At 43.9% G+C, this 557,662-nt stretch overlaps 2 protein-coding genes across 4 annotated transcripts; one reads left to right on the top strand and one right to left on the bottom strand.

The window, feature by feature from the left end:
- Positions 1–73,766: 73,766 nt before the first annotated feature.
- On the top strand, positions 73,767–410,382 carry ADCY7 (adenylate cyclase 7). 2 transcript variants are annotated; one of them, XM_040328713.1, is made up of 27 exons: positions 73,767–74,131; positions 135,266–135,296; positions 169,059–169,546; positions 218,282–218,482; positions 239,395–239,556; positions 300,925–301,074; positions 307,598–307,743; positions 316,526–316,637; positions 333,219–333,346; positions 336,183–336,341; positions 338,376–338,508; positions 351,971–352,156; positions 357,007–357,050; positions 360,826–360,906; positions 373,868–373,940; positions 374,158–374,255; positions 378,143–378,227; positions 378,427–378,564; positions 378,650–378,718; positions 385,576–385,745; positions 388,753–388,840; positions 393,058–393,216; positions 395,362–395,508; positions 395,582–395,689; positions 401,321–401,435; positions 405,559–405,683; positions 409,918–410,382. In XM_040328713.1, exons 3-27 carry the CDS (start codon positions 169,373–169,375, stop codon positions 410,062–410,064), a joined length of 3,198 nt encoding a protein of 1,065 aa, XP_040184647.1. In that variant the 5' UTR covers positions 73,767–74,131; positions 135,266–135,296; positions 169,059–169,372; the 3' UTR covers positions 410,065–410,382. The 2 variants fall into 2 exon arrangements, with proteins under 2 accessions (XP_040184647.1, XP_040184646.1); XM_040328712.1 differs by lacking the exon at positions 135,266–135,296 and having other exon boundaries at positions 73,769–74,131.
- A 28,070-nt stretch (positions 410,383–438,452) lies between these two features.
- BRD7 (bromodomain containing 7) lies at positions 438,453–503,225 on the bottom strand. 2 transcript variants are annotated; one of them, XM_040328711.1, is made up of 17 exons: positions 502,821–503,225; positions 495,963–496,007; positions 495,483–495,685; positions 483,800–483,929; positions 479,960–480,014; positions 474,328–474,472; positions 471,262–471,372; positions 469,955–470,133; positions 464,232–464,343; positions 460,876–460,948; positions 453,764–453,871; positions 452,341–452,476; positions 449,355–449,466; positions 442,826–442,937; positions 441,747–441,890; positions 438,736–438,879; positions 438,453–438,595 (listed from the first exon to the last, which is right to left on the bottom strand). In XM_040328711.1, exons 1-17 carry the CDS (start codon positions 503,023–503,025, stop codon positions 438,534–438,536), a joined length of 2,076 nt encoding a protein of 691 aa, XP_040184645.1. In that variant the 5' UTR covers positions 503,026–503,225; the 3' UTR covers positions 438,453–438,533. The 2 variants fall into 2 exon arrangements, with proteins under 2 accessions (XP_040184645.1, XP_040184644.1); XM_040328710.1 differs by having other exon boundaries at positions 438,453–438,598; positions 502,821–503,224.
- Positions 503,226–557,662: the final 54,437 nt, after the last annotated feature.

Below are 557,662 nucleotides of genomic sequence, written 5' to 3'. Positions count from 1 at the left end.
CCTATTGGTCCCTGTCGTGCAGCCCTGTCATGCAGCCCTGTCATACAACCATGTCCAAAAGAGTATACACTCCAGAAGAGGCATACCAAATGCTAAGCCTGACCGATGAAAGTGGCGGGGAGCTCTCACCGCCCCAGTACAGTTCTGATTCTAGTTCGCAATACAAGCCCCCCTGACGGCAGTACATCTGAATCGGAGGAGGAAGTAGTCCGCTCAAAAAGACGACAATCTGAACTCCAGGCAGCTACCAGCAGCGCCAGACACCCCAATGGCCAACCAGCAAATGCCAACGGTGCTAGACCCCAGGAGGAGAGGCCCAGTACAAGCACTGCTAGACCCTGGGAAGAAAGGCCCAGTACAAGCGCTGGAATTCCACGCCAAAGTAGGGCCCAAACCCATCTTCTGGATGCCTTGGCAAACCCCATGTGGCTGCCTTCTAGCACAGGGTCAGCCACAATCCCCCCTTTCACAGCACAGCCAGGTGTGCAGGCCAACACCAAAGGTTTCTCTAAAATTTGTTTTTTTTTTATTAATTTTTCTCTGAGTTACTTCAAAGCATCATGGGCCAAACAAATCTTTTTGCCCGTCATTACATACAAAACAACCCCAACACATATTATGCCCGCCCTTTTGAATGGAGACCCCCTAACAGTGGAGGAGCTTAGATTGTTTGTTTTTAGGCCTTGCGCTAAACATGGGGCTTACAAAAAAAATGAACTGCATGCATATTGGTCTACCAACCCCATCCACCATATGCCAATTTTTTCAGCTGTGATGTCCAGGTCCTGCTATGACATGATCATGCGGTTCCTGCATTTCAGTGGTAACTCGCAGTACCCCCCCCCCCCTCCCGAAATCATTCTGACTTTGATAAATTGTTAATTTGATAAATAAAATTCGCCCCTAATTGATTTTTTTTTAATAAGAGGTTTGCCGAACTTTACATCACTGCCCAGAACATCTCTGTAGATGAATCCCTGGTACATTTCACAGGCCGGCTGGGAATAAAGCAGTATATCCCCAGTAAGAGGGCAAGGTACGGCTTGAAACTCGACAAGCTCTGTGAAAGCTCCTCCGGATATATGCATGCCTTTTCGTGTGTACGAAGGCAAAGTCTCCCAGTGTCAGGTCACCTGTGGCCAGATGACAAGTGCACCCCAGTGGAGTCAGGGGTGCACAACGGGTTAGTGAACCCTATAGCCGACTGCTGCGGATGGACCACAAAGTGGATGTGGAGGAGAGGTTCGCTGGGGCACAAACAGGGATCCTACAGGCAGCTTGAGCCCAAGATTCCCCAGGGTGCGGAGTCTTAAGACCCAGCTGGTGTTCACCAGAGCCTCTAGTGGTGAGGATAGCCTTCACTCCAGCTGAATCCAGGTCGTGGCCCCTGGAGTCCCCCTAGGTCACGCTGCGCAGGGAGAGAGGGAAAGCGGCACACAGGACACAAGCGATTAGTGGAGGGTAAGCCGAGGTCGGGGTAACGAGCAGACGAGGATTAACCAAGGGACAGGCCAAGGCTCAGGGTCACAGGCAAACAGGAGTAGTAGTAGACAAGCCAAAGTCGGTACACAGAGATAACGTAGCACACGGCAAGCAGTAACCCAAACACACGCAGCTAAACAAATAACGTTGATCAACAAAGCAGACCTGCAGTGCAGCGGTTAATACAGAGTTCCTGGGGTGGAGCCATGCAGGGTGGAGATGATAAAGGCAGCCAGTTAAGGGAGTCTGGCCTCTAATGAACACATGGAGAGAAGGTAAGCTGCCAGACATATTACATATCCATGACACCCAGCTCCAGCCCCCTGAGTGTCCAACGTACATGGGAATAAGCAGGAAAATTCTCTGGGAGTTGGCATTCCCACTCCTCCAAATGGGGTATCATATTTACATGGACAATTACTACACCAGTTTGCCCCTGTTTCACCACCTATACTTGAAGAAAACTTTGGCCTGTGGTACAGCAAAGAGGAAATGTTGGCTGTGAAGTGGAGGCATAAGAAAGAGGTTTACATCATGTCCACCATCCACAATGACACCTCGTGGAACTTCACAGAAGATGTGGTTCCGTTCAAAAGCCTTGCTGTATCAACTAATACAATACGTTCACGGGGGAGGGGGGGGTGGTTGGATTTAAACGATCAAATGCTGCAGCCCTATCTTTCAACACAAACATCCCTCTTCTGGTACAAAAAAGTTGCAATATACTTCTTCCATTCGGCCATTTATAATGCATACGTCACTTATCAAAAATCAATGGAACTGTCCAACCCCTTTATCAGATTTATCCAAAATATTGTCACTGCCCTGGTCTATCAGCAAGGCTCCACCCCAGAAAGCATTCGCTCCGATTCTGTCAGCAGACCGCATGAGCGCCTTTTTCCTGAAAATATTCCACCATCAGCAACCGGAAGAAGACGCCAAAAATGTCGGGTGTGCAGCAAAAGAGGAGTTGAGAGACACCAGTTTCCATTGTCCCCAATGTCCCTCCCAACCTGGCTTATGTATCGGAGAATGCTTCAAGCAATATTGCACTTTCGTAAACTATTAGCCCAAATTTCTAAGACTGCTATTTCCCTTGTTCCTCAACCAACCAACCTAGTGCCTCAACTCAACTGACCCTGGCCTGCTTATTGACTATGCCTCTTCCTGCCGTCTGCTTTGTTTATCCCCCATGTTTATGCCTTTCACGTGAACTGACCCTGGACTATCGACTATCCCTCTGCCTACCGTCTATTTCTGCCTTTTACCTGCACTGACCTCGGATTGTTGACCATGTTTTTGCCTGCCCCTTGGACTGATCTTTCACCCTGCTACACAGGGGTCTCGCATATGTGAGGGGCTCCAGAATAGTGTTCTGAGTTGAGAAAAAACTGTTTTTGGATTTCTGTGTTCCCAGAACAGGGTCTGGTTGCCCGGAGGCTTCAAAGCGATTTGGGTGGGAGAAGCCTCTATCCCTGTCCCCATTCTTCCCTGACTGAGGCCTTAAACTTGATGGTCCTGTCTGCTGCCTGGACCAATACTTTTGCTTTGCTGACAATAACTCTACCTGCACTGACCCAGGACTTTTCATGCATTTGTGTAATTTTATGCTTCTAGAACGCTTGGAGTTTCGACTTGGATGTTCTGCTTCTGGATGTGGCCAATCTATGTAAAAGTCTCACACATGTGGTATTGCCATACTCAGGAGCAGCAGAATGTATTTTGGGGTGTCATTGTAAGTGTGCATGTGCTGTGTGAGAGAACAAACTTGTTATGACAATTTTATGTATAAAAAAAAAAAAAATCATAATTTTCCCAAGAATTGTGGGACCAAATTACAACATCAAAAAACTCACCATGCCTCTTGCTAAATACACTGGAATGTCTACTTTCCAAAAAGGGGTAATTTGGGGATATTTGCACTTTCCTGGCTTGTTTGGGTCTCAAGAAATGAGATAGGCCATCAGTACATCAGATGTAATCCATTTTCACTGATTTGCACCATAGCTTGTAGACTCTAACTTTCACAGAGACCAAATAATATACACTAATTTGGGTTATTTTTTACTAAAGATATGTAGCAGTATAAATGTTGGCCCAAATGTATGAAGAAAGATTACTTCTTTGCAAAATTTTAAGATAGAAACTAAAAAAAGTTATTTTTTTTTTCAAAATGTTATATTTTTTTTGCTTATATTGCAAAAAAAAAACCCAGCAGTGATTAATACCACCAAAACATAGCTGTGTTTGTGAGAAGAAAATTATAAAAAAAAATTTTTGGATACAATGTAGCATGACTGAGTAATTGTCATTTAAAATGTAAGAGCACTGAAAGCTGAAATTTGGTCTTGGCAGGAAGAGTATATAAATGCCCTGTACTGAAGTGGTTAAATCAGGGGTGTCCAAACTTTTTTTTTGAAAGAGGGTCAGATTTGATGAAGTGAATGAGCGTGAGGGCCGACCATTTTGCCTGACATTCTTTGAACCATTAAAATTTGGTGGAAGTGTGTTAGTCCGAGCACTAATACACTGCCCAACAAGAATTCTCTTGCCTTTGTGTCCTGGTGGTGGAGAGATGAGCTTGGGTGTGTTATTTTGCTATACAGTATTTATCTGCATAGAACACGCACCTTCTCTTTAAGAGGGAAGTTTCTGGGATTTTTTTTTAAAGAACTGTGAAGCAAAATAAGGGTCAATGCAGCCTAATCAGTGCCCCGCTGCAGCCCCACCACTTCCATGAATGCAGCCCCACCATTGCCAGGAATTCAGCACCTGCACCGTTGCTAGGAATTAGGGATGAGCCGAACACCCCCCAGTTCGGTTCGCACCAGAACATGCGAACAGGCAAATAATTTGTTCGAACACCGTTGGTCTATAGGACACGAACATGAAAAATCAAAAGTGCTCATTTTAAAGGTTAATATGCAAGTTATTGTCCTAAAGTGTTTGGTGACCTGGGCCGTTTTTTCAGGAGCAGTGATTTTAATAATGCTTAAAGTGAAACAGTAAAAGTGAAATATTCCTTTAAATTTCGTACGTGGTGGGTGTCTAAAGTATGCCTGTAAAGTAGTGCATGTTTCCCGTGCTTAGAATTGTCCCTGCACAAAGTGTCATTTCTGAAGGAAAAAAAGTCATTTAAAACTACTAGTGGCTATTCATGAATTGTCGGTCCCGGCAATACAGAGAAAAGTAATTGAAAAAAATTACAGGGGTCCCCCCAGTCCATTACCAGGCCATTTGGGTCTGGTATGAATATAAAGGGGAACCCCTGAAATTTTTTTCAATGACTTTTATCTGTATTGCTGGGACCCAACAATTCATTAATGGTGCGAGTAGTTTTAAATTACTTTTTTTCCTTCAAAAATTATTTTGTGCAGGGAACCAAAATTAAAATAAAACAATGTGTGGGGTTCCCCCCAAATTCCATATCAGGCCCTTCAGGTCTGGTATGGATATTAAGGGGAACCCTGCGTAATTTAAAAAAGACGTGGGATTCCCCCAAAAAATCCATACCAGACCCTTCAGATCTGGTATGGATTTTAAGGGGAACTCTGCGCCAAAATAAAAAAATGGCTTGGGGTCCCCCCAAAAATCCATACCAGATCACACAACCTGGCAGGCCGCAGGAAAGGAGGGGGGGACGGGAGAGCGCCCTCCTGAACCGCTCCAGGCCACATCCCCCAAAGCACCTTGTCCCCATGTTGATGGGGACAAGGGCCTCTTCCCCACAACCCTTGCCCGGTGGTTGTGGGGGTCTGCAGGCAGGGGGCTTATCGGAATCTGGAAGCCCCCTTTAACAAGGGGGACCCCCATATGCTGCCCCCTATGTGAATTGTTAAGGGGTACATTGTACCCCTATCATTTGACAAAAAAGAGTCAAATTGTTAACCACACAGACACTGCTTTTTATAAGTCCTTTATTAAAAAGAAAAAAAAAGATTCCAGCGATGTCTCGATCTCCACTCCAGCGATGGAATCCATTCTCGGTATCAAGCGATGGGTGATCTCCACGCTTCAGTGATGATATCCAGCGAGGAACACGCACACGATGCTGACTCCACCAGGAATGACCATGGCTAGCCTGACCGCTCTTATGTAGCTGAGGGTGGCGCCACCCGTCGTGTGACCCCCCCCCCCCGACTTATAAAGCTGTGCCTGTGGTTTTTAACAATTTGACTATTTTTTTTTGTATTGATTATCAATTTACATAGGGGGGGGGCTGGATCTGGGGGTCCCCTTTGTTAAATTGGGCTTCCAGATTCTGATAAGCCCCCCCTGCCTGCAGACCCCCACAACAACCGGGCAAGGGTTGTGGGGAAGAGGCCCTTGTCCCCATCAACTTGGGGCCATAGTACTTTGGGGGACCCCCAAAGCATCCTCTCCATGTTGAGGTCATGTGGCCTGATACGGTTCAGGAGGGGGGATGCTCTCTCATCCCCCCTCTTTTCCTGCGGCCTGCCAGGTTGTGTGCTCGGATTAAGGGTCTGGTATGAATTTTTGGGAGACCCCACGCCATTTTCTTTTTTTTCGGTGCAGAGTTCCCCTTAAAATCGGTATGATTTTTTGGGGGAACACGTGTTCCCCTTAATATCCATACCAGACCTGAAGGGCCTGATATGGAATTTGGGTGGACCCCCACACATTGTTTTATTTTATTTTGGTTCCCTGAACAAAATGTAATTTTTGAAGGAAAAAAAAGTAATTTAAAACTACCCGCACTATTAATGAATTGCTGGGTCCCGGCAATACAGATAAAAGTCATTGAAAAAAATGTCAGGGGTTCCCCATAATATTCATACCTAACCCAAAGGGCCTGGTAATGGGGGGGGGGGAGACCCCAGTCATTTTTTTCAATCACTTTTTTCTGTATTGCCGGGACCGACAATTCATGAATAGCCGCTAGTAGTTTTAAATGACTTTTCCTTCAGAAATTACACTTTGTGCAGGGACAATTCTAAGCACGGGAAACGTGCGCTACTTTACATGCATACTTTAGACATCCCCAGGTACGAAATTTGAAAGGAATGTTTCACTTTAAGCATTATTAAAAATCACTGCTCCCGAAGAAACTGCAGTTTTTAAAACTTTTTTTTGTGTTGATACATGCCCAGGTCCCCAAACACTTTTTTTTTTTTGACGTCTGTGAGCACCATGCTTTTTTTTGTGATATAACACATTATTAAAATATTCTGCTAGCGGGCTAATGGCTTTTTTTTTGTCAGCAATTTTTATTGGTCAAAGGTTCAAGTTTACAAGACATACAGCTGTTCGATACAGTAAGCAAGCATAGATAAAACAGGAAAAAGTACATTAACCATGGAATAAGGAGTGTTCAATACCTGTGCTTAACCTATATCGCTATGCCAGCTTGCTTATTGAAGATACAAGTGCCATCGTAGTAAAGTGCAAGCTGGCCTTCGTCTTCATGGGTCATTTTGCATTCTGTGGCTAACTTGAACAACAATTCTAACTTCTAAGTATTGTAGCAGCTGGGGACACTAGGGGTCTCCAGGGGTAGGAAACAAGAGTAGAGCAGAAAGAAAGTGTCATCAAGTCAGTCCTTGTACCTTCTCAGGGTGGGTCCTCCCGGTGGTGCCACAACTCCCAAACTGCATCGTGAGCCTCCAGTCGATCCCAAACACTTTTTAGGACAATAACTTGAAAAAAAACCTTTAATATTAGCACTTTAGAATTCTCCCATAGACTTTTACAGGGTGTTCCGCGGCTTTTCAAATTTGCAGCGAACACCCCAAATTGTTCGCTGTTCGCCCAACTGGCGAACAGCCAATGTTCAAGTCTAACTCAAAACTCATCCCTACTAGGAATGCAGCAACCCCATTGCTATGAATGCAGACTCACCATTGCTATCAGTGCAGCCTGATTGATGCCCATCTGCAACCTCAGATGGGACGGGGCAAGCGCCAACACATTGCATACAGGAGAATTTGTTTTCTCGGCAGCCTCTTTAATGCAAAGTCCCGCCTCCTGTGATGGACAGGACAGTCGTCCAATGGCAGCGCAGGAGATGGGACTTCCTATTACAGAGGCCACCGTGAAAACGGGAAATTCACCTGAATGTACGGCACTCATCCTGCCTCCGTGGGCCACGATTGGACTTGCCTGCCTTATCCACTTAAGGACCTTGGCTGTTTTTCAGATTTGGTGTTTACAAGATTAAAATAGTGTTTTTTGCTAGAAAATTACTTAAAACCCCCAAACATTATATATATTTTTTTCTAACACCCTAGAGAATAGAATGGCGGTCATTGCAATACTTTTTGTCACACCGTATTTGGGCAGCGGTCTTACAAGCGCACTATTTTTGGAAAAAATTCACTTTTTTGAATTAAAAAATAAGACAACAGTAAAGTTGGCCCAAATTTTTTTTATTGTGAAAGATACTGTTAAGCCGAGTAAAATGATACCCAACATGTCACGCTTCAAAATTGCGCCCGCTCATGGAATGGCGTCAAACTTTTAACCTTAAAAAAATTCATAGGCGACGTTTCAAAAATTCTATAGGTTGCATCTTTTGAGTTACAGAAGAGGTCTAGGGCTAGAATTATTGCTCTTGCACGAACGATCGTGGTGATACCTCACTTGTGTGGTTTGAACGCCGGTTTCATATGCGGGTGCTACTCACGTATGCATTCGCTTTTGCGCGGGAGCTCGTCAGGACAGGTCGCTTTAAAAAAAAAAAAATTGTTTTTGTTTTCTTATTTATTTTTTTATTTATTTTATACATTTTTACACAAAAAAATAAAAAAATGGGTCACTTTTATTCCTATAACAAGAAATGTAAATCCCTTGTAATAGAAAAAAGCATGACAGGTCCTCTTAAATATGAGATTTGGGGTCAAAAAGACCTCAGATCCCATATTTAGACTTACATGCAAAAAAAAAAAGAAGAAAAATGTCAACAAAATTACAACAAGAAAATATTGCTTTAAGAAGCATGGGCGGAAGTGACGTGGTGATTTCTGCCCTGCTATGGGGACGGGTGGGGGCCATCTTGCCCTAACTCGTATCCCAGCCAAGAAGAGGAAAGGACCCGATCGCCTCCGCCGGTGGTGGTGTGTGCAGGAGGGGGCCCCCTCTCCCGCCGCCGATAACGGTGATCTTGCGGCAAATTCGCTGCGGAGACCACCGTTATCGTTTACAGGACCGCTCAAAGAAAAGATGGATATCTCGGTTGTGGCAGCAGCTGCTGCCGTTACCGAGATATCTATCTTTAAAGTACCGATGTATATGTACATGAGCCGGTCCTTAAGTGGTTAAAGCGCCTTAAAAAAGCCTCAGCTGCAATCCCAGTGTAAAAGCCGGAGTGCTTTCACACTGGGGCGCTGCACTGGCAGGGCGTTAAATAAAGTCCTGTCGCTCTTTCACCTCTCGGAGCCTCTGATCTCGTTGCCGGTCCTGATGGGGGAACTTCAGCGATTTGGGGCACTGTCCAACTTTAAAGTTAACACCTCTAAATCAGTGGTCCTCCCTATCAAAATACCTAAGTCCCTGGCAGATAGATTACAGTCAGCTTTCCCTTTTACATGGGCCAGTTCCTCCTTTAGATATTTGGGCATACAATTGACAGACCGTTTTGACACTCTATACGCGGCCAATTACCCTCCCTTACTGGCCGCGATTAAAAAAGATTTGGCCCAATGGACTAAGACTGCCTTCACCTGGCTAGGCCGCATCAACATCGTCAAAATGAACATATTACCGCGAATACTCTTCTTTCTCCAGATGCTGCCCATCCCCCTACCAAAAGTTTTCTTTACCCGAATTTCTAGCATGATCTCGGGGTTCGTGTGGAATGCATGTAAACCCCGCATTGCACTACGGATTCTGAAACGCCCTAAACAGGCTGGGGGCTTGGGGGTCCCAGATGTGGTCAGGTACTATAGGGCGATAGCCTTGCAGAGGATCCTCAACTGGCGCTTCCACACCCAATCCAAATTGTGGGTTTCTTTAGAAAAATGCTTAGCCGGGAGAAACTTATCATACGCACCTTGGCTGTCCCGGGAGTATAGAGGACTGTCTGATACTACTTCTCCGCTGGCGGTACATGCCCTCTCAGTTTGGGACAAGATTAACAGGTCCCTGGGTCTTTCCCCTCCTGTGTCCCCACTGGGAGGGTTTCTCTGGTTCCCCCCGGGAGAGCAGATGGCCTTCTTTGGCTCGTGGGTAGACGATGGCGACGCCAGTTGCGGGAAGCTCATGAGTAACGGCAAACTCCTTAGCTATGAGTCCCTACAGGCCAGACAGACCGGTTCACAGTTGTCCTTTTGGAGATATAGGCAGCTTCACCATTTTTTCGAAGCACATGGGCATTCTATTAGAGATATTACCTCCCTCACACCTTTTGAACGCCTCTTCATAGAAACTGACCCCCCTCCCCATCTGGTGTCCGAAATGTACCGCTTACTTGGATCAGCCACACTCGACCCCAAACCGGCGTATGTGCGGGGTTGGGAGAGGGACTTACAGACCCAGTTTTCTGAAGCTCAGCTGGCTCACCTGTACCGGCTCACTCATTCCAGCTCGATGGAATCTAGAACCCAAGAAACGAATTACAAAGTTTTGACGCGCTGGTACAGGGTGCCAGCTGACTTGGCGCGAATTTATCCCTCCGTTTTAGACCAATGTTGGCGAGCGTGCGGACACAGGGGTACACTCCTGCACATATGGTGGGACTGTCCCCGAATTCGTCCTTTCTGGGAGGACATTAGGAGCCAAATAAAAGAGGCCCTGGACCTTGACATCCCCCTCGACCCGACACATTTCCTCCTTCATGTACCTCAAATTCCAATCAGTAAGTATAAAAAAAGTGCACTGCCGCATCTCCTTAACGCGGCTAAACGTGTAATCCCCATCTATTGGAAACGTCCGCAGATTCCGACAAGGGAGGAATGGGTGGCCAAGGTAAATGACATCAGGGAAGCTGAACATTGGATAGCGACTTGTAAGGATACTCTAGACCGCTTTGAAGTAGTGTGGGCACTGTGGGTGGCACACTTAGCACGTACGAACGACCAAAGGGAACTGTCCTCGAGTTTAGACCTAGCCATACTAGAATTAGCTGAACCATCCCTTAGATCGCGGTTAGAGGGGAAACCCTGAAGCCTTGGGTTGGGGGAGAGACCCGGCCTCGGAATCGGCGCGCTCGATGCAGACCCGCAATATATCACCTGAACAACAGGTATGCTCCGATATCCCTCTCTTCTCCTCTTTCCCCCTCTTTTTTCTCTTCTTCTCTTTCCTTTTCCATCACTACTCTTTTTTTCTGTTGCTCACTTCTAGTCTCTGCCCTCCACGAATTTTCTTGTTTTTTTGCATAAATGTATGGAGGTTGGGTTTAAGACAACGATATAGTTGCTGGTTTGCTCACTTCGGACCCATTACTGTAGTGTCCAGGGACTGTGGAGAGGGCTAGCACGGCTGTGCTGGCATCTCGGCCCCGCCCTGGCGTGACCTTTGCGCTGGGGTATGTTGCTCGCCGGAGGAGGAGCGGGTGGAGGTTAGTTGGAGGCTTACTTGGCCCCCCTCTGCTTGTTCCGGTGTCGGCGAGTGACAGGGTGAGGGGAATATCCAGTCATGTTTGCTGATGATGGGCCCATGGGAGCACTATTTTGTACACCATACAATGATGCCAAGTTCTCAACTGTTCACGTGGAGTATAGATTCACTCTCTGTTTCTTTTGATTGATGTCCTGTGATTACTTTTATTGTCTTTCTTAATAAAAATATATTTTGCAAAAAAAATAAAGTCCTGTCAGCAGCTTTTTTGCAACGCTTTAGGAGCGGTGAATGAATACACCGCTCCTAAAGCGCCCCTGCCCATTGAAATCAAAGGGAAGAACCGCTGGCAAAGCGGCGCTTTTAACCCTCTTTCGCCCGTTAGCGGTTAAGAGCCCTGCTAGTGGCCGAAAAGTAGAGCAAAAACGACAGTAAATCTCTGCTAAAAATAGCAGCGCTTTACAGCCGACGCCCAGGCACTTTCAGTGTGAAAGGGCTCTTACCCACTTCCTGCCCTGGGCAATTTTCCGATTGACAAAAAATATAGAATTTTTATTTATTTTTTCTATAGTTTGCAAACAGGTAATTTTCTCCTTCGCTGTTGGGCACTGGTAGTTGGCACTGATGGCAACTGTTGGGGCTGAACTGATAATCATAACGGCAATAATCGGTGCCCTGATTATCAGTGCAAATGTCCCTTTCACACAAGTTGGTTAACGACTCCTTATACTGTCAGCGTGAACAAAGGATTGCCGATAACCAGCTTGTTTACATAATGATCAGCTGTGACTGCACTTAGCTGATCACATGGTAAAGGGCCTCTGTGATTGGCCCTTTTGCCTCAATCTGTGATCAGCTGTGTCCCAAGGACGCACACACCTGACATCAATCCTACAAAGTCCCTGACTTTGTGCAACTAAAGTGAGTACACCCCCTAAGTGAAAAGTCCATATTGGGCCCAATTGGCCATTTTCTCTTCCCGGTGTCATGTGACTCATTTAGTGTTACAAGGTCTCAGGTTTGAATGGGGAGTAGGTGTGTTAAATTTAGTGTTATCGCTCTCGCTCTTACTGGTCACTGGAAGTTCAGCATGGCACCTCATGGCAAAGAACTCTGAGGATCTGAAAAAAACAAATTTTTGCTCTACATAAAGATGGCATAGGCTCCAAGAAGATTGCCAAGACCCTGAAACTGAGCTGCAGCACGGTGTCCAAGACCATACAGCGTTAAACATGACAGGTTCCACTCAGAACAGGCCACGGCATGGTCGACCAAAGAAGTTGGGTGCACATGCTTAGCGTCATATCCAGAGGTTGTCTTTGGGAAATAGACGTATGAGTGCTGCCAGCATTGCTGCAGAGGTTAAAGGGATGGGGGTCAAAAATATAAAGAATAAACTGCGCTGTGTATAATACAAATATAAGCTGCCACACAACTTTGGAATAGAATAAATAAGGTAAATTGGAACAATGTAGCGCTAATATTTGTGTAAAGATATGGGAAGAACCCACATCTAAAACATGACAAACCAAATCTACATATATTATTACATGACTAAATCTTGGTGTCACCACGTGACCTTACTAGAAATATTAGTGTGCCAACATATAGTAAAGGCTTGCAAATGATAACAATGAATTGAGAGTGCATAAAGTGACTGGAATCCAAACGAATGGAAATAAGGGTGACTTCACCACAGGAAAGTGCATGAAGTCACTATAGTCCAAATAAATGTGGATAAAGATGGCTTCACCATAAGGAGATCTTAAAGATGGAACAGCTTGACAGAAGTGCCACCACCAATGGTAGAAAAAGGGGCTTACCAAATATAAATGACTAGGGAAGGTATATATACCGCCCAAGTCACCAAAGGCTTGTATCGATCACCCTGATCTAAACAGCTGGTCCTGGATCCAAACGGCTAATCGACTTGATCCCAAATCACAATGTTAATGATGACTTCATAGAGGCTCGGTAACCACATGCCATGCAAGAAATATTGAAAATAACTTTCATAGCGTGATACTGTATGGACAGTGTTGTTTATTAAAAGTAGGATAAAACTCACATGTAAAACGCTCATCATAGGCTTGTCAGATGTTATGGTACCAAAAGTGATGTTGTGGATGGGTCCAACTGACGCGTTTCGACATCTGGGGACAGCCTGTAAGTGCTTAGACCATACGCTGCACACCGCAGCAAATTGGTCTGCATGTCTGTCATCCCAGAAGGAAGCCTCTTCTAAAGATGATGCACAAGAAAGCCTGCAAACAGTTTGTTGAAGACAGACAGGCTAAGGACATAGATTACTGGAACCATGTCCTGTGGTCTGATGAGACCAAGATAAACTTATTTGGTTCAGATGGTTTAATAAAGCATGTGTGGCGGAAACCAGGTGAGGAGTACAAAGACAAGTGTGTGTTGCCTACAGTCAAGCATGGTGGTGGGAGTGTCATGGTTTAGGGCTGCATGAGTGCTGCCAGCACTGGGAAGCTACAGTTCATTGAGGGAACCATGAATGCCAACATGTACTGTGACATACTGAAGCAGAGCATGATCCCCCCGCTCCCTTCGCAGACTGGGCCGCAGGGCAGTCTTCCAACATAAAGACCCCAAACATGCCTCCAAGACTACCACTGCTTTGCTAAAGAAGCAGAGGGTAAAGGTGATGGACTGGCCAAGCATGTCTCCAGAACTAAATCCTATTGAGCATCTGTGGGGCATCCTTAAACGGAAGGTGGAGGAGCGCAAGGTCTCTAACATCCACCAGATGTCATGGAGGAGTGGAAGAGAACTCCAATGGTAACCCGTGAAGCTCTGGTGCCCAGGTGGGTTAAGGCAGTGCTGGAAAATAATGGTGGCCACACAAAATATTGACACTTTGGCCCAATTTGGAAATTTTCACTTAGGGGTGTACTCTCTTTTGTTGCCAGCGGTTTAGACACTTATGGCTGCGTGTTGAGTAATTTTGAGGGGACAGAAAATTTACACTGTTATACAAGCTGTACACTCACTACTTTGTATTGTAGTAAAGTATAATTTCCTCAGTGTTGCATGAAAAGATAGAATAAAATATTTACAAAAATGTGAGGGGTGTACTCACTATTATTCAATTTTATTTAGACATTTTATAAAAAAGGTGTAGATCCAAATCAGTTTAGTCTCTGAGAATATAATGTTAGAATATTTATATCTGGCAGCGCTTAACTTCTTTTATAAGTTTGCAAATTTATGTGAGGAATTGCTGAACCCTTGGTAAATCAAACCTCAGATGATTGAATAGGAAGCGTCCCAAATACTGTGGAAAGACACTTCAGTCCATTGCAAAAGCATCTTCTGATGAGTTTTTGCTGCTCTGCATTCCCCAGGATGTTGTCGGTTGTAGCTTCAGTAACTAAATATTAATTGATTTTTTCCCCTTACAGGTACCCTTTTGACATTAAGAGCAGAGGATCGGGTAAGTAAATTTTAAATTTGTGTGTCCCTAAACATAAGAAATTAACCCTTGCAATACGGTTACAGCCCCACTGTAGGGGATACTTTTAATGTTTCCCAGAGTTGGGCTTTAAGGCGGAGTTCCGGCCACAATTTCACTTTTTAAATATAAATACCCCTCTAATACACAAGCTTAATGTATTCTAGTAAAGTTAGTCTGTAAACTAAGGTCCGTTTTGTTAGGTTGTTACAGCATTTAGACACTTTATAAAATAGAAATTGACTGGGGCCATCTTGGGTGTGGGCATCATGAAGCCAGACTGTATGACTTCCTGGATTTCAGCCTCGCACATGCTCAGTGCTGCACAAGCAGTGTCATATCAGGTTTCAGCACCTGTGCTGTCCAAGTCACATGATTCTTTGAGACTGGGGAGTGCACAGACTCCTGGAAAGTTACACCCACTACATTCCCAGGATTCTGTGCGGTGTAGCTTAGGAAGCATTAAGCACCTAGGTGCAGGAAGTGGGAAGATTAAAGTGTGGTTGCTAGGCAGAATAGTTAAAGGCATCTAAAAAAAAAAATAATAATTCGTAAAGGACTAATGACATTTTTTTAAAACTACTGATGTAATGTTATATTTATGGGTGGAACTCCACTTTAAAGCGAAGGTCTAGCTTAAAAAAAAAAGAAATACACTGTAGCTGCTGACTTTTAGTAAGGACACTTACCTGTCCAGGGTGCCCACGATGTTGGCAGCCGAAGTTGAGCAATCGCTCGGGTCTCAGCTGCCCCACCGCCATCCTCGGTGAGGGAATCAGGAAGTGAAGTGTTGTGGCTTCACTGCCCAATTCCCTACTGCGCATGCGTGAGCCACGCGGCGATATGTGAATGGGCGGATGTCTCCTGGGACACACACTAGATCCCAGAAGACACCGCTCCCCATTTCCCAGCAGGCAGCACGAGGAGAAGAAAGAATCATGGACGAGGAAGTGGCAGATTAGGACGATCTGCCTAGTAACAGCCACTTCTGGTAAGTATAAAAAATATATATTTATTTTTTTCAAAATTTTTTGCAGCCTTTTTTTTTTTTTTTTTTTTGTTTTTTTGTATACCCTGTAAATTTTTTTTTTTTTTTTTTACACCTGTAAAGGAAAAGCCATAATGAGCTAGTATGCACAGCATACTAGCTCATTATAAAATAGTTACCTTAAAATGAGGTGAAGAGAACTTACCTGGTCCACGCCGAGCGAGATGTCATCTTGCTCTGGCGTGTCTTCCGGGTATCGCTGCTCCAGCGCATGCGCGAGGGAGACTTCGATTCGGCAAGGTCTGGCAGCTGCCGGTCCTTTAGCCGAGGATCCCCGCTGCGCATGCGCCGCTGCAATCAGCGGCGCATTGCGGGGGGAATATCTCCTAAACCGTACAGGTTTAGGAGATATTCTTTATACCTACAGGTAAGCCTTATTATAGGCTTATCTGTAGGTAAAAGTCAAAAAGTGGGGTATACAACCACTTTTAAGTATTTTTCACCTTTTTTTTTTACTATTATGTAATATATTTTCTGTAAATATACCTTGCGCTATTTTTCTTATTTTTTTTAACCTTTTCCACGGTACCCTTGTCCAGAGGGGCGGTTTTGGGAAGGATTAGCAATCATGACTATTGTGATTGGCTGTCACAGAGGTCAACTGATCAGGACCCAGTCCTGCCAGCTTCCGGCAGTTAGGGGTAACTGAGAGCTGTGTTTGACATTGTGGTCTTTGTGCTCTCAGCACAGAAGCATTGGCTGCCCAGTGATGCATATGTGCCTTGTTGTGCTGGACACACTTATTTTGTGAGATCTGGCCTAGGAGTGCAGCTGCTGATTGGTCATTCATTTCCTGCTGTACCAAAGACTTGTAGCTGTCTGCTGGTTTTGGTTTGTCCCTTTTTGGAGTTTTTAAGCGATGACTGTGAGAAATGAGGAGCTGTTTCAGCTGACTGCTGCTTTTTAGCACATGACAAAGCCAAGATTTTTTAACCAGTTAAGATCCGGACCATTATGCAGGTTAAGGACCTTGGCCCTTTTTGCGATTCGGCACTGCATCGATTTAACTGACAATTGCGCGGTCATGCGACGTGGCTCCCAAACAAAATTGGCATCTTTTTTATCCCCAACAAATAGAGCTTTCTTTTGGTGGTATTTGATCACCTCTGCGTTTTTTTTTTTGCGCTATATACAAAAATAGAGCGACAATTTTGAAAAATTTTTTTTTTTTACTTTTTGCTATAATAAATATCCCCCAAAAATATGCAATAAGCGTTTAATCGATTGGTTTGCGCAAAATTTATAGCGTTTACAAAATAGGATATAGTTTTATGGCATTTTTTTTTTTTTTTACTACCAATGGCGGCGATCAGCGATTTTATTCGTGACTGCGACATTATGGCGGACATATCGGACACTTTTGACACATTTTTGGGACCATTGTCATTTTCACAGCGAAAAGTGCTATAAAAATGCACTGATTACTGTGAAAATGACAATGGCAGCGAAGGGGTTAACCACTAGGGGGCACTGTAGGGGTTAAGTGTGACCTCATGCGTGTTTCTTACTGTAGGGGACGTGTGACGTCACTGATCGTCGTTCCCTATATCAGGGAACGGACGATCACTGACTGCCACAGAGAAGAACGGGGAAGGTTTGTTTACACTCACCTCTCCCCATTCTTCAGCTCCTGTGACCCAATCAGCGATTGGGTCACGGAGCTTTGGACCGGGTCGCGAGTGCCCCGCCAGTGGCGCGCTCGCGACCCACAGCTGGGCTCTTAACCACTTAACGCCCGCCGCACGCCTATTTACGTCCACAGAATGGCACGTACAGGCAGATGGGCGTATATATACGTCCTTGCCTTCTAGCGGGTGGGGGGGTCCGATCGTGACCCCCTCCGCTGCGTGCGGCGGACGGCTTACCTCGGGGAGCGATCCGGGACGACGGCGCGGCTATTCGTTTATAGCCGCTCTGTCGCGATCGCTCCCCGGAGCTGAAGAACGGGGAGAGCCGTATGTAAACACGGCTTCCCCGCGCTTCACTGTGGCGGCGTATCGATCGAGTGATCCCTTTTATGGGGAGACTTGATCGATGACGTCAGTCCTACAGCCACACCCCCCTACAGTTGTAAACACACACTAGGTGAACCCTAACTCCTACAGCGCCCCCTGTGGTTAACTCCCAAACTGCAACTGTCATTTTCACAATAAACAATGCAATTTAAATGCATTTTTTGCTGTGAAAATGACAATGGTCCCAAAAATGTGTAAAAATTGTCCGAAGTGTCCGCCATAATGTCGCAGTCACGAAATAAATTGCTGATCGCCGCCAATAGTAGTAAAAAAAAAAAAAAATTATAAAAATGCAATAAAAATAACTATCCCCTATTTTGTAAACGCTATAAATTTTGCGCAAACCAATCGATAAACACTTATTGTGATTTTTTTTTAACCAAAAATAGGTAGAAGAATACGTATCGGCCTAAACTGAGGAAAAAAAATTGTTATATGTGTTTGGGGGATATTTATTATAGCAAAAAGTAAAAAATATTGCATTTTTTTCAAAATTGTCGCTCTATTTTTGTTTATAGCGCAAAAAATAAAAACCGCAGAGGTGATCAAATACCACCAAAAGAAAGCTCTATTTGTGGGGAAAAAAGGACGCCAATTTTGTTTGGGAGCCACGTCGCACGACCGCGCAATTGTCTGTTAAAGCGACGCAGTGCCGAATCGCAAAACCTGACCTGGGCATTTAGCTGCCTAAAGGTCTGGGGCTTAAGTGGTTAACCTCTTTACCACCGGGCTAATTTTTCAGATTCGGTGTTTACGAGACTAAAACATTTTTTTTTGCTAGAAAATTACTTAAAACCCCCAAACATTATATATATTTTTTTTCTAACACCCTAGAGAATAAAATGGCAGTCATTGCAATACTTTTTGTCACACCGTATTTGCGCAGCGGTCTTACAAGCGCACTTTTTTTTTGGAAAAAAAACACTTTTTTTAATTAAATAAGACAACAATACATTTTGCCCAATTTTTTTATATATTGTGAAAGATAATGTTACGCCGAGTAAAATGATACCCAACATGTCACGCTTAAAAATTGCGCCCGCTCGTGGCATGGCGTCAAACTTTTACCCTTAAAAATCTCGATAGGCGATGTTTAAAAAAATCTACAGGTTGCATTTTTTGAGTTGCAGAGGAGGTCTAGGGCTATAATTATTGCTCTCGCTCTAACGATCGCGGCGATACCTCACTTTTGTTGTTTGAACACAGTTTTCATATGCGGGCGCTACTCGCGTATGCGTTCGCTTCTGTGCGCGAGCTCGTCGGGATGGGGCGCTTTAAAAAAAATTGTTTTGGTTTTCTTATTTATTTTTATTTAGTTTTATAATTTTTTACACTAAATTAAAAAAAAAAATTGATCACTTTTATTCCTATTACAAGGAATGTAAACATCCCTTGTAATAGAAAAAAGCATGACAGGTCCTCTTAAATATGAGATCTGGGGTCAAAAAGACCTCCGATCTCATATTTAGGCTTAAATGCAAAAAAAAAAAAAATTGAAACGGTCATTTTTTCAAATGACAAAAAAAAAAAATGTTTCTTTAAGACGCTGGGCGGGACTGACGTTTTGACGTCACTTCCGCCCAGCAGAGCTATGGGGACGGGTGAAGGAGATTTTTCCTTCACTCGCAACCCCGCACAGCTGCCGAATGGTCCCGATCGCCTCCACCGCTACCGACGGCTCCGGTAAGCGGCGGAGGGCGCGGGAGGGGGGGCCGTCGAATCCGTCGCGGAGACCGCCGTTATCGTGTACACCACCGCCCACTGAAGAGATGGATATCTCGGTTGTGGCAGCAGCTGCTGCCGTTACCGAGATATTCATCTTTAAAAACAGGACGTCTTTTAGACATGTGGCGGTGGTCAAGAGGTTAAAGAGGACGTATATATACGTTCATGTGCCCAGCCGTGCCATTCTGTCGTGGTATATAGTCGTGCGGCGGTCCTTATGTGGTTAAATGGTATACGAGCATGTTACTCTTTTGTGTATAGAAAATTACATGTCTTGTCCTTCCGTATTTCGCTTCCTCTCTATTCCTCCCTTTTCTTTTTCTCTCTTCGTCTCTATCCCCCCTCGCTCTTGCTCTCTATCTTTCTCTTCCCCTCTCTATCTACTCATAGCATTTTTTTTTCAGTTAAAAAAGGCCTTCTGTCCCCACCCAAGATTTCAATTTGAATTTCTTTTTAACCACTTCAGCTCCAGAAGAATTTACCCATTTTTTGCGATACAGCACCGGGTTGCTTTAACTTTACCCACAAATAGTGCTTTCTTTTGGTGGTATTTGATCACTTCTGCATTTTTTATTTTTTTCCTCTATAAACAAAAAGACCATTTTGAAAAAAAATGTAAAAATTACCTTTTGCTAAAAAAAAATGCATCCAATGAACAATGTAAAAAATCTAATTTCTTCATCCATTTAGGCCACTTTTTTATTCTGCTACATGTATTTGGTAAAAAAAAAAATCGCATTAAGCATACTGTATATTGATTGGTTTGAGCAAAAGTCATAGCGTCTACAAACTATGGGATACATTGATAGACTTTTAATTTTTTTAATTTTATTTTACTAGTAAAGGCTGGTAATCAGCGATTTTTAACGGGATTGCGACATTGCAAAGGACACGAGTGACACCAATGCTAAAAAATAAATAAATGCATGGTCACTGCATGCGTTCGATACAGTTCTGCGCACACAGCTCATGTGTAAGGTAAAGTCTACAGGATTGGAAATATCAGTTTGTAAATGAAAAAAAAAAATGTCTAAAAGACAGTATTCAGAGAGTAGTGGTAAATTATTCATACTCTGAATGATTTAAGGTTATCAGTGGTGTACCCCAAGGTTCAGTGTTGGAACCTTTACTTTTTAATATCTTTATAAATGATATTGGGTCTGGGATCAAAAGAAACATTTCTGTCTTTGCAGATGACACCAAGCTATGCAGTGGAATAACGTCCTTACAGAATGTCTCCAATTTACAAACCGACCTCAATGCTCTGTTTCATTGGGCGGCTATGTGGCAGATGAGGTTTAATGTTGATAAATGTTAAGTTCTGCTTGGACGCTAAGAATATGCATGCTTCATACATTCTAGGGGGAGTACAACTGGGGGATCCGTAGTGAAGGATCTGTTTTTTTTTTTTTTTTTGTAGCTCATAAGCTTAATAATGGCATGCCAATGCCAAGCTGCGGTTTCCAAAGCGAGCAAAGTAATTTCTTGTATTAAGAAAGGTATGGACTCCAGAGAGAGAGAGAGATATACCTTTGCCCCTGTACAAATCATTAGTAAGACCTCATCTGGAATATGCAGTTCAGTTTTGGGCACATTTTCAAAAAGGATATCAGGGAACTGGAGAACGTGCAGCGAAGGGCAACCAAGCTGATAAGAGGCATGGAGGAGCTCAGCTATGAGGAAAGATTAGAGGAACTGAATTTATTCACTCTTGAGAAGAGGAGAATTAGGGGGGATAATGATCAACAGGTACAAATATATAAGGGGTCCATATAGTGAACTTGGTGTTGAGTTATTCATTTTACGATCAACACTGAGGACAAGGGGGCACTCTTTACGTCTAGAGGAAAATCGATTTCATGTCCAAATACGAAAAGGTTTCTTCACAGTAAGAGCTGTGAAAATGTGGAATAGACTCCCTCCAGAGGTGGTTCTGGCCCACTCAGTAGATTGCTTTTAAGAAAGGCCTGGATACTTTCCTAAATGTACATAATATAACTGGGTACTAACATTTTATATGTAAAGTTGATTCAGGTAAAATCCGATTGCCTCTCGGGAGAAGGAAGAAATTTTTTCACCTGCTGCAGCAAATTGTATCATGCTGTTCTGTTTTTTTTTGTTTTGCCTTCCTCTGGATCAACTGTGGGTATAGAATTGGGTATATGGGATTGTACGATATTTTTTTATTTTGTTTGTTTATTTTTTTATGGTTGAACTGGATGGACTTGTCTTTATTCAACCTGACTAACTATATGTAACTATGTACTAATGACACTGGCAGGGAAGTGATTAACATAAGAGGTGATCAAAGGGTAAACTGTGTTCCCTGAGAGTGCTTTATTACTGTGTTGTTTTCATAGGCAGCCTGCCCTTCTGCCTCTCTCCAAACGATCATCGGGTTTCCAGTGGACCCGCTTATTGGTTCCTGCTGTGTCCAATCACAGCAGGAGTGGGGATCCGGCAGTGCAAGTGCCCCAGAGCACAGGAAAGGAATCGCATACAGGTACAGTTGCAAGAAAAAGTATGTGAACCTTTTTGGAATGATATGTATTTCTGCACAAATTGGTCAAAAAAGGTGTTCTGATCTTCAAAGTCACAACGATAGACGATCACAGTCTGCTTAAACTAATAACACACACAGAATTAAATGTTACCATGTTTTTATTGAACACACCATGTAAAAATTCAAAGTGCAGGTGGAAAAAGTATGTGAACCCCTCGACTAATAACATCTCCAAGAGCTAATTGGAGTGAGGTGTCAGCCAACTGGAGTCCAATCCATGAGATGAGATTGGAGATGTTGGTTGCAGCTGCCCTGCTCCATAAAAAACACACCAGTTCTGGGTTTGCTTTTCACAAGAAGCATTGCCTGATGTAAATGATGTCTCGCACAAAAGAGCTCTCAGAAGACTTACGATTAAGAATTGTTGACTTTCATAAAGCTGGAAAGGGTTATAAAAGTATCTCCAAAAGCCTTGCTGTTCATCAGTCCACGGTAAGACAAATAGAAGTAAATCAACAACGGAATGGCTTAAACAGAAGAAAATACGCTTTCTGGAGTGGCCCAGTCAGAGTCCTGACCTCAACCTGATTGAGATGCTGTGGCATGACCTCAAGAAAGCGATTCACACCAGACATTCCAAGAATATTGCTGAACTGAAACCATTTTCTGTCGCCGTATTGCGTTCCACGCTGGAACGCATACGGCGACCGCACGATGACGTCATTGCCTGGTGCCGTGTGCATTCCAACGTGGAATGCAGAAGTGCACCGTATGATCACCCCTGTTTACCTATGCACCTGTCTGCTGCCTATAAATGCATTCAGCTCGCATTCAAACAGCGTTCTATTATTGTCAGCCGTAGCCGGACCACGCTACAAAATTACTGGTGCTGGGTGTCCCTGGGCTCGAAAGCATCCCACGCTGGATCCCTGCCACAATCAAGCTAATCCCTAACCTATATCCACGCTGTCATTGCTGGGGACACCCTAAGATATCTTCCTCCAGGAGACCCTGCACTATAGAATTCCATTGCTACTACGATACTCTGCTTACTGGACAACACTCATCCTCTGCAAACGGATAAGTACCATCACTACGTTACAAATACTGCTCTAGAATTATTCGCTTCACATATAGCCTTTACAAAGTACTGTATTTGAATCTGGCTTATTTAATAATATCCTGCTGCTTTGGATGACTTAGTGTGCCTTCAGGTGACCGCTGTGGAATTTCTTAAGCGACATACACTCTCAGATCAATTAAGCTAAAGTTACCTCTCTTAAGTAAATTGTTAATTGCATACAGTATTTTCAAATGCTACGTGCTCGACATTCGTTGTTACTTGTATACGGGCTTCTGCCCTAAAATCAATGCATTCCTGTATGTGAGTCATATGATGTAGAGAACCCCCCAAACTCTTATGCTGCGTACACACGATCATTTTTCGGCATGTAAAAAACGACGTTTTAAAAAAAATGTCATTTTACATGATCGTGTGTGGGCTTCACATAATTTTTCGAGTTCTGAAAAACGACAAAAAAAAAAAATAGTTTTTTGGGTTGTAAAAAATGATCGTGTGTGGGATAATACGACGTTAAAAACCCGCGCATGCTCAGAAGCAAGTTATGAGATGGGAGCGCTCGTTCAGGTAAAACTTCCGTTCGTAATGGAGTAAGCACATTCATCACGCTGTAACAGACAGAAAAGCGCAAATCGTCTTTTACTAGCACAAAATCAGCTAAAGGGTGACGTCATCTGAATGGAACTTCCCCTTTATAGTGCCGTCGTACGTCATCGCGATTTGCTAGAGCATTTTTTTTAAACGACCGTGTGTGGGCAATGTTGTTTTAATGATGAAGTTGGAAAAAACATTGGCCCGGATTCAGGTACGACTTGCGCGTGCGCAATCGCGATATGCGCCGCGCAAGTACGGATTTGCGCCCAGGCAAATATGCTGATGACCCAGAAAAAAAGCTAAGCCTGAAATTAGGCTTTTTTCTATGGACGCAGTTTCTCTGCCCCGGCGCATTTAATGTGCATTTTTGCGCTGGGTGCAACTTGCGCTCTCATTGTTTTCCCTCAGTAAATATGCAAATGAGGAACTAACGCTGATTCCAAAACCTGCGCGTGAGGCGCAGTTTGCGCACAAAGCGCGCAAGCTGTTCGGCCCGGGCAAAATTGCTCCTCATAAAAGCAGGGGCAACTTGGCAACAGACGTCCACAGGTCAGCTGGAGAGCAACTACAGCAGCACCGTTACGGACGAGCTGAACAAGCAGAGCACCCACACTTTCTGGACCTCACATCTGTGTGCCAACATGCCAGGGGCAGCTATGGTTCTAGCAATACTACTGAGTGAACCGACTCGTAGGAGGGCACGGGAGAGGGTATTCCGAGTGCGCAGGAACATCTTTGACATGGGGGATTCGGAGGTGTATCGCATGTTTAGATTCAGCCCTGAAGTCATCCTGGAATTAGCCACAATCCTGCATGATGACATCACCAGCAAGACACATCGTGCACATGCAGTGGAGCCACTGGTGAAGGTAGTGGCAACCCTGCATTTCCTGGCCACTGGCTCTTTTCAGCGTACAGGTGGAATTGTGGCTGGGATGTCACAATCCTCCATGAGAAGATGTGTGCACCAGGTTATTCCTGCAATCCTGAGACGCATGTCCAATCAATTCATCAAACCCACCCAGGAGGTCCAGCGACAGAGGGCAGTGACAGATTTCTATCAGATTCCCACGCACTGTGGGGGCCATTGATTGCACCCATGTGGCACTACAGCCCCCCGTGAGACCGAGCACATATACTGCAATAGGAAGCATTGGCATTCAATCAATGTCCAGGTGATAGTGGATGTTCAAGGCCTCATATGGCACGTCCGTGCCAAACACCCAGGGTCCTGCCATGACAGCTTCATATTCCGTCAGAGCAGCATCCCCACCGAATTTTAACAGAACATGTATGGGGACAGCTGGCTGGTTGGTGAGTGACATGGGTGTCAGGCATGACTGTCCCCCCCCATGATGCAGACATCACGAGGGGCACATGCATGACTAACATTCTCCTGTCTTTTCCCTTCCAGGTGATGCGGCATATGCACTGGGACCCCATCTTATGACTCCATTCCGGAACCCCCAAACCCCAGGAGAGGAAAGATATAATGAAGCTCACGCACGTACCCGTGCAGTGGTGGAACGCACATTTGGCATCCTGAAGTCCCGTTTCCAAAGCCTGGATAAGTCTGGGGGTACCCTGTTGTATTCCCCAAACTTTGTGTGCCAGATCATTGGGGCATGTTGCATTCTGCACAACTTTGCAGAGAGAAAGGGCCTGCAGATTGACATACGTGATGACCTGACCCCCCAACCACACAATCCACCCCCAAGAAACTCTACCTGGTCTACTGAGGGAAGAGCAGTCAGGAGTGGTCTCGTGGAACGTCTCTTTTCACGTTAAACACACACATTAATCATTTCACAAGTAGAATGCACGCGTGCACACCACTGTGGTCCCTAGCACACACACCCCACATGCACCCAAAATTGGATTAGACCCAAGGATACCCCATGGTATTAGGGAGCAGCAACGCCGCGCCAAGGCTCCAATTATGTTGCTGTCCATTCATACACCTTTCACATGGCAGAGGGTGACACCCCTTTTCCAGCAGGAGTGACACCCCCCCCCATTCACACACCAGTCACACTGTAGTATACACTCCTCACCGTGTGTAGGGACTACAAATTAAAAAAAAACCTCAAACTTTAAGCATAAAATAAAAATATAAAAGCTCATAATCTGAGCATAAAATAAATATCAAAAACAAATCATATGAGCAGAATCCAACTAAATAGAAAAAGCTCATTATCTGAGCAACAAGCGATATGTTTAAAAAAAAAAAAAAAGCACAGGAAAATTATTATTTTTTTCTTTTGGACATCCTGGTGCCAAGGGTGCCCCGGCTCTGGCTCCTCAGTCGGCGTGGTGGAGCCTGGGGGTGGGGATGGAGGGGGGGAGGAGCATCATCCCCTACTTCCTCACTCCTGGCAGGTGGTGCCTGCCTGCCCTCCATGGCGTTGGCCAGGCAGGTGAGCACAATGTTGGTTTGTGCCAACATCCGCAGCTGCCGGGTGGTAGTGTTCATCTGTTGCCGCCGGGTTTGTCTCCCCTCCTCCCGCACAGCAGCAGTGTTGGCCTCCACCGCCCCTGCCAACCTGCTCACCTCCGCTGTCAGCAAAGCGGTGGCGCCCTGCTGCTCTACCATGCAGGTGACCATGGCTAGACAGTTTGCGCTGACTTCCTCCAGGCTCTCTGTGTCTCTTTTCCCCAGGTCAGCATGCAGGGTGAGGGCCTGCTGCACTGAGGAGGAGGAGGCCAGGCTGTCCGCCACCCGCCTCAAATCACCCAAGCAGAATGTAATTTTGCACAGGACCTGCGCAGGTCTGCCCCTATTTATTTGCTCAGTGCAAGCAGGTGGGCCGGCGTAGCCCAGGAAGTAGGACAGGCGCAGTTGCACGCATGCGCACACGGGGGCGCTCGATCTGCGCATGCTCCGTCGAAGATGCGCCGGGTGCAAGCCACTGCTGAACGGACAGACCTTCATTTGCATAGGGGCACATTCACTTTCACTTGCGCCATCAATTTTAGCTTACGCAGGCGCAAATTTACACACAAAAGGCATCCTGAATCAGGTGGCAATCTCGCCCAATTGCGCCGGCGCAGAGCAATTGAGCTGCGCTGCGCATATGTAATAAATGGGCAAATCTACCTGAATCTACCCCGTTGTTTTTTCTACATGCTGAAAAACAGTTTTTTACATGCTGAAAAATGATCGTGTGTACGCGGCATAATTCTCTGATTAGAGTGACGCCTGGGGTCCAGTACTGATAATCGCCTGGCATACAGACGTGCATTGAAATCTTTCCTTAACCGCAGTTGTGGTTCACTCTCGTTCCCCGTAGTTTGTGACAAATTATTCCTGACCGTTGTGCATGTCTGATCTGCAACTACAGGAAAAGTTTTGTTGAAGTTATTTCTGCCAAAGGAGGTTCAACCAGTTATTAAATCCAAGGGTTTACATACTTTTACCACCTGTACTGTGAATGTTTACTTGGTGTGTTCAATAAAAACATGGTAACATTTAATTATTTGTGTGTTATTAGTTTAAGCAGACTGTGATTGTCTATTGTTGTGACTTAGATGAAGATCAGATCACATTTTATGACCAATTTGTGCAGAAATCCATATAATTGCAAAAGGGTTCACATACTTTTTCTTGCATCTGTACGTGATTTTGCACTGTACCTACAACCACCAGAGAGCCACGCTGTACCCGCACTACCAGAGAGCCACGCTGTACCTGCTCCACCAGAGAGCCACACTGTACCCACGCCACCACCAGCGAGTGCCACGCTGTACCCGCACCACCAGCGAGTGCCACGCTGTACCCGCACCACCAGCGAGTGCCACGCTGTACCCGCACCACCAGCAAGTGCCACGCTGTACCCGCACCACCAGCAAGTGCCACGCTGTACCCGCACCACCAGCGGGTGCCACGCTGTACCCGCACCACCAGCGGGTGCCACGCTGTACCCACACCACCAGCGGGTGCCACGCTGTACCCGCACCACCAGCGAGTGCGCCGCGCTGTACCCGCACCACCAGCGAGTGCGCCGCACTGTACCCGCACCACCAGCGAGTGTGCCGCGCTGTACCCGCTCCACCAGAGAGTGCCGCGCTGTACCCACTCCACCAGAGAGTGCCGCGCTGTACCCGCTCCACCAGAGAGTGCCGCGCTGTACCCGCTCCACCAGAGAGCCACGCTGTACCCGCTCCACCAGAGAGTCACGCTGTACTCGCACCACCAGAGCGAGCGCCACCACCACGCTGTACCCGCACCACCACCACGCTGTACCCGCACCACCACCACGCTGTACCCGTGCCACCACCACACTGTACCCGGGCCACAAGGGAGAGAGCCCTGCTGTACCCGCACCACCAGAGAGCCCTGCTGTACCCGCACCACCAGAGAGCCCTGCTGTACCCGCACCACCAGAGAGCCACGCTGTACCCGCACCACCAGAGAGCCACGCTGTACCCGCACCATCAGAGCCACGCTGTACCCGCACCACCAGAGAGAGCAGATCAGTGTAACTGGGCAGTGTGGGCACAATAGGAGACAGACAGTACTAGCATTGTATGGCCACAATAGGATTGGGACATCATAATATAAGGGGGACTGCACTGTAATCATTACAGTGCATTCCCCTTAATATCAGTGTCCCTACACATTACAGGTGGAGGACCGACACCAGCCACACCCCCCGCATGTCTACCGACCCCCTCCCCCCTCCCGTGCGAATGTCTACCGACAAACCCCCCCACCAGTCCCTCTGGAAAAGTTGGCTGCTCAGTCTAAATGCCCGGCCTATTTTTTTTGTTCCAGTCCCGGCCTAGTCGGAGACTATTCAAAAAAACGTATCTGTCTTTTGCTGTTTTTTTTTTTTTTTTCTTAAAGAACTGAAGGGGGTCAGCCAAGTAGCTAGACATCAAGACATCAGTGGTGTCATTAGAAGGTGGGGGTCTAGAAACAGGAAAAGCTGCCCTGTGATAGCATGTGCATCCACTAATACGGTAACTGTCTTGCAGCACTGTTATGGATTGTACAGTATAAGGTCTAGGCAACAAAACCTCTGCAGAACATCTACTGTAGGTGCCATATTCACCACAACTTGTCTTGCACGTTTTGAAGGTTAGGGGTCATATGTGCAAAGCAAAGTGCTGGAAGAATAAATAATCATGAGGTTTGCTGCTATACACCTGTATGTGTTCCCACGTAGACTCAAACTGTTAATAGTAAATGGTAAAGCGCTACCCCTCTCTCATACCGTACTAAAGTATATAACATATAAGAAAATACCCTACAAAATACCATAAGTGATATACAAGAGTTTTTTTACCCAATGAACTTTGGTCACCGTTTACATTTTGAGTTTCATCACATGGAGTGTTACCACTAGGTGGTGCTTTGATGTGCTTTTCATCCACTCCTTGTTATGATCTTTTTTCACCTGCTACAGTTGTGCTCCTACGTTTACATACCCTGGCAGAATTTTATGATTTCTTGGCCATTTTTCAGAGAATATGAATAACAAACGTTTCTTTCACTCATGGCTAGCGTTTGGCTGAAGCCATTTATTAATCAACTGTGTTTACTCTTTTTAAATCGTAATGACAGCAAACTATTCAAATGACCCTGATCAAAAGTTTACATACCCCAGTTATTAATACTGTGTATTCCCCCCCTTTAACATCAATGATGTTAAAGGGGGGAAAATGTCAAAATGCCTCCAGTTCCTGTAAATTCTTGTGCTGTTCTCCCCAGAGTGGGTCAATGATATTGAGGTCTGAAGACTGGCCACTCCAGAAACTTCACTTCATTCTGCTGTAGCCAATGACAGATCGACTTGGCCTTGTGTTTCAGTTTATTGTCATGTTGGAATGTCCAAGTACGTCCCATGCGCAGCTTCCTGGCTGATGAATGCAAGTGTTTCTCCAGTATTTTTTGATAACACACTGCATTCATTTTGCCATACATTTTGACCAAATTTTCTGTGCCTTTTTGTAGCTCACACATCCCCAAAACATCAGCAATCCACCTCCGTGTTTCACAGTAGGAATGGTGTACCTTTCATCATAGGCCTTGTTGACTCCTCTCCAAATGTAGTGTTTTTGGTTGTGGCCTAAAAGCTAAATTTTGGTCTCATCACTCCAAATGTCTTTGTGCCAAAAGGTTTAAGGCTTTGTGCTGTTTGATGTAGTGCAAGTGGGATACTTTGTTGCATTTGCAGAGTAATGGTTTTCTTCTGGCAACTCGACCAAGGTATGATAGAGGGTGTGGTGGATATTTGGACATTAATGATGGAGTGAGTATTACCGCGCTTGCCACAAGAGTGGGGGAATGGGGAAAGGGGAGGGGTACAGCTGCTGCACTGTATGGTGTATCAAACCAGGAGCAAAATAGAGAATAGGGGGATAGTGCTGCGCTGTGAATGGGGAGTGGGATAGTGTGCAAAGGAAATATGGCAGATCCTAATATATGGAAAGATAAGGTCTGACTAATAATCACAATCGCAGTAAAAATGATAATATATCATAACAAGTGAATAACATCAAAATAAACGTGCTACAGTGCAGCCAAGGCTAGCTGCCAAATAATGAAGTAGTACAAAGTGACAGTGCAAGTGTCATAAAGTGCAATATAATGGTACCAAATGTACTGATACACAATAGGGTGTACAGCGTGCAAACTACAACACACAGCGGTGACTGCAATAACACTAAATTAAATGTCCATACAGCAGATAGCTGTAACCATAACAGCAGGAGAAAATCCAAAATAAAAGTACTGGTGTAAATGCCAAAGTGACGTGAAACAAGGTTAATTCTCGGTGTTTTCAGAGTAAGTGAGGATGTCTCCTTACCATACTGCTGTAAGGTAACAGCATAAAAACCCAGGTACACTTTTCTGGTCAAATCCACATACGGTATCATCCAAAAGGGCTGCAATTGGAAAAATATATCCCTCTCGGTAGTCACGTCCAACCAGTGACAGTGACTCGCACCCAGGGAGATAAAAGTACCAATAGTGCAGTATCGTTTTAAAAAGGGATTTATTCAAACAAGATAATACACTGGGTACTCACATTGTAGTGATAAAAAAAACAGGCATATAAAAACAGGGCGTTCGCCGACGTCACCTCCGGTACCTCTTATGGGCTCTATGTTATACTCATACGCGCATTCGTCACTTCTCGTGACTTCTTCAGGAGTATTTATATCATGGAGCTTCAAGGGAACCATTGCAAAGATTTATGTATATTATTAGTAAAAAGGTCAAGTCTGAGCATGTAGGCCCCTTACAAAATAATCTAGAGTGGGTGACTGGGGACAAAGAGAAGGCTAATTTATTTAATACTTTCTTCAGCTCTGTGTATACAAAAGAGCATGGGGGAGCTCATGTCCATAATGGGGGTGGTAGTGACAAAGCCCCAAATGATACACAATGGCTCAAAAGTGATATGGTCCAGAAATATTTAGACAGAATAAAGGTGGATAAAGCACCTGGGCCTGATGGCATCCACCCACGGATCCTAAAAGAATTGAGCTCTGTAATTTCAAAGCCACTGTATCTAATATTTAGGGACTCATTAATGACAGGAATAGTACCACTGGATTGGCGCAGGGCCAATGTAGTGCCCATATTTAAAAAGGGAACAAAAAGTTGTTACCAAGTAACTATAGACCTGTTAGTTTAACTTCTATAGCTGGGAAGATACTGGAGAGAATAATAAAAGACCACATAGACGAGTTCTTGCTGGATAAAAACTATTTAAGCAACAGACCGCATGGATACATGAAAGACAGAAGTTGTCAGACAAACCCGATTTTTCTTTTTATGAAGAGGTAAGTAAAACCTTGGACAGAGGCGTGGCAGTGGACGTGGTATACCTGGATTTTTGCAAAAGCATTCGATACAGTTCTGCACACACGGCTCATGTGTAAGGTAAAGTCTACAGGATTGGAAATATCAGTTTATAACTGCATATAAAACTGGCTAAAATATAGAATTCAGAGAGTCGTGGTTAATGATTCTTACTCTGAATGGTCTAATGTTATCAGTGGTATACCCCAAGGTTCAGTGTTGGGACCCTTACTTTTCAATACCTTTATAAATGATATTGGGTCTGAGATCAAAAGTAACATTTCTGTCTTTGCAGATGACACCAAGCTATGCAGTGAAATATCGTCTTTACATTGAGAAGGAAGATGATAGTCACTCAGCATAACATGATAGTCATTTAGCATCAGCATAGGCAGTCTTAAAGGGATCCTGCATTAAAAAAAAAAAATATTCGGTTGCATCAGGTGCTTGGTAGCTGGTGATCCAAGACTGATTCATTTTTATGAAGGTCAGCTGATCGTCTGAGGCGGTGGACAGGTGCATTCTGTGATCTGTTACAAAGCCTCCAGCAGCACTGAATGTGCATTCCAAAAGAACACTGGATGCAGGACAGGCCAGTAGCTCAATTGAATGCTGTGCAAGCTCTGGCCAGTGATCCATCCTCAAGACCCAGTAAGCCAGAGGATTTTCGGTGGGAAAAGTGTCCAAGTCTGATCTTGCCCCTAGGTATTCCTGCACCATGTGAATCGTACGCTGGTAATGGTTGCTGGAACCGACCATACCTTGGGGCTGCGGACTAAAAAATTGCCTGAACGCATCGGTCAGACGGCCACCTTCTCCACCGCTCCTTCTGTGACTGACTGAATCCTCAGCAACGTTGTCCAGGACCAGGAATTTGTAACCTCCCAGGCTCTGGAAAAGCGTTGCACAAACCTTTCTGCAAGGCCTCCCGAAGTTGTTTCATCCTCTGCGATGACTGGATAAGGTCCACAACCTTACCCTTGTAACGTGGATCAAGGAGGGTTGCCAGCCAGTAATGATCCCTCTCCTTAATACCACGAATACGAGGATCCTTTCACAGGCTTTGCAGGATCAGGGAGGCCATGCAGCGTAGGTTTGCTGAGGCATTCGGTCCGTAGTCCTCTGGGTCACTAAGGAGGACATGATCCGCAGCCACGTACAAGGACATGGGTTTCTTGGGTCTGTAAATGATCCCTTGAAGACTGCTGATGATGCTGAGTGCTAGGCTCCACCTCCATGCTGACACAATTATCTTCCTCCTCGTCCTCTTCCTGTGTGATAGGCGGGCCAGCAGGAACACTGTCTGGATAAAGGGGACCTTGAGAGGTAAGGAAGTCCTCCTCTTCCTCCCTCTGTTCTGCCTCAAGTGCCCTCTCCATTATTCCATGCAGCGTGTGCTCCAACAGGTGGACAAGAGGGACAGTGTCACTGATGCATGCGCTGTCACTGCTCAACATCCTTGTGGCCTCCTCAAATGGTGACAGGACAGTACATGCATCCCTGATCATGACCCACTGGCGTGGCAAAAAAATACAAGCTCCCCTGACCATCCTGGTGCCATAGTCACACAGGTACTCATTGATGGCCCTCTACTGCGTGTGCAGCCACTGCAGCATGTCCAATGTTGAGTTCCACCTGGTGGGCATGTCACAGATTAAGCGGTTCTTGGGCAGGTTAAATTCCTTTTGCAGGTCAGCCAGTTGAGTACTGGCATTATATGACCGGCGGAAATGCACACAGACTTTCCTGGCCTGCCTCAGGACATCCTGTAAGCCCGGGTACCTGCCCAAGAACCGCTGCACCACCAAGTTAAGGACATGATCCAAACAGGGCACATGGGTCAGCTGTCCCTGTCGGAGGGTGGAGAGGAGGTTGGTGCCATTGTCGCAAACCACCATTCCTGGCTTAAGCTGATGTGGCGTCAACTACCTTCGAGCCTGCTCCTGCAGAGCTGACATAATTTTTGCCCCAGTGTGGCTCCTGTCCCCCAAGCACACCAGCTCAAGTATGTGGAATAAATACGGTGCTGTCTCAGTGTGATATAGTCAAAAATACAAATGCAAATAAACGTGACTGCCGCTGCAACTAACCATGTGAGATACACACAAAAATAAGAATGTAATGATTATATATAGGGTTGTCCCGATACCAGTATCGGTATCGGGACCGATACCGAGTATTTGCGGGAGTACTTGTACTCGCGCAAATACCCCCGATACCTAAATAGAATACTTTCCCCCCGCTGCTGCCGCCGCATCGCGCCGCGTCGAGAGCCGCCGCATCGCACCGCCGAATCGAAAGCCGCCGCATGGGTTAAACGACGTGCAGGAACATCACAGCTTTCATTTGAATAGCTGTAGTGTTCCCGCGCGTATAGACACTCCCCCTTGCTCGGGATTGGATGGGTGATCGTGATCTGTCCAATCCCAAGCAAGGGGGAGTGTCTATACGCGCGGGCAAAACAGCTATTCAAATGAATGCTGTGATTTTCTCCATGCGGCGGTATGGGGGAAATGGCTGGAGGGACATGGCTGCATATGTGAGGGACATGGCTAGAGGGACATGGCTGCATATGTGAGGGACATGGCTAGAGGGACATGGCTGCATATGTGAGGGACATGGCTGCATATGTGAGGGACATGGCTAGAGGGACATGGCTGCATATGTGAGGGACATGGCTAGAGGGACATGGCTGCATATGTGAGGGACATGGCTAGAGGGACATGGCTGCATATGTGAGGGACATGGCTGCATATGTGAGGGACATGGCTAGAGGGACATGGCTGCATATGTGAGGGACATGGCTAGAGGGACATGGCTGCATATGTGAGGGACATGGCTAGAGGGACATGGCTGCATATGTGGGGGACATGGCTGCATATGTGGGGGGACATGGCTGCATTTGGGGACACATTTAAAAAAAGTATCGGTATTCGGTATCGGCGACTACTTGGAAAAAAAGTATCGGTACTTGTACTCGGTCCTAAAAAAGTGGTATCGGGACAACCCTAATTATATATGAAATATATAAAAAGCTGCGCTGCAAATGCGGTTAACCTAAACCGTGAAAAATGTTTATAATAAATGTGAACCCAAAATGTAACACAAGTAAGTGAATAACATAAAATAGTGCTGAAAATTTCTAAAGGTAAGAAACGGGCTCCTGCTTCTATTGACCATGCAGATAAGCTAGATGTGCAAATAGGTCACAAGAAATGTTGATAATAAATGTGGACCAAAAATGAATCAACACAATTAAGTGAATAATATAAACAGTGCTGAAAAGTTCTGAAAGTAAGAGACAGCCTCCTGCTTCTGTAGACCATGCAGATATACTGGATATACAAATAAAAGGTCAAAAGAAAAAAAGTCCTCCAGTGAATAAAGGATGGTGGCTATAATATGCCGTAATCACGCAGAAAGGAATCCTCCACCACAGATAAAATGTCTCCTTACCAGCTTGACTGATCTCCTAATTGAGATTGTGACAGCATGGATGTCAAACACCTTTTCCTTTCAAAGTCTCACAGATCCTCAGTATTTCTCCCAAGTTAGAGTCCCCATGTAGAAATAGGAAACACTTTTTACGTGGCTTGTCTGATTTTCACCAAGGTTAATTTGGTTCTTTATTAGCTCTGTTCTTTGTATTCTGTGCTAGGTAGTGTCCAAAGTGGGGCTTGTGGGCTAAGGGATTCAGGCGAAAACGTAGGCAGGTCAAGACGGCAACCGATCAGGCAAAGCAGTGCACAATCGAAATCCAGAGAGTGGTCAGGCAGGCAGAGGTCATACATGAGCTGGCATTGAAGTACAAAATCAGCAGGCTAGAGAGTAGTTGGGAAATCAGCATCACAAAGCATAGCACACCACCCAGGGAGATAGTCCACACAAACAGGCACGGCATATTTTTGCCTGTGTGCTTGCGTAGCCCCTTAAATGCCTACGAAGCACCACTGGTTCCAAGGACAAATCGGCACAGGAAGAGGCCCTGGAGGAAGAAGAAGAGTAGCGGGTGAAGGATAGGTGTGTCAGAATCGCCACTAGTAGCATTTTGGAGACGTGGTGGGGGGACAACCTCCAACACTACTGCACCCTGTCCTGCATCCTTCCCAGCTGCCAGCAGAGTCACCCAGTGTGCCGTGAAAGATAAGAAATGTCCCTGTCCATGCCTGCTGGACCATGAGTCAGCAGTAATATGCACCTGACCGCCCTTTCCAGCGAGGCCAAGACATTGCCTTCCACATGCCGGTAGAGATCGTCTGGGATCCTGCCACTGAGGTACCGCACATTACACAAACTCACAGAAGGGGCAGAGTCTACCAACTGTAAAGGCAGCAGTTGAAGTGCTAGCAATTTAGCCAAGCTAAAGAAATACACTAAAACAAATCCAAAAACCAATATCAAAAACCACGTAGGTATAAAATAGGTGCAACAAATGTGAACATATATAAAGAATCAATAATAAAAGTCCATATAAGGTGAAAATGGATGGTCCTGGAACATCACTGTAATGGTGTCCCAAGTTGGAGACCAGTCTTCATATGGGGTGAGTAACTTATAATGGTGACAATGTTCCCAAGGGACAAAAAGGAGGGGGGAATGCCGCCCGGGGTCCCTTCACAATCGGGGTGTTGAATAAAGTAGAGAATCCACAATTAGTCTCCCAGAACTCTCACCTCTACAGGGAGTGCAGAATTATTAGGCAAGTTGTATTTTTGAGGATTAATTTTATTATTGAACAACCATGTTCTCAATGAACCCAAAAAACTCATTAATATCAAAGCTGAATATTTTTGGAAGTAGTTTTTAGTTTGTTTTTAGTTTTAGCTATTTTAGGGGGATATCTGTGTGTGCAGGTGACTATTACTGTGCATAATTATTAGGCAGCTTAACAAAAAGCAAATATATACCCATTTCAATTATTTATTTTTACCAGTGAAACCAATATAACATCTCAACATTCACAAATATACATTTCTCACATTCAAAAACAAAACAAAAACAAATCAGTGACCAATATAGCCACCTTTCTTTGCATGGACACTCAAAAGCCTGCCATCCATGGATTCTGTCAGTGTTTTGATCTGTTCACCATCAACATTGCGTGCAGCAGCAACCACAGCCTCCCAGACACTGTTCAGAGAGGTGTACTGTTTTCCCTCCTTGTAAATCTCACATTTGATGATGGGCCACAGGTTCTCAATGGGGTTCAGATCAGGTGAACAAGGAGGCCATGTCATTCGTTTTTCTTCTTTTATACCCTTTCTTGCCAGCCACGCTGTGGAGTACTTGGACGCGTGTGATGGAGCATTGTCCTGCATGAAAATCATGTTTTTCTTGAAGGATGCAGACTTCTTCCAGTACCACTGCTTGAAGAAGGTGTCTTCCAGAAACTGGCAGTAGGACTGGGAGTTGAGCTTGACTCCATCCTCAATCCGAAAAGGCCCCACAAGCTCATCTTTGATGATACCAGCCCAAACCAGTACTCCACCTCCACCTTGCTGGTGGCTGAGTCGGACTGGAGCTCTCTGCCCTTTACCAATCCAGCCACGGGCCCATCCATCTGGCCCATCAAGACTCACTCTCATTTCATCAGTCCATAAAACCTTAGAAAAATCATTCTTGAGATATTTCTTGGCCCAGTCTTGACGTTTCAGCTTGTGTGTCTTGTTCAGTGGTGGTCGTCTTTCAGCCTTTCTTACCTTGGCCATGTCTCTGAGTATTGCACACCTTGTGCTTTTGGGCACTCCAGTGATGTTGCAGCTCTGAAATATGGCCAAACTGGTGGCAAGTGGCATCTTGGCAGCTGCACGCTTGACTTTTCTCAGTTCATGGGCAGTTATTTTGCGCCTTGGTTTTTCCACACGCTTCTTGCGACCCTGTTGACTATTTTGAATGAAACGCTTGATTGTTCGATGATCACGCTTCAGAAGCTTTGCAATTTTAAGAGTGCTGCATCCCTCTGCAAGATATCTCACTATTTGACTTTTCTGAGCCTGTCAAGTCCTTCTTTTGACCCATTTTGCCAAAGGAAAGGAAGTTGCCTAATAATTATGCACACCTGATATAGGGTGTTGATGTCATTAGACCACACCCCTTCTCATTACAGAGATGCACATCACCTAATATGCTTAATTGGTAGTAGGCTTTCGAGCCTATACAGCTTGGAGTAAGACAACATGCATAAAGAGGATGATGTGGTCAAAATACTAATTTGCCTAATAATTCTGCACTCCCTGTATAATAAAAAATAAGGCATTCATAGATCTCCCATCATTCCTCTGCATGCACTCCAACTATGGCTGTAATGCCTAATGACTTCCACCTCTCCCGCTGGTCTCATAGATTTCTGCTCCAATCAGAGCACCAAAACGAGGAGGAAAATGAAAAGGAGAGAGAAGCCTCCAATAGTGTAGTATGTTATTGGGTAACTTTGTGCTGATACAAGTGAACTCTTACATCAGTGAATTAAAAACAAAGGGTTAATTATGCGCACTCTGGATGTGGATGTGTAAAACTACTACTATAGAAGGGGGAAAGGGATTGGAATTAAATATTCAGGGGTAAAGGGATTGGAATTAAATATTCAGAGGGGACAGTATATATTAGTCCATGACAATTAGTCCATATAAATACTCAGGAACTAGATTTCCGCAGAGATGGCTGCCAGCTTACAGATAGAAGAAGAATCTGAAACGTAGCAAAAGGGAAAAAAAAAGTGGCGCCTTCTAAGCGTAGCAATAAAACTGTTTTATTTGAAGGTTACATAAAAGATTAGGAGATACACTCACAAACGAGCAGTAACATTGGGCTTATCTGGTGTAATTAGGGTTGCCACCTCATCCCTTTAAAAAGGAACACATCTGAATTACACAGATTCTGAGGCTAATTTAATGCAGATAAGGCACCAAGTGAGTTTAATTACCACCTTAATCAGCCACAGAACCTGTGTAATTCAGATGTGTTCCTTTTTAAAGGGATGAGGTGGCAACCCTAGGTGTAATCGTCATCCGCTCTGTCCCAGGGGCTGCTGGTGTCCTGATGTTAAGGAACGGGATTTCTGTATACCCTCTCCAATGTCGGCAGTGGCGGTGGAACCAAGCGGGGACAGAAGGCAATATTCCCTGAAACACAGCCGCAGATGTCGTCACTTCCGGGTGTAGGGTCAGCGTGGAGGTGCGCGCGTTCGAAGCATGCGTGCTTCTTTCTCAGGCCGCTTAATTAAAAATGAGCAAAGATAGCAAAGGGGACCCTGAAAAAGTCACGAGGTACGTGACGTAACGCCGTAGGGAGGAAGCAAGGCTACCGCAAACCGCAAGTGACCGGAGGAGACGTAAGACGACACTGAGATCGCCGCGATTTGCTATCTTTGCTCGTTTTTAATTCACTGATGTAAGAGTTCACTTGTATCAGCACAAATAGTTACCCAATAACATACTACACTATTGGAGGCTTCTCTCTCCTTTTCCTCCTCGTTTTGGTGCTCCTGATTGGAACGTTTTGTTATAGGCCAGAAATCTGAGACCTGTGGGGGAGGCTGAAGTCATTCGCCATTACAGCCATAGTTGGAGAGCATGCAGAGGAATGATGGGAGATCTATGAAGCCTTATTTTTTATTATAGAGGTGAGAGTTCTGGGATGCTAATTGTGGATTCTCCACTTGATTCAACTCCCCGATTGTGAAGGGACCCCGGGCGGAATTGCCCCCCTTTTTTTTTCCTTGGGAACATTGTCACCTTTAAAGTTACTCACCCCATTTGAGGACTGGTCTCCAACTTGGGACACCATTACACTGACGTTCCAGGACCATTTATCCATTTGAACCTTATATGGACTTTTATTATTGATTCTTTATATATGTTCACATTTGTTACACCTATTTTATACCTACGTGGTTTTTGATATTGGTTTTAGATTTGTTTTAGTGTATTTCTTTAGCGTGAGATCACTTTATATTTATTATGATCACATTTGTGTAAGATGAACACTGACAGATTTTGCAGCTTTTAAGCACCATTCACTCACATTTATATTCACTATCTACTCTATAGTAGCGCGAAAGTTTCACAATTGTTATAATTTAGCCAAGCTAGCATTCAACCGCTGGGCATGTGGTTGGCTGTGAGCGAATTTATTTCGGCGGTGCAGCAGCTGGGGAAGGGAAATTTGCCTGGTACAATCGGATGTTGGTGTACCGATAGCAGATTGCCCGCAAGTACTTGGCAGTGACACACCTAATTCTACACCTTCATTCCTTTCAGTGCAGGTTTCTGAGAGGACTGAAGGTATAGTGGGGTTGGAGATCCCAGCTGATGAGGAGCAAGCAGAGGTCTGCTTTGTTCTTTAGTGTGGGTCTTTTATGTACGCTTGCCAACGGACTTCATGGCAGGTCAACATATGTCTGGTCAAGCATGTGGTGCCCAAGCAGCTGATGTTTTGGCCATGCGAGATACGCTTCAGACATATGTTACAAATAGCAACGGTGCGATCTGCTGCACATGTCTCAAAAAAGGCCCACACCAAAAATGTTTTGGAATAACGCGCAGAGACAGCAGCGCCCTGCACATGCGGAGCTCTGTGGTGTGATGCAGTCGGTTGGCTGTCCTTAAGCTCCTCCTCCTCTCTCCTATCAGACACCCACGTAGAGTCAGTGACCACATCATCCCCTCCCTCCTCGTCACTGGAGCAAACCTGGCAGTATGCTGCAGCTGGGGGAACATGACTGCCAGTTTGCTCTGGGCTCACATTACTGCCTTCCTCAAGCTGAGTACCATCATCGGAGCCTTCAAAACATTGCGCCCTGGTGGCCACGATAACGCTCACCACACAGGCGGACCCGGCGGGTGGACTGTTTGCTGGGGAGCCCCCCAGAAGGACTGACAGATGCTTCTGCCTCCCCCTGATCCGGTCCCCCCCCTTGCTGAGAGCTGCGGCCACACCTGGGGGGTACTACTGCCGTGTGTGCGGCCTGCTGAACTTTGCCTTTCTTCCTCCACGGCTGACTTGACACCTGGGTGTCCCTGGGATAGGGAGCCGGGGGGCGTCCAGAGGCTTTAATTGTGGACGCAGACACTTGAATGAGGGCCACTCGCGGCCAGCACAGGGCGTCGCAAACAGGCCCAATGGAGGCTGAAGGAGAGAGGCCCCCGTGGCTGGCGCAAGTTATGGCGGCTATAGCCATGTGTCAATCCACACTCACGGCTAAAATAGAGGCAGTACAAATGGATGTTGGCCTTATCAGACAGGACATGGACAAACTCAGGTCCAGGGTGACAGACTGAACAGAGAGTCAGTAACGCAGAGGATATAGTCGCGGAACACAGTGCAGCACTGCACTCGCTTCAAACTACGGTCAAAGCCCTGGAGTATAGAGCTGAGAATGCAGAGAACAGAAATAGACGCAACAACCTGCGCATAGTCGGCCTGGCAGAGGGCAACAACCCGACGTGCTTTGTAGAGGACATGCTACGCAACCTTTTGCCTGATGCACGCCTGTCCCCTCACTATGCGGTGGAACGGGCTCACAGGATTCCACCCAGGCCTGGCCCTCCGGGAGCTCCTCCCCGCACATTTATCCTCAAACTCCTCAACTTTTGGGACAGAGATGAGGTCCTCCGTGCATCTAGGGCGGTGGGGGATTTGAGGTTCCAGAACAACAAATTGATGATCTTCCCTGACTACTCTATAGAAACGCAGAAATTGAGGAAATCGTTTGATCATGTGAAGGTGGCGTTGAGGGCTTGCAACATCCGCTACAGCGTTCTCTTCCCGGCCCACCTGAGAGTCCAGGATGGTGAGACAAACCACTTCTTCACTTCCCTGAGAGACGCCTCTGCCTGGCTGGAATCCCTGCCTCGTGATCATCATCCAAGAGCTTGAGCCGTGAGTACCCACTGAAGACCCTTATCATGCTCTGGGCCCCGTCCTTAGACTCGCTCTGGCGAGCGCTACACTATACCTCTGTTTTGGTGCACACCTGAAGCGTCTGTTGCAACTGTTGTGCCCGTTGATGCTGTGGCTGCCTTTACGGGGTGCCCAGGGACTCCCCACGTGTGGGACACGAAGATGGTGCCCCTGGTTAGAAGAACCAGGAGATTTCTGCAGCTGCGACTTCCTGTCACCCAAGGATTTGACAGACGGGCCTGCAATCCTTACGAGTAGATGGTTTACTTATTCCCCTTTCTTACTGGAGGGACCCTTCGTTTACATATGCCTTTTTGAGTTTAATTTTTTATTTTTTGTTCCCGATAGTCTGAGATATATCCCGGCGGATGCTACAGCTAGGAGGACATAGCGCAACTCACTCCATGACCCCGCTGAACTTGTGGGGGATTGGGAGCGGCTCTTGCACAGGACCCCCCTTTGCAGCCGGCGAGCTGTTTTTTGGTTTTGGGATGGAAACCTGCCTCAGTTTTAAGGGGTTGGGTTGGGTGGGGGGAGGGGAGGGTTCCCATGTTGGGGATGGTTTATGGTTTGAGTTTTATTTTTGTTCTCTTCAAAAAAGTGTCTTGCAAGTAGGTTCTGAATATGCATTACTTAAGTCAGCGTCAGGTGTGTGTTGTGGATGTCCCTTCCGAGTCAAGAGAGCGGTCTCAGGGGGTGGGCGCCCTTTTCATCCTGAGATAATTCCCCCCAGCTGCTGGTATGTCAGCTCTTAATATACTGTCATGGAACACTAGGGGTCTAAACTCTCCAACGAAACGGTCGCTGGTATTTCAATTCATTATGGCTCATAGCCCACAAATTTGTATCCTCCAGGAGACCCACCTGGTGGGAAGTAGAACGCTGGCCCTGAAAAAACCCTGGATAGGGCATCACTATCACTCCACTTATTCCACCGTTGCCAGGGGAGTTAGCATTCTGGTGCACAAGTCCCTCCCCTTTAGGCTGCTCAACTTGACACTTGATTTGGATGGCAGATATGTCGTAATTCATGCACAGATTAGGTCCATGAGGTTGGTTATAGCAGGGGTATATCTGCCCCCTCCTGCATCGATCGATCTTCTAAACCGAATCACCTCGAGAATAGCTGATTTTGCTAGCGATAACTTGGTCATAATGGGAGACTTTAACATGGTCCCGGATCAGAGCGTTGACAGGATGTCCCAGAGTGGATCCTTCCACTCTGGTCTGGTGGAGTGGGCGGAACTGTATGGCTTGACGGATGTGTGGCGTTGGAGGAATCCTCATTCCAGGGCTTACACCTGTCACTCTGCACCGCATAGGTCCTTCTCTAGAATAGACCTGGCGTACCTGGGGGGCCTGGCATTGCCTAAGGTTCAGGACATTAGGATTCTCCCTAGGGGCATCTCGGATCATGCGCCGCTTCTCCTGACGCTGGAGCTCTCTTCGGCCCCGGGCACAGTTTTGTGGAGGCTGTCCAGGTTCTGGGTGTCGGACGAGGCGGTGGATGGTCACTTTAGGGAGGCGCTGCAGGAATACTGGGCGGTCAACCCCGGCTCGGCCGGACCGTTGTCGATCTGGGATGCCTTTAAAGCTTACACGCGGGGTCGGTATCAATAATAGCTGGGGTCCGGAGGGAGAGGAGGGCTGACTTGGTGGGAGCAGAGGGGAGGGCAGCTCTGCAGGAAGCACAATATGTCTGTTCCAGGGATCCTTGTGACTGACGCTCTTCAGTCCGGGGAGGTGGTGCGAATTCGCACTGCTCTCACCCAGAAACGTTTACTCGCCCAATCGCAGCGTATATTCGAGCAGGGGGAGAGATCCGGGAAGTTACTGGCCTGGCTGTCACGGGAACAATCCGGGAGGATGTGTGTGCCCTGCATACGTGGACCGGGGGGAGACCTACTGTATGCCTTTGACGAAATAAACGACTGCTTCGTCTCCTTCTACAAAAGCCTTTACAGCTCCAGGGCTGGGTACTCTAGTGATGACCTGGCCTCCTATCTAGATCCCATTGACATCCCAGTTCTGACTACTAAATACCACGAACTGCTAGATGCCCCCATAACTGCTGACGAACTCTTGAAAGCTCTTAAGACCCTCCAATCGGGTAAGTCGCCGGGCCCTGACGGTATACCGGTTGAATTTTATAAACAATACTCTGAGGACTTGACGGACAAACTGCTCGGTATGTTAACAGAGGCGCAGAGGGCGCGGGAGCTCCCGCATTCCCTGGGTGAGGCAGTTGTGGTGGTGATCCCTAAACCGGGTAAGGACCCGACCGTGTGCTCCTCATATCGCCCCATCTCACTGATAAACGTTGATGCAAAACTCCTGGCCAAAGTCTTGGCCAGGAGGCTAAACACAGTCATAACTGCTTTAGTACATCCAGACCAAACGGGGTTCATGCCAGGGAGGGGAACGGACATTAACATTAGAAGGCTTTACACGCATATGGACAGGGCGCGGCCGGAGGCGGCGGGGGTAGTGGCGTCCTTAGACGCCGAAAAAGCCTTCGACTCGGTGGAGTGGGAGTTCCTGTGGGGTGTCCTTACGCGGTTTGGCTTCGGGACAGATTTTCTGACATGGCTGGGGATGCTTTACGCTGATCCCAGGGCCAGGGTCCGCACGAATGGCCTCCTCTCAGACACTTTCCCCTTGGGTCGGGGCACTCGCCAGGGATGTCTGCTATCGCCGGGACTTTTTGCCCTGGCGGTTGAGCCCCTTGCCATTGCCCTGAGGGCTGAGGCCGGGGTCAAGGGCATAGCGGTGGGGGATATAGAGGAGAAGGTGTCCCTCTATGCGGACGACACTCTACCTGGCAGATGCTTCTCAGTCGCTACGGAGAGCACTCGACCTATTTGAGGAATTTGGCCGGTTCTCAGGAATCCGCATAAATTGGGGTAAGTCCGTTCTCTTCCCACTGCACCCCTCGCTTCCCAAAGTAGATACTAGAACCCCCCTCCAGTGGGTAAGCGACTTCACATATCTAGGCATTCGGATTAGAAACACCTCACAGGAATATATAGAGGGGAATGTACGGCCCCTCCTTTCTCATCTCACTGACAAATGCACGGCCTGGCGCACCCTCCCACTAACCCCAGTTGGCAGGGTGAACCTGCTCAAAATGGTGTTCCTCCCTAAGTTCCTATATTTCTTCCGCAACACCCCTTCCCACATTCCCAGAACTTTCTTCAGGCGACTGGAGGGGGTGCTGACTTCTTTCATTTGGGCCGGAAGGCCACCCAGGGTTGCGAGACAGATACTGTATCTCGGGGGGTGGACTGGCCCTCCCAAATTTTTTGTTGTATTACTGGGCGGCTGTCCTAGTTACGGTGCGCTGGTGGTTCTCCCAGGCCAGACAAAACCCGGCGGTGAGACTAGAGGCTGCCATACTGGGGTCATATGCTGCATTGTCTAATCTGGTGTACAGGGGTCCCGGCGCTCCCCATCCTCTGACGGCGTCCATGAAGACGACTGTTAGGGTGTGGCGGGCGGCCAGAGCTATTTACGCTAAACCGAATTGTATCTCTCCACACACCCCACTGTGGAGTAACCCCACCCTGCCTCATCTCTGCGATCTGCCCGAACCCTCACAGTGGGCCAGACGCGGGATCACCACCTTTAAACACGTTATAGCAGATGGTAGGATCAAGCCCTTTCAAGACCTGAGACGACAGTATTCCCTCCCTAAATCCCTCGAGTTTAAATACTTTCAGCTGAGACATGCAATGAGGGCCCAATTCTCCGGACGCACTGACCTTGGAACCTGACTCAATTGAGCGACTGTTGACGTCGAGCGCAATGGGGAAGCCCCTTTCCACTCTGTACATGTACCTGACTGTGGGCCACGATGTTAAACTCACCCGGGTAATGGATAAATGGAGGGGGGACATTCCAGCTTTGGGGGAGGAGGAATGGGAGGAATGTGTCTCCACATACATCCCATCCATGATAGCAGCTAAGGACAGGTTCCTCCAGCTCAAGTTCCTACATAGGGCCTACTTCACCCCTCATAGAATGGCCAACATATACCCGCATCTTGATCCGAACTGTGCCAGGTGTGGGGTCGAGGTGGGGACCTTCTGGCACATGGTGTGGGACTGCCCGAAGCTTCGGCCGTATTGGGCGGGGGTAGCAGAGAGGCTTAGCGACATAGGAGGGACCAGAGTGCCGTTGGATCCCTTGGTGCTCCTTCTGAGTCATTTGGGTGAGGTCGAGGGAGACAGGTACACTAAGCTCTGTATTAAGTTCTCACTGTTTTATGCTAGGAGGGAGATACTGCTACGGTGGCAGTCGGTAGGACCTCCCACCCTTGGATCCTGGAGGAAGGCGGTGGACTCGGCTTTGCCCCTTTACAAACTCACGTATGAGAGTAGGCAGTGCCCTGCTAAGTACGATGAGGTCTGGTTGGCCTGGGTGGACGCACCGGGATGGGGGGCCGGGGGGGTGGGGGACTGAGATGGACTCCCCCCCTCCCGGCATGGGGGCCGTTGCCCCCCCTCTCTCTCGGGGCGCTGCCCACTTCGATCGGCTGCTGGGGTCCTTACACGTTTTGGCTGGTTATCTAGGGACTTGGCGCAGGGGCGACGGTCTTTTGCCCACATGTACTCTGAGGAGTACTCCGGTTGGGTCTGCGCCTGGTGGCTTACGGTTGGGGAGGGAGGGCTATGGACTAGCACCTCGTTGCTTATTTTACTTGTAGTATTTTCCCTTTTCCTTTTTGATTTTCCTTTGTTTTATGATCTGCAAATGCTGAAATCACTTGTTTCTGACTGTCATCGTTTCTATGCAAATCTGATTGTCGAATAATGCATATCTTGTAATGCTGTTTTGTTAATAAAAACCTCTTTCTGTTAAAAAAAAAAAGGATGGCTTGGTCATCCACTCTACCAACTCTTCAGCATGTTGCGGCTCAACACAGCCAGCTAAAAAAAAGGGCAAGCGTGCCCCGCGGCCACTTGCTGATGAGGATGCACCGTGTCCACGACCAGCACTGTTGCCTCTAGACACTTGCCTGCTTGCCCTCTTTTATTGGCCTGTGAGTGTCTGCCTCTCCTTGTTGGCCTTCCAGACATACTGTATTTGATGTATTGGAATAGGTACACAAGGAATTGTCTGCAGTCAGCTTTACATGCACACTGTGCCCAGTATAAAGTACACTGACTTAATATGCTGCAGCTTAGCTCAATCAACTGCCTGTATTATTAGTAATAGAAAAGGAATAGTCTGCAGTCAGCTTTTACATGCACACTGCCCAGTATACAGTACACTGACTTAATATACTGCAGGTTAGCACAATCAACTGCCTACCTATATTATCAGTAGGAATAGAATAACAGGAACGCTGTCCAATGAGAGCTAGGTGGTTTTAAATCCGGGTATCCAGACTATTTCCCATACTTAGGAAAAAGAGAGGCTTAATGGAGACTGTCTTTGGAGCGGGAGGCGGGTCACTGGGTACCGTAAACACTATGGAGCTGGAGCTAGGGGGAGTATATGCATGCATCATACATGCTAGGGGGAGTACAACTGGGGGGATCTGTAGTGGAGAAGGATCTGGGGGTCTTGGTAGATCGTAAGCTCAATAATAACATGCAATGCCAAGCTGCGGTTTCCAAAGCGAGCAAAGTCTTTTCTTGTATTAAGAGAGGTATGGACCCCAGAGACAGAGATATAATTTTGCCCCTGTACAAATCATTAGTAAGACCTCATCTGGAATATGCAGTTCAGTTTTGGGCACCAGTTCTCAAAAAGGATATCGGAGAACTGGAGAAAGTGCAGAGAAGAGCAACCAAACTGATAAGAGGCATGGAGGAGCTCAGCTATGAGGAAAGATTAGAAGAACTAAATCTATTCACTCTTGAGAAGAGGAGAATTAGGGGGGATATGATCAACATGTACAAATATATGAGGTCCATACAGTGGACTTGGTGTTATTCACTTTACTGTCAACACTGAGGACAAGGGGGCACTCTTTACGTCTAGAGGAAAAGAGATTTCACCTCCAAATACGGAAAGGTTTTTTCACAGTAAGAGCTGTGAAAATGTGGAACAGACTCCCTCCAGAGGTGGTTCTGGCCAGCTCAGTAGATTGCTTTAAGAAAGGCCTGGATACTTTCCTAAATGTACATAAAATAACTGAGTACTAAAATTTGTAGGTAAAGTTGATCCAGGGTAAATCTGATTGCCTCTCGGGGGATCAGGAAGGAATTTTTTCCCCTGCTGTAGCAAATTGGATCATGCTCTGCTGGGGTTTTTTGCCTTCCTCTGGATCAACCGTGGGTATGGAGTTGGGTGTATGGGATTGTACTGTGTTTTTTATTTTGTTTGTTTATTTTTTGTGGTTGAACTGAATGGACTTTGTGGTTTTTTTTCAACCTGACTAACTATGTAACTATATAATCAGGAACACATTGGGAGGTCTTGGGCTACATATCAGGGAAGGGTTAGGAAATCCAACTTGCTCTGGCCATTTTTCAAAACCTTGGAGAGGTGACTGACTCTTTCTCAGTGGGACAATTTCCACTTTGCAAAGAGAGGCAGGTGGGGTAGTATCCGAATTGACTGAGTCCTATAGATTAGTGGATGACTTGGTTCCAGGGTTGTCAAAATCAAACTTGTATTATTCCCATCCCTAATGGCAGGGATGGAACATTGTGCATATATCACGGTCCATTTGGGTACTATCAGATTCTACTGGGTTACACCATGGAGTCCATCTTGTTCTGAGGGTTTAAGTCCGGACAGCCTCAGATGACTGGTACTAATGGGTGCTGGAGAAAGGAAGGTGTTGTTCTGCATCAGGGGAAAAGGACAGAATCATGAGACGGCTATGCTGGCACAGGAAGGGGTCATGTCTAATGGATGCCGTGGCAGTGTCCCAACTGGTCCTAAAAAAAGGCCAGGGTACTAGTGCTGGTATCACATGTCTAATGATGCACTGTTTTCAGCATCAGGTTAAATTGTATTCAGCAGGGTACACTATCTCAGGGAGTCTATTGTACCTATTCTTTTGTCCTTGGGATGGATATAGAAGAAACCCCCGGGTTGCACCCCGATAACCCCTGAAGAAAGGTTTTTATAACAAACCTGACATCCCCTTACACTTACTGAAACTTCCGTTGGGATTCAGGGAGGAGTTAAAAGTTGGGTAGTTAAACTTTGGGCAACAGGATTTAAATGGTGCCAAAAGTTTGTGAAAGGCGTGAATAGAAAGGCCCTGCTCTAGGGGTTTATAATCTAAGGGGAGTGGGTGGAACAAAAATAATAGCTGCTGGGAATTATCTGATATGGAGTTGGCTGAGGTAACATTTTAGGTGGAGGTGGGGGTAGGCTTCCCAGAATAAAAAAGTTTCTAGGGACACCTAGGTGTGGAAAGGGTAGGGCCTGGCTGGACATATGGGGGTGTGAAGTTCCAGAGGTTCTGGAGCAGTCCTGAGGTTGAGCATGTGAGGAGGTAACAGAGATGGAAATCAGGATGTTTTAGGGCAAAAACTTTTGTAAACTCCACCCTGTTGCGGTCCCGATGCGGGTCACTATTAAGAGACCGATGTAGATTATTTTGCGCATTTGAGAGGACCCTAGAACTATATATTTTTCTTGTTTTTTTTTTTTGTTCTAGGGATAAGCCTCTTCAATTTGTAATAATAAAGTGCGGTCAGGTTTACCTAAATTTTAATCATTTTTTTGCTCTCTCTCGTTGTTAATATTTGTGTACCTGACCTGCAAAAATACTGCCAATTACTAGTATGAGAGAGGAATTGCCCTTTTTGTTAAAGAACTATAGTTTTTTTTTTCTCGCAGTCAGCAAAAGTTGTCAGGGCAACTTGGTATTCGTTTTTTGAATACCGATTCAATGCTCTTTACAATCTAAAGTGGAATGTAAACTAGAGATCTTGGTTGGAGCAGCATTAAATCTGTAGTTTTTATTTTTTTATTCTTTTGTTTTATTTTTATTTTATTTTTTTACTATTCTCCTTATTCTTTTTCATTAATGACCTCTCTTGCTTTCCTTCTTTAATACTATGCGCTCTAAGTTTTTCTTTTGGTTTCTATCGTCCATCTTCTCAAGATATTGTAACCAAGACATCAGTCATATAATTTTTTTTTTTTTTTAAAGACACGTGAGCATTCCTGCCGGCCAGTACCATATTTTACATCCAGTGAAACCAAAGTATCCCTGGACATCCAGGTTTTTATGTCTTAATGTAATTTTACCTCCCCTAGTCTACCTACTGCTTTATAGTCTTAATGGCCACACCACTGCTCCTGCCTGGCATTCCTCCAATAACTGTACACTGGCGTTCTCCTTTTTTGTATTCATACACGACTGTCCAGAGGCCCCGCCCAACCACCACCTGAAGAAGCAACGACAAGTAATTTCTTGAGACAAATGTGCCACGAATAAGATTCTCCTGAACTTTCCTTCACCATGCTGAAAAGTGCTGTCTTGCGGTCCGATCCAATTGTTATACCATGTTCTCAAGTTACGGGACTAGATTTGTGTAACAGCACTGGTGAACGGAGTGAACCACAACTGCAGTCAGCAAGGATTTCAATGCGATTCTCTATGCGACAACTCAGGCGTCACTCCTCGCAACAGGAGTTTGAGGGATCTATACATCATCTCTGTGTCACATAAAGAAAGGCGTTGAACCCCTAAGCTTGGAAGCATTACAACATGCGACCAGAGCTTAGCGTTTTAAAACCATAGTTCAAAGGTCAATATTCCAATACACCTCTATATGCAGGTGATTATCAGTAAGGGACCCCAGGCGTCACTCCTCGCAACAGGAGTTTGGGGGTTCTCTACATCAAATCACCATAATATAGGGATGTATTAGGCCACTAGGGGAGATGCTATGAAATAGCATCAACCCCTAGCATAGAAAAGTTAGAGCGAACATGTTTAAACAGTTAGGACAAGGCTTATAAGTATTTTATACTTCTGTCAAGCATGTAGCAAATATGAGTTGTAGTAACAAGTAATAGTTACGTATGAGAGGCAATATAGCTCAGGTACTTTGAGTGTTCACGTAGTATTACACAAGTTGTACTGGCAACTAATAGTAAGGTATGAGAAGCAATTAGCTCAGGTACTTTGGGAGTACATATAATAGTTAGGAGTTATAGTATTAACTATGAGAGGTGAACATAGCTCAGGGTATTTGAGTACAGATGTGCCTTTAACATATTCCTCAGCAGACAGTCCTATAACACAACAGTATCCTAGATGTTGAGTAGAAGATATGAGACAATTGCAATTGTATAGCTGGTATTTGAGTACAGAAATGTAACTGATCCGTTTTGCAGCCTTCAGTATAGGTACTAGGGATCCTGTTGTGAAGGATGTTCAATAGATCAGTCTGTAAGTAGTCCCCAGCAAGGCTTCACATAGCAGTAGCTGTAGATGGAATTCAAAGTAGTAGTTGAGGCTGGAGCTGTGTTCCGGCATGGGGAGTAAAGGCAGCCATGTCTGTATCGTAAGCCGAGCTACGGCTGATAAATAATAGAACGCTGTTCATGTGTTTGCTGTAGGCAATGGTAGTGAGTTTGAAAAGGAACGGCGTAGTGCACGGCGAACTTCCGCGCTCTACGCTGGAAAGCAGAGCCGTGCCGGGCGATGACTTTATCGCGCGAGCGCCGTATGCACTCCAGCATGTAACACATTATGGCGCTGGAAGCGCCTGTCTTACAGTAAAGCTAACAGGCGTGCAGAGCTCCTGTTACAGGCTTCTGAGGATATGTAGAATGAAATTGACTACATAGTTCAGGTGCATGCACTTCTTCTGAGTCTTCCCAAGAATCTTCTTGTATACCATAATCCTTCCATCTAATTAGATATTGTAGACAACCTCTTAATTTTCTGGAGTCTAGAATATCTTCAACCTCATAATGTTCTTCACCTTTGACTAGGATAGCAGGTGCTATGGGCTAGGGGTTAGGTCGATAGGGTTTGAGAAGCGACACATGGAATGAAGAATAAATGGTAAGTTCCGGAGGGAGAGAAATTTGCATAGTATTTTGGTTAATAACTTTTGATATTGGGAATGGACCAAGAAATTGTTTGGCGAGTTTCCTCGCTGGTAAATGTAAACGTAAGTTTTTTGTTGAAAGCCCCCACTTGATTGCCTACTTTGTAACATGGTGCAGGTCTATGCCTAAGATCATAAGACTTTTTGGCGATCTTGTGCTTTTTTGAGATTTTGTTTCAAAACTTGCAATACGGATGATAGGGTAGACCAATAATAATTTGTTGAAGGAACATTTGTAAGTAATGAAGACTCTGGTAATTTATTGGGATGAAACCCATAGTTTGCATAGAAAGGGGAATAATTCGTAGAGGAACTAGTTGAATTATTATAAGAGAATTCAGCAAGTGGAAGAAGAGTAGACCAGTTGTCCTGAAGATGGGAACAATAACATCTGATATATTATTCGAGGCACTGGTTTATTCTTTCTGTCTGTCCATTTGTTTGAGGATGATATCCACTGGAGTATCTGTGGTCTATTTGAAGAATATGGCACAAGGCCTTCCAGAATTTGGAGACAAACTGAGAACCTCTGTCTGAAACTAGACGCGAAGGGACACCATGCAATTTGATAACATGATCCAGTAGGGTTTGCTATGTTTCTTTGGAAGAAGGCAGTTTCTTGAGAGGGACAAAATGAGCCATCTTAGCATATCAACTGTTACCATGATGGTATTATACCCATTAGAAGGAGGCAATTCTACTATGAAATCCAAGCGACATAAGCAATCTATAAGGTGGTCTTCTTTCATATTTGGATCTAATACAGACCTCACAGGTAGATACATAATTTTTTATGGTGCTAGTCATATTAGGCCACCATAAATAACGTTGGATTAGATCTGTAGTTTTCTCTATTCCAGGATGACCAGCTAGGGGAGCATTGTGTAACACTTTCAATATATGGATAACCATAGAAGGCGGGACAAACAGTTGAGTATGCTTATAGAAAAACCCTTCATCTTGCGTTAACCCCTGAGGGATAGTAGTTTCTTGCATATCCAAACTTTGTTTAAGTAACTGTTTTAGATTCAGATTAGCAAGTGTAATCTTATGAGAAGGAATAAGGGGGGATGAAACAGAAGGTTCTTCAACAGGTTCTGAAAGTCTATAAAGAGAATCTGCTTTTCCATTTTTTGCGCCAGGCCTGTAAGTAATCAAGAAGTCAAATCTATCAAAGAAAAGGCTCCATCGAAGCTGTCTTGACGAGAGGGATTTGCTAGATTTGAGGTATTGTAGATTACGATCAGTATAAATCATTATGGGATGTAATGAGCCTTCTAATTAATGTCGCCAGTTCTCCAGGGCGCATTTTATGGCGAGCAATTCTTTTTCTCCAATAGGATAGTTGCATTCAGCTGTGTTCAAGGTTTTTGAAAGGAATGCGACAGGGTAGAGTGGAGAATCGGAAGCAGATCGCTGCGAAAGAATTGCGCCCAAGGCGCCTTGCGATGCGTCGACTTCCAAAACAAAATGACAATTAGAATTGGGAAGTTGTAGGATTGGGGCTCTAGCGAAGCAATGTTTTAACTGTTGAAAAGCATTTTGGGCAGCTTCTGACCAGGTGAACTTTACCAATGAACTGGTAAGTTGAGTAAGTGGTTTAACCAATAGGGAGAATTTTTTTATGAATTTCCTGTAGAAATTGGCGAAACCAAGACAACTCTGTACAGCCTTTCTCGAAGTTGGTGTAGGCCAGTTCGTAATGCAAGTCACTTTGGAATGATCCATCTGTATTCCTTTTGGAGAAATGATAAAGCCAAGGAAGGAGATAGTAGTTTGTTCAAAGACACATTTCTCAAGTTTGGCGTATAAGGCATGAGCTCTAAGTCTTGCAAGTATCTGACATGTTTTCGATGTATCAGGTCATCTGAGTAAATGAGTATGTCATCCAAGTATACAACGCATACATCGAGAAGGTCTCTGAAGATATCATTCACAAAGCTTTGAAAGGTTGCTGGAGCATTACACAGCCCAAAAGGCATAACAGTGTATTCGAGTCCATAACGTGTGCGGAAAGCGGTCTTCCATTCATCACCTGATCTAATACGAATCAAGTTATAAGCTCCTCTTAGATCGAGTTTAGTAAATACGGTAGAAGCCTGTAGTATTTTGATCAGTTAAGGAATAAGTGGAAGAGGATAGCGATTTTTCACTGTGACTTTGTTCAAGGCCCTATAGTCTGATAGGCCTGAGGCTACCATCTTTGTTTCTAACGAAAAACATACCAGCACTGGCAGGAGAAGTAGAAGGTTTAATAAAACCTTTTTTTAAATTGTCTTGTAAATATTGCTTCAAAAGTTCTGGTTGAGAAATACATTTTTCCGGTAGGTATAGGGGTACCTGGGAGTAACTCAATAGGACTATCATATATCTTATGAGGGGGCAATGTCTCCGCTTTCTTCTCACTGAATACATCAGAAAATTCAAGGTACTGGAATGGTATCTCTTGAGAGGCAAGATGAAGCAGTGGAGTAACTTGATAACAAGTCTTTTTACAATATGGTGAGTGCAACAGAACAGTTGATTGTTCCCAGAGGAAAGTAGGCATATGCTGTTTAAGCCAAGGTAACCCCAAAACAACAGGGAATAACGGAGAAGGTATAACATCATAGGTCAAGAATTCATTATGGTTATCTCCACAAGTAGTTAATAAAGGTTGGGTTTGGTACAATATAGGTCCAGATGCGGAAGTTGTACCATCGATAAAACTCAGAGAGAGGAGAGGATTTCTTCAAGTGTGGAATCTTGTGTAAGGAGACAAGGGTTGAATCGATGAAGTTACCACATGCACCTGTATACAACATGGCCTTGACAGGAATTCTAACCTAATCCCACTGTAACATAAGAAGTAAAAAGATATAAGGAGCATGTTTAGAAAAGGAACAAGCCAATATGCAAAGGTGAATTGGCTTACCTTCATCCTTCTTTTTTACCAGAGGACAAGAGGATATGGCATGTTCAGATGAGGCACAATAAGGGCAGAGATTCAATGTGCGGCGACAAATTCTTTCAGATGAGGCAAGTGGGCCACGTGTGGACCCAATGTCCATTTTCTCAGCAGCAGGAATCAAACTCAATTTTTTAGGCGTAAGGGCAGTTGATTGACGTTCAGCTCGTCTCTCTCTTAACCTACGATCAATGGTGATCGAACGTTGTATGATGTCATTCAGAGTAAGAGGGAGGTCTGATCGAGCCAATTCATCCTTGAGTGGTTCAGAAAGGCGAAATTGGTTACGCAGTGTGACATCATTCCACTCAGTTTCAATAGCCCACCTCTGGAATTCCGCAATGAAATCCTCAACTGGTCGTCTACCTTGTTTGAGAGTCCTTATGGCATTTTCAACAGTGAGTTGCTTATTGAAGTCATCATATAGTAAAGACATAGTTGCAAGGAATTGCTGACAGGCGTTTAGGATTGGATCCTCTTTTTCTAGGTAGGTATTTGCCCAAGCACGGGGTTCACCCTGTAAATAGGATATGAGGGTGAGCACCTTAATCCTATCATTGGGGAAAGTGCAAGGATGTAGTTTAAACATTTAATTTACAAGCATTAATTAACTCTCTATAGGTCTTTCGATCACCAGAAAAAGTAGGAGGTGGATTAACCTTGGGTTCTGGGGAAAGCTGAGGTAAATTTGGGGTAAGGGCAACCAATTCTTGCAAAGCCTGGTTTTCTGCTTGTAGGTTTTTGTAATGTATGAGCGAGAGCGTCTACCCTCTGGATAAGGGTGACAACTTGGTTTGCAATCTCCGATGGGTTCATTTTATGGTTCTTTTATTCTGTAACAGCACTGGTGAACGAAGTGAACCACAACTGCAGTCAGCAAGGATTTCAATTCGATTCTTTATGCGACAACTCCGTACAAGGCCCCGGGCGTCACTCCTCGCAACAGGAGTTTGGGGGATCTATACATCATCTCACATCACGTGTCACATAAAGAAAGGCGTTGAGCCCCTAAGCTTGGAAGCATTACAACATGTGACCAGAGCTTAGAGTTTTAAAACCATAGTTCAAAGGTCAATATTCCAATACACCTCTATATGCAGGTGATTATAAGTAAGGGACCCCAGGCGTCACTCCTCGTAACAGGAGTTTGGGGGTTCTCTACATCATATCACCATAAGCATATAGGTATGTATTAGGCCACTAGGGGAGATGCTATGAAATAGCATCAACCCCTAGCATAGAAAAAAAGCGAACATGTTCAAACAGTTAGGACAAGGCCTTTAAGTATTTTATACTTCTGTCAAGCATGTAGCAAATATGAGTTGTAGTAACAAGTAATAGTTACGTATGAGAGGCAATATAGCTCAGGTACTTTGAGTGTTCACGTAGTATTACACAAGTTGTACTGGCAACTAATAGTAAGGTATGAGAAGCAATTAGCTCAGGTACTTTGGGAGTACATATAATAGTTAGGAGTTATAGTATTAACTATGAGAGGTGAACATAGCTCAGGGTATTTGAGTACAGATGTGCCTTTAACATATTCCTCAGCAGACAGTCCTATAACACAACAGTATCCTAGATGTTGAGGAGTAGAAGATATAATAGACAATTGCAATTGTATAGCTGGTATTTGAGTACAGAAATGTAACTGATCCGTTTTGCAGGCTTCAGTATAGGTACTAGGGATCCTGTGGTGAAGGATGTTCAATAAATCAGTCTGTAAGTAGTCCCCAGTAAGGCTCCACATAGCAGTAGCTGTAGATGGTATTCAGATTAGTAGTTGAGGCTGGAACAGTGTTCCAGCATGGTGAGTAAAGGCATCCCTGTCTGTATCGTAGGCCGAGCTACGGCTGACAATAATAGAATGCTGTTCATGTGTTTCCTGAATGCCTTTATAGACAGTGAACAGCTGTAGGCAATGGTAGTGAGTTTGAAAAGGACCGCCGTAGTGCACGCTGGAACACAGAGCGGCCCCGGGTGATGACATCACGCAAGCGCCGTATGCGCTCCAGCATTGTACGCATTACGGCGCTGGAAACGCCTGTCTTATAGTAAAGATAACAGGCGTGCAGAGCACCTGTTACAATATGTCAGGATCCTGCACAGGGGTCAAGTCCTGGGGAAAAAAGTGTGGGAACTCCCCCACCAAAATAAAAAAAAATGATACGCTCATATGCATAATTACTAAACCGCATGCTTTTTAAAGCAAGTTCTTTCTAAATCCCGCGATAACTCGCGTCAGACCTCCGCAATGTCTCCTGGGAACAATGACAAACGCTCCCAGGAGACATTGCGGCATCGAGGAAGTGACGGAATACCCGCACACTACCTGATGAATCCATATACAGGAAGCGGCCAGTAACATAAAGGATGACTAAGGTTCACCTGCCCCTGACAGTGACTCGAGCTGGGCATCGCCGCTTAGTGAAGGATTGGCTCGGGCGGCTCGGCTGCTCTAGTCCGGCAAAGGGAACTGCGTTCCTGCTGTGAAAAAAGTGCAGCAACTCCATTCCCATGCATTCCCGCAGGACTTGAGCCCTGATCCTGCATCAATGTTGGAGTTCCACTCTTCCAAAGCTGAGGGGCGATGAAACATTGCAGTACAGACACTCATGGTTCGGATGTGAAGTCTCAAAGGCACAAGAATTTCTTTACTGTCTCAAGTCTACCTTGATGGGTTCCAGCACGTTCAAGAAAGGAAGAGGCAGTGGTGGTGTTGGAAATGTCGGGGCTTCTGGGCTGTTGTGGATGGATATAAAATCATTGAAGGAGGACATAAGTTCAAGAATTAACTTTTTTACATTCATATTTATATCATGGAGTTTCAAGGGAACCATTGCAAGGATGTATGTATGTTTTTACAGGCCTTTATATATTTTGTGATATGATGAAATAAGGGCCCGCTTATATTTTAAAATAACTTTTTTCTATCTCATGGAAACTGTGGAATGTCTCCAGGTGAAACTATCCTTTTGTTTTGTAAAGCATCTTAACAAACGTAATGGCTGCATCTCACCAGGTGGCTGTTAACATGCCAATGTGGGAACCGGTTGGGCTGGGGATCAAGGGGGTTGTTTATTACATGTAGTAGACAAAGAGGCACCGGAAATTTAAGACCTGACCATGAACATTTAGGAGGCTTCAGGTGCAGCCAATCAGACTTTGAGCAACTCTGGACCAATGACAAAGTCCCATGGGGGTTGGAACCTGGATGGGGGGGGGTAGGTGCATGGGGGGGTTTACAAGTGTGTATATAACCCAATACACTGATCACTGGCCTCTCTCCTAAGGCTGACGATCTGAACGAAACATGGTCACGTAAGATCTCTGTGTAATGTATTCCCTTTCTCTCTCTTTACTTATTCCTAACTATCTTCTATCTCAAGATTTTGTCTAAGATCAATCGTGCTTCTCTTTTCTGTAACTTTTCCTATACTACAATTTGTCCTGATATGCGGATAGCTCTTGTATGTCCATTGTAACGATATTCCTATTTGTATTACTTTGTATCTTTGGTAACATCCTTGTTTTTAGAGTTGTATCATTTATGTTATAGTTGTTAATATCGGATTAATACAAGTTTATTTTCTGTATAAATAAATTAGATTATCTTTCTGGCAGCTATCATTCGTTGTCGATATTTTGGGTTATAGCGGCAACCGTAGGGGTTGCTTCTTATATAGACAAGGTTGTACTCACTTATGGTATGTATCATTAAGCGTATAAGTGAGGTAGGTATAAAGGTCTCCATGTCTGCCTCCAAACAGAAATTAGCTGTGATTCACTTGTCAATGATTCTGTAATTCTGTAACCTCCTGAGACCCTGTGCCATCATGTGACCAACAGACTTGAAATATCTGCAACATTTTCTCTTTCACGAGGCATCAGATTTGGGAAGAGCTAATATGCTATTTCTAACCACAATGGGGAAGTTACAAAGGAAGCTAGGTCTTACTACATGACAACATTTGTCCTATTTCAGCTTCCATTGTACACAGGCTCTGACAATGCTGATAGGGTTCCCTTATTCATTTCAAGTAGTGCTAACCACGAAGGGGTCTTCTGTTCTTTGCCTTAACCTTCTCCAGAACCTCAGTCCCTCTGACACACCAGGTTGAGTGTACAAACATACTATATCACTGAAAGAACGATTACCCAGTAGCACTAGTACATCAAGGAAAACGGGCACCAAACCAGGTAGTAAGGGAAAACTTAATGTAACTGAATGACCCGTGACAACCAGAGACTTTGGAAGGATGAGGGGTACTCTTGTGCCAGCGTCACTAATAACTCTTGGGTCTAGTGTCATCCTGTGCCCCTTTTGGGCATAGGGTGACTGAGAAATATTAATTATAAATTACATGAGATGTGACTGATAACTGATAATTCATATTGCAGGATATCTTGAGATATTCAAGTGGTTATTCTGACCCACACCAGGTCAGTGGAGTGTTTTCCTTCAATGTGAGGACACATGCCTTTGAGGTGTTAATTGGGTCTGCTCCAAGACCTTTCATTATGTATGCTAATAACACTGTTTGTGTGAAGATGCTATTGATGATAGATATGTGTTGTGAGTTAGCAGTCTAAATGCCAGATGTCTTCTTTCAGGGGTAGGGAATTAGCATGTCAATTATGTTTAGTAAAGGAATGTGTGTGAAAAGTCTATTGATGATACTATGTGATAGGAATAACAGGTGAGGGGAACTTGCCAAGCTGTAGTAATTAACCCCTCTAAATGCGGAGACGGGACATCTAGGGGATGACTAATTAATCAACTCAACTGAATGTCATTGTCTAAGAGTGTGTATTGAAGTGCCGTGTGGGTGGAGTTGATTCATTGTTCACTTGGGTTCTAAAACTGTATATAAGAGAGCTAACCATTAAAGCTTAGTTCATACATTTTGAAACCAGTACCAGAGCTGTGTGAGTCTCGGTTATTCTGGGGAATGGAATGAATCGTGTTTGTCGGATTGTGGAGTGTCAGATGAGCTGACGTGGGCGATGGAATGGGTATATCGTAAACGGTGGTGACCGTTACACCTAATTTATTGTGACACATTATGGTTGGTAACTAGGCAAGCATAACAATGGTAATAACAATGGTAATTTACATAGCATGTAAAGTTGTTGTAAACCCTCTTAAACTACTTGCACCTACAGGTAAGCCTACATTAAGGCTTACCTGTAGGCGCTTGCAATATCTCCTTAACCTACATGGTTAAGGAGATATTTGCAGAAGACAGCGCAGGCGCACTGAGCGTGCTCGGTCTTGAATGGCAAAGTGCCGGAAACTCGCGAATGCGCGGGGATCGTGACGTTTGGCACGCATGCGAGGTAGTGACATCATCGCTGCTCCGGCCATTTTACAGCGCCAGAGCGGCGATACCCGGAAGTCACTCCGGGTATCATGGCGGCGGCGGAGGAGAGGAATGTGGGTGGCTGTGGGGGCTTCGATCTAAGGTAAGTAATTCATATTTACTGTAAAAAAAAAGGTAAGTAATTCATAATGAGCTAGTATGCTAGTCATACTAGCTCATTATGTCTTTGTCTTGCAGGTTTTTTTTTTAAATGTTTTTTTTTTTTTTTACTGAGTGCTGGAACTATACTTTCAGAGTGCATTTATGGCAGCGATGCTAGTTCTAGACAGACTGGGTATGCACTGTCCAAAAGAAAACGAGGATGGTAGTGGAGGGGGCAGGGAAACAAAGGGGTGGCAAAGTCCTTTGAGATATTCTTCTGCTGGTCATCATTGGGGCCCTTTAAGAGTGTTGTTGCACTTAACAACAGTCTTTGTTTACTTGCTTGCAGTATAGAGGTATAGTATAGTCTCTACACAGGTACACGATAGTTGTGGTTCAGATGTGGTAAAGCTTCGGTATATTGTGGTATAGGTGCAGTCTAGGTTTTGATTAAGTACAGTATGGATTGGGTACACTTGGTGCCTGCTCTCAGTGGCTCAGTCCCTGCTAAGCAGTATCAGTAATGGGAGAATATCCCTCTCACCAGTCCCCAGGATGCTGCGGGGACCTCTCGCTGTAAAAGGGGAACCCCCTCGGTCTCTCCCAGAAAGCCTTTGGTGATCAGCCTTGAAAAACAGGGGGTGAGTTGCTGCTCAGTCTCCTTGCGGCTGCAGTGCAAGTTCTGTGATGTGGGTAGTGCTGCGTTAGCCCCAGATGTTCTAACTCCCAGTCTCGGGCTTGGATCTCCCACTAGCAGGCAAATATCATGAAAGAGCTGCTCCCTCTCTCTCCCTTGGTGCCAAAAGGAAGATTTTCAACATTCAGTTTAGGAAAATCAAATCTCTACTCCTACTGCACTGTGCTTATTGGGATCTGTAGTGTATGGAGTTTATTTGGCCCATCATATGGCATCCGTCACAAAAAAAAAACTCATCAGATTCTCAGATCTCTGCATAGAAGTCTGTGGGCTTGCATGGCTTTATCTCTCCCCCTGCTGGCTGGAGGAGAATGGTACAGCATAACATGAGTATCTTAGTAGAGGAAGAGAAGCATAAAAGGCATGGCCTCCTTCATACTGCTGTAGCCCAGCACCCAACATACTTTCGTAGCACCCTCATAGATAGCTGCTAGAGAGTGTATGTGGTTTTCGGCTTTTCTGCTTAACAAAGCAAGCAAGCGTGAAAGAGAACCTGGTTGATGGAGAGTGTGATGAGGCTGAAGCATTATGGGTGGAACTGCATACAGATGTGCATAGTTCAAAATTAATCATTGGAGTTTGTTATAAACCACCCAATGTTAATGAGGAGGTGGAGACTCAGCTCCTTGCACAGATGGAAAGGGCTGCAAGGGCTGGGACGGTGATAATAATGGGGGATTTTAACTACCCAGAAATTGACTGGATTAATGGCACTTCTGGGACAGTTAAAGGACAAAAATTTAAAAACCTATTGCAGGACAATTTTATGGTGCAGTTTATTGAGGCCCCAACTAGGAATGATGCTCTGTTGGACCTGATAATCTCAAACCATGCAGAGCTTATTACTAATGTTCAGATAAAGGAACACCTGGGTAGCAGTGATCATAACATGATTTCATTTAATGTTAACTATAAGCAAGAAATACATACAGGAAATATTAAAACACTAAATTTTAAGAGAGCAAATTTTCCAAGGATGAGGGCTGCTCTCCAGGACTTGGACTGGGAGGGACTATTGACACAGATGAACACAGAACAGAAATGGGAATTTTTCAAAAAGACTGTGTGGAACCTCACTGCAAAGTATGTTCCCATGGGCAATAAGTTTAAAAGGCTAAAAATAAAACCTATGTGGCTCACGGGCAAAGTTAAAAAAGCTATAAACAATAAGAAAGTAGCTTTTAAAAAATATAAAAATGAAGGAACACTAGTGTTGTTTAAATGTTACAAAGAATATAACAGGATATGTAAAAAGGAAATCAAGGATGCAAAAATTCAAAATGAACGACAGATTGCAAAAGATAGTAGGACAAACCCCAAAAAATTCTTTAAATATATTATTAGTAAAAAGGTGAAGTCTGAGCATGTAGGCCCCTTACAAAATAATCTAGAGTGGGTGACTGGGGACAAAGAGAAGGCAAATTTATTAAATGCTTTCTTCAGCTCTGTGTATACAATGGAGCATGGGGGAGCTCATGTCCAAAATGGGGGTGGGAGTGACACAGCCCCAAATCCACAATGGCTCAAAAGTGATATGGTCCAGAAATATTTAAACAGAATAAAGGTGGATAAAGCACCTGGACCAGATGGCATCCACCCACAGATCCTAGGTGAGTTGAGCTCTGTCATTTCAAAGCCACTGTATCTAATATTTAGGGACTCATTAATGACAGGAATAGTACCACTGGATTGGCGTAGAGCCAATGTGGTGCCTATATTTAAAAAGGGAACAAAGTCTTTACCAAGTAACTATAGACCTGTTAGTCTAACTTCTATAGTTGGGAAGATACTGGAACGTTTAATAAAAGACCACATGGATGAGTTCTTGCAGGAAAAAAACTATTTAAGCAGCAGACAACATGGATTCATGAAAGACAGAAGTTGTCAGACAAACCTGATTTCCTTTTATGAAGAGGTAAGTAAAACCCTGGACAGAGGCGTGGACGTGATATATTTGGATTTTGCAAAAGCGTTTGATACAGTTCCGCACACACGGCTCATGTGTAAGGTAAGGTCTACAGGATTGGATATCAGTTTGTAAATGGATAGAAAATTGGCTGAAAGACAGAATTCAGAGAGTCGTGGTTAATGATTCTTACTCTGAATGGTCCAATGTTATCAGTGGTGTACCCCAAGGTTCAGTGCTGGGACCCTTACTTTTCAATATATTTATAAATGATATTGGGTCTGGGATCAAAAGTAACATTTCTGTCTTTGCAGATGACACCAAGCTATGCAGTGGAATAACATCCTTGCAGGATGTCGCCAATTTACAAGCCAACCTCAATGCTCTGTCTAATTGGGCGACTGAGTGGCAGATGAGGTTTAATGTTGATAAATGTAAAGTTATGCACTTGGGGGCTAAGAATATGCATGCATCATACATACTAGGGGGAGTACAACTGGGGGGATCTGTAGTGGAGAAGGATCTGGGGGTTTTAGTTGATCATAAGCTCAATAATGGCATGCAATGCCAAGCTGCGGTTTCCAAAGCGAGCAAAGTCCTTTCTTGTATTAAGAGAGGTATGGACTCCAGAGACAGAGATCTAATTTTGCCCCTGTACAAATCATTAGTAAGACCTCATCTGGAATATGCAGTTCAGTTTTGGGCACCAGTTCTCAAAAAGGATATAGGAGAACTGGAGAAAGTACAGAGAAGAGCAACCAAACTGATAAGAGGCATGGAGGAGCTCAGCTATGAGGAAAGATTAGAAGAACTAAATCTATTCACTCTTGAGAAGAGGAGAATTAGGGGGGATATGATCAACATGTACAAATATATAAGAGGTCCATACAGTGTACTTGGTGTTGAGTTGTTCACTTTACGGTCAGCACTGAGGACAAGGGGGCACTCTTTACGTCTAGAGGAAAAGAGATTTCACCTCCAAATACGGAAAAGTTTTTTCACAGTAAGAGCTGTGAAAATGTGTAACAGACTCCCTCCAGAGGTGGTTCTGGCCAGCTCAGTAGATTGCTTTAAGAAAGGCCTGGATTCTTTCCTAAATGTACAGAATATAACTGGGTACTAAGATTTGTAGGTAAAGTTGATCCAGGGTAAATCCGATTGCCTCTCGGGGGATCAGGAGGGAATTTTTTCCCCTGCTGTAGCAAATTGGATCATGCTCTGCTGGGGTTTTTTTTTGCCTTCCTCTGGATCAACTGTGGGTATGGAGTTGGGTGTATGGGATTGTATTGTGTTTTTTATTTTTTTTTGTTTGTTTATTTTTTTGTGGTTGAACTGGATGGACTTGTGTCTTTTTTCAACCTGACTAACTATGTAACTATGTAAGAAAGGCAAATTTAGGTGCTGTCTGCTTAACAGAGAGCAATAATTGACTAGTGAGGTCTGCTCAGTGTGCTCTGGTGCAGCTCATGCTGTCTTGATGTTTCACACTGATACAATAGCAATAAGACATATTGGACAGTGGGAGGAAACCTAGCAGATGAGAGAATGGATGCAGGTACAGCCCTGGCCAATTAGAAGGGGATGTGCCCTAAGGAATGCTGGGTGCCTGTATTTAAGTCTGAGGAGCACATGGGCGCGGGATTACAGTCCAGCCCACCTCTGAGGAGAGAGGTTCAGGTGGGGAGGAGGCGGCTGTCTCCCCAAGCATAGTCTACCATGTGCCTGAACTGAGGGCCTGAAGCCTGAAAACTACAACCCAGGGTTCCTTTGCAAGCTGACTGGGGAAAGATGTCTATGAATCTGGTCTTATGTCACTGGTATAGAGAAGACATGTGCACAGAAAAAAAAATCGTTTTTTTTGTTCCGTTTCGTATCGTTCCGTAGGTTAGTTTTTCGTAAAACGCCCGTTTTCCTGTTCGTTCCCATTCGTTTTTCGTACGACGAGATTTTTTCGTATTCCGATCGTTTCGTATTTTCGTTACCGTTTTCATTTTCGTACATGCGGGATGGTTCGTTATTCTGTTTAATTCATGTTCGTTACTTGTTAGACAATAATTTTCGTGAATTTTCGTCAATGATTTGCATTCTGTATTTTGAATTCCTTTTTCTGTTCGTATTTTCAGTCGTATGTTCATATGACATCTATAACAATTTTTTATAGATGTCATATGAACATGCGACTGAAAATACGAACAGAAAAAGGATTTTCGTCATTTTGTACTTTCGTAAATATATCGCGGGATTTGCGGCACTTTCAACACGCGGCTCATCCATATTAACTATTGTTAAGCCCCATACACTTGGTCAGACTTTTTTAACAACAAACATAAAAACGATCGTTTTCCAGTCGTTCTCAGAAAATTTGTTTGTTTTTAAACTCCATCAGAAAACCATTTTTGGGTTCAAAAGTCTGGCCAACTGATCTCCCTTCAGATGAAAATCCACAGAAAAGTTTATTTGGCTTTACTGTACTACTCAGAACAAAAGAGAAGCTGCTTCACTAACTACACTCACTGCCCATTCAAAAAAACGAAAAAATTACATCTATAACAAAAGATTTGCATTCTGTATTTTGAATCCTTTTTCTTTTGGTATTTTCAGTCGTATGTTCATATGACATCTATAACAAAAGATTTGCATTCTGTATTTTGTTTGAATCCTTTTTCTGTTCGTATTTTCAGTCGTATGTTCATATGACATCTATAACAAAAGATTTGCATTCTGTATTTTGAATTCCTTTTTTCTGTTCGTATTTTGGATTCAAAATACAGAATGCAAGTCTTTTGTTATAGATGTCATATGAACATACGACTGAAAATACGAACAGAAAAAGGATTCAAACAAAATACAGAATGCAAATCTTTTGTTATAGATGTCATATGAACATACAACTGAAAATACGAACAGAAAAAGGATTCAAACAAAATACAGAATGCAAATCTTTTGTTATAGATGTCATTTTCGTTCTTTTGCCGTTTTCGTTTTGTCGTATTTCGTCGGATCGTTCGTTCGTATTTGCGGTTGTTCGTTATGCGGATCATTCGTAATCCCGTCGTTTTCGTATTTTGGTGTTTTCATTTTTTCGTATGTACACATTATTCCGCGGGTACGAAAATGAACATTTTCGTACGAAAATAACATTCGTACGAACGGGAATGAACATATCTAGTATAGAGTGTCGCTTGGAAGTTGGAAGGAGGCTACCAGCTGTCCCTAGACATTTTCTGAGTACAGCCCCCTGAAGGGATCCCTGAGACTGTGTGTGTGTTGCTGAAATCCCTCTCTGGTCCTAGAAGTCAGCATATTGGGTGTGTGAGCTAAAGGGGACACTGGCTAGTGTCTTGAAGGCTTAAGTCCACTGAGTCCCTTCTGCTACAGAGGGAATTGTTGTTCCATACAGACACTGTATGGTTCAGCAGATAATCTGCTCCACAGTTCTACAGAGAGAGAGAGGCATCCTCGCCTGTGAATAGTTTATTTGGAGTATCCTACTAATTCCCTTCTCCTATCCATGTCCTCCAAATAAAACCTAAAAACAACTTCCCTAGACTGGTCATTGAAGACAGCGAGTGGGAAGAGTGTGTGCACCTGGCTGTGTGAGAAATACTGTGCAACTGGTTGCAGGATAATCAGTGGGAGACCCAGGTACAGCTATTCCAGCAGTTCCTGAGGGAGCAGTGCTTACCTTTGTTAGTGTGATTTTATTCCAATGTGTCAAGAAAAACATATTTGGACTGATTCACACCACACCCCATGGCAACGCATAGCACAATGCGTACGCTACCATTTGGTATGATTGTGTGCTGAAGTGTGTTGTAACACATTGCAGTGCTCCGTTTTTGTTTTCTTCCCATTTTTACTTTTTAATTCATTCTATGCTCTGCAGTGCATTGTATGTGCTGTAATACAGTAATGCCCGCATCATTTTATTTCAATGCACACTAACGCGGCTTGTTGATGTGGACATGCTCTGTAATAAAGGAATGCTGCCCAGTGCGTCTGGTATAAACCAGCCCTTTAAACATAAACACGTGTACTCACTGTATCATTTACACTTTATTTACAGGGCAGTGACCCTTTTTTCTTAAGGAAACATTTCCCTATCTTCGCACTGTACTTTGATCTCTTTGCAGGGAGTCTGAATAGAGACTTACAGCTGTAAATAGTTTAGCTTTACAGTATACTAGGCCAAAGATCTCATATAATCATAAGAGGTGAACTGATATGGTAGGTGTAGTAATCTGCTGAGATAGAAGGTTCTGTGAATAGTAAGGAGTGTTTGCATTACTCATAGGGATAATAATAAGGTAAATCTGCATAGCAATTCATAATATTCACTTAATATTTACCACTTTCATACTAAATTAGGACCTTCAGAGCAAGTTTAGATTACAGTGATCTACATGGATTACTAGCACTTGGGATGAGTCACACATTGCTGTGTGTTGCTGCAGTTATGGTTGATAATACCCCACAGTCACCTGGGTAGGGAAGAGTTTCAACCCTGTCAGGGGTAAATTGAAGAGCCACACCACTGCTAAAGAAGTCCAGATACAACTTTATTCCAACAAATGTCAGGGGGACAATCCAAAAAGTGGCCAATTCGGTTTGGGGGTTCAAGAGTGCTCCCCTCATCAGGGCTTGTTTGAAAACAGTGTGAATAATGCAGAAGTAAACTGCACCTTTTTATTGTTATTTTTTATTTTTTACAGGCCTTGTCGGTAGCTGGTTTGGCTGCTGAAAAGTATTCTATTACCTTACCATTTGTGGCCTAGCTGGACTTCACCCTATTTGTCCTGGTGGCCATTGTCTCTGTGATCCCAATGGTGCAGAGCATGCTAAAGAAATATATAGATTTATAACAAATTGTAACCAGGCTTGATCCAAAACTAAAAACAATTCAGCCTTCTATGTATTTTATTGATATTCAGACAGGTGAGTCATAAGATATTCCTCTATATTGTAAGTGAACAGGTAGAAAACTACTAATAATAGTAATACACACAGGCCCGGATTTCCCACAAGGCCACCGAGGCCAGGCCTCGGGGCGGCAGGGCGCCAAGGGGCGGCAGCGGCATGGAGTCTCCCGACGGCCAGTTAAGGGCGGCAAGTTGCTTTCTGGAATCCGCTCGCTCCTTAAGTGATTGCGGCGATGTGTGCTGCCGCCCCCTCCCCCCTGATATACCTCTCTCTACTGGCTCTGTCTTCGGGACTCCGTCCTCCCCCAGGCTGCCGAGTCTGTCTCCTGTGACTGTCCCTGCCACCGATGTACACAATGAGAGGGGTGAGCTGTGACAGGAGTTCTAGCACAGTGCTAGGACTCCTGTTTTGGAGGTGACAAGATCAATAAAGAGAACCTGTCACCTCCAATTGCTATCACACAGGGAATTGTTTTCTCCTGTGTGATAACTTTATTGCCAAGTGAAAAAATTTTTTTATAAAAAAATAAGAAATAATTAAATTATTAAAATCAAAAAGTAAAGAATAAGAAAAACAATATTAAAAATAATAAGAAAATTGGCACTGCGCTGACAAGCCATTCACCTCTGCAGCTAGAGGTTCGGATCCCGGTCTCAGCTACATGTGAATTGAGTTTGGTGGTCTCAGCCCGGCTCCCGGTGGGTGTGCTATGCGAGGTAAGCTTGCGCTTAGTACGCCCACCCTCCTCCCACAAAAACCACCACACTTACACGCACTCGAAATTGGGTTAACATGCACGCACTTTGACCACGCGGTCTCTAAAAAAAGAGAGGCGAAGGACTAACAGGGCTGGTTGAGCGGGCTAGATCCTCTCACTCCCTTATAGGGAGTCCCTCTGCCCCGTTGGGCTTCAAAGCGGAGCAGGTAGGGCGGGCTGTGTGGGAGGACCCCCTCACACACCCACCATTGCCACCCGGGGCATGAAGAAAGGTGGCAGATTGCCTCTGGGGGAGGCCTGCCTACTCCCAACTCCTGCAGTCAGGCTCCTCTCTCGAGTACACGCACAAAATACACTTAAAAAAAAAAAACTAACTGTGCCGCCCCTGCCATCTGGTTGCCATTCTCTGTTGATTTGGGGAGGGGGGTGCATTGCGAAACCTGGCCTTGGGGCGGCAGGGAGAGCAAATCCAGCCCTGAATACACACAATGGAGCTACATCAGTGTCTTTCATGTCTGAATACTGCTTCACTTTTGCAAGAGCATAAAAAAAAAATATTGATTCTTCCCTAGCAAACATAAAAATTATCCTAAACTGTCTATGGGCAGACCTTGTCTGACTTCTTGCTGCTGCAGACATGTCAAAGCCCAACTTCAGGGTAGGGAAGAGCTAAGCCGGCCATAGATGGTTTGAGATTCTAACCATGTATGGGCAAGCTGAATGTACCCAAGTTGATTGATCAATCAATCAACTTGGGTACAACCAGCCTGGTAGATTTCACTTGGGATTATTGCTGCGGCTATTATAGCTGCTAGCTGTAATCACTGTGTTTTCCCCTTGTGCTGGGAGAACAAAATGGTTCCACAAAAGTCTGTCAATCAGCAGCTCTTCTGCTCTGCTCCTCCATGCTTACTGGAGTGCTATGCTGTAGAGGGGTGTGAAGCGGCCATCTCAGCCTCTCAGTGGCTCGCTGAAACAGCCATCAGTCCAGGCACCTGGCAGATCCAGGCTCCCAGAGTCAAGATGACATGGTGGACCTATATTGGTGACGTCAGCAGATAGCAGACTTCAGACCGATCTCTGTAGATAATGGGTTGCAAGTAGGGTTGTCCCGATACCACTTTTTTGAGACCGAGTACAAGTACCAATACTTTTTTTACTCGCCGATACCGATTACCGATACTTTTTTTTGTCATGTGACAGTGGCAGTATTTATTTTTTTTTACTATTTTTTTTTTTTAGTGATTTTTTTTTTTTAGGGGGGGGAGAAGCATAGGGGAGAGAAGCTTCTCTCTGTTCATAAACTCAAGCATCGGCATGGAGGGGGTAGAAGATGGCATGGAGGGGGAGAAGACAGCAAGGAGCACGGGGGAGAAGACAGCAAGGAGCACTGGGGGAGAAGACAGCACGGAACACGGGGGAGAAAACAGCACGGGGGGAGAAGACAGCACGGAGAAGACTTGCAACTCCCCTGCCACAGCGATCACCTTGACTGCCCAGGTAGAATCACCATTGAGGTATTTGTATATAGCTAACATATCTCCTCTCAAGTGTCTTTAATGTTTGTAGTCATTCTTCGTAACTGAGGTCCTCCAGCCCCCTTATTAGTTTTGTTGCCCTTCTCTGGACTCTAAAGTTTCAGCACATCCCTTCTGAGGATTGAAGACCAGAACTGGACGGCATACTCCAGATGTGGCCAAACCAGAGTTTTATAAAGTGGTAGGATTATTGTTTCATCTCATGGAGTAAATTTCCTTTTTTATACATGCCAATATTCTGCTGACTGCTGCAGCTTGCCATGGCTGAGTCTGTCATCTACTAGGACCCCCAGATCTTTTTCCATCCTGGATTCCACCAGAAGTTCCCCCTTAGTGAGTAACTTGTCATTATATTTTAGCCCCCAAGTGCATCACTTTTTTTTTTTTGAGGTCTTGTAAAGTTTTTATATTCTTCTGTGAAGTTATTGCCCTGCTTAGCTTTGTATCATCAGCAAACACTGAGATTAAGCTATTTATCCCATCCTCAATATCATTAATGAATAATATCATTTATGAAGTCAAACAAAATTGGTCCCAAGACAGATCCTTACCCCACTTACCACTCCTGACCATTTTTTATCATTACTCTTTGGACATGCTCCTGCAACCAATTTTATTGTTCAAAGATTTTATTGAGAGGTATAAGTGGTACAGACAACGGTTGAAAAAAAATGGTTGCCGTAAGAAAATCCGTAAGGAGAATCTTAAAGCGGTGTTCCGGCCTCCCCCTCCAAACATTAAAAGTCAGCTGACTTTTAATATTAGGACACTTCCCTGTCCTGGAATCCAGCGATGTCGGCACCGCAGCCAATATTTCTATTGGCTGTCGGGTACTGCCGCCGCCATTGTCGCTAAGGGAACCCAGCAGTGAAGCCCTGCGGTTTCACGGCCAGGTACCTACTGCGCACTCTTACTGGCCCAGCAGCAGGGAAAGGAGGAGTGGGCCGAACTGTCTCTGACATACCTCGCAGCAGCGAGGTACAAGATAATTGGGGACAGGATACCTATCAAAAACAGGTACACACTCTCCCCCCCCCCCTCAGAAAGGTGCCAAATGTGGTACCAGAGGGGGGAGGAGACAGATGAGCGGAAGTTCCACTTTGGGTGGAACTCCGCTTGGACAGTCGAGTAAAGTCATACAAGTTGAAGGTGTGTAGGCCATACTTAAACATTTACAACGAATAAGTCAGGGTTTGGTAGGATAAACTGATAATGTAATGTAGCCTTACAGTACATGTAAAAAAATAAGTAAAAGAGAGGAGCTGTTCTGCTATAGTGTATTTAGGCTATGTCTCTGATGAACAATATTGACTGCCATTGTTAGTAGGCTACCAGAAGAGACGGCAGTTAGGAAAGAAGAGTAAGAAGAAATATAGGGAAGAGGGAAAGCCGGAAGAAAACAAGAGGGGAAATAAGGGGGTGGGGGAGAAATATAAAGTGGGGGAAAAAAAATACAGGAAGTTGCTGATCATGGGAACAATAGGGACTCATCAAAGTTAGGTGGGAGATGACGTGTCACCTATGTTGCCCAGAAAGCTTCATATTTCTTATCTTATTTTTAATTGCAAGAATACATAGGGTTAGGGGACTTCCACTCCCTAGTGACAAAGTGCAAAAGCTGGGCCTGTTGAAAGGGGTTTGGTAAAAAGTGTAGAGAGTATGTTAAACAGATCAGACCAGAAGGCTTGAACTATTGGACCCCCCCACCAGATGTGTAGGAATGTGCCTTGTGTCAAACAGCCCCTGAAACAGTTGGAAGGATTCCTGTAACCAATTTTCTATCCATGTACAAACCCTATAATCTATGCCTACAGACCTCAGTTTGTAAGTTAAGCGTTTATGGGGCACTGAATTGAATGCTCTTGCAAAATCCAGTTACACCACGTCCACAAGTCTTCCCTTATTTAGGTGGCAGCTCACTTCCTCAGAATGTTAACAGATTGGTTTGGCAAGAACGACCTTTCGTAAAGCAATGCTGCTTACTACTAATGATACTGTATTCATCAGCTAATTCTGGGATATAGACCTTTATTATCCTCTCCAATAGCTTACATACTATTGATGTTAGACTGGCTGGTCTGTAATTCCCAGGTATATGTTTCGGACGTTTTTTTTTAAGCATTGGCACCACGTTGACCCCTCGCCAATCTGTTGATACCATTCCTGTCAGTCTGCTGTCCATAAATATTAAGAATAGCTGTCTGGCTATAACCTGACTGAGATCTTTGAGGACTCTCAGGTGTAAGCCATGTGGTCCTGGTGATGTATTTGTGTTAATCTTTTGTTAGTCTTATTCGGACTCCAGTTTCTGTTAGCCAAAAGGGTACACTCTGTGATGTGTTACTAATGATAAAGTATTGATTACTATACCCCTTCTTTTCCTTAGTAAAAAACTTTCAAAAGCTTTAACCCTTCCCTATTGGCAGCTGGAATACAGCTTACCCGTAGGAATGTTTGTCTGATGCTAAGACAGTCCATATATTTGTCTCTTTTTTTTTTTGTTCAACCAGCGTGTTGAATGAAAATAACTGATTCACTTGTGGATGGGGGTAACCTGCCCGCTGAGCTATTGTATTCTGGCAGGAGGGACTGTCTGAATACATTGATCAGCGTTGCAGGCTTTTTCACTGTCAGGGCGGTAAGGATGTTGAACACTCTTCCACAATCAGTGGTGTCGGCAGGCAGTATGGATACGTTTAAAAGACTCTTGGACGAAAACAATATACGGGGGGAAGGGAAATACATTTTTTTACCCACACACACCTCTACACAGGTTGAACTGGATGGACTGTTGTCCTTATTTGACCTTGCCTACTATGTGCATGAGGTCTCCTGGACAAGTGTCCAAATTGGACAACTTCCCCCCTATTTCTGTTCTGGTCACTGGTCCCTCACTTTCAGTTCCAGTGACAATGGTCATCAGTATAAACAGGGCTGGACTGGGACAAAAATTTGTAAAAAAATCGTACGATTTTCGTTTAATCAGTAAAGCTGTCGTTCGAAAATGCAATACAAATGCATTACAACACGTGACATCACTTGCAATTTTTTTATTCTGCCGTACGAGAATTTTCGTGACTTTAGTAAACTCATCAGATTCGACGTGAAATTAGCATACAAAAAAAAACGGACGATCAATCGTCCGATAATCGGATCGTGTGTACTGAGCATTAGTCATACTCAGGTCCACCTAGTCAAAAGGTCTGATGGATCCCTCCCCTCATGATCAGCCGAATCTGACCACCAAGTCAGATTCAGCCCCCCCCCCCCCTCCCAAGGCAGGGAAGGAAGGAACCTAATGGCCACACATCCTCACCGTAGACTTCAGTGTAGACTTGAAGACCCACACCATGCCAGAGTGCCGGGTGGGGAATGACACAGAAATATTATTGGAGTACAAAGGAGTTTGGCATTCAGGATAGCGATGACTTCAGAGGTTGAGAGAGCTCATTTCTAATTGTAATGTTCTCTGAGAGAGTATTGTGACATGAACTTTTTGACACTATGGATAGCCCGGCGTATTTTTCTGCTGGCGTAACGTATCTCGTATACGTTACGCTGCCGTAACTTAGGGCGCAAGTTCCGTATTCATAAAGAACGTGCGCCCTAAGTTATGGTGGCGTAGCGTATGAGGTCCGGCGTAAGCCCGCCTAATACAAATGTGGATGATGTGGGCGTGTTTTATTCAAATTTAGTGTGACCCCGCGTATTTGACGTTTTTTACGAACGGCGCATGCGCTGTTCGTAAAAGAATCCCAGTGCGCATACTCGAAATTACGCCGCAAATCGTCTATGCATTAGACGTGAACGTAACTTATGTACAGCCCTATTCGCGAACGACTTACGCAAACGACGTAAAATTTTCAAAATTCGACGCGGGAACGACATCCATACTTAACATAGGATACGCCTCATATAGCAGGGGTAACTTTACGCCGGAAAAAGCCTAATGTAAACGATGTAAAAAAATGCGCCTGGCGGACGTACTTTTTTGAATCGGCGTATCTACCTAATTAGCATATTCCTCGTGTAACTCGACGGAAGCGCCACCTAGCGGCCAGCATAAATATGCAGCTAAGATACGACGGCGTAAGAGACTTACGCCAGTCGGATCTTAGCCTAATTTCGGCGTATCTTGCTTTCTGAATACAGAAAGAAGATACGCCGGCGCAGCTTTGAATTTACGCGGCGTATCAATAGATACGCCGACGTAAATTCTTTCTGAATCTAGCCCTATGCATTTATTTCTCTTGATTTAAAAAACAATATAAGCAAGGTAAATGTACAGTATAATGTACAGTATATACACACACACTCACTCACTGCACAGCAGTTTCAGATCTGGATCTGTGATATAAGTAATTGATCTATAGACCTAATAGGTGTAAATGTGCATTGTGTGTGTACACACCACCCTCCCACAGGCCTGTGATTTCCCTGGTAGGGGCGGCTCCTCTCTTAGCACACTTGAGAGCTTGCTGCTGGGACGGTGCACTCTCATAGCCAGGGGCCTGAAGCTTTAGAACGAGGGAGGAAACCACAAACCTTAACTACTCATCACTACATTTTTACTGTGACCCAATCATCGAGTGACTGAGAAAAGGGCAAGGCTCCAGCACGAGAACGGAAACACCAGCAACTGCACCCTTTGTATGAGATCTGTATCTGTCATCTTAAGAGCCAGAAAAGGGACCTTTCATTCATAGGTGTAGCTCAATGCCAGGTTATTGGATCTGCTTTACTTCTACCAGGTAAGTGCCATTATAGGATCACATTTATCTGTATAGAAGTCTGTTTCAGTGTTTTATCGTGATGGGTCGCTAAAGTCTGGAGCGAAAAATGAACCAATGGTAACCACTGCGAACCCTTGTTTCCATTCCAAACCAGTTAGAAATGGAACCTTACTGGTGACTGTGAGAAAATGGATCCACCTGTGTTCTGTGTTTTATGAATTCCCTTTATTGTTGTAGCCAAGCAGTTTTATATTTCGGTTCTCACATTTTTTTACATGACCGTGCTGTCAGCCTGAATACTGCGTCTTCCTTATGATTTCAGTTTTGGAAATTGTTTTAAAATCCCTTATTAAAGTTTTGCAGGCATGCAACAATTTTGTCAGCGGGTTATAAACGCTTCGATAAATCTATTTTTTTATCGATCTTTCCCTATCGGATTGATCTATATTTGACATCCAATTCGATTGATGTGACTCACATGGGGAAGTGGATATTGATCGATAGTTAAGATGCAATCGCATCCCTATACAATCTCATCATCTGATCAAAATATGATCAAATTTAGGAACAAAACATCTTAATGCTGCTGATTTTATGCAAAATGCTAGACATTAATTTTAATGAACTTGATCTAAATCGATCAGAAGCTAAAACTATGCCTATTTGATCGTATGCCGATCAGATAAGTGTGTATGGAGTTGGTACAAAAGTCCAGTATTAGAGATCATTTCCTTTTACAAGAAGATGCGGAGTGCAACTCCAGCATTTATCTCCACTAAAGGGAAAATATTTTGTTGGCAGTAACTCGGCTTAAATTTGCCCATACACTTTATAATCCAATCTGCTTCAGGGTTTGTTCACACCAGCCCTCATGCTAATGCTGGCCAATATACCTATAGATTTTTATCCAACAGGTTCCATCCATGCTAAACAATGTGGATGGATGGATCTCCCGCAGCAGCGCTTGTATTCTGACAGCTGGCACCACCAAGACAGCCTCTGGTTGGACGCAGGCACTGCTCAGCCGACAATTTTCTCTCTGCCTCCTTACATTTTTTGTATGGCCAATTTGCACCGACTTGTGTTAAAATGTATGGAAAATGCATTCACATTTCCATCCATTTTAGTCGGGTTTTAACGCACGCTGAGGTCTGTTGACATATTTTGATGCCCATTGACATTTATGTGCAGTGTTATGATCTTAATTGGACCATTGGAAATGATTGTTTTTCAGATGTACTTCCGTTGATCTGCGCTAAAACGCAGATCAATGCACTGGTGTGAATTGCCCCTTAAAGTGGGAGTGAACTTCTATGTATGTTGTCATAGGCGTGCGCAAGGGGCGTGCCTGGGCACACCCTAATTACTCTGTGCTGTGCCGATTCCCCCTACTGCTCAGGCTTTCCCCCATGTTGCGCCCCCACATGTTTCAGGATGGAGGGTGGGGAAGGGGCCAATCAATATATAATTTACCGGCCCCTTCCTTTTTTAAATGAACACACTCATTGCGTTCAATCAAAATTGAAGCATAGTAAACTGTTTACTGTGCTTGTTTGTGAATGACCAGGAAACCGCTCAGCACATGGCATTTCCCATTCATTCACTGTCCAGTGCAGCTGAGGCTGCAGAGAAAATAAATAGCGGTTCATAACGGTTGAAGATGGAAGTGCCTTCAGCAGCGACAGCGCATCGCTGGAGGGCTTTGTTTTCAGCTAAGTCTCTCATAATGTGCTAGTTTACAATGCGTACTAGCACATTATGACGTAAACTGCCCTGGGCTCAATGTTTTGTTTTGTTATGCTTTTTTCTACTGCTTTAAATTTGTATGGAGTGCCAACAGGGTCACCCTCTGATCGAGTTTCAGCTGATTCCTAATTGAAAGTTCAAATGAGTCAGACTCGGTGTATGGCAACAAGCCTAAAACATGATAGCAATGTGGAACGTTGTGTAGATGTAGCTGGTAGCAGTGCAATGTGTTGTTACAATGTATTACACAAAAATGACACTTCATTTAAGTACTGCAGCATGTTGCGACGCAGTGCAGTGCGTTACACTGCATAGAAATGCAGCATAAATCTATTTTTTCAAACAACCCACCACAACCCACCTTTACACAGAATTGTGGTGTGAACAGGGCACATACAAATAAATAGGTTTTATTGTGCCTTTGCATTGATCTCAGCACATCTCAAACAAGATTGTGTGAATGAGCCCTGTGCTTTGTATTATTAAGACAAACCTAAACAGTTTATTTAGTTTGTATCATATCCCCAGGCTATAGACCTATATAGCAAATGGTAGATCTTAAGCTCACCACACATGTCACAATCTGATTGTAAAATCTCCTTTTGATCTACCAATGAGTATGTTGTGCAAGGGCCTGTCTTATTGGATACAAATTGATTGACCAGTTCAGGTTGGTCCTCATGTCATATTTAGGTAGATCTAAAATTGATTGTATGGTCAAATTGTAATATGTATGGTAAGCCTAAAAAGATAAACCTATTGGGCTAGATTCACATACCTTTAGGCGGGCGTAGCATATCTCCTATACGCTACGCCGCCGTAACTTTCAGAGGCGAGTATGGTATTCTCAAAGATTTTGCCGCCGAAGTTACGGCGGCGTAGAGTATTAGGGCCGGCGTAAGCCTGCCTAATTCGAATGTTGAAGCTGTGGGCGTGTTTTATGTATATTAAGTGTGACCCCACGTAAATGACGTTTCGATCGAACGGCGCATGCGCCGTCCGTGGACGTATCCCAGTGCGCATGCTCCAAATGACGTTGGCAAATCGTCAATGCTTTCGACGTGAAGGTAAATTATGCTCAGCCCCATTCACGGACGAGTTACGCAAACGACGTAAAATTTGAAAAATTTGACGCAGTTCCGACGTCCATGCTTAACATTGGCTGCGCCATCTTTTTGGTGGTTTATCTTTACGCCTGAAAACCCCTTACGTAAACGGCGTATCTTTACTGCGACGTCCGAGCGTACGTTCGTAAATAGGCGTATCTAGCTGATTTACATATTCTAGGCATAAATCGGCGTACACGCCCCTAGCGGCCAGCGTAAATATGCAGTTAAGATCCGACGGCGTAGGAGACTTACACCGGCCATATCTTAGCAACATTTAAGCGTATCTCAGTTTGAGCATACACTTAAAGTTGAGACGGCGCAGATTCGGACTTACGACGGCGTATCTACTGATACGCCTGTCGCAAGTCTACCTGAATCTGGCCAAAACACTTTAGATTTGTATGCAATCAGGCAGGCCTTCACACTACAGAGTTGAATGTAGATTTAAAGGAAATTGAATAAGAAAATTGTATGATGTATGGCCTTCTTCCAGGAAAGATAATCTATAGCAGAATGTGTACCAGAAAGACAGCCTTCCTGGACTATATTTTCTATGATCAGTTTATTCACATAGGTATATATTGTGCCGTGTATCAGACACTAACTGGTGTTAAAAGTTGTTTTACACCAAACCTGAAAATCAGGTGATTGACAGAAAAAGGCATTGTGAGCAATATGTGGAAGAGTGACTAATATCATTTCTGACTGTATGCAGAAGTGCTTCAAAGAATGAGAGGCCGCACGCCGATGGCGGCACCACAATAAAAAGTTCATTGCGAATCCTGCAAGCTGTAAAGATTTCCACTCTGTTCTAATGTGTTTCACCCCAAAAACTGGATAATGCCAGTTTTTGAGGTGAAACGCAGCTTGCGAGATTTGCAATAACGTTTTTATTGTGGTGACACCATCGGAGTGCTGTCTGTTCTTTTTTGTATTTATTTTTTATTTCAGTGGATTGAGGAGGTCACCTGGAGTTTGTATCCAGCACTGCGGGAGGGATGTGTGCATTTGGGAGCAGTGTTTGAGCTGTAAAAAAAAAGAACACAAACCTGCAAAGAATGTTGTCACATTTAGGGCTCAAAAGATGTTTACATTGCACTCTGAAAGGTGACATGCTATGAATTGCTTTTCAGAGCCCCCCCCCCCTTTTTTAAATAGGGCCGGTTTAGACTGGAGCCAATTCACCTACCAGCATGTCTTTGAAGTGTGGGAGGAAACCAATGCAAACTCCATTCAGATAATGTTATGGTTGGGATTTAAACCCATGATGACTTTGTGTGTGTGTGTTTTCCATTTTACACAAATATACATGTAGCGCTATGCTCCCATTGAGTAGGCACTATGTGTTAACTTCTAGTTGCCTGAGCTGTAGTTTAGCTCAGAAGGATTATGATAAATTGTTGGTTCTGTTTCAGTTCAGCTGGGTTGCACAATTTTCCTCTTGACAGTGGGTGTCGCTGTTACCACAGGTCAAGGTTGGAAAGGCAGCAAGCTGGATGCATTGGGTATCTCTTCCCCAGAAGCAGCTCAGGGGGCGTGGTCAACCTGCTGTGCATTCTGGGGAGGGGTACTTAAAGTGGATGTAAACCCACTCTCATCCTTTCTAAACTACTTGCGTAGTCCTGATCTATAAGGATATACATGCCTCCTGCATGTATCCTTACCTGTCAAATGGCTCCCCTCTGTTATAAAAACTGAAAAACTGCAGATTCTGTGGGTGGATCTGTTGTCTGGAGCTCTGTGGGTGGAGTCGTGATGTCCGTAGACTCCCCGCCCTCCTCCACACTCCCCTTGTCAACATGCATTTTTTCCTGTGTATTCCTTACACTAAATTCTGCTATGATCACCAACATCCAGTCAAAATCCAGAAAAGTAACCACATGACTTCAGAAAAGGAGTGGGGGTGGGAATTAAAAAAATAATGCCTGTCTCCAGGCTAGTGTATGAGATATGTAAATAACCTGTCACTCACAGCAAGGGGGCGGAATGGACTAAGGTTTTTCTCTGTAATTCCGTTTTATTTCACTGAACAATAAGAGTATAACTCAGAGCTGGATTAACTCTGTGTGGCAAGACTGGGCACAGACGATAGGAAATCTTATGCTGTACATTGTGACAAAATAAAAAAAAATCGGGTTTACATCCACTTTAAGGGACAGATGCTGTTTTGGCGGGGTCGTCTTGCGATCCTGACCTGATGGCCCTCCTGGCCTCAGGGATATGTGAGCTGTTTCGTAGCCTCGGGGCTGGCTGGTCCAAGGCCTCACAACAGAGTAGGCCCAGGAGTTTCTGGGGCTTACTAATCCAGGGATGGTCCTTCGCTACCTTACCTTCGGGAGGAAGCTGAACCAGTGGGATTCAATTGAAGGACGTATCCTGGCAAATTGACCTCAGTCTGCTGCCGGCCTGACTGAAAAATTCTTGGCACCGTGAGTTGTGTACTTTATTGGAACTATAGAAAGTGTGCGAGTGGTTACACGATCTTGTGGCAGAAGATCGTGGGACGGCCTGACAACACTTATCAAGTCTGTGGCAGATACTTTGACGAACTTCGCACTAGCTGCTAGGCCAATGAGAGTAGGCCTGTCTGTTGGTTGCTGAAATCCAGTGTGGAGCTGAGTTAATCCTCTGGATCGAAGTTGTACCCATGATCCGCAAAGCAAAGGTACCAGAGTCTTTCCCCATCCCTCTACCCCTCTGTTGGAGAAATTTGTTTAATAAAAACCTTGAAAGAGACTTTGTGTTTGGTGCAGACATTTCTATGGACAACTCTTTAAAGGGGTTATAAAGGAAAAAAAAATTTTTTTTTCATAATAAGCATCCTTTACCTGCAGACATTCCTATTTTCACTTCCTCATTGTTTGTTTTTGCTCAGAAGTTGCTCTATTTCTTCTCTGTTCTGTTCACTTCCTGCTTGTCTGATTTTACTGACCTCCTGGGAACTACATCTGTGTGGCAGGACACTCTACGTGTAAGGCCTCGTACACACGACCGAACATGTCTGCTGAAACTGGTCCGCAGACCAGTTTCCGCGGACATGTTCGGTCATCTGTACGGCCGACCGGACAATTTTACGGCGGATTGGACAGGTTTCCAGCGGACAAATGTTTCTTAGCATGCTAAGAAACATGTCCGCTGGAAGCCTGTCCGTCGGACATGTTCGGTCGTCTGTACGACTTACCGGACATGTCCGCTCAGCCGAAAGCCCTCGCATGCGTCGAAGTGATTCGACGCATGCGTGGAAGCATTGACCTTCCAGGGTCGCGCACGTCGTCGCGGCGATGGCGCGGCCACGTCACAGCGTTCGCTGTCCGCGGGAAATTTGGTCTGATGGTGTGTACAGCCATCAGACCAAAATCCGGCAGCGGACATGTCCGATGAAAACGGTCCGCGGACCGTTTTCATCGGACATGTCCCGTCGTGTGTACGAGGCCTTAGAGACTTCAAGGAGGTGTGAATTACTGGGCGTGCCTCAATTCATACGGGGAAATGTAGTTCTTACATGAACGAGCGATGCAAACCAGGAAGTGAATGAGAGAACAGAAACTAGAACTCCGGAGGTGATATAGATGAAGGAATTTAATAGGTATTTACTCGTTTTTTAACAGAATCATTACACTATTCTGTCTGTCTACCTTGCAGACATTAATTTTAGGCAAAACATTTTTTTCCTTTACAATCCCTTTAACCACTTAAGCCCCGGACCAATATGCTGCTAAATGCCCAAAGGCGTTTTTACAATTCGGCACTGCGTCGCTTTAACTGACAATTGCGCGGTCATGCACCGTGGCTCCCAAACAAAATTGACGTCCTTTTTTCCCCACAAATAGAGCTTTCTTTTGGTGGTATTTGATCACCTCTGCGGTTTTATTTTTTGCGCTATAAACAAAAATAGATCGACAATTTTGAAAAAAATGCAATATTTTTTACTTTTTGCTGTAATAAATATCCCCCAAAAACATATATTACATTTTTTTTTCCTCCATTTTTGCCGATACGTATTCTTCTACCTAATTTTGGTAAAAAAAATCGCAATAAGCGTTTATCGATTGGTTTGCGCAAAATTTATAGCGTTTACAAAATAGGGGATAGTTTTATTGCATTTTTATAAATTTTTATTTTTTTACTACTAATGGCGGCGATCAGCGATTTTTTTTATGGCGGACACTTCGGACAATTTTGACACATTTTTGGGACCATTGTCATTTTCACAGCAAAAAATGCATTTAAATTGCATTCTTTATTGTGAAAATTACAGTTGCAGTTTGGGAGTTAACCACAGGGGGCGCTGAACGTGTTAGGCTTCACCTAGTGTGTGTTTACAACAGTAGGGGGGTGTGGCTGTAGGTCTGATGTCATCGATTGTGTCTCCCCTATAAAGGGGATGACACGATCGATGCGCCGCCACAGTGAGGCACGGGGAAGCCGTGTTTACATACGGCTCTCCCCGTTCTTCAGCTCCGGGGAGCGATCGCGACGGAGCGGCTATAAACGAATAGCCGCGCCGTCGTCCCGGATCGCTCCCCGAGGTAAGCCGCCCGCCACACGCAGCGGGGGGGGAGGTCCCGATCGGACCCGCGGAAAGGCAAGGACGTATATATATGCTCTTCTGCCTGTCTGTGCCATTTTGCGGACGTAAATAGTCGTGCGGCGGGCGTTAAGTGGTTAAAGGATCACTAAAGGAATTTTTTTTTTTAGCTAAATAGCTTCCTTTACCTTACTGCAGTACTGGTTTCATGTCCTTATTATTAGTTTTTGCTTTGAAGTTGCTGTAATTCTGCTGTGATCTCCACACTTCCTGGTTGTCTGTTTCCTTATAACCATAGTACTGGGAGCTTGTCACTGTGGTCTAAGCTGTCATTACTGTGTGTCTAAAACTTAACAGAACCAATCAGATTAACTTTAACCACTACCCGACGACCGTACGACTTTATACGGCCGCGGGGTGGTTCTGAATCTCTTACAGGCCGTGTTTTTATGGCCTGCGCGCGCATCCAGCGGCGCGGGCGCGCGTCCGGCGGCGCGCGCATGCTCGCCGCATCGCTGAGATGCCGATGTGAGTGCCTGGCGGCCGTGATGTCTGCCAGGGACTCGGGATCGGCAGCTACAGGGACAAGACGTGGAGCTCTGTGTGTAAATACATAGATCCATGTCCTGTCAGGGGAGAGAGGAGACCGATCTGTGTCCCTTGTACATAGGGACATAGATCAGTCACCCCCCCCTCCACCTACAGTTAGAACACAATTTAGGGTACACATTTAACCCCTTCCTCACCCCCTAGTGTTAACCCCTTCAATGCCAGTCACATTTATACAGTAATTAGTGCATATTTATAGCACTGATCGCTGTATAAATATGAATGGCGCCAAAAATGTGTCCAATGTGTCCGCCATAATGTCGCAGTCACGAAAAAAATGCTGATCGCCGCCATTGGTAGTAAAAAATAATAATAAACAATAATAATAATTCTGTCCCCTATTTTGTAAGCGCAATAACTTTTGCGCAACCAGATGCTTCTTGCGATTTTTTTTATTTATTTTTTTCCCAAAAATATGTAGAAGAATACGCATCGCCTAGACTGAGAAAAAAAATGTTTTTTAAAAAAAATTGGGCTATTTATTATAGCAACAAGTAAAAAATATTGTGTTTTCAAAATTGTCGCTCTATTTTTGTTTATAGCGCAAAAAATAAAAACCGCAGAGGTGATCAAATACCACCAAAAGAAAGCTCTATTTGTGGGGAAAAAAGGACGTCAATTTTGTTTGGGAGCCACGTCGCACGACCGCGCAATTGTCAGTTAAAGTGACGCAGTGCCACAAGCTGAAATTTCACCTGGTCAGGAAGGGGTATATGTGCCCAGTAAGGAAGTGGTTAAAAACAAAACACTGCCCTGGATTTGTTTGTTTTTGTTCTGTGTGTCTCTCTAATTCACAGGAACATGAAACCATTTTAAAAGTGAAACTAACCTGCAGGCACATTATATTATTGCTTTTTATCTATTTGTAATCATTTTTAAAAGGAATCAGTTAACTTTTATGTCTCTATACCCTCTAAACAGTCATTTCAGCAACATTTTTTTTTTCCTTTAGTGACCCTTTAAGGATAACCCCTGAAATGAGCGTATGGAACAGTAAGGTAATGGCAGGCCCAAATCTAAACCAGCAGCTCCTTCGGGGGTAGTGCTACATACATAACAGAAGATTTTTCTTTTGGTTATCCTATAGAAACAGCTATAAACCATTAAATTGTTGTCCAGACTTATACAAACTAACAAACATAAATCCATACCACCCTACCCATACCCATCCCAGACGAGAAAAAATGCTCAGACAGGGTTCACAGAAGCAGCTGGGAGGCGATATGTCATCTCCTCACCGCCTGTTTTGACCACTTTAAATCCTGCACCAGCCAGTTCGCAGGACAATTGCAGCGTGACCCACATGAACCGCCTGCCGAATGCGACATGGGGGTATAATTATTGATGCACCTGTGAAGCAAAGCGTCCTTGCAGCAACGTGTATTACTCCCACCAATCTGTGTTTGGTTATGGGTGAGTGGTAAAGTAGCGATTCAAATGCCTGTTTTTACCACCCACTAGCTACAAGTGTAAATTAGGCCTTATAGGCATTTTTTTATATATCTGAACGCAGCTCTATTTTAGACTATGTGTTAATGTGCATTGTGGCATTCAGATTCGCATTTTAGTGCAGCGTTCAGGTGCATCATTTTTTATTTATTTTTTCTCCTAAACCTACATTCAGAGAGGAGCTTACAGGCATACATTCCACACATACACATGGAGATTCATTCTACTGGAATGAATGAATATTATAGCCAACAGAATGAATTTACCTGCATACGCTTCTAAACATGTGGAATTTTCTGCCAAAATCAGCATTTTTTTTATGCTGCATTTTCTGTCAGACTGTCGGTGGGAGTATTTCACTCCTCTGTGTACACACAGCCTGAGTTTTGGATAGAATGAAGAAGGATCCGATTTTCTCCCAGTTATTTATTTGTCGGTGTATCCCTATTGGGGACATTTCCTGTTCCTTGTGACTGGCCACAGAACGACGATTGGCAGTTATCTTAGGGATTTCTTAAGAAGTGCTTATCTGTGTGTTTGAAAACTTTGATTCCACTAGGCCATGTTCATTGTAATTGTTTATCTTCTGATAGCCTCCCAGTATAGTTACATATTTATCAATGCTATTTGGACTTCTCTTATGTAAACCAGTTTACCGATGTATCATATAAAGTCATAGGGCCAGATTCATAAAGACTTACGACGGGCGTATTAGTAGATACGCCGTCATAAGTCCGAATCCGCGCGGTCACAACTTTAAACGTATGCTCAAACTGAGATACGCTTAAATGTTGCTAAGATACGACCGGCGTAAGTCTCCTACGCCGTTGTATGTTAACTGCATATTTACGCTGGCCGCTAGGGGCGTGTACGCTGATTTACGCCTAGAATATGTAAATCAGCTAGATACGCCTATTCACGAACGTACGCCCGGCCGTCGCAGTAAAGATATGCCGTTTACATAAGGGGTTTTCAGGCGTAAACATAAACCACCAAAAAGATGGCGCAGCCAATGTTAAGTATGGACGTCGGAACCGCGTCAAACCATTCAAATTTTACATCGTTTGCGTTACTCGTTTGTGAATGGGGCTGGCCGTAATTTACGTTCACGCCGAAAGCATTGACGATTTGCTGACGTCATTTGGAGCATGCGCACTGGGATACGCCCACGGACGGCGCATGCGCCGTTCGTTAGAAACGTCAAATATGTGGGGTCACTAGTATTTTACATAGAACACGCCCCCAACCAGCCTATTTTGAATTAGGCGGGCTTACGCCGGGCCAGTTACACTGCGCTGCCGTAAGTTACAGCGCAAATTCTTTGTGAATACAGGACCTGCTGCTCTAACTTACGGCGGCGGAGTGAATCTGAGATACGCTACGCCCGCCAAAATGTATCTGAATCTACCCCATAGTGTACATTTATGTATTTACTGCTTACTCATAGATCTTTACCTCTTAATATTATTATTATACAGGTTTTATATAGGGCCATGGGCGTCCGCTCCATAGGGCAAGGGGGGCGTTTGCCCCCCCCGGAATCGTAAAAGAGTGTTCATGTGATGTGTTGAAGTCAGAGTAAGACACCATTCAGCGGCAGTCTCCGCCGGCGCCGCTGATTGTCACTGACACTGTCATGTCTGTCAGTGTGTTGCAATTACTCTGTTCCCGCGGCCTGCTCTTGTTTGCCGGCGCCAGCCAATAGATGATTATCGCGCTGCTCCCCCTAAGTTTACAGCCCCACCCGACGCCCGTCCTGGCGGCGTGACGTCATTCACGGCAGGAGGGGATTATCATGGAGGAGCGTAGAGAGCTGCCTGCTGCACAAAGAGGAGCAAGCGCCGCTAAGGAGGAACCAACCAGCAACATCTTCCTTACAATTTCAATCAGACAGCACAGCAGCATCAGCCAGTAGTGTCACTACACTATCTATCGCAAGTAAGCACTAAACTAAATTAAGCTGATGGCATGCCATACGGAATGATGCAGTCTGAAGATTATTAACTGTGATTTTTTTTAATATGCAGCATGACAGCGGGGAGTGGAGGGGGGTAAATGTCCTGCACTGGTCATGGTAACTCATGTATTAATGTCCTGCACAGTGCTGTGTAATGTAAAGGGGTGCAGTGATGCAGGGTGCTGTGTAATGTAAAGGGGTCCAGTGATGCAGGGTGCTGTGTAATGTAAAGGGGTGCAGGGTGATGTGTAATGTAAAGGAGTCCAGTGATGCAGGGTGCTGTGTAATATAAAGGGGTCCAGTGATGCAGGGTGCTGTGTAATGTAAAGGGGTCCAGTGATGCAGGGTGCTGTGTAATGTAAAGGGGTGCAGGGTGCTGTGTAATGTAAAGAGGTCCAGTGATGCAGCGTGCTGTGTAATGTAAAGGGGTCCAGTGATGCGGGGTGCTGGTTAATGTAAAGGGGGCACAGTGGGGTGTGTTTACATTTTAACGTAGGGGGGGTGGCGATTTTAACCCCCGCTAGCGGTCAACGAAAGGGTTAAATGCGGCTGTGTATAGCCGCTGCCGAAGCGCCCAACCCCCCCAAAAAAGATTTCAGCGGACGCCCATGTATAGCGTCAACAGTTTGCGCAGCGCTTAACAAAATAAAGTCAGACATTACAGTTACATTACAATTTGGTACAAGAGGAATCAGAGGGCCCTGCTCATTAGAGCTTACAATTTAAAAAGGGAGGGTCAATTGATACAAAAGATAATGGCTCCGCTGGAGGGATTCCCCTGTCTGAATTGTCTGATTGCAGTAAAGAAAATTGCTCCGTCTCTGGCCAGCCTTACTTTAGTATTTATGATATCCTCATGGGTACACTTTAAAGTAGGGTTGTCCCGATACCAAGCATTTCCCCGATGCTTCACCCGATACCTGGGCAGTCAGGGGATGATCGGTGCGGCGGGGGGAGTTACAAGCACCGATCTCCCTGTTTAGATTTCAATACAGCCTGACAGCTTCTCCCTGGCCCCAGCCCCCCCCCCCTTTTCAGCTGTTTAAGTGAAATTTATACAGCGATGATCGGTGCTTGTAACTCCCCCCAAGGCTGCACCGATCACCGCTGACTGCTGCTGCTGTCCTCCTCCGTTATTCCGCTCTCCCCCTCCGTGCTCTGTCCCCCCCTCCGTGCTGCTGCTGTCACTCTCCTTGCTCGGTGTCACCCTCCATGTCCCCCTCTGCACTCCGTGTCACTGTCATGGACTTGGTAGACCACTAGGTGGCGCTAATCGCGCACCGGCGCGCAATAGCGCATTGGCGCGCACGGGTGCGCGCGTTCGCGGCACGTCGGCGCGCATGGGTGCGCGCGTTCGCGGCACGTCGGCGCGCACGGGTGCGCGCAATAGCGGCGCGCGCGGGCACGCGCAATAGCGGCGCGCGCGGGTACGTGCTGACGCCATTTTGGCGCCACTTAGGCTATTTAATGGGGCTCTTCCCATAGCCCCCTGCTGCTCAGTCAACAGCGTTCCTGTTTACCCTACCTGATACCTGTTACCTGATTGGCTCCTGTTTCCTGTGACCTTGGCTTACCATTGACCCTGCTGTTCTCTGCCTGCCCTGATCCCTGGCTTGTCTGACTTCGCTTCCGCCTTCTCCTTCCAAACGGTCTGCTGCCCGCCTGTTACTGATCCGGCTTGAACTACGACTCTGCTTTGGCTTCCCCCTGTACCTGATCCGCCCGCCTGTGTTTGACCCGGCCTGCCTGACTCTGCCAGCATCTGTACTACAGCACACCTCCCACCTGCTGCCTGTTCCAGCCATCTGCACCAAGCTCCTGTTGTCTGCTGTCTACCTCCAGCATCTCTGCAGTTCCTGCACAGCATCTGTGGAGTCTTCAGGAGACCACCGCAGACCTGCACGGCACCTTCCTGGCGCTTGTGCGACTCTGAACTCTAGCGCTCCCTGTCTGCTCTACCAGGGGTTCCGGAGTCAGAGGAGCAAGAGTTGCCATTCCCTGCACGCCAGGCTCTGCTCTGTACCAGGTACGTGACAGTACTGAGCAGCCATGTCTGAGCCTGCGCAGGGAATGGACCCTATGACGGAACTTTGTCGCCATCTGGATGGCCTTACCCAAGCAGTCAGGGCCCTGCAGGAAGGCTATACCCGACTTGAAAATCGTGTCCAGGAACTGTCTACTCCATCCACTTCTTCTTCGTCTGGCGCATCCGCGTCACCTTCAGTTATTATGCTGCCCCCTGAACCTAAAGTGCCCATGCCTGAAAGATTTGCAGGAGAACGAAGCAAGTTTAGAGCGTTCCGGAATGCTTGTGAGCTCTACTTTGCGCTTCAGCCACGAACTTTCTCACTAGAAGCTACCAAAGTAGGTTTTGTTATGGCCCTCCTATCGGGTGAACCGCAGGCGTGGGCCCACCGTCTGATGGAGCAAAAGGACTTATCCCTTGACCGGTTGGACACGTTCTTTCAGGCTATGTCCTTGTTGTATGAAGACCCTCATCAGGCCGCTACCGCTGAAGCCGCTTTGCATGCCCTCCTGCAAGGTCGCAGACCCGTTGAGGACTATGTAGCCGAGTTCAGAAGGTGGAGTGCGGACACTACCTGGAACAATTCGGCCCTTTGTTATCAGTTCCGCTTGGGCCTCGCCGAAGCACTTAAGGATGAACTCGCACGTGTAGGGGTCCCTGACACTTTGGAGGCTCTTATCAACCTAACCATCCAGATTGACAGACGCTTGAGGGAACGCAGGACTGAACGTGCCACCGGTCTGAATCGCCCAACATGGATGCTACCCCGGGTACCCGCGTACCCTAACCCGATTCCTCCAGCCCCGACCACTGCCTTTAGAGACATTCCAGAACCCATGCAGCTGGGTTTGATCCGCCCTTCTCTCACTGCTGAGGAACGACTTCGACGCCGGACAAACAACCTTTGCCTCTACTGCGGAGAGTCCGGCCATTACGTGAGGACCTGCCCAGCAAAATTCCATAAGTGCACCTTCATGTCATCTGTCCCCTCACCCATTGTCTTCAACAAATCTGCTCATCTGGCTGTCCCCGTTTTATTGCAGCTTCCAGGAAGGGATATACGGACCAGCGCCATACTTGATTCCGGGGCCTGCAGCTGTTTTCTGGACTCTGCCTTTGCCACTCATCACCATATTCCGTTACGCCCAAGGGCTGTTGGACTGTCTGTACACTTGGCCGATGGGTCTATCTTGAAATCCGGGCCAGTCACCCAAGAAACCCTGCCCATCGCCACTACCATCTCGGACAGTCATCGAGAACTTTTATGCCTGGATGTTATTGAATCCCCTCTGTTCCCTATAATCCTGGGCATACCCTGGCTCCAGGCTCACAACCCTCAGATAAACTGGACTACCGGTGAGATTTGCTTTTGTTCCACCTACTGTCAACAACACTGCTTGCAGGCAATCTCATCTCCCCCCTCTTTGCTTTGCATGGACTCCGACATTGAAATCCGCCAATCTGTCCCCGAGGTGTACCATGAGTTCCTGGACGTCTTCAGCAAAAAGGGGGCTGACACCCTTCCCCCTCACCGACCATACGACTGCCCGATTGAGCTCCTCCCCGGGGCCGAAATCCCTTTCGGAAGAATTTTTCCCCTAACTGAACTAGAACTTGGAAATCTAAAGACTTATGTCGACGATAACCTCAAGAAGGGGTTTATCCGCCCCTCTACCTCACCAGCAGGGGCAGGAATTTTCTTCGTCGAGAAGAAGGACCATTCTCTCCGCCCCTGCGTGGATTACCGCGAGCTTAATAAGGTAACAATAAAAAATCGATACCCTCTCCCGCTGGTGCCGGAACTATTCCAAAGACTGGGAGCAGCGGTCATTTTCACGAAACTGGACTTGCGGGGGGCCTATAACTTGGTACGAATACGGGACGGCGACGAATGGAAGACTGCCTTCCGCACCCGCTTCGGCCACTTCGAGTACTTGGTGATGCCCTTCGGGCTCTGCAACGCGCCTGCCACATTCCAGCACTTCGTGAATGACATCTTTAAAGACTACCTTGACCTCTTTGTCGTGGTCTACCTTGACGACATCCTCATTTTTTCCCCTTCTGTTGTCAAACATCGGGAACACGTCAAAAGCGTACTTAAGCGACTCCGAATACACGGATTATACGCCAAACCTGAAAAATGTGAGTTTGAATGTGAAAGCATACAGTTCCTGGGACTTGTTATTTCGGTCAACGGCATTGAGATGGACCCGCAGAAAGTTACGGCAATCCTTGAGTGGCCTGCGCCCACAGATAAAAAGGGCATCCAACGCTTTATCGGGTTTGCCAATTTCTACAGAAAGTTCATTAGGGGGTTTTCCAACATCATCGCCCCCATAACCGGCCTAACCAAACAAACTGTCCGGTTCCGTTGGTCCCCTGAAGCCCAAGGAGCTTTTGAGGCGTTGAAGAAACTGTTTACGTCTGCACCGGTCCTTAGACACCCAGATGCCAGCCTGCCCTATATCTTGGAGGTGGACGCTTCGGAGACGGCAGTCGGGGCGGTGCTTTCCCAAAGACAGGGGCCAAAGGCCCTTCTCCACCCGGTTGCGTTTTTTTCCCGCAAACTATCTGACGCGGAACGGAACTATGATGTGGGTGACCGAGAACTTTTAGCGATCAAGGCAGCGCTGGAGGAGTGGCGGTACTTATTGGAAGGTGCAGCGCACCCAATTTTGATCTATACAGATCACAAGAACTTAGAATACCTGAGAGTAGCCAAGAGACTAAGACCACGTCAAGCCAGATGGGCGCTTTTTTTTACCAGGTTCACTTTCCACATAACGTACAGGCCAGGGTCCAAGAATACCAAGCCCGATGCTCTTTCCCGGATGTACAGCGACTCTGAAAACCCTGCTCCTCCGGACACTATCTTATCTTCGGGAAATTTTATGCTGCTTCAGGATGACCTATTGTCACGGATCAAACAGGCCTCTGCAGGAATGGCCTCCTCTTCGGATACAAATTTGCAACTCAGAGATGGCTTGTTGTGGCATGAGGACAGGATTTTTGTGCCGGAAGACTTACGGGTCAGTGTCCTGAGTCTCTGTCATGACCATGAGCTGGCTGGCCATTTTGGGGTACAGAAGACCTCGGAACTCTTGCAGCGCACATTTTGGTGGCCCCAGCTTATGAAAGACTGTAAGAGTTATGTGGAGTCGTGCACCACGTGCATCCGAAGTAAAGGGAGCAAATCCAGAGCCTGGGGACTGTTGAAGCCTTTGCCCGTACCAGAGAGACCATGGAGAATGATCTCCATGGATTTTATTGTTGAGCTCCCTCCTTCTGAGGGTTTCACCACCATTTTTGTGACAGTGGACAGACTATCCAAGATGGCACACTTTCTGCCCATGAGGGGTACACCTTCTGCTCCCGAAACTGCTAAAATCTTCATTAAGGAAATTGTGCGGTTACACGGCATCCCCGCAAATATCGTGTCAGATCGTGGAGTACAGTTTACTTCCAGGTTCTGGAGAGCGCTCTGCGAGTCCCTCAAGATTGAGCTGTCGTTCTCATCTGCTTATCACCCACAATCAAATGGCCAAACTGAGAGGACAAACCAAACATTAGAACAATACCTACGCTGTTTCTCTTCGTTCTCCCAGGAAGATTGGGTCTCTCTACTTCCACTGGCTGAATTTGCATATAATAATTCAATTCACTCTGCTACCAAACAAACCCCTTTCTTTGCGAATTACGGCTACCACCCGCTATTTTTGTCTAATCGTGTCCCGGAATGTACGGTGCCCGCCGTCCAAGAGACATTAGACTTCTTCAGCGCTAACAACAGGCTTCTCCGGGAAACTATGGCAAAGACTCAGGAGCATAATAAGGAGGTATTTGATAAAAGGCGAAGAGGAGAACTGAACCTGGAACCTGGGGATCTGGTATGGTTGTCTACTGTGAACCTGAGACTTGCCTGTCCGTCTAAGAAACTGGGGCCTAAGTTTATGGGGCCATTTCCAATCAGAAGGAAGATCAACAGTGTGGCCTATGAACTCGAATTACCAGAGTCTTTCCGCATCCATCCGGTCTTTCATGTCACCCTCCTGAAGCCTGACGTCGCTAACCCCTTTCCTGGGCGAAGCACTGATCCACCTGAACCGGTCTTGGTTAACGGTGAGGAGGAATCCGAGATTGAGTCTATCCTTGACTGCAGAAAAAGGCGCAATCAGGTTCAGTTCCTGGTGAAATGGAAGGGCTATGGCCCTGAGGAAAACTCCTGGGAACCTGAACGTAACATCCACGCTAAGAGCTTGATTCGGTCCTTCAAGAATGCTCATCCACTCAAGATGTCTCAGTTGGGCATCCGGAGGCTGCCCATTGGAGGGGGGCAATGTCATGGACTTGGTAGACCACTAGGTGGCGCTAATCGCGCACCGGCGCGCAATAGCGCATTGGCGCGCACGGGTGCGCGCGTTCGCGGCACGTCGGCGCGCATGGGTGCGCGCGTTCGCGGCACGTCGGCGCGCACGGGTGCACGCAATAGCGGCGCGCGCGGGCACGCGCAATAGCGGCGCGCGCGGGTACGTGCTGACGCCATTTTGGCGCCACTTAGGCTATTTAATGGGGCTCTTCCCATAGCCCCCTGCTGCTCAGTCAACAGCGTTCCTGTTTACCCTACCTGATACCTGTTACCTGATTGGCTCCTGTTTCCTGTGACCTTGGCTTACCATTGACCCTGCTGTTCTCTGCCTGCCCTGATCCCTGGCTTGTCTGACTTCGCTTCCGCCTTCTCCTTCCAAACGGTCTGCTGCCCGCCTGTTACTGATCCGGCTTGAACTACGACTCTGCTTTGGCTTCCCCCTGTACCTGATCCGCCCGCCTGTGTTTGACCCGGCCTGCCTGACTCTGCCAGCATCTGTACTACAGCACACCTCCCACCTGCTGCCTGTTCCAGCCATCTGCACCAAGCTCCTGTTGTCTGCTGTCTACCTCCAGCATCTCTGCAGTTCCTGCACAGCATCTGTGGAGTCTTCAGGAGACCACCGCAGACCTGCACGGCACCTTCCTGGCGCTTGTGCGACTCTGAACTCTAGCGCTCCCTGTCTGCTCTACCAGGGGTTCCGGAGTCAGAGGAGCAAGAGTTGCCATTCCCTGCACGCCAGGCTCTGCTCTGTACCAGGTACGTGACAGTCACCCACCATTTCCTCCTCCGGCCCCCTCTGTCACTAAACCCGGCTCCTACTTTTTCCCAATGAACACAGTCAGTGATTACTGACTCTGTCCATTCATATAACTGAAACATCGTAACCTGTGTTTATGATGGTTCAGATTATGAATGGAGAGGAGCCTCTGTCTCCTGTCCATTCATTTTCAGTGCAGCTGAGAAAGGGACTGGGCAATCTGTGTCCTTAGTCCCTTTCTCTGCCTCAAAGGGGAGATGTCAGAGGTCAGAAGTCAAAATAAATTCTAAAAAATGGCGGCGGGAGGGGGGATCTATAAGAACGATCAATCGGCGGAACTGCCGCTATGATCATTCTTATCAATCCTCAGAATCGCCGGCAGAGGAGAAGGATATCTGAATGATGCCTCTAGCTGCAGGCATCATTCAGATATCCCCCCACAAAGCCCAGGCGTCATATGACGTCCACCCGGATGGTAGATCCCATCCGTGGATGTCATATTACTATGGCTGGGTATTGAGGTGGTTAAGGAGACTCACTTTTACTTCTATTCAAAATAAAATATTTGTATATATCTAGGAGCTGAAGCTGTACCCAGCCCTCATATTTTCCACTCGCCTAGTGGAAAATGAGGGCTTACGAGCTGGGCTACCTGCCTGAGAGGGGGGGGAGCACTGCCGGCTGGGTTGATCGGGAGTCGTTCTCCCACCTTTCGCCCGGGGGGAAGAGAGCGTGGAGGAAGAGGAGAGCCGCTGTGTCAAGCAGAGCCAAGACAATTATAATGCAAGCTGCGCTAACAGTATGCAATCTCGCAGCTCTGCTCTTCCTCCAATCATGCATTCCTCTGCCCAGGCGAGGCTGCAATGGTGGGTACAGTGTGGCTGCAATGGTGGGCACAGGTTAGGCTGTACTGATAAAGTTGTTGTTAATATTTATTTTTGTAACTTATTTTTGCATAAAACAATTAAGTGTCATTTCATGAGATAATTGAACGGCCTCAGATGGTGCATGGGGATGGAGCAGATCTCCTTGCATGGAATTTACTTGCATATCTGCTGTCTACCACTTTATATATGTAGAGCTACCCCCATAGGAGCTGTTTAATATTTGTTTGGTTCTGCACTCTGCCGCTCAACCCCAAGAACTGTCTCAACACCTCTGGCCACCTGCTTAGCAATGTTAGTGTAGAACCCATCAACAGAAAGTGACACAATAATGAAAGAGCATGTAGTATATTTACCGAGACCCTGGGTTCCGTCACTTCATCAGTTGTGGCAGTAAATAGAGACTCACACAAGATATCAATGAACAATTTGTAAACGTTTACTATGATGAAAAATGGTGAATAACAAAGAAATGGTGTGAATAACCGATGAATAACAAGTATTGATTGGCAGAGATATTTGTTCAAAGCAATAACGTCCTACTGCTGTATCCAATAGCAACCTGATAAGGGTATATGTGAACAGGTGCACAGTCAAATATATCATCAATACTTTAACATCTATATTGAAGCACCCCCCCACTGAAGCCTCAGCACACAGACCAATACACGCAGGATATACAGCAGTGAACGCAGTAATAAAATGACAAGTTCCAACTGTATGTTGCTAAATGGCTCTCTAGAGTGCAGTTCAGAGTGATACACAATTGTATAGCAGTAAAGCCTTGTGAAAGAATAAGGTATTGGAAGTTCCTCCAGTTCCAGTTTTTGTCTCCAGCTAGCTTAATTATACTGCAGTGTGAGGTGGTGCACATATTTGCAATCCAAAATGGCAAATTAAACAGTAACTGTAGAATATGGTGGTGTTGATTACTTGGCTGCAAACTATTCCCAATTGTAATTCCTCCTGTGAGTGAACAGTACAGTACTGACCTTGCAGCATGGGGGAAAAGGAAACAGAAATCCTCATGATCTATCTATAGCATTCTCAGGTGCAATAGATCCACATCTGTGGAACTACAGGTCTCAGCGGCAGTCTGTATAGCAGGCAATCACTTAGCAATAGTACAGTCACTACACATGGATAGGCAAATGCCTTCTCGCCACTCTGGATCCCAGCTGGCTGTGGACTCCGTCGGTGTAGATGGCACCTCCACGCCGTGCTGCTCCTCCTGGTATGCTGGAAGGCAGGTGGCTTCAAATGCTTCGAAGCGCTGGCTGGTTCTCCTGCTCGATCAGCAGGGCGGCTCACAAGGATCCCTCTGGGGCAGGCAATCCGCTTTCTGCTGTAGGTCGAAGGCTCTCCCAGCCCTTGGCACACACAGGCCTCTTGCTGGTTGTTGAATGGCGTCCAGAAAGGGAGAAAGCAGGCCACGCCTGTCCTTTTATGTGCTTGCCCAGCAGACTGTTCTGTGACTTGGCATTGTGGGTTTGTAGCTTGGCATTGTGGGTCTGTAGTTCCCAGCCTGATTTAACAACGAGTACTTCCTCATTGTCCTATATATCCCACAATGCATAACTGTTTTTCTTAATCAGAAGGTTAAGTAGATCTGTGCTACATATATTTTTTTAAAAGATCAGATCGTGTTGGAGAGTTTCTCTTCCTGTTCAGAAACCCGACTGCTGACGTGTTTCGCACTGAAACTAGTGCTTAGTCATAGCTGCTGACGTCGGTTTTGATATCGGTGCCATTTGCGTTCCACGCTGGTTACGCGTGGGTCATCCCGCAGGGAGATCGTGGGCAGAGAGAATCGAGAACGCGATTCTCTCCGCGATTAATCGTGCAGCTCTACCCTGAGCCCACCCTTTTTTGAAAACCAATTAGAGCCTCAGACTTTAATCATGTGTTTAAAAAAAATACATTGAGATTCATGCGTCTGGCGCTCTGCATGTAGATTAGGGGCCAGGCCAGGGGCGTCGTTAGGGGTGGGCGGGGGAGGCTGGAGCCTCAAATGGGTCCCCCCAAAGTCTCAGGCATGCGGTATTTAATTACTTAGCCCTGAGCGCCGCCAAGCAGGGACCATTCTGTTTCTGACAGCCGCCGAGTGTGTCCGAGAGACATAGCAGGTCCCGCCTTCTGGAGCCTGCAGCACCTATGATGGATGTCCCACTGGTCCAATGCCAGGACAGCGGGACGTGTGAAGTCTATCATAGGCGCTAAAAGCTCAAAAGGCTGGAATTACTATGCCGCCCGCCGCACCACATCCCCGCTCGGTGCTAGGTTCGGCACCTCTCCTCGACTCCTGAGCCTCCTCTGGCTGCATCTCTATGACAGGCTCATTGGGCGCGCCGGCACTGCACACCCCACACCAAAGCCGGCTGCTGAGGTAGGTCAATGATTTAACCATATTAGCAAATGTTGGGCATCAAAATCTAACACTTTAAGCTTTTCCTAAATCCCTGTTATTAAAGCCGGTACTAAAGTATGTCTTGCCGCTTATGTCTGTGCAATGGTGAACCCAATAATAATATCTCATATTCTGTCAAGGTGGGGGACTCCCCCCACCTTGACAGAATATGAGATATTAGCATGGGGGTCAGTGATTATTATGTAGGTCATGTCTGTGCATGTAGGTCATGTTACTGTATGTAGGTCATGTCTGTGTATGTAGGTCAAGTTTGTGTATGTAGGTCAGGTCACTGTATGTAGGTCATGTGTCAGAAACAACCCTGAAAGACATGCTAGAGCTTCCTTACATGCTGATCTCATGGAATTTGTAACTGAAATACATGCACACACTGACTTACACGTCAGTGTGTGTGTACTGACACACACACACACACACACACACACACACACACACATGCATACACACGCTGACATACATACATACACACACACACACGTAGGTCAGGGTATGTGTGTCAGGTAGGTCACCCCGCGCCGTGCCACTCCACTGCCCCCCCCCCCGGTGCCGGCTTCCGGCTGAAGCCCCTGGTCTTTTTGCCACCTAGCAACGCCCCTGCGTCAGGCACATGGATTAGGGGGACTGCGCCCCTAATGGAGCGGCCGCCACTGATTTCCATATTGTACTTCAGTTCTTTCTAGCCTACTCCTATTACTCTGAAAGGTCTTTGAAGTTCCCCACATATTTTCTTCCTTGAATTCTGTGGTACACATTCTGTATAACCTGTGAGTAGGCACTGATATGTCACGCATTCCACAAAACCTGCCTTATGAATTACAGAGGAGATAAAAAGGAGTTTCAGAAAGTGTACAAGTATCACAGTTTGCAGACAGCAAGGTACTATAGGATATGTAGTCCTTAACAACCAAACGTAAAAAGTAGAGAAGAAGTTGCAAAACATGCAGGGAATCCTGAAAGTTGCCGAAAGTGATGGCCAGCAAACAGGCAGAAATCCCAATATGGAAGAAGATTTTTATTTTATTTTTCAAGTAAGCATTTATTGAATTGTCAAAAAATAACTATTTGCTTTGCTTTCTAATTTAAATTTTATGTAATCAACTGTTGTGACATTAGATCTCCTTTAAAGCCCAACTTCAGGCAAATAAAAACTATCCATTGCAGTGGACCTAAACCCACATTGCAGGTTAATTGCTTTTTTTGTCCAGAGAGGAGAAACCATTTTACTTGCATGATCAAGTGCTCCCCCACAACATCGCAGTGAACTTCCCCTTGACTTTTTTTAGCTAAATAGCTTCCTTTATCTTACTGCAGTCCTGGTTTCATGTCCTCATTGTTCGTTTTTGCTCTGATGTTGCTGTAATTCTTCTCTTTTCTGGACACTTCCTGGTTGTCTGTTTCCTGATGACCACAGTACTGGGAGTTTCTAGTTTCATGTTCCAAACCATCACTGCTCTATGGCACAGAGGCAGGATAACATGCAAAATTAAACTAGATGCAAAAACGAAACTAAAAAACTACAGGTACATTATATAATTGATTTTTTATCTATTTTTAATCGTTTTTAAAAGGAATCAGTTAACTATTATGTCTCTATACCCTGTAAACAGCCATTTCAGCAAAAACTATTTTTTTCTTTACAACTCCTTTAAGTCCAGTTCAAGGTTTTGGAGCAGTGTGTCCTGCTCTGGCCTTAATGATGTCAGGACTCTACACCAGTGGAGCTTTAGGCTGCATGGGGATTGTTCTAGCTGTGAGGAGGAGCGGAGGATCATGTAAGTAAATCTTTTATTGCCTCCCTAGACCTAAATGAGCAATTAACTCTTGCAGTGGGGGCACAGCCCCGCTGCAAGGGGTAACATTTTATTTGCCAATAGTTGGGCTTTAAGTGGCAAGAAGTATGTGTGTTTTTTTTTATTTTTTATTGATACCATGCTATTTTGTTGAGAATTCATTAATCTATATTAATATAGTAATGCTGGCCATATATTATACAATTTCTTGAATACCGTATTTATCGGGCTATAACGCGCCCCGGTGTATACCGCGCACCCTTGAATTTGAAGGAAGATTCCTGCAAAAAAAAAAAATACTTAGTTTGGATGCCCCTCGTCTCTGTCTTGCCCGTCGTCCAGCGCAACCATCGGCGGCCTGGTCCGGTCCGGCATCCTTCTGCGGTCATCCCCGCTCGATCCCTGCTTCCCGCGCTCTGTTCGAACCAATGCGCCGATATATACCGAGCGGAGTACACTCGTGTATAGTCGGGCGGGCTCGGCTCCTCTTGCGTAAACGACGTACAGGACGCACACGACGTGACCGCGAGAGGAGCCGAGCCTGCCCGACTATATCCGAGTGTACTGCGCTCGGTATATGTCGGCACAGTGGTTCGAACAAAGCGCGGGAAGCTGGTATCGGCGTATATCGCGCACCCACGATTTTGCCCTTTTTGCTGGGCAAAAAAGTGTGCGGTATACGCTGATAAATACGGTAATTTCCTTTTTAATTTACCAAAAACCCTATAATATGAGGTCAAACAAACACTTTCCATTTGTATACAATCAGGCATGTCCTTGCACTACATAGTTGAAGGTAAACCTAAAGAACATTGTATAATTTATGGCCAGCTTAAGCTGGTCTCATAATGCTCTTACCTTTTATTGCCGTACTTTACAGGAAAATCACACCTCTTAGCTTTGTGAGTTAGGCAAGAGAGACACATAGCACATATCACAACTCTTCCTTTATTTTGGCTTTTCAGAATAAAAAGTAGAATAATTAAAATGTTAGATAAAAGGTTTAGTGCAGTAAGGTACATTGGGAGGAATTCACTGAAGCTTTTGTGCCGGTTTTGTGGCATTATTTGCATTCATTGTAAAGGAAAAAATTTCTTTCCCTAAATAGCTTCCTTACCTTAGTGCAATCCTCCTTCACTTACCTCATCCTTCCATTTTGCTTTTAAATGTCCTTATTTCTTCTGAGAAATTCTCACTTCCTGTTCTTCTGTCTGTAACTCAACACGTAATGCGAGGCTTTCTCCCTGGTGTGGAGAAAGCCTCTTGAGGGGGGAGGGGCGAGCAGGAGTGTCAGGACACCCACTAACACACAGCTCCTTTCTCTATCTGCAAAGTAGAGAGTGTCCTGACTTGCCTGCTCGCCCCCTCCCCCCTCAAGAGGCTTTCTCTACACTAGGGAGAAAGCCTTGCATTACGGTGTTGAGTTACAGACAGAAGAACAGGAAGTGAGGATTTCTCAGAAGAAATAAGGACATTTAAAAGCAAAATGAAAGGATGAGGTTAGTGAAGGAGGACTGCACTAAGGTAAAGGAAGCTATTTAGGGAAAACATTTTTTTCCTTTACAACCCCTTTAAGCTCCTTCTACTCTAGCCAGCGACACCCGCCATGTCCATCCAGGACCCACGGGTGGGAGAACAGAGCACAAGATACATGGAGAAGTAACAGTTGGCTTAACAAATGTAATAAGAGTCCTGTATCAGCAGGAGTGTGTGTAAATATCCCTGTAACCCTGTATATCTGTGGCAGCAAACAGGTAAGCCTTAATCTAAGCTTACCTGTAGGTTAAAGTGGTCTGTAAGGGTTTACAACCACTTTAAAGAGGAAGTGAAGCCTATAAAAAAAATCCAAAAAAAAAACCCCTGCAAAAAAGGCATAATGAGCTAGTATGCATAGCATACTAGCTCATTATTTAATACTCACCTCACATCGAAGCCCCCGCAGTCATCCTCGTACCCCGCTTGGGCGGCTGACATTTCTCTCAGGACTGACTTGCCGGGAATCGCGGCTCTGGCGCTGTTATTGACCGGAGCCGCGATGACGTCTCTCCCGTGCATGCACGCGGGAGCCGCCAGTCAATGCACGGCCTCCATTAGGAACGGTGCGCTCGCTGTTGCTAAAGTGCGCCTGCGCCATTGTCTACGGCGCATGCACCGTAGACATCGGCGCCCATTATTTTTGTAAATATCTCCTAAACCGTAGAGGTTTAGGAGATATTTCAAGCACCTACAGGTAAGCCTTAATCTAGGCTTATCTGTAGGTAAAAGTGGTTGTAATGGGTTTACAGCCACTTTAACAGAGTTAAAAAGGCTTCAGCCTTGCCTCCCCCACCCCCAGGCTGGCAAGCTGGCTGGCACCTCGAGACGTGATTTTGATGGCAATTCGAGTTATGGGGTTTCTATAAAGATACCCTGTTGCCAGACGATTTATTTTAAAGAAAATGTTCCCATAAGATTAGACATGCATTTATTGTATTGTACACATGTATGTTACTTGTAAAGCCTTCCTCGTGCAGACATGCGATAGCCTGGAGGCTGTTATGTGCTGCCATCTTGGATGTGATGTCGGTAGCCTCCAAGCTCTTACTTAAGTGACACTGTATAGCATTTCTCTTTCCTGGCAGCTACATAAAAGTTTATGTGGGGACTGGGAGGATAGGGGAGGGGCAAAGGAACTGGGCCAGCACAGAAAGCAATAAAACAATCTTAGATGAGGAGAGGACTGTGATATATAAAGCGCATAAAAAATCAAATAGTCTCTCTATTCCGAAGTGCACAGTCTTTTGAAAAATTAGCAATTAAAATACTTGATTTTGAGTGGTTAGTCTGTATCCCCATTAGGGAGAGTGCTTTTTTTATTTATTGTCCTGGTGACTGCTCTTTCTAGGGCTGAAGCTTTAAAATTTTGAGTTGTCAACAGAACAGTAATAGAGGTGACATCTTCTTATGGGGACACTGGCTCAGAGTCAGATGATATACCTCACCTTGCAAAGGTTTCCTCTCACTTCCTGTTGTGTCTGCAGGACATGAATTGGGAGGGAAATCTCTCAGATGAGACACAGATGGTAAAAAAATAAACCTGACAGAAGTTTTAACCATTAGCTATTCTTTCCAAAATGAAAAAAGAAAATGGGGCTTAGATACATACGTTGACTTTTCAGCAAAGTTACATACGCAAGGTTGTTTGGTAGTTAGAAGATATTTTCTTTTACAAAGCTGAAGATAAAGCGTGTGCAGAAAATGCAAAAAGGAATACATTTGTTTTAGCATCTGGCTGAATGAAAGAACAGTAGGAAGGTTTATGGATCAGATTTATGAGTTGATGATTGGAAATGTGGAATGCCTGGACTTGTTTGTCTTCCAACAATAAAATGGCATTTCGAACCCCAGCAAATGTAAACAGGATTGTGGTTGCAGTTTATGGCATGGAGAAATGTCACTGTTTGTGAACTTAGTGCTGCATGAATTCTTCTGTACAGTAAGCAACGCAAATCATCTGAGGGTGTTGAAAAGTTGCTTGCTTGCACTTTGCTTATTAGTTTGCACATGCCGGAACAATAACAAGAAATGAAAAGCTCAAAGTAAATTATTCTGTTGCAGTTATGTAATGATCTTACTGCATTTTTATTACGTCAATAAATATATAGTGCCAACAGGGAGACTTTAAAGCAGAACTTTACCGTCACATCAATTCCCTCCTTCCACCCTTCTATGCCAAGATCTTAAAAAATCTGGCAGGTATTTAGGACTACTGCGCATGTGCACAAATGCTGCCAGCTTGTGGGTGCATGCACAGAAATCCCCAGTGACATATTAAAGGGGTTGTAAAGGTAAATACATTTTTCCCTAAATAGCTTCCTTTATCTTAGTGCAGTCCTCCTTCACTTACCTCATCCTTTCATTTTGCTTTTAAATGTCCTTATTTCTTCTGAGAAATCCTCACTTCCTGTTCTTCTGTCTGTAACTACACACAGTAATGCAAGGCTTTCTCCTTGGTGTGGAGTGTCGTGCTCGACCCCTCCCTTGGACAACAGGAGAGTCAGTACGCTCTCAATGTTGCAGATAGAGAAAGGAGCTGTTTGTTAGACTCTTCTGTTGTCCAAGGGAGGGGGAAGGCATGACACACCACACCAGGGAGAAAGCCTTGCATTAGGCCCCGTACACACGTCCGAGAAACTCGACGGGCAAAACACATTGTTTTGCTCATCGAGTTACTTGTGAAGCCGTCGAGGATCTCGGCGAGCCAAGTTTCCCCGTTGACTAACGAGTAAATAGAGAACATGTTCTCTATTTGGCCCGACGAGATCCTCGTCGGTTTCCTCGGCCGAAAGTGTACACACGGCCGGGTTTCTCGGCAGAATACGGCTCCGATCGAGTTTCTGGCTGAATTCTGACGAGAAACTCGGTCGTGTGTACGGGGCCTCACTGTGTGGAGTTAGACAGAAGAACAGGAAGTAAGCATTTCTCAGAAGAAAAAACAACGAAGGACGAGGTAAGTGAAGCAGGACTGCACTAAGGAAAAAGAAGGTATTTAAGATTTTTTTTTTTTTACCTTTACAACCTTTGACATATGTGCATGCACTGATTCTTAGGGTACGCATTAATCCTAGGAGGCAGCTTGGCCCAGCCTTGGCTAGAAAGCAGGAAGACATGCCTTGGCACACAAAATTACAACACTATGCAGATTACAGTGAAACTTTTCCCAATATTTGTAAAAGGGAAAATGAATTAGGGCAAAAGAAAAGGTTTCTGGAATGGGTTAGGTTGCGCTTTAGCAGAACCTTACTCCACAGACTTTGACCCGTTGTTCAGAACCATTCCCCTAGTTTATATTTCCACTTTTGCAGCCAAAGGTCTGTATTAGAGGCGTTGTGGTATGTACTGGGGGAGGGGGGAATCTGTGGTGTGTAATGGCGGCAGGTGATCTGTACTCGGCAATCTGTAGACTGTAATGGGGGAGAGACATCTGTACTAAAGGTTATTTGGGTGGGGTACACTGGCGTGATTTGGGGGAAGACAGATCTGTACTGGGAGGGATTTGGGGGGGAAAGATCTGTACTGGGAGGGGGGATTTATAAGAGAATTTTTGGGTTCTACTGTGTTTGCTGGCCTGTACATATTCCTGACCTCTACATGCTGCATTACACACTTCTGTCCCCTATACTCCATGTGTTACACCAGTGATGGCGAACCTTGGCACCCCAGATGTTTTGGAACTAAATTTCCCATGATGCTCTTGCACTCATGGGAAATGTTCGTCCAAAACATCTAGGGTGGCAAGGTTCGCCATCACTGTGTTACACTCTCCTGACCTCTCTGTTCTGTGTATTACATACTTATGATCCCTACGCTCTGTGCGTTACATACTCCTGATCTCTGTGTGCTCTATGCCTTATGCACGCCTAAACACTGCATACTGCTTTACACACTCCTGACCCCTGCAGTCTCTGTGTTCTGCAATATAAACCATAGAGTCATCTTTGATTTATTTAATCATAATTTAAGACCAGCAGATTGTTGTGGCACGCTGTATCATTTCTCTACTCCTAGTGCCCAAAGCATTCTGTCTTTTATAACTTCAATGTCTGCCTCTTAAGTCTGTGACCAATAGTTTTAAGGATGTTAAAACTAGAGGTATGGTTTTGTCCTGTTAAAAATCAGTAATGTGACCCCCCAAATTGAATTTTAAAAATCAAATAACCTTTTCAAAGACACAACAGGAAGTTAGTGGCAATCTCAATGTAAGGGTGATGAGACTCGAGCGATTCTGCCACTAGCAACAAATTGCAAGGATTGCTAAAAAGGCTGTGTCCCTATGGAATCCCTCCCTCTGTAGCCAGAAACCGTGACATGTCGCTCTGCTGCTGGCCTAAATGCTGCTGAATCTTGATCTCCACCTTCACTACAGAGGGACTTGTTTCATAGGGACAAACGGGCCACCTCTTGGCAATCCTGCTGCTGCCAATTTTGACAAATTGTCAGTGTGAAGAATACTAGCGGCAACTAGAGGGAATTCGGCCAATAACTGCTGTTGCTGAAGCAGGTGCCCCCACTAAAGCTGGCTACACACTATATAACTTTTATACTATTTTCTTATACAAAATTGTATAATGTGTATCCAGCTTAAGACCTTTTTCACATGGGCTTCAGCTTATATAAAAGTGTAAACAGCTAATTTTTATGATGCTTTCAACAAGCTTTTGGCAAGCTTAGAATAGCTTTCTCTTAAGCCTCGTACACGCGCTCGGTATTCTCGGCAAGAACCAGCAAGAAAACTGCTGGCAGAGCTTTCTTGCCGAGTAAACCGAGCGTGTGTACGAGGCTTTCAGGTTTCTCGTCTGGAAATCTTCCCAGAATCTCGACGAGAAAAATAGAGAAACCTGAGCGTGTGTATACTTACCTGTCGCCATGGAAACCTGTGCATGCTCGAAATGACTTTGACACATGCGCGGTAGCTTCCACGGCATAGGTAGGGTGAAGCAAGATGGCGGCGACGGCATCAAATGTGACGAGTGCTAGCTTGTCACCTCAACGCGTTCTTGCCTTTCAAAAGAACCGCCGTTCTTTTGAAAGGAGTGTGTGTACACTCGGGCGGCAAGAGATTCTTGCCAGAATCTCGTCAGGAAAAAACTTCTGGCCCGTATGTACAAGGCTTAAGATTTAAAACTACGTTCGGCTCCTGCTAGCTGCTAGGCGGTTTTCAACAGGGTTCAAATAGTGCTGAAGACAGCAGCTTGTTTAACCCCTTAACGCCCGCCGCACGACTATTTACGTCCGCAAAATGGCACGGACAGTCAGAACGGCGTATATATACGTCCTTGCCTTCTAGCGGGTGGGGGGTCCTATCGGGACACCCCCCGCTGCGTGCGGCGGGTGGATTCCCGCGGGGAGCGACCTGGGACGACGGCGCGGCTATTCGTTTATAGCCGCTCCGTCGCGATCGCTCCCCGGAGCTGAAGAACGGGGAGAGCCGTGTGTAAACACGGCTTCCCCGTGCTTCACTGTGGCGGCGTATCGATCGAGTGATCCTTTTTATAGGGAGACTCGATCGATGACGTCAGTCCTACAGCCACACCCCCCTACAGTTGTAAACACACACTAGGTGAACCCTAACTCCTACAGCGCCCCCTGTGGTTAGCTCTAAAACTGCAACTGTAATTTTCACAATAAACAATGCAATTTAAATGCATTTTTTGCTGTGAAAATGACAATGGTCCCAAAAATGTGTCAAAATTGTCCGAAGTGTCCGCCATAATGTCGCAGTCATGAAAAAAATCGCTGATCGCCGCCAATAGTAAAAAAAAAAAAAATTAATAAAAATGCAAAAAAACTATCCCCTATTTTGTAAACGCTATAAATTTTGCGCAAACCAATCGATAAACACTTATTGCGATATTTTTTTACCAAAAATAGGTAGAAGAATACGTATCGGCCTAAACTGAGGAAAAAAAATGTTTTTATATGTTTTTGGGGGATATTTATTATAGCAAAAAGTAAAAAATATTGATTTTTTTTTTAAATTGTCGCTCTATTTTTGTTTGTAGCGCAAAAAATAAAAACCGCAGAGGTGATCAAATAGCACCAAAAGAAAGCTCTATTTGTGGGGAAAAAAGGATGCCAATTTTGATTGGGAGCCACGTCGCACGACCGCGCAATTGTCTGTTAAAGCCACGCAGTGCCGAATTGTAAAAACGGCTTTGGGCATTTAGCAGCATATTGGTCCGGGGCTTAAGTGGTTAAAGTGACACTCAACATTCTCATTTAGGCCTGATGCGCTGTGAATTTGGTCAGTTTTTGTCCATTCTGAGTTGCGAATTTTACCGCGAATTTCAGGAGTAGGACATAGCTGCGATTAATGCTCTAGCCAATAAAATCATAGGGCCAGATTCACAAAGAGATACGACGGTGTATCTACAGATACACCATCGTATCTCTGACGTAAACTGGTCCTATCTATGCTCCTGATTCATAGAATCAGATACGCATAGATAGGGCTAGATCCGACAGTGTTACAATGTGTTACACTGTCGGATCTTTTTTTTCAATTTAAAAATGGCGCCGGGGGCGTTCCCGCTGATTTACGATAAAAAATATGTAAATCAGCGAGATACGCAAATTCACAAACGTACGCGGACCCGTCGCAGTGTTCTTACGTCGTTTATGTAGCGGTTTTCCGTCGTATACTTACCCTTTCTTTTATCAGGCGCAGCCAATGTTAAGTATAGCCGACGTTCCCGCGTCGAATTTAAATTTTTTAACGTCGTTTGCGTAAGTCGTTCTCGAATACGGACGGACGTCGTTTACGTAAGCGTCGCAACCACTGACGTCCTAGCGACGTCAGTGGGAGCAATGCACGCCGGGAAATTTCACGGACGGCGCCTGCGCATTTAAATCGGCGCGGGAACGCGCCGGATTTAAATATGACACTCCCCTAGCCGCGGAATTTGAATTCCGCTGGGGGATTTAGGATCCGCCGTCGCAAGTTTGGAGGTAAGTGGTTTGTGAATTAGCCACTTGCCTCCTAAACTTACGGGAGCGGATCTTAATTCACGTAGATCGAGCGGATCTATAGATCCGCTGAGCTACGTGAATCTGGCCCATAGTGTAAAAAAAAAAGGTGTTAACTTCCTGTGTATTTCCTGTTTTTTGTGGAAAATCGCGTGGTAGAATTCACACATATGTGAACCATCATTGCGATTCCAGAACGATTTACACTGATATCTATGGAGACTAAATTTGCAACGCAGTAAAGTCAGACAAGACCCTTTTTTTAATCACATTCGCTAGGCCGCTAGGTGGCGCTTCCGTTGATTTCCGCATTGAATATGCAAATGACCTAGATACGCCGATTCACAAACGTAGTTGCGTCCGGCGCATCTATATACGCCGTTTACGTAAGGCGTTCGTTTCGGCGTAACTTTACCCCTCATAAAGCAGGGGTAAGTCATGTTAGGTATGGACGTCGGAACAGCGTCGTATTTTACGTCGTTTGCGTAAGTCGTCCGTGAATGGGGATGGGCGTAGGTTACGTTCACGTCGACTAAACATTGAGCCGGCGCAGTTTACGGAGGACATTCGACGTGATACTGAGCATGCTCGCGCATGCGCAGTTCGTAAAGTGCGTCATTTACGTGGGGTCACGATTCATCTACATACAACACGCCGACTACCAGCCTAGTTTGAATTAGGCGGGCTTACGCCGGCCCATTTACACTACGCCGCCGTAACTTAGAGCGCAAGTTCTTTCTGAATACGGGACCTGCAGCTCTAAGTTACGGCGGCGTAGTGTATCTGAGATACGCTACGCCCGCCTAAAGATAGGCGATTCTCTCTGAATCTGGCCCAATGACTTTAGGGAAGACATGCAAATTCAAAGTGTTTTTAACACATCACATTCGTTATGAACTCGCACAAGTGTGAACCCGGCCTTAGATCTGTGTTCAGCGTTTACAAACTGGAGATGTTGTGCAAGCTGAAGCACATGTAAAACAGAGAGGCCTAATGCCGCGTACACGCGATCATTTTTCGGATCATGTGTGGGCTTCACAGCATTTTTCGGGTTCTGAAAAACGACAAAAAAAAAAATTCGAACATGCTCTATTTTTTCACAACGTTTTAAACAATGTTGTTTTTCGGGTTGTAAAAAATGATCGTGTGTGGGCTTTAACGACGTGAAAAACCTGCGCATGCTCAAAAGCAAGTTATGAGATGGGAGCGCTCGTTCTGGTAAAACTACTACCATTCGTAATGGAGAATGCACATTCATCACGCTGTAACAGACAGAAAAGCGCGAATCGTCTTTTACTAACACAAAATCAGCTAAAGCAGCCCAAAGGGTGGCGTCATCCGAATACAACTTCCCCTCTATAGTGCCGTCATACGTGTTGTACGTCACCGCACTTTGCTAGAGCATTTTTTTTTTACGATCTTGTGTGGGCAATGTCGTTTTAATGATGAAGTTGGAAAAAACTTTGTTTTTTCTAGAGGCTGAAAAAAGTCGTTTTTATAAGCCGAAAAATGATCGTGTGTACGCAGCATCAGATTTCCCTCACTCCCTGATTCAATAGCAGTGGTCACTGGTGAGGAGAAATCTCTTCAGTGGGTCACAGACAGAAATACAAACCTAATGTGGTTTTTATTCTTTCACACTGTTTTTTAAAATTAGAAAGATATGTAGCTGGAGTTCCACTTTAAAAATACTTTTGTTGGCCTTACTGGATGATGACCTTTTGAGAATAAAATCTCTTAACTGAAGTCGTTTTTTTTTTTTAGTTCATATGCACCAGGATCGGTACTTACATATGAGTGAGTGAATTACTTATATAGCGCTACAAATGCGAACTGAATCGCTTCAAGGCGCTTGGCATCCATTTTCCTTCAGTTTAACCCTCAGAATAGATGGGTCACTGTATATACACTGTATTACCAGAAGTGTTGGGATGCCTGTCTTTACACACGCATGAACTTTAATGGCATCCCAGTCTTAGTCCGTAGGGTTCAATATTGAGTTGGCCCACCCTTTGCAGCTATAACAGCTTCAGCTCTTTTGGGAAGGCTGTCCACAAGGTATGGGAGTGTGTCTATGGGAATGCTTGACCATTCTTCCAGAAGCACATTTGTGAGGTCAGGCACTGATATTGGATGAGAAGGCCTGGCTCGCAGTCTCTGCTCTAAATTATCCCACAGGTGTTCTGTTGGGTTGAGGTCAGGACTCTGTGCAGGCCAGTCAAGCTCCTCCACCCCAAGCTCGCTCATCCATGTCTTTATGGACCCTGCTTTGTGCACTGGTCCAAATCATTTGGTGGAGGGGGGATAATGGTGTGGGGTTGTTTTTCAGGAGTTGGGCTTGGCCCCTTAAGTCCAGTAAAGGGAACTCTTAAGGAGTTTGCATTCCAAGACATTTTAGACCATTTCATACTCCCAACTTTGTGGGAACAGTTTGGGGATGGTCCCTTCCTGTTCAAATATGACAGTGCACAAAGTCCATATAGACTTGGAAGTGCAGTCGCTGTAAATCTGAGGGGTAGATCTGAAATGAGGGGAAGCTCTGCTGATTTTATCATCCAATCATGCTCAAGCTAAAATGCTGTTTTTTATTTTCCTTGTATTGCAAAGTGTATTTGCCTTTAGGAATTTAACCCCCCGTGTGTATATATGTGTGTATATATGTGTGTATATATTAGAGCTGCAGGATTAATTGTTAAAAAATCACGATCTGGATTCAACCCTGGCATTTCCACAATTCATGTAAGTGCAGAGCTGTTCTCTGCTCAGAGCTGTCAAAAGAAAAAAAAAACTGGCAAAGTTTATCACAACATTGCTCAGCACTAAGAGATAAAGAGACATATTGTACAGTACCAATTGGTTCTTTTAGATCAATGGGATGAACTTCGGTCTGTAAATGAGGTCAGTTTAATCACTTAAAGACTAAACCTTTTTCTGACGTGTTGCTTACAAGTTAAAATCAGTATTTTTTGCTAGAACCCCCGAAACATTATATATATATTTTAGCAGAGACCCTAGAGAATAAAATGGTGGTCGTTGCAATATTTTTTGTCACACTGTATTTGCGCAGCGGTCTTTCAAAAGCAATTTCTAGGGAAAAAATGCACTTAAATTATTTAAAAAAGATACTAAACAGTAAAGTTAGCCCATTTTTTTTGTATAATGTGAAAGATGATGTTACACCGAGAATGGTGATTTTTATTCTAGGCAAAAACTATTGTGATCCTCATTTTATCCAGAATCATGCAACTCTAGTGTGTGTGTTTATATATATATATATATATATATATATATATATATATATATATATACACATATTATATATATTCCTAAACTTCAGCTTTAAATACTTTTCAGGGACTCAAACTGCCCACGGCTGTGGTTGCTATTTGCCCCACTTTTTACAATGGATGTTACCAGCTTGATTTAAGTTTGGCAACATCCTTTAAATCGGTGATGTATTTGTTTTTAATTGCCTTACGTAAGTAATGTTCATGCATATTGTCTTTTTTTCCATCACTCTGTTTGACTAGCAGCAGACATGGTATTTGCCTTGCAAACACAAAAGAATAAAGAAAAAAGGAACAACTATTCACCTGTGATTTGAGGAAGAATACACTGTCATATCAGCATGAGACATTAAACAATGACAACATATCAGGGAGAACAATACATCTGTCTTTATTGTGTAAATGTTTGCCCATCAGGTTTTGAGTGTGGTACTAAATCATTGTGGTGATGGAGCTGTTGGCAGTGATGGCAGACCTGAGATACCTAGGTCATGAGCTGTGAGCTCCAGCCTCCAGGTCAAAGCACTTCTTATTATCTATCAATTACCGCCAAGGCCGTGTTTACACCATTTTCCTACATTTCCATGTACATAATACATTATTTAAAATGGTGTTTGTTCACACCAGCCAACTACAGTAATGCTGCAGTGTGTTGGCAAAAAGGTCTTTATATTGCACAGTTTGCTATTCAAGTGGATTAGAGATTAGTACACTTGCCCATGACACTAGGGTCTTCAGTTTGAATCCTGTCTTGGAGACTACCTGCATGGAGTTTGCATGTTCTTCCTGTGCTTGCTTGGGTTTCATCCAGTACATGCTGGTAGGTTGATTGGCTGTCGTCTCAATTGGCCCTATTATGTGTAAGCATGCATGTGAGGTAGGGACCTTAGATTCTAACTCAGTTTAGGGGCTGTCATATATGCAGGCAGAAATTCTGTTAACAATGGTAAAACATCTGACCTTGAAGCTGCTTGGGCCCTTCTGCAATGTTAAAGAATAACTGTTCTTCTTTAACCCCTTTCTTACTGAGTCATTGTAAAATGACATCGGCAGGAACCCTCCTTCCCTCCGGGTGGATGTCATATGAAGTCCTGGGCTTCCCGGGCAGCTAGGGGGAGCGCGCGCCCACTGAATCGCTCGGGACCTGATGCGCGTGCCCGGCAGCCGTGATTGCCCCCAATCAGGGCAGGACCATGGATCTGTGTGTGTAAACGCACAGATCCATGTCCTGTCAGTGAGGTGAGGAGTACTGTGTGTTCCCAGTACAGAGGAACACACAGGGCTGCTGATAGAGGGGGACCACCAGTCCTCCTGTAGGGGGCCCGGGCACACAGAAGGGCCCGAACAGCAGGAGGAATTGGTGTGGTGGGACAGAGGGTCAAGAACGATGCCCTGTGCTGCTCTCTGCAGTAGCTGAAAAGACAGTTTTTCTCCCTCCCACCAGCGTTCAGCTGCTGTAGGGAGACACACAGACACAGGGCATCGTTCCTGTAACTGTCCCTCCCTCATCTGCCAACTTCTGAACCCCCGTGCCCCCCCTGTGACTGTGCGGGCCCCCCCTCTCAGTGGCACTTCCGGTTTCCCTGTCCAGTATTAATGGTAAAATAATTAAAAAACATTTTTTTATGTTAATTATACATTTAAAGAAAAACTATTCTAAAAGGGCTAATTTACGCAAGTTCTCTGTTACGTTTGTATCCGCTAATAATGATTTTAGTGTATCCTGCCAGGTACGCTATACGGGGCCCCGTGATTTCTAACAGCAGCCCTGGGAACACACATCGGTCTCCTCCCCTTGTGAGTCCCCTCCCCCTACAGTTAGAATCACTCACTAGGGAACATATTTAACCCCTTGATCGCCCCCTTGTGTTAACCCCTTCCCTGCCAGTAACATTTACACAGTAATCAATGCAGTTTTATAGCACTAATCGCTGTATAAATGTGAATCGTCCCAAAAACATGTCAAAAGTGTCCGATCTGTCCGTCGCAATGTCACAGTCACAATAAAAATCGCAGATCGGTGCCATTACTAGTAAAAAAAAAAAAAAAAGGCCATAAATCTATCCCTTATTTTGTAGATGCTATAACATTTGTGCAAACCAATCAATAAACGCTTATTGCGATTTTTATTTTTTTAACCAAAAATATGTAGAAGAATACGTATTTTTTTTTTTTTTTTTTAATTATGATATTTATTAAATCAAAAAGTAAAAAATATTTTGTTCTTTTTCAAAATTGTCGCTCTTTTGTTTATAGCGCAAAAAATAAAAACCGCAGCGGTGATCAAATTCCACCAAACATAAGCTCTATTTGTGGGGAAAATAACAAAGATTTAATTTGGGTACAGTGTTCCATGACCGCGCAATTGTCATTCAAAGTGTGACAGCGCTGAAAGCTAAAAATTGGTCTGGGCAGGAAGGGGGTGAAAATGCCCTGTATGGAAGCGGTTAAATGATCTAACGCCCTCTCAAGAGGTTTCAAAGGTTTTAGAAAAAAGATCAAAATGTAAAAGTGTATGGCCAGCCTAATGCTTGTCCATGCTCCTGGCAGGTCCACCTTGTGTGCCCCATGGGGGCTACACAGCTACTCCTCGAAACTCTCAGCCAGTCCTAAAGTCTTCTGCACATTAGTTGACCAAATTCTATTCATTACTATAGAGAGGCTGTCTATTATGTGACCTAGGTTATCCTTTACTCGTGTGTTAGAATAGAGTGCTAGAGGATTTAACGCCTGCCTTCCTTTTTGATGAGAAAAGGGAAGAACTGGTGTTTATCAAATAAATGTTTTGACTGTTGGAATACCTCTGTATGTGCTCATGAGCACCGCTTATTGTTAAAAATGAGGTGCCAGATCCACCTATACTTTACCTTCCCAGTGCCCTCCAGCCACTCCATTAGAATGCTCCCAGGTTTGGAGGAGCACTTGGCCTCCACTCATGATGCAGTGCTCAGGGCTAGCACCTAGCAGCCAATCAACATGAACAAAAACTGTCACATGAGCAGGACAACACATCCTCAACCCTGTGTAAGCTCCAACACCATGTGACCCAGAACATACGTGTAGTTAGGACAGCAGAGGGATGGAGCAGTTAGAGTTGGGAAATTTAAATAGAGGGGATCAGCCATGACTAAGCACTGACGCCAGTGCGAAACGTTGGCCATACTGATTTTTGTGGGCTTGCAGTGACTGTATGCACAGTTGAAAATAAAGACATCTCTTTTAAAGAAAATTTTGGAGTGCGGCTGTCCAGCTTTTGTTCTTTTGTTTTTTTGCTATTACCGCATTGCCAGCACCCTGGTGGTTCAACAACCCCTGATCATCACGAGGCTCACCTGGAGCGGTGAGAATTCTGTCTGGGGATCAGAGGGTTGGCTTGAAAATAAACTGTCATTGTGCGCTGTGTTGGCAAAATGACATTAAAGCGGGAGTTCACCCGAAAAAAATAATTTAACCTTAGATTCATGCTCATTTTGTCTAGGGGAATCGGCTAGTTTTTTTAAAATCAAAGCTGTACTTACCGTTTTAGAGAGCGATCTTCTCCGCCGCTTCCGGGTATGGGTCTTCGGGAGTGGGCGTTCCTATTTTGATTGACAGTCTTCCGACAGGCTTCCGATGGTCGCATCCATCGCGTCACGAGTAGCCGAAAGAAGCCGAACGTCAGTGCGGCTCTATACGGCGCCTGCGCACCGACGTTCGGCTACTTTCGGAAAATCGTGACGCGATGGATGCGACCGTCGGAAGCCTGTCGGAAGCCTGTCAATCAAAATAGGAACGCCCAGTCCCGCAGCCCATACCCGGAAGCGGCGGAGAAGATCGCTCTCTAAAACGGTAAGTACTGCTTCGATTTTAAAAAAACTAGCTGATTCCCCTAGACAAAATGAGCAGGAATCTAAGGTTAAAAATTTACATTTCCGGGTGAACCTCCACTTTTAAGAGATGAAAAAACAAACTTTTTTTATTGCTTCACATTACTATAGTCCAAATATACAGATGATTTTTTAAATCCTTTGCCTATGAAATAAGAGTAACAGGTAAAGCAATGGTATTTCCTGAATTATTAATAATATAAAAATTATGTCTTATAGATGCCATTAAAAAGGAATATACTGCAATATACTGAACAAGCCAAAGTTGTGAAAGTTGTTGGCTCTGGTCTGTAGACTTTGCAGACAGTTTGTTTTGACATTGTGTAAAGCTGGGTGTGCAGAGGAAGTTCTGCAAAACGTAGAAGATGAAACTGATAGCATTTCCCTGGCGGGTCCTAACGGGACCTTGGTGTAATTTTGATGTGCTCATTGTGATGAGAAGATTTATGGGGACAGCAGTGCAAGAATGATTCAAAATAGAAAAGGAGCACATTCTAGAATCTAGACAGTACCAGCCTGCCTTTTATGTAAGTCATAATTATTGTTTAATATGGGAACAGAGACACTCGGGTTTTGGCACAGGTATGTGACTTTTTCATTTACTGTTTCTATGTGTCAGCAATAAGCTCTAAGAACATTCAGGATGTAAACCAGGGGTCTCCAAACTTTTCAAACCAAGGGCCAGTTTATTGTCCTTCAGACTTTAGGAGGGCCGGATTGTGGCCAGTGGGGGCAGAAAATGTCCTGGGCCCAGCATCAGTGAGAATAAATATGGCCTTAAAGGTTGGTGGTCAGTAGGAGGAGGAGTAGTGCCCCTATTAGTAGGAGGAATAGTATCCCATCATTGGTATCAGTGGAAGAAATAGTTCCCCCTTGTTCATGTCAGTGGAAGAAATAGTGCCCCCTTGATAGTGTCAGCGGAAGAAATAGTGCCCCCTTGTTAGTGTCAGTGGAAGAAATAGTGCCCCCTTGTTAGTGTCAGTGGAAGAAATAGTGCCCCCTTGTTAGTGTCAGTGGAAGAAATAGTGCCCCCTTGTTAGTGTCAGTAGAAGAAATAGTGCCCCCAGGTTAGTGTCAGTGGAAGAAATAGTACCCCCTTGTTAGTGTCAGTGGAAGAAATAGTACCCCCTTGTTAGTGTCAGTGGAAGAAATAGTGCCCTCTTGTTGGTGTCAGTGGGAAGAATAGTGCCCCAAAGGCCGGATAAAGGCTAGCAAAGGGCCACATCTGGCCCTCGGGCCGCAGTTTGGAGATCCCTGATGTAAACTATCGCCTATATCTGTGTTTTACAGGTTTTCATAATAGAGCTGCTTAATATGTACTAATTGTTGGTGTGATCCACTGGGTGAGGAGGGGCAGAAGCTCCCTTGGTAGGTGCCAAAGAGCCAATGCAATGCTTGAAGCACTTGTACTTGGTTGCACCTGCTAAGGTAGCCTGACCACCAACTTTTAAACTGCACTGAAAACTGAGGAATGACATTACCAAGGGGTTGCCCCTGATGTTGCAATTTTGAAGTTTTAATCTGGTTTTCAAAGATAATGCACACAAACTGCAATTTATTTAAATCTTGGAAAGGGAACAGGATTCAGCAGTATTGTTGTGTGCAAAGCGAGAGACAACACCTTGGCGATCTGTGACTTGCAATGTCAACCCAACCGCATTAGTCTTATTACCATTTGCTGCTTGTATTTTGGGCTTTTGTTCACGACCTGTCTATATGCGGTTGTGTCTGGCCAAATATCTATACCATTAAAGCGGTTGTAAACCCAAAATATATATATATATATATATATATATATATATATATATATATATATATATATATATATATATATAAAAAATAACCTGCAAGACAAAGCCATAATCCGCTAGTATGACTAGCATACTAGCTCATTATGCACTACTTATCTTAGATTGAAGCCCCCGAAGCCATTCTAATCTCCCCCCTCCGGCCGCAGACATCTCTCCGGAAGGTTACTTCCGGGTATCGCCGCTCCGGCGCTCTGATTGGCCGGAGCGGCGATGACGTCACTCCGCGCATGAGCAAGGGAGCCGTCAAAGTCCATATTATCCATTGATAAAACCGGCATTCTCAGTGCGCCTGCGCCGTTGTCTACGGCGCGCATGTGCCATAGACAACGGTGCATTCTTTGTGGCAAATATCTCCTAAACCTTGTAGGTTTAGGAGATATTGCAAACACCTACGGGTAGGTAAGCCTTAATCTAGGCTTACCTGTAGGTAAAACATGTCAGAGAGGGTTTACAACCACTTTAACGTTGTGGTCCCATTGGCTGTGTCCATACCACCACCCCCCTTTTCCTCTCCCCCTCCCCATTATCCTTGTTGTTTCCTTTGGATCCTATTACCCACTGATATTATCATTATATGCGTCAAATCGTATCCTGAGTCACTTGTCTATCCAAGTGCCTGAACACTTTATATGTACGTCAGTTCGTAAAAGCAAGATAGCGGATCACATGCACTGTGGGAGCATGTCCCATGGGTCTCGCGGACTCGGTGTCCGTCGGCGACCCACGATCGTGGCGAGGAGGGGGCAGAACTGGGAACTGTCTATGTAAACAAGGTTTTGCCTAATGACAAGACAGGGATCTACTGCTCCCAGTGATCTGAATAAATTAAATTATTTTAGCAGAAAGTAAAAAAATACTGTGTATATATATTTTTTCAAAATTGAAGCTTTTTTTGTTTATAGCGCAAAAAAGAAAGAGGCCATCAAATACCACAAAAATAAAGCTCTATTTGTGGGAAAAAAAGGATGTAAATTTTGTTTGGATACAACATTGCACGACCGTGCAATTGTCAAACAGTGCAGTGCCGTATCGCAAAAAATGCTTTGGTCGTTAACCGCTTGGCAACTGCCTCATGCACTTATACATCGGCAGAATGGCACGGGCAGTCAAAGCAACCTATATATACATGGTGCTTTAAATCTGCCGCTTAGCAGGCGCGTGCGCCGCTGGTGGAGCACGCCCGCCGCGGTCTCCCTGACCGTACCCATGGGACTCGCAGACTCGTTGTCTGCCGGTGTCCCGCTATCGGGTCACAGAATGGCAGAACGGGGGGATGTCTTTGTAAACAAGGCATCTCCCTGTTCTGCCTAGTGACAGGACACTGATCGTCTGCTCCCTCATCGGGAGCAGTGATCAGTGTCATGTCACAATGTCACAGTAAACCCCGCCCCCTCAGTTAGAACACATCCCTAGGACACACTTAACCCCTTCCCTGCCCCCTACAGGTTAACCTCTTCCCTTCCAGTCACATTTTATACAGTAATCAGTGCATTTTTATAGCACTGATCGCTGTATAAATGTGAATGGTCTCAAAATAGCATCAAAAGTGTCTGACGTGTCCCCCATAATGTCGCAGTCACGATAAAAATCGCAGATCACCGCCATAACTAGTAAAAAAATAATAATAAAAAGTAGACGCTATAACTTTTGCGCAAACCAATTAATATACGCTTATTGCAATTTTTTACCGAAAATATGTAGAAGAATACATATTGGCCTACACTGAGGAAAAAAAAAAAATTATATATTTTTTGGGGATATTTATTATAGCAAAAAGTAAATAGAATTTTTTTCAAAATTGTCGATATAGTTTTTTTTTTTATAGCGCAAAAAATAAAAACTGCAGAGGTGATCAAATACCACCAAAAGAAAGCATCTATTTGTGGTAAAAAGGACGTAAATTTTGTTTTTGGTGCCACAATTGGCACCAAATTGTCAGTTAAAGCGACGCAGTGCTGAATCGCAAAAAGTGGCCCGGTCATTTGGCAGCCAAATTCTCTGGGACAAAGTGGTTAAGAGGGTAAATTCTTCCGGGAGCTGAAGTGTTCGATAAAAAGCCTTCTGTGTACAGCAGCCCCCCTAATACTTACCGGAGCCCCATCTCTGTCCAGAGATGTCCACGACTGTCCGGGACTCTCTCTCCTGATTGGCTGAGACACAGCGGCAGCACCATTTGCTCCCACTGCTATCAAAATTCAGACAATCAGGAGAGAGAGGGGGCGGAGCCAAATCACAGCTCAGTGTCTGAATGGTCACAGGGAGCTGTTGCTCAGCTTTTCTGCCCCCCATAGCAAGTTGCTTGATGTAGGGGCACTCAACAGGAGAGAGCCACCCAAGAAGAGGCTTATCTGTGCATATTCACTGCAACAGAGCAGGTATGACAGGTTTGTTATTTTTGTAGAAATAAAAACAAGACTTTACAATCACTTTAAGGTGACCACTTAAGTGCTGGAACAGTTCCAATGTGCCACTAACATAGCTGAGACCTGTTGCCTGTGTTTTTGAGACTCTTAATATTAAATTGCTTTTGAGACTTTTAAGAAAATCCGTTGCTGCAGTTCTCCATGTGCTATTTTTTACTTAAAGTGGTGTTCAACCCAAAAATTGAACTTCCGCTTTTCCGGTCCCCCCCCCTCCGGTGTCACATTTGGCACCTTTCAGGGGGGAGGGGGGAGAAGATACCTGTATAATACAGGTATTTGCTCCCACATCCGGCGATAGATGAAAGCAGATTTCGCGGCAATCTACGCCATGTCCGGCCCCTCCTCCGTTTCCCCCGCTGTGTTCTGGGAGACACACAGGTCCCAGAAGACAACAGGGACCAGTGAGGAAGCACAGCATGACCCGCACATGCACAGTAAGGAACTAGACTGTGAAGCCGCAAGGCTTCACTTCCTGATTCCCTTACTCAAGATGCCGACTCTTTCCCCTGGGAGCCAAGGGACAGGACGGGTGAGGACATTGCGGGCTCCCTGGACAGGTAAGTGTCCATATTTTAAAAGTTAGCAGCTGCAGTATTTGTAGCTGCTGACTGTTAATAAAACAAAATTCTGTGGAACTCCGCTTTAACCAAATAACTGTGCCACTTTCCTTGGTCTCTGTGTGCCTTTGCTCCATCTTGGGTACCAACCAACTGGCCTCACCCACGTGTGTGTACTTACCTATTTTAAATCTGGTTCGGGGCCATGATCCCATAGTTCTGTCTTCCCTGTGGTGGCTGCTCAGAGGGGGGCAATACCAGCTGGGCCATCAAAGTCTATGGGTGAAGAATTCACAGCCATTGAGTGCCTACATCCGCTTATTCTCCATGAACCTGGAAAATGCACAAGTATATCTAGTTACATAGTAGGCAAAGTTGAAAAAAGACACAAGTTCATCAACCTATAAACTATATTACTTTCACAGTGTTCTTGTTCTTAAGTTTGCAACGTGGAGCTAACCTTTCAAACATGAGAGATGCGCAAATCTACTCTGTATAGCCACACCTATCTCTGACTAGCATGCAAATTTTCACATGCAGTTGACATAATATCAAAGGCATGTATTTTGCTGACGTACAAAGGTATTCTGGTATGCAAACAGTGAACATAAAGTTTGTATGCCTGATATTCGTTTCTTATGAAAGTGATTAACGAACCAATCACCATAATGTGAATTAAAAGCTTCGCTCCTTTATTATTTCACCTGTAATTGTTTTTAACATCGATCAAGTTAAATATCTTGAACTAAAGAAAAAAAAAAAACTTAAAAAAAAACTTAAAAAAAAAAAAGAGTCCCAGTCAATATTTACTTTCCAACCATAATTAACTCAATCAACAGATTTTTTTTTTTTTTTACAGCAGTGATAATTTAAATGTTATTTTAAATGTAATAAAAATTAAGTAACTTTCATTTTAACTTTGTACTAGAGATTTACTACAAAATATATTACATAAAATATTCCACTTTTATGTACTCTTGCTTTTCCAATATGAATATTCCATTGTAGTATACACTACTATGCAAAAGTTTTAGGCAAGTGAAAAAAGGCCCTTTCACACGTGCAGACTGTATGTCCGTATTTCATCCATTCGTTTTTGGATGAATTACGGACATACATGTATCACTATAGGATAGCGGGTGTCAGTGGATGAACATCCGCTGACATCCGATCTCATCGGTTCCCGCTATGGTCCGTTTCTGCAGACGGAGGAAAATCCTATTTTTCCATCCGTCATCAGATCGGGTGAACACGGACAGACGGTCTGTGTTTATCCGACCCCCCCCCCCCCATAGAGGAGAGCGGAGATCTGACAGGGCGGTCCCTCTGTGCAGGGACCGCCCTGTCATCTGCCGGCTCAGCGGGGATCAACGGAGCGATCCCCGCTGAGCAAGCGGATATTAAAGGAACTGATCCTCACGGGATCCGTAAGTGTGAAAGGGACCTTAGAATGCTTTCAGAAACAGAAGTGTTGTTATTATGTTATTTTATCAAATAACAAAATAGAAAGTAAATCAACAGAAGAGAAATCAAATCAAGTCAATATTTGGCAATCTATGAAGGCTGTATGCCAAGGAGGCAATCTCTGCAAGTTTTTTTTATCTCATCGATGTAAGTGTAATGATTTATAACCAATAAATAGCAGTATTGCACTATATACTCTTTCCTCCATTTTTGATGAAATTATACCATTATGGATTTTTGTTGATTGGCTCACACGCTGTGTGCTGGGAGCCGAGTGTTCCCAGCACACAACGGGCGACAGACGGGAAGTCAGAAAAAAAACATCTTTTGCCCGTAGCGTGTGGCCGGAAGTGGGTGCAAATACCTGTCTTTAGTCAGGTATCTGCACCCCCCTCCCCCCTGAAAGGTGTCAAATGTGACACCCTTCCGATCAGCGTGAGTTCCACTTTAGGGTGGAGCTCCGCTTTAATGACATTGGCTATATGTTTGAGGTCATTGTCTTGGGGTCATTTTCATGCTGCATAATATGTTTGGGGGGCCTCCCCGATGGTATGGCATGGCATGATGGATAAGTATCTGCCTTTATGTCTCTGTATTAAAGACCCCATTGCTCCTGACCAAATATCCAACTCCATTTGCAGAAATGCAGCCCCAAACTTGCAAGAAACCTCCATCATGCTTCACTGTTGCCTGCAGACATTTTATTATTGTAGAACTTGCCAGCCCTTCGGCAAACAAACTGCCTCCTGCTGCAGCCAAATACTTAAAATTTTGACTCATCAGTCCAGAGCACCTGCTGCCATTTTTCTGCACTTCAGTTCCTATGTTTTTGTACATAGTAGATGAGGTTGGAAAAGTCACAAGTCCATAAAGTCCAAACTATGTGTGTGATTATATGTCAGTCTTGCATTGTATATCCCCGTATGTTGCGGTCATTCAGGTGCTTATCTACAGTAATAGTTTTTTTAATTCATTGATGCTCCCCGCTGAGACCACCGCCTGTGGAAGGGAATACCACATCCTTGCCGCTCTTATAGTAAAGAACCCTCTACACAGTTTAAAGTTAAACCTTTTCTTTTAATTTTTATGAGTGTCTTGTTTAACTACCTTCCGCAAAAGTGTTTTATCCCTATTGTGGGGTCACCAGTATGGTATTTTGAAATCGTATCCCCTCTCAAGCGTCTCTTCTCCAGAGAGAAGTTCAGTACTCGCAACCTTTCTTCATAACTAATATCCTCAAGACCCTTTATTAATTTGTCTGAAAAATAAATGAGGTGTCTGCTACTGGCATTCTTTATGATTGTTACTTTTTATTGCATGCATATGTCCATTTTATAATTAGGAGTAAACCCCCGGATTATCTGTAATTGCATAATTCAGATTGCACAAACCGAGAAAAAAATGTAACATGGTTCTAATACTTCAGTTCTTAAATGAGTCCAATTTCTAACCAAATAAACTAGGGCTGTGGAAATTAAAGATTAATTCCTTGATTAATCGTACATTTTTTTGATCGATCAAAATTCTTTTGATAGGTACTAGTGGTGCAATGGATCGTAAATGATCCGTGATCCAAACGGGTCACCATATGCGGATCGGCACACCACGTAATCCACGGATCTCCGCTGCTGCCTCGGCCATAGGAAAAGCCGCGGCTTCGGCCTAGCTCCCGAAGCGGTGGCCATCTTGGTCCACCCGGCGGCGGCCTAGGTGAGTCTAGAGCGGCAAGCTGATGTCATCATCCGGCCTCAACTGCTCGTGTTCAGCCAGCTTCTCTGGTAAAACGAAGCCAGCACTAATCTTCCTATACAGTGGGGAAGATGTGGACCATATTACAGTGGGGAGATGTCTGTGGATATTACAGTGGGTTAGATGTCTGTGGATATAACAGTAGGTTAGATGTCTGTCAATATTACAGTGGGGACTATATATGGTGGTTGTTAAATCCGAAAAATGTATGTGCATTATAATCGAAATTAGTCGATTAAAAAAAATGAAAATCAATTGCACATGAAAATTTTAATCAGTAACAGCCCTAAAATAAACACATTGAGGCCAATTCTATTACCTAATGTGCCAGTGTTGAGCAATTGAAATGTACAGAGCAACGTTCTCAGCAGTGCTGGGACAAGGTCATCCGGTGCCCAGGGAAAAGATGAAAAACTGCGCCCCCCCCCCCCCGGTTTTCACAGCTGGGGGGGGGGGGGGGGGGGGGTGAGGCGTTTTGCAGTTTTTCATCTTTGCCCTGGGCACCGGAAAAAAAAGCAGACGAAGGGATCTATACTAGTGCATCAGAGACAGTGCATTAACTCCCTTCCTGCTGCATATTACCAATACCATTGCTAATTAAGCAAACTCCTGTCCCCTACAGCTCATCTCTGTATACCCCCCAATTCACAGCTCACCTCTGTACCCCCCGTCCATCTCTGTACCTCCCCATCCACATTCGCCTCTGTACCACCATCCACATTCACCTCTGTACCCCCCGTCCACCTCTGTACCCCCACATCCACATTCGCCTCTGTACCCCCCTTCCACCTCTGTACCAATATCCCCATTACCTCTGTACCCCCTGTCCACCTCTGTACCCCCCGTCCACCTCTGTACCCCATCCACCTCTGTAGCCCCCTCCCGTCCACCTCTGTACCCCCCATCCACATCTGTACCCCCCATCCACATTTACCTCTGTACCCCCGTCCTCCTCTGTACCCCCATCCACCTCTATAGCCCCCTCCCATCCACCTATGTACCCCCATCCACATTCACCTCTGTACCCCCCATTCACCTTTGTACCCCCATCCATGTTCACCTCTGTATCCCCATTTCTCTTCACATATCTCCACGGTTCTTTCTGTCATCAGGTGAGATTGAGAACGTATTCATCACGGTGGACCCAGCGGTGAATTACAGTGCAGTCTCGAGCTATCAGACCCAGCACACAGCCACAACAATTCACTCGGCTGTGTGCTACACGGGTCTGTCAGGCGGGGGTGAGGAGGGAGGAACACAGAGTGCTGCTCTGCTTCGTTCCCTGTCTCCAGTCCGCAGATTCTTTCAGAGGGAGAAGTGGGACAGTCGAGCGGGCGGCCGGCCTCGAGCACATGAAGCCCGCAGCTGTCCGCTCTCCTGTTATAATGTGGCCACTGCTTGGATCGTGGGGGGATCGGCTGCTCGATTGAGTAGCATGACGGTCCTGACTATGCCCCCCTTCCTCCAATAAATGGTCTTGCCCAGGGCATCCGTCCCTTCTGCCCACCCCTTGTACCGACCCTGGTTCTCAGCCCTGGGAGCTCCGGGATGATAAAAGGTCTATGATGAAAACTTTAGTGGATATCTTCTATTACGTCCTTTACAGTGGCTAGCAAGGACATCAATCTTGAAATATGTATTTTTTCACATTCGATGGCAGGTTTCGTCTGCCAAGCGCGACATGCTGTAAAATGTAAGCCTAACTCCAAAGCAGCGCATTGCGACTGTAACAATTGCTACCCCCTCTGGCCACCATTGCACAGTTTAGGTGGCTAGTTGGGTGCGAGGTTTAAAACTGCAACTCAACTGCCTATTTTTACTGCCCCCAACCACCTGTGTTAGTGAGGCCTTAAAGTACATCTGTTGGGAGAGAAATCTGGTAACTGACGTTTTTTTTTTCATTATGGAAATGTTGGTTTCCTGGCTGTTATGCTGCCTGTTTTCAGAATTGGTAGCCTTCTTGTTTCTTTTGTGTCAGGTTTCCTTTAATTCACAAATCCTCAGTTTACAGGCTGATCTTCTCTTTAGTAAGCTGCCAGCGGACAGAAATGGATTTGTTCTGGCTCTTTAGGGAGGCATGTTTGTTTTTCACACAATAAAACTTCACCGCAGTTACATGTCCAGAGACTGTTCTTCAGGTTTGATTAGGAGGGTTTCCTAATCTACATTTACTCAGGACAAGATGTAAAGAAATAATTACAAAAATATTAACTGTGTGTATAATGTCAGAAATGGCTAAAGGTATCCTCTCTGCTATACCAATGGAAACATCATCATCTCATAGCCCCGTCAAACATTTCCCTGTGCTTTTATTGCTATTAATGGTTGAATTTGTCTAGACTCTAGACCAGCCATTCTCAACCAGGGTTCCATGGAACCCTAGGGTTCCTCCAGAGATGGCTATTGGTTCCTTGAGCTGTGGCTGATTTACCTCCTGTTTGATGCCTACATAGTTCGGATCCAATTTTACCTGGAGGAGCCAGTGGTATGACACCCATGATCTTCATAGTTCTCTGTAAGGGGGCCATTCTTACCACCACTGTAAAAAAAGGGGCATTCTTCTCACTGACCACCAAAGTAAGGGGCATTGTTCCCACTGACCCCCAATGAATGGGTTTTATCAGGGGTTCCCTCAGACCTGAAAATTATTTTAAGGATTCCCCTGCAGTAAAAAGGTTGAGAAAGGCTGCTCAAGACATTTGCAGTCTGAAACCAAACTGATAATGTCTTTGAAGTCTGAGGCCTGGTTCACACTGGTGCGAGATGAAAGTCGCGCAATTGTCGATCCTACTTTGTCCTGCAACTTTGGTTCAACATCGATCCAACTTCCATACGACTGGCATGGCTTTTGAGGGGAACCCCACACCAAAATTAACCCCCCCCCCCAAAATCCATACCAGACCCTTATCAGAGCATGCAGCCTGGCAGGTCAGGAAAGAGGGGGGGTAGACGAGTGAGCCACCCCCCCTCCTGAACAACACCAGAGCTGAAAGAACGGCGGGAACCTGTTGGGGCCTTAGAAGCATTGACACCTGAACACAATGCACTCCATGTGTCAGCCAGGATCAGTTCATAGCTATCACTTCTGTTTTTTGCATGTGCCTTTAAGTGTGATTCACTGTGCCATTCAGGAACACTTGGCAGGTATCATACTTATACTGTGTTCCAAGTACGGATAAGCACCGCCACATTGTCTCTCTTCTCTCATCCTCTGAATTAGTCACGTCATCACACCCTTCTAAAAGGTTTCTTCAGTTAAATGGAATGAAAGAATTGTGTCCTACCCATGGGCAGCACAAAGCAGGAATATAGTTCTCAGTCTTTGCTGATAGATTTCAGTCTGCGTTCTCTCCTTTGCTTATTATATTTTGTAGATCTGAAATACCTGCAGTACATACAATGCACCTCGCTTGGTAGAAGTCAGTGCAGTTGCAGGTTGAAGTTTTCACCATGTATCCAATCCATGCTAATTTGTCAATAATTTTTCGCTTGTGACACCACCATTCTTGGGCTACTTTTAAATAAGACATTTTAAGTAATAGGGCCCTTTAACACGAAGGAGATTTTCAAGCGCTTTTGCTTTAAAAAAAAAGCGCCTGAAAAATTCAACAAAAAAATGCTTAAATTAAAATCAATGAATGGGCTGAAGGGGGCAGGGCGGTGTCTTCCAGCTGAGGGTCTCTCTCTCTCTGCCCTTCTCTGGCGGAGGAGGAGTGCTGTAGCAGCACCAAGACCCGAGTCAGGAAAGTAAAGTGGGTGAAGTTAATGGCGCCCGGCCCGGGGCTGTGCTGTGCCGCCTGTCAATATGCTGAACTGGGTACAGACACGAGCAGGGCCGGCCACCGGTGCTATGATAAGCACCCCGTAGTGAACCCCTGGTTTTGGCACCCACCCCTCCTGGCGCCCTCAGGTGGCTTCCTTATGCTGGCGCGGCGCTGAGTACTTTGTACCAACTTTCTAGGTGCTGTCTAAGGCTAGCTACAAGATCAAACAGCGACCTCCCTTCCCCCTGCAGCTGTCTAACAATGCTGCTAGCAAGGAGATGGTTGCCTTGACAGATGGCAATTTACGCAATCTCCAAGCACTTGCCTGCTTTTCTGGAACATTTTAGCCGTCTCCCTGATAGCTTTGTTGTCGGACAGCCAAGGGGGAAGGGAAGCACCCTGTCTGACCTCACAGCTAGCTTCAAGCCTTGTACACACAAAAAGGCAGCCATTGGCTGAGAGCCTTGATTGGGTGCCGATCGGCAGACCTTTTTTGGTCAGGCACCTTTGATGGAACCCGACCCTACTCCAGTACACACGGCTGAATGTCGGATGGTTTCTATTGAACCAGCCGATGCTGGTGTTTCTCAATCTTTTTTCAGCCAAGGCAGCCTTTATAATTATGCAAATCTTGAGGCACTTCACTCTAAAATATGAACATGTAGCAATGTCTTGGGCCTCTCTAGGCCTAATGGTGATCTCAGAGTCAGGGACAGCTGACGTCCTTCTACGTACAGTAGGTTACAAGGCATGGTGGGTGTAATGCAAAGTGGATTGATTGGCGCCAGACACTTCTTGAATGCAAAGAGATTTTTTGTCTTTTAAACAGCCATGCAGGGAAAGGTATCCAGCCAGAAACCACCACATCTCCATGAGTAGGAACGCTGTCTCCTATGGCAACAGTCTTGTAACAGTTTCTAACAAAGGTTGCAATGAACTCTTTCACTTCTTCTACAATCTCCTATTGTAGAACTTCACTCCACCGAGCGCCCCGTCTTTCACTAGACTCCCTGATCCACTGCTACTGGATCCCCTGAGCTCTTCTCATTCAGTAGGTTTCTCAAGCATCACCTCCGCTTCCCCGCTGTGTCACGGGCTTGGCACTCAGATACTCCTCAAGCTTCACCCTTGCTGACACATTAGGTCCCCGGCTTGGTACTTCACAAGTGTCATCTCTGCTGTCCTGCTGGGTCTCTGTCTTGGCACTTGCTGATGTTTTCCCACTTCTTCACTGTCCCCGGTTGGTAAGAATACTGCTTCGGTATTGGCCTCAGCTTACTCACAGTGGTCTCCGGTAACAAGGTGGATGGTCCCTTGTTACCAAGGTGGATGGTCTACCTCTGACCATGACTGGTTCCCCAGCTGGTGGAACCGTTACTCCTGGTTGGACTACAAGACCGCAGTCCCAACCCTGTGCTACTTCTGGATAGGCTCTCAAATAACCTAGCAGACAGATATCCCCAGGATAGGCCTTAGGATTCTTGCCTAGCAGCCCGGGGCAATACGACACATGTCCACCCAGACAGCCGTCCAGGATCCTGTGACGTCATCCCCCCCTCTGCATGCCGTTGTGTCCCAGCGTGCACTTCAGCCCTCTATCTAGCTGCCACACAGTTTACCTGGAAACTTCCTGTTTGGGAAAACAAGCACCTGCATTCATCTCTGCAACACACAGCAGCTGCTACAAGTGGACTTCACCAACACGGCCAAGAGACTGACTGTCCTATGGACCCCATCTTTATGCCTAAATACAGTAACTTCTATGTGAGTAACTTGATGCTGTTTATACATTAAAAGTTTACAGTCTTTTCTAAGTGGCGCCTGTTGTTGTTTTCTTTCTGTTACATGTTTGGCTTCAGCTCCCTGCACAAGGCTGTCCAGATCCTACAGACTGTCATCTCACTTCAGAGCCTGGTGCTCAAAGGACTTTTTACTTGACATGTGTTATATCTTCTAACTGCAGCGTGCGCCATTACTGTGTATATTTTGTGTGTAACAAAAAGACAGGCTTCATCCACTGGCTGGCTTGTTGACAATTTTTTGGCCAACTTAAGGCAATTTTTAGGCATTTTGCCAAGGTACGTCTGAAGAGCCCAGAAGGCATCCCAGGTTGCTATGGCACCCTGGTTGAAAGAGGCTGTATTAGGCTTTAGACAGCACCTAGGAAGATGGGGAAAATGTATTATATGTACTTTTGTCCTCTGTGAAATGAAAGACATTAAAGCGGAGGTCCGACCATAATTTTTTTTTTTTTTTTGACGATCCACAAATTAGTATAGCATATAAACAATTAAATATATAAGCCGCTCCCGATCTATTTAGTAATAAAATAAAAACGTACTTCTCCCATGATCTTGTGGCCGTTTCCATTTTAATTAAGGGCATGTAAGGCCCAGTCGCTATCTTTTCCTGTTATTCCTAAGGGAGGTGCATGCTGGGTAACCAGCATGCACCTCTCGATTTCGTGCATGCGCTATTAAACGTCGGCCGTAGCGCCGATTGTTTGTATAGTTGCCATAACAACGGGCGGCGACGGAGGAAGGTCCCACCCCGTTGTTATGACAACTTGGATAACAAAACTCTGCAGCTAGTAAGTACATATTTTTTTTACTTTCCGCTATAAAACTTATCCAATCCGTTCCCGAGCCTTTCTGAGGTTTTCCGAGTTCAGCCAAGGTATCCTCGGCCCTTTCTGAGTGATTACGTGGCTCTCCGGCGCCTCCCCACCTCTGGCTGCCATGCAGTTGTCACAAACTACCGGTGAACGAGAGTGAACCACAACTGCGGGTTAGGAAAGATTTCAATGCACCTCTCTATGCGATGTGAATATCAGTACTGGGCCCCAGGCGTCACTCCAATCAGAGAACAGGAGTTTGGGGGTTCACTACATCATCTCTTTCACATACAAGAATGCATTGAGCTACTAAGGGTGGAGGTATTACCACATACCTTCAACCTTAGTAAAAAAAAAGGTACAATGAACATGTTCAGTATTTTAGGGCGGAAGCCCGTATACAAGTAACAACGAATGTCAAGCACGTAGCATATGAAAATACTGTATGCAAGTAGCATTAACTTGAGAGAGGCAATTGAAGTTTAAATGGCTTAAGAGTGTATGTCCCTTTAAGATATTCCACAACTGTTACATCAAGGCACCATTAGTAATCCCAAGCAGCCTAGTAGTAATTACTAGAGCCAGATTCAAATGCAGTACCTAATAAAGCTATATATGAAGCGGGTATTTGTACAGCAATAAATGTAACGTAGTAATGGTACTTGTCTATTTGCAGAGCATGAAAGTTCTTCAATAAGCAGAGTACTGTAGCAGCAATGGGATTCTTTTATGGAGGGTCTCCTGGTGGGGGGATATCTTGGGGTGTCCGCAGTAACTGTAGTAAGCTTGGCAGCGTAGATCCAGGCGTGGGATGGTTTCTAGTTTAGGCATAGATAGTACCTGTAGTTTATTTGTAGCCAGGTCGGCTACGGCTGACAATAATAGAACGCTGTTTAAATGTGGACTGGAAGCATTTATAGGCAGCAGACAGGTGCATGTGGAAACACCGATGATCATACGGCGCACTTCCGCGTTCCACGCTAGATGCGGACGACGCGGGCGGATGACGTCAGTGCGCGGTCGCCGTATGCGTTCCAGCGTGGAACGCAATACGGCGACGAGCACCGTTTACACCAGTATTGCATGCCATTGAAGTCAATGCAGAACAAATTATTTTCGTTTCCATTGACTTCAATGGGGAAACTCGCTGTTTTACTGTAATGTGTGCTGATTTTACTCAGGGAAGTGATGGATTTTTATTCCCGGGGGGGGGGGGACACAAAATCAACCTCCCCGTCAGAACTGAGATCTGCTTGACAATCGTCAGGTGCTGGCAGATATCTATTGCCCGGCACCCAAAGATCATCGGCATTCTGCTGTGAGTAATCACTGCAGAAGCAGGCCCCCGGGAGTGCGCAGAATCATGTAAAAACAAGGGAAGAGGCGCCTGGGTGTAATGGTTTAAAACAATTTAATTGTAAACACAATAAACATGGCCACTCTCATTTTAGTGGTTTAAATAGGCATGTACATTTCTCAGTGGAGGGAGAGAGGTCATCAGATCCGCCGATCGATTCCTGGTCCTGCAGAAGCACTGTGCAGCTGAAGTGTTGTCACACCGTTGATGGAAGTGAAGCTGGCTGCGGTGGAAGAAGGGACTTCAGAACGAGGCTCGGAGCGCAGTTGGAGAGGCAGGCGAGGGATGATGACGTCACTGGAACTGTGACGCGTTTCCGAGTGTACAGGCAGCGTATGACGTGGCTGCCGCACTCCTTTGTCAAGCTCTCAGAATCATGTATAGTGTGTGTGTGTGTGTGTATGTATATATATATATATATATATATATCAGGGGTTGACAAATTTGCTTGGAATCTAGGAGCCAGGTAAAAAAGTTAGGAGCCAGAAAACGCGCCCCGCCTCGACGAGCTTGCGCGCAGAAAGCGAACACATACGTGACCAGCGCCCCCATATGTAAACGGTGTTCAAACCACACACGTGAGGTATCGCCGCGATTGGTAGAGCGAGAGCAATAATTCTAGCCCTAGACCTCCTCTGTAACTCAAAACATGCAACCTGTAGATTTTTTTTAAACGTTGCCTATGGAGATTTTAAAGGGTAAAAGTTTGTCTGCATTCCACGAGCGGACGCAATTTTGAAGCGTGACATGTTGGGTATGAATTTACTCGGCGTAACATTATCTTTCATAATATTAAAAAAAAAATGGGGATAACTTTACTATTGTCTTATTTTTTAATTCAAAAAAGTGTAATTTTTTCACCAAAAAAGTGCGCTTGTAAGACCGCTGCGCAAATAGGGCATGACAGAAAGTATTGCAACGTTTGCCATTTTATTCTCTAGGGTGTTAAGATAAAAAATATATATAATGTTTGGGGGTTCTAATTAGAGGGAAGAAGATGGCAGTGAAAATAGTGAAAGATTACATTAGAATTGCTGTTTAACTTGTAATGCTTAACTTGTAATACCAACGGCCACCACCAGATGGCGCCAGCTCACATCTGGTGGTAATAACTTGTAATACCAACGGCTGACCACCAGATGGCCCCAGCTCAAAAAAAAAAAAAAAAAAAATTTTTTTTTTTTTTTTTTTTTTTGCCCCCCCTTCCAAGCCAAGTCGCCAGGGCCCCATTTCTAGTCGCCATGGCGACCTGGCGCCCGGGATTTGTCGAGCCCTGATATATATATATATATATATATATACACATACAATGTGTGTAGCGCTACCCCCTCAGGAGACGCTGGTTGTTTTTGGGATCAGCGAATTAAGTTACCTCTAATCGTTGTCTAGGGTGATAGCAGTGAGTAGAGTAGTAAACGAGTCCAATCAGGTTTTCTGAATGTTTTATTTCTCGGACCAACATCAACATGAGATAAGACGGGAAAGGTTGATGAAGTGAGAGAACCTTGCAGTATCAGGCCTGGATAGAAGAAGAAAGCAATCCTGCTTTCAGTAGTAGTAGATAGAGTTCGTAGCCACTCTAGCCAGAGTGGGTGAAGTGCCTCCGGACAGACACCTGCCACGAGCCTGGCAGACGAAATGTCACTTTAAGGTAGCTGAAAGAACAAGTCACTGCCACTGACTTGGCTCTGATTTTAAATAGGATGCCAGATGAGGCCTCTGCCACAGGCTCAATGCTGACAATGGTGAACAGCAGAGCAAATCCTCCCAGTCTTTCTCTTTGGGGTCACTGACTGACAGTACTGAGGTTATCTGTCAGTGTTCGGTCACCCAGATCCCCGATGGTTCGTTCAAGCCCTTTTAGATCACCTGCCTCCGGGTTCTCCTCAAACCGATCCCCCACCGAACGGCATACAGCCTGGGATCTCCTTAGTAGAGAGGGACCCAGTCAGTCACTGGGGTCCCTTTGGCAGCATCAGTCACTCCAGGCCAAGAGGGCCCAGAGTATGGAACTCCACGTTGCGCGCGACCCCAGGTCAGGTAGGCCATAGTGGTGGGGCCCGTGGTGTGTGCACACCCTAAAGGTGGGTGCCGCACCTGGAACCAGGAACCCGCGAAGAACCAAGCACAACGGCCTCCGCCACAGAAATACTCCCTCCCAGCATGCACAGCGAGGCTCAACTCCTCTCATTGGCTGCTGGAAAGAAGCGGCTCCGCCTGGACCTCTCTGGTGCCACCTGCCGCCCAGGGATGGTACCACATCCCTAGAACGCAGTCTGACCCACAGAACAATCCAGATTTGGCGACAGCCAAATTGAATACAATTAGGAATGAGAGCAACTTACCTCTCTCATTCTCCCACTAACTTTAGCGTAGCGCCTTTACTGAAAGTAAGGGGGCGCTACAATATATATATATATATATATATATATATATATATAATGTGATTGTGCACAGGAGGGCCGCCCTGTAGCAGTATTTCTGATATGGAGCAGTCCTTAAGTGGTTAAACCTGTACTCTCACAAAAAATGTATTTTCATATATTCAATAGTCACAAGATATATAAATGTACTTTTATTTATTTTTTACGCCCTTGTGTTTGTTTTGAAGTGGTGACCTCTTCACTGTGCTGCACATATCCTGTGCCGAGAGTAAAAATGTGGTTGGGACCCAGCAGGCAGGCCTACTCACAAAATGTTGCCTACAGAAAACTACAAGGGGGGGGGCGGATACAAGACTAGACCCCATGCATAAGGGGAGAAAGCAGCACTCACTGGTTTTTATTGCAAGAAACTGCTGCGCAGAGGTAAGGTGAAGGAGTTTAACACTGGATTACGGCAAAGACCTAGTAGATGTACACAAAGCATACAGAAGATTCAAATTGCAATACTCATAGCTCTTATTATAAGGAAATATTTTTGCCTGGATTTCAGCTTTAAAATGGTTGTCAGAAGAAGTTAGACGTTTTTTTTATCTTAACGCCCCGTACCCCCTAATACTTACCCGAGCCCCATCTCTCTCCAGCGATGTCTACGAGTGCCTTGGTCGTCCGGGACTCTCCTCCTGATTGGCTGAGACACAGCAGCAGCGCCATTGGCTCCCGCTGCTGTCAAAGTCAGTTAGCCAATCAGGATAGAGAGGGGGCAGGGCTAAACCGGGGCTCTGTGTCTAAATGGACACACAGAGCTGTGACTCGGCTCAGGTGCCCCCATAGCAAGCTGCTTGCTGTGGGGGGGGGGGGGGCACTCGACAGGAGGGGAGGGGCCAGGTAAGTATAACATGTTTGTTATTTTTAGAGAAAAAAAATGGGACTTTACAGTCACTTTAAATGTCAGTAATGTCAGGTAGGAATTATACCGAATTGTATATTGCAGTGGACATTCCCTGTTCCAATATTCCAAATGAAAGATCAGCATACTTCAAAATGCCTCTTTATTTCCCCATTTTCTATCATACTGAATTTATTTAGCTGTTATCTGTAAAGCGTACACAAATAGGCAAGCCTTATCTTTGCAGGCTATAAACAGCAGTTCATTTTGAAGGCCCATCGATCTGGTGGTGGTTCAGCATACGTTGGAGGTTGCTGCTTTTGATTAGTCTGTCTCACTTGCTTGGAAACCACTTCCTCTGGGCTGTGACTGAGTACAAGAATTGTTCATACTTCAGCAGCTTCTGCATACATACATGTTATTTTAACTTTTTTGTTGAGCTGAAAGTGGTTGAGATTTTACACACTACAAATTAGGAGTATATTTAAAGTGGAGGTTCACCCAAAAACCTTTTTTTTAACATTAGATTGAGGCTCGTTTTGTCAAGGGGAATCGGGTGTTTTTTTTTACAATCGAAGCAGTACTTACCGTTTTAGAGATGCATCTCCTCCGTCGCTTCCGGGTATGGGTTCGCGGGACTGGGCGTTCCTACTTGATTGACAGGCTTCCGACGGTCGCATACATCGCGTCACGATTTTCCGAAAGTAGCCGAACGTCGGTGCGCAGGCGCCATATAGAGCCGCACCGACGTTCGGCTTCTTTCGGCTACTCGTGACGCGGATGTATGCGACCATCGGAAGCCTGTCAATCAAATAGGAACGCCCAGTCCCGAAGATCATACCCGGAAGCGGCGGAGAAGATCGCTCTCTAAAACGGTAACTACTGCTCGGATTTTAAAAAAACTACCCGATTCCCCTTGACAAAATGAGCATCAATCTAATCTTAAAAAAAAAAATTCGGGTGAACTCCCGGTTTAAATATAAACATCATTGTAGGTTTTTTGACAAGCATCTCTTAAAGGATCTTTTTAATAACAAAAATATTATACTTACCTGCTCTGTGCAATGGTTTTGTACAGAGCAGCCCCAAACCTCTTCTTCTTCTGGGGTCCCCCGCAGGGCCCCTCTAGCAAGCTGCTTTTCTTGTGTGGGCTTGATTCTTAGTTGCACTGTGTGCGTCTAGTGACACACAGTGTGGCTTAGCCCTGCCCCACTCTCTCATTACCTAATTTGGATTGACAGTAATAGGAGCCAATGGCTCCAACTGCTCTCTCTAGATTTTGAGCATATTTCTTACCCTTTAGATGTTTCTCAGTAGATGTCAGGGCTGATCTCAAGGATATTTGCACAGTCTCGGAGTGATCCTGTCCTAGGTCTGTCCTAAGTCTGTCCTCTTTAACCACTTAAAGGGTCACTACAGGAAAAAAAAATTGCCTAAAATGAATGTCTGCAAGGTAGACAGACAGAATCGTGTAATGATTCTGTTAAAAAAAACGAGTAAATACCTATTAAATTCCTTCATCTATATCACCTCTGGCATTCTAGTTTCTGTTCTCTCATTCACTTCCTGGTTTGCATCGTTTGTTCATGTAAGAACTACATTTCCCAGTATGAATTGCGGCACGCCCAGTAATTCACACCTCCTTGAAGTCTCTAACATGTAGAGAGCGTCCTGCCGCACAGATGTAGTTCCCAGGAGGGGGTGAGCACGTTACTCACCACCGCAGTAAAGCCTCCCATCACGGTGGTGAGTAACAATCAGACAAGCAGGAAGTGAACAGAACAGAGAAGAAATAGAGCAACTTCTGAGCAAAAACGAACAATGAGGAAGAAATATTTTTTCCTTTACAACCCCTTTAAGGACCGAGCCTCTGAGACTCTGTGTTTACAAGTTAAAGCGGGGGTTCACCCGAAAAAAATTTTTTAACATTAGATTGAGGCTAATTGTGGGAAGCACAATCGGGTGTTTTTTTTTTTAAATCAATGCAGTACATACCTTTTTGGAGATAGATGTTCTCCGCGGCTTCCGGGTATGATCTTCGGGACTGGGCGTTCCTATTTGATTGACAGGCTTCCGACCGTCGCATACAGCGCGTCGCGCGTTGCCAAAAGAAGCCGAACGTCGGTGCGGCTCTATACGGCGCCTGCGCACCGACGTTCGGCTACTTTTGGCAACACGTGACGCGCTGTATGTGACGGTTGGAAGCCTGTCAATCAAATAGGAACACCCAGTCCCCAGTCCATACCCGGAAGCCGCGGAGAACATCTATCTCTAAAAAGGTATGTACTGCATTGATTTAAAAAAAAAAACCACCCGATTGTGCTTCCCACAATTAGCCTCAATCTAATGTTAAAAATGTGTTTTTTGGGTGAACCCCCGCTTTAAAAACTTTTTTTTTGCTAGAAAATTACTTAGAACCCCCAAACATTATATATATTTTTTTCTAACACCCTAGAGATTAAAATGATAATCGTTGCAATACGTTTTGTCACACCATATTCGCGCAGAGGTCTTGCAAGCGCACTTTTTTTTTTAGAAAAGAATTCACTTTTTTTCATAAAAAAAATATGACCTCAAAGTTAGTCCAATTTTTTTTTTTTATTGTGAAAGATAATGCTATGCCGAGTAAATTGATACCTAACATGTCACGCTTCAAAGTTGCGCCTGGTTGCGAAATGGCGACAAACTTTTACCCTAAAAAATCTCCATAGGCGACGTTTTGAGTTAGAGGAGGTCTAGGGCTAGAATTATTCCCTTGCGACGATACCTCACATGTGGTTTGAACACAGTTTTAATTTTTTTTTTAATTATCGTTTTTTTATTAATTTTTCAGCAAAGAAAAAGGACAAGGACAGTCAGGCAAGGTACAGTACAATAACAAGCATAACAATGACAGGTAAACAGATGAGTGCTCCAAACAGGAGTCAGCGGTGTGCCCAACATTCGTATCATAAGACAAAAGTAACAACATGACAAGCGCCCGCCTAAACAGCATCAGCATCTATTATTTAGCAATAGTATCACTTGTCATTGAGTAAGGAAAATCTGTGCGGCCCCATAAACAGGGCTCTAAGTGCACTAACCTGTCCCCGAGAGAGCAAATAAATCAGTAAAGAAAAAGAACAGAGAAAATATAAAGAAACAGCAGGAGGGGAACACAGGAGTTCCAGATTAAATCAGAAAATTAAAGAAAGAAGGAGGGGTAAGACTACCAGGAGATGAAAAAAAGGGGAGGGGGATGGGGAGAGGAAGAGGGGGGGAGGGTCGACCTAGAGGTAACTGACTTGTTGCCAGTAACAGTGGCCATCTGGCCCCTGGCGGTTTGCTATTCCAGAATTGAGAATAGACAGGCCCTCATCCGAAAGGATGAATATATTCCAGAGCCTCCATGCCTTGGAGTGCTTCTCTTGTTTGTTTTGTGCCATGAGGACCAAATCTTCCAATATTTTAATCTCTTATATCTTGCGTAACCACATTCCGATGGAAGGGGGAGGACATTTATTCCACAGTATAGGAATGCAGGACTTGGCTGCGTTTAGGAGATGTTATTTATGTATTATCGACTTGTTATATCTCTGCACCGGAATTGTGGTGACGTGAAGCAGGAGGGAAGCTGGGTCGTTCTGAATCACATGGTACATTTTTGGGTGACCTCCCTAACCGTTGACCAGAAATGTTGCAGTCGAGGACATGACCAGAAAATATGGATCGCCCTGCAGGCATCTCCAACATCTGTCCGTGGAGGTTGGGAAGAATTTGTGCATCAACTGGGGTGTGTAGTACCACCTGGTCAGGATCTTATAATTGAGTTCCTGTATTCTGGTACAGATGGATGTCTTTAGTGAAAATCTAATCGCAATCTGTTTTTGGGTGTCGGTAAATGATCGTTGCAAGTCAGCTTCCCATTTTTGTATGAAGGACAAGTTTGGTTGCTCCACGGGGGAATTGAGCATTGCATAGGCCTTGGATAGTACCTGGGGCAGGTACATTTCTCCTCGAATGTCTTCAGGGGGCGCAGAAATTTTGCCGAATTGGTGATTGAGTGCAAGAAGTGGTGTAGGCGTATTGCCTTCCAAAAAACGGCAGTCAAAAATGACCAGTGTCACTCGTCGGGGATTGAACTGAGGGCTATTGAGTGCCTTCCACAAAGTGCACAGCCCGATCCTTCCCCGTCATACTCCAGCATGTCTAGTTCCGGGAGGAAATCTGGGTTCCCCAGTATCGGGTAATGGGGTGAATCTTTTTGGTGCATATGGGGGTCGTATGCATGATCGACGCACCCGTACGAAGGGTAATGCCAATGACTGGGTGGGATGTCAAAGCCAAGGGTAATTTGTCAAAACACCAGACAGCTCCCTTCAATGGTACCACTGTCTGGGCTTGTTCTACTTGGATCCAAATTTTGGACTCTCCATGCCGATTCCAATCTATGATTCTGCCTAGATGCACTGCTAAAATAGTAGTTCCATAAATCTGGAAGGGCCAATCCTCCATAATGTTTAGGGAGTGTTAGATAGCGTCTCTGTAACCTCGGCTTTGCGTTTGCCCATATAAATCCAACAAAGAGGCAGTGTATTTGCTTAAAATAATGTGGTGTGATCTGGATCGGTAAGGCCTAGAAAAGGTATAAAAATATCGGGAGTCACAAAATCCCTATTAGCATCAATATCCATGATTCCTAAACCACACACTGACGACACCTCCTGGTCTAATTATAGATCAATCTCTATACTCAACATAGATATTAAAATATTAGCCAAGATCCTCTCTAACTGTCTTAGTCCAATCATAGGAACCATGATCCACAAGGATCAAACTGGATTTATTCCATCCAGACAAACAGGCAACAATATTAGTCGTGCCACCCTCCTGGCCCATACAGCTCGAACTCATCGCATTCCTTGCTTGCTTCCTCTCAATCGACATACAGAAAGCATTTGATTCTTTGTCATGGTCTTATCTTTCCGCCATTCTTTATAAATGGGGATTCGAAACGCAGTTCCTGAAATGGATTTCCGCTCTTTATCAAAATCCGAAAGCATATGTATCCTACTCAAGATTCAGCTCCGACCCTTTCAAAATTGAAAGAGGAACCAGGCAGGGATGCCCATTATCCCCTCTTCTATTCGCCTTAGAAATTGAACCCCTAGCCCAACTTAAACGATCCAATACAAATATAAAAGGCCTTGAATTAGGTGGTCATCAGCAAAAATTATGTATGTTTGCTGATGTCCTAATATTCCTAACCTCACCCTTAATATCAGCCCCGAACCTCATCGAAATCCTTACAAAATTCGGTACAATATCTGGCCTTAAAATAAATCCACATAAATATTTCGCTATCTCCTGATTTACAGAAACAATTACAAGACTCTCTCCCGTTTTCATGGTCAACAACTTGTATATCATATTTAGGAATCTCATTTACGGCAAACCCAGCGGACCTATACACCGCTAATTATTCACTCATGCTGACTAAACTAACTGCTCTAATAAAGAAATGGTCTTCCTTACCTCTAGCTTGGATAGGTAGAATCACAGTGGTTAAGATGTCTGTAACGGGAGGGCCTGTGGGACCCAGAAGCTCTTACAAAGTACGAGCCAGGAAATTATGGACATATCTTGGATTGCTTGTAAACCACAATATATTCAAGGATGTCTGGTAGAAACTAATTACAGGTTGTTGATTCTGAACTCAACAGGTTAATTGAAAGAGTGACTCATTCAATGTGGGAACACAGACTGTTAGGTGTTAATGTCGTCTGCTACTGTGATGTAAATGAATCTTAGTATGGCTTCTAAGAACCTTTCATTGTGTTGTGCTAATTGACACTGTATTGTGTGAAGTTCTATTAATGATAAATGTGTATTGAGAGTTAACAGACAGTCTGGAGTTCAGATGTCTGACTTGTAAGCTGTAGTTAATTAGCTCATGTAAATGATGTCAATCTTAACAGGCCATATCGCGGAGTCACCTTGTCTGGGTAAATGATTAGTTAATTAGCTAATGTAAATGATGTCAGACCTGGTGCCAGAAAGTCTACCCAAAAGATGTGTATTGGGCTCCTTGTGTCATGTTCTGGGTGGAGTTGAGTCATTGTTCATTTTTGGTTACTGACTATATATAAGAGCCTGGTTTTTCCCATTAAAGATTCTATTTGTTTTGAACCTCAAACAGAGCGGTGTCTCGTTATTGGGGTTTGTTTGCCTGACTGTGGATTGTCGATAGCTGTCTTGGGTTCGGAATGGAATATCTTAAACGGATTTAACCCCTGTCCCATTTGGGGTTCCGTTACAATGTCAATGTTACCTAAAATTCTATACCTATTTAGAGTCCTCCCTATACAAGTCCCTGCATACTTTTTTCGCATCCTACAGCGTAAAACTGCCCAATTCATATGGGGTAAACTTAAACCTCGATTACCCCAACCCACCCTTCATATGCCCTGACTGAGCGTTCCAAATTTCTCTAAATATTACTACGCCTCTCAATTAGCATGTTTGCCTAAATATCATGCCACTAAAGAAGTTCCGCTTTGGGTGGTCATAGAATCGGTTGATTGCGACCCACTTTCCACCTCAAACCTATTATGGCTCTGTGGTGGTTTGGGTCTGTCTTACCTGAATGATGGTGGGTTTTTGCCATATTTTGGGAGAGACAAACACAAGTTAATTGGCCAGCTGTGGTTTGGGCTTTTAAAGGCTGATCTAAACAGCATTCAGGGCCCCACCCCACAGACAGGAGGTCTGTGCTAAGGAGTCAGGTGACTCCCAAAAGCTCTGTGAGAGAAGACAGAGTGGATGCATCTCTGCAGGAGGCAGAGGTGATGACTGTTGGAGCAGAAAGATGTAAGCTAGACGCTGTGTGCCAATTAGAAGCCGTGTGTGTCAAGAGGACAAGTCGCTGTGTGCGAATCAAATGCTGTGTGCAGATAAGTCGCTGTGTGCGACTGTTGATTTTCTTTGCAAGATACAGAAATGATGAAACCCCCTGCGAGGGCTGCTTTTGTTTCTTGTGAACCTTGAACTTTTCTTTTAAATAAAAGTGGGCTACCAGGCCCTTAAAACTCAGCTCCGGATTGGCGTCTCACTGAAAAACGCATCTACCCGCGGAGTCTGATCCCCAATCTTACAGCTCTCACCAGTGCAGCGTCGAACAATCACAAATCCAGTCACTAAACATAGCCTATCAATTTGGGATAGGCTCAAAACACATTTTGGTCTTCAATCTCCCCATAATCCTCTCCTTTTCTTTCTAAATAATCCCTCTTTCTACCCTGCATGGACTTCTCCATTATCCTTCTCTGCCTGGTTAAAAGTAGGACTTACACAAGCTCACTATTTCTATGAATCTGATAAACTAATTTCCTTCCCTACGCTTTGCAAGACCCACAACATACCACAAACTGAAACTCTTTGATATCTACAAATAAAAAACCTTTTTGCACAAAATATCCCCACAAATTCGACAAAACTACACTACATTTGAACAAATGTGTACATCAGATCCCCACAAACGTGGAATTATCTCTAGACTTATATGCCCAATTACTTTCTCATACAACCTCCCCCCCCCATCTTATACTGCTAAATGGGAAAATGATTTGAACTTTGTTCCCGATTCGTTGGATTGGTCTCAGATCTGGCAAGCTACAAACTCAGCTACTCCGAATATAGTAGCCCTTGAAACTAATTACAAAGTTCTTACCAGATGGTATCTAGTTCCTGCAAGAATATCAAAATTCCTCCCCCAATACCCCCTAACTGCTTTCGAGGTTGTTGTGACCCAGGTACACATCTTCACATTTGGCGGACTTGTCCCATAGCTCATTCAAAAAAAACCCTAAGGCTGGCGCTGCGCTGAATTGGTTAGGTGATTGAAAAATATAAAGTATGACAATTAATAATAAGCTGCTAGCATTAAATTGTGTACAACAATCTTACAAACATAAAAAACGAAAAAGGAATGCAGCGCTTATCAGTGACAGATGAACAATATAAGTGAATAATTAATGACATTTGCATAAAAAAATCAATAATTCAAAAGTTCATTCCAAGATGCGGATAATTCAAAATAAAAGGAAAAATCCCAGAACCGTGAAAAAGTCCAGAAAATAGTGAGTGATCCTACTTAGTTTTCTCACAAGTGAAATGTCAATTAGAGATTACACAAGAAATCCATATATAAGCTTCCAAGATGGTGATGATAGAGTGATGAGAGATGAGATTCCACACTGCACCCGTGCTTATAAAATGCCTGCTTACCGAAATTAAAGACTGTATCACACCAGTCTCATAAAGCATATGGGAAATAAGGTCTTCCCACTACCCATCCACCTGGATGATCAGAGTAGGCTCAGCATAAAATCCAAACGGAACTCCAGTCACCTCACCCGCCGCTATCTTCCTCGTGTCGGTGTTCTGTAGAGAAGAGGCTGACCTATTGTCCCATAGCTCAGACCTTTTGGTTAAAAGTATTCAACATTCTCTCTACCATGTTCAACACCACCTTGCAACCTGATCCAACGATGGATCTTCTAAATAATAAACCACATAACATAACTCAACGTCAATTCAAACTCCTACTTTATGTCACAACGGAAGCAAAGCAATCCATCGCCAAATCCTGGAAATCAACCACACTTTGTGTAGTATCGATAAAAGAATGTGTTACACAAGCAATGATTCATGCTGAAATGGAGGCAATCATACTTGATACATTTTCCAAATTTTAAACGCTATGGGTTTAACATGAATAACACACCATCTTCCACCAGACCTAGACTGCTCACTTCTTTTACCCTGAAGAAATTTACCACCTTCCCAGACATTGCTGCTATATGACTTTATATTGAAAAATAATTCCCCTCTGGAGACCCCCCCTTCCTTCCCTCCAACCTCCCTTCAAGACCCATTCCTCCCTTCCTACATGTTATAATTTTTCTCTCAACATTAATATTGTTGGGAATCCATTAATCCATACTTTTACTAAATTGTTTTGTTGATGAACAAGTATTCATAGTTTACAGATAAACTAACCTAAGGAGCACTTGGGGTGCTTGGAGATGTTGTCCATTTGCCCAGGATACGCCGGGTCACTTAGCCGGATCCTGGCCTTGGTCGAATGGATGTCTCTCTTGGCTATCCTAGAAATAACGAAGTTTATCAACCATTGATAACTTTAACATTTCTCAATTTCTATACATAAATGTATTTTTATTTTCCTTTGTTCATTATCTAATTTATCAACCATTTGTAACAATTATAGTTGCAAATATATCTAATTCATCTTTATTTATTCACTACATGCGCTGTAACTTCATTTTAAATGTAAGTGCAATTGCTTATTAAATTCCAGCTTTTTTTTATGGTATCACACTGTTGCCTCCTCTCTTCCTCTCCATATCTTTTTATGGTTGAAAACATACCTGAGGGCAATCTGCATGTCATACAAGCTAATGCCTATTTAATATCTGGGTGAACGTATACCTGTTGAAGAGCCAGTGGTCGATTCCTTGTCCCTAAAGTGATCCCTCTGGAGTTTATATTGATCGTTAAGCCTGTTTGACTCATGAAATATATGTTTTTCCTTGAGTCCATGATTTCTGGTAATCCTGCATCTTTATCGGTGGAGGGCTATTTCACTGCACATAAGAAGTCACTTTCGGTTGAATTTTATTTCATCACTTCAGCGTTTGATTCATAACTCATCCGTGACATGTGGTGGATGCTTTGTCACTCAGTTATATATGGACATTTACCACATGGTGTATCTTTGTACATTATTTTATTTTTTGTGCGATTTCACTGGACATTTTTATGTTTGTTTTTCATTTTCATGCCATATTGAATATCAGTATTTTAACATATAGTGTATTGTATTCGTTGGAACGCTACACTTTCACCTACACTTGTTTACCTTTGCTATTTTTCAACTAGCCGTGTTAGCAGCTTTATTTTCTTTTTCTTTTGTACTAGCAGCGCAGAGTTTCCTCCAACACCATATAGTTGCAAATATATCTAATGGATTAAATTTTTTCTCATTTAACTCAATATATAGACATGAAGCTTTAGTTAAACCTAGAGTTTTCTTACTCATATTTGTTTATTTTCTATTTATTTAAAAACATGTACTAATAACATGTACTGTATTTTGAATAAAATATTTGACAAAGAAAAATAATCAGGAGTATGGACATTTGTAGAAGGTTACACCTGCCGAACCAGGAGTGAAGTCCTTTTTTCCATTCCTCAATCAGTTGGCGTGTCTTGGTCAGTAAAGGTCTGACGTTTAATTCAAAAGTGCAGGACAAGTCCCTTGGGATCAGGGTGCCCAGGTATTTAAGGGAGCTATCCGATCATTTAAATTTGAACTGGGATTTCAATACGTCCAATCTATGTGGTGTGATGTTGATACCCATGCCTGCCGACTTATCAAAGTTGATTTTAAGATTTGAGAGATTTCCAATGCCCCCGTGTCTGCCGACAGTTGCGGGATCTGGGATGAGGTGATGTAATCCTCTATTGTCGTTTCATTGGGGGACCGAAATGGGAGGTTATATAAAGAATGGTAATAGTCCCTAAATTCCTGCGCTATCTGGGTTGGCATCGATCTCTTTTGTCCCAAGGGTGCTATGATTTGAGGGAAATATGCGTTGTCTGTGTTTCCTAACCACTTTAGCTAGTTTAGCCACATTTATTTCCCAATTAGATTTCCGATTAGAGTTTGATATTTTATGTCCCAAGCCTATCTGTTTGAGCACAGAGGACATAAACACCCAGTTGACACGATCGAACGCCTTATCGGCGTATACTTGGACAATATGTTAGCCAGAATTTTTGTAAAAAGTTTTAGGTCTATATTTAAGACCTATAGGTCTATAGCTGCCACAGGCCGATGAATCCTTCCTGAAGGTGTTTAGTTCTTGTGGGTGGGAGCCAAGACAGCCGCCGAAGGACCCCAGAAGACCAGGTTCGGGGCTACTCTGTGCAAAACGAGCTGCACAGTGGAGGTAAGTATAACATGTTTGTTTAAAAAAAAAAATTGCCTTTACAACCCCTTTAATGGTGTGTCTATGTGAATTAATTTACGTTTGTAATTTCTGTCCTATTTTGGCAATGTAAGATCCTTTGTTACATTTTATGCATTGGATAGAGTACACAACATTACTGGAGGTACTGTACAGCTGTGTGATATTAAAGGTCTCTTTTGTGTGTGTGTGTGTGTGTGACACTTTTGAACCACTTCAATACCAGGCACTTTCACCCCCTTCTTGCCTAGGCCAATTTTCAGCTTTGTCACAATTTGACTGACAATTGCGCGGTCATGCAACACTACCCAAACTAAATTTTTATAATTATTTTGCGACAGTGCTTTCTTTTGGTGGTATTTAATCACCACTAAGTTTTATTTTTTTCTAAACAAATAAAAGAAAGAGGTTTACTTTGTTTCTGTTATAAAATAAGTAATATTTCTCCTTCAATGATGTGTGCTGATGAGGCGGCACTGATGAGGCGGCACTGATGAGGTGGCACCTATGAGGCAGCACTGATGAGACGGCACTGATGAGGCTGCACTGACGGGCATTGATGAGGCGGCACTGATGAGGAGACACTAATATGCAGCATTGATAGACACCCTTTATGGGCACTGATGGGTGGCACTGATGAGGAGGCACTGACAGGCACTGATTGGGTTCACTGATGGGCATTAATTAGCATCACTGGTGGGCATCACTGATGGGAACTTATGGGCATCACCGGTGGGCACTGGCTGTAATCTCTGATGGGGATTGTCAGGAAAACCGCTCGTCCCTCCTGTCAGGAAAGTGGCTTATCAGCTCTCCTCTACTCACATGCTGTTACAGTGAGTAGAGGAATGCCGATAACTGACACTTCCTATTTATGCTGTGATCAGCTGTGATTGGGCACAGCTGATCACATGGTAAAGTGCCTATGTCATAGGCTCTTCACCGTGATCGGAGCCATCATTTTGCTATAGGCCAAGGGGGAAGTGGTTAATGAATTGATTTGAATGCACAGTTTGCAGTGTGTTTTTGTTGCGGGGCTTGGTTCCTTTTATTTGTGACTTCATAATCAGGATGAAGTTTCCTGCTGATTAGTTGATGTTTGAGGTTGATTGGTTTCCTGAAAGCCAGTATTGGGGGTTGTTGGAATATTTCTTTAAGTGTGTCATCTTCTGTTGTGATAAGTTGCAAATGTTTTATTATCTTTATCTATTCTAGCACTGGATTATACTGTTTGTGGATATTTTTTTTTATTTGTATTGTAGGAGATTTTCTCTTTGGGTTTTCAGGGCCGTGTTTATGCTTGTATTGGTGGTTTTGTCCTTGTAATCTGCTAGTATTCTGAGAATGTTTTTTTTCTGTCTTCTCTATTCAAGCATATTCAGTGGTATTTTATGGCCTGGCTGTGTAAGATGGACCATTTTGATGTGCTGGGAGAAGAAGCTGGATCTGTGGAGATACTGTAGTTGCATCTGTCAGTGGGCTCCCTGTATACTGAGGTGTGCAACTTGTCATCCCTAAAGAATTCTGTGGTGTCTAGAAAATTGACGTGTGTGCTTGAATAGTCCATTTTTAGTTTGTTTGATGGGTGAAATGTGTTGATTAATGAGTACAATTTTTTTTATTCACTTTCTGTTTTCTTTTTTTTTTCCATTTTTTGCGGAATTACAATTATTTCATTTATTAATAACTTTGCCATGATTGCAACAGACATATCATTATAAAAAGGACAAATCACAAAATGACTACAGTATATTGTCAAAAGTAATGGTACACCTGCCTTTACACGCACATGAACTTTAATCCCCGTCTTAGTCTGAAGGGTTCAATATTGTGTTGGCTCACCCTTTGCAGCTATAACAGCTTCAATTCTTCTGGGAAGGCCACAAGGTTTAGAAATGTGGGAATGTTTCACCGTTCTCCCAAGCTTTGGCTTGCGATTTGTAACTAATCTGCTTCTATCACCAACGTTTTGTGATAGTCATATGGAATGTGGTAAAAGTAACCCTAGGTCAATCAGGCAAAATGTTGATGTTCTACCATAGTGGACACCCAGCAGACCATTGCAGTGCACCAAAACAAACCAAAATGCAAAGTTTCTCCAATGCAGCACACCACAATGCATGGTAATGAGTTACTGTGCATTGTGATTCGCAAAGCATATGTGTGTTGGTGGTGCATTACCTCAGTGCAACATGTATAATATGTTGTATTCACCACAGTGCATAGGCTCTGCGTTTCTCGGCAATTTTTTATTTTTTTGCACTATACACATCCAATCAAGAACAGTAGTGCCGGCAACATCTGGTGCTTGGGCTTTGTTCAGAGAAGATGCTTCGTAGCTTTGGCAGTTGTAACTTTTACTCTACTCTTTCCTTCCCTCAAGAAGAAACTTTTCTGTATCATTCAGTAGCTAACCCGGTAGAGGAATGCTGAACGTTTAGAACTTCTCTCGGCTATATAATTCAGAGTAGGTCTTCGTTAGGGAGATTTCCCTTAGGTCTCTGTTTATGATGCAGAATGGGACAGGATGCTTTTAGCGTAGTAGAATATGACTAGAACCACTCATATTTTTCTTGCTTTGTTCCCATTGGGGAGATTAAACCAATTCCCTATGCTGGTTACAGGTCACAGGGCCATGAAGTGAAGAGAAAATCTCTCAAAAGGGGACAGTGTTGGCAATAAAAGCATTACAAAAGACTCAACCTCTCCAAATGTTATCCTAAACTGGCCCTTTTCTATAAAATTTTGAGTTTAAATCTAGCACAGGTGAAAATCCAATTGCTGGGGGCCTATTCACATCAGGTGCCCAGTCACAAACAAGTTAAAAATCCTTATTTCCCATAAGGCCAATTGAAACCAACAGTGCTGCGTGCATTGCACATGGTTGCAGGGTGACTGTTGTACGGCCACTATAATGGGTCACGTTCAGCAGCTGTTCTGCCTGCTGAATGCAATAGAGTTTTACTTTGTTGCGCAGAAAAGCAATGCATCGCAGTTGTGGCATGAGTAGCTGCATGTCCTTGTTTAGGTTGGCAGGGTGCTGAAAACCACAGCTCGGCCTTCTGCTTTTATCTCCTCCGACTTTAATGCTCTGTCAGCACTCTCAGATGCTTTGACAAGTATACAACATGTGTCATATTGAACATGTTAACACTGAGGGAACCAGGGAAGAAAAAGAATATGAGAACTTTTTGGAATTTTATTTTTGTGTGATTATTTCTAGGAAATCCAAATTACTGCCTTGCGGCTACAGAAAAAATAGTTTCTCTCCCATTTATGCTATAATATTTGCATTTTTGGAAAATTACTTTTGTCCAATTGTAAATCCTGCTATTGATTCTTCTATTCTATTTATTCTTCCTGAATTTTAGGCGTAGTTAAACTTTTGTCTTTTTACCCAGTGGTAAAATCAACATGTCTATATCACACTTTGAAAGAGGACACCTAAATATATAGGCCCAGATTCACAGAGTGTGGGCGCACATTACGCCGCTGTAGAAAAACCACTGTACGCTATGCCAAAGCAACGCAGAGAGGCAAGCATGGAATTCAGCAAGGCAGTGCTCCCAACGTTGCGCAAGCGTGGCGTGGGTTTCTAAGGCGTAAGCCGGAAGTGGGCGTGACCCATGCAAATGATGGGCCGAGCGCCAGACAGATAGTATCACGAACTGCGCATGCGCCGTGACGTGGACGCATCCCCCTGCGCCTGCTCAGAACCACGTCGAACAACTGCTTAAACTACGCCGGATCACTGCGTACGGCGTGAACGTAACCTGCGCCCAGCCAGACACACATCCAATGTAAAATACGCCAGCTTGTGTTCCCTGGTGCAGACCTTTGCATGTCTGCTGCTGGGTTGCACCTCCTTTATGGGGCATAACTTTACTCCGGACGTACAACTTACGCGCACCTCGCGTAGCCTGCGCCGGGCGCACGTACGTTCGTGAATCGCCATATTTACCTAATTTGCATATTTGAATAGCTAATCAATGGGAGCGCCACCATGCGTCCAGCCTAAATGTGCGCCCATCCTACGCCAGCGTAGGCAAGTTACGTCGGCGGGGTGAAGCCTGTTTTTAGACGTATCTTAGTTTGTGGGTCTGGCGCACAGATACGACGGCGCACATTTGCACTTACGTTGGCGTTACTTGTTATACGTCAGCGTAGGTGCTTTGTGAATCCGGACCATACTGTATATTTTTAGTCAAATGTGCTCATCGTGGTCAGGAGGTAACAGGTGAAACCTCTGTGTTAGTCAACACAGATACTTTAGGTCATTGCACTTTCATTTTCGAGAATGATTTATATTGCGTACGGCAACTTCAGTTTCTGTTGCTAAATCATCAGCCATCCTGTCTGCTTTTTGCTGGTGTGATGTCTTGCTTTGCATTTTTTTCTTTTTTTAAGATTTCTGCTTTTTTTTTTTTTTTACTGTTGACCTCCCTACCTGGAACATTTTTTTTTCTGGCAATGATGTACTCTGCTAAGAGTCTGTTCATTTTCCAAAACCTCAACCTCTCTGTCTAGTCCAAATTTAAAGTCCAAAGTGATTTGCTGTGGTAGTATTGCCCCCCATAAAAGGAAAATAATGTATAAGCCTAAAACCTGTATATATTTTTACATCATCTGCTGATGGCTGTCTAAGCTGTAGATGCATGGCAGCATTTATGTCCATGCTGTTTTACCCAAGAAGATACTGTATATTCATGTGTGGTTATATCCTTTTAACAAATACATGATGTCACATACTGTGCTCATTCTTTTTAGAAAAAAAAACTACTATCAGCTTAGGTAGTACATTTTTTTAGACATAAATCAGCTAACAGACAGAATACCTTCCCAAATATGTAAGTTGGCTTTGTGATATCAGCATCTCGTTCTTCAGCAGAAACTAAAACATGAAGCAGATTTCTTTATCTATATTGGTCATCTTGTACCAGCATTGAAGCACACAAAAAAAGTAAATTTATGGTGTCAGGCTTTAGTAATCAAAGGTGTTTCCTCTCGAGTTTTGTGCTTTTTATGTGACACTGAAAAAAAATAAGCGAATGAAAAGAAAATCATTTTAAATATTAATAAATAAGTAAAAATTCAGCAGATTAATAATGGCAAAGGGGAAGAAGGAGTTAGAAATAAATACATTTTTTTTTTGTCTTTGCAAGATTGCTTTTAAAGTCTATGAAAACCCTAACAATGAATTTCTCTTATTTGGTCTTTTTTGGTCCTTAACCACTTAAGCCCCGGACCAATATGCAGCCTAAAGACCCAAGGTGTTTTTACAGTTCGGGACTGCGTCGCTTTAACAGACAATTGCGCGGTCGTGCGACGTGGCTCCCAAACAAAATTGGCGTCCTTTTTTCCCCACAAATAGAGCTTTTTTTTGGTGGTATTTGATCACATCTGCGGTTTTTAGTTTTTGCGCTATAAACAAAAATAGAGCGACAATTTTGAAAAAAAAGCAATATTTTTTACTTTTTGCTGTAATAAATATCCCCCAAAAACATATATAAAAACATTTTTTTTCCTCAGTTTAGGCCGATACGTATTCTTCTACCTATTTCTAGTAAAAAAAATCGCAATAAGCGTTTATCGATTGGTTTGCGCTAAATTTATAGTGTTTACAAAATAGGGGATAGTTTTATTGCATTTTTATTATTTATTTATTTTTTACTACTAATGGCGGCGATCAGCAATTTTTTTCGTGACTGCGACATTATGGCGGACACTTCGGACAATTTTGACACATTTTTGGGACCATTGTCATTTTCACAGCAAAAAATGCATTTAAATTGCATTCTTTATTGTGAAAATGACAGTTGCAGTTTGGGAGTTAACCACAGGTGGCGCTGTAGGAGTTAGGGTGCACCTAGTATGTGTTTACAACTGTTTGGGGGTGTGGCTGTAGGAATGACGTCATCGATCGTGTCTTCCCTATAAAGGGAATGACGCGATCGATGCGCCGCCATAGTGAAGGACGGGGAAGCCGTGTTTACACACGGCTCTCCCCGTTCTTCAGCTCCGGGGAGCGATCGCGACGGAGCGGCTATAAACAAATAGCCGCGCCGTGGTCCCGGATCGCTCCCCGAGCGGACCCGACCTCCGCATGTAGCGGGGGGGGTCCCGATCGGACCCCCCACCCGCTAATAGGCGAGGACGTACGTGTACGCCCATGTGCCTGTACGTGCCATATTGTGGACGTATATGTACATGCGGGGGTCGGGAACTGGTTAAAGTGGTTGTAAAGTCAGAAGGTTTTTTATCCTAATTCATTAAGATTAAAAACCTTCTGTGTGCAACAGCCCCCTTAATACTTACCTGAGCCCCATCTTTCTTTAGCGATGTGCACAAGTCCCTCGGACTCTCCCTCCTGAGTGGTGCCATTGGCTCCCACTGCTGTCAATCAAAGTTAGTTAACAAATTAGGAGAAAGGGAGCGGGGCTGAACTGCAGCTCCGTGTCTGAATGAACACAGAGCTATGGCTTGGCTTGGGTGCGGGCCACTTGACAGGAGGGAGGGGCCAGGAGTTCTGGAAAAGGACCCGAGAAGAGGAGGATCTGGGCTGCTCTGTGCAAAACCACTTCACAGAGCAGGCAAGTATAACATGTTTGTTATTTTTAAAGAAAAAAAAAACCAACACTTTAGTATCACTTTAACCACTTCAGCCCCGGAGGATTTGGCTGCCAAATGACCGGGACACTTTTTGCGATTTGGCACTGCGTCGCTTTAACTAACAATTGCGCGGTCGTGCGACGTGGCTCCCAAAAAAAATTGCCGTCCTTTTTTTCCCACAAATAGAGCTTTCTTTTGGTGGTATTTGATAACCTCTACAGTTTTTATGTTCTGCGCTATAAACAAAGATAGATTGTCAATTTTGAAAAAAAAGCAATATTTTTTACTTTTTGTTATAATATATATCCCTCCAAAAAATCTAAAAAAAATATTTTTTCCTCAGTTTAGGCCGATGCGTATTCTACATATTTTTGGTAAAAAAAATCGTAATAAGCGTTTATGGATTGGTTTGCGCAAAAGTTATAGTGTCTACAAAATAGGGGATAGCTTTGTGGCATTTTTATTAATATATTTTTTTATTAGAAATGGCGGCGATCAGTGATTTGTATTGTGACTGCGACATTATGGAGGACACATCGGACACTTTTGATGCTATTTTGGGACCATTCACATTTATACAGCGATCAGTGCTATAAAAATGCAGGGAAGGGATTAACCACTAGGGGGCTAGGAAGGGGTTATGTGTGTCCTAGGGAGTGATTCTAACTGTGTAGAGGCTGGGCTTACTGTGACATGACACTGATTGCTGCTCCCGGTTACATGGAGCAGACGATCAGTGTCCTGTCACTAGGCAGAACAGGGAGATGCCTTGTTTACACAGGCATACCCCCGTTCTGCAGTTCCTTGACACGATTGCCGGACATATGGTATATATACGTTGCTTTGCACAGCCGTGCCATTCTGTCGTATAGCTACATGACGCGGTCGGCAAGTGGTTCTAAAGGCAGAAGGTTTTTTTACATTTTTTCCCAAAACAACAGGTGCATGTGAATCGATCACAACCCTACTGTCATTTTATCTGTATCTTACTTTCTTTAGCTGTAAAAAAAAGTTTCTGTGTCTGTGATGTCACTCCTCCTCCTGGCTAACTTTCTGAGTTCTCTGACTTCCTGTTTTCTTCCTTTACCAGTCCTGATACTACATGTACCATCATGCTTTGAGCCTCTGTAGTTTCAGGGCAGACTATGGGAGTCACTTGTAGCAGTTTGTGGGGGTTGAGGTGGATGGGTCCAAATGGAGATCACTCTTCAGTCTGCAAAGCAGCTGTAAATGTATTCTGCCTTGTAACATGCCAAAGAATAATGGCTTACTGCAAAACTACAGAGGAAGGGCTATGAGAGGTTATTGTGAAGGTGTTTTCTTTGCATGTAAATTAATTCCTTCCCAGCGAGCAGGGGGAATCTGAGGGGTGGCACTCTCCCTGTTAGCACTGGTCCGCATATTTACCTGGGCAGCCTTGAATTATTGGGAGGTTTGGACTCTTCCTGTAGGTGTGACTAGGTGGGGTTGAACGCTAATTAGGATGTATTCCCACCATTAGCGCTGTGGAGGAAGTTACATAATTTGCAGACTCTGAAAGACTACAGAGGGTGTGTTCTAGACTAGAAAATGGTCAGGAAGTGGCTGTAAGGCCCTCAGCCTACACCCAGATCATACAGACTGTCACATGGTACAAAGACTCAACTAAACCCATAATATCAGAGGATCTGCAGACAACAGGGCATCTCTATGGACTTGTGTCTTTTTTCAACCTGACTAACTATGTAACATGGTCCAGAGGTATGATCTATGCTGGGACTGATCATTTCATTCAGTTCTAATGAAAATAAATTTGGAGTAGAGAGCCATTAGAAGGCTTGTCAGTTTTTGTTGTCTGTGCCCCTATTAGGGAGTTTCGCCCTCTCGATGTGTCCTATTTACCATTGTCATTGAAAGTGAAAGTAAAAGAAAATCCCACATTTTGGGTTGTCCCCGGAAAAGTAATAGAGGGTAAATCTTCCAATGGGGACACTAGTTCTGGTGACCTGGGGGTCCCTAAGGAATTCCCCTAATTTGCAGGGATTTTCTTTCCCTTCCTGTCTGGCTATGTAATGCAGCCAGTCCAGACTGTTATTTTTTGACAGCTGAGAATTGGTGATAATAGAGGAAGGGGAGTGGCAGCAGGGGGATAGGAGTATTTGGTTTCTAGGATGTATTTTCTGTGTCCAAGGTCCTGAAGACATAAGTTTAAGAAAATGGAGGGGGTGAAAGGGCAGACACCCCTAAATCTGCCTTTTTATATTATATATACTAAATATTTACAGTTACTTTGCAATATAAAGCTCTGTATTGCTACATCTCAAATCTGCGGTGTAAAATAAAGAGCAGCAATAAGATATTTATATTTCAGTTGTTTTTCCCCTATTAAAGTGTCTGTTAATAAACTGTTAAGTAAATGTGATTGTCTGACTACTCAGATCCTGGATACAGGTTGTTAATACCATAGATTGTGTGGCTGGTTTTCATGAAGCTGTTAATCATTAAAGGACAAGTAAAAGAACACTATTATTCCATACAACAATGGAAATCTGCTGGTTACAATGAATGTATCACATGATATATGATATACATGATACATTTTTCAAAAGCATGTCAATAGTACTGTGTGTTTTTCCCCCTGTATATAGTGATGTCTTCCTACTTTACAACAAAAAAAAAGAAGTCCTTGTAGCAGTAATGGAAATGTAATGGTTGTGAATATGGGTTCGACTCGAACATTGTATGTTCGATCGTTCATGAAAATACGAACGTTGCGGGCCGTTCGTGCCAAATTCGGGTGGCGCGTCACGGCCCATAATTCACTGCAGCATTGCTGGCTGATGATTGGCCAAGCATGCACTATGACCCGCATGCTTGGCCAATCACAGCGCGCAAAAAACGGAGAGCCATAATTGGCCAAAGCCAGGGTGGCTTTGGCCAATTATGGCTCAGGGGGTTTAGTACACGCCCCACACTATAAAAGGCCGCCTGCAGGTCGGCCTTGTGTAGTGTGTTGCGGTGGTGGTTAGAGATCTGTCTAGGTAGGTAGATAGAGCAGGCAGGCTAGTCAGTTAAAGTTACAGTGTGTAGAGGATATATGTACATCCCAGGTGTTGTACATATATTTATACACTGTATAGTTTAGCTAGATCAGTTCTTCTTAATTTACTGGCAGGCAGTTGATTGTGCTAGCTGCAGTATTCTCACATGGTGTATTGCCTGTGTCCTCTGTAGTTTGCACCTAAAGCTACTTGGTGTGTACTGCACGTGTCCTCTGTAGTTTGCACCTAAAGCTACTTTTGTGTGTACTGCACGTGTCCTCTGTAGTTTGCACCTAAAGCTACTTGGCGTGTACTGCACGTGTCCTCTGTAGTTTGCACCTAAAGCTACTTGGCGTGTACTGCACGTGTTCTCTGTAGTTTGCATCTAAAGCTACTTGGTGTGTACTGCACGTGTCCTCTGTAGTTTGCACCTAAAGCTACTGGGCGTGTACTGCACGTGTCCTCTGTAGTTTGCACCTAAAGCTACTTGGCGTGTACTGCACGTGTCCTCTGTAGTTTGCACCTAAAGTTACTTGGTGTGTACTGCACATGTCCTCTGTAGTTTGCACCTAAAGCTACTTGGTGTGTACTGCACGTGTTCTCTGCAGTTTTCACCTAAAGCTACAAGGTGTGTGTACTGCCTTTGTCCTCTGCAGGCCGCCTGCAGGTCGGCCTTGTGTAGTGTGTTGCGGTGGTGGTTAGAGATCTGTCTAGGTAGGTAGATAGAGCAGGCAGGCTAGTCAGTTAAAGTTACAGTGTGTAGAGGATATATGTACATCCCAGGTGTTGTACATATATTTATACACTGTATAGTTTAGCTAGATCAGTTCTTCTTAATTTACTGGCAGGCAGTTGATTGTGCTAGCTGCAGTATTCTCACATGGTGTATTGCCTGTGTCCTCTGTAGTTTGCACCTAAAGCTACTTGGTGTGTACTGCACGTGTATGTCTGGAAGGACAACAAGGAGAGGCAGAGAGTCACGAGGGCAAGCAGACTCTGCGTCTAGAGGCAACAGTGCTGGTCGTGGACACGGTGCATCCTCATCAGCACGTGGCCGTTAAACACGCTCCTCCTTGTTTTTGGCAGCTGGCCGTGTTGAGCCGCAACATGCCGAAGACTTGGTAGAGTGGATGACCAAGCCGTCCTCGACCTCCTCATCCTCTCAGCCAGGCTCAGGGTACTTTGTCTGGCAAAGTAGCTGCCAAGGCATCCTCTTCCCTCTGCTCAATGGCATCACTCACTCCTTCCCTAGCCCCACCATGTCCTCCTGAGGAGTCCCCTGAACTGTTTGACCACAGTGTTGGGTACATGCTGCATGAGGATGCGCAGCGTTTTGAAGGCTCCAATGATGGTACACAGATAGAGGAAGGCAGTAACGTGAGCTCACAGAGAGGGGGTGCCCAAGAAGGACAGCAATCTGGCAGTCATGTTCCCCCAGCTGCAGCATACTGCCAGGTTTTCTACAGTGATGAGGAGGGAGGGAATGATGAGGTCACTAACTCTACGTGGGTGTCTGATAGGAGAGAGGAGGAGGAGGCACAGGCACATCTCCAACGAGGCAGGATGCCCTCCAGGGGACAGCTTAAGGGAAGCACACCGACTGCATCACAACGCAGAGCTACGCATGTGCAGGGCGCTGCTGTGTCACAGCGTTATTCCAAAAGTTCTTTGGTGTGGGCCTTTTTTGAGACGAGTGCATCAGATCGCACCGCTGTTATTTGCAACATGTCTCAAGCGTATCTCGCGTGGCCAAAACATCACCCGCTTGGGCACCACATGCTTGACCAGACATATGTCGACCTGCCATGCAGTTCGTTGGCAAGCTTACCTCAAAGATCCACACCAAAGAACAAAGCAGACCTCCCCTTACCCCTCATCAGCTGGGATCTCCAACCCCACTATATCCTCAGTCCTCTCTGAAGTCTGCACTGATAGGACTGAAGGTGTAGAATTAGGTGTGTCACAGCCTAGTACATGCGGCAATCTACTATCGGTACACCGATGGCAGATTGTACCAGGCAAATTTCCCTGCCCCAGATGCTGCAGCGCCGAAAGAAGTTCCTATCCCAACCATCCACATGCCCAGCGGTTGAATGCTAGCTTAGCTAAATTGCTAGCACTTCAACTGCTGACTTTTCATTTGGTAGATTCTGCCCCCTTCCGTGAGTTTGTGGAATGTGCGGTACCTCAGCGGCAAGTTCCCAAATGCCACGGAAGGCGATTCCGTCTCTCTACCGGCATGTGAAAGGCAATGTCCATGCCTCGCTGGACAGGGCGGTCAGTGGTAAGGTGCATATTACCGCTGACTTATGGTCCAGCAGGCATGGACAGGGACGTTACCTATCTTTCACGGTGCATTGGGTGACTCTGCTGGCAGCTGGGAAGGATGCAGGACAAGGTACAGTAGTGTTGGAGGTTGTTCCGCCACCATGTCTCCAAAATGCTACTACTGGTTGTGACACACCTCTCTCCTCCACCCCCTCCTCTTCTTCCTCTGTGGCCTCTTCCTGTGCTGTCCAGCGGTGCTCCGTAGGCATTCAAGGGGCTACGCAGGCAAAGAGATGCTTGAGCTGGTGTGCTTGGGAGACAGAAGCCACACTGGGGCAGAGGTTCTGTCAGCTCTGCAGGGGCAGGCTCAGAGGTGGTTGACGCCATGCCAGCTTAAGCCAGGAATTGTGGTTTGCGACAATGGCACCAACCTCCTCTCCGCCCTGCAACAGGGACAAACTGACCCATGTGCCCTGTTTTGCTCATGTCCTTAATTTGGTGGTGCAGCGGTTCTTGGGCAGGTACTCGGGCTTACAGGATGTTCTGAAGCAGGCCAGGAAAGTCTGTGTGCATTTCCGACGGTCATATAATGCCAGTGCTCGGCTGGCAGACCTTCAAAGGGAATAAAACCTGCCCAAGAACCGCCTAATCTGTGACATGCCCACCAGGTGGAACTCTTAAGTTGGCCATTCTGCAGCGGCTGCACACGCAGCAGATGGCCATCAATGAGTATCTGTGCCAATATGGCAGCAGAACTGGGTCAGGGGAGCTTGGTTTTTTTCCCCCACGCCAGTGGGCCTTGATCAGGGATGCATGCACTGTGCTGTCACCATTTGAGGAGGCCACGAGGATGGTGAGCAGTGACAGTGCATGCATCAGTGAGACTGTCCCTCTTATTCACATGTTGGAACACACATTATTTCGTGGAATAATGGACAGGGCCCTTGAGGCAGAACAGAGGGAGGAAGAGGAGGACTTCCTTACCTTTTAAGGCCCCCTTTATCCAGACAGTGTTCCTGCTTGCCTGCCTATCACACAGGAAGAGGACGAGGAGGAGGAGGATTGTGTCAGCATGGAGGTGGAGCCTAGAACTCAGCATCAGCAGCAGTCTTCAAGGGATTAATTACAGTCCCAAGGAACCCATGAACTTGTACGTGGCTGGTGTGAGGTGGCTGCGGATCATTTCGTCCTGAGTGACTCAGAGGACTCCACACCGAATGCCTCAGCAAACCTACGCTTGTATGGCCTCCCTGATCCTGCAAAGCCTGCGGAAGGATCCTCGTATTCGTGCTATCAAGGAGAGGGATCATTACTGGCTGGCAGCTCTCCTTGATCCACGTTACAAGAATAAGGTTGCGGACCTTATCTTGCCGGCGCAGAAGGAGCAGAAGATGAAACATCTTCGGGAGGCCTTGCAGAAAGGTCTGTGCAACGCGTTCCCAGAGACTGGGGTGGTTACAAAATCCTGGTCCTGGACAACGTGTTGCTGAGGCTTCGGTCAGTCACAGAAGGCGCGGTGGAGAAGGTGGCCGTCTGACCGATGCGTTCAGACAATTTTTAAATCCGCAGCCCCAAGGTATGACCGGTTCCAGCAACCATCGCCAGCGTCTATTTTACATGGTGATCAGACTTGGACACCTTTCCCACTGAAAATCCTCTGGCTTATTGGGTCTTGAGGATGGATCACTGGCCAGAGCTTGCACAGTACGCAATTGAGCTATTGGCTTGTCCTGCATCCAGCATTCTTTCAGAACGCACATTCAGTGCTGCTGGAGGCTTTGTAACCAATCACAGGGTGCGCCTCTCCACCGACTCGGTCGATCGACTGACCTTCATAAAAATGAATCAGGCTTGGATCACCACCAGCTACCAAGCACCTAATGCTGATGTAACTGAATATATTTTGTTTAAATGTCAGATCCCTTCAAGACTGCCTATGCTGATGCTGAGTGACTATCCTGTTATGCTGAGTGAATATCCTTTTCCTCCTCAATGATCTTGCTGATAGCTTGTAAGAACATTGTTGGTTCTGGGCACTGCCACCAGTGGCTAAGGCCCAATTTTTCTGCCCCTGTTTAACAGGGGCGTGTAATAAAAATTTTGATGCAATACTTTGCAGCGGGCTCATTGCTGCACTCCAACTAGAGTATCTGTGATGGGTTGCAGTGTTGTGGCACCAGCACCAGTGCCTAAGGCCTAATTTTTCTGCCCCTGTTTAACAGGGGCGTGTAATTACAATTTTTTATGCAATACTTTACAGCGGGCTCATTGCTGCGCTCCAACTAGAGTATCTGTGAGGGGTTGCAGTGTTGTGGCACCAGTGCCTAAGGCCCAATTTTTCTGCCCCTGTTCAACAGGGGCATGTAATTACAATTCTTGATCTAATATTTCACAGCAGGGCGTTCCAGCGCCCACCAAGAATAACTGTGAGGGCTTACAGTATTGTGGCAACACCAACACCTAGGGCCCAAATTTATGCAGAGTATATACGGCAGGCCCCTACTTTCAAACATCCAACTTACAAACGACTCCTACTTGCAAACAAGGAGACAACAGGAAGTGAGAGGAAATCTACCCATAGGAAGGGAAATTCTATTCTGTAAAAGGTGTCTCCTGTCCACTGATGCTTTATCACAATCCTTGTTTCACAAAAGAAAAATCTCAAAAAATCATTTGTCATTGGGACAGAAAGTGAGGTGCAATCTTCTGAACAGATGCACACAGACAGCAAAATCAATGTTACAGGGGTGATAACCCTTCTCTATGTTTTCAGAAAAGCTTAATAAAAGATTTTGAGGCTGAAGAAGACTTTAAAGAAGTACCAGTTGAAAATTATAAACAGATTCTACTTAACAACAAACCTACAGTCCCTGTCTTGTTTGCACCGCCTGTACGGTATTGTTCAAAGTACTGTATATAGGGCCAAAGGGGCTTGTAATCACCTGGGGGGAGGGGGCGGGGAAACCCATGCTATTTTTCTCAGTGATTTTCATCCATATTGCAGGGACCAAACATTACATTAAAGCCGCAAGCAGTCTTAAATTACTTTTTTCTTATAGTAATCTAATTTTGTGCAGGGACAGATCTAAACATGTGCCACTACTATAGACACCCAGCAGGTACAATATTTAAAGGAATTTTTCATTTTTTTTTTTCACTTTAAGCAAAATTAAAATCGCTGCTCCAGAAAAAACTACCGTTTTTAAAACTTTTTTTTTCCATTGATACATGTTCCTTGGGGCAAGACCCGGGTCCCCAAACCCGTTTTCCGACAATAACTTGCATATTAGGCTTTAAAATGAGCATTTTTGAATTTGAACGTTCGAGTCCCATTGACGTCAATGGGGTTCTAAATGTTCACGCGAACGTTTGGTCCGTTCGAAGGTTCTGGTGCGAACCGAACAGGGGGGTGTTCGGCTCATCCCTAGTTGTGATTAAAGTAAATGGCCCATAACAACCAATCTGAATTTATTACCCAACCATGGCATCTCTAGTGCCAACTAGTCCCAAAGCTGCAACTGCCTGATGACTTTTTTTTTCTATGTTTTGGCACTGCAGTGGCTTTACACTGTGGCCTCTGGCTTGTACCTGTGTGTTGAACCTTAGATACTGCAGGAAATCAGAGCCGAGGGAGGTTCTCCTAAGCTCTTCCTCAGCTCTAGTGTGACATAACCAAGGAGGAGACTTCCCTTCATTAAGAGCTGGTGAGTGGACTTTAGGCAGAGAGTGGGGGAGATTTGTACTGGGGAGTTGGGGGGGGGGGTGGATGTCTGTACTAGTAGAAGGGAGTAATGTTTGGTTGTACTCTGCACTGGCCTGTGTTTTACATACTCTTGAGCACTGTGCTCTGTGAGTTTTTGACCTCCACACTATATACACTACTGTACATTTCATGCTACTGATCATTGCACTCTGTACACTGGGCTGTATAAGATATTCCTGAACCCAGCATTCATTATGATATATTATACATTCCATGCTACTAACCAAAGTATTGTCGTGGCAGTTGCTGGTTGCTAAATAGTCACTGACAATTTAAAAAAAAGTTCTTATTAAGACCCCTTTCACACGGGCGGATAGAATTCAGCTTTTAGATCAAGTTATCTACTGCAGCTAAACTCAGACAATGCTTTCCTATGTCCCCATTCACACACTGCGTTTAGCAACGGTTTCGTTACATGGGGTTTGGTGCAGTTAGAAAAAAAAAATTGACTGCCTCCAGGAACGATTTCTTTCAGCCATCTGCAGCTATCTGCAGGTAATCGTAGTGTATCATTTCACCTGCAGATAGCAGCGGCAACAAGGAAAGAAAAACAGGAAGCACATCAGAAATGGCAAGAATGTTTCAACGTGGCTAATTGCAGCCTCACGTAAACGCAGCTAATCGCAATGTACAACTGCAAGTGAACGCTGTGCTAGGATTCTCTGAATTTCAAAATAACAAAACATGCTTTTTAACAGCGGCAGAACAGCTGCCCGTGTCAAAGGGGCCAAGCAGAACGTCACCTCCAAAGAAAAGTTCCACTTACCCCTCCCCCTCCCCTCTTGTAGATTGACTCTCATGTAAGCTTGCCTACATTCCAGTATTTGCATCTGCTGACTTTTATTTTTCTCAGGTTGTTCTGTTCAGAACAGAATTGATGGTTTATTTGTTTTTTAATAATTGTGTTGAAGTTTGTATGTGTCTGTCAGTGAGTAGGCTCAGGTTTTATTTAGCCATGCCCCTTTAAACCCCTGTTGCTGTTGGTGCAATTTGCTGACATAAACCATTCCTCTCATCTGGGTGCTCCAGATTTTTTAAAATCTTAGCAACACTCTTGTTGTCAACAGTTTGGAGCTTTCAGAGCATTAAAACCTAATTGCTAATTGTTTTGCATTTCACACATTTCTCCATGGCTTAGTTCACTAAGCCCAAAAACACAAGACAACTACTTACAGCTTTTGTAAATATGTATCTAAACATAATACCAATACATGCACAGTAAGGGTCCTTTCATACAGGTGGACCAATCGGGTCTGCCTGTTAGTTTTTCAGGCTGACCCAATAGGACCTTCTAGTCTCCTCTATAGAGCAGCGGATGTCAACAGACACCCGCCGACATCCGATCTGCTAAAAACAGACGGATGGGGGCGGTGTGTGTATACATTGCAATGCGATATACAGTAAGGCTCTGTTCACATTTGGCATATGGGGCAACAGTCACGGTAAAATCGTGCAAAAAGAATCACGGGATGAGCGTGTCCCAAAAGAAGCTCATGTACTTCTTTTGGCAACAGGCATTTGGGGCACTATTGAAATTGATGGGCAATGCATCGGGAACGCACGGGTGTCCTGCGATTTGCCGCTATTGCAAATTGTGCCAATTTGGAACGCGGAGATGTGAACGGAGCAGAGCGATCATGTCTCATGTGCTGTATAGAGGAATTCTCTTCTGACAGGAGAAAGAGCACAACACAGCGCACCTCTTCCTGGCTCTTTCCTCTCTCTGCTCCAGCCTCCCGTCTCCTTGTCCCAGTTTTGGGTGGGGAAAGGAGCCCAGCGGCGGCCGGCCAGGCTCAACATCCAAGGAACGGCCTGGGCCCTCAGTGCCTCTCACCCAGCAGCTAAAAGCCGGCAGGAGGGGGAGAAACCAGCTTTCAGTTGCTGGGTGAGAGACACGGAGGGCATTGTTCTGTCATCGTTACTTCTCTGCTCCACTAATTCTCCTGTTGTCTGGGCCCCCTGTGTACCAGAATATGAAATTTGGGGTAACAAACACTAATGCCTCGTACACACGATCGTAATTTCCGATGAAGTCAGATGGAATTTTTTTATCGGATATTCCGACCGTGTGTATGCCCCATCGAACTTTTTCCGTCGAAAATTCCGACGGACTTAGAAAGAGAACATGTTCTCTTTTTTTTCCAATGGAAATTCCATTTATCTGTATGGAACTCTGACTGGGAAAAAAAACATGCATGCTCAGAATCAAGTCGACGCATGCTCGGAGGCATTGAACTTCATTTTTCTCAGCTCGTCGTACGCGTTGTACGTCACCGCGTTTTTGACGGGTCAGAATTTGGTGTGACTGTGTGTATGCAAGACAGCTTTAGTGGAATTCCGTCGAAAAATCCGTCAGAGTTTATGCCGACGGAAAAAACGATCGTGTGTACAGGGCATAACTTTTCCATTATCCATATTTTTCCATTAACAGCGGTAAAAAAAAAAATGTTTTTGGCACGATTGCTTTCATTTTAAGATAAGATGCTTCTAAAATATTTTGTCAGCTGCTATAGATTGACATTTCTAAAGAATGTGTTAACTGTATTCATCTACATTGAAAAGGAATTTGGTGTAGTCATGATCTTGATCAGCCAGCTCCTATCTTGTCTTTCCATATGCTACTCATGTGACACATAGAACTGCCACCACCTTCCAAAGTTATGTTACAAGTTCTTATGTTTTGGTTAGTTTAAAAATCTTTCATCAGATCCTTAAACATTGGGTACAGTCTGACTTTTTTTGGTAATGAAGTAACGCTTTCTGTGCCGCCTACATCATCACACAGCTGTAGTGTCCAGTGACTTAAACCATGTGAATTAATGTGGAGTTATTTTGATGTATTTTAGCAAAGCATATTACAAGAGAGAAAATAAATGTCTATGACTTGGACAAAGTGAATAAGGCCATAGGATGCGTATTGTCTTTCTGCCTTGGCAGCAAATAGATTTTGCCTCTAATAAATAGATTAGTGCTGTTGGCACATTATTGGCAGGGAATGAGTTAACTTGCAGTCCCCAGTAAGACTCTGTGATCTGAATAGTTTGGTTACCATGGAAGGAGCGAAAGCAGCTTAGGAAAGAGGGGCAGTCAGGAGTGTTTCTTTGTTTAAATCTATTCTTGCGCTCCCCTTTTCTGTATATTGTTCTCACAACTCTTTTCACTTTTAGAAGGCCTTTTCTCATGGCTGGTTGTACTCCAAACCAAACAGCACTCGCTACCATCAGTAGGAAACTTTTTTTCAGCTTTTTATTTTTCCAATTTTATGGGTAACTTCAAAATTTTAATTCAAATAAAAGCATTTTCTAGTATAATTTTGTATCGAATGTACCTTCTAACCACAAAACAAAGCGGGGAAATAAGCAGGGATTTCAAATCCTTTGAGCACTACACTGGCTGCGTGGGCACTGACAACTCATTCCCTACAGAGGTAAGTACAGTGTGGACCTGGGGGTAGGGTGGGTAAGAGTGTACGGTTTGCATTATTGTTTGAAAAGGTCAACTTACACTTTAAAGGATCTATGATGTTCCCACTCCTGCAGCCTCTTGCTGATTCCCCAGGCCCCACCCCCCATCATTGCAAAAGCAGGCTGGGGATCTTCTCCCCGTCCCGCTGTCACAATTCAAAAAGGCTCACATAGCCGCTTAATTCATTCACAGAGATCTGTGAATAAATGAACTACAAGTACCGACAGGCTTTGCAGCTGACGGTTTGTTGTTCTCAATGAACTGCCAGGGCGCTAGTGGGCGCTCTACATAGTTCATTGAGTCTTACTGTCATTGTGTAACTGCTTGCTTATTTGAGGTTTGAGCAGACAGATACACATCTGCAGGAACCTGAGATTGAACAAATGTGCATTTTTTTTTTTTTTTTTTTTAGTAGGGTAAACTTTATCTTTTAAATGAATCGCTTGACTTGCAGCAATCTTTACTTGACAGTGAAAGTGGCATACATTAAGTATGCTGATCATTTCCACTAGTCTACTAAACAATATAAAAAAATAAAAAACACCTCCACCTGCCTTGATCAGACTTTGGTTGGCATCAGAACTGCTCTTCTCACCATATGAGTCATATAACCAAATGGGCTATTTCAGCTTGAATCCCTACTCTGGGAAAAATCTTCCTACCACCCCTACTCATCTAAGTCCCCTGTCCAAATCTAACACTGTCATGCCCCACCGAGACAGCCATTCCTCTCCACTTCCCTCCGCTGAAACCAGCCTTCTATTTGGCTCTGACATTGACCCTAAGGCCGCGTACACACGGTCGGACAAAACCGATGAGAATGGACCGAGGTTCAGTTACATCGGTCCAAACCGACCGTGTGTATAGCCCATCGGACTGTTGTCCTTCGGTCCAAAATTTTAAAACATGCTTTAAAATCGAACCGATGACCCGCTGCCCGATCTGTCCAAACCGATGGTTAGTACAGAAAGCATCTGTTCAAACCCACGCATGCTCAGAATCAAGTCGACGCATGCTTGGAAGCATTGAACTTCGTTTTATTCAGCACGTTGTGTGTTTGACGTCACCGCGTTCTGACCCGATCCGTTTTTGGAACGATGGTGTGTACGCACATCAGGCCACTTCAGCGGTGAACCAATGGAAATGGCCCGTCGGACCATTCTAATCGGTTTGGAACGACCGTGTGTACGCGGCCTAAGAGGATCCCGCCACTGGCCATCCAATAGGAAGTGTCTGTGTTGGGTAACAGAAAAAGTAAACAAGAGAAGAAGGCTCAAGGCTGAAGCAGCAAATTGAAACTCTAGGAAAACAATTTTTAATGCCTCAGATTAAATAAGTTGGCTCTAATATTCTAGGTCCAGGTGACTGTTGCTTACTGTAAATGATAGTTTAATTCATGCTGAACTACCTGTGCCAAGCATTTGTGCCAGATTTGAAAGCTGCTATTGAATAGAAACTATGGATCTGTCGATCAACAGCCAGGCGGACCCAATGAGATAACTAGTCTCTTAATCCAGTATGGACACTCCAACCTCTGTGCTAAGCACTGACAGATTCATATGCCTCTCTGACAGGTACATGAATTGTGCTCTAGCACTGACAGTTTTGTTGTGGCACCCCAACAGAATTCTTAAAGTGGAGGTTCACCTAAAAATAAACTTTTAACATTGCATTTATGAGATTAATGACAATTAGAATCGGCTGTTTTTAAAAAAAAAATACGTCCGTATATACCGTTTCCTATATGTGTTCTCACTGCCGCTTCCGGGTATGATGGTCTGGGCGTTCCTGAATTGATTGACAGGCATCCGACCGACGCATACATTGCGTCACGAGATGCCGAAAGAAGCCGAATGTCGGTGCGCAGGCGCCATATAGAGCCACACCGACGTTCGGCTTCTTTCGGCATCTCGTGACGCACTGTATGCGTCGGTCGGATGCCTGTCAATCAATTAGGAACGCCCAGCCCTGACCATCATACCCGGAAGCGGCGGTGAGAACACATATAGGAAACAGTATGTACGGACGTATTTTTAAAAAAAAAAACAGCCGATTCTGATTGTCATTAATCTCATAAATGCAATGTTAAAAGTTTATTTTTAGGTGAACCTCCACTTTAATGGCTTCTACGACACCCTTTATGAATTCCCCCTACATAACTCTATATCATACACCCAACACTTCTGGTTCCACAGTTGACCCAGGGACATAAAGGAATGATTTGTATAGCTCTGCCATTTTTTTCTAAATTAGAGATAAACCCATTGATTGGTGATTTCTATTAAAAATTAAGAAAATTTGTGGACACAGTTGGTTACAAACTGGGTTGCAAAGTCTGTGTGACAGGTTTACAGTGTATTTGCAACTAGATTTGTTACTAAAGATGACACATTTTCTCTTTATGCTAAGTATTTGATACAATGTTTTTGGCATCATTCCATAGCAGTATGCTACCACATTTAGTTAGGTCCATATATATTTGGACACAGGCACAATTTTCATACTTTTGGCGCTGTATGGCACAAGAATAAAATTAAAATTAAACAATCTAAATTCTTTTGAAGTGCAGACTTCCAGCTTTAATTCAAGGGGTTGAACATAAATATCAAGTACAACTTTTAGTAACTGCAACCATTTTTATACACAGCCCCCCATTTTCAAGGGCTCAAATGTAATTGAACAAATGAATATAATCCATAAATAAAATATTACATTTTAATATTTTGTTGAGGATCTTTTACTGGCAATGACTACCTGAAGTCTGGAATTCATGGACATTACGAAAGGCTGGGTTTCCTCCTTTCTGATGCTTTGTCAGGGTTCTAACTGCAGCCACCTTCAGTTCTTTTGTTTGTGGGTCTTTCTGCCTTTAGTTTTTCCCTTCAGCAAGTGAAATGCATGCTCGATTGGATTGAGATCAGGCGATTGACTCGGCCAGTGAGTATTTCACTTATTTTACTTCAAAAGCTCCTGGATTGCTTTTGCAGTGAGTTTTGGATCATTGTCCAGCTGTACTGTGAAGCACCGTCCAATCAACTTCGCTGCATTTAGCTGAATCTGGGCCGACAGTATAGAATTCCTCAGGCTGCTCCTGTCTTGTCACATCATCAATAAACACCAATGACCCAGTGCCACTGGAAGCCATGTATGCCCATGCCATCAAATGATGTTGTTTGCTTTGCTCTCCACACTTCTTTCTTCCCATCATTCTGGTACAGATTAATCTTGGTTTTATCTGTCCAAAGAATGCTTTTCCAGAACTGGTCTGACTCTTTTTAGATGTTTTTTTGGCAAAGTCGAATCTGGCTTTTCTATTCTTCAGACTTTCAAATGGTTTACACCTTTTGGGGAACCCTCTGTATTTGCTCTTGTGAAGTCTTCTTTTGATTGTAGACTTTGACAATGATACGCCCATTTCTTGGAGAGTGTCCTTCACTTGTCTGGATGTTGTGAATGGGTTTCTCTTTACCGTAAAGAGGCTCCTGCGATCACCCACCACTGTTGTCTTCCGTGGACATCCAGTCCTTTTTATGTTGCCTAAGCTCACCAGTGCTTTCTTCTTTCCTGAGAATGTACCAAACTATTGATTTGGCAATTCCTAATGTTGCTGCTATCTCTCTGATGGAATTGTTTTGTTTTTGAAGCCTTACAATGGCCTGTGTCACTTGCATGGACAGCACCTTTGAACGCATGGTGTAGATTCACAGCAATGCTAATACCACACTTAGAAATAATGAAGGAGTAGCCCACACCTGGCCATGAAACAGATTGTGATTCGATTGCCCAATTCCTTTTGTAATTGGACAGTTTTTACTTTGGGAATTACGACTGTAATTCTCAAACCCTTTCTCCCATTTGGATTTCAGCTCATATTCATTACATACAGTATCTCGCAAGTGAGTTGACACTCACATTTTTGTAAATATTTTATTCTATCTTTTCATGTGAGAACACTGAAGAAGTGACACTTTACTGTGTAAAGTAGTGAGTGTACAGCTTGTATAACAGTGTAAATGTGCTGTCCCCTCAAAATAACTCAACGCACAGCCATTAATGTCTAAACCGCTGGCAACAAAAATGAGTAAACTCCTAAGTAAAAATATCCAAATTAAACCCAAAGTGTCAATATTTTGTGTGGCCACCATTATTTTGCAGCACTGCCTTAACCGTCTTGGGCATGGAGTTCACCAGAGCTTCACAGGTTGCCACTGGAGTCCTTTTCCACTCCATGATGACATCACGGATCTGGTGGATATTAGAGACCAGATCTGTTTGAGGATGCCCCACAGATGCTCAATAGGGTTTAGATCTGGAGAGATGCTTGGCTAGTCCATCATCTTTACCCTCAGCTTCTTTAGCAAGGCAGTGGTTGTCTTGGAGGTGTGTTTGGGGTCGTTATGTTGGAATACTGCCCTGTGGCCCAGTCTCCGAACGGAGGGGATTATGCTCTGCTTCAGTAGGTCACAGTACATGTTGGCATTCATGGTTCCCTCAATGAACTGTAGCTCCCCAGTGTCGGCAGCACTCATGCAGCGCCAGACCATGACACTCCCACCACCATGCTTGACTGTAGGCAAGACAAACTTGTCTTTGTACTCCTCACCTGGTTGCTGCCATAAACACTTAACACCATCTGAACCAAATAAGTTTATCTTGATCGCATCAGACCACAGAACATGGTTCCAGTAATGCAAGTCGTTAGTCTGCTTGTCTTCAGCAAACTGTTTGCAGGCTTTCTTGTGCACCATCTTTAGAAGAGGCTTCCTTCTGGTACGACAGCCATGCAGGCCAATTTGATGCAGTGTGCGGCGTATGGTCTGAGCAATGACAGGCTGCACCCCCCACCCCTTCAACCTCTGCAGCAATGCTGGCAGCACTCATATGTCTGTTTCCCAAAGACAACCTCTGGATATGACGCTAAGCATGTGCTCTCAACATCTTTGGTCGACCATGGCGAAACCTGTTCTGAGTGGAACCTGTCCTGTTAAACCGCTATATGGTCTTGGCCACGGTGCTGCACCTCAGTTTTCAGGGTCTTGGTAATCTTCTTATAGCCTATGCCATCTTTATGTAGAGCAACAATTCGTTTTTTCAGATCCTCAGAGTTATTTGCCATGAGGTGCCATGTTGAACTTCCAGTGACCGTATGAGAGAGTGAGAGCGATTAACACTAAATATAACACACCTGCTCCCCATTCACACCTGAGACCTTGTAACACTAATGAGTCACATGACACAGAGGAGGGAAAATGGCTAATTGGGCCCAATTTGGACATTTTTAATTAGTGGTGTACTCACATTTTTTGCCAGCGGTTTAGACATTAATGGCCGTGTGTTGTTATTTTGAGGGGACAGCAAATTGACACCGTTATACAAGCTGTACACTCGCTACTTTACATTGTAGCAAAGTGTCATTTCTTCAGTACTGTGGCATGAAAAGATAGAATAAAATATTTACAAAAATGTGAGGGGTGTACTCAATTTTGTGAGATACTGTAACTATAGCTTGAAAATGTTTTGTTAAATACCTGAAACAAACTAAAATTGTGTTTTGTGTCAAAATATATATGGACCATATTCCCCAGAGTGAGATGGCCCCAACACATTTTATAATATACTTTTTGAACACTAGATATACTCTGTGATTAATTTCATTTAAAGAAGATCTATGGCCACAGCCTACTCTTTCATTTTACAACCTCAGCATTGTTATAACAATACAATCAATAATTATATTTGACAATCCAATATGAGATTACTTGAAAAATTTAGTTATCACAATGTTTTTGCTTTTGATGATATTTTAAGGTCCCACATCATTTATAAATGATGCCTTTTTTACTCTTTGTTTGTGAGAAATATTTTAGGGCATGGCGCTCTTTGCCAGACATAGATAAAATAAATGTAATAAAACAAACAGCCTTCGCTTTGTATAGCTTGTTTGAATTGCATCATTGAAGTGAGGATGGAGTTGACTAACAAGTTGTTTTACAAGTGTGATTTGAATAAGTCACTTGGCTTTCAAACATACCAGTCATTGTAATGTACCTATTCCTGCATCTCCTCCTCTTTCTGCCCTCTCACATCTTCTCACATCTCTTTTGCCTTTCAAGAGCCACCTGTAGGCCAAAATGCTTAATGAGTTGTCATGAACTCTACGCACAATGCATCGCCTTGTTTAATTTTACATCTAGCGCAGCTGCTTGTGTTTAACACCTAACAATTATGTTGTTAACTTCTGGAGACCAGTTGCTTTGTCACTACGTTTAACAAGTTTTATTCTTAAGTATATATATATTTTAAATTATTCATTTTAGGTGTGTGTGTGTATATATAATTATTATTATTTTTATTAAATTTTATTTATTTTTAAGCATTTTTTTATTACAGCTTTGGTGTAAATACAGAGTCTTGTTTATTGAAATGCCAATGAATCTGCTTCTAACACTGCCTTTCTTTTGTGCTTTTCAGAATACAAAGGAGTCAATGGGGAGAGAAAGAGGAGATGGTGTATGGCTAGTGACTGCACTAAACTGACAGGATATCACCCAGGCACAGCTATGCTTGCTCACAAGCCTCGATAAGCTGCACATGTTTTTGGGAGGAGGGAGCTGCTGCTCTTACCTTACTCCAGCTGCAGACTTCTCACGACGGACGGACGGACGCAGGCTTGCAATGTGAATCAGACCAACACGCCACAAGAGCCCAGGGAGACGACAAGGTTTGGTCTTTCTTGTGCACTGTGAGTACTAGGCAAGAGAAACAAGAAGCCAGATTGGATTAAAATGCCATCCAAAGGGAAATATCTAATAAAGGACAATGAGGATTGGATTATTACACATTCGCTTTACGAAAAGTATCAATGCATCAACCAGCACTATCCACTGCTGCTCATTTTGCTCTTTGTGGTTGTGGCTGCCTGTGTGACTCTAGTTGTTCTTTTCTTCACAATCAGTAAAGTGAGTATAGTTTTTTTTTTTTAATTCTCTAATTTCTGTGACTCAATTGAACTGTTCGTAACGCTTATGTTGCCACAGCTAAAATATCATGTTTCATTACTAAATCAATCTCTTACATGAGCCGTATATAATTTTTCCTTTGTATTTTAGGGTTAAACCTATGGTTAGTAAAGTATGAAGGTAACACCTTCCGTTTGAACATACTAGTTATCTGACTGCTATGCTCATCCTTTAACTTCAATCCAGTCACCAAAGTTAGATTTTCCAACTTGTTCTATGTGTGTATATCTTAGAAAGTATTGAAGCCTTCGGATCAAAATGAGAACCAGGCAGCTAAGATTTCATGAAGAGAGGCCAGCAACGGAAGCTTATGCCGCGTACACACGATCATTTTTCGGGTTGTAAAAAACGACATTTTTCAGCCTCTAGAAAAAACAATGTTTTTTTCAACTTCATCATTAAAACGACGTTGCCTACTCACGATAGTGAAAAAAAATGCTCTAGCAAAGCGCGGTGACGTACAACAAGTACAACGGCACTATAAAGGTTAAGTTCCATGCGGATGACGCCACCTTTGGGGCTGCTTTTGCTGATTTCGAGTTTGTAAAAGACGATTCGCACTTTTCTGTCTGTTACAGCATGATGAATGAGCTTACTCCATTACGAATGGTAGTTTTACCAGAACGAGCGCTCCCATCTCATAACTTCTGAGCATGCGCGGGTTTTTCACGTCGTTAAAGCCCACACACGATAATTTTTTACAACCCGAAAAACGACATTGTTTAAAACTTTGATAAAAAATAGAGCATGTTTGAATTTTTGTTTTGTCGTTTTTCAGAACCCGAAAAATGCTCTGAAGCCCACACACGATCATTTTAAATGACATTTTTAAAAAACTACGTTTTTTACAACCCGAAAAATGATCGTGTGTATGCGGCATGAGATGTGTCTCCTCACAGGTTTCCTTTAAAGTGAATGTAATTTTTTAGTGCATATTTTCAGTTGTAATTTTTGAGTTAGTATCAGTGGCAGCCCGTCCATTAGGGGCGCTTCATCGCCGCCCCCTCTATCCATGTCCGCCACCCCCTATTCATGCATCTGACCCCTTTCAGGATGCCAGGCGCATGAATTACAGTGGCGGGGGTGCTTTTTTGAATCACCTTATTAGAGCCAGAGGCTCATATAGGCTTCAAAATAGGATGGGCTAGTGGCGCAGAGCATTGTGCTACGATCTCACCCAGGTGTTAGAACAGCGAATGAATATTAGCTGTTGAAACACTGATCCTCAATCCGGCCCAATCAGAAGCAGGTCCTGTTTTCCGATTGGCTGAAAAGAGAAGAATCCCAATTAACTACGTGGAGAGCAGGGGAAGCCACCAAGCAGGGGAAGCCGCCAGTGAAGACCAGGAGAAGCGCTGCCCACCATAGATGAGGTTAAAATTCCAGACCTGACCGACCAGGGGGTGGTACTGTTTGCCGCCCCCCCCAAGTAAAATTACCACCGACCACCACCACAATCTTGTTCACACCAGGTGCTTTGAGGCTACACTGGCAGCCAATTTCAGTGCAGCCCCAAAGCAAGGACAAGGCAAAATAATGATTGCTCACACCACAGTGTTTCTGTGATGTTTGCTGAAAGAAAGTATTGCACGCAGTACTTTTTTTCAGTGTAGTGGGTTGGAACGTAAACTACTGCATCACAATGCCTCCATGGTAAAAAGGACTGCATTGATATGTCACTTGTTACATTTCAATAAAGTTCTTTGGAAAAACAAAACAAAACAATTGTTCCTGGAAGCCATGTGAAGTGTGGCTCACTGGTGTGAACGAGCCCCAAGAAAAAGTACAGTACTTACTGAGCCAGCTAATTGAAAGCTTGAAGTCATGAAGTATGGAGACTGTCAATTCTGACCTATCCCTCTTAATATACTAGTTTGTTGGCAGACATGTTGCTCCAGTGGCTTTAGTATTTTCTATGTCACTGACTTAGAATGACTATACAGATTTGATTCTGTTTTTCTTGAGCTTTATGCTTGTCAATTTTAGTAATGGTAGGGCTGGTTCAGTTGTGAAAGTGTCCAAATAATAGAGCAGCCTTTTTTGGACCTTTTCACCCTAGAAGAGACATGGAAATAGTTTTCAGGTCTTGGGGAACACACACCTGCCAAAATCAATTCATCATTGTCAGTGGAAAAAATTCCTTTACATTGTTGGTCAGTGGGAAGCATGCCCTTCCTTACAGTGGTGGTCAGAAATCCACCCTTAAGCTGTTAACATGACACCATTTTCTTGTTCAATTTCCTTTAGATTTACCTTCAACCATGTAGTGCAAGTGCCTGCCTAATTGTACACAATTGGAAAGTGTTTGGATTTGACCTTATATGGTTTTGGTAAATCTAATGGGGTGGGCAACTACATTGCAAATGTGGTTCAATGTAGAACATTTTTGAATAATGCATTTGGGTGGCAAAAATATGATTGCAATCTACTCACTAGGGGGTAAACCTCTGGGGAAATCTAGGATGGAAAAGGACCTGGGGGTCCTATTAGATGACAGGCACAGCAATGGCATGCAATGCCAAGCTGCTTCAAGCAAAGCAAACAGAATATTGGCATGCATTAAAAAAGGGAACAACTCCAGAGATAAAACGATAATTGTCCCACTCTACAGGACTCTGGTCCGGCCGCACCCGGAGTATGCTGTCCTGTTCTGAGCAAACAGTCCTCAGGAAGGATGTGTTGGAACTGGAGAGAGTCCAGAGAAGGGCAACAAAACAAATAAAGGGTCTGGAGGACCTTAGTTATGAGGAAAGGTTAGGAGCACTGAACTTGTTCTCTCTAGAGAGGAGACACTTGAGAAGGGGATATGATTTCAATGTACAATACCGTACTGGTGACCCCACAATAGGGATAAAACTTTTCAGCAAAACGGAATTTAAAATAAGTCACGCGGCCATTCACTAAAATTAGAAGAAATGTGGTTTAACCTTAAACTGCGTAGAGGGTTCTTTACTGTAAGAGCGGCAAGGATGTGAAATTCTCTTCCACAGGCAGGGAGCATCGATAATTTAAAAAAACTATTAGATAAGCACCTGAACGACCACAACATACAGGGATATACAATGTAATACTGACATTAACATCACACACATAGGTTGGACTTGATGGACTTGTGTCTATTTTCAACCTTGCCTACTATGTATGGGAAAATATCATGTGTAGCCAGCTTTACAGACCGCTAAAATGAACTTGGTGTTATACAACTGACTTTGCCAAGTGGTGTTGGTTCTGGAGCTACACAGGCACCATCAAACTGGAAGTCAATCAGCCACAGCTCAAGAACTTCTAGTAACCTTTGGAGGATTCCTAGGGTTTGCCCAGAACCTTGGTTGAGGGAGACTGTACAAAGGCTGTGTGGGAAGCACAGATATGCTGGAACGTCTCTGTGAACAATTATTGTTCTGTATCCTTCTAATGACCTAAAAAATCAGTAATTTCACCAAGGACTAATGGAATGGGATCATAGGCATTATGTTAATATCTACAAACATGCATAGAGAAAACAAACAAACCCACACCATAACCAATTAACCAGAAAATAACTTTATTCAAAAGATCCATTTTAATATTTACATGTAATCATTAACTGTTGGATAATATTGGCCACGGCCTTGTTCATTGGTTTTCAAAAAATTCATAACATATCAATCTTACTTTGCATAAATCTGAATAAATCATCAATCACCAACAATTTTAACTCAGCCACTCAGACTCGAGTTGAATACCGACAATTTAACCATTTAAATTAAACCTCCCCTTCATAAACCTGAAGGGAGCTACCACATGAACAGGCCGCGACAAAAAAAAAAAAAAAAGGGGGGGGGTAGGGTGGGGAGTTCACCTGTAAAATGTTGTGTGAGGGTGGCCCAGACCCAGGCCCAAATGGGCCTTAAATAGGCCAGTACCAGGTTCTGGAAAAATCTCCCAGAACCACCTGACTATCCTGACCAATCCCTGTGGGCCAGAACCCTCTCCAGAACTTTCCTACACACCTGACCCAAATTAACAACCCTGCTACCTTACCTGCAAAAACACCTTTCTGTTATCCTTAAATAACCCTGCTGAACTAAAAAACCCCAGCACCTGCAGCTTTGCTCTAAACTAAACCTAATAACTATACCTAAACTAAACCTAGTCCCATGCCATGAACCCATGAGGAAAGGGGGGCCTAAGCGGCTATCCCTTTCAACTCCCATTCTGCTACATAGATAATTGTGTAAGTATACGGAACAAACTGATTTCTGGCAGAAGGGTCCTCTACAAGGCTTCTGCAGCCTCACTCTAAAAAGATTCTAAAAAGCTTGAGTTGCACCATTGCTTATCGGCTACCATTCACGTTCCTTCCCTGCTAACCCCCAAAACTCACTTATGACACAATTGAAGATCTAGTCTCTGAGTCAGAAAGAGCACCCTACAGCTGCATGAGAAAGCATGGGTCGTTGGCTTTCCACCCAGCACCAGCTTGTAAGTGCGATGAGAAATATTCAGTTTGTTGATAAGAATGAAGGGGGCTTTTTTGTAAGTAGGTGTGGGCATCAGTCAGTCTTTTTTTTTAGCCTTGGATGAGAAGTCGTAGGGGTAGATCATCACTGATGGGCAGTGTCCATGGAGGTAGGCAGCATTCCACTGGCCACTGCAAAAAATCCATTCCAAATCTGTAGCAATGCTGAGACTGAGTGACAGAAACTAATAGATGCTGTTCAACCCTGTGCAATAATAGCTTACTGCTCAGTTGCAGTTAATCACTTAGTCTACAATTCAGACCACTCATAATTGAGATATTTTAATGGTGCCAACCATGCCATAATAAAAAATAGTGCTTGTCATTATGAGATGTTAGTTCTGTCTGAATAAATGAGTGACTGTGCAGAGCAGAAGGCAGTGTGCTAGTACAGGGGTCTCCATACTTTTCAAGCAAAGGGCCAGTTTATGGCCTTTCAGACTTCAGGAGGGCCGGATCGGGTATAAAAATGCCCCAAGGCCAAGCATCAGTGAGAATAAACATGGCCCCGGGGGTTGGTGGGCAGTAGGAGGAGGAATAGTGCTCCATCATTGCTATTAGTCTAAGAAATAGTGCCCCATTGTTGGTGCCATTGGGAGGAATAGTGCCTCATATCATTGGAAGCAATACTGCCCCAAGGCCCCGATGAAGGCTAGCAAAGGGCTACAACTGGCCCTCGGGCCGCAGTTTGGAGACCCCTGTGCTAGTAGCTAGTTTCAGGTTACCATGGTCCATTTAGAAAATGTGTTACCACAGGGTCACTTTTACCCAATAACCCACCTGTAAAAAGAACGAACATACCTACCTTTTGCAGCCGCTTGTATTTTGAAAAGGTATTGCAGTTCTGAACATAGCTGCTGCAAGTATTTCAAGCTTCAGAGTGACAAAGGAGCTGGTCTGGGGCCACATCAACATACAAGGTAGCAAGTATTTCTACAAACACTGAAGTGTAAAATACATGAGCCTGTGGGGAGGGGAGAAGCAGTGGCTTTTTCAGTAATCTATCTACCGGAAAGGTAAGTATATTCACACTTTTTTTTTTTACAGGTTACCCATTGGGTAAAAGTGACCCTGTAGTGCCAGAGTTTTGCTAGTGGGAGAACAATGGTCTTTGCTAACATATGATGAGTATGTAACAATCTTTTGTAACGTCATGCTATAGGGAATCTCTTGTAATGTTATTGCAGGTAAGGTCAGCTACCTACAATGCCTATTTGTGTATATCTACATTTACATTTTTCATACAGTTCTTAAAGATGGACCCCCACCGTATTTCTTCTGGGGGATCACAGGTGTGCCAGTCTGACAGTGACTGCTAGTAAATGGAATTTTATATTGAATCTTAATTCTTAGTTGGAAAACAGCTGAGGGTAATAAAAAAAGAAAAAGAAAAGTAAAAGTCAATACTTAAGATTTGTTAACACTTGTGGCAGCGATCGTTTTTTAGAGGACATCTGACAGGTGGCTGGGAGGCTCTGTCGCCTACTCATCACCTGTCTTAACTCCTTTAAACCTCCAGCACTGGTTGCAGGGTGGTTGTGGCATGGCCCCATTCACTTGAATGGGTCGCATTTGGTGGTGGTACTGCCTATGAATTAATTGGGAGAATATTTTGGAGAATATCTGCATTAATGTTAAAATAAGTACCAATCCAGTAACTGTGTGATGCACAAGCCTCATGAAGTAAACAAACTTTATTTTCCTTCCACCTTAATTAGTCTCACACACTTCCCCCTCCCTGACACTGCAGCTCCCAGGTAAGGGGTTGTGGGGGAGAGGAAGGATGGTAGGTCAGCAACAGAGACCACGCTATCAATCCAGAAAGCAGTGGGCAGGACTAGGCGCTACAGGTTTGTGAAATGGCAGTAACAATGGTGATAGCCACACTCCCTGCAATATTTTTTCATCCCACTGTAGTGCAAGCAGTAACAACCTATTTGAGAGTTGTAACTGCTCGTCATTCAGGAGCAGTGCAGAATCATTATTGCACAATCACTGGAAGCTGCATTAGGTGGACTTCACTGCAGGCTCAACAGGTATTTTTGGGGATTTGCAGGGGACTATGGGACAGTGCACACTAGAATGCATGCGGTTTTGCACAATATCGTGCTTTCCATTTTTGACAGCCCAATCATTTCAAAGGACTGCTATATGCATGGGAGTGCACAAAAAAATGCATCAGGTATGACTGTGGTACCATGAATTTTGGTGCCTGCAAATGCACCTCATCTGCTCGATGCGTTTGGGGTGCCATTAACAATCTACACATCTAACAAGGGCAGCAGGTTTCAGTGTATAATCCTCCTGAGAGAAAACCATAAGAGCAGCATTTTTTTTTTTTTTTACGGAATGCCATAGTTTACATTTAAAGGCTAGATTCACATAAAAAAAATAATAATAATTCAGGTAAAAAAAAAAGTGTATTTGTTTTTCTTTTCTAAGGAGCCAGCAGAGCATTGCACCCATGATCAGCAGAGTGTGTGTGAAATATCAGGCTCCTGCAGACTCTCAGCATAGCAGTCTGCTCATACGGGCAGGCAGTTACCATAGAGCAGGCAGAGACTCACTGTTTTCAAATTGTGACAGTGGGTTTGGGACAAGGATCCCCCTGTCCGCTGTCACAAAGGGGGATCAGTTACTGGAGCTATATGCGGATGTAACATGTTATAAAGGGTGAACCTATAGTAAAGGCTGAATGCAATACGAGGTGTGTCAAAAAGCGTCACCTAGCGTAGAGTACACATGACTGTCAGGGTAAACCCGCTGCAGGCAGTCAAATGTAGTCAGTGTGAGAGGTAGGGTCACAGTGCAATGGAGCAGCAGCATCAAGTTCTGCTACAAATTGAGGAAAATTGCAACAGTTTGTGCTGCAAAAACTGATAGACGCACAGAAAGCAAAACAAATGGACTGGATGGAAACCCCTGGAGACTTCATTACCATGTGTGACCAGGATCCATCCTTTCTGTTGACAATCCTCACAACTGCTGCTACCAGTTCGATCCAGAATTCGATCGATTGCATGCAGGGCCGGTGCAAGGATTTTTGACACCCTAGTCAAAACCTCATTTTGCCGCCCCCCCCTTGGCTCCACCCCCTTTGCACTGTCCATGTATACACCACCTTTTTATAGACTGCTACCATTGGGGGAGGGGGGGGAGTCAGTCACTGGCCCAGCGCATGATACGCATGCAGCGTATGTGGGAGCCTGGGGGGGGGGGGGGGGGGGGCACTGGCACGGTGCCCCTGACTAATGTGCGCTGGGGAATTCCCATGGGGAATCCCTCATGGGGACAGCAGGTGTACAGACTTGGAAACTCAGCACAGGGATGGTGGGACCCCTCATAATGGGCACAACAGGTGTACAGACCCGGGAAGTCAGCACAGGGATGGTGGGAACCTCATAATGAGCACAGCGGGTGTACAGACCAGGGGAACTCAGCACAGGGATGCTGGGAACCTCATAATGAGCACAGCGGGTGTACAGACCCGGGAACTCAGCACAGGGATAGTGGGAACCTCATAAGGAGCACAGCGAGTGTACAGACCCGAAAACTCAGCACAGGGATTGTGGCAACCCCTCATAATGAGGCACAGCGCGTGTACAGACCCGGAAACTCAGCATAGGGATTGTGGCAACCCCTCATAATGAGCACAGCGGGTGTACAGACCCGGGAACTCAGCACAGGGATGGTGGGAACCCCTCATAATGAGCACAGCGGGTGTACAGACCTCTGGACAGGGAGGGCAGCATTTACTAGAACTGATTGGCTTTTTTTTTTTTACTGCAGCTGCTGACTGCTGGTGGAAGGGAGATGAGGAAAATACCCCTTTTAGATGCTACAAGTGGAGGAAAATACAGCCCAGTTCTAGTAAATTCTGCACCCCCAGCTGCACTAGAATCAGCAGTAACTAGAATACATAGGGACTAGTGGGCAGCAGCCTGACCTGTAGGCAGTGTTTTCTATGGGTGGTCACCACCAGCAGAAGAAAGAAACTTAAATAAATACACTGACCGCCCCGCACAGCACTAATCAGTGATACCAGCTCCAGCAACAGCATACTGTATGTATCATGGCCAAGCACTCACCTACATTCTCGGCTTCCAATCTCCCGCGCTGTGACCTGTGCAATGTGAGGGGAAGGGGGACATTCCAGGGAGGGAGCTTGAGGGTTATCAGGAGGAAGAGCTGAGGAGAACTCTGGTGTGTGTCATCCTGACCTGAAGGAACTTTTCACTGTCTTATAACGGAGGCGGGCTGAGTGAGTACAGAGTGCAGTTTGCGAGCAGTCAGTGGTGTGGAATGGGCGGCATTTTCAAACAACAGACAGTCGTTGTATTTTCCTCCTCTAATGTCTCACAGTCCCTATACACAGAGGTGTGCGGCTCCCCAGCTAGTCACTTCAGTGTGTGTGTCAGTGCTCAGGAGGAGTGTCGGCGGGAGCTGGTGAAGACACTAGTTCCAGGCTGCTGTGTGTATTGTCGGTAGGAGGGGAGCGGAGTTCACTCCCATACAGTGCGGAGCGGCTTCACCAAAAATCACCTGCTTTCCCCAGTGACTGAGCCACGCCATCTCCGCACTCCAACCCCCTCCTTGTGTTTGTCAGTCCTCTTGGACTGACACCCGACTCTCCACACAAGGGCAAGTCTTCTCCACACCAGAATGCCGTGTACACAGCAGCCGTAGTTGCGCTCTTGATGACAGTGCGCTCTAGGCGGCTGCCTAATCCGCCTAGTGGTAGCGCCGGCCCTGATTGCATGGCACCCTGAGTACTTCCTTCTGTTTTTCTGTCTGAAGAGTGTCATGAAAAGTGTACATTTTGCGGACGTGGTGACAATCCAAAAATGTGTGACAGCGGTTCTGCGATCAATTCCTATAGAGGCCTTTGTTGATGGGCTTTATGAACGTTGCCAAAAGTGTGTTGTGAAGGATGGTGATTATTTTAAAGGCCAATAAAGGTGTTTTGTTTGTATCTTATGTTTTGTTTGTTTTCTGATACCATTCACCAAACTTTTTAGACACACCTTGTATGTTCCTGCAATATGGCCGTGTGAAAAACCAGCAAAAGTATTTTATTCAATAGATGAAACATAAAAAAAATCATATTTAACTTCATGGTAGTCAACATGGCTTTGCAGTCTGGAAAGGACATGAGAGTAAATGTTTCCAGGTTTACAAATCTACATGATAGTTTGAATTTTAATGCTAAAACACACTTTTTTGGCAACTTTATAAAAATAAACTTTATCAAAGAATTTTTAAATAAAGTAAAAAGGAAATGGATTTAATTTTTGTTATAGGGAGGGTGATTCCTTCCTTCCTGTTCCCCCCCACTGTTGTCTCCGTCCACTCTAGTACCTCTTCTTAGTGGTACTTTCTTTCAAATTACAAATCTCCTGTTATTGTCTAAAAGTGTTTGGGGGCAGCAATCGAGGATATAGTCTAGTTTTAAGAGTTGTCCACAGAGTTGTCCTTCAGAAATGGACTAAAGTCTCATACAGATATCCTGCCTTGATATCATTCCATTCATGGTAAAGTTGCTTCCAACAGTTCATCAAGGTATTCTTTTGCTTATTTATACGGTTATGCTCATACGTTTACATACCCTGGCAGAATTTAGGTTTTCTTGGCCATTTTTCATTGAATATCAATGATAACACAAACACTTTTCTTTCACTCATGGTTGGTGTTTGGCTGAAGCCATTTATTATCAGTCAACTGTGTTTACTTTTTTAAATCATAATCACAACAGAAACTACCCAATTGATCCTAATCAAAAGTGTAAATACCCCAGTTCTTAATACTGTGTATTGCTCCTGTAATAGTGAGAGTCCCTGTCTGGGAAAATGGAGTTACAATGGACACAGAGTCTGCATATCAGCAGACTGCAGAGCTACAGAGCATAGCTTTAAAACTGAGAAAACTGCTTTGGCAGCTTTCTCCAGGTTTTGCTATTTTCAGATGGAGCTCTGTAGTTTGGAGATTCCTCAGAGTCTTGGGTGGGACGGGATCTCCAACCCTGTGTCTGGGTCTTGAGGACAGCCAGCAGGGTGTGTGCCCAGGTACACACAGCCCATATAATGAGGGGCTGGTGAGCGCAGAAGTGGAAGGAAGTTGGAGTGTGAGCAGCTTGTTACTGCTGGTGAAAGACAGACCCCTGTCAGGAACAACTGTCTGCCCTGTGTGAGACTACATCCCTGGTGAGGGGGGACTTCATGTCTGAAGGACAGGGAGGCTGGGTGAGCTGAGGAAAACTAACAAGTCCAAGGGGGCTGAAGGAAGTCCTGAAGACTGGGGGACAGCGAGCAAACTCAGGGGGCTGGAGAATCCTGTTGAGACCAGGATTGGGCCGGTTCATCAGGGAACTGCAAGGCAAAGTAAGCCTAGGAGCCAGGAGGCTTGGCTTTTTCTGTTGTGTGAATTTACTGGAGAAAAACCCCTGTGTGGGAAATCCTGTGTATAAACTTTTATTTAGTTCCTTTCAATAAAAATGGACTGCCACACCCTCAAACCTGATAACTGACTGCTGTGGACTCACTACATAAAAACACATCTACCACTGAGCTAAACACCCCAATGTTACCTCCCCTTTAACATCAATGACAGCTTGAATTCTTTTGTGGTATTTGTGGATGAGGCTCTTTATCTTCTCAGATGGGAAAGCTGCCCTTTCTTCTTGGCAAAAAGCCTACAGTTCCTGTAAATTCTTGGACTGCACATTTGAGATCTCCCCAGAGTGGCTCAATGATATTAAGGTCAGGAGACTGAGATGGCCACTCCATAATATTCACTTTATTCTTCGATAAAAAAATGTAAAGAGAAAGTGTAAATTTTTTTTTTTAAATGTCCCCCCAAAAAATTACATTTTAAAGCTTCCCCATGTGCTTGCGCACAGAAGCAAACGCACACGTAAGCCCTGCCCACATATGTAAACGCAGTTCAAATCACACATGTGAGGTATTGCCACATGCGTTAAAGCGAGAGAAACAATCCTAGCACTGGACCTCCTCTATAACTCTAAACTGGTAACCTGTAAAAAAAATTAAAGTGTCGCCTATGGAGACTTTTAAGTAGCAAAGTTTGGCGCCATTCCACAAAAGTGCGCAATTTTAAAGCGTGACATGTTGGGTATCTACTTACTGGGCATAACATAGTCTTTCATATTATACAAAAACATTGGGCTAACATTACTGCTTTTTTTTTTAATTCATGAAACTGTTTGAAAAATTGTTGCACAAATACTGTGTGACATAAAAAGTTGCAATGACTGCAATTTTATTCCCTAGGGTGTCTGCTAAAAAAAGCATATATAATGTTTGGGGGTTCTGTGTAATCTTCTAGCAAAAAAATTATGATTTTTACATGTCGGAAAGGAGTGCCAGAATAGGCTTGTTATGGAAGTGTTTACAGTGTAAGTAAACCCTATTGTTTTCAGCCAAGGAAGCCGCCATCTTGGCCTCTGTTTAATCTGCAACTGCCATAATGCTGCACATGTGATCCATTATGACACCGATCATTGGATGGTTTGACAGTTTGATTGAGAGCACAACCAATGTAACAGCAAGCATTTCCGGCATGCCGGTGACTTGTCCTCAATGTTCCCCTATGGGGGAAGTTCCTTCACTGACTGCGCAGGCGCAAACTTCCCGACGGAAATCTCCGAACCTCGCCCGGCATCCAGGCTCATTCTTTAACATCCCCGTGGATTGGAGGATGTTAAAAAAAGAGCCAGGAGGCCGAGCGAAGCGAGGACGTGAGGCGGACTGGCCACTTACCTCAAAATCCACGTCGCCCTGGATGCCGGCCGCCGTTCGGGGATTTCCGTCAGCAAGTTTGCACCTGCGCAGTGCTTGAAGGAACTTTCCCGATAGCTGGAACCATCTCAGCGCATCAGTTCGCGCATGCGCTGGAACTTCCATGATACCTGGAACCAGCACGGCAGATCACCGGGAATGTTAACTGTTTTTTTAAACTATAAAATAGAAAGGTTTACTTCCGCTTTAAATAGCATAAAATGCAGTTGCTTGACATTTTGATAAAATGTGTCTATTGATTTTCAGTTCTTACGTAGTACACACCTGACAAAGCTAATTAGAGAAAAAACTAAACAAAACAGCACTTTGGGGAATTTTAAGAACAGAATTCAGTTTGCCTCAGTTTAGAGAAGGCAAGCTAAGGGAAAGTCACTGATTTGCTTATGGATTGTAGGTTTATTAGAGTCTTTTCACACGAGTCGCCCTGAGCATCGGTGTTAAAATGCCGTTATTTTTAGTGGCGCTCTACCGTCGGATTTGCGGCGCTTTTCGGCCACTAGCAGGGGGCGGTTTTACGGGGGGTAAAACTTCAATCGGCAATTGACTTTAATCGGCAGGAGCGCATTAGGAGCGGTGAGTTTACGGCTCCTAATGCGCTCCAAATAAGCCGCTGCCAGGCTTTTCACACTGGAGTGAATGGAGCAGCTGTTTTAGGGCACTTTGCAGACGCTATAGTGCCTGCAAAACGCCCCAGTGTAAAAGGGGTCTTCTACTATATTTACTGGAAAAAAAAATATATATGTGTATATGTGTGTGTATATATATATATATATATATATATATATATATATATATATATATATACACACACAGTGCCTTGCGGAAGTATTCGGCCCCCTTGAACTTTGCGACCTTTTGCCACATTTCAGGCTTCAAACATAAAGATATAAAACTTTTTTTGAAGAATCAACAAGTGGGACACAATCATGAAGTGCAACGAAATTTATTGGATATTTCAAACTTTTTTAACAAATAAAAAACTGTAAAATTGGGCCTGCAAAATTATTCAACCCTCTTAAGTTAATACTTTGTAGCGCCACCTTTTGCTGCGATTACAGCTGTAAGTTGCTTGGGGTATGTCTCTATCAGTTTTGCACATCGAGAGACTGAAATTTTTCCCCATTCCTCCTTGCAAAACAGCTCAAGCTCAGTGAGGTTGGATGGAGAGCATTTGTGAACAGCAGTTTTCAGTTCTTTCCACAGATTCTCAATTGGATTCAGGTCTGGACTTTGACTTGACCATTCTAACACCTGGATATGTTTATTTGTGAACTATTCCATTGTAGATTTTGCTTTATGTTTTGGATCATTGTCTTGTTGGAAGACAAATCTCCGTCCCAGTCTCGGGTCTTTTGCAGACTCCATCAGGTTTTCTTCCAGAATGGTCCTGTATTTGGCTCCATCCATCTTCCCATCAATTTTAACCATCTTCCCTGTCCCTGCTGAAGAAAAGCAGGCCCAAACCATGATGCTGCCACCACCATGTTTGACAGTGGGGATGGTGTGTTCAGGGTGATGAGCTGTGTTGCTTTTACGCCAAACAAAACGTTTTGCATTGTTGCCAAAAAGTTCGATTTTGGTTTCATCTGACCAGAGCACCTTCTTCCACATGTTTGGTGCGTCTCCCAGGTGGCTTGTGGCAAACTTTAAACAACACTTTTTATGGATATCTTTAAGAAATGGCTTTCTTCTTGCCACTCTTCCATAAAAGGCCAGATTTGTGCAGTATATGACTGATTGTTGTCCTATGGACAGAGTCTCCCATCTCAGCTGTAGATCTCTGCAGTTCATCCAGAGTGATCATGGGCCTCTTGGCTGCATCTCTGACCAGTCTTCTCCTTGTATGAGCTGAAAGTTTGGAGGGACGGCCAGGTCTTCGTAGATTTGCAGTGGTCTGATACTCCTTCCATTTCAATATTATCGCTTGCACAGTGCTCCTTGGGATGTTTAAAGCTTGGGAAATCTTTTTGTATCCAAATTTGGCTTTAAACTTCTCCACAACAGTATCTTGGACCTGCCTGGTGTGTTCCTTGTTCTGTATGATGCTCTCTGCGCTTTAAACGGACCTCTGAGACTATCACAGGGCAGGTGCATTTATACAGAGACTTGATTACACACAGGTGGATTCTATTTATCATCATTAGTCATTTAGGTCCACTTCGGATCATTCAGAGATCCTCACTGAACTTCTGGAGAGAGTTTTCTGCACTGAAAGTAAAGGGGCTGAATAATTTTGCACGCCCAATTTTTCAGTTTTTTATTTGTTAAAAAAGTTTGAAATATCCAATAAATTTCGTTCCACTTCATGATTGTGTCCCACTTGTTGTTGATTCGTCAAAAAAAATTAGTTTTATACCTTTGTTTGAAGCCTGAAATGTGGCAAAAGGTCGCAAAGTTCAAGGGGGACGAATACTTTCGCAAGGCACTGTACTGTATGTATAAAAGTGCATCAAGTGCAGATAAAGTGCAAAAAGTACTGTCTAGTCCAAAAAAACATATGTATTATGATTCCCCTGCCTCAGATTGTTGCCAGACTCTTCTCAATGTAAAGTCCCTTTCACACGGGCGCCTCTGTGTAGCAGAATCAGCTTGCTCAGTGGGGGATCGCTCCGCTGATCCCCGCTTTGCAGGCGGATAACAGTTTTGTGTCTGCTCCACTGTGCAGAATGGACATGGACAGTCTCATTCTCCTCTCTAGGGAAATTGGATGGAAATAGACCGCCTGTCTGTTTCCATCCGATCCACCGGATGGATGAAAAATAGGACCACCATACAACTGTTTTTGCGGGCAGGATCAGATGGCAGCGGGTGTCCGCTGACAGCTGCACCATAGGGGAGGCTAGAGGGTCTAATCCGGTCCACCTGAAAAACTGACAGGCAGACCTGATCGGACAGCCCATGTGAAAGGGCTCTAAGGAAGCACCAGCCACCTCTTTTTTGAAATGGGCACTCAGCAGAAAACCAGCACAGTGGTGGTTTCCAGCAGGAAAAGACCGTTTAGCCATCTCTGACAGAACGGTTCCAGTGGAGCTGTCACACATCTGCAGAACACTGGTTTTATTAGAATGGAGAAGTATAAGGGCTGGGTCACACCAATCAGAGCCATGAGGGCACTTCAGCAATGGTATTGTACCCTGGAATGAAGTCTTGTGACTAATCTGAGTGCCATGACGAAATGGAGAATCCGGGAGTTATTTACACATGCCTATCATGAACATTCATATGCTGATGGTCATGGTATTTTGGTAAGCTATAAAATAAAGCTTTTTTTTTAAAAAGTGGAGAGGTGGAAGAACTCCTGGTAGAGCACTAAATTATGTAGAAAGTGGTACATATTACATACTTTGGACTTTGTCAAGCTATATTTGAACTATTTCACTTATGTCCGTGTGTGGATGCACTGTGACACATTTATTTGTTATTTTTATATTGTGTTTTTTTCATTTAATATTTATATTTAAATATAAAACCAAATATCTAGCTGTGCAAATCAATACGCTTGAGAAACAGCAGAAAATTACAATGCCCAAAACTGTAAATTGGGGACACATTATAAAACTTTATGATCATGATATTGGCGAGTGGCTCGCCACACTAGAGCTGAAAAATGCTCCTTGTTTTCCATGGCATCTTTCCCTTGCTAGCTGATATGCTGCAGAAACCCCCTTATTAAGGAAGTAATGCCATGTTCTGGACAATGATAGAGATGCATTGTGGAAAGAGGTGAGCATTTCTTTGCCAATATTTACAGATCCTGTCACTGGTACTGTAAGTTGTTGCCAGCAACAGGATTGCACATTGGACTTCATTTATGTATGTGCCTTCTAATACAATTTTTTTTCCATTTACTTTTATTTGAGGTTTAGTTTTACCCAATGGCGGCTGGTGCTCAAAATTTTTGGGGGGGCGCAAAGGAAAAAAAAAATTGCAGTCTCACTGTGCCCAAACGCAGCCACTGTTACATGCCATCAAATGCAGCCACTGTGCCATCAATTCGCACCACTGTGCCATGCCATTAAACGCAGTCACTGTGCCATGCCATCAAATGCAGTCACTGTGCCATCAATTCGCACCACTGTGCCATCAATTCGCACCACTGTGCCATGCCATTAAACGCAGTCACTGTGCCATGCCATCAAATGCAGTCACTGTGCCATCAATTCGCACCACTGTGCCATCAATTCGCACCACTGTGCCATGCCATTAAACGCAGTCACTGTGCCATCCATTGTCACCACTGTGCCATGCCATTAAACGCAGCCACTGTGCCATCCATTGTCACCACTGTGCCATGCCATTAAACGCAGCCCCTGTGCCATACATTGTCACCACTGTGCCATGCCATTAAACGCAGCCACTGTGCCATCCATTGTCACCACTGTGCCATGCCATTAAACGCAGCCACTGTGCCATCCATTGTCACCACTGTGCCATGCCATTAAACGCAGCCACTGTGCCCTTTAATGGTCGCCGCTGTGCCAATTGTCGCCACTGTGCCCTGTAAATTGCGTTCTCCCCCCCCCCCCCCGGCCGGCACTTACCTTTACTGGAGTCAGGCATCCACGTCCCACGATGTCTTCTCCCGCCCTCGATGACTGACAGGCGTCTCAGCCAATCAGGTTACAGGTAGCCAGAACCGGCCAACGTGATTGGCTGAGACGCCTGTCATCTTATTCAAGGGGCGTACAGTCTGTGCGCTCCGAGAATAAGCTTCCGGGACCCGAGGGCTGTATTGGGAAAGCCTATCAGAGCCGTTGGCTTTGATAGACATTTCCCTACAGCCAACCAGCTGGCGTTATTCAGATGGCCGGACATTGAGCGCCGACCATCTGAATAACAGCGGCAGCGGCGAAAATAACATAGATTCGTGCAATGCATGAATCTATGTTATTTCACTCAGTGGCGGTGAGAGCCAGAGGGGGCGGCGCTCCAGCGCCCTCTATGGACGAACCGCCACTGGTTTTACCCCATGTGTGGCAGTAAAAAACAGGTACTGTTTATGAGATTTGTTAGACCTCTGATGCCTTGTCTATCAGCATTCCAAGAAAATCTAGGACCAAGAGCTCAGTTTTGTAACCAACCTGGCCGCTGAGTCAGTGTTTTGACAGCTCTGACCCAGAAGTGGGCACTTTTGGGGTCACTGTACACACAGATGTCCTCTGTCATCTCTTGGGGCTCAAAGAGGGGCTTATTGAGCGCTGGCTTAGGAGGAATACAGGAGTGTTAGGGGCCTTTTACACGGACAGATAGAATGGTGCTTTTAGCTGCAGATTTTCTAGTTTTCTACCGCAGCTAAAAGTACACAATGCTTTCCTATGGCCTCATTCACACACAACATTTAGCTGCGATTTCGTTGCATGCGGTTTGGTGCGAATAGAAAAACTAGAACTGAATGCGTCCAGGTGCGATTTAGCGCAGCTATATGCACTTAACTGCAGGATAGCAGCGGATAGCAGCGTGAGAAAAAAAAAAAAAGAACAGGAAGCACCTCATAATCAAAAAAAATAAAAAGGGTTGCAATGGAAATGACTACCGCAGCTAAACGCGGCCGCATGTAACCGCACGTAATCACAATGTACAAATGCAGCTAATCGCAGTGTCCAGAGCCTTGAATTTCACTGAAAATGTACATGCTTTTAATTGCGGCAAAACTGCCGTCCGTCTGAAAGGGGCCTTAGGGAGGTTGTATAGCTGCCCAAATTCCTTCTGCTAAACATAGAAAAGTCAACTGATAAGAACAATGGGCTTTAATATGTTTGCAGCTCCTGGACGCCCACTGTGTGCCTAGGTTGCTGTGTCTGTGAACTGCCTCTGACCAGTATTTACATAATTGTTTAATCTCTGCATCTTCATCTCAGTTCAGTAAATAAGTTGCGTCTCTGGATGGTGCTTGAACAAAGATGGCTTTGCACTTCTGGAGAAAAAGTAGATGAAGGTTTTGTCAGGGGGAGTACTGTAATCTCTGTGAGAGGTAATAAATACCTATAAGTGTTACATGTACTGTGACAGTGCTCGACCCACAGACTATGTGAGTGTAGGCAGAGGGCAGACAGGATTCTCAAAGTTACAGTTTTAAGAGCTCTGATGTGTTGCTTCTGAGTGGAGAAGACTGGCTTGTTGGTGTTCTCTGGGTTTGGAGATCCAGAGGCTGGAGTTTGAAGGCTTAACAGAGATTTGGGTTGAAGAAGCCTTCAATCACTTGGCCAGGACTTACAAAAGACCTGCAGAGTGTGTGTATGTGCACAGACATTATAAGCTAACACATTTCAGTAGCTATGGGCTCCAGCCAGGGGACGAGTGTGCTCCACACAGGAGACAGGAGGTCTCAGCAAAGGAGTCAGGAGGACTTCAGGATTTTGGCCTATGCAGCTCAGAGCCTTGAGTAAGAGAACCAAGAAAGCTGTGCTAAAGATGCAAAGCTTGGGTTCTGTGAGATGGGGTGCCTCAAAGCAGAAACTTGTATAGCCAAGTGGCGATTTTGTTTGATGGGAAGTTAAAGGAGCCTGCATGGTGAGTCTGGGCAGAGACCAACTTAGGGGCGATGAAGTCTTGTTATCCAGGAGATTGAATAATTTTGTTGGACTGATCTAACACTAATAAAACCCTGCGAGGGCAATTGTTTGTTTTCATTGAACCTTTATTTGTCTTTAACCACTTCCCATCCTGCGGCCGACTATTTACAGCCGCAAGGTGGCTCTGATCTGCCGGGAGGCCGTCAATATACGGCCTTCGGCCGCGCGCCACTGGGGGGCGAGTGCGCGCCCGCCACATTACACAGGTGCCGATGCGAGTGCCTGGCGGCCGCGATGTCCGCCTTGCACCCGCGATCTGCAGTCACAGAGCCAGGGACGTGGAGCTCTGTGTGTAAACACAGAGCTTCGCGTCCTGTTAGGGAGAGGAGACCAATGGTGTGTCCCCTGTACATAGGGACAACCATCGGTCACCTCCCCCAGTAACCCTCCCCCCACAGTAAGAATCACTCCCAGGGTACATATTTAACCCCTTGATGCCCCTAGTGTTAACCCCTTCCCTGCCAGTCACATTTATACTGTAATCAGTGTATTTTTATAGCACTGTTCGCTGTATAAATGTGAATGGTCCCAAAAATGTGTCGAGTGTCCAATGTGTCCGCCGTAATATCGCAGTCATGCCAAAAATCGCAGATCGCCGCCATTATTAGTAAAAAAAAATATTAAAAAAAAGTAATAAAAAAAAATTAATAATTCTATCCCCTATTTTGTAGGCGTTATAACGTTTGCGCAAACCAATCACTATACCCTTGGGGATGGTAGACCGATGTGCGCAGCTGTTTAATCCGGAACATCTTACACACATCGGCCATAACCCTCGACATAAACGCGGTACCCTGGTCTGTGAGTATTTCCTTGGGGAAACCAGTCCGTTTTTTTTATCAAAAATATGTAGAAGAATACGTATCGGACTAAACTGAAATAAAAATATATATATTTTTTTAAATGGTATTTATTATAGCAAAAAGTAATTTTTTGTTTATAGCGCAAAAAATAAAAACCGCACAGGTGATCAAATACCACCAAAAGAAAGCTCTATTTGTGGAAAAAAAAGGACGTCAATTTTGTAGGGGAGCCATTTTGCACGACCGCGCAATTGTTATTCAAATCGTGACAGTGCCGAAAGCTGAAATTTCGCCTGGGCAGGAAGGGGGTATATTTGCCCAGTAAGCAAGTGGTTAATAAAAGCGTGCTGCTATGTGAGTCCTGACTGACGTAGACTTACTGGAAAATCACTCTACACCATTTGAGTTTTGATTCCCTATATTACAGTACTCGATACTCAGCTTGCATGCACTTAGAATTAAATATTTAGTCTGATGCTTGGCCTGCTTTAAATGGTACAAAAATATAATGTAGAATACAAGTATTGCCACACACTGTATTCAACTCTGGTGTGATTGTAAAGTTTTGTTTAAAAAAATAAAAAATAAATAATAACAAACATGATATACTTCCCTCCTCTGAACAGCACCAGGCCACATGCCCTCAACATGGGGAGGATGTGGGGATGAGACCCCTCCCCATGTTGAGGGCATGTGGCCTGGTGTGGTTCAGGAGAGGGGGGGCCGCACTCTGCCCCCCCCCGCTTTTCTGCGGCCGGCCAGGTCAACGCGCTCGGATAATGGGTCTGGTTATGGATATTTAGGGGGAACCGCACGTAATTTTTTCTTTAAATTGACGGCGGGGTTCCCCTTAATATCCATACCAGACCTAAAGGGTCTGGTTATTGAATTTTCGGGGACCTCCGCACATTTTTTTTTTCCCGGACCCGAACTTTTTCCAATTATTCGAGTCCGGGTTCGGGAAAAACCCAAAGTCCGTACCGAACCCGAACTTTACAGTTCGGGTTCGCTCAACCCTAATCACCAGTTAAAAGCCGAATTAAAAAAATAAAAATAAAAGAATACAACCACTAGATTTATGGACTAGCAAGTTACAATATATTTACTTTTTTACTGGATTTATATATGCTTTAATTTAGAATTAAACATTTAAAATGTATAAGTAATATAACTGATGAATATTTTAAGCTGAAGTCCTTATCTCAGGTAGTCTGAAATTGCCTGAAATATAATCTGCCTATGCTTTCCATATCGGCCAATATGGCAGGGTAGGATATAATACAGCAGTAATTAGACTACACTGTCAATATAGAAACAGAACATTTTTTCAAAGGCCATATCAATCCAACAAATCCTTCCTTTCCTTATTATGGAATGGTATAAAAAAAGTCAGATGAATTACTATGCGAGACAGTTTTTCCTTAAGGTTTGACCTACTATTTGCTGACAGAAGCAAATCTCTGCAGAAATCAAAATAGACAGCAAAAAAATAGATTTTTTTTTTATTGGCAGTGGATTTGGGACTACACATGAGAACCGCATGATTTATACAAACGTTGGGGGAAAAAGTGCAGTAGGATGAGCTCACATTCACCATATGCATACAACATTTCATGGTCACAGTAAAAAAAAAATAGAAACCCTTTATAAAACAAATTAGATGAAGACCACATGCTTTCAATCTCCGACTGTAATGCCGCGTACACACGATCATTTTTCGGCTTGTAATAAACAACGTTTTTCAGCCTCTTGAAAAAACAATGTTTTTTCCAACTTCATCATTAAAACGGCTTTGCCTACACAGGATCGTTAAAAAAAAAATGCTCTAGCAAAGCGCGGTGACGTACAACACGTACGACGGCGCTATAAAGGGGAAGTTCCATTCAAACGGCACCACCCTTTGGGCTGCTTTAGCTAATTTCGTGTTAGTAAAAGACGATTTGCGCTTTTCTTTTTGTTACAGCGTGATGAATGTGCTTACTCCATTACGAACGGTAGTTTTACCAGAACGAGCGCTCCGCCCCCAACACTTGCTTCTGAGCATGCGCGGGTTTTTAACGTCGTTTAAACCCACACACGATAATTTTTTACAACCCGAAAAACGACATTGTTTAAAACGTCTTTAAAAAATGCAGCATGTTCGAATTTTTTTTTTTTACGTTTTTCAGAACCCGAAAAATGATGTGAAGCCCACACACGATCATTTTAAATGACATTTTTTTAAAACGTTGTTTTTTACATGCCGAAAAATGATCGTGTGTACGGGAGTCGGGAGTCGGGATCCGCCCACATGCCTGGACCGGCACCTGGCTCTGCCTCTCAGTGAGCTGCTTACAGCTTGAGCCAGCTGATCCTACCCCCTCCACAGCCCAGCTCTCCAGTGAGTGCAGGGGTGCTGAGCAGAGAGCTGTTTTTTTTCAAAATTCTCTATTTTATTATTTTTTCAAAGTTATCCACATCATGTTAATACATTTACACAACAGTATGGCTTCTATATGTTACTGCATAACTCAATATATTCAGCTTCTCTGCTTCTTGAATTCTTTCTATAAAGATTTACAGTAATAACTATAGTTCCTGAATAACCCATAGGTATATCCCCCCCCCCCCACCTCCCATCCACCCTACCCCAAAACAAAAAAAAACAAAAAAAACAAACAAAAAAAAAAAAGGGGAGCCTCTCCAGGTTATTGTCGCCGGTGCATCCCTCCTCCCTATTCTCTCAAAGATCTCCCTCTCTATATCTTATATAGGGTGTCCATATCAGTCTGTACTTATCCTCTTGTTCTCTTATGCCCATGGTAAGTTTCTCCATCTGTTGAATTTCTGATATTCTACCTAGCCATTGTTGTTTATTTGGGGTGTTTGCACTTTTCCATAGAATTGGAATACATGCCCTTGCTGCAACCAATAGGTGTCTAATCAGGGACCTTTTAAACCTGGCCAACGAAATTGGTAAATCCAATAAGAGGTATGTGGCCGGGTCAGTTCCCAGATCCACCTCCAAGATATCTTTAACTATATCCCTGACCATTTTCCAAAAGTCTTTTAACTTTACACAGGACCAAAAAACATGTAGCATTGTGCCCTCCTCTTTACCACATCGCCAACATCTATCTGAAACTTCCGGAAATATCCGATTTAATGCTACGGGAGTTTTGTACCATCTGGTTAGGATTTTATACCCTCCCTCTTGATATCTGGTCGCCAATGAGGCTTTATGTGTAAAGTTAAAAATCTTTTTTATCTGATTCTCTGAAAACACGACCTCCAACTCTCTTTCCCAGGTACGTATAAACGGCAAATCCCTTGGTGCTTCTGTCTCCACCCAAATACTATACATCACTGAAAGGCCATGTCTCAACTCCTCACCCTTCAGACATATTTCCTCAAATCCTGTAAGGTCCCTGAGCGGTCCTATTTTTAATGCTTTAATGGCCGTCTTTAGTTGATTTTGTCTCATTACGTCTAACTCTTTTCTTATTGCCTCATCCCTTTCCTCTCTTCTTTCCCTTGAAATATCACCCTCAAAGTGTATTACTCTACTCCAGCCTAATCTTTTTAATGTCTTAAAGTGTGGATCTAGCAACCCTGGCTGAAATTTAGGATTTTCCAGTACCGGGGTCAGTGGGCTTTGGTTTGTCGCAAGCTTAGTTCTCCTAAATAAGTTTTTCATGACACGTAAAGTTGCGCCTAATGTGGGATGTTTCTTAACCTCCCCTGGGATTTCTGCTTCTTGTATCCAGATCATGCCTTCAAGCGGAATAATTGTGATTTTTTGCTCTAAACCTAAGAATGGTCTATGATTCTCCCGATTACACCATTCTACCACCCTAGACATATGTGTTGCTTCGTAGTATCCCACTGGGTCCAGAAAGCCCACTCCTCCCCTCTCCTTGGGTAGCGTTAAAATTTCCCTGCGTAATCTTGCCGTTTTTCCTGCCCATATAAACTTTGCGAACCTAGCTCTTAAGTCTCTAAGAAAGCTCAAAGGGATCTTTACCGGTAGGGTTTGGAATAGGAAAAGTAGTCTTGGTAACACGTTCATTTTTAGGATGCTAATCCTCCCAAACCAAGAGTAGGTCTCTTTTTCCCATCTTATAAAGTCTGATTTAATTTGCCTTGCTATCGGAGCGAAGTTTAACTCGAAAATTCTATTTAAGTTTTTTGATATTTTTGTCCCTAAATACAGTATGTGGGAATCCGACCACTTGAAGGGGAAATTCACTATTAGTTGATCTTTTATTTTTTTGTTTACTTCTATCCCCATCGCCTCAGATTTGCCGTAGTTTACCTTGAAATTAGAAAGGTCTCCAAATTCCCCTATTTCCTTCATCAAGGGGGGCAGTGATAATTCTGGAGCCACCACTGAGAACAAAAGATCATCTGCGAAAGCCGCTACTTTATACTCAGTTCCTTTGATCCGAAAACCTCTTATATCTGGATTTGATCGAATTGTCCTGAGCAGTGGCTCCAGTGTTAAAATTAAAATAATCGGAGAGAGCGGGCAGCCTTGTCTAGTCCCGTTCCAGATTGAGAATGAGTCCGAAAGAGCCTCATTTACCTTCACTCTCGCAGAAGGGCAAGAGTAAAGGCTGGAAATCCAATTCTGCATGCCCACCCCAAGCCCTATGAATTTCAAAGTTGCGTTCAAGAATATCCAATCCACCCTGTCAAAGGCTTTCTCCGCGTCTGTTGAAATGAGTGCTACTGGCATATGATAAAATTGGGCCAAGTAAATGGTACTTAGCACTCTTTGCGTGTTCTCTCTCCCTTCCCTTCCAGGAACAAACCCTACCTGGTCCGGATGTATGAGAGGAGGGATGTATCGTACTAATCTGTTAGCAATTATCTTTGAAAATATTTTTAGATCTATATTCAGCAAAGATATCGGTCGATAACTCGCACATGCTGACGGGTCCTTTCCTTCTTTGGGAATGACCGCTATATGGGCCCCTATTGTTTCTCGTCTCATCGTGCCTCCTTCTTTCAGTGAGTTAAAGGCATCTAGGAATTTCGGTATTAATTTGTCCTGAAATGTTTTGTAGTATAGAAGCGTGTATCCATCTGGCCCTGGTGATTTACCTGGTTTCATTTCCTTTAATGCCTCTTGGCATTCTTCTAATGTAATCGGGTTCTCCATACTCCCTATGCTTTCCCTTGGGATTCTGGGCATCCCTGATTTCTCTAGGTATTCTTTTATTTTCTCTTCTCTCTTCTGTCTTTCCTCTGGGGATGGTTGGTTATTTAGTTGGTACAAGCCTTTGTAATAATCTCTAAATGCTTTCGCTATTAATTGTGAGGAACTCACTAAATTATCTCCCTGTGTTTTTATTTTCTCTATGTGTTTCCTGGCTCTTGACTCTCTTAAAGCATTTGCTAGCATCTTAGTAGGTTTGTTGCCGAACTCATAATACGCCCTTCTGCATCTATTCAACTTGGCTTTCGCCTTGTCCATCAGTAATAGATTAAGCTTCTCTCTCAGGGACATCAGTCTATCCTCGTTTGTTATTTTTTGCTCTTTCTTATGTTCATTTTCCGCTATCTTAATTTCCCCCAACAAGGTATCCAATTTTACTCCTAATTTTCTCTTCCTATGGGCTCCCATTGAGATAAGTATACCCCTCAAATAACATTTATGTGCTTCCCACTTACAAAGTGGGGATGTTTCGTCGTCATTGTTCCTTTCAAAAAATGAAGCTATTTCCTGGCTTATCCTCTCCTCATAGTGTGGGTCTTTAATTAAAGATTCATTGATCCTCCAGTTCCAGATCCTAGGTCCTAGAACTCCCCAGTCAACGCTACAGCTGACTGGGGCATGGTCTGAGATTGTGATTGAACCAATTGAGGATTCCCTTAAATTCATCAAAACTGCTCGATCTAAAAAAATATAATCAATTCGTGTATAGGTTTTGTGTTTATGGGAGAAAAAACTGTAATCCCTTTCATGGGCATGTTGAGACCTCCAGCTATCTACTAGCTGTAGGTCATACAGCGTATTTCTTGCTTGCCTCAGTTTGGAGTTGGATATGCCATAGGATCCCCTGGAAGAATCCAGAGTAGGGTCCAATAGCATATTCATATCTCCTCCTAGTATCAGAGCTCCTTCTTTGTTTTCTTTTATCAATTCTGCAAATTTACTCAAAGTAGCTACTGGGTCAGTATTAGGAAGGTAGATATTTACCAACGTGACCTGTTGATCATTTATTGTCCCCTTTATCAGCAGGAACCTTCCTTCTTCATCTGTCACCACCTTAGATTCTTTCCATTTTATATTTTTGGCTAATAAAATTGCTACCCCGTTTGCTTTCGATGATTGGGACGCCCCCATATAAACCACTGGGAATCTCTGGTTCTTCCATTTTGGGATCTTGTCTCTTCTAAAGTGTGTCTCCTGTATAAACACGATTTGTGATTTTGATCTCCCTAGTTCCAGCAGTAATTTCGTTCTTTTTTCTGGGATATTTAGCCCTTTCACATTATACGATGTTATATTTATTCTATTCATTTCAAAGCGCTTTATTTAGTAACATTAAATACCCGACTTCCCGGCCTCTATCCCTTTCTCCCAGGGCCTCGGAGCTCTATTTCAAAGGGATGCGGAATGAGAGACACGGGGGCGACAACAAGCTGGAGAGTGAGAAAAAAAAAAAAAAAAAAAACCCCCCCCCCCCCACTATAACTCGGATCCAAGTCCTCCGTCCAGATATCCGAGAGGCAAAAAAAGAAAAAAAAAAGAATAACACACACACAAAAAAAAAAAAAAAAAAACCCAGCGTCTCCGACTTCCCTCCAAATGGAGGAGAGACGCTTATTGGGGAAAGTGTGAAAGCACCGCGGAAAGTCTCACCCAGTCCCCGGTCCGGCACTCTACCTCTTTATTCTATACAGCCACCCTCCTTGAAAGTGTTCCCTATCTCTCCCCCCTCAAACCGCCCACCCCTCCCTCTTTCCTCCCTTCCTCCCCTACTATCGGCTGAGGTACAAGTTCGGAATGCCCCCCCCTTTACCCTACCCCATCCCTCCCCCCCCCTTACACCCCACCTCTTATACCCATAATTGTGCCCCTCTTGGCGTGCTTTGGTAGAAAGAGAAAGAAGAAAAAAAAAAAAAAGGAAAAAAAACATAGTAATACAAAAAAAATCTCCACATCTAGAATGTACCCTGTACCCTATTCCCTCCCCCCCCTCCCCAAAACAATACCCAAACTACATCACTATTCCGTGATATTAATCACATTCCTGCCTGTGACTTGGTGCTAGGGACCTTTGCCCTTATCTCTTCACCCCCAAAAAAAAAAAAAAAAAAAAAAAGGGGGGGAAAGAAAAAACAACTTAAAAAAAAAAAAGGGGGGGGAATTCCTCCCCCTGTGCACTTATCTGCGTGCTTACTTAGTGTTTACTAAATCACTCTCTTCGTGTCCCATGCGCCCACACCTTACCCCCCCTTTCCCTCCCCCCCTCCCCCCTCCTTCCCCCCATTGCTTTATCCTCCCCCCTTAAATTCCGAACCACCTCCCCCCCGTTCTTATGGAATTTACACTGATTAGGGGTTAGCTGTCGGTCTTCTGTATGTCCTCTGAGCATTTTATATCCTGGAATTATACACTTGTTGTTTACTAGTTATGTCCAACACCTTTGCCCACCATGTCTATCTGTAGTGCTCTGGGACCCTGAAAACAAAGAAAAAGAGGAGGGGAGGGCGGTGAACACGGGGGGGAGAACTGCTGAAAGACCTGGGAAACCACAAGTAGGGACCACCCTAGCCCCCTCCCGCACACATATGTATTGACCCTATAGGGGCTACTGTGCTGTTCTGCTGCTGTGCGACTTTCTTCTGGGAAATCCCAGGGTTCCTTCGGTCCTATCACAGAGTAGAGTTCATACTACTGAGTAGCCATTGCTCTGTAGGAGTTTGAATTCCACCCTCCCATCCACCCCCTCCCCCCTCTTTCCTTGCTACATATTGAGAAGAAAATAGAAATTCTCTCTTCTTTTTTTTGGAGAGAGATATAAATGGGAGATGCAATTGCCAATAGGCCCCCCCAAAAAAAAAAAATATATGAATAAATACTAGAAAAAAAAAAAGAGGAGAGAAGAAAAAAAAAAAAAAAAAAAACAGAGAACAATTTATGTCTATATGATTTCTTCTCTTCTAAGGAGAAGAATTAGTGTCCTTATCAATTAAATGATCTTCTTTCGCCCAAATTTGGTAAGTCCAGCCAGTTAGGAACAGTTATTGGTTCAGCACCCAGAAATTGAAAAAACATTAAGAGCTGTGAGGGGTCACTTAAATAGTAGCTCGCTCCATCTTTCTTCACTATCAACGCTAAGGGAAACCCCCACCGATACGTTGCCCCATTTTTTCGTATATAATCTAATAGGGGTTTTAATGTCCTTCTTCTGTTCTTAGTTTGTGGACAGAGATCAGGGAATATCGCAATAACCGCTTCCTCCATCACCCCTGCTGTCCCCTCCTTCCAGGCCATCCTAAGAATTTCTTCTTTTACCCTGTAAAAGTGGACTCTACATAGCACGTCGCGGGGGTTAATTTGATCTTGATACCTCCCTGATGGAATTCTATGGACGCGATCTAGTTCCATTGAGGTCTCAGGTGTTTTTTTCAAGATTTTGTTCAATATTGAGGTGACGGCTGTTTTCGGCTGTTTTCAGTTCAAGACCCTTTTTCCGGTATTCCTTTTATGCGCAGATTATTTCTTCTGCTTCGGTTATCTGTCTCTTCTGCTTGCAGCTGGAGACTGATCAGTTGGCGGTGTTGGAACATTACTTTCTCTTCCAACTCCGCCAACCTGGTCTCCATGGAGCCTTGTTGTTCCCCGCACCTCTCTATTTTTTGTTCCACCTCCACCACTTTTATACGCACTTTATCAATTTCTCCCATCATTACAGAAGTGATGTTAGCTACAATTTGTTGAATGTCCTCCTTAGTGGGAAGTGCCTGGATAAGCCTGCTAATCTGCCTATTATCAGGAGGGGGCTCCAACTCTTCCACCCCTGAATGCAACATGTTATTTAATAGTCCAGAGGTATGTAATTCACCTACAGCCTTTGTCTCCCTCTGGGAGGACCTTTCCCCCATTTGCACCTGATTATTAAGGTCCATGTCAAGTGTCAGGGGTAGTGACAATGCCTCTCTTAGAAACTCAGAGGACTGACTAGATAAATATGTAGCCTCCGCTGTGAGCTCTTCTGGGGGAATCAGGATTAAGTGTGCCTCTGTGGGATATTGTGCGGTGTGCCCGACTGTCAATGGTCTTATCTGAGCGTCGGTCGGCACTGCAGAGCCTCCTATGTGTGTGATACTTCTCACCTGACTCCACGTAGCCTTTGAAGCTTCCCCTACAGGTGTCTTCTTGGGCTCCTTTGATCGTAAGTCAGATGAATCGGAGACTCCCGCGGAGACAGAAGCCACTGGAGCCACTGGTGCTGGGGAAGCAGGTGCTGCGCTTTCAATGAGTGAGGTCCTCCTGCTCACTCCGCAATCTTCGTGCTGACAGTCACCGGTTCTCTGCTCACTGTGAGGCCCCTTACCATGTGATCAGCTGTCAGCCAATGGCAGCTGATCACGTGATGTAAACAAAGCTCGTTTTTTTCTCTCCTCACGCTGACAGCCCATCACCGGCTTTTGTGTAAGGGACATCGGTCCCCAGTGGAAGAGGCACATCCGCCCCATCAGTCCCCACCAGTGCCCCTTGCCCGTGCCCACAGTGCACACCGGTGCAATAAAGTGCCATGTATCAATGCCCACCAGTGGTGCCAATCAGTGCCACCTAGCAGTGCTGCCTATCAGTCTCACCTACCAGTGCTGATCAGTGCCCGTCACTGCCACCTATCAGTGCCCATTACTGCCAGCTATCAGTGCCACCTATAAGTACCAATTCTCAGTGCCCACCAGTGCCACCTATCCATGCCCTTAAGTGCCACCCATCAATGCCACCTCTAGGTGCCCACCAGTGCCGCCTTATCGGTGCCCATCAGTGCAGCCTCATTAGCGTACATCAATGAAGGAGAAAAATTACCCATTTGCAAAATTTTATAACAAAATATAAAAAATCCCTTCACTTTACCTCATCCTTCGATTCTACTGTCTGTAACTACACACAGTAATGCAAGGCTTTCTCCCTGGTGTGGAGAAAGTCTCCTGAGGTGAGAGGGGGCGAGCAGGAATGTCAGGACGCCCACTAACACACAGCTCCTTTCTCTATCTGCAAAGTAGAGAGTGTCCTGACTTGCCTGCTCGCCCCCTCCCCCATCAAGAGGCTTTCTCCACACCAGGGAGAATGCCTTGCATTACTGCGTGTCGTTAGACAGAAGAACAGGAAGTGAGGATTTCTCAGAAGAAATAAGGACATTTAAAAGCAAAATCGAAGGATTAGCTAAGTGAAAGAGGACTGCACTAAGGTAAAGGAAGCTATTTAGGGATTTTTTTTTACCTTTACAACCCCTTTAAGGTCGGCTTGTAAGTTAGAGACAGTAAGGATGCTATTCCACTGCAAAGACTGAAATGGTACTTTTAATCTCAGACCCTATATCTTTTATATCTATATATATTTATATCTTTTTTTGCAAGGGTCAACACTGAACCCTGGGGTACACCACTGATAACCTTAGACCATTCAGAGTAAGAATCATTAAAGGAGTTGTAAAGGAAAATGTTTTTTCACCTTAATGCAATCTAATCTAAGCATTAAGGTGAAAAAACATCTGCTGCTACTGCCCCCCCCCCGAACCTCCGTTATACTTACCTGACCTCTCGAAAGTCCCGCGCGGTCCCGATATCCTCTTCGCCGCTCAGCCTGGCCGCTGATTGGCTAGAGCGGATGGATTGAGAGCAGCGCAGCCATTGGCTGGCGCTGCTGTCAATCGCATCCAGTGACGCAGCGCGCAGAGGGGCGGGGCCGAGTGATACAGTGAGCGGCTATGGCCGCTCGCTGTATCATGGGAGCGCGCCCGCAATTAGACCACCATGCGAGCTCTCGCATGACTGTGGTCACTAAAATTGTGGGGAGGACAGAGACAGCCGCCGAGGGACCCAGAATACGTGGATCGGGGGCACTCTGTGCAAAACTAACTGCACAGTGGAGGTAAGTATAACATGTTTATTATTTTAAAAAAATAAAAAAAAAATCCTTTAGTGACCCTTTAACCACGACTCTCTGAATTCTGTCTTTTAGCCAGTTTTATAACCATTTACAAATTGATCTTTCCAAGCCTGTAGACCTTATCTTACCCATTAGCAGTGTGTGGGGAAATGAGTCAACCACTTTTGCAAAATCCAAGTATACCAAGTCCACAGTCACCCCTCTGTCCACTTTACTTCCTCATAAAAAGAAATCAGGTTTGTCTTACAACTTTTCTTTTGCTTAAAATATTTTTTTTTCCAGCAAGAACTCGTCCATGTGGTCTTTTATTTAACTCCCCAGTATCTTCCCAACTATATAAGTTGTTAGACTAACAAATCTATAGTTACTTGGTAAAGACTTTGTTCCCTTTTTAACCACTTAAGCCCCGGACCATTTTGCTGGTCAAAGACCAGGCCACTTTTTGCGATTCGGCACTGAGTCACTTTAACTGACAATTGCGCAGTCGTGTGATGTGGCCCCGAAACAAAATTGACGTCCTTTTTTTCCCCACAAATAGAGCTTTCTTTTGGTGGGATTTGATCAAAATTTGCGCTATAAACAAAAATAGAGCAACAATTTTGAAAAAAAAACAATATTTTTTCCTCAGTTTAGGCCGATACGTATTCTTCTACATATTTTTGGTGAAAAACCGCAATAAGCGTTTATTGATCGGTTTGTGCAAAAGTTATAGCGACTACAAAATAGGGGATAGTTTAATGGCATTTTTATTAATATTTTTTTTTTTACTAGTAATGGCGGCGATCAGCAATTTTGTTTGTGACTGCGACATTATGGTGGACATATCAGACACATTTTTACAGCGATCGGTGCTATAAAAATGCACTGATTAGTGTGAAAATGACACTGGCAGTGAAGGGGTTAACCACTAGGTGGTGCTGAAGGGGTCAAGTGTGCCTAGGGATGTGTTCTAACTGTAGGGTGGATGGGCTATGTGTCACATGACAGTGATCACAGCTTCCGATTACAGGAAGCTGTGTACACTGTCCTGTCACTAGGAAGACTGGGGAAATGCTTGTTTACATAAGCATTTCCCCCTTCTTCCTCACCGTGACACGATTGCGGGTATGCCCACGGACATCGAGTCCGTGGGACCCGCAGTCGCAGTCACGAAGCTCACGCACGTCCACAATGCCGCTTCTTAAAGGGGACGTATATACGTCCTTGTGCCTGCCCGTGCCATTCTGCCGATGTATATCTGAGTGCGGCGGTCAGCATGTGGTTAAATGTGAGCACCACATTGGCCCTACGCCAATCCAGTGGTACCATTCCAGTCATTAAAGAGTCCATTAAAATTAGAAAAAAAATAGAAACTTCTTAGTCTTATTCTTGCCCCTCTGTGATCCAATTGGGATATCACTCTTCAATTACTTATTAAGCAGAATAAAGTCACTGAAGTGGATGGAAGATCAATGATCATAATCATGCGTCCTGTGATTAAAAAACATAATGAAAAAAATCGGTGACAAATCTGCAAAAATGTTTTTGGGCCATTTCAATAGGTGTTTGTGTCCGTTTGCTTTGCTCTTATTTTGATGTTTTTTTAGACAAGCAATTGTTTAGGTTTGGCCTCATATTATATGGCTTTGGTAAATCTAAAGGAATACTGTACAAAGAATTGTTTAATGTATGGCCATTCTTAGACTCTTGTAATCAACACCTGACTGGGAAACAGCTGTGTGTGCTGTATTTCCAAATAGCCAAGACCTATGCACTATATTTATTTTATTAACATTTGTGTACACCCTCATCTACACTTAAAAATATATTTGTTTGCTAGAGCGTGGTGGTCATCTACACAATTACCCAAGTTAATTACCTGACTTTGCAGCACTGCACAAAGTAGTTTCTTTACTACTTTTGGCGAATTTGAGTGTAATTTTAATAGACATCTGTGCAGGAATCCACACAGATGTCTCTGAAATCACCCCTGAAGTCAGACTGACATGCGCGTATGAAATTGTGCGAGTTCAGCTGAATCAGCTGAGTCAATCAAAATCAGTCAGCCAATCAGGGGAGGGCCGGGTCGCGGCTCCGTGGTTGAATGGATACACGGAGCTCTGACTCGGCTTGAATGACCCTGTAGCAAGCTGCTGGCTGAGGGGGCACTCACTAGACCAGAAAAGCAGCAGAGGGACCCGATAAAAGGAGGATCTGGGCTGCTCTGTGCAAAACCAACTGCACAGAGGAGGTAAGTATAATGTGTTTGTTATTCAAAAAAAACAAACAAACAAACAAAAAAACTGAGACTTTACCAATCACTTTAAGGTGCAATTTCTAAACTCTGGATCGATCATTATCCGTTTCAAATGTTTTATTGAATTTTAGAATTATCAACAAAAGTCCATTAACAGAGCATGTACAATAATATAATAGAAATAGATATTCCATTGAACATGTACAATAGTATAATAGAAAAAGGCATAGTCATTCGGGAAAGTAACTCTTATAAATGTAAATTAAAATGGATATCCTAGCGGATTGTAGGATACGATTATGTAACATTAAGTGTCATAATCATAGCTTCATGGCAGCTATTTGATGACAAATAATTGAGAAATTAAGTTGATTGAAATAATATAATATAATGTTGTCATCTATGAAGAGAATAGAATTGAACGAACCTATAAAGTAATATAAAGTTAATGTGTTATAGAATAGCTGGGGGAATAAATTAGGCTAAACCAGGACCAAGTTCCTTCTCTTGGCTTGGCTTTATCTGGTGCGAAGGTCAAAAGCATCTTCTATTACAGTTGGTGTACAGTATCAGATATTTAACAAGAATAAACCTAGCAGAGGGAATAGGGCACAGAGGAGAGAGAAAGAAATGTCCAGGGGGACCAATGGTTGGAGAATCGGGTGACAGTAATCATAGTAGCGGGGTGGATATTATAATCTTTCAGGGAGAAATTAGTAAACAGTCCAAACCAGGGGGGTAAATAGTGTTTGATCCAAGGTCTCCATAAGGAATCAAAATTAGAATGTTTATCTAGTAGTGTAGCTTCAGTTTTAGCATCATAGATTGTGTGACTCTTTGTTTGACTCAATGCAGAGAGAATTTGCTTTCCAGGCTTTTGCTACAGTTCAGCTGCCGTGGTTATAATAAGAAGTAATTTGAATTGGTGGTGTGTTATGATTTGTTCTTTTCTGTTCAGAAGTGCTAATGAGGGATCCGGTTTAAGGGTTAAATTGAACATATTAGTAAGCTCATTTAGGTCAGAAATCTTCAAAATTCTTTCTATGGGACATTCCCACCATATATGTACATATGAACCCAGAGTAGTACAGCCTCAAACAGTGAGAAGGATATTGGGGAGAAAATGTGGATATTCTTGATGGGACCAGATACCATCTAGTTAGCAGCTTATAATTTGTTTCGAGACACTATATTTGGTGTTGTTGATTTAGTTGTTTGCCAAATTTGAGACCAGTCTAGTTCATTTGGTTAAAGATGAAGATCAGTTTCCCATTTGGTTGTGTATGTTGGAGGAGAAGCGGTTACATGAGAGAGTAATTGCTCATATATGGCAGAAATAAGTCCACGCCTATGGGAGTCAGATTTGCAAGCATTTTAAAAGACCGTGAAGTCAGGAGTTTGTGTGTCAGTGGGTTGTGTACCAAAAAAAATTGTAGATGGGAGGGGATATGTTTTGCATAAGTCCGGAAATGGTATGATATTTTAAGAATGAAAGAAATTATGAACTCTAATTAAACCTACATTTGGGAAGGACCAGGCTGGGTAGAAGGAAGGGTTGCGTAAGAATGAGAGGAGGGGATTATGTTTGGATATGAGTCCAAGTCTGGTTTTCAATCTGTCCCAAATGGAAAGGCTGTGTTTGGTAATAGGTTTTGTGATTTTCTTCCACTGTTTACGCGTTAACCATAATAAATTTGCAATAGAAAGAGGGTCACAGTCGATTGACTCCAATGATACCCATAATGGAATTTCCTTTGTGGCGTGATATTTGGGTAATTGTGCTAGATGTGCTGCGTAATAATATTTGGTGAAATCTGGCATACTAAGACCGCCTCTAATACGGGGGGAATATAAAGTTAATTTGGGTAAACAAGGTTTGAGTGAGCTCCAAATGAATTGGTTGGTTTTTCGTTGTAAAATACATAGAAAATGTGAAGGGATTGTTATGGGTAGTACTCTAAGGCCCCGTACACACGGTCGGACAAAATCCATGAGAATGGTCCGACGGACCGTTTTCATCGGTTCACCGCTGAAGTGGCCTGATGGTCTGATGTGTATACACACCATCAGTTTAAAATCCGATCGGGTCAGAACGCGGTGACGTAAAACACACGACGTGCTGAAAAAAACAAAGTTAAATGCTTCCAAGCATGTGTCGACTTGATTCTGAGCATGCGCGGGTTTTGAACCGATGCTTTTCTGTACTAACCATCGGTTTGGTCCGATGGGGCAGCGGTCCATCGGTTTGGTTTTAAAATTTTGGACCGAAGGAAAACAGACCGATAGCCTATACACACAGTCGGTTTGGTCTGATGAAAATGAACTTCGGTTCATTCTCATCGGACCAAACCGACCGTGTGTACGGGGCCTAAAGAGGTATAAAAGTTTAGGGAGGATAGACATTTTGATCACTGTTGTTCTACCCATCCATGCCAACGGTAGAGAAGACCAATTAGCTAGGAGTTTAATTGCCCAAATTTGGAAAGAATGCCCATGTAAGGCAGTGCTGATAACACCGGTGAAGTAAGAAATATCAGGACATCATCTGCAAACAGATAAAATTGTGGAAAACCGTTTATAATAGGCAAATGAAAAGCCATCTAGACCAGGGCGTTTACGAGGTTTCAATGTTTTTATTGTGGTCTGAATTTCTGTTGGTGTGATAGGTTTGTCTATATTTTCCTGATGTTATAGGGAGAGAGAAGGAAGATTAATAGAGGATAACAGTGTGGTCAAATGAGATTGATCAAATGTATTTGTGTCATAAGTTTTCTATTCGTTCAAAAGTTTGAGTGGGTTGCTGGTACAGTAATTTTTTGTTAGTTTTAATCGAATAGGTTTCGGAGTACAATCAAGTTTTTGGTGTGCTAAGGTTAAAGTGTCTGGCTTGTTTGCCTTCATATAAAAGGAATGTTTTGATTTGTGAAGAATATTTTCTGCTGATTCTGTCAATAAAAGATCTAGTTCTAAACGTGCTTTGTCGTAGTTTCATTTGTTTGATGCAGAGGGTGTTGTTTGGAAATCCTCTGAAGCTTTAGAGCCGGTTCACACTGGGGTGACCTGGGATCCGACTTGAAGTCTCCCCAAGTTGTCTCAAGCCGCGCAGTTGAGAAAATCAATGAATGAAGCCGTCTTAATGTACACTACTGAAGTCGCTCTGACTTCAGAAAAGGTTCCTGTACTACTTCAATCCGACTTGTAGGCAACTTGTACCCATTGATTTCAATGGAAGTTGCCTCAGAAGTCTGATCACTGTCTTAACTGAAGCAACTTTCCAGGAAGATAACATACATTTCTTAGGCAAACCCCTCCCTCCCACAGAGCTGATTGTTGTTTAATTGGCTACTGGAAAGCCTCCTGTCCTTGAGGCGACTTGAAGTTGCCTTGTACTGTCCTGGAGGCAACTTGAAGTTGCCTTGTAAGTTGCCTGATGATTCATACTTAAGTCGTATCCAAGTTGCCTCCCAAAGTCGTGCTGGAAGTCGTGTTGCCCCAGTGTGAACCGACTCTTATAGAAAGCCTCTTCTAATTGTTTCCCAGTGGGTTAGCGGGCCTGTATCAGTAGTACTGTTATTTATAAGATAATCTTGTATGGCTGTTTCTATTAGTTTATTGACAAAACCCATATATCAATTACAATCATTTATGTACCAGGCGTGGAGGTTGGATCTGGGAACCAAAGAATAATGAGTGGTTATAACTGCATTATGATCTGACCAGGTACAAGGCATAATAATTGAGTTAAGAATAAATGCAGAGGTACTAATATTAACCAAAAGGTAGTCTATTCTGGAAAACTGTTTGTGGGGATGGTAATAATACGTATATTGTCTTCTGGCTGGATTGTGTTCTCTCCATGTGTTTAAGAGAGAGTATTGGTTAAGGAGTCTTTGATAAGAGAGTCGAGGGATATAGTTGGGGTTGGGGATTTGATCAGAAATGGGTATAATATTAGATTTGAATCACCACCAATGAGTGTGCCACTTTATGTGTTTTTACTACTGATAATAAATGTGAGAGGAAAGATAAGGGGTTCTTATTGGGAACATAGTAAGAAACTATAGTGACTTTACCATCTAACAAGAGACCGGAGAGTATAAGGTATCGACCTTCAGGATCTTTGAGTTCTTACCGTAGGGTAAACGGAGTAGTATGATGGAAAGCAATCAATACTCCCCTTTGCTTAGTGTTCGCTGATGCAGTTAAAACCTGTGGGTATTTTTGACCAAAACATTTAGGACTGTGTTGTGAAATGTGTTGCTTGTAAACAAACAACATGAGCTGAGAGTTTAGAAAAGGATCAGAAAGCTTTGGTACGTTTAGGAGGAGAGTTGAGACCCTGAACATTGAGTCAAAAGATTTAGGGAAGTCATTTCAAGAGGTAAGGACAGAGAGTCTGATTATTAAGTAGCAAATAATAGGGTTATTTTTTATATATATATATATATATATATATATATATATATATATATATATATATATATATATATATATATATATATACTGCTAAAAAAAAATCAAAGTAACACTTTTGAATTTAGAACTCCTGGGATATTTATTTGGTCAGTTAAGTAGCAGAGGGGGAGGGGTGTATACAGAGGGGGTTTATTAATCAGTTTCAGCTGCTTTGCTGTTAATTAAAAATTAACAACAGGTGCACTAGATGGGCAATGATGAGAAAACCTCCAAAACAGGAATAGTTTTTCCGGAGGAGGTGTCTGACATTTTTTCCCCCTACTCATCTTTTCTGACTGTTTTTCACTACCGTGTTTCCCCGAAAATAAGCCCGGGTCTTATATTAATTATGCCAACAAAAGACACGATAGGGCTTATTTTCGGGGTAGGTCTTACCATGTAATGTGCTGTCTTCTCTCCCCCTCTCCCTCCCTGCCTGTCAGGAATCTGCAGTGTGAACTGAGTTAAAATGCTTGTAAAATCCTATAATCCACCCTATTACAGTATTATATAATGTACAATGTGTGTGTTTCTGTAATATAATTGTGCCAAATACCTTTGCTATAGAGCCGCTCTGTGCTTCTGTTACCCGCCGGAGCTCTCTTCCCCACAATTATATTACAGAAACACTTACATTGTACAATATATAATACTGTAATAGAGTGGATTATAGGATTTTACAAGCATTTTTAACTAGGGCTTATATTCAGGGTAGGGCTTATATTGCAGCCCTCCTGCAAAATAACGCTAGGTCTTATTTTCAGGGTAGGTCTTATTTTTGAGGAAACAGGGTAGTTTTGCATTTGGCTAGGGTCACTGTCACTACTGGTAGCACAAGGCGATACTTGGACCCTATAAAGGTTGCACATGCAGTCCAACTCCTCCAGGATAGCACATCAATACGTGTCATTGCCAGAAGGTTTACTGTGTCTCCCAGCACAGTCTCAAGAGCATGGAGGACATTCCAAGAGACAGACAGTTACTCTACGAGAGCTGGACAGAGCCGTAGAAGGTCCTTAACCCATCAGCAGGACAGTTATCTGCTCCTTTGTGCAAGGAGGAACAGGATGAGCACTGCCAGAGCTCTACAAAATGACCCCGAACTGGCCACTGGTGTGAATGTCTCTGACTAAACAATCAGAAACCGACTTCATGGGGGTGGCCGGAGGCCCATTGTCCTCTAGCGTGCTCTGTGCTCACCGCCGGACATTGGAGCTCGATTGGCATTTTCCATTGAACACCAGAATTGCCAGGTCCACCACTGGTGCTCCATGCTTTTCACAGATGAGAGCAGGTTTACCCTGAGCATATGTGACAGACGTGAAAGGGTCTGGAGAAACCGCAGAGAACTTTATGCTGCCTGTAACATCGTTCAGCATGACCGGTTTGGTGGTGAGTCAGTGATGGTCTGGGGAGGCATATACATGGAGGGACGCACAGACCTCTACAGGCTACACAATGGCACCCTGACTGCCATTAGATATCGGGATGAAATCCTTGGACCCATTGTCAGACCCTACACTGATGCAGTGGGTCCTGGGTTCCTCCTGGTGCACGACAATGCCTGGCCTCATGTGACGAGAGCATGTAGCCAGTTCCTGGAGTATGAAGAAATTGATACCATTGAATGGCCCCCATGCTCACCTGACCTAAATCAAAAAGAACACCTCTGGGACATTATGTTTCGGTCCATCCGGTGCCGCCATGTTGCACCTCAGTCTGTCCAGGAGCTCAGTGATGCTCTAATCCAGATCAGGGAGGAAATAACCCAGGACACCATCCGTTGTCTCATTAGGAGCATGCCCTAATGTTGTCAGGCATGCATACAAGTACTTGGGGGCCATACAAACTACTAAAGAGTACCATTTTGAGTTGTTGCAATGACATTTTAGCAAAATGGACTAGCTTGCTGCATAATTTTTTCACTTTGATTTTCGGGGTATCTTTGAATTCAGCCCTCTGTAGGTGGATCATTTTCTTTTCCATCAAATGATGTGCCATCCTTTCATTCCTAACACCCCAGTCCATATCAGTAAAGATATCCAGCATGAGATTTCTGCCCATTGAGATCTGATATTGCTATATTTATATATAGAGGTGTGGAGGTGCAGTGGCTGTCTCTGGGACTACGACAGCCAACAAATAAATTATACATAATAGTGAAAGTCCAAAAAAATTTACAAATCTTCAGCAAACTTAAGTATGTGAAACAATGAATGAGTAACATATGTATACACAAAATATATGTGATTGGGTAAGAGCCAACGAATTGGCATGAAGAATACACAAAATGAAAAAAGAATAATAAAGTATAAACGAAAAGTCTCTGAATGGTGATCCCAACAGCCAGCCATAGTGTGGAAGAGTTGAAAGCTTCAGTGTGCAAACACCTCTTGTGATGTCTAGCAGCTTACCTCACAGCTGTTAGACAGCCCAGCAAATGAAGGGAAAGTCTCTGAGTAGTGATTCCAGAAAGCCAGCACAAGTGTTAGAATGGTGAGGGCTTCAGTGTGCACACACATCCAGTGATGTCTAGCAGCTTACCTCACAGCTGTTGCACTGACAGCCTAACACACCTCATGTATACACACAACAGACACTACGATGAGCCTATGTACAGCCAGGGGACTCAATCCCAGATGGTACCATGTGAAAAGATGACAGAGGGATATATAGTGTGACTCTGTTAACCAAAAATAGGTACAGATAAATCGCACACTAATGCACTCACTTAAAACAAAAAGATGATAGACATATCTCCACGAGCGCCGAGCTCACAAACCTCCTTGTGTGTCCTCTCTAGTCTCTCCTTGTTTCACAGTTTACAGCGGGTAGTGCTCAGAGAATGGCGATGCAATGAAAGGAAAAAGAGAGGCACATTGCGTAATCCTGTAAAACATGAACACATTTATTGGTAAGAAAACATAAAAACACTCAAATCTGTGATCAGTGACATCTAGGAGCACCGAGCTTGTCTGCCTGCCGTCAGATGGCGCTCAGGTCTAGTGCTCCAATCCCGACGCGTATCGTCACGTGACTTCATCAGGGGATGAAGTCACGTGATGAACAAATGTTCGATGTGAGCTTGTTGTCGAAAAATCCGACCGTGTGTATGCTCCATCAGACATTTGCTGTCGGAATTTACAACAACAAATGTTTGAGAGCTGGTTCTCAAATTTTCGCACAACAAGTTTTTTTGTCGGAAATTCTGATTGTGTGATTCCATGCACGCTCGGAATCAAGCAGAAGAGCCGCACTGGCTATTGAACTTAATTTTTCTCGGCTCGTCGTACATCTTGAACGTCACCACGTTCTTGACGTTCGGAATTTCCGACAACATTTGTGTGGCTGTGTGTATGCAAGACAAGTTTTGTTGTCGGAATGTCCAATCGTCTGTACACGGCATAAGAATGTCATAACTAAAGTGATAAGTCAGAGGTATTATAAATTAAATTCGATATTTCTCTTACATTTCATTAGAGGAAAACTATATAACAGAATGAACCAAAAAACTATGAGATAAGCTATCTATATAGAGAACCTAATTTATAATTTTAGTTATTAGAGAAAGTATAAAGTGTGAATCTTGAGGATTTTGTCAAGAGGATATAGTATATTAGGTGTGAAAGGGGTAAGCCCATAATAGAATATATCACCTATACAGGATTCATCAGTTTATCTGTATTTCAGTTAATTAGATCTCCTTTTGCAATGGGCGGTGAAGCAATGCATCTTCTCTTGGAGGGGGATTGATGATCAGGGGAGTCTTGTAAATTCTGAGGAAGACCATATGGTTCTCGGCATCTGGGGTTGTCTATTGGTGCTCCAGGTATTGACAGCCGAAGAACTTGCATGATGTTTATTAGGTCATCCATTTGTTTTGCAGGCACATGAAGGTCCTTTATAAGAAAAGCGGACAACAAAGGGAAACCCCCATCTATAAGATATGCAATGATGCTGGAGCACTTGTAGATGTGGTTTCATTGCTTTACGTTTAATGAGTGTTTGTTGAGACAGATCTTGGAAAATTTGGTATTTATGATCCTGGAATGTAAGGGATTCTTTATTGCGAGCACTTTCCAATAATTGCTCCTTAGTACGGAAATAATGGAACTTTATGATTGATTATGTCTTTGGGTGGTCCAGAATCCTTGCGAGGGACCAGGGATCTATGTATTCTATCCATTTCTAAGAATTCTATAGGAATAAATAGGGCAAGTTCTTGAAAAAGTGCTGTAACTGTTGATTGATGATCCTCAATTACCTCAGGGATACTGCGTATGCGTAGGTTGGACCTCTTGGCCCCATTCTCAAAATCTTCCATGTGGTTTTGAAAAAGAGAATATTCATCTTTGAGACATTCTAGTTCTTCCGTTAGAGGTAGTGACATCCACTTCATCCATCCTTTGTTCAAGGATAGTGGTGCGACGGCCCACCTCAACGAATCGCCCTTGTCAGTTTGTCTGTGATATTATCTGAGGTATTCTGTATGGAGAATCCTTTCAAATTGATTTAATAAGTCAGAGCTATTTATATCATTCTGTATATCTCTGGGAGTCACCCCAAGGTCAGAGAGGGGCTCAGCTTTTGACAGGGAAGAAGGAGAGACCAGAGCTGCAGCTGTGAATATGAGCGTGCTGTATGAGGGGATGCTGATGCTGCCATTTTAGCTGCAGTTTTAGTCAGCACTTCCTGAGCCTTCTATGGTTTCAGCCTCATTTTCCTCACACTGTGCATCCTGTCAGAATGTTCCCGGAAGTCACAGGTATTCGACAGGCACTGTGGGGGGTTGAGAACTGCTAAAGTTTGTTAATATCTGGCTGTCGGGTCCCGGTCATTGCGAAGCGCTAAGTGGACATGTCCTGCTCAGTCAGCTTTGCGCATGCGCCTCCAGGTCAATCAATATGAGAAAGTTCAAGAGCACATTCTAGGACCCCTGTCGGAGTTGGCTATTATCTCCAGCGTTCCTGCAGCAGGGACCTGTCCCCAGTCCCATTCCCCTTCCCATCTATCCCCAGCACCATGTCCTGTAACTTTAAAGCTTCTTTGATAAACCAATTCAGTAGATTTAGGGAATGTCCTAGTATGTAACTAATGGTTGTGTATAATTGTTTTAGTTTTTGGGGGCACAACTTTGTGACTGTTTTTTCATTGAGATAATTTGAACTCCTTGAATGTTATTGTCTCGCACTGCACCTCGATGTATGCATAAAATCTTCAATAAAAAGTTTATTTAAAAAAAAAAAAAAGAATAGTTATAAATTAGTTTTAATTAAAATATCAGCGACCAATGTATTTATTTATTTAATATAGCCGGCCTCAATGACAGTAGATCATTACCTACAACTGAAAGTACCAATCATTTGGATTATAGACTTGATTTTCTTGCTGACTGGTTTGCTATTTGGTCTTTCCTCTGATGGATACTACACGTTTCCAAGTTCTACATATCATCATCTGCAGAATTTGTTTTATCAAGACCTTATACCTTTCATCATTTCTTATAACACACTCTGACTTTTCCAATGCTTCACTTGTATCCTGGAATTCTGTTTCTCATCTTATCACTAAACTCTTCACTTTCAAAGCACTTCTTGAAACCTCACACCTATTGCATATCTCTGTCGCTTTATACTCATGTAGACATATCTCTGGACTATAGCACAAGTTTTTTTACTTTCCATTAAATATACCTACAGATATGACACAACTGAAAACTACTCCTACCTTTTGTTTTTGTCTGACATTTGAAATGATCACTTTCATATCTTGCAACACCTTTGCTGACCTGTATTTTAAGGATAGTTAAGCTAAGGTGACCAGATTTTTTAAATGAAATCTGGGGGATTTTTTAAATGAAATCTGGGGATTTTTTTTTTTTTTACTAGTAATGGCGGCAATCAGTGACTCTCTCCCCTTTGCGGGAGACGGCCGCCTCACAGCCTGTTAAGTCTTACTCTTCGGGCCCGGCTACTACTGGGTGGGGAGCGGAGGAAGAACACTCCGCCAGAGAAGGCAAGAAGATAAGCAGGCAGGCAGCTGGCCAGGACTGGAGCCAAGGCAGAAGAACATGCGAGCGGAGCTGAATAAGCATACACTTGAAACTGAAGAAATATTCCCTCTGCTCCGATCATCAGAAAGGGGCACAGATAATGAAAAAGGTAATCCCCCTAAGCTAGTAGGAGTGGCAGAGCATGAGTGTGTAATTTAGAATATATTTTTTTAAATTCTGCACTGACTGTCTTTGAAATTGCCCCAGCCCCTGTTCAAATCCAATCCAGGGACCAAACTGGGGACAGACTTGGTCCGGGGCAGTGTCCTCAAAGTTAAGCTGGCCATACACTAGTAGATTTTTAAATGGATGTTTCTACGAATGTCCATGTGAACATTCTCAGTATTTCCAATTACTAGATGACTGACGTTCAAAAGGACTTTAATATTTTGATTGCTTATAACATCCAATTTTGGATTGAATGTAAATTCCCAAAAGAAAACCACATATACTGTAAGAAATGTGTTAGAGAAAAAATTGCTATGCTGCGTATTCAAATTTTCCTGCTGAAAAAACTACATCAGTTTCACTCCACTATTGATTAGAAAATGTAACAAATATTTTTTAAATTAAATTCTTCTAGTGCATGGCCAGCTTTATTCTCTTGAAATTACTTTTGCTGGGTTATTGCTTTTGTTGTCAGAAATAAGGCCTTACTAGTAGTGTTTTCTATGGACTTCGATAAGTATGTAAGTAAATTGCACACAAACGTGTCTATGTACCTGTCTAAAAGTTTGTCAGTTTGTTATGTTGTCTAAGCATCGCTCGCTGATGCTTATGTTTTAGTTTACCAGGTCATTTGGTTGCTGTGTAGTTATCAGTATGTTTACATAATTATCATTGGAACATTTTGCATGTAGGGTACATTCGACTTATCTAGCTTATCTATATATTTACATCTGTGGCATTTGTTTACATCATTAGGTCTTTACTTGCATCCCTTGAGGCTTCATTGACATTAGTCACTGACCACAAGGATGCACATATCTGGATTGATCAATAGGACTAACAAATTTAATAGTGGGAAACCCCCATTCAATTCGCACTAGTGTGAACCCAGCCTTAGGGAGAATTCATTGAATTGACATTTTGGTAAATAAAACCTTCCAATAAAGGTGATACTTTAGTGTAGTAATCTACAGAAAGGAATTGCATATAAATTAGGGGACGACATTACAAATGCAAAAATTGTATTTCCACATTAAAGTGGAAATTATTATCACTTATTACTAAACAACAAGAATTTAGGAGGAATCTTGAGGATTGGAATAAAGGAAAGATATTTGACCTCACAATAGTCAGAGGTAGAAATAGATCGAGACGCAGAAGGTTCACCCACAATCGAAGAACACCGCCCTCATCAGACAATGAAGAAGAAAGTCAAAAGAAAGCAGTACTTTTTTTTAGAAGAGAAAGCAAACCAGCAAGGGAAAGGAAGTTCCACACAGAAACAGGCCCCAAAGGGGGGAGCAATACAAAAATAAAATTTCCCAAACAAAAACACCAAGACAGACAAGAAGCCAGAAAAACTAAACAATGTTGAGCCTCCTAAAGAATCCACATCCAATGATGTAAAAATTGTTAATCTATCAAAATTTAAACTCGAGGAAAAACATATTAAACTTCTTCAACAGGGACTTTCCTTTTTACCTTTATCTAAAATTAATGAATTTGCTGTCTTTAAAGACCTAAATCTATTTTTAAGAAAAATAGTCCTCAGAGTCATGCATCACGATAAAAAAATGACATCATAAATGATACAGAGGTAGTCAGTGAGAGTGAAAAACAGGCTTAATTAATTAGCTTATTAAATGAAAATGACTCAGATGACAGCAATTCAGGCGATATAGAAATCATCCCATTGGAAAAGAATAACTAAAGACCAAATCAAAGAAAATGCTTAATTTAAGTGTTTTTGTTTTTAGATCTGATATTTTTAGACCTTTTATTCAGATTAACTGGGAGAAGAGAGGGCAGGATAATCTACCCAAAGAGGAAAGAGTAACCCTCCATGAACTAAAAAATGCACCCCATATCATTATAAAAAGAAGTGATAAGGGAGGAAATGTCATGATTATGACTATGAAGAAGAGATAAAGAAACCATTCTCTGACGGTGAAACTTAAAATTAACAACAAATCCCTTCTCAGACATGTACAATGTTCTAACATTTTCCATGATACCTAAAATTCACAAAAACGCAATCAAACCACCTGGAAGACTGATAGTATGTGGTAGGTGGCCCACTGGAACACATAGGTAAATACCTGGATGATATGATCAAAGAGATGACTTAGTTACCATCATATGTACAAGACACAAGAGATATAGTCCTAAAACTGGAAGGACTACCAGTACCAGAAGGCACCCTTCTTGTCAGTGTCGACGTAGAATCACTTTATACATTGATACCGCACAACTGGGCTCTAAAAGCTTGTTGATTCTGCCACTGAAGTCTTTGTAGAGCTTACGATAACAGGGTAATACTGTTGCAGTGATCGAGAATTTCGAAGCAGCATTGTCACCCTCATGTAGGCTATATCTACTTCATCTACAGTGGGATGAAAAGCTGTTGCGGGGGGCATTGCTGTCAGCTTTTTCACTGCTCATCTACAAGCCTGCATCTTGTACCTGGCCACATGTAGTCCTGCCCACTGCTTTCTGGATTGACAGCACTGCTACTGAAACCCTTCTGCTGTGAGCTGCAGTGTCTTGGAGGAGGAGCGTTTGAGGCACAAATACTGTAATGGGGTAGGCCTTTGTGAACGTTTTGAGACTTGTGCCTGACACACAGGAGCTATAAGATGTACTTGAATAAAAAACAATGTAATTTAGTCATTTTAAGCATAATTATTTTTAAATGCCCCATAACTATACAACTCTATGGACTGCATGTAGTCGATTTTAACTGAAAGTTGTGAAGACAGTAAAACAGGTAATCTAAAGAGATTGGAAGCACCTACTTCTGTATGTATGAAACTTGGAACATTCGATAGGACAAGCAGGTAAATGAAGGAAAGATTAACTCACAATGTATGCTAAAAAGTGAATACTGTAAAATACTCCTGCAGTTTTGACACATATTGACATTTAAGCATTGTATGAGTCTGTATAAGAACTTAACAGATATTGTCTTGTAGAGCCCACAATTTTTTTGTAAAATATAAAAGATAATGTTAAACCGAGTAAATAGATACCTAACATGTCACCCCTTTAAAATTTTCATCATGTACTCTCTTTGAATAGCACAGGTTTGTGACTGGTTTAGGCTTCATGGGCCAAATCTTCAAAGGAGATATGCAGGCGGAACTGCTGTTCAGCCTGCGTATCCCTGTGGCTATCTTTGGAAACGATCCTCAGAAGGATTTTTCCAAAGATAGTCAGAAGATCCGACATCTGTAATAGACTTACACTGTCGGATCTTAGGATGCAGTACCGCATCCGCCGCTGGGGGCATTTCGAGTCGAAATGCCGCTTTGCGTATGCAAATGAGGACTTAGGCAGATCCACAAAGCTTTTTAGCTTTGTGTTTTCTGCGTAAGTTACGTTTTGCATGCGTAAAATTAGGGATGCTTTTACAAGGCCTAAACTGTTTAGACCTTGTAAAAACAAACCTTTTTTTCGATCGCGCGTTTTTTTTTAAATTTCTATTTTTTTTTTCCCGGCGCGTATTTTTTTTTTTTACCCGACGCAACTTTATTGTCCCGTCGCGATCCACAAAGCCCGGCGTAAAGTACGTTCGTGCGATGCACGTCGGGAAAAATGACGTCACACGCATGCGCCGAACGTCCGGCGCGGGAGCGCGCCTCATTTGAATAGGAATCGCCCCCTCGAGCAGACGACCGCCTTGCGAAGGAGGCACTTAGGTTACACGGCGTGTAATTTCTAGGTAAGTGCTTTGTGGATCGGGCACTTAGGTAGAAATTTAACGCCTGTGTAACTTAACTGCTGAAAGTTAAGTTAGGCAGGTTTTTTGAGAATTTGGCCCAATGTTCACGGGACGTTTTACAACTTCCAATGAACGATTTACTTGACTGATTGTAAACGGTGTTTAAAAACGTCTGTTTGGCCACGTTTACATGCTGCGTTTAGAATTTTTTTTCTTTCTTCTTTTTTTCTGCAAATAGTCAAAAATGAAAAACGCCTGTAAACGAAATGCGGCTAAACATGAGTTACCGTGTTTTCAATCTGTTACAGGCATTTGGTGTTTCAAATGCCTCTGAATATCCGTCCTGAAGGCATTTTTTTGTGTTCCAAAAAATGCTTCTAGACTCAACTGCCTAGAAACTACTATAAACGACCCAGTGTACACGTACTGACAAGATAACATAAAAGAGAATCCCAATGCAGGTGAAAAAAAAAATGCCCATCTGCTCCTAAACGTCCATTTATCAGCAGCAGTGTACATGAGGCCTTATGCCGCATACACACGACCATTTTTCGGGTTGTAAAAAATGACGTTTTTTTTTTTTAATGTCATTAAAAACAATCATGCAGGCTCCAGAGCATTTTTAACGATGTAAAAAATGGGCATTAAAAATTTCGAACATGCTCTAATTTTTCACATTGTTTTTAACGTCGTAAAAAAATGGTCGTGTGTGAGCTTTAACGACGTGAAAAAAACACGCATGCTCAGAAGCAAGTTATGAGACTGGAGCGCTCGTTCTGGTAAAACTAGCGTTCGTAATGGAGATAGCACATTCATCACGCTGTAACAGACTGAAAACCGCGAATTGTCTCTCACCAAACTTTTACTAGCACGAAATCAGCAAAAGCAGCTCCAAGGGTGGCGCCATCCGCATGGAACTTCCCCTTTATAGTGCCGTTGTACGTTTTGTACATCACCGCGCTTTGCTAGAGCATTTTTTTTCACGATCATGTGTAGGCAAGGCCGTTTTAATAATCGGGTTGAAAAGAAATGTGTTTTTTCTAGACCATTAAAAACGTAATTTTTTACAACCCGAAAAACGGTCGTGTGTACGCGGCATAACAGTATAAAAAAATAAATAAAAAAATGCTGATTCATTCAGAGATTATTATGTTTTCTTTTTAGAGTGAGTGACTGCTATAATTGTGTGCATTAATCCTGCTTCTCTGACATCATTGTCCTCTTCCCACAGGACCCATCTCAAAATCTTGCCTTCATCATCACAGTATTCATGGCCCTGGTGATATTCTGTGCTTTATATGGGTTGGTATACACAGAATCATTTGTGCGGAAATGGCTTCAGGTATTTTCTCTGGTGATCTGTGCCTGCCTGCTTGCCATTGGATATGTTTTAATTTATGAAAATCCAAACAATGTCCAGACATGGGATCAGGTAAGTTTCTGTTATGTTTTTTTTTAACATTGCTAGTTAATTCTTATATTTCATGTCTAATTAAAATGTACGGTTCTTTTTAGAGAAGCAAAGTAACATGTACACTGACAGGGTGCAATCAGAATCCACAGTCATTATGAACATTTATGCGATCTTTCAATAAATTGAATTCTGCATGCAAAAGTCCAATTATAAATCTGGAAAATATTTTTCTAAATATAGACAAGAAACTTTAACCTACTTTTCTTGGAATAGAAAAGCAACTATACAGCCTGTCATTAAGCATCAGATCCTATGTTCGGGTCTCCAGTAGATGATGTTGCATGGCAGTACATCTTTGGGAGAGCTGGGCAGGTTTAAAGCTCACCTTTTATCAGCAGAGCTGAGTTTTTTTTAGACACATTCAGCCTTTCGGATGAGTGGATATGGATAAGGAAAAAAAAAAAAATATATATATATATATATATATATATATATATATTATAAAAGACCAGTACTTAAAGTAGGAGGTATGTGGGCTGCCATTCTTGACTTCTCTTTCAGAATTTCTTTTTTTATTATTTCTTGGCCATCATGCAATTTGAAAAGCTTTGGTACTTTCCAAAGTCCCTGAAATATATTTGCAGATTAGGAGTTCTGATATCAGGCTAGCTTTCCAGGTCAGCGTCTCAAAGTATTGAAATTAGTCAGGCAACTAACAGCAATAAAAAAATAGACTAATCTCTCTCTACTCAAAGGCCCCTTTCACACTAAGGCCCCATACACACGATAGAATTTATCCGCGAATACGGTCCAGCGGACCGTTTCCGCGGATAAATCCTCTCGTGGATTTCGGCGGATTTTCATGCGATGGTGTGTACACACCATCGCATTGAAATCCGCGCCGAAATCCTCTTGCGATGACGTGTGGCGCCGTTGCCGCGATTATGGCGCGGCGACGTGCGCGACGCTGTCATATAAGGAATTCCACGCATGCGTCAAATCATTACGACGCATGCGGGGGATTCCTTCGGACGGATGGATTCGGTGAGTCTGTACAGACCAGCGGATCCATCCGTGGGATCCGATTCCAGCGGATAGATATTCTGTGCATGTCGACAAATATTTATCTGCTGGAATTCGGAAATATCCGCGGATAAATATCCGCCGGAGTGTACACACCATAGAATCTATCCGCTGAAACCCATTCGATGGGATTTATCTGCGGATAGATTCTATGGTGTGTATGGGGCCTAAGGAGTTTTTCAGGTGGTTTAGTGCTAAAAATAGCACCTAAATACTGCCTGAAAAACTATTCTTACCAAAGAGATTTGGTTCAACAATAGCAATATAAATTAACAATTCAGAACAGTAAGGCTGGGTTCACAATACTGCAAATTGAATGCCGGTTTCCCTGTATCCAATTCACATGTCAGGAGATTGTGATCGACTCTCTATGGAGCGGCTCACACATCTCCAGTGTGGCTCTGGTGTGAATTGCACAGGAGTCCTGTGCATCTTCTGGTTTGTTTCAGGTCTGAATTCAGCCCAAAAATCGGGTGAGAAAAGGTGAACAGGGACACACCAGACCCCTGCTGTGAGCCGCTTTGCAGTGTGAACCCAGCTCAAAAGATCGTATGGTAACAACATGTACCCATATGACATTTTTATCATTTTTGTCACACAAATAGAGCTTTATTTTGGTTGTATTTAATTGCCACCTGTTTTTTTAATTTTTTGCTAAACAAATGAAAAAATACCAAACATTTTGGAAAAAAAAAGTTTTTCTTAGTTTCTGTTATACCATTTTGTAAATAAGTAATCTTTCTCCTTCACCGATGTGCGCTGATGAGGCTGCACAGATGGTCGCTGATAGGCAGCAATGATGGGCACTGACAGGCAGCACTGATAGGAGGTACTGATATGTGGCAATAATGCACACTGTTAGGCGGAATGATGGGCACTGATAGGTGGTGATGATGGACACTGATAGGCAGCAATAATGGGCACTGACAGGCAGCACTGATATGTGGCAATGATGGGCACTTGTAGGCAGTACTGATGGATACCGATGAGGTGGCAATGATGGGCACTGATAGGCGGCAATGATGAGCACTGATAGGTGGCACTGACGGGCATTACTGATAAGTAAGGGGGGGCATTACTGATATAAGGGGACTGTGAGCTAATGGGGGTCTCTGAGGGGCTGCTGTTGACCTAATAGTTGATCACCAAACCTTAGATCAGCAGTCAGTAGAGGCCTCAATTAGCTCACAGTCCCCTTATATCAGTGCCCCCCCACCCCCTTCCTTGGAGACCTCCAGAGATCAGAGAGACCCCCCTTATATCAGTGCCCCCTGCCCTCTTTAACACATGCATTCAGATTGCCTTACCAACGGGACCCGGAAGCTACTGCAACCAAGGAGGAAAGAGTGAGGAACAAGCCCGGGGGTGAAATTGGGAGGTGGAGCTGCTCTAGGGCTATTTAACTCCCACTATGCAGTGTGAACACCAGAATAAGCATGTCATTGGTTGCTAGGACAGCAACCAATGACTGCAAAGAAGATCATGAAGGCAGTAGCAGTGACGGGGGTAAGAGAGTCAGAGCCTGGACTGCCCGGGGCAATACTGGACAGGTGGCATCCCTATCCGTGGACAAAACCGGGGACAGACTTCTTCTGGGGACAGTGTCCTCAGCCCGGGGACATCTGGTCATCCTAGTTCTTCATGCCACCTTCCTTGCTGAGTCATTGATCTTTTAATGGCTGCATGCAGGAGGCTTGAAGACCAAAATGTCTCCACCTCTCTTCCCATTCCCACCCCCCCTTTTTCCATTCCCACCCCCCCTTTTTCCATTCCCAACCCCACTTTTTTTATTCCCGTCCTTTTTTCCCCCCTCCTTTTATTAGTTTGTTTTTGTTCTTTCTTTTTCGGGTGAAGGTGTCTCCCTGGACTGCAAGGGAGGCAACCCGAGCTCTTCCCCCACCACCATTTATTTTGCTTGTATTTATTATTTTTTTGGCCTACAGGGCACAATTCTATCTTGACTGTTATGTCTTGTTATGTTCCTTCTCCAACGCCTTGATCTATTCGTGTATAGACTGTACTACTTTTACGGCAATATTTGTTTACCGCAAACAGTGGCACTTTTATGCAATATATTTAATCTTTTTTGTGACATTGTTTGCTTGAATTGCTTCAAAAATGTACACCTTGAAAATCGATAAAACACATTGAATAATAAAAAATAAAAAAGTTTCGAAAAAAGTGTTCAAAATCAGATTCAGTCCATTTTCTAATGCTTAAAGTAAAATAAATGATAGTTGATTCCTGTCTGTATAGTGCCACATTCTTACTCATCCATTACAGTATTCCTTTCATGAAAGAAACAGGTGTTGTCATTCAGGAGGGAGATAAGATGCTCAGGTTTCTCCATGCCCATAAGGGTGATGCAGCTGTACTCATTTACACAAAGGGTTCCAGTGTGAAAGAGGTGAAAACATAAGTGGCTTTTTACTACAGGTATATGGGAAGTTTTTCCTGAGATCTGTATCATCTACTTGGAAACTGATGCAAAACAAAATAGGATACATAATATTTGTATCGTTGGGTCAAATCCTGCTTGAAATAAGTGAAACACTAATTTTGCAGTGAACCCAGTTGAAGTCTATATACTAAATTCTGCCTATATTTAAGGCTAATTGCCAAGCTATTGTCCAAAAAGGGCATGGGGAGCTGGGCACTGCCATTGGCGACATTTAAAAAGAAAGAAAAGAGACTTTGCAGGTGATCGGAAAACACCAATCCTTTATTATTGGCAGCTGCCAGTGTGTTTTTCATGGACAGTGCCAGTGATTGCACTGCATGTTTTGCCATTACATATTTTGTGTAATTTTTTTTTTTTGTTTTTTACTTTTATATTGATTTAATTATATTTAATATAAATACAGAAGCAGCACCCCATTCTGATTCATTTTTTAAGTCTTTTTTAGATAGTTTTTACTTCAAGATCTGATTTCTTTTATTTTTTTGTTATACATTGACAATAGAAATTAATAAAATTGGCCAGTGGCATAACAATATAATAGTATAGTTTGCAAGCTTTTTTTTTTTTTGGCAGAACCACACTGCATTATCCTAAATGTTTAATAGAATGACCAAACAGAATTCACAATAATATTTCAAAACCACAATCCCTAAACCGCAACCCCTGCATCCCAAATTATTCCTGTATTTATACAAAAAATAATATATAAACTGAAGGTATGTGTTTGGTAGTAATAGGTTAACAATTTGATGGTACGCAAGCACTTGAATAGGCAGCAAATAAAATGAGACAAGGCAGTTTTTTTTTTTAAATTTATCTTACAGGGACAATAGCCACAAATAATGCACGGTGGCTGGGCAGTATGTAAGCAGCTTTATAAGGACAAAATGTAAGAGGCACCGATGAGGCAGGTTTTATTTTGAGAGTGTAATTTCTTAGGGACAATAGCCACAAATAATTGCTGGAGCACTGGAATAGTCTCAACTTCAACCACTTTGAAACTGCACCTATTCTGACATTTCTACACACATGTAAAAATATATAATAGAAAACTATTTAGAACCTGCAGATGTATATATATATATATATATATATATATATATATATATATATATATATATATATATATATATATATATATATATATATATATATAAATAAATAATTTTGTTATGCAGAGGCCCTGGCGAATAAAAAATGGTGGCTGTTGAAATTTTTGACGTCTTTTGCAGCTATTTCAAAATGCAAATTTTCAGGAAAAAATACACTTTAATGAATTTTAGTGCACACAAACACAATATAACACCCAATTTTTTGGTAAGGTATAAAAGACTTTACACCAAATAAAGATACCTAACATGTCATGCTTTAAATTTGTGTACACATGTGGAGCAGTGACAAACTACGGTGCCTAAAAATCTACATGGGCAGATGCTTTATCAGTTTAGAGTTGTACAGGAGGTCTGGCCCTAGAATTTTTGCTCTCACTCTGATTTTCGTGACGATACCTCACATGTGTGGTGTGATCACCATTTATATATGTGTGTAGGGCCTACATGTTCACATTTTCTTGTGAGCACAGAGGGATAGTGGCACTTTCAAACTGGTTCATTTTTAAATGTATTCTCATTTTAAGTCTATTTTTTTACACTATACTTTTTTTTCAATTAACTTTGCTTTTACAAGAGATAGACAACGTGTGCTGTTATACTACCCTAAACCTTTAATCCAGCCTCTAATTTATTGCAGTTTTTTCTTGAAACCAGAATTAAGAAAAAGCACTGATGGAAAAAGCCACTTTGAAATCTAACCAATCAGCATTTGTTTATTAATTCTTAATGGTCTGTGTAAGTTGTGGCATAGGAGTGGTGTGTCCTTTGTCTACACGTTTCTGCATTGACGAGAAGGTGTTTGTTTTACTCTGTAAAGGGTTAAATAGCTGTGTGTGCATAGTTTTTTGTGCATAATTTTGTGTTATTTCTGTACATTAATGAGTCAGCCATTTTTGAGAGAGAGAGAGAGCAGAGAAGGATTAGATCCTTGGCCACATTTTTATTACTGTATGTGTTCCTTTTTAGGAGATTTTCCCCTATTTGTGTCCTATATGTCCATAATGTAATTTTTGACGTAACTTCCTCCACTGTCAGCCTCCCTTGCTGGCCTTTTACCAACCTATGCCCTATCCAGTGATTTTGGCTGGGTAGTCCCCTTGCTTACTATCTGTACAGTAATTATCAATGCTAGTGGTTTGTATTTACTGTTCACACTTACTTTTGATTAACAATGTTCCACAAATTACCTATGAGAAAATAAAGCTGGAACAGTTCTCATTTAATCAGTGGACAATTGGACGCATTAGAACTGAAATGTTCAGCAGTGATCCAAGGCAATTGTTTAGTCTCGGACAAAATCTGCACTTGACAGTATTGCTTGCCAAAAATATTGCTTCCTACAGACTGTAATATTATTTAACAGTTACCAGAATAACAAATAGCTGGTAATGCTCGATGTCTCCATGGAATGCTGGGTAATTATTTTGGGAAGTGTATCGGTATTCCACTGTTATAGTGTTGTCTACTTGGAATATGTCCAGTCTGTAATATGTTAGTCTGGAATTAAAGTCTAAACTTCAGATGCCCAGCATAACTGCAGTTGCTTGCCTATGTTAAAGTAGAGCAATGACCAAACCGTTATATAAATTATATTGCCAGGGAAGTGTCTGAGTTGTCAAAATATTTTTAATTTTATGCAGTTACACAGTATTATGACATCATATAGACAAGTTGACACCATTATTCAAAGCTTGGAGACCTCTTTAGTTTCTGGGTATTGATTTTCTACCATTGGCCTGCTTACTGGATTATGAATAATTCCCTCACTTTGGAGGGATTTCCTCTTACTTCCTGTTTTGACTAAGTAACAGGAAGTGAGAGGAAATTTCCACAATGGGACACAGATGGCAACAAAAAAAGACTGACAGGGATTATAACCCTCCCTTACTCTATCAAAAAAAACTCCCAAACAAAATTGGCGTCCTTTTTTCCCCCACAAATAGAGCTTTCTTTTGGTGGTATTTGATCACCTCTGCAGTTTTTAGTTTTTGCGCTATAAACAAAAATAGAGCGACAATTTTGAAAAAAAAAAAAGAATATTTTTTACTTTTTGCTATAATAAATATCCCCCAAAAATATATATAAAAAAAACTATTTTTTTCTTCAGTTTAGGCCGATACGTATTCTTCTACATATTTTTCGTAAAAAAAAATCTCAATAAACGTTTGGTTTGCGCAAAAGTTATAGCGTTTACAAAATAGGGGGTAGTTTTATGGCATTTTTATTAATATTTTTTTTTTACTAGTAATGGGCGGCGATCAGCGTTTTTTTTTTCCGTACTGCGACATTATGGCGGACACTTTTGACACATTTTTGGGACCATTGGCATTTTTATAGCGATCAGTGCTATAAAAATGCATTGGATTACTATAAAATGCCACTGCCAGGGAAGGGGTTAACACTAGGGGGCGGGGAAGGGGTTAAGTATGTTCCCTGGGTGTGTTCTAACTGTAGGGGGGGTGGACTGACATGGGGAAATGATTGATCGCTGTTCATACATTGTATGAACAGACGGTCAGGCATTTCTCCCCCTGACAGGGCCGGGAGCTGTGTGTTTACACACACAGCTCCCGGTCCTCGCTCTGTAACGAGCGATCGCGGGTGCCCGGCGGTGATCGCACACGCGTCGGGATCAGGTACGAGCGGAGGGTGGCCGCTTCGCGAGGTGACTTAGAGCTACGTGCTCTCGTAGGGGAGCTGACCTGCCACCGTATAACTGCAGCGGCTGGTCGGCAAGTAGTTAAAGCGGAGGTCCACACAAATATTTAAATTTACTTTAATTCCATCCTCGCACGTCATAGATTGTCAAATGAAATACAAAAAAAAATTCTCAGTGGGTACCTGTCTAGCCTTCTTTTGTGTCTTACTTCCTGGTTCTGACCCCGCGGGTATGGGCGCTCAGTGCCGAACAAACTAAGCCTGCGTGGGAACGAGCAGTGAATGCTGGTAGCTCAGCATTCACCGCATCCAGGAAGTTTATGCTTGTGGGCTTCACATGCCCACAAGCAACATGAAACCTGGAATCAACAGTTTTTATAACTACGTTTTTTCAAACGAAACCGGACATCAGGGGACATATTGCACTAAACAAGTGAGAGTAACATTATGTATATGTAAAGCCCCATACACACTATCAGTTTTCCTGATGGTTTTCTCTTAAGGTTTACCAAAACCATCTAATATGAGGTCAAACCTTAAGCGTTTCAATTTGAATGCAATCAGGCAGGTCCTTGTACTACATGATTTTGGTAAACCTGAAGAGAAAACCAGCAGGAAAACTGATAGTGTGTATGGGGCTTAAGTGTCTGAAAGGTTTAAAAAAATAAATAAAAGAATTGTCGCTTTAAGGAATGTTTGTTTATCCCAAGACATTGTTGTTTAGGCGTAGATAGATTACAAATGTTAGAAATTCTGCAGCATTGCTACACGTGGAATGTCAGTGCAAGGTAATACAATTGAGAAAAGTTCCTAAGTATTTAGGCATTTTTTGCACTTGAAATATCTGTGTTTAAGAATATTGGGCCAGATCCTCAAAAGAGATACTCCGACTTAAGTGCTGTTCAGTCTGTGTGTAACTTTGGAAACGATCCTCAAAAGGCTTTTTCCAAAGTTACACAGAAGATCCGGCATGTGTAATTGATTTACACTGCCTAATTTTAGGATGCAGTACCGCATCCGCCGCTGGGGGCATTTCGAGTCGAAATGCCGTTGCTAGTATGCAAATTAGCACTTAAGGCGATCCACAAAGCTTTCTAGCTTCTTTTTTGCGCCGTAAGTGTTATTTTGCAAGTGTAAAATTAGGGCTCGTTTTACAAAGTGTAAAGTTAGTCACACCTTGTAAAGGCCCATTGCAGCGACGGCATTTGGTATGCTTTCCCGAGGGAGAACTCCACGTCAATTTGTAAAAAACAAAACCGGCATGGGTTCCCCCCCAGGAGCATACCAGGCCCTTAGGTCTGGTATGGGTTGTAAGGGGACCCCCCCTACGCCGAAAAATCGACGTAGGGGGTCCCCCTACAATCCATACCAGACCCTTCAAAAAAATAGGGAAGGGGAATAACAATAAGGCACTCACATTGGCCCACATCCGAAATATTGGTTCAAAAAAAGAAAAGTTGTGCTACACTGGGTAGCGACATGGCGGACTTTAGAGGGCAATAACAGGGACATTTATCGTTATAAAAATAAAGTTTAATTACAAAGTAGTACGTATACAAATAAATTTCTTATTAAAAAATGTTATCAAAAAAGAGAACATAGATACATATTTGAGCAATAAAACGTCTCGCCGACGCGTTTCGCCTTGCGGCTTCTTCTGGACGAGTTGTATGGTTTTATAACATGGAAGTATTGCTACTTGTATGTGTCAATTGAGTTGGTGGTCATCCGCATCCATCACACATCATTGGGGTAGTACCAAAAATAAGTGCGTTAGCCGGGTAACAAGGAGAAAGAAACGATCTCCTGATGGTATGGGAAGCCACAGTACTATTAGATTCTCAAGGGTAGTATAAAAGGCAACAACCGGGACCAGCAAGGCAGAAAACAGGTGGAAAAGACCTTGAGGGAAAATAGATTCCGTCGCTAGGTGACCCCACTGTACTGTCCACAATAAAGGGCAGATCAGAAGGCTTTAGAGACCTTGAAGCCTACGAAGTAGTGTGTGTCCCGGGGAGGTAGCAGCCTGTGCTCCACAGGCTGCTACCAGGCTGCTACCTCCCCATTCACTTAGGGTGGGGGGCCGGTATCTGGGGGCCCCCTTATTAAAGGGGACTCCCAGATTCCGATAAGCCTCCGCCCGCAGACCCCGACAACCAATGGCAAGGGTTGTCGGGAAGAGGTCCTGTCCTCATCAACATGGGGACAGGGTGCTCTGGGGTGGGGGGGCCCGCAGTGCGCCCCCCTGCCCCAGAGCACCCAACCCCCCCATGTTGAGGGCACGCGGCCTGGCACGGCTCAGGAGGGGGGGGGGGGGCGCTCGCTCGTCCCCACTCCCTTCCTGGCCGGCCGGGTACCGTGCTTTGGATACGGGTCTGGTATGGATTGTAGGGGGACCCCCTACGTCAATTTTTCGGCGTGGGGGGGTCTCCTTACAACCCATGCCAGACCTAAGGACCTGGTATGCTCCTGGGGGGGGAACCCATGCCGGTTTTTTCTTTGAAAATTGGCATGGAGTTCTCCCTCAGGAATGCATGCCGCTGTCATTTTTTTTTTCCCCGACGCAACTTTAAGCCGTCGCGATCCTCAAAACTCGGCGTAACGTAACTTCGCGCATGCGCAGTACGGCCGACGCGCATGCGCAGTACGGCCGGCGCGGGAGCGCGCCTCATTTAAATGGGACTCGCCCCATTTGAATAGGAACGCCTTGCGCCGGCGGAATTTTAGTTACACAGCCTGAAATTTCTAGATAAGTGCTTTGTGGATCAGGCACTTAGGTAGAAACTTTAAGCCAGTGTAACTTAAATTGGATTTTTTAAGTTACGTCAGGTTTTTGTGGATCTGGCCCATTGTTCATTGTGGTTTACCAAGGAAGAAAACATTTTTGAGGAAAGAAAAAAATATGCCTGTTTCAAATCAGCTTAAAGGGGTTGTAAAGGTTCATTTTTATTTTCTAAATAGGTTACTTTAAGCTAGTGCATTGTTGGTTCACTTACCTTCTACTTCAATTTCCCTTCTAAATGTTTTTTTTCTTTGTTTCCTTTGTCTGAATTTCTCACTTCCTGTTCCTCCTCAGTAAGCTGCTCTAAATGATTCTCCACCGCTCGAATGATGGTGGAAAGCTTACTGAGGAGAAACAGGAAGTGAGAAATTCAAACAAAGAAAAAAAAAAACATTTAGAAGGGAAATCAAAGGAAAAGGTAAGTGAACCAACAATGCACTAGCTTAAAGGGAACCCATTTAGAAAATACAAGACTTTTACAACCCCTTTAAAGTGGAGCTACTGTATCTGAGCACCACAAAATGAAAGCACAGTTTTAACCATTTTTAATATTCAGAGCAAACCCATCCATCCATGTCCCAATGCATTATTGTTTAGAGAAATCACTTTGAACCCCCCAGGCATTCTAGCCATCTGAGGAGATTCCTTCTGGGGATAGTGACCTGGAGAACCGGAGCATACACGAAACATGAAGCATAGAGTCCCAAGCTGAAGTTAAGAGAGCGAGTGCCATAGATCCCAACCACAGGCAACACTGCTACTGATCCCATCACCCCCCAGACTACCACTTCCCCCACACAGCAATAACACTGCTCCTATCCCACAACCAGTGTCCCCCCCCCCACACACACCAACACTGCTACTGACCTTTTTCCCCTAATGTCTGCTACTATACTCCCCCTAGGGTCTGCTACTATACCCCCCGTAGTGTCTGCTACTATATTCCCCCCTAGTGTCTGCTACTATACCCCCGCTGGTGTGTGCCATTATACCCCCTCCCACTGATCCCCACCTAGTGTCTGCCACTGCCACTATACCCCCCCTAGTGTCTGCCACTATACCCCCTCCCAACATCTACCACTGATCCCCCACCTAGTGTCTGCCACTCATCCCATCCCCCCAGCATCTACCACTTATCCCCCAGCATCTACCACTGATCCTCCCAGCATCTACCACTGATCCTCCCAGCATCTACCACTGATCCCCCACCTAGTGTCTACCACTGATCCCATCCCCCCAGCATCTGCCACCATACCTCCCCAGCATCTACCACTGATCCCCCCAACTTGTGTCTGTCACTGATCCCATCCCCCCAGCATCTGCCACTATACCCCCCAGCATCTCCCACTATACCCCCTCCCAGCATCTACCACTGATTCCCCCTAGTGTCTGCCACTGACCCCCCCCCCCAGCATCTGCCACTATACCCCCCAGCATCTATCACTGATGCCATCCCCCCAGAATCTGCCACCTTACCCCCCAACATCTCCCACTATACCCCCTAGCATCTACCACTGATGCCCCCTAGTGTTTGCCACTGATCCCATCCCCCATCATCTGCCACCATCCCCCCCTCAGCATCTGCCACTACACCCCCCAGCATCTACCACTGATGCCCCACCTAGTGTCAGCCACTGATCCCATCCCCCCAGCATCTGCCACCATACCCCCCAGCATCTGCCACCATACCCCCTCCCAGCATCTACCACTGACCCCCCTCCCTAGTGTCTGCCACTGATCCCACAGACCTAGTGTCTGTCTCTAGTAGCTTTACACATCAACAGTGAATTTTTTTGCCCATTCTTCTTTGCAAAATATCTCAAGCTCTGTCATATTTGATGAAGAGCGTCTGTGAACAGCAATTTTCAAGTCTTGCCACAGATTTGCAATTGATTTAAGGTCTGGACTTTAACTGTGCTATTCTAACACATGAATATGCATTGATCTAAACCAGGGGTCTCAAACTGGTGGCCCTCCAGCTGTTGCAAAACTACAAGTTCTGTGAGGCGATGCAAGGTTGACGGTTACAAGCATGACTCCATCAGGCAGAGGAATGAAGAGACTTGTAGTTTCGCAACAACTAGAGGGCTGATAGTTTGAGATCCCTGATCTAAACCATTCCATTGTAGCTCTGGTTGTATGTTTAGGGCCATTGTCCTGCTGGAAGGTGAACCTCCCCCCAGTCTCAAGTCTTTTGCAGACTCTAACAGGTTTTCTTCTAAGATTACCCTGCATTTGGCTCCATCCATCTTTCCATCAACTCTGACCAGCTTCCCTGTCTCTGCTGAAGAAAATATGGTGTGTTCAGGGTGATTTGCAGTGTTACTTTTCTGCCACTCATAGCGTTTTGCTTTAAGGCCAAAAAGTTACATTTTGATCTTATTTGACCACGTTTGCTGTGTCCCCCACATGGCTTCTCATAAACTGCAAACGGGACTTCTTATGGCTTTCTTCTTGTCACGCTTCCATAAAAGCCAGATTTGTGGAGTGTACGACTAATAGTTGTCCTGTGGACATATTTTCCCACCTGAGCTGTGGATCTCTGCAGCTCCTCCATAGTTACAATGGGCCTCTTGGCTGCTTCTCTGATTATTGCTCTCCTTGCCCGGCCTGTTAGTTTAGATGGATGGCTGTTTTGGTAGGTTTGCAGGTGTGCCATACTCTTTCCATTTTTGGATGATGGATTGAACAGTGCTCTGTGAGATGTTTAAAGCTTGGGATATTGTTTTATAACCCAACCCTGCTTTAAACTTCTCCACAACTTTATCCCTGACCTGTCTAGTGTGTTCCCTGGCTTTCATGATGATGTTTGTTGACTAAGGTTCCCTACAAACCTCTGAGGGCTTCACAGAACAGCTGAAATTATACTGAGCTTAAATTGCACAGATGGACTCTATTAATTAGGTGACCTCTAAAGGATATCGGTTCCACTAGATTTAGGTTAGGGGTATCAGAGTAAAGGGGGCTGAATACAAATGCATGCCACGTTTTTCAGATATTTATCATTTATAAATTAAAAAAACATTTTTTTTCCTTCCACTTTACAATTATGTGCCACTATGTGTTGGTCTATGACAGGGGTGCCCAACCTTTTGAAGAGCGGGGGCCACTTAAGCGACTTGGTAACCGGTCGTGGGCAATAATGAGTTGAGCGGTGGACGGCAGCCCGCTCTACTCTATAGAGCCCACTCTAGTCTTTTTTTTTTTAGCGTATCGAATTGAAGGTGGGCTTTTGTAAACAGACACAAGTCCATTTATATCTGTCACTCCTTAGAGGTGAATGGAGGGTCCGATTGGGTCAGACTGACCATGTGAAAGGGGCTTAGGCTGCTTTCACACTGATGCACTGTTTACCCCCGCGGGTTCACCCGTGGCTTTCCTGCAGGTTAGCTGCACTTTGCCATAGACTTCTATTATCTATTATCATATAGGTGTGGTGCACTTTCAGAACGCACACCAAATTCGCAGGTAATAGAAGTCTATGGCTCAGTGCAGGTAACCCACAGGTGCACTTCTCTGCAGCTGCGCATCAGTTTGAAAGCAGCCCAGTAACCACTGCAGAACACATATGCCCATTTATACACTGTGATTTTAGTAATAAACTTACCTTTAATAGCAGTATTCTACTCTAATATATTCCATCCCAGAGCAGGAGGTCGCAGGCCACATCAGAGGGCTCCGCGGGCCACATCTGGCCCCCGAGCCACTGGTTGGGCACCCCTGGTCTATGACATAAATTCTCAATAAAATACATTGACATTTTCGGTTGTACAGTGAGGGAAAAAAAATGGATCACCTGCTGTTTTTGTACGTTTTCCGACTAACAAAAAAATGATCAGTCTAATTTTTATGGCAGGTTTATTTTTACAGTGAGAGACAGAATAACAACAAAAAAATAACCAGAAAAACACATTTCAAAACCAATTATAAATTTGCAATCAGCAAGATTTCTGGCTCCCATGTGTCCTCTATACAGGTAACGAGCTCAGATTAAGAGATTAAGATATCTGTCCTCAGAAGCAATTAATCAGATTCCAATCTCTCCCCGATGGCTAAGACCAAAGAGCTATCCAAGGATGTCAGGGACAAGATTGTAGACCTACACAAGGCTGGAATGGGCTACAAGACCATCGCCAAGCAGCTTGGTGAGAGGGTGACAACAATTGGTGCGATTATTTGCAAATGGAAGAAACACAAAAGAGCTGACAATCTCCCTCGGTCTGGGGCTTCATGCAAGACATCACCTTGTGGAGTTTCAATGATTATGAGAACAGTAAGGAAGAAGCCCAGAACTACAGGGGAGAACCTTGTCAATGAACTTAAGGCAATTGGGACCATAGTCACCAAGAAAACAATTAGTAACACACTAGGCCGTTAAGGACTGAAATTCTGCAGCGCCCGCAATGTCACCCCTGCTCAAGAAAGCACATGTACAGGCCTGTCTGAAGTTTGCTAATGAACATCAGAGTGATTCAGAGGAGAACTGGGTGAAGGTGTTGTGATCAGATGAGACTAAAATCAAGCACTTTGGCATCAACTCAATTTGCCGTGTTTGGAGGAGGAGAAATACTGCTTATGACACCAAGAACACCATCCCCACCATCAAACATGGAGGTGGAAACATTATGCTGTTTTTCTGCTAAGGGGTCAGGACAACTTCACTGCATTATAGAGACAATGGACGGGGCCATGTACCCTCAAATTATGGGCGAGAACCTCCTTCCCTCAGCCAGGTCATTGAAAATGGGTCATGAATGGGTATTCCAGCATTACAGTGACCCAAAACACAAGGCCAAGGCAACAAAGGAGTGGCTCAAGAAACATTTGGAGAAGCACATTAAGGTCCTGGATTGGCCTAGCTAGTCTCCAGACCTTAATCCCATAGAAAATATGTGGCGGTAGCTGAAGGTTTGAGTTACCAAATGTCAGCCACCACGTACTAAATCATGTTTTGTGAAATACTTATTTCACTCATTAAAATGCAAATCAATTTATAACTTTTTTGGAATGTCTTTTTCTGGATTTTTTTGTTATGTCTCTCGCTGTTAAAATAAACCCACCATCAAGTTATAGATTGATAATTTCTTTGTCAGTAGGGAAACGTAAAAAATCAACAGGTGATCAAATACTTTTTTTCCTCACTGTAACATGACGACAAAATGTAGAAAATTTCAAGGGGTATAAATACTTTTTAAAGGCACTGTATCTACTTACAAGACTTTCCACCAGTTAACACTGAGGCATCTGTTGTCCCATCTATGATTTGTCTCATCTTAGAAATCATCACCTCTGGGTGGCTTGCTACATCTGTTGCCAACAATAGTACTGCCACATATCCTATATGCCGCATGCGACCTGGCCATCCTGTTACTTCAGATTTTCAAATGAATAGGCCCAGGGTGGATTTGATTTAATTCAAGTTGATTTAAATTATGATTTAAATCACTAGTAAAAAGGCTTAATTTAACCACTACATTCCCCGCCCATAGTAATATGACATCTGCAGGAGGGATCTCCCATCCTGGGCGGGCGTCATATGGCGTCCTGGGCTTCCTGGCCATCTAGCGGCACATAGCTCGGGACCCGATGCGCGTGCCCGGTAGCCGCAATGTCTGCCGAGCACCCACGATTGCCCGTGAACACAGCAGGACCGTGGATCTATGTGTGTAAACACACAGATCCACGTACTGTCAGGTGTGAGGAGACCGATGGTGTGTTCCCAGTACAGAGGAACACCAATTGGTCTCCTCCCCTTGTGAGTCCCCTCCCCCTACAGTTAGAATCACTCCCTAGGACACACATTTAACCGCTCCCTAGTGTTAACCCCTTACCTGTCAGTAACATTTACACAGTAATCAATAGCTATTTTTTTTTAGCTCTGATCGCTGTATAAATGTGAATGGTCCCAAAATGGTGTCAAAAGTTTCCGATATGTCCGCCATAATGTCGCAGTCGCAATAAAAATATCAGGTCGTCGCCACTACTAGTAAAAAAATGCCATAATTCTGTCCCCTATTTTGTAGACGCTATAACTTTTATGCAAACCAATCAATATATGCTTATTGCATTTTTTTTTTACCAAAAATATGTAGAAGAATACATATCGGTCTAAACTGAGGGAAAAAAAAAATTTGTTTTAAAGAAAATTGTGATATTTATTATAGCTCTTCTGTTGTTTATAGCGCAAAAAAATAAAAACCAAGGAGGTGATCAAATACCACCAAAAGTAAGCTCTATTTGTGGGGAAAAAACATAAAAATGTCATTTGGGTACAGTGCGCAATTGTCATTCAAAGTGCGGCAGCACTAAAACTTGGTCTGGGCAGGAAGGGGGTGAAAATGCCCTGTATTGAAGCGGTTAAATCATCTCGATTTAAATCATAATTTTTAAAGAGCAAGTGTCATCTCTGTCCTGCTCCTGCTGACCCTCTGTTGACTCACCGACAGTCCAATTCACTTTAATGGGACGATTGCAGGGCTCAAGTCCTGCGGGAACGGAGTTCCTGCACTTTTTTTACAGCAGAACTAAAGCAGCTGAGAGAAGCCGAGCCGCCCGAGTCAATCCTTCACTATGCGGCGATGCCCAGCTCGAGTCACTGTCAGGCGAACCTTAGTAATCCTTTGTTACTGGCCGCTTCCTGTATATGGATTAATCGGGTATTGTGCGGGTATTCCGTCACTTCCTCAATGCCGCAAAGTCTCCTGGGAGCTTTTGTCATTGTTCCCAAGAGACATTGCGGAGGTCTCCTGGGAACAATGACAAAAGCTCCCAGGAGACATTGCGGCATCGAGGAAATGACGGAATACCCGCACACTACCCGATGAATCCATATACAGGAAGCGGCCAGTAACATAAAGGATTACTAAGGTACAGTGGATCGAGAAAAAAAACATGCGGTTTAGTAATTATGCATATGAGCATATCATTTTATTTTTTTTGGTGGGGGAGTGGATGGGAGTTCCCACACTTTTTTTCCATGGACTTGACCCCTGGACGGCTGGTCATGCAGAAGTGACACAACAAGGTGAGGGATGTGGGGGGAAGCAGGTGAAAATTAAGGTTTCCTATTTAGAATAATAAGCTGCTAGGTTAGTAAAACACAGATATCAGAACCAATTTTAGGTTAATAGGTTAATTACACATAGTTGGAGAACTGCTCAAAGTATTTTATTAGATTAAAACCATAACATTTTATTACATATTCTTGTATTTGCTTAAACATCAATGTTTAGAGCCGGTTCACACTGAGGCGACTTGGGATCCGACTTGAAGTCGCCTCAAGTCGTCCCAAGTCGCGCTGTCGAGAAAAACAATGCAAGTGAATGGGAGCGGTGTTAATACACACGACTCGAGTCGCTCTGACTTCAAAAGAAGTTCCTGTACTACTTCAATCCGACTTGTAGGCGATTTGTACCCATTGATTTCAATGGAAGTCGCCTCCAAGTCTGATCCAAGTCTGATCACTGTCTTAACTGAAGCGACTTTCCAGTAAGATAACATACATTTCTCAGGCAAACCTCTCCCTCCCTCCCTCCCTCCCTCCCTCCCTCCCTCCCTCTCCCTCCCCTAGAGCTGATTGTTGTTTGATTGGCCACTGGAAAGTCTCCTGTCCTGGAGACGACTTCAAGTCCTGTTGTAAATCGCCCCAGATCGCCCTGTGGTTCATGCTCAAGTCGTGTCGGAGTCGCCTCTGAAAGTCGCGCTGGAAGTCGTGTCGCCCTAGTGTGAACCGATTCTACTGATGTGCATAAACTAAATATATTTGAACAAACAAACTTAAACTATATATATCAGTTGGGTCTTTTCATCACAGCACATCTTCTCATGATGTTTCATTCGAGCCACCAGGCCTTGAATCTCTTTGTTGCATTTTACACGCATACCTGTTTTACCCATAGAGGACCTTTTTTAAATATTCCCAAACTGAGGCTCTTTTACGGCCTGCTGCCATTTTGCTCCTCAAGGGAGGAATAAAGCACTTCAAGCTATGTTCAGAAAGATCACAAGGTTTATAAGGTGCTTAGAAGGTTTTACTTCCATTTTTACTGCTTGCCCTTCCTCCTCACACTTAGAGCCTGGTACAGATGCATTTCTCTTCAAACAGTCATATGGTTCGTAGTGTACATAGATTTGCAAAACAATAGGATAAAGGAATATTCCTGAACTTTGTTTTATCTCATGGTTGCTATGAAATTGTGTGAATGCGTTCATGCATGTTATCTCAGCTTGCAGAGCTTGGAATGAGTTTACCAAAGATTTAAATATTGCGGAATATACAGCCTCATGCTAAATAACTAAGCTCCATTTCATGCTGAATAAACTAAATTATTATTGTATCTTAAATAGAAAACTATCGTTTGATACATTTTTACTCCAAAAACATTTTATTAAAATGAATTTGATAAAAATCTAAAAAATCTAAATAAAAAAATAAAAAATAAATTGTTGCATGGGTTAAATGTTTAATGGTTTCTTAGCCCGGGGGTGTGTTTAGAAATCAGAGAGAGGGGGAGGCACCAATTAAATATATGCTACTGATTTCAGTGTAACTGTGCAAGGTGTACACTTACAAGTCCAAGAAGTGAAGATGCCCATCAATGACTGAACAGTCCTGGGGCAAGAGTAAATTTGAGTAAAGATGCCGCTCTGCGGCCGATCCCTCGGCCATGGGGAAGTTGTATTCTGTCATATGAAGGTAAATTGGGTATCTGGCGCTCCAGGAGGCAATGCCCTTAGTTTGTAATAATATACATTTTATTAGTCAGTCTTTAGGTACAAACAGGGGTAAGGGGGTAATTTAAAAAGAGGCAGCCATCCTCGGAATGTGTCCAGCAATGCTGCAAAACATATAAAAGAAACAAGGGGGGCGCCTCTCTAAGTGTAGTATTAAAACCGTAACATTTATTGCACAAGTTTAAAAACACTTACAAGATATAAGTGGGAGTCATGCTCATCATAAGTTTGTAGTCCTGGCAGTTCTACTGCATCCCACAGGCCCCTTGCACGATCCAGGTAGCTGGAAAATGCTGAGGTGTAAATGAGTGTATGAGACTCTTTGGGCCAGATTCACAAAAGTAATACGACGGCGTATCTGCTGATACGCCGTCGTATCCCTGTTTCTATCTATGCGACTGATTCATAGAATCAGTTACGCATAGATATCCCTAAGATCCGACAGGTGTAATAGTTTTACACTGTCGGATCTTAGGATGCAGTACCTCGGCCGCCGCTGGGGGAGTTTGCTTTGTAAACCAGCGTCGGGTATGCAAATTAGCAGTTACGGCGATCCACAAAACTTTTTCCCGTTGTTACGTCGCCGCAAGTGTTAGTTTGCCGTCGCAAAGATAGGGCACCTTTTACAAAGTGTAAAATTAGTACACCATGTAAAAGTATACCCGTCTTTCCCGCGTCGCTTTTGAATTTTTAAAAAAAAATAATTTTCCTGGCGCAAGTCTTTTTTTCACGTTGCGATTCACAAAATGTCGGCGCGTCATAATTTTGCGCAAAGCACGTCGGGAAATTTGCATCGGGAGCACGCGCAGTACGTCCGGCGCGGGAGCACGCCTAATTTAAATGGTGCTCGCCCCATTTGAATTGGGCCGCCTTGCGCCGGACGGATTTAGGATACAACGCCGCAAATTTCCAGGTAAGTGCTTTGTGGATCGGGCACTTAGCCATTAAATTTGCGGCGGTGTAACCTAAATCAGTTACGTTACGCTGCGCTCGGGCTGCGTGAATCTGGCCCTTTGTTCCCTAACCAATATAGCTGGTTATTTATATTTATCACTGCATATAAATATTCAAGAATAAATTGCCTTTATTTTTACATATTACATATTTACATATTAACTAAATTATACACCACACTTTTTTTTTTTAGGTTTTTATCCTAAATATCAATTCATTGAATAATCAAAACAATAATGCCTTATATTTAAAAGCACACTAACTTTTTTGCAGACAAAAATGGTTATTGCGGTACATTGCTACTTCCATCATACATCACTGTAGGAATGGTGTTTTGTTTAGCTCATTGTTGGATGTGCACCAAACATATCACTGTGAACCTTTGCAAAAAGCTCTACCTTAGTCACATTCACATTTGACATCGGCACCTCAACACATTTTGGAACTGGGTTTTTTTTTTTTTTTTGCATGTTCCAAAATTTACTTTGCATATTTATTTATTTTAGTTAGTTATAAGTATTGGCTAATGTAATGAATGGCTTTTGATGCGGTTAACTACAGTAATGAATGTTTACTCCAGTCTCACCTACTAAACGTTGTAGCCTCTTTAAAGTGATTGTTGACCTGTCTGTTGTATCTCACCTATCACTTTGGTTACACAGTTTTTACGTGCAGTCAATTTTAGGCATGCCTGGGTAGTTTGATGTAGCTTCCACTTCATATTAATTGAAAAAGCATCCAAACACTTCTATATTACAGTATTGTGTGGCTTTTGCTATGCCTCTTAGTTTTTCTCCAATTTGATTGTAGTTTTTTGTAGACCTAATTTTCATAGGTGCTCTTCAGATTTACAACCTAAATCGTATACCTTATTGCTGGAAATTTTACAGAAAATGTATTAAATATCTTAAATATGAAGAATAAATATGTATTAAATATTTTAATTATGAATTCAAAATGTAAAGTACGGTAAATGTTTTCTCTCCAATTGATTGTTTTCGTCTCTGCAAACTTAAAAATGTAAAGCTTTCTCAGCTAAGTAAATGATATACTGGATATTATCTTAGTAATGTTATATTAATGCTGTATTACATTTGTATTTTATTGTATAATATGTTTATTTTATATATGTTTTTGCTTTTTCTAGGTGCCATTCTTCCTCTTTATAACGTTCTCTGTGTATACCATGCTGCCCCTTGGGATGCGTGCCTGTGTGATTATCAGCATATTCTCTGGAATGTCCCACATTATCGTCATTAGTGTCACAGTGATGTTGTCCTCAGAGACTCGTGACACCATTGCCTTTGAGGTAATTTCATTGAATGTGGCCCCTAAGACACAAGTGGCAGATTCCAAGGCTCTGTGTTTTAGGGGCAGATACATGCATACATTTTCATGTTATTTATGATCAGCTGTTGTTTGGTTACATAGTGAATTGCTTGTTGCTTTGTTAAGAGGATTTAGGGGGCCAATAACCTATAAAAATGTGTAATGGGTAAAAACATCAATATACTTTAAATATAATTAGTTATCTGCGTGTACTTATCTCTTCCTTATGTATTGCATTGGTTGGTTGCTTTGGATTCAGAAAATGCCTAATACGTATGATGTTCCTGGATGATGTTACTGCAAAATAATTTGCTGTTCGGACATCACATGTGTAATACAGTATTCTGTATGTAACCAATGCTAAAAGTACAATGTGTTCAATAAAATATTGTGTAGTAAAATAGATAAACAGCAGAAGGAAAAAGGGATTTTGATTTCTGAGAATGAAAGGAAAAAATTAAGGGAAAAGTTTAAAGAGTTTACCTGCATAACAAATTACATTACCCCCCCCCCCCCCCCAAGTAGTAAAGGGTTAAAAACCTTTTTTGCTATTTGTGTGCCATTGTGGAGATTTCACTTCCTGTACTGTACCTGACTTTTAAGCCCTGTACACACGATCGGTTTGTCTGATGAAAACGGACCGATGGACCGTTTTCATCGGACAAACCGATCGTGTGTGGGCCCCATCGGTTTGTTTTCCATCGGTGAAATTTTTTTTTCCTATGGATAAAAAAGATCGTCTGTGTGGAAGTCCGTCCGTCAAAAATCCACGCATGCTCCGAATCAAGTCGACACATGCTCGGAAGCATTGAACTTCATTTTTCTCAGCACGTCGTTGTGTTTTGCGTCACTGCGTTTGGACACGGTCGGATTTTTGACCGATGGTGTGTAGGCAAGACTGATGAATGTCAGCTTCATCGGATATCCGACGAAAAAATCCATCGGATTAGATTCCATCAGATCGTGTGTTCAGGGTTTTAGTTCTAGCGAATATATGAGACAAATAATGTGGGTGAGTTTCACTAATGGAGACACAGACAGCAATAACAAGAGGCAGGGCCACTAACCCTCCACAACATTTTTGACTATAGATACATACCAGGAAAGGCTTCTCAGGGTGAAGGCCTACATATTATTATTTGCTTTGCAAATTTGTGAGAATGATTTCCTGAAACTAAATTATAAAACTTGAGCTCAGAAAGTAAAACCAGGTCTGTACTATTTTCATTTGATGTGCACAATACCCTGCTTTCCCCCAAAGTTCTATATCAAAATGTTACTTTTGTTTTACTGTTATCATCAAAACACAATTGAGGAAATTCATATAGGGTGGTGTAGTAGACACCCTTTAAAATTCTGTTGGGATGCAGCACCGAAAGTGTCAGAACTTGCGCATGATTCATGTATCTCTCATGGACAGGTGCATGAAGTGTCCACACTGGGCTTTCTCAGGGCATTCTCTCCTCCCTGGCCACTCTTCCTGTCACACTAGCAGATACATGGCCAAGGAGTTTTGTAGTGGGGTGAACATTAGCTTGATAGGGAACTGAAAGCCAAGTTGCTCATCGGGTCCACTTTACTTTTAATTGACAGGACATGGCAGTCATAGCCATAGCTGCTATTCAGACCACTAGCAGATTTTGAGTCCGCCCACTTCCAATGACTCCACCCACCCAATAAAAAGGTGTTTGCCAAACATGGGACATTTAGCTTTCTTCGGGGTATCTCAAAACTGTACAGGAAGCTTTCACATACATAGTTACATAGTTAGTCTGGTTGAAAAAAATACATAAGTCCATTCAGTCCAACCAATAAAAGAAAAAAAAAAGGAAATTATACAATCCTTTATACACAGTCCTATACCCACAGTTGATCCAGAGGAAAGCAAAAAATCCCAGCAAAGCATGATCCAATTTGCTCCAGCAGGGGAAAAAATTCCTTTGCGATCTCCCAAAAGCCAATCAGATATACCGTGAATCAACTTTACCTATAAATGTTAGTATCCAGTTATATTGTACATTTAGGAAATAATCCAGGCCTTTTTTAAAGCAATCTATTCCACATTATCACAGCTCTTACTGTGAGGAAGTCCATTCCGTATTTGGAGATTAAATCTCTTTTCCTCCAGACATAAAGAGTGCCCCCTTGTCCCCTGTGATGACCCTAACCACCTTACTACCGGCCACTGTCAATTGATGGCGGCACGATAATCCTCTCGTTCTGGGAGGACATCAGATGACGTCCTCGCCTTGCCGAAACCACTAGGGGGCTTGCGCCGCCCCATCCCCCGCGTTACTAGATACCCGATGTGCCCGATGGTGGCGATGTCCGCTGGGCACTCGCAATTGCCCAGTAACTGAGCAGGACCGTGGATCTCTGTGTGTAAACACAGAGATCCACATCCTGTCAGGGAGAGGAGACCGATGCTGTGTCCCTTGTACATAGGGACACAGCATCGGTCACCTCCCCCTGTCAGTCCCCTCCCCCTACAGTTAGAATCACTCACTAGGGTACACATGTAACCCCTTGATCGCCCCTTAGTGTTAACCCCTTCCCTGCCAGTCATATTTACACAGTAATCAGTGCATATTTATAGCACTGTTATCTGTATAAATGTGAATGGTCCCAAAATAGTGTCAAAAGTGTCTGATGTGTCCGCCGCAATATCGCAGTCACGATAAAAATTACTAGTAAAAAAAAAAAAAATGCTATAAATCTATCCCCTATTTTGTAGCCGCTATAACTTTTGCGCAAACCAATCAATATAGGCTTATTGCGATTTTTTTTTTTTTTTCAAAATTCTTTATTTATTCACAACAAAGAGCATGTCCACATGGATCATATTGACAGCATATAAACAGCAACATCTTCACATGTTCAAGGGCAAACTATCACAGTGTGGTAGGATGTTGGGTGTAACCTAGTTCGTGGTTCGTCTGTTCCGTGCTTGTGACACCAAGCCTACCATCTGTACCCTTGGTGACTTTGCCCCTAGGGAGCCTCCAGCAACGGAGTGCGGTGTGAAGTCAGGGATCCGCGGACACGCCCCTTTTTTTCCGTTATCGAAAGGTCAGAAAACGGGGAAAGAATGGAGCGGCAGGGAGTAGCACCTCCCGCCACCCATCCGAGGATTGGAGAAACGGTGTCGCCTCGGGAGCCGGGTTCCCGACAGCATCATGGAAAGAAAGAAGGAAAAAGAGAAGAGAGAGAGGGGGGGGGGGGGGGGGGGGTGAAGGGTTTTGCCCGCGGGCATGGAGCATGTCAGCCTTCTGGCCTGTCATCGTTCCGTCGAGTATCAGAGTTAACTCCTCCCTGAAGAGGGGGGAAGTTGTGTCAAGGAGTTTAGGTCTGTCCCCTAAGTGCTTGTCCTTCATCTGAGTAGGTGAACACATTCCATAACTGCCAAGTCTTTTTGTATGACTCCTGTCTATCCTGATCTGTGAGGATAAGATCCTCCATTCTATTGATATCATCTACCCTCCGGAGCCACATCGTCACCGTCGGCGGGTTTGGGGATTTCCAGCAAGCCGGGATGCATGCTTTAGCTGCGTCTAGAAGGTGTCGGATAACTGATTTCTTGTATACGCGTGTAGGGTATGAGTTAGCGTGTAGCAAGAGGTATGCTGGGTCGTCAGGGATCTGGCGTTCAGTAAATTTTTGTGATATCCTCCTGACCTCCGCCCAAAAGGGTTTCAGCAGTGGGCATGACCAGAAAATGTGGGTCAACGTGCCTACGTCCCCCTGGCAACGCCAGCATGTCTCTGAGGCGGACCCGAAAAGTCTGTGAAGCAAAGCCGGGGTGCGATACCACCTAGTCAGGATTTTGTAGTTTGTTTCCTGTATTTTGGTGCAGATAGAGGATTTGTGTGTAAAGGTCAGAATCTGCTGTCTGACTTTGGCCGAAAACGTGCATTGGAGTTCCTGTTCCCATTTTATGATACAGGGGAGTTGATATCCCTCTTGCGGTGTGACTAGTATGTTGTGTAAGATGGATAGCGCGTGTGGTAATGTGCCCGTCTCTGAGCATATCTCCTCTATTGGTGTGAGAGGTAGAGTCCCTGTCTGTGGGGGTCTCATGGTATGTAGGAAGTGGTTCAGCTGGCTTGCCCTCATGAAGTCTAGTTGAAATCCCCCTCCCTGATCCATCAACTCTGCGGGTGTCCTCCAGCGGCCTGCTATGCTAAAGTGGGAGACCTGACACATACCTGACTCCCTCAGCGCTCGGAACCTACCGTCACGGAGCCCTGGTTCAAAGTTCGGGTTCCCTAGCACTGGTCGTAGGGACGAATTCGCCGGCGGCGACCCCATCTGAGCGAGCATCTTCGCGCAGATACTGGTCGTGGCACCTATCAGTGGATGAGATCGTAGAGATTTGGGCAGACCCGTGTCGCACCATGGGGCTCTCCGCAAGGGGATGTCGCTTTGGGCTTGCTCTATGTGGGGCCATAGTTTAGTGTTCCCGTGTCTGCACCAGTCCACTAGTCTGTTTAGATGTGCCGCGTGGTAATACGTGCGGATATTGGGCATAGCCAGTCCACCATTTGCCTTGGGTAGGGACAACACTGTTCTGTGAATCCTGGGATGTTTCCCAGCCCACAGGAATTTTTTAAACATGGATTGCACCTGTCTAAAGTATTCCGCCGGTATGCGTATAGGTAGGGCTTGAAGAAGGTAAGTAAATTTAGGTAGAATGGACATCTTAAGTATTCCGCACCTCCCGAACCAGGAGTGCAGGCCTGTTGTCCATTGGTCTAGTAGCTTCTGAGTGGTTTTCAATAGTGGTGGGAAGTTGAGCTTAAAAATTTGGGTGAGGGACGGAGGGATACGGGTTCCCAGATAGCTTATGGCTGTATCCGTCCACTGTAGGCTGAAGCCTTGGCGCAGTCGGTCTAGGCGGGGGCTCGAGATACCCACTCCCATTGCTACCGACTTTCCTATATTGATTTTCATATTGGACAGTCTCCCATAAGTCTCGAATTCTCTCATCAGATTCGGTAGAGATACCTCAGGGTCAGTCAGTGTGAACATCAGGTCGTCTGCATAGGCAGACACTTTATATTCTCCCTCTCCCACCTTGACCCCTGATATGTCCGTATTCAATCTCACATGTCTCAGGAATGGCTCGAGGGTCAACGCAAATAATAGTGGCGACAAGGGACACCCCTGTCTCGTTCCGTTCCTAATCTGAAAGGCCTCTGACACCACCCCGTTAGCCCTGACTCGTGCCGTCGGTTCTGTGTACATCGCCGAAATCCAGTTCATCATCCTATGTCCCAAGCCGATGTGTCTTAAAGTGTCAAACATGAATCGCCAGTTAACCCGGTCGAACGCCTTTTCGGCGTCTGTACTCACCAAGACGCAAGGCGTCTTTGAGGTGTTCACCGCGTGCAATAGGTTAAGGACTTTGACAGTATTGTCCCTAGCTTCCCTAGTGGGAACAAATCCCACTTGGTCCAGGTGGATAAGGCTCGTCAGGTGTTGTTGGATTCTAGTCGCTATAATTTTGGTAAGGAGTTTAAGGTCTACATTAAGGAGCGAGATAGGGCGGTAACTACCACATTGACTGGGGTCTTTCCCTTCCTTAGGGATGATGGCTATCTGCGCCTGTAAGGTGGATACATGTAGCCTCCCTCCCAGACCTAGACCGTTAAATAACTCAACCAGATGTGTGCCCAGGGTGGGGAGCAATGCTTTGTAGTACGCCACTGTCAGGCCGTCAGGTCCCGGAGCCTTGCCCGGTTTGGTGTTACCAAGGGCGGCGTGGAGTTCCTGCAGGGTAATGGGTTCCTCTAGTACCTCTCTGGTTTCGACTGGGAGCGTTGGCATGGTTGAAGTGGTCAGATAGTCTCGAGAAGGGCCTCCGTCGGGGTCCCGAGTCGCCGAGGGTATATTGTATAGTGTGTCATAGAAGTCCCTGAATTCTCTGGCGATCTCTTGTGGCATTGACACCCTCTGCCCGCCGGCGGTAACAACGTGGGGTATATATGCTGCACTAGTTTGTGTCCTCAGTGAGCGGGCTAACATCCTCCCACATTTGTCCCCTGACTCATAGACCTTGCGTCTACAGATCTGGATGGTCGCCTTGGCCTTGTACGTAAGGACGTCCGTCACTTGTCGTCGTACTGTGTCCAGGTCTAATCCCAATTGTTTCGTCGGTGTTATTTTGTGTTGCGTCTCTAAGGATGTTAGTTTAGCCATTAATGTCGTCAGTTGTTCTGTCCTAAGTCTTTTCCGTCTGGCCCCATGCTTGATAAAAATACCGCGGACGACCGCCTTGTGGGCTTCCCACACCACTTCCGGACCAATGTCTGGTACAATGTTGGCGGAGAAATAGTGTCCCACTTCCTTAACCACGTCTGCCAGTATTTCGGGGTCCTGTAATAGGGATTCGTTTAGCCGCCATGGATGTCGCCTCTCTGTCTCCCTATCCGTCAGGGTATATACTAATATTACCGGGGCGTGGTCTGACCATGTTATCGAGCCTATCTTAGCTTCTTTGACCGCCATCAGGTTCCTGTGATGGACCAAAAAATAGTCTATCCGGGAGTATACCTGGTGGGGTCTGGAGAAAAAGGTAAAGTCTTTCTCTCCCGGGTGCAATAGACGCCATGTGTCCACCAGTTGGCTTGCGTGAAGTGCTGCTTGTATGCGTCCGCGCATTTTCCCCGAGGTGGAGGATGTCCCCGATGAGGTGTCCTCTAAGGGAGATAGTGGAACATTAAAATCGCCCCCCACTATCAGCTGCCCGGTGGCAAATCTCGTCAGTCGTTCTAGGTGTTTCGTCAGGAAGGTGTCTTGGTTGTCATTAGGAGCGTAGAAGCTCGCCAGGGTAACGCCTGTCGACCCTATCCGTCCTTTTAGGAACAGGAAGCGTCCTCCGGTGTCTCTCTGTATGTCGTCTAGTGTCCAAGGTACACCGGCCGCGATCAGAATAGAGACACCTCGGGACTTTGCCTCAGAGAAGGAGGAGTGGTAGACCGTCGGATAATATCTATTTTTTAGGATTGGAAGCTTGTCTTCCCTGAAGTGCGTCTCCTGTAGCATTACCACGTCTGCTCTCAGGCTGCGCACCTCCTGTAGCATCATCTTGCGTTTCTCGGGGGTGTTTAGGCCCTTGGCGTTCAATGAAACAATGGTCAGTGCGTCCATGCTCGCGGGGGGGGGGGGGGGGGGGGGGGTTGGGGGGGGTCAAGGAAAGGTAGTGGAAAGTGTCCCGGAAAAGTCCAGGAGTGGAAGAGTTATAGGGTACAGAGAAAGGAGAGAATAGAGAAGATACAGAGTGTAGTAGGAAAGGCCAACACCAGAGAGTGCGGCTAGTAAAGAGATCTAAATTAGCTTAACTAGCTAGAGCGCTCACCAGAACTAGTCCGGAGTTCGAGCGCGGGCCTATGTGGGTCGGTGGTTGGACAGAGCTATCATTGCGAGCCCCCGACCCTATCCAACCCCCCCCCCCGGCCAACGTAAATAAGATAACATAAGTATGGCAATGCAATCAGTCTTAAACCATATATGACATATAACAGCATTTAAGTGGCAAACAGTGGCATATAACATAAGGAACACATATCCCGTAAGATACCCCTCCGGGGGACCCCACCCATCAGCGAGGGGGCACACCCGGCAGAGGGGACCGATCAGTGTGCTCAGTAAGGGATGTATATGGCCCATCTCCCCTGACACCCCTCCCGTGTAACGTCAGATCACTCCTCCCGTTCCCTCCCCCATAGCGCCCCAATAGTACATGACGTCTCCCAGATTCATCTCCCTCCCCAGGATGGCAAAGGGCCAGTCTCCCCTCCCCTCTACATGCCTCCCTCCGGGGAAGCCGCTTCACCTCCCCTCCTCCATCTCATCCCAACACACATGACCATATCCCAGCAGTGGGCTCCCCCTGTCCTCCACAGGAGCAGTGTCCAGTGGGGCAGTCCCCCTCCCCTGACCTCGGAGTTTCCTCCAGTGGCCCGCGTTGCCATCGGGTGGGCCGGCATGGTGAGGAAAAAAAAGGATCATGCCCGTGCAAAACAAAATAAAATAATAAAAAAATGAAAAACCGATCAGGCGACCTAAAAACCAAGCCAGGGGAGGGTAGACGAGCCCCGTGTGTCTCGTGTGCATATCCCCAGCATAGCAAAGACTTCCTTGGTGCAGGGGGGATCCCCCTCCCGCGGGGGGCACTCATGCATCTACAGGGTAGGCCGGGGCACGCTCTAACAGCGCGGGAGCCCCATTCTTGCAGTATACCTCCAAGGCCTGAATCATAGAACACAGGGCCCCAGTAGTGTGGAGGACATAGTTTCAAATGTCCGGGTCAGGGTGCGAGGTGAATGAGGGTTCCAACAGGAGTCTAAGTGGCCCGTGTCTGTCCAGTCCCAGGGGGGCTGCAAAGAGCAGTGTTCAATGTTCTGGGGCTCGTATCCCACCATCGTGGGAGAGACACCTGGATGTCAAATGAGGGGCACAGAGGGGTCGGGAGAGCGGATTAGGTGGGAGCTCGGGGGGGGTCAGGGAATCTTGGCCCAAGGCCTACTCACGGCGTTCCTCTCCTGAGGGGGCGCGCTGTCTCCTCCGTCCGCGTCCTCTCTGTCTGTTCTCTATTCCCGGTCTGTAGTTTGAGGGGCCTGATCTTCCCGCTGCGCGGGGTAGTATCTGCAGCCAGTCGGGAATCGGTATCTGGTCCGCATCCAGGAAACGGAAGAGGGCCGGTAGGTCCGCTGGCGACTGGACTGTGAAGGCTGCTCCATCCTTCCTAAAGGTCACCGCCAACGGGTAGCCCCAACGGTAGGTGAATTCTCGCTGTCTCGCTAGGTCCAGGACGGGCTTCAGCATCGCCCTTCTGCGGAGAGTTGCTCTTGAAAGATCCGGGAGTACCTTCACCGTTGCCCCCTCCAGGAGGATCTCCCCTCTGTCCCACGCACCGCGGATGATGCGCTCCTTCTGCGTATAGCGCAGCAGCCGACACACATCTCGCGGCCTGTCCGGATCAGCCGACCTCGGGCCCAAGGCGCGGTGTGCGCGGTCCACCTCGACGACCTCCGTCGGGCTGCCCAGCAAGTCGCGGAATAGGCCCAGCAGGACCTCGTCCAAGGCCTCGGGTTCCACCGTCTCAGGAATCCCCCGCAAACGAAGGTTGTTGCGGCGGCTCCTGTCCTCGACCTCTTCCAGGTGCAGTTGGAGCGTTGTAGCCGCCTCCCTATGGTGGTCACGGTCCCGCTCCAGATCCGCCACTCTCCGCTCCAGGGTCGACAGCGATCCCTCCCCGGTGGTCACTCTGTCTGCCAACGTGGATATCTCCGCCCGTACCTCCTGGACGTCTCTCCTATGAGTCTCCTCCAGCTTAAGGATGAGAGACTCTATGTCTTGTCTTGTGGGGAGGGCCTGCAGCAGTGCCCGTATCTCCTGTTCCGCGGAAGAACCCCCGGCCGGGGGGGAGAGGGCCTCCATAGTTGGGTATAGGTCCTCGGGTGTGCCCGGAGTGGCGGGGTGTACTGCCGCTTCCTCCTGTTGAAATGTCCAGAGGTCTAGTTCGAGATCCCCCGCTGGTCCGCCACGTGGGCCTACTCTTGGCGCCGCCACTCTCGCGCCCGGAGGAATCGCCACAGAGGGGCTAAAAAAGCGGTGTAAATCCCCCGATTTCGTGCTGGAGCGGGTGGTGCGGGTTGTAGATCGTCTTTTGGTCTTTTTGACAGATTGCATGCCTAAATTCGCTGAGTTTGGCCGGTACAAGAAGGGACAGGGCCGGGAGCTCCAAGTTCCTGCGTCCTCACTCAGCCATGTCCAGGCCACGCCCCCCTGCGATTTTTTTTTACCAAAAATATGTAGAAGAATGAATAAAGGGGGCACAATATGAGCCCACTTTCTTGGGACTGCGGCTCCCTCAGCCCTGCTAGGTAGGTAAGGGTTAAGGTGGCTAATGGCAGCACCTGGCCTGCTAAGGAGCTCGGCAGGCCGGGTAGGATCAGCCAATAGGGTGCGGTGGAAGCTGCTGGAAGAGCCTGGAGGCTATTTAAGGACCAGCAGCTTCCGGTGGTCTTCCTCTGGCCCTGTGTGAAACAAGCAGCACGGACTCCCTCCCTCCCGCCCCAGTCGCGACTACTTTATGTGATGGGTCACCCTGGTATCCAGGGGGGACGTTATTTGTAAATAAAAGAAAATTGTTGGAGTACTGCTCGAGTTTTCAGAACTGAGCAGGTTTTTCAGCTTGGTATATGATGATTTATGTTTTGAACGATTTATTAAAGTTTATGGAAATTTATTGGTAAATCAATAAAGGTGTCGCGGCCAAATATTTTGCCACTTAAAGTTGTGTCAAGTGTACTAATTTCAGTTGTATCCGGGAAGGTAGGTTTGGGCGGGTGGGGCCTGCAGTTCCATACATATCAGGCAAAACTGAGGAAAAAAATTGTTTTTTTATATATTTTTGGAGATATTTATTATAGCAAAAAGTAAGATATTGCTTTTTTTTTTTCAAAATTGTCGCTCTTCTTTTGTTTATAGCAAAAAAAAAAACGCAGAGGTGATCAAATATCACCAAAAGAAAGCTATATTTGTGGGGAAAAAATGATTAAAATTTTATTTGGGTAAAGTGTTGCATTGGGAACAGTGAAAAAATATGCAGCGCTAAACATTCTTGTAAAGAGCAAATTATGCATCAATGTGATGAGAACACAGTGACCTGTAAATAAGTGTCCATTTAAAACAACCAACGCAAAAGGAAACACAGAAGAAAAGTCCATCAATAGGGGGTGTATGACCACATCCTCATCATTGGAAAAAAATTTCTGCACGGTAAAATCAGAAGTAGATGGAATACTCTTACCAGATGACGTGGATCTGCTTGTCAGCGACAACAGATCATAAAGGCATGTAAGGACTCCACTCGGCTCTGCTCGGCTGGATGATGGCACAGTAGTAGACTCACCACGGGGTATCCTGCTGGATGGCTGTGAGCCTGGACTGGAACCTCACCGTAGGTGTACTTGCTCCAACTCCAATTCGTGAACAGGAACAGAGGGTCCGCTTATTTAAACGCCAACTGGTGATGTGAACAGTGGTGTCCACTGATGCAAGGTGCACACTGGTATGGAGTTTGAAAAAACTTTGCATCCAAGCAAGTCATGCAGGGAAGAGAAAGAAAACAATGCTCCGGATGGTGCAGGTAAAAGAGGGTAGGTTTTATTGTAATAAAACCAACAACATAAAAGTGATCACTTTAGTATAAAAAGAGAGTAAAAGCAATATGGGGTGCAGGTATAGCAAGCCCGACGCGTTTCGTCCAAGTGGACTTCAACTGGGGCATCTACCTTCACCCCCATATTGCCACATATATATAATAAAAATGCTTAGTCAAACTGAGTGGGCGGACCAATCAGGCAAGCTCAGTAATTAGCCAATCGGATCAGGCGATACTCCTGACCCGAATGGTTACCAATCATCAATCAGTTTTTAAAGACAGGAAATGGATAAACAGAACCTTATCACAAAACATAAAATTACAGAAAAAGAAACAGATATTCCACCATTCCTATTGTGTAACCTATATTGGACTCATATTAATAGTTTATAAAAAATAAGCCAGAGGGAAGGGGGGGTGGAAAGTGGGGAGGGATGTTGACCACCTGTATCAAGGCTGTACTCAGTGCTCGCCACCTTTGTGTTGAATCCACATATGTTGGATCTTCATATAGAGCCAGACTGGCCTGCAGCGATGCAGGAATCATTCATAAATGTGCTGTCTGGGGACACAAGCCAGTGCGCCGCTCGATCCTCCTTGCAGCGCTAGCCTGGCGTCCCCAGACGTCCAGGAACCACCCTGGAACGCAACGCCCTTGTGCGAATCACGCCGCGCGTGACGTCATCGCGCGACGTGACAGCACATGGCGCTTGGTGGCCAATAGGAGCGCGGCTCGTCCGGCGTGTGGATCTAGCTCCAGGACGCCGCACAACCGTGCCCATCGAGGCTAAGTCTTGTCTGAATGTACTGGCAACACTGCCAGGCAATAAACAAACCAAAACGGAGGAAATAAAAAATAGGAAATTTGAGGCTCATATATATGGCCAATGGAATGATCATCCCTGTGTGCTCCTGACATGAAGCATACACGGGGAGTGAAAAAAGGGGGAATGTCGCCCTCAAGGGGGGAAAAAAGGGCAACGCAACACCGGGACACCTTACACATAAAAAATGTGTCTTTAAATGCAAGAAATGTTTATACATCTATGGGCTGGAAATGTACAGCCCAAAAAATATAAAGGCAGAAAATAGTTCCTGGATCTATTTAGGATCCCAGTTGGGTTGGAAAAAATATATCTGTGGTTTACCAAACAAAGGAAAAAACAAAATTTTAATAAAATAAAAATAACTCAAACAGCAATTAGGTTAGGCCTTGTTTATAAATGAATTTATATCCCATTCTACGTTCATACCGAATGGTTGGTATGTGCGTAGTTCATGTATCCAGTATGTTTCCAACTGCGATACACCCCGTATACGGGATTCGCCTCTCCAGTGGGGTACAAAACGATCAATCACCAAAAACTGAGTCCCATGGGGGTTTTTATTGTGATATTGTAAATAGTGTCGTGGAACGCTATGATTAGTTTTGCCCAACAGGATATTAGCTATATGCTCATTCACTCGAACTGTAAAAGTTCTAATGGTCCTCCCGATATATTGTTTCTTGCAAGGGCAAGTTAGAAGGTAAACAATATATCGGGTGGCACATGTCGTGAAATGTTTCATCTGATATATTTTTGAGGTGGTCATAGACTGGAAAGTTTCACTTTTACGTCTGCCGCTTGTGTTATGCAAACACACATTGCACCTACGGCAGGGGAAGAAAGCCTTACAGTCCTGAAAGAAGGTGACCTGTTTCGGGGGATCGATAACATTCGGGGCTATCTGTCCCTGAATGGATCTAGCACCCCTAAAAATAACACCCGCCCTGTCTGGTAGGGCCGGACCCAAAATTTTATCATTTCTTACAACACCCCAATGTTTTGCAAGTATCTCTTTAATTTGCCTAGACTGGACAGAGTATGTAGTGAAGAAAGACCACCGGAATTTGTCGTCCGTGGCCTTCTTTGGGCGAACCTCCAGAAGTGAACTGCGATCCAAATGTAAAGTTCGCTCAATTTCAGCTTCCAGTTCACCCACCTCATATCCCTTCTCTACAAATCTGTCTTTCAAGACCATAGATTGGGCGATAAAGTCCTCAGTTTTAGTACAATTCCGTCTCAGTCGCAAAAACTGGCTCCGAGGAACGGATTTTAACCACTGTGGATGGTGGCAGCTGTCCAGCGGTATATAACCGTTACGATCGGTCGGTTTGAAATATGTACTAAATTCAAGATGATGTTCAACTACTTTGATCTCCAAGTCTAGAAAATGCACAGAGGTAGAACTAGCCTCATGGCTCAGTCGGATACCTCTGTCATTGTTGTTCAATGTTGACATGAAGTCGTTAAGCGATTCTTGGTCGCCTTTCCATAGGAGGAGGATGTCGTCTATATATCTAGCCCAGAGAACCAATTCTGGTCTCTTAAGGGCATAGATGACATCCTCCTCCCATTTAGCCATATAGAGATTGGCCAGACTGGGGGCAAATTTGGCCCCCATGGCCACACCCCTGGTTTGCAAATAAAAAGTGTTTTGAAACCAAAAATAATTATGTTGAGCTGCAAAAATGAGGAGCTGCATAATAAAGTTACGTTGTATCACCGATAGGGTAGTGTTTAGGGACAGGTAGTACTCCACTGCATCAAAACCCAATTGATGGGGAATACACGTATATAATGCAGTCACATCTGCAGTGGCCAGAATCATGTCGTCACTAAAGGAAACTGATTCTAATAACCTGATGGTGTCGCCCGTATCCTTAAGGTAGGACGGCATGAGTCTGACCAATGGTTGCAGATGGAAGTCCACATATTTGCCTATCCTGGATGTGACCGAATCAATCCCGCTGACTATCGGGCGGCCGGGGGGATTGATTGGGTCTTTATGAACTTTGGGGGGGTAATATATAGCTGGAATCCTGGGTACAACTGGTATCAGGAAATCACGCTCTTTTTTATTCAAAATCCCCAAAGAGAAACCCTCATTGACCAACTCAACGAGGCACTTCTTATATTGGGAAGTGGGATTGGTATGGATCCGAGAATATGTTTCAGAATCCCCCAATATTTTGTCCATTTCTTTAACATAATCAGCCTTGTCCAGCACGACTAAGGCTCCCCCCTTGTCGGCTGGACGGATGATTAAGTCTTTTTGTTCACAGAGCTTTTTTAGGCCTCTCTTAATTTTTGGGTCGGTGTGTATTTTTTTATTTTGAAGTTTGTCAAGGTCTTCCAACACCAAACTCCGGAAGACATTAATGGCCGGAGCAATGTTTCCCGGAGGGTTGAATAGGGAAGGGTTAGCTAACCCCGTATGGATATGGACATCCGGGGGCTTGGAAACAGTGGGAGCAGTGATAAAATGTAACGCCGTCAGCGTTACTCCTTCCACATGGAGCGCAGACTTGTCACTTATGACAGTTGCGCTCCATTCAGATACACGTCCGCGTCACTTCCGGTGCGCGGACGTCTGCGCTCCACGTTGGAACGCGGAAGTGCGTTCCAACGTGCGGCGCTCAGCTCAGCCACTGCCCGGGCTATTTAAACTCCCGGGAATGGCGGCAGGGTGTTCGGATATTCCTTTTGGACCCTGCCGCCACCTGGGAACCCAGAACGAGCTACAGAGTCCCTGTAGCACCTCTCTTCACAGCGCACCTGTTCAGAGACCCAAGACATCACTAGCTTCTGCTGGAGATTCACCACCATTGCTCACTACAGGCTAGATACCACCACCACCTGTGCGGACTTTCCTGGTACAAACCACCTCCTAAACCGCAAGTATATCTAAACCACATTACTGCTGTATAAGGTACCATCAACACCTGTGCGGACTTTCCTGGTACAGACCACCTCCTAAACCGCAAGTATATGTAATACCAGCTTGTTGCTAATAGTGATTGCTAGTATATGCCTGAACTATATCCTAGACTCTATACTTATTACTATATACTAGCACCAGATACAGCAGAGTACTTCATACTATTCATATGTGTGTGGTGAGATACTACAATACCAGTAATTTCTACTACCTTTATTTGATGCAAATACCTAAATTAGATTTACGATTATAGTATCTGGGTTGTGTCTATCAATTAAGCTTAAGAGGAATTAAGCTACTACTTTTATGTGTTACCTTCATTAGAGGATATGATGATAATACCCCAAACTCTTATTGTTCTGTGAGAGTGAAGTGGTGGTTGATTTCTGATAAGCCTCTACACCTGCGGTCTAAACATTAAGTAGAGTCTTATCATTTTCAGGGTCATAACATAATATCCGAACCCCAAAAAGATAAAGGATATAATTACATATATCTTTTAAATGGATCCAGCTGACCTTGCAAATCATTTAGTTGCACTCTCTCAAAGAGTTGATAATCTTACTAACAACATGAATGAGTTACGTATGCAGAATGATGCTTTAAGAGATCAAAATTTGGCACAAGCCAGGCAAAGACCTGAACCAAAGGCCTGTTCACCGGAACCATTTTTTGGAGATAGAAAAAATTACAGACAATTTATTAGTTCATGTCGACTGATGTTTGAACTACAGCCACGTACTTATCATTCTGATAGGATAAAGATCCTTACATTAATTTCTTTTCTTAGAGGTGAGCCCAGGGTATGGGCTGACACCTATGTAGAAGAACACGGAGATCTCTTAGGATATTTTGACACATTTCTTGATGAGATGTCTTTGTTATACGAAGATCCCAACAAACAGTTAACAGCTGAGAATTCAATCAGGAGTCTTAGACAGGGAAGGCGTCCTGTTGAAGATTTTATTTCAGAATTCAAATGTTGGTGCAGAGAAACTCAATGGTCTGATATTTCTCTCAGAAACCAGTTCCGTTTGGGTTTATCTGAAGCTATGAAGGATGAGTTAGCTCGTGTTGACCTACCCACTACTTTGGAAGATCTTATGCACCTCTCAGTCACTATTGATCGTCGCCTTCGCGAAAGAAAGACCGAACGTGCCACTACCTATTCTGTCACTCCCTTCAGGAGATCTAGATCACCTCCCAAAGATTCTCCAATGGATCTTAGTGTTATTAAAGGACCTTTAACCTCTGCAGAGAAACAGCGTCGCAGAGCTAACAATCTTTGCCTATATTGTTCTGCTCCTGACCACATCGTTTCCACCTGCCCTCTTCTCAAGAAGAATTCAGAAGGTAATTTCTCCCACATTAATAAATTAAATTCACCCGGAACCATATCTAATCATTATATTTTTGTTCCTCTCACCCTACAGTGGGATCAAGGAAAGATTTCCATTGAAGCAATGGTCGACAGCGGGGCATGTGGCAACTTCATTGACTCAAATGTTGTAAAAGCAAATAAAATTCCCAGTGTGTTAAAGCAGATTCCAGTGTCACTCACATTTATTGATGGATCTAACTCTTCTTTCGGTCCAGTTACATCTCAGACAGTTCCTTTAATAGTTTCTTGTGCCAATGGCCACACAGAGACTCTCAATTTTGATATTATTTCATCTCCAGTTTTCCCTATAGTTTTAGGTTTACCATGGTTGCATCTTCATCAGCCTACTATTCTTTGGCCCACAAGATCTCTTTCTTTACAGTCTACTTACTGTACAGAATTTTGTCATCCTCCATGTATCATCTCCTTCTCAGAGATTCATCCTACTAATTTACCAGATTACTTACAAGATTTTGCTGATGTGTTCAGTAAGACTAACGCGGAGAAACTCCCTCCACATAGGATTTACGATTGTCCTATTGACTTAATTCCTGACAGTCCTATCCCTACCGCTCGGATCTACCCCCTTTCACAACCAGAGCTTATACACCTAAAAGTTTACTTGGATGAGAACCTTAAAAAAGGATTTATAAGGCCCTCCACTTCTTCTGCCAGTGCAGCTCTATTTTTTGTAAAAAATAAGGATGGATCACTTCGACCGATAATAGATTATCGATCCCTCAATAACATCACAGTAAAGAATAGATATCCATTACCACTCATTCCAGAGCTTATTGAAAGGTTACAGACAGCTAAGATCTACACAAAGCTGGACCTCAGAGGTGCTTATAATCTTATAAGGATTCGCTCTGGAGATGAGTGGAAAACTGCTTTTAAAACTCGATACGGGCTTTTCGAGTACTGTGTAATGCCTTTCGGCTTATGTAATGCCCCAGCAACTTTTCAGTGGTTTATTAACGATATTTTTCATGATCTGCTTGACATTTGTGTTGTTATCTACTTAGATGACATATTAATTTATTCTGATACTCTCGAGGAACATCACAAACATGTGCGTTGGATTCTGGAGAGACTCAGAATTCACTCTCTATATGCAAAACTTGAGAAGTGCGTCTTCAGTCAGACTACTATCTCCTTTCTTGGTTATCAAATCACTCCAGATGGAGTTCAGATGGACCATACTAAAGTGGATTGCATTTTGTCTTGGCCTTCTCCCCAGTCCAGAAAGGCCCTTCAGAGATTCCTTGGATTTTCTAATTATTATAGAAAATTCATTAAAAATTTCTCATCAATTGTGAGACCACTTACTAGTCTAACCAGTTCTAAGATACCTTTCATTTGGTCCAAGGAAGCACAGAAATCATTTGAAACACTTAAGCTTAGTTACTCTTCAGCTCCCATTCTCCAACTTCCCAATCCAATGTTTCATTTTACGTTGGAAGTTGATGCTTCACATTTTGCCTTGGGTGCTGTACTTTCCCAACGACCCACATTATCACACCCACTACATCCTGTTGCCTTTTATTCCAGAACTTTATCACCAGCTGAAAAGAACTATCCGATTGGAGAAAAGGAACTGTTAGCAATAAAGGACGCTCTCGCAAACTGGAGACACCTTCTGGAGGGTTCTACACACCCTATCACTATCCTCACTGACCATCGTAATTTACAGCATCTCAAAACTTGTAAAACTCTTTCTGCCCGTCAAGTCAGATGGAGTTTATTTTTTGATCGTTTTGATTTTGTCATCTCATACCTCCCTGGTACTCAAAATATCAAAGCAGATTCTCTATCTCGTATGAATGAAGATCAATCCATGGACATTCCACCACTTTCCATTATTCCTTCCAACCGAATTATTGGAACAACTTTGACATTCGATAAATTGCTCATTCAAACTCTTTCTAAAGATAAATCTCAACTCCCTAAAGGTCTACAACAGCAGTCTAATGGACTATTTACTTTCAACGACAAGATCTACGTTCCACCAAGTTTACAACTCACACTATTAAAACAACTCCACGATGCCCCACTTGCAGGTCATCCTGGTATTAGTAAAACCATTCTTTTACTGAAGAGAAGTTATTGGTGGCCCCATATGACAAAGACTGTTCATGACTATGTGAGTTCTTGCCACACTTGTGCAATCAACAAACATTCGAGGAAACCACCCTATGGGTTATTAACCTCCATCCCAATACCTGACAGACCTCGGGATGTTATATCCATGGATTTCATAGTAGACCTTCCTAGATCAAATGGATTTAACACCATCATGGTCACTGTTGACATATTAACCAAGATGGCCCATTTTGTACCTTTGAAAAAGTTACCTACTTCTCAAGAAACAGCAAGGGCTTTTGTATCTAATATTCTTAAATTGCATGGCCTTCCATCCCAAATCATTTCGGATCGTGGGTCACAGTTTATTTCCAAGTTTTGGAGAGCCCTTTGCCAAACCTTACAAATAGATCATCGTAGATCTACTGCTTATCATCCCCAAACAAATGGGCAAACGGAACGTGTTAACCAAACTCTTGAGCAATATTTGCGCTGTTATTGCACCCATCTTCAAGATGACTGGGTTGACTTACTTCCACATGCAGAGTTTGCATATAACAATGCTTCCAATTCATCTTCTCAGTTTTCACCCTTTTACGCAAATTATGGGTTTCATCCTAATAGTTTACCTTCTACTTTTTCTCCAAGTAATGTTCCGGCTGTTGAGAATTTCTTATCAACCATAAAAAACACTCTAAACACTCTTCGTTCTAATCTAAAGACTGCTCAAATTAGACAAAAGAAATATTACGACTCTCATAGAACAATATCACCTCCATACAAGATTGGAGATTTGGTATGGTTATCCACTCGGAATTTACGACTTAATATTCCTTCAAAGAAACTTGGTCGTCAATATACAGGACCTTTCTCAATTTCTCATGTAATAAATAAAAATGCTGTTAGATTACTTCTACCTCCAGATTGGAAGATTCATCCATCTTTTCATGTTTCACTAATCAAGCCTTATAAATCTAACCCCTTTCCAAATAGAGATCCACAACCTCCTCCTCCAATTCAAGTTTTTGGTGAAACTGAATATCAGGTAGAGAAGATTCTTGATTCTAGGAAAAGAGGATCCTCTATTCAATATTTGATTCGTTGGAAAGGCTATTCTCCCACAGATGATTCCTGGGAATGTTCTTCAAATATTCATGCTCCTCGGCTCATTAAGCAGTTTCATCATAAATATCCTGATAAACCATGTCTCACTGGGCGCTCCGGAGGTGCCCCCTTGAGGAGGGGGGTATGTAACGCCGTCAGCGTTACTCCTTCCACATGGAGCGCAGACTTGTCACTTATGACAGTTGCGCTCCATTCAGATACACGTCCGCGTCACTTCCGGTGCGCGGACGTCTGCGCTCCACGTTGGAACGCGGAAGTGCGTTCCAACGTGCGGCGCTCAGCTCAGCCACTGCCCGGGCTATTTAAACTCCCGGGAATGGCGGCAGGGTGTTCGGATATTCCTTTTGGACCCTGCCGCCACCTGGGAACCCAGAACGAGCTACAGAGTCCCTGTAGCACCTCTCTTCACAGCGCACCTGTTCAGAGACCCAAGACATCACTAGCTTCTGCTGGAGATTCACCACCATTGCTCACTACAGGCTAGATACCACCACCACCTGTGCGGACTTTCCTGGTACAAACCACCTCCTAAACCGCAAGTATATCTAAACCACATTACTGCTGTATAAGGTACCATCAACACCTGTGCGGACTTTCCTGGTACAGACCACCTCCTAAACCGCAAGTATATGTAATACCAGCTTGTTGCTAATAGTGATTGCTAGTATATGCCTGAACTATATCCTAGACTCTATACTTATTACTATATACTAGCACCAGATACAGCAGAGTACTTCATACTATTCATATGTGTGTGGTGAGATACTACAATACCAGTAATTTCTACTACCTTTATTTGATGCAAATACCTAAATTAGATTTACGATTATAGTATCTGGGTTGTGTCTATCAATTAAGCTTAAGAGGAATTAAGCTACTACTTTTATGTGTTACCTTCATTAGAGGATATGATGATAATACCCCAAACTCTTATTGTTCTGTGAGAGTGAAGTGGTGGTTGATTTCTGATAAGCCTCTACACCTGCGGTCTAAACATTAAGTAGAGTCTTATCATTTTCAGGGTCATAACATAAAAGGAGGGGATAGAAAATGTCTCTGAATGCTCAGCTTGCGGGTAAATTTTTGTACGTCTATGAATGTAGAGAATTTATTGAGTGTCCGTGGAGGGACGTACTTTAAACCTTTATCAAGAATAAATTTCTCTTCATCTGTTAGAACAACTGAGCTGAGATTAAAGACACCCGCCCCACTTACACCTTTCTTTTTTTTGCTCTGGACCCTGTAACCCCCTCGGGTGCCTCTTCTCCCCCTGGGCTTCCTGGGTAATCTTGCATCACCCTGTGAAAACCCTCATTATAGGAGGGCCCTGAATGGCCCTGATTGTAATTATATGGAGACCGGGATGTCCAATCGTCATCTCTATTATGATGATGGCTATAGTATTCTCCGTTTCCATAGTCCTCTCTTATGGGAGGGAATCTGTTATGAACCTGAGTAGGTGTTCTATATTGATATTCAATGTTGCATGACCACGCAATTGTCATTCAAAGTGTGACAGCGCTGAAAGCTGAAAAATGGCCTGGGCAGGAAGGGGGTGAAAATGCCCAGTATTGAAGTGGTTAAATTGACTTAATGAACAACCAAGTTCACTATATGGACCACTTATGTATTTATACATGTTGCTCATATCCCCCCTTAATCTCCTCTTCTCAAGAGAGAATAAATTCAGTTCATCTAATCTTTCCTCATAGCTGAACTCCTCCATGCCTCTTTTGTTTGGTTGCCCTTCTCTGCACTTTCTCTATTTTTCTTTTTGAGAACTGGTGCCCAAAACTGAACTGCATATCCCAGATGAGGTCTTACTAATGTTTTGAACATGGGCAAAATGATGTCTATCTCTCTCTCTGGTGTCTAAACCTCTCTTAATACAAGAAAGGATTTTGCTTGCTTTGAGCCCAGAACACTCGGATCCTTCTCCACCATTGACTCCCCCAGCTGTTCTCCTAGTATGTATGATGCATGCATGTTTTTTTCCCCCAAGTGCATACCTTTACATTTATCAACATTAAACCTCTTTTGCCCCGTGAACCGTCTGTCCGTGTTCACCCGATCCGATCCGCACATGGATAGAAAAATAGGGTTTTCCTCCGTCTGCAGAATCTGAGGATTTGCAGAACCGGGTGAGATCGGGTGTCAGCGGATGAATCCGCTGACACCTGCAATCTCATAGGGACCAATGTATGTCCCTTTTTCATCCATACACGAATGGATGAAAAAGCGGACATACGGTCCGCCCATGTGAAAGAGCCCTTAGTCTTGGAGAGCAGCCCTCATCTTTGGAAAATCTGCTCCATTTTTGTGAGAGGGGGGGGGGGGGGGACAAAAAAAGAAAAAATAATAGCGTATACAATTGCTACACAAGTCATATTGTAATTGAATGTTATTAAAAATTACCTTTCCTTTTCAATCTGCAGCCACTGTAATTTTTGCAAATGCAATATATTTACTAAAGTCAAATCCACTTTGCGCTACAAGTGCGCTGCAAGTGCATTGAAAGTGCACTTGGAAGTGCAGTTGCTGTAGATCTGAGGGGGACATGCAAGGGAAATAAAAAACAGCATTTTAGCTTGCACATGATTGGATGATAAAATCAGCAGTGCTTCCCCCTCATTTCAGATCTTCCCCTCAGATCTACAGTGACTGCACTTCCAAGTGCACTTGTAGTGCAAAGTGGGTTTGCCTTTGGTAAATAACCCCCAGTGTGTACAGAACTTCCTCCTGAAACATAATTTCCTAATTTCCTACTTGTGTGATTGGCTCGCTGATTTTCCCAGAAGTCTGCCTAAGATACAAGTCAAATTTCAGGCATCCTGTGGGACCAAAATTTTATTTTTGGTGAGATATTTCAAATAGGAAGTATCTAATGGGGTGCAGGTCCAGCAGCTTTCCTCAATGGTGCTCTGCAGGTGCACAGCTGGTTGATAATTATGAAACCACTCCCAATAGACCCACTCAGCCAGAAGCACAGAGGAACACACAGTTATTTATTCAGAATAACAAAAGCAAGGAATCTGCAACAAAGGTTATTATAAACCTTGAAATGTACATAGATTACCCAAAGGGGAATGTTTTTTTCTCAACAAAAGTGGAGTTGCGCTTTAAATGTAAGTGTTTTTATCTTACCAGTATGTTTGTTGTTTACAGCTAACATTAAATGAAATCATGTTATGGTCACTGCTACCCAGATGTTCTTTTATATGGACATTAGTAATAAGCTCTGCATGCTTTCAGATTACTGGATCCAGCAGAGCAGTATTCCTAGTCGTAGCCTCTGAATTGTACCATAATATTATCTTGTAATAGGGTTATACATTTTTGCCCTTTAACTGTTTCTGCAGTGCCATTACTTCAGTCAATTTCTGGGTAGTTAAAATCCCACATTATTATCACCATCCCAGCCCTTGCTGCCCTTTCTACCTGTGCGAGGATCTGAGTCTCTACCTCCTCATTAGGATCGGGTGGCATATAACAAACTCCAATGATTATGTTTGTATTACGCACACCCATGTACACTTCCACCCATAATGCTTCAGACTCATCACACGCTCCATCAGAAAGACGACACCACCACCTTTCCTTTTTACCCTGTCTCCCTGAAAGAGAGCATCGCCAGGAATATTAATAGCCCAGTCATGTGAAGAATGAAGCCAAGTTTCAGCACTACCAATTAAATCATAGTTTTTTTTGTGCACCAAAGCTTCCAACTCACCTATTTTGCTTGGCAGACTTCTGGCATTGATGAACAAACACTTTAATTAATTGTCACATTTTGCATATTTTTTATTTTAGTACGAATAGTACCATTTCCAATGGTTGTTTTTAACATGAGAACCTTCTTATCACCTGCAATACCCCTCACCCTCTTTCCAAATTCCAACCACAAATAGGGGCTAACCCCTGTCTGACCTGTCTGCTCTATTATAATATAACTCTCCCTCCTCCCTAAATCCTAGTATAAATACTCCTCCAGCCTTCCCATAAACCTCCCCCAACACAGCAAACCCCCTTGCATTTAGGTGCAAACCATCTTTAGCATATAGGTTGTACCACAATGAAAAGTCAGCCCATGCATTCAGTTCTCTAATCTCCCTCTGTCTTTCCTTTGTTGCACATGGCACAGGCAACATTTCAGATAATAGCACCTTGGAGGTCCTTCCCTTCAACTTGCAGCCTAGTTCTTTAAATTGATTCTTAAGGAGCCTCCACCTTTTATGTATCCTGTCATTGATTTCAAAATGGACCAAGACAACTGGGTCATATCTATCTCCTCCCAGTAATTTATCAACCCGGTCCACCACATGCTAAACCCTGGCACCAGGGAGACAGAAAAACATTTAGTTGAGGTGATCCTGGTGACAAATTATTATTAGTCCCTTTGATTATAGAATCCCCTATTACCACCAACTGTCTAGGCCTTCCTGCACTACCCTCACCACTCCTATTAGATTGGCTGCTCCCCCGGCTGTTAGGGGTAGCAGTGACATTTAGGGCTGCCACCTCTGAGCTTGCCACCCCCCGATATTTACCTTACTTGGAGTACAACAATGCATGTTAATGTGCATCAATGTGTGTTGATATTGATTTAAATGTGCTTTAGTTGAAAAGAGAACATATACGGTGGGAAACTGTATGGGTGTCATTTCAGAGGAACTGGATTACCTACCTGTGACCCTCTGTATGCCCTTAATGAGACATTTCTGTTTTGATGCCAACATCCAGAATCATTTTAAATTTTTAAAGAAAATATCTCCACATATCTCAGGCCTACCATTAATAATAGTTTCACTTACTGTATCTACAGGCCAGAAAGTGAAGGGAAAAAAATTGACAGGGGTTTTATACATTTTCTCCATCTTAAATAGAGAAACAATTTGCCTGCTTGTACTAGAGCAGCACATAGAGATCCTGGCTGATCAGCTTGTCATGGCTTTTTTTCTATTTTCCAACATTCTACTGTTACAACCATTCCTCAATACAGCAAACTGTAATTAGACTCCTTCGAAATCCAAAGACTCTAAATATCGAAGTATACTGTATATATAAAATGACTTGAACCCAGGTTCACACTGGGCTGCGGGAATGAAGCTGTGCAAGTTCAGCTAAACTCGCACAATTTCACTCCCGCTTGTTAACCCCCAATTTTGGCTGCGATTTCAAAGACATCTGTGCAGGTTAAAACCTGCACAGATGTCAATGTAAATCGCAGGCCGAAATCGCAAAAAGTAATACAGAAACTACCTTTTGAATTTTTTTTTTTCAAATTCAGTATCCATGAAAGTCAAGCGTCATTCTGTATTTTTGCAATCATTAAGCTTGAGTTCTTGAATATGCAAAGCAAACTTCTGCCCCATGCATAATTTCTTCATTTAAAAGAATGGTAGTGTATGACTGTTGTGATCTTTATAGATCGGAATAAAGCTAAAAGGCAGGTGACATAGTGACATACATAGTGGGAACTCGATTTTCAGTGGCGCACCCTTTAGCCAAGATAACATTATCTGTGATTATTCTTGCCTCGCCCCCACCCTTTCTGAAAAGTTTCAGTAAAAGCACATCTGTAGCTGACAGACTGTTAACTTTTACAAGTGGCTCGCTGTTGATCTTGGACTTCCATATGACTTGACTATTGGTGCTTGGATGCAGGCAATCCAGCTGTAAAGTAGTAAAGAAGTAAAAAAATAAAATAATAAAAAAATAAAAATCTGACATTTAAAGGGCCAGTGCCCATTTTTGCCTGTCCCAGGTCAGACTAGTGCTGGAAACCGCTGAAGGTTGCCTCTGTGGAAGCTAACCACCACTATGAAGCTCAAGCATGCCAAAACAGACCTTGTCCTTGGTGATACAACCTCAGCTGATCCAGGCAGCACAGCTGGAGTTGCAAAAGAAGCCTGTCCAGGGCCAGTTGGATGCACTAGTGGATTGTCTGAAAGGGACTGCTCCAAGCAACCAAGAATGAGCTCCGGTGTGTTCACACACCCCACGTGCAGAGCCCGCCAGGAAGTTGGCACTGTGCTGCGTTAACCACAGGCAGTGAGACATTGTTCCAATGCGCGGCTGCAGTGATCGGGAATGTCTCGCTGTGATTAGTGCAGTGCCGACTTCCTGGCAGGCTTTGCACGTGGGTTGTGCGAACACGCCAAAGCTCATCTTTACTAGCAACCAATGACCGCGAGGGCTAGCCATTTTTTACAAAAGCTTATGCCCCATGAGGACATGTTTGAACATACGCCTGAGAGAGAGAAGGGCCTCAGGACCAGTGGGGCAGCCTCATTGCACCACTCCTTTCTGGAGAACCACAGAAGGCCTGCTATGTACTGTCAGGGCCTGATGCCAAGGACTATTAAAAACTCATGGGGGAGGTCTTAGCCCATCTTGGGGTGACTCTGGCTGTCCGCTAAAAAATACTCCAACAGGCAAAATCCCCGGCCCAGATAGTTTAACGATAAAATTATATAACAAGTTTAAAGAACAACTACTGCCAAAACCTATGCAATTATATGAATGGACTAGGAGAAGGAAAAAATAAGAGCAAGGGATCGATGATGGCACATGTCACAGTGATACCTAAAGAAAGGAAGGATGCAACTCTGTACTCCCAGTTATAGGCCAATAGCACTGTTACATGCAGATACAAAACTGTATGCAAAGGTCCTAGCTACCAGATTGAAAGAACTAATGCCTGAATGGATACACTCAGACCAAACAGGGTTTATCCCAGGAAGAGAGGGAAAGGATAATGGAATAAGAACTTAATGCTGTTGGAAAAATTTAAAAGTAGAAAGGTCCCCACCCTATTTCTGTCAATTGACGCAGGAAAAGGGTTTGACAAAGTAGATTGGCGATTTATAATAGCAACATTAGAGAATTATGGTCACAGTGAAAATAAACGGGAGTCTATCACAAACGTTTAAAATGATGAACAGGACAAGACGGGGGTGTCCGCTATCGCCCCTTTTGTTTGTTCTGTCGCTGGAACCTTTATTGGCAACCATAAAAAGTAATGTAGATATAAAAGGCCTGGGGATAGAAGGAGAGGAACATAAAATACTGTAGCTGCATACGCAGATGATATATTGTGCTATGTAACCAATCCCAGAATAACACTACCAAATTTGGTAAAATAACTTAAAAATGATAGAGAACTGTCTAATCTGAAGACCAATCCAACTAAATCTGAAATATTAAGTATAAGTATAGATAAGGAGGAGGATCAAGCCTTTACGGGAAGAATTCACCTTCACATGGGGGGAAAACAGACTTGGAATAAAAATTACTCCATCAGTGAGAAAATTATACCAATCAAATTATATCCCTTTATTAAACGGGAATAAAATGGAACAAAAAAAAATACTATACGACCTCTCTCTTGGCTAGGACGAATAAACATGGTAATACTTCCGAAAATTTTGTACAAATTTCAGATGATGCCAATAGCCTTACCGCAGTCATACTTTAGAATATTAAGAGGAATGATATCAAAATGCATCTAGCAGGGAAAGAAACATAGAATACAGAATGCACATGGGGGATTAGTTGCACCAGATATTAGGAGATACCATGAAGCAGTTGTATTATCACGAATGGTAGAGTGGAGGAGGACAAAAAATGAAAAAAGATAGGTTAAGTTAGAAAATGCAAAACTCAATTAGAGAAGAATATTTGGGTACCACATAAAGATAAACCATTAATTAAAACAACACCTGAACTAACCAGAAATGTTTTTTGAATATGGGATATGAATATGGGATAGAATATATAGATTGGCAAATTGGGAATATAGTTCACCTTTAATATCACTATCAGGCACAATTTTCTTTTTTTGGAGACTGGGTTAGGAACACACAGTTAAAAGATATTATAAAAAGAGGAAAACTACAAAAAAATGACTGCAAGAATTTTAACACATGTGAGATATGATCAAATTAAATGAATGGAGGTATTTACAGCTCAAGCACTTTGTAGCAATGCTCCCACAACTGATAAGATCAGAAGAAATGTCAAATGCAATAGAACAACTACGTAATTCTAGGAAACCTGTTAAACACTGTATGGCACAGATTTCTAAAATATTCACAGGAATAGCAGAGCAGAGAATACCTCCATTCATAGAGAAATGAAAAAGGTAATTGGGAACACGGTTTACAGAAAATTCCTTTAAAATAACAAAAATGTTATACTTGGCTCCACTGTGCAGTTCGTTTTGCAGAGTGGCCCCGATCCATGTCTTCTGGGGTCCTTCGGCGGCTGTCTCTGGTCCTCCCCACAAGTACTGACCCCAGTCATGCGAGAGCTCGCATGGTGGTGAGTAATTACGGCACACTCCCGTGATACAGCGAACGGCCATAGCCGCTCACTGTATCACTCGGCCCCGCCCCTCGATGCGCCGGGTCACTGGATGTGATTGACAGCAGCGCCAGCCAATGGCTGCGCTGCTCTCAATCTATCCGCTCTAGCCAATCAGCAGCCAGGCTGGGCCGCGAGGAGGATCTCAGGACCGCGCGGGACTTTCGAAGGGTCAGTTAAGTATAACAGCGGCTCGGGGGGGGGGGGGCTGGCAACATCTGATGTTCTTTCACCTTAATGCATAGATTGCATTAAGGTGACATTTTTTTTTATTTTACAACTCCTTTAAAAAAATATCAAGAGCTGTGAACAGTTATTTGGTAGATAGCAGAAGTATAGAAATAAGTTATAAATGTCTAGCCAGATGATAAATTACCCCTGACAAAGCACATAAATACCAAGTAGGAAAATCCCCATTGTTTTAAAGAGTTAGTAATTTACAGGGTACCATGACACACATTTGGTGGGAATTCCCAAAGGTACATGAATATTGGCAGGTGGTGCGGCAATATATAGAGGAAATTACTGAAGAGGAGGTTATTGATCCGTGGAGCAGCCTATTCCTTAATAGTGTTGAGCAGAATATGCCATATTCGATTTCGCGATATATCTCGAATATATATTCGAATATTCGAGATATATTCGCTAAATTCGAATATTCGTGATATTTTATCGAAATTAATTGATTGCGATTTTTCGCTATTGCGAATGCGAAAATAATTGCGATTTTTTAATAACTGCGGTAGGAGCGCTCTGATTGGCTTAGAATATTCGTGATATTTTATCGAAATATCGCAACATGCGAATGCGATATTTATTGCGGAATTTCGAGATATGCTGGAGGAGCGCTCTGATTGGCTCAGAATATTCGTGATATTTTATCGAAATATCGCAACATGCGAATGCAATATTTATTGCGCAATTTCGAGATATGCTGGAGGAGCGCTCTGATTGGCTCAGAATATTCGTGATATTTTATCGAAATATCGCAACATGCGAATGCGATATTTATTGCGCAATTTCGAGATATGCTGGAGGAGCGCTCTGATTGGCTCAGAATATTCCTGATATTTTATCGAAATATCGCAACATGCGAATGCGAAATTGATTGCAGATATTTCAAAAACTGCTGTAGCAGCACTCTGAAATCGAATATGTATGATATTTTAACCAAAAAACATATTGCGATTGCGATTTTTCGATCGCGCATGCGCAATTGCGCGAACAACACGCGACCATTTCCTGGAGCCTTGCCAGTTTCCAACTTATGATCGCAGCGCAATCACACAGCAACATGGTTGGAAGAAATTTCACTAAGTCTGAGGAAAAGTTGCTGATTTGTGTAAGTATTTTGACCACTGTTATTTCATCATCTTCAACTGCATTTTAGTCTAGTTTAAAAGTTAGTATATATGATCAGATATTAGTATTTCACAAAAAATGTGTCTCCTGCTTTTACAAAACTACAAGTCCCAGCATGCCTGGACAGCTGCAGACACCCTGGTTGGCAAATGTGTATTTAGGCACTTTTCCTTGTTATTTAGCATAATGAATTTAACATTTTATTGGACATAGGACGTATGCGAACGTCCTGACTTCAGTGTCCTCAAGGCCCAAGGACGTTCGAATACATATTGCCCTTTAGATGTTGCAGAACTACAACTTCCAGCATGCCTGGGAATGCTGGCACTTCTAGTATTGTAAGTTCTGCAGGCCCCCGTTTTTCAGGCCTTTATGCACGGGTCTCTAAACTGTGGCACCCTAGATGCAGCAAAAGTAAAATTCTTAGCATGCACTGACAGACCGTGGCTGATGGGAGTAGTAGTTTTGCAACAGCTGGAGGTGGACTGGTCTTGAAACCCAGAGTTAGGTAACAAACCCGTAGTGTTTTGCAACCATCCTGCCTCCAGCTGTTTTTTTCCTGTTGAAAAGCCTGTGGCGTGCAAAACACAACCCAAAAACTCCACCCGGTGCAAGAAAAAATTTGCACACACCTAAAGACTGACATCACAAAAAACTGCGGCGGTTGCATACGTCAGTGGTCCTCCGAAAAGGTCCCGTCTCTGACCCCCCGGGAGGTTAGGCTCCTGACAGGGAAAAGAGTTACTGTGGTCCATACAGCCGAAGCCATATGGACCCATCTCGGTCCAAGCAGCGCAATCAACACGCGAACAACACGCGACCATTTCCTGGACCCTTGCCAGTTTCCAACTTTTTGATCGCAACGCAATCGCAGAGCAAGATGGTTGGAAGTAATTTCACTGTATCTGAGGAAAATTTGCTGATTTGTGTAAGTATTTCGACCACTGTTATTTCATTATCTTCAACTGCATTTCAGTCTAGTTTAAAAGTTAGTATATATGATCAGATATTAGTATTTCACAAAAAATGTGTCTCCTGCTTTTCCAAAACTACAAGTCCCAGCATGCCTGGACAGCTGCAGACACCCTGGTTGGCAAATGTGTATTTAGGCACTTTTCCTTGTTATTTAGCATAATGAATTTAACATTTTTTTGGACATAGGACGTATGCGAACGTCCTGACTTCAGTGTCCTCAAGGCCCAAGGACGTTCGAATACATATTGCCCTTTAGATGTTGCAGAACTACAACTTCCAGCATGCCTGGGAATGCTGGCACTTCTAGTATTGTAAGTTCTGCAGGCCCCCGTTTTTCAGGCCTTTATGCACGGGTCTCTAAACTGTGGCACCCTAGATGCAGCAAAAGTAAAATTCTTAGCATGCACTGACAGACCGTGGCTGATGGGAGTAGTAGTTTTGCAACAGCTGGAGGTGGACTGGTCTTGAAACCCAGAGTTAGGTAACAAACCCGTAGTGTTTTGCAACCATTCTGCCTCCAGCTGTTTTTTTCCTGTTGAAAAGCCTGTGGCGTGCAAAACACAACCCAAAAACTCCACCCGGATGCAGTGAAAAATGTGCACACACCTAAAGAGTGACATCACAAAAAACTGCGACGGGTACATACGTCAGTGGCCCTCCGAAAAGGTCCCGTCTCTGACCCCCGGGGCGTTAGGCTCCTGACAGGGAAAAGAGTTAGCAACGCATATCTCCCCTATACGTGTATCCTGTGTTGTTAATAATATATTCATAATTATGCAAATGATAATGGCTGCTATATTTATGCAAAAAAGGTGGCGACCGAAATGGCAGGATATAAAATCTGTCATGTTACCCCTGTCATTGATTAATAAGGCGAGAATGCTTCCAATTGTTGAATAGCATACATTTACGTCATATATCCATAAGGCTGTCAACAGAAGTATTACAATATACTTTGTTCTTCATCTTGCAGAAGTTCCTGGAAACAGGATACGATAAGCTGCGGAGGCAGCCAGAGAAAAGGGCTGTGGTCAGCGCCCTAATCGCTGACTTTGGCGGCCAACACGACCACAATGCAATTGTGAAGAAGTGGTCTGACCTGAAGAGGCGCCAAATGGATCAGGTCAGACGTCTTCGGGCTAAATATCATCCAGGTAAGTTATTGTTGACAGTTATGTTTTTTTTTTAAAAAGTGTATTTTGTGCGTGAACTCGAAAGAGAGAGGAGCCGGCCTGCAGGAGTTGGGAGGCCTCCCCCAGAGGCAATCTGCCACCTTTCTCCATGCCCCGGTTGGCAATGGCGGGTGTGAGGGGGTCCTCCCAACCCAACCTCGCATAGCACACCCACCAGGGGCGGGGCTGAGACCACCAAACTCAATTCACAGGTAGCCGAGAGCGGGATCCGAACCCCTAGCTGCAGAGGTGAATCACTTGTCAGTGCAGTGGCAATCGCGTGGAGCCACCGCAGCTCCTTTGGTGACAGTTATGTAAGGTCATATGTAATTCATGTAAGGTCAGATGTTGTTAACCAAGATGCCATGTTGTGCTAACATATATCACCACCAGCCAAGGTATTCATAGTACTGTTGAAAAAAGACATGGGACAGCAGACAGGAACACAGAAGTTATGTGGGAACATAATTTTCCCATTGCTTTGCATGGGACTTTAAAGAAAAACCCCGACCATGGCAAGTGGGGGTGGGTAAGGTTTAAACCACCTATCCTATGTTTGTGGCTGACATATAAGTAACCTGTGTGCCAAGTTTCATATAAATATCTTTAGCCGTTTGTACGTGATGCTGGAACATACATACATACATACATACATACATACATACATACATTTATGCACACACACACGTTGAGTTTTATATATATAGATTACCACTAAATTCCTGTGTTAGGAGTGGGGTTGTTATAGTAATCCCGTGTGCTCCATCAGGCCCTTTTTTTAACATGAGATGGTCTGAACAAAACAAAGTAGACAAAAACAGCTCATTTTAACATGGTTGCATCCCAGCTCACGCTCAGTCCCCTGTAGTGCCCACAAGACCCTTTAATATAACATTGTCCCATTGGTTAACTGTCTATATAAATCAATTTGTATTCATATACAATACAGCAGAGTACACAGAATTTGCATACGTCATTAGAAAACATTTTTATAATATATGAACATTGTGTTATTATAGGAGCTCCAATGCCAGTTGTCCGCGCCAAGCGCAGAAGGCGCCAGGCCGATGAGGAGGAGGAGGAGGATGCGGCAGAGGAGGATGCGGCAGAGGAGGAGATGCATGAGGAGGAGCAGCCAGGGCCCTCCCACTCCCCAACCCCAGCTCCTGTTGAGGAGCAAGCTGAGGAGCTTCCCCCCCCCACCACCCCAACTTCTCAAGCAGAAGAGCAGGAGGAAGAGAGCGGTCCTGTGAGCCTCATTCAGGAAGGTAAATATGTGCACAATGATTAATAACATTTCAACAACAAAATGTAGATATAAAAATGGACAACATATAAAAGCGCACCTGTCAGATTGTAGAACCATAATATGGTATTGATGCTAGAAGTATACAGGTAGTGCATAATTATTAGGCAAGTTGTATTTTTTGAGGATTCATTTTATTATTGAACAACAACCATGTTCTCAATGAACCCCAAAAACTCATTAATATCAAAGCTGAATTTTTTTGGAAGTAGTTTTTAGTTTGTTTTTAGTGTTAGTTATTTTCGGGGGATATCTGTGTGTGCAGGTGACTACTATTACTGTGCAGAATTATTAGGCAACTTAACCAAAAAATAAATAGATAGCCATTTCAATGATTTATTTTTAACAGTGAAACCAATATAACATCTCAACATTCACAAATACACATTTCTGACATTTAAAAACAAAACAAAAACAAATCAGTGACCAATATAGCCACCTTTCTTTGCAAGGACACTCAAAAGCCTGACATCCATGGATTCTGTCAGTGTTTTGATCTGTTCACCATCAACATTGCGTGCAGCAGCAACCACAGCCTCCCAGACACTGTTCAGAGAGGTGTACTGTTTTCCCTCCTTGTAAATCCCACATTTGATGATGGACCACAGGTTCTCAATGGGGTTCAGATCAGGTGAACAAGGAGGCCATGTCATTACTTTTTTTTATTTAATACCCTTTCTTGCCAGCCACGCTGTGGAGTACTTTGACACGTGTGATGGAGCATTGTCCTGCATGAAAATCATGTTTTTCTTGAAGGATGGTGACTTTTTCCTGTACCACTGCTTGAAGAAGGTCTCTTCCATAATCTGGCAGTAGGACTGGGAGTTGAGCTTGACTCCATCCTCAATCCGAAAAGGCCCCACAAGCTAATCTTTGATGATACCAGCCCAAACCAGTACTCCACCACCACCTTGCTGGCATCTGAGTTGGACTGGAGCTCCCTGCCCTTTACCAATCCAGCCACGGGCTCTTCCATCTGGCCCATCAAGACTCACTCTCATTTCAGCAGTCCATAAAACCTTAGAAAAATCTTTCTTGAGATATTTATTGGCACAGTCTTGACGTTGCAGCTTGTGTGTCTTGTTCAGTGGTCATCGTCTTTCAGCCTTTCTTACCTTGGCCATGTCTCTGGGTATTGCACACCTTGTGCTTTTGGGCACCCCAGTGATGTTGCAGCTCTGAAATATGGCCAATCTTGTGGCAAGTGGCATCTTGGCAGCTGCACGCTTAACTTTTCTCAGTTCATGGGCAGTTATTTTGCACCTTTGTTTTTCCACACGCTTCTTTTGTTTGATGATCACGCTTCAGAAGCTTTGCAACTTTAAGAGTGCTGCATCCCTCTGCTAGATATCTCTCTATTTTGGACTTTTCAGAGTCTGTCAAATCCTTCTTTTGGCCAATTTTGCCAAAGAAAAGGAAATTGACTAATAATTATGCACACCTGATATAGAGTGTTGATGTCATTAGACCACACACCTTCTCATTACAGAGATGTACATTACCTAATATGCCTAATCTGTAGTAGGCTTTCGAGCCTATACAGCTTGGAGTAAGACAATATGCATAAAGAGGATGATGTGGTCCAAATACTCATTTGCCTAATAATTCTGCACTCCCGGGATGTGTTAGACACATAACAAGTGTATACACATGATAATGATTGATTAATAAGCAAAAAAAAATATTTATTTATTTGGTAACGTTATTTGAAATCCAAATGTTTTTTTATTATATCCTAAAAGCATCAAGAGATATGAGGAGGCAAAACAGACTCATCGAAAAGACGCACCAGAAGATCCTTCAAAACCAGCGGAAGATGAGCTACCTCACCCAACAAAATGCTCTGCTAGAGCAGCAGCTATCGGGTCAGATTGCGGAAATGCACCGCATTCAGAAACGGATTGAGAGCTATATTTAAATTTATTTTTGTATTAAAAAAACTTATTTTTTGGAAATGTTTCATTTCTTTTTGAGATAGAGTTGTAGGTTTTTCAACACATCTAACTTCACATCAAACAAATCAACATCAACACATTTAACTTCATAATAAGCAAAAACATTTTATACTATTATTTTATTTAACATTAACCTAGGACAAACTAAAGCACACGACACAGACACGACGAACACAAAATAAACTGTTGAAAAATGAACATAACAAAAGCAACAATATATATATATATACAAAGAGAGAGAGAGGGAGAGCAAGAAAGAGAGAGAATGCAGATGAGCTCTTGCAGTCAGCCCAATGGTTGCAGTATAAATGCCGCAAAACAGGGTTTAACATAAGGTTCATTGTTATAGTTACACTTGCTGTTTAGATCCGGTCTGGTAGTCCGGTCTGGTAGCTTGTAGCGGAGGCTGTTGGTGGATCCGCTGTGCCAGAGAGGTCATGAAGCTTTACTCAGCATGGAGGCAGCAGCAGGAGTATTAAAATATAATATAACTAGACAATGCATTTCCTGAGGAAAATGCGAGTGGGAATGCTGAATAGCTTAATTGGTGAGCCCCTTGCCAAAGACATTCACCATAACCACTACACTATCTTTAGGACACACAGCTTCTTTCTCTATCTGCAAAGTATAGAGTATGCTGACTTCCTGGTCGCCCCTCCCCCCTCAATAGGTTTCCCCTCCCCCCAGGTCAGTGAGGAGGAATATTGCACTGAGGTCAGGAAAGTTATTTATGGAAAGAAATAACATTACAAACGCTTTTAATTCACAGATCTAATACATGATTTAAGCCTCCAAACAAAGCTTAATAAATCCTCAAACGTACATGCAATTGATACAACGACTACACCGTTTGAAATACACGGCCCTTGTAAACGCATCGATATGAAATTTATGTAGATAAACTTAAAAATGTGGCCATGTCTGCGATTTAGAAAAGAGCATCTTTGTGAGTTCTGCAGCAACATTTTTTAGATAATTTCACATGAGAGTCTATGAGACACAGTGGCGGCTGGTGCTCCATTTTTTTGGGGGGGCGCAAACCACAACCCAACCCCCCCCCCCATCACTCGCCCGCAATAGGGCCTACAGACAGACAGGCAGATAGATAAACAGACATGAAGATAGATAGATAGATAGATAGATAGATAGATAGATAGATAGATAGAACACATAGATAGATAGATAGAACACATAGATAGATAGATAGATAGATAGAACACATAGATAGATAGATAGATAGATAGAACACATAGATAGATAGATAGATAGATAGATAGATAGATAGATAGATAGATAGATAGATAGATAGATAGATAGATAGATAGATAAAACACATAGATAGATAGATAGATAGATAGATAGATAGATAGATAGAACACATAGATAGATAGATAGATAGATAGATAGATAGATAGATAGATAGATGGATATGAAGATAGATAGATAAGAGAGAGGGAGATGTATCACTGTACTCCCCCAGGGATTTAGTTAATGAATAAGAGAAGTATTAGATCGGAACCAGTCCCCCATGGCCCCCCTCCTCTCCCCTCTCCTGCCTGACACAGTCTCTCTGCCACAGCACACAGTCGGGTGAATGGCTCTGGCTGAATGCTGATTTTAGGGCAGAGTTGAAGCAGCAGGGCGCTCTGGATACAGATAGACCTGTATACTGGAGTCTGTAAAGCATGGCAGTAGCAGGACACAGTGCTGGGATCCCTCGTGTGGTATACAGTCAGGAGATGATGTTTAATTAGCACATGGTCGGGTAAATGAGTGAAGTTGATTCCCGGGGCACAGAAGCAGATCACCCTCCCCCTCCCTCTCTCCACCTGTAGTCCGATCATCACAGATCACAGTACAAGGTGCTGCTCTATAGGACACTGACAGGGTAACACATTCTCTGCTCAGATCAGTACCTTGCTCAATGCTTCCTTCATTGACGATCAGGGAGCCGATTTCCATGCTGGCACAGAAAGTGAAACCAGAAGTGATGCCGCTGCTCGGGGAAAGCACCGCCCATATCCTACTGCTGTGCCAATCCACAGGAAGATATGAAGGAGAATGACCAATACGAGTGTAGAGGCACTGTGCAGTGCGCCCCAAAGCCTCACAAAACCCCTCAAATTAGGCATCTTGCTTGTAATCACGGGATTGCATTGGCATCACGCTTTTATAGAGCACTGGGGCCGGCGCTCCTACACAGTACACAGTGCACTTTTTTTTTTAAAGGGACATTTTTTTTTTTTTTTTTTAGGGGATTTTTTTTTTTTTACTAGCTGTGGGGGGAGGGGGGGCGGCGCCCGGGCGCCCCCTATGGGCGGGCCGCCACTGATGAGACATAATTTCTGGCTGTTGCTCCAATAATTAAAACTAAAATACGTATCGCAGAATTGGTCACATTGCCATAAACCAGACAAGCATAGCTACGTTTTGATATAAAAATTGTGTATGAAAAGTAGATCTTGTGGGCGTGAGACCAATTTGTTTCCCCTTTTTGTAAAGATATTTTTAATTACAAAGATCTCCAATGTTAAGGTCACATGACAGACTCTAAATCCCCTCCATAGGATTACATTATAACCTATTGCATTTTTGTGAAAAATTCGCAAAACGTAAATTGCGTTTTCACCAAAAAATTGTAAACGATAACGATCTGAAAAGTCATAGCCGGATAGCTAAATATTTTGTGACCGCTTTAAAGTTTTTTCAGTGTCTGTAAGTGAAAGTATGAAGTAGCTGAAACTTTTGGCATGGCATGTGAATTCAAAGGGGAAAAGGATGTTCTCATTGACTTCAATGTTTAAAAAAAGGGTCTAAAAGCTTAAAATTTATAAAAGTGTAAAAAGTAGAAAAAAACTTGAAGTCCCATCATTAGCTGAACGAGACGAACATTTTTACAGTTGAATGGTCTCAATAGCTGAAAGTATGCCGAAGTTACGCAGAACCAAAAAACGTAAGGAATAATAAGATTACTAAATTTACGGATATCAATACTGGAAATGTTTATTAAAGCATTCACACTAATTAAGATTAATACATTTACGGGTATCCATACTAGGAATGCTTATTAAAGCATTCCCACTAAGTATCACACAGGCATGATTTACAAGCAGTAGTGGTAATAGTAATACATAGCATAAAAACACTTGGGGAATACTTTACAGCATCAGTAGTGGTCATAGTAGTCAATAGTGTACCAAAAAATTGGGACACAGGTGTCTTGACTGAGCTGTAATAGTAGTAGTAGACATTGACAATACAGTGTCAAATCACTCGGGCAAGAGGTGCCATGATGAACAGCAGTCTTAATAAGAGTATATAGGGTGTGAAATAACTGCTGACATAGGTGTCTTGACTGGGCAGCAGAAGCAGCAGTAGTAGTATTAACAGTAGTAGTTGATACAGAGTCATATCACATGGGCAGGAGCTGCCATGATGAACAGCAGTAGGAATAGGAGTATATAGAGTGTCAAATAACTGCTGACATAGGTGTCTTGACTGGGCAGCAGCAGCAGAAGCAGCAGTAGTATTAACAGTAGTAGTTGATACAGAGTCATATCACATGGGCAGGAGGTGCCATGATGAACAGCAGTAGGAATAGGAGTATATAGAGTGTCAAATAACTGCTGACATAGGTGTCTTGACTGGGCAGCAGCAGCAGAAGCAGCAGTAGTATTAACAGTAGTAGTTGATACAGAGTCATATCACATGGGCAGGAGGTGCCATGATGAACAGCAGTAGGAATAAGAGTATATAGAGTGTTAAACAACTGCTGACATAGGTGTATTGACTGGGCGGCAGCAGCAGCTGAAGCAGCAGTAGTAGTATTAACAGTAGTAGTTGATACAGAGTCATATCACATGGGCAGGAGTTGCCATGATGTACAGCAGTCTTAATAAGAGTATATAGAGTGTGAAATAACTGCTGACATAGGTGTATTGACTGGGCGGCAGCAGCAGCAGAAGCAGCAGTAGTAGTATTAACAGTAGTAGTTGATACAGAGTCATATCACATGGGCAGGAGTTGCCATGATGTACAGCAGTCTTAATAAGAGTATATAGGGTGTGAAATAACTGCTGACATAATTGTCTTGACTGATCCAAAGGAGTCATGGGAGAAAATCATGTGGTCAGATGAGACTATAATATAATTTTTTGATCATAATTTCACTAACCGTGTTCGGAGGAAGAATAATGATGAGTACCATGCCAAGAACGCCATCCCTAATGTGAAGCATGGGGGTGGTAGCATCATGCTTTGGTGGTGTTTTTCTGCACATGGGACAGGGTGACTGCACTGTATTAAGGAGAGGATGACCGGGGCCATGTATTGCAAGATTTTGGGCAACAACCTCCTTCCCTGAGTTAGAGCTTTGAAGATGGGTCGAGGCTGGGTCTTCCAACATGAGAATGACCCAAAGCACACAGCCAGGATAACCAAGGATTGGCTCTGTAAGGAGCATATCAAGGTTCTGGCGTGGCCTAGCCAGTCTCCAGACCTAAACCCAATAGAGAATCTTTGGAGGGAGCTCAAACTCCGTGTTTCTCAGCGATAGCCCAGAAACATGACTGATGTAGAGAAGATCTGTGTGGAGGAGTGGGCCAAAATCCCTCCTCCAGTGTGTGCAAAGCTGGTGTAAAACTACAAGAAATGTTTGACCGCTGTAATTGCAAAGAAAGCCTACTGTACCAAATATTAACATTGATTTTCTCTGATGTTGAAATAGTTATATTCAGCACTGTAAATACATCAGGTCCGGGGCTTCATCAGGGAATGCATGGCAAGGGACCCTTCAGCGCCCTGAACCGACGACGGGTGCCAGAAAGTCACCGCCGATCCAGGACTCATTCATCTTTATGAATGTGAGTCTGTCCACGGAGTCTGTGGACAGACGGGTCCTCTTGTCCGTGACCACCCCACCTGCCGCGCTGAATGTCCGCTCAGATAGTACGCTGGAGGGGGGGCAAGACAATAACTCCAGCGCATACTGAGCGAGCTCGCGGCAGGTGTCCAATCTGGCAACCCAGTACTCCATGGGGTCGTCGGTGCTCATACTGTCAGAAGCACCGACGGACGCCATGTAGTCTGCCACCATGTGGGCCAGCCGCTGGTGGTGACTGCTGCTGCTGCTGCTGGTGGTGGTACTGGGTCGCTCGGTTTGGAAGAACATCCTCATCTCTTCCATTAGGTCCCCTGCTCGGCTGCAGCTGGGTGCAGCCACCTGCTGGGTGAGATGAGGGGGGACAACTGGAGGCCGGGGAGTTGCCTGCTCCAACCGTCTGACAATGGCTGCCTGCAGTTCCTCCATCCGGTGCTGCCTCCGGCTGGCTGGGATGAACTGCTCCAGTTTCCCCTTGCACCTGGGATCCAAAAGGGTGGCCATCCAGAAATCATCCCTCGTCTTGATGGTCTTAACCCGGGGGTCCCTCCTGAGGCATCTCAGCATGTGGGCAGCCATGGGGAAGAGCACAGCCCGCTGTGACTCCTCAATGCTGGCCAGGTGAATGAGGTGCGACTCTTCATCCCTGAGGCGCTGCTGGTCAAACTCAGACATGCCCAACCCCCGGACTATCGGTGCCCCCAACACCGGCTCTCCCTCCTGACCAGGCCCTGACTCCGGGACGACACCAGCAACCACCTCCTCCTCCTCTTCATCATCATCCTCCTCCTCCTCCTCGTCCTGGCCCTGGTCTCGGTGGAGCATTGCTGACTCCTCCTGCTCCACCAAGGCACTCTCCCCAGCCTCGAGCAGGCGATCTAGTGTCCTCTCCAGCATGAACAGTATTGGCAGCACGCTATTGAGGCCAATTTGCTCACTGCTGACCATCTTGGTCGCCTGCTCGAAGGAGGACAACACTTGGCAGACCTGGTTTATCTGCCCCCACTGCGCACAGGCGATGAAAGGGAGTTGTGGTGAAGCCCTCTCAGTGCCTAGTTCCATCAGGTACTCCCTCACCGCCCTTTGCTGCTCCCACAACCTCTTCAGCATGTGGAGGGTGGAGTTCCACCGCGTCACACTGTCCACAATCAGCCTGTGAAGGGGCAGATTGTACTTCCGCTGCAATTTGGACAGGGACGCGGTAGCGGTTGGGGAGCGCCTGAAGTGGCTGGCAATCCTACGCGCCTTTGCCACAATGTCACTCAACCCTGGATAAGTGCGCAGGAACTTCTGCACCACCAGGTTGAGGACATGTGCCAGACAGGGCACGTGCGTCAGACTGCCAGCATGGAGGGCGGCGAGTAGGTTGCTGCCGTTATCGCAGACAACCATACCTGGCTGGAGCCTTCGGGGTGTCAGCCACTTCTGGACCTGAGCTTGAAGTGCTTTCAGCACTTCTTCTCCAGTGTGTCTCCGGTCCCCTAAACTAACAAGCTGGAGCACGGCCTGACAGCGCACGTGCCCCACACTTGAGTAGCTACGGGGGCGCTTGCTGGGAGGCTCAGCAGCTGCGGAGACAGTGGCTTGAGGGAGACCAGCAGTTCTCCCCTGGACACCCCGGGGCGGCACCACAAGATCGGTTGCCGACGATCCCTCACCGACGCCTCGGAGGGAAACCCAATGGGCCGTGAAGCTGATGTAGCGTCCCTGCCCATGCCTGCTGGTCCAGCCATCCATTGTCAGATGAACCCTGTCGCTGACAGCGTGATCCAGCGACAGGGTTACATTCTGCACAATGTGCTGGTGTAGGGCAGGGACACCAGTCCTGGCAAAGAAATGGCGGCTGGGGACACGCCATTGGGGTTGGGCCTGCTCCAACATCTGCCTGAAGGGGTTGCTGTCAACTATGTTGAAGGGCAGCAGATGTTGGGCAATAACCCTTGCCAGGAGCCCATTGAGGGAACGCACACGTCGGTCTCCAGGGGGGAAGGGAGTGGTGCGGTCAAAGGCGTCTGAAATCGACGCCTGGCGCCGGACGGCAGTGCGGGACACAGACGTGGAGGGTGCTGTGGAAGTAGAGGTCTGGCTGCCGGTACCAGTACCTCTACTAGAGGGAGCGGGGGGGCATGACCTGCTGGAAAGAGATGAAGATGTGGCAGGGGCTGCTGTACCCTGCTCACTTGTGGTGGTGGCGCTGCTACCACCACCACGCTTCATCTCGTCATACAACGCCCAGTGGTTTATCCTCAGGTGCTGGTTCAGGGCTGTGGTACCCACCCGAGCCAAACACTTCCCTCTCTTCACCCTCACTTTACAAATCCGGCAGATGGCCACGGTAGGGTTGTCTGCCACCAGGGTAAAGAAATTCCAGACAGGTGACTTCAGCACCGCCCTCCTGTCAGATGGGGTGACGCTTACTTGCACCTGCTGGGACTCGGTGCGCACAGGTGGAGCTGCCTGCTGCTGCTGCTGCTGCTCCTCCTCCTGACACCTCCTGCTGCCATCACCAGTGGAGACCCTGACGATGGTCTCCCTGGTGGTGACCTGGCGCACCGTTTCACCAGGGTGCCTACCTTCCCCGTCGTCACTGACGTAGTGAGCCGACGCGTCAGATGGCAACCATGATGGGTCACCCTCTTCGCCCCCAGAGATGTCAGACCAAGGGCTGAGATGTGTTGGTCTGAGGGAACCACGTGACATGGAGCCTCTAGCCTGGCTCCGCTGTCCCCTCACCCACGCCTGGGTCTGACTAGGTGCTGCTGTTTCCTGCACCAAAACAGCAGCACCAGTTTGAAGGGATGTCTCTGGGATACTGCCAGCAGGTATCCCATCCTCCTCATCCATCCCTTCAAAAAGGTCCTGACCATCAGGACAGAGCTGGAGGTCTGCCTGATGCATGGCCTCCCCCAAGAGATCCCTCTCACTGTCGCTGTCGAACAGTAAGATGCTGGACTCTTGGGGGCTGGGGGGGGGTAGTACAGGCACCGGTGTAATGGTGGTACTACTGTGAGTCGGGACCGACGACTCAGTGGCACTGCTGTGCCCCATGTAGTCCACCACTACTTCAGCCTGAGATGGCAATATCGGGCGGCTGCCCGATGGGAAGAACTCCCGGATCAGGCGTACTCCCCTTGCACCCGATCCTCTACCACTAGTAGGGGCACGAGAGGTACCCCGTGCTGGCAGCGATCCAGCACTGGGAGTAACTCCCCTACCCCTGCTGCCACGGCCACGGATGCCGCTCATTATTGCTGATATGTGTGTGGGGGGGGTAAACTTTATTGGGGGGGGTAAATGTGAACAAAATGTGTTTTTGTGTATTTTTTACAAGACAGGCACGCAGACAAAGACGTACACAGACAGCTACTAAACTATAAGAAAAGTAGTACACCAGACAAGGACTACAAAATTAAAGAAAAAAAAAAAAGCACTAAACAAACACTAACTTTTTTTTTTTTTTTTTTTTTTAAACACAAAACACAGACACTAAACACACACTAAGCTAAGCTAGATGAAATAAATGTACACTAACAGTGTGTACACTTACTACACAAAATTTAACTAAACTGAACACAAAACTTAGCTTTTATAAAAGCTCTTTAGGGAAAACTAAACAAAATGTGAACTGAGATGCCTATCAAATATCACTGAACAGCGAACCTGCAAGATCTAACAGTAACACAAGATGAACAAAACTTAGCTTTTAGAAAAGCTCTTTTATAAAGCTCAGCAAAATGTGTTCTGAAATCTCTTGCAAATATCACTGAACAGGGAGGATTGCAGGATCAAACAGTAACACAAATGAAAAAAACAGCACAAAACAGCACAAAACGTAGCTTTGAAAAAAGCTCTTGGGTCTATTGCTTTGAAAAAAGCAGTTGATATACTGGAAAAGATCCACTGGAATCACTAAATAGCAATGCTGGTGATGATCTAAATCAATCAAGAACAAAGACACAGGAAACCAGGAACACAGAAACAGCCTCCACACTCTATAGCCAGCTTCTGAATCTGCAATGAAATGGTGCTGGGAGTGAGCTTATATAATGTCCATGCAGGCAGGTTCCTATTGGTTGCGAACCTGTGACGAGTGTGGAAGGAGAACTCTGATTGGCTCTGATGCAAAAGGGCGGAGCAAATAATCGCGCAATATTCCTATTGCCGAATATTCGCATTGCGAATATTCGGCAATATAAAATGATCGCTTCAGCTACTCGGCCCAATGGCTCTAATCATACCAGCAATGCTTTCAGACGTCTATGGAGATCACTAGGATGTGATCTGTTTTACAAATGAAACTGTAAAAATCGCTCTGATGCGGAAGATCGGGGCGAGGAAAGTAATCGCGCGATATTGCGTTTGCCGAATAATCGCATTGCGATCTTTCTGGAAAATTCAATGAACGCTTCAGCTACTCGGCCCAGGGTCTCTAATGATACCAGCAATGCTTTTAGACGTCGATGGAGATATCTAGGATGTGATCTGGTTCAAAAAAAAAATTGTAAAAAATCGAATATTCGGAATTGCGAATATTCACCGCGAATTTCGAAATATAGCGCGATTTCTCGAATATGCTATATTCGAGTCGAATATTCGCAATGCGAATATTCGTGAGCAACACTATTCCTTAATACAAACAAAACAATAAAACAGTATCTAAATACATTAGTACCACATCTATTGAACGCAGCTAAAGGAGTAATACCAAAAACAATTCTGGACGTAGATAGACCTACAGTTAGGAATGGTTTAAAATAATTGGTTACATATAAAATATGGAAGCTCTAAACAGTATAGAAGAAGATCAGACAAAGGTTTCTGGGAATATGGGAAAAGTGGTTGGTTTTTAGGGAATGGGCATGGAGGTTCCTGAAATGGTGGGAAGATAAATTGTTGTAGGATGAAAATAGTGAAATAAATGGTATTTAATGTTTTGTATACAGAAAAATTAATAAACATTTAAATAATAATAAAAAATAATAATGGGGAAGGTCTTTGCCCACCTTGGGTTGACTGTGGCTGTCTGGGTACACCAGATGCATTTCTGGACAGGCACCACAGTCCCAAATGCATGACCTACTGTAGCTGGCCACAAAGTGGTTGCAGCCAGAGAAGACAACAAGACCACAGATTGTTGAATGAGAGTTTGTGGACCCTTACTTAAACCAGTAGTAAACGCCACTTGGTTACAGGTAAGCTTATAATAAAGGTTACCTGTAGGTACAATGAATATCTTCTAAACGAGCACCACTGAATGTGCCCTCAATCCAGAGATTGGTGCCGGGCCCTGACTTCCACGTGCATGCACAGGAGTGATGTCATTGCAGCTTGGTCATTCAAACAGCTGGAGCCCATGAACCCAGGAAGAGGACAGGTGAAGATAGAAGTCCTGTCAGCAGTGACAGAGTGCCGCTGGAGAGATCCCTTTTGTATGCAAGTTTTCTGCATGCTAGCACATTATGCCAATGCATACTAGCACATTATGTCATTATGCAGGGGGACAGTTTTTCTTTTTTAAAGAACACTTTACTACCATTTTAAAGGCACTACCTACAATGTTGCAGCACTGGTTCAGCCACAGGAATTCACAGACGATAGACCGACTGGTAGAGATGGTAGAGTAGTACACTGGAGGACCCCTGCCTGCGAGGAGAACCAAACCGCCACCAAACCTGGGTAACAGCACTCAGGAGTGTCAGGGGAATAACCACCCCGGCATCCCAGAGTTCTGCTCTGGCATGGGAGAATGAAAATGTGGTGTGCTGGTGTTGTCACTCTCAGGGTTAAGTCCACGTTTAGTGTCTCCTAACGAGGAACCCATGGAATTTGATGCCACATTGAGGATGCATATCTGATGCCCTGAGTAGATGAACAGATAGAAAGGTTGGGACCAACCCAGTACATTATCTACAAAAATATAGGGAAGTGAAGAACCCCCAAAGAAACCACGGGTGGACCATGCTGCATAAAAAATTGTATAAGTTTGTTTGGAAATTTTTTATTTTGCACATATAACAGGCACTCGACACCCATCACCAGCACTTAATTATATAAAATTAGCGAGTCAATGTTGTCTGAACTAAAAACCTGCTACGTCATGTAAAGTGCATGCATGTATATTCCTCTCTGCAGAGTTACCAAGTAATGGTAACTGGTAATAGTACACAGATCAAGTTAGTTGCACTGCAGACTAATGGTTCAGCCAAATGGAGCTGAGCAAGTCCCCCCCCCCCCCCCGGGAATAAACAGGAATAATTATTATGAAGATAGCTTTGCACAATGAGGCTCATATAATGATAATGCTTCTGACAAAACTTAAACACCAAGTTTAGAATAGTATGAAGTCCTGTAAGAAAGACGTCATATAACCAGATACATTTCTGTTGAAAAACGGTTAAGTATGTCAGTCACAGTTGAAGCCAAGCATTTATAAAGCTGAAGCAGCAGCGTGGATAACAGCAGAGAGTAGTGAAGCAAGTCCCAAGATGTAAGCAGCTAGAAATGAATGAGCTCACAAAGCTGTAGTAATTATATAGCCAGCATTAATCAGATACACAAATACAGACGGTCACCCAGCCTGGTTGGCAGAGAGGTGGTCTTGATATCCAGATCACTCAGTCTCTCCTTGCTCGTCTATGAGGAGCTGGCATTCACGGACTGCAATGCACTGATTGCAGCTGGATTTGGTAAGTGGATATATGTCCTTTTTCTGAACTTCTGGCTGGGTTTTCTGCAGTGTAATGGACCGCATTGGGTAGATACAAAGTCCTGCTTTCTGTTGGCTCAAACGAGCGTATCAGCTTCAGGCTTCAAAGCCGTGCATATCGTGCAGAGCCTGTGTACAGCGCACAGCGCATGCGCCAACGTGACGTAGTCCTCAAGTACATTATCACCTTTGACCTCACCAAAGGCTACTGGCAGATACCTTTAACTAGGAAGCTAGAGAAAAGACTGCATTTTTCCACCCCAGAAGGTAATTTCCAATATAATAGAATGTCATCTGGATTGCATTCTGTCCCAGATACTTTTTAGAACACAATGGATAAGCGCTGCGTAAACTGTTGGCTCTATGTAAATCCTGTATAATAATAATAATAATAATAATAAGACACCTTGCCCTCATTGGGAATAATCCTCAGTGTATTTAGATGATATTGTCATCTTTAGCACAGACTGGAGGGTGTCTTGGACTCCCCAAAGAAGAAGTTGTCTATCATTATTCCAGGGCCATTTCTATGGAAGAGACCAAGTACCTGGGTTATGTTTTGAGCAGGGACTTGGTAAAAGCCCAGATAAACAAGGTAGAGGCTTTTTAGACTTGACCCAGTCACCAAGAGACAGGTCTGAGCTTTTTTAGGCATTATTGGGTACAACTCATCATGTTGTTGTACCACTGACTGATTTGACAAAGGGTAAGAAGACAGTCATGGTCAAATGGACTGACAAGGCTGAGGAGGCTTTCTGGAAGCTTAAAACATCTTATGCCAGTATCCAGTGCTGGTTGCCCTGGATTTTTCTAAAGAGATTATTGTCCAATCAGATGCCTCCAGTGATGGCTTGGGAGATATCCTGTCCCAAGAGGTCAGTAGGGAAGAACACTTAGTAGAAAGTTGACAGCAGCCGAGAGAAATTGTGCTATGGTAGAGTGGGAGTACCTGGCTATAAATTGGGGTCTGGACTCAATCTGCAATTTTCTTTTTGTGTTGTCTGGTGTCAAATCATACCCCACTGACCTGGAAGACAGAACAAACACACAAATGCCAGGGTAACTAGATAGTTCCTGGCATTGCAAGAGCTCAAGTTTGTGGTATAACAGAGTCATGGGTATCAACACCATAATGTGGATTCCCCTTCTAGGGTACAATGTATGGTGTCCCGCAGTGACTCTGCAACCTCCACGTTAGGTGTGTGTGGTTGATATGTTCAGGGCGCTGGGTGTGTGTCCTGGAAGGCAGGTACATTTCTGCACTATGTGGGTTGTGGTCCCTTTAATGGGGGTGGTTGAAGACCTTGTTCAGTACTCAGGGGTTCTCACACATGCAGGTTGTGAGGGGTTCTGGTATAGTTTGGTTGAAGAAGACGATTATCAGTCAGGAATTCTTGCTGAATACAATTGCAAAAAAGGGACAGGTACATGATAATTTTCATCTTTTATTATACCATTAGAATAGTTATTTTTCAATAAACATATTGGCGTATGGATATAAATATACTTCTGTACTGACAATGAGATTCCTTTATATTAACCTCATTAAATTCTAAGAAAAACCTGTTGTGCATTATTTAACCACAGAATATAATTCAGTCTGGGAGCTGTGGCGTTAAGCTGATCAGCTTGGACTGTGAGTCAGGCACCAAAATGTGTCTGCTCGGCATTATTCCATGATCTCATATCCTCTGCAGACAAACTTCTGGTGGGGCAGTGAGGTCAGTGTTGTATATATTACAGCTACACCTATTGTATTGTTACACCCACCTTAGGCAATAAAGATAGTTTAGAGACGGTGGGAAGGGCACTGGTTTGTATTCATGTGTGATATTTTTAGCTCTGTTATATTATAAACCTCTTGATGACTAGTAAATGTAATAAATGAGCGTTTACATTTATATACTGTAAAAGCTGATCTGCATCCAGACCTCAAATACATCTATTGCAGATGAGATTCTCATTATATAGTAAAATTGAGGAAGTACCTTGCTGTATTCATAGGAGCAATTTCATTTGCATTTTTGCAATTGTGCATAATAATAAAGTGAAAAGTGATGAACTCTAGGGAGCATTTACATTTGGACCTTTAAAGAGTACCGTAATTTCCTATGGGTAATAAATGTACTTTGTAACAGATTCCTACCTTTTGCTGCTGTGAAGAAACAGCACTATTTCACCAATTTGCCTTTTGATTTTGAATTGGAATGACTGGTTCATTTTGATCGATAGCACAGGGTGTTTTGAATGGCTATGAAGCTTTGGGCAGCTGGAGCTACATCGTTCAAGGCAGAAACCTAGGCTGCAGGTAATGAAGGTAATTTCCTCCATCAAAGAAAATATTACCTGTAATAGTGGGAAAGGAGGGAGGAAGGAAAAATATAACTCTGAAGTTGAAAAATGCAGTGAAGGTCGACTTTAATCGTGCATCGCTTTTTAGGACAATAACTTGAAAATGAATGTTTAAAATTAGCACTTTAGATTTCTCCCATAGACTTTTACAGGGTGTTCCACGGCTTTTCGAATTTGCCGCGAACACCCCAAATTGTTCGCTGTTCGTCGAACTGGCAAACAGCCAATGTTCGAGTCAAACTCACCATAACTACACCAGCTGTGTACAGAATGCCTCCAGGTAGTCACATTGCATTTTATAGAAAATTACACTGACTGCAGATCGAAAAGAAAAGGTATTTTGTAATACACAAAACATGTCTTGTGTAGCAATTGTATACATTATATTATTTTGTTTTATTTGCTATATTTTTTGCATAAAAGTGGAGTTACTCTTTAAGATTGGCTTTGAACCTATTTGTGTTGGTAATGCATGGTAAAGTGTGTGCTTTACCGCATACTACTGCAATTCCCAGTACTAAGTGCTTGACACTGCAATTCAGATACAATTGCACCCCATCACACATGTAGCTACTACATCCACATTACATCACACCACAACATATGCTATGTACATTGTGGTGTGCTATACACTGGATGCCTTGTTGGCTACAATGCCAAAAATGATCTAGGTCTTGTTTTTTGTCTGTTAAGGTGTGCTGCCTTTAAAGCAGCACATCTTAAAGTATTACTAAACCCAGGACCATACATTCACTATTTCTGGTCTCCCACAGTACACAGAACATGGAAGTGCAATTATTTTAGTAAATATAAACTGCTAAATACCGTTTCTCATCAGCAGTATATAGCAGTCTTGTGACTTCTATCAGTGTCTGGTTAAAGCTTGTAGGAGTAGTTTTCATTCTTCTCTGGCTGTCATATAAGACTGAAGGACCCCTGACCCTCTGTCTGAACACTACTGATTGGCCCTGTACCAGTCACATGCACCCTCCCAGGAAATAAAACAAACCTTCTAGCAATACACACCAAAACTACGCATGTACAGCATGCCCACAAGGCTCTGTCTTATCAGGAGATGGATTGGGCATTGTGGAAGAAGGGGAGAATCAGAGAATTCATGATCAAATGGCATACCTCACAACTTTTTGAAATGGGAACGAGGGACACTTGTTAGAAAAAGTATGTAGGCATAGGAAACACCCCCTGCCATGCCCTCTTAAAGGATAATTATACAAAAACAATATTAATTAAACCCACAAGTGCTGCCCCCCTTTACTATTTCCTTATTTTGGCTTCTAAAATTTACAAATACAGCAATTTAGAATTTGGATGAAAGGTTTAGCACTGGGTAAAACATTTTGAAAGATATAAATGTACATTTTATATACAACTATATAGATCAGACTAAAATGATGGACAAATGAGGAGGACAGAGGGACATTGTTCCAAATCAGGGACAGTCCCTCAAAATCAGGGACAGTCGAGTGCTATGAAATAGCCTTTTTACACAATGCACAGGATTAACAAGCATGCTTTACTGCATATACAGACTGGATTTACTGTTGTGGGTTAAGTAACAGTTTAAAGCGGTTGTAAAACTAATTTTTTGTTCTCTTAAAATAATAAAGATTCTACTTACTTGCTTTGTGCAGTGGTTTTGAGCAGATTGGCCCCAAACCTCCTTTTCTGGGGTTCCCTGCTGACACTCTAGGCACCTCCTTTTCTGAGTGCTTCACCATAGAAAGCCACTTTGGGTGCAGAGGTGCAGACTAAGGCCTCGTACACACGATAGGTTAACCAGGACAGCGGTCTGATGGACCGTTTTCATCGGTCCAAACCAATCGTGTGTAGGCCCCAAAGGTTAATAAACCATAGGTTAAAAAAAAAGACAACTTGCTTTAAAATTAACCTATGGATTCCTAACCGATGGGAAAAAAACGATCGTTAGTAGGCACGATCATCGGTTAAAAATCCACGCATGCTCAGAATCAAGTCGACGCATGCTTGGAAGCATTGAACTTCGTTTTTTTCAGCACGTCGTTGTGTTTTACGTCACCGCGTTCTGACGCGATCGGTTTTTTAACTGATGGTGTGTGGGCACGACGGACCATCAGTCAGCTTAATCGGTTAACCTATCATGTGTACGAGGCCTTACTCTCTAACCAAGCTATGTGAGTCCATAGACGAACACAGCGCATACCAGCCCTGCCCTCACTCAATCCTTACAGGATTTGACTGACAGCAGCACAATGGCTCCCTCTGCTACCAAGTCTCCAGTAAGACGAGAAGGGAGAAGAGCTGCTGCGGAAAGGCACAAAGCTGTATCAGGAGTGCTAAAGCAAATATTTAAGGGGGGAACTGGGGAGGGGGGGGGGCAGCTATTGAAAGTATTTGAATGCAATAAGGTAAAAAAAAGGTTTGTCTTTATAACCACTTTATTATTATGGATTAATCCACAAATACGTTTGAAAGGGCCCTGAAGGTTGACTGTTTTTGTTTGCATTGTGCTTCCACATTATATTTTGTCACTAAGTTATTAGGTCTGAAGTTAGAATATTATAGAGACATTGGAACCTACTAGAGTTATAAATCTCTACGGTGTTTTGTCATTACTGTGTGCTGGTTAAAGTGATCAGTTTTTTTTTTCTTTTACCCCATCCTAGTCCCTTCCCTCCCCTCCCCCCCCCACTACCCTTCCCACCCCTCCCGGACCATCTCCCGACTCCACCTAGTATTTTTATTTCCTGTAATGCTGCATTCTTATTCCTCTCTCATATTTTCTGCGTATTTCCGAGACTTTTTTAAATCAATCCATGTTTCCCAGATATCCTTATTTCCTGCCTTGTTCTTTTCGACACCGTATTTTACTTTCTCCCTCCTATAAGTACCCTCTACAGAGTCGATCCACTCCCATATTTGCGGGCTTATCGGGTTTCTCCATTTTAGGGGTATCAATCGTTTCGCAGAGTTCAACAAATGCGGAATTAGTGATCCCCTATATTCGTTCACTGGCGTTTCTCCCCCATGAAAGAGGACTATCCAAGGGTTATCTTCCAATTCTTTTTTAGTTATCTCTTTTATCAAAGCCAAAACTTTTCCCCAGAACGTTTTGATTTTTACGCAGTCCCACCACAGGTGGGCCATCGTTCCTCTTGCCTCACATCCTCTCCAACATTCCTCTGACTCCCCTACTCCGAATTTGGCCATTTTATCTGGGGTAGTGTACCATCCTGTCAGACACTTGAAGTTCATCTCGGCGGTTTTTACATCAACCGCCGAAGTATGAGTCAAATTAAGGATTCTCCCTATGGTCGTCTTCCCCCTTGGAACTCCTAGGTCTCTCTCCCATTTTTGTATGTAGTTTAGCGTATCCGACTCGTCTATTTTCTGCAAATATTTATATACTTTGGAGATATTTCCTTTTGAGCTTTCGGTACTGCACATCTGTTCCAGTGTAGTGTACTCCTCTCGTGACCTCAATGGGTGTGGGAGGCACTTAACGAATGACACCAACTGAAGGTATCTCCACTCGCTGAGTGCCTCCATTTCAATCCTGATTTCGTGAAGGGTCATAATTTTGCCCTTTAGTGTTATGTCTTTTAACTGTGTTCTATTTTTAATCCACTTACCACCTACCTCTTAAGTCCCAGGTGCAAAATATTCGTTTTCTTTCAAATCTATAAGGGGTGAGTTGAATTTAGTTTTTAATTGTTTGTGTAATCGATCCCATATCCTTAAAGCGTTATGTGTAATTGCGTGTGTTGACGTGTGTAGGGTTCTACAATGTGGGGGGTTCCAGATTAATCTCCCTAACTGTGCCCTCGCTAAAGTGCATTCAATACTTATCCACCTTTTATCCTGTGACTCTTTAGCCCATTCTATGACCCGCGTGAGGACCGAAGCGTTAAGCGTAAAGTGATCAGTTTAGACGACAATTTAAAATTCTCCGCGTTCAATGCTTGGCTAGAATCCACATACTTTAGATTTCCTGCCAAGCCCGTACTACAAATGGGCTTTGGAGAAAGGCAAGAACATGGTGCCATAGCATGTTGACAGAGTTTTGTTACATCTGCAGCCAGAAATCTGGAAAGGAGAGGACAACAGACCTGTTAGTCACCCGTAAAGATTTTTGGAGATAGAAAGTGCCTTACTAAACAGTTTAAAACCTCCTTGTCCTCAGATAGTTTCTAGAAATCTGTCAAAACTAGAGGGGAACAAAAACTAAGACTATACCTGACCATCAACTACCAAGAGGATTATAAAATAGCTGTTTTTTTTACTCGTACCATGAAACCTAAGGTTCCACACCACCGATCATAGGGAAATTCTTGGCAGCATTCGGAATGCATTGCAATTCTAAAACCGTTTTTAAAAGATATTGTGTTTGGACAAACTTCCAGTCAGATACTGGTATGGACACAGCTGAAGCTGAAAGCTAAAGGTTTCTAGGCCCGGAAACAATTATGGAAGAGCGTATCTATCCCTATAATACAATGCAAAAGGAAACCTGCAATAGGGTATGAAAGGGAATTGGGACTATACGATATCCAGGAGATAATATTGGGAATGAAAAAGTAATGTAAAGATACAAAAATAAAAAAAAATATTTTATAAATGTAAAAAAACATCAAAAGAGGAAAACATTTTAACACTGTTAAAATAAAAAGTCACACAGTAACTTTCAATATGATAAATACAAAGGGGTGAGCCCCATGCATGTAAATACAACTGAACTGAGCAGACATTAAGAACCCAACACGTTTCAACAAATTGTCTATTTCAGGGCTGATCATGTCCATTTGAGAAGGATCTAATGTATCAACTACAAAAGCATGTGTATTTATGGAAAGGAGGAGGATTTACATTTGCTGGTCTAAATGCTGGTCAATTTCAGGTCTGTGGCCATTGTCTATAAATAATATTTTGTCCTTGACTGGGTAAACTTCAGAATAGAAGCCTGGATTCCTCCTACTATGTGTAGGAGTCCTTTTCCCCTCTTCTGCTATGTTAGCTCTTGTGCTGACCTTTGGGATCCATGGGACCTTGTATGGCACCTCTGTAGGCCACAGACACAGTTTCTTATTTCTATAAATACATCTGCTATTGTAGTTGATACATTATATCCTTTTCAAATGGACATCATCAACTCCCTGAAGAAGACAGTTTGTTGAAACACTTTGGGGTCTTTATGTCTGCTCAGTATTTTACACGCATGGGGTCACCCCTTTGTATTTATCATATTGAATTTACTGTGTGACTTTTTTTTAATGGTGTTGTAAAAATCTCTTTTACTCTTTGGAGGTTTTTATATATTGATATAATTTTTTTTTATATTTACATTACTTTCATTCTTAATATTATTTTCTGGGTATCGTATAATCCAATTCCCTTCCATACCCCATTGCAGGGTTCCTTTTGCAAGCTAAAGAATGACTTGGATCTAATATTAGATAAAGCTGTGTCAGTCAGTAGAATCAACAGAACCACTAAAAACACAGGCTGAAACTACAGGTGCTGACGTATCTGAATGGAAATGCAAGCAAAGTGTAGAATTAAAAAAAAAAATACTGCAAGCAGAAGGGACATTCTTAATTCACCTGTTATGGAGGTCAGTAGCAGCATAGCAAATGTTCAAATGTGGGCAAATGTTCCGTGGCTTGATAAGTCATCAGTTTAGAGTAAAGAAAATATAGATTTTCAGCTTATTAATGTATCAGATGAGAAGTCAGATGTGAATCCAACCCATTAACTTTAGGTCTAGATACCCTCAAGCCAATAGCCAAGCCAGACTATAAAATAAGTTGCCAAGAAATCATAGGGGATATAAAGAGTTATGTGAATTGGCAAAGGGAATGTGTGGCTAGATTAGTGGACACCAGAGCAGCAGCACGGGAAGAGGCCAGTGTATCAAGACATATCCCTGTTCTGCCTAGTGACAGGACACTGATCGTCTGCTCCCTCTCATCGGGAGCAGCGATCAGTGACGTGTCACAGTAAGCCACGCCCCCGCACAGTTAGAATAACTCCCTAGGACACATTTAACCCCCTTCTAGCCCCCTAGTGATTAACCCCTTTCCTGCCAGTCACATTTGCACAGTAATCGGTGCATTTTTATAGCACTGATCGCTGTATAAATGTGAATGGTCCCAAAATAGCGTCAAAAGTGTCTAAAGTGTCCGCCATAAAGTTGCAGTCACAATAAAAATCGCTGATCTTAAAAAAAAATATATATATATTAATAATAATAATGCTATAAAACAATCCCCTATTTTGTAGATATTTTGATATAACTTTTGTGCAAACCAATCAATAAACGCTTATTGTGATTTATTTAGTTACCAAAAATTTGTAGAAGAATACATATCGGCCTAAACTGAAAAAAAAATAGCTTTTTTTTCAAAAAAATGTGGATATTTATTATAGCAAAAAGTACAAAATATTGCTTTTTTTTCAAAATTGTCGCTCAATTTTTTTATAGCGCAAAAAATAAAAATCGCAGCGGTGATCAAATACCACCAAAAGAAAGCTCTATTTGTGGGGAAAAAAATATGATCATTTTGTTTGGGAGACATGTCGCACAACCGCGCAATTGTCAGTTAAACTGACGCAGTGCCCAATCGCAAAAAGTGGCCGGTCATTTGGCAGCCAAATCCTCTGGGGCTAAAAGTGGTTAAAGACAAGTTGAAATGTATTTTTAATGAGCAAACATTTTGAAATATTTTTGCAATGTTTATTGTATTTTAAATATTTTTATGTGACTTTCACATATAATGGGGAACAATTAGCAAATAACCCATGGAGAGACAGCATTATTCTCTTAGATATTACCAGGATGTGTTTGGGCCTTCAGTGTCCTTATGTTTCATACAAGACTAGAACACAGCACTATAATAATTCATATCAAGCTGATCTTTTAACCACTTAAGACCCGGATCATTATGCAGGTTAAGGACCTTGCCCCTTTTTGCGATTCGGCACTGCGTCGCTTTAAGTGACAATTGCGCGGTCATGCGACGCGGCTCCCAAACAAAATTGGCATCCTTTTTTCTTTTTGTGGTATTTGATCACCTCTGCAGTTTTTATTTTTTGCGCTATAAACAAAAGTAGGGTGACAATTTTGAAAAAAATGCAATTTTTTTTTTACGTTTTGCTATAATAAATATCACCCAAAAATATATAAATAAACGTTTTTTTCCTCAGTTTAGGCCGATACGTATTCTAATACATATTTTTGGTAAAAAAAATCGCAATAAGCGTTTATTGATTGGTTTGCGCAAAAGTTATAGCGTTTACAAAATAGGGGATAATTTTATGGCATTTTTAGTACAAATTTTTTTTTACTAGTAATTGCGGCGATCAGCGATTTTTTTCGTGACTGCAACATTATGGCGGACACATCTGACACATTTTTGGGACCATTGTCATTTTCACAGCGAAAAGTGCTATAAAGATGCAGTGATTATTGTGAAAATGATTATGGCAGTGAACGGGTTAACTACTAGGGGGCGCTAATTGAGTGAGTCTTACTGTAGGGGGGCGTGGCTGTAGGTGTGATGTCACTGATCGTCGTTCCCTATATCAGGGAACAGACGATCAGTGACACTGCCACAGAGAAGAACGGGGAAGGTGTGTTTACACACACCTCTCCCCGTTCTTCAGCTCCTGTGACCCGATCGCAGGACACCGTAGGCGATCGGGTCCGCGGGTCCCGCGGGCACGGTCACGGAGCTTTGGACCGGGTCGCGAGCGCGCCGGCGGTGGCGCACGTGACCCACAACAGGGCTCCTAAAGGCGACGTACAGGTATGTGCCTGTGCCCAGCCGTGCCATTCTGCCGACGTATATTGGCGTTAGGCGGTCCTTAAGTGGTTAAAGACCAGTGTCAGCTGGCTTTTGTTTGCTTCAGAACTGCTTATCTTCTTATGCAAGTCTATGAGAATGCAAAAGCAGCTGCAACAAGTTAAAAACGTGTCAGCTGCACCTGCAGTGAATTCTTAAGGATTTCCATAGCATCTCAAGTGGATGATCAAATTACACTGTATTGGCCAATCGAAACCTATTGATAAAAACCCTTAATTGTACATCAGAATAAAAAGGACTTTTTATTTTATTTAAACTTGAACATATCTCAACAGCTGAGTTCATTTGGGGGATTTTGTTGATAGCTTTTTTGTATAATTCAAACTTGTGCAGTGAAAGGCAATGGGAAATGTTCTATCCCTGTAAAGTAAGGGTACCTACTCTTAAAAAGTGCTAAACGTAATGTGAATTTTAAAAATACAGCTATTGGTCAGTAAATTATATTTTTTTAGATTGTGTGTGTGTATGTGTGGATATATATATATAATCTTGTTTTATCAAATGTATTTATAAAATGTGGGTAGCAATAGGGTACATAAGCAATATTCTAATATTACCATAATTCTGTTGTAAATAACAGTATTATTCATTTGTTGAGTCTGCACTCTCACCACTCATGTGTGGAATACGGTATGAATGAAATTCGATTTAGGCTTACAGTACATTTGTAATTAACTGGCATGTTTTAGAACTGCTCTCTTTGAAGTAAATTATATCCTTTGAAAGGAGCTGAAGAGGCATAATTCAGTCATTTGAAATTCAGATTTCTGAAACAGGTTGGGACAGATTTAAAGTTTCCAGTTTTAAAGACCAAGCTGATTTTTGCTGGGCTGCAGCCCTAAATGATTCATGATTGTTTTCTTTAAATGTGATCCACATTAACCATAGAATAACAAACACTAAAAACAATAATCAGTGAACTATTGTATTAACTAGGAGAAAATATAAAAGGAAGAATCGGAATACGTTCAGTATTTCACAAACTATTTTAGTTTTAAAGTACACCTATTATTAGATCAATATTTTTAAACCTAGATTGCCTCTTAGATTGTAAGCTCTAATGAGAAGGGCCCTCTGATTCCTCTTGTACCAGATTGTATTGTAACTGTAATGTCTGCCTTCATTTTGTATAGTGGTGCACAAACTGTTGGCGCCATATAAATCCTGTATAATAATAACCTTTTACTGAACTGTACACCATGCATACAGTATATATGTGCCTGCATATGCCTCTAGGAATCGTTTTTAAATGCCAGGGCACTCAGTCATGCAGATCTTTGATTAAGCTTTAATAATCATACTCTGAGCTGATTCCCACAATTTACTGGTGGTTTCTCAATAAGGTGGTTGGCTCACTGACCGATTATGAGGTGGTCAAGATGGATGGGTGGCATTCAAGACTTGGCTTTCAAAACTGGAATGAGGATAAATATTAACTTATAAGTATATGAAATTATCAACCTGCATTAGAGGTTTTTAGGTATGAGCAATATACAGATACCATTTGGCACACATTTGCAAATGGCTATGGCAAGACTCTTTTCTTTCTATTTCTATCCTTCCACCTCAAAACAGGCTTTTAAAAGGTGTTTGTCTCAACACTTGTGTAAACTTAACCTTATTGTATTTTTGTTTATTGAATAACAAAAACGGTCTGTGCTAGTATAAATATACTAATCTACTGGCTAGAGGCATCAGAGAAAAATACCTCTTTTTAAAATATTGCCACCTTTTTGCTGAGGTAAAAGATTTGGGCTGATGTATGTAAACGGGAGCAAAGAAAACTGGAATAGTAGTAAAACGATTGCCTAAAACAACTAGTCAGATTTATTTTACTTTCTTTATCATACACCATGGGACACAGAGCCAGCATATTATTCCTTACTCAAAGGGTTATGTGCCACCTACAGGTGGTTGGACACTGGCAAAAAAAAGACAGGAGGTCCTCCCCTATAAGACTCCTCCTATACAGGAAGTGATGGTCACCGATGTGCAGCTTTGCACAAGCACTACCTGATGCTTTCAGATGGTTCCAGTTGGGATCAAGAGATTGGTGTTATCCCGATCCGTTCATAAAGCTATTTTGCTTAAATGGGTGCCAGGACCCTGGGCATGTAAGAGACTCCCTGTAATGCTGCCTTTCAGTGCTGGACCTTGTGGATACAGAACACAGTAATATCTGACCAATGAGTTTCCAGTAAAGTACTGTACAGGGCAGTGGACCTCAGGAAAGGGGTAATGGCTCCTGAGGGTCTGCTTAGACATTGCCTGCCATGTTGAGTGAAGATTGAATCTTGATCTATTAGATCCTGCGACGAGATTAGTGAGTCCCTATAGCCAATTGGTTCTCTCTTTCTACCCTTATTTTTGATATATGGGTGCCTCTTCCCTGGCTCCCCAATGGAGAACAATGAAATGTTTATACACAGTAAGCTGTTCCAATCTGCTGCTTTGCTGTGGACACTGGAGCCCTGTTCCAGTTCATAAGATTGTTTTAGATTTATCTTGCTTTTTCCTTCATTAGGTAGCACGACCGACATTACTAGAAACTTGCACTCACGCGCAGTGGTAGTGTGCGTGGTCATGCAGTTGTGTGCTGGCATGCAAATGGGTGCATGCATATGGAGTTCAGCTGGCAGATATTCAGCATTGAGGGACTGGCCTATTATGGCTTTGACAGAGCAGAAATAGCTGGGAGGCACTACGGTCACTGGGAGGCTGTGTGAAGACAAAGAGCAGGCTTGCAGCATTAGGGGGTTTGTGTAAGTACTTCTATTAAGGAAGAGGCTCTGGCAGAAGGTTCAAATCTGTCAAAGGGTAACCTGTACACTTTTTCTATTAGCACAAATGTCCTCTCAGCTGTATTAAAGCTGCCGGTTTCCTGGCACAGGTCCCGTTTAGTTTTTTTTAACAGGCTTTTAAAAGGGAGGTGGGCGCACAGCTGCAGAGGGCGTACAATTGTCTCCATCAGGTTGAAAACACTAGACATAGCCCTGCTGATGCAGTTTCCCTGAAAGATCTTGGGGCATAGCATGGATTGGCACCCCTATGCATATCTGGTCTTGTGGCTACTAAAGGCACATCCACTATCCCCTCTACTTTTTATAGAGAGATGAGTGGAAGATAAGGAAGATGCATATTGTGCAGGGACCCCGGCCTGCCTGAGGCACAGCCTCAATGGCGGCACCCCAGCTGCCTAGTGTGTGTTTTAGTGCCCCCTCTGGGAGGGGGCCTCCTTGGGCCACAGTAGAAAAGACAGTAGAACCCTCATCAGAGGTTTTCTCAATCAGGGTGTCCTAGGTTCCGAGTGTTGTTGAGGCCAAGAAGCTTTGGTGAACTTACTGTTTCAGATGGTCCACATAGATTGCATTTCCACTTCCTGGGTCTGATTCTCTGAAGATCCACCTGGGTCCTTTAGCGGCCTATGCAAAGATCCCAATGGTTTTTGTTACATGCTCATTTTGGAGGCTCACCCAGACAAGGTGTTCCTCCTAAAGGGTTTTGTATCCTATGGAGGAACAGCTTGTTAAGAAATGGAATATGCTCTCCTTGATGTGGCTGTTTCATACCTTAACAAAAATTTGACATGACAGCAAATAAGAGGTTGGAAACATTGCTGAACGGCTTTTTTTTTCTTTGGTCTGGGGCTGCCATGCAGCCAGCAGTAGCGGTGATGGGTGTCTATCAAGGGCAACATGAAGCATTTGTTCAGGAACCTGGATTCCGCAGGCAGTGAGGATGACCTAAGTAAAGACTTGGCAATTAACCACAGGCCTTCTGCCCTGAAGGATTCCAGTAAACAGATTTCATGCTTAGGACTTTTGCCCATTCACATGCTGTGGATACTTTGGCTGAAATGCAGGTTGGCATAGTTACATTGTAAAAAGCTTTTGACACATTATTCTTTTTATGGGAATGTCTTTTTGGATCTCAGTTGGATAAGTACATCCAGAGATTTGGAGGGCAAGAGTTCTCTTTTGCCTCTCAAGAAGCAGGGTAAAAGCATAGGTCACAAGGAGTGAATGAATGAATGACTTGTATAGCGCTACTCATGCGAACTGAATCGCCTCTGGGCGCTTTTTCCAGCCAGAGTCTGCTTGGCTGGTGCGGTCATTTTACCCCGTAGGATTGTGACACGCTTGGGACACACAGTCATACACACAGATATATACTGGGCCAATTTGGACAAGATCCAATTTACCTACCAGCATGTCTTTGGAGTGTGGGAGGAAACCGGAGTACCCGGAGGAAACCCACGCATGCACAGGGAGAACATGCAAACTCCAGGCAGATGGTGTCGTGGTCAGGATTCGAACCAGCGACCCTTTTGCTGCTAGGCGAAAGTGCTACTCACTGCACCACTGTGCTGCCACTGTGTCAAGTCTCTGATGTGAGGCCGAGTGGCAGAGAGGGCGCCCCTTGCGGCTAAGTGCAGCGCTCCCCTGGGAGTGATACAGGGGATACGGTGCCCAAAGGTGCGAGGGTTGCCAGTAGTGCTGCAACAGGCTGGAAAGCAGAATGTAGCTGAGGTGCGCTGGGTAGTGATGTCAGTAGCCGTGCAAGAAGAAGTCCTGAGTAGGCGTATGCAGGATAAACCAGGAGTGGGGTTCGCAGCCAGGCCAGAGGTCATATACCGGGAGACAGTCCAAGAGCAAACAGGAGCAAGCCGTGTCATAAACAGTGGGCAGTGGGAGGCATTGCAGGTAGAGGTGTATGGGGGAGGCGTTGCAGGGGCGGAGCAAGGTAGGGTTTGGGTGGGGCAAAAGGTGGCAAGAAACTCTTAAGGCCTGGCTAGTAGATCAGGACTTGATATTTTGAGGCCTGCTATATGTTCAGAATAAGAGATATCATACGTTTGTAATAACTTACCTCTGTGTATTGTATTATGTGTCTTTCAGCTTATTGCAAATGCCATTATTTTCATATGTGGGAATCTGATGGGGGCATTCCACAAGTACCACATGCTAGATGCCTCGAGAGACCTGTACAGCTATACTGTGAAACGTATTAGAGCAAAGATGAAACTTGAAATGCAAAAGAGGCAACAGGTAAGTGGATATAAAAAGTCTACATACCCCTGTTAAAATGTCAGGTTTCTGTGATGTAAAAAAAAATGAGACAAAGATAAATAATTTCAGAGCTTCTTCCACCTTTAACCTGGGTTCACACTATAGTTAACACAGACATTGCATGTGATTGGCACCCATATTACTGTATGAACCCACAATTTGTATCACTGAACTTGCATTGGATTCGCACAAAAAAGGTCCAGGGACTCCCCCCCCCCCCCGGAATCGGATCACGTGCATGTTCACACCCATGCAATCTGATTCCTGTTCGAATTCTCAATCCTGTACAACTCAATCAAAAACAAACTGAAATCTTTTAGGGGGGAAGTAAAAATAAAATGTGATTGCATAAGTATGCACCCCCTCTTATAACTGGGGATTTAGCTGTGTTCAGAATTAAGCAATCACATTCAAACTCGTGTTAAATAGGAGTCAGTACACACCTGCCATCATTTACCATGCCTCTGATTAACCCCACATAAAGTTCAGCTGTTCTAGTAGGTCTTGCCTGACATTTTCTTAGTTGCTTCCTACAGAAAAAGCCATGGTCCGCAGAGAGCTGAGCTTCCAAAGCATCAGAGAGATCTTATTGTTAAAAGGTATCATTCTGGAGAAGGGTACAAAAGAATTTCCAAGGCATTAGATATACCATGGAACACAGTGAAGACAGTCATCATCAAGTGGAGAAAAATGGCACAACAGTGACATTACCAAGAACTGGACTTCCCTTCAAAATTGATGAAAAGATGAGAAGAAAACTGGTCAGGAAGGCTGCCAAGAGGCCTACAGTTAAATTAAAAGAAGCTGCAGGAATATCTGGCAAGTACTGGCTGTGTGGTACATGTGACAACAATCTTTCGTATTCTTCATATGTCTGGGCTATGGGGTAGAGTGGCAAGACAGAAGCCTTTACTTACAAAGAAAACCATCCAAGCCCGGCTAAATTTTGCAAAAACACATCTGAAGTCTCCAAAAGCATGTGGAAAAATGTGTTATGGTCTGATAAAACCAAGGTTGAACTTTTTAAACCATTATTCCAAAAGATATGTTTGGCACAAAAACAAAACTGCACATCACCAAAAGAACACCATACCCACAGTGAAGCATGGAGGTGGCAGCATCATGCTTTGGGGCTGTCTTTCTTCAGCTGTAACAGGGGTCAATGGAGGGTCGATTATGAACAGTTAAAAATATCAGTCAATATTGGCACAGAACCTTCAGGCTTCTGCTAGAAAACTGTACATGAAGAGGAACTTCATCTTTCAGCATGACAACAACCCAAAGCATGCACCTAAATCAACAAAGGATTGTCTTCAACGGAAGAAGATTAAAGTTTTTGAATGGCCCAGCCAGAGCCTAGACCTGAATCCAATCGAAAACCTGTGGGGTGATCTGAAGATCTGAAGAGGACTGTGCACAGGAGATGCCCTCGCAATCTGACAGATTTGGAGTGTTTTTGCAAGTCAAGATGTGCCATGCTGATACAGCACTCAGTCTTTTTGGGCATGAGTCTAACAAAATCAAAAGGTGCTTCAACAAAGTATTAGCTTAAGGGTGTGCACACTTATGCAACCATATTATTTAATTTTTTTATTTTTACTTCCCTCCACCTAAAAGATTGCATTGTCATTGTTCTATTAACACTGACTGGGAAGAGATTAAACATCTAGGATGAGCAAAGGGTTAAATGTGTGCATAGCCAGTGTTGTGTACTTTTGTGTGTTGCTTTTACTTGGGGAAGTATGGATTTTATTCCCTGTTTTGCAGGGAAAGAAAATCCATCACATTCCCACTGTCAGTACAGAGCTCTGCTTTGTTTACATAGGCAGAGCTCCATCCAGCCTCTCTCCTCGACGATCAGTGGGTGCCTGCGGACATCCATTGGCCGGCACCCGCTGATTAGCTTCTACTGTGACTAATCACACCAGTAGTGGAGTGCCTCCTACCCAAGAGTGCAGAATCATGTGTGTGTATATATACATGATTCTGCACAGAACGGCCCCCTATAACCGTAAATCTGCTATAAGGCGGTCGGTAAGTGGTTAACTTGTGCTTCAGCTTGTATAAGAGCAATGTGTGTAGCAAGCTTTAGCAAAGCTTTCAGCAGCTTATTTATAGTTTATCTAACTGAAAAACAAAAATGTATTGTATTGTAGCTTACCAGTCCTAAGATTATACGGCTGCAAGGGTTTTAATTATTGCAGGGTTTTCCCCCTGTATTTTAGCTTGGTAATCCTGCAGATAACACACTTACTGTCCCTGGGTGGCTATGCTCACTCTTTCAGTGTTTAGGGAAAGAGCCATGGTTATTATCCAGGCTGGACCTGTTTATCTACATTGTAAAGTGATGGGACGTCTAATTTACAAAAAAAGAAAATAAATAACATTGTGCTGTCTTTTTAGCTCACAGGAAGTGACAAGGACACTGCATTTCTGGCAAGATCAATAGATATTTTCCGTACTTACTAAAATGTTCTTAGCCTAAAAAGGCAAACTAGTGCAGTCAACACATCTAGTAACTGCTATGCTGCAATATAATACACTTTTAAATGTCCTTATTTCTTCTGAGAAATCCTCACTTCCTGTTCAGCTCTCTCCCAAGGGGGTTACCTTGCAGGCATGCCCCTGTGGGATACAGTCGGTGGCCATAGCCGCCGAGTGTATGACTTGCCCCTCCCCGACACGCCGCGTTATTGGATTTGATTGACAGCAGCACGAGCCAATGACTGCGCTGCTATCAATCTATCCAATGAAGAGCCGAGAAGCCCTAACAACGATCAAGCGTGTTCGACGCAGGACTTTCCAGGGCTCTGAGTCTGCTGGGGCTGTTGACATGGCAATTAGGATGGTGGCATACAGCAGGATGTTGTCTACACAAGAGGGGGGGGGGGACTTTTCAGGTAAGTAACATGCTTAAAGGGGTTGTAAAGGATTTTTTTTCCCTAAATAGCTTCCTTTTACCTTAGTGCAGTCCTCCTTCACTTACCTCATCCTTCGATTTTGCATTTAAATGTCCTTATTTCTTCTGAGAAATGCTCACTTCTTCTGTCTGTAACTACACACCGTAATGCAAGGCTTTCTTCCTGGTGCGGAGAAAGCCTCTTGAGGGGGCGAGCAGGTAAGTCAGGACGCTCTCTACTTTGCAGATAGAGAAAGGAGCTGTGTGTTAGTGGGCGTCCTGACACTCCTGCTCGCCCCCTCTCCCCTCAAGAGGCTTTCTCCACACCAGGGAGAAAGCCTTGCATTACTGTGTGGAGTTACAGACAGAAGGACAGGAAGTGAGGATTTCTCAGAAGAAATAAGGACATTTAAAAGCAAAATGGAAGGATGAGGTAAGTGAAGGAGGACTGCACTAAGGTAAAGGAAGCTATTTAGGGAAAAAAAAAATCCTTTACAACCCCTTTAAATTCTGTTTAACTACTTCCATACCGCGCCTATTCTGGCACTTCTGTCCTTCATGTAAAAATCATAATGTTTTTGCTAGAAAATTACTCAGAACCCCCAAACATTATATATATATATTTTAGCAGGCACCCTAGGGAATAAAGTGGCGGTCATTGCAACTTTTTATTTTCGCATTGGTATTTGCACAATAATTTTTCAAACGCCTTTTTTGGGGAAAAAAACGGTTTCATGAATTAAAAAATAACAAAACAGTAAAGTTAGCCCAATTTTTTTATATAATGTGAAAGATGATGTTATGCCGAGTAAACAGATACTTAACTTGTCACACTTTAAAATTGCGCACACTCATGGAATGGCGCCAAACTTCGGTACATAAAAATCTCCATAGGCGACGCTTGATTTTTTTTTTACAGGTTACCAGTTTAGAGTTACAGAGGAGGTCTAGTGCTAGAATTATTGCTCTCGCTGTAACGCACGTGGCAATACCTCACATGTGTGGTTTGAACGGCGTTTACATATGTGGGCGGGACTTGTGTGCGCGTTCGCTTCTGAGCGCGAGCTACTGGGAACAGGGGCGTTTAAATAAATTATATTTTTTACACTTTTTTCTTACTTTTTTTTTAGCACTTTTATTCCTGTTAGAAGGAATATAAACATCTCTTGTAATAGGAATAGTGTGTGACAGGTCCTCTTTATGGAGAGAGGCAGGGTCAATAAGACCCCACATCTCTCCTCCAGGCTGGAAAGCATGAGATTGTGAAAAAAAATACACTGATCTCATGCTTTCAGCCGCGATTGCGGCTTGGTTTACTTCCAGGTACCCGGGCGTGATGTCATACCATCGCGCCCGGGCCTTCGACAGTCATAGAGATGATCGGTGACCATCTGGTCACCGGAAATCTCTATGCTCTTCATTTGGCGACAGCTGATTCGTTCTCCGGGCCTCCGATGGCACGGGAGAGCCTGAAAAAGCACCGGATGGCGGCGGGAGGGGGGGTGTTCCCGCCGCCTGTAAGAACGATCAAGCGACGGAAAAAGCTGATATGATCATTCTTATGGTGCGCAGAATCACTGCCTGAAAAAAGGGTATTTGAATGATGCCTGTAGCTGCAGGCATCATTCAGATTGTCATATGACGTACTACGGTACGGAAGTGGTTAAAGCCTATAAAAATCTTATGCAAACATTTTTTTTTTAAATTAATGGTTTGTTGACAAATCTAACATAATTGTTTCAAATGTTTTGAAACTTTTACTTTAGCAAATATTCCCACTTATTTTCACCATATTTTGACCAAGATAAAAATGTGTTTTAGAGATAGTTTTCCCCATTAACAATTTCAGCCTGTAAAATTTTGCTGCTCAATGACCAGGCCATTTTTTGCGATGCGGCACTGTGTCGCTTTAACTGACAATTGCACGGTTGTGCAACGCTGTACCCAAACAAAATTGCCATTCTTTTTTTCCCACAAATAGAGCTTTTTTTGGTGCTATTTGATTATCTCTGCAGGTTTTTTTTTTTTGCACTATGAACAAAAAAAAAGGCGACTATTTTGAAAAAAATCTCAATATTTCTTACTTTTTGCTATAATAAATATCCCCAATTTTTTTTAAGAAGCGCAAATTTTTTCCTCAGTTTAGGCCGATATGTATTCTTATACATATTTTTGGTAATAAAACTTGCAATAAGCATATATTGATTGGTTTGCGCGAAAATTATAGCGTCTACAAAATAGGGGATAGATTTATGGCATTTTTATTACTGTTATTTTTTTTACTAGTAATGGCGGCGATCTGCGATTTTTATCAGGACTGCGACATGACGGACACATTGGACACTTTTGACACCATTTTGGGACCATTGGCGCTTATACAACGATCAATGCTATAAAAATGTACTGATTACTATGTAAATGTCACTGGAAGGGGTTAACACTAAGGGGCGATCAAGGGGATGACCGTATTCCCTAGTGTGTGTTCTAACTGTATGAAGGATGAAAGTGACTGGAGGAATTGACAGATCGTGGTTCCTAGCTTGTAGGAACTCACGATCTGCCTTTCCTCTTCTCACGTCCCTGTTCTGCCTCTCGTGCCTGAAGGGAAATTAAACAGTATTTCCATATACCTGACAAACCAGCTAGGTATAATCACAGCAATTACCACACTCACAAGACCCTCTCAGTACTGAGGAGAACTTCTTAATGGACACAGAAAGAGACGAGGCAGAGGTTGTATCCAAAAGTTATCTGGTTTATTCTGGGCGGGAGTACAATTTATATATGGTCATCATTAACCAAACATAAAGTGCAGCACATATATGATAAATAAACACCTATATATTACATATGGTGTCCAACAGTGATGATAAACACATGAATAAATATATGTATGTCACCAAATGCATTGAACAATCACTTATTAAATGTTCAGAAAAAAGTCCAAAGTGAATAAAGTGATGATAGTCCCTATATTCTGGAACGTGAAGTAAAGGAAACCCCCACCATCCAATAAAGAAGAGGCTTACCGAAGGCAGTGAACCCAAAGAACGCATGTTCAAAAGGGTCAACAGGGCATGGTATGAACCACTGGAAGAACTGGATCCTCAGCTGTAGTTCCCGAACAAACGATACCCACACCAATCAACGAAAACAAGAGGGTGCCTCGATGGTAGGTGGCTTCCAGGTGGAGACCCAATGAGGGCCGGGAAGTAGAGCCAATAGGATGTAAATTAAAGGGGAAAAAAAGGGCACATAGCATAATACTGTATATAAATGAAATTTAATGTAAGTAGGAACTCTTACATTAAGAAGGATAAAAACAGCACTTGTAGGTAAAAACGGCAGCAGTGGAGTCTTCCGACGCGTTTTGCAACAAAGTGCATTGTCTGGCTACTATTATTATTGCATACTCTGCATTGTCAAAAGCATGTTTTCTTCATCTACTCTTGTTTCTTAATTCCTTTTTTCGTTCTTTTTTTATTCTTCTGTTTCTCATCTCCTCTTCCTTTCAACGTTTCACTCCTACAACTATTTCTCAGTAATGCATACTGTGAAATAAGCATTACCCATTGTAATTTCCATACCTGACACCCTTCTTAGGAGAGCCTGCTGTTGTCTGTACTCCCAGTCTATATCTCTATGGAAATGAAGTTGGCTATTCAGGATCGACTAAAGGAAACAAATGACCTTCGCCAAGCAGACAAAAACTTCCACAGTCTATACGTGAAGCGACACCAGAATGTGAGGTATGTGAAGGAAATGGCGTTTATAGGTTTTATATCATATAGGTTACCCATATATTTAAAGCTAAAATGTTGGCAACATTTTTTTTGCTCAGATAGCTTCACTCACATAGTTACATAGTTACATAGTTAGTCAGGTTGAAAAAAGACACAAGTCCATCCAGTTCAACCACAAAAAAATAAACAAACAAAATAAAAAACACAATACAATCCCATACACCCAACTCCATACCCACAGTTGATCCAGAGGAAGGTAAAAAACCCCAGCAGAGCATGATCCAATTTGCTACAGCAGGGGAAAAAATTCCCTCCTGATCCCCCGAGAGGCAATCGGATTTACCCTGGATCAACTTTACCTACAAATCTTAATACTCAGTTATTTTATGTACATTTAGGAAAGAATCCAGGCCCTTCTTAAAGCAATCTACTGAGCTGGCCAGAACCACCTCTGGAGGGAGTCTGTTCCACATTTTCACAGCTCTTACTGTGAAAAAACCTTTCAGTATTTGGAGGTGAAATCTCTTTTCCTCTAGACGTAAAGAGTGCCCCCTTGTCCTCAGTGTTGACCGTAAAGTGAATAACTCAACACCAAGTACACTGTATGGACCTCTTATATATTTGTACATGTTGATCATATCCCCCCTAATTCTCCTCTTCTCAAGAGTGAATAGATTTAGTTCTTCTAATCTTTCCTCATAGCTGAGCTCCTCCATGCCTCCTATCAGTTTGGTTGCTCTTCTCTGCACTTTCTCCAGTTCTCCAATATCCTTTTTGAGAACTGGTGCCCAAAACTGAACTGCATATGTCTGAGGTCTATCAGGCAGGTGTAAAAATCTTCTATACAGTTATGACAGGTCCTCTTCCTCCTGCTTAAATTCTGGCGCTGTTGGAGTTATTACGTTTAGAGTCTTCTGTGAGCTACAATGAAAAAGATTCAAGGGTGGCCCACTTCCACCACATTTGACATGAGAGGGAGATACTTAATTACAAGTAGGTGGTGTGACTGCTGCTGTAAGTGCAATTTTGTTTTATATATTTTTTTTTACTAAACTTCAGCTTTAAGAAAATCACCTAATCAAGTCAATAATGGTCAGATTTTATGTGGGCCACCCCAGACACATGTAGACATTACTCTGCTGAGTGGCTTTGGGAGTAAAATCATTAGTTGGAAAGAATTTTCCTGGACAATCACTACTGTTTCTTGAAGTTATACACAAGACATAAAAAAACACGCTTGCCCAAATCTGTTTGTTTTTAACCAACAAATATTTTAATCAGTCTTGTAAAAATTGTATGTAGCGCCTGTGTACTTTCAGTCCAGGTGCTATGTTAACTTTAGAGGGGGATGAGAGAGTTACCTTGCTCTCATCCAGTTAATTTGAGTAAATTGAGTCTCTGCCGAGCTGGGCTGTCTGTGGTTTCATTCTGTGTTCCAGAGATGCCTTTCCATCTTTGGGTGACAGGTGGCGCCAGAGGGGTTCAGGTGGAGGCGCCTTCCTGCAAGCAGCCAGAGGAGTTTCTCCCTCGCGGGGCATGCTGGGGGAGATGCCATTTTGTGGGGGAGTTCTCCTGTTCCTGGTTCTGGGTGCAGGACCCACCTTTAGGGTGTGCGCACATCACGGGCCCCGGCGATATGGCCTACCAGGCCGGGGCGCACGTGCTACGCGGTGTTCTAAGTTCTGGGCAGGGCTGTCTTAATGAGAGGGCACACCTGGGCACTGCCCAGGGGCCCCAGCTTCCTGGGGGGCCCCTGCACTTTCCTCCTAAGCAGCTGGTCCTTAAACCCACGCTGCCCCGAAATTTTCGGGGCCCCATGATGGCAATGAGAGTGATAGATACACAGGGGAGGCAGTCTGCCTCCTACCTACTTGATGTCTGTTTACCTGCACTGTCATCATTGTAGAGGCCCCAGAGCATTACTTTGCCCAGGGGCCCAAGATGCTATTAAGACGGCCCTGGTTCTGGGCCCTCATGGCCCGGAGCAACTGAAGCTGAGAAGGGGCCCCAGTGACTTACTGGGTCCCCAAGTCCTATGAGGAAGATCCCAAGCGAGTTATGCTGTTCGGTGGGGAGTCAGTCTGAGGTGAGCTCGGAGGCAGGCGATCCAACAGGGCCTAGACAATCCATCGGGGATCAAGGTGACCGGACATTGGGAGTTTGTCTTTTGGCAACCTGCCAGTCGGTGACCTGCAAACTAAAAGCTACTGGAGGGAGATTCAGGCGCCATTACTATTGAGAAGGATTCGCTTCAACTTAACTGTGTTCTGGAGTAAGGGCCTGTGGCAGAGGTTCCACTCTTATTTCTATTTCAGCCAAGTCTGTGGCAGAGACTTGTGTCCTTCTCAAGGTTCCAAGTGATACCCTGGCTGCCAGGTCTGTGTGAGAGGCCTGTCCGGGTACACTATACCCACTCCGGCTGGAGTGGCGACATGGGGTTAGAATCCCATTGGAAGCAGGATTGTTTCCGCCATCCATAGGCCTGAATCTGCAAATTCTCCTTTCACCAACCTTTCTCTATCTACCTCAAGTTAACTGTTTGCCGTGTTGGGCAAGAGTAAAAGCACAGAAAACGACACCCTGCTGTTTGGACATTCCGTCATTGCTCTCATCGATATCATTACCCCTAGACACATCACAGAGGTAACACGCCGTCCCAAATCTAACCAGCGGCTCCTGCGGGGGTAGCGATACATGTAAGAATTGTAATACATTCAGTATGTAGCATGCCCTATCTCTCCCCCAATTCCCCCTACTTGTTGCCACTATCCCTGCCACTTTTACCAGCTTTTACCTGCTGTTAAAATGACAGGCAGACTTGATGAGTAACTACATCAGCCTGCTCTAGAGCTACAAAACTGTATTGTTATTTGCATATGATGTTAGGTAAATCAGCTTAACAGGTTAAAGGAGTTGTAAAGGAAAATATTTTTTCACCTCAATGCAATCTATGCATTAAGGTGAAAAAACATCTGAAGATACCGGCCCCCCCCCAAATCCCCGTTTTACTTACCTGACTTGTCCAAAGTCCCATGCTCGGTCCCAAAATACTCTTTGCCGCTCAGCCTGGCCGCTGATTGGCTAGAGCAGATGGATTGAGAGCAGCGAAGCCATTGGCTGGCGCCGCTGTCAATCACATCCAGTGACGCGGTGCGCAGAGGGGCGGGGCCGAGTGATACAGTGAGCGGCTATGGCTGCTCGCTGTAACACGGGAGCGCGCCCGCAAAGACTCATCACCATGTGAGCTCTCTCGCATTAATGTGGTGAGTTTTTGCGGGGAGGACCAGAGACAGCCGCCGAGGGACCCCAGAAGACGTGGATCGGGGTCACTCTGTGCAAAACGAACTGCACAGTGGAGTTAAGTATAACATGTTTGTTATTTTAAAGAAAAATATGTTTCTTTATCGTACATCACGGGACACAGAGCGGCATATTCATTACTATGTGGGTTATATGGAGTACCTTCAGGTGATGGACACTGGCAATCTCAAACAGGAAGTGCCCCTCCCTATATAACCCCCTCCCATAGGAGGAGTACCTCAGTTTTTTCGCCAGTGTCTTAGGTGTTGGTCATGGAATAGCTTTGCCTCCACATCCTTGGGATCAAGGCAGGCTAACCGGATCTGTCCAAGGTGCCTCAGAGCCAAAGTGGACAGTACCCGGGCCCCTAACTAGGGGGTTTTGCCCATAATGCTTCTCTTTCAGAGAGCTGGATCCTGGGCCCAGGACTTAGAACCTTTTGGGGTGCCTAAAGTCCCTGTTTGCCAGGATGCTATATGGGTCCAGGACAGTGGGTTCCTTCAAAGGACCCCAGGGCCTGAAGGTCTAGACGCCACCCACGGAGATGGGGGAAGATTGGACCACTTGTTGTGCAAGGTCCTGCGGCATGGAGCAGGTAAGAAGGGGGGGCCTGCGGGACTTGGTTCGTCAGCAGGCTCTCCAGGGGGATCTTTTGGGGGAGTTTGCCTGAGTATGCTCCTGCATTGGCAGTCTGGGGCCACTATGTCTGTGTAAGACAGGATGGTCTGTGTTGTTACTCCCCATATGTGTGATCTCCCTGGTCTATGTGTTGCAGGTTCTATCTGGCTGGGCGCTAGGTGGGGTATTAGTGTGTGCCTACTCTTTACCCTGAACTAGGGAGGTGTCTGGGCCTACCTGGAAGTTCTTACCTGGCCGGGTGCCGTGCGGATGTTTCCTCTGTGTCCTGTCCATTTCTCCAGCATCCCTGCAGCATGCTGCCTCCACCATGGCCCCCCCCGTGACACGGGCACGCGCGCGGGCGCGTGCACAGCGATATATAAAAAAAAACGAAATTTGCGTCGTTTTTCAGAGGGGGGGGGGGGGGGCGGGACGTTGGATCTCATAAGAGGAAGGGGCGGCCCTTCCTCTATGCTGTATTAGCTCAGTTTGTTTCTGAGCTCAGGAGAGGAGGACACAGAGCGGCAGCAGTGCAAGCCTGATGCACAGTGGCACCCGGTGGCGCAAGGGAGTATTGCAGTTCTGACAAACAGAACTAGCTTTTCAATCTAGCCTAAACAATTCCTTACAGCAGGTGGATTCTTGCAATTTCTCTTGTGGGGAGACAATGTGATTCCATAGAAAAGGGGGAAAAGGGACTCAGGATCCAAAAATCCCAAAAAATTGAAAAAAAAAAAAAAAAAATATATGCATAATTGAAAAAAAAAAAAAAAAAAAAAGACACGAAAAAGGGGGAACACATACTGGTCTCCCCATTGGGTTTTTTGGGCATTAGTTGTTCACTACTGTCCCCTTAAAACCGCATAGTTTTTTCTCCTACCTACATCAGTTGGTTGTTGTAAGTAGGGGTACCTCGGTATTGTACCATGGCTTCCAAAGCATCAGGATCAGGGGAAATGGCAAGAGGTGCCAGAGGACAAAAGGGTTCCCCCTCAGATTCTGAAGGTTCGAGTCAGGATATGCCTGTACTCTCCCCACAAATTATTCCAGTAGTGGGTGCCTTGGTTGAGCCATTAGGGGCGTCTGGTGCTGAGGCTAGATCAGATCCACCCAACCCTGTGTTTGTCACAGAGGAAATGCTAGCCCTTTCCTTAGGGGGACTAGAGAAGAGATTGGCAACTATGATAGTCAATTCCATGTCGGGCAAGAAGCGGACTAGGTCTCCGTCACCTGGGGGTGTACCCCCAGATGCTGAGGTTCTCTCCCTTGGAGAATTAGAAGCTCAGGAAAATCATTCAAACCAGGACCATGAGGGTTCAGGGAATGAGGAGTCTACTTATGAGGAACCAGTCTCGGCCTCCCAGGCAGAAAGTTTGTGGATTCAGTCATTGACAGACATGGTCCGCCTGGCATTTAAGTTGCCCTTACCAGAGCCTCAGGCTTCGGCAGTATCATCCTTAGGTTCATTGAAAGCGCCTTTGAGCAACACTGTTTTTCCGGTCCATCCTCTTTTAGAGGAACTGATCTTTCAGGATTGGATACGACCAGATAGAATCTTTTTACCACCTAAAAGATTTTCCATCATCTACCCTATGGAAGAAAAATTTTCCAAGAAGTGGGCTCTCCCAGCTGTGGATGCCGCCATCTCTTGTGTAAATAAATCTTTAACTTGCCCGGTGGAAAACATACAGATGTTTAAAGAACCGGTGGATAAGCGTTTTGAGAGAATCTGTTCGGTCTGCAGCCGCCGCACTCCAGAAGGACGACTTTCTGGCGTCCATAGACATAAAGGATGCTTACCTTCATGTGCCAATTTGTCAGCCACATCAAAGATTTCTCCGCTTCACGGTGGCCCAGCGTCATTTCCAATTTGTGGCGCTCCCTTTCGGGCTGGCTACGGCCCCCCGGGTATTCACAAAGATCCTAGCTCCGATCCTAGCCAGTCTAAGGATCCAAGGGGTCACGGTCCTAGCCTACCTGGACGACCTCCTAGTCATAGATCACTCGTCTCCTTGCCTGGAACGAGCAGTGGCCCTCACGGTCCAGTACCTCGAAAGGTTCGGTTGGATCCTAAACCGAGAAAAATCAGCATTCCAACCCACAAGACGGTTGGAATACCTCGGCATGACATTAGACACAGAGCAGCAAAGAGTGTTCCTGCCTCTGGTAAAGGTCGAGGCCATCAAAGACTTGATACATCTGGTTCTAAGCAAAAGAGAACCAACTATTCGCCTATGTATGCGACTACTAGGCAAGCTAGTGGCCACGTTCGAGGCGGTACCTTACGCTCAAAGCCACACTCGCATCCTACAGGCAGCCATTCTGTCAGCATGGAGCAAGAGGCCACAGGCCTTGGAATTTCCTTTGCCACTCTCATGAAGAGTTCGGCAAAGTCTGTGCTGGTGGTTAAATCCTCAGAATCTGCTGAAGGGAAAATCTTTCAGCCCCGTGGCCTGGAAGATAGTGACCACAGATGCCAGCCTGAGGAGCGATATTGGATGGTTGCACTCGCCAAGGTACTTGGGCACAGGCGGAGAGGCAGTTGCCCATCAATATCTTGGAGCTCAGAGCTGCTCGGCTAGCCCTCGAGGCTTGGACAGCCAAATTGCAGGGGTTCCCGGTGAGGATACAATCGGACAATGCCACAGCTGTGGCATATATAAACCACCAAGGCGGGACCAAGAGTCAGGCAGCTCAGAGAGAGGTGAGCTTGATTTTCCTGTGGGCAGAAGCTCATGTGCCCTGAATATCGGCAATATTCATTCCCGGGGTGGACAACCTGCAGGCGGACTTCTTGAGTCGTCAGACTCTGTCGCCAGGGGAATGGTCTCTGCATCCGCAAATTTTTCAGGTAATCTGCCAGATGTGGGGGATGCCAGACGTGGATGTCATGGCATCGAGATTCAACAAGAAGCTAGACAGGTTCATGTCCCGGACTCGGGACCCTATGGCCTGCGGAGCCGATGCGTTGGTTTGCCCTTGGCATCAGTTCAAACTCCTATATGCCTTTCCCCCGCTACAGTTGCTACCCCGCCTGTTACGCAGGATCAGGGTGGAGCACAAACCAGTCATCCTGGTAGCTCCAGCATGGCCCAGGAGGGCATGGTACTCACTAATCCTAAAGATGGCAGTGGGAGACCCTTGGACGCTTCCTCTACGGCCAGACCTACTCTCGCAAGGTCCGATCCTCCACCCTGCATTACGGCGTCTAAATTTGACGGCCTGGCGGCTGAATCCCTGATTCTCAGGGGTAGAGGGCTGTCTAGGCAGGTGATCTCTACCCTGATCAGGGCTAGAAAGCCGGTCTCCAGGGTGATTTATTACAGGGTCTGGAAGGCCTACGTAGGCTGGTGTGAGTCCAAGAAATGGCTTTCCCGCAAGTATACCATTGATCGAGTGTTAAGTTTTCTCCAGCTAGGAGTGGATAAAGGCCTGGCATTAAGCACAATCAAAGGACAGATTTCAGCTTTGTCAGTGTGGTTTCAGAGGCCGTTGGCCACCCACTCGCTGGTTAAGACCTTCATACAGGGGGTCTTACGTATTAATCCTCCGGTTAAGTCACCACTTTGTCCGTGGGATTTAAATCTTGTTCTGTCAACTCTGCAGAAACAACCTTTTGAGCCGTTGGCTGAGATTCCTTTGGTTTTACTGACAAGGAAGTTGGTATTTCTGGTTGCAATAGTTTCCGCCAGAAGAGTGTCAGAATTGGCAGCCTTATCTTGTAAGGAGCCATATCTTATTCTGCATAAGGACAGGGTGGTTCTCCGTCCTCATCCTTCCTTTCTACCAAAGGTTATATCCAGTTTTCACCTGAACCAGGATTTGGTACTACCATCCTTCTTTCCGAAGCCTACTTCCAGAAAGGAAGGGTTGCTGCATACCTTGGATATTGTCAGGGCCATGAAGGCCTATCTTAAAGCTACAGAGAAGATTCGGAAAACAGATGTGTTGTTCATTCTACCGGATGGGCCCAAGAAAGGGCAGGCAGCTGCAAAATCCACCATCTCGAGATGGATTAAACAGTTAATTACTCAGGCCTACGGCTTGAAGAGGTTGCCTCCTCCTTTGTCAGTAAAGGCTCATTCTACCAGGGCCATGGGCGCCTCCTGGGCAGCACACCATCAGATCTCTATGGCTCAAGTATGCAAAGCGGCAACCTGGTCTTCAGTCCACACGTTTACTAAATTTTACCAGGTGGACGTAAGAAGGAATACTGATACAGCCTTTGGGCAGGCAGTGCTGCAGGCTGCAATTTAAGACCCTCAGAATCGGGGGCACCCTTGAGTTAAAATTTGAATTTAAGTTTAATTTTTCTCGACTAAGTTGGATTTATTATTATTATTTGAGTATACCTCTAAATTAAATCCTTTGTCTTGGGAAGATGTCTCCCTCCCCTCATTAAAAGCATTGCTTTGGGACATCCCACATAGTAATGAATATGCCGCTCTGTGTCCCGTGATGTACAATAAAGAAAAAGGGATTTTTAATACAGCTTACCTGTAAAATCCTTTTCTTGGAGTACATCACGGGACACAGAGCTCCCACCCCTCTTTTGGGGAACATTTTGGGAGGCATACTGCTTGCTACAAAACTGAGGTACTCCTCCTATGGGAGGGGGTTATATAGGGAGGGGCACTTCCTGTTTGAGATTGCCAGTGTCCATCACCTGAAGGTACTCCATATAACCCACATAGTAATGAATATGCCGCTCTGTGTCCCGTGATGTACTCCAAGAAAAGGATTTTACAGGTAAGCTGTATTAAAAATCCCTTTTTTTCTCCTTTAGGAACTGTAGTATAGCAAATTAATCTTTTGAATGCCTCTTGTCTATATGTCCACTAATATTGTTTTATTTTATCTTTTTTCCCAGCATCCTTTATGCAGATATTGTGGGATTCACTCGACTTGCTAGTGACTGCTCACCCAAAGAACTTGTAGTTATGTTGAATGAGTTGTTTGGAAAGTTTGACCAAATAGCAAAGGTGAGGCACTGCATTACAATTTCATTCTGAGCACATTGTGTTATTAAAGGGGTTGTAAAGGTTCCTTCGATTTTCCTTCTAAATATTTTTTTTCTTTGTTTTCTTTGTCTGAAATTCTCACTTCCTGTTCCTCCTCCGTAAGGTGTTCAGTAAGCTGTTCTAAATGACTTTCCACCACTCGGATGATGGTGGAAAGCTTACTGAGGAGAAACAGGAAGTGAGAAATTCAAACAAAGAAAAACTATTTTTTGAAGGGAAATTGAAGGAAAAGGTTAGTGAACCAACAATGCACTAGCTTAAAGGAAAATTTAGAAAATAAAAAATTAACCTTTACAACCCCTTTAATTGTTCATATGTCTTTCAACTGTGGGTTAAGTTGCATATCTTTGTCCTTAAATGAGGAATACAAATAATAGTGTATGTTGTTAAAAAGGCATAATAAGCTAATTTTAAGCATATAATGTTTTAATGTAGTGTAGCCCTAACTGACAGCCTGCTTTATCTGCCTGGGCACAGCCAGGTCATTTTTGCAGCCATACTGTAGCTCACCCCTCCCCTCTCCCCTGCTGGATTTAGGTTTGTCAGGAGGGGATTGAAGAAAATAGAGATGAACCTTTGAATTAGCTGCATCTATAGCTGGACTTTAGCCCTGCTTATGGTCTGAGGGAGGAGAGCCATTATCAGAGATAGGAAGGAGAAAAAGCCCAGGGGATGGGAAGGCTCGGAAGATGTTTGGCAGGATCCCTGGTCAAGAGAAAGGTACCAGGAACCCACTTAGAGAAGAAGCAAGCAGCTCTGCAGGGAGAGGAGAGTATCTTTGGGGGGACTAGTGCCAGAAGGCAGGGTGCTTGTTGGGGGAGAGGGAGATTAGTGTGAGTCTGCTGCTAGAGAAGAGTAACCAAAGGGCCCCCTGAGATTGTGGCCTACAGACCCTATCATCTGCACTGGTGCATACTTGCCAACTGTCCCGTTTTTAACGGGACAGTCCCGTTATTTGGGACCTAGTCCCGGCTAATTTAGCCTGCCGGGACTTGTCCCGGCTAGTGGGGAAGGCAGGTGCGGTAGTCGTTACCGCTGCGCAGTCCTGTAGACGGAAAGGAGGCGCTGTGAGCTTGTCACAACCTCGAGCATCCAGTCAGTGGGTGGATCCATGTGCTCCCCCTCCCCCGGCTCCTCCCAGGCTCCCCTTCTCCAGCTCTGCGGATCTCCTACCATGTGCTGTGCAGAGCGTGGATGACTGCCGTCGCCGCCGCTGAGCAGCTCCTTGACCTTCTCTCCTCCTGGATGGACCGGACTGCCGTCATAGACCTGTCACCTGCCAGAACATCGATCATCAGAGAGGTACTCACTGTGATGACAGTCCGCGGCGCTGCCCGACATCCTGTGACGTCACTGCCTGATCGAGGGTGCCCTGAACATCCCTGCTGACCTCACACCACACTCCTGTCATCATCATGCTCCTCGTCATCCCCCTGTTCCTGGCATTCCACCATCCCACCTCCAAGGCCTGTCATACATTTTATCACCTCCCTGTCACTTCCTACCGCCCACCCCTGTCATCTCCATCCTTCCTATCATCTCCATCCTTCCTGTCACCTCCCTGTCATCTCCATCCTTCCTGTCACCCTCCTACCACCCACCCCTGTCCTCCCCGTCACCTCCCTACCACCCACCCCTGTCATCTCCATCCTCCCTGTCACCTCCCTACCACCCACCCCTGTCATCTCCATCCTCCCTGTCACCTCCCTACCACCCACCCCTGTCCTCCCCGTCACCTCCCTACCACCCACCCCTGTCATCTCCATCCTCCCTGTCACCTCCCTACCACCCACCCCTGTCATCTCCATCCTCCCCGTCACCTCCCTACCACCCACCCCTGTCATCTCCATCCTCCCTGTCACCTTCCTACCAACCACCCCTGTCATCTCCATCCTCCCCGTCACCTCCCTACCACCCACCCCTGTCATCTCCATCCTCCCTGTCACCTTCCTACCACCCACCCCTGTCATCTCCATCCTCCTTGTCTCCTCCCTACTACCCTCCCCTGTCATCTCCATCCTCCCTGTCACCTTCCTACCACCCACCCCTTTCATCTCCATCCTCCCCGTCCCCTCCCTACCACCCACCCCTGTCATCTCCATCCTCCCTGTCACCTTCCTACCACCCACCCCTGTCATCTCCATCCTCCTTGTTTCCTCCCTACTACCCTCCCCTGTCATCTCCATCCTCCCTGTCACCTCCCTGCCACCCACCCCTGTCATCTCCATCCTCCCTGTCACCTATGTGCCACCCACCCCTGTCATCTCCATCCTCCCTGTCACCTCCCTGCCACCCCTGTCATCTCCATCCTCCCTGTCACCTCCCTGCCACCCACCCCTGTCATCTCCATCCTCCCTGTCACCTCCCTGCCACCCACCCCTGTCATCTCCATCCTCCCTGTCACCTCCCTGCCACCCACCCCTATCATCTCCATCCTCCCTGTCACCTCCCTGCCACCCACCCCTGTCATCTCCATCCTCCCTGTCACCTCCCTGCCACCCACCCCTGTCATCTCCATCCTCCCTGTCACCTCCCTGCCACCCACCCCTGTCATCTCCATCCTCCCTGTCACCTCCCTACCACCCTCCCCTGTCACCTCCATCCTCCCTGTCACCTTCCTAACACCCACCCCTGTCATCTCCATCCTCCCTGTCATCTCCCTACCACCCTCCCCTGTCATCTCCATCCTCCCTGTCACCTTCCTAACACCCACCCCTGTCATCTCCATCCTCCCTGTCATCTCCCTACCACCCTCCCCTGTCACCTCCATCCTCCCTGTCACCTCCCTAACACCCACCCCTGTCATCTCCATCCTCCCTGTCTCCTCCCTACCACCCACCCCTGTCATCTCCACCCTCCCTGTCACCTCCCTGCCACCCACCCCTGTCATCTCCATCCTCCCTGTCACCTCCCTGCCACCCACCCCTGTCATCTCCATCCTCCCTGTCACCTTCCTACCACCCACCCCTGTCATCTCCATCCTCCCTGTCACCTCCCTGCCACCCACCCCTTTCATCTCCATCCTCCCTGTCACCTTCCTAACACCCATTCCCGTTTCAATTTCCTGTAATTCTCTCTTTATTGAGTAGACCCTATAATCTGATAAGTAGGCGAAGATTATGCGGAGTGGGTGGAGCTTCGGGGAAGTGAGTGTGGTAATTAATAGCTGTGCTGCAAAGTGTCCCTGGAATTTTTTTTCAAATGTTGGCAACTATGCTGGTGCAAGAGCTGGAACCAGGCTGTAGAGCATCAGTGAGGTGCAAGCTAAAGGAGAGAGCAGCATAGACCCAGAGCTGGGGACAGGCTGCCAGAATATAGAGTGACTATGCCAAAGGAGAAGAGGAGCTGCAGTACAAAGCCAGAGGATGGTGTTGACACCAGCTACAGTCATATGCTTAAAAGGGGAGCCCATAGTATTTTCAGCCTGCCTGCAGCACGGCTTCTAAGGACAAAGTAGCCCATTGGTGGAGAGAGCTGTACAAACTTATCCAAAGAGCTGCCTGTGTTGCATCTGCTATTAACCAGCCTATTGAACAAACGCTCAATAGGTTAATTGCTGTCAAGAGGATACCTACCTTTTGGCCACTCTAATTTTTATTAAACTTGCGTGCTATCTTCGAAACTCATACTAGTAATGCTCTGCCCAAGACACTTTGGGAGTGTTTCCCCATAGTGGGAAATTGTATTTATTTCTGGTTGTCATTGAGTTGTCGGCTCCAGTTAGCACTGTGAACAGGACTCAACAATCCGACAGCTCCTTAGCAAAATGGTGTTACAGTAGTTTTTTTCTGTGTTTGCATCAGCAGACAGCCAGTACACAGCAAGCAATGGTGATTGCAAGCAATGATTAAGCACAGTCAGTTTATTTTTCTATGTTTGAGTGTATTGCCTAACGTTTATGACCAGGTTGTCTGGTGGTTTTTTTTGTATGTTTTTCTGTTTGTAAGTTTGTCTTAAACCTAATAAAAATATCTTAAAAAAAAAAAAAAAAAGATTAAAGTGGAGGTTCCCCTAAAAATAAACGTTTAACATTGCATTTATGAGATTAATGACAATTAGAATCGGCTGCCGAAAGAAGCCGAACGTCGGTGAGCAGGCGTCGTATAGAGCCGCACCGACGTTCGCCTTCTCGTGACGCGATGTATGCGTCGGTCGGATGCCTGTCAGTCAATTAGGAACGCCCAGCCCTGACCATCATACCCGGGGCGGCGGTGAGAACACATATAGGAAACGGTATGTACGGACGTATTTTTTTAAAAAAAACAGCCGATTCTAATTGTCATTAATCTCATAAATGCAATGTTAAAAGTTTATTTTTAGGGGAACCTCCACTTTAAGCACAGATCAGATGTGTGAAAAGTGTCTATGTGACTAACACCTGGTGTCCCTAATGTATTTTGGCTGGCACTGTTAGAAACTTTGGATGCGCAGCCATTTCTTCTTTTTCTCAAGTTTTTATGGAGGCGGGCCGGGGCTAGCACTCATACATGGTTCTAATCAAGGTATTGCACACACCTGGAGCAGCGGATTCCTTTTCTTTTGACACAGCAAGCATGCTTGCTGAATTAACTGTATATTCAAAATCTAACAAAAATAACTAAATGGCAAAGCCACAGCCTTTATAAGGGAAGCCTAAACATGAAAGAATATCTAAACCATATTTTTGCATAGAAATCCATGTCAAGTTGTTAATTGTTTTATTTTTTTTTGTTGGAGCATGGTAGACCAAGGGGTAGATTCAGATAGAATCGTCTATCTTTATGCCCGGCGTAACGTATCTCAGATACGTTACGCCGCCGTAATTTAGGGCGCAAGTCCTGTATTCAGAAAGAACTTGCGCCCTTAGTTAAGGTGGCGTAACGTATCTGTGTCGGCGTAAGCCCGCCTAATTCAAATGTGGATGATGTGGGCGTGTTTTATGTATATTAACTGTGACCCCGTGTATTTGACGTGCGCATGCTCGAAATTCCGCCGCAAATCATCATTGCTTTCAACGTGAACGTAATTTAAGTCCAGCCCTATTCGCGAACGACTTACGCAAACGACATAACATTTTCAAAACTTGACGCGGGAACAACGGCCATACTTAACGTAGGATACGCCTCATATAGCAGGGGTAACTATACGCCGAAAAAAGCCTAACGTAAACGAAGTAAAAAAATGCGCCGGCCGGACATACGTTTCTGAATCGGCGTAATCACCAATAAACACTCCACTGTTTTTCACTTATCCTATGGACTTGGTATCTGTGCCTGCTCATCCCAGGGAGCTTTTGTACCTGCTACCTATTCCCCAGGTTACACTAGGAAGATTTATCATAAGGTCTGGAAGACTTATATTGCTTGGTGTGATGCCAAAAAATGGCATCCAATGAAATACGTGATTGGGAGAATTCTCTCATTTCTACAGTCAGCTTTAGAAATCTGAGGTCAAGTTTTGGCCATATCAGTATTCTTCTTATGGCCCTTAGCCTCCCATTCGTGGATCTGAACCTTTATGCAGGGGAAAAAAATCTTATTTTTTTTCTCCCCATTAGGTCACCTATGTGTTCTTGGGACTTGAATTTGGTGCTGTCTGTATTACAGAAACAACCATTTGAACCTATAAGGCCTCGTACAGATGAGAGGATATCCGCTGGAAACGGTCCGCCGGACCGTTTCCAGCGGATAAATCCTCTGGCGGATTTGGATCTGATGGCTGCACACACCATCAGATCGAAATCCCCGCGGAATACATCCGTGGTGACGTGGCCGCCGCGACGATGACGCGGCGACGTGCGCGACCCTGGAAGGTAAATACTTCCACGCATGCGTCGAATCATTACGATGCATGCGAGGGATGGGAGCGGACGGACTTATCCTGTGAGTCTGTACAGACGACCGGATCAGTCCGCTGGACTGGATTCCAGCGGATAGATTTCTCATGCTAAGAAATTTTTATCCGCTGGGAATCCGTCGGCTGGATTTTTATCCGCCTGAAAATGTCCGCTCGGACGTACACACGACCGGATCTATCTGCTGGAACTGATCCGCGGATCAATCCCAGCGGATAGATCCGGTCGTGTGTACGGGGCCTTAAGAAAATTCCATTAGACTTGCTGTCACGCAAGCTAGCCTCCCTGATGACTATCACTTCAGCTAGAAGGGTTGGTGGCCCTTTCAAGCAGGGAACCATACTTGATCCTTCACCACGACAGAATTGTGTTACGACCTGCTCCATCCTTTTTGCTAAAATTGGTGTCGGCCTTTCATTTAAATCAGGACATTGTTTTGCCTTCTTTTTTCTCTCGGCCTCGTTTGGCGGAAGAGAAACGACTGCATAATTTTGACGTTTTCCGAGCACTCAAGGTTTATTTGTCTAGATCTGCGGAGATCTGAGGATCAGACTCTTTTTTTTTTTTTTTTAACCAAAAGGACCCAAGAAAGGGCAGGCAGCTTCCATTGCCAATTGGGTCCGTCTATTGGTCATTTAGGCCTACAGTCTGAAACATAAAGCTCCTCCCTTTAGGGTGAGAGCCCTTCTACCAGGGGTTTAGGAACCTCCTGGGCTTTTCGCCATCAGTTATCTGTGGCTCAGATTTGTAAGGCTGCTACCTGGTCTTCAGGGCATATGTTCCCAAAATGTATCAAGTGAATGTTCGAGCAGCTGAGGATTCGGCTTTTGGTCGCAGTGTACTGTGGGCTGTTGTATAAAAGCTGATGGCTATTGTTTGGCAGGGTGTCTCCCTCCCCTCAAGGCTATTGCTCTGGGATGTCCCAGTAAGTAATGAATATTAGCCTGACTCTGTGTCCCATGATGTATGAAAAATAAAATAGGATTTTATTTATTACCGAGATATCCCTTTCAAAAAGATATCCCTGCTGACGTATATAGTCATGCGGCAGTCGGTAAGTGGTTAATTATAAAATCATATTAGTAATAATCATGTATATGAAAAATGAAATAAAATATCATAAAATCAATCAAATGCAAAAAAATAATATGTCCAAATCAATCCAGCTGGTGAACTTGTGTTCAATTAAAAAGTCCATTTTGATTCACTCCTAGATATTGTTTTGAAAAGTTTACCCCTCTGTTTCTGTTTTAACTTCTATCCATCAAAAAGAGGTACCCTTTAGACTTTTAGGGTGAAATTCATTAAAATCCCTAGGAAGGTACTTAAATATAACAGCCAGCCAAAAAAAGTAGGAAAGATCGTATCCAAGCCAGCGAGTCAACAGCTGTGACCCTGGTTAAAGGGTATAGAGACATAAAAGTTAACTGATTCCTTTTAAAAATGATTACAAATAGATAAAAATCAATCATATAATGTGCCTGCAGGTTAGTTTCACTTTTAAACTGGTTTCATGTTCCTGTGAACTAGAGAGACACACAGAACAAAAACAAACAAATCCAGGGCAGTGTTTTGTTTTTAAAATGAATTTGATTGGTTCTGTTAAGTTTTAGACACACAGTAATGACAGCTTAGACCACCGTGAAAAGCTCCCAGTACTGTGGTTACAAGGAAACAGGCAACCAGGAAGTGTGGAGATCACAGCAGAATTACAGCCACTTCAAAGCAAAAACGAACAATAAGGACATGAAACTAGTACTGCAGTAAGGTAAAGGAAGCTATTTAGCTAAAGAAAAAAATTCCTTTAGTGATCCTTTAATGCAGCATTGCTCTTTTCTCCCTGATCCACCCACTAGAATGATATGCTGCATGTGCACTGGTATTTAATGTGGGACTATCAAGCTCAGCAGATCTGTCAGGCTAATATAAAGTTGATACATCAGAGTCTGAACACTTAGGGCTCTTTAACATGGGAATCCTGATCAGGTTTCCCTGTCTGTTTTACAGGTGGACCTGTTCAGAAGCTTCAGGCAGCCCTATGAGCAGGTGGCTGTAAACAGACTTTTGTACATTTACACCTGTCTACCTCCGAGTCTGTCCAGGCCCAGAAAAACAATTAGAAAAGGACTACTTACTTTTCTGTTTTTCTGGACCTAGAGCTAATGGATTGGCTGTAGCCTGATGTAAATGGACAGCGGAGTCTGTTTACATCTTTCCGCCCATAGAACTGTCATGGGTTTGTCCATGTTTGCCGGACGCAAACTGAATGGATCAGAGAACCGACTTCTGGCCCTTCCAGCTTTATTTTAGCAGGGGATCTGCTCACAAATCCAACGTGGCGCAGATTCTGATCTGTGGGAAAGTAGCCTAAAGCCCCTTTCACACCAGCAGACTGTTTGGGTAATTTTTGTAGACACATCTGATCTGTGGGGATCAACGGAGAGATCCCCCCTGAGCAGGCAGATTCCGCATAGATGGATCTGCTTCATCTGAAAGGGGCCTAAAGGGGAATCCTGTTAAAATAATTGCAATTAAAATACAATGTTTCAGGAATGTAAATAAAGAAATGCTACTTTTATGTTGCATTAGCTGTAGAGGAGCATGAGTTGAGAACGGGCGAGCTCAAACTGCAGCATTTTTTTTAGACAGCTGTCACTAGAACAAGTATACCTATTGGAAGATTCACCCTTTATTCCGGTGTTTATGACAGCTTACAATGTTAGGTTTTCCCTCAGTTTCAGTCCCAGTGGCAATGGTCACCACTGTAGAAAGGATTATTCTCTCCGGTGAGAACAAAGACAGCCTGACAAAAGCTCTATCCTTGCCATGCCTAAACAAGAAAAAAAATGTGGTTTTAGATCGGACCCATCAACTGTAGTAATAGAACCTTCAAAAACCATTATACTCAATTGAGAAATTAAAAAAAAATATTTATACACATAAATTCCAGAAGACTTTGTATCAAACCATGGCCCTTGATTAGTTAAAGTAGAACTAAATAAAAAATATATTTTTTTCCATTTTGGATATAGTAATGAAGAGGTTTGAACTCTGTCAGTTTTTATATTTCCTGTCCAATTAAGCAAAACAGGAAGTGAATGCAAATCCATTTAAAGTGAAAGAATCCCTGGTTGTCACCACTCACCAGATCTAGTGTCCCCATTGGAAGACTTCCCATCGCTTAGTGAGTACAACCCAAAATGTAAGGTTTTTATTTGTTACTTTCACTTTAATAACAGTAAACATGGAAAATAGAGAGGTTGAAACAGATGTTGTAATCCCTCTCCACTCTATCCAAAACTAAATGTTTTTTCTTTAATTATACTTTACCGGAATTTGAAGTTTGCAGAAGATTTGTGGCCTTCGACCTCTATTCCAGCTATTCAGAGATTGAAAAAAATGCTTAAACTGTCAAACATTTGCTTTCAAAGGCAAGAGAGAGTGGAAGTGAATCATGTATTTTCACTTCCGAGCACAGGAGTACATGTATGTCATATAAATACCAGCTCAGCTACTCATAAGCCTGTGGTTGTGCATTGTGATGAAGACGAGCAACAGCTACAACCTGCTTTACAGGAGTAAGAACTGACCATGATTCAAAGACTCTGTGGCTTCTTCTGGTGTTGATCATAGTATGTTATTTTAAAAGAACCCTGAAAATAAGTGGAGAATATGCATAGAGACCATTATAGCATAATTGGCATATTATCCGAACAGCCGTGTTGTAAAATCTGTTTTAGTTTCTGCTGCCTGAGGGCCCACTTGTAGATCTGGTCTATCTTCTTCACGTAGCCTGTTGTCCTTATCTACTAACTTTAAATGCATTGATGAGTCTATTTTCATCAGCTGTCTTCCACCGCTTCTGCACACACCACTGTCCTCAGTTTGTACCGGGTATGATCTAGTAGCTTATAATTTAGAATTTACTTGAATTACTAGTCATGCTTCTCTGGGGAGATCGAGATCAGATCTTCTTTCTGCAAAGACAGGTTGCAGCTAGCTGATTGTCATAGTGCCAACCTCTAAGTAGCTGAGCTGGTTATGGTATGACATCTATAGGTGTATTCCTGTACTCCCTTGTGAAAATATACAATTTTTTTTACATTGTGCTTTGCAATTGAGAGCAAATGCTTGATAGTTTAAGCAGTACTTGTAATCTGCATGTTTATTTGTGGATAGTTAGGACCCAAAGCTGTGGACTGGAAATCTTCGGGTCTAGAGAACGTTTTAAGTTCTATAAACTAACTGAAAGCCATGGTCTTCTGGAATTGTATGTCTTCAATTTCCCAGTTCAGTTGCTGGAACAGTGTTAATTACAGATAATTCTGTTGTAATAGTTCACATATCTATAACTCTCTAAAAGTTCCAAACTTTCAACACTGTTGGTGGATATGAATGTTTTCTCAGCATTCCCAAGATCTCTCAGGAAGGCCCAATACAATTTCATCTAGGCATCTGTGGTGGAAACTTGGGTGAGAAATGCAAGGTCCACTTTAAATATACATGTGTAAGTTACTTAATTGCTAGTTCATAAAAGTGGCAGCCTGCTTAGGGTAATGGCAACTGACCATGCAAATCATTACTGTCATACTATTTTATTGGGACATTCCCTCTGTCATGTAACATAAATCATCATAATATATATATAAAGTGAAAAGGCATACAGTCTAGACGTATATATTTATGGTACTAGTACCAGATAAGCATGACATGTCGAGAGTTTGTAGTGGCCATAGAAGCCCTTGCTAAGCCAGATGATTTTCCATTCATCTATGGCCAACTTAACCCTTGGACAGCAGCATTGTAAATCTGGGGAGAGGAGAGTATTAGATGCACTAGCAGATTTAGATGGACTTGACAAACAAATTAAAGGCAAATATCAGTTAATGCTTTTTAAGCCACCACATCTAAGAATAAGCAAGGTGCAATATAATAAATGTAGCACTACCCCGAAGGAGCTGCTGGCTTAGATTTTGTGTTTTGCACGTTATCTCTAAGTTCGTTGTTTAGGGAAGGAAGTCTGTAGAAAATTGCAATGTCCACACAAGATGTAAAACCTTCAACTGTAGGCTTTATTTTTACTGCAGAAAACTTGTGAAGGAAGTAGAGAAAAGGGGAAGGTTCAGGTACGCAGTACAGAATGCACAAGTAGTATTCAAAGTTCCAGTATTTACCACTCACTCCTGAGTGGGTATTGCTCACCCAGATAGACCCCTCTCACATGGCTTAGCAGCCGGAATGATGCACGGACTGTATAGAAACAGTCTCTGCCACAGACCGTATGAGAACACAGGATGGATAATCAGTGATCCTCTGCCACAGGATTTAAAGTCCTGAACTTACTGCCTTACAGCCAAAGAGCCTTTAAGCCAATCCGGCAGACTTTAAGACAATTTACATAGCGGATCCCTTTTCCTTAACGAGGTTACCAGGCCTATGCCAAGACATCAGCTTGCCTTGCTTGTCTCCTCCAGGGCAGGTCCTTCCCCGGTTTCCTTTGCTAAGTAGCTTCCTCCACTTGGATGGACAACTTGGGATCCCCTGTAAAACCATAGGCCCCAGCCAGCATATATGGGCCTACTAGACAGGAACACAGCCTTAGACCGTCAGGAGGGCCACGAGGTAAAGGACCCCGAAAAACGGCGTCTGCCACTTAAGTACCCCCTCCCAGCATGCACAGCGGGGCACCACTCCCACTGGGCTGCTGCCGAGAGGGGTCACCTAACACACTATGGTCTGCTCGAGTTCCAATATGGGCCTGAAGTGGTAACGCCACCTACAGGCAACAAGGGAAAACTTCTACCGAGCACAACCATAGCCAAAACGGAGGCTAATTTAAATAGAATTAACAGTCAACTATTGGCTCAGACACTCCTAAATTTACAATAGCGCCCGACTCGTTGGGAGACCAGCGCTACATAAATCTCTATAGTGGGGGTTTAATCCTGCTTTAAACTATAGCTCTTTCTTACTTTCTAATAAACTGAGATATTTGTTACATCCAACACTCTGAAAATATTGGAATAATTCCTGCCTAAAAAAAAAATAGCTTTTTTACATTTAAACTTAATTTTACTGTGTTTGAGTTGCTGAAGTCTGTTCTGAATGTGGTTTTAAAAATGTTCATATGCAATTTTTCTCTCCAGTAAGGATCAATGTGGTATGTCTTCACTCCTGTGGGTGGTATTTGATTCATTTCCTTTCCATAAAATTCACTTGCAAATATGTTTACAACCACAGTACACTTAACATGACAGGATATTACCAGGCTAATTCAGGATAAAATAGGAGCCAGGGTTGCAACTCTCTCTTAGTTTAATGCTTCAGGAAATAATTCTGAAAACAAATTAACTTGAGTTGTTGGCTGAATTAGACTAGACAACACAAAACACCCACTCATTAAACAGACTGGGAAATATATTTTAAAAAAAACTTGACTGATAGAATACAGAAATCTATTTATTGACACTATTTTATTGACACTTATGGCAAAATGAAATTAAAGATTACTGTAAATAGGAGGTTAAAATGATTTATTAAAGCGGAGGTCCGGTAAAAAAAAAAAAAAAAAATTAAGTCAGCAGCTGCTAACACTGTAGCTGCTGACTTTTAATAAGGACACTTACCTGTCCTAGTCGCCAGCGATGTCGGCCCCCGCCGAGGCCGATCCTCAATCCTGGCATCTCCAGGCGCCGCTTTCTGGGAAACACACAGTTCCCAGAATGCAGCGCGCCCCATTCACAAGAAGAAACCGAGTGTAGGAGGAGGAAGAGAATCCACCGTGGAGGATGAAGAGGCAGATTCGGGACTTCCGCATAGCAACAGCTATTTAGGGTAAGTAAAACATTTTTTTTGTTTTTTTAGATTTTTTGGGAGGAACATTTTTTTTCAGGGTGGAACTCCACTTTAATATAAAATGTGGATCATTTGGAAGCATGAAGCCATAACAGCAAAATAATTTATACATGTTCGTTTTGACTGTACAATAATTAGCATTTGTACAACAATGAAAATACGATTTTACGATGTTAGTGGTCAATATTTATTTGTTTTATTGTGAGATGTGTGTTCATCCATTAGGTGCCAAAGGAAAAACATTTCATATTGAAAATTTGTATTTCTTTTTTTATTAAAGGGTCACTAAAGGAAAAAAAAATTTTTGCTGAAATGACTGTTTACAGGGCATAGAGACATAATAGTTAACTGATTCCTTTTAAAAATTATTAAAAATTGATAAAAAAACAATCATATAATGTGCCTGCAGTGTAGTTTCGTTTTTGCTGTTGTTTGCTGGTTCTCTGATGTACAGAGAGCCACTAGAGGGCAGTCAGCCAATAGAGATCAGTGATACTTTGTCTAAAACTCCTCAGCACCAATCCAGTTTCGTTTTACACACAATAATCACATTAGTGACCACCGTGAGAAATCTCCCAGCACTGTGGTTATCAGGAAACAGGCAACCAGGATGTGTCCAGAACAGAGAGGATTTACAGCAACATGAAAGCAAAAACGAACAATGAGGACATGAAACCAGGACTGCAGCAAGGTAAAGGAAGCTATTTAGCTAAAAAAAAAAATTCCTTTAGTGACCCTTTAAAGCGAAGTTTGGTCTTGCAGCTTCACTGACAGTCTCCTACTGCGCGAATCGCGCTGCACTCTGTAAATGGGCCAGCTGCAGGGGAAAGGAGGAGCGGCCAAACTTTTGGCTCAATTTGACATGGCAAACTCAGCCGGAAGTACCTGTCAAAACCACATACCCGCCCCCCCCCCCCCCCCCCCCCAAAAGGTGCCAAATATGGCAGTGGAGGGGGGAGGAGACAGACAAGTGGAGCTTCCCCTTTTGAGTGGAGCTCTGCTTTAATGTACATGATTTATGTTGCATCATTTAATTTTAAAATTCTTCATCAGTGAATTCTAGTACGCTTTTCTGAGTTGTTATTTATCCAAGATGTTTACAGCATCAAATTTACAATTCGGAATACATTTACATGCTAGAAACTAATTGAATCACAACTTACCAGCCAGCACTTCAGTATATTGCACAAACACCAGTATTTTAAGTTGACAGTATATAACTTGAAAAGGTCCCTGCAGATGTATCCTCCAATAATGCAATATAGATATAGAACGCCATAGACAGTGATGGGTGTTTTGAAACCTGCCTCCCCAGGGATTCACATATAGTGGAAAACAAATACTGGATGGGGAAAAGAAGGGGGTAGAGGGCAAGGCATAAAAAAATAGGGGTGGAAGGGGCGGGGAATAGGGTTAACTGGGGCCCTGTGATAGCACAACTCTGACCTCCATCATCTAGCAATCAAATCGTTTAAATCAATAGTGTAATGTTAAAATTTCTATAGATGTTAAAGTGCAAATCAAACACTAAAAGTACACAGTATAGAAAAAGTGCTATATAAATAAAATATAAAGCTTATGTACAATAGTAATAACAAATATAGTTCCTATAAAGAGTCTTTAAAAAAAAAAATTCAATATAAAGTGTCCAAATTCTTCTAGTGCAAAAGTGTATTTCATCCCATAAATATAGGTATTTTCTCTTCTCTGTGAGAGGGATCTCGCCTGCCAGGATGGGCCAGGATGGGCCTCATATATAAAACAAGTTAAGGGATTAAACAGCAGTGGAATGGAACCAGTTAGTGCAATGGGTTTCCAGGTTTTAGCAGCTTAGAAGCTCTTGTAGAGCTTTCAATTTAAAATTGTATTCTCTTTAAAAAAATGTTAAAAACATTCACATAAAAAGCTCACTTCTATTGTGCACAAAACATATGTAGCACTGCCCCCATAGGAGCTGCTGGTTTGAATTACGACCTTGCACGTTACTTCATTCCTCGTCATCTAGGGGTTGAGAGTCTGTAAAAAGTCCACAATTAAAAAAATGTCCACAAGTTATAGCTCCTTTTCTTTCACTTTATTTTCAACCAACTTGGAGAAGTAGAGGGATGAAGGATCAGGGGAAGGTTCAGGCGCACAAGGCAGATCACTGGGGAATTGCTAAACTTCAAAGTCACACTCACCACTTTCTCTTGTGTGGGTATTGCTCACCCGGATAGGCCCCTCTCACCTGGCCTAGCAGCCGGGATGATGCACGGACAAGAATAATCTCAGTCTCTGCCACAGACTGGTTGCAAGTTCAGATGAGGGATTCCGGAATCCTCTGCCACAGGATTTGGTACCTGGAGATCCAGCCTTACAGTTCTAGAGCCTTTAAGCCAACCCGGCACACTGTAAGGTATTGTAGGCTATGGTGTATCCTTCAATAAGTCACCAGGCCTCTCCCAAAGTACCAGCCTTCTGCTCGGTCCTTTGCGGGATAGGTCCTCCCCTGGCTTCCTCCATTGAGTGGCTTCCTCCCGCAGGACAGACAGCACAGGACCACTGTAACGGAACCCCAAATGGGACAGGGGTTAACGCCGTTTAAGATATTCCATTTCGAACCCAAGACAGCTATTGACACTCCACAATCCGGCGAACACGACCCATACGAATTCCCCCATTAACATGACACACACAGCTCTCTATGAAGTTCAAGCAGGTCTGACAATCTTTATTGAGACAGTGGGCTCTTATATACACAAAAATAATACTGCAGTAATCAAATGAACAATGACCCAACTCCACCCACATTATACAATGTTCCTAACGAGCCACCTCAATACACATCTTTTAGTCAGACATTTTGACACCCACTCTGACATAATTTACATGAGCTAATTAACTAATCATTTACCCAGACAAGGTGACTCCGAGACATGACCCCTCAAGGTAGACATCCCGACTCCTCTCACGTGCCACACAATACACATTTATCACAGGACTCCTTCACACAATACAGTGTCAATTAGCACAACACAATGAAAAGGTCTTAGGAGCCATCCTAGATTCATTTACATCACAGTAGCAGACAACATTAACACCTAACAGTCTGTGTTCCCACATTGAATAAGTCACTTTTTCAATTAACCTGTTGAGTTCAGAATCAACAACCTGTAAATAGTTCTTCCAGATCTCTTAGAATATATTGTGAATTACAGACCCATGTTAAAGCAATCCAAGATATGTCCATTATTTCCTGGCTCATACTTTGTAAGAGCTTCTGGATTCCACGGGCCCTACCGTTACAACCACCTCCAAAGCGTAGTCCCCAGTCAGGATACCTGGGCCTGAAAGGCAGAAATGCAGCCTCGGGCCAGCATGGCCCAGAGGCTAAATAATCACACGACACATACCTCGCACCAGGAGCGCCACAAGGCGAAAAAAGCCCCCATAAAAATGGCGTCTGCCCCTTAAGTATTCTTCCCCAGCCTGCCCAGCGGGGAGACCACTCCCACTGGGCTGTTCTTGAGGAAAGACACCCAATACATGATGGCTTGCCTTACCACCACAGGCTAATGTTGGAACTATCGCCACCTACAGGCAAGCAAAGGAAAATCCATCCAGCACAGCCAGAACAGAGGCTGATTTAGCCTTAATTAACAAAGTCTGAGCCAAACTATCGGCTCAGACACCCTCTAAATTTGACATAGTGCCTGTCATCAGGAGCAGGGCGCTACACATAGTACATACTGTAAGCAATGACAGGAATGTAGGGGTGCTGCTTAAACATTTACAGCTTAGGTTTCTATATGAAATGCTACTTATATATTTCAACATTGAAATACTCATAATTGTTTTATGTTCTTTCTTTACAGGAAAATGAATGCATGAGGATAAAGATTTTAGGAGACTGTTACTACTGCGTATCTGGCCTGCCAGTGTCTTTACCCAACAATGCCAGGAACTGTGTCAAGATGGGGCTGGACATGTGTGATGCAATTAAGTATGTTCAAATTAATATTGAAAGAAAGCATGGTTTACCACTTAAAGTGGACCATTAAAATGCAAGGTTCTCTTGTAGTGTCCATTGTGTTGCTGCAATGCATCAGGTGCCTGAAACTGGAATTTCCAAAAGCATTTTATTTTGAGGCTCCTTGCAATTAGTTTACAGGTGACGTTAGGTTTTAGTTTGAAAGGTTAGTGAGTTAATAGTCGTGGTTAATGTTAAGTATTAGGCAGTTCAGTCACAGATTTAGTATTAGTGGTCAGGTAAAGTGTTAAATGTTGAGAGTTAAAGAAGAACTATGGATTCCATTTTGGAGTAGGGGAGGGACATTTTTTTTCCTGCCATCTGTTTCATTGCAGAGATTTCCCTTCACTTCCTGTCCAATAGCCAAACAGGAAGTGAGAGGAAACCCCTGTTAAGTTAATGGAATTTATTTGGGGACCCCCAGGTCACCAGAACTAGTGTCCCCATTGGAAGATTTCCTTTCACTTTTTAGGGGAAAACCCAACATTTGGGAATTTGTTTTACTTTCGCTTTCAATGATAATGGTAAACAGGACAAATATAGAGGGTGACTCTCCCTACTGGGGGACACAGACAGCAAATAAAACTAACATGTGTTCTAATTCCTTTTCACTGTATCCAAAACTAAAAAAAAAGTTTTACATTTAGTTGCACTTTAAGTGTTAGGTCTATGTTAAAGTGTTAGGTTAAAGCCACTCTGTTACTCTTTTTAAAAGATAAAATAAAGTACTAAAGTACTTGCCCTGCTAACTGCCCATACTGCTGACCTCTGCTGGGTTGATGAGGTGATAATATTCAAAATCTTAAAGGGGAGTTCCAAGCTTTTTTAATGTTTTATAAAAGTCAGCAGCTTCAAAAAGTGTAGCTGCTGGCTTTTAATAAACATGCACTCACCTGCTCCACGGTCCAGCAACGCTCCTCCCCCCCCCCTCCGGCCGGCGTCCTCATTGTTAGTGTGGGTGTCGTTACAGTTACTATCTGTCAAGATAACCACTTAAGCCCCGGACCATTTAGTTGACCAAAGACCAGAGCACTTTTTGCGATTCGGCATTGCGTTGCTTTAACAGACAATTGCGCGGTCGTGCGACGTGGCTCCCAAACAAAATTCTTTTAGTGGTATTTGATCACCTCTGCGGTTTTTATTTTTTGTGCTATAAACAAAAATAGAGCGATGATTTTGAAAAAAATGCAATATTTTTTACTTTTTGCAGTAATATCCTAAAAAAACTATAAAAAAATGTTTTTCTTCCACAGTTTAGGGCGATATGTATTCTTCTACATATTTTTGGTAAAAAAAATCGCAATAAGCATATATTGATTGGTTTGCGCAGAAGTTATAGTGTTTACAAAATAGGGGTAGTTTTAATGCATTTTTATCGTGACTGCGACATGGCGGACACATTGGACGCTTTTGGTGCTATTTTGGGACCATTCACATTTATACAGCAATCAGTGCTATAAAAATGCACTGATTACTGTACCAATGTGACTGGCATTGAAGGGGTTAACCACTAGGGAGCTAGGAAGGGGTTAAGTGTGTCCTAGGGACTGCTTCTAACTGTTAGGGGGCATGGCTACGAGTGACACATCACTGATCGCTGCTCCCGATGAGAGGGAGCAGACGATCAGTGACAGTGTCACTAGGCAGAATGGGGAGAAGCTTGTTTACACTTGCCTCTCCCGGTTCTGCAGCTCTGTGAACCGATCACGAGACACCGGCGAACATTGAGTCCATGGGTACGGTCACAGAGCTTGCGGCAGGGACGCCCGCACAGCAGGAATTTCAAAGTGACGTAAATATACGTTACTTTTCCCAGCTGTGCCATTCTGCCGACTTATATGTACATGAGCCGGTCGTTAACCGGTTAAATCATTCAGGAGAGGTTTTAAAACATCCTGTGTACATGAAGCCTTATTCAGATGTACCCTCACTGGTAAAATCTGGTATTACAGAAGCAACCATTCAGATACAGTGATGCTTCATTGGTTGTATTTAAAATGTTACTAAATGCAGAACATCATTTTTTGGGGGGTTTTGGATAGAGTAGAGAAGGATTTGAACTCTTGTCAGGTTCTATAGCTATGTCCCCATTAGGGAGATTCACTCTCTCTATTTATTCTGTGTATTGTTATGGAAAGTGAAAGTAAAATAAAATCCCAAATTTTGTCTCCAGAATAGGAATACTGGGGAGATCTTCCAATGGGGCGCTTGTTCTGGTGACCCTTGTGACACACTGGAACGTCATTACTTTGGAAGGATTTCCTATCACTTTCTATTGTGGCTATGGGATAGGAAGTGAAGGGGAATCTCCCCAGTGGGACATAGATGACAAAAAAACTGACGGGTTATTACCCTCCCTTATTCTATCCAAAGTGGAAAAGTAAAAATGTTGCCTTTAGTGACACTTTAAGAGTCAGCCTGGAGTGCAGTGCTCACAGGAGGGTTGTAGAAGTGATGGATACACCATGTTACTTCATGGAGGGGTTGTGAGATGTGCATGAATTTCCAGCTAAACTTTAGGACTTTATTAGGTATAGGTCAAACATTAGGCCACAGTAGCTAGTAGTTACAGAACTGAAAGATTACACATTATCAGTGAATTCAGCCTTAAATGTAAAATATTTTCAGAACTGAAAAAAGATGAACGTTGATCAGTGATTGAATTATGTAAGTTACAAAGCATTTGCCACATGTTCAGTGTTTTGTAAGAATGATAGATCTGACAGTATTTAGTTGAACTTTGTATCTATAGTGCGTGTGTTTTGTGGGGTCTTTCATAATTACGGTATGTGCTTTTCTGTTTCCTTAGGCAAGTGAGAGAAGCCACTGGAGCAGATATTAATATGAGGGTTGGAGTGCATTCTGGAAATGTTCTCTGTGGTGTCATAGGATTGCGAAAATGGCAATTTGATGTTTGGTCACATGATGTCTCCTTGGCTAATCGTATGGAATCTGCAGGAGTACCAGGGTAAAAAAATCTTAGAAATGTGTTAAAGGAATAATACACAACATTGGTTTCTTATAACTGTTGTTTTCCCCATTGCCTCCAAGCAGATGCAAATTTACAGATTTGCACTTGAAAATCCGACAGTCTGATTCTATTTGGTGAATGTGGGGATATGTTACTAGTGTTTAAGATGGCCTGAAAAATCAGGTTTTGCCATTTTGGTTTAGATTTGCCAGCAATTATATAGAGAGAATGCCTCTCTGATTATACTGTTTCATATTAACAGATTATTTACATGTAAATCTAAAGATGATTGTTTAAAGGAATAAGTTTACCTTTCGAAACCTGTTACATGTTACAGTCATATATAGGGGGTAACATGTAACGTGTTATGAACTAAACGGCCCCCGCATAAACAAAAAAAAAGTGTAAATTTTGAAAAAAAAACAATATTTTTTACTTTTTGCTATAATAAATATCCCCAAAAAATCTATACAAAAAATATTTGTTTTCCTCGGTTTAGGCTGATACGTATTCCTCTACATATTTTTGGTAAAAAAAAATCACAATAAGCGTATTTTGATTGGTTTGCGCAAATGTTATAGCGTCTACAAAATAGGGGATAGATTTATTGAATTTTTTTTACTAGTAATGGCGGCGATCTGCGATTTTTATTGTGACCGTGACATTGCGATGGACATATCGGACACTTTTGACACATTTTTGGGATCATTTACATTTATGCAGCGATTAGTGCTATAAAACTGCACTGACTACTGTATAAATGTGACTGGCAGGGAAGGGGTTAACACCAGGGGGCGCCGAAGGGGTTAAATATGTTCCCTAGTGTGTGATTCTAATTTCAGGGGGAGGGGACTCACAAGGGGAGGAGACCGATGCGTGTTCCTCTGTACAGGGAACACAACATCGGTCTCCTCACCTCTGACAGGATCTGTGTGTGCACTGGGTCGCGCGCGCCCCCCAGCCGGCCGGGAAGCCCATGACATCATATGACGTCCACCCAGGATGGGAGATCCCATCTGTGGATGTCATATGACTATGGGCCAGTAGGGAGGTGGTTAAGAGGGGTGTCGATAAGAAACATTACAAATTAATTACAATGTTGGTAATAAAAAAGAAAATCTTTTGTTGGACTGAATCCACAGATTATTCACCACCTACATGATTGTTGATGGTTATCTCCTGTGCTAGATGCTACAATTGCAGGTTTTACTCGTTTTTAAATAAAACCTTTTTCTCTATCTTTTTTAACTTTATCAACGTTATCCTCTAGCAGCTCTGTATACAATGTTTTTTTTTTTTTACAAAAGACAAATCCACTTTGCACTACAAGTGCAAACTGCACTTGAAATTGCACTGAAAGTGCACTTGGAAGTGCAGTCGCTGTAGATCTGAGGGGTAGATCTGAAATGAGGGGAAGCTCTGCTGATTTTATCATCCAAAATTGGGCAAGCTAAAATGCTGTTTTTTTATTCTCCTTGCATGTCTCCCTCGGATCTACAGCAACTGCAATTCCAAGTGCACTTTCAGTGCAATTTCAAGTGCAGTTGCTGTAGATCCGAGGGAGACATGCAAGGAGAATAAAAAAACAACATTTTAGCTTGCCCAATTTTGGATGATAAAATCAGCAGAGCTTCCCCTCATTTCAGATCTACCCCTCAGATCTACAGCGACTGCACTTCCAAGTGCACTTTCAGTGCAATTTCAAGTGCAGTTTGCACTTGTAGTGCAAAGTGGATTTGCCTTTTGTAAAAAAAAAAAACATTGTATACAGAGCTGCTAGAGGATAAGATACTATTTGCACAAAAAGTAGTAACTAGAAGTGCAGTATAATAGTTATATCACTGAAATACAGGGAAACAATTGAGTAAATGGACTTTTGATGTTTGCAGTTAATAATTTTAAGGTTTACAACTGGATTATTTACAATAAAATCTCTGTATCAGTAACAAGATGCAGTTATAGTATAGTCACTGTGTAAATCCCTTATAAGACCATGTCTTAAATAAAATTGCATTTCTCTTGGTTTGTTAGTCGGGTCCACATCACGGAAGCAACACTGAAACACCTAAATGGAGCTTACAGTGTGGAAGAAGGGTATGGAGAAATAAGGGACCCTTATCTTAAGGAAATGGATATTAAGACTTACCTTGTCATTGATCCGAGGGTAAGTGTTGTATGGGTAGAGTAGAGCTAATCATAATTTAAAAACACATGTCCCAACTGCTAGGATGTTTTATTTTTGCATAACTGCAGTAAAATTATTAAATATAAAGCTATAGTATATTTATGTTTGTTTTAGCTGCCAAAGAACTTCTAATTACGTACATCTGTAACACTACAGCAAGCAGGTGATCCGCTTATTTTCTGTTTTAGCAATACACCTTCCAGTGTCACCTTATTGCCTCAAGCTTGTTCACTGGACAATGAATCCGCATTATCAGATCTATCAAGTTAGCAGGGAAGAGATTTGGGGAAGCAGAAAAGCATAAACAGGAAGTAGTGTAGTGTTAATCACAAAGTTGAACAAAGTTAGAAATCAATTGACAGGTAAAACAGTAAACATTCATTTGGCCCAGAGTATCCGAACTTGACACAGGACCATTCAGATCTGTAGTTTGCCAATATGATTTAACTATGTATAGTGTGGAGTATAGGGTCATTTGATATGAAAATGTCATAGGGAACAAAAAAGAAAAAGGGAGGACACACCGACCTTGTGCATTACCAATGGTAGAGTTGTATTAAAAGCATAAAAACAATATTTATACTCACAAACGAGCAAGTATGAAAGGCTTGTCAATTGGTGAGACTGCGTCTCTGGACACCTGCAACCCGGACCTGATGTCGAGGGGTGAGATGACATCCCAAATGGCGGACGCATTTCAAGGGCGAACCCTTTTCCTCAGAGCCCGGATGGTCAATGGCTAGTCTCTCCTGATTGCCTCTATATGTATCCAAGTGCCCACGCCCCAAACGAAACCCTCCAGAAAAGGTCACACCCATCTACGTGGATTAGCTCACCCTGATGAATCAAATAGCTCACATAACACATTCCTATCCTTAAATGGTATAGAATAGCCCCCATCTATAATCAATGGATTTTGTCATGGACGCACGCCTCTTAGACCTGCAACAGGGGTCAGGCGCATCCCAGCCAGCAGGATTCCAACGATAAACAGACGTGCGCCAAACGCGCGCACAGTAAGCGCACAGTAATGCTGCCTTGGCACCGAGTGGCCTATAAAAGGGGGCTCCTGCTTCTCATCCGTTGCTGTTTGATCTACAGCTTATTCTGAGACCTGACTGATCTGATACTGACCCGGCTCTCTGACCTCGCTGCTGTCTCCAGTCCTGACCTTTGGCTTCCTTGACCCTGCTCTGTTTACCTGTCTGCCTGATCATCTGTTGCCAAAACCAGCCTGAACTCTGACCATCCTCTGCCTGCTGCTCCTGCCTGAACTGATCCTCTGTGTATGACCTGGCTTGTCTGACCCCTCTCCTGCCCGTCGTTTTGCACCTGTGCGCACCTGCTGTTTTCTGGCGCACCAGCATCCCGCTGACCTGCATCCAGCTGACCTGCATCCTGCTAACCTGCATCCACTGATCTGCACTCCAGCCAGCTCCAGCCTCTCTCAGTGGTCATCATCCCTGCTCTTAGAGTACCCAGCAGGCACTCATACCTCACTGTGCTCCTACGGTCACTGTCACAACTCCATTGACCCTGGTACCAGGGCTGTACGAGAGGTCTCCCACTGCACGTCAGGTTCATCTCCAAGGTACGTGTCAGATGTATTCTGAAGTAGGATTATTATAGGTAGAGTGCCCCCCAGGAATGGTCCACCGCGTCTTACCTCAATGTCACAGTCCCTGCAGATCGATAGGAGGGGGGTGGTATGAGCAGAATTCACGCCGGGTGGTGGGCACTCTAAAACCTGTATACTACAGGAGCCTCCTAGTGTGCCGGGTGGGCAGCATGACGTCGAAAAGAAAACAAGGACGCACCAGCCTAGTGTATTACCGTTTAGATGAATTTTGTTGAATTACAATATAAAACCTATTCACAATTGTAGTGGAAAGGTACACAGTGAAAAAGTAATTCCATAAATGGTTGCAACATGTAGAACCCAAACCGCACTCCGAATAGTCAGGAGGATGTGATGAGGGTCACTGCCGGCTGGCACAGAGCTTCTTCATCAGAGCCCAGCGACACGCCATCCCATAGCCAGAAAGTGTGGGTGTGTTTGCGTTCCACCCAACACTTCCAGCCGTCCACGGTACCTATATTAATCCTACTTCAGAAATACATCCATTGATTATAGATGTGGGATATTCTATCCCATTTAAGAATAGGAATGTGTTTTATGTGAGCTATTTGAGCCACCAGGTGAAGCTAAGCCACGTATATGGGTGTGACCTTTTCTGGAGTGTGTTGTTGGGGCGTGGGCACGTGGATACATATAGAGGCAATCAGGAGAGACTAGCCATTGACCATCCAGGCTCTGAGGAAAAGGGTTTGCCCTTGAAACGCCATTTGGGATGTCATCTTAAGGTGTCCAGAGATGCAGTCTGACCAATTGACAAACCTTTCTTACATGCTCGTTTGTGAGTATAAACATTGGCCCGGATTCACAAAGCACTTGCGCTGACGTATAACAAGTTACGCCGACGTAAGTGCAAATGTGCGCCGTCGTATCTGTGCGCAAGACCCACAAACAGATGCGCCTAAAACCAGGCTACACCCCGCCAACGTATCTTGCTTACGCCAGAGTAGAGTGGGCGCACATTTAGGCTGGGAGCATGGTGCCGCTCCCATTGATTAGTCATTCAAATATGCAAATGAGGGAAATATGGCGATTCATGAACCTGCGTGCTCCTCGACGCACGCTACGAGAGGTGCGCGTAAGTTGTACGTCCGGCATAAAGTTAAGCCCCATAAAGGAGGTGTAACCCAGAAGCAGACATGCAAAGGTCTGCACCAGGGAACACAAACTGGCCAAGCGGGCGTATTTTACGTTGGACGTGTGTCTGGCTGGGCGTAGGTTACGCTCATGGCATACGCAGTGATCCGGCGTATCTTAGGCAGTTGTTCCGACGTGGTTGTAAGCATGCGCAGGGGGATGCGTCCACGTCACGGCGCATGCACAGTTTGTTAAATGTACTTGTCTTCGCGCTCGGACCATCATTTGCATGGGGTCACGCCTCATTTGCATGGGTTTGCATGGGTCAAGCCCACTTCCACCTACGCCGGCCTGCGCCTTCGAAACCTACGCCACGCCGACGCAGCGTTGGGAGCACTGGCTTCCTGAATTCCATGCTTGCCTCTCTGCGCTGGGTCGGCGTGGCGTACAGCATTTGCGTTAAGGCGGCGTAATCTGCGCCCAACTCTCTGTGAATCTGGGCCATTGTTTTTATGCTTTTAATAAAACTCTACCATTGGTAATGCACAGGGTCGTTGCGCCCTCCTTCTTTCTTTTTTGTTCCAGTTTCAAGAATATCCATTTTTCTGAGGAGGACTGCAAGACTGCAGGCATTGTTTTAAATTTAAAGAGTTGGGGGCGTGGCCAGGCAGCGGATGTAGCCGGACATGCTTTCACTTCTCTGCGCCAAAACTTTGTACATTACTCCTGGATACATACCTTTGGCTTCGCTACACACAGCACACCGGGTAACGGAAGACCTCTGGAACACGGACATACCTTTCCGGTGTTGATACGGCCCAGATGTCTGCCACAAAGAAACTTTCTTCGTCCCAGTCAGCAGACAGCATGGTCCAAAATGGCGCCCAGCGCTCTACAAGGGAGAAGCATAGGGAGGGAGCTGAGAAGCTGTTCTCCATGCCACTTTCTACGGACCCGACTTCCTCCACCAGCAATCCAGAAGATTCCTCTGGAGGTCTCTCTGAGGCGGATGACACGGTACTGCTGGAGGACGGGCATGTAGCCAACCTCCCATGGGACACAGTGAATACTCCAGGAAGCACGGCCACTAGGCCCCCCCATACCCCCTCCAGTCCAAATACAGAGGCTGAACCCACGCTGAGGGATATATTCGCAGCAGTAACCACTAGCAATATCTCTTACCCACACTCACTGCTGAAATCAAGGGGATGAAGGCTGAGATCTCCTTCCTGCGACAGGATGCCCAAAAGCTACGAGAGAGAACATCTGCCCTGGAGGGGAGAGTGAGCTCCATCGAAGATGATATGGTGCCTATGCAAAGGGATCTCACTTACAATAACCATCTTGTCTCACAACATACGGCCCGTTTTAAGGACTTGGAGAACAGGATGAGGAAGAATAACTTGAGAGCCATAGGCCTGCCTGAAAAGATTGAGGGGAAGAACCCAGTGGACTTTATTGAAAAAATGGCTGTTCACTGCTTTTGAAAAGGAGGCGTTCTCCCCAATGTTTTCAGTGGAGAGGGTGCACAGAGTCCCAGCAAGGCCCCTGCTGCCAGGGGCCCCCTCCTCCTTTCCTGTTTAAACTCCTTAAAGGATCACTAAAGGAATTTTTTTTTAGCTAAATAGCTTCCTTTACCTTACTGCAGTACTGGTTTCATGTCCTTATTGTTCGTTTTTGCTTTGAAGTTGCTGTAATTCTGCTGTGATCTCCACACTTCCTGCTTGTCTGGCTCCTTATGAAAAATCTCATGGCAGCTTTTCACTGTGGTCCAAGCTGTGTGTCTAAAACTCCTCAGAACCAATCAGATTCATTTTAAAAACAAAACACTGCCCTGGATTTGTTTGTTTTTGTTCTGTGGGTCTCTTTACTTCACAGAAACATGAAACCAGTTTAAAAACGAAAGTGAAACTGCAGGTACATTATATGATTGAATTTAATCTAGTTTTAATCATTTTTAAAAGGAATCGGTTAACTTTTATGTCTCTATACCCTGTAAACAGTCATTTCAGCAAAAAAAAAAATGTTTCCTTTAGTGACCCTTTAAGTCTTTTTTGGATAAATACCCCATCCCCTGCTTGTCTGCTTCGGATGCAGGCCTACTTAACGCTCCTCTGACTGAGGAAGAGCTCTTAGAGGCGCTGGCTCATGCACAGATTGGAAGAGCGCCTGGAGCAGGCGGCTTGCCATCAGAGGTTTACAAGTGGTATACAACCCAATTAATTCCGAACCTCCTGAAAGTTTATAATAGGGCATTTGAAACTGGGGAGCTCCCCCCTTCCGTGCGGGAAGCTCTTATAGTGGTGCTACTAAAGCCAGGTAAGGATGCCTTATCGCCTGATTCTTATAGGCCTATTTCGCTACTGACTTGTGACATTAAACTTTAGGCACGGGTCCTGGCAAATAGGCTGGCTAAATGTATCCAATCAATAGTTCACAGGGATCAATCTGGGTTCATTCCCACGAGGTCCACCGCCCAGAATTTGCAGAGATTATTCCTCAATTTACAATTGCCCACAGACAATCTGGGTAATAGGGCCATTTTCTCCTTAGACGCGGCCAAAGCATTCGATAGCGTGGAATGGCCCTACCTCTGGGAAGTGTTGAAAAATTTGGGGTAGGCCCCTCATTTCTACGTTGGATAAAACTGTTATGTAGCTCCCAATCGGCAAGAATGCGTATTAATGGGAACATCTCGGAGCCGTTTCGCCTGTATAGGGGCACGAGACAGGGGTGCCCTTTGTCGCCCCTGCTCTTTGCCTTGGCCCTAGAACCCTTGGCGATTAATGTCAGGGCGTCGCAAGCCATAAGGGGTTTCCGCAGAGGCCCCACTCAAGATGTTATCTCCTTATATGCTGACGATACCTTGTATCTCGGGGACACTGCCAGTTCTCTGGAACGTGTGATGAGTTTGATCGCTACTTTCGGAGGACTGTCGGGGTTCAGTATAAACTGGAACAAATCAGTGTTAATGCCTTTAGACCCCTTAACAAAACCCCTACCTGATTGAGCCAGGGAAATATTTACGGTTAGCGAGTTTCGCTACTTGGGTATACAGGCGTCGCCGGACAAGAGCCAATATCTCACTTTGAACATGGTCCCCTTGCTTCACAAGCTCAGATTGAAATGCTCGGCTTGGATAAAACTTCCTCTCTGTCACTGGGAGGGCGAACCTAATTAAAATGGTCTTGGGCCCCCCAATTGCTTTATGTATTTCATAATGCTCCCATATGGATCTCTCATAAATGGTTTGTAAAAATTGATGTCCAGTTTAGAGACTTGATATGGGGTACTAAGTCGGCTAGGATCAGTTTACATACATTGCAATTGGCTAAAGACCAGGGAGGCCTAGCTGTCGCTCATGCCAGATATTACTTTGTAGCTGCACAAATCCAACATTTGGATAATTGGGGTAAACATATGTTACTGATCCCATTAGATCCCTCTTACTCCCTGAAGGCTCAACACTAACAGCCCTGTCCCATTTAGAGGCAGGTTTCACGCACCTAACGCAAACTCTCCCCACGATCATGTTACTAAATACGCTATGAAAATATATATGATCCATCCTGAAAATTAGGGGCATATGCTCTTTCACGCCTATTTGGAGGAATAAATACTATGGGGAACTCTTTAAACGCACAGGTTTTCGGGCTTGGGAGAATTTGGGAGTCTGCTATATTCCTCAATTGTTCTCCGGCACTATATTTAAGTCCTTCGCTGACTTGCACGGGGAATTTGCCCTTCATAGAACTCAATTTTACCGCTTTTTTACAGCTCAGACATGCGGTTCAAAGTGAAAACCGCATATCGTCGCTCGCACCAATCACGCACCCGTTGATGTCTGATGTATTGCTTGCAAGAGATAGAAAGGGGATGATTTCTAGAGTGTACACTAGATTGCTGTGCTCCACATATGACGCCTCCACTCTTCCTTGTAAGAGGGGGTGGGTGAGGGACTTGGGCCCAATAGACGGAGAGCAATTGGAATTGTCTCTCCAATGCTCCTCTTGTATCTGTATCTGCTTCGCATAAATTATCACACTTATTTTTACTACATAGAGTGTACAGGACACCTGCCAGACTGCACAAATGGGGATTCAGAGATACTGCACTATGCTCGAAATGTTGTAGGCAGGAGGGAGACTTACTGCATATGATGTGGAAATGCCGACATTTTTTCGGTACTGGCAATATGTACTATCCACTGTTTCTCTGTTTTTTCAATTTCCTATTCCTCATGACCCTATTGTTTGTCTGCTTGGTGCCTTGGAGATTCCGTCACTGTCGTTACATGGTCATACTGCAGTACTGCGTTTGCTATATATAGCTCGCAAAGCGATTGCGGGTCTTTGGATCACTCCAAGAGTACAGACAGGCGAGTGATGGGTGGAACTGGTCAATAACATGTTGATACAGGAAAAACGTACTTACCAGCATAGAAATGTCGTTAAAAATGTTTACTCTATGTGGTAGCCCTGGCTGGATACTCCGGGTTTGGGCCCTGGTCAGCTAGTGAAGGACAGGCTCCTACAAATGTGATTGGGTAGTTTCTTGAGTATTGATAACTGAACGGTTATGGATGAATCGAACCTTGCCCCGATAGTCATTTAAAAACCCGGGGATAAACTCTGCTATATATATGTTCTGAGGAAGATGGGGAGTTCCTTTATTCTATCATTTTTGTTCCCCTTTTCTTTTCCTTTTTTCTTTTCTATTTATTTCATCTTTCCTTTTTCTCTTTTTCCTTCTTTTTTTTTCCTTCGGTTTCTGTTCTAGTATTGACATCTACAGTTCTGGTAATTTGAACTGGAATACCATACGTTAATGCTGGTATATAGTTCTGTACTATTTGGGACACTGTCTATATTCTTGTATGGGTGTAAGATATCTTGCTTTGTAACTTTTTGTATGAAAAACGTTTTATGATAAAGACTGTACTGTGTATTTTTTCTGCCGGTACAAGAAAAGTGAATTTTTGTAATTCTGCATGGTTTTTCAATAAACGTTTTTTTTTTTTAAAGAGTTGATCGCACCACCTATCTATAGGCTAGACATCCAAGCTCAGGATATTATTACTATTTTATGACATGGGGAATGCAATTGCTTGTGATGAAGGACATCAAGAAAGCGTGTCTCACAGCTCCACTCTAGTACCAGCAAGTGATCCTCTCCCAACAGCGATCCAGTGGTGACAGACTGCTTTCCAGCTAGCTACTGACCCGGTCGACCTCTCTAACCACCTGCCAGCCCTCTGCACCCATGGAATGGCTAGGAAAAAGGAGGATTTATGTGCCCCGAAAACAAAGATGGTGCCGTCGAGGCCCTAAACAGTGCACGCCGAGGGGGAGCTGAGAAGGCTAAAGAGAACACCAGCAAGAAGATGCAGAAGACCCAGGATAAGGGCTGCCCGCGGGACATGACATATTATGCCCAATAGCTGGGGGGAATCCAGAATCAGACCGTGGGGGGCTGCAGAGACATCACCCCAGTCAGCACAAGAAACACTGGGGCGGTCTGCAGGGAACACAGCATGGCATGGAGGGCCTGAGGATTATGCAGAGCTGCTTTCCTCTCTGTCTACAGATCCGCAGTTAGCCAAAGACACCAATAATAGAGTGGATGACATGGAAAATCGTCTGAGGCACAACAATATATGCACTGTGGGGCTGCCGGAGAAAACTGAAGGGAGAGATCTGACTTCCTTTGTTGAAGGCTTTCTTATTGTTATATTTGGTAAAGATGCCTTATGTCCGTTCTTCACTATTGAGAGGGCTCATTGTACACCGGGTCACCCGCACACAACCAGGCACCCCCCTGAGACCCATCCTTGCCCATCTCCTACACTACAGGGACAGGGAAGCAGTGCTGAGAAATGTCCGGGAGCTGGCCAATGTTCAGTTTAAGAGTATTTTTTATCCAGACTTCTCTGCTGAAGTGCAGGGATGCCGGGCCAAGTTTGCTGATGTAAAAAGGCATCTGCGGTCTCTGCAATTACTGTATGCCATGTTGTACCCCGCAAAGCTGAGAGTCACTGCTAACCGACAGGCACACTTCTTTGAATCGGCCCAAGAGACAGCCACCTGGCTTGATCGCAATGAGCAGGCCTTACGCCACCACAGAGGGTATGAAGAAGGAGATTGAAGTGTGCAACACTCCTACAAGATCAGGCACCAGGTTCCTATTGGCTCAGAGCTCTCTACAAGCTTTATAAGGAAAGTCCACTTTTTGTTTATTTTTTTATTCTTCACTTTACTGGGTTTCACCTGTATATGTATGTATGTGTGTGAGTATATATATATATATATATATATATATATATATATATATATATATATATATATATATATATATTCTAAAGCAAAATAATACTTTTTGTTCTGCAGGGAGACATAATATTGTCAAGAGACATTTGAGTTATCTTGTGAAGTTAACAAGGCAAAATGTGCCTTATCTACTTGAGAAGTAGAGAAAAAGCGATATATGTGGTCGTGTTCAAAAGGGGATTACAATGGCCTGTTCTGTTGATGGCTGGGTTTTTTGTTTTCCTACACTTCCCCTTTCTACACTGGAGGCTTTCTCATGAGTCCGGGTGGTATACAGTTTTGGTTAAATTTTCATCAATCAGTGGCAGACTTATGTCGGTTACAACAGAAGAGACATGCCTCAACTATGCAAATACCCTGTTTTCCATGGTGTGCCCAGCTTAAACGGGAGCTATGCCCAGCCTGTCGCCATATGCAGGCCAATCTGCCTGCTGAAGGCCCTGAGTCCATGAATGCAGGGGGGTTTCATTTTCCCGGACTTCCTGCCCATCCTGATACCTGATCTACTTTGTCTCTCTCCATGGCAAAGATACCTATAGTCTCTCGGAATGTAAGAGGACTTCACTCTCCTTTTAAAGCGCTCTATGATCTTTATGTGCCTGAAAAAATTACATTGTATTACTCATTTGACAGCAGAGACAATGAGTTCTCTATGATACTCCTGGGTGGGGAGAGCCTACCACTCCACACACACCTCCTACTTCAGGGGGATTAGTGTTTTGATTTATGGAGCCCTGGGCTACCGGGAATATGACAGTGTCATAGACATGGAAGGTTGCTTTGTCTTTATTCACTGTCGATTTTATACATTGTCATGTGTTTATATTCCTCTGCCCTTTACGGCGGCGGTGATCAGACTTCTGATCGCATTTCTGGACAGCAGGCCTGCCGTGCCATTGTTAGTAATTGGGGATTTTAACTGTTGTTTAAATCCAGCTGAAGATAGACATCCGGCCCCTAGGCCCTCTACCCTCTCCAGGGGTATCCCCCTGGTACGGTTGTTGCAAGAGGTGGGCTGGGTGAATACCTGGCAAAACCGCAACCCGGGTGTCAAACAGTTACAAGTTTCTCAATATTGTATGGTTGTTTGTCTAGAATTAATATGGTGGTGGGCAAATTAAGCATGCTCCTGTTTTTAGCTGATTTGGTGCATAGACCCCGGAGTGTATCAGACTACTCCCCATTAGTGGTACATCTTCTGGTAGTCCCACTGGCTACACTACCTAGAGCCCTGTGGAAATTGAATGCCTTCGGGCTGAAGCTATTTCACACTCATGCGGGATAGTGGGGAGAATGCGCGAGTTCTTTACGTTCCAGGATCCTAATATCACGAATTTGCAACAATGGGGATGCCTTCAAGGCATACTTACGGGGTCTCCTAGTAACTAAAATGAACAAAGTTAAACATGCTTCCTCTGCCCTTAAGGCTAAGGTGGAATCTCGGGTCCAGGTAATGGAACAATTGTACATAACAGATCCCTCTGCCTTGGCCAGGGAGGCTTGGCAGGCTGCCCAATCTGCCTATGAGCATTTGCTCTCCTCCTTGGCCAAAAAGAAGAGTTTTGCCTCAGTGCATCTGGTAGCAGACAGACCTATTGGGAATACAGTGTCTTGCAAAAATATTCACCCCCTTTGCATTTTTCGTGTTTTGTTGCCTCACAACCTGAAATTAACATGGATTGTTTGAGGATTTGCATCATTTAATTTACAGAACAATGCCCACAACTTTGAGGATTTTTTTTTTATTATTGTGAAGCAAACAATAAATAGGACAAAATAACAGAAAAAGTCAATGTGCACAACGCTTCACCCCTAAAGTCAATACTTTGTAGAGCCACCTTTTGTGGCTATCACAGCTCCAAGTCGCATTGGATAAGTCTCTATGAGCTTTCAACATCTTACCACTGGGATTTTTGCCCATTCCTTCTTGCAAAACTGCTACAGCTCCTTCAAGTTGGATGGTTTGCGCTTGTGAACAGCAATCTTTAAGTCTGACCACAGATTTTCTATTGGATTGAGATCTGGGCTTTGACTAGGCCATTCCAACACATTTACATGTTTTCCCTTAAACCACTCAAGTGTTGCTTTAACAGTGTGTTTGGGGTCATTGTCCTGCTGGAAGGTGACCCTCCGTCCTAACCTCAAATCACACACAGAGTGGTACAGGTTTTGTTCAAGAATATCCCTGTATATAGCACCATCCATCTTTCCCTCAACTCTGACCAGTTTCCCAGTCCCGACTGCTGAAATACTTCCCAACAGCATGATGCTGCCACCACCATGTTTCACTGTGGGGATGGTGTTCTTTGGGTCATATGATGTGTTGGGTTTGCGTCAGATATAGTGTTTTCTTTGATGGCCAAAAAGAATTTTTTTTGTCTCATAAGACAACAATTTTCTTCCTCTATGAATTTTGGGAGTCGCACACATGCCTTTTTTTCGCAAACTCAAAACGGCCATTTTGTTTTTTGCTGAAAGTAATGACTTTCTTCCGGCCACTCTGCCATAAAGCCGAACTCTATGTAGCGCACAGCTTATTGTCGTCCTATGTACAGATACTCCAGTCTCTGCTGTGGAACTCTGCAGCTCCTATAGGGTTACTTTAGGTTTTTGTGCTGCCTCTCTGGTTAATGCCCTCCTTGCCTGGTCCATGATTTTTTTTTAACAGAGATGTTTTATTGAAAAACAAAACAGCATTACAGCATCACATGGATATGATAGCACAGTGAAGCACAATAAGCAGGAAACAACTTAAGAGCTAACACAGAACAAAATCCCTAACCACAACACAGATTTAAAGCTAAAGGCAAAGGCAATCAATCCCCATCATGAAACATAATGAACAGACCTTAGTTATACAGGTGTTATACCCCCATCAGGGATCCTGGAAAGAGTGAGAGAACAGAGTACCTAAAAGGGGGGAGGGGAATAAGGGGGAGCAGCTGTTATGTGATCAGGAGCAGCGCACTGATAGGCCCACCGACCATAATCAGCCCCTAGCATCAATCCACCGAGACCAGACTTTATTAAATTTTGCAGGGCACTGTCTACTCTCTTAGGTGAGTCTGTAGAGAGGTAGTACTTTATTTACAGAGAGGGTCCAGGACTCCACAGTAGGCGGAGCTGCCGCTTTCCATTTAAGAAGGATTTCTCTCCTGGCATAGAACAGGGAGAAAGTGAGAAACAATTTGGTGTATCTGTCCCCCTGAACCTCTTCCAAATGACTCGGGAGAAGAACCAGGGGATCCATAGGGACCTGAAGTCGAGATATTGCGCCCAGGACCCCAGCCACTTGACCCCAGTAAGGCTGAATCTCCGGACACGACCAGACCATGTGCCAGAATGAGCCCACCTCAACCCTACAACGCGGGCAGAGGGGGGCTCTTTGGGGGAATATCCGGGCTAATCTTTGGGGGGTGTAGTAGGCCCTATGCAAAACGATCCGTGAGTTTTGATGTGCGACCGTCTCTTGGCAGGTTAGCTGTTGTGCCATGATTTTTCCATTTTGTTATGATAGCTTTGATGGTGCTTCTAGGGATCATCAAAGATTTGGATATTTTTTTTATAACCTAACCCTGACTTGTACTTCTCAACAACATCGTCCCTTACTTGTTTGGAGAGTTCCTTTGTCTTCATGGCAGTGTTTGGTTAGTGGTGCCTCTTGCTTAGGTCTGCCAGCCTGTGGGGCCTTTCAAAAAGGTGTGTACATGTAATGACAGATCATGTGACACTTAGATTGCACACAGGTGGACATCATTTCACTAATTATGTGCCTTCTGAAGGTAATTGGTTTCACCAGAGCTTTTTATGGGCTTTATAACAAAGGGGGTGAATACATGCGCACATGCCAATTATCAGTTTTTTTATTTCTGCAAAATATGCTTTATGTATATATTGTTCTAATTTTATTTCACCAACTTAGACAATTGGGTTCTGATCCATCAAATATAATTCAGATTAAAAAAACATTGCACTAAAGGCTGTAATATAACACAATAGGTAAAAAGCCAAGGTGGATGAATACTTTTGCAGGTCACTGTAAATGTTGGTTAAGCACTTGGTTATGAGGAATACTGTAACTTGCTGAAGAAGATACAATGTTGTGTATTGCTGCTGTTGAGATGCATGGTATTGAGCTGTATTGCACTGGTGAAACTGTATACCAACTCTGATAAATAAATACCCTTTTGTTAGATAAAAAAAAAAAAAAAAAGAACATCTAAGAAAATATAATCTGTTTTACCATGTGCCAGTTTTAATTTCTATCACAGAAATATAGAAAGATAGAAAATAGTTCTTATTACACCATTGTATAAAATGTGTATCCATCTTGTGTCTTTACCTTGTTTTACAGAAGAGCCAGTTGTACTGTTTTTAATTGTGCTGTGCTTTCCACTGTTAGTCCAGACAACGTCGGAGCAAGAACAACCATATTCCTCGTTCTCGAAATGATGGCCTTAAGGTTCGACCTTCAGTTAGGATGACCCGGTATCTTGAATCATGGGGAGCTGCAAGGCCATTTTCCCATCTAGACTCAAGTGAGCCCTCCAGCACTGATATTCCTCTCACAAATGGAAAACCGAAGCGGGTAAGTAGCTGTAGTCTTTGTCTTAAATGTTTAAAATAATGAAAAAAATTGCCTTGAGTATATTATTAGTGCTATTTACTGTACTTGCAGCACCACTGACTCAGTTACGTGTATGTTTTTGTTTAGAGACACTAAAAGGGTAAAACATTTTTTTCCTACGTATCTTCCTTTACCTTGGTGCAGTCCTCCTTCACTTACCTCATCCTTCGATTTTGCTTTTAAATGTCCTTATTTCTTCTGAGAAATCCTCACTTCCTGTGCTTCTGCCTGGAACTCCACACAGTAATGCAATGCTTTCTCCCTGGTGTGGAGTGTCGTACTCGCCCCCTTGAGGGGGGATGGGCGATCAGGAGAGTCAGGACGCTCTCTACGTTGCAGATAGAGAAAGGAGCTGTGTGTTAGTGGGCCTCCTGACTCTCCTGCTCGCCCCTTCCCTCCTCAAGGGAGGGGGCGAACACGACACTCCACACCAGGGAGAAAGCCTTGTATTACTGTGTGGAGTTACAGACAGAAGAACAGGAAGTGAAGATTTCTCAGAAGAAATAAGGACATTTAAAAGCAAAATCTAAGGATGAGGTAAGTGAAGGAGGACTGCACTAAGGTAAAGGAAGCTATTTAGGGATTTTTTTTTTTACCTTTACAAACCCTTTAAGGCAAATTTTATATCCCTATGCTATCTCCTTAGTTTCTACTTTACAAATTATGCAGCTATGGGCAAAGTTAAACCTCTCTCACAGTGCCCTTGAAATGCTGACTTCTTACCCTGCATCACAGTAGGAATAATTCTGGGCTCAGTATTGAAAGTAACCTTTTAAATGTAAAACGTGTCACTAAAGGCAAAGCGTTTTTTTCATTATGGCTAGAGTAAGGGAGGCTTCTAACACCTGTCAGTTATTTACCCACCTGTGTCCCATTGGGGAGATTTACCTTCACTTCCTGTCTCAAGAAGTGAAAGGAAATCCCTCCAAAGTGAAGGAACTATTGTTCTAATTGTGGAATTTCCCCTATATTACTGTTTAGAGAACAACCCAAAAAAAAATGTTCTTTCAATTTCGATTATGACAGTAAACAGGACATATAAAGAGGGTTAATCTCCCTAATATGGGCACAGGCAGACAGACAAATGTTCTAATCCCTCCACACTATGCTAAATAAAATAAAAAAATGCTTTTAGTAATACTTTGTGTTAGAGGATAAAGTTGTGAGGTCTCACTTTAGGCAACTGAAAGAGTAAAAGGGTTTTGCCTTCTATCATGTTTTACTGCTATCTATGTGCCTGTTGGGAAGATGTTCCTTCTCCTGTAGCTGTGAGTTGCATATGTTCAGAAAATATTTCCTTGGTGAATCTCGGACAAAGCTGGTGACACCGCCAGGAATATGTAGGTGAAGGCACAAACAGTGTTGAGTCTCAGTAGGTAATATAGTAGGGGAATTGTAACCTTTATATAAATACATAAGCTGTTCTCATGCAACAGGCATTAGCTTGTTAATTGGTGAGAGCAAATATTTCAAGTTTTTACCAAAGTTTTGCCATGTTTTGCATTTTCCCAGGGCCGGCGGTCAAAACCTTCCTATCCTGAACACGATTCTTTCATGTTCAGGAAAGGGAAGTTAAAGCTCACCTAAACGTGACAAGCTCCTAAACTCTGCTAAAATCCTTTGTGTACCTGGACACAAAGGCCCGGATTCACATACATCGGCGCATATTTATGCCGCCGTAGCGTATCTTCTTTACGCTACGCCGATGCAGCGCAGAGAGGCAAGCACCGAATTCACAAAGCACTTGCCACCAAATCTGCGCTGGGTTTCTTAGGCGCAAGTCGTCGTAAGTGGGCGTGAGCCATGCAAATGAGGCGTGACCCCATGCAAATGATGGGGCGAGCGCCATAAAGATACGAATAACGAACGGCGCATGCGCCGTCCCGTGGATGCATCCAGTGCGCATGCTCACAATCATGTCGGAAATACTCCCTAATATACGTCGGATCACTGTCTACGACGTGAACGTAACCTACGCCTAGTCATATTCACGTACAACGTAAACGACAAAAGATACGGCGGCTTGTGTTCCCTGGTCCATACCTTTGCATGGGTTGCGCCTCATATATGGGGAATAACTTTACGCCGGACTTACGCAAACCTTGTATATTATGCGCAGGGCGCAAGTACGCTCGTGAATCAACATATCTCCCTCATCTCCCTATTTGAATAGGAAATCAATGGAAGCGCAACCATCCAGCGTAAATATGCGCCCACGATACGCCGGTGTAGGCAAGTTACGTCGGTCGGATGAAGCCTATTTTTAGGCGTAGCTCAGTTTGTGGGCACGGCGCATAGATGCGACAGCGCATATTTGCACTTACGCGGCGTATCTCGAGATACGTCGGCGTAAGTGCTTTGTGAATTCCGGGCCAAAAGCTTTTATGAAGTTGAGTTTAGGAGCTATGTAAAAAAAAAAAAAAAAAAAATCCTCTAAACCCAAATTTAGGAGCTGCCAGTGTAGGCTAGTGTACATGAAGCCTAATGCTTCATGTGCACTAGCCTACACTGTACACTTGAACTACTTTGACCGCTGGTCGGGGGAAAACACAAAAACACACCACAATTGTGCAGCGATTTTACCGTGATTTTGCTAGTTTTTGCAGCTAGCGGTCAAAACATTCCTATCCTGAATGTGATTATTCCGCGTTCAGGAGAGGTAGGATAGAGGAAGTTGAACCTCCATGAACCGCAACAGCTCCTAAACGATCCTAAAAGCCTATGTGTACATGGACACATAGGTGTTTATGGAGTTGAGTTTAGGAGCTTTGGCAAAGAAAAAAAAAAACGGCAAGAGCTTCTAAACTCAAGTTTAGGAGCTGCTAGTGTACATGAAGCTTTAGGGCTCATGTACACACAGAATATGTTGAACGCTGGCTGCAGGATAACGCGGCAAAATCGTGCAGCGACCAGCGGCCAAAAGGTTCCTATATTGAACACGATTCTTCTGCGTTCAGGAGAGGGAGGTTGAACCTCCCCTAACTGCAGCAACTTCTAAACTCTTGTAAAAGCCTATGTGTACATAGATTCATAGGCTTTTATGGAATTGAGTTTAGGAGCTTTGGCAAAAAAAACACTAAAAGCACCTAAACTCCACATTTGAAGCTGTAGTGTGCATGAGCCCTTAAAGGGGAAGTACAGCCAAAGCTTGTTTGGCTGTACTTCTCCTGTAGTCCGCTCTCTGCTGACATCACAGAAGTTGGTCCAGGCTCCGCAGCCCTCAACCACAGAGTTGGGATCCACCAGATCCCTGGACCAACACCCAGCTGAGCCTCTCAGATGCAGAATCGGACCCCACCTAAGTAAGTATAATTCTTCAAAAACCCATACTTCTCTTTTAAGGTTGCATTAAATATTTAAATCTAAACTGAGTTAATTCTATTTTGTTGATACTGTTGCAGTATACAATGATTTGTAACTTAAATAGATTTCACAGAATGACCCAAGATATCTTGAAAATAAATGTTATTGCACACAATTAAGGCTCCATGCACACTGGCTTAAAAATGATTGCTTCTAGAGGAGTTTTGTGTTCTGCCTGTAGAAGCAGCTCAATGTTATTCTTTGTGTCTATGCACATTAGGACGATTACAGGCATATTTCAAGCTCAGAGTTTAGAGGCAGAAAAAAAAAACTTCTGGTTTGTGTTTCTGATTGTAACATTCTGCAGGAAAAATGCTAAACTCTCCTGAACTGTGTACAAAAACGCTCTATAGGAGCATTTTTTCTGCCAAGGGAACTGGAATTTGTTTAAAGCCCAGTGTGCATGGAGCCACAGATGCATTGTAGTTGGTTATAAGTAATATTTTTACTTAAAAGTATTAATGATCGTGCACTTGTTTCTCACTTTTCCTGCGGAAGTTTGATTTATTTTATTACCGAGAATAAAGCCAGAATTGCAGGAACTCCCAGCTTCTAGCACACTGAGTGACATACAGGATCAAACATGCCTAAAGTGACCCTGGCTTTCTCCTTATGTGCCCGGTTTACACCACTGTGTTGGGGTGGTGTGCGGTAAAAATTACTGGCCATTGACAAGCAGGCTATCCTCTGAGCACAGCCAGAAAACTGACCACAGTGTTATGGATGTGCGTGGATGCCTAGCATGGTCAGTTTAAAAAAGGAAATCGGGGGAACTGGCAGGATCACCAAGTATTTCACACAAAGGAAACAATACAAAAACAAAATAAAGATGCAGTTTAACATAAGTGCATGGTACAACAGACACATATCAGGAATATTAAATGTTGGGTTAACGTATTATTTAAAAGAGAAGTATGGCTTATTTTTCCCCATAATACTTACCTAGGTGGATGCAGCATGGGTCCGATGCAGCATCTGTCCCCTGGCACTTCTCTGCACTGAAAACTGAGCAATCGAACATCGCTGATTGCTCGGTTTTCAGAGCTCCTTGAGCAGAGAGCTTTAGACTGTCAGTCACAGCTCTCTGCTTTTCTCCCATGGTGCTCATTGGAGCGCTGAGCTGGGAAGGGGGCAGAACAGCGGTCCCAGGCTCTCAGAGGCTCACTGAGAGGCTGATACGGGTTTCAGTCCAGGCACCTGGTGGATCCAGACTTCCATTGTTGGGATGATGCGGTGCCTGGACTGATATCCATGACATCCGCAGAGAGTGGACTTCAGCCCACTCTCTGATGAAAACGGGTCACAGGGGTGCAAAACGAACTGCGCTCCTGTGATCCATAGGAAAAGCCTAGCCAAATAAGCTTTGGCTGGACTTCTGCTTTAAGACTGAGATTGACAGAATAAATACTGCTTATGTTGTCTGACTAATATTTACTTTTCTCTTGTAGGAAATCCCCATGCAGGGAATAGGACGTAACGCTAATAATGAAAGGTAAATAAAACTTTTTTTTTTGTAGGTCTTTGCATGTGCTTTTAATAAAGCGGATACTGTATCAAAAGATAAACGGATAAGTATAGTTATATACAGTTGTGTAAAAAAGTATTTGCCCCCTTCCTGATTTAATTTTTTTTGCATATTTCTCACACTTAAATGATTCAGATCATCAAACAAATTTTAATATTACACAAGTAAATCCAAGATGCAGTTTTTACATTATTTCATTTATTAAGGGGAAAAAAGATGTTCAAACCTGCCTGGCCTTATGTCAAAAAGTAATTGGCCCCTTCCATGGTGAATCATGAATGAACTGTGATTAACCACAATTTTTTGGAAAGCTGAGTTCAATTTTACTTGCCACACCCAGGCCTGATTACTGCCAGGCCTGTTGAATCAAGAAATCACATACATAGAAGCTGTCTGACAAAGGGAAGCACGCTAACAGATCACAAAAAGCCACACATCATGCCACAATCTAAAAAAAAATCAAGAACAGATTAGAAACAAACATGTATCGGTATAGGAAAGGCTTCAAAGCCATTTCTAAGGCTTTGGAACTCCAGTAAACCACGGGGAGAGCCATTATTCACTAATGGAGATAACTTGGAAGAGTGGTGAACTTTGCCAGGAGTGGCCGGCCTGCAAAAATTACTCCAAGAGCATGACAACGACTCATCCAGTAGGCCATAAAAGAACCCAGAACAACATCTAAAGAACTACAGCCCCACTTACCTCAGGTAATGATTCAACAATAAGAAAGAGACTGGACAAAAATGGCATCCATGGGAGAGTTCCAAGACCAAAGCCACTGCTAACCAAAAAGAACACAAAGGCTCATGTCACATTTACCAAAAAAACATCTTGATTATGCCCAAGTCTTTTAGGCAAATATTTTGTGGACTAATGAGACAAAAATGTAACTTTTTGGAATGTGTGCCATGCCTCCTGTTACATTTGGCATAAAACGAATACAGCATTTTATACCAAGAACATCATACCAACAGTAAGACATAGTGATGGTAGCGTGATGGTCTGGGGCTGCTTTGTAGCCTCAGGACCTGGACGACTTACCATAATTGATGGAATCATGAATTCGGAGCTCTATCAGAAAATTCTAAAGGAGAATGTCCGGCCATCAGTTCGTGACCTCAAGCTCAAGTGCACTTAGGTCATGCAGCAGGACAATGATCCGAATTGCAACAGCGTTCAAACAAAGCAACATTTTGGTTTTGGAGTGGCCTAGTCAAAGCCGAGACTTAAATCCAATTGAGATGCTGTATCATGACCTTACCCAGGCCGTTCATGCTGATAAACCCTCCAATGTGGCTGAATTTAAACAATTCTGCAAAGAAGAATGGGCCAAAATTGTTCCTTAGCAATGTGAAAGACTCATTGTCAGTTATTTTTAATGCTTGATTGCAGTGGCACAATCAGTTATTAGGTTCAGGGTACTGAATTACTTTTTTTACATAAAGTCAGGCAGGTTTGGACAGCTTTTTTGCCTTAGTAAATGTTACCATCATTTAAAAACTGCATTTTGTATTGTATCAGGTTATCTTTGTGTAATAATAAAAACATTTGATGATCTGAGTCATTTAGGTGTAACAAATATGCAAAAAAAAAAAAAAATCTGAAAGGGGCAAATACTTTGTCACACAACTGTAGTGTATATAAAAAAGTTGAGCTCAGGGAGTCCCGTATGGAAAAATATAAGTTAATGAAAATATATGTGAAAAAGCAGCAGCACTCACAATATTGTACACAGCAATAAACCAAAATAAAAATGTGTTGCACTGTTATAGCCTTATGCATAAATCACTATGAATGACTTATTAAGTGATGAAATACAAATTAATAAAACCAATTATTAGTAAGTGTCCACAATCAAGTGCAGATGTCCTCCAGTTCTTAATTAGCACAACACCCAGTGCTCCCCATAGGAAATAAGGGCAAATATATCCTCTTACCAGATTCTGAGACCTCTCAAGGTCTGTACTCGCATCAGTGAGCGTAACCTCTCACTTCAGGTTTCTCAGCCGCCTTGTGGATATCACAGATGGAAATCACTATAGCTATAAATCCTTAGAGAACCTCAGACCAACCAGAGAAGGGACTCACATTATCCTTTTGCATGCTTTCAGTCATCCAGTCTCTCAGGACCAAACCATGGCTCAACAGCTTATTTTACCAACACCCTACAAGATGCAGGTGGTGACGTTGTATAAAGTGGTAAATGACTTCAAATACCCCTTACATGGGAGACGTGTGCTAGCTGCAGACTAGCACATGACTGAAAGCTGGCAAAAGGATAATGTTAGTCCCTTCTCTGGCTGATCTGAGGTTCTCTAGCTATGGTGATTTCCATCACTGATATCCACAAGGCGGTTTTGGTTTTGAGAAAAAAAATTGGTTTTGAAAAACTCCACAAAACCTTTTCCTTTCACACCTTTTTTGTTAATATTGTTCTGTTAAGTCTTCCCAAGAATGACTCTAGGCTTGTTATTTTAGACCTTATCCATCTTTGGGCTGAACTCTCCTGAGAGGTGAGATTTGAAGGATGGTGTTCACTGTGCTGCAAATTTTTGACAGAGCAATAGCAAAATGATACAGTTATCTAACCTGTCTGATATAATTTAGAAACTTTATAGCTAGCGGGTTTTACAGCCATAAATATTGTAACCTAGCCTGCCAAAAAAAAATATAGTTTTGGGTAAGGTTAGAAAGGTTTGAATATTCCCATTGCCATCACCAGTTATGGACTGTGCAGTTGTACAGGGTGCTAGTCCTTTGTATTAGCAGTGGACATTTTCTGATGTACCGTAAGTGGACAGCTGTAGTGCTGCCAACGTTATCTAACTGGCTGATATTTACTGTCCAATGCCAGAGATTCTTATAGGTAACCAGCAGCAATAAAAACTGCTATACTTTAGTACACAACAGCACCAATGGAAACTCATAATTTAGTACACGTCCTCTAAAGGATGTTTTTGGCTGGTGCAAGTCAGTTGAAGATGATAAAACCTAACAACAATACTGCTGCACCTACTAACTAATATAAGGTGCATGTTATGTGCTCCTTTTGGAGAAGAGGCACTTAGGAGAGAATATAATCACAATACACAAATCTTCCATTGATGACTGTAATATCAGGAGAAAACTAATTTCTCTAAAGAAGACCCGCAGCTACACAATGAAGTTGGATAAGAAACGGTTCGGTCCTTAACTGCCCAAGGGGTTCTTTACTGTGCACAGCTGGTGGAGTGTAGATACACTCAAAAGACATGTTTCCAAGGATAGGAAAATTGGTAGCAACACACACACCTGGATAGGCGAGACCTGTGTCTTTATTCAACCTTACCAACTTCATAACTTTGGCATTCAAAGGCAAGCATACTTGTTATCTATTATATTGTTGAATTTTTTAAGGGCAGGAGTGTGTTGTGGACATAGTGATATTTTTCACAGGGCCATAGGACATAAGGCCAGTTCCTTTAACTGTCAATTTTTTTTCTCCATATTTCTGACTGTCCCAAATGGATAGATTTCATCTCCCTTCCTCTCTAAGTGTACACACAGGAAATAGGTAAATCACCAGTTGGGACGAAACAGTAAGAATAGGATGGTGATGTGTAATTCTTCACTGCACTAGCCAAAGCAAATAAACAGTGTTTTGGCTGGAGAATGGATACCTTATCATAACAGTGTGTTGTTGTTTTTTTTTTTTTTCGTTTATTTTTTTCATATTAATATTGTCATTATTATTATTTAGGAATGTGTCACAGAAAAGGAATCAGGAAGAAGAACTCCATGACAGAATGCTAAACACAATTGATTGTCTCAGTTCCGTCAAGTACGGTCAAGTATTTTTTAAATTGATACAAATAATGTGTCACTTAAGGTATCCTTCACGCATGAGCAATACCCCTGATTTCACTATGTTTATATTAAAATCTCTGGAGTAGTAGCATATTCCATGATTACAGCAACCGGTAACCTTGGAACACCAAATATTAAATTAAAATCTGATATTGGGAAGTGTAATGATCAGTTTATTCTTTGATGTTCCATTTGACTTACTGCAAAGATATGCAAGTTATTGTATTTTAGAGTATTTGGGGGGGAGTTAACAAAGAGTGGTGTAAGCACAATGCTTGCAGCACTCTTCTAAACTCTTCAAAAAAATGGAGCAGATGCTGCTCTTAAATAAAAAAAAATGCAAGCCCCTTTGTTAATTGGGACCCCTAAATTCTCTGTTCTGCTGTGACAGACCCAACACAGAGCAGGAAAGCTGGAGCTGCATGCTCCAATCTCTCTGCTCGTCTTTGCCCCTTACTCAGCACAGAGTGTGAGGGAGGTGGAGGGTTGTTACTCTGCAAGCTCTGCGTGTTTAGTGTAATCACTGCTTGGGCAGAGAGAGGGATGTGAGCTGTCTACTGAAAGCGCACACCCCTATATGCCAGCTGCAAGCTGAATGAGGATCTGTGACTGTTTTCCCTCTGTTAATTAGGTGCAGACTCTTCACCAGTTTCTATTTCACTCTGCAATAGGAACTGGCATGGGTGGTGCATAGACCTGAAACAGGTCTATCTGCTTATTGTGGCGCACACAACTTCTGACAGTTTTCTATGCTTTTTTAACGGTGCAAGAAGTTTAATTAATTCCCCAGTTTATGTCCACAGACATGAGTCTGTCAGAAATGGATACCTGTGACTTTTTTATGTCTGATTAGGGATGAGGTTTGGGTTCTTTGTAATAATAAAGCATTGCCTGCCCTTTGAATTTAGGGCAGCTGGCTTAGAAGAGCCAGTAAATGTGGCTTTTGGATAGAAATGTAAGGTCACAGAAGCCATATTGACAGTGTGTGTTATCTGTGATGGGGGAAGCATAGGGAGTGCTACTGACACACTGCATAGGTAGAGACTAATAGTATTTTTATAACAGCTTACCTGTAAAAATCCTTTTCTTGGAGTACATCACGGGACACAGAGAAGCATAGTAATTACTATGTGGGTTATAGAGTCTACCTTCAGGTGATGGACACTGGCGCGCCCAAGACAGGACGTCCCCTCCCATACTGGGAGTACCTCGGTTTTGTAGCAAAGCAATAAGTGTCCCAATATCCCCAAACAAGAGGGGCGCGAGCTCTGTGTCCAAGAAAAGGATTTTACAGGTAAGCTGTTATAAAAATCCCATTTTCTTTCTCGTACATCATGGGACACAGAGAAGCATAGTAATTACTATGTGGGATGTCCTAAAGCAATGCCAATGAGGGGAGGGAGACACCAAAACAACCTGGGCGCCATCAGACATGAGGAATTAAACTGCAGCTTGCAGCACACTGCGCCCAAAGGCGACTTCCTCATTTTTTCTTATATCCAATTGATAAAACTTTTTTTTAACAACAAGGTTGGTCTTTATTGGAAAAAACACAAAAATGCTACATGACAAATCATTCTGGGTAAGAACAGGACAATACATTGATTACATATCAAAGAAAAAAAACAAAGAAGCGCACGGGTTGACAAGGCACAATACGACTTAAAAGAAAAAAGGATAATCATTAATAAGGCACACTTTTGAGAGAAGGAGGTCATACCAAACAAATAAGACAGCAGGCAACTTCTCAATAAACAACACCACAGGTACACGAGCTAACGCCTTGAAGCAGGAAGGGGGAAGAGGGAGGGGAAGGGGGGAGGAGAGGAAGGCCCGCCCATGGTGCCAGGGATAGCCCCGCCCATGGTGCCAGGGATAGCCCATCCGCGTGCAACTCAGGGGTTAGCAACATATGAGGGATCAGTCCAAGGCCGCCACACCCTCTCATACTTCATAGGACACCCTCTACTTATGTACGTCAACTTATACAATGGGAGTACTGCGTTAACCGCATTTTCCCAGGAGCCCACAGTGGGGGGCAAGGGGGAGATCCATTTCAACAGAATCTCTTTTTTAGCATAGAAGAACAGCAAAGAAATCAACGTCTTGGTAAATCTAGGGCGCTGCTCATCATCCTGTATACCCAATAGGGCCAATTCCGCCGACAAGGGTAGTTCCAGTTGAAGGCGGAAATTAATAGTCTCACCCACCACAGCCCAGAACCTCGCCAGCTTCGGGCAGGTCCAGAACATGTGTAAAAAGGTGCTCTCAGAAGATTGACATCGAGGGCAGTTCGGAGAGCGGAGCGGATAAATTCTGTGCAGCCTCTGAGGCGTAAAGTACACCCTATGCAGAAATTTTGTTTGGATCAACTTGTCCCTGGAAGATATAACTGCCCTAGAACTGGCCTCAAAACAGTCCTCCCAGGTTTCCCTGTCTAAGTCGGGCAGATCCTCCCTCCATCTCTCCCACAAGGCCTCCATCTTTGGTGAGTCCCTCCTCTGGAGCGCAAAATACAGCTCAGACAAAGGCTTAGCCAGAGTCTCCTGCGCCAACAGGTCCTCTATGGGATCCGCTTTCAGGGTAGGGGGGGACGGGAACTGTGCCCTGGCTGCGTGATGGAGCTGCTCATACCTGAACGCCATCCAGGGAGGGAGGCCAAACCTATCCGCCAGAGCACGGAAAGAGAGAAGAGCCCCGCCGTAGTATACATCGCGTAGCAACTTAATGCCAAACCGGGCCCAGAGCTGCGGATCCGGTATGGTTCTGAAGTGAGGGAGGGCAGGGTTGCCCCACAGGGGGGTAAAGGGGGACCGCCGGTCGGGACTTAGAAACCGTCTCCTAGCCACCCCCCAGACCCGAAGGGTCGCTACAGTCAAAGTCGGTAACAGAGGGAAGGCCGAGGGCAATTGATAAAACTTAGTGAAAGTGTGGACTGACGACCAAGTCGCGGCCTTACAGACCTGAGCCATCAAGGCTTGATGATGCACTTCCCAAGAAGTGCCAACCGCTCTAGTGGAGTGCGCCTTAACTTTAAACTGAGGAACCTTTCCTTTCAAGCCATAAGCTTGAGTAATGACTTGTCGAATCCACTTAGAGATAGTAGATTTAGACACTGCCTGTCCCCTTCTAGGGCCTTCCGGCAGAACGAATAGAATGTCTATCTTTCGAATCTGAGCAGTAGCCTTAAGATAGACCTTAACTGCCCTCACTACATCCAGTCAATGCAATGACTTTTTTTTCCGCAGAACTAGGTTCTGAAAAAAATGAAGGGAGAACCAGATCCTGGTTCAGATGAAAACTTGACACAATCTTGGGAAGGAAGGCCGGATGAGGCCGCAAGATCACTCTGTCTTTGCGAAGAATTAAGCCACCAAAAAAAACAACTTCCTGGTCAAGAGGACCAAGGGAATGTGGGACAGAGGCTCAAAAGGTTGCCTTTGTAGAGCAGATAGAACAAGATTCAAGTCCCATGGGCACAAGGGGGATTTAATTGGTGGATTAATACGAATCACCCCTTGTAATAAAGTCTTAATTAGCGAATGTGTAGCCAGTGGCCTTTGAAAAAATATTGACATATTGTCGAGACCTGACCTTTCATGGTACTCAAGGTTAACTTCATGTCTGCCCCCAACTGTAGAACTCCAGTACTCTGCCAATGACATACCTCCGAGGATGGCACCCTTTGGCTTCGCACCAGGCCACATATGCCTTCCATACCCTGTAATAAATAAGCCTGGATGCTGGTTTTCTGGCATTAATTAGTGTAGACACTACAGAATTAGAGAGCCCCCTCCTCTTTAACATATGGGATTCAATAGCCAGGCTGTGAAATTTAGAGAGCGTAAGGAAGGATGGAATATTGGCCCCTGTGAGAGCAGGTCTGGACGAAGCGTAAGGGTCCATGGATATCCTACCGACATTCTTACAATCTCTGCGTACCAGGACCTTCTGGGCCAAGCTGGAGCAACCAGAATCACTGTTTTTTCCTCCAACCTTATCCTGCGAAGGAGGCGAGGTAACAATTGCAACAGAGGAAACGCATAAATTATTGAGAACCGATCCCACGGAAACACCAGCGCATCTGTTCCGCAAGCGAGCAGATTCCTCGTCCGGGACAGAAAATAGTCCACTTTCGCATTGAACCTTGATGCCAAGAGATCCACATCTGGTGTTCCCCACCTTTGACATATGCTCAGGAAGATGTCGGGGTGAAGAGTCCATTCCCCCTGAAAGCAATTGATGGCGACTTAAGAAGTCTGCCTGCCAATTGTCGATTCCCGGAATGAAGATCGCCGATATGCACGGGACATGCTTTTCTGCCCAAATTGGGATCTGATCCACTTCTTTTTGGGCCGCATGACTCCTCGTGCCACCCTGGTGATTTATGTACGCCACAGTCGTAGCATTGTATCCTGACTGGGTACCCCTACAATTTGTTGGTCCATGCTCTTAGGGCTAGTCGTGCTGCCCGGATCTCTAGCAGGTTGATGGGTAGAGATTTCTCGGAGACTGACCACTTTTCCTGGAGAGAAAGCTCCCCCAGGACTGCACCCCAGCCTAGAAGACTGGCATCTGTAGTTACTACCCTCCAAGAAATTGGAATAAAGGACTTCCCCTTTTGAAAATTTTGGGGAACTAGCCACCAACAAAGGCTCTGCCGGACTGTTGGGGACAGCAACATAGGGAAGTCCAAAGCTTGGACCTTTTTGTTCCATGCGGACAAGATGCCGTTCTGTAACTTCGAACGAGGCTACCATTTTCCCCAACAGTCACATACAAAGGCGAATGGATGGCTGCCTTTTTGCACTGACCATCTGGACCAGCTCCTTTAAGAAATCAACCTTTGCCTGGGGCAAAAAGATCTTTTTCTGATCTATGTCTATAAGTATGCCTAAATATTCCAGTCTTTTCACAGGAACTAAGGCTGATTTGTCCAGATTGAGAATCCAACCCATGGACTCCAGGTATCTCACAGTTCTGTGTACTGCTAAGTTTAGATCGGCAACCGAGCGATCCACCAACAACAGATCATCCAAGTAGGCCATTATAGATATGCCCTAAGATTGGCCAACAGGGGGGCCAAGACCTTAGAGAATACCCGAGGCACAGTGGCCAGCCTGAAGGGTAAAGCCACGAACTGAAAATGGCGTAGATCTATCGTGAAGCGCTGCAGCTTCTGATGGTCGAGAAACATAGGTATATGTAGGTATGCGTCTTTGATGTCGATGGACGCCAATAGTCCCCCCCCCCATAAGGAGGCAACCACTGACTGTCTTGACTCCATCCAAAAAGATTGGACATTTAGGAACTGGTTTAGGGCCTTGAGATCCAGTATGGGTCTTACGTCTCCATTCAGCTTTGGGACAGTAAAAAGGTTTGAATAGAAACCCAAACCCTGCTCTTCTACCGGTACTTCTACGATTACCCCTTGGGATAACAGATGATCCAAAGCCAGAACTAGAGATTTTCTTTTTTCCGGGTCTTTCGGGACGCTTGACGCCGAGAAGCGGGGTGGAGGAAATTCCTGCAACTCCAATCTGTATCCCGCGGAGACCGTGGAGAGGACCCAATTGTCCTGGATCCTTTCTCGCCAAGCCCCCGCAAACAGCTGAAGTCTTCCCCCCACCCGGCTGAGTGGGGGCGAACCTTCATAATGCTGACTTAGATGCTGGCTTGGCCGGCTTAAGGTTTCAGAGTTTTTTGGGATACTGAGGCTGCCCCTGAGACTTTCCTCCCGCATTTGATCTCCCGGGAGGCCGTCGGAACTGCCTGGAAGCAGAAGTCCCAGGAACTGGAGAGGAGGGCCTCTTAAAAGAGAAGGGACCCCTAAACCTTTTCTTAACTGGCAACAGCGTGCTTTTTCCGCTGGATATTTTCTGGATATATTTATCCAAATCCTCCCCGAACAAACGTTCCCCGTGGAAAGGAAACCCGGCCAGAAGTTTCTTGCAGGGCGTTTCCGCTGACCAGTTTTTTAACCACAGCAACCTACGCATATGTACTAAAAGGAGCATAAGGCGGGAGGACTGATGTATTGAGTCCTTGATGACGTCTACCGCAAAGCATAATGCTTCAGGAAAGTCGGCTAAATCCTGTGCCTGCTGAGCAGGGATATCCTTCGAAACCTGTTTCATCTGGTCTTTTAAGGTTTGGCAGATACCAAAAGCTGCTACTGCAGGTTGGGCTTCCCCACTGGCTGTAGCGAGTGAGGTTTTTACCAATGTCTCCAATCTCTTATCCGTCGGGTCTTTAAACATCTGCACATTGTCTACCGGACAGGTCAGAGTCTTGTTCACACAGGAGATAGCTGCGTCCACTGTAGGGACACTCCATTTTTTGGTGAACTTCTCCTCCATAGGATATAAAACTAAAAAATATTTTTTTTTATGAGGCAGAAATAGTCTATCTGGATGTTCCCAATCTTGATAGATAAGACCCTCTAGGAGAGGATGAGCCGGAAAGGAGTAGTTAGCCTGAGGGGCTGTTAAAGAGCCCAAAGAAGAGACCGAGCTAGCTGCTGGCTCTAACAGGGGTAACTTGAAGGCCGAACGGACCATCTCAGTAAGGGACTGCACTAACAACCTTTCAGACTGAGAAGCCAAGAAAGGTTCCTCCAGGGTAGAATCCTCAGAGTCAGAGATCTCTGCCTGATCCCCTGAGGGTAAGTCAACCTCTTCCCAGGATAATTGTTCCGCCATAAGGAACTCCGCAGGGGGCGAGGGAGACCTGGTGCGTTTTTCTCTCGAAAAAAGCAAGAGCCTCTTCTGTGACATACACCAAAGCAGGAGGGCCAAGGGCAGATGAAGCACCTAACAGCCCCGTTGGTTTACCCCAGGCCGCCTCTGACTTATCAGGGGAGGACATAGCAGCAGGAGCATGCCCGAGATCCTCAGAGCCCGATGGTGACCCCTTTGGCTTTTTTGGTTTCTTAGTCCCCAAGCCTTTTGCCATAGTCCCAAGTCAAAGCCGAGGTACTCACAGCCAGAATTTTGAATCCACCTGCAGACCTATAGACCAGCAATTATGCTGCTATTTGATGGTCAGCCTGATGCAGAGCCAAATATGCGCCTTGAAAATGCCACTGTCAGTCTACCTTAAGGTAGTAGTTGTGTATTGGGAAGGATCTGTGCACAAATTCTCTGTGTCCACCGTCAGCCAGGATGGCTGAGGCAGACTGAGCTTTTTATAGTCTAGGTGCAGTAACCTGACACGCTCCGCCCTGTAGTCCCAGCCCCCTTCAGAGCAGCTGTATGGAAATCCTTGTGCGCGCGCGTGCCGCTGCACGTGCATATATGCAAGGCTACCACGTGCATGTGCACATGCCGCCGCACGTGCGAATACGTGAGGCCACACCACACCCCTGGACCTGTATCGCACCCTGCCAGAGAGCTTTTGGTTTTGGGTCTGACCAAAGCACTGGAGCCCAAGATCCAGCCCTCAAATGAGAGGCATTACAGGCAAAACCCCGTTCTTCTCAAACAAGACCCGGGTACCGTCAACTTTGGCTAAGAAGCACTTTGGACGGATCCAGAAATAGCTTGCTTAGGTTTAAAGCGAGACCACCACCTTAGACACTGGCGAAAAAACGGAGGTATTCCCGGTATGGGAGGGGACTTCCTGTCTTGGGTGTGCCAGTGTCCATCACCTGAAGGTAGACTCTATAACCCACATAGTAATTACTATGCTTCTCTATGTCCCGTGATGTACGATAAAGAAAGTATAGGGCTTGTGGGCATTTGGCCGAGCTGTGAAATTCAATTTAAACCCTTACTGATAGGAATGAGCTTTGGGTTCGACTGAAGCCCAGCCCATCCTCAGTTCAGTGAGTGGCCAACAAAATGGCCAGTTTGCCCACATGAACCAATGTATAATGCTTGTTTGAATTTTAAGATTTATCCTACGCATTTTCTGGAATCGGGAAGCCCTTTTGAGAATGAAGGACCCCTAGATATTTCCCCCCTTCCCCCAGGGAAAAAAACACAGGGTACATAAGCACCCTTAACTGTTCCTTCTCAAAATAATATAAAAAGTAAATAAACACCACAAGAGGTTTTTATATTGAATTTTTGTGCTTTGTTAAATGTCCCATATAGCTTCCTGCTTCCCTGGCTCCCCTGGCCCTTTTTTGACAATAGCTGCCTATTGGCTTTGGAAATGGCCAGGATTTTGTAACAACATTCGTCCTCCAATGGACTTAAAATTTGCTGTTAAGTTCAGGTGTCTCAAATTTCAAACAGGATTTAATAAACCTGCCGAGCAAACTGACCCAGGGCAGTTTCACCCATACCTAGTTCTGATTTATGAGGTAGATGCATGTAACCGTGTGTAAAATGTATGTTGTAAAATTTATTTCTGTGGCATCACAGTTTCTAAAATACAGACATAATTTATTTTGTAACTAGTATATGTAGTATATATTTTCAACAGTAAAAGCTTTGCCATGACGTTGGACTTTGGTTGGCTGTTTTAGCCACAATGAAACCCCCGCCCGTCATTCTGCTATAGGCCGGGCAGTGGTTTCATTGTTCTGAGTGGACATCATATGACATCCTTCAGAATGAGCCGCTCGTGCACAATCCCGGGGGTGCGCAGCGCGGCGATCTGTGGTGCGGTGTGTCCCTCAGACACATTGCATCTCTGATCGCGGTAAAGAGCCTATAGAGTAGGCTCTTTACCATGTGATCAGCTGTATCCAATCACAGCTGATCACTATAAATAGGAAGTGACAGTTTCTGGAATTCCTCTACTCATGTTGACAGCTCGTGAGGAGAAGAGAGCCGATAAGGAGCTTTTCTCAGTGGGAACATCTGCACTGATAATCAATGCAGCCCCATTAGTAATGCCTGTCAGTGCACACCAGTGATGCCAATCATTGATGTTTGTCAGTGCCCATAAATACTGCCCATTGGTGTCACCTCTTAGTGCCCATCAGTGCTGCATATCAGAGCGGCCTGTCAGTGCAGCCTCACAGGAGAAACATTACTGCCCAGTATTGAAGTGTAAAAAAGGGGGAAAAACTGCGCTAATCTAAAAATATATAAAGTGAGCAGCTACACAAGCAATGTGACAAAAATTGGATAGAAATGGTGAAGAAATATGTAGCGCTAATAGAAACTACATAGTGAAAACCATACATCAATGTGGTTAAATCACAGTAGCCTGTGAATGAGTGTCCATTGAAAATAAAAATAACACAAACAAAAGTCCGTCAATAAGAGGTATATGACCACATCCTCGTCATGAGAAGGACATTCTGCACGGTGAAACAGGAGTAGATGGAATACTCTTACCGGATAGCGTGGATCTGCTTGTCAGCGACAACAGATCGTAAACGCATGGAAGGACTCCACTCGAATCTGCTCGGCTGGACGGTGGCCCAATGGTAGACTCCACACAGGATATCCCGATGAATAGCTGTAAGCCTAAACTGGAACCTCACCGTGGGTGTACTTGCTCCGACTCAGATTCTCAGACAGGAACAGAAGGTCAACTTGTTTCAAAGCGACAATCGGTGGTGTAAACAGTGGTATCCACTGAAGGAAGGTGAGCACAATCGTGGAGTATGAAAAACGTTATATCCAAGCAGGTCATGCAGGAGAAAGAAAAAACAGTGCTCCGGATGGTGCAGGTAAAAGAGGGTAGGTTTTATTGTAATAAAACCAAATTACATTAAAAGTGATCACTTCAGCATAAAATGGATAAAAGCAATATGGGGAGCAGGTATAGCAAGCTTGAATCATAATGTGGTACAGTAAAACCCAAGATTTCGAGACCACCCTAAAACGTAATCACTGGAAGTAGGCCCACGAGCTAGGAAAACCATATCCAGTGATCACGGTTCACAAAGTATTACTGGTTACAAGGCATAAGAAAGGAAAATAAAAAGCTAATAGAATGTGATGCCAAGGCTGGCAGGAGTCAAAGAAACAATGAAAGAGAAAAGAAGAGGAAAAGAGCAGAAGAAAGGAAATAAAATCCGTCTGGGGATCCTGCATCAACTTATTTATATGATTAGATTAATTTATCCGGGATCTGCAAGTACACGAAGCAAAGGGGACCATATTTTGTTTATCTCGTATGACACTCACAATTTTTTCATTCAACGTGATCCATCTGAGTTTTTGTTTTACTATCACAATGTCTATGACAGGGCTTTTCCACTCTGTCGCTATAGCGATTTTGGCTATATTAAGTAAATTAAGGTCTGAGTATGTTGTGCAACATTTTCAACAGGCTTATTTAGTAGGGCAATACTCGCATCTTTAGTGATGTTGAGCATTGTGACTAAAAAAATAAATGAACCCTCATCCAAAAATTACAAACCTTGGGGCACGACCACCACACATGCAACAGTGAGCCTATCTGGCCACAGTCCCTGAAACAGGTAGCTGAGGTGTCTGGTTACATTTTTGACAGGCGTCTGGCACTAAATACTGGCGGGGACTTTGTAACCTGCCTCAATCAAGGTAGCATTAAGGATACCTTTATCGATTTGCATACTCCATTTACGCCAGTCCTCCACCTCAGGGGTTATGGACAGATCCCTTTCCCACGCCACCTGGTAAGATAATCTAGCAGTGGAGTCAACAAACAGTTTGTATAGCATGGAGATGACCTCTCGCAGAACAGTATGCTGCATGCATCTGTTTTCTAACATAGTTCGGACTGCTAAGTCAGTGCTTTACTTCTGCAAAGATTTGAGAAAGTGGTAAACTTTTTGAAAATGGAAGCTCTCCGCAGGGATGGGGCATCTCCAGACTTCCCATGAAATAGAGATGGTCCCCTATATGGTACAACCCCTTGTTCAACCACCAGCCAAACCTTTTGGGTTGAAAACCTGGTGGAAACAGGGGATTGCCAAAAAGAGGAGCTACCGGGATATGTGCGGAGCACAAAGGCCATCTCCTAAAGCTTGTGTCCCACACATGTAATGAGTGGGAGAGCATATGGCACAGTATAGCTTTACGATGTTTTGGTGGAATCCAAAGGACAAGATCTATTGAATGTGGAGAACACGCCTGGACCCCTATAAAAACCCAATCTGGTCAATAATGTCGGCTATGAAGTTGGCATAATTGGGCGAGCTGTGCAGCCACATAGTATTTCCTAAAATGCCTAGTCGGCCTGAACCCCTAGGAGAATACATTGTGGTCTGAGCTATTATGGAACCTTTGGTTCCCCAAATGTAATGAAAGATTTTTGATTGAAATTGTTGCATGGTATGAACAAGGACCTGGATAGGCAAAGTGCAAATATAATATAGTAACCTAGGTAGAACTGTCCTCTTTACTGAGGTGATACTACCTATCCATGACAGATTCACATCAGACCATGCCTGCATGTCCTCTAAAAGCTTAGAGAACAAAGTTGGATAGTTAGCTTTGCAAAGAGAAGAAATTGTGGGGGGCAGTCAGATTCCTAAATACGGAAGGGATGTCTGCTGCCACTGAAAAGGGTATTGAGTCTGCATACTCTGCAAGGTCGAGGTTTATCAAATTGGTATTCAGTGCCTCTGATTTATCCCGGTTGGCCATTAACCACAGATCATCTACGAATAAAGCACACTTATGGCTCCTTGCCCCACTCTATATTCCTAAAATGTCTGGGTTTTGACGTATTGCGATTGCAAGGGTATCAATAGCTATGACAAACAATATGGGAGGTAACGGGCATCCCTGCCGAGTACCCTATGAGATTTGTATCAGACCCAATCTATGGCCACACATAACTATCTGGGCTGTAGGTGAGCTGTATAATGAGTGTAGCGAGCCCAAGAACTTAGGACCGAAATTTAATCTCAACAACACCCGGAAAAGGACGGGCCAGCGATGGGGAGTTTTAAGGCTTTTCGAATGTTAATGCACAGCAGCACCCCTGTCCTATTCGTCCTGCCATCCCAGGAGGAGCGAACTATGGAAAGGAGGTCGGCAGCCTGTCTATGTGGCAGAAAGCCCATCTGATCAGAATGTATATAGTGAGCTAGAAATGTCAATAGCCAGTTCGGCAACATTTTGGTGAATTTTTTCAGGTCATTGTTGATTAAGAATATTGGACAGTAGTTTTCTATGTCACTGTGGTATTTGTGGGGTTTAAGGATGAGGGTAATAAATGCTCTATTAGAGTCTGCGTCTATTGGACCACCCTGTTGAATGGCTTTGAATAATTGTGTTATGGTGAGGGCCCGTAAGGAAGCATGTTTTTTGTAGTACAGGGATGTAAACCCGTCTGGGCCCTGTGCTTTGCCCAAAAGGGCCTGTTTAATGGCCCCCAAAACCTCCTCCACCCGTGATTTCCTTTTCTAGAAGATCTCTATGTCCATCTGTTAGGACTGGAATGGGAAGCTGGTCAACAAAGTCATCAAACTCCAGCTGGGCAGCTGGTTGTTGTAAATATTTCAAGTATGCATCTTGTCTTTGGTTACCACGCAAAATGTCCAGCTGTCATATGATCACAGATACTGGCAACAAGCATTTAATATTCCTAGGTCTCTCACTGAGTAAGATTGGTGGTCCTTTTTGCATGACTCTGGTGATGGTTGCATTATGTTTGTTCAGAATTGGCAGAGCACAGGTTCACTTAAACGCTAAAACATAACTCCTTAAACCACAGCTCTAACTCTTAACCCCTGAAAATGTATCAACCCCCTTAAATATGCACGTATGTGTTTGGGCATTGAAATACGCTGACATTCCTGGAGACAAATGCTTTAAAAACTAGTAGTGGTAATTTTACAGCATCACAAATTTCAACTGCATCTGTGTAACATAGCTAATCATTAAAAAATACAAAATAAATATTGCTGTATTCAAAATGCAGGAGGATCACACTGAGTAATATCAGTGACTCCAATGTTTTATATTTTTATGATCTAGCTGTATAATGAGACATAGATTCAACAACTGAAGTAAAGCAGCCTGTTTTCTATCTTTTAGACCCTGGTTTGGTAAATCGGATGACTTTTATGCCTTCCTGCTTTTTTTCACTGCCGATGGCCTGGAAAGAGAGGTAAAACACAATATTTCTTATTTTCTGTTTCATGTCCATCTTGCCCTAACTTAGATGTAAACTAAATATACTTAGCATAATATAATGCTATTTTCAGTAAAGCTATATCATTATTGTATACCAACAGTCTCCCTGGGTTTATCTGTTTAGGTTAGCTGCTTGAAGAAAGTAAATTACCTTTGTAAATGTATTAGTTGACGCATGTTTTGTTTTTCAGTACCGAACCCTCAGAATACCTAAGATCCGGAATTATTTCTTATGTGCCAGTGTAGTGTTCTTGTGCATATTCTTGATCCAAATTTTGGTCATGCCAAGGTTGGTACATATGCTACTAATAAAAAAAAAAGTTTTATTCCGCTATAATATTATTTCTTATCGCTGGAAAATTAGGTCACATATACGTTAGAATTTGGTATTGGATTTGTTTTCTTACATATAGGGTTGATTTAGATTTAGATGATGTAAGATAAACAACCACATCTCATCTAATACTTTTAATTAACATATACATTAAAATAAATCGGAACACACTGCCTAGAAAAAAATGTGTCTGTCCTTTTCAGAGAGGTTATTTTTTGAGTTTTTTTTAAAAAATAGGTATATTTGGCAGTCATTTTGTGAACTTTAGGTCTTTAATTAAGCCAGTAATTACCTTAACTGACAAATGCAAATGAGAGAGAATGTAAAAGTTAAAAATTTAACATTTCAGTGGATGTATTAGTGGTTATTCATTGACATGCCAAAATGTAAACAATACTTTACGTAAAGTGGTTGCAAACCCTTACATATACCCAGTGAAGTGTCTGGCTTCAGGTGATACACAGAGATTAAACAAATCCTCCAACATAAGTTGTACCTGTTTGAAAGTCCAGAATTTATAAAGCTTGTCTGAGCTTTCAGAAAACAGGGGATGGAGAACTGAAGTTACACACTGCAGAGCTCAGTGAGGAGAGCTCTGAGAGCTGACTGGTGAGAAGGAACACACGCCCTCTTCACACAGTTCACCGGATCAGAGCTGAAGCTATCATTTGCAAGCTGTGTGCTGGAGATAACTTCCCTGTCACTTTTTTCTCTTGGTGTGGGGAAAAAATGCGAGAAGTGGTTCATGCTGATAGCAGAGGAATGAAGAAGCAGACAGAAGTGACACTTAGGGGGTAATTTACTAAAACTGGTGCACATAGAATCAGGTGCAGTTGTGGATATTAACCAAATTGGCCTCTAGGTTTTATTGTCAAAGTGTAATCAAACAAGCCGAAGTTAGAAGCTGATTGGTTACTATGCACAGCTACACCAGATTCTGTGTGCACACGTTTTAGTAAATCTCTCCCTTAGTGTCCTTAAGACAAGTTCACACTATAGAGGGATATACTTTGTTCATATTTCATGTCTGAGGTTTGCAACCACTTTAAGTTCTACTTTCTCATGAAGCCAGTTTGTTTTTGAGACAGAACTATACAGCGTGAAATATAAGTATTGAACATGGCACGTTTTTCTAGGTAAATCTATTTCTAAAGGTGCTATTGACATGCATTTTTCATCATATGTGAAGTTATGTGTAATCAAATGGAATGACTCAGGATAAATGTTATGAAACACATGAAGAAAGGCAAGTGCAAAAAGGCATGGAAAGCCAAGACACCAGCTGAAATCTATCAGTAATTAGAAAGCAGTCTTGCCCCGTGTCAGTGCAAATTAATATCAGTCTCAACCGATGGCCTATAAAAAGGAGTCTCATTGCCTAGGTGTCACACAAGAAACATCTAATGATGGGTAAAAGCAAAGAGCCCTCAAGACCTTTGCAACATTATTGTTGCAAAACATACTGATGACATTGGTTACAGAAGCATTTCTAAACTTCTGAATGTTCCAGGGAGCACTGTTGGAGCCATAACCCGGAAGTTGAAAGAACATAATTTCACCATAAACCAGCTATGACCAGGTGCTCCTCACAAGATTTCTGACACAGGAGTGAAAAGCATTATCAGAAAAGTTGTCCAATTTGTGGAGCACTTCAGAAAGACCTGGAATTAGCAGGTACAATAGTTTCAAAGAAAACAATAAGTAATGCACTCAACCGCTATAGCCTGTATGCACACTCACCATGCAAGACTCCATTGCTGGGAAAAAAAAGGCATGTTGAAACTTGTTTAAATTTGCTGCACAACATTTAGACAAGCCTGTGAAATACTGGGAGAATATGGTCTGGTCAGATGAGACTAAAATTGAGCTGTCATAATACACACCATGTTTGGAGGTCAAATGGCACTGCACATCACCCCAAAAACACCTTCATACCAACAGTAAAGTTTGGTGGTTGGAACATCATGGTGTGGGGCTGCTTTTCCACATACGATACTGGCAAACTTCATGTCATTGAAGGAAGGATGAGTGGAAAAATGTACCAAGGCATTCTTGATAAAAATCTGCTGAAATTACCAGGACGATGAAGATTATTATTATACAGGATTTATATAGCGCCAACAGTTTTTGCAGCGCTTAAACAAGGGTGGACATTTCAGCAAAACGTTCCCAAACACAAAGCCAAGGAAAGGCTCACTTGGTTCCAAAGAAAGAAAATAAAACTGCAAGAATGTCCCAGCCAATCACCTGACTTGAATCCAATAGAAAATCTATGGAAAGAACTAATAATCAGAGTTCATAGAAGAGGCCCATGAAACTTCAAGATTTGAAGACTGTGTGGAAGAATGGGCCAAAATCACACCTGAGCAATGCATAAAACTAGTTTCTCCTTACAGGAGGGGCTTTGAAGCTGTAATTGCCAACAAAGGATTTTGTACGAAGTATTAAATAAATGTTAGCGCGTTAATTAGCTTTTACTGTGTCATTCAATTTTATTACACATAACTTTAATTTCTGAAATTCTTTTTTTCTTTTTTTGTATGTATAGTTTGCATGGGTTGTTACTGACATGTGGTGAACATTTCATGACAATATAAATATATTTACCTAGAAAAATGGTGATGTGTTCCTGTATGTCTAAGCTGGACCTTCCCCACAAACCCTTGCCTTTCTCCCCCCCCCCCCACTTTTTTTTTATTATTTTCTTCTTCTTTCTCTCTTCTTTGCTTCTTTCCACTCTGTCTCTTTCTATATCAATAAAGCATGTCTTGAAACTTATAGAGGTATGTTAATAGAGCACAATGTTTGGCTTTTATGTCATTGTTGCCACTTTTTGCCATGTCACTATTATAGCTGATGGTTATGTCTACCATTTCAATCTAAACGCTTTTCATATTGTTGAACCATTGCTCTCAAATGATATAACTTGTATCAGAGATTGCATCTTACCTCTTTAGGCCCCTTTCACATGTTTGCGGATGAAAAAGGGACATACATTGGTCCCTATGTGATTGCGGGTGTCAGCAGATAAACATCCGCTGACACCCGTAATCACCCGCCTCCGCAAAGTTCCGATTTTGCGCACGGAAGAAAACCCTATTTTTTTTCGTCTGCAGATCGGATCGGATGAACACGGACACACGGTCCGTGTTCATCCAATCCCCCCATAGGGGAGAGCGGAGAAAAGACAGGGCGGTCCGTGCACAGTGTGCGAGGGCCGCCCTGTCAGCCGCTGGCTCAGCGAGGATATATGGAGCGATCCCCGCTGACCTTACGGACACACGGAGGTGGATCATTACTGATCCGCCCCGTGTGAAAGGGCCCTTAATAAACACTGGCTTTAATAAAAGTTGAAAATGCATGGCAGATAGCACTTGAGCAGAAATAACATGGCACTTAGAGTTGAACTCCAGGAAAATAAACAACCGTAAAATAAAAGGTTAAACTATAGATGTGTAAACTGTATTACCTGCTGAAAATTTTACCAATTTGTAATTCTGTTGAGCCAGTCTTTGGTTCTTGCATCCCTGTCTGTCAGCACAGCTAGGGCTCTTTTCTCAGAGACAATCCTGCATACAACAGTTCAAAAAGTAAAAGTTTATATTTATGAACCTGCAACCCAATCTTAGTACCTGTGAGCCTCCAGATCATGCTTGCACATCGACCTTTGTAGGTCTATGAGTGACCTATGAGCATGTTTAGATACAAATATAATCTAGTCAGTTTTTCAGTTCATGTAATGGAATAGAATTAGATTTTTAGTCACCAGTCTTGGGCACAGGTTTCCAAATGCTAGGCAACCATTCACTTTATTGAAATATTGACAACCTTCTCTCTTGCAGGAGTGTGAAACTAGGAGTTTCATTTGCTGTGGTGTCATTGATAATGGTTTGCGTGTTGCTTATTTGCTATGCAGACAAATGTGCGGTAAGTCCCACTTTGCTAACTGGTTACCCATAGAGTTGTTGGTGGAACTGATTTACAAAAACTGGAGCATAACAGCCAGAATTGACAGGTTACCCAACCTGTGGACAATCATGCTGGTTTTCTTTGTGCCAGTTTTTGAAAATCAGTCTGGTGGTTTATATGAATACAATAGTAATAACAGATTGTCTGTGTTTTCCAGCGTTTCTGTGGGGAAAGTTCGCCTATGTCACATTCACTACACTCTATAGCAGAAATGGTAGAAACTAAACCTCTAGTGAGAGTTCCATTGGCTATGTTGACTATAGCAGCACTCCTAGCAATTGCTATTCTTAATTTGGTAAGCCTTCTTAATTTCATCTGTAAGCATTATGGACTGTTAAATATTCCTTAGTAATAATGATAATTTATGTTTGTTGTTTCAGCCTTTAGACCAAACTCTACAGAAATGCAATGGCTCTAGCTTGGGGACAAACAACTGTCAAAGCATACCAGTAAGTTTTTTCAAAATTTTGTGTAAGAGAAAAACTAATAACATATGAATCTGTGTATAAAATGACATATTCTTTTTTGATTATTGAGGGGCACAGCTAGATCCATAAATTATTACCAGTGGAATATAGTGCCGCTGGTAAAGATCTGTGGATCTGACTGTGTCTCTAAATGAACTCAGAGTATGGTGACTCTTATAAATCTCCAAAAAAATTCCCAGAAGATGTGTAACTTTGTAGTAGGTTCACCGTTTTACCTAAGGAAGTGAGTAAATTGATTACACATTTCTAGCCTAATTGCAATAGCAAAATGTTGGCATAAATCGACCACTACTTTGGAAATAGTCAAGAACGAATTTAACTGGATTATGGCTAAAGACAAATTAGCATTTAATCATTTGCAAATTACATTTGAAGTGATATGGGGTCCATAGATCCGATATATTTCAACGCCCTAGAGCTGCCATGGAGTCCCCACTCATCCCTTTTCTTTTCCTTGGCTTTTATTTTCTTTATTCTTTGCTTTTCTCTTCTTGTCTGGCTGTATCATCTTGTCATCTTGAACACTTTGTTTATCAGTTAATATGCTTACGCTGTAAACTAAAAATATTTCTAGAGAATCCCCCCTGGCACCTCACCACCTTACCACTTTGGTGGGCCCAAAGGCATTGCTGCAAGGCATTGGCTGCAAATTCACCCTTTGGGGCTGATAATGTTGGGGCACATTATCCTGCTGAATTAGGCCACTGCCATCAGGGAATGCCATTTCCGTGAAGGTATTTACTTGTTCATCAACGATGTTTAGGTAGGTGGTACATGTTAAAATGAGATGGGCTGAACGACCCCTGGTTCAGTTTGGTTCGTGCTAGAACTCTAGAACATCGCAAAAGTTTGGACCTGAGCGACAAACCCCATTGAAATCTATGGGACCCAAACTTAAAAAATCAAAAGTCCTAATTTTGAAGGCTTTTATGCAAGCTATTGGCGGGCCCAGCTACTGCACTGGGGAACCAATGCAAAAAAACTTTTAAAAAATATTCCTTTAAATATAGTGCCTGGGGGTCTTGCTGCAGCAAAACATCACCTGCAGCAAAGCTTATATTTATAAGCAAAACAAATTACATTTAAATTGATTTCCCCTATCAGCTTTCTTTATTTAGTAAACAATGGCTTGGGGAGCCAGTCTGTATGATGAGACCACATTTTAGTGCACTTGGAACAAGATTAGAGATTTTTTGGATAAATTCTGGTGTCTCTTTGGCAGACTTTGGATGGAAATAACACATTTTTGCACCACAGTAAGAGCAAGCCTTATGTGAAGAAGCCAAATTATGATACACTCAGGCCAAGACTAACATTTTTTTTTAGATAAAGTCTGGTGTCTCTTTCTTAGACTTTGGATAGAAGTAACAGATGTGAAAAAATTTAAGGTAAATTGGGTATCTGGCGCTCCAGGAGGCAATGCCCTTAGTTTGTAATAATGTACATTTGATTAGTCAGTCTTGAGGTAAAAACAAAGTTGAACCACGGTAAGGAGGTGATTTAAAAAGAGACAGCCATTTTCATGCCTTGTACACAAAACAATTTTTCTCGGCAGGAAAAAAAAAGAAATTTTCCCAACGTGATTCCTCTCCAGCCTTACTTGCGTACACACGTTCATGTAAAAAAAAGTCAGACCAAAGCGCGGTGACGTACGATGGGACTATAAAGTGGAAGTTATTTCCAAATGGCGCCACCCTTTGGGCTGCTTTTGGGCTGCATACTTGATTCTGAGCATGCACGTTTTTTCCCCTCGGAAAAGCAATCACACAACCGTTTTTCGTGACGAGAAAAAGACTGAAAGGAAACACAACGAGAAAAAAGAGAGCTGGTTTCATTTTTTTTGCGGGCATTTTTTTTCGTAGAGAAAATTGCTAGGGAGCATACACACGACCTGTTTTCACGACCAATAAAAAAATTGCAGTTTTCTCGTCGTGAAAACCGTTTGTGTGTACAAGGCATAAGAGTGTGTCCAGCAACTCTGCAAAACCTATAAAAGAAACAAGGGGGGAGGCGACTCTCTAAGTGTAGTATTAAAACAGTAACATTTATTACACAAGATTAAAACCACTTACAAGATATAAGTGGGAGTCATGCTCATCATAAGTCAGGACTACTTACTTTTGATGAGCATGACTCCTACTTATATCTTGTAAGTGTTTTTAATCTTGTGCAATGAATGTTACTGTTTTAATACTATACATGGGGAGGTGCCTCTCCCCTTGTTTCTTTTAGATGTGAAAAAATTGGGCTTTGGGTGTTGGTGGTGCCTTCACACCGTAACCTTCTAGAGGTACTCTTGATAAAAGCAAGAATTGCCCTTGCTGTAAAAAAAATTCAGTTTAACGCCCCTGTCACACAGTTTCTGAAAAATTGGGTTTTGGGTGTTGGTGGTTCCTTTCCCCCCATAACCTTCTAGAGGTACTCTTCATGAAAGCAAGAATTGGCCTTGCTCTAAAAAATAGAAATTTGATGCACTTGTCAAACAGTTGCGGAAAAATTAGTTCTTGGGTGTTCATTGTGCCAATGAAACCTATACCCAAAAAAAATAAGATAAAATCAACAGCACAAAGCTATGCAGCCTAGACAGTCTTGCAGAGATTTTCGATCCTAATAACACTTAATCAGTGACATCGGCATCAGGGGATTGATAGGTGCTGCTAGCTAATTCAGGACAGATTCATTTTGACAAATGTCAGCGGGTTAACGTAGTCTGTGCACTTTTATCTGTCACCAAACGTCTGGCAGCACTGAATGACCGTTCGGAAAGCACGCTAGATTCAGGGCATTTCAGGAGCTCAATTACATACTGGGCAAGTTCTGGCCAGTGGTCTAGTCTCATGACCCAGAAACCCAGTAGATTGTCTACTGGAAAGCTCTCTGTGTCTGTTTTCGCCCCTAGATAATTTTCCACCAGACGCTGCCAATGGGATGTTGCCCTGGGAGCCAAGGACTAAAAAAAATTTGAAATGTATCACTGAGGTGGCCCCCTTCTCCACTGCTCCTCCTTTCACCAACAGAGGCCTCAAAACATGTTTTTTCAATGATACTGTAACCTACCAGAGTCTGAAAAGGCATTACATAAGCTCCTCCTTAAGGTGTGCTCAAGATATTTCATCCTGTGTTCCCTCTGCAAGGGCAGGAAGACTTCCGAGACTTTGCCCTTGTAACGGTGGTCAAGGAGGGTTACCAATCAATTATGATCCTTATCCTTGATGCCACAAATTCTCAGGTCATTTCGCAGGCTTTGACGAATAAGGGAGCCCATGCACCAAATGTTTGCGAAGCCATGAGAAGCAGAGTCCTCTGGGTCACTTAGGATTACAGTATATGGAACTGCCTCCCCCCAGCCACGTACTACTCTCAAGGTTTCTGGGGACTGAAAACCATCTCTTAAGGTTTGATATATGTCTTCCTGTACTTCATTGCCTCCAAAACTGCCAGAATCGCATGCATGGTGTCTGCATAAAGTGGGCCTTGAGAGGAAAGGAGGACAACCTCTTCCTCCTACTGCTGTGCTTTGAGTGCCCTGTCCATAATGCCAAACAGACTATGCTCCAACAGGAACATAAGGGGGATTGTGTCACTGATGCATGCACTGTCACGGCTCACCATCCTTATTGCCTCCTCAAATGGTGACAGCGTGCATCATTTATCAGCAGCCATTGACGTGGGGAAATAAAGCTGAGCTACCCTGAGCCTGTCCTTGTGCCATACTTACACCGGTACTCGTTGATGGCCCTCTGCTGCATGTGCAGCATGTCAGAAATCAGGCAATTTATGAGCAGGTGAAATTCCCGCTGAATTTCAGCCACCGAACACTGGCTGTGTAGGACTGCCTGTAATGGCTGCAGATCTTGCAAACCTGGGTACCCGTTTAAGAAACACTGTACCACCAAATTGAGGACATGTGCCAGGCATCTCACGTGCCAACTTTTGCTGTCGAAGGACGGACGGAAGATTAGTGCCATTATCGCACACCACCATTCTTAGCTTAAGCTTCCATGGCGGGAACCACCTCTGGGCCTGCCCCCACAGAGCTAAATTAATCTCTGCTCTGGTGTGGCTCTTGTCCCCTAGACAGACCAGCTGAAGCACTATATGGCATCTTTTATCCTGAATTGTTGAATGGCCTCTTGAATGCTGGTGGTTCATCAGACAATCCAGCAGAGGAGGGCATGGAGCAGGTGGAGCTGAGAGATCTCGCATCATCACCAGCAGCTGTATGGAGATGTGGTGGCAAAACAAGCTCCAGCACTGAGCCCTGTCCTGCATCCTTGCTAGTTGCAAACAGGACCATGTGTCAGCAGTAATGTGGACCTTGCGACTGACTGCCTTGTCCAACGATGCCAAAACATTGCCTTCCACGTGATGATACAGAGCTGGAATGGCCTTACGTGCAAAGAAATAGTGACTGGGAACCTGCCATTGTGGTACAGCACATTCTTCAAATTCACAGAAGGGGGCAGAATCCACTAGATGGAAAGGCAGTTTTAAAGCCAGCAATTTGGACAAGCTGGAATTTAGACGTTTGGCATGTGGGTGTCAGGGAGTATATATTTGTTTCCCCTGCAGCAGCTGGAACAGAGAAATGTGCCTGCTATACTCTACAGCTGGTGGTGTGCTAATGGCAGATGTGTTGCAAGGACCTGTGACACCCTTTGCTATACCATCATCCCTGTCAGTGGAGGCTGCTGAGAGGTCATGAGATATAGCGGGAGGAGAAGAATTGTGTCCCTTGTGTGTGGCTTTCAGGTGCCTTTGTCAATGGCTGAGTGGTGGAAGGTTAAATGCCCTATCAAGTATGTGGTACCCAAATAGCTGGTGTTTTTGCCACACTTGATTTTCTTGCAGATTGCAACAGTGTGATCTGCTGCACATGTGCTAAAAATGGGCCACATAGCTGAGCTCTGGGAAGTGGACCAGAAGATAACAGACCCACAATTTGATGGAATAGGTTGGCTGCTCTCTACTCCATGATGGCTTCCTCTGGAGGTCTGGAGGACCTCCTGCCTCGTTTGGGTTGTTTCTTCCCCTCACTTTCCTCCTCTACTCTATTAGGCACCCAATAGCAATATGCTGTGGTTGGGGGAACATGACTGCCAATTTGTTGTTAATCAATGTTCTCCCCTCTCTGTACGCTCATGTTGCTCCCTTCCTCTATCTCAGAATCAACATCAGAATCAAGTAATGTCTGTGTCTTCAAGAAGCAAGTGGCTGACGCTGTGTTCAAATAATGCTGCTGACTCCATGCATGATGCTTGGGCTATGGCAGGAGTAGCTGTGGACAAGGAGGCAGAATAAGCTGCTCTGGCAGCTGCGGTATACTGTGAACTGGTGTCAGTTTGGATCATAGAGAATGAGGAGGATGAGGATGGTTTAGTAAGCCAGTTCACCTCCTCCTCTGCATGCTGTGGCTGGATAGCATGGGCAACATCACTAAACAGAGACAAATGGGCCCTGCGCGTGGACAGACCATGTCCACCTTTGCCTGTGGACAAAGATGCTGCTAGCCCCCTTATATAGTGGCATGGGAATGTCTTCCTCTCCTTGTTGGCCTTCTAGATGGGGGGCTTATTAGATAGGGAGGCTTATTACCTAAATTTAAAGGAAACCTAAAAATGTGTGTTTGGTGCACTTTAAATTGAGGACTGACGCTGACAGAAATGTAAAAATTATAAAAAAAAAATGAAAAAGGGGGAAATACCAGCGTCGCAGTCAGAAAAACTGCGACTGACAATAAAAAAAAAGGGGGACAATAAAAAAAGACAAAAAAACCCCAAAAAACATGAATCAATAAATAAATAAGAAAATGTGACTGTGACAGTGGCACTAATATGCAGCAGTGTCTGTAGTTTATTTAATTTTTATTTTTCAAATTTAACTTTTAAATATTTTTTTTTTAAGCCCTGTGGGGGGGGGGAATTTGGTGGGGTATTAGGGGTCTAACCAGACCTCTGATATCATCCATTTGAGACAGAGAAAGAGACTGAGGACTCAATTTCCCCAGCCCCTTTCTCAGCAGCCTCACCTGCGCTGGAGATGAATGGACAGGAGACAGAGGCTCCTCTCCATTTATAAACTGAAGCATTGTAAACACAGTTTACGATGCTCAGTTATAAATGGACAGAGGCAGTGATGCACTGTGAAGCGTGCAGTGCACTGTGGGCTGCTCGGCGGGCAAACATCCAGCCGATCGACCCGCAAATTCGGGGGTGTTCAGCGGACCAGCGATGTTCAGGCCTAACTTTTGCTCTGCTGGAAGTACATGAATGACAGGACCAAGGTTTCCCAGCAGAACATTGCCCAAAGCATCACACTGCCTCTGCCAACTTATCTTTTTCACATAGTGCATCCTGGTGCTGTCTCTTCCCTGGGTAGGTGATGCACATGCTCCCAGCCATCCACACGATGTAAAGGAAAATGTGATTCATCAGGCTAGACCACCTTCTTCCATTGCTCTTTGGTCCAGTTCTGATGCTCATGTGCCCATTTTAGGTGCTTTTGACTATGCAGCCCCATACACAACAAACTGTGATACCCATTTTTTCTGCTTTCAATACATCAACCTCATGAATAACATGTTTACTTGCTGCCTGATCTATTTCATTTTCAGATGCAAGTGTAATGAGCTGATCAATGTTATTGACTTAACCTGTCAGTGATCCTAAACTAATGGCTAATCGGTATATAATACAATTACATGTGTGTGTATTAGTAGAGGTTACATTTGTGTGATATGTTGACTTTGTGTATTTTCAGTGCTTTGTATTATCTTTGCAAAAAGCAGAAATGTAATTATATGTTATCTTTTGTTCTAGTATTACATATACTGCTGTATTTTGGGTTTCATTGCATGCTCGGTGTTCCTGAGAATGAGCTTTGAGCTGAAGATGCTCCTCCTGTTTGCTGCCTTCATAGTGTACAATGTCATCATCTTTCATACGCATTCTGCCTTGTTCAAAAATGCTTTACTGACCAACAGCAACAGGTAAGAGTGTAAATGGTCCACTGCAAAGTATAGGTATAATTTATTTCAGGTACTTATACAGCACCGTCAGTTTATGCAGCACTTTACATATACATTGTACATTCTCATCAAGGAGCTTACAATCTAAGGTCCCTAAATCACATTCATACATGCACATACAAGGACCAATTTAGACAGGAACCAGTTAACCTACCAGCATGTCTTTTTTGGGTATAGGAGGAAACCAGAGTACCCAGAGGAAACACACGCAGGCACAGGGAGAATGTGCAAACTCCAGGCAGAATAATTTTTTTCGTGCATCATGTTAATTTCACAGTAAAAAATGTTTTATATTTAATCTAGTGTACTTGTGTGCCCTTATTGACTAGAAAATTGGTGAACTTAGGGAAGTTTAACCACAGCTTTTTTTGGCTATATTTCTGTAGGTCACAGGAGTACAGTTCATTTGCACTCCTGTGACCCGTGGCTAATGTCACAGAATCTATCAAAGATCCCAACTATATGGTCAGGATCCACCCAGAAGCCTCTTGGTGATCTGCTGAAAGCCTTAGCCAGCCTCTGCCTCCCCCTCCAAGGCAAGGCAGAAAGCCAGAGACTCAAGCTGTGTACAGACGATCGGACTTTCCGACAACAAAACCATGGATTTTTTTCCGACGGATATTCGCTCAAATGTTGGAAATTCCAAACGTCAAGAACGCGGTGACGTACAAGACGTACGACGAGCTGAGAAAAATTAAGTTCAATAGCCAGTGCGGCTCTTCTGCTTGATTCCGAGCATGATCAGAATTTCCACAACAAGTTTTGTTGTTGGAAAATTTGAGAACCAGCTCTCAAACATTTGTTGTCGGAAATTCCGACAGCAAATGTTCGATGGAGCATACACGCGGTCAGATTTTTCGACAACAAGCTCACATCGAACATTTGTTGTCGGAAATTCCAACTGTGTGTACGTGGCATCACAGTTACGGCTCTCTGCTCAGAGTAGAGGGGGGAACTGAGTGATCAGTGGTGGTTGATCGCTCAGTTCTCACTGCAGAGCCAGTGGGGGACAGATGCAGCTTTGGATCAATGCTGCATCCACCCAGGTAAGTATAAATGTATTTATTGTTTTAAACGTCCATACTTCTCTTATAAGGAATATATAACATAAAGCTTTAACATCTAATATAATAGGACATTTTGCAGCATCATGCCACTTTATAATCACAATAATTATTTATGTTTTTATCTTGGGGAAGGAGTGTAGCAGTCTACAATAATATTTAAAACAGGTATACATTTGGGTTTACAGACTTAAAAAACAAACTTTCTTTTCAGTTTGGTGACAGGGCGCAGGTTGCAGAAAAGAGAGACTTTTACAGATTTGCCTTATTATTTGGTGGAAAAAATTTGCATTGTGGGATGTAATACCATTCTGTCAGCAGGTTATATCCCGATTCATGTAAAGTAGGGAAAAAAAGTGAGCCTGAACTAATATTTTCTTCACGAAAAATGAACCAAAATTTACCAAAATGTGATAAAGAAAAAAGATAAAAAAATTGTGCCTAGTGCACACTATCATTTATTTTTTTCGTTCTGTCCTCTGGACGAAAACTGAGGAGCTCGGGAAGAGATTATGTACTAACAATCTGATGTTAGTATAGCGGTCAACCCTCTGAGTTATTGTGTTCTGACAGGGGATGGCCCCCCGCCAGAAAATTTTTGGGTGAAGTTCTGCATTAAGCTTTATGAAAACAATGTTTTCTGAAAGTGTATAAGAACACTGTAGAAACTATAACACCAAACATCAACACTGAGGGTTTACAAGATTTCCGTGAGACCATCTAAATGGATCCACACTGATAACAGAATTCAGAAACCTCTAGAACCCTATACCTCCACAGTTTCAAAGGCTTTTATGATGCAGTTTGTAAGAGTAAATAGATTTTCTAAGAGGGTTAAAGGAGGAAGTGGTCAGTGTTATTCTGTATTTAGATGGTTAGCACTATGAGCAGATGGTGTAAAATCTCTGTTTTTGGGGGCAATAGCAGACAGTGCTAGAACCAGGGGGGGGGGGGCAAAGGGGCAATTGCTCCTCCCGAGAAAGCATTAAAGACTCCGAGGCGGAGCGCGCCCAGGTAACCAGAGCTGCGGTCGGGACAACTCGTAGCCATTCTAAGCATGAATGACTGCTCAGAAACCTCGGGACTGCACTCTCCTTCTGAACTTCACTCTGAATTTTAGATTTAAAGTGGTTTTAAACCCTCACATATACCCAGTGAAGTGACGGCCTCAGGTGTAACAAAACTTCCTAGAAAAAAATTATCTACAGCTATCTCTCCTATGCAGCTGTTCAAAGTGCAGAGTTTTTACAGCTTGTCTGAGCTTTCAGAAAGCAGGGGGTGGGGGGCTGAAATTACATTCTGCAGAACTTAGAGAGAGATGATTGGAGGGAAAGGACACACCCCATTCATGCAATACACAGGGACAGAGCTGAGGCTGTCAGTTACAGGCTAAGTGCTGCCCTGTCACCTTTTTACCTCTTGGTGTCAGGGAAGACTTGTCCAAAAGAGACTCGTGTAGCTAGCAGAAGAACTAGGCAGCAGACAGTAATGACACTAATATCCTGGGTTTAGCTGATATAGCTAATATCTCCTGTGGATGTTTTACTTCAAAGTCGTGTCTTTAATCAGAAAGGCAGAGAGAAGTTCAGGAGTGTAGTTTACCTTATGGAGTGGGTTATTTTGAAGTTGTATCCAATATTATGTCTTTTGGTCATGGGGAGCTTGTTTTTTTTTGGGGGGGGGGGGGGGATTCACGTTCTCTCATATCTGTCATCTTCTCTTTTATGAATGAATGATTTTCCTAATTCTATTCTTCATTGAAACTCACTAGTAGATAATAACCAAATTACACAAAGTTATAATTTCCATTAATTTTTTATTATGTTTTATAACTTAAGAAAGAAAATTACAAATTCATTTTGTTGGCTTTAACTGATGTTACTATTTTTTTTTTCAAATTGCAGTTCTGACGGCGTTATGAAAGACCTGCAAATTATGTCCTGCTTCTATCTGTCCTTATTCTTCCTAATATTAGTGTTATTGGCAAATCAGGTAAGCAATAGAATATTATGTGAAAACCTAAGGTATATTCATCAAGTCTAATTGTAGTCATGGTTAGGGTTGCACCGATACTAGTATCAGTGCCGATACCGAGTATTTGCACAAGTATCGGCACTCATGCAAATGCACCAATACCTGAAACCGATACTTTCAGGCTTGGTTCTTTGAGCTGTCAGTGGGTCTCCCCTGTTGACAGCTGAAGTGTTAAAGAAGTCCAGTAATTGGAGCTGTCAAAAAAAAAGCAACTGGCAATGTTTATTAACAACATTGCTTAGCTGCTGAAACACTAAAATAAAAAGAAACATTGTTTATTTTTCTATCTTTCTGTTTCCTCATCTGCAGATCAAAGGGATGAACACATGTTACTCTGTTTAACCCCTTATTAACCCTTAAGGTACTCTAATCAGCCTTAATTAACTCCCTATTCTCTTCAATTTAAATATTATTTTCCTGTTTTTTTTGTTCATGTCTATTTTATAAATGATAAAAAAAATAAATTCTTTTGTTTTACTTTGTTAGGTAATTATTTTTACACATATATTTTAACATATATTTACACATTTCACATTGAAAAAGCACAAAATAAAAAAAATATATATATATTTTGTTTTATTTGTAAATAACTTTTCAATGCTTTGTACCATTGCTGACAGCTGAAATGAAAACAAAACAGTTGTGATAGGTATCGGTAATTGGTATTAGTGAGTACTAAAAAAAAAGTATCGGTGCTTGTACTCGTAAAAAAAATGGTATCGATGCATCCCTAGTCATGGTATTTAATGTAGTAACCTAAGGGATGCCCATCGACTTTAATTACTGTACTGATGGGCTATACAATGCCTGTGGTAGCACTGGGAATGGTAAGATTTCTCTAGAATATCTTGCATAGTCCCTGATGCTGTGAATTTTGAAACATTCAATATGATAAATGGAAATACAATGGGCTATCCTCTCAATACCCATAAAGGCATGAAGACTGTAAGTAGTATGACAAGGAGATAAGAGAAACTTCACTGTCCTGCAGCTAAACAGCAGGGACTGTAAAGACAAATATAAGTACTCCATCACTTTTTTTCCAGTGGACAGTTTTGGATAAAGGTCCTTACTGGTGGGTGATCATAAATGAAAATGTGAGTAGTTTTGAGTTAGGATAAATTCCTGTAGCTGTAGATCAAAACTACAGTAAAACCTATAATAGCAATGTGATAGGTTGTGTAACTATAAAATGTTCATCCACAAATGGAAGCCTCCAAAAGGGGATTAGAAGCAAAATCCATCAGGAGCTACAGAGTATAAAAGAGAAGAGAGACACCTCTAAGTGTAGCAATATGGTTACATTTAATGAAGGTACAACATTTACCAACTCCCATGGTTGATGATTAACCACTTAAGACCCGGACCATTATGCAGGTAAAGGACCTGGCCCCTTTTTGCGATTCGGCACTGCGTCGCTTTAACTGACAATTGTGCGGTCGTGCGACGTGACTCCCAAACAAAATTAGCGTCCTTTTTTTCCCACAAATAGAGCTTTCTTTTGGTGGTATTTGATCACCTCTGTGGTTTTTATTTTTTGCGCTATAAAAGAAAATAGAGCGACAATTTAAAAATTCTATATTTTTTACTTTTTGCTATAATAAGTATCCCCAAAAAATATATAAAATTTTTTTTTTTCCCCCTCAATTTAGGCCAATACGTATTCTTCTACATGTTTTTGGTAAAAAAAAAAAACACAATAAGCGTTTATTGATTGGTTTGCGCAAAAGTTATAGCATTTACAAAATAGGAGATAGTTTTATGGCATTTTTATTAATATTTTTTTTTACTAGTAATGGTGGCGATCAGCGATTTTTTTCGTGACTGTGACATTATGGCGGACACTTTTGACACATTTTTGGGACCATCGTAATTTTTACAGCGAAAAGTGCTATAAAAATGCACTGATTATTGTGAAAATGACAATGGCTGTGAAGGGGTTAGCCCCTAGGGGGCGCTAAGGGGTTAAGTGTGTCCTGTTGTGTTTTTTTTTACTGTAGGGGGCGTGGCTGGACGTGTGACGGGGAACAGACGATCAGTGACAAGCCACGTAGAAGAACGGGGAAGGTTTGTTTACACTCACCTCTCCCCGTTCTTCAGCTCCTGTGACCCGATTGCAGGACACCGGCGGCGATCGGGTCTGTGGCCCCGCGGCGCGGTCACGGAGCTCAGGACTAGGTCCCCACTCAGGACTAGGACCCCACGGCTAGGTTCTGAAAGGCAACGTGCCTGTGCCCAGCCGTGCCCTTCTGCCGACGTATATCGGCGTAAAGGGGTCCACAAGTGGTTAAAAGAGGTTAAGTATGCAGGCATTCGGGGTAAAGCTGTCCACATTGAGTGGAAGGGATGACGTCAATGGCAGTGTGGAGGACGGTCTATGTGGACAGCTTTACCCCGGATGCCTGCATACTTAGATGTGCCTCTTTTAATCATCAACCATGTGAGTTGCTAAATGTTGTACCTTTGTTAAATGTAACCATATTGCTACACTTAGAGGCGCCTCTCTTCTCTTTTATACTCAGTTGTGACATGACGCTACTTGTATATCAAGACATCACTTGTATATCAAGTCAAAATGTATTTAACAACTTGCCGCCCGCCAATGACAGATTGATGTCGGCAAAGTGGTTGTAGAATCCTGACTGGACGTCATATGACGTCCTCAGGATTCTGAGCCGCTGCGCGTCACCCGGGCATTGCGGCGATCTTTGTTGCAGGGTGTCAGTCTGACACCCCGCAACACTGATCAAGGTAAAGAGTCTCTCATGGAGACTCTTTACCACGTGATCAGCCGTGTCCAATCACGGCTGATCACGATGTAAACAGGAAAAGCCGGTAATCGGCTTTTCCTCACACGTGTCTGTCGGCTGCTCCTGTGACAGGGGGGGGGGGGGTTTGTGCTGATCGATTATCAGCACAGCCCCCCCGAGGATGCCCACTGGACCACCAGGGATGCCCACTGGACCACCAGGGATTAAAAAAAAAGAAAAAGGTATGCCACCCTAGACCACCAGGGATGAGAAGGACACAAAATATGGATGCCAATCAGTGCTGCAATGGATGCCAATCAGTGCCCACAATGGGCATCACTGATTGGCAGGCATTGTTTGGCACTGATTGGCATCCATTAGTACAACACATACGATAGTGCCCATCTATGCCCATCCGTGCCACCTATCAGTGCCCATCCATGCTGCCTATCAGTGCCCATCCGTGCCGCTTATCCGTGCCCATCCGTGCCGCCTATCCGTACCCATCCGTGCCCAGCCGTGCCGCCTATCTGTGCCCATCTGTGCCACCTATCCGTGCCGCCTATCCAAGCCCATCCATGCCGCCTATCAGTGCCCATCCGTGCCACCCATCAGTGCCGCATATTAGTGCCCATCAATGCCACCACATCAGTGCCACCTCATCGGTGCCCATCAGTGCCGCCTTTTCAGTGCCCGTCAGTGCAGTACCATCAGTGCCCATCAGTGAAGGAGAAAATTTACTTATTTACAATGTTTTATAACAGAATCAAAACAAAACTATTTTTTTCTAAATTTTTGGTCATTTTTTAATTTTATTTGCAGAAAATAAATATCCCAGAGGTGATCTAATACCACCAAAAGAAAGCTCTATTTGTGGGTACAAAATGCTAAAAATTTCATTTGGGTACAGTGTAGCATGACCGCGCAATTGTCATTCAAAGTGCAACAGCGCTGAAAGCTAAAAATTGGTCTGGGCGGGAAGGTGTATAAGTGCCCTGTATGGAAGTGGTTAAACATTTTGCTTGTCTTGCAAACCACTCTCAAACCAAGGTTTTACTGTATTAATATTAATATACAGGGTGGGCCATTTATATGGATACACCAAAAACAAAAGTTGGATTCAAAATGGCCGACTTCAAAATGGCCGCCATGGTCACCACCCATCTTGAAAAGTTTCCCCCCTTACATATACTAATGTGCCACAAACAGGAAGTTAATATCACCAACCATTCCCATTTTATTAAGATTTATCCATATAAATGGCCCACCCGGGTGGATCCATATAAATGGCCCACCCTGTATATGGATACAAATGTGTATATTTATGTTTGTGTTTGTATTATACGTATTCCTGTATGTATCTTGTGTTATGTATTTTTTTGTTGTGATATGCAAATACAGTGATATTCCTTTTACTGTGTTAAGGTGAACTATTACTCCAGATTAGACTGCTTATGGAAAAAGAAGTTCAGGAAAGAAGATGAAGAAATTGAAACCATGGAAAATCTGAATCGAATTCTCTTAGAAAATGTACTTCCTGCCCATGTAGCCGCCTATTTTATTGTTGACAACAAAATAAATGAGGTAGGGACTGTGTAAAGCGTACATTCTCTTTACAAAAGAGGCCTTGTTGGGAAAACCCAGTAAAATAAAGAAGATGTGCATGGCTAATTTCCTTTATGCTACAGGCGATGCATCTATTGGGAGGAAACAGCCAGCATCTATGATGATTTGTAGGAAGACAATCACTCTGAAGTTTCTCAGGACACCTGCTGATGTTCTACAGATATAGCTTTTTAGACTGACCAAAGCAAAAAGCTATAAGTGTAGGGAGAAGCACAAATATGATGGGGTGGGTTGGGTAGGATAGTTTTAAATTAACATGACTGCCATGAGGTACACAGATCTTCAACAGAAAGTACTTATAGGAAATTATAGCAACCAAATAGAGCTTGAATTTAAAAATGTGACCCAACCTGACTTCATAGCTTCTATACAAAAAATGGTGCTTCAAAACTCCTTCCCTCACAGCTAAGGTTAAAATGGTTCTCTAAAGCCTTAAAGTGGATGTAAACCCGAAAAATAAAATAAAAAAATCTTTGCTCCCAATGTACAATATAAGATTTTCTATCATCTGTGCCCAGTCTTGCCACACATAGTTAATCCAGCTCTGAGCAATCCTCTTTTATTGTTCAGTGAAATAAAACGGACTTAGGCCCCTTTCACATGTTTGCGGATGAAAACGGGACATACATTGCGGGATGAACATCCGCTGACACCCATAATCGCCCGCCTCCGCAAAGCTCTGAATTTGAAAGGGCCCTTACAGAGAAAAACCTTAGTCCGTTCTGCCCCCCTTGCTGTGAGTGACAGGTTATTTACATATCTCATGCACTAGCCTGGAGATTTTTTAATTCCCACCCCCACTCCTTTTCTGAAGTCATGTGGTTACTTTTCTGGATTTTGACTGGATGTTAGTGATCATAGCAGAATTCAGTGTGAGGGGAGTGTAGAGGTGGGGAGTCTACTGACATCACAACTCCACCCACAGAGCTCCAGACAACAGATCCACCCACAGAATCTGCAGTTTTTCAGTTCTTATAACAGACAGAGGGGAGACATTTGACAGGTAAGGATACATGCAGGAGGCATGTATATCATTATAGATCAGCACTATGGCTGTAGTTTAGAAAGGATGAGAGTGGGTTTACATCCACTTTAAGGTGAAAAACTTTCTATGCTGCAGAATCCTCCCCAGCCCCCCTGTTATACTTACCTGAGCTTGATCTGATCCAGCGATGTGCACAATCCCTGACATCAATCAAATGCTGTGCCGAGCGAGCAGGGGGCTCGCAGATAGGGAGGCAAGCACGGGTGCCCACATGGAAAGCCGCTTTGGCACTTTCCAAAGAGGAGGAGCCTGGAGCACTGACGGGGGACCCCAGAAGAAGAAGCTTGGGGCTGTTCTGTACAAAACCATTGCACAGAGCAGGTAAGTATACAATGTTTGTTATTTTAATAAAAAAAAAAAAATATGAAGGTTTAATGTTGCTTTAAATGGCAGGTGCAATATGAGTATGCTTGTTGCTCTTCTATCAGATAGGCTTTTCAGATGCCAGTCTGCCTTGTGATACAGCAGTAGTAGTAGTAGAAAGAGGGCTCTATGTTACTTATAATGGGGGGCGGGGGTTCTTTTAAAGGTAGAACATTTCTCTGTACTGTAGCATGAGTGCATTTTGAATGTTATTCCATCTTTAGCCACTTTGGCACTAGAACATATTTAATTTTTTCCCTTCATTTAGAAATCTGCATTTTTGGCTATACAATTATTTAAAACCCACATAACATTTTATATTTTCTGAAAGCAAAGGCCTTGTAGAGAAAAAAAAGATAGTAGTTTAATGTTTTTATGTTGTACAACTGTTTATCAAATACATATTTTCAGGAAAAAAAAATATACAATTATTTTTAGGGAAAACACACATGATATACCTATTTTTTTGGCAAAATGTGGAGTTGTGTTACCAAATATGAATTGTGTGTGCCGTGATATTGCAAAAAATAATGGTACCCAAAAAATCTCCACAGTTGTACTATAGTGTTTTGTGATATGATTGGCTTCTACAGATCAGGTTAGATTGCACGGCCTTATTAAATACACCTCTTTTTGTTTTCATTATTATTTACAGTAAGTTGTAAATCTTGTTAACGGTGATCTTTTTTTGGCAGGATTTGTATCATCAGTCATATGACTGTGTCTGTGTAATGTTTGCATCAGTGCCAGAGTTTAAGGTCTTCTACACAGAGTGTGATGTCAACAAAGAGGGCCTGGAATGTCTGCGGCTTTTGAATGAGATCATCGCTGATTTTGATGAGGTATGCCTTGTGTTATGTTGTTGTTATTTAGAATCCGTAAATTAAGGTTTACTAACACAATATATTTTAATAGCTTTTAATGAAACCAAAATTCAGCGCAGTGGAGAAAATCAAGACCATTGGAAGTACCTACATGGCAGCAACTGGACTCATTGTAACTCCTGGCCAAGAAAGTAACCAGGTAATACTGCTCTGGATATTTAAAGCTGAACTCTGGGATAGTTTTAAAATGTGCACCCTAATGTCAGGTACACACAGGGAATTTTTTTTATTCGACCCAATAGATATTTAATCACCACTGTTTTATGGCATTTTTATTAATATTTTTTTACTAGTTATGGCGGCGATCAGCGATTTTTATCATGACTGCGACATTATGGCGGACACTTTTGACACCATTTTGGGACCATTGTAATTTTTACAGCGATCAGTGCTATAAATATGCACTGATTACTGTAAAGGGGTTAACCACTAGGTGGTCCTGCAGGGGTTAAGTGTTCCCTAGGAAGTGATTCTTACTGTTAGGGGGTGTGGCTTCATGTGACAAATCACTGATGACCGTTCCCGATCACGGGGAACGGTCATCGGTGAAAGTGTCACTAGGCAGAATAGGGGAATATAATAAATAATAAAGCTGCGCTGCATGATTTTCAGATATTCAAGCAGAATAGATGAAGCCTCCACCTCTAATATCGCATCTGCTTACCAGCTAAAATAGATCTCAGTGAGTGAGATCAAATGCGCGTGTGGCTAACAGCCCTGTGTACGGTTTCCTGGAGCCTCCTGTATGCTGTCCCTCTGTACGTTCCTCCTTGGTTTGCTCAGTCAAAAGTTCTCATTGAATGTGACCATGACTGCGGGCGGAGAGAACACCGAGCGGTTTACAAAGGCATTCCCCTGTTCTGCTCTTGCCGACCACAATCTCGGGACTCCCGGGAACATCGAGTTCCCGGGACCCACGGCCGCACTCACGAGGAACGTGCGCACGAGCGCCCGCTGGGCGGCAGATTTAAATGGACAATTCTGTACGCCAATCTGCTTGCCTGTGCCATTCTGACGACGTAAATAGGCGGCAAGCAAGTGGTTATATAAATAAAAAATTGTCACCAGTGCAGTACAATATCGCCATAAGGTGTGTGGTGATCAGAGATACTGATTGGTAACAGTATGTAAAAGAAAAAAAAAATTGAATTTGTAATCCAATTTTATTTTTATTTTTATATATCTTGAACCCCTGAGTCAGATCCAGAACTCTCCAATCAGCAGGGAGCATGAGCTTTAGGCTGCTTTCACATTGGGCAGCGGAGGTGCGGTGACAGTATAGCCGCGCTATTTTTAGCGCCGCTATATCGTCGTATTTACCGCGATATTCGGGCGCTAGCGGTGAGGTTTTAACCCCCGCTAGCGGCCGAAAAGGGGTTAATACCGCCCACATTGCGAAAGCCTTTGGGCTTTCACATTGAAGCCTGCAGGGCATGATTTTTTCATGCGGTATAGCAGCGCTATTTTTAGCGCTGTACCGCATGAAAAACGCCTCAATGTGAAAGGGGCCTTACTGATTGCAGAACTACAAGCTCTGACTCATCAGCATGTCAGATGTCTCCACTGCTTCCCCACAGAGAGCAAGAGTCCCACTTTTGTGCTAGAAGGGGGCAGGTTTTTCTAGCTAGCAGTTTTAGTTGTCAGTGAAGTTTTTTTTTCCTTTTGTAGACATGCTCACAATTTGGTCCTTAGGTGGCTGGTTCCTAGTTTATTTTTCCACTTTCCACTGTCTCAATAAAACACATAGAAGTCTAGTTATAAAACTTTTTTTTTTGGAGAAATGTCACAATTAGTCATCTAGTCTGCATGGATTTCCACCTATTTTCTTTATATTCTATTTCCTATGATCACCAGCACATCCATCTACTGGCCAAAATAGGGTATATTTTCTGATTGTGGTATATATTTCAGATATAAACCGAAAGCAATATATTTCATGGTCCTTCAGAATTAGGATAGTTTCCCTGATTTTCTACATCCTATGATATTCCTATAACCTATCTTCTGTTAAAAATTAATAAAAATGACATGAAACTGCTATTAATATATACAAATCCGACGTAAAGTATGACATTCCTGCTAAATTGAAACAATGTAACTACATATGACAACAAGTGTATAATCCTGCATTTATGATCACTTTTATGTTACTTTAAATATTTATTTTAAACAGGGCTTTTTTTTCTCAGAGAAGAGGTTTAGGAACTCCTCCCTTCTGAGTCACCCCTTGACTCCGCCCCTTACCCACCTCTGAGCACCGTTCCTTGGTTTCACCCCTTACCTACCTCCCAGTACCACCCCTTTTAGAGAATACAGACCCAAGTATCATTTTGTGGTGGAATTTGATAATTATAACAAGAAAGGTAAAATAGATCTAGCAACAATGGACACCCCAGTGACGATGGACTCCCAACAGCCAGCATTAATAAACCCTCTAGCAGTCAGCATCATTAGAACCCTCCCTCAACAGTAGATCCCTTCCAGCAATGATTGACCCCCTGCAACATAAGACCCAAGCCCAGCAACAATAGACTTCCCCTTGCAAAAATAGATTCCCCAATAGACCCTTCAGCAACCAGCAACAAAGACTTCCTCCTTTAACAGTACATCCCTCCCAAGAACAACTGACTTCCAGCAACGTGAGACCCATACCAGCAACAGAAGAACTCCCCAGCAACAATAGACCCCCTTCCTTCGCAAAAATAGATTCCCTCCAGCAACAATAGATTCTCCAGCAGCCAGCATTAATAGACTTTCCAGCACACCCCAGCACCTCCTGCCATTACATACATTCAGTTCTGGAGGTGCCAGAACTACGTTCCCGCTGAAAAAAGTCCTGGTTTTAAAGTAAACCTGTAATGAGAAAGTTAGGTAGGCTGCCATTGCTGACATAGCCTTCTGAAAGTGCTAGTTGAGTGGCTGCCTTTGGGTCAGGAAGTCATAGAAAAGACGGAATGTCTTATTAGCATGCTTGTTTTGGATCTTGGATTGTGTTAAAGTTTGAACATTATAACCGGGGTACTAGAAGACAGAGGGTTAAGCAACTACAACCTCCATGTTTTTTTTTCAGTGGAAATGTTTTTTTATTTTAATTGAGGCAAATCTCACTAATGAAACATGTAGCTGTGGCCATCTTTTTTAAAAGTTTTGTGAATGGACAATCTGTGATGTAACCAGGCTTGCTGAAGCAACAATCATTTGAAATGTGAAAAACTAGCTTCTTTTTAAATTAACTGAATTGGCATGTTCAGCTAGTTACAGAGGTGGGAGGCAAAGGGTTAATTTACCTATGATCAGGGTCAACCACTCTTTCTGGTGTCTTCTTTGGTTACCCAGGCTTGAAGGGTTTTACAGTGCAAGTTTGAATACATAACTTTATTATGTCTACCTACTGTAGCACTCACCTCCAAAGGGGCTGATGGCAACAGACAGCAGCCCCTTTAAGGGTTAATTGAGGCATGGATCTCACTAATGAAACATGTAGCTGTGGCCATCTTTTTTAAAAAGCTTTGTGGATGGACACGCTGTGATGAAACCGGGTTTGCTGAAGCATGAAGTTCTGATACCTAACTTTATTATGTCTTTCTACTGTAGCACTCACCCCCAAAGGGGCTGCTAGCAACAGACGGGTTCTTCCTAAGCAGTACAGCGGGCACCAGTCACCCAAGCACACTGCCAATCGCAGCCCTATCAATGGAGTGTATTTTTAGGCTTTATTTCTCAACAAGTTTTCAACAAGAGATTGATTTAGGGTCATGGGATACTCCAAAACGATGAGCAGTACAACAGAATAACTAGCTTACTTTTAGTCTCCCAGTATCAGTTTCTCTGGAGGAAGCTGGGGATGTCAGTATATCTAAGGCCTCACAGCTGTGGACCACAGGGCAGTCATTAGTAACTGGTTTTCTTCTGCCTTTACGCAACTGCCAGTCCCCCCAGTAAGATCCTCACTCACAGCATCCTAGTAGCTGTCTGCAACCCCGTCTCTTCAGGTAGATCCTCAACAAGAAGTTGACAAAGTCCTCCTCCAGACCTGGACTCTGAAACAATGTTCCTCGGCAGGCATTCCTTTCTAGTTGCCCTACTTGACTCCCTAGCACAGCAAAAGCTGGGGCTCAAACAGTGGTTTCTTTATTCCAAATCAAACAGTGGTTTCTTGTCTTAGTGATTCGTCTCCTGGGGGAAGCAGCCGCAGGAGTACTGGAATCCTCCCTGATGAGAGAACGGTCTGCCCAGGGCTCCTGCTCATTTATTACCTTCCCGGCCACCTTCTGGATGATCTCTTTCAGGGATTCCCCACGGCATGGTAAATATTCAGCTGACCGTTTGAATCTCCATTCATATGCTCTGAAAACTTCTTCCAGAGACAGGTGGGAAGAAATCAAACTCTCAGACTAGAAGTCCTGAGCAGACCAAACAATCAGCAACCACTCCACTCACTTCAGTGGGGCCAAAAACTACATTTCCTAAACTAAACACCCTAACTGGAAACAACCACTTCACTTGCTATGGTGGAGCCAATGATTAGATTTACCTAACAGCCTAGCTGGGAGGGCGCTACACCACTGCGATAATCTGTCCATAAGCGAGATCTGTTTGGGTTTTATTTACATACATAACGGCAATCTAATTGCAACACTCACCACTTAAAGTTCTAAAACCTTTTCAAAGCAAATTTAAAAAAAGGGAAAACATTCCTGACATTATTTTTTTTTTTGCTATTTCTGCTTCTCCTTTATCTTCATACTTAGATACACAATACCTAACCATGAATATATGAATCACCCACATAGTATAGTACTCTATAGTACTATTTTTGTTTTGGGTATTTTTCAGGGACCTACCAGATTCCAAGCTAAAGCAAGTCTCTACTCAATCCCAACATAGGCCAAAACGCCTCAATAGCTAGGAACCTATACAAACCTGAATCACCAAATTAAAAACAATCAGTAACTACCAGCATTTTTTGAGTTTTGTTGACTACATTACTTAACCATCTACCTGAATTAGAAAAAATGCTTCTTAAGCCTCGTACACACGCACAGTTTTCTCGGCAAAAAAGCTGGTGGGAGATCTTTTTTCCGAGAAAACGGTGCGTGTGTATGGTTTCTCGTCGAATCTGGAATCTCAATGAAAAAAATAGAGAACCTGCTCTCTATTTTCTGTTTGTGATTCTCGGCAGTGTTTTCCTGCCGAGAAAACCTGAGCGTCTGTATACTTGCCTGCCTCCATGGAAACCCGTGCATGCTCGATGAGACTTCAGCGCATGCGCGGTAGCTTCCAAGGCATAGTGTAGGGTGTAGCAAAATGGCGGCGACAGCATCGAATGTGACGAGTGCATGCTTGTTGTAGTCGATGACGTCACTGTGTTTTTGCCATTCAAAAGAACGGCGGTTCTTTTGAATGGCCCGTGTGTACGCTCGGCAAGCAAGAATGCTTGCCAGGAATCTCGTCAAGAAAAACGTTTTTTTTCCTGACGAGATTCCCGGCCGTGTGTACAGGGCTTTACTTAATTTCATCATCTTGTATTTATTTTCTACACTCCACCTAGATTACAGCACTATCCATCTCTCTATTTGTAGCATAAATGTGTGAAATGTCACCTGCCATTTCTACTCCTTGTTTTAATGGGAAAGTTCGTATTTTTTTTGTTATTTTGAATATATCATATAAAAATACATTTACCTTTCTATTAGGAAAAAGATTACCTGAGGCACTGGTAGTTGGACATCAATTTCATAATAGTGAAAGTTATTACTCTTTCTTCTAGGACCAAGAAAAACAGAATGCTCAAATAGCAATCACTGTTGAATTTGCAATGGCTTTAATGCAGAAGCTAGATGGGATCAACAGACACTCCTTCAATAATTTCCGCCTTCGCGTTGGTACGTTGCTGACTGTAAATTGCTAACAAGGATATGATAGCTGCTAGAATTTCTCTATAGGTTGTTGCACATTTAGTGGAGATGATAATGTATGAATTTTACCATGTGGTGTTCCAGTTGAGTATGGCTGTTGTGCTTTCTGTCACTGTAACCTCATGGATCCACTGGTGCTCACGCTGACAACAGTGGAGTCATGAAAAAGGTATTAATCCATCATCCAACTGTATCACCGTTGTGTCATATAGTAGTAGTAGTGCAGTGGCTTATGTCACACATTGATCTTTTCTGTAAAGGCACTAGGGTAAGTGTTTACTTGAACTAGATAAGTTAAGAGATCCTTCTTCGTCACTCCTTTTTATGGCACAATCAGAGGTAGGGCTTATTCTTCATCATATGTTATGAACATGAATAAGCCACAAAAGAGGGAACGTTTTAGCTATTTATTTTAATATATTATTTTAGCCATTTATATACATGCTATCTATAAAACAGATTAGGAATTTCTGGACTGCTGAATATAACTGTTTAATGGTAGCAGGTATTTCTTGCTGAAAATATATTTATACAATGATTCACTGTAGGATTGGTAACTGTAGAGTACACAGGCAGGTAATATACAACTACTGAATAGCCAGGCTCAGCCTGAAGCAAAAATGTTGGAGCTGTGGGGAAAAAAATCCATAGACAGCTGTAAGAGCCCAGTTAGTCGATCAAATTATGATCATTTACTGCTTTCCTAACTGGGGTACACATTTAAATGAATGGAGAACAGTGTACTGAGCCGATCCGAGGGGCTGGGTACCATGTGATCGCTATGATTTTTCATCAGCTGACATTGTTTTTTATTGGGCTTCTGGAGCTGTAAAGGAGGAATGATTGCCTTCAGCATACCTGCCCTTAAAGAGAAACTGCAGTCTACTCACATAATCTGCAATAAAAAACACTTTGCCAGTCTGAAGCTTTCCTCCAACCACTTTGTATATTATTTTATATATACTGGGATGCTGCAGAAATCTCCCTCCACTGAGTCTGGCTGCATCGATTTTAACTTTGGGCAACTGAAGTTGCTGCCTGTTCACTTCCTGGATTTACACAGATATAGAGGCACACCTCCAGCGATGCAGCTCTCATTGGCCCTCTTATGACTCATTCCCCCTCCCTTCCTGGCAAACTCTCACAAGAGTGAGGGAGCAAGAGCAGTGCATGATGTCATAAGCCTAGGCTTTTTACCAGAAAAGAAACAGGAAGGTGGGCTGTATAAGGTATTTACTGGCAGAAAAAAAATGTTTTACTATCCAAAGTTAAAAAAAAGACAGAAGTTCTGCTTTAAATTATCCATTGCTATATATGCTTCAATATGGAGACTCTCATAGACTAGTTAGGACTGAACTTTACAGAGGACAGTGAAGCATCTACATATATTCGCAAATGTGCCACTTAAACCTCTGTTTTTAACGTAAAGTGTTAGATGTGTATTTTTTTTTTATTATTGTTTTTTTTTTTTTTTGCAAACTAGCTGGTAAGTATGCTAGGAAAAATCTTGTTTTGTTTGTGATATGCCAAACCTTTCCATGTTCATCTTGGTTTAAAGGCTAGTAATAAATTGGGTTGGTTACCATTTTTGTGTATAACAAATTTGTTATTATTAAGAGTACGAGTGTGGGTTAACCCAACGTTTGAATTCAGAAGAGTTTGGAGCAACAATGGTAAAGGGTGTACCCTTAATACATCAATTAGAAGACATTGAATGTACTATTGTATAGTAGGGAAGGTTTTGTAAGCTCACCTCCAATCAGTGGTGATTCCCACTCACAGAAGGGCTTATCACTCAGGATGTTAAAGAAATATGACATTTGTTGTGTTTTGCCTTTTGCATCAAAGATAAAGTTACAAATACAATTTTCCTATTTCTGTATTCTGTAGACTTTGTAGATCTCTTTGATTTTCCTGAATATGTCAAGTTAGATGGGCATGTCTGTAGATAAATCACATAGGTATATTGAAAAAAATATATTTGAATCCTATTTAGATAATTTAAATCTTCCAAAATCACTTATGTCTGCCCAACACCTTTTTACCATACAACAGGCAGAAGCCCTCTTTTCCATTATTATCCTTCCGTTTCTACAGACAGCTTCCACTTGATATGAAAATGACATTGCCAGAAGTACAGGCCACCATTAATGCTCCTAAAAGTTAAACAACCAGACCCTAAAGGCTATACTGCCTTATACTATAACTTAGTCTCCGTGTTATTGTCCTTACATATTAGAAAATCATTTTATGTCTTTTATGTGATTACTTAAAGAGGAGGTCCAGCCTCCTTCAGAAAAAAATGAAAGTCAGCAGCTACAAATACAGTAGCTGCTGACTTTTAATATTAGGCACTTACCTGTCCAAGGATCCTGCGGTGTCTTCACCCCAGCCGATATTTTTACGATATATTTACGAAAAGTGCTGCGCTTTGTGAATGGCCCCGCAGTGGGGAAAGTTGGAGGGCCGAACTTCCAGGTGATCTCCCCGCAGGAAAAACAGGTGCCCGCTTTCCCCTCCCCCTGAAAGGTGCCAAATGTTGCATCAGAGGGGGGAGGAGGCAGATAAGCAGAGCTTTCCCTTCTATTAATTTGTATGCTAGCAAGATGGGGATTCCAAAGCAGTATTCACACCTGGATTCACACCCTTTAAGAACTCTCTTGTCTATATTAAATACTTGGGCTTCAGGTCAGAAAACTTCCCAATATTTAGTGGAACCATTAGACTCCCAACAACATTATAAAATACCAATGTAATGGTATTTGTTCCATCTAGACTCTCATGTGTTATCCCCCCCGGTTATGACTTATTGGCATCCATGTACTGTTGCAGGGTTTTTCTAGTAAGTTGTGGTCACCTGAGAGTTTATAGTTAAAGTGGTTGTAAAGACTTAGGGTTTTTTACCTTAAAAAGCCTTCTGTGCTGCATGTGCCCCCCTTATACTTACCTAAAACCCATCCAGCGATGTGCATGAGAGCAGTGACTCTCCCAGCCATGTCTCTGCTTACTGCACAGATTAATAGCAGTGGGAGCCAATGGCTGCTATCAAAGTCTGTGACGAGTAAGCGGGGGGCAGGGCCAAGCCACCCTGTCAGTTTAAATGGACTGAGGCTATATGCAACTTATAAAATGCACACAGCAGGCATATTTAGTAGTGAAGGTGGTATTTTCTTTGGACCAGCTTGGTAAACTTAATTAAAACCTGCAGATCAGCTGTAAAGCAGAACTATACTCGCCTTCTCTCCAGATTTGCGGTGTTCCAGAGCTCTCCCCGCCAGCCACTGTCATCTTCAGATTTCGGTACCAATCTTTGGCTATTTCCATTGGCCTGGTCGGGATGACGTCACTCCTGTGCATGCACGGTAGTTCATGTATCTCAGTATTGCTGAAATTTGTACGCTGAGGTATGCAGCTCCATATGCAGGGTGTACAGGCAGGTAATATAACTTTAATGTAGGAGAAACATAGGGGTTTATTTACTAAATCTGGAGAGTGCAAAATTAGGCTCACTTCAGCTTCCAGATTATATTGCCAAAGCTTCATTGAACAAACTGAGGTTAGAAGCTGATTGGCTACCATGCACAGCTGCACCAGCTTGTGAGTGTTCCAGTTTTAGTAAATCTCCCCCATAGTATGCCTCTTCTGCATAAAAAATCCCGCCTGTTTACCAAATGTTTGTTTTTTGCTTTATGGTTCAAATCATTTTAACAAACATTTGTTTCAGTCAAAAATGTTAGTTTTGCTGGTACAGTATTTATTCTTACATTTTTGAATATTCCTTGCCACTGTAGATTTTGATACAGTATTAAAGAATTTTTAATGAAAGTAAATCTAAACTGTAACAATCTTCTATTATTTGGCAACTTGTTTTGTTATAATTGGTCAATGAGAACATAAAAATACCTACATTGATGATCATTGGTTCCAAGCCATTGACTCTGCCATATGACATTTGTATATTGGTACAATTCAGGCACCATCAAGCATAACAATCCACCAAATCTCAAAGATCACATAGCAAGCAAAAGAGGATACTTTGTTGAGAAAGTCTGCTCTAGGCTATAACAATATGACTTCTTGCATCTTCTAGGTATAAACCATGGACCGGTTATTGCTGGAGTCATTGGAGCTAGGAAACCTCAATATGACATTTGGGGAAATACTGTGAATGTTGCAAGTAGGATGGAGAGTACAGGAGAACTTGGGAAAATTCAGGTAATTATTTAACCAAGTATACAATGCATTGTAATCTGTGTGGATAAAAGAGTACATGAATAAAAAATAAGATTTTTAGAAATTTCCATGAAAAATTGGAAACTACTTTGATGGATCTTCATTTTGGATTGGGTCAATTTTTTGGTGATTGTGAACCAGTCCAGGGTCATTAAAATAGGGGTCTTCAAACTGTGGCCCTCCAGTTGTTCGGGAACTACAATTCCCATCATGCCTAGTCATGTCTGTGAATGTCAGCGTTTTACAATGCCTCATGGGACATGTAGTTCCGCAACAGCTGGAGGGCCGTAGTTTGAAGATCCCTGCATTAGAGCATATTCCCTGTGCCCCTTGCCATTATGTTCTCTTGCAAAGGTGCTGAGATTAAATCCTCTGTACACTTTGGCCCGGATTCACGTAGCACTTACGCCGACGTATCTCGAGATACGCCACGTAAGTGCACATATGCGCCGTCGTATCTATGTGCCTGACTCTGAAAGCAAGATACGCCTGAAAATAGGCTTCATCCAACCGACGTAAGTTTCCTACGCCGTCGTATCGTGGGCGTATATTTACGCTGGCCGCAAGGGGCGCTCCCATTGATTTACGATTCGAATATGCAAATGAGTGAAATACGCCGATTCACGAACGTACCTGCGCCCGGCGCATTAATATACGCGTTTTACGTAAGTCCTACATCCGGCGTAAAGTTAAGCCTCATAAAGCAGGTGTAAGTCAGCAGCATCAATGCAAATGGCTGCACCAGGGAACACAGCCGTCGGTTTTTACGTTGTTTACGTAGTACGTGAATAGGGCTAGTCGTAGGTTACGTTCAAGTCGTAGGCAGTGATTCGACGTAACTTAGGCAGTTGTTTCGACATGATTCTGAGCATGCGCACTGGGAAGCGTCCATGGGACGGCGCATGCGCTGTTCGTTATTCGTATCTTGATGGCGCTCGACCCATCATTTACATGGGGTCACGCCTCATTAGAATGACTCATGCCCACTTCCACTTACGACGAGTTACGCCGAGGGAACCCAGCGTAGATTAGGGAGCAAGTGCTTTGTGAATACTGTGCTCGCCGCTCTGCGCTACGTCGGCGTAGCGTATATTCGATACCCTACGCCCGCATAACTATGCGCCAAGGTATGTGAATCTGGGCCTACATGTCTGTCTGTGTCTGAGCCTATACTGGGAGCAGAGGATGAAGGTCACATATTTCCCCCATAACATGAAATGCTGGATATTTCGCTCACAGATGAATGGAGTGGTGGGGGAGGTGCAGTGAAGGGTTCAGTGGGTGGAGGGTGGTCTAACAAGAGAATCTGTCACTTTTCCCTAAATGGACAAAATAATTATATAGGGGCAAATCCACAGAAGAGATACTCCGGCGTAAGCAGTCGTATCTCTGGTTCTAACTTTGGAACTGATCCTCAGAAGCAGTTTTCCTAAGTTAGGCAGAAGATCCGACATCTGTAAGGGACTTACACTGCCGGATCTTAGGATGCAGTACCGCATCCGCCACTGGGGGCATTTCGAGTCGAAATGCCTCTGTTAGTATGCAAATTAGCACTTAGGGCGATCCTCAAAGCTTTTGTGCCTAGTTTTTTCGCCGTAAGTGTTAGTTTGCCTGGTGTAAAACTAGGGCTGCTTTTACAAAGTGTAAAGTTAGTCACACCTTGTAAAGGCCCATTCAAGCGACGGCATTTGGTATGCATTCCCGAGGGAGAACTCCACGGCAATTTGTAAATTCCAAACCGGCATGGGTTCCCCCCCAGGAGCATACCAAGCCCTTAGGTCTGTTATGGGTTGTAAGGAGACCCCCCTCCGCCGAAAAATTGACGTAGGGGGTCCCCCTACAATCCATACCAGACCCGTATCCAAAGCACGCTACCCGGCCAGCCAGGAAGGGAGTGGGGACGAGCGAGCGCCCCCCCCCTCCTGAGCCGTGCCAGGCCGCATGCCCTCAACATGGGGGGGTTGGGTGCTCTGGGGCAGGGGGGCGCACTGCGGGCCCCCCCACCCCAGAGCACCCTGTCCCCATGTTGATGAGGACAGGACCTCTTCCCGACAACCCTTGCCATTGGTTGTCGGGGTCTGCGGGCGGAGGCTTATCGGAATCTGGGAGTCCCCTTTAATAAGGGGGCCCCCAGATACCGGCCCCCCACCCTAAGTGAATGGATATGGGGTACATCGTACCCCTATCCATTCACCTGTAGGCAAAAAGTAAAAGTTAATAAACACACAACACAAGGCTTTTTAAAATATTTTATTATTCTGCTCCGGACGCCCCCCCTGTCTTCGTTATTAGCTCTTTTACCAGGGGGGGCTTCTTCTTCCACTCTCCGGGGGTCTTCTCCGCTCTCCGGGGGGGTTTCTGCTTCCGCTCTCCGGGGGGGGGCTTCTCCGGACTCCGGGGGGCTTCTTCCATCTTCTCCCCTCTTCCGCTCTTGACTCGGCGAACCCCGGTTCTTCTGCAGCTCTCCGGTGCCTTCTTCTTCAGCGCTGGCTGCCTGCTATGTTTGTGTGTTAGCTCGATTTCTAACAGGCAGCCGGCGCGGTCTTCTGTGGCGTCAGGGTCTTCTGGTCTTCTCCCCTCTTCCGATGTTGCCTCGTCGCCTGTTGTCGCTGCAATGATGGAAGCGCGCCTTGCATCCCATTTATATAGGCATCACCGTCCCATCATGCTCCGGTTGGTACCCACGTGGTGGGTGCACGTGGGTAGGCACCCACCACGTGGGTACCAACCGGAGCATGATGGGACGGTGATGCCTATATAAATGGGATGCAAGGCGCGCTTCCATCATTACAGCGACAACAGGCGACGAGGCAACATCGGAAGAGGGGAGAAGACCAGAAGACCCTGACGCCACAGAAGACCGCGCCGGCTGCCTGTTAGAAATCGAGCTAACACACAAACATAGCAGGCAGCCAGCGCTGAAGAAGAAGGCACCGGAGAGCTGCAGAAGAACCGGGGTTCGCCGAGTCAAGAGCGGAAGAGGGGAGAAGATGGAAGAAGCCCCCCGGAGTCCGGAGAAGCCCCCCCCCGGAGAGCGGAAGCAGAAACCCCCCCCCGGAGAGCGGAGAAGACCCCCGGAGAGTGGAAGAAGAAGCCCCCCCTGGTAAAAGAGCTAATAACGAAGACAGGGGGGGCGTCCGGAGCAGAATAATAAAATATTTTAAAAAGCCTTGTGTTGTGTGTTTATTAACTTTTACTTTTTGCCTACAGGTGAATGGATAGGGGTACGATGTACCCCATATCCATTCACTTAGGGTGGGGGGCCGGTATCTGGGGGCCCCCTTATTAAAGGGGACTCCCAGATTCCGATAAGCCTCCGCCCGCAGACCCCGACAACCAATGGCAAGGGTTGTCGGGAAGAGGTCCTGTCCTCATCAACATGGGGACAGGGTGCTCTGGGGTGGGGGGGCCCGCAGTGCGCCCCCCTGCCCCAGAGCACCCAACCCCCCCATGTTGAGGGCATGCGGCCTGGCACGGCTCAGGAGGGGGGGGCGCTCGCTCGTCCCCACTCCCTTCCTGGCTGGCCGGGTAGCGTGCTTTGGATACGGGTCTGGTATGGATTGTAGGGGGACCCCCTACGTCAATTTTTCGGCGGAGGGGGGGTCTCCTTACAACCCATAACAGACCTAAGGGCCTGGTATGCTCCTGGGGGGGGAACCCATGACGTTTTTTTCATTGAAAATTGGCATGGAGTTCTCCCTCAGGAATGCATGCCGAGCGACGCTGTCATTTTTTTTAATAATTATTTGTTTTCCCGGCGCGTCTTTTTTTCACCCGTCGCAACTTTAGTGTCCCGTCGCAATCCACAAAGCCGCCCGGCGTCAATTACGTTCGCGCGATGCACGTCGGGAAAATGACGTCACACGCATGCGCAGTACGGCCGGCGCGGGAGCGCGCCTCATTTAAATTGTAAACGCCCCCCGGAGAGGAGGAACGCCTTACGACGGCGGCACTTAACTTACACGGCTTGAAATTTTTACGTAAGTGCTTTGAGGATCAGGCACTTAGGTAAAAACTTTAAGTCAGTGTAACTTAACTGCTGAAAGTTAAGTTACGCCGCCTGGCTGAGGATTTGGCCCATAGTTCCATAGTTAGTCTGGTTGGAAAAAGACACAAGTCCACCCAGTTCAACCAATGAAAGGAAAGAAAAAAGTTATTTAAGGCCTTAAATCTGTTCCGTTTCTTTCAGTTTTCTTGACCTGTACTCTCTTTTCAGGTAACGGAAGAGACGTGTCGTATTTTAGAAGGGCTGGGATATTCATGTGAATGCAGAGGACTAATCAATGTTAAAGGAAAGGGTGAATTGAGGACTTACTTTGTTTGTACAGACACAGCCAAATGCCAGAGCATTGGAATGAACTAAATCTGCTTCGAACTTGTAAAAAGATACCTGCTGCCTAATTTTATATGAAGATATTGACAAGTATGTTGATGAAGCTCCCATTCCAATAGTATATATTGGAGGATGTTTTACATAGACTGCCTGTGCTCCGCTTGTCAGTATGGAGACGATGTATTGACTATTGTCAGAACTATAGTGTTTACACAGTGAAGGCCTAAAGTGGCAGATGTTATTATGGCCCAACCATGCCAACCATGGGTTCATTTGGAAGGACATAGAACTCCTTTACTGCAGCTATATTTGTCTATGATACATAAAAATGCACCTTATGTTCCAAAACGGAGCCTTATGTAGTAAGATAGACTACGATTAAGGCAAATTGGAAAACAAAATGTGGCTGATACTGATAGCAGTGTCATATACAGTAGACACTTGGAAGTCTGAAAAGCGTGAAGACGCTAACTGATCTGCATCTCCAACCAATTAAAGGCAACAATAATAAGCAGCCAGTAAGCAGAATTTATGTTCACAGTTACTGCAGATCTTACAGATTTCTCAAGAGATTGTACAAGAAAAACAAAAACACTGTAGTCACATAGCGTAAATGTTGTAGGAAGAACTGTGTGTTGCTCTCCATACTGTACACCAGTTATATAGCCTATCTTACTTTCTGCCATGTGCGTAATATCTGAATCTCTTGGAAATGGTACATTGTAATCCTGGAAAAAGAAAGAGTCTGCAGAGGATATAGCTGCAGATTATTACAGACAAGTGTATGAGGAGGAGAGATAATCCAATGCAGTCATTAGGTCTGGTGTTGGTAACTCTCTGGCCTGAAGAGTTCATATATGGTCTGTGCTTTAACCTGACATTTTCCTTACAGCCCAGCTAGGGGCAGAACAAAAATACCTTTGCAATGGGGCCCCCTGCAAAGATTGTAGTATTAAACCCAAAGGCAAACATTCATTAGCTTGCAGCTTACCATTTCTTGGTATGGTTGCATTCATTTTTCTTTTTTAAGCTTTCTTTAATTTATTTTCATCTGGTGATCTGGCCAGTAAGTTTGTTCTCCTGCAGAATGCATCAGTTACAGAGATGAGACAAACAATTTAATGATGACAGAGGTGCTTACAATCAGCTTTTATTTATGTAAAACCTCTATCCCAAAAGGAAAAAAATAAAAAAGTGTCAGTTTGTTAGTGTATTTAAATCTGATAGTACATCTAACACTCCCCTCCCCCCAGACTGACAATGCTGCTGTCCAAAGGTGCCCCCCGTGCTCCTTCATCCAGAGTAGGGGCACTCTAATACAGGAGGTTTATTACTGGCCAGATCACCAAGTGAGAACTGGGAAAAAGCCTAAAAAAGAAAACAGATGCAGCCATCACATCTTATGATTGGTAAGCTGTAATATATTACATTTTTGATTTTGGTTTTAATATCGCTTTAAATGCTTGTTATATGTAGGAGTGACAGAATAGGGAGAAATACCTTATTTTGCACTCCAGCAGGATCCCTTCAGTGGAGTGACCAGTCACCTGCAAGCTCTACTCTAAGCTGCTCAGGGCCATTGTAGCACACTCGTCCTGCGTTTGTACAATGCAGGGTTACCAGCTTCCCTATTGTACGGGATGATGCAGAGGAGACCACCTACAGACCAGAGCTTCGGGGAGAGGAGGGGCTGGCTGGAGTAAGGGTATAGGGTATATCAATATTTCTGTACCCCCTGGACAAGGATTGGAAGAGTAGATTCTTTCTAATTCCTGCAGTTGTGATTTAATGTAACTTTAGCAGAGGAAATACTGAGTAAATGCATGGTCTGTGCATAAAAACTAAGTGGTATTCAAAAGAATTAACTCGAGGACTGAAATGTGAGGCATCTTGATAAACCTAAACAAAGGCAGTCCTTTAAAACCATTTATAGACCTTGGCAGTACCAGGCTGCTTAAAGCGTAATTCTACCCAAAAGTGGAACTTCCCGCTTAATCCACTCCTCGCCCCCTTAGATGCCACATTTGGCATGTCATTTTTTTGGGGGGGGGGGAGTGGGGGCTTCAGGAGGAGTGGGACATCCTGTCCCACTTCCTCCTTTCGTCGAGGGGCCACTAAGGCGATACGTCATATCGCCTCTTGGTGGCCCCTCCCTGTAGGCGATCACCTGGGACACGTGACAGGTCCCAGGCGATCGCCTGTCCAATTGAATAGCGCAGCGCTGCTCCCGCATGCGCAGTGAGTGCCTGGCCGTGAAGCCGAAAGCTGTCACGGCCGGGTGCCCACAGTAACAATGAGGACGCCGGCCGGAGAGGGGGGGGAGAGGAGCGGAAGCACTGGCCGGCGCGTTGCTGGAACGTGGAGAAGGTGAGTGCATGTTTATTAAAAGCCAGCAGCTACACTTTTTGAAGATGCTGACTTTTAATAAACATGAAAAATGCCTGGAACTCCCCTTTAACTTATAACAGAGCTATAGTTGTTGCTGGAATCTCAAAGCCTTGTACGCACGTACTGCCTGATTTTCAGCCCATGTGTACAGCTGTCTGTTCTACAGAAGCCAGTCTTACGACCAGCTTCTGTCAGACGGGCATGCTGGAAAGTAAATATCTGATCGGCATACGATCAGCACTGGCAGCCAGTGTGATCTGTCAGAACACACAGGCACAGCGGGGGAGATCAACACACTAATATCGTTTGCATTAGTTTGGCGATCTCCGTTTTTTTTTGTTCAGCCCACTGGATTGACCAGACTTTAGAATCGGACACTTTCCGGTGTGTCGTATGCCTGTCTCTGCAACTCTGTAAGGTTACACCAGAGATGTAACGGCTGGGGTTGGGACCACAGTGTACAGCACGGGGGAAGCAGGCGGCATCGGACACATCTAGAGGTAATGGATACTTAAGACACCAGTGGTGGCTGTAGAGGGCAAAGACTTAAGCCCCATACACACTATCAGTTTTCCTGCAGGTTTTTCTCTTCAGGTTTACCAAAACCACTTGTAGTGTAAGGGCCTGCCTGATTGCATACGAATGGAAACTCTTAAGGTTTGACCTCATATTAGATGGTTTTGGTAAACCTGAAGACAAAAACCTGCAGAAAAAACTGATAGTGTGTATGGGGCTTAAGGGTAAGAATTATACATCTATTTAAAATGTACATGCGCTTTCAAGCTGCAGATCACTGCAATGCTGGATTTCAAAATGAAAATTTGATTTGGTTCCTAACAAGACACCTAATGTAGTATTATCCTGACAAGTCCTGGAAAATGCACTTTTACCCGTTAGTATGTGCCTGCAACAGTTTAAATGAAAGCCAGCAAAAATTCTTTAGCCTGGTTTATTTCGCCATGAACATGTTGAAATGTGTTTTTCTAAGTTGCACTGAATATATACATTTTTGTAAATGCTATTACTAGTTTTCATTAATTCCCCAATGCTTTGGTTAATTATTGTAGGTTGTATAAAAGGTAAGTAATTGGTTTCAAGTTAACTTTGCATAACATGTACACTCGTTACCATATTGCAGTGTATCCCGACTCTAGTCCTCAGGAAGTGTATGTCCATGCAAACATTACTTCTCAGTTTTACATAGAGTGGGAAAAGTATTAGAACCCCTGCCATGTTTTTTAGGATAAGCGGGGCTTCATCAGAGGGATTTACTATAACTTCCTGTCCTGATGACATTTTACAAGACAGGAAGTGAGCAGAACATTCCAACAGCATCACAGGCTGAACTGAACATGCTGTTCTTTAGTGGGGAAGGCTAGAACCCCTGTCCGATTTTTACTTCTCCCTGTATCCCTATTGTTTTCCCTCACTTTCTGGCTGGTGTCAGTAGAACAGAAATGGATAGAATTATAGGATTTGTGATCCTTACCCACTTTATCCAAAACTAGAACAAAGGTTTTTAGCTTGACATATGCTTTAATAAGTATTTTATGAAGGTGATACTTGATATGGTCATTGCCCCCAATTCTGCTTTATTTACTGTTATTACCATTCTCCAAATTTCCTTTTGTTCAGAAAGGGAACTTTGACTTATTTCCAAGGTCTGGAGTCCAGAAACTGCTTTGATTTCTGCAGAAGGGAGAGCTCCTTCTGAAATCTTCTGCTTGAACCTTATTTCCATGAATGAAATACAAGGCTGGAAAAAAGTTCTGTTTTCCTTATACCAACCAACTGGCTTCTCCATTTTGTATTGCTAGGGCAGGTTAGAATATAAAAGTGATACATTGGTGGCTAGGGGAAAATTGTGACAAACATAAGGCTTTTTGTATTCTGATCGCTGGCTCCAATGGCTTTCGGAATACCCAAAAAGACAAGTGCCTACATCTGATTGAATTCAGGCTCTGTTTTACTGCCAATATTCCACCTGGCTCCTTCCACAACCTTTGATTGTTCAGTTGCCTTTTTCAAGTTGGGTGGTGCTGACAGCGGCACCCATAGCCTGAATGTTGGCTGATTAAGCATGAATTAGCCATAAATTCAACCCGTGTTTGGCAGCCTAAAATGAACAGGGGCTGCAGAGCTGATGTCTCTTAGATATTGCAGGAGCTGTTAATTTCAACAAAAAGTAAAGCTTTACTAAGTGGATACCCCAAGCACCATCCTAAGACCGAGGAGACAATACTGACTGATAAACAAAATTTAAAACTCACCACGACCATTAAAAGTAGTCTTAATGGACAACTCTAGTATATCATAGTTACTTACAGTCAATAATGTTGGATAGGTAGCTTAAGTTCCTCCTGTTTCAGGACAAAATGTACTGTATTATTACAGCTAAATTCAACATAAAGCATATGTAAGATTAGTACTCACACCTGTAACCTTTTGGAAAACAAAGGCAAATTGTGTCACTAGGCATACATTGAAAGTGCCCTATGACAGGAGTCTGAGCCAGCAGAACCCCTTGGATATAAAGGACCATTATGCAGTAGAAACTGTTTTAATCTGGAGCTGAAAAAAATAAGAAATATTTTACATCCCAATTTAAAATTAAAATATATGAATACATATATATGAAAGCAATCCACTTGACACCTCCTTGTTTTTATATGGTCGTGGGACTTTAATATCCTTATATTTTCAGTAGGGATACTTGATTCCTATTTTATTTGTAAGTAATTTTTGTACAAATGTACTTTTTTAAACTGCTGTATAACCAAATTTTCTTCAGATGTTAAATAACCTCCAGTGTTGTATTTTTTTTTTTTTTATGTGATGTCATGTTTATTTATTGCACTTTCACATGCAAGCTCATTGCCAGATACTACAGTATCTCTAATTACTGTGTAATTAAATACATTCATGTTGTTTTTATTGTGGACTGGCTGTGGAATAAAAAATGTCATGTAAGTCAGGTTTTACTTCGCACACTAAATTGCCTTTGCATTATTTACATGGGGTTCCAGTTTCTTTTACAAAATTGTGAGTTAATACTTAGTCTGTGCTAATTGCTCTTTTTTTTATTACAGTTACTTATATAGCGCCGTCAATTTATGCAGAACTTTAGATGTCTATTGTAAATTCACATCAGTCCCTGCCCTCAAGGAGCTTACAATCAAAGGTCCCTAAGGCCGACCATACACAGAGTGAATTTCTTTCCTGCAACCATGGGTTGCAGGAAAGTAATTTGCTCTATTCCCCCATCAGACTGTGTTAATGCGGGAATTCCTTCTGGTCTATTTCCCGTGGGGGAAGCTGTTCCTGCTAGGAAAAGACTGTTTTTTTTGCTAGTGGCTATAGCAGCTGTTAGCGATTACTGCAGGTAAAGCCTGACATGCTGGTTGTAAAACTGTGTAAGGCCCGCCTAAATTACATTCATACACTAGGGCCATTTTAAACAGGATCCAATTAACCTACCAACATGCCTTTGTAGTGTGGGAGGAAACCCACAGGAGTTATGTTCTAAAATCTTTATAGAATTCTCTAGCCAACTACTTTAAAATGGACCAAGCATCAGATGTGGTTTTCCATGTTAAATGCATGCATTCTAGCTAAGTATCGAGCGCATCGAGGCCTTCGGGTAATGACTGTGCTCCCAATAAGCATTTTAATAAATAAATAAGTAATGTGCCATTATAATAAATGCCTGTCTTTTTCTCCAGAAGAATGACACAATCTTTGTTCAGGCATCTTCCAGATTCAGCATGTACTTCCTGGACTGAAATGCCGACTCAGAGATAACACAGCCATGTAAACCTTGGTAAAGTTCTTGGCTGTTTTCACAAATATCAGATCAGTCCCAGCAGTCTCTTACCTTGTGACTTGCCACACAGATTCAGTGTTTCAGTCTGTTCACTGAGAGAGAGGAGACTGAGGGCCCATTTACTCTAGGAACTGCATGTGAATTGCACAGGAATACTGTGCAATACCTGTGCAACTCGCATGCAGTTTTGTGCAGTGTGAATTGTATGTGACATCACACCAAAAGTAGTGCATGCATTACTTTTGGAAACTCACTGCAACTGGTTTTGTACTTGTGTACCATGTGATCCAATGCAGGCAAATCCACTGCATTTGGGGCTCATTCATTTTGTAATTGTAATTAACACCCGCTGCAGATAGCAAGGGCAGTGCGATTGCAATGTGATGCAGTAAACCGGCGCAGAATGCAGGTCTCCCGCACTCTGTTCTAGTGTGAACGATCTTGAAGAGAATGTTATCTTCTACCTGTAGCAGACTTATGGCATCATCTCAGCATGGTAACACATCACCCCTTTTTTTGCCTAATGAAAAAACAATGATGCTGATACTCTATAGCATGACATGTAAAAATTGTATTAAAGTGGATGTAAACCCCAAATTTTTTTTTTTTTTTGATGTCACAATATAGAGTATAAGATTTCCTATCATCTGTGCCCAGTCTTGCCACATAGAGTTAATCCAGCTCTGAGCAATCCTCTTTTATTGTTCAGTGAAATACAACAGACTTCCAGAAAAAAACCTGTCTAAATAAAAAGTCCTTACCGCCCCCTTGCTTCGAGTGACAGGTTATTTACATATCTCGTGCACTCTGCACATTCCTGGATGTTAATCATAATATTGGGGGGTGATTCACAGTTCATTGTAACAAGGAAATGTATGGTGAAATGAACAGCCAGCAGAATATACTCAGAGCTTGAGTGATCTTCTTCTTATTATTATTGTTCTATTGCAATGTGGTGTGTCTGAGGTCACCTGATCACATATGCAACATTTCTTTATATTACCAGGATGTGTTATGTGGTGGAGGGGTGGATTTCTCACTTTTTATACTTACACCCAGTAAGGCTGAATGAACTTAGGGCTGGTTCACATTAGTGCGCTGTGCTAGTTCGCAAGTGATTCGCACCGCACTGATAATCAGATCACATGCGATGTCTGTGCGATGCAATTTCAGCCATACAAACTGTATGGCTGAAGTCACATCTCATTTGGACCAAACACGCATAGGACCCTTTTTTTGGTCCACACCGGAATCGCATGGTTGTTCACACCTATGCGATCCGATTCATGTCCAAACTGTCAGTGCGCAGTGCGATATGCGAGCTGAAATGGGGGTGACATTACCATTGTATGACACTCCCCGGCAGTTCGCTATGATCTAGCACAGCGCACTAATGTGAACCAGCCCTAAGTTCATTCAGCCGTACTGGGTGTAAGTATAAAAAGTGAGAAATCCACCCCTCCCCCACATAACACATCCTGGTAATATAAAGAAATGTTGCATATGTGATCAGGTGAGCTCAGACACACCACATTGCAATAGAACAATAATAATAAGAAGATCACTCAAGCTCTGAGTATATTCTGCTGGCTGTTCATTGCACCATACATTTCCTTGTCACAATGAACTGAATCACCCCCCAATATTATGATAAACATCCAGGAATGTGCAGTCCAGGCTAGTGCACGAGATATGTAAATAACCTGTCACTCGAAGCAAGGGGGCGGTAAGGACTTTTTATTTAGACAGGTTTTTATCTGCAAGTCTGTTGTATTTCACTGAACAATAAAAGAGGATTGCTCAGAGCTGGATTAACTCAGTGTGGCAAGACTGGGTACAGATGATAGGAAATCGTATACTCTACATTGTAACATAAAAAAATATATATATATATATTTTTTGGGTTTACATCCACTTTAACCCTGATTTGTAAAGTTACTGAAAGGTACATTTTATTTTTAAAGCTGCAGAGTGCAGAAACGTAGGGGTGAATGGAGACCATGGATACAGTATGTATGTGTTAATCCCTGGAATCAGAGTGAATATCACTCAACAATAAAAACTGTAGCTTCGTCTTATTACAAGAATGCATTTGAAACTTTTCTTCATTATTTGGCAAAACATATGGATAGTGGGTTCACAGATTGCACTATATTTTTATTCTTTCCCTTCCATAAATACACAATACTCCAAAAATTATAAAACCAAAGGGCCAGATTCATGTAGAATTACGGCGGCGTAACGTATCCCGTTTACGTTACACCGCCGCAAGTGCTTGATTCACAAAGCACTTGCCTGTAAACTTGCGGCGGCGTAGCGTAAAGCCGTCCGGCGCAAGCCCGCCTAATTCAAATTAGGCGCGTTCCCGCGGCGAACGTTCTGGGCATGCTCCGTTAGGAAATTTTCCGCCGTGCTTTGCGCAAAATTACAGGGCCCCCGACGTGTTTTTTGAACGGCGACGTGCGTTACGTCCTTTTGTATTCCCGGACGTCTTACGCAAAAAAAAAAAAAATTAAATTCGACGCGGGAATGACGGCCATACTTTAACATGGGCTGTCTAATATTACACTACCTAAATAGAAAGTGCAACTTTACGACGGGAAAAAACCGACTAGCGACGACGTAAGAGAATGCGACGAATGCGCGTACCTTCGTGGATCGCCGTAAACAGCTAATTTGCATACCGGACGCGGAAAACGATGCAAACTCCACCCAGCGGTCGCCGAAGTATTGCATCCTAAGATCCGAAGGCGTAAGAAGCCATACGCCTGTCGGATCTTAGCCAAATGCCGTCGTATCTTTGTTTGTGAATTACAAATAAAGATACGACGCAGCAAATTTGAAAGTACGCCAGAGTATCAGCAGATACTCCGGCGTACTTTTTCTGTGAATCTGGCCCAAAGTTTTTATTACAAAACTGTGATATTAGATACATCCATTAAAAACATTTCAAACGCTACCTCCATTTGCCATATCTAATTTATCATCATGATTTGTGAAAGGAATTATACACCTTGACTACCACCCTTTTTCATAGGTAGACCACCGGGACCCTCAAATATCTGGAGACACTAAATGAGACATGTGAAGCTTGTGTGTTTTTTAAAGATGTCTGATTTTATTGCGTACAAAAGTAGCTCATATACAAGTAAAAGAAGGGAGGGGCTGCGTTTTAATGTATATGTGTCTAAAGCCCCATACACACCGTCACACTTTTTGCCAACCAACATCAAAATCGTCAACTTTTCTAATTTGTGTGACCGTGTGTACGCTCCATCGGACCAACTTTTTCGGGTTTCATCCGACAAAAAGTTGGGTCTGCAAACGGACCAACTTTTCGGCAACAAAAGTCCGATGGTGCCTTGTCTGACTGTGTGTACAGCAAGCCAACCAACTTTTGGACAAAGTGCAAATACGCATGCTCAGAAAATCAACCAACAATAGCAGAAGTTAACCAAAGGGTGGCGGTAAAGAGCAGAAAAACCACGTGATGTTGGGTAATTTTTAGAAAAGTTTGCAGAAAAGTCTGACCGCGTGTATGCTATGGGTGTGACCGGACAAATCAATTAAGACAAAAATCCAAGGGAAAGTTTGTTGGATGTGTGACTGTGTGTATGAGCCTTTAGAGTTATACAAACTTATGCCTTGTACACACGGTAGGACTTTTGACCGTGTAAAATTCCACCGTGAGTCCGTCGGAAGTCTGATGGAAAGAAAGAGAACAGGTTCTCTATCAAAGGTTCGTCGGACTTCCGACAAAAAAAGTCAGATGGAGGCTCACACGGCCGGACTTTCCGAGGAAAAAAAGCCAGTCGGACTTTTTTTTCTTGGAAAGTCCAGCCGTGTATACGAGGCATTACACACTCATAGGTAGATTCAGGTAGATGGGCACATATTTGGGCCGGCGTAATGCAACGTACTTGCACTACGCCAGCATAATCTGGAGAGCAAAGTTGATGATTCACAAAGCATATGTGCGCCGGCCGGACCTAAAGTTGGAGGCTTAAGCCGGTGTAAGTGGAAGTGGGTGTGAACTTATGCAAATTATTGTTTGAGCGTGGTGCAGTGGTTTACGCCCGGCCTAACTTCAACGGAGCATGCGCAGTGATGTTTTAGCCGGAGCGCTTTCTTGTGCACATGCGCGCATCTAGGTCGGCCGAACTTCCTGTTGTAGGCCGGCCTATTGGCTTACCTCGAGCGTATAAGTATGGCCAGACATGCATCCGTCCGATGCAAAATTACATCCTACTTTCCCCCCCCCTGAGCTTGGTAATTTTGCCCCTGGCTTCTTATTTTCCCTTTAGGATGGCTGCTCCCGTGGCTGCTCCTGTCACCCATAGACAAAAAAAATTTACTGCCCAGGAGAGGGCTATTATCATCACAGGGATGGAGGAGTTTCATGAGTCCCTCCATGGCCCTGAAAGCCGGAATACCACACGTGCCAGGAGGCAGGAGATCCTTGAGACCATTGCCACTAGGGTCAATGCCCTTGGCAATGTCCCCCGCCTTGCCAAGCACATCTTAAAAAAGATAAACGACATGCGGCTTCGGGTGCGGGAGAAGGTTGCAAAAATTAATAAGCACAGGACTGGCACTGGGGGTGGACCACCCTATGATGTCGAGTTGACCCCGGAGGAGGAGCGGATCGCCCGGTGTCTGCACAGGGAGCAGGTGGAGGGTATTGAGGGGTTTGATTCCCAGCAAGAGGGCTTGAGGACAGGTAAGTGTGTTTTATATTTCCTATCTGGTGTGTAGCATGTGTGGGTGGGGGAAGGGAACATGTGACAAGTGTGTGGGTCCTCCAACATGTGACTGCTTTATGTCATCCCCAGATGTGCAGGAGGGGGCGGGCACATCTGGTGTCGGGGGCCGACCCACCACATCTTCCGAGGAGCCACAGGAAGACCCTCAAGATACTGTGGTGGAGGGGACTGTCCACACCACGCCTATAGAGGTGGTGCTGGATGAATCAGTTGACCTTGCCCAGATCGGGCTGATTATCGAGGAGACCATGTTCATGGTTGGGCCCTCTACCACCTCCATGATAGGAAGCCCCTCTCCCTCACCAACCAGCAGGGCAACCACCTCCAGGACCTCCCCATACACCCGCTCAGTTGCCTCTTCTGGCCCCAGGAAGGCGACCAGGAAGACCAGGGGTGTAGTGGGCGATGTCCAGGAGCAGATAGCCCAGGATCAAACCATGCAGACCCGGCATATGGGGGATATTGCCGGCCATCTGCGGAAGATTTATGAGGATGCTGGTCACCTGAGGGAGGCAGTTGAAGAGGTGAGCTGTAACAGCTCTGCAGTAGCCACCTGCATGGTTGACCTGCAGGCCACCACGGCCAACCTTGTAACCAAGGTGGATTGCCTTAGTGAGGCAGTAAAGGCTAATACCACTGCGGTACAGGCTGCCATACAGGAGGAGGGGAGACGGAGGCAGCGGACTGAGAGGGCTAACCTCACCAGACAATTGAGGATGCAGGCCCAGACAAACCTCTTCCTCAGCAGGATAGCCGCTGCCTTGGAGGCCAGGCAGCCGTCACCTGGCAGGAGTGGGCCACCTGCAGATGAGCCACCTCCTGATCTCCCACCCCCCCACCCCAGGCTCCGCCCAGGCAGCTGAGGAGCCAATCAGCTGCCACCAGGCGCAGCCAAAGGAAGGCTAAATAAAAGCCTTTTTTTTTCCTCAGGTGATGAGTTTTTTATTTTCTATTATTGCTCAGGTGATGAGCATTTTATTTTTTATTTTTTTTTGCTCAGGTGATGAGCTTTTTATTTTTTAATTTTTTTGCTCAGGTGATGAGTTCCTTTGATTTCTTCCAGCACACGGTGAGGAGTGCTGCTTCAGTGTGACTGGTGTGTGAATGGGGGGGGGTGTCACTCCTTCTGGCAAAGGGGTGTCACCCTCTGCCGTGTGAAAGGTGTATGAATGTACAGTGACATAATTGGAGCCTTGGCGTGGCGTTGCTGCTCCAAAGTCCCGTGCGGTGTACTTTGGTCTAATCCAATTAGATGAGGATGAAATGTGTCTGTGCTAGGGACCCCAGTGGTGTGCATGCATGCATTCTACTTGTGCCATGTTTAATGTGAGTTTTTAACGTGAAAATATCTCATCTGTGAGGCATCTTCTGATTGCTGCTCCCACAGCAGACGGGTTATCCTCAGTTATGGGGGGATTGTGTGGCTCAGGGGTCAGGTCATCACGTAGATCAATCTGCAGGCCCTTTCTCACGGCGTAGTTGTGCAGAATGCAACATGCCCCGATGATCTGGCACACAAAGTTTGGGGAATACAACAGGGTACCCCCAGACTTATCCAGGCATCGGAAACGGGACTTCAGGAGGCCAAATGTGCGTTCCACCACTCCACGGGTACGTGCGTGTGCTTCATTGTATCTTCTCTCTCCTGGGGTTTGGGGGTTCCGGAATGGAGTCATGAGATGGGGTCCAAGTGCATATGCAGAGTCACCTGGAAGGGAAAAGACAGGAGGTTGTTAGTCATGCATGTGCCCCTTGTGATGTCTGCATCATGGGGGGGAGGGGACAGTCATGCCTGACACCCATGTCACTCACCAACCAGCCAGGTGTCCCCATACATGTTCTACGTCGGGCGCACTTTCATTCGCGAATCGCTGTATCTCCGTAATTTGCATATTTAAATAGGAAATCAATGCAAGCGGAAGATGCGTAGCGCCTAAATATGCGCCCGCTTTAAAAAAGTTGCATCGGTCGAAAAAAGCCTATTTTTAGGCGTATCTTGTTCTGTGGGTACGGAACAAATGCGCGCCGGCGCATATTTACACCTACGCCGCTTATCTGTAGATAAGCTGGCCTAACTCTTTCTGAATCTACCTATCAGTACTTTATTATCATGAGTTAGACTGCTGACTAGATAACAAGAAATATCTGATGACTTGCTGACACAGGATGCTGCTGTGGGAATCAGCCTAACCACAGTAACTCATAGGGAGTGGTTTTATGCAAACTGTTAGTTAAGCTGTTTATGGCATACATACAAAAGTTCATTTCTACTTTATGTAAAATGGAAGGGAATCTAAAATGGAGTCACAGTTGTTTATACATTCTCTTACAATTTGTATATTTAATAGTTAGTGAACCACGCCACTCCCACTTTTCCTTGAATTTGCCAACAGATGATTTTGTGGCTCAACGCAATTCTTGGATATAAATCCACTTCCTCAGAAGCAGGCAATAGACAATAACACAAGACAAATACTCTGAAGCACTATGTGACCCATATGATCCAGGAAGGGGCCCAAAATGGGTCCGTTAATGTGACCCATGAAGCAACCAGGCACCTCCCCCCACAAATGACACCAGAAGTAAGTATATCTTTTAACCACTTCAATAAGGGGTTTTACAAAAAATAGGTGCAGTCTCTTGTGTGACTGGGCCAGATTTGATGCCAGAGCCATCAGCCAAGTGGACATGGAATTCTTGTTTTTTTAGTACACACAGGAAGCTGATGCAGAGACACAAATGTGGAATCCACAAAACAGCTGCAGGCCCCAGAGTCTATAATTGCTGGCACGGGGAGCGTCTTTCCGGCAAACTGGAGGATGACTGGGAGGGAAAGTTGCGACCGACCCTCTCCAAGAAGATGTTCCAAGTGGGGCCATTGGGAACAGGCTCTGGTGGTCCTTGTTGGAGTGACCTGCCTCCCCACAATATAGACACAAGTTAGCACGTCGTCATCTGAGACGTTCTGCTGGAGTAAGGGGTGCTCTGGGAAAGCTCCTGTGGTAGGTCTTATGTGGAGCCTTCTGGCTGGGAGGTGTGGTAGACGGATCAGGCCTTGAAGCCACAGAAAGGATCCCTTCAGTTTTCTCCGCCTGTCTTTCACGTAACCGGCGGTCAGACTAATCAGGTCTTCCAAGGATGCTGGGATTTCAACTCTGGCTACTTCATCCTTTAAGGAGTTGGAAAGACCATGACAAAACCAGTGGCGAAGGGCAGGACTATTCCATTGGGTGTCAGTACTTAGAACACGGAAGTTTGTAATATAGTCCTTGACGGGTCTTGACCCTTGTTGTAGCTTACTAAGCCTGGATTCTGCCGACTGTTGACAGAAGGGATCGGCATATAATTGAGCCATGGCTGATAAGAAAGAATCGATGGTAGCCAGGGCAGGGTCAAGCTGCTCTCGTAGGTGATGAGCCCAGGAAAGGGGTTCATTCAACAAGAGTGTGATTACAAACCCCACCTTAATGTCCTGAGAAACAAAAGTCTGGGGTAACAGGGAAAAGTAAAGTTCACAGGAATTGCAGAAAGTTCTAAACATTTCACGATTTCCAGAAAATAGGGGATAGGCACCCTGGGTTCCGGAGGAGGAGGAATAAATCCATAGGGAGAGCTTGACTCAACTTGAGTAGAGGCATCTGCGACTGAAGGAGAAGCAGGGGCTGGTGCAACACTTTCTTTGTGCGAGAATCGCTCATCCATGCGACTGAGGTCCTTCTGTAAATTCTGCACAATATGAGCGAGTGCAGGAATTCTCTCAAGAATATCCCTTGATGGAGAGGCCTCCCTTCCAGACTCCATTCCTGGCTGACTGGTACTGTCAGGTACCTGGTAGGAGTCTGATGTGATGAGGTCGGCCTCCCTTGTATCTCCAGCCCAGAACCCCTCTGAGGATGAGACAGATGGCGGTTCAGGTTAGGAGGAACACAAGTGCCTGTGAGTGTTGCTTGGTGTGCTGTCAGGTGGAGGTGAAGACAGAAGACACTGGCAGAGCAGCAGGCACCGGGCAAGGTGGTGTGGAGAGAACAGCTGGAGTTAAGAGGAACTCCAACCCACTTGCAGAGTCTCGGTGAACATGTAGCAGGAATTTCCGGAATGCAGAGGTCAGAGGATAGCCGGGTTTAATAACAGGCAGGCAGCGAGGTACACAGGGATCAGCAGGTGCAAGGTCAAATGGATAGCTGGGATCAGAAGCCAGGTATTTCAGGAGGAATCAGAGTCCAGAGGGAGAGTCAAAGCAAGCCGGGTCGGTATCAGGAATCTGGTAGATAATACAGGCGTCGGGAAATCAGGGAACTGCTGAAGACCAGTTAGCACCACCTGTTGGTCAGAGCTCTCTTTAAATAGGCACCAGGAAGGATCAGGAACGCCTCCTGCGTGTGCACGCCGTCCGTTGCGCCCCCGCGAATGCGCGGCTGTTGTATTCTTTGTGCGCGCGCATGCGCCATTGATAAAGTTCGTTGTGGTTTAACTGTGCGCGTGCGCACGCCAAAGAAGTCTCCGTCCTTTCCTTACACCATGTGGCCCTGAATTAAGCTAGCAAACCATGCGGCTCCCCGTCATATTAGTGTGCTGCATTCCCCCACAAAATCCCGGAGTACAGCTCTAAATAGTCTTTACTCCCACAGCCGAGCACTGTATGCACCAGGCAGCATTAGTGGTTGGCCGCCTGATGTCTAACAACCAACCACATGGTTGGTCCGCCCCCAGCATTGAGTTGGAGGAGAAAGGAACTTTCTCCTCTGGACCTTGCTACTGCCTGCACCCCCACCTCCTCTCCCTGCTTCTTTTAGACTTGCATATAACAAAAAAAACAGGTAATCCTTATCAAGACTGAAAGGAGCCAGAGGACCAAATGAGCGACACAACATGCAATGTATGGGAAATTGAAAAATATTGTAGTTTATTAATAGTTAAAAACTATCATAAAACTCCACAATGGGAGAAAATAGATGGAGAATTTTTTTATATTCCATATATATACTTAATCGCATATTGCTAAAAACGCATCTCATTTAAAGTCCCAACTTTCCCCCCTTTTTCATACAATAGATGGAGATACTGGAAACTTGACAAAAAACAACCAGAAACAGCAGCATCAAAGAATGGACTACTTCACTAATGGTACAGCACAAAAAAAAAACCTGATGCCTGTGTATTGTCAAGGAGCAAGTGCTTGGCTGACGCTTTTAAATGACTCAGCTGACTCCTCCATGCATAATGATGGGGCTATGGCAGGAATATCTGTGGACAAGGAGGCAGAATAAGCTGTTCTGGCAGCTGCAGCGGACTGCACACTAGTCTCTGTTTGGGTGATGGAGGATGTGGATAGTTTAGTAAACGAGTCCACCACCTTCTCTGCATGCTGTGGCTGGATAGCACAAGCAACATCACTAAACAGAGGAAATGGTGCCCTGCCAGAGAACAGACCACATCCACCTTTGCCTATGGACACAGATGCTGCTGGCCACCTCACAGTGCCATGAAAACACCATGGGGGGGATTATGAAAATGTAATAGAGAAGGGAACATTTTGTATTTGAATGTGCTTAAATCAATGGAAAGTGATGTTTGGTGCACTCTAAAGTGAGTACTCACTACACAGACACACTTCAATATAGTGCAGTAAAACTGCACTGATGCACTTTAATATACTGCCATAAAAGTGCACTAAGGCACTTCAATATACTGCTGTAAAAGTGCACTAACGCACATCAATATACTGCAGTAAACCTGCACCAACGTACGCCAATATACTGCAGTGAACGTGCACTAATTTACGCCAATATACTGCAGTGAACGTGCACTAACACACATCAATATAATGCAGTGGACGTGCACTAACGCATGTCAATATACTGCAGTAAATGTGCATTAATGCACCTCAATATACTGCAGTAAACCTGCCCCGAAAGTAAAAATAAATGGTCGCACTACACTAAGGCCCCTTTCACATTGAGGAGTTTTTCAGGCGGTACATCGCTAAAAATAGCGCTGCTATCCCGCCTGAAAAACTCCTTCACTGCAGACTCAATGTGAAAGCCTGAGGGCTTTCACACTGAGGCGATGCGCTGGCGGGAGACAAAAAAAATCTCCTGTCAGCAGCATCTTTGGAGCGGTGAGAGGAGTGGCATGTATACCGCTCCTTCCCATTGAAAACAATGGGAAACCGCGGCAATGCGCCTCTATAGAGGCGCATTGCGGGCGGTATTAACCCTTTATCGGCCGCTAGCGGGGGTTAATACCGCACCGCTAGCGGCTGATTCCCACGGCAATCCCGGCGGTATAGCGCCGCTATTTTTTGCGGCGTTATACCGCCACCGCGGCTCCAGCCCCAGTCTGAAAGGGGCCTTACGCTGCACTATCACTACACTTACACTCTCAACAGCACACGAACGTGCTAGTAGCAATAAACAGAGCCCTGTTCTACCTATATCCACTCCAATATCACACTGCAAATGGCTGGAAGGACTTTTGTAGAGGGGGGTTGGTCTATGAGCAATGAGTCAAGATTGGCCACAGTTATCATTACTTTATCTAATCGTGGCTCTGACAGTGTTTTGTACCTTGATTGGGCAAATCCTTTATTGTTTCAGCCAATTAGGGCTTTCAATGCACTCTGCGGCGCTCTGCCAGCCGAACAAACAATTAAACGCCCTAAATTCAGGTGTTCGCTTAACGGGCAAACAGACAATATTCAGCCTGAATTCATGCTTGGGTCGAAACGTTCGTCCGACATAAAATAAGTTTTCCCTGAGAATCCCCATGGCTTTGTTGAATCTCTTATTTGACTTGCTTGTCAGCAAATGTAGGCTGTGCATTGGTTCGTTTAGATACTTCAGAAGCAATTTCTGAAAGAATTATACATAGACTTTTCCTACACCTGGGTTCCAAGCTCACTTTAAATGTTGGGGCACACAAGAAGTCTCTGCTAATGGCTTCCTGCAGCAGATTTTGGCATCTTATGGTGATCAGGCCCAAAGTGATGTCCCTTTGGAAAGATATGCTACATAACTTACCAAAACAAGCTTGAAAATTCCAATTTAGAACATTCCAATTTAGACCCCTTTCACACTGGGGCATTTTTCAGGTGTTTTTGGCCTAAAAATAGCACCTGTAAAGTGCCTTAAAAATGCATCCCCTGTGATAGAGTCCAAGGGCTTTCACACTGGGGCGGTGCGCTTGCAGGGCGTTAGAAAAAGTCCTGCAAGCAGCCTCTTTCAGGCGGTGGAGGAGCGGTGTATACTCTGCTCCTCCACTGCTCCTGCCCATTGAAATGAATAGGCACCGCTTCCAAAGCACTTAGGCAGCGGTGCTACACAGGGGCATTTAGCCATTTACTATTGACTAAGGCTATTGCTGAAATGCGTCCGCATTGTTTTATTGTCACTCTGATGTACCAATAAACGACACTTCAAGGATTACAGTCTTGCCGGCTCTTCTTACTACTGTTGCATTCGAGTGTGTTGGGACTAGGGATGAGCCGAACATACCCGCGTTCGGTTCGCACCAGAACGTTCGAACAGACCGATCGTTCGCGCGAACATTTAGAACCCCATTGAAGTCTATGGGACTCGAACGTTTGAATTCAAAAGTGCTAATTTTAAAGCCCAATATTCAAGTTATTGTTGTAAAAAGGTATTTGAGAACCCGGGTCTTGGCCCAGGGTACATGTATCAATTAGAAAAAAAAGTTTTAAAAACTGTAGTTTTTTCTTGAGCAGTGATTTTAATGATGGTTAAAGTGAAAAAAAAAATCATTTAAATATGGTACCTGCTGGGTGTCTATAGAAGTGGCACATGTTTAGAAATGTCCCTGCACAACATGAGATTACTCTCAGAAAAAAGTAATTTAATACTGCTTGCGGCTTTAATTTAACGATCCTGACCTCCCTGGGGCCCTAAGCAAAATGACATGGCACATTAAAAATGAGAATCGGGGGGGGCGCTGACGACAGTGACATGTCACATTAAAGAAAGTTGAGAAGCGGGGTGAGGGGGTGTTCTACTGTCGGAAATTACTCCAGCGAGTTTAGAAGCGGGGTGAGGGGGCGAAAATGACTTCTCACCAGGCGGGGCCTCTAGTAATTTGGGGGGCCCTTTGCAGCTTTGCGGGGCCCTAAGCGGCTTGCATAGTGAGCCTATAGCGAGGATCGGCCCTGACAAGACTGGCCCTATATACTTTGAACAGCAGTATACAGGTGGTGCAAACAAGATAAGGACTGTAGGTTTCTTAAGTAGAATCAGAACCATGTCATACTTTGCTCCTGCCTATTGCACAATTTCCTAAAGAGACCATCAACAAACTACATGACACCTGTGCCTGATGAGGTCACTGATGTTCCAGTGGTGGTTCCGTGAGACTGTCCATACAGGCTTGGCCCCTCAAAGTGCACGTGCTGTGTGGCAACAATATGTCGATTATTTTAGGGGTGGGGGGGGCCATTACAATGCCAGATCTTGGCTCAATAAATTATTTTTTTGGGAAAGAAAAATTCTAGAAAAAAGGGAGGTTGCCATCCGGGGGCCCCTTTGAACAAATTCTGTGAAGAACTCCTGTTCTCTGAAGGCCTCCATTATTTCGGCAAGTCAAAATGTATAAAAAAAAAACAGTCAAGTCAAGCCTTAGCTTTCTCCCCATATCAAACCCACAAACTCATCCACTGATCATAAAGTCCAAAAATCAAAGTTTCGTATCGTTGTACTGCATGATTGTTTTTACAACGTTTTCTACCGACTGCGAACAACGTTCTCACTCACGCAATATCCCTTTATACACTATTAAATAGCCCACGTGCAGTAACAGCTAATTTGTTTATGGGCAATTAAATAGCACACGTCGGCGGCGTATCTCCAGATACGCCGCCGTAAATTCAAATCTGCGCCGTCGTATCTGTACGCCGATTCTCAAAGGCAGATTACGTTAAAAAAATAGGCTTCCTCCGCCGACGTAACTTGAATACGGCGGCGTATAATTGTGTGCAATCTTACGCTGGCCACTAGGGGCGCTTCCGTTGTTTTCGGCGTAGAATATGCAAATGATCTAGATATGCCGATTCACAAACGTACGTACGTCCGGCGCAATTTATTTACATTGTTTACGTTAGGCTTTTTCGACGTAAGGTTGCTTCTGCTATTAGTTGGCACAGCCAATGTTAAGTATGGACGTCGATCCCGCTTCGAAATTTGAATTGTTTACGTTGTTTGCGCAAGTCGTTCGCGAATAGTCGTTGCGAAAGCAATGAAGATTTGACGGAATTTCGAGCATGCGCACTGGGATTCTTTCACGAACGGCGAATGCGCCGTTCGTAAAAAACGTAAAATACGCAGGGTCAACCTTAATTTAAATAAAACACACCTCCCTCATCATCATTTGAATGACGCGCGCTTACGTCGGCCCCATTTACGCTACGACGCCGTAAGTTAGGAGGCAAGTGCTTTGTGAATACAGCACTTGCCTCTCAAACTTACAGCGGCGCAGCATAAATACGATGCTCTGCGCCGCCGTAATACTGGGCGCATCTACATGAATCTAGCCCATTGTGTTTTTCTCAACAAAAGTGGAGTTGCGCTTCAAACAAACATTCTGCAGGCTATTTATTTTTTGGGTTTTCTGGCTGCAAAGCTTTGCAACAGTCAGTTTCTTCTTGAGTTCCAAGTTGATTGAGCTTTTAGACAGGTTTCACTGCAAAATTAGAGTCTCTAGAGCTGTGCCTTCTGAGCCTTAAATCGTGCCCATAAGAAATACTTTTGATGGGGGCTATTGAATAGGCACTATCTGCCCTCGGTATAGTGTTCTCCACTGCCATGCATTGTTGGCAGTGTACCATCTAGTGAAATCAAAATATCTATATATAAAACTATTTTTGATCACAGCTGAATGTATATATACATTTTACATAAATAAAACAGAACAATTCCTTATGTAGAGCCTGTCCAGGTCTTGAGGATATTGTCTATGTACCTATGGCATGTTCTGCCAAGAGGACTTGTCCAAGTCACACTCCCACAACATGTCCTCATCGCAACGCCCTGCACCTGGAGGAAGTGGGAACCTGAGTAAACAAAACGTTGCAATTCAGAATATATCTAAGAATATAGAGAATAAAGTTGTTTAGTGTCTTTAGTCTGCCATACTTTGACTAATTATGCTAAACTCATTAGATCAGATAATGAATGGCAGTTTAATCCCTTCTATTAACCCCTTCCCGTCCAGTTGTACTGCGGCAGGTTGGCTCCCCTGGGCGAACCAACGTAACCGAACGTCTGTTCGCCTTTTGACCACTAGGGGGGGCACCGCCGGAGCAAGTGCCCCAGTGGGCGCGATGACCACCAGGCTCCCGCGATTGATCGTGACAGCGAGAACCGAGATCTGTGTGATTGTGTAATAAGGGGGCCCCCAGATCCCGGCCCCCCACCCTATGTGAATGAGTATGGGGTATATCGTACCCCTACCCATTCACCTGGTGGAAGAAAAATGTCTAACAAAACACTACACAGGTTTTTAAAGTAATTTATTAGGCAGCTCCGGGGGTCTTCCGACTGGGAATCTTCTTTCGACTTCGGGGGGTCTCTTCCCGACTCTCCGGCCTCTTCTCCGCGCTCTCCAGTTCTCCTGTGCTTTCTTCCTTCTGTCGGACACCACGCTATCTTCTTCCAGCTCTTTTACTAGCGGGGGCCCGGTTTTCCTCGTCGCCTTCTTCCCACTTCTCTTCTTGGATGTTGACTCGACGCTCTGTCCCACTGTAATGCTGGTTGCACGGTGCGCAACGACTTAGATAGGCATTGGGCATGGTCACCAGGTGATGACACCCGGTGAACACGCCCCCCGTATAACCTCACAGTCCTGGGGAATGGTAGGAATGTGAGGTCATACGGGGGCGTGGTCACCAAGTGGCATCACCAGTTGACCATGCACCATAAATTACTTTAAAAACCCGTGTAGTGTTTTTTTAATTGACATTTTTCTTCCACTAGGTGAATCGGTAGGGGTACAATGTACCCCATACTCATAGGGTGGGGGGCTGGCCAGGGTTGTCGGGAAGAGGCCCTGTCCGCATCAACATGTTGAGGGCATGCGGCCTGGTACCGTTCAGGAGGGGGGCGCTCGCTCGTCCCCACCCCCCTTACCTGACCGGCTGGGTTGCTTGTTCGGATAAGGGTCTGGTATGGATTTTGGGGGGACCCCCACGCCGTTTTTTCGGAGTAGGGGGGTTCCCGTTAAAATCCATACCAGACATAAGGGCCTGGTATGCTCATGGAGGGGAACCCATGCCGGTTTTTTACTTAAAATTTGGCGTGGAGTTCCCCCTCATGATAACAGCGGCAAGACTTCCCTCCCCTCTCCAAGATTTTCTTGTAATACTTTTAATGTTTTCTCATTGCTGGATAAAATGTCATTGCCTGTCAGCTCTGTCAACACCTCCCATGGTGGTGTTGTAGTCTATCACCACTTGTGGTTTCATTATGTCTTTCCCACCTTTTGTGCGTACCATGTAAGTGGAGGTGTTATGGATTGTACTCATTAGGCACACATCTTTTTTGTCAAGACATCGCAGTGCCATTATTTTGCCTTTCTGCCAGGCAACCATTTCTCCAGTCTTGAGCTTCTTATTGCCAAAGATTGGTGGCATGTCACGTCGGTTTGCCCTAATGGTTCCATAGGCATCCGTTTTGTTCTGCAGAAAAAACTCAAAGTTTAGATGTGTAAAAGTTGTCTGTAGTTACGAAATGGCTCAATCAGTGAAAGAACGGAAGATGTTGCCATTCCATAATTATGGTATTTTGGGTTGAATTTGGTTCCTTTCCCAGTGTATAGGACAGAATTCCAATTGTAACCAGTTGTCGATTCACATAGCATGAAGGATTTTACGCCAAATTGTGCTCTCTTGGACGCCATATATTGTATCCAGCTGAGCCTTCCCTTGTAGACCATTAGACTTGCATCTATGCTGATGTCTCTCTATGGCACAAAGCTCTGTTGGAAATTCTTCAGAATTATTTTATAAACTTTTCTTAAGTTTTGGTGCTGGATGAGTAGTTTCATCAATTTCTTCATTGTTTTCAAAGTGCAAATACTTCATTATCAGGGAAAATTTGTACTCTGACATGACCGTGCCAAATAATGGAGTGGCAAAAAATGTATTGGTTGTCCAATACAACTTCTACAGGGGTTTCCCCACTACTCCCTTAAGAATTATTAGGCCCAGAAATTTCCAAATGTCCTCTTTGGTCACTGGTTCCCACTTTCTACTTTTTGAAAACTTCCAATGCGTAGCAGCTTGTTGCTCTTGGTACAGGTTTGTCTCCATAACAATTTCAATAACCTCATCGGTCAAAAATAGTTGTAGTTATGCCAAGGGGTTGTCATCTTCAACATCCAGTTTCATACCAGGTGCTCCAGTAAATGGGAATCTTGGGGGCGCTGAGTGATCCGTACCGCAGTCAATAGAGCACCAACACATCACTGAGCTCAGTTGCAGGATCGTCGCAGAAATCACTTTCTGTGTATGACAAATTTCACTCAATTCTGCAAGTGATTCTGTATCGCTATTTTCCAGCAGGTTATAAACTGCTTTTGATGTAGAGGCAGGCTTTTTGGATACCATGGTCATTCTCCAGTTTCCAGGCAGAAAGAACAGTAAAACTGCAGGCAAGGGCACTGGAAAAAGCACTGGGGGGGGGTCAAATGATTTGATACAGTAATGTAATCCAATAAGACTACAATGTATTGTGTGTGTTGTGATTTATACATTTTTAATCTGCCGCAGTTTCCACCCCCTGCATCGCTCGCAGGAAAAGAAAGCCAGAACACACAGTGCATCGGGCGGAAGATCCGGCCACGGGACACATTGGGATTAAATTGCAGGATCATGGGGACAAGGTTAGTCACCTCTTCCAGGATCCCACGACGCTATCCCGAGTGTGGCTTGGGGTTGCCGCTATTGTTACTGAAATTTCACCCCGAGCCACACTCTGGAATACCGCCAAGGAGGTTAGTTTGTTAGCCACGTCCATCTACATTTATCCGCTAATGCATCCAACACTACCCACTCCCCTGATTGATAATGCTGCTGTCCACAAGTATCTCTGCCACTTGAGCCAAAAAATTATTGCAGCCACCCCATTTAGGCTGGGTTTGCATAAGAGCCGCATGCGGCTTACAAGAGCTGGTCAAAATCTCCTGCTATTGTGATTGGATGGGGAAACCGCAGCCGTAAGAATTGGTAAGATGTTATAAAAATTTTGGGGTTTAATACCGCTTTAAGTCTGAGCAGGCAGTGTCTATCATCAATTCCAGTGCTGAGATGAGGCACGTTAGGACACCAATCCTCAGTAATTGAAGACTGAGCTCTGCTGTTTTCTTTAGACTCCAAAGCACCTATATGCTATACCTAAAAAATGCAATTTTTTTTATCCCCGAACAAGGTTATGACCTGAACCAATATGATCAATTGACACCTATAAGGAACCTCTGATTCCTAGTTTAGATGTACCCTATTATAAGCAATTTCATTTTATGAAGCTTTATTGCTCTTTCAGTTCTGGATTGTAATCCTGTGGGGTGTCAGTAAGGTATAAGTTTACTTCTATATTTATTATAGATATCATTGAAACATCTGCTCCTATAGTGAAGACATATTCATATAGGGAAGTAGCAGCATTTGAATTAATCTACCACTATTATACGAGGGTGTAGATATGCTTCAAATTTCAAAATATTTAAAGATAAATATATAAAGATCGGTAATGCACTTCTTCAATACTTGGGATCATAGGTGCCTGCAGTGTTCTGGGGGGGTCGCATAGCCCTTCCCTTTTTCTACTGGCCCCATCCAGGCTGTCTATGGAGAGACCTACACCATTGCTCTCCATATATATTATATACACACATATAGGGCCGAAACTAATCGATTAATCGACAACTAATCGATTATGAAAATAGTTGTCAACTATTTTCATAATTGATTAATTGGCCAGTTGATTAGTTGGCCTGCATATAGTATGCATTAATTTGTTTACATATTAGGAAATACAGCGCAGCACACATACAGCTTAGTACACCATCCATACATGTCACTAAGTGTGTGAGAATTTGTGAATGTGAAAGTGTGAGGAGCAATGCCTCATGGGACATGTAGTCCTGGGCAGGAAGTGAGTGGTTCTAAAGGCATTAGTTTTTTACCTTGCTAAAGTGGGCGCTCTATTCTATACTTTGCAGCTTGCTATTGAGGCACTCTGCAAGCAGGAGGAGCCAGAAGCATCGGTGAGGGACCCCAGAAGTGGAGGATCTGGGCTGCTCTATGCAAAACCATTACACAGAGCAGGTAAGTATAACAAGTTTGTTTAAAAAAAAAAAAATCACTTTAAAAACTCTGTGCAGGGAAGATCAGCATCTGAACCCAGAGAAAGTGGAGGTAATAGAAGGCATTACAATTACTGTAGTTGGTTATTTATATTTACCACTGCATATGGATATTTAAGAATAAATTGCCTTTTTTTTTTTTACATATTAACTAAATTGTACACCACACTTTTTTTTAAGATTATCCGATTAATCGAAACAATAAATCTGCCAACTAATCGATTATGAAAATTAGCCCTACACACATGTACACATACACACACACACACATAGATAGATAGATAGATGAGGGGTGCCTCTAGGCATCCCGTTATAAAGGTTTGTTAGAACCTTCGTATAAGTCTTAATAGATATTTTTTGATCTTTCTAAAAAAGGTACATGACCCTCTAAGCTCCTGGGGAAGCGGAACGTTTTGAGTCCGCAAAACATGTTGAGCAACATGTAGCCTATAACGACTGCTACAAAGGAATTTCTTTTTGGGGGAACCCATTATGTATCATTGAAGGATTCTCTCAAGTGGAAGACAGAGCATAATCTATTTGGAGGGTCACTGTTATCTGTATTATCTTACAATTTGTTTTACAACACATAATTTTATGTGCAAATAAAGTATTTTTTTTTTTCAAAAAAATTGTTGTGAATATGTGGTGCCTGAAAAATCTTGCCATCCAAAAACTTTATATAGTGGTGGGAAGGTGCTTCCTCTACACTGAATGACAAAAAATTAGGCAGGGAGCGCACAAAACTCATGAGATGACATGAGCCCTCGGTCCCTCAATGTTAACCCATTCTACTATTAATCATCAGAAATCAGGAATAGTAAATGGCACCCAATGGTTTCAATAACCGGGAACTGCTGGTGCTTAGCCCACAACATCTACTACCAAGTCTCTAAGAGAGAGGGCCACACCTGGGGCTGTGCCACAGCTCTGGACCTGGAATTATTCCATAGCTAATGAATTAGTACACTCAGCTGTAAAATGTGCCAATTGCAGAACCCACTGCCTAACTTTGTCATGCATTGCTTATTGTTCTGTATATATGTCGATGATAATACTGTGTAAATGCAAAGTTAACTTAACCACTTCCATACAGGGCACTTACGTACCTTTCTGCCCAAGCCAATTTTCAGCTTTCAGCACTGTCACACTTTGAATGACAATTGCGCGGTCATGCTACATTGTACCCAAACAAAATTGGCGTCCTTTTTTACCCACAAATAGAGCTTTCTTTTGGTGGTATTTGATCACCTCTGCGATTTTTTTTTTTTGCGCAACAACTAAAAAAAGACCAAAAATTTTGAAAAAAATAAAGTTTTTATTTTTTTCTGTAATTTTTTTGTAAATAAGTAAGTTTTCTTTTTCAATTATGGGCACTGATATGGTGGCACTGATGGGCACAGATGAGATGGCACTGATGGACATCAACGAGGTAGTACTGACGGGCACAGTTGAGGTGGCACTGATTGGCGGCGCTGGTATGCGGCACTGATGGGCACACATAGGCGGCACTGATGGGCACACATAGGCGGCACTGATGGGCACACATAGTTGGCACTGATGGGCACTCATGGGCGGCACTGATGGGCACTCATGGGCGGCACTGATGGGCACTCATGGGCGGCACTGATGGGCACTCATGGGCGGCACTGATGGGCACTCATGGGCGGCACTGATGGGCACTCATGGGCGGCACTGATGGGCACTCATGGGCAGCACTGATGGGCACTCATGGGCGGCAGCACTGGGCACTCATGGGCAGCACTGGGCACTCATGGGCGGCACAGATGGGCACTGTGGGGTGGCACAGATGGGCACTGTGGGGTGGCACAGATGGGCACTGTGGGGTGGCACAGATGGGCACTGTGGGGTGGCACAGATGGGCACTGTGGGGTGGCACTGATGGACACTGTGGGGCGGCACTGATGGACACTGTGGGGCGGCACTGATGGACACTGTGGGGCGGCACTGATGGACACTGTGGGGCGGCACTGATTTACTTGTTGCCAGTCAGTGCCCATTTGTGGGCACTGATTGGCATCTTTTTTTTTTGCATCCTTTTTTTTCCCCAGACTTTTTTTTTTTTTTTTTGACTTTTTTTTTTCAATTTTTTTTGTTTTGCCCTTCCCTGGTGGGCATCCCTGGCGAGTGAGGAAGAGCCATCGACGGCTCTTCCTGTTTACACCGTGATCAGCCGTGGTTGGACACGGCTGATCACGTGGTAAAGAGTCTCCGTGAGAGACTCTTTACCGAGATCGGTGTTGCGGGGTGTCAGACTGACACCCCGCAACAACGATCGCCGCGATGCGCGCCCCCGGGGGCGCGCAGCGGCTAAGAATCCTGAGGACGTCATATGACGTCCGGTCAGGATTCTACAACCACTTTGCCGCCGTCAATCTGTCATTGGCGGGCGGCAAGTGGTTAAAGACTCATCTGCATCTCATATACAAAACTATATTTTTCTGAAATAATCACTTCTGATTGTGGCGTATACTAACCCTGATTTCTATAACGTTTCACATATTGTACTGTAAGTGGACAAATGAGGGCATAGATTTAGAACATGTTTTTCCACAAAATACATTTTACTGATTGGATCCAATTGAAAAAAAAAAATACTTGCTAAATGTTATGTGAATCTTGAGTGAAAACATAACAAAAATTGACCTCTTAGTGATGCTTTATGCACTTTAAAGAATCAAAGCCCATTTTTTGTTTTCTATATTTGGTTTAAAAAGTATCCTGTGCATTACTGTAAACACATACAGTAACTCCACGTTGTACTATTGAGGCAGTAAATATGCTTCGGAGCAAAAGCACATGGCTCCATAATTGCATCAAAAGCCCTGATTAATGTACACGTATGGCTGAGAACGCTAATCACTTCCTTTACATGGAAAAAATCAATACAAATTTTAATCACGTATTTTTCCTGCAAAGAAAATTTAAAACATTAAGGTGGTGAATGTACAGATCACAGTTTGTGAGAGATCTGCATAGATATAGTCACGGTTAGATTGGAGGCCATTAATCTCGCATCTATGTTTTGCCCTATCTGTATCCAATAAGTCTCAGATACATCAAGTACAAAAGCAAATTCACCAAGTTTATTGAATTAAAAGGTAAATTGTACAAATATACAAGTTGGTCCATCTTGGTTACTATGATACAATCTGCAGACACTGGCTTCCATTTTTAGGTATTGCTTTCCTTTCTTGGGTATCTGCTGGAAAAACAGAGCAAGTTTGTAACTCCTGATATTGCATAGTACACCACACATTTCTTGTGAATAGGTAAATATATAAACATCTAATTGATTATACATGACTATAAAAAATAAAATAAAAAAAAACACACACAAACCTGTTGTCAGATCAACTACCATGTCTTCTGTGTCCACATATGGGGCAATGATTCCCATTGCCTTCCGGATTCCAGAAACACTGACAATGTCTCCTGGGTGCACTTGCTGGGTCAGTTCTTTCAGATTCTCATTTACTTTGTCAGCTAAAACAAAACAAAACCAAGGTTGTACCAACAATTGAAGTTTTCTTTAACTTAATGTCCATGAGCTCAAAGTAATGCAGACAAAGCAGTATGTACCATGCCGTTTTTAAACTATATCAGCGTATAACACGCACATGCTATTTTCGCTCTTTTTTTGGATGAAAAAGTGTGTGTTATACGCCGATAAATACGGTAACTGGATTTCACATATGAAGATCCATTTTTTGTCAGCTGCCTTCACTGGTAAAAATAATTTTTGGGATTTAGACTGCTATTGAGACATTCTTTCAGATGAAATGAAAGGAGACAGGTATTTCCAGACAGACTATGTTTGGGATAATATTAGTGGTTTTTAACATTATGTCTTCTGCATTAGGCATGCTTAAAAACAGAAAAAACATTTAAAAAAGCGGGGGTCGGCAACCCATCAATCGCGGGCAGGTGACCAGTAGATTGGGACCTCCTACTCCTAGCTCAAGAAAGCAAGGGTAATCCCTGGAAATCGCACATCTATGGTGTCCAACTGCAATGAATGGAGTGGCAACCTCAGCCTGGAATCCAGCCAGGTCATGCTTCTAACACATTTTTACGTTGCGCGCCCCCCCCCCCCCCCCGAGCCTAGTCATGGGGATCCTACTGCTAGCCGTCCTCAGCCTCCTCCACTGCACCTTCGGTCTTTCACTCTACCTCCCCACCCCCACAGCCTCCTCTGCTGCTGTCATTGGTGAACAGTGGAGAGCAAGAGGCAGTACAGCTCTAGGTGGAGGGCGGGGGGAGGAGCTGGCATTCTGAGCATAACACACTCCTGATCCCTGCATTATGAGCCTTACACACTCTTGATATTTGCATTCCTTGAGGCTTCCCTTCCTGGTTCCCTACTGCGCATGCGTGAGTCATGCTGCGTGATTCCACTTGTCCCTGCTGTCTTCTGGGACCTGTGTCTCTCCCAGAAGGCGGGGGGGCAGAGGAGGTGCCAGACATGGTGTAGGTCGCTGCAGCGACCTATGCCCAAAAGTGGGAGTAAATACCTGGATTACACAGGTATCTGCTCCCTCCTCCCCCCTGAAAGGTGCCAAATGTGACACCAGAGGGGGGGGGGAATCCAAAGAGTGGAATTTCCATTTTTGGGTGGAACTCTGCTTTAAAACTTGAAGCCCGAAAAGAAGGAGCAGGGGCTTCTTTTCGGATGACAAATACACGTAGGGCAGCCCATTAAAGTAAGTGGGTTGGCCGTATGCGATATGCAAAACTGCACGCAAATCGTGAGTGGGAATGCAGCTGCGAGGATTAAGGCCACTTGCACACAGAAAATGCCACTTTTTTTACTAAATAAGGATGCATTGTCTTCTATGGAACATTGCACACAGCTGTGTTAAGATCAGCAATAGAGCGATGAGTAGGGAGCAGTAAAGTGGTACAGAAAATGTTATGTTTAAGTGCAGTAATTTACACACAAGTGTGTTTATGCATCTATACACCTTTACATACATATACAGCAATTGCGTATATTGCAACACTGGCAATAAAAGAAAAATTATATGTGTGCAAAGGTCTTAACAGAACATTTTACTAAGGCTCTTTCTTTCAACAAGATCCTGAGTATGAACATCAGTAAATTATTACGTCCATGTGCAACTGGCCTTAATGCCTTGTTTACAAAAATAATTGGGTAGAACATTCAAATCATGTCATTTTTGAAAAGCTGTAGTGCTTTCAAACTTTGCATTTGTTGTACAGAAACAATGTTTTGTAGTTCACTGTATTGTGGCATTTCCAAAGGGGGTTTTGTAATGTCCAATTAAGATCTGGCAAGATAACAATAGCAAAAAATGTTACTTGTCTAAATTGAAGTATGTGCATCAAGAACCTGCCTTTAGGTGGCTAAAAAAAAAAATTGTAAATAAATGGCAAAATATATTTCTGAACAATTGATAATTATTTTTAATGAAGTAGTCGATTTTTAATACATAAACAGTTTTATTGAAACTTACCATGGGCGTCCGCTCCATAGGGCAAGGGGGGTCAATTGACCCCCCCCCTGGAATCGTAAGAAGGTGTTGAATTGTGGCTGAGAAGCTTCACACTGCAGCAGCTCTCGCAGTGCTGACTGAACAGTATACTGAACTTTTCAGACGCTCCCTTGCTAACCCCTCCCATATAGGAAGTGTGGCCGGGAAAGTCTGCTTCAGGGCACTGTGTGGAAAGATATTGTATTTCCATATGTCCCTCCTGCTGGGCGGGGGCTGGGGCTAGAACGAGCTATGCACGGGTCTTATATGAGTGTGGTGATCATGATGCTGGCTTTGTGGCTCAGAGGATGCTGAGTGCAGGAGTGAAGAAAGTGTGATATTGGGCATGAAACAGGGAAGGTAAGGGTAAAGAAAGCAACATGCCCATGCATCCTACTCATGGCACTGTGTACAATACACTACTGCACTGCCACCAACTCCTAATATTATAAATACTTAGTTGCTGCTCACCATCAAATGTGTTTTCACATTCTACAACTTAATATATAAAGATTAATGGTGTTGCACTACCCTTTAACCATGTGCAGAAACATATTTTAAATAAATTATATAAAAAAGTTATAATTGAATACACAATCCCAGTGCAATAAATAAATATGCCAAAAAATATTCTCCAAAATATTACCACATATGTTGAAATATTATAAATAAATTGCATAAAAAATGGTAATTGAATACACAATACCAATGCTGCAAATATACTGATTAGAATATACCAATAAGTCACTTTTAACCCCCGCTAGTGGTCGAAGAACTCGTTTAATGCGACACGTGTATCGCCGCTGCTAAAGTGCCCCCCCCCCTGAAAAAATTTCAGCGGATGCCCATGAAACTTACCAATCTGAACTTCCTTTACAGATGGAGCCAACAGACAAACCATATTAGGAGGCGGCTTTGTGCTCAGGCGCTCATTCTGAACCTCTTGTAATTCCCAGAGTAATCTAGTGGTTTCATCCAACTTCTTCTGGAACTTCTCCGCTTCTGTAATTATATTGTATTAGTACAGAACTTGTAGACGCTGAATATCAATTTCAGTTCCCCAGCCATAACTACATTAATAAAAAAAACTAAAAAAAACACTCCCAGGTTATTTTATTATCTCAGTGATGTCTCACTTCCTCACATTATATCTTTTAGAATTTGTTTAACACTTGTAGTCTATCCTAACATATTACATGTGAGTTTTTTTTTGGGACTGATCGGAGGTCAGTAGTAAATATGGATACAGTACACACTTAATTTTTTTTTTTTTCTTGATAATAAAATTGCATAAAGAAAAATTCCTGTACATTTTTTTCAACACACCATTTACATTATTAGCACACCCCCTATATTTATTTACCACATAATATAATCAACAAAGTCTTCTGGTTATAATGAAATCACATTAGTGTGAATTTAATGCAACTCAGGGGATCTGTAGAAGCATAAAAAGCCCAGGAGTTGATGCCTTCAGTTTTTTTTGCTTTGTGTACTGGATGCCAGCTGTCATTGACAGCCAGTGATTTATGCCTGAACCTCTGCCAGGACCGGCTTATACCCTGTGTGGTTTGAAAACAAATAGCCACTCTCCCAGTGCCATTTTAAGATTTGACTGGGGAAGCAAGTGGTTAATGTCTAAAACCCATCCTGACCCTCAGCCAGAACAAGCTTTACCTTGGCCCCGAGAACCTACTACTGCCTACAACTTCCTATGAGGATACCGGCTAGTCTATTCTGGGCTCTAGCTTGGAGTACATCTTTCAAACACTGATTCAGCCACAGAAACAAAGCAATCTTTGTTACAGAAACATCACAGATGTGTGTACAAGATAACAAAAGAAAACCACTGTGTACAAGATGTATACCACCAGCAGCTGCAGCCTTATTATAAACACAGTCAAACCATAGCTGGGGAGCTGATGTTGTTTTCCCACCTTGAGAATCAAATGCCTCTTCAAATAATCCCAGACCCACAGACTTTAAACTTGCAAACTGGTCAGTGGTGCCAACACAGTCCGACTTCGCTGAGCTTTCACCAACTGCTGCCTGTAAAACAAGTATAGCAAATAAGATGACATACATATAAACACACACAAAATATATACAAAAAAAAAAAAATACTGTATATGTCATTTTATGCGTGAGAGAGCGCGCAAGAGTGAGAGAGCGAGAGAGCGAGAGAGAAAGAGCGCAAGAGCGAGCGCAAGAGCAGCAGAGTTGAAATATCTTAATATGCATAAAATAAAAAGGGTTGTAAACAAAAGCAAATAAGTGCAAAAATATTGACTTTTCCGCTCAATGTAAAATCCTATTCTTGGAGTCTATTGAGGAATACAGGACGTCATACTGTCAGCTTATATTGAAGCCTAAACACTGAGGGGTGGGATTTGTGTCCCTTAATGAACACCACTAAAAGGATTATACGAGGAGTACAAAAATACTATTTTCGTTCTCGTCTATAGGGGAGACACATGCATTAAAATTTCAGAGCGTTCAAAAGCAACCCAGGGATGGATGACTGCAAACAAAATGCTAACAGACCCATAAAAAACACAAGAGAAGTGAGAACTGCATGCAGCTTAACAAGCCACCCAAAAGGATCTTGCATCTTTGGCCTCTTGCACACTTGCTTTTACAGGCATTTGAGCTCTTTTTTTTTTCCTGCCCTTAAACTCCTGTCCGTAATAACCACTTGCTTCCCATGCCTATTCTGACACTACTTGCATAAATCACAAAATTCTGCTTTTTTTTTGCTATAAAACTACCTAGGCCCTAGAGAATAGAATGGCAGGTGTTATTTTTTTTTTGTCACAGTGCAGCGGTTTTTCAAAAGCATTTTTTTTGGGGGAAAAAAATAGGATTTTTGTACTTACCGTAAAATCCATTTCTCTGAGTTCATAGACGGACACAGCATCCTTTGACAGTAGGGTTATATCCGCTTCCCTTTAGGAGAGTTTAGGCAGAAAAAAAAGCACTTTAAGTAACACATTCCTCAGTGCAGCTCCTCCCAGGGGGCGTGGCCCCCAGGGTATAACCCACACCCTGCTCTAGCAGCCTCAGTTCGTAACAAGCAGTACAAACAAAGGAGGGGTGGGTGCTGTGTCCGTCTATGAACTCAGAGAAATGGATTTTACGGCGAGTACAAAAATCCGATTTTCTCTTCCGTTCATAGATGGACACAGCATCCTTTGACAGTAGGGACGTCCCCAAGCAGTGTAAAAAAATTTAGAGGGGTGGGAAAACAACACAGCAAACCAGGTTACACCCCAAACAAAACCGGAGTTGCTCAACGGAAAAAATCCAACCATAAACTGCCGCCTGTAACACCTGCAGCCGAAGGAGGCATCAGAAGATGCACACACATCCACCTTGTAAAACTTTGAAAAAGTGTGGTTCGACGACCAGGTCGCAGCCCTACACCCCTGTAACACAGAGGCATGATGCCGGAAAGCCCAAGAGGCCCCGATCGCCCTGGTCGAATGCGCAATAACCCGAAAGGGGGGCGCACGCCCCTTCAGGGCATAGGCCTGAAGCACAATCCGTCGGATCCACCTAGAAATGGTGGCCGACGAGACTGCCAGGCCCTCTTGTAGGACCAGCCACTGACACGAACAGTGAGTCTGACTTCTGGAACGGAATCGTAGCAGATAAGTACACTCGTAGGGCCCGAACCACATCCAGAGGATGTAAAGTGGTCTCCTCCTGGCATTTCGGCCAAGGACATAAGGATGGAAGAACAATGTCCACATCAATGTGAAAAGCCGAAACGACCTTAGGGAGAAAAGACGGCTGCGGCCGCAGCACCACCTCATCCTTATGGATAACCAAGTAGGGAGCCTTGCAAGACAAGCCTGCCAGTTCAGACAGACACTCGTCTGATCGAGGTAATTGCTACCAGAAAAAAAAATCACCTTTGTGAGTTAGAGCAGAAATCTAACTCTTAACCGCAATTAAGGCGAGAGCCTGATCCACACCCTGCTGTAAAAACAGCAGAATCCTGTACACCACGTATGTACGAGGGTGCCATTTCATCTCCTCACACACAGAGATGTAGGCCTTCCACGTATGATAGTAAATCCTACGTGAGGTAGACTTCCGTGCAGGCAGCACGGTAGAGACCACCAAGCCCAATAGGCCTCGGTCCTTCAGACCCTGGCTCTCAACAGCCACGCCGCTAAAGCCAGTGGCTGTAAAACAGGGTGGAAGATCGGACCCTGTAACAGAAGATCAACTCCCAGGGGAAGACGCTAGGGGGCGTCTGCCACTAGACGCACCAGGTCCGCGCACCAGGAGCGAAGCGGCCAATCTGGGGCAATCAGGATTGATAGAATCCCTTCGGCTTCCACTCTGCGCATGCAGGCGAGGAAGAAGCTTCCGAGGAGAGAAGGTGTAAATTAGGCGATAGTGACCCCAAGGAGCCACCAACGTGCCTGACGCAACCGCCCATGGGTCTCTTGACCCCCCAACGGTCGGAGAGGAGAGACCTCCACTGAGCCGCGAATTCGCGAAGCCAGTCCCCTACCCGAGACACAGGCGGGGGCAGACCGTCAGGCGGAAGCACGTATGTCTGCAGACTTGTTGGGCTTGCGGTACCAGGTGCGCTGCTGCCCCGCGGGGGTCTTAGCACCTTGTAAACCTTCCCCCACCGCACAGGGCGGGTGAAAAAAAAACGCTTGGGGGTAGTAAAGGAGGGTCCTTGCACATGGCAAGGTCCCTAGCCCTTCCCAGACTGTGGGAACAGCATGCTCTTACCACCCGTGGCATCCTCAATGATGCCATTCAGGGAAGTCCCAAAAGGACCGTTCACCCTTAAAGGCCATCCACCGAGGCCTTCTTTGAGGACTAGTCTGCAGACCAGCACTTCAGCCACACAAGGTGGCGCAGTACCACCGTATAGGCGGAAGCCCTGGAAAGCAAGAGCGTAACCAGGACCGACTCACAGACAAATTCTAAGACCCCAAACTAATTGTTCAGCCAGGTCCTTGCAGGTCTCGGAAGCATCCTGCTCCTGCAGCAAAAAAACGTTGCCCGTGCAGTCAGAGCCCGAGACACCAGAGCTCCGGCCAAAAACCAGTCTCACAGCCGAACCCCCTACCGTGAAGATGGAGCGGGCCACAGCCTCCATTCTCCCATCCGCGGGGTCCTCAAAGGCAGGAGCCCCATCCACATGGTGGTTAGCTCAACCTGGACACTGGAGGGTCCACGGACGGAGGAGAGACCCATTTTACCAAAAAAGGTCCTCCACAAAGTGATAACGGGTCGCAATGCAAAAACTGTCTGCGGCGTATCCCATTCCTTGTAGAACAACTGTCCCAAAAAAAAGGAACACAAGGAAAAAATTGTCAGTGCGTGGCGGTTCGTGACCCAAAAGGGACTGGCACAGCAGGTGCCCCCGCCCCATCCTCAAGTACTGAGTATTACGCCTGCAGAAAAAATAGCTCCAACAATACCTAAAAGCAACCGACCCTGAATCAGAGTCGCTCTCACTGTGTGCGTGGGTTAAGCCCGCATCATCTGACAATACAGTGTCAGAGATATCCCCAGAAGCAGGCCAGGGAGGGGGGCGCTAATATACCCCCCATCCGGCCACTAGTCGCTTCAACCCGGCGAGAAAAAACGCCACCGCCATTGCCATAGCAGATGGGGGAGGGGCAGCAAGGGTTAACACAGGCTTACAGGGGAAGAGTACCTGACCAGGTACTACAATGCCCCCCCCTGCTGTTTCACCTACCTGCAAAGCAGAAGTACCCACGGTCACCTCCCGGCCGTTACAGAGCATGGGGGACCCCCAGGGAAACTCACCATCCCTCCTGGTGCAGCGCGGTCTGAGAGAGCCTGTGCGTGTACTGAGAAGCCGGCTGCGCTGCGTCTGTCTCCCTCAGCAGATTTGCGGTCTTTCTGCAGCACTAAAACGGCCACACGAGGCCAAACGAATTTCAAGATGGCTGCCGAATGAGAAAAAAACAGCCTAGGACCACAAGAATATGGCCGCCGAGCTATATAAGGCACGACTGACAAAATGGCGGCCGTTGCGCATTTAAAAAGACAGTGACACACCAAAAACAGCACAGCACAAAATTCACATTCCAGCACACAAAAAGGCCCTGGAGTGAACACACACAGCCCTGCAGTGAACACACACAACCCCCATTACGCACACAGGTCCAGGTGATAGGAGACCCCAGAAAAAAAAAACCCTCACAGCCGTCACTCAAAAGGGAAAGGAGGGAGAGGAAATAAGGGAGAGAGGAAAGCAGGGCAAGCCCTCAGTCGACCTCCCAGGGGAAAATTCTAGCCAGACCACTTACCTGAGCAAGGGGCCACTACTTACCCGTCCTGCGACCACCGGCTGGAGGTATCCCAGACAGATCCAACGTCCGCTAAACGGCATGGCTGTCGGCCAGACACACTGTGACAAAGCCATAAAAGACCGGTCATATGTGTGCCCTAGAACAAAATGTTCCCCGGCCGCCCCTGGAGCAACGGGGCCTGTCGTGGATGTCCCAAAGCTGAGCTAAGGGCCGGCACACGCTCGATGGCAAATAATAAAAGCGAAAAAAAAAAAAAAAAAAGGAAGAAAAAAATCTCCAGAGTACAGGACTCCAGAAGTGCCTGACCTCTGTCGTTAGGTAGGAAAAAACTGAGGCTGCTAGAGCAGGGTGTGGGTTATACCCGGGGGGCCACGCCCCCCCTGGGAGGAGCTGCACTGAGAAATGTGTTAACACTTAAAGTGCTTTTTTTCTGCCTAAACTCTCCTAAAGGGAAGCGGATATAACCCTACTGTCAAAGGATGCTGTGTCCGTCTATGAACGGAAGATAAATTAATAAGTGTGAACCAGTTTTTTCTACCATGTCTTGGTGGCTCCGACAGACCATTATTCAAGCTTATGGTCTCAAAGATGGGATGCCACCCTTTCCTGTCAAGACGCATGCCACTAGATCTGCAAGTGCCTCTGGCATCAGGGTACCATTTCTCAAATTTACATGGCTGCCATCTGATCTTCACACATTCAGTTTCAAAATGATTAAAAATAAATTCAAATAAAAGATTGAAAGCACCCCCAAGCTCTTGTGCCAGCGAATGCATACATGGGTTATGCACACATATGTAAAAGTTGTTGCACCACACATGTGAGGTATTGCTGTAAATATTGTAGCGAGAGCAATAATTCTAGAACCAGACCTCACAAAGATTGGAGTACCTTACTTATAGCATAGCACAAAGTGTTGCATGTACATTTAGAAAATAATCCAGGCCTTTTTAAAGCAATCTACTGAGCTGGCCAGGAACCAGCTCTTGCGGGAGTCTATTCCACATTTTCACAGCTCTTACTGTAAAGAAACCTTTCCGTATTTGGAGATTAAAAATTTCTCTTCCTCCAGATGTAAAGGGTGCCCCCGTGTCCTCTATGATAATGTTAAAGTGAATAACTCAAAACCACATTGACTATATGGACCACTTATGTATTTATACATGTTGATCATATCCCCCCCTTAATCTCCTCTTCGAGAGAATAAATTCTGTTCCTCTAATCTTTTCTCATAGCGGATATCCCCCATGCCTTTTAACAGTTTGGTTGCCATTCTCTGCAGTTCCTCAATATCCTTTTTGTAAACTGGTGTCCAAAACTGAACTGCATATTCAAGGGGAGGACTAATAATTTGTACAGGGGTAAAATGATCTCTTTCTCTCTGGAGTCTATACCTCTCTTTTTTTTTTTTTTTTGTATTAAAAGGATTTTGCTCTGGAAACTGCAGCATGGCATTGCATACTAAATATTAAGCTTATGATCTACCAGAACACCCAGATCCTTCTCCACCATTACTTCCCCCAGTTGTACGCCCATTAGTATGTATGACGCATGCATATTCTTAGCCCTCAAGTGCATAACTTTACATTTATCAACATTAAACCTCATCTGCCACATAGTCGCCCAATTAGTGCATTGAGGTTGGCTTGTAAATTGGAGACATCCTGTAAAGACGTTATTCCACTGCATAGCTTGGTGTCATCTGCAAAGACTGAAATGGTACTTTTAATTCCAGACCCAATATCATTTATAAAGATATTAAAAAGTAAGGGTCCCAACACTGAACCTTGGGGTACACCATTGATAACCTTAGACCATTCAGAGTAAGAATCATCAACCACTACTCTCTGAATTCTGTCGTTTAGCCAGTTTTCTATTATTTACAAACTGATCTTTCCAAGCCTTTTACCTTACACATGAGCCGTGTGTGTGAACTGTATCGAATGCTTTTGCAAGAATACCACGTCCGCACCCACCCCTCTGTTCAAGGTTTTACTTCCCACCTCATAAAAAGAAATCAGATTTGTTTGACAATATGTTAATAGATTACCCTCAAATAAGGACACTAGCATGGAAATAAATTTAGCTACAATATATCACACTTTGCAATAGCAATACTAATATCATAGGTACCTGACTGTAAAATTGTTACCTTATTTTGCTCTCTTTCTGTTCTGGAATATTCTCCATCACTAAACGCGTCAAGAATACAGTCCACCATCCCATAAGGTTGGTTAGTTATATTATCCATGAATTGCTGTATGCTAAAAAATACAAATTCATTTTGTAGATTTATATATACTGAATGTTTTGCATAATAAAAATGGCCTGATACAGATCTCAATATGGAAGTATTTAGGACTTGTTAGCACAAAGCACAGTTAACAACCAAAGTTAAAAGGGTTGTAAAGGAATTTTCTTTTTTTCATAATAAGCATCCTTTACCTGCAGACATTCCTCTTTTCACTTCCCCATTGTTCGTTTTTGCTCAGAAGTTGCTCTATTTCTTCTCTGTTCACTTCCTGCTTGTCTGATTTTACTCACCACCGTGATGGGAGGCTTTATTGCGGTGGTCAGTAACGTGCTCACCCCCTCCTGGGAACTACATCTGTGTGGCAGGACGCTCTCTACATGTTAGAGACTTCAAGGAGGTGTCAATTACTGGGCGTGCCAAAAATTAATACTGGGAAATGTAGTTCTTACATGAACGATCGCCGCAAACCAGGAAGTGAATGAGAGAACAGAAACTAGAACTCTGGAGGTGATATAGATGAAGGAATTTAATAGGTATTTACTCGTTTTTTAACAGAATCATTACACTATTCTGTCTGTCTACCTTGCAGACATTAATTTGAGGCAAAAAAATGTTTTCCTTTACAACTCCTTGAAGCAATCTTAGTTTAATTATAAATATAATAAAATGCATTTTCAAATAGAGCTAGTTTAGTAACCTGATTCTATCTTGATATGCAGATCTTCCACATATAAACATGACTATAAGAGTGAAAGTAGTAGCTGGCATAAAAAAACTTTTTTACAGTAAATGCAGACTTGCATAAATAGGACATCATTAGAGGTAACTTATTTCAATTGTACAAAAAATGGTTCCACTTTATTTGTAATGTAGTGTGCATGGGATGGGGTTGTGGCAATAGAATGAGGATTGGGGTTCTTTTAACACAACACTAGTTATGCACAAAACCTATTTCAACTTAAAGTGGTTATAAAGACTGAAGGTTTTTTACCTTCATGTATTCTATGCATGAAAATAAAAAACCTTCAGTGTGTAGCTCCCTCCTCAGCGCTTCCTAATACTTACCTGAGCCCGATCTTGACCCAGTCCACTGAGTGTAAAGCAGCAAAAAGTAGTATTAGCCCACTGGCAGACACAGCAAGAGAGTAGTTGTCTGCTAACTGCAATGCACTATTGAGAGGAGGGTAATTTATGGAAAAGCAAAAAAAAAAAAAAAAGAAGAAAAACAAGACTTGCTGAACCAGAGTAGCACTTTTCAGAAAAAAAGTATTACACATACATACATTATATATTATTTTTAATTATTATTTTTTTAAATATATAATGTGCGATTCTGCACTTTCACCTATGGGGTGCACTGGTTAGGCACACAGCTAACCCTTTTTATCACCCTAGATGTTTAACCATATATATATATATATATATATATATATATATATATACACACACACATATATATATACATATATATACACACACATATATATACATATATATACACACACATATATATACATATATATACACACACACACACACACACACACACACACACATATATACACACACACACACACAGTACAGACCAAAAGTTTGGACACACCTTCTCATTCAAAGAGTTTTCTTTGTAGATTCACACTGAAGGCACCAAAACTATGAATTAACACATGTGGAATTATACATAACAAAAAAGTGTGAAACAACTGAAATATAGATTTCATATTCTAGGTTCTTCAAAGTAGCCACCTTTTGCTTTGATTACTGCTTGGCACACTCTTGGCATTCTCTTGATGAGCTTCAAGAGGTAGTCACCCGGCGCAGCACCCCATCACTCGCCTTCTTGGTCAAATAGCCCTTACACAGCCTGGAGGTGTGTTTGGGGTCATTGTCCTGATGGATGGAATAGCATGCCGCTGCAAGATTCTGTGGTAGCCATGCTGGTTCAGTATGCCTTCAATTTTGAATAAATCCCCAACAGTGTCACCAGCAAAGCACCCCCACACCATCACACCTCCTCCTCCATGCTTCACGGTGGGAACCAGGCATGTAGAGTCCATCCGTTCACCTTTTCTGCGTCGCACAAAGGCACGGGGGTTGGAACCAAAGATCTCAAGTTTGGACTCATCAGACCAAAGCAGATTTCCACTGGTCTAATGTCCATTCCCTGTGTTCTTTAGCCCAAACAAACAAGTCTCTTCTGCTTGTTGCCTTTCTTTAGCAGTGGTTTCCTAGCAGATATTCTACCATGAAGGCCTGATTCACACAGTCTCCTCTTAACAGTTCTAGAGATGTGTCTGCTGCAAAAGGTGGCTACTTTGAAGAACCTAGAATATGAAATATAATTTCAGTTGTTTCACACTTGTTTGTTATGTATAATTCCACATGTGTTACTTCATAGTTTTGAAAATAAAGAAAACTCTTTGAATGAGAAGGTGTGTCCAAACTTTTGGTCTGTATTGTATGTCCATTGTTTATAGATGCTATAAAACTTTTGTGCAAACCAATCAATCATTCTATGCTTATTGGGTTTTTATTTTTCCAAAAATATGTAGCGGAATACATTTTTTTTATTTTTTTTTATTGGATAGGTTTTATAATAGAAGGTAAACATTTTTTTTTTTTTTTCAAAAGTGTCAGTCTTTTTTTGTTTATAGTGCAAAAAAAAAAAAAGTGCAGTGGTGATCAAATACTACCGAAAGAAAGCTCTAACAAATTACTAATGCAGTGCCGTATAGAAAAAAGTGGCCTGGCCATGAATCTTCCGGAGGTCAAGTGGTTAAATCTACTTCTCTGGTTACCTAATCAAACAGAAATTGCAAAAGACAAGTACATTATTTAGAAACTGATACACGTATACAGACAGGAGATAACTTTGCTTCTGTACCTGAAAGTCCCCTGAAGACTTGGGTCTTCTCCATACATTGTGTAAATTAGATCAGAATCATCCTTGCCAATGTTTGCAAAGGTAGAGTCATAGGATGGTGCGTAGGAGGTGAATGGCCCATAGTTCAAGTATAACACTAAGAATAAATCACACAAATTTGCATTACAATCATGATAGGACAAACTATACATGCTCAATTTCATATTTACAACTAGGTCTACAATTTCCTTTACACAGAATAAATCTTATGCATCAATGGAAAACCAGATGGTGGCTTTGCAAATCTGAGAAACGGATGCCCCCCAAAGGCCCAAGAAGCACTTACTGATCTAGTAGAGTGTGCCTTAAAAAGAAAGGGTGGAACCTTTATATTAGGCCTATTAGGCTTGTATAATCTATTAGAGCCACCAAGAAATAGTGGAATTAAAAGCTGGTTTCCCCTTTAGGCCGAGTACTCACGAGCAGACATGTCCGATGAAACCGGTCCGCGGACCGTTTTCATCGGACATGTCTGCCCGGGGACTTCTGTTCGATGGGTGTACACACCATCGAACAGAGGTCCGCGCGTAAACAATACACGGGGCGTGTCCGCGGTGTCGCCCTGACAATGACGCGGCGACGTGGGCGGCCTGCCTTTAAAATGCTTCCACGCATGCGTCAAAGTCATTCGACGCATGCCATGGATGGCGGGCGGCCGGACATGTACGGTAGGTCTGTACAGACGACCGTACATGTCGGGGGCACAGGTTTCCAGCGGACTGTTTTAAAGCAAGTCCAGGAAACAGTTGTCCGCTGGAAACCTGTCCGATCCGCCCGAAAATGGTCCGCTCGGGCCTACACACGGCCGAACATGTCTGCTGAAACTGGTCTGCGGACCAGTTTCAGCAGAGATGTTTGGTCGTGAGTACGGGGCCTTACAGGAATCCTTAGAAATGACAAAAACAGCCAGTCTTTCTGAAAGTGTAAAGAGTGAAAAAAGGAGAAAACACAAAAGTCTACTTAAAGTGGCATTAAACCCAAAACAAAATGTTATTATACATTGCAGCTTACCAAATAGATGCAGTGGCTGCATTTTTTTTTTTTTAGGCTTTTTTCGCTTCCATTTTTCCCCATTGATCTGGCCAGTAACACACATCCTATAATATACAAGTGGGAAGACTACCTCATGCTGAAAAAGGCAGGAAGAAGTAGTGAACAGTATGTATGCAACACTGCAGTCAGTGACATGGGGCTCAATAGAGGTCAATTATCAATAACGCCTACAAGGGCTATGTTTACAAAGTAAAACAAAACTGGCAGTCAGTTCTAGAGAGTTTGCTGGTATAGCTGCTTTTTAACGAATAATACATACCCGAAGAAAATTTTAACAGTTAACTTTAAAAACTTGCAAAAAATAAAAATAAAATATATATGGCTGGTTTACCTGGAGTGACTTTGTTGCGTTTATCTTCCTTGAATCCTTGCAAGCAATTTATCCCTGTTTGTAGCCGGCCAGCTGTGGACCCAAGAATGGCAGTTCCATGTCCTGGTTCTAAAGAAAGGGGTTTCAAAATTAAGTAAAAATGTTAGAGTGGTGCACAGTATTGCAGTCTAGAAATCTACTTGTCTTGCAAATTTAAATACCCCACTGTAATTTACACCTAACAGTATGTTTATATCAAGAAAAAAAAAAAAGGTACACGGACATTTGATTTACTGATTCTACAACCTAGAAGTGTTTTTTTTTCTTTCTATTAGGACACACAAAAAAAAAAAAAAAAAGGGGGGGGGGGGCTAGTACATAGATAAAAAACGAAAGATATCATTTAAAAAAAAAAAAAAAAAAAAAAAAAAAAAAAACTTACATTATATAAAAACTACATAAACATTTTTTGTGCACATGAAGAGCCTGCAGTAAAATTCAGAACTTTCCAGGGATCTTGTGGAAGGATGTGTCCTCATCTACTGTATAGATGCCGAGGCAAGGCAAGTATATTATTTAAAAGCTGAACTCCAGAAATTTAGCAACTTTGTAAAAAGTTCAGGCACACTGACATTCTGCACTCCAGGCACTTTATGCTCTGGTTTCGTCCCCTTTAATTTAAAGTGGCAGTTTCTATTGCTGTCAATGCCCCCGCCCCCCGGGTTAGAGAGGCTCACCCTCTCCATTTGTCCTGTTTGCCATATTTATTGAAAGTGAACGAAAATTTTAAATTCCCCAGAAAAAGTAAGAGGGGAAAATATTTCAATGGGGAGACTAGTTCTGGCATCCTGGGGGTCCCCAAGGAATTTCCTTAATTTGCAGGGAGTGAAGGGAAAATCTCCACAATGGGACACAGCGAAAATTCTGACAGGGGTTATGACCCACTCTTGCTCTATCCAAAATGAAAAAAAAAAAAAGAAATTCCTATAGTTCCATCATAAGTCCATGCAGCGGCTATGTCCGCTCCTCCCCTCCTCCTGCCCAATCACAGAAGCCTTTGTATTATATGAACTGGGACTTAACTCACAGTATGCCTGCACTTTTTACAAAGTTGCTAAACTCCTGGAATTCAGGTTTAATAACGTTTTAAGTGGACCTTATGGCAAGGTTTGATTTAAAGATTCTTTGTATATGTTTTCCAGTTTATGCTCAACTCCTGTCTCAGAAATCCTGTTGTCCAAGAAGTTCAAGCTGAACTGCTGTTTTACAACAAGGCCAAGCTGAACTTCTCATACAAGTTAAAAAAAAAAAAAAGTGATTCAAACCCTCTCCTCCCAAAAATATTTCCACCCATGGTTTTAGTTCAAGCCTTTGTTCCTGCAACAACATAACTATTACATACAGTTAGGTCCATATATTTTTGGACACAGGCACAATTTTCACACTTTTGGCTCTGTATGTCACCAGAATTAAATTAAAATGAAACAATCCAAATAAATTTGAAGTGCAGACTTTCAGCTTTAATTCAAGGGGTTGAACATAAATATCAAGTACAAATTGTAGGAACCATTTTTATACACAGCCCCCCCCCCCCCATTTCAGGGACTCAAATGTAATTGGACAAATAATATAATCAAATAAAATGTTAAAGCGGGGGTTCACCCTATACATTTTTTTTTTCAAGCATTAAATTAAGCATAGTAGCGCGAGCTACAGTATGCCTTTATTTATTTATTTTGCCCCGTACTCACTGTTTAATCCTATAGTGAAGATTCAGACTCCCCGCGGGGAATGGGCATTCCTATCCAGAGGGAAGATGATTGACGGCCGGCTCTGGCGCGTCACGCTTCTCCGGAAATAGCCGAAATAGGACTTGGCTCTTTACGGCGCCTGCGCCTAGTCTTTGCGCAGGCGCCGTATAGCGCCGTGAAGAGCAGAGACCTACTCCGGCTATCTTCGGGGAGCGTGACGTGCCATGTTGTGAATGGGTTTTTCAAGTTGAAGTTGAAGTTTAATGCGAAACGCGTCAGCTGTTTTCCCCACTGTGTGCTGATTGTTGTAGTGCATTTTTTTCTTTACCAATAAAGGGCACGTCTTTTTTAAGACTTTTGGAGTGCGGCTGTCCATATATTTCTCCTTATGCTGCCATTTTTCTAATGGATTGGTTTTGTTTTTTGAAGCCTTACAATGGCCTTTTTCACTTGCATGGACAGCTCATTTGAACACATGATGTGGGTTCACGGCAATAGATTCCAAATGCAAATACCACACTTATGCCGCGTACACACGATCAGTCCATCCGATGAGAACGGACCGATGGACTGTTTTCATTGGTTAACCGATGAAGCTGCCTGATGGTCCATCGCGCCTACACACCATCGGTTAAAAAAACGATCGTGTCAGAACGCAGTGGATTTTTAACCGATGGTTGTGCCTACTAACGATCGTTTTTTCCCATCGGTTAGGAATTCATCGGTTAAATTTAAAACAAGTTGGCTTTTTTTTAAACCAATGGTTAAATAACCGAAGGCGCCAACACACGATCAGTGTTGACCGATGAAAACGGTCCATCAGACCATTCTCATTGGTTTAACCGTGTGTACGCGGCATTAGAATCAACTCCAGACCCTTTTACCTGCTTAATTGATGAAGAAATAACAAAAGGAGTAGCCCACACCTGGCCAGGAAACAGCTTTTGTCCCTTGAATAGAAGGGGGGGGGGGGGGGGGGCTATTAAGAGCTGTAATTCCTAAATCTTTCCTCCAATTTGGATTTAAATACTCTCAAATTAAACCTGAGAGAGTGTGCACTTTCAGCCCATATGCATTATAGAACTATAACTTGAATACCTGGAATAAAATAAAATAAAAATTGCCTGTGTCCAAATATATATGAACACACACACACATTTATATTATATTATATTATATTATATAATATATATATATATATATAATATAAAATATACACACACACACAAATCAGCCTTAACTTTATGACTACCCACCCAATACAAAAAAGGTCTCCCTTTTGCCACAAAAAAAAAGCTTGGACCCATTGAGGCATGGTTACCACTAGACCTCTGAAGGTATGCAGAGGTATCTGGCACCAAACTGTCAGTAGCAGATCCTTTACATCATTTTAAATTTTAAGTTGTCTGCTGAAAGAAGCCACTGCCATTGGGACATGCACTTGGTGAGCAACAATGTTCATGGTACGTGTCAAGTAGCATCCATATGAACGGCAGGACCCAAAGTTTCCCAGCAGACAATTGCCCAAAGCAGACTTCCTTCCTCCCAACTTCATTCTGATGCCGTCTGTTCCCCAGGTGCGTGGTATACACAAAGACAGGCGCCACTGCCCCATCTTTAACTGGCCATCGCAGTAAGCAGCATTGGGGGGTGCCAACACCACCAATTGTGGAAGAGAGCTCCACATCCTTTCCGCCCTGACCTACGCAGCCCAAGATTAAACCGCTTGACTTCCAGTCTCATTGTGTGGCCCTGTGTTCTCTTACACTCCCTGGGACTGAAAAGTTTCATACTTACACTGGGATCACCATTGAGATATCTGTATATTGTTATATCTCCTCTTAAGCGTCTTTTCTCCAGTGAGAATAAATTTAGCGCTTGTAGTTATTCCTCAAAATTGAGGCCCTCCAGTCCCCATATTAATTTATTTGCCCTTCTCTAGGCTCTCTCCAGCACATTTTTTCTGAGGATTGGTGACCAGAGCTGGATGAATACTCCAGATGCAGCCGAACCAGAGTTTTATCAAGTGGCAGGATTATCCTTTTATCTCTGCAGGAAATTCCCTTTTTAATGCATACCAATATTCTGCCGGCTTTGGTATCTGCAGCTTGACACTGCATGCTATTGTTTAGCCTGTCTTCTACTATGACCCTTAGATCCTTCCCCATTCAGGAATCCCCCTAGAGGTTCTCCCCCCCCCCTAATAGGTACCTTGCATTTATATTTTTAAACCCCCCCCACCCATGTGCATTACCTTACATTTACCAATGTTAACCACTTCAATACCGGGCACTTATTCACCTTCCTGCCCAGGACATTTTTCAGCTTTCAGCGCTGTTACATTTTAAACAATTGCACTGTGCCCAAACAAATTTTGTATTATTTTCTTCCCACAAATAGAGCTTTCTTTTGGTGGTATTTGATCACCACTGCGGTTTATATTTTTTGCTAAACAATCTATAATAAAAAATAAATAAAAAATTGGGGAGGGGAAAATAAAAATAAAAATATGTTTTCTAAATTTCCGTTATAAAATGTAGTTTTCTCCTTCACTGATGGGCACTGATGAGGCTGCACTAATGGGCACCGATATGTAGAATTGATAGGCACTAATAAGTTGCACCGATAGGCGGCACTGATGAGGAGGTACTGACGGGCATTATTGATGGGCACTGACAGGCGTTACCGATAGGGCACCGATAGCCAGCTGATGGGCACAGATTGGCATTGTTGTGGCACATCTGATTGGAACTGTGCTGATCATCAGTGTAGAGCCTTGGGGTACCCTGCTCACAACTCTAGATCATTTTGAGTACATGTTATTTATCACTACACTTTGGACATGCCCCCGCTGCCAGTTTTATATTCAAGAACAAACCCTATGGTCTATACCCACAACCTCAGTTTCTAGATTAAAGGAGTTGTAAAGGGAAAAAAATGTTGCCTAAAATTAATGTCTGCAAGGTAGACAGACAGAATAGTGTAATGATTCTGTTAAAAAACGAGTAAATACCAATAAATTCCTTCATCTATATCACCGCCGGCGTTCTAGTTTCTGTTTCTAGTTTCTCATTCACTTCCTGGTTTGCATCGCTCGTTCATGTAAGAACTAAATTTCCCAGTATGAACTGCGGCACACCCAGTAATTCACACCTCCTTGAAGTCTCCAACATGTAGAGAGCGTCCTGCCGCACAGATGTAGTTCCCAGGAGGGGGCGAGCACGTCACTGACCACCGCAGTAAAGCCTCCCATCACGGTGGTGAGTAGCAATCAGACAAGCAGGAAGTGAACAGAACAGAGAAGAAATAGAGCAACTTCTGAGCAAAAATGTATGGAGGAAGTGAAAAGAGGAATGTCTGCAGGTAAAGGATGCCTATTATGGAAAAAAAAAAAAAATTTCCTTTACAACCCCTTTAAGCGTTTGTGGGGCACGGCATCAAATGCTTTTGCAAAACCCAAACAAATTGCAGTGTCTATAAAATTACATCTTCTAATATGTGAGCAATGCAAAGTCAGAAGTACCGTTCAGCTGGAACAGAGTCCCTTAAGTTACTTGTCTACCACCTACTACTGTCACTTTCACACACAGCCACCCAGCTTTTGTGTGTATGAGTGACAGCACTCCTCTTTCGGTGATGCACACAGTCCTCATAGCCCTGCACTATCTCTATTAGAGCAGAGGAGGAAGCAAGCAGTGGATGTGCACAGCCACTCTAGTGTCCTGGCGGTAGCTCCTCCTCCTGCTGAAGAAAGTGCCCCCAGCCTGCACACGCCTACTGTAAGTTGTGGCCGTTCTTCGGCAGCAGCCCCTCTCTTCTCTCTGTGGTAGTCTCTAGGTGGGGAGAGAGTAGAAAAGATGGCGCTATGCTGGGGGTTGCGGAGAATTTGGGGTAAACTAGTCTGTGAAATTTCTTAACTCTGTACCCAGCGCACTCCTGATTCCTGCGCCCAGTATGCAGTGCACTCCCGATTCCTGTACGTAGCCCACTCCCGAACGCTGCACCTTATACATAGCGCACTCCTGAACCCTGCAAGATGTAGGATGATGAACTCAAACGAGCAAAGAAAACCCAAAGAATTTGCCATAACAGCCAACAGCTTTATAATAAAGATAAAAGTTACTCACATGAGTTTTAAAACAAAATCGGGCTCATCTACATTCTCAAGGGCTGGTGCAGGGCAAGTCCCCACTGCTCGCAGAGTGCAATTCCCTGCAGGCAGTCTTAGGTAGCATGCACAATCTCCTTCTACCAAACTAATTTTGTCAATGCGGACATCAGAAGCATGAGTCAAGGAGATACCGATATGCATTTATGCACGCCAATACCTGACTACTCATCCTAATAAGCTAAATACACTGATACATTTGTGTAGCATTATAAATGAATGAAGAGGGCAGATGAATCCTCACCTTGGACCCAAAGTTTCTGAGTTTACTGCACGTCCAGAGGTGTCTTAGCTTCTTCTGTACATTTTGTACAGGAACGTCGAGACTTTATACCATCTGGTCAGGACTCTGTATCTCAAATTCCTGGAATTTGCTATGGAGGAATATTGAGCAAAAGTAGAGTATATCCTCTCCTTGAGTATCAGAGCATGTAGCCCAAAGATCTCGTTCAGGAATGGGGGCGAAAAGCAATCAGATGGCTGGATCAGAAGTTTATAAGCAGACAAGAGAGTATGGGATATTCCCCGTTTTAAGACAGAGTACAGGTAATGCTGTAATTGCTGGAGATGCTAAACAGTTACAGGGGTGTCAAACGTGTTGAAGGAATTTTGGACGAGATTTACAGAAGTCGTCGTCTGAGTCAATAGAATTGATTTAAGGTGGCACTGTAATGGAAACACCTGACGTAAAGGGGCACTGTATATAAGGGGGATACTCTGATGGTGGCAACTGATTTATGGGGGTAGTCCAACGGGGGCACCCAATGAATTACGCTGGTCGGGGCACCCGGTGTAAGCGGGGAACACTATTGGGGACATTTACAGAGCATTACCAGAGTGTGTGGAGGAAACAGAAAAGTGCCAGAGAGTGCGGCTTGCGTCAAAAAAATGAAAGAAACGTACAATCTTTCATGGCACAGGCTTGCGATTCGGACCTTGGCTGGAAAAAATTATTTAGTTACCGGACCCTCCTTGAATTTTAATTCACTACCCTACTATACACAATTGCCCTTTCTACGTTTAGAAAGTTATTAACCAAAAACATACACCTGCTTCCACTCTGAAGCCTAGAAATTATGCAGAAGAGAGGACTGAAAGTCTGCTTTTGGACTGTAATTCGTTCACATCAATCTATGAATACATACGAGTCTCACCAAATATCAATATTTTACAAACTGTTATTACAAAGCAACTTTTTTTTGCCATCTACATACCCAATACTGTGTCCCCAGGGTTCACCAGAGCCAGGGTTGTAGTTCCATCCTGCTTCCTTCTCTCAAACTCCAGCTGTAATGATTAATACCTTTATTTGTATATTCACATTAAAAAGTAGTAAAATAAGATGCAAAGTAAACATGATAGAGTCAAATAAATATTTAACTTTACCATAACATAATTCAAAAAATGTCGATTTTACAGAAAAACTTAACCATAACTTTAGTTAAAAAGCACATAGTGGTTTGCAATAATGCACTGCAGCTTTAAGGGTTTAAAGTAAAGGGATTTTTTTAAGGTTTTGAGCAGAGTAGAGACTTTATACGATTTTTATTGTTTTCTCAAGTGGGGAAGTTACCCCTCTGTGCTGGCGACCACTGTCACCGAGAAGGAAAGTGAGGGGTAAAACAGAAAATATTTGAGTGTCATTAGAGCAAAAGGTGAGGGAAAACCCTCCAAATGGTGACACCTTATAACTACGACAACTCTACAAGTTGGGAATCCCATTAACTTTGGAGAAAACTCCTCGTGTCTCGAGGACAGGATGTGAAGGGAAATCTCACAAGCAGGACACAGGAAATAAATATGGGATTGAGCCCTTTCCAAAAAAATTTTGGCTTGATATGTGCTCTGCTTTCAAATTCCATGAGAATCCTGGACCTTCTTACTTTGCTTTTATTCAGGGTTTGACAAATTTGCTTGGAATCTAGGAGCCAGCTAAAAAAGTTAGGAGCCAGAAAACATGCCCCGTCAAGTTTGCGCGCAGAAGCGAACACATACCTGAGTAGCGCCCGCATATGAAAACGGTATTCAAACCACACATGTGAGGTATCGCCGCGATCGTTAGACCTCCTCTGTAACTCAAAACATGCAACCTGTAGAATTTTTTAAAGTTGCCTATGGAGATTTTAAAGGGCAAAAGTTTGTCGGCATTCCACGAGCGGACGCAATTTTGAAGCGTGACATGTTGGGTATCAATTTACTCGGCGTAACATTATCTTTCACATTATAAAAAAAAATTGGTATAACTTTACTGTTGTCTTATTTAATTAAAAAACGTGTATTTTTTCCCAAAAAAAGTGCGCTTGTAAGACCGCTGCGCAAATACGGTGTGACAGAAAGTATTGCAACGATCGCTATTTTATTCTCTAGGGTGTTAGAATAAAAAATATATATAATGTTTGGGGGTTCTAATTAGAGGGAAGGAGATGGCAGTGAAAAAACACTTTAAGAACTGCTGTTTTACTTGTAATGCCAACGGCCACCACCAGATGGCGCCAGGTCATAGAAGGAAGCTTGGGCCTTCACAAGGCTGCAAAGCCGCAGCCTAAATTACCGGCCATCGTGGGATCCTGTGCCTCCATGCGCCCCCACCTCCCCTGCGACGGCCGGTAATTGAGGCCGCGGCCTCAATTACTGGCAGGAGCGGGCGCCAGGTCACAATTTCTTGTCGCAATTGCGACTGGGCGCCCGGATTTTGTTTGAGCCCTGCTTTTATTAATTTAATTTAAAACATGTTTAGATGGTAATCTCCAATAAGCAATTGACAGATCTCAAATAGAAAACGTGCTCTGTAAAGCAATGCATAAAACATTGCTTTAATTACAACTAGTGTTTCAGTAGAACTCAGTCACCTTCCTCAGGATTGTAGATACAGTGCATCTGGAAAGTATTCACAGCGCTTCACTTTTTCCACATTTTGTTATGTTACAAGCCTTATTGCAAAATGAATTAAATATTTTCCTCAAAATTCTACAAACACCACCCCATAATGACAACGTGAAAGAAGTTAAAATCTTTGCAAATGTATTAAAAGGAAGAAGAAGAAGAAGAACAAAACAAATCACAAGTACATAAGTATTTACAGCCTTTGCTCAATACTTTGTTGAAGCACCTTTTGGCACCAATTACAGCCTCACGTCTTTTTTAGTATGATGCTACAAGCTTGGCACACCTATTTTTGGTCAATTTCCCCCATTTTTCTTTGCAGGGCCTCTCAAGCTCCATCAGGTTGAATAGGAAGCATCGGTGCACAGCCATTTTCAGATCTCGCCAGAGATGTTCAATTGGGTTCAAGTCTGGGCCACTCTTCACAGAGTTGTCTCGTAGCTACTCTATTGTCATCTTGGCTGTGTGCTCAGGGTCATTATCCTGTTGGAAGATGAAGCTTCCCCCCAGTCTGAGGTTCAGAGTGCTCTGGAGCAGATTTTCATCAAGGATGTCTCTGTATATTGCTACATTCATCTTTCCCTCGGTCCTGACCAGTCTCCCAGTTCCTGCCGCTGAAAAACATCCCCACAGCATGATGCTACCACCACCACGCTTCACTGTAAAGATAGTATTGGCCAGGTGATGAGCAGTGCTCGATTTCCTCCAGACATGACATTTGCCATTCAGGCCATAGAGTTCAATCCGTTTCATTAGACCAGATACATTTTGTTTCTGTGGCTTCCGTCTGGCCAGTTTGCCATACAGGCCTGATTGGTTCTCCTCTCTCCACAGAGTAATGCTGAAGCTCTGTCAGAGTGACCATCGGTTTCTTGGTCACCTCCCTGAGGCCCTTCAGCCCCGATGACTCAGTTTGGCCAGGCAGCCTGCTCTAGGAACAGTTCTGGTGGTTCCAAACTTTTTCCATTTACGGATGATGGAGGCCACTCCATTGGGACCTTCAATGCTGCAGAAATTTTTCTGCACACTTCCCCAGATCTGTGCCTCAATACAATCCTGTCTCTGAGATCTACAGAAAATTCCTTGGACTTCATGGCTTGGTTTGTGCTCTGACATGCACTGTTACTCCCCTTTCGCACTTGTACGACCTGAAAGTCACACGACTTGAAGCACTGCCTGTGTAATCTTGAGGTCTATGGACCTCAGGTCTCAAAGTCGGGCCAAAGTAGTGCAGGGACCAACAGCAGGTCATTTTGTTTTGCTTTCATAGACCAGCAATGTAAAAAGGACACAGATACTGAATAAGAATCGCTGCAATTCTTATGTTATGTTGTATATTCTTGACTCCTGAAGTGCTTGTGCAGTGTACCTCCAGTGCATAGACTGGGAGTTTTTTTCTGCAGTCACTGACAGTGTTAGGGCTTATTGCAGAATCAAGTTTATAGCACCACTATTTACTTACTAAAATTTTCTTGATTGAGATTGTGAAGTAGGCATTTTGTTTTATATGTCTGGCACACATTTTTCAGTACACTACAAAGTTGCCTACCCCTGTTATAGGTAAAACACACAGCAAGTCACGCATACACATTAGACATTTCTGTCATTTATTAGGCTTGAATTCTTGAAGTTCAGACTTTAATATGTATAGATCATTACATGTACTCTTGATGCTTTTAGTGCTCACCTGACTGTTAGCTGCTCTTTTTGTTAGTTTCCCAAAAGACTCTCTGATTAGCTGGTCTATCTGTTCCTGATCTTTTTCTGAAGCAGCGTCTTCTGACTGATCCTTATCTTTTCTGTGAAAATATAAAAGAAGAAAAAAAATATTGTTTTGTTACTAAAGGGCATAAAGGAACAACAAAGAGTGCTAGCGAGTACTGAAACGCAGGCAGTGCTTCTCACACTGTTCACGGAAGTAAGGAAAAAGAAACTTTACCAGAACTATACACATTCATTTGTTTTTACACTGACATTTCAACCAAAGAGAGAATACAATTGTCATGCATAATTGGAAGTTACCCAGGCTCTTCTGAAAGCCTTTTCGCAAGGCAGAAGCATATGAGCAATAAAAACGCACCTAAAGCCGTGTTTTGCAAAACACGTTTAGCCACATTCAGGTATTCTGGTGTTTGTTCATTTCACTGACCAGAATAATAAATTTATGCTGACCATTAAAATGAATAAACGCTTTTACTCGCTCTTCTAAGGGCCTTTCCTCTCTGTTACTGGACCCAAAGACCCCCAATTAGTTTTACCTTAAAGCGGTGGTTCACCCTTATTGACAACTTTCCATGATTAAATTAGGCATAGTAGCGCGAGCTACAGTATGCCTGTATTTATTTTTTTAGTCCGGTACTCACTGTGCAATCCTAGCGAGACGATTCCGACTCCCCGCGGGGAATGGGCGTTCCTATCCAGAGGGAGCATGATTGACGGCCGGCTATGGCACGTCACGCTCCCCGAAGATAGCCGGAGTAGGTCTCGGCTCTTCACGGCGCCTGCGCACAGACTATGCGCAGGCGCCGTGAAGCGCCAAGTCCTATTTCGGCTATTTCCGGAGAAGCGTGACGCGCCATAGCCGGCCGTCAATCATGCTGCCTCTGGATAGGAACGCCCATTCCCCGCGGGGAGTCGGAATCGTCTCGCTAGGATTGCACAGTGGGTACCGGGCTAAAAAATTAAATACAGACATACTGTAGCTCGCGCTACGATGCCTAATTTAATGATAGAAAAAAAAAATGTTTTATTAGGGTGAACCACCGCTTTAATTATATGTGACATCATTAACAACAAGTTCATTCAATTTGGATAATACCTTGTTCCAATTCATACAGCATAAGAAAAAAAATTCCCTATCGACTTCAACATGCTTCTGATTTATGCCATTTCAGCTTTGCTTTTATATCGACTCGGTTCTTCTATTTTCCATGTTTTCTATCTATAATTTTTATACCTGCGTGTCATTGAAGTTATGTACTTGATTTTATTTTATTTTTTACTTGGTTAGATACTGTGTTCTGATGCGGATTTGGCTACTGTATGAGCCATTTACAACCTGTGTCTATTCTATGCAACAGCATTGCGTTTGCCCTGTATACGTGTTACACAAATGATTGACGACTTGACACCTGCTTGTAATACTTTATTTGCAAAGCAAATGTTTGTTTATTGGCTTGCACTTTTTAAATAATCGTTTGTATTATTGGTATTTTAAAAAAAGGTTAGCGCTCCAATTAGAATTATATGCTATGGTATCCAGCACCAAACCGTCGGTAGCAGATTCAGGATATACCATTTCCATGAAGGGGTGTAAGGATAAGACTGATCATTGGAGGAGAGCAGGTTGAGTTCACAGCACTGCTAGAGAACTGACCATGCTGTGCTCTCCTGGTTAGTGTAAGCAGTTTTTATTAGGAAAGCAGAGGGACTGGCAGGATCACCAGGGATTTTACACAAAGGAAGCAACTCAAAGAGAACAGGAAACTTTTTCATACAAATACATGGTACAGCAGAGGCACATATCAGGAATATGAAATGTTGGGTTTACATATTCTTTAACTTGCTAGTGGTTATAAAGTTATGGCTGATTGGTGTATACTCTTTGGCCATGTTAAACCACTTCAGCCCCGCAAAGGATTTACCTGTTACTTTAACCTGACAAATGCACGGTCGTGCAATGCTGTACCCAAATAGAGCTTTCTTTTGGTGGTATTTGATCACCTATGTGGTTTATTTTTTGCTTTATAAAACTAACAGAAAAACTGACAATTTTTTTTCGAAAAGTAAAAAAAAACGAAATTTCTTCAGCAATTTAGGCCAATATGCATTCTGCTACACATTTTTGGTAAAGAAAATCCCAATAAGTGTATATTGATTGGTTTGTGGAAAAGTTATAGCGTCTACAAACTATGTGCTAGATTTATGGACTTTTAATTAGTTTTTACTGGTAATGGCAGCGATATTTAGCAGGACTGCGACATTGCAGCGGACAAATCTGACCCCAAGTGACACTTTTTGGGCACCAGTGATACCAATACAGTGATCAGTGCCCAAAAAAAAATGCACTATCACTGTATAAATGACACTGGCAGGGAAGGGGTTGACTACAGGGGCGAGCAAGGGTTCCCTCGAAGCACCGACGGGAAGAACAGAGAGATCGCTGTTCCCGATTACTAGGAACAGACGATCTCCATGTTCTCCCCTGTCAGAACAGGGATCTGCCTTGTTTACACAGACAGATCCCCGTTGTCCTGCCACTCTGTGAAGCGATCACTGGTGGCCGGCGGACACCGGGTCCGCTGGACACACGCATTGGCTCCTCCTCTGTGCAGCGGGCGCACGCGCCTACACTATTGCATGAAAACGTACAGGTACATTTTGCGCAATGCAGCCGGGCGGTATATATGCAGTGGGTGGTCTTTAACTGGTTAAGAGAAACAGTGCAACTTACATACAATATTCTATACAATGTCTATTAACCCCTTCCCACCAACTGCACACATATATGTAACCTCACGCAAGTGGGTCTTTAGCTGCGAGGCTGCATATTTGCGTACATCTGCGATAGCCTCCGATTGGTTATCACAGTGATCCCTGTGTTTTCTTTTCTCTTCTGAATGGACAGAAAGATGCACTGTATTACAATTTTTTTTTTTAAAAAGCTAGATCAAGGTTTCATCTAGATCAGTGCCAGGGTTAGTGTTAGGGTCATAGGTCAGGGCCTCGATATTTTGGGTAAGATTTATTAAAATTAATATCAGTGTCTGTCACTGGTATCGCTGTGATCCTCAGGAACAAAAATGGGTTTTGAGTTGTCCTTTGGACAAAAAAAAGGGGGGGTATTTTGTTTACCATTTTTGGCCAGTTTTCTTGGATAATAAATTACAAAATAAAAATAAAAATCAGAGGCAAATTATTATTCCTTTACCATCAAAATGAAAGTCATGAAAAATACATGGTATAATTCACCTGGATACGCAAAGTCGTAGTAATGATGTACAGATTTACCAACGCATTTGAAAGTTGTAAAATTGTGTTCAGGCATTAACATTGTTTTACCCTGCCATTAAGGGGTTAATCTTGCCATTAACCACTTGCTGACCGCATAACCTAGTTATACAGTGACATAGTTGTTCTCTTGCGCCAGGTCGCGTACATAGTAAGTGATGCACCACTTCCAGGTAGGGGGCACATGCACGCCCCGCTGGCGACCCGGCTGTCCTGTTATTAGACACAGAACAAACTGGTCAGCGGGGGGGCCAGCCAATGTATGCCCGACAGCACCCGCTGATCAGCAAAGGAGAAAAACAAGACAGAACTCTCCCTATGTAAGCAAGGCAAAGCTCTGTCCTGTCAGCAAGGATGTGCTGGATTTGGTTTACCTACAAAATGAAAAGCAGGGAATAAAAACCAGCACATAGTACACACAAAAACACTGGTTAGGCAAACTTAACCCTTTGATCGCCCTACATCAGGGGTGTCCAAACTTTTTTCAAAGAGGACCAGATTTGATGAAGTGAACATGCGCGAGGCCCGACCATTTTGCCCGACATTTTGTGAACCATTAAAATTCGGTCTAAGTGTGTTCATCCGAGCAACTAATACACTGCCCAACAAGAATTGTCTTGCCTTTGTGGCTGTGTGTGTTGAAGAGATGAGCTCAGGCGTGTTATTTGGATATACCGTATTTATCGTGTATAACACGCACCTTCACTTGAAAAAAAAAAAAAAAAATCGTACATTTTAAATAAAAGTAACTGTGAATCAAAATAAGGGTCACTGCCCATCAATACAGCCTCACAAGTGCCATAAATGCAGCACCCCCATTGCTCTAAATACATCACCCCCCCTTGCCATGAATACATCACCCCCCCTTGCCATGAATACATCACCCCCCCTTGCCATGAATACATCACCCCCCCCTCCCTGCCATGAATACATCACCCCCCCCCTCCCTGCCATGAATACATCACCCCCCCCCCTCCCTGCCATGAATACATCACCCCCCCCCCTCCCTGCCATGAATACATCACCCCCACTTGCCATGAATACATTCCCCCCCTTGCCATGAATACAGACTCACCATTGCAGCCTTGGAGGAGACAGGGAGGAGGCGGGACGAGCACCGACAAACATACAGGAGGAATTCCCCGTTTTAATCGGCTGCCTCTTTAATCGACTTCCTGTTGCCGTGTAAACAGGAAATACTCCTGTATGCACGGCGCTCGTCCCACCTCCTCCAAGGCAGCCAGCATGTATTTATTTTGTGGCCCCCGGCGCTCGGGGATCCGTTGGGGGCCACAAAAGATATACATGTCAAAATGACCAGGCGGGCCGTCCGAAACCGGAACACGGGCTGCAATTGGCCCGTGGGCCGAACTTTGGACATGCCTGCCCTAGATGTTTAACCCTTTCCCAGCCAGTGTCATTAGTACAGTGACAGCGCATATTTTTAGCGCTGATCACTACATTAATGTCACTGGTTCCCACAAAGTGTCAGATTATCTGCTCCAATCTCGCAGTCCTGCGGATTGCCGCCATTACTAGTATAAAGAATAAATAAAAAACAATTCCAGTATATCGACCATAGTTTGTAGACTCTATAATGTTTGGGTAAACCAATATACGCTTATAAAGGATTTTTTTCCCCAAAAGTATGTAGCAGAATTTAGCCTAAATTTATGAAGAAATGTTAGGTTTTAAATTTTTGTATTGGATAAGTTGTATAGAAAAAAAAGTTAAAAAATGATGTTTGTTTTTCAAAAATGTTCAGTCTTTTTTCCTTTATAGCACAAAAAAATATATATTTTAATTAAATATATATATATATATATATATATATATATATATATATATATATATATATATATATATATATATACACACACACACACACACACACACACACACATATATATATATATATACACATACATATACATATACATATATACACACAGTGGCAATCAAATGTCAAAAAAAAAAAAATCTCTATTTGTGGGGAAAAATATAAAATGTTGTTGGTGTACAGCGTTGCATAACCACGCAATTGTTAGTTAAAGTAATGCAGTGGCAAAAAGCAACAAAATGTTCTGGTCACAAAGGGGGGTAAATCTTCCAGAAGTCAAGTGGTAAACATAATAGGCTTTAATAGCCCTTTTCAAATATAGTTACCTGCAAAAAAGACCCAATACAAAACTGATATTTTAGTATTTTGATATTTTTGTTAATACATTTCAGTAAAATTTAATGTCTCCTATCATAGCTAGAGAGGACACAAACCATCCAGGGTAATTCAATGCTTCAACCTATCTAGCTACCTGAGAGCACTGTTTTTGTCCAGGTAATTGTGGGCATAGAGACTGCCCAGGTGTGCGTTGCCCTAGAGGATGACCTAGACACACATACCTTTTAAAATCTTTGGCTGGTGTCTTGAAGGCAGCAAAGTCACTGGTGTCCATTGATTCTTCCTTGAGCTCCTCCATTTTTTCCAAATTTCCCCTATAATCTGGATTATCTTTGTCCTTCCCACCAATCTGAAGATCCGCCATAAACTCTATACTTTGCTTTAAACTCTGGATTCTCTCCTGTATTGAATACAACAGACAAACATAAATCACTTATTTATGATACACAAGCATGAGAGTCAGAAGCTAGCTTTATTTGCAAACTGCATCTAAAGCCAAATAAGTTTTTGTCAGGATTTTACTGCTCTTGTTTCCCAGTTAAGTTAAAGTTGTTGCCCCCCCCCCCATTTAGCCAGTGGGCTGAATGAATTAAATAAATAATAATAAAAATAATTAAAAAAAAAAAACACACAAAAACACACCTAACAGGTTCTTCCATCCACACAAACAAGGTTGTAGAGGAATCCCACCTTGCACGCACAGCTGTCAAAATACACCGACCAGTGTCTGTAGCCGCTGATCAAGGACAGTTTTCCAGCATGTCCCTCAGAAGTCGGTCAAAGAATTGACTGAACAAGCAGGGATAACCAACTTTAGGTTCACCACATACCTTACAAACTATCCATACAATCTTTGTACAATCAACATTAGCTTAACAAAAATTAATAGAATATACTGTTAAAGTAAACTAGACCCCATCTAGTTTATCCAATCAAATAGTATCAAAATATGCAGTCCCTTTTTTCTACACATGCTTGTTAGTGAATCTACAAAAAAAAAATGTAGTCAGACTGCAACATGTATGGTGACCTGGTTTAGATTTATTGGTTGATTTACTAAAGAAAAATAGCCTGCTGTTTACTTTGCAAGTGCAGCTTCACCTCTCAATAAACTCTTGGAAAAATGCCTTTGCAAAGTGAACAGCCTTTATGCCTTTAGTAAATCAACCACTTACTCTCTAGTTGTTCTGGCGACCAATGACACCATGACAAAGTAATAGGAAAAAAACTGAAAATACAATATACCTTATAAAAAGTGTGGCTATATATCACACACACATACATATACATACATACATACAAAAATTGATACCAATAGTAAGACAAACCTGAACTAAAATAGGATTAGAGACTTGTGCTTAACCCTTCACTCTTTGGACGAACTATGTATGTCCAAAAAGCTGAAGTAGTTAAACGTCATAAGCAGTAGGTGTTTAAATCTTGCTCTAAGCCACAGCTGCACACCTTATAAAAGAATTTGGGACCCAGAAAAATTCACAGGTTCTGCAACAGCAAATAAAGTCCGTACCTGACTAAGGATCTTCATTCCAGAGTTCAGCAGCTTTTTGGCAGCCTTGAAATAAATGGTTCCAGGCTTGTTGTAAATCATGGCATTGTGGCAAATTTGCTTGAAGTTTTCCTATGAAAAGTTATAAAAAGTTTATAATCAGTACATTGGAGCTTTTAGTATTGTACCAAACAGCAACAAATTGGGACCGCTGCATAAGATACACATTAGGTTTTGGGATGGTGATGGGTGTAAAATGGATTTCCAGGACAATATGAAATCCAGTTTGATGGTTTAAAAAAAAATGTTTTCCCCCCAATAAGCCACATATTACAGCTAGCAGCATGCACAGGTATGTGCTGCCAGCTGTCACACAGGTGCACCCTGCTAACTATTAAGAGGTACTGTATCTGACAGCACATATCCTTATCAATCAGGAATCAATATTTGTGGTTCCCCATTAATGTGAAGTCTAATACAGCTATAACATATTAAAGCACACTCAAGTTGTTAGCATTTTCAAACTGTACAGTTTGTAAACAAACCTAAGCTAGCCTGAACCCCCTCACACCAACTGTACGCAAATACGCTGCCTTGGCTTGAAGGGTAAAAAACAAGTAAATACCTATTAAATTCCTTCATCTATATCACCTCCGGAGTTCTAGTTTCTGTTTCTAGTTTCTCATTCACTTCCTGGTTTGCGGCGCTCGTTCATGTAAGAACTACATTTCCCAGTATGCATTGCGGCACGCCCAGTAATTCACACCTCCTTGAAGTCTCCAACACGTAGAGAGCGTCCTGCCGCACAGATGCAGTTCCCAGAAGGGGGCGAGCACATCACTGACCACCGCAGTAAAGCCTCCCTTCACGGTGGTGAGTAGCAATCAGACAAGCAGGAAGTGAACAGAACAGAGAAGAAATAGAGCAACTTCTGAGACAAAACGAACAATGAGGAAGTGAAAAGAAGAATGTCTGCAGGTAAAGGATGCTTATTATGAAAAAAACATTTTTTTCCTTTACAACCCCTTTAATGCGACTATGTTATAATTGTATGGATAAAGAGGAATTCAATTACCAGGCTGACCTACTAATAGATTTAAAGAGAAAAAGGATATCAAGATAAGTCTCTCTGGATATAAAATGTAAAGTATCCAATATGGAAAGGGTTGAATTATTGAAGGACAAAACTATAATCAGGGAGTAGTCTTCCTCACCACATATAATAAATTATAAGCAATTTGAAAAAAGTGGTTACTAAACACTGGCCGGTCCTGCTGAGAGACCAAACTTTGACATCGATATTGCCTAGGAAATCGGTATTTGTGTATAGCCTGCACAAATCATTAAGCAAGACCTCACCTGGAATATGCAGTTCACAAAAAGGATATTGGGGAACTAAAGAAAGTGCAGCAAACTAAGAGGCATGGAGGAGCTCAGCTATGAGGAAAGATCAGAGGAACTGAATTTATTCTCTCTTAAGAGGAGAGTAACTACTTTAGCACCGGAAGGTTTTACCCGCTTCATGACCAGGCCATTTTTTTTTTTTTCGATACGGCACTGTGTTCTTTTAACTGACAATTGTGCTGCCATGTGACGTTGTACCCAAATAAAATTGACGTCCTTTTTTCCCACAAATAGGTTTATTTTTTTGAGCTAAACACACACCAAAAAAAAGGGAGTCTATAGATTTTTTTCCTGCTGTAATACATCAAAAAAACAAAAAACAAATTTAGTCATCAATTTAGGCCAATATGTATTCTTCTACATATTTTAGATAAATAGGTGTATATTGATTGGTTTGCGCAAAACTTATAGCATCTACAATCCATGGGATACTTTTATTTATTTTTACTAGTAATGGCGGCGATCAGGGATTTTTTTTAAGCAGGACTGCGACACTGCGGTGGACAAATCGGACACCTGACACTTACAGTGATCGGTGCCAACATGCACGGTTACTGTACCGACACTGGTAGGGAAGGTGTTAACAGGGGCGAGCAAAGGGTGTGTCCCTAGGGGGTGCTTTCTAACTGCGTGGGGGATGGTTTGACTGGGGAAAGAAAGATTTGCATCCCTGCTTAGCAGAAACACAAGTTCTCTCTCTTTCTCTCTGACAGAACAGGGAGCTGCCTTTTTAACATAGGCAGATCACCGTTCTGCCTCTTCCGGGAATGATCGCGGGTGGCCGGTAGACATCGGGTCCACCGAACACATCGATTGGCTCCCCCTTTGGCCAATGATCGTGCGCCCCCCCCCCAGAGCTACTGCACAAAACGACGTACAGGAACGTCATTTCGTACATCCGGGACACCTTGCCGCAGTAAATGTGCGGAAGGCAGCCCGGAACCGGTTAAGGAGGGGATATGATCAACATGTATAAATACATAAGTGGTCCATATAGTGTACTTGATGTTGAGTTTTTCACAATATGGAAAGGCTTCTTCACAGTGAGAGTTGTGAAAATGTGGAATATGAAATGGTTCTGGCCAGCTCAGTAGATCTTAAAAAAAAATAAAAAGCCTGGATTTTTTCCTAAATGCACAAAATATAATTGAATACTAATAATATTTAGAGGTAAAGTTGATTCATGGAATATCTGATTGCCTGTTGGGGGATCAGGAAGGATTTATTTTCCCCCGGTGGAGCAAACTGGGTCATGCTTTATTGTTTTTTTTTACCTTCCTCTGGATCAACCGACAGGTATAGGATTGTGTATATGGAGGTTTTTAATTTGTGTGTTTTTTTTTTCTGTTGGTTAAACTGGAGGGACTTGTTGTTTTTAAAATAGACAATGTATCACTGGTCTGGTTTACTAAGGGTTTATGCCAATGAACCATTAGGAGCTTTTCTTACAGTCCACCATGTTACGCGATAATGTAATGATGGGATTCTGTACAGGCATAACACTACTCCCTCCGCAGGGCAAGTATAGACACCGTACTGGTATATAGCTTAGATCAAGTATTCTGAATATTAGAAACATTAAACAATGATATCAAGTGTTCTACACACAAAAGAGGTTATATTTTCTTATTTAGTGAAGACTTTTCATGACAACCACCTACAAATATTGTAACCTTTCCATACCTTAAGTTCTTCTATTGAGTCATATGCATCGTTCCTAATCTTTTCCTTTATTGTGCTGAAGTCCATTGGGTGTTTAATAATCATTGAGTAACCAGGAGCAATAAAATCTGTAACAGGGAATGCAAAAAAAGAGCTGGGGTCCTTTCTGTGTAAATAATAATAATAAAAAAAAAAGTATTAAAATTAATATACAATAGTGTGAGTTTTCATACGTGTAAATACAAAAAAATACAAAAAAAGACACTTTGTAAAGTGCATTAAACATAAGTAATCAGTATTAAGGTACTGTACTATATTTAGTAAGTTATGAATTCGGACTGCCTGCTGTATGTAGTACTAGATTTTGCACACTGCGGTCTACATTCTTGAATAACACTAGTGGGATTATATAAAGTTCATAAATACATTTAAATTATTGCTGGGCATGTCACAAATTTACCCTCAAATTATATAGTGTGTCTTGCGAGCAACTAGGGTATAAATTGTGTAAGCAAGCAGCAAATAACACACTCCCAAAATAAATGAAATATTAAGCTAAAAACAAATAATATTGCGCTAATGATATCCAGACTCTTCTTGTATCAATATTCCTGTGCAATAAATACTAACATAGATACAAAATATGCAAACAATGTGATATAAACTGTATCCAATCTCTTGGCGTATCAATGTTCCTGATGCAATACGTGCCAACATAAATACAGAATGTGCCAATATACAATAATGTGATATATTCATACAATTCTTCTAATGATAGTCCAAATATATATCCCGTTCTTGAGTGTAATCTAGTAATTGATTAATGGTGTTAGGATAAAGATGAAATGTATTTAATCTTCACAGATCCGCAAAAAAACGCGTTTTACGTGAATTCACCACAGTGCACCCCCATTAGAAATGCGCTCACCTCAGAGTGTGAACTCAGTTTGGTCAAAATAGGCTTTTTAGTCACCCTGGACTAACAGATCATGCCTTCCTTTTTGTTGCTCCATTGATATTCCTCCATTGTGACTCAGTATATATGAAAAGAGCTCCAAATAGTGCTTATATTGTTTTAAAATTATAATCAAATTTATTAAAATATGTGCATAAAAATCACAAAGCATGGTTTTTGAGGATCTGTGAAGTTTAAATAAGTTTCATCTTTATCCTACCACCATTAATCAATTGCTAGATTACACTCGAGCACAGGATATATATTTAGACTATCATAAGAAGAAATATATGAATATATCACATTATTGTATGTTGGCACATTGTGCACAGGAAAATTGATACACCAAGAGATTGGATACAGTTTATATCACATTGTTTATTTGCATGTATGTTGGTATTTATGGAAAAAATAATAGATGCACCAAGTCTGGATATCATTAGTGCAGCACAAAATTTACCCACAAACCTTCCTCTCCCCTAGAACATGTCACGGTTTTATTTTGTACTTTTCCTGTTTCTGTACTGAGACAAAGCTTTAATTTCTGCCTGTGTGATCATCACCAGGCTTGTAGAATTCTTGCAAGGGCAGCTGCTGAGAGGTCAAGTTCTTAATAATATAGGCAAGCTCCCTTTTTTCCCTACACAGGGTGTGCACAGATCCAAAGAAGATAAAAGCAGCAATATAAATAAAATAAAATAAATAAATGTATGCACCAGGAGTGGGACAGAGGGGTGGGGTGAAGGCAGAGTATTTATAATCCAGTAAGGCGCACAACGCTGGTTGGGAATTAAGCACAGAAAGGGAACTACATCGTCAGCCACACAAGTTAGGAGCACATTAGATTTCTGTCAGAAAAACTGGAATTTTGTTTTTTATCCAGACATGCTTTAAATATTTGCAGGGGATATTTCTACAGGCAACAGCAATCCCGCCCAATGCATATCTTATTTCTCAAGGCATATGCAATTTTTTTTTTTTTTTCTGTGATAACTGCACTAATGTCTGAATCAGAAGACTGACAAGAGGCATGTGTATTCTTACATGAATGTGTGTCCTGCTTGTCTTCCAGATCTGTGCAGTATACCAGTGTGAAGTCAGACTTGTGCAGAAGTTTCCTGTAAATAAGGCCAGTCTGCTGTTCTCTATACTTATGCAGGGTGACTGGTCTTGTATGTGCTTTCCTGTATTTTTCTGTTGTATGGGGAGCCCCCCTCCCCTCCTTGTGTCAGTATTTTGTTGAACCACCTTTCGCTTAAAATTACAGCCTTTAGTCTTGGGATATGTCTCTACCAACTTTGCAATATTTGCCCACTCTTCTTTGCTGAACTTTCAATGGGGTTTAGGTCTGGACTCTGACTAGGCCTTGCAAAGGCATTCAGCTTTTTCTCCTTCAACCACTATGTGGTCATTTTTGCTGTGTGCTTTGGGTCATTGACATGTTGGAAGGTAAACCTTCTTCCCATTGACAACTTTCTGGCAAAGGGCAGCAGATTTCCCTCAAGAATTTACCAATATTTTGCCCCATACTTTTTTTTTTTCTATCCTGACAAGTGCTCCAGAGGAACACCCCCATAACAGGATATTACCACCACAATTGTGTTAATTGGATGGTGAGCTGTATTGGATTTCTGCCAGACGTATCGTTTGGTGTTGAGGCCAAATAATTCAAATTAAGACCATAACACCTTTTTTCATGTGGCCTCAGAATCTTCAAGGTGTGTTTTGGCAAAGCTCAGTCACCACTGTATGTGGTCTCTTGAGGAGTGGCTTTTTTCTTGCAACCCTCCCATACAAGCCACAATTGTGGAGAATTTGTGATATTGTTGTCACATGCACACAATGACCACTCTTTGTCAAATTCCTGCAACTGCTTCAGGCCGGGTTCACACTAGTCCGACAAACGCTCCGACATTGGGAGCTCATGTCGCATGACGTGTGAAAATCAATGTTTCTCTATGGGAGCTGTCTTAACTGGTCCGACACATGTCGGAGCGACTTTGCAGATGCTCCCTGTACTATTTTGGTCCGACTTTGATCCTACTTCCCCCCCATTGAAGTCGGATCAAAGTCGGACCGCAGTCTTGCACGCTCCGACTTTGGCATGCGACTTGTACTCTGCTGATCTTGAGGGGGAACTCCACGCCAAATTTTAACAAAAAAAAAAACAAAAAAAACTGCATGGGTTCCCCCTCCAAGAGCATACCAGGCCCATGGGTCTAGTGCAGATTTAAAGGGGAACCCCTACGCCGAAAAAAACGACGTGGGGGTCCCCCCCAAGATCCATACCGGACCTGTATCCGAGCAGCAGCCCGGATGGTCAGGAAACGGGATGGGGACGAGCGAGCGCCCCCCCCCCCTCCTTAACCGTGCCAGGCAGCATGCCCTCAACATGAGGAAGTAGGTGCTCTGGCAAGCACCCTCCCCCCATGTTGATGAGGACAGGGCCTCTTCCCGACAACACTGGCCATTGGTTGTCGGGGTCTGCGGATGGGGGGCTTATCGGAATCTGGGAGCCCCCTTTAACAAGGGGGCCACCAGATACCGGCCCCCCACCCTAGGTGAATGAGTATGGGGTATATCGTACCCCTACCCATTCACCTGGGGGAAAAGTGTTAAAAAAAAAAAAAAAAAAAAAAAAAAAACACACTCCCTGGGTCTTTTTCCGTCTTCTCCGCTCTCCCGGGGTCTTTTTCCGTCTTCTCCGCTCTCCCCGGTTCTTCTCCCCTTCTGCCAGGCCGCGCTGCCGCCATCTTCTTTGTAGCGGCAGCGGCCAGCCCGGTCTTCCTCGTCGCCTTCTTCCCTTTTCTTCTGGTGTTGACTCGACGCTCCCCCCCGCTGTAATGCCGGGTGGGGGACCAATTTATATAGGCCTCTTATGACGTCACAGTCCCAGAATGCTCCCGGTGGTATATATATATATATATATATATATATATATATATATATATATATATATATATATATATATATATATATATATATATATATATATATATATATATATATATATATATATATATATATATACACACATACATACATACACACACACACACACACACACACTGGGATATTTTTTTTTTTTAACCAAAAATATGTAGCAGAATAAATATTGGTCTGAATTAATGAGGAATTCCGATTTCTTACATTATATTGGATATGTTTTACAGCAGAAAGTAAAAAATATTGTTTTTTCAAAATTGGTCAGCCTTTTTTTGTTTATAGCACAAAAAATAAAAACTGCAAAAGGTGATCAAATACCACCAAAAGGAAAATTTATTTGTGGGAAAAAAAGGACATCAATTTTATTTGGGGACAGTGTCGCACGACCACGCAATGGTCAGTTAAAAGTGGATGTAAACCCCAAAATTTTGAGAATAAGATTTCCTATCATCTGTGCCCAGTCTTGCCACACATAGTTAATCCAGCTCTGAGCAATCCACTTTTATTGTTCAGTGAAAATTAACAGACTTCCAGATAAAAACATGTCTAAATAAAAAGTCCTTACCGCCCCCTTGCTTCGAGTGACAGGGTTTTTACATATCTTGTGCACTAGCTTGGACACATGCACATTCCTGGATGTTTATCATAATATGGGGGGTGATCCACAGTTCATTGTGAGAGGTAATGCATGTCACTCGAAGCAAGGGGACGGAAAGGACTTTTTATTTAGACAGGTTTTTATCTGGAAATCTGTTAATTTTCACTGAACAATAAAAGAAGATTGTTCAGAGCTGGATTAACTCTGTGTGGCAAGACTGGGCACAGATGATAGGAAATCTTATTCTCTACATTGTGACATCCACTTTAAAGTAACGCAGTGCCATATCACAAAAAATGGTCTGGTCATTAAGGGGGTAAAACCTTCCGGGCTGAAGTGGTTAAAAATAAACATGCTATATTTACCTGCTTTGTAGTGTATTTGCACAGAACAGCCCAGATCCTCCTCTTGGGTCAGTCATCGGCACTCCTGGCCGCTCCTTTCTGTTGAGTGCCCCCACAACAAGCAGCTTTCTATGATAGGGGCACCCGAGCCAAGCCGCAGCTTTGTGTGTCCAGACACGGAGATGCGGTTTGGCCCCACCCCCTCTCTCTCCTGATTGGCTTACCAACTTTGACAGTAGTGGGAGCCAATGCCGCCGCTGCTGCTGTTTCTGCCAATCAGGAGGGAGAGTCCCGGACGGCCGAGGCATTCGTGCACATAGCTGGATAGAGATGAGGCCAAGTATTAGGGGGGTTGCTACACACAGTAGTTTTTTTTTATCTTAATGCATAGAATGCATTAAGACAAAAACCGTCTGCCTTCACAATCAATAAAATAAAAATGTAGATCTGATCCGGATGCACGCATGTTTTAACTAGTTTTTGATGCGTTTCTGGATGCATTTCACAGTAGTGGGGTCCGTTATGATTTTGATGCATTTTTTTATGCTTTTTACTGTGTTCCAGTACAAATCTGTGCTGAAAAAAAAGGCAGCAAGTTGTACCTTTTTGTTCTAGAACAGAAAAGCATTGGAACACACTGCACTGGTGGGAACTATGCCATTAAAACCCATATAACCTACCTTCCATTTGTTCTTGATGCAGAAAAAAAAAAAAAACACTGCATGTGAACATTGTGCAAGTGACCTTGCAATAATTGTCACCACAATGCAAATAGTAAATAAACTTGAATGTGTTTTGGGAACACCTTACCTTTGTAGCTGCCTGATGAGCTGATTCAAAGCTTCTTGCAGTGGAGTCTGGTCTTCTACATGGAAATAAAAAAAAAATGAAAAAGTGATATACTTTAAATCCAAAAGGTCTGAGGTTCCAGTGCAGAGTTGCTTTAAAATATTAGCGCTATAAATATAAAGCACCTTAACACGATTGGGTCTGTATTCATCACTAAAACAGCAAAACACTTTACTAGGAACAGAGGCCCAGATTCTCAAAGGACTTACGACGGAGCAGCGCCATGTACGCCGTCGTAAATCCTAATCTGGGACGTCGTATCTATGCGACTGATTCTTAGAATCAGTTACGCATAGATATCCATTCGATCCGACAGGCGTAAGTCTCTTACACCGTCGGATCGTAACTGCAATTTTTTCCCCCCCGCTAGGTGGCGCTTCCGACGATTTTCACGTCGAGTATGCAAATTAGCTAGATACGCGAATTCCCGAACATACGCGCGGCCGACGCAGTAAAGTTACGACATTTACGTTAGGCTTTTCCCGGCGTAAAATTGGCCCTTGCTATATGAGGCGCAGCCAATGTTAAGTATGGCCGTCGTTCCCGCGTCGAAAATTTAAAAAAATTACGTTGTTTGTGCAAGTCGTCCGTGAATGGTGCTGGACGTAATTTACGTCCACGTCAAAACCAATGACGTCCTTGCGACGTCATTTAGAGCAATGTACGCTAGGATATTTTAGGGAAGGCGCATGCGCAGTTCGTCCGGCGCGGGGACGTGCTTCATTTAAATGAAACACGCCCCCTACCCGCCGAATTTGAATTCCGCTGGGTGATTTACGCTACGCCGCCGCAACTTTACACGCAAGTGCTTTGTGAATAAAGCACTTGCCTGAAAAACTTGCGGCGGCGTAACGTAAATGAGATACGTTTCGCCCGCACATTTTTGCGCCCATCTACGAGAATATGGCCCAGAGTCTGCACCAAACTGGACGAAGGGGGAGTACTATATGGTTGAGAATACTCCGGTTCTATAAGTGACTCACCTGTCGGCAGCACTGTGTAAAAGGGAAGCAAGATAATTCCTAGAGCACAGATGTGACCCTACAGTAGTGTTACAGTGGGTTGGACATTCCTGACCTTATTTGGATTTTTGCACACTATACAGGGCACATGGTTAATTATTCAGGCCTGACTGGCTGAATCCCATTTGGGGAGGGAAGATGTACATCACAACCATCATGTAGCACTACGTAGCAGACCCTGCATCTAATGAACAAAAATTAGGGGGGAGGTGATCGTGATCGATTACTCCTCCGCCTTGAGGCGTATTGGATATATACTTTAGGTACGGTACAACCTGGGGGACTTAACACTAATCTATCTCTCACATGTTTTATTGAGGATAGATGATAGTTTGCTTTTTTTCATTTATCATTTTTTCTCTCCCCGATCGTATATGACAACACACTGATATGTGTATATAGGTTTAACTGTATTCAGTAAGCATTTCTATTTATTGCCATTGTCTGGTTTTAGTGATACCCCAATGGGTATAATTCTATACCATGTACCTTTTTTTTTTCTTGGGTCCTTTTTTTCTACGTTGAAGGTGTAGTTATGCCACTTTTGCTCAACATGGCGGGCGACTATAGAGACCTAGGCTTTCTGTCAGGTCCCAGCAATATGAAATATATAGGCATTGACTGTTATAGCTTTTTTTGAGCATAGATGATTTTAGTCACTTTTGAAATCAGCCAGAGCATTTGGCGCGATAATTATGCGCAACGTTTTGCACTTGACAGCGTGTTGATCTCGGTATTTACACAATATTATTTTTTCCTCTTTCTTTTTAGGTGTTTTTTTTTGTATTTTATTGATTTTTTATTTTTATTTGTTTTGTTTATTTTATTATTATTCTTGTTATTTTTCATTTTTATTGTTATTTTTATTTTATTTCTTATATCTTTGTTTTTTTAATTTTATTTATTTAGTTTTATTTTTGTTTATACTTGTGTATTTTTATTCATATTAATTTTTATTCATATTACATTTTTAATTTTTTATAATTTTATCCTATATATATATCCCCTTTCTCTTATTTGGCATGTCTTTTTTCGTTTTTGTTCTTTCTTTCCGAGATAACCTTGCTCCACATTAGGTTTTGTTTTCCTTTGTTTTATTCCTCTCCTTTTCCTGGGCAGCAGCTTGCTTTCCAAGCCTCGCTGCCAGGTTTCCTCATGCCCATTGATTCGCTGAATGCGGCGCCTGTACGTCACTGGTTGCCGTGACAACCGCAGCATGCACGTTGGCGTCCTCCACGATCCACTGCGGTGTCCCGGGCGCATGCGCGTGACACGCGGCATAGTGCGATTGGTTGGAGGCGGCCCCATTGTGTCAAAACAACGGGACAGCAGGAGTAATCGGGGATTTATTTTGCTATAAGGGGGTTTATTTTATAATACCCCACACCACCGCATCCACACGGAGCCCACACGGACGAGTGCCATTGGGGATGCACTGATCACTCATGGGTGAGTGTTATTTGATCCACTAATTTTTTTCTGCCGATGCTGTATTATGTCACGTGGAGAGAGGGGAGGAGGAGTAGAAGGGGTAGGGTGTGTTTTATGTAATTTTCCACATGTTCCTATTGGTGGCTGTTCTTTATATATTTAATGGTGTTGCACTGATTTTGTATCACTTGCCGAAGAGGTCCTGCGCGGCCTCGAAACGTTGCAAATCCTTGTGATGTTTTCACTGCATTAAACTTTTGGACGTTTTGTACGATCCGTGGTGTGCTGGCGAATATGTTCGTACAATTGCTGTTCCAGTTCCCAGCTGGTGATCGCTTCAGCACCAATTTTTGCACTAATTGGCCGTTTCTCCAGGAAGGTGTGCGATTGGAATATTGACCAAAAATGAATGTCTGACGCCCATTTTTTTCACCTGGTAACCCTGTGAATAACACTTCCTGTCCCTGGGTGGCTATGCTCATTCTTCCACTGAATATATGGAGGAAGTCATTGCTGTATCCCAGGCTGAACTTAAAACATGTATTTTTCTCTTCATCTGCATTAGATGGGTTGGGAATTAGAGGTTTACAAAAAGGAAAACAACATTGTTTGTACGTTTGATTCAATTCACGGGGAGCAACATGGTACCTGCTGAAAATGTTAGCCCAAAAAGTGAAAGCTTTTTTGGGGTAAAGGACTGGTAAGCTGCAATGTGTTAAATGCATGCTGTCACAGAAGGGGGGAGAGGGCTCAGGGGATGCTTAGGAACATGTTACACCCTAAATATGGGTGCAACGTTCAACGTGTTCAAAGAGTTGAACCTAGACCTCAAGTTTAAAAACCCCCTTCTGAGGGACTGCGGAAGTGATTATCTGGCTGCAAAACCACTGCGACATTATCAACTGAGTAAACATTCAGCTTGGAAAATTTACATGAAATGTGTGTAAAACCCTCCAGCTCCCGCCAACATAAGCCTTACGTTGTTGGCAGCAAAAGGGTTCAACATATGCACACTGAAAACACACTACACTTTCCCCTGCTAACAAAGCACATGAGACTTTGCTTTCATCAGATATGTTCTTCCAAAAAATATACTATTTTTGGCTGTGGATTTGGGTGAATCATGAACTCAATGGCAGTCACGGTCTGCCTTCAAGAACTGCACAAATTGCATTTTTCCTAGAAAGTATCAGACTCACTTGACCCCTCTGATATACTATGAACCACAAATCAGTTAACACCTCAAGGGTGACATATAGCCAGATTATGGACTTCTGTTGTCAGAATGTATAACTGTATAAAGATTGAGAATGTTTTTATGGGTAGCGATAATAGTATCGTTCTTTACCTTCTGGTTTCAGTAGGGAAGAATCTTGAACAGATATTGCTGGTAAATCAGGTCTAAGTGGTGAATGAAGTGTATGTCCATTATCAGGGTCACTTTCACGTTGACTTTTGTCTTTCTTCTTCTTATCATCCTGGGAACACGAGATTGGAAAAAAAAATATATAGATTTTAAAAATTCTAACTTTTTTTTTTTTAGGATTTTGCAACATGGATAATAAAGTGGAACTTCACCCAAAAGGGGAAGTTCTGCTCTTCCTCCTTCTCCCCTCGGCCATCCTTGGATTATATTTTGGGAGGGTGTGTTTTGACAGGTACCCTCTCGGATTGTCTAGGCAATCCGAGCAGAAGTTACCCCACCCCCATCTTCAACCTTCTGGGACATGTGAGGGACCATTCACAAAACGCAGAGCAGCTCGTGCACAAGCAGTGGGCAGCTGTCTATGAAGTGGCAAGGAGTTCCAGCCAGCTGCCCACATTTATTATGCCATGGTTAGAAGACTAGTGAAGAAACCAGCTTGGGAGAGGACAGCACTGGATCCTTGGACAGGTAGGTTTCTGTCTAATGAAAGTCAGCACCTACAGTTTTTGTAGCTGCTGACTAAAGCTCCTTATTAAAAGGGATTATAAAATGTTTTTTTTAATTTTTTGCACAGAGCAGTCCTGATCCTCTTATTTGGTCCCTTGCTGGTGCTCTTGGCTCCTCCCCCCTACTAAATTCCCCCAATAGCAAACCTCTTGGCATTAGCGCACTCGAGCAGGCTCACTTCTAAGCTGCGCTCCTGTGAATGGACATGTCTATCCACACACAGAGCACAGCTCACCCACCTCCCTGCTCTCTGTCGCGCTGTCTCCTATGGAGAGATCTGATGAAAATGGACAGCATGTCCGTTTTCATCAGATCTCACCCGATTCAATCCGCCATGGGCGAATGGGGGCGTATCGCCATCCGTCTGATTTTAGCGAATCACATCGGATGTCCGCGGACATGTCTCCGCTGACATCTGACGCTCCATAGGACTGCATGGACAGCCGTTCAGGTCCGCCATCAAAACTGACAGGCGGACCTGAACGGTCTGACTGTGTAAAAGGGGCCTTATGTGGATGATGGCACTGCAATTAATTAAATAAAAAAAACACACACGTAATTTTTCCTAATCGATATACAGCTGTCACATGACCCAGATTTTTCCCAGCCTGGAACATAAGCAGGAGGAGCTTCTAGTCCTCTGCTGTAAACAAAATAAAAATAAAGCAATAATTAATATCAATAAACAGTGTTAAATTGTCATACAAATATATATTTGAAATTAAATCTTTATTTTGTCAAAATACCAGTCACCGGCTGTGTCACACCCTTTCAGCCTTGTCTTAGAATATGAGGGAGATGAAGCCTTCATCAATCTACATGTAATGTCCAGCCTCCATTGTGTTTGGTGGCTTAGTGGACATGGAGGAGGGAGGGGGAGGAAGGGAGTAGGCCATCATTTACCACTGCATATACGCCCACATGTGTGACTCTACAGTCACTTGGGCTGCTCAGATGTGATAGGGAGGAAATGCTCAGCATATAAATTCACTGAAAAAAAGGAACATGTGCAGACTTGCCAAATACATAGCTGAATTGGGGACATTAACAGAAGGTGGAGATAGAGAGCAGCAGGTTTTCTGCAGAATACAGAAAATAAATCTCATAGTGACTGAGTGAGTATGAACAGCATGTAATACAGAATTTGATCATTTATAATGTGTGTCTAGTGACACTTTAACCACTTCCCGCCCGGCCTATAGCAGAATGAGGCCGGAGAAGTTCTTCTATCATGACTGGGCTTCACATGACGTCCAGCAGGATAACAGCCGCCACTCGCCTGTGGGGCGTGCATCGCGGCGATCGGTGGTGCAGCATGTCAGTCTGACACACCGCTACACCGATCTCGGTAAAGCAGGGGGTCGACAATATCCGGGCGCCAGGTCGCAATTGCGACAAGAAATTGTGACCTGGTGCCCGCACCCGCCGGTAATTGAGGCCGCGGCTTTTCGGTCTACAAGGCCGCAAACTTAATTACCGGCCGCGCGGGGGAGCCTCTGACGAAGGCTCTTTACCACATGATCAGCCGTGTCCAATCACGGCTGACCACAGTGTTTTTGTTTTCAAAATTTTCAGTCTTTTTTCGTTTAGCAAAAAATAGCTGTCAAAGATTTTTTCTGGAGGAAGACTTTCTGCCCTTCAGTAATGTAGATATAACTGTACCAGAAACTCATCGGTCCTTCAGAGCCTGGGTCTTAATAGCCTAGCCATCAAACCCAGCAAATTTAAAGCAGGATGCACTATTTGCCCCTGAGACAGGACAGCAGGCTGGGCCAGCAGTGGCCAAGGACCGTCCACCAGGAATCTAAAATTACTGGCATTTTCTCCTCCCGGATCCTGCGCAAGAGGCGCAGAAGCAGCTGAACAGGTGGGGAAAAATGATTTGATCCACCTGCAGATTTTGTACGTTTGCCCACTTATAAAGAAATGAAGGGTCTAAATGTTTTATCATAGGTGTATTTTAACTGATAGACAGAATATCAACCAAAAAGCCAGAAAAAAAAAAAAAAAAGCACAGGATACAAATATTATAAATTTAAATTGCACCTCAGTGAGTAAAATAAGTATTTGATCCCCCAAGCAAAACATGACTTAGTATGTGGCAGAGAACCCCTTTTTTGGCAAGCACAGAGGTAAGTCGTTTCTTGGAGTTGGTTACCAGGTTTGCACACATCTAGAGATCAATTTGATATACTGATCCAAGTCCTCACTGAACAGGAGTTCCCCATGAAAGGAAAAACCTGCTAACAATTTTTAACAGGGCATATCTGCTGACCAGCTACTCAACCCATAGAACCCTACACTTGGTAACAGACACTAGAGCAAAAGGAGAAATGGAATCTTTCAGGGCATCTTCCTCAAAACAGAGTGTCCAGGGCAACTCTGTTAACCCCCCACTAGTGTCTGCCTCCGCATGTGATAGGCTCTTTTTTACCAACCACTTAAAGTGTCTGTAAACCTCAGACATGAAATATGAACAAAGCATATCCCTCTAAAGTATGTACTTGTCTCAATTAAAAGCAATAATGCTTAGTACACACAATCAAATTCGGGAAGACAAAAATCACTTTTGGAAGGGATCATATGATAACCTGATCGTTAGTACTCCAATTTCGAGAGCCAATCACAACAGTTCATGCAACAATATCCAAAGGGACAAGCACGAGAATTTTTCTCGGACAATAGAGCAAACGTTTTTCGTTTAATCAGTACATATTCGTCTGGAAAAAAAGAAATAAAAAAAAATTTGAAGCCCAAGACCACGCATGTTGCAAAGTCCAGTATGGGAAAAGAAAGAAAGTTTACCGCTCAGAGGTCCCAGAGAACTGCAAAGTGGAGTCCAAACACTTGGGTGCAGGCACTGCAATAGTATGCAAAAATGTATAAAAAAAGAACCGGGACGGCCGCACTCCAAAAATAAAAATGTGTTCCTTTTAATAAAAGCTGGTCACAACATGGATGTCACAGCAAAAAAATCTGGAAAAAGGGCCAACACGTTTCACACTCACCCTTTTTCCTGATTTTTTGCTGTGACAGCCATGTTGTGACCAGTTTTTATTAAAAGGAACAAATTTTTATTTTTGGAGTGCGGCCGTCCCGGTTCTTTCTTATACATTTTTGCAAGACCACGCATGCATTACATTACTTCCGAAGTTGTATTCTGTCGTATGAGAATTTTTGTAACCTCTAATTTCGATACGAGACTAGAATGCAGCAAAAAAAAAAAAAAAAAATAACATAAAAAAAAACCTTAGTTAGACTTACCGGTAACGGTATTTCTATGAGTCTTTCAGGACAGCACCTGGAGAGAGCGCAGCTCCACCCACTTCCCAGGAAACACTGCAGTCAATGCTATAACTTCCGCCCCCTTCCACCATGGCCTCAGTTGTTCACGAGTACCTCCGGCCACGCTGAAATTAGATAAGCAGAACATAGAAACTACACACATTAGCATATATATATTATCTTTAATAACAAAAGGGCGGGTTATCGGTGCTGTCCTGAAAGACTCATAGAAATACCGTTACCGGTAAGTCTAACTAAGGTTTTCTCACCTCGTCTTTCAGGACAGCACCTGGAGATGATAACCGAGTACTTACTCTAGGGTGGGACCACCGCTTGCAGGACCTTCCTGCCAAAAGACTGCTCTGACGCAGAGAGCAAATCCATCCTATAATGACGAGCGAAGGTGGAAAAGCTCGTCCACGTTGCAGCTTTACAGATGTGTTCTGGCGAAGCTCCAGCCCGTTCTGCCCAGGAAGTTGCTACCGCCCTAGTAGAATGGGCTACAACTCCCGGAGGGGGTTCCAAACCTTTAGCCTTGTATGCCTCATGGATAGCCATACGTAACCATCTAGCCAGAGTACTCTTGGAAGCCCCATGCTCTTTGCGGGATCCCGAAAACAGAACGAAAAGCGAATTCGCTTTTCTGAATTTACTAGAGACCTCTAGATAGCGTCTAATGCATCTCCTCACATCTAAGGAATGGAATTCTCTCTCCTTTGGACAAGAAGGAGCTGGACAAAAGGTAGGTAACACTATTTCCTGCGTCCTATGAAATACTGACACTACCTTCGGAAGAAAACCCGGATCAGTTCTTAATACTACCCTATCAGGGAAGATTGACAAAAAAGGCTCCAAAATGGAAAGCGCCTGAAGCTCGCTAACCCTCCTCGCTGAGGTGACCACTACCAAAAGCACCAATTTCAAAGTCAGAAACTTTAGAGGCGTCTACCAGTGGTTCGAAGGGTTTTTTAGTCAAACCCCCCAGGACCACTGATAAATCCCACTTGGGGAAAAATTTAAACGGGGAAGGCCTAGCCCTGGCTAAGGCCTTAAAAAATCTGATAACGTAGGGCTCTAGAGATAAACGTCTCTCTAGAAACACTGACAAAGCCGCCACCTGAGCCTTCAAGGTGCTGGCTGCCAGACCCTTATCCATACCGTCTTGTAAAAACTCCAAGACGGAAAATGTATTCAAAGGAGAACAATTTTTACCTTCACACCAAGAATTGAAAACCTTCCAAGTCTTGAAGTAGATGGCCCTCGTGACCTTTTTCCTGCTACTAAGTAGCGTATCCACCAAGCGTTTGGACAAACCCTTACTGCTAAGAATTAGCTCTTCAGTAACCAGGCCGTGAGTCTTAATCGACTCACGTCTGGATGAAGTAGAGGGCCCTGAAACAGTAAATCTTTTCTGACTGGCAGTACTCAGGGATCTTCTACTGCCAGTTCCAACAGACTCGAAAACCAAGGCCTCTTGGGCCAGTACGGGGCTATCAGGATCAGAGTAGTCTTCTCCTCCTGAAGCTTCCGTAACACTAAAGGAATGATCTGAACTGAGGGGAAGGCATAGCACAGGCGGAAGGGCCAGCGTTGGACTAACGCATCTAGACCCTCTGCCTGGTCCATTCTGTTGAGAGAAAAATAAGCCGGAACCTTGGCATTGGACTGGGACGCGAACAGGTCTATCTGAGGGGTTCCCCACCTGTTTACTAGCTCTTGGAAGACCTCCGGGCATAAACACCATTCTGATTCCAGAACCCTCGTCCGACTTAAAAAGTCTGCCAGAAGGTTTAGGCTGCCTTTTAGGTGTACTGCCGATAGGGATGCCAGGTTCACCTCTGCCCAGGACAGAGTCTGTAAGGCCAGACTGAGGAGTACCTTGCTTCTCGTGCCCCCCTGTCTGGAAACATACGCCACCGCTGTGGCGTTGTCTGACAGAATCTGGACGTGTTGGTCCAGAATCAGCTCCTGGAAGGCCCTTAGCCCTAACCAAATGGCCCTGAGTTCCCTCCAATTGGAGGACCTTCTGGACTCCTCCCTCGACTAGGATCCCTGTGTCATCTGCCCGTTCAGGTGAGCACCCCATCCCCACGAACTCGCGTCCATAGTTAGGACCCTTGTAGTGGGGAAGGACCAAGACAGGCCATAGGCGCAGATTTGCCTGGCCTCTCCACCACCAAAGTTTCCTTTTCACTGAAGAAGGAACTCTGAACCTTTTCTCTAGGGATTCCCCATGGGTCCAATTCTGAAGGATCGCCTGCTGTAGGTCCCTTGAATGGAGGCGAGCCCACTGCACCGCCGGAATGGCGGACGTGAGTAAGCCCATTGTGGACATGGCTGAGCGAACAGAAATCGGCACATTCGACTGAATTGTCTTCACCGCAGCCTGAACTTTCTCTATCTTTTCTTCTGGTAGAAAAAAACTTCCCCTGAACAGAGTCTATAGTGTATCCTAGAAAGACTATCCTCTGGGAGGGCACTAGATTTGACTTTCCTTTGTTCAGAATCCATCCGAGCCCTTCCAAATGAGCCTGAGTCCTCCTCAGGTCCAGGAGAAGCTGCTCCTCCGACTTGGCGAACACCAGGAGGTCGTCCAAGTATGGAATTATAGAAATCCCCCTGAGCCTTAGTGGTGCTAAGGCCTCTGCCACCACCTTTGAAAAGACTCTGGGAGAGGAGGAAAGGCCGAATGGGAGGGCTCTGAATTGGAAATGTCTCACTCCGCTCACTGTTCTGATGGCTAGGCGCAGATAGCGCTGGGAAGAAGTCTTGATCTGGACGTGCAAATATGCATCCCTTAAATCTATCAATGCTAGAAAGCACCCCAGAGGAAGAAGCTTTCTCACTGAGTAGATAGAATCCATGCGGAATCTCTTGTACCGGATAGCTAGATTCAGGACTTTTAGGTTTAAAATCAACCTGAATTTGCCTGACGGCTTTCTTACTAGAAATATATGGGAATAACAGCCCTCCCCCTGTTCTCTCTGGGGCACTGGCGTAATCACCCTCTGTTGGAGAAAATCTTCCACTAATGACAGCATTGCCCGCGATTTCTCCTGCTCCCTGGGCAATTGGGTCACATAAAACCGCGACGGTGGTCTTCCCGAGAACTCCAGTGCGTAGCCCTCTGCAATCAGTTTGAGGACATACGGACTGGACGTCGCCTCTGCCCACTGTGGAAGGAAGGCTTGGAGCCGACCTCCCACAGCCGGGAGACCGTCACTGGGGTTTGGCAGGCTGGCTGGGGGAGCAAAATAACACCCCAGGCTTCCCGCGGCCCCTCTGGGACCGCCAGGGTCTACCACCCTGGCCTCTTTGCGCATCCTTAGGACCCTTGGCTTGGAAAAAAGGACGAAAATTTTTCTTGGGCCCCGAATCCACCTTTTTTAAAGGAAGAGCCTTCTTTCTATCCGCCGTCCTATCCAGAACGGCGTCTAGCCCTGTGCCAAACACCAAGTCTCCTTCAAACGGTAACCCACACAGTTTAACCTTAGAGGCTGTGTCCCCCGGCCAGGTCTTAACCCATAAGGCCCTTCTGGTTGAATTTATCAACGCCGAGGATCTGGCGGAGAGCTTCACGGATTCAGCAGATGCATCCGCTATATAGCCTACCGCCTTCATAAGGACTGGAAAGGATTCCAAAAGCTCTCTACGAGAGGTCCCAGCCTCGATGTGACCTTTAAGCTGATCCAGCCAATGTTCAAGGTTTCTAGCCACAACAGTGGATGCCATAGCTGGCTTGAGATTAGTCAAGGTGGCATCCCAGGCTTTTTTGAGCAGGGTATCTGCTCTTTTATCAAGGGAATCTTTAAGGGTACCTGTATCCTCAAAGGCTAGGTCAGTATTGCGAGAAACTTTCGAGAATGCTGCATCCAGCTTAGGCTTTTTATTCCATACCTGCGTTGGATCTTCATCGAAAGGAAATCTCCTTTTCAGAGACCTAGAAAAGAAGGGTGCCTTCTCTGGGTCCTTCCATTCTCTCTTAATTGTCTCGGACAATACTTTATGTACCGGAAAGGTACGATGTTTTACCTCATCCAAGCCCTGGTACATCCTGTCATGCAAGGACAGCTGTGTCGCATCTTCCTTAATGTTTAGGGTAGAATGAATAGTCCTTAATAGGTCATCCACTTCCTCTAAGGATAGTTTATAGCGCGAGGAAGAAGTATCCCTTTCTTCTTCTTCCTCCGCCTCTGATCCTGAAACAACATTTTCAGGCTCCTCCTCCTCGGACTCACTATCTAACCTTCTAGATGTGGAGGGGGTACTGGCCCTGACCTTAGATCCCTTAGTCGGACCCTTGTCCAGAAAGGAGCGAAAAGACTGGAAAGTCTGGTGCAACTCCTCCCTAAACGAAGAGAGCAACTCCCCCGTACCCTTGACGGTGGGCTGCTCAGAGGCCGAACTAGTAGAGGCCTCCCCCCTGACAATCTCCGCAATACAAGTTTTGCATAAAGGTTTGGTCCAGTTCCCTTTAAGGGAAGCTTTACAAGTAGCACACCGCTTCTTGGAAGGAGGGGGTTCTACCACTTTAAGTTTCTCTTTAACTTTCTGAAACGACACAAAGGACAACAACGCTATGTTTAACCCTTGTACGCCAGACCAGCAAACACCCAAGTGCACACAGCTAGTGAACAAATAAAACCAGAACCCATCACCGCTGTACCAGAAAAGACTACACACACCCACAGACGTGACTAGGGTGAGTGAGGCAGGCTCCCCTCCCCCGAAGGGGCAGAAAGAGGGACATAACAATACCCTGGTACATTGACCACCGCTGGGTCTCCTACCTGGGCCGGGCTGGTGCTTGTGGCTCCTGCTCCCACCACCTCCGCTGCGTCTTCTGGCTCCATGGTCCCAGAACGCTGCGGGCGTGCGACAGCTTTTTAAAACTCCAGGCTCTTCCTCGCCGCTGCGAGACCCGGAAATAGCACCGCCGAGGCCACTCCTCCTCCTGCGTTCCAGCGGCCGGAACCGGAAGCCGCCACGCGCCGCCGGAAGTCCCGCCTCCACCCGGAAAGGACGTCACTCGCCCTCCGCTCCGGGACCTCGTATGCCGGAAGACGGCACCTGACTGCCCCCCCCCCCCCCGCAAGCTACGATGCCCGGACTCAGGGAGTGGGACCCCCAGCAGCCTCTGTCCTCGCCGAAGAGGAGAAGTACCCGACCTTCACCCGCACGTCAGGGGAGAAGTCGAGTCCGCCTCCTGGAGGATCACCTCCTATACAAACAAAACACCGGTATGCTTCCAAAACCACCTTCCCCACCTGGGGAGAGTACAGCACACCCTTGGTTCCCTGCAGCGCTTCCACCATGGCCGGAGGAAACACTACAACTGAGGCCATGGTGGAAGGGGGCGGAAGTTATAGCATTGACTGCAGTGTTTCCTGGGAAGTGGGTGGAGCTGCGCTCTCTCCAGGTGCTGTCCTGAAAGACGAGGTGAGAAAATAAATGGACGATCATTTATATGATTAGGTCATCGTGTGTACGAGGCTTAAGTGTCATTTCTGTCTGCTGATTTGTTCCTCTGCTATCAGCATGAATCTGACAATTTTTCCAGAGAAAAAAATAAAAAAAAAGTCACAGGGGAGGGGTCTCTAGCCGATTTACAGCCTCAGCGTTGTTCCCGTTCCCTCCAATCAGCTGTAAGAGCTCTGTAGAGTAACTTCAGCGCTTTTTCTGAACTGTCAGACGAGCTTTGAACGAATGTAGAGAAAAGAAGACTGCAGATGGACAGATGCAACTTATGTAGGAGGATTTGTTTTATCTCTATGTATCACCTGAGGATAGTTCTTTCACTGGGTATATGTAAGGATTTACAACCACTTTAATGTCATTCCTTGAGGCTTTGGCAAACGCCAATAGCTGCCACCACAGGTTGCATATCAGAGCCCACCAAGCCAAATGAAGACTTTTAACAGCTAGATCTTTAAGAAACTTTTCCTCAATGGGATAGGAGGAAAGAAAATCTCTTAGGCGACACAAATACCCTATCCGAGTGATCCCATTTAGCACACATTTTTAAGAGAGGATACAAGGGAAAAGCCAGTGAGCCCCGAGTTGGGTGCAGAGACCTCAAAGAGGAATACTTGATCGATGAGGATGCAGCCAGAGGCAACCTGAAGTCGGCTTCAACCATCTCAGAAAGAAATTGCACCAACACCTTCTGAGCTTGTGAGATCGAGGGCCCCTTCACTCTCTCAGGTTCAGAATCCTTAGCGGTAGATTCCACCATCTAATCCTCCTCAAGCTCTACTCCGACCACCACCTCAATGTCCACCCAATCCTCTTTTACCCCTGGAAGGGGGTGCTGCTGAAGGTGACCTTCCCCTGCTTTTTACCGCCATTTGACTTGGAGGTAATCATACTTGCAATTTTACCTTCCAGGCCTGCCAAAGAAGCAGCCCAGCCCATCCTTAGTGACATAAGCCAATGTTAATGCCCTTAAAGTAGCTACATCAGAGAACATGCAGTGGCTCTGATGCACCTGCCACCTCATGTACTCTGGGAGATGCAAACACAGCAGGACTGTGGCTAGTCTCATCAGGACCTGACAGCAGTCAGGCCCTTCAAGGTTGTGCTTCTGCCTTTGTGGAAGACATTTATAAATGAGCTGGACAATGGATCCGGCCAACCAAATTCCTGATCTGTGCTGGAATCACATGAGAAATTGGCAATAGCCCACAGAAAGTTATAAAGTGTTACTAAGCCCAGTAATATGAAACTAGTTCATCTTTTTACATCAAAATACTGCCACTATATACATTTTTGGATGATCTGTATACCACGGTTACATGATAAACTGCACAGTTTCTCCAGTGCTAAGACTTCAGGTAGGAGGAACTTTCCACTACAGCCTGTATACACGCCCACATGTGTGATGTCATTATCATGTGACCTGGCTAGTTCCGAGAACAAGTAATAAAAAGACACAACTGAGCATGTGCAGGTTGGCTACCCTGCCTTTGTTGGCTGGCCTTCCTCAGATAGGCAGTACAGGAGGGAGGGGGGAAATATGCATACAGGATAAGACAGCCTTTACTCACAATGCAGAAGATTAACCCCTTAAGTTCCACAGTGAGTATAACAAGCATGCTATGCTGCATATACAGACCGATTTTTACTGTTGTGAGTTTATTAACACTGTAAGTGATCACTACCTTAAAAAGGCACTGGTGAAAAACTTAGGAGCTTCCTGAGTGGGAGGGGTGACTTCCTGTCTGTTTGGTCTGCTAGTGTCCATTCACCTATAGGTGGCGCATAACCTAGGTAGTCATGAATATGGCCTGCTCTGTGTCCCATGATGTACAAAAAATGTAATTTTGCGTTAAGACAAAGTTCACATTTATAGCTACAGCACGTGGTGATGAACTATGGGCAATGATCAAAAACATGGAAGTTGCAGTTACAAATTGCAAAAATTGTTATTCAGCTAGACTGCATACTCTGAGACAGAACGAAACGTTTGTTAGGGGATTTATAGAGTAGGATAAAATATGTATAAAGCTCCTTCGTAAGCTGGACCTGCCATGGCCAACTAAGAAGGGGGTCTCAATATCCAACTGGGAGGACATTACTTGACAATATGTGGGCGAATATCTCTCAGAAAGATCTAAATAAACTGAATTGTGTCTTGTACTGCTCAGTCTGCTTCCTAACCGTTACCAAATGAAATGGCCTAAAAAGAATGATGGCAACAAAACTACAGTATAAAATATCTGTAAAAATGTAGCCACATGAATGTGTCAAATTTCAAGAAGTCACTGAATCAAACGGTGAATTTACATTGATACCTCCGAGAATTAATACCCACCTTTTTCTTCTTTTTTTCTTCACCAGGCTCAAGTGTTTTCTCATTTTTCTTTTTTTTCTTCTTCTTTTTGTCTTTGTGTTTGTCGTGGTCTGCCTTGTCTTCATGAAAGCTATGTGGAATAGCTGAAGCCCGGGCTGTGGACAGCTCCTTCACCTCTCCAGTCCCAACTTTTAAGACAAGTTTTAGTGGCTTTTCTACATATTCTGAGAAGAAAGCATGCCGACATTTAAGAACTTACTTAAAAAAAACAAAAAAAATAAAAAAACACAGCAATTGGCACAGCTTTAACACTGCAAATTACAATATATAACTAAACTATACCAACTGTTAAAGGGAGGAAATACACAAGTACAGCTCATTTGCAGATGATGACATTCTGGGTAGAAGGAGAAGAAACTAGATATGCCCCGAGTGTGGAATGAACGGCTTGCAAATTAAACTCTACCTCTTAATACATTTTCACCAACATATTTTCCTTACTTTTGTCTTTTTTCTTCTCTGAATGTCCCGCTTTTCCCCCTTTGCCTGTAAAAAAATAAAAATAATTAAGAATAAAATTAATTATCACACACATTATATATATATATAACATACATACACATACACAGTGGGTACGGAAAGTATTCAGACCCCCTTAAATGTTTCACTCTTTGTTATATTGCAGCCATTAAAGTTCATTTTTTCCCCTCATTAACCACTTAAGGACCGCCTAACGCTGATATACGTCGGCAGAATGGCACGGCTGGGCACATCAACGTATATGTACGTTGATCTTTAAGCCCAGCCGTGGGTCGCGGGCGCGTACCCGCGACCCGGTCCAAAGCTCCTGGACCCGATCGCTGCTGGAGTCCCGCGATCGGTCCCCGGAGCTGAAGAACGGGGAGAGCTGTGTGTAAACACGGCTTCCCCGTTCTTCACTGTGGCGGCTGCATCGATCGTGTGATCTCTTTTATAGGGATCCACAATCGATGACGTCACACCTACAGCCACACCCCCCTACAGTTGTAAACACACATTAGGTGACACATAACCCCTTCAGCGCCCCCTGTGGTTAACTCCCAAACTGCAACTGTCATTTGCACAGTAAACAATGCATTTTAAATGCATTTTTTGCTGTGAAAATGACAATGGTCCCAAAAATGTGTCAAAATTGTCCGAAGTGTCCGCCATAATGTCGCAGTCACAAAAAATAAAAATAAAAAAAAATAAAATAAAAATAAAATCGCTGATCGCCGCCATTAGTAGTAAAACATTTTTTTTTTATAAAAATGCAATAAAACTATCCCCTATTTTGTAAACGCTATAAAATTTTGCGCAAACCAACCGATTAACGCTTATTGCGATTTTTTTTACCAAAAATAGGTATCGGCCTAAACTGAGGAAAAATAATGTTTTTTTATATATTTCTGGGGGATATTTATTATAGCAAAAAGTAAAAAATATAAAAAAAAATTCAAAAAAATTGTCGCTCTATTTTTGTTTATAGCGCAAAAAATAAAAACCGCAGAGGTGATCAAATACCACCAAAAGAAAGCTCTATTTGTGGGGAAAAAAGGACGCCAATTTTGTTTTTGGAACCACGTCGCACGACCGCGCAATTGTCTGTTAAAGCGACGCAGTCCCGATTTGCAAAAAGGGGCCTGGTCCTTTAGCTGCATTTTGGTCCGGGTCTTAAAGCGGTTCTCCACCCTCAAGTGGAGTCCCGCTGATCGGAACCCTCCTCCCCTCCGGTGTCACATTTGACACCTTTCAGGGGGAGGGGGGTGCAGATACCTGTCTAAAGACAGGTATTTGCACCCACTTCCGGCCCGGCATTCACGGGCAAAAGACGGGCATTCCGTCACATCCCGTCGCCCCCCCCGTTGTGTGCTGGGAACACTCGGCTCCCAGCACACAGCGGGAGCCAATCGGCGGGTGCGGCGCGACTCGCGCATGCGCCGTAGGGAACCGGGCAGTGAAGCCGCATCGCTTCACTTCCTGGTTCCCTCAGCGTGGATGGCGGGGGGGGGGGGGGGAAGCAGAGTGACGAGCGATCGCTCGTCCTCTGCTGCGATCGGCGCTGGACTCCAGGACAGGTAAGTGTCCTAATATTAAAAGTCAGCAGCTGCAGTATTTGTAGCTGCTGGCTTTTAATATTTTTTCCCATGGCACATCCGCTTTAAGTGGTTAATGTACACACAGCACCCCATATTGACAGAAAAACACAGAATTGTTGAATTTTTTGCAGATTTATTCAAAAAGAAAAACTGAAATATCACATGGTCCTAAGTATTCAGACCCTTTGCTTGCGACACTCATATATTTATGTCCTTTTCTTCTGATCATCCTTGAGATGGTTCTACACCTTCATTTGAGTCCAGCTCTGTTTGATTATACTGATTGGACTTGATTAGGAAAGCCACACACCTGTCTATATAAGACCTTACAGCTCACAGTGCATGTCAGAGCAAATGAGAATCATGAGGTCAAAGGAACTGCCCGAAGAGCTCAGAGACAGAATTGTGGCAAGGCATAGATCTGGCCGAGGTTACAAAAAACTTCTTCTGCACTTAAGGTTCCTAAGAGCACAGTGGCCTCCATAATTCTTAAATGGAATATGTTTGGGACGACCAGAACCCTTCCTAGAGCTGGCCATCCGGCCAAACTGAGCTATCGGAGAAGAGCCTTGGTGAGAGAGGTAAAGAAGAACCCAAAGATCACTGTGGCTGAGCTCCAGAGATGCAGTCGGGAGACAGGAGAAAGTTGTAGAAAGTCAACCATCACTGCAGCCCTCCACCAGTCGGGGCTTTATGGCAGAGTGGCCCGACGGAAGCCTCTCCTCAGTGCAAGACACATGAAAGCCTGCATGGAGTTTGCTAAAAAACACCTGAAGGACTCCAAGATGGTGAGAAATAAGATTCTATGGTCTGATGAGACCAAGATATAACTTTTTGGCATTAATTCTAAGTGGTATGTGTGGAGAAAACCAGTCACTGCTCATCACCTGTCCATTACAGTCCCAACAGTGAAGCATGGTGGTGGCATCATCATGCTGTGGGGGTGTTTTTCATCTGCAGGGACAGGACGATGGTTGCAATCGAGGGAAAGGTGAATGCGGCCAAGTACAGGGATATCCTGGACGAAAACCTTCTCCAGAGTGCTCAGGACCTCAGACTGGGCCGAAGGTTTACCTTTCAAGACAATGACCATAAGCACACAGCTAAAATAACAAAGCAGTGGCTTCACAACAACTCCGTGACTGTTCTTGAATGGCCCAGTCGGAGCCCTGACTTAAAGTGGAGTTCCACCCATAAATATAACATTACATCAGTAGTTTTAAAAAAATGTCATTAGTCCTTTACGAAAATGTTTTCTTTTTTTAGATGCCTTTAAAGTGTTGTTGCTAGGCAGAATAGTTAATCTTCCCACTTCCTGCACCTAGGTGCTTAAGCTTCCTAACCTACACCGCACAGACTCCTGGGAATGTAGTGGGTGTAACTTTCCAGGAGTCTGTGCAATCCCCAGTCTCAAAGAATCATGTGACTTGGACAGCACAGGTGCTGAAACCTGATCTGACACTGCTTGTGCAGCACTGAGCATGTGCTAGATCTGCAAGGCTGAAATCCAGGAAGTCATACAGTCTGGCTTCATGATGCCCACACTTAAGATGGCCCCAGTCAATTTCTATTTTATAAAGTGTCTAAATGCTGTAACAACCTAACAAAACGGACCTTAGTTTACAGACTAACTTTACTAGAATACATTAAGCTTGTGTATTACAGGGGTATTTATATTTAAAAAGTGAAATTGTGGCCGGAACTCCGCTTTAAACCCAATTCTCTGGAGAGACCTAAAAATGGCTGTCCACCAACGTTTACCATCCAACCTTACAGAACTGGAGAGGATCTGCAAGGAGGAATGGCAGAGGATCCCCAAATCCAGGTGTGAAAAACTTGTTGCATCTTTCCCAAAAAAACTCATGGCTGTATTAGATCAAAAGGGGCTTCTACTAAATACTAAGCAAAGGGTCTGAATACTTAGGACCATGTGATAGTTCAGTTTTTCTTTATTAATCTGCAAAAATGACAACAATTCTGTGTTTTTCTGTCAATATGGGGTGCTGTGTGTACTTTGATAAAGGTAAAAAATGAACTTAAAATGATTTTAGAAAATGGCTGCAACAAAGAGTGGGATCCGAATACTTTCCATACCCACTGTATGTATATTATATACACACTATATTACCAAAAGTAATGGCATCCCAGTCTTAGTCCGTAGACTTCATTATTGAGTTGGCCCACCCTTTGCAGCTATGACAGCTTCAACCCTTCTGGGAAGGCTGTCCACAAGGTTTAGGAGTGTGTCTATGGAACCTTTGACTATTCTTGCAGAAGCAAATTTCTGAGGTCAGGCACTGATTCTGGAGAAAAGACACAGTCTCCGCTCTAATTCATCCTAAAGGTGTTCCATCAGGTTGAGGTCAGGCCAGTCACGTTCCTCTACCCCAAACTCGCTAATCCATGTTTTTGTGGACCTTCCTTTGTGCACTGGTGCCCAGTCATGTTTGATTAGGAAGGGCCAAACTATTCTCACAAAGTTGGGAGCATGAAATTGTCCAAAATGGCATGGTATGCTGATGCCTTAGGAGTTGTGTTTACTGGAAATAGGGGGCCAAGCACAACCCCTAAAAAACAAACCCAAACCATAATCCCCCCTCCACTAAATTATTTGGACCAGTGCGCAAAGCACTTTAAAAGGGTCAGGTAATAAATACTGTATTTATCTTCCTATAACGCGCCCCAGCTTATAGCGCGCACCCCCAACCTAGAAGGAAAATTCCCCCCCCCGGCGTCCTTCTGCAGCCATCGTGGTGTCCTCCCCGCTGTGTTTTTCAGCCGAGTTTGAACCACTCCGCCGACATATACAGAGCGCAGTACACTCGGGTATACTCGGGCAGGCTCGGCTCCTCTCGCGTAAAGGACGTACAGGACGTGACCGCGAGCAGAGCCTGCCCGACTATACCCGAGTGTACTGCGCTCGGTATATGTCGGCGGTGTGGTTTGAAAACAACGCGGGAAGTGGGTATCGGCGTATATCGCGCACCCACGATTTTCGCTTGAAAGAGAAGTTTGGGGTGGGGGGGGGGGGGTTTCTTCAAAATATACCTAGGTGGATGCAGCATTGGTCTGACTCGAGACTCCAGCAGGTGCCTCGAGTCCTGATTGGATAGATTGATAGCAGCACAGCCATTGGCTCCTGCTGCTGGCAATCAAATCCAATGATGCGGAGCCAAGTCCTGCTGTCTTGTGTCAATGGACGCAGCAGCAGGACATGGGAGGGAGAGCGCTTCTCCGATGGAGCATTCAAGAAGAGTAGGAGTCAGGACCGCCGCTGGGGGGACCCAGAAGAGGAGGATCAGGTCACTCTGCAAAACCAACTGCACAGAGGAGGCAAGTATGACAGGTTTCTTTTTTTTAACCACTTGCCCACCGGGCCTATTTTGGCACTTCTCTCCTTCATGTAAAAATCAAAATTTCTTTGCTAGAAAATGAATCAGAACCCACAAACAAGATATATATTTTTTTTAGCAGACACCCTAGGGCAGGGATAAGCAATTAGCGGACCTCCAGCTGTTGCCAAACTACAAGTCCCATCATGCCTCTGCCTCTGGGTGTCATGCTTGATGCTGTCAGAGTCTCGCTATGCCTCATGGGACTTGTAGTTTGGCAACATCTGGAGGTCCGCTAATTGCTTATCCCTGCCCTAGGGAATAAAATGGCGGTCATTGCAACTTTTTTCTCGCACGGTATTTGCGCAATCATTTTTCAAACGCTTTTTTTTGTGAAAAAAAATAAAAATAAAAAACGGTTTCATGTATTAAAAAAATAACAGTACAGTCAAGTTAGCCCAATTTTTTGTATAATGTGAAAGATGATGTTACGCCGAGTAAATAGATACCTAACATGTCACGCTTTAAAATTGCGCACACTCATGGAATGGCGCCAAACTTCGGTACTTAAAAATCTCCATAGACGAGGCTTTACATTTTTTTACAGGTTACTATTTTCGAGTTACAGAGGAGGTCTAGTGCTAGAATTGTTGCACACGCTCCAACACCTCACATGTGAGGTTTGAACGGCGTTTACATATGTGGGCGGGACTTGCATGCATATTTGCTTCTGAGCGCGAGCTACCGGGGACAGGGGCATTTTTTTTATTGTAAACATCCCTTGTAATAGGAATCACTGTGACAGGTCCTCTTTATGGAGAGATGTGGGGTCAATAAGACCCCACATCTCTCCTCCAGGCTTACAAGCATGAGATCGTGAAAAAAAAAAAAAATCACCGATCTCATTTAGACAGCCGCGATTGCGGCTTTGTTTACTCCGGGTACCCGGGCGTGACCTCATAACGTCACGCCCGGGCCTCTGACGGTCATAGAGATGACTGGTGACCATCTGGTCCCAGCCAGCGCCGACCGATTCAGTCTCCGGGCCCCCGATGGCACGGGAGAGCCCGGAGAAGCACCAATGGCGGCGGGAGGGGGAAGGGGGGAAACGTCCCCTCCCGCTGCCTATAAGAACAATCAAGTGGCGGAACTGCCGCTTTGATCATTCTTATCGTGCAGAGAATCGGCGGCTGAAGACTGCGATATCTGAATGATGCCTGTAGCTGCAGGTATCATTCAGATATCACCGCACAAAGTCGAGGACGCCCTATGACGTCCTCGGTTGTCAAGTGGTTAAACTGAACCTTTAGTTATCCTTAAACTAGTTAGTGTGGGCCAAGCTGGCCTAAAGGAACCATTTCTGACACTAACAGGTAAGGCCACTGTATACAGTCTCATACCATATACAGCACTGTATACAGTCTCATACCGTATACAGCACTGTATACAGTCTCATACCGTATACAGCACTGTATTTTTCGGGCCGTGGGACACAAGCTCCTCACCCCACAAACCCAAAACAAAACTGAGTCGGGCTGAACAGCACTCAGCCATTCATAGAAAGCAAAGTATTCTCTGAATGAATACAAAGCTTCCTCTGATTGGCTGAGGAGGTGGATATAATAATACAACTCAGCCAATCACAGGGTGCTTTGTATTTAGCGATAGATTAGAGCTGATGAAGGGGGCCTTGAACCTGTGCAGTGTGGCGATTCCCAGCCTGTGTACCAATGTAGCTGGCTCTCTCCAATGTAGACAGGCAGCATGTTCTTCCTATGTTCTGAATGGCTGGATAGAGCAGATACACCACACTGACCCCAGCTGCTGAGAACACACAGAGCGCAGCATGCTGGGACTTGTAGTTCCTGGTCCCCTCACCATACAATGCACACATCATTACAGCAACTCACGGCTCTCCGGCGCTTTCTCTTCTTTGCCCTCATGGCCGTGCTTGTCGCCTTTGTGTTTCTTATGTTTCTTCCCCATGTCGACTACAGCTCCTTTCAAAATCTTCTTCCGTATTCCTGTAATGACGTCACGCCGGCGGACCGACAATTCCTTTTGTTGTTGCGGTTCCATGGCAGAAACCATAGAGACGTACATCGGTGCTGGCATACGGCAGCGGTCGCAAAAACATCCACACGAATAGGTGTTGTTCTCGTGCGCCCTGCAGAGGAGACGGAGGAGGTGCTGCAGAGAAAATTCTGGCCAATCTGAGGCGCCGCTTTGCGCAGTAATAAGAATGCAAAGCGCAAATTTGCTACTAGCGTTCAGCAACTCGCTCGCATTCGTGCTCGTCCCCGAGGCCTGGGGGCACTAGTGCGCATGTGTAGACTCGGCTTATGCGCGGTGTATCTGACTTCATAAGAGAGCATGAGCCTCTGACCGACATTCTATATAATGGGGACCGTGTTCAATATTAAAAATGGCAACCAAAATGCAGGTAAGGGACCGGGCCAGTTTTTGCGATTCGGCACTGCGTCACTTTAACTGACAATTTCGCGGTCGTGCGACGTGGCTCCCAAACAAAATTGGCGTCCTTTTTTTCCCACAAATATAGCTTTCTTTTGGTGGTATTTGATCACCTCTACGGTTTTTATTTTTTGCGCTATAAACAAAAATATAGTGGGGTAGATTCAGGTACCGCTGCACACTTCTTACGGAGGCGCAGCGTACCGTTTTTACCCTGCGCCTACGCAAATTATCTGCGCTACGCTTCATTCATGAAGCAGTAGCTACGTAATTTGCGCGGGTGCTCCTTAAAACTGCCTGGCGTAAGGGCGCGTAATTTAAATGATACCGTAGGGGGCGTGGATCATTTAAATTAGGCGCATTTCCGCGCCGAACGTAGTGCGCATGCTCCGTCGGGAAACTTTCCCAACGTGCATTGCGGCAAATGACGTCGCAAGGACGTCATTTGCTTCAAAGTGAACGTAAATGGCGTCCAGTGCCATTCACGATTCACTTACGCAAACAACGTTAAATTTGCGACGCGGGAACGACGGGTATACGTAGCCATGGCTGCCCCTGCTAATAGCAGGAGCAGCCTTACGCGGAACCCGACGAACGGAAACGATGTAAACTGCGTACGCAAGGGCTCGCGTAGGGTTGTGAATCGGCGTTAGTATGCAATTTGCATACTATACGCTGACCACTACGGGAACGCCCCCTAGCGGCCATCGTAAGAATGCAGCCTACGATACGACGGCATAAGAGCCTTATGCCAGTCATGTCTTAGGCTGCAGTCGGCGTAACAAGCTTTCTGAATACAGAAAAGTCGTTACGCCGGCGCAACTAAGCAATTGCGCTGCGTAACTATGGTTACGCAGAGGCAATTGCTACCTGAATCCACCCCAGTGACAATTTTGAAAAAAATTTACATTTTTTTACTTTTTGCTATAATAAATATCCCCAAAAATCTATAAAAAAACTTTTTTTCCTCAGTTTAGGCCGATACGTATTCTTCTACCTATTTTTGGTTAAAAAATGTTTGCAATAGGCGTTTATCGATTGGTTTGCGCAAAATGTATAGCGTTTACAAAATAGGGGATAGTTTTATTGCATTTTTATTATTTTTTTTTTTTTTTTACTACTAATGGCGGTGATCAGCGATTTTTTTTTCGTGACTGCGACATTATGGCGGACACATCAGACAATTTTGACACATTTTTGGGACCATTGTAATTTTCACAGCAAAAAATGCTATAAAAATGCATTGTTTACTGTGAAAATGACAATTGCAGTTTGGGAGTTAACCACTAGGGGTGCTTAATGGGTTAAGTGTGACCTCAAATGTGTTTCTAACTGTAGGGGGACAGGGCTGGACGTGTGACGTCATTGATCGCCTTTTCCTATATCAGGGAACAGACGATCAATGACAGCGCCACAGTGAAGAACGGGGAAGCTGTGTTTACACACAGCTCTACCCGTTCTTCAGCTTCGGGGACCAATCCCGGCACTCCGGTGGCGATCGGGTCCCGCGGTCACGGAGCTTTGGCTGGGCACTTAACGCCCGCCGCACGACTATTTACATCCGCAAAATGGCACGGACAGGCAGATGGGCGTATATATATACGTCCTTGCCTTTTTTCCGCGGGTCGGGGGTCCGCTGCGGGCGGCTTACCTCGGGGAGCGATCCGGGACGACGGCGCGGCTATTCGTTTATAGCCGCTCCGTCGCGATCGCTCCCCGTAGCTGAAGAACGGGGAGAGCCGTATGTAAACACGGCTTCCCCGTGCATCACTGTGGCGGCGCATCGATCGTGTCACCCCCTTTATAGGGGAGACACAATCGATGACATCAGACCTACAGCCACACCCCCCTACTGTTGTAAACACACACTAGGTGAAGCCTAACACGTTCAGCGCCCCCTTGTGGTTAACTCCCAAACTGCAACTGTCATTTTCACAATAAACAATGCAATTGAAATGCATTTTTTGCTGTGAAAATGACAATGGTCCCAAAAATGTGTCAAAATTGTCCGAAGTGTCCGCCATAATGTTGCAGTCACGAAAAAAATCGCTGATCGCCGCCATTAGTAGTAAAAAAAAAATAATTAATAAAAATGCAATAAAAATATCCCCTATTTTGTAAACGCTATAAATTTTGCGCAAACCAATCGATAAACGCTTATTGCGATTTTTTTTTTTACCAAAAATAGATAGAAGAATACATATCGGCCTAAACTGAGGAACATTTTTTTTTATATATGTTTTTGGGGGATATTTATTATAACAAAAAGTAAAAAATATTGCATTTTTTTCAAAATTGTCGCTCTATTTTTGTTTATAGCGCAAAAAATAAAACCGCAGAGGTGGTCAAATACCACCAAAAGAAAGCTCTATTTGTGGGGAAAAAAGGACGCCAATTTTGTTTGGGAGCCACGTCGCACGACCGCGCAATTGTCTGTTAAAGCGACGTTTTTGTTTATAGCGCAAAAAGTAAAACCGCAGAGGTGGTCAAATACCACCAAAAGAAAGCTCTATTTGTGGGGAAAAAAGGACGCCAATTTTGTTTGGGAGCCATGTCGCACGACCGCGCAATTGTCTGTTAAAGCGACGCAGTGTCGAATCGCAAAACCTGGCCTGGGCATTTAGCTGCCTAAATTTCCGGGGCTTAAGTGGTTAAAGAGGACGTACAGGTATGTGCTTGTGCCTAGCTGTGCCATTCTGCCGACGTATATGTGCAGGAGGCGGTCCTTAAAGCGGTGGTTCCCCTAAAAATAAACTTTTAACATTGCTTTTCCCAAATTAATTACGATTAGAATCGGCTGGTTTTATTAAAAAAAAAAACGTCCGTACATACCATTTGCTATATTCGTTCCCACCGCCACTTCCGGGTACGATGCTGGCGGTGGGCGTTCCTAATTGATGGACAGGCATCCGACCGACGCATACATCGCGTCACGAGATGCCGAAAGAAGCCGAACGTCGGTGCGCATGCGCCGTATAGAGCCGCACCGACGTTCGGCTTCTTTCGGCATCTCGTGACGCGATGTATGCGTCGGTCGGATGCCTGTCCATCAATTAGGAACGCCCACCGCCAGCATCGTACCCGGAAGTGGTGGTGGGAACGAATATAGCAAACGGTATGTACGGACGTTTTTTTTTTAATAAAACCAGCCAATTCTAATCGTAATTAATTTGGGAAAAGCAATGTTAAAAGTTTATTTTTAGGGGAACCACCGCTTTAAGTGGTTAACTGGAACCAGGGGCAGACTGAGCATTCGGGCCCTCGGGCATTGCCCGAGGACCCCATGCCACTAGGGGGCCCCATCAGGGTTGCCAGCCTCAGTAAAACCAGGGACAGTATGTAAAAATCTGTATTTTTTTACATTTGTCCCTGAAATAATATGTATGTGTATACTTTGTGTATGTGTACTGTGTGTCTGTATGTGTATTCTGTGTATGTATACTGTATGTGTATACTGTGTGGCCCCATAATTTATTGCCTGGGGGCCCCATAATCTCCTATTGCCCGGGGCCCCATGAGTTATCAGTCTGCCCCTGGCCTAAACTTGTGTAGCACTGCCCCCCCCAACCCCCCCCCAACAGTCGCTGAGCAGTGGCGAAGTTTAACATTCTTTCACCTGGGCAAACAATCGGTGCCCCTCTTTACCGGGACAAAGTCAGTCAGTGTCCTGGATGAAGATGTCAAACTGCCAAAAATGCCTAAATAGGCGACTACTGCAGGGGGGAAATATAGGTAATCCTCTGCCCCCACTGTGCTCCCCCTGTTGTACTCTGGTCCCCCCTGTGCTCCTCTTGTTCCCTCCTTGCTACTCTGTCCCCCCAAACTCCTCTGACCCTCCGTGCTCCTTTGGTCCCCCCATGTTCCTCTTTCAACCCATTCTCTGGTTACCCCCTTGCTCCTTTGGTCCCCCCTGTGTTCCTCTGGTTCCCCGAGCTCCTCTGGTCTCGTGTTCTCCTTGCTGCTCTGGCCCCCCCCAGGGGTTTCTCTGTCCCCCCTGTGTTTCTCTGTCCCCCCTGTGTTTCTCTGGTCCCCCCCTGTGCACCTCTGCCTCCCCATGCTCTTCTGGTCCCCCTGTGCTCCTCTGGTTCCCCCCTTGCTTCTCTCCCCCCTCCTGTGCTCCTTTGGCCCCCATGTGCTCCGCTCCCCCGTGCTCCTCTGGCCCCTCTGTGTTCCTCTAGTCCCCCGTGCTCCTCTGCCCCCCCTTCTCTGGTCTCTCTGCAGTGCTCATTTTCTCTCTTTGGCTAGTTGTGCAGTGCGGGCTGAATAATGACAATGTTCTCAGCACGGAGAAGCTCATCGTACGATCCGGAAGACAAAGTTGTAACATAACCTGCCCCGACACTTGTGCTCCTGGTCTTTCCTTCCCCCTCTCTCCATCTATATTCCCCGTGGCAGCAGACAGGATGGAGAGCAGGGGAAGGAAAGACCAGGAGAACGAGTGGCGGGGAATGTTATGTTACAACTTTGTGTGGCTGTTTTCTGTATTGTACAATGAGCTTCCCTGTGCTGAGGATATTGTCATTATTCAGCCCGCACTGCACAACTAGCCAGGGAGAGGAGGTGAGCTGAGCACTGTGGCGGGGGGACCAGAGAAGAGAGAGGGTTGGGGGGCAGAGGAGCGGAGGGGGGTGTCAGCTGAAGAAGAAGGGATAGGAACAGAAATGGCAGCTGGGTCGGTTTTTACAAGTACATACTGATCCCTGTATTTTCCTCCTGCAGCAGCTGAATGGAGGTAGTGGAGAAGCAGCCTTTCAGCTGCTGCAGGAGGATCAGTACCAGCTGCTCAATGCTGCACTCGGGGCATCCATCCCCCCCTATTTTCTGCCCCGTTGCTGAGTATAGTCTTCCCTGGGCCTCCCTCTGATTATCCTGCAGCCAGACAGGGTATTTTCACTCTATCACCCGCACACTCTTCCACTCGTTATGCAATGATCATTTTTTTTTTATGTATTTATTGGTAGAACTTAGGAGAAGGGATTATTGGCATACTCCAACTTGAACTATGCACAGACGAAGACAACTCTCACTTGACCCCATTAAATTGAACTGGATAGCAGACTCCCTGATATCGGCTATCGTCCTTAAAAGGCAGCCGGTATCAGCCCTCGAAAAACAATATCGGTCAACCACTAATACTCTCTCTAGCACCTACCTAAGAGGGTGCCACATCTGTTAAAAAAATACCTCAGCATACCTGCTGTGACTTTATTGGTCTACAACTCTACTGTTCCATTTTTGGTTTGGGGTCTGTTCACACAGCATGTGAAATGTACAACAAATAGTGCACCTCCCCACATGGGACAATAGTGTGCCACACCTCACTATGCAGGACGCACCTCACTATGCAGGACAATAGTGTGCTGCACCTCACCACACCGCACCTCCCCACACAGGACAGTAGTTCACCACACCTCACCGCCTAGCACAATTGTGTGCAACACTTTATCACATGAAATGGTGTGCCACACCTCACCTCACAGAACATTAGTGTGACACACTTAACCACAGAAAAAAATAGTGTGCCACACCACACCACATAAAAACAATACAGTGCTGCACCTAACCACACAGATAGTGCCCACATAGAACAAAACTGTGCCACACCTTATAGTGTGCTGCATGTCACCACATGGAACAATAGTGTGCCGCATCTCACTACACACATCTCCCTATACCTCCCCACATGGAAAAAATAGTGCACCCCAGTAAAACTAGTGTGGTGCTCTCTACCTCACAAATTACTAGTGTGGCATACCTCAGTACACAAAAAAATAGTTTGCTGCACTTCGCTACATAAAAAAATAGTGCAGTGCAGATATTTTCTAGACATGATTTTAAGGGGCCAAGTGGAGACCGCAGTAAGAAATTCCCCTATCCAGACCATGCTGATCCTCCGAATGTTCCCCTGTTGTGGCTTTTGTTTGTTCTGCCTCCTCAGCTCCCAAGCTGGATGCACTATACGGCTGCTATCTTTATATACAGCGTTTGGCGATCTATTTCAGCCCGTCGGTAAGTATGAGGTCTCTGCTTCAGACCTCTCTTGCCAATCATTCCGCCTGCCCCCATTTATCACTAACATATATCTATTGATTTTATCACTAACATTGCAGATACAATGTTGATGCATCCGCCCCTGAAGAAACTAGCAGGGTCTTGCGAAACGTGTATCGCTTTATTGATGCTTGTTTTTTGCCAGTACGTGCTGGGTATTATTGATGTCTGCTTTTGTTTACATATTTCCCTGTTTATATGTATGCACATTTTATTTTCTTATTGTATATGTGTATCCACTGGCCCAGCAACTTCAAGTTTTATTGTTGCTCATTAATGTATAACATTTGTAATAAATCTTTTTATATATTTATTTTCATCTGTGTTGTGCACATTGGCTATTATGCCGGGTGACTCGCATTCATTGTTCTCACTCCGTTACATAACACCTTGAAACAAATAAATTGATTTTGTCTCATTGTTCGCTAACATTGTCTAAACCTCGCTCACCTTATTCAAAGTCCCAGGGCTACCTCTTTTGTCTTTTTGTGTACCTCACCACATAGCAACAAAACTGTGCCGCACCTGATAGTGTGCTGCATCTCACCACATAGAACAATAGTGTGCTGCATCTTATCACATAGAACAATAGTGTGCTGCATCTCACCACATAGAACAATAGTGTGCTGCATCTCATCACATAGAACAATAGTGTGCTGCATCTCACCACATAGAACAATAGTGTGGCACACCTCAGTACACAAAAAAAAAATAGTTTGGTGCATGTCGCTACATAAAAATATAGTGCAGCACATATAACCACATGAAAAAAAAGAGCATCTCACCTCACCATACAAAATAATAGTGCTCTGCACCTCACCACATGAAAAATAGTGCAAAGCATCTAACTACATGAAAAAATAGTTCACCACACCACAAGATAAAATAATGCACCTCACCCCATGAAAAAATAATGCACCACCACCTTTGCCCAGCGGGTATGGAGAGGCGACTCAGTGTACATCTTGCGGCATGTATGCATTTCTTGAGCATCTGATCGAGGGCGATTACTGCTGTGCAAAATATAAGCACATTGTTTCCCTGGAAGCCCAGGTTCTGGATCTGGGGAAGCAACTGTCAGCACTGGGAAGACCCTCCACACTAAAGGAGAGCTGGGAACGCACGCAGCAAGTGATGGCGGAGGCCAGCACAGAGACGGGTGGACACAAAGAGGGGCAGGCACTAGAAAATAGTAGATAGGTGACAGTCAGGAAGGGTAGAGGGGTAAGTGCCAGGGAGGCCGATTCTGGGCTGGAGCATCCCAATAAATATGCTCCATTGAGTGACATTGGTGAAACCAGTCAGGCACCAGCACTGCTGGAGCTGAGGGACTCTCTTAGCTGCCGGGGGAAGAACTCCAGTGAGAATGGGGGGGAAGCGAAGGGAAAGGAAAGACATATTCTGGTAGTAGGAGACTCAATTCTTAGAAGGACAGAGAGGCCAATCTGTAAGACCTGAAGCGCCGAACTGTATGTTGTCTACCGGGCACTCAGGTTTGGCACATCACGGATTTGGTGGACAGATTACTGGGAGGGGCTGGGGAAGACCCAGCGTTTGGCACGTTGTCACCAATGACAAAGTCAGAGGCAGATGGAGTGTCCTAAAGAACGATTTTAGTGACTTGGTAGCTAAATTGAGGAAAAGGACCTCCGAGTTAGTATTCTCAGGAATACTACCAGTACATCGAGCCACACCAGAACCTTTGGATGAAAAAGCGGACATACGGTCCGCATGACACCCGATCTCATTCGGGTCCGCAATTCTCCGATTCTGCAGACGGAGGAAAACCCTATTTTTCCATCCGTCATCGGATAGGGTGAACACGGACAGATGGTCCGTGTTCATCCGATCCCCCATAGGGGAGAGCGGAGATCTGACAGGGCGGTCCCTGCACAGTGTACAGGGACCGCCCTCTCATCTGCCGGCTCAGCAGGGATCAGCGTAGCGATCCCCGCTGAGCAAGCAGAAGTTCACGGGGCAGATTATCACGGATCCGTCCCGTGTGAAAGAGGCCTTACTTACATGATTTAATTTGATGTTAGCTGTAAGCAAAAATCACATACAGGAAAGATAAAAACACTTGATTTCAAGAGAGCAAATTTTCCAAGGATGAGGGCTGCTCTCCAGCACTTAGACTGGGAGAGAATATTGGCATCAATGGGCACAGAACAGAAATGTGAATTCTTCAAAAAGACTGTTTATGAACTCAGTGCAAAGTATATTCCCATGGGCAATAAGTTTAAAAGGCTAAAAATTATAAGAAAAAAGCTTTTAAAAAATATAAAAATGAAGGAACACTAGTGTCATTTAATGTTACAAGGAATATAACAGAATATGTAAAAAGGAAATCAAAGATGCAAAAACTTAAAATGAACGACAGATTGCAAAAGATAGTAGGACAAACCCCCAAAAATTCTTAAAATATATTAAAAGTAAAAAGGTCAAGTCTGAGCATGTAGGTCCTTTACAAAATAATCTTGAGTGCGTGACTGGGGACAAAGAGAAGGCTAATTTATTAAATACTTTCTTCAGCTCTGTGTATACAAAGGAGCATGGGGGAGCTCATGTCCATAATGGGGGTGGGAGTGACAAAGCCCCAAATGATACACAATGGCTCAAAAGTGATATGGTCCAGAAATATTTAGACAGAATAAAGGTGGATAAAGCACCTGGACCAGATGGCATCCACCCACAGATCCTAAAACAATTGAGCTCTGTCATTTCAAAGCCATTGTATCACATTTTTAGGGACTCATTAATGACAGGAATAGTACCACTGGATTGGGGCAGGGCCAATGTGGTGCCCATATTTAAAAAGGGAACAAAGTGTTTACCAAGTAACTATAGACCTGTTGGTTTAACTTCTATAGTTGGGAAGAAACTGGAGAGGTTAATAAAAGATCACATAGAGGAGTTCTTGCTGGAAAAAAATATTTTAAGCAACAGACAGCATGGATTCATAAAAGACAGAAGTTGTCAGACAAACCTGATCTTTTTATGAAGAGGTGAGTATAACCCTGGACAGAGGCGTGGCTGTGGACGTGGTATACTTGGATTTTGCAAAAGCGTTCGATACAGTCCCCCACACATGGCTCATGTGTGAGGTAAAGTCTACAGGATTGGAAATTTCAGTTTGTAAATGGATAGAAAACTGGCCAAAAGACAGAATTTAGAGAGTCGTGGTTAATGATTCTTACTCTGAATGGTCTAAGGTTATCAGTGGTATACCCCAAGGTTCAGTGTTGAGACCCTTACTTTTTAATATCTTTGTAAATAATATTGGGTCTGGGATCAAAAGTAACATTTCTGTCTTTGCAGATGACACCAAGCTATGCAGTGGAATAACGTCTTTACAGGATGTCTCCAATTTACAAGCCGACCTCAATGCTCTGTCTAATTGGGCAACTATGTGGCAGATGAGGTTTAATGTTAATAAATGCACTTGGGGGCTAAGAATATGCATGCATCATACATACTAGGGGGAGTACAACTGGAGAAATCCATAGTGGAGAAGGATCTTGAAGTTTTGGTAGATCATAAGCTCAATAATGGCATGCCAAGCTGCGGTTTCCAAAGTGAGCAGTCCTTCCAAAGTCCTTTCTTGTATTAAGAGAGGTACGGACTCCAGAGAAAGAGATATCATTTTGCCCCTGTACAAATCATTAGTAAGACCTCATCTGCAATACAGTAGGTGACCGCTATATTGTGTCAACCTCGCTCCCTTTGTCGGCAAGATTGACCACCTACAAGCCCCATCGTGGGAGCCAGCGCCGAGCTGGCTTGCCGCGATTGAGACAAAGCCGTCATAGAAGCGACGGGAGATCCGACTTGGATTCCCGCCAATTCTAGCTGCGGCGTTTGGTATGAATCCTGAGAGGGAGAACCCCACGCCAAATTTTAAATAAAAAAACCGACATGGGTTCCCCCCCAGGAGCATACCGGGCCCTTAGGTCTGGTATGGGTTGTAAGGAGACCCCCCTACGCCGAAACACCGACGTGGGTGGTCCCCCCACAATCCATATCAGACCCGTATCCAAAGCACGCTACCCGGCCGGCCAGGAAAGGAGTGGGGCCGAGCGAGCGCTCCCCCTCCTGAGCCGTACCAGCCCGCATGCCCTCAACATGGGGGGGTTGGGTGCTCTGGGGCAGGGGGGCGCACTGCGCCCCCCCCCCCCAGAGCACACTGTCCCCATGTTGATAAGGACAGGGCCTCTTCCCGACAACCCTGGCCGTTGGTTGTCGGGGGCTTATCGGAATCTGGGAGCCCCCTTAAATAAGGGGGCCCCCAGATACCGGCCCCCCACCCTAAGTGAATGAATATGGGGTACATCGTACCCCTACCCATTCACCTGGAGGCAAAGTGTAAAAGTAAATAAACACACGACACAGGGTTTTTTAAATAATTTATTAGTCTGCTTGGGGGCCCCCCTGTCTTCTTTAGCTATTTTAGCAGGGGGGGCTTCTTCACCGCCGTCTGGTTCTCTTCCGATCTCCGGGGGGTCTTTTCCGCTCTCCGGGGGGTCTTCTCCGCTCTCCGGGGGGTCTTCTCCGCTCTCCGGGGGTCTTCTCCACTCTCCGGGGGTCTTCTTCTATCTTCTCCGCTCTCCGCTGTTGACTCGGCGCTCCCCGGTTCTTCTCCCGCTCGCTCTCCGGTGCCTTCTCCTTCAGGGCTGGCTGCCGATATCTTTGTGTGTTAGCTCAATTACTAGCGGTGGCCAGCCCGCTCTTCTGTGACGGAAGAGAACCAGACGGTGGTGAAGAAGAAGCCCCCCTGCTAAAAGAGCTAAAGAAGACAGGGGGGCCCCCGGAGCAGACTAATAAATTATTTTAACCAGTTAAGCCCCGGACCAATATGCAGCCTAAAGACCCAAGGTGTTTTTACAGTTCGGGACTGCGTCGCTTTAACAGACAATTGCGCGGTCGTGCGACGTGGCTCCCAAACAAAATTGGCGTCCTTTTTTCCCCACAAATAGAGCTTTCTTTTGGTGGTATTTGATCACATCTGCGGTTTTTAGTTTTTGCGCTATAAACAAAAATAGAGCGACAATTTTGAAAAAAATTCAATATTTTTTACTTTTTGCTGTAATAAATATCCCCCAAAAACATATATAAAAACATTTTTTTTCCTCAGTTTAGGCCGATACGTATTCTTCTACCTATTTTTAGTAAAAAAAATCGCAATAAGCGTTTATCGATTGGTTTGCGCAAAATTTATAGCGTTTACAAAATAGGGGATAGTTTTATTGCATTTTTATAATTTTTTTTTTTTTTACTACTAATGGCGGCGATCAGCGATTTTTTTCGTGACTGCGACATTATGGCGGACACTTCGGACAATTTTGACACATTTTTGGGACCATTGTCATTTTCACAGCAAAAAATGTATTTAAATTGCATTCTTTATTGTGAAAATGACAGTTGCAGTTTGGGAGTTAACCACAGGTGGCGCTGTAGGAGTTAGGGTGCACCTAGTATGTGTTTACAACTGTAGGGGGGTGTGGCTGTAGGAATGACGTCATCGATCGTGTCTTCCCTATAAAGGGAATGACGCGATCGATGCGCCGACACAGTGAAGCACGGGGAAGCCGTGTTTACACACGGCTCTCCCCGTTCTTCAGCTCCGGGGAGCGATCGCGACGGAGCGGCTATAAACAAATAGCCGCACCGTGGTCCCGGATCACTCCCCGAGCGGACCCGACCTCCGCATGTAGCGGGGGGGTCCCGATCGGACCCCCCACCCGCTAATAGGCGAGGACGTACATGTACGCCCATGTGCCTGTACGTTCCATATTGTGGACGTATATGTACATGCGGGGGTCGGGAACTGGTTAAAAACCCTGTGTCGTGTGTTTATTTACTTTTACACTTTGCCTCCAGGTGAATGGGTAGGGGTACGATGTACCCCATATTCATTCACTTAGGGTGGGGGCCCCCTTATTTAAGGGGGCTCCCAGATTCCGATAAGCCCCCCGCCCGCAGACCCCGACAACCAACGGCCATGGTTGTCGGGAAGAGGCCCTGTCCTTATCAACATGGGGACAGGGTGCTCCAGAGCACCCAACCCCCCATGTTGAGGGCATGCAGCCTGGTACGGCTCAGGAGGGAGGGGGGGCGCTCGCTCATCCCCACTTCTTTCCTGGCCGGCCAGGTAGCGTGCTTTGGATACGGGTCTGGTATGGATTGTGGGGGGACCCCCCACGTTGTTTTTTCGGCGTAGGGGGGTCTCCTTACAACCCATACCAGACCTAAGGGCCTGGTATGCTCCTGGGGGGGGGGACCCATGTCGTTTTTTTTATTTAAAATTTGGCGTGGAGTTCTCCCTCTCAGGATTCATACCAAACGCCGCAGCTAGAATTGGCGGGAATCCAAGTCGGATCTCCCGTTGCTTCTATGACGCGCTCGCTGGAATGTGCTTTGTCTATTTCAGCGAGTGCAAGATGTCGGCATCCTGTTGCCGAGAATCAGCGCGGTGCTGGAAACACATTCTCGGCAACATGTACTGTATGCAGTTCCGTTTTGGGCAGTTCTCAAAAAGGATATTGGGGAACTGAAGAATATGCAGAGAAGGGCAACCAAACTGATAAGAGGAATGGAGGAGCTCAGCTATGAGGAAAGATTAGAGGAACTGAATTTATTCACTCTTGAGCAGAGTAGAATAAGGGGGGATATGATCAACATGTACAAATATATAAGGGGTCCATATAGTGAACTTGGTGTTGAGTTATGGTCAACACAAAGGACAAGGGGACATTCTTCATGCTTAGAGGAACAGAGATTTAATCTCCAAATACGGAAAGGTTTCTTTACAGTAAGAGCTATAAAAATGTGAGATAGACTCCCTGCAGCGGTGGTTCTGGCCAGCTCAGTAGATTGCTTTAAGAAAGGCCTGGATTCTTTCCTAAATGTACAGAATATAACTGGGTACTAAGATTTGTAGGTAAAGTTGATCCGGGGAAAATCCAATTGCCCCTCAGGGATCAGGAAGGAATTGTTTCCCCTGCTGTAGCTAATTGGATCTCATGCTCTGCTGGGGGTTTTCACCTTCCTCTGGATCAACTGTGGGTATAGAATTGGGTATATGGGATTGTATGATTTATTTATTTATTTTTTATGGTTGAACTGGATGCATTTGTGTCTTTTTTCAACCTAACTATGTAACCACAAGATAAAAGAGTGCACCCGCCACATGAATAAATGCAGCATTTTTGGTAGCTACACTGCAACACAGGTGCACTGGAATGGTGGAGTGCCATTCAGAATGAATCCACAACAGCACACTGTCACCAAGGTACATGATACATACATGCGTTAGGGGCATGGCTGGGAAGTGATTGTGATCAGATGCACTTCACAGAAGCTCTGTCCATCCATACTACATCCTGCAGGATTACCAGATCCCGATTCATCTCACCTTGATCATAATTACCTGTACCCCTCTGTGTGCTCAAGGCTGCTACCCGATTGCCCACTAAGTGCAATTTCCAAACCCCAGCGCCAGTCCTTCCTCCCCCACATGTATGTACATCAGCTTGGCTACTGCAGCATAATGCCTGGACCATCAGAATGCAGACATTTCAGAGTATGGCTGAATTGGTCCTCCGTCCCTCTTCCCATGGCCCATTCATATCAGTGCGCTGAGGATTGGGGTGTGTTGGGGTGCGTAACAGACCTGCATTGCAGCACACAGTAACAAATGGCACACTAACTGTGTACTGCAGTGTGCTACGCTGCGAAAAATGCTGCATGCACAATTTTGGTTTGTTGCATTTTAGGAAGCCCATCACATACGTTAAACACGCAACAGCACACCAGGATGGATCTTAACAGGCTCTTAAGGAATGCATCTGACCTCTTTTTTCTTTATGGTTAAAGTGACATTGGTAACAGGTGTGCTTTACAGTAAACCCTTGGTGAAAAAAATATAGAGGCTTCAGTTGTGGACTTCCCTTTGATAATGCTAGTTTTCTGGCTTTAATTCTGACCCTATGGCCCTTACTTCAATACCTAGCAAACTTTCAGACTTACATATGTGTTCTAGGCCAGTTACAGTGAAACACTAGTTAACTAGCATTTTCAGAAGACTTTCAGCAATTGCATTACTTACACATTTGTCTTATGATAGGTTTACTATAAGGGGTGTGTGTATATATATATATATATATATATATATATATATATATATATATATATATATATATATATATATATATATATATATAAATATAAATGCAGTGAACGTGCATGTACATTTTATTCTGTGCAAATGTGTCAAAAAGCAAATGTCATTAGGTTATTTCCCGTGCTACTTTGATACTTTTTACTGATTTAAAAGGGAAAATATCCAATTTGGCCACTAGATGGCACTAAGTATCATAGAAATTCCTTATCATACTAAGCACCATTTAGTGGGAAAATGCGATCTTGTGTTTACAGTCTTTTTTCCTTTTTTTAGTGCTTTCACATCCAAATACTTAAGTATTAAAATGTTCTTTTGTTTTAAATTTTCCATGCGTTTTGAATTATGAGGTTGTGCTTAGGCTTTGGTTGGTGCCTTAATTGTGTTAGTTTGTGACAGCTAGTATGTTTTTCTCTCAAGGAATAATCACATAAGCTTGCAGTTCACAATCTATACACACAGTGGTGCCCTTTCCTAGTTGAAGGATTCACATGTAATTAAAAAATAAATAAATAGATTTACTAGTTAGAACTTATGGCAGTAATCCATCATTATCATAGGTGTGCGCAGCCTATTGTATTAGGGTGTGCACCTCAAAGCTCCAACACATATGCCCGTCTGACATATTAACCCACAGGTGTCAAACCCAAGGCCTGCGGGCCGAATCCGGCCAGGGGCCATTTCACGTGGCCCTCGCACCTCTTCTGCAGCTGACAGTGAGCTCCAGCCCTCCTCTGGTCCTCCTCCAGACCCTTACTTTCTGCTTTCAAGCAATGCATCCAGCTTCTTCCCAGCAGCAGCATAAGTTAAGGGGGGTGCACTGTGATGTAAGGGAGAGTGGTGGACACAACTTCTGATAGTGGAGGGGGCTCTTGACATCTAATGTAATGGGAGGGGATGTGCTGGACATCTAATCTTACAGATACAGCCGGCCCTTTTGAGGGCAATCACAATGCCAATGCGGCCCACCATGAAATTGAGTTTGACACCCTTGCCGGTCATCCTAAAACAATGGGGGGAGCAGGTGAGCACACAGGGGGACCACTTCATTGACAGCTTCCTAAAAAAAAAAAAAACCCCTAGAAAAGACCTGCTATATATTTTGGGGACCACTGGAGGGCTTTGTGAGCTGTTTTATTTGTTTAACTTCTTAAAGGAGTTGTAAAGGAAAAATTTGTTTTTGCTGAAATGGCTGTTTACAGTGTATAGAGACATAATAGTTAACTGATTCCTTTTAAAAATGATTAAAAATAGATCAAAATCAATCATATAATGTACCTGTAGTTTCAGTTTCGTTTTTGCATGTTTCCTGCTTCTCTGCTGCACAGAGCCTATACAGGGCAGTGATGGTTTGGAAAACAAAACTGATTGGTGTTGAGGGGTTTTAGACACACAGTAATCACACCTCCTTGATTAGTGACCACAGAGAGAAAGCTCAGACCAAGCAGTCCACAAGGACCCCATATCAATCTAAACTATACAAGCAGCACTGAACTCACTCTCCCAGGTCAAAGAGACCCTTAGTGTGCAGTCCTGGTACTGCTACTACTCAACTTCCCTTTAACTTTTGATGTCTATAAGGGCAAGATTTACTTTGATGTCGCCTATGCCGGAATAAGCGCCATATACCTTAACCACTTCCCTACCGGCCCATAGTAAAATGACGTCCACAAAGAACTTCTGCCGTTCAGAGTGGACGTCATGTGACGTCCTGGGCTTTCCGGGTGGTTATCTGAATGATGCCTGCAGCTAGAGGCATCATTCAGATATCCTTCTAAACTGCCGGCGATTCTGCACAACGTAAGAATGATCATAGCGGCGGTTCCGCCGCTAGATCGTTCTTACAGGCGGCGGGAGGGGACACCCCCCCCCTCCCGCCGCCATCCGGTGCTTCTCCGGGCTCTCCCGTGCCATCGGGGGCCCGGAGAACGAATCGTCCGGCGCTCGCAGGAAGCATAGAGATGACTGGTGACCAGATGGTCACCAGTCATCTCTATGACCGTCGGAGGACCCGGGCGCGATGTGATGACGTCACGCCCGGGTCCCCGTAAGTAAACAAAGCCGCGATTGCGGCTGCTAAGCAACCACAAGCATGAGATCGGTGAATTTTTTTTCACCGATCTCATGGTTTCCAGCCTGGGGGAGAGATGCAGGGTCTTATTGACCCCGCATCTCTCCATAAAGAGTACCTGTCACACACATTCCTATTACAAGGGATGTTTACATTCCTTGTAATAGGAATAAAAGTGATAAAAAAAAAAAAAAAATTAAAAAAAAAAGTGTAAAAAAAGAAATAAATATATATAAAAAAAAAGAAATAAAAATTAATTTTTTTAACGCCCCTGTCCCCGGTAGCTTGCGCGCAGAAGCGAACGCACACGCAAGTCCCGCCGACATATGTAAACGCCGTTTAAACCACATATGTGAGGTATCGCCGCGTGCGTTAGAGTGCCAGCAACAATTCTAGCACTAGATCTCCTCTGTAAATCTAAACTGGTAACCTGTAAAAAATTTCAAATCGTTGCCTATGGAGATTTTTAAGTACCGAAGTTTGGCGCCATTCCATGAGTGTGCGCAATTTTAAAGCGTGACATGTTAGGTATCTATTTACTCGGTGTAACATCATATTTCATATTTTACAAAAAAATTGGGCTAACTTTACTGTTTTTAAAATTTTTTAATTCATGAAACAATTTTTTTCCCAAAAAAAGGCGTTTGAAAAATTATTGCGCAAATACCGTGCAAGATAAAAGGTTTCAATGAACGTCGTTTTATTCCCTAGGGTGTCTGCTAAAAAAACATATATAATGTTTGGGGGTTCTGCGTAATTTTCTAGCAAAAAAATTATGATTTGTACATGTAGGAGAGAAGTGCCAGAATAGGCCTGGTATGGAAGTGTGTATAACTGCCCGGTATGGAAGAGGTTAATGAGGCTGTGATGATAGAACCCTAACTCTCAACATAGTTAAGAGTGAAACCTGGGTTTGAACCTGAGAAGTCTCCGCAGTTGCGATCCATAGATCTAAACCCAATTTGGCGTATCGTTACAGTAAGCATCTCTTTGTTTTCTGCCGTAGGACATAATTTCTTTATCAAGTATAGATTTAGACATGCACTGAGGCTGACATGCCATTCTAACACTTTGATCGATTCACAGGACACACTGTTTTAAAATATATATATACAAGTCATTGACTTATATCTCTCTCTGCGGGTGATCTGGCTAATTTGTGAGGCTCTGGTCGGCGGGACCCTCTGTGTCCTGAAATTTGCTCTGACTTCACCTTTCCACTATAAATTTGGCTCTGAGTACTCAAAACATTGACACATGTATGTATTGATATGCATATATATGATCTTTGATGTTATCTTTATACATTTTTTTTTCTTTTTGTTTTCTATATGTATATTCTTCTCTTGTTGATTTATCTTTATATTTATTTACTAGAAACAAAGTCCACATATTTCCTGAGGAAGCCACAAGGCGAAACATGTAGAACGATTGCATGGAAAAATTGTATGACGGAAGTGACTTTTTTAATGTTATTCTTTTTTGAGATAAAATATATATTTTATATAAAAAAAATATTGTGGTATAGCCATCTATAAGTAATGTAGTGATGGCCCCGCGGGGTTGCTACGTGTTACAGCATCCACACACTTGACCCTGCTGCCAGACATCCATTAGACACACTTCTCAGTCAATTAACAGTCTCTTGCTTGTTTTTGTTGTTTTATTAGGAGAACTTGGTTGGGGAAAAGGGACATGGGATGCCCATAGGATAAATTGTACTTTGTAGAATAAAGGTAACTGTGTCACTTCTTAGCAGAACAAGATGGTTTACCCTAAACTTGACAGACTTTTAGGCCTCGTACACACGACCGAGGAACTCGACGGGCGAAACACATTGTTTCCTCGTCGAGTTCCTTGTTAGGCTGTAGAGGAAATCGACAAGCCAATTTTCTCCATTCCTGTCAAGGAAATAAAGAACATGCTCTCTTTTTGGCTCGTCGAGTTTCTCGACAGTTTCCTCAACGAAAATGTACACACGACCAGTTTCCTCGGCAAAAAAATATCTCCCAGCAAGTTTCTTGCTGGTTTTTGCCGAGAAACTCGGTCGTGTGTACGAGGCCTCAGAACGCTTCTTCCAGCACACTACTTCACTGTCCAACTTTAGTCAGTGCTTCAGAGAAACCATGCAGAAACTGCAGCTTCAGAGAAACCATGATAGATTAAGCCCTCCAAATCACTTATAAATGGGGGAATCCCTTCAGTAGTTTTTGATCAGTCAGAGGACTGTTTTGAAAAAAAAAAACAAAAAAAACAAAACATGTATGGCCAGCTTTAACTAAGGCGTATCCTCACTCCTCCAAGACCACATTCCCAAGAAACCTTTTTTTTTAATATGCCGTATCAGCTTGCCATATGGAAAAATTGCAAGTCATTTTCTTAGCAAGGGTAAATACTTTCCCCGAATGCGTAATATTTTTCATATTTGTACCTTTTCATGTATGTTAAAAACTGTTTACATATTTTTAGCCTTTTTGATGTTGCCATATGGGCATTTTCACAAACATTATTTTTGGCACTACAAAGTAAGTATAGGCAAAAATAGCAAGTACAAATAAACAATTTGTAACTGTAGCACAGTGTGTTGCTAAGACAGATATGTTTCTGTGAAAACATAAAATGTTTCCCTTTTCAAGAGGAGAGATTAAAAGAGTAGCTGTCAGTTTTGATGTATTAACTTATTACATTGTGTCTACTGCATTGTGTGATTGTGCAAAAACAGGCCTGATTGTCCAACTGAAAAAATAGTGTCCTGTGCACTGGCTACATCCGTGTTGACAATAACAAGGAGAACAAGATTTTAATACTGACAAATAACCGGCATCGTAGGAATTGTAAAATTCAAAATAGCTTTACAAAAGCATATAGATAGTGGACCAGATTCAGAAAGAGATACGACGGCGTATCTCCTGATACGCCGTCGTATCTCTGAGTTCCGACGGTCGTATCTATGCGCCTGATTTATAGAATCAGGTTACGCATAGATATCCCTAAGATCCGACCGGTGTAAGAGTCTTACACCATCGGATCTTAGGCTGCAATTCCCGGCTGGCCACTAGGTGGCGCTTCCGTATTTTTACGCAATGAATATGCAAATGAGGATTTACGCCGATTCAGAAACGAACGACCGCCTGGCGCTTTTTTTTACGTCATTTGCGCTCGGCTTTTTCCGGCGTATAGTTACCCCTGCTATATGAGGGGTAGCTAATGTAAAGTATGGCCGTCGTTTCCGCACCGAGTTTTGAAATTTTACGTCGTTTGCGAATACGGCTGGACGTAATTTACGTTCACGTCGAAACGAATGACGTCCTTGCGACGTCATTTAGAGCAATCCACACTGGGATATTTTACGGACGGCGTATGCGCCGTTCAAACAGAACGTAAAAAAAACGTGGGGTCAACTAAAATTTAAATAAAACACGCCCCCTACATCCCCATTTGAATTACGCGGCCTTACGCCGCAACACATACGTTACGCCGCCGTAACTAATTATGAATTGTGAATAAAGAACTTGCGCCCAAAGTTAGAGCGGCGTAACGTATCGGAGATACGTTACGCGGGCCGGACAGATACGCCATTGTATCTGAATCCGGCCCACTGTGTATTGAAACCAATAGAATAATCACTTATTCAACAGCTAGTTGTATACTGACTAGGATTAGTAATCCTGGCTTTCTCAATGTTACAGATTTGCATCTAAGGTGGTAACCTAGGCCTAGTACACACAATGGCCCAGATTCAGGTAGATCCGCGCAATATTTGCGTGGGCAAAGGGCAACGATTTTTGCTCTGCGCCCACGCAAATATTTCGATTTGCCCGCGATTCACGGAGCAGTAGCTCAGTAAATTGCGCGGGCGCTATGCTAATTTGCCCTGCGTAAGGGCGCCTAATGTAAATGATCCCGCCGGCGGGAATCATTTAAATTAGGCGCGCTCCCGCGCCGAGCGAACAGCGCATGCTCCGTCGGGAAACTTTCCCGACGTGCATTGCGGCAAATGACGTCGCAAGGACGTCATTTGCTTCTAAGTGAACGTGAATGGCGTCCAGTGCCATTCACGAATCACTTACGTAAACGACGTGAAATTCAAATTTCACGAGCGGGAAGGGTGGCTATACTTTAGCATTGGCTGCGCCTACTATGAGTAGGAGCAGCCTTATGCTAAAGTCGCCGTACGGAAACTCCGTACCTTGCGTGCGCAGGGCCCGCGCAACTTTTGTGAATCGGTGGTAGTATGCAATTTGCATACTATACGCCGATCACAATGGCCGCGCCCCCTAGCGGCCAACGCAAGAATGCAGCCTGAGATATGAAGGCATAAGGAGGCTTATGTCTGTCATATCCTAGGCTGCAGTCCGCGTAGCGATGTAGCTGAATCAGGGGCATTCGCTACCTATGGCGCGGGCGCAATAGCTTCTTGAATCTGGGCCAATGAAATTATCGGATGAATGATTGCCCGTTTTTTGGCATGCTAGTCTCTATATTGAAAATTAATAGGTTACTAAAGTACGAAAAATTCTCGTACGACAAAATACAAATTTCAGCTCTGTTATCTCTGCAAAAAGATAAGAGAACTGTTCAGCAGATCAACTCCATTTTAGCTGCGAATTTAGAGACCTGGGAGAGGGGAGGGGAGGGGGAGGGGGAAGTGTATTGAAGAGAATGAGAAAAATCCTGATGAGAACTGAACACATCTGCGAATCAGATGCGTGCCCATAGAAGATAATGGGCCTGAATTCGCACCTGAGCAGCGCCGCAATGCCTAGAAAACGCACATGTTTTTTTCGGCAATGCGCAGTGCGAATGCATCGCACATATGTGAACCAGCCTCATTGAAAACAATGTATTTAGAAATGTTCTGCGAATTGGATGCGGTTTAAGCCACACTCAATTCGCATAGGTGTGAACCCGGCCGAAGACTCTGGGGCCTGAGTACTCCCAAAGACAGTACCAATAGTTATCCTTTGCTTCCTAGACTCTTTGGGGCTGATTTACTAAAGCTGGAGAGTGCAAAATCTGGTGCAGCTGTGCATAGAAACCAATCAGCTTCCAGTTTTTTTTGTCAAAGCTTAAAGGGGATGTAAACCCACTCTCATCCTTTCTAAACTACTGCCATAGTGCTGATCTATAAGGATATACATGCCTCCTGCATGTATCCTCACCTGTCAAGTGTCTCCCCTCTGTCTGTTATAAGAACTAAAAAACTGCAGATTCTGTGGGTGGATCTGTTGTCTGGAGCTCGGTGGGTGGAGTCTTGATGTCAGTAGACTCCCCGCCCTCCTCTACACTCCCCTTGTCAACATGCATTTTTTCCTGTGTATTTCTTACACTAAATTTTGCTATGATCACTAACATCCAGTCAAAATCCAGAAAAGTAACCACATGACTTCAGAAAAGGAGTGGGGGTGGGAATTAAAAAATAATGCCTGTCTCCAGGCTAGTGCATGAGATATGTAAATAACCTGTCATTCACAGCAAGGGGGCGGAACGGACTAAGGTTTTTCTCTGTAAGTCTGTTTTATTTCACTGAACAATAAAAGAGGATTGCTCAGAGCTGGATTAACTCTGTGTAGCAAGACTGGGCACAGATGATAGGAAATCTTATACTCTACATTGTGACATCAAAATAATAAATAAAACATTATGGGGCAGATCCTCAAAGAAATTACGCGGCGTCTCAAGAGAATTTCAAATTTTGCGCATTGTATCTTTGTTTTGGTATCCCCAAAACAAGATACGACGGCATCTGTGTTAGATCCGACAGGTGTACGTCTTCGTACGCCGTCGGATCTTAGATGCAATTTTTTGGCGTCCACTAGGTGGCGTTGACGTCGTAATCCGCGTCGAGTATGCAAATAAGCTATTTCCGACGATCCACGAACGTACGAGCGGCCGTCGCATTTTTTTACGTCGTTTCCGTTTGGCTTTTTCCGGCGTATAGTTAAAGTATGGCCGTCGTACCCGCGTCTAATTTTGAAAATTTTACATCGTTTGTGTAAGTCGTCCGTGAATGGGGCTGGACGCCATTTACGTTCACGTTGAAAACAATGACGTCCTTGCGACGTCATTTAGAGCAATGCACCCTGGGAGTTTTAACGGATGGCGCATGCGCAGTTCGTTGGGTGCGGGGACGCGCTTCATTTAAATGAAACAGGCCCCCTATCCGCCCAATTTGAAATCCGCCGCGAGAGATACACTACGCCGCTGTAACTTACGGCGCAAATTCATTGAGGATTCAAACCAAAGCCAGGTAAGTTACAGCGGCGTAGCGTATCTCACATCTGCGCCAGGCGCAGCGGAGGTATGTGGATCTGCCCCTTTGGGTTTACATCCAAGCTGAAGTTAGAAGCTGATTGGCTACCATGCACAGATGCACCAGATTTTGCACTCACCAGTTTTAGTAAATCAACCCCTTTGTGTACCTCATTTGTATTCCTGTGTACCTACATTCCCTGTACCCATGTGCACTTCCATGTACCGTATCTTATATATGTTGTTACCTGTAAGCACAGCATCAAACTGCTGCTAAGATACTCCTGTCTCCTGATGAGCTGTGCACCTCAGTGCAATACGTGTTTCTTACTACTATTCCATGTCCTGCTTGCCTGTGAGACCAGCACCCCAGTGTTGTACTATACTCCTGCCATTTCTCTGAGTCTTGTATTCGATACTTTCCAGGATGCTCATCTCTTGTGCTTGTACTTGATTAGCTTGCACCTGCATGGGGAGGGAGGATTTTTCCAAGCACATTACAATCCAACATGCACACAGCACAGTGGGTCAACAATCCCAACCACACAGGGCTGGACTGGGACAAAAATTTGGCCCTGGACTTCATCCAGACCAGCCCACTTTATTTTTGCAAACACACACAAAAACAGTATATAAACTATACGGAATTGCGCAAAAAAACATAAGTAAAAACATTCCACATTAATTCATCGGTAACCATGATCAGCAGTGGCAATACATTCATTCATTCATTCATTCATTCATTCATCAGTAACCATGACCAGCAGTGGCAGTACATTAATTCATCAGTAACCATGACCTGCAGTGGCAGTACATCCATTCATTCATCACTAACCATGACCAGCAGTGGCAGTACATTAATTTATCTGTAACCATGACCAGCAGTGGCAGTACATTCATTCATTCATCAGTAACCATGACCAGCAGTGGCAGTACATTAATTCTAAAACTTAAAACTTTTGCTGTACCGTTCAGACACAGCAGCGCCATGCACAAGCATAGATGTGCTATGTAATGCAGTTGGTGTGCCCTTAACCTGACCCCGGAGGGCATCCTGCCTCTTTGGAGATGTGCCTGTGCCTCGTCCTCCTCCTCCTCCTCTTCCTCCTCCTCCTCTCTCCTATCAGGCACCCAGGTAGAGTCAGTGACCTCATCATCCCCTCCCTCCTCATCACTGTCGAAATCCTGGCAGTATGCTCCAGCTGGGGGAACATCACTGCCAGATTGCTGTCCCTCTCGGCCACCCCCTCTTCCTGGGCTCACATCAATGCCTTCCTCTATCTGTGTTCCATCATCGGAGCCTTCAAAACGCTGCGCATCTTCATTCAGCATGTACCTAACACTGTGTTGAAACAGTTCGGGGGACTCCTCAGGAGGACACGGTGGGACTAGGGAAGGATTGTGTGATGCCATTGTGCAGAGGGAAGAGGAAACCTTGGCAGCTGCTTTGCCAGACAAACTAAGATCAGTCTGTGTGAGAGAGGATGAGGAGGATGAGGACGGCTTGGTCATCCACTCTACTAATTTCTCTGCATGTTGAGGCTCAACACGGCCAGCTCCCGAAAAGGATGAGTGGCCACGGCCACATGCTGAAGAGGATGCACCACGTCCACCACCAGCGTTGCCTCTACATGCAGAGCCTGCTTGCCCTCGTGACTCTCTGCCTCTGTTTGTTGTCCTTCCAGACATTTTAATGCGTTCAGGTGTAAATAAACAACACATGTGCACTTACAGTAAATGCGTTTACGTGCTATTAACCACTTCCCGACCGCCGCATGTATATGTACGTCCACAGAATGGCACGCACAGGCAAATGGGCTTACAGGTACGTCCTTGCCTTCTAGCGGGTGGGGGGTCTGATCGGGACCCCCCCCCCGCTACATGCGGCGCTTGGATTCCCGTGGGGAGCGATCTGGGATGACGGCGCGGCTATTCGTTTATAGCCGCTCCCTCGCGATCGCTCCCCGGAGCTGAAGAACGGGGAGAGCCGTATGTAAACACGGCTTCCCCGTGCTTCACTATGGCGCTGCATCGATCAAATGATCCCTTATATAGGGAGACTCGATCGATGACGTCAGACCTACAGCCACACCCCCCTACAGTTGTAAACACACACTAAGTAAACACTAACTCCTACAGCGCCCCCTGTGGTTAACTCCCAAACTGCAACTGTCATTTTCACAATAAACAATGCAATTTAAATGCATTTTTTGCTGTGAAAATGACAATGGTCCCAAAAATGTGTCAAAATTGTCCGAAGTGTCCGCCATAATGTCGCAGTCACGAAAAAAATCGCTGATCGCCGCCATTAGTAGTAAAAAAAAAATTAATAAAAATGCAATAAAACTATCCCCTATTTTGTAAACGCTATAAATTTTGCGCAAACCAATCGATAAACGCCTATTGCAATTTTTTCCCCCCAAAAATAGGTAGAAGAATACGTATCGGCCTAAACTGAGGACATTTTTTTTTTATATATATATGTTTTTGGGGGATATTTATTATAGAAAAAAGTAAAAAATATTGAATTTTTTTCAAAATTGTCGCTCTATTTTTGTTTATAGCGCAAAAAATAAAAACCGAAGGAGTGATCAAATACCACCAAAAGAAAGCTCTATTTGTGGGGAAAAAAGGACGCCAATTTTGTTTGGGAGCCACGTCGCACGACCGCGCAATTGTCTGTTAAAGCGACGCAGTGCCGAATCGCAAAACCTGGCCTGGGCATTTAGCTGCCTAAAGGTCCGGGGCTTAAGTGATTAAAGAGCAAACTTGCACTTGCAGTAAATGCGCTTCCGTGCTATTAAAGAGCAAACTTGCACTTACACTAAATGTGCTTAGTTGCAAATAAACAGGACACAAGCACTTACAGTAAATGCGCTTACGTGCGATTAAAGAGCAAAATTTCACTTGCAGTAAATGCGATTACGTGCGATTAAAGAGCAAAATTGCACTTGCAGTAAATGCGCTTGTGACGGTATTACAATGATATCCCCGTCAACGTTCCCTTCTTCCCATAACGAAAATCACCCCAATATTCCACGAGGAGGAATATTCCTGGAGTCGCCCAAAAAGCCACACATGAGACAAGCTTACTGCTGGAACAACACACTTTAATGGTTTTCTTCTCAGCTTTTTATACAGTCCAAGACATTAAAGCAACAATGAAATCTCCACCCCCCTAATCACACACTAAGGCTAATTACTAAAACATTCTAGACAGGTCGGCACCCACTGATAATCATCATGTCTAATCACTGCACATTCCTTAAACAGCATAACAACAAACCACCTTCACACACTTGAGTTTCCTAGGCAGACGTTTCGTCTGCATGCAGCTTGACACCTATTAACACCTCTGAGCATCACTAGGCTGTAGACAGTGTTATCACACAATTAAAGGCCTTTCAAAAGCCAGCCTTATTTAACATATTAATAGTCTGTTACCAAGAGAGATGAGTCACACATGAAACCACCGGTTACCTCTAACACAGCATTAAATTAGCAGGGAGAATTAAACTGAAGCATATATAGGCAATTGCATCACAATGGCCCCCCTTTTTCTCCCTGCTCCGGCAACCCGGTTGGACCTTTCCTGGTCCAGTAGGGTTGACAGGTTCAGAGCTTTCAGTCCGAGGTTAACTCCGTTTGGCGTGACTGACCTCCCTTGGCAACTGCTTCCGACTTAGGTATGTCACCGGGTCGTCAGATCACAGGCCGGTCAGTTCCCAAGTCTTTGTGCGATCTGCAGAGTCACCAGAAGTCAGTGTGAAGACGGCGAATGGGTCTGTGCGCCGCCGTCTAGGTGCCCCGCTATGGGAGGGGGGGGGGAATCAGTGCCCCATAGGGTCAGCCACCCCCTGCTCCCTCCGCAGCCGCCGGTTCTCCTCTTTGAGCTTCTCCAGCTCCATCTCCAGTTCATGGAGCCTGGGGGGGTCAGCCTGCTGTGACCTCAGGTGGTTGTTCTCCTCCTCCATGCGGCTTATGCACTCCTCCAGCTCCATGTACTCACGGATCAGCTCCTGCTTGCTCATGTCCTGCAGGCTCTCCACGTGGTCCTTCATCATCAGGAACTGGGTGGTGGTGTAAGGGGCCACCGGTGGGCCCTTGGCGAACATTTCGGCCCGCATCTGGGATGCCCGCTGCGACTCCCTCTCCTCCAGTCGCTTCTTCTCCTCCCAGGTCAGCTTGTTATATGGCTTCCAGGACCTCTTCTTCTTGGAGGGTGGCCGGCGGTGCCTCTTTCTGCCCAGCTCCCTCCAGGGCCCCTCCGGCTCATGGCTGGCGCCCATGACCAGCTGACAATGGTGTTCCCTGTTGTCCGTAATAACAGATTGTACCATGAGGGCTTCGTAAGGGGTGCCCAATGGTTCTTCCTGACCCAGCTCCTGGAGATCCCAAGCCGAGTCTACACAATGGGCTGCTGCTGGTGGGCGGTACCCAGGTTGAGACCAATTTGACCTGGTGTTGTCATTCATGGGGCAATTCTGCTTGAAGTGACCCAGCTGTTTGCACCGGAAGCAGCGTTGTTCGTTGTCCTCCTGGCGTGGATAGCGAGGGCTAGATGTCATCGGTCTGTTAGGAGGTTGGTATCTAGCGGTTGGTGGGTGTGAGGGCACCGTTGGTCGTGGAGGTTGTTCCTGTGGTGTGACCTGGTTCGTCTTGCGAGTATCCGCATATTCATCCGCCAACTTAGCGGCCTCTGGTAGAGTCATGGGCCTGCGATCTCTCACCCAGTCTTTGACGTCCGTCTGGATGTGATTGTAAAATTGCTCCAGGAGCATTAGTTGCAAAATGTCCTCTGCGGTGGTGGCCTGGCTGCTGTTAACCCAGTTAGAGGCCGACAGGGACAACTGGCATGCCCATTCCACGTAAGAGTCTTTTGTGGTTTTGCGTGAGTCCCTGAACTTCTGTCGGTGGGACTCTGGGGTTACCAGGAGCACTTCTTTAACCCGGGCGTAGCTATGGATATCCTGATCTGGCATGGTCCGGAAAGCATCAGAAGCTTTGCCTGACAATATTGCGACCCACTCTCTTCTAGCTATTCGGTGCAGGTTACACTGTCGCTCAAAATCTGCCAGGTAGTTATCAATCTCACAGTCCTTTTCATCAAAAGCTTTAAAAGCGCTAAACGGAATCTTCCTTGTGTCTGCTTGTGTCTTATTTCTTTAGCCTCCTGTAGCTCTGCGTCTCTTATTTGTTTGTCTCTTATTTGTTTAGCCTCCTTCGCTAACAGGTCCATCACTCTCAGCACCACATCCGTCGTTGGGTTCGGACCGAACCATGCTAGCTTCTCTCTCATTACTTTGTTGGCTGGCGATTCCTCCTCCTGAATCACTGGTGTTTCCATCTCTTGTACTGCTGGCGTTGCTGCAATCCCGTCCTCCTGGTCTAGCTCCATTAATTCTGCTATGATGACCCACTTGGTTTTGTTGCTAGCAATCCTTCCACGAACTTCCAGTAGTTCTTCCAGTGTCTGCTTGGAATCCGGGTGTAAAGGGGAATAGAAGGGAAAATCCCGCTGCTGCCAACCAGTTGTGACTGTATTACAATGATATCCCCGTCAACGTTCCCTTCTTCCCATAACGAAAATCACCCTAATATTCCACGAGGAGGAATATTCCTGGAGTTGCCCAAAAAGCCACACATGAGACAAGCTTACTGCTGGAACAACACACTTTAATGGTTTTCTTCTCAGCTTTTTATACAGTCCAAGACATTAAAGCAACAATGAAATCTCCACCCCCCTAATCACACACTAAGGCTAATTACTAAAACATTCTAGACAGGTCGGCACCGACTGATAATCATCATATCTAATCACTGCACATTCCTTAAACAGCATAACAACAAACCACCTTCACACACTTGAGTTTCCTAGGTAGACGTTTCGTCTGCATGCAGCTTAACACCTATTAACACCTCTGAGCATCACTAGGCTGTAGACAGTGTTATCACACAATTAAAGGCCTTTCAAAAGCCAGCCTTATTTAACATATTAATAGTCTGTTACCCAGAGAGATGAGTCACACATGAAACCACCTGTTACCTCTAACACAGCATTAAATTAGCAGGGAGAATTAAACTGAAGCATATATAGGCAATTGCATCACAGCGCTTACGTGCTATTAAAGAGCAAACTTGCACTTACACAAAATGCGCTTAGTTGCAAATAAACAGGACACGTGCACTTACAGTAAATGCGCTTACGTGCGATTAAAGAGCAAAATTGCACTTGCAGTAAATGCGCTTATGTGCTATTAAAGAGCAAACTTGCACTTACACTAAATGTGCTTAGTTGCAAATAAACAGGACACGTGCACTTACAGTAAATGCGCTTACGTGCGATTAAAGAGAAAACTTGCACTTACCCTAAATGCGCTTAGTTGCAAATAAACAGGACACGTGCACTTACAGTAAATGCTTTGACGTGCTATTAAAGAGCAAACTTGCACTTGCAGTAAATGCGCTTACGTGCTATTAAAAAGCAAACTTGCACTTACACAAAATGCGCTTAGTTGCAAATAAACAGGACACGTGCACTTACAGTAAATGCGCTTACGTGCGATTAAAGAGCAAACTTGCACTTGCAGTAAATGCGCTAACGTACGATTAAAGAGCAAACTTGCACTTACACAAAATGTGCTTAGTTGCAAATAAACAGGACACGTGCACTTACAGTAAATGCTTTGACGTGCTATTAAAGAGCAAAATTGCACTTGCAGTAAATGCGCTTACGTGCTATTAAAGAGCAAACTTGCACTTACACTAAATGCGCTTAGTTGCAAATAAACAGGACACGTGCACTTACAGTAAATGCGCTTACGTGCGATTAAAGAGCAAAATTGCACTTGCAGTAAATGCGCTTAGTTGCAAATAAACAGGACACGTGCAGTAACACCCAGTACATTTAGGTTTAAACTACACAGCACACAGGCAGGCAATACAACACGTTAGAGCACTGCAGATATGCACAATCTCCTGCCTGACAAATACTAAGAGCAGATCTGGCTAAGCTATACAGTGTATAAATATATGTACAACTCCTAGGGATGTATATATATTCTCTACACACTGTATTTCAAGCTAAACTGACTACCCTGCTCTATCTATCTATCTATCTATCTAAAAAAAAAGATAATCTCTCTGTCTCTCTAACTGCTCTCTGTAACAAGCCGGAACACACTACACGAGGCCGCCCGGAAGGCGGCCTTTTATAGTGTGGGGCGTGTGCTAAAGCCCTGAGCCATAATTGGCCAAAGCAACCCAGGCTTTGGCCAATTATGGCTCTTCGTTTTTTGCGCGCTGTGATTGGCCAAGCATGCGGGACATACAGCATGCTTGGCCAATCATCAGCGCTCAACGCCGCAGTGAATTATGGGCCGTTTTGCCTCACTCGAATTTGGCGCGAACTACCCATTTTGTTCGAATTTCGACGAACGATCAAACGGCCGATGTTCGAGTCGAAGCTCATCCCTACTCACAGACAAGCAGGGTATGTCATTAGAAGGCTCATCCAAATTCAGCATATAGTACATAACAGATCCCTGGAAACAATGTTTCTATCCCTAGACGTTAATAAGGCCTTTGGCTCTCTGTCTTGGCCCTATTAAACACAGGTGCTGCGTCACTACGGTTTTGGTACCGTACCAGTACCGGTTTTGCTACCTTAAAAGTCTTAGATAAGAATTTGTTTCCTACTTAATAACTTATCATAATCCTTTCTCTTGTAACTTTGTGAATAATGCCAATGTGTACCATAACTGCAGGGTCCTCTCCACTGTATTATACTGTCTTTATAGTAAACCTTTGATAGTTAAAATATATAAAATAAGATGAAAAAGACCACTGTGCTGGTCTTGCTGTGCCAATGCTGCTTGGTACATGCTTAGGTGAACTGTGGGTTTAGGGCTATTTTATCTATTAAACCAAAATACCGGTAAGTCAAACTTCCTGCTCTATTCTGACCTAAAGATTTTCATTAATGGACTACAATTGATAAAAAATCACTAGGGACCGTATAGTTGTAAATGTGCATCAGCGTGTATGGGAGAGGCATAATTTTAGATGCAGCCAAGAAAAATGACATGTGCTGAGAAAGTTAGTATTTTCCTATGTGCATATGGAGGGTTTTAGGTACCACTGGAGGACATAAAGTAAAATGTATGACCCTAATGCATATGAAATTTTCTATGTTGCATTTTTACAAAAGTTTACATTAAAGTCATGCACTTTATTTAACTAAAATAATGATGCCTAATTTTACAAAAAATAATAATAATAATTATAATACAACATAGATAAAATGTGTGTTGTTTCACATAATAGCTGTGTCCTTGGTATCGGTAGCCCTGGTAAAGCTATATTTGCATCAGCTATTTGCAATAAGCACACTTTAACCTGGAAAATGCAATTTGCCATGCATCCTGCAAAGAGGTTCATAGTCATTATAAATATGGTTCTTTTTTTCTGATTTGTAAAGTGATATTTTGTTTACTTATCCCTAGGTTCTCTATGTTTTTGCTCTGTCTGTACCCTATGTAGATTCGCAATTCGTCTGATGACTGCTGCCTGTTGATTGTGTCATGCTGTTACTGTAATTGCATTCTCTGAGAAAGTTTTGCCTTAGCAGTAGGAAGGATCTGTTGCATTATGCATAAAATCTACACATGGCCAGCAAAGGTTTTATGAAATATTTTTATTTTTCCTTTACAAAAATAAGTGTTAACCCATTAATAGCTCTATTTTTCACCTGGAAACATGTTACTGTAAATGTTAGTTAATGACCAGCACTTGCATTTATGAAGGCAACAAGAAGGGTGTCAATTAAACAAAGTCCTTCTTTTGTCCTCTCATAAACATTTTCTCCTAAAGGATTCGTTTACCTGAAACCAGGGTTCGACAAACCCCGGGCGCCAGGTCGCAATTGCGACTAGAATTAGCGACCTGGCGCGGCACAGCTGGGGTATCCTGTGTCTCTGTGCGCCCCCACCTCCCCTGCAGCCCCAGTGTTAAAGCCTGAGTGCTTTCACACTGTGATGGTGCGCTTGCAGGACTGAAAAAAAAAAAGTCCTGCAAGCAATGTCTTTGAGGCGATGTATACAACGCTCCTTCACTGCCCCTGCCATTGAAAACAATGGGCAGTGCTGCCGAAGCACCGGCTAAAACGACAGTAAAGCACCGCTAAAATTGACGCTTTATCGCTACGCGGCCGCGCTGTCTATGTGAAAGGGGTCTTAGATAAGATATTATAATACACAAGGTTTAAGGATTTTCTGTCCATTTTAGCAATGCTCAATCTGGTGACACAAGCCGTCAATCATCTACCCCAAGGATAGGAATGCCCAGTCCCGCAGTCATCATAACCCTGAGGCAGGGATAGGAACACCCAGTCCCGCAGTCATCAGAATGCGGAAGCCCTGGACAAAATATAACGGTATGTACGGATAAAAAAAAAAAAAGACCTGCATACAGTAAATGTCCTTAGTATGCTGGCTCTAATGTTAGAAATTGTTTTTTAGGGTGAACCCCCGCTTTAAGCCTCGTACACACGCTCGGTTTTCTCGGCAAGAACCAGCAAGAAAACTGCTGGCAGAGCTTTCTTGCCGAGTAAACCGAGCGTGTGTACGAGACTTTCAGGTTTCTCGTCTGGAAATCTGGCCAGAATCTCAACGAGAAAAATAGAGATCCTGCTCTCTATTTTCTTGTCCGGGATTCTTGTTGGCCTGTTTCCTGATGAGAAACCCGAGAGTGTGTATACTTACCTGTCGCCGTGGAAATGACTTTGACGCATGCACGGTAGCTTCCACGGCATAGGTAGGGTGAAGCAAGATGGCGGCTACGGCATCGAATGTGACAAGCGCTAGCTCGTCGTACGCGATGACGTCACTGCGTTCTTGCCTTTCAAAAGAACCGCGGTTCTTTTGAAAGGACTGTGTGTACACTCGGGCTGCAAGAGATTCTTGCCAAGAATCTCGTCAGGAAAAACAACGTTTTTTTCCTGACGAGATTCTGGCCCGTGTGTACAAGGCCTCAGAGTCCCAATTATGTGATATGCTGTTTTTTTTGTTGGAGTTATAGATTAGAATGTTCATAATATTTGATGATAGTTTATTGAATCTATGAATTATTCCAAATTAAAAAAAACCCAAAGGTTGGCGCTGCGCTAATAAATTAGTGATAAAAAAGTGATGAGTATTGTTATGAACAAACAAAAAGAAAGACAAGTAGCAGCTAGCACTAAAATGTGTACAACAAATTAAATTATATTATTATTATATTTATGAATTATTCCAGTATCGGCTGTCAGTCATTATTGGAAAATGATATGGAAATAGGTTCTTGTTTGACTGTATATTTTTGCATAATGTGCAAAGACAGCAGCATGCCATTATGGCTCGTGGCAAAGCACATTGTTTTGGGATGGTAGTGCCCTTTCTCAAGTGCTGTTAGTGCCCAGGAACTGATTTCTGCTTTTTCATTAATTCACACTGCTAAGCAAATCCTTGGGCACCTGGCAAACTCCTGTAATATATTAGCAAATTTTACAAGTCACCACAGGGAGAGAACTGACTTTGCATACATTGTAAAATGATATGACTGCTGAAAAATGTTATTTCCTTACAAACATTTGCAGATTCATCTGCAGTCGTAGGTGAACCATAGTCCACATTTCAGGGTGAATAAGCAAATGATAACAACTGTTTATTTGTAATGAAAATTATAAATAAGGAAAATTTTTCCTACAATAAAAAATTACATATACAGTGATGAAAATAAGTATTTGAACACCCTGCTATATTGCAAATTCTCCCACTTGTAAATAATGGAGGGGTCTGAAATTGTTATCGTAGGTGCATGTCCACTGTGAGAGACATAATAAAAAAAAAAAAAATCCAGAAATCACAATGTATGATTTTTTTTTAACTATTTATTTGTATGATACAGCTGCAAATAAGTATTTGAACACCTGAGAAAAACAATGTTAATATTTGGTACATTAGCCTTTGTTTGCAATTACAGGTCAAACGTTTCTTGTAGTTTTTCACCAGGTTTGCACACACTGGAGGAGGGATTTTGGCCCACTCCTCCACACAGATCTTCTCTAGATCAGTCAGGTTTCTGGACTGTCGCTGAGAAACACAGAGTTTGAGCTCCCTCCAAAGATTCTCTATTGGGTTTAGGTCTGGAGACTGGCTAGGCCACGCCAGAACCTTGATATGCTTCTTACAGAGCCACTCCTTGGTTATCCTGGCTGTGTGCTTCGGGTCATTGTCATGTTGGAAGACCCAGCCTCGACCCATCTTCAAAGCTCTAACTGAGGGAAGGAGGTTGTTGCCCAAAATCTCGCAATACATGGCCCCGGTCATCCTCTCCTTAATACAGTGCAGTCGCCCTGTCCCATGTGCAGAAAAACACCCCCAAAGCATGATGCTACCACCCCCATGCTTCACAGTAGGGGTGGTGTTCTTGGGATGGTACTCATCATTCTTCTTCCTCCAAACACGGTTAGTGGAAATATGACCAAAAAGTTCTATTTTGGTCTCATCTGACCACATGATTTTCTCCCATGACTCCTCTGGATCATCCAAATGTTCATTGGCAAACTTAAGACGGGCCTTGACATGTGCTGGTTTAAGCAGGGGAACCTTCCGTGCCATGCATGATTTCAAACCATGACGTCTTAGTGTATTACCAACAGTAACCTTGGAAACGGTGGTCGCAGCTCTTTTCAGGTCATTGACCAGCTCCTCCCGTGTAGTCCTGGGCTGATTTCTCACCTTTCGTAGGATCATTGAGACCCCACGAGGTGAGATTTTGCATGGAGCCCCAGTCCGAGGGAGATTGACAGTCATGTTTAGCTTCTTCCATTTTCTAATGATTGCTCCAACAGTGGACCTTTTTTCACCAAGCTGCTTGGCAATTTCCCCGTAGCCCTTTCCAGCCTTGTGGAGGTGTACAATTTTGTCTCTAGTGTCTTTGGACAGCTCTTTGGTCTTGGCCATGTTAGTAGTTCGATTCTTACTGATTGTATGGGGTGGACAGGTGTCTTTATGCAGCTAATGACCTCAAACAGGTGCATCTAATTTAGGATAATAAATGGAGTGGAGGTGGACATTTTAAAGGCAGACTAACAGGTCTTTGAGGGTCAGAATTCTAGCTGATAGACAGGTGTTCAAATACTTATTTGCAGCTGTATCATACAAATAAATAGTTAAAAAATCATAAATTGTGATTTATGGAAAACATTTTTTTGATTATGTCTCTCACAGTGGACATGCACCTACGATGACAATTTCAGACCCCTCCATGATTTCCAAGTGGGAGAACTTGCAAAATAGCAGGGTGTTGAAATACTTATTTTCCTCACTGTATAATGTTGTCTGTCAATAGGATGGATCCCCAAACTTTCTAAACAAAGGGTCAGTTCACTATCCACCAGTCTTTGGTTCACACTGATGCGGCCACGGGTCCCTGCAGGGGGTCCGGTGCATCCCTGTAAACAGATTCAGGTCCAAATTTTTGCCTTAATTCGCACCTGAAAATGAGCCAAAGATGCACAGGACCCTTTTCCAATGTGGACCGAGGCCGTCCCAAAGGTGTATGAACTGGCTTCATGGCAATCGGATTTGGGGAAACCTGCATCGAATTTACATGTGTGAACCCAGCCGTTGGGAGAGCCAGACTGTGGGCAGTAGAAGTAGAAAATGCCCCAGGGTCAGTGGTCAGTAGGCATAGAAAAATGTCCCAGGGTTGGTGGTCAATAGGAGTAAAAAATGTGGGAGTGCACATAATAATGCCCATTGTTGGTATCCGTGGAAGGAGTTTTTCTGGTATCAATGGAAGGAATCCCAACAGTGGGGTGACTTGCGCCTATCATTGGTGTCAGTGAGAGGAATTATGTCTGATTGTTGTTGTGAACAGGAGGATTCATGCCCCATCTTTTGGGTCAGTGGAAAAAAAAGTGCCCCCTGGTGTCATTTGGAGGAATAGTGCCTCAGGGGCTGGATAAAAGCAAGCCAACCAATGGACTTTTAAGAGGTTGTAAAGGTACATTTTTTTCCCTAAATAGCTTCCTTTACCTTAGTGCAGTCCTCCTTCACTTACCTCATCCTTCTATTTTGCTTTTAAATGTCCCTATTTCTTCTGAAAATCCTCACTTCCTGTTCTTCTGTCTGTAACTCCACACAGTAATGCGAGGCTTTCTCCCTGGTGTGGAGTGTCGTGCTTGCCCCCTCCCTTGAACTACAGGAGAGTCAGGACGCTCTCTACGTTGCAGATAGAGAAAGGAGCTGTGTGTTAGTGGGCGTCCTGACTTTCCTGGGAGGGGGCGAGCACGACACTCCACACCAGGGAGAAAGCCTTGCATTACTGGGTGGAGTTACAGACAGAAGAACAGAAAGTGAGGATTTCTCAGAAGAAATAAGGACATTTGAAAGCAAAATCGAAAGGATGAGGTAAGTGAAGGAGGACTGCACTAAGGTAAAGAAAGCTATTTAGGAAAAAAAAATTGTACCTTTACAACCTCTTTCAGCTTGGACACTCCTGGTCAAACACAGAAGTTTAACAACGTTTTTTCATTTTTCCTGAGTTGTTCCCAGTTTTCACGAGTCCCCTGTGTAACGGATTTTTTTTACATTAACAAATATATTTTTGCTATATGAAACCTTATACTGTATACACCAAAGGCAGCTGACAGCAAGTGCAAATAAACAGCTCAACTGTATATAATTCACAATAAAGCGCAAACAGTGTTAGATCTCCTGAACAAAATACCAAGTGCTCAATGCAATACAAACTTACAAGATATTAAAGGAGAACTAAACTCTATATAAGCACCACAAACTGAAAACACTATTTAATTCATTTTGAATATTCAAAGCAAGCTCATTCATCTATCCATGTCTCAATACTGTATTTTATTTAGAAATCAGTTTAAAAACACCCCCACCCACCTCTAGCATTTCTAGCTATCGTCATCTTGAAAAAGGGAAGATGATTTATGAAGCATTTACTTTCTTGAATCGATCTGCCCTAAACTCGGGCATGTATGCAGGAGGGTGTGCTTAACTAAGAAAGACCCTCCTCTTCTCCTCCAGATAAAAAATGGTCATGAAGACTCCTGGGATGTATATAATTTTGGCTTAGGCCAGAAACCAAGAAGCAAGTGAAGAAATGTAAAACAAAAGGTGAAGACAAGTAAATATAATCTACCTTCCTATCTCTTTATTAAGGATAAAAATTGTTCAAGCGGAACTGCACTGCATCTGAGCACCATAAACCAAAAATGCTATATAATTCATTTTTAATATTCAAAGCAAACTTCTCTGTCTATCCATGTTTTCTTGCTTTTGTAGCGCACACCCCTGAAGGAGCTGCTGGATAGAATTGGGATGGCGTGTTACCTCTGTGAGCGTCTAGGGGTAGATGATGATGAGAGTAGCAATGATGGAATGTCCAAACAGCAGGTGTCTTTTCTTGTGCTTTATTTTACCCAGCAGGGATAGATGAGAAGGAGAAGTAGCAGATTCAGGCCCAACAGCACAGAAGCAGTCCTGCTTCCAACGACACTTCACTTTTGTCGCCACCCCAGCCGGAGGGGGTATAGTGTATCTGGACAGGCCTCTCACACCGATCTGGAAGCCAGGATATCACTCGGAACTTTGAGAGGAAACAGGTCTCTGCCACAGACCTATCCTCAGAACTTAGGTTATGGAGACTATTCTCCTCAGTAAACTTCTTTTGGCCTGGATCTCACTCAGGTAGTTTCAATTAGGTTACCGACTGACAGGGGGCTAACATCCACCCCCTCAGCATTCGGTTACCTCAATCCCGGGTGGATTGTCTAGGCCCTGTTGGACCACCAGCCTCTCATTGGCGCTCCTCAGACGAACTCCCCACCGAACAGCTACACTTGCTTGGGATCTCCTCAGAGTTGGGGCCCAGTCGACCACTGGAGCCCCGCCACAGCTTTAAATGTTCCGGGCCAGCATGGTCCCGGAACCAGGAACTCCGCCCGGCACGCGCGCCCCGGCCTGGTAGGCCATATCGCCGGGGAGCCGTGATGTGTGGTCACCCTGAAGGTGGGTGCCACACCCGAAACAAGAACCAGAACCTCGCCAAAACTGTGTCTGCTCCAGAAGTACTTTCTCCCAGCATTCCCCAGCGAGGGAAAACCCCTCCTGATTGGCTGCTGGCAAGAGCCTGAACTCCACTGGCGCCACCTGTCGCTCCGGGGTGGTATAGCACCCCAGTAACAACAGAATGAGCCCACAGTACAGCCCAGCTGAAACAGAGACCCAATTTAGAGAAATCAACTGGATGAGAGCTAACTAACTCTCTCATCCATTACTACAACCCATATGTAATGATATACAGTGATAATAAACAAAATATATCCAGTTTAAGAAATAAACACTAAACTGTGACTGTAATAATAAACACCCGTGATTGACTTAAACGTGAAGTGAACGCACTGAAAGTGCAAGAGACAGTCTTTAAAAATAATTTAGAACGTGGCCAAACAAAGCAAAGTTCATGTGTATAAGGATCCTGCGATCTTCAAATTTTTTCAAAAACTTCCACCACACCCGACAGTGCTCAGTGACTCCTCCCCCATCAAATGGACACTCACCGGATAGGTATGCCTCACACTCTCGTGTTTTGGCACAAAAAACCTTATCAGATGTAGTTGTTCCCGTCAATAAAGATGTAATCCAAATATGACATCCAATCAGTTCCACATATATGTCAGAGAGAGACAAAAGAAGTGCAAATAGTGTGATACCATCAAAGGTTTAATAGCACACCAAAATAAAACTTCAAACAGTGCACTCACAAACAAAATCTTGTAAAACAGCAGAATATCACATCAAGAAACTCCTTCAAACGTCAAAATGGTGAGAAGCGGTCACGGCGGACCCCCGATCAGCGAGAAAAAGTGAAACCAATTCTCCTACTCACGGTGCCATGGACTTCTGTCAGAAGCGGCTGCACATCCACTTAAATAAAAAACTTCAAACGCACTCTGCATCCAAAAACGCAGCACTCACTAGTAAAATTAGACTGTATGGCAATACCCCGACATGTTTCGTTATAAAAACTTATTCATGGGACTAACCACACAGTCATAAATGGTTACCTTATATCTGATGTAGTCAGATCAATCAGCCTATCAGTCCTGGGCGTTTTCCCACTTCCTCCAAAACTGTGGGCGGAAGTAAACGATAATCCCAAACTGCTGTGGGCTGACAGCATCATCCACCACCACTGGCTGGTGTATAAATCAATCAGCCAGTGCGATAGGCGTGGCGCCAGTCCCCAGATACCAATAGGTGAGAGAGTATGTTAATCACATCCCCCAACAGCAGCAGTCTGAGCCAATCACGTGCTGCACAGCGCATCCCGCTCCGCCTACAACGATGGGCGGGCCTAGAACGCTTATGCAGCCAAAGCTAGGAGGAAGTCAGCGCCTCCTCCATTGGCTGGCTGTCTTACCCAGCAGCCACAGCGGTAAGCCGACCTGATAGGTCGAGCAGACGCTGCTCATGATAGGCTCGCCGCGGGGAATGGCTTCTAACAACACAACAGGGGCAAATCAGCTGTTGTATAGGCAGACGTGGGCGGCGGAAATGAGAGGAAAAAAAATAAAAAAGCCGATTTCCGGGTGTCCCCGTGACCTCTCAAATCGGCTTTTTTATTTTTTTTTCCTCTCATTTCCGCCGCCCACGTCTATCAGGTCGGCTTACCGCTGTGGCTGCTGGGTAAGACAGCCAGCCAATGGAGGAGGCGCTGACTTCCTCCTAGCTTTGGCTGCATAAGCGTTCTAGGCCCGCCCATCGTTGTAGGCGGAGCGGGATGCGCTGTGCAGCACGTGATTGGCTCAGACTGCTGCTGTTGGGGGATGTGATTAACATACTCTCTCACCTATTGGTATCTGGGGACTGGCGCCACGCCTATCGCACTGGCTGATTGATTTATACACCAGCCAGTGGTGGTGGATGATGCTGTCAGCCCACAGCAGTTTGGGATTATCGTTTACTTCCGCCCACAGTTTTGGAGGAAGTGGGAAAACGCCCAGGACTGATAGGCTGATTGATCTGACTACATCAGATATAAGGTAACCATTTATGACTGTGTGGTTAGTCCCATGAATAAGTTTTTATAACGAAACATGTCGGGGTATTGCCATACAGTCTAATTTTACTAGTGAGTGCTGCGTTTTTGGATGCAGAGTGCGTTTGAAGTTTTTTATTTAAGTGGATGTGCAGCCGCTTCTGACAGAAGTCCATGGCACCGTGAGTAGGAGAATTGGTTTCACTTTTTCTCGCTGATCGGGGGTCCGCCGTGACCGCTTCTCACCATTTTGACGTTTGAAGGAGTTTCTTGATGTGATATTCTGCTGTTTTACAAGATTTTGTTTGTGAGTGCACTGTTTGAAGTTTTATTTTGGTGTGCTATTAAACCTTTGATGGTATCACACTATTTGCACTTCTTTTGTCTCTCTCTGACATATATGTGGAACTGATTGGATGTCATATTTGGATTACATCTTTATTGACGGGAACAACTACATCTGATAAGGTTTTTTGTGCCAAAACACGAGAGTGTGAGGCATACCTATCCGGTGAGTGTCCATTTGATGGGGGAGGAGTCACTGAGCACTGTCGGGTGTGGTGGAAGTTTTTGAAAAAATTTGAAGATCGCAGGATCCTTATACACATGAACTTTGCTTTGTTTGGCCACGTTCTAAATTATTTTTAAAGACTGTCTCTTGCACTTTCAGTGCGTTCACTTCACGTTTAAGTCAATCACGGGTGTTTATTATTACAGTCACAGTTTAGTGTTTATTTCTTAAACTGGATATATTTTGTTTATTATCACTGTATATCATTACATATGGGTTGTAGTAATGTATTTTATATAGTCAAATATGCACAGTTATTTGATAGCGCTGTTTTAATTTGTTGACACTCCTTAGAGAGTTTCATCATCTTACATTCTTTTTGTTCACTTATTATCTTCTAAACAGCAGCTAGGCATCATCCACTCCTCCATAGGCGCAACGGTGGGCGACTTTTTAGGGCGCATTCTATAGATCACCCATTGTTACTAACTCTCTCATCCCCCTTAAATTTAAAATAGCACCGGTACTGAAAGTACACAGGCGCTACACTTTATCTTGCTGAGAAATCATTTAAAAAAACATCCCCTGGCATTTCTGCCCATGGTAGAATTTACTTCCTGGAATCTCTCCCCTAAGCTTAGGCATGAGATCCCTCCCTTCCCTCCAGAAGAATCCTGGGATGTGTGACATAATTTGCCTAGGCACGAAAACCAGGAAGTAATGGAAGAAATACAAAAAATAAATAGTTTAAAACAAGTAAATATAATATACTTCCCTATCTATTTACCAATGCTAGTAGCATTAGGATTAGAAATAGTAAATTTTGATTGAGAGAGTGAAGTTTCTGCTTTAATATTTATTGAGAGCATTTAGTTCAGCTTTAATAAACACCTGTGCATAAACACTTCTTACTACTTCATACAATGGGGTTGATTTACTAAAGGAAAATTCAATGTGCACTGCAAGTGATGGAAGTGCAGTCGCTGTAGATCTGAGGGAAAGCTCTGAAATGAGGGGAAGCTCTGCTGGTTTCTATAATCCAATCATGTGTATATTTCTTGCATGTCTCCTTCAGATTTACAGTGACTGCACTTCCAAGTGCACTTCTAAGTGCACTTGTAGTGCACAGTGGATTTGCCTCTAGAAATAAACCCCAATGTATCAATAACGTAAAGAAATGTTCTTCATTATAAAGTATTTTATCCACAAGAAACTACAATGTGTCCCTTTCCTTTCTTTCAAACAAAAATACTGCTTTGAATCCTCTACAAACACTTGTGTTTCCCAGACCTGCACTCTCCTAAATCAATCACCAGTGGTGGCTGACCTTAAAGTAGATGTGAAATCTCACATATACCCAGTGAGGTGAACAGCCTCAGATGATACACAGGGATGAAACAAATCCTCCTACAAAAGTTTTACTTGTTGTCTTTCCCTTTCTACACCATTTGAAAGGAGCAGATCCTATTAAAAATCTGTCTTCATCTGCCAGCAGTACATAGGGGTGAGTGGAGTGACTGCACTTACACTGCATGAGAGCTGATTGGAGGAAAGGGACACCCCCCTTCCACATAGGGACACCCCCCTTCTTCCACATAGGCAGAGGAACAAAGGAACATGTAGAGCTGTAGTCTGAATAGACAAGCTCTGTGCTTATCTCCCTCTAAGCACCCTCCCTGACACAAATTTTCAGCTCATGTTATCTCATTCCGAGAATTTGTCAGAAGTGACTCAAGCTGATAACCGAGGAACAAAGCACCAGAAAGAAACAACACTTAGAGCTTTGGAGAGAGATAAGCAAACACTACGGATATTTTAGTTCAAATCTCATGAATAGGGTTTACAACCACCTTAAGGTCTAACATGTTTGTTTTATTATCAGTTACAAAACCCTTCTGTGTCCATCTTCATAATTCACTTCACTTCTCACATGAAAAACCGAAAGGCAGAAGTACTCAATATAGTACCTCTCATTTCTTTGTGGTATATCAGCGCTTCATATATCGCTCATAGGATCACCACTTCTCTCTCCACTGGTTGATGCCCAACCTCTCTCCTGCTTGTTTTAACCAGGGTAAACTAGACCCACTGACAAAAATCACAAACCACCTGTCCTGTCCCATGCTGCTTAGAGGTAAAACAACACCCAACATTGAGCATTGAGTGAGAGACGCAAGGCAGACGGTTTGTGATCTCTATCACTGGGTCTAATTTATGTGCACACCCAGGTGACAGGAGTGGGATAGACACAAGCAGAAGAGAGGTTGCATAGCAGATCAATGGAAGGAAGTGGTGATCAGTGTTGCCAACCTACCAGATTTAAATTTACTGACACGACACACAAAATTTACTGTCACAGCCAAGTTTTTACTGGCAGTTACAAAAGTTGCAAAATTACTTTTATTTATTTAGGCTACAAAGAAGTACAATATGCAATTAGAAATGTGATTTAAGGTAGATATTAAGGCAAAAAGCATATTTCTTTTTTTTATTTTCGATATGGTAAGTAAGTAGCTCAGGGGCAGGTTTCAGAAAATACATTAGAATGGGTGATGCACACATGAAATTGACTAAAAGGCACTTGGATTATCTTGGCCGGGTCTCCAGGCCCGAGCTGCGCATGTGCAGTTCCAAGCCGAGCGGCACAGCCATATTTTTTACTGGCAACCTTTTTCTTTTAAGCCTCGTACACACGGCCGAGGAACTCGACGTGCCAAACACATCGAGTTCCTCGGCCAGTTCAGCACTGAAGCCGCCGAGGAGCTCGGCGGGACGAGAGCTCCCATAGAACAACGAGGAAATAGAGAACATGTTCTCTATTTCCTCGTCGAGCTCCTCGTCGGCTTCCTCGGCCGAAACTGTACACACGACCAGTTTCCTCGGCAGAATTCAGCCAGAAACTCGGTCGGAAGCTGAATTCTGCCGAGGAAACTGGTCGTGTGTACGGGGCCTTACTTGCATTTACTGGCAGGAGAAAATTGCCCATTTTTTACTGGCTGCCAGTAAAAATACTGACGGTTGGCAACACTGGTGGTGATCCTATGAGCAATGTATGCAGTGCTGCTATAGCACAAGGAAATGTGAGTGAGATGGTTTTATTCATTTTAATAAATGCTTTTAAAATGTGTTGCGTACTTCTGTCTTAGGTAACAATATGTACAGATTAAATAGACTCCCCAATAACTTTTGGTGTGTGTGAGATGCTATGGCTAAAGGGGAACCCCAGGCCGGCCTACGATACCTCTTGTACACACCCAGTGAAATGATCTCAATACCGTGGTGTGTCCCCATTAAAAGCAACCGCGGTAATGTCCTGGAGGCAAAGCTTTGCGTTTTATTATCTTCACCGGCAATGTAGGAGCTCTGTGGACAATACTTGGATGTGGTATTCTATGAAAAGCATTAAAGGTTTCTGGGCAAAGCCCCCTCACCAAATCCTGTACACAGTCAGCGGTCCTTCCCTGAGCGATTGATCGATCTTAGATGCAGGTGAGTCGCAGTGGTATTCAGTCCTTGAGCTTTTGCAGGGTGTCCTTCTCTAGCATGGACAGTCTGTTCCTCTGGGCTGGAGCTGCATGAACAATCTGTTCCTCTGGGCTGTAGCTGCATGAACAATCTGTTCCTCTTGACTGGAGTTGCAGGCTGTGTGTCCCTTGGTAGGCCGCGATTCCACACACACATAGAGTGCAAATGCTCTCCTGATGGGGTGCAGGCAAAAAGAAGCTCTGGCCTAGTTTCTCTGGCTTTTCATCTCCTTTCCCACAGTCCTTTGCTGCTGTCTCATGATTGGCTCAGGCTCTTCCAATAGGGAGTTTACAGACAACCTCCAATAGGGAGTTTCCAAACAGCAGTACTGAGTGTCTGTGTGTGAAGAGAGAAAGGGGGGGGGGAAGCCCACACTGCTGCAGCAGACAGTCTGGAGAAGTACCTGCTACATAATTATTTATAGTTATTTATTATATGATAATTTATGATTTTGTGTTTCAAACTAGGATTTCTACTAGACTCTGGTTTTGACAGATTAAAGTGTGTTATTACTAAGAATTACAGGCCTACAATATAAAACGCCAAATTTCCATGCAAAGCAATGTACAGCTTTGGTATTAAGAAATATGACATAATCATACTGCCAGGGAGGATACAACATTTTTTAGTCTCGAGGCACCACAATCTAAGGCAGGGATATGCAATTAGCGGATATCCAGCTGTTGCAGAACTACAAGTCCCATGAGTCATAGCAAGACTCTGACAGCCACAAACATGACACCCAGAGGCATGATGGGACTGTTGTTTTGCAACAGCTGGAGGTCTGCTAATTTCATATCCCTGGTCTAAGGCATGACCGGGACAAGGGGTGGGCAAAAGGAACAGCTGCCCTGGGCGCACTGGCATACTGTAGGGATGGGGGCACCTTCCTTCTGTTACAAGGCTGACAGGAATAGTGACAGCAGCATCACTGCTCCTGTCAGCCCAGTGCTGGGAGTGGTAAGGAGAGAGCTGGAAAGCTGTGTGAGCTCTCCCCCTTCCTGCCAGTGCAGCATGTCTGTATTCAGAAGCCGGCAGCGGTAATCACAGGCACACAGGAGCTCTGCACTGGCATAAGGCAGGAGGGGAGAGAGCCCAGTACACAGCCGAGAGAAGAAGTGTCCAGGAGAGAGCCTGGAGGAGACAGGGCTGTGCTCTCTCTCCCTCTAGCCCCTCCCTCCTGTCAGTGTAGTGCTCCTGTAGACTGTAAGTGCACCTGTTGGCTTCTGCATGCAGGTGCCCTGACAGCTCATGACTGCTTCCTTCTGTCATTCCCTCCCACCGGCCACCTCCTTCCCACACTGGGGGTGAAGTCTGGCATCTTTGTCTGGAACTGGATAACCTTGTCCCGGCACTGGTCTAAGGACTTGTTCACACGTGAGATTTGGGGACTGTAAAATGAAACGGTTGAGCTGTATTTTAACCCCCCCCATGCTTCCTCTTTAGCTGCAGAGGTAGCAGCGGGGGTTGTATACATGCTGAAGTTGGGGAAAGAATTAAATCCCCTGTCAAGTTCAGCAGGCACTGCTGCCCACCGATTGCGATCCATTCAGGTGAATGTTGCTGCTCTTCAAAAAGCATGCCTTGTACATTGTTGTGGCACACAGGGATGTGTATTTTGGGTGTTAAAACAAGCGGCATCATATTGTCAAATGCCTCTGAAAAGCAACCCAAGCATGGATCACTTTTCAAAGGAGAGTAGTCCTTGCCGCTATTGTAAAAAAGGCCTGAAAAAAATCCCAGCTCAGCCAGCAATCTGCAGGAGCCTGAGGGATCCGTGTGGTCCTAAGACTTGCGCAGACACAGTCTGATACACAATCAACTCGGCTGACAGCATGAGACTCTGCCTCCTACGCTTTCCATCATCAATGGACCTTATCAAGGGGGACGAGTCACTGTTGTGATCATTTGTTCAAGTTCTGTAAACAATAAGGCCCCGTACACACGAGGGGATCTCCGCTGGAAACGGTCCACCGGATTTTGATCCGATGGCTTGTACACACCATCGGATCAAAATCCACGCGGAATACATCCACGGTGACGTGTCGCGCCATCGCCGCGTCATCGTCGCGGCGACGGCGGCAACGCTGGAAGGTAAGTACTTCCACGCATGCGTCGAATCATTACGACGCATGCGAGGGAGGGGAGCGGACGGATTGATCCGGTGAGTCTGTACAGAGGGGAGCTGGACAGGATTCAAGCGGATAGATTTCTTAGCATGCTAAGAAATTTTTATCCGCTTGAAATCCGTCGGCTGGATTTTTATCCGCCGATAAATGTCCGCTAGGCCATACACACGACCGGATCTATCTGCTGGAACTGATCAGCGGATCAATCCCAGTGGATAGATCCGGTCGTGTGTACGAGGCCTAAGCTTCTTTCAGTATAGCTGAAAACTGAAATAGATCAAGTCAGATAGGGTTACAATTTCTGGCAGTTTTTTTCCTGTGTATCCATTGGGGAAATTTTTCTTCACTTTTTGTTTTTGTGACACCTATCCAAAAAAATGTAATTAGAGCAATGCAAACCATTGTGATCTGTTCTAACCCTTTCTCATTCTACTTTCTTTTTCTGTTTTGTCTTGTTCTGTTCTGACTGTTCTGTTTTCTCATCAATTTCTGTTCTGACAGAATGTCCCTAGGGATACTGATAGCAATAAAAAGCTGACAGAGGCACTAATCCATCCCTCTCTTTTCAAAGTGGAATTAAAAATTTGGTCTGGAATTAAACCTTACTTTAAAAAAACCTTAAAACCATGTCCGACCATGTGTACGGCCTAGCGGACAGGTTTCCAGCGGACAAAAGTTTCTTAGCAAGCATGTCCGATGGTTAGTACACCTAATCGGACATGTCCGCTGGTTATGACGTGTAACCAGCGTCCCGAAATCCCGCGCATGCGTCAAATTGATTCGACGCATGCGTGGAAGCATTGCACTTCCGTGTTTGAGAACGTTGGTGTCTTTTACATCACCGCGTTCTCTGTCCGCTGGGATTTTGGTCTGATGGTGTGTACACACATCAGACCAAAAGCTCCCAGGAGACATGTCCGATGAAAACGGTCCGCGGACCGTTTTCATCGGACATGTCTCCTCGTGTGTACGGGGCCTTACATGTGTGGCACCATGGAATAATAAGATAAACAGGGAAATTACTAATGAGAAAAGATCCAAATCAACTTTACTCAATACGGTTCCACCTCAATGTTCCTGAAGACGTCTCATTATAAGTATGTAGTCCTGGCAGTTCTACTGCATTCCACAGGCTCCTCACATGATCTGGGTAGCTGGGAAAGGTTCTGGTGTGATGTCGTGCTCTTTTTGTTGTGTTTTTAATCTTGTGCAAAATATGTTACTGCTTAAATACTACACTTAGAGAGGCGCCCCCCCCCCTTATTTCTTTAATGTATTTTGCAGAGTTGCTGGACACACTCTGAGGATGGCTGCTTCTTTTTAAATCACCCCCTTACCGTGGTTCAACTTTGTTTTTACCTAAAGAGTGACTAATGAAATGTACATTATTACAAACTAAGGGCATTGCCTCCTGGAGTGCCAGATACCCAATCTACCTTCACTCAATCCTTTTTTCGGGTCCTCTGGTGGTACTCCTGGTTCCTTCTCTTCAGTCAATGCTCCCAAGAGCAAGTGGCTTGCTCTGGGGGCACTGGTGCATGGCTGCTTCTGAGCCCTGCTCTATGCTTCCATAAAACACATAGAGCTGCGGCTTGGCCCCACCCCTGCTCTCTTCTCATTGGCTCACTGGCTGTGATATACAGTAGCAGGAGCCAATGGCTCCCACTGCTGTCTCAGCCAATGAGGAATGAGACCTAGGAGAGGCTCAGCTCTCGTCCACATCACTGGATAAACAGGTAGCTCAGGTGAGTGTTATAGAGGGCTGGGGGGCACTGCACACAGAAGTTTTTTTTACCTTTATGCTCTATGCATAATTATTTTAAAGGTTCATGGTTTTCTACCGTCATGCATTCTATATGCATGACGGTAGAAAACCATGAACCTTTAAAATAATTTTAAGGGGGAATTTTTTCAAGGGCCACCAATTTAGAGAACCACTTCTCTACTGACCACTAATGTCGCTGCATCAAAATAATCATTATGTACTCTTTTTTTAGGCATCTGGGTCTGTATGTGTTCCACATTGAGCTATACTGTATATAATGTCAGAGATATATACATACCTGTAAAAAATACAATAATAATAAAATGATAAAAATAAAAATGTTCTTAGGTGTTTGCCAGGTTCACTGTGTTATTTGTCAGCCAATCTTGCTGCTTTCATATTACAAATTATGAGATGCCCTTCCTAATTAACAGGACTAAAGATGGTAATCTGTCTTGGCATTTGAAAAGAGGATACAATCTATGTTTTTGGCAGCAAAATTGTTAAATAAGGTACAATGTGTAACCTCTGTATTAATAAATAGCGGTCTGTGTTCATTATAGCCGAATTCATACTCTGACATCTAATAGAACTGCAAAGCTATAACTCCAATCAGTCCCCTGTGCGATTGGATAGGTGTTCTTGTAACTTCTGACGGGAACACATAAAAGACAAAACCCAAATCAACAAATCTGCCAGCCAGCCATTGCAGCTTTGAAGAAAGTGTTTCAATCACTTTATTTTGTCTTCATGTCAGTTTGCCAGATGGCTCAGCTCTTTCTAAGGTCCCTTTACCAATGGGGGTTACACTGAGATGTTGAAGCTTCAAAGCTGCTTTTTAATCTTCAGGAACATCACAGGAGCTGAGAAAGTGCCTAGCTCCCTGAAGACTTTCTTACAAAAGAGCCTGCGCAGGTCCTGTAATGAAAGCCAGATAAAGGGAGAAGGAACAGAGTGTGTGGAAGGAGCGGAGGAGGGGAAAGGCCAGCGGCTTATGCTCTCTCTTTTTTTTGATTGCATACAATTTGGATTTTTTCGTTTTTTTTTTCTTCCCAAATAAGGCACACTTACCTAATCTTGAAGCATTTAGAGCTTATAGACTTTTGCAGGCTAAGCAGTGAATAGCTGTAATTCCATACACTATTTTTGAAGAGGATCTAGGCTCATAAGAGTATCTCATATAAGGCACCACTTTCCTTGCAACTTTATATTTCTGAAGTGCTGAAATGAACTAAACAGCAAAACATGTTTTATGATTGTTCATGTCAGCATATTGAAAGATTACAAATAAATATATTTAACACAAAATTATATATTAGACATGAATGGATACCGGTAAACTGAACCAGCCACTGTCCACAGTGAACTACTTAGCAGTCAGGGCTCAAGTCCTGCGGGAACGCGTGGGAACGGAGTTCCTGCACTTTTTTCCAAGCAGGAACGCAGTTCCCTTTGCAGGACTAGAGCAGCCAAGAGCATCCAATCCTTCACTAAGCGGCGATGCCCAGCTCGAGTCACTGTCAGGGGCAGGCGAACCTTAGTAATCCTTTATGTTACTGGCCGCTTCCTGTATATGGATTCATCGGGTAGTGTGCTGGTATTCCCTCACTTCCTCCATGCCGCAATGTCTCCTGGGAGCTTTTGTCATTGTTCCCAGAAGACATTGCCGAGGTCTGCCGCGAGTTATTGCGGGATTTAGAAAGAAGCAAGTTCTTTCTAAATCCCGCTACCCGATGAATCCATATACAGGAAGAGGCTAGTAACATAAAGGATTACTAAGGTACAGTGGATCGAAGAAAAAACAAACATGCGGTTTAGTAATTATGCATATGAGCGTATCATTTAATTTTTTTTGGTGGGGGAGTGGATCTTGGGTGGGAGTTCCCACACTTTTTTTCCCAGGACTTGACCCCTGTTAGCAGTGGTTTGGATTTTTCCACCTTTCCTGAGCTTTCTACCACCTTATGGAGTATCACTTATTCTGCAGCTTTTTAATAAAAAATTACATAAGGGAAAGTAAGATTCTTACGTAATGGCTACTTCAGATAGGTAGATCCCAGATGACTTGGCAAAATTGACAACAGTTGTACAGTTGCTCTTTTCTTCTTGACCCAAACTGTAAAAGATGAGAGAAGTTAAAATGTATGTAAAGCCAAATGTGGATAATGTAGAAGTGCTAAAGTCTCCAGTTTTTTTTTTATTGTTGTTCCCATTGGGAAGATTAACCCTCTTTGTTTTTCCTGGTGGTGACTATTGTCACTGGAACAGAAAGTAAGTTGTATGTAACTTTGTAAAGACCTATACACAGGGCCGTCTTTACCATAGGGCAAACAGGGGCAGCTGCCCAGGGCCCTGTCACTGTTGGGGGCCCAAAGCAACCCCCCTTTTTTTTAGGGGTCCGGAGGTCCCCAGGGCCCGGCAACCCCCCTTTTTTTTATTTATTTTTAAATAAAACAAATATATATTTTTTATATATATATATTTTTTTTTATTAAAGGACCAATTTTTTTTTTAGGGGGCCCGGAGGCCCCTAGGGCCACAGATGGCAACCCCCTTTTTTTTTATTTATTTTTAAATAAAAAATATTATTTTTTTATATATTTTTATTTTATTTTTTATTAAAGGACCAATTTTTTTTCTAGAGGTCTGGAGGTCCCCAGGGGCCCGTAGTTCCCCAGGGCCCCGGATGACAACCCCCCTTTTTTTATAAAAAAAAAAACTTGTTTTATATATTTCTTTATTTCTTTTATTTTTTATATATATATGTTATTATTATTATTATTATTATTAAAGGACCCAGAGGTCCCCAGGTCCCCGGATGGCAACCCCCCTTTTTTTTATAATTTTTTTTTTTATATTATTTTCTTTCTTTTTATTTCTTTTTACATATATATATATATATATATATATATATATATATATATTTTTTTTTATTAAAGGGCTCAGAGGTTCCCAGGGCCCCATGTGGCAAACACCCTTTTTTTTTTATAAATGTTTATTTTTTTATTTTTGTTTATATATTTTTTTTATTTTTTATTTTTTAATTAAAGGGCCCAGAGGTCCCCAGGGCCCTGGATGGCAACCCCCCCTTTTTTTTAATAAATGTTTCTTTTTTATATATATTTTTTTATTTATTTTTTTATTAAAGGGCCCAGAGGTCCCAGATGGCAACCCTCCTTTTTTTGTAATTTATTTTTATACAATTTTTTTTTTTAAGGGCCCAGAGGTCCCCAGGGCCCCAGATGGCAACCCCCTTTTTTAAAAAAAATCTATATATTTTTTATATATATTTTTTATTTATTTTTTTCTTTTTATTAAAGGGCCCAGAGGTCCCCAGGGCCTCGGATGGCCACACCCCTTTTTTTATATTTTTCTTTATTTCTTCTTTTTTTTGTAAAGGGCCCCCGCTTCTAAATTTGCGGCAGCCCCCCCGCTTCTCAATTTCAGGTGGCAGCACCCCCCCGGTTCTCTGCTCCAGGAGGCCCATGCCTGAAGCTGTGTAAGGGGCTCCATAATTCCTGATGGCGGCCCTGCCGCCCGTTAAGCCCCTGTGCTGCCCCCAATTCAGGCTGAAAATCATCAGTGGCACGCAGCCAGTGACAGTACTGCTTCCCTTTCCAGTGTTTTAAAATGTACAGCACCCCTGGCTTCCCTTTAGATGTGCACTTCTCCCTTCCTGCCACTGGGTGCTGCTTGTATATAAAAGTGAATTAGAATGTGATTTTATAACATCCCCAGTTTGCTCTTCCCGAGGCTGACTTCTTCATGTCCTGCTCCTCAAGGTATGTCACTGTTTGCTAATATATATTGTAAATAGAAGTTTTCTGTAGAGTGTGCCCAAAGTCTTTATAATATTTGATGATTCACTGCAGGTCTGGTCAGTGTTTTAAAAAGTTCCTCTATTTTACACATGGCATGGCATAGGGTCACAGCACCGTCTGTTCATTCTGCTTTAGCACCATAGGACCCCATGCCATGCCATGTGTAAAATAGAGGAACTCTTTAAATCACAGACCAGACCTGCAGTCCAGGCTGAGTAAGGCCTCTGAGCACATGGCATTACTGCCTGTATTTAACTGCTTGATGGGCTTATTTTGGGCCTGGCTGGTTCACATGTATGTGTTTTGGCGGCCCACATTTGCGCAGGTACAGCAGCCCATTCATTTGAATGGACCGCCATGCCTGCGTTTCCTGCAAAGAAAAGCACATGCCTCATGTAATAGGCTGCACACACGGCACACCTATGCCCATCAAGCACTGAAATACAGCACTGTCTGTCCATTCTGCTGTCTGCTGTGACTTATCTGCAGTTCCCACACTGTCAAACTTGCTGTATTTTTAGACGTTTAGGTCACACTTTTAAAAACACAGTGCGTTTGTGTGTGCAAGAACTGCAGGTAAGTAGCATGGTGCAAAAGCAGAATGGATTTCAAGGCAACTGTATTTTTAAAATGCTGAATGCACCTTTTTTCTGCAGAAAACAAAGGCATGGCAGCCCATTCAAATCAATGGGCTGCTGTGCCTGCACAAATGAGGGCCGCCAAAACACATACATGTTAACCAGCCAGGCCCAAAATAAGCTGGAGGGGGGCCCAAAAAAAATGTTTGCCCAGGGCCCAAACCATATTAAAGACGGCCCTGCCTATACACACGGTAGGACTTCAAACAAACTTTTCCGTGGATTTTTGTTTGAAGGGCGTTGGTTGGCCGGGAACACCCAAAGCATACACACGGCAGGACTTTTTCTGCAAACTTTCCCAAAATCACGTGATTTTTCTGCTCTTTTCTGCTCTTTACTGCCTCCCTTTGGTCAACTTTTGCTATTGTTGGTTGATTTTAACATTGGTTCTGGGCATGCGTGTTTGTACTTGAATTGAATTGAATTTCTGTACACACGATAGGACTTTTCACCATAGCACTTTTTTTGCCGAAAAAGTTTGTCCGTTTGCAGAGCAAACTTTTGTCCGATGAAAACCGAAAAAGTTTGTCCGATGGAGTGTACACACGGTCGGATTTTTTTGAAAACCTGCTCATTTTGAAGTTTGTTGTCAAAAAGTCAGATCGTGTGCATGGGGCTTTAGACATATGGATCTTGCAGCATCCCTGTTGTGCATTCACAGATGAATAACATGTTTCTTTATCATCCATTGAGTGACACAGGGATATAGTAATTCATAAACATGCACGTGAGCTTTTGCAGCTATCTACAGAAGGTGGACACTGGCTACAGAAAAAAACAACATTGCAGGCCAGCCCACCTTAACCCACAGAAATCGAAATGCCTAAATTTTTCTCTAGTGGCTGTTTTATTGCTAGAAGGTTGGACAATTACTCATCAACGCAGTTTTCTATCTTTTTTTTTTTCTTTTTGCTGCTGAATTAATTTCTTCTAACAATGTATTTGGGTCTCTGCAGATGTTTCTTCTGTTCAGTCAATCAGTTTAATATGTTGTAATAGAAATACACCTGCACTATGGTTAAATTGAATGTGAAAATCCAGACGATTAAACCAATTAAGTTAAATTGGATTAGGCTGCTGCTGCAATGTAGGTGCTGTGTACCCTGTAGTGTTAATCCAATATATATTACAGCGCTGCCCTAAAATAAGCTCATAAAACACAGTTCTAGACATTCTATAAAGTCCAAAAATATCATCCCTGTTTAAGCAAGTTGTGACAAAGTGTTCCGTGCTTTTTCCATGTAAATAGGTAACTTCTGTTCCCGTGAGGTGTTACACAGACCCCCGTGGGGTGTTACACAGATTTTCCGTGTAAACGCTGTTTTGCATGCACAAGAACACAGAAACCTAACGAAAAAAATAAAGATTTTATTTCAACTAGTACAGGAGACTCATATGAAATCAAAGAATTTATTTGTTGCAACACAGAGGGGGCTGTCTACGCTCTTGAATGCAGCTGTGGACTGCAATATATAGGCCGTACAAAAAGACTGTTACGAGTACGAATAAAAGAACATGTCCAAAATATTTTAAAAGGCTTTGATAAACATAGTGTATCAAGACATTTCGCCACTCATCACAATAAGGATCCCACACAACTGACGTTTTGGGGCATTGAGCCCTATGTGAGACCCTGGCGAGGCAGCCACAAAGTCAGCCAACTCGAATCCCGTTGGATTTTCACTCTCGACACTTTTGCACCTCAGGGTTTGAATATAGATTTTGATCTCAACTGTTTCCTTAGTGATTTTTAATAATCCATCGATTCCCTTAGAATTCCTCTTTCCTTCTCTCCTCTTCTTCATATTTTATTTATTTTTATATTTTTTAATTTTAATTTCTTTAGTTACCACATGTAGCTAGGGGTATTGTGATATTTGATTGTTGTTGGTTTATCTGAGTATTAATTATACATTATTTATTGCTCGCTTATGTCACATCCGGTCCATTATGTGCTTAACGTCTATGCCCAACTATTTGTTATTTTATTTTATTCATATTTTAATTTGCGTTTTAATTTATCTATTGTAATAGCTTGGGGTAGCATTTTTCCCTCTATGAGCAATAATATATCTCATCTGCCACCAATATATCATTCACCTATTACATTTGAGTTCTTGAGACAAAGGCAGCCGGTCTGTATATTGTGCTCCAAACTCTGATGGTTATAATCTACAAGAAAATGGCCGCTGCCCAACTTCCGGTTTTCGGAAGAGGGCGGCTGCACCA

This window comes from Rana temporaria, chromosome 11 (assembly GCF_905171775.1).
Source record: "Rana temporaria chromosome 11, aRanTem1.1, whole genome shotgun sequence".
NCBI lineage: Eukaryota > Metazoa > Chordata > Amphibia > Anura > Ranidae > Rana > Rana temporaria.
This window is presented reverse-complemented; position numbering and strand designations above follow the sequence as displayed.

Excerpts from the sequence above, each read along its gene's own strand:
- ADCY7 (XM_040328713.1), top strand. The coding sequence starts at position 169,373 with ATGCCATCCAAAGGGAAATATCTAATAAAGGACAATGAGGATTGGATT. Across the intron at positions 338,509-351,970 it reads ACCTTGTCATTGATCCGAGG|TCCAGACAACGTCGGAGCAA; the intron begins GTAAGTGTTGTA and ends TTCCACTGTTAG. Across the intron at positions 378,719-385,575 it reads ACAACTGTCAAAGCATACCA|TATTACATATACTGCTGTAT; the intron begins GTAAGTTTTTTC and ends CTTTTGTTCTAG.
- BRD7 (XM_040328710.1), bottom strand. The coding sequence starts at position 503,025 with ATGCCAGCACCGATGTACGTCTCTATGGTTTCTGCCATGGAACCGCAA. Across the intron at positions 495,686-495,962 it reads AGAGAAGAAAAAAGACAAAA|AATATGTAGAAAAGCCACTA; the intron begins GTAAGGAAAATA and ends CTTTCTTCTCAG. Across the intron at positions 464,344-469,954 it reads CCAGCCAAAGATTTTAAAAG|AAAAGATAAGGATCAGTCAG; the intron begins GTATGTGTGTCT and ends ATATTTTCACAG.